Below are 576,716 nucleotides of genomic sequence, written 5' to 3'. Positions count from 1 at the left end.
GAGTAGTTTAGCCAGTCCCACTCCTCTGCCATTTCCTTGTACCGCTGCAGATTTTTCCTGTTCAGGTCCTTATCCAATTCCCTTTTGAAAGCCGCAATTAAATCTGTCTCCACCACTGTTTCAAACTGTGCACTCCAGATTGTAACCACTCATTCCGTAAAAGATTTTCCTCATGTCACCTTTTGGTTGTTTTGCCAATCACTTGAAATCCAGCTCCTCTGGTTCTTGACCTTCCGCCAATGGGAACAGTTTCTCTCTCTCTCTACTCTGTCCGGACCCCTCATATTTTGAACTCCTTTATCAAATCTCCTCTCAACCTTCTCTAAGGAGAACAACTCCATCTTCTCTAATCTATCCACGTAACTGAAGTCCCTCATCCCTGGTAATTTTTTCTGCACCGTCTGTAAAGCCTTCACATCCTTCCTAAATACTCCTGTTGAGGCTGAACCAGTGTTTTAAAAAGGTTCATTATAACTTCCTTGTTTTTGTACTCTAAGACTCTGCTTATAAAGCCCAGCATCCCATATGTCCTTTTTGACCAGTTTCTCAACCTGCCTTTCCACCTTCTAACCATTTGTGTACATATACCCCCCCCCACCCGGTCTCTGTTCCTATACCCCTTTTAGAATTGTATCTTTTAGTGTATATTGCCTCTCCTCGTTCTTCCTACCAAAATGTATCACTTCACACTTCTCTGCATTAAATTCTATCTGCCATGTGTCTGCCCATTCCACTAGCCTGTCTAAGTCCTCTTGATGTCTCTCTCTATCCTAGACCTCCCTCCCTAACAGCACTGTGCATGTACCTACACCACTTGGACTGCAGCAGTTCAAAAAGGCAGGTCATCACCACTTTCTCAAGGGCAATTAAGGATGGGTAATAAATGCTGGCTTTGCCAGTGATGTTCACATCTCATGAATGATGAAAAAAAAATTGAAATTGTGCCCTGTACACCCAAGTTTAAGTCATTAATATATATAGGAAAGGCAGTGAGGGAGTCATAGAGTCGTACAGCATAGAAACAGGCCCTTCGGCCCACCGCGTCCATGCCAACCATAATGCCTATCTATATTAATCCCACCTGCCTGCATTAATTCCATATCCCTCTATGCCTTGCTCATTCAAGTACCTGTCCAGATGCCTCTTAAGTGTTGCTACTGTTCCTGCCTTCACCACCTCCTCAGGCAGCTCATTCCAGATACCCAATATTCTTTGTGTGAAAAATGTACCCCTTTGATCCCCTTTAAACCTCCTCCCTCTCACCTTAAATCTATTCCCTCTGCTTTTAGTCACCCTTACCATGGGAAACAGACTCTGGCGATCTACCCTATCTATGTCTCTCATAATTTTATATAGCTCTATCATGTCCCCTTTCAGCCTCCTTCGCTCCAGGGAAAACATACCCAGCCTATCCAATCTCTCTTTATAACTCAAGCCCTCCAAACCAGGCAACATCCTTGTGAATCTTTTCTGCACCCTCTCTAGCTTAATCACATCTTTCCTGTAGTGCGGCGACCAGAACTGCACACAGTACTTCAAATGCAGCCTAACCAACGTTATGTACAACTGTAACATGACGTCGCAACTCTTGTACTCAATGCCTCAGCCGATGAAGGCAAGCATGCCATACGCCTTCTTCACCACCCTGTCTGCCTGTGTTGCCACTTTCAGGGAACTATGTACTTGCACGCCAAGGTCTCTCTGCTCAACAACACTCCCCAGGGCCCTGCCATTCACTGTATATGTCCTGCCATGGTTTAACTTCCCAAAATGCATCACTTCGCACTTGTCCGTGTTAAATTCCATTTGCCAATCCCTTGCCCACTTTCCCAGTTGATCTATATCCTGTTGTAACCTTAGACAACCTTCTTCACTGTCCACTATACCACCAATTTTGGTGTCATCTGCAAACTTACTAATCATGCCCCCTACATTCACATCCAAGTCATTAATATATATGACAAACAACAGAGGGCCCAGCACCAATCCCTGCGGCACACCACTTGTCACCGTCCTCCAATCTGAAAATCAACCCTCCACTACTACCCTCTGACTCCTATCACCAAGCCAATTTAGTATCCAATTGGCTAGCTCACCCTGGATCCCATGTGTTCGAACTTTCCGGACCAGCCTACCATGTGGGACCTTGTCAGTGGCCTTGCTAAAGTCCATGTAGACAATGTCCACCACCCTGCCCTCGTCAGTCCTCTTGGTCACCTCCTCAAAAAACTCAATCAAATTCGTGAGACATGATTTCCCACGCACAAAGCCATGCTGACTATCCCTAATCAGACCATGCCTTTCCAAATGCATATAAATCCTGTTTCTCAGAATCCCTTCCAATAACTTTCCCACCACTGATGTAAGGCTCACCGGCCTGTTGTTCCCTGGCTTATCCCTGCTGCCCTTCTTAAATAAAGTCCTAGTACTGGTCCCTGGGGAATACCACTGGACACTTCTTCCAGTCTGAAGAACAACTGTTCATCGCTACTATCCATTTCATGTCACTCAGCCAACTTTGTATTCATGCTGCCACTTCCCTTTTATTCCATGGGCTTTAACTTTGCTGTTAAGCCTGGTGTATGGAACTTTATAAAATGCCTTTTGGAAGACCATGTACACATCAATCACATTACCCTCATTAACCCTCTCTGTCACTTAATCAAAAACTCAAAAAATTAACTTAAGGACAGAAAACAGTGAGCTGTGGTAAATGGTTGTTTTCAGACTTGAGCATGGTAGACAGTGGTGTTCCCCAAGGGTCAGTGCTAAGATCACTTTTTTAAAAAAATATATAAATAACTTGGATATTGAAGTAAAATGTCAAAATTTGCCGTGGTTCCAAACTTGGAGGTGTTGCAGACAGTGAGGCTGATACGAATCAGCGCAACAGGACATAAATAGGGTAGCAGATTGGGCAGACAAGTGGCCGATGAAATTTAATACAGAGAGGTGTGAGGTGATGCATTTTGGTTTGGGATAGGGAGAGGCAATATAGACTAAATGGCACAATTCTAAAGAGTGTGCAGGTCAGAGGGACCTGGGGTTCATGTGCATAGACCTTTGAAGGTGGCAGGACATATTGAGAGAGTAGTTAGCAAAGCGTATGGGATCTTGGGCTTCATAAATAGATGTATTGAGTACAAAAGCAGGGCAGTTATGCCGAACCTTTATAAAGCTTTGGTTAGGCCCCAACTAAAATATTGCGTCCAGTTCTGGTCACCACACTTTAGGAAGGATGTGAAGGCATTGGAGAGGGTGCAAAGATGATTTACCAGAATAGTTCCAAGTTTGTTTAACTACAAGGTTAGGTTGGAGAAGCTGGGGGCTGTTCACCTTAGAGCAAAGGAGGTTGCAGGGAGTTTTGAGAGATTAGCCGCTAAGCACATTGCACTGTTGAACTACAAGAAAGCCCCCAGCGAGTTAACATACATAGCACTTTAAGCAGCCAGAAGCACTGCACAAAGAACAGCCAGGCGCTGCGCAAATGACTACTGGCAACACCTATGCAATCATATTCAGCTGGCCTCCGACACCGGAAACATCAGAGGAATGTATGATGGCATTAAGAGAGCTTTTGGGCCAACCATCAGGAAGATCGCCCCCCACCCTCAAGTTTAAATCAAGGGACACAATCACTGACCAACACAAGCAAACGGATCGCTGGGTGGAGCACTACCTGGAACTGTACTCCAGGGAAAATGTTGTCACTGAGACCGCCCTCAATGCAGCCCAGTCTCTGCCAGTCATGGATGAGCTGGACGAACAGCCAACAAAATCGGAACTCAGTGATGCCATTGATTCTCTAGCCAGTTGAAAAGCCCTTGGGAAGGATGGCATTACCCCTGAAATCATCAAGAGTGCCAAGCCTGCAATACTTTCAGCACTCTACGAACTGCTTTGCCTGTGCTGGGATGAGGGAGCAGTACCACAGGACATGCGCGATGCCAATATCATCACCCTCTATCAGAACAAGGATGACCGCGGTGACTACAATAACGACTGTGGAATCTCCCTGCTCAGCATAGTGGGGAAAGTCTTCGCTCGAGTTGCTTTAAACAGACTCCAGAAGCTGGCTGAACGTGTCTGCCCCGAGGCACAGTGTGGCTTTCAAGCAGAGAGATCCTTCATTGACATGCTGTTCTCCCTTCGCCAGCTACAGGAGAAATGCCGCGAACAACAGATGCCCCTCTATGTTGCTTTCATTGATCTCACCAAAGCCTTTGACCTCGGTCAGCAGACATGGTCTCTTCAGACTACTAGCAAAGATGGGATGTCCACCAAAGTTACTAAATATCATCACCTCATTCCATGACAATATGAAAGGCACAATTCAGCATAGCGGCGCCTCATCAGACCCCTTTCCTATCCTGAGTGGCATGAAACAGGTCTGTAGTCTCGCACCTACACTGTTTGGGATTGTCTTCTCCTTGCTGCTCTCACATGCATTCAGGTCTTCAGAAGAAGGAATTTTCCTCCACACAAGATCAGATGGCAGGTTGTTCAACCTTGCCCGTCTAAGAGCGAAGACCGAAGTATGGAAGGTCTTCATCAGGGAACTTCTCTTTGCTGACGATGCTGCATTAACATCCCACACAGAAGAGTGGCTGCAGAGACTCATCGACAGGTTTGGAACTGCCTGCAACGAATTTGGCCTAACCATCAGCCTCAAGAAAACGAACATCATGGGGCAGGACGTCAGAAATGCTCCATCCATCAATATCGGCGACCACGCTCTGGAAGTGGTTCAAGAGTTCACCTACTTGATGGGGCGGCGCAGTGGTTAGCACCGCAGCCTCACAGCTCCAGCGACCTGGGTTCAATTCTGGGTACTGCCTGTGTGGAGTTTGCAAGTTCTCCCTGTGTCTGCGTGGGTTTCCTCCAGGTGCTCCGGTTTCCTCCCACATGCCAAAGACTTGCAGGTTGATAGGTAAATTGGCCATTAGTAATTGCCCCTAGTATAGGTCAGTAATAGGGAAATATAGGGACAGGTGGGGATGTGGTAGGAATACGGAATTAGTGCAGGATTTGTATAAATGGGTGATCGATGGTCGGCACAGACTCGGTGGGCCGAAGGGCCTGTTTCAGTGCTGTATCTCTAAACTAAACTAAACTACCTAGGCTCAACTATCACCAGTAACCTGTCTCTCGATGCAGAAATCAACAAGCGCATGGGAAAGGCTTCCACTGCTATGTCCAGACTGGCCAAGAGAGTGTGGGAAAATGACGCACTGACACGGAACACAAAAGTCCGAGTGTATCAAGCCTGTGTCCTCAGTACCTTGCTCTACGGCAGTGAGCCTGGACAACGTATGTCAGCCAAGAGCAACGTCTCAATTCATTCCATTATTGCTGCCTCTGGAGAATCCTTGCATCAGGTGGCAGGACCGTATCTCCAACACAGAAGTCCTCGAGGCGGCCAACATCCCCAGCTTATACACACTACTGAGTCAGCGGCACTTGAGATGACTTGGCCATGTGAGCCGCATGGAAGATGGCAGGATCCCCAAGGACACATTGTACAGAGAGCTCGTCACTGGTGTCAGACACACTGGCCGTCCATGTCTCAGCTTTAAAGACGTCTGCAAACGCGACATGAAGTCCTGTGACATTGATCACAAGTCGTGGGAGTTAGTTGCCAGTGATCGCCAGAGCTGGCGGACAGCCAGAAAGGCGGGGCTAAAGTGTGGCGAAGAGACTTAGTAGTTGGCAGGAAAAAAGACAGAAGTGCAAGGGGAGAGCCAACTGTGTAACAGTCCCGACAACCAATTTTATCTGCAGCATCTGTGGAAGAGTCTGTCACTCTAGAATTGGCCTTTATAGCCACTCCAGATGCTGCTTCACAAACCACTGACCACCTCCAGGCGCTTACCCATTGTCTCTCGAGACAAGGAGGCCAACGAGAAGAGAGAACAAGATTATGACGGGTTTAGATAAGGTAGACAAAGAAAAGCTGTTCCCATTAGCTGATGGTACAAGGACTAAGGAACACAGATTTCGGCAAGAGATGCAGGGGGAATGTGAAGAAGACTTTTTTTCACAACGAGTGGTAATGACCTGGAGTTTGCTGCTTCTGAGGGTGGTGGAAGTGGAGACGATGAATGATTTCAAAAGGAAATTAGATGGGCACTTGAAGGAAGTAAACTTGCAGGACTACGGGGATAGTGCAAGGGAATGGTGTTGATTGGATAGCTCCGCGGAGAGCTGGCATGGACTTGGCCTGAATGGTTTCCTTCTGCGCCATAATGACTCGATGACTCAATGACTCTCAGTTAGTTTAACATGATTTGCTTTTAACAAATCCATGCTGACTTTCCTTAATTAATGCACAGTTGTCCAAGTCACTGTTTAGTTTAATGTTGTCATGCAGGTCCCCCACCTGCCAAGTATGAGGCATATTAATTTCACCACATGGGCATTAAATTTCAAACTGCTGTTGAAGTGAAGAAAGGACGAGCTTTAAAAAAAATTGCCGGATCTTGGCTGGAAAGACATTTGCATATTAATAGACATCGCTTGGAAAGGACTAAGAACCATTCCCTAACACATTCAACCCACAATGGACTTTTGATCACCAGAAGTTGAAGGTGGGGGAGCTTGCATTCCAGGTTGACTGCTAAGATGGCCGGAAACACAAACAGACATGGTCAAACCAGCTAGTTACATGACTAACCTGCTAGGCAACCTGAGTTTTTTGAATTTGTACAAACAGTTTGGGCAGAAAGCAGAATGCTTCTGGACTGAGAAGATCTCTCCCGGCTGGCTTGCCACAGCCTCTCCTGTCTGCCTGTTCCCATCTCTTTCTCACAAGCCTCTGAATCCACTGAATACACATGAACCCCAAGAGAGAAAAGTCTCCTACAGCGAACAAGGTTTAAGAAGAATACTAGGCCCCAACGAAAAGCAAGATCTACCTACAATCAAGGACTCTACAGTGAGCTCGAAGAACCGTCACAAAAACTCTTCAGAAATTGCCTCAGATTTTTCCACTTTATTTTTCTTCTGCTTTTTTCTGTCTCTGTTTGCATGTGTGTATTTTGTGTATGCATGCTAGCGTGGGCACGTTGTGTATCCGTAGGCGTTAACCGAATTAGAGCTTAAGTTTAATAAATTTCCACTTTTCTTCTTTAATCCCAAGAAAGTCTGTGCTGGTTTCTTTGCCTTATAATTGGAAAGCGGTGAATAAGGATTCACCAAGGGGGAGCTAAAAACACAGTGTGTTTAAAATTAAACCCTGTTACAGTAAGACCAGGTGAAGGCTGAAAGGGAACTCTAGACCTCTTTCTCACCAGGTCGTAACAATGAAATTTTCACGATTTAACTCTTTCTATGCTTCAATTATATATCTCAAGAAGATCACTTCTCAGATGCCTCTCCTCATGAGTCACCTCTTGCACAAGAGATCCGTTTCATGGCATGGCCTCCAGATCTTTTAATTTTTTTTGGTTTAATTTTAGAGATACAGCACTGAAACAGGCCCTTCGGCCCACCGAGTCTGTGCCGACCAACAACCACCCATTTATACTAACCATATTCCCTGTACTCCCATATTCCCTACCACCTACCTACACTAGGGGCAATTTACATAGCCAATTTACCTATCACCTTCAAGTCTTTGGCTGTGGGAGGAAACCGGAGCACCCGGCGAAAACCCACGCGGGCATAGGGAGAACTTGCAAACTCCACACAGGCAGTACCCAGAATCGAACCCGGGTCCCTGGAGCTACGAGGCTGCAGTGCTAACCACTGCGTCACTGTGCCACCCTTGTGTCTTGGTGACTAGAATTGAACACACAGCTCAGTGTGGTGTGGCAAAAGAACAATGTAGCATGATCTGCTTTAAATTGTACTGTTTAGTCTGTGTATTTTCTACGTACTTTCACATTCTAATGCCATTGATAATTTTTTTAAATATTTGGCCACGTTTGTTGATAATTCTTATTTGCCCTGAGATTATTAAGAGTCAACTGTGTAGAATGGGACTGAAATCATGGATCAGACAGGGTAGGGATTTCCTGAAAGACGTTTGTGAACCAGTTGGTGTTTATGATAATCTGGAAGCTTCGGTGGCTGTTTTATCTCGTGTCAGCCCAAAAGGCACTAGATTTAATAAATTCAATTTCCAACTTGTCATGATGAGAAATCGCAGTTTTTGGCCTACTAGTCCAGCATCATAATCACTAGACTCCTATACCATTGCTTGGATATGTTGAGGATCGAAGAACAAAGAACAGTACAGCACAGGAACAGGCCATTCGGCCCTCCAAGCCTGCACCGATCTTGATGCCTGCCTAAACTAAAACCTTGTTCCCATCCTATTTATGCTCACTTACTTTTCAGAGAGCTTAGGGTGAAATTAGGAACTTACCATGTTATCACTATCAAATATGTACTGTACTGATTGCATGGTATGTGGTATTAGGCTATCCTTCTGCATTATTTGAAATGATCACATTGTGATCATTTTCCAATCTCTAGTTACATGTTATTAAAAATTAAAAGTCAAACCTACAACACATTCATTTCAGTGGCTCTGGTCACCAAAGTTTAAAGGGGAAATAAAATCTAAAGGAGCACTTTTTCTTCACTATCATTCTGGAAAAGAAGAAATAAACTAGACTCTCAGTAGTTGCATAGCTGAATACTTAGTGACCATATTGATTCAAGTGACCTCGATGCTCTACAATCAATAGCGGGTAGGTGATTTCTGCTCAGAGGAGGCAGCAATAGATGTAAACTATTAGTCAGTGGGAAAATAAAAAGATATGGATAGAAATACTGTGTTTGGTTTGGATCAAATTAACTTTTTATTTTTAACCTGAGAATACATTTTCTTACAATTGTTATATTGGAATGAAAAAGAACAATCATCCAACATGAAGGAAATGCCCCACCAATTCAGTTTGCTAACTTCCTCTTCTCTATCTGATAAATTCAGGGTATCGGTCTATTCTAGATGCCATGAAGTCTTTTGCAAAGGATTCAGACACAAGGCTGGGAGCATCCTTCATTGATATAGAGGTAAAACTGAAATTGTTATGGTTTGTTATTCAGTTTGTTGAGATGTTGGTACTGAAATTAAACCTTAGGTAGGTCTAAGGTTTTAACTGAGGAGAACCATATTAAAAAAAAAAATCATTCTCAATATGTGGGCACAGCTGGCAAAGCCACCGTTTATTGCCCACATATAGTTGTCCTTGAGAAGGTGTTAGTAGGCTGCCTTCATGAAGTGCTGTAGTTTTGTGTGGTTAAGGTACCACTGATATGCTGTTTGGTAAGGAGTTCCAGGATTTTGACCAGCGACAATGGAAGAAATTTCATATATGTCCAAGTCAGGATGGTCTGTAACTTCATAGAATCATAGAGCCTTGCAGCACAGGAGGTCATTCGGCATATCATGCCTGTTTTGGCTCCACAATCTTCAAAATTGTATATCATGTACCCAGGTCCAGCTCATTCATATACATAACAAGAAAAGCAATAGTCCTAATGCCAACCCATAGCATTTGTCCCACCTTTGACATTCGGATGACAGGCCTTTAATTGCCAGGTTTTTAAAATTCATTCTTGGGATGTGGATGCCACTGGCAATACCAGCATTTATTGCCCATCCCTGATTGTCCATGAGAAGATGGTTGTGAGCCGCTGCCTTGAACTGCTGCAGTCTGTGTGGTGTAGGTACATGTACCTACATGTTGGGGAGGGAGTTCCAGGATTTTCACCCAGCGACAGTGAAGGAATGACGATATATTTCCAAGTCAGAATGATGTGTGACTTGAGGGGAACTTGCAGGTGGTGATGTTCCCATGCATCTGCTGCTCTTGTCCTTCTAGGTGGTAGAGGTCGCAGGTTTGGAAGGTACTGGTGAAGGAGCCTTGGCAAGTTGCTGCAGTGCACCTTGCATATAGTACTGCTGCCACTGTGCGCCAGTGCTGAAGGGAGAGAATGTTTAAGGTGGTGCATGGCGTGCAAATCAAGCAGGCTGCTTTGTCCTGGATGCTGTCGAGCTTCTTGAGTATTTTTGGAGCTGCACTCATCCAGGCAAGTGGAGAGTATTCCATCACACTCCTGACTTGTGCCTTGTACATGACGGAGAGGCTTTGGGGAGTCAGGAGGTGAGATAGCCGCCACAGAATTCCTAGTCCTGGCCTGCTCTTGTAGCCACAGTATTTATGCGACTGATCTAGTTAAGTTTCTGTTCAATGGTAACTCCCAGGATGTTGATGGTGGGGGAATTCAGCAATGGTTCTGCCATTGAATGATTGAATGTCAAGGGGAGATGGTTAAATTCTCCCTTGGTGGATGTGGACATTGCCTGGCACTTGTGTGGCGCATATGTTACTTGCCACTTATCAGTCCAAGCCTGAATGCTGTCCAGGTCTTGCTGCATACAGGCACGGACTGCTTCAGTATCTGAGGAGTTGTGAGTGCAACTGAACACACTGCAATTTTCAGCGAACATCCCTACTTCTGACCTTATGATGGAGGGAAGGTAATTGATGAAGCATCTGAAGATGGTTGTGCCTTGGACACTACCCTGAGGAACTCCTGCAGTGATGTCCTGGGCTGAGGTGATTGACCTCCAACAACCACATCCATCTTCCTCTGTGTTAAGTATGACTCCAACCAGCGGAATGTTTTTCCCATTGATTCCCATTGACTTCAATTTTGCTAGGCCTCCTTGATGCCATACTCGGTCAAATGTTGCCTTGATGTCAAGGACAGTCACTCTCACCTCACCTTTAGAATTCAGCTTTTTTTTCTGTGTTTGGACCAAGGCTGTAATGAGGTCAGGAGCCGAGCATTCCTTCTTTTTCTTTTGGGCCTCCTTATCTCGAGAGACAATGGATACGCGCCTGGAGGTGGTCAGTGGTTTGTGAAGCAGCGCCTGGAGTGGCTATACAGGCCAATTCTGGAGTGACAGGCTCTTCCACAGGTGCTGCAGAGAAATTTGTTTGTTGGGGCTGTTGCACAGTTGGCTCTCCCCTTGCGCCTCTGTCTTTTTTCCTGCCAACTACTAAGTCTCTTCGACTCGCCACAATTTAGCCCTGTCTTTATGGCTGCCCGCCAGCTCTGGCGAATGCTGGCAACTGACTCCCACGACTTGTGATCAATGTCACACGATTTCATGTCGCGTTTGCAGACGTCTTTATAACGGAGACATGGACGGCCGGTGGGTCTGATACCAGTGGCGAGCTCGCTGTACAATGTGTCTTTGGGGATCCTGCCATCTTCCATGCGGCTCACATGGCCAAGCCATCTCAAGCGCCGCTGACTCAGTAGTGTGTATAAGCTGGGGGTGTTGGCCGCTTCAAGGACTTCTGTGTTGGAGATATAGTCCTGCCACCTGATGCCAAGTATTCTCCGAAGGCAGCGAAGATGGAATGAATTGAGACGTCGCTCTTGGCTGGCATACGTTGTCCAGGCCTCGCTGCCGTAGAGCAAGGTACTGAGGACACAGGCCTGATACACTCGGACTTTTGTGTTCCGTGTCAGTGCGCCATTTTCCCACACTCTCTTGGCCAGTCTGGACGTAGCAGTGGAAGCCTTACCCATGCGCTTGTTGATTTCTGCATCTAGAGACAGGTTACTGGTGATAGTTGAGCCTAGGTAGGTGAACTCTTGAACCACTTCCAGAGCGTGGTCGCCAATATTGATGGATGGAGCATTTCTGACATCCTGCCCCATGATGTTCGTTTTCTTGAGGTTGATGGTTAGGCCAAATTCATTGCAGGCAGACGCAAACCTGTCGATGAGACTCTGCAGGCATTCTTCAGTGTGAGATGTTAAAGCAGCATCGTCAGCAAAGAGGAGTTCTCTGATGAGGACTTTCCGTACTTTGGACTTCGCTCTTAGACGGGCAAGGTTGAACAACCTGCCCCCTGATCTTGTGTGGAGGAAAATTCCTTCTTCAGAGGATTTGAACGCATGTGAAAGCAGCAGGGAGAAGAAAATCCCAAAAAGTGTGGGTGCGAGAACACAGCCCTGTTTCACACCACTCAGGATAGGAAAGGGCTCTGATGAGGAGCCACCATGTTGAATTGTGCCTTTCATATTGTCATGGAATGAGGTGATGATACTTAGTAGCTTTGGTGGACATCCGATCTTTTCTAGTAGTCTGAAGAGACCACGTCTGCTGACGAGGTCAAAGGCTTTGGTGAGATCAATGAAAGCAATGTAGAGGGGCATCTGTTGTTCACGGCATTTCTCCTGTATCTGACGAAGGGAGAACAGCATGTCAATAGTCGATCTCTCTGCACGAAAGCCACACTGTGCCTCAGGGTAGACGCGCTCGGCCAGCTTCTGGAGCCTGTTCAGAGCGACTCGAGCAAAGACTTTCCCCACTATGCTGAGCAGGGAGATTCCACGGTAGTTGTTGCAGTCACCGCGGTCACCTTTGTTTTTATAGAGGGTGATGATGTTGGCATCGCGCATGTCCTGGGGTACTGCTCCCTCGTCCCAGCACAGGCATAGCAGTTCATGTAGTGCTGAGAGTATAGCAGGCTTGGCACTCTTGATTATTTCAGGGGTAATGCTGTCCTTCCCAGGGGCTTTTCCGCTGGCTAGGGAATCAATGGCATCACTGAGTTCCGATTTGGTTGGCTGTATGTCCAGCTCATCCATGACTGGTAGAGGCTGGGCTGCATTGAGGGCAGTCTCAGTGACAGCATTCTCCCTGGAGTACAGTTCTAGGTAGTGCTCAACCCAGCGGTCCATCTGTTTGCGTTGGTCAGTGATTATGTCCCCCGATTTAGATTTGAGGGGGGTGATCTTCTTGATGGTTGGCCCAAGAGCTCTCTTCATGCCATCATACATTCCTCTGATGTTTCCGGTGTCTGAGGCCAGCTGAATATGACTGCATAGGTGTTGCCAGTAGTCGTTTGCGCAACGCCTAGCTGTTCTTTGTGCAGTACTTCTGGCTGCTTTAAGTGCTGCGGATGTTAAATCGCTGGGGGCTTTCTTGTAGTTCAAAAGTGCAATGCGCTTAGCGGCTATGACAGGTTCCAGCTCTTCATTATGAGATTGAAACCAGTCTGCATTTCTCTTCGCACTTTTGCCGTAGGTGGTCAAAGCTGACTCATAGATGGCGTCTCTGATGTGGGCCCACTTGGTCTCAGCATCCCCTGTGGGAGTGTTTTGAAGGGCTGTTACAAGTGAATTTAGAAATTTTTGTAACAGCTGTGGGTGAGAAATTCTGCTCGTGTTGATGCGCGGGTGGCCCTTCTGCTTGGAATGATGCAACTTCTTTGGTCTGAGTCTAACCTTGCTGCACACCAGGGAGTGGTCGGTGTCGCAGTCCGCACTGTGGAAGCTGCGTGTGATTTGAACACTGTAATGAGGTCAGGAGCCGAGCATTCCTAGCGGAACCCAAACTGAGCATCAGTGAACAGGTTATTAGTGAGTAAGTGCCACTTAGAGTCATAGAGAGATACAGCACTGAAACAGGCCCTTCAGACACCTTCCATCACTTTGCTGATGATTGAGGGCCGGCTGCTGGGTCAGCAATTAGTTGGATTGGATTTGTCCTGCTTTATGTGGACAGGACTTATCTGGGCAATTTTCCATATTGTTGGGTAGATGTCAGTGTTGTAGCTGTACTGGAACAGCTTTGCTAGGGGTGTGGCTGTTTCTGGAACACAATTCTATAACCTGGATGTTGTTGGGACCCATAGCCTTCTCTGTGTCCAGCACCTTCAGCGTTTCTTGATATCATATGGAGTGAATTGGCTGAAGACTGACACCTATGATGCTGGGAACCTTAGGAGGAGGTCGAGATGGATCATCCAATGGGCACTTATGGCTGAAGATGGTTTCAAATGCTTCAGCTTTGTCTTTTACACTGACATGCTGGGCTCTGCCATCTTTGAGGATGGGGATGTTTGTGCAGCCGTCTCCTCCTCCAGTTAGTTGTTTAATTGTCCAGCACCATTCACGACTGGATGTGGCAGGACTGCAGAGCTTAGATCTGATCCATTGGTTATGTGATCACTTTGCTCTGTCTATCACATGTTGCTTCCACTGCTTAGCATGCTTATTCTGCTGTGTCCACCGTTGCTTCCCTCACAAACTGGGCTGCATAACATCATGATCCAGTGACTTGTTACTTTTGTGATGACAACCTATTTAGCACCTCCTTTCGATCTATTTTTATCCTATCTGATGTCTCCTCCTCGTCTCTGACAATAATTTCATTCTTTTTTGTGAAGACTGGTGCAACAAAATCATTCAGTACCCCAGTCAAGCCCGCAACCTCCACAAGAAGATGTTCTTTATGGTACCTAATTGACTCCATTATTGCTTTATCCTTATGTGCTTAAGTATTCTTTCACTCTTTATGCTGCATAAAATATTTTTGGCTTCTCTTCTATGTTATCTATTAATCTTTTCTCTTCAGCCTCCTTGTATCCTTTTTCAGTTTTCCCCCTGCATACTCTCTATTCAACCTGGTTTTCTACTATTTTGTATCTGACATTTGCTAGAAACATTTTTCTGTTTGATTTTAACCTCTATTTCCTTTGTCATCCAGGAAGCTGTAGCTTTGGATGCCCCAGCTTTCCTCCTTTATGGGAATATGCTTGGTTTGTACTCAAACTATCTCTGCCTTTAAGAACTTTATCATTTACTGTTTTCTTGGCCAACCTTTGTTTCCAGTCCCTTCTCAAATCACTGAACTTGGATTTCTTCCATTTGGGAGTTTTCATCTTTGCTTTTTCTGTTTTCCTTTCCATAACTACTTTAAACCTAATTTTAGTTTGATCACTATTACCCAGATGTTCTCCCATTGAAGCACACCCAACTTGCCCTACTTCATTCCCCAGAACAAGATCCATCATTGTTTCCTTCTTCGTTGGGTTAGAAACATACTGATTAAGAAAGTTTTCTGTACACATTTAAAGAAATCTTCACCCTTCTAGCCCTTGACACTTTTCTCCCCTAGTTTGTATTGGGGTAATTAAGTCCCCTAATATTACTGCACTATTAATTTTGCATTTCTCCTGAAATTTGGCAACAGATTTACTCCTCAATCTCTTTCTCATTATTTGGGGTCTGTAATAAACAATCAAGAAATGTAGCAGCTGCTTTTTCTATCACTTAACTCTAACCAATTGGATTTATTCTTTGAAACATCTAGGGACTGGATTTTACCTTAGGCGGATGGGAATCGCCTAGCCCGGGGATCCGTCCCGCATTTTATGGGTCCCCGGGTTTTAATTGTCCCAAGGCGGGACTTCCATCCACTTGAGGGAAGAGGTCCTGCCTCAGTGAGCTGCGGGCCGGCAGCTCGTAGTCCCAGCAGCACCACCGGGAGTGGTGGCCACTGCTGGGACTGCAGCCCAGCCGACAACATGGACCCTGGAGATGAGGTAAGTTGGGGTAGCCTCACCAGGGGGACCGGTGCTTCCCTGGTGAGGCTGGAGTGGTGTTTGGGGAGAGGGGGCGTCTTGGGTCCCAGGGGTGGGTTGGGAGGTTGGGACGGCCCTCAATCGGGCACCCTGTGTCTTACTGCCATACCACCCACCACCTGCCCGGGGTGCGGAAAAGCCGGCAGCTATCGCTGGGAGGCCTTTCACATCCCCAGCATGCCTGCTTGCCATGGGTAAAATACCCATGGAAGCGGGCGAGGGCCCTTAAGTGGCTGTTAAGTGGCCACTTAAGGGCCTTGATTGGCCTCGGGCAGGCAAGCTGTTTCCCAGTCCCCTCCCTCCCCTCCCTCCCCTCCCTGGCCTGACGTCATAAACTTGGCCAGAGGTAGAAGCAGGGCCGATAGGCCTCCCGGAGCCTCCCTCTCAATTTTACACCGCCCCCATGCCACCATCCAACCCGCTGGGGCGGCGTAAAATTCAGCACCTAGTATATCATCCTTCTGTAAATCTGGAATATTATCCTTGCTCAATACTACTACACTCTCCCATTTCTGTTTTCCTTTCCTATCCCTGCTGAATATATTGTAACCAAGAATGTTTAGTTCCCATTTCTGCCCATGTTTAAACCAGATCTCCTTTATAGTCACTATATCATAACCCCAAAGTTTGCAGATAGCTGAAAACTGAGAAATGCAGTAAACAGTGAGCATGATGGTAACGAATTTCAGGCGGACATGAACTGGTGAAATGAGCAGACACATGACACATTACTTTTATCACAGGGAGGTGTAAAGTGATGCATTATGGTAGGAAGAATGAGCAGATGCAATAAAAACTAAATGCCATAATTTTTAACAGGGTGCAGAAACAGAGAGATTTGTGGGAGTACATACATAAATCTTTGAAGGTGGAGGACAAGTTGAGAAGGCTGTTTTAATAAAGCATATGGGATCCTTGGCTTTATAAACAGAGGCACAGGATATTATGCTAGACTTTTAGAAATCACTGGTTTGGCCCCAGCTGGAGTATTGTGTCCAATTCTGGGCACCATACTTAAGGAAGGATGTTATGGCCTTAGAGAGGGTGCAGAGGAGATTTACCAGAATGATATTAGGGATGCAGAACTTCAATTACCTGGAGAAACTAGAGAAACTGGGATTAGTTTTCTTAGAGCAGAGAAATTTAAGGGGAGATTTAATAGTGGTGTGCACGATCATGAAGATTTTTGATGCAGTAAACAAGGCGAAACTGTGTCCAAGGGCAGAAAGGTCAGTAACCACACAGCGTAAATTTAAGGAAATTGTCAAAAGAAGCAGAGGTGAGATGAGGAGAAATTATTTTTACATCACAAGTTATGATCCAGAATGCACCATCTGAAAGTGTGCTGGAAGCAGATTCAATGTTAACTTTCAAAAGGGAATTGGGTCAATTGCTGAAGTGGAAAAATTGCAGGACCAAGGGGAAAGGTAGGGGAGTGGAATGGTTTGGATAGCTCTTTCGAAGAGCTGGCACAGGTATGATAGCCTCCTTTTACGCTGTATCATTCTATGATTTTGTGATTTTAAAGTCATTTTAGTACAAGTCAACAAATATTCTATTCAAGCTCCTGTGATATAGTCTAATTATGAGTCTGATGTGAAGTCCAGAAAAGATCAGATTGAATATTGAGGAAGTTTCCAACTTACAGTGCTATCAAGTAGCTTGTTATTGTTGCTGCTTATTGCAATCTTTAAAAGCATTGTCTCATTTTCATTGAGTTTTTAGGCAGGCTTAGTCAGTAGATGTGATATCTATTGTTGCGTATGAACTTTTGTAGGTGTTTTTTCATGAGAATGTTTTCATTTTTAATAACTTTTTAGTGCAGGCATGACAACCATGTAGCGTACCATTGAATGTCTCCATTCACAAATTTCATAAAATTAGTTTAGTTTAGTTTTTAGTTTAGAGATACAGCACTGAAACAGGCCCTTCGGCCCACCGAGTCTGTGCCGACCATCAACCACCCACTTATACTAATCCTACACTAATTCCATATTCCTACCACATCCCCACCTGTCCCTATATTTCCCTACCACCTACCTATACTAGGGGCAATTTATAATGGCCAATTTACCTATCAACCTGCAAGCTACCTTAAAAACGCTGCTCTCAATTAGAGGATACTTCCCTTTAAATATCACTAATAAGTAAACTGCACTTCTTCATGGCTTCAATCAGAAGAGAGTCAAAGACTATCAACTGTTAAACATAATTTGAAATGAGTGCATGATCTGTATAATACTGTGCTGTTTACTTATGACTGAAATGTTCTTGGAAATAGATTTTATCTACATTGTTAGTTTATCATGTGTTGCACTGTGTTGGTTGTACTGAGAGGGAGGAAGAAAGAATTTAAAAGCTTATGTTTCGGTACTTAATTCAGCCTTATTCGATCTCATTAAAAATAATTATGCATGTTTAAAATGCTTAATTAGGGAGATCAGGAACAGCAACTAGCATTTATTTGGCACCTTTAACATCGTAAAATGTTCCAGTCCACTTCAAGAGCATAATCAGAATGAAATTGACTTAAATTAAAAGGAGATATTAAAACTTGTGACTGAAAACTTGGTCAAAGAGGTAGGTTTTGAGGAACGTTGAAAAGGAGGAGCAGGGGTTGGGGGGGAGAGGTCAAGGCCTGAGGAGAACTGTGTACTGTTCTGGTCACCACACTATAGGAAGGATGTGATTGCACTGGAGAGGGTGCAGAGGAGATTCACCAGGATGTTGCCTGGGCTGGAGCGTTTCAGCTCTGGAGAGAGACTGGAAAGGCTAGGGTTGTTTTCCTTAAAGTAGAGAAGGCTGAGGGGGGACCTGATTGAGGTATACAAAATTATGAGGGGCATTGATAGGTTAGATAGGAAGAAACGTTTTCCCTTAGCGGAGGTGTCAATAACCAGGGGGCATAGATTTAAGGTAAGAGGCAGGAGGTTTAGAGGGGATTTGAGGAAAAAAAATTTCAGCCGGAGGTTGTTTGGAGTCTGGAACACACTGCCTGAAGAGGTGGTAGAGGCAGGAACCCTCTCAACATTTAAGAAGTATTTAGATGAGCACTTGAAACGCCATAGCATACAAGGCTATGGGCCAATGCTGGAAAATGGGATTAGAATAGATAGGTGCTTGATGGCCAGCACAGACCCGATGGGCCGAAGGACCTGTTTCTGTGCTGTGTAACTCTATGACTCTGAGAGAATTCCTTAGCTTAGGGATGTGATGTCTGAAGGTATGGCTGCCCATGGTGGTCAAAAGAAGTGGGAATGCACAAGAGGCCAGAGTTAAAGGAACATGGAGTACCCTGAAGATTGTAAGGCTGGAGGAGGTTTCAAAGCTGGGGAGGGGTGAGGCCATGGAGGAATTTGAGCAAGAGGATAAGAATTTTAAAACCTAAGGCATTGGTGGAGCAGGAACAAAGAAAGAACTTGCAATTATATCACATCTTCTCATGTTTAGAAAAATTCTAAAACACTTCATATGAAATAAATTACTTTAAAATATGGCGATTGTTCTGTAGACATGCATCAGCCATTTTGCACCCAGTATGATTGCACAAACAGCAATAAAAGTTAAATGATAAATTAATCTGTTTTATAGTAGTGCTGGCTCAGTGAATAATGTTTGCAGTGAGATTGCTAGAAAATCCTTTTCAAATTGTACCGTGGGATGTTTAAACAGTGACAGGACAGTGTATGGGCACAATTTTTGATCTAATGGACTGTGGCAATTTCAGTGATATTTTGTTGGACTTTCCTTGCAGTTTTAAAAATCTATAGAATGTATTGGTGTATCGAAAGCTTGTGATGTTAAAACATGTTTTAATTTTGTGTCCATTTGCATTCTAAGGATTTGATGAGTCGTCCCAAGACGAAGCAGCCTTACAATCGGAGCTCTTTGGTTGAAGTTGTACCGTGCACTGGTCCAGTAGAGGGCACCACCAACATGCTTTTCTCAAAGGATGGAATAAAATGGTACCAGCCCACGACGCTAACTAAGCTATATCTATTAATACAGGAGCACTCCAGTGAAGCTGTCAAATTTGTACATGGAGACACTGCTAAAGGTACTAATAGAGATGGAAATTGTGCAGTTTCATTTTTTTTTCAGTTAAGTTGATGGCTCATGCGAAAAATACATTGCAGACATAATATCAGCAAGAGCTTTTCCACCAACTGTATAAAGACTTTTACTAAATGATTAACACTTTTTCCCTGCCAGATAAGAAAAGGCCATTCAGCCTACCAAATCCATTTCTTAAACATACCTGAGCACAGTTTGCACTGTCAGAGACTTTACCCAACTTACTTCACATCTTGAGCAAGGGGGTGGCGGGGGTGGTTGTTTTACCATATATACCACTTCTGTCTCCCTGATTCTCTGAGATAATTTACTAAAGCTTCAAGATATCAGTCTGGCACCATAGTCATCATGGTGTAGCTCTGCCTAGTAGATCCAAAACCTTGCTGCCTATATTCTTAATTTGCACCAAGTCCCATTCATCCATCACCCCCATGCTTGCTGACCTACATTGGTTCCCAGCCCAATAACACCTTGAATTGTTTTCAAATCCCTCCATGGCCTCGTCCCTTCAAATCACTGTAACCTCCTACAAGCCTCCCAGAAATCTGCATTCCTCCAATTTTGGTCTCTTTTGCACCCCTGATTTCCTTCGCTCCACCACTGGCGGCCATGCCTTCAGATACCTGGACTTTTAACTCTGGAATTCCCTTCTTAAACCTCTTCCCCCTCAAAAGCTACTTCTTTGAGTAAATTTGGTCACTTGTCCAAATATCTCCTTAAGTGGCTCAAAGTCTGATAACTGTCCTGTGAAACACCATAGGATATTTTACAACCTTAAGCCACTTTATAAATGCAGGTTCTTCTTGTCCCCATAAGTACGGTGAAGTTTACCAAATGTTTTATCCTCTGCTCATACTGATCCTATAAACCTCAGTCTTTTTTACCAGATATATTTACAGCTTTTTTTAAAGGAGTGAGTTGATATGCAATTATTTCATTATGGTGGAAGTCTGTTCTACATATTGTGTTTATGTTTAGGGTGAAACTAGAGCTAAAAATTTAATTAGGCCCATTAGCGGGTGCGAGGAGCACGATGTGCGATTACCCTGCACCCTGTCAAGGTGATGCAGGCAGCACACAAACGTCATGCTGCCTGCTCATCTCAATGATTGTGCTGTGCAGCCCAGTGTGAAACCCACTCTTCACTGGCTACACGCTCGGCAGGGGCCCCAGGTGCGTGTGTGACTAGTATAACTTACAGCTAGCCCGCACTTCATAAAGGCAGCCTGTCCTCTTAAAGGGGAGGTACAGTCAGGCTGCAGCAGCTGGTGGACCTGTTTGTAAAAGGCTTTGAGGGAAGGAAGAAGGCTACCAATGGAGCAACAGGCCAGAAAAAAGCTCCCAAATTCTCTGTGGCGCAGAAGGCCTTAGTCCATAGTTCGAAAGGAAGAGAGAGGTCATGTTTCCACAGAAGGGAAGGGAATGAGAACAGGTGGCCAGAAAAATGAATTTCAGGAGTCTGGCCCCCGAGGACCAGGTTGCAGTATGGAAAAAGTTCAATGACCTCACAGGAGAGGTCAAGGTCAGTAAATGCATCTTCCAATCACACCTCATATTCACCGCACCACCAAGCTCTCTCACTGCTCAATGAATCAACAGCCCTGTTACTCAGCAATCAAGACTCGTGCCTAACATTAGGATGCTCCACCTTACCCTCACATTTACCAATGCTGCCAGCCTCACAGCTACACCTCACAGCTTCCACATAGTATGTACTGCCGCCTCATGACAGCGAGGTTATGGAGGACGCAGCAAACCACTATGAATTTGGAGACATGCTCTGGCGAGTACTGGAGGGCTTCCCCGAGCAGTCCAGGCATTGGAACTGCTGTTTTAGAATGCTGATGGCCTGCTCCACGTGTTCCCAGTGCAGCATGGCTCTTGTTGTAAGCGCGCTGTCTGTGTGTCGTCAGGTGTCAGAGGGGAATCTTGAGCCACATGTGAGCCCTTGTCTCTGGTTCATTGTGGTGGCTTTAATATGGTGGGAATGGCTGACTGACGTAGAATGAAAGAGTTGTGGATGCTGCCAGGACAGTGGGCCTGCACGACATGATGTTCTGTGCATGGTCGCACACCAACTGCACATTAAGTGAGTGATAGCCCTTGCGATTGCAGGACATCTTCTTAATATGTGACACCCACAGATCCACATGCATGCAGTTGATGACTCCCTGCATCATTGGGAATTCTGCTACCCTGGCAAAGCTACATTCCCACTCTTCCTGCTTCTATCTGCTTAAGGAGAAGACTATGAAGTCCCCTCTCTTGGCATGCAGGGCCCCTGTTATCTCCCTGATGCAGCACTGCATGGCTAACTGTGAGATGTTGGCAATGTCACCAGCTCCCGGCTGGAAGGATCGCTTGCTTGGAAATTGATGGCCACAGTAATCATTGCGGCCACTGGTAGTGCCATAGTACCCTGCTCTACGGCTGCAGGTCCAGGTGGAGGAGGTGGCACAGTTCAGTCACCACCTCCTTGGTGCATCATAGCCACCTTAAGACACTGCTCCTGGCTGAGGTGGAGGTGGGAGAAGTGCTCCCTGAAGACTCTACATGGGCCTGGCCTTCTATTGGGAGCCTTCCTCCTCCTCCCTCTGCACATAGCTTCCCCTCTCTGCTTTCTGCCTGTGCTTCACACCCCTGTCATGCTGCAGCCCAAGAGGAATTGTAACTATAGCCCCTGCTAGTCATGGGCAGCTGTCTGTTGACGGGCCTTCAAAATCCCTGAGCTCTTTGGAAAAATCCAGCAGTACTCCCTTCTGACTCCAACACCTTTTCAGAACTCCTCCAACAGCACTGAACACAGTACCTCCACTTACTCTGCAGCAACAAAAGAAAGTCAAAAGCACCCCACCTGAAAATCCGGGTTGGGGGCAGGGGCATTGGTGGCTGGGTCCCTCATGCAGATGAACGCAGTTCGGCTGGGAGTGTTTAAGAGAGGGCGTTGACAGGACGTGTGAGATCCAAAATTACAGATTGGGTATCAAATCAGTGTTTGTTGCGAAGTCACGGTCTGCCCACTCTGCATGCTTCTGGTGCACGCAAGGATTGCCCACGCTAGCACCCTCCAAGCAAAGCATATTGTAGCACAAGTGGCCAGAAACGGTTCAACCCCCATTTTCTGCTCGCTGGGCTTCTGTAGCAGTGAATCCAGCGATGCTACGGAGCTGAATTTTGAGGCGCTAATTTCGAATTTTGTTTGAGGCTTGTGATTTTTATTTCCTCTGCTTAGAACTACATTATCCATTCCAGTAAATGAGAGGTCAGGCCAGGGCACCGTCAGCCTATAGATATTAAATGAACACTGATGGACAGGTGGGAGTCAGACTCTTAGCTTGTTATTAATTAATTTCTGGCAGTTGGTTTCTACTGTTTTCATTTATAAAAGTATGCAAGATTTCATTGGAAAAGTATGCTGGTCTTTTCTGTCACTGCTGTCATTGCAGCTCCCTCCCTGACACATTATGGGGTGAAATAGGGCTAGTTCACATTTTCTCTCCCCCATTTGTAATGTACCAATTCTGAATTGTTTTGTCTCCTTCGACGACTTTCGGTAAATTCCTTCGACCTTGTTCTTGCCATAAAGTGGTTTGAGGAATACAAAGAAGTGTGGGGAGTATTGAGACACAAGCAGGAGAGCTGAGATAAACAGGAGAGAAAGTTGTACTGCATTGCATATGTTAAGGACAAAAAGTGCACGGCACAGCAACATTATCAGATATCAATTTTCAGTGTCAGCAATGCGGGGTTTTTTTTTTGCTGAATGTGGCAATACTGAAATGGAGGCCCGGCTGAGTCAAAGCCAAAATTGAGTCAACAAATAAATTTGGTCTGCAGTTCAGTCTTAAGTAAGAAGCTAGTGGCTATTGAAACAAGAGACTAATATTCTAAATATTTCCTGGATCATTTTTTTAATGATAGAATTGTTGGTGTGTGTTTGTCTTAATTTAAATTTAGGGCCAAACATTTTTGTGACCAACATCCTGATGTAAGATGCACCCACTGGTAACCTTTGCTTCTGACCCTGCCAAAGAATCTGGAATCAGGGAGTAGGCATCTTTTACACATTGACATATTACTGACAGGTCCCCACAAGGGACACATATTATGGGGTGGTGGGGGGCAGAGGGAGGAGGGTGTTGGGGCTCACTCGACTGGAGAGGTCACAAAATGCTGAAAAAAAAGTTATTTCATCCCCCCTGGCCATGCTCCCTCTGAAATGGGATGCCCCAAACAAGGCCCCATGGAAACGGGGAGGGAAGCTGACCTAATTCATAGCCTTGTCAGTATACTCCCGCTGACTTCAGGCAGGAATGTGCCAGAAAATGTAAAATTTAGGTTTGGGAGTCACAAATGCCCAAGAAGGGGGGTCAAGCTCATAATGTGATTTCTAAAGTAAACAGATTAAATATTATGCATAGGTTAAATAGACAGAAAAGCATGCAGCTGTGACTGAGATCAGTAAACTGTCCTCATCTGTGAGCAAACGGATGGGATGAAGCCGATTTCTGCAGTTGGAGGTGGCAGCCTTTTGTCTGTTTTGTTTGCAGCTTTCTTCTCTTCGTTCTTTGTCTTCTCGAGCTGATCAAGGTGTCAGGAGGTTCTTTCCAGGCCTCCTCCTGCCTGACTAGCACTGCCCTCTGCCCCTCTGAGCTTAATTGATGTACCTTATTTTTGGGCGGGTGGTAGTTCACCTTATGTCAACCACTTGTTTGAACCCTTCTACCCAATGTCTACAGGACAGGCACCCTAGGTGTCAGGAGTAATCACCTCCCCCCTTGTCCATCACTTTAGCTCGAGGTTATCTTTCAGTTTACCTCATGCTGGGTGCCATTTGTTAGCCTTTACTAGACATTTGTGTAGATAAGAGGATACACAAGTCATCGGACCACTCCCTCCTATCAGCTTAGGAATGTCTATGGTTTCTCGTGGCTTCTATATGACTTGCTCGGGAACACCATACTCCTTGGCCCCTATCTTTGGTTATACCAGTGATGTCCCTCACTGCTAAGAGCTGCTTCTCTCCTCCTTGGAGGGAGAGAGAGAAAACAGCTTTTCTGCAGGTGGTCTCAGACTATGCCTATTATTTCCATAAGAATTCTATACTATTTTGAGAAGTATCATTTATTAAAGGTTCCATTTCTTATAAAAATCCAAAGATTTTTGGCCCTTCTGCATTTTAAAGAACTAACCACCATTCTGAAAGTCCAAACTATTTCAAAGAATTAGGAATAAATGCATCCTCTTATTTAATAATTTTCTCACAGGTGTCTACAAGAGTGATGGACCTTATAAAGTCCTCATTGATATGAAAGGAATCCCTGACCTCTACAAGGTCACAATGGAACCTAGTGGCTTAAAGGTGTCTTCCAACGTCAGTCTGAGCTCACTCATCGGCTACTTGAAACAGTATTCTGACCAATCAGCATCCTACAGCGTTATAGCTCGTCACTTGCTCAAGGTTGCTAATGGGCCTGTGAGAAATGTAAGTTCACGGCTACTTAGTTTTGTCAAAGCATTTATACTTTTTGCAAGAAATGTTCTTGGTTTATTAGTTGTCACTAATAAGGATTGAACTACAGCTGTTGCATACAATCAGCTAACTTTTGATTCTACTTTTTGGTGGGGAAGGGGAAAGAATGATTGGGTGTTTCAAATGAGCCACCAAATTCCTGATTACTGAGCTTACTTTCTGTACACCAGCCCATGTTACTTCTGCCTGGCTTATAACATCTATCTCCCTATTTTTCTCTCTTAGCCCTTCTCAGGCCCTTCTTTCCTGTCTCCTCACCTTCTTGTCACCCATTCTTGCCATCTTTTATTTCTCCCCTCTCTGGTGCTTTGCCCCTTCAATCCTTCCTCCAGTCTATCTTCTCCAATCTCTTTCTCCCATCCCAAGCTTGACTCCACCCAATAGGCAACCCCAACTACCCAGTCTCCACTCTCGCTGACCTTCCTGACCAGTGTGCCCACAGGGCTTAATTCCATCAATTTTCCTGTCACATTCACCACTGGCCCCTTGGACTCTTCCAGCAATCAATAATGGCTGCCCTCCTCGTACTTTGCTACAGAGTGTCTGGCAGGGATTTTATCCGGGCGAGGGGGTTTCGACCTCCGGCAAAAGCGCTGCCAAAAACCCAACATCGCACCTTCTGTGGAAGGCCCGCTGAATCAAGTGCTAATTAGGCGCTTAACTGACAGCGGCAGGTCTTCCACAGGATCGAGGACCCCGGCAATGGAGGTCCTGTCCTCTAAGAGCTGCCGGCCAATCAGAGGCCAGCAGCTCTTGAACTGAGCAATGCCATCGCGGAGGATGCTGTGGTGGAGCATTCAACTGAGTTTGAGGAGCGGCCGCAGGTAGGTCAAGGTAGGAGGGGTTACGTGGGGGGTGTGGGGCGCGGGAGGAGTTGGCAGAAAGGACATGGGGGTGGCTGTCATTGGCTTCCTGATGCTGAGTCCCTCGTTCAGGCACTAATTTGGTGATGGATGGCTAAACCGCCCCCCCACCCCGCACTCCACCGGAGCCAGCAAGCAAACCACATGGTTTTTCTTGCCGTGCTTCCCATGCGGTGACAGGCCTGCCTGTCGCTTGTTTAATTGCAGCGGTGGGATAAGGCCCTTAATTGGGCATTAATTGCCCACTTAAGGGCCTCAATTGGCAGCAGTTGCGGGAAGACCATTCACAGGCCTTCCCACCCCAAACTTAATTTCCGCGGAGGCGGGTTGCCCCCCCCATCACCACCACCCTTCCACCCAATTGTATGCTTTCCCCGCCTCCACACTCGCCGTGGGGGAGAGCATCAAATTTCCCCCTCTGTTCAGTTGCAAACAAGGCTTTTGCTATCCATGACCTTATTCTGGGTGATTGCATTGACATCAAAGCAGTTATTGAAATTTGGCTCACCTGTGGTGATTCATTGCCCTTGACTGAAGCCTTTCAGCCTGTCTATACTTTACAACTACTGCCCTGCCCAAACCATAGCCATGGTAGTGTGTGATGTGGCGGTATGTCCCCATCACCAAATCTCACATTCTCCTCCTTTGGTCATCTTACATTATCCATCCCTCTTGCCTCTAATTTATGATCTGCATTCTCTAACGCCCCCAAGCTCTATCCAAGTTTCTTATTGAGCCAACGTCCCTCCTTTTCTCCCTGAGCTTCTGTACTGTGACTCCTCATTCTCTGTGATTTCAATTTCCATCCCAACTCACCTTGCTCTCTGTGCTTTGAATTAACTGACCTCCTGTCTTTCCATGGCCTCTTCTAGCCATATTGAGAGGCGCCTCCTTGACTCTGCCATCTCACGTAGTCTCTTTACTCTCATGATCTCAATCACGGATATGGCCATCTTTGACACTTTCTTGTACTACTCATCACCTACATCTCCCATCCCCCTTCTAACCACACTTATTTGTATGTCTGTCCTGGAAAGAATTCTCTTTGCATTCTCTTTGGTCCTCGTTTCACCACAATACTTCTGCATATGTCCATCAGGACAACCATTCCCTCACCTCCATCTTTGATGACCTTGTACCCAGTAAAACATTTACTGTCTCCCATCCTGGTGATTCACTCTGGTATGGGACCAACCTTCCTCAATTCCAAGGGGCCTGAGCATATCTGTTTAGCCATCCATCACCAGATGGATTCCACCCCTGTACTGGAAAAGCCTTAATAAAGTCATAAATGATGGCCTCTGTGACTGCAGTGTAGTTTTTTCTCTTAATCTTCTCTGTAGTCTTTGACACAGTTGATCACACCATCATCACCTTGGTGGGGGCTTCTCTTGCATGGTTTTATTCTTACTATCCAATCATAGCCAGAACATCCCCACAACGGTTTCTCAGGCATCCCTCAAGGAGCTCTTCTTGGCCCCCATTTCTCTGTCACCTACTACCGCCCTTTCGCGACTTAGTCAGAAGACATGGGGTCAACTTCTACAGGTAAACCACCTCTCTCAACCCTTGCCCTGCTTGCCCAACAGTCAGCCTTAGATGAGCTGCAATTTCCTCCAGTTAAGCATTAGGAAGAATAAAGCCATAGCCTTCAGTTCCTGCCACAAAATTCCTTCCTTTGCCACCAGTTCAATCCCTCTCCCCAGCCACTATTTCAGATCGAACTAAGATTGTTTGCAACCTTGGCATCCTATTCAATTCCAAGCTGAGCTTTTGACACCATATTTTCTCTCACAACTATTTCCATCTCATAGTCCATCTGCTTCCAAAAACCTCATGCAAACCTACATCACTATTAGATTTAGAATGCTCACTATCCTTCCCTTATAATACAAGCATATGGACTCCGAGATAGAGGGATGTCTGATTAATTATCTTTATTGAAACAAACACTGATACAACCCATTATATGAGTGCTCATGAGATCAGTACCAAGAAAACTCAAACTGAGAACTCGTGAGGAATTCAAAACCCTCATGTTATCACCACATATGCTAGCTTTACACAAAAGACTAGGTAGCATTCCTAAAGTGCAGTACCTTTATATAGTTAACCATGTACGATAAACATAAGTTTGGTGCGTAGTGTGTTTCTGCTATGTGCAGTTAGTTGTGAAAGCATATGGCTAATATGCCATCACTTAAGCTGAGGTATGGATCATTTCTTTAGTGCATGCTTATTTCTACTATCTGTTTCTCTGGACATTCTCCACCAATGAGTGACTGCGCTCTCACTTCCTTATTTCCTTCAGATATTTACTACAAAGAGTCTTATTTCTTTTCACACTCTGATCCTGATTTCCATACACCCTGGCACCAGTCCCACAATTAACATTCCATTCTCACACCAACCTACAGCTCAATGTTGCATTCTGTGTTTTGACACTGATTTACTCCCATTTAACCCCTGCTATTGCCATTACCTAACCATCTATGTAATGCTGGCTATTCTACCTTGCTCATTAACCTATGCAGTTATCTCCAGACTCTACAATTCCAATGCTCCCATCCACCACACTCCATAAAAGTCAGATCATCTTATCACACACCAATCCCTGCTCACCCATTCCCCTGGGTCTTACATTAGCTCCCATGCCCTCAACACCTCTAATTTGAAATTCTCATCCTTCAAACACTTCACGGTCCTATCCCTGTAACCTCCTCTAGCCTTACAACGCTTCCCCAACCTCCCATCTCAAGCCAGAGCTCTGTATTCCTCTGTCTCTGGCCTAGTATGGTCTGGATATTCGTAAGCACCATTGGCGGATTTTCCCCATTTATACAATAAAATCATAGCATGGTAAGAGCACAGAATGAGGCAATTTGACCCTTTGTGTCCATGCTGACTCTTGGTAAGAGCTACTCAGCTAGTCCCACTGTGTTGTGTTTTCCCTGTTGCCCTGCAGATTTTTTCTCTTCAGATAATTATCCAATTTCCTTTTGAAAGCCACAATTGAATCTGCCTCCAGCAGATTCTCTGGCAGTTCATTTCAGATCCTAACTACTTGCTGTGTAAAAAAAAAAAAAGGTTTTTTCTTATGTCACCTCTGGTTCTTTTGCCATTCACCTCAATTCACTGTCCTCTGTTTCTTGACCCTTCTGCCAATGGGAACAGTTTCTCTCCATCTAGTCTGTCCACAGCACTCATGGTTTTGAACACTTCTATCAAATCTCTCAACCTTCTCTTCTCAAAGGAGAACAGCCCCAGCTTCTGCAATCTGTCCTCATAACTGAAGTCTCTCATCCTTGGAACCATTCTAGTAAATCATTTTTGCACCCTCTCTAAAGTGTTCACATCCTTCCTAAAGCGTGGTGCCCAGAATTGAACACAATACTTCAGTTGAGGCCTAAAAGTGTATTATAAAGGTTCTTCATAATTTCCTTCCTTTTGTACTCTATGCCCGTATTTATAAAGTCAAGGATCCCAAATGTCTCGTTAATCACTTTCTCAAATTGCCCTGCCACCTTCAACAATTAATGCACATATACCGCCAGGTCCCTCTGCTCCTACACTGCCTTTAGAATTGTATCCTCTATTTTATATTGCCTTTCCTCCTTCTTCCTACCAAAATATATCACTTCACACTTCTCTGCATTAGATTTCATCTGCCACGTGTCTGCCCATTCCACAGGCCTGTCCATGTCGTCTTTAAGTCTATCTGTCATATACTTGTCAGGCACATGGTGAATCAAAAACAATTGTTGAATCATTTAGCACTAATATTGCCATAGCCAGAATATTAAATGTTCTGACTTTCATACAACAACTTGAACTTATATAGCGCCATTGATGTAGTAAAATGTCCAAAGGTGCTTTGCAGGAACATTTTCAAACAACATTTGACACCAATTGAGTGAGCTGTAACAGAAGTGTTAGTTCTTCATTCTCTACAATGAAGTCGTGATCAGTTAGCGCACATTCCAAATTTTGTTTTCCCTTGATTTTCTTAATGGTAAGAAAATAATGAAGTTCAGTTTGTTTTGGGATTTTTTTTTTCCTGAACAGAGGAAAATATAGTCCTTAGTTTCTGAATTTGTGATGTTTATCCTTTAATGTTATCCTTAAATATTGCATTTTTAAAAAAAACTAATTTTCAATGATAAGCACTACCTCTTCGTAATTTTTTAAATTCATTCATGGGATGTGGGCGTCGCTGGCCAGGCCAGCATTTATTGCCCATCCCTAATTGCCCTTGAGAAGGTGGTGGTGAGCTGCCTTCTTGAACCGCTGCAGTCCATGTGGGGTAGGTACACCCACAGTGCTATTAGGAAGGGAGTTCTAGGATTTTGACCCAGCAACAGTGAAGGAACGGCGATATAGTTCCAAGCCAGGATGGTGTGTGACTTGGAGGGAAACTTGCAGGTGGAGGTGTTCCCATGCATTTGCTGCACTTGTCCTTCTAGTTGGTAGAGGTCGCGGGTTTGGAAGGTGCTGTCGTAGGAGCCTTGGTGTGTCGCTGCAGTGCATCTTGTAGATGGTGCACAGTGCTGCCACTGTGCATCAGTGGTGAAGGGAGTGAATGTAATGGAGCAACAAAAATCCCAGTTCAAAAAGTGAACTAGTTAATTGTTCACTTTAAAAATGGAACATCTAAGTACCTGTTGGTACACCGTCTATTGGCCTTATTGAAATTGACCAGACTTTACTTACTAAAAGGTAGTGGGGTAAACTTCCATCTTCACTGCATGTTCAATAATCTGTCACTCTCTGTTGAATCTACCTGACTTACCCCGCCAGTTTAAGAAATTAATTTGGGATCTAGACTTGCAATATGAGAGTCAGGCAATGAGTAGCAAGTACAGTTAATGTTGGAAGTGGCCAGGGACTGCTGCAGTTATCTGAGAATGACGTGGTCAAAACAAAATGTGACTGTGCATGTTTTATGTTTTATATCAATAGGCTGGTGGATGGGCTGGAAATTTAATGATGAAGTGGAAACACCATGAGTTTGTGTCTGATGTATTTGTGGCCTTTGAAGCTGCTGGTGCTAAAGTGACTGTTTCAGATATCAGTCAGCTGGATACATACACTCCATTGCAGTTCCTTGATGTCAACATGCAAGGAAAGGTATGTTTTCATGACCCGATTAAGGATTTTTGTTACTGTTATAACTTTATTACCATATCTGTTAGTTTTTAAACAAACATTTAAAAACTTTTAGATAAAAACACTTAAATGTTAAAGTAGGTCTAAAATCTGTCTTTTCAGTCATAAATGTCACTTCTGACATGCACTGATTTTGGCAGCTATTTGTAAGAACCTAAGGGTAGATATTCCAAATCATCACTGCATTGAGGTACCTTACAAACCACAAAGACACATTAGAAGATTGCAAGCCTATGATTTTTCTTTGGACACTTGCAGTGTGGCAGGTGCTGATTCCTGGGATGAGGGATTGTCCTATGAAGAGAGATTGAATAGTCTAGGCCTATATTCCCTAGAATTTAGAAGAATTAGTGGTGATCTCAATGAAACATGCAAAATTCTTAAGGGGTCTGATAGGGTAGATTCAGGGAGGTTGTTTCCTCTGGCAGAGGAGTCTAGAACTAGGGGATCACACGCTCAGAATAAGGGGTTGACCATTTAGGACTGAGATGAGGAGAAATTCCTTCACTCAAAGGGTTGTGAATCTTTGGAATTCTCTACTCCAGAGAACTGAGTCTGCTTAGTCATCAGGTATATTTAAGACAGACATCGATAGATTTTTGGATACTAACGGAATCAAGGGAAAGAGGGATAGTGCGGGAAGGTGTAACTGAGGTATGAGATTAACTATGGTCTTATTGAATGGTGGAGCTGGCTCAAAGGGCTGAATGGTCTACTCCTGCTCCTACTTCTTATGTTCTTACATAACCTCTGCAGGGGAGTACTCAGAAAATCTCTTACAAAGCATGGATCAAGAAAAGTTGACTTATTTCTCTGTTTTCTTATTCTTGCTGTAAAGTAATTTATCTTTCCTTCATTTACACTCCTATCAGTTTGTATTTATAAGTATAATGTAAAGCATAGAGCCAAAGAATAGTGCTAAAGATGAGTCTAATTTGTGACCTCTTTCGTTCATTCCATAAAGTTTCTTTTGTGTGTGGAAATTCCAAAGCTGGCAGAGGGTGAAAAGATGAACACCTATAAGATTATGCCCCGCATGCAGGTAAATAGATTTTTTTTTTGGTTAACTGGCATTTTCCTGATGAATTAATGAAATAAGATTGGGCAAGAAGCAATTTAAGTAAGATATATTTGAGTGAAATACGATGGGACAATTCATAGCAGCTTCCACAATAATGCGGAGAGAACAGCAATGTCCTGTAGCGAATGCAAAATAGTATTGTTGGTAGGGACAGGTAAGGGGCGCTGCTGCAACTTACATTACATTGGAAACAGTGAGAACAATGCTCAAGCAATTTCTAACAGGACCAACAAATTACATCCAGTACTTTGAGGCTGTCAGAAGTTCAATAATTTATTTGTGAGTGCAGTCCATTGAATCATGCACAACTGCACTACGAAGGAACTCAGCTTTGAAGATGGCATTTCACCCTCACTGTAAAATCCTGTTACATTTCCTTTTCAGAGTGAATTTTGGAACTGATGATTCCCTGTGCTAAAAAGATAAATCCACAGGATTTTGGCCAAATCTGTTTAGTTGATGATCTTGTATGCTCTGGGAAATGTTATGTTAGTAACTGGTTATAATGTCGTCACCCTTTCTGAATAACAATATTGCTACTTGGTTGTGCAGATAAAGGAGCTTGCAAATTAAAACTGACTATACTAATAGATTCAGATTGTTTGGGAAAAAGCCAATCTGTTGATACCAAGATTGGTGATGGGCAGATTGGTAATGGGGAATAGCGATCTGAGTTTTCTTTAGGACCTGGCTTTAGTTGCAGATGTTTTCGAATTTGGCAATTTGTGAAGCAGAAAGTTTAATCCAATGGGCAGTCGGATATCACTCGAGACTGTCGGGGAAATAGGCTCCTTTCTCTTCTGTCTACTGTAAGAAAGAAGAAGATATACTTGTAAGGAATGTGTATTTGTACAGAGTTTGTTTATCGTCAAGAAACAGTCATTACTTCCCTCCTTAGGATTGGAAAGGAACGCAAAATTTGGTCGAATATGTATATAATTCAAAACAAATAAGAAATTCTGTTGTTTATAACTAACCCCTTCCCAAATCGACACTTGGGATTTGTACACAGTAATTCAACACCGATGTTAGCCAGAAATTTACACCCCCCCCCCCAACCCACCAGGCTGGAGGCGGTTGGGGGGGGGGTGGGGGGGGTGGATGGGGGGGCGGTGGGCAGGGGCGAGTAAAATCGAGTAATCGAGTGGGCAGCTGGGGGTGCCATTCCCGTCACCTACCCACCTCCACTGCCATTTTACCAGTGGCGGGGAGGTGGAAAACAACCTGCCCGCCTCAGGCCAATTGAGGCCCTTAAGTGGCCAGCTAATTGCCACTTAAGGGCCTCCTCCTGCCGCTGCTGGTATATTGCCTCATGGAGGGCCCCCACAGTGGCACAAGCCGCCCCTGCTGGACCAACTCTCCCAGCCCTCTCGATCGACCCCTCCGCCTCCACCTCACAAGGGCCCAGCCGATTGTCCCCTGCAAGGCCCGGCACACTCAACTCCATTCTGGGGCTGACTGGGTGCAGTCCCAGCAGTGGCCACCACTCCTGGTGGCACTGCTGGGACTGAAGAACTGCTGGCCCTCTGGTTGGCCAGCAGCTCTGGGACGCGAGATTTCCTGCCTCAGGGGCCGAAGTCTTGACCAAAGCCAATCAAGGGCCCGGGCCACGCAAAATCACTGCGTGGCTTTCAGGCCCGGGGTTGTGGGCTGTACCCTGACTTTTCAGCCAGTGAGTAGGGCCTCCGCCGCAATGTAAAATTCTGTCTGTTTTCTGACTTTACCCCTTTTTTGATCATGTATGTAATGCTAATCAAAATAATAACCATGCTTAACATTTTCCTCTCCATCATAACAGTAGCCAGTCCTCCTCTCAAACTTTGTTGCATGGCCTTAGCTAAGATATGGAACATGGTAAGAGAACTCTCTGCACAACATACCCTAGCATTGTCCTTCCCTGGATTTGCTGCCCTTGCCATGCATTGAACATCTTTATCTTAAAGCAGTTTCACATACACTAAGTAGAATAAGTAAACACTGCCATCATTTTGAGCAGGACCTTGAGAATGTGAAAAACTGAACAACTAGGAGAGTTAGAATTGTAACAATAACATAAGCCAGCAACCAGATCAGAACTTTATTTTATGCCTTGCTCTCTTCTGCCCTCATCACAGAACCTAATGAGTTTTGTATTGTATACCCAAAAGATTGCACCTTGAGAATGCAGCACTTTTCAGTCATGCACTGAAAGTTCAGACTAGATTATGTCCTTAAGCCCTTGATAGAGTTTGAACCCACGATTTTCTGAATGTTATGTACATTTTAATGTGGTACAGCAGTATTTATTGCTATCTACCTACTTGACGTAGTTAAACTTAACTATAAACATCTACAGTGTGTCACTGCCATTTACATTTTCTTTTATTAATAAATTTAGTTAGTAGTTAAAGCCTAAATCATAATATTGGGTAGTGTTATTCTGCAGCCTTACGAAGTCAAGGAGGATCTCAGGATAAAGTTAGTAATCCAAAACAGAAAGGGTTCTCTGATCTTTGGGCACAACCACAAATAGGATAGGTCAAGAAACTGAAGCCAAAATAAAATATAGAGCAAAACAAAAGTTTTTTAAAAAAACCCAAAACATAACCATTATGTTACAGTCCTTCTGAAAGTAGTCCATTGCTGATATTCGCCCATGAAATGTGTTTCTATCAGCTTCAGGGATTGGAGAAGAGAGGATCTTTCCTCAGTGTTAGCTTTGGAAAGTGAATCACCTTTTGTTGAAAGGAGATGGCATTCTTTATCACTGTGCACATCTCTGGTGGTTGATAGATAAAATCTAAAACCATTTCCATGCAAATGACTGGTTATATCCCTGATACTGCCTTCCCTTTTCTCTTTTTTTTTTTAGAATGCCCACACTTATGTGAGTGCTGGGTTTCGTGTTCAGTTAAGAGCTTGGGGTGAGAAGCAGCTGGTAGAATCCATCTCCTTGATATACACTGGAATCAGTAAAAACTTTGTTCACGCTGTTGCCACGGAAAAATATCTCCAAGGGAAAGATATCACTTCCAACGTGACTTTGCAAGGTAAGTACATAATTCAGTGTTGGCATTCACAGAGAGTGAGAATCATGGGATGAATTACATTATCTTGGTATAAGCCTGATCCATTTTATATCTCACAAAACATTTGTAAAATTCATTGTTTTTGTTTTGATTTGTGCATGGGATCACAATTTGCTGACCTCCTAAATAACCATTACAACAAATATAGGCCTGGAATTTGCGGTTGTAATGATAGTGAAACTGGCACGCTCACCGTCATTACTGGGTAAAACTGACAGCAACTTCTGGTGTCTGCACATGCGCAGTTAAATGCAGAAATACGGAAGTTGCTGTCAGTGATGCCCTGCTGTTCTGCAGGATGCGCTGTTGCAGGCTTTGCAGATGCAATCAACACAGAATCACTGATTTGACATGAATTTTAACAATTTATGCATGATTCTTGCTGTAAAAACCAATAAAGATGTTGAGCCTTGTTCAGTCAGGTGTAACTGAGGTTTCAATGGCATACTACATCATAATTACTTCTGAACAACCTCTCGAGCTCTGAAAAACTAACTTTACAAGTGTGAATTCTAATTCCCTCGGAAGAACGTTTTAAAAAATTACATGATTTTTAAAATAAGAATGAATTTTTATCTGAAAGTTTGTGTAAGGTATTTTAGTTTCTCCCTTAATCCTATATGTCCCAACCTTTATTTTTGCTTTCTGTGCAATGATTAAAATGCCAATTATATTTCATGTTTTCTGCTTTGCTGACTGTCAGAATTCTTCAATCTGATTGGCTGATCTGTCTGCTTGCTGCTATCCCTGTTGCTAGATGCCACCAATCCTGTAAATATGATGCCAAATTCAAGAAACATCAGAATAGAGGAGACCTATGCTCTATTGGGCATCTCGGATCTTTCAGCGGTCCTGTCTTCTTTTGAAGCCAGTGGCGAGCACTGTCCCTTTGCCACTGGTAAACTCTGCCTTTTATAAGATGTATTGAAGCTGAAAATTAAGGTGGGAAGGACTTTTCTTTGGAAGGTGTGATCCAGGAGGACTGGGTGATGCACTGTTGTTACATTTTGGGAATCTGGCTCAGAGTGTTGGTATGAAAGTTTCCTTTCTCAGTGCAAAGGCCCTCAATGAAACGTGATTGGTTTCAACACCATTCCGAGTGAGCAAGTGTCCACAGCACAGAACTGCCCAGAATTGACATTAGTTATTACTAAATTGTTAGCCTTATTCAGCAAGGCCAGAAGGGTGGTGGTTATAGAAAATGGAAATATCAACCTGATGCAAAAGACCTGTGAGTGCCTGACACCAACACTGGAAACAACAGTAAAAACGAAATCCTGGCACTGAACCACACAATGGTGCACGTGAATTTAATCCTCCTTCCCACAAAAAAATTCTCCTATCCTCCATTGATGCAGAGGTGGTCAACTCGGACATATATTTGACTCAGCACCCACCCTAGGTGAATGGCAATTTGTCTACTGAGGCATAAATCTGAGCCTGGAATTACCTTGGATCCAGCCCATCTTGGGACCAAAATAGAAATGAGGTGCCCTCCATCCCAACTGATGCGAAGAGACTCCCCAATGTCCCCTCCTTCATTTTCCTTTCCCTGCCTTTCCCCCTAAATCTACCATCCCTCCCCTTCTCTCTTCCTGTCGCTGCTTACCGCCTATCCTCTCTACTTCCCATTCACCTCCGCCCCTTCCTATTCCTTTATCCTTCCCCTTTCTCCCTGGTCACTTTTCCCCGGACTTCACACATCCCCTTCCTGCTATTTCGACTCCTTCCTCCTTCCATCTCCTTCCCCTTACCTTTCTTCTCCTTCCTTTTGTCTTCTCTGCTCTCCTCCCTTCCTCCCTCCTCCTCTTCGCCTGTCCTCCACTCCTCCCCACCTTTACTTCCCACTGTCTCCTCTTCTCCCCCTGTTGCCACCTCTCTTTGCTGCCACCTCTCTTCTCCTCTGCTGCACCGTATTCTCCTCCTCCTCCTCCTCCCCCGCAGCCTCCTCCTCCCCCGCAGCCTCCTCCTCCTGCCCCGCAGCCCTCTCCTCCTCCTCCTTCTCCCCCGCAGCCTCCTCCTCCTCCTCACCCGCTGCCCTCTCCTCCTCCCCTGCAGCCCTCTCCTTCTCCTTCTCCCCTGCAGCCTCCTCCTCCCCCGCAGCCTCCTCCTCCTCCTTCTCCCCCGCAGCCTCCTCCTCCTCCCCCGCAGCCCTCTCCTCCTCCTTCTCCCCCGCAGCTGCCTCCTCCTCCTCCTCCTCCTCCCCCGCAGCCCTCTCCTCCTCCTTCTCCCCCGCAGCCTCCTCCTTCTCTCCCACAGCCCTCTCCTCCTCCTTCTCCCCCGCAGCCGCCTCCTCCTCCTCACCCGCAACCCTCTCCTTCTCCTTCTCCCCTGCAGCCTCCTCCTTCTCCCCCGCAGCTGCCTCCTCCTCCTTCTCCCCCGCAGCTGCCTCCTCCTCCTTCTCCCCCGCAGCTTACTCCTCCTCCTTCTCACCCGCCTCCTTCTCCTCCTCTTCTCCCCGCCTCCTTCTCCTCCTCCTCTTCTCCCCGCCTTCTTCTCTTCCTCTTCTCTTCTCCCCCGCTTCCTTCTCCTCCTCTTCTCCCCCGCTTCCTTCTCCTCCTCTTCTCCCCCGCTTCCTTCTCCTCTTCTCCCCCGCTTCCTTCTCCTCTTCTCCCCCGCTTCCTTCTCCACTTCTCCCCCGCCTCCTTCTCCACTTCTCCCCCGCCTCCTTCTCCTCCCTGCCACCTTCTTGTCCTCTTCTCCCCTGCCATTTCCTACTCGTCCTCTCCCCTGCCTCCTTCTCCTCCTCTTCTGCACCATATTCTCTTCCTCTTCTCTGCCTCCACCTTCTCCTCTTCTCCCACACTGCCATCTCCTCCTCCTTCTCGCCCACCTCCTTCTCCTCCTCTTCTCTCCCGCCTCCTTCTCCTCCTCTTCTCACCCGCAGCCGCCCCCTCATCCTCCTCCCCCGCAGCCCTCTCCTTCTCCTCTTATCCCCACTGCCCTCTCCTCCTCTTCTCGCCCGCCTCCTTCTCCTCCTCTTCTCCGCCGCTTCCTTCTCCTCCTCTTCTCGCCCGCCTCCTTCTCCTCCTCCCCCTCTCCCTTTATGCCGCAGGAGATTGAATTGTATGCTTTATATAAATGACTTGGATGAAGGGACCGAAGGTATGGTTACTAAATTTGCTGATGACATAAAGATAGGTAGGCAAGTAAGTTGTGAAGAGGACATAAGGAGGCTACAAAGGGATATAGATAGATTAAGTGAGTGGGCAAAGATCTGGCAAATGGAGTATAATGTGGGAAAATGTGAAATTGTCCATTTTGGCAGGAAGAATAAAAAAGCATATTATCTAAATGGTGAGAGATTGCAGAGCTCTGAGATACAGAGGGATCTGGGTGTCCTAGTACATGAATCACAGAAGGTTAGTATGCAGATACAGCAAGTAATTAGAATTATCGAATCAAAAAATATTGGTAGCACAGAAAGAGGCAACTTGGCCCATCATGTCTGTGCTGGCCGAAAAACGATCCATCCGGTCCAATCACACCTTCCAGCATTTGGTCCGTAGCCCTGCAGTTTACAGCACTTGAGGTGCATATTCAGACTCCTTTTGAATGAGTTGAGGGTCTCTGTCTCATCTACCCTTTCAGGCAGTGAGTTCCAGACCTCCACCACCCTCTGGGTGAAAAAGTTTTTCCTCATCTAGCCTCTAATTTTTCTACCGATCACTTTAAATCTATGCCTCCTAGTCACTGACCTCTCTGTTAAGGTAAATAGGCCCTCCACTCTATCCAGGCCCCTCACAATTTTGTACATTTCAATCAGATCTCCCCTCATCCTTCTCTGTTCCAAGGAGAACAACTCCAGACTATCCAATCTTTTCTCATAGCTGCATTTTCCCAGGCCTGACAACATCCTCGTAAATCTCCTCTGTACCCTCTATAGTAAAATTACATCCTTCTGTAATGAGGTGACCAGAACTGCGCACAGTACTCAAGTTGTGGCCTGACCAATGATTTATACAGTTCCAGCGTAACCTCCCTGCTCTTATATTCTATACCTCGGCTAATAATGGAAAGGATTCCATAAGCCTTTTCAGCCACCTTATCAACCTGTCCTGCTACCTTCAAGGATTTGTGGACATTCACTTGCTCTACACTTCTCAGTATGTTCCCATTAATTGTCTATTCCTTTGCCTTGTTTGACCTCCCCAAATGCATGACCTCACACTTCTCCAGGTTGAATCTCATTTGCCACTTTTCTGCCCATCTGACCAGAGCATCACTATCTTCTTGCAGCCTACAGCTATCCTCCTCGCTATCTACCACACGGCCAATCTTTGTGTCATCTGCAAACTTCTTGATCATGCCCCCTACATTTACGTCCAAATCGTTAATATATACTACAAAAAGCAGGGGACCCAGTACTGAGCCCTGTGGAACGCCACTGGAAACAGCCCTCCGGTCACAAAAACACCCATCAACAATTACCATTTGTTTCCTGCCACTGAGCTAATTTTGTATCCACCTTGCTGCATTTCCAGGATCCCATGGGATTTTTTTTTAACCAGTCTGCCATGTGGGACCTTGTCAGAAACCTTGCTAAAATCCATGGAGACCACATCAACTGCACTACCCTCATCTATCTTCCTTGTTCTTCAAAACATTTGATCAAGTTGATCAGACAAGATCTTCCCATAACCAATCCACATAGACTGTCCTTGATTAATCCATACCTTTCTAAGTGACAGTTTATCCTGTCTCTCAGAATTGATTCCACTAATTTGCCACTACTGGGGTTAGACTGACTGGCCTGTAATTATTCGGTTTATCCCTCGCTGCCTTTTTAAAAAGAGGTATAAGGTTAGCAGTCCTCCAATCCTCCGGCACCACACCTGTATTCAGTGAGGAAAGCTAATAGAATGTTATCATTTATTGCAAGGGGAATTGAATACAAAAGTAGGGTGGCTATACTACAGTCATACAGGGCATTGGTGAGAGCACATCTGTAGTACTGTGTACACAGAAGGTTTACTAGACTAATACATGGAATGGGCAGGTTGTCTTATGAGGAAAGGTTGGACAGGGTAGGCTTGTATCCGCTGCAGTTCAGAAGAATAAGAGGTGAATTGATTGAAATATATAAGATCCTGAGGGGTCTCGACAGGGTGGATGTGGAAAGGATGTTTCCCCTTGTGGGAGAATCTAGAACTAGGGGTCACTAATTTAAAAAAGGGGTCACCCATTTAAGACAGAGATGAGGAGAAATTTTTTTCTCTGATGGTCGTGAGTCTTTGGAACTATCTTCCTCAAAAGGCAGTGAAAGCAGAGACGTTAAATATTTTTAAGGCAGAGGTAGATAGATTCTTGATAAGCAAGGGGTTGAAAGGTTATCGGGGAAGGCGAGTGTGGAGTCGAGGTTACAGTCTGATCAGCCATGATCTTATTGAATAGCACAGCAGGCTCGAGGGGCCGAGTGGCCTCCTCCTGCTCCTGATTCGTATGTTCATAAGTTTTTAATTACTGAACTATGTTGTAACTAGTTGTGTATCAGTTGAGATCAAGGGAAAATGCAAGTTTTTGTATATTGCTGTTAAATTAGTCTGGTCACTAATTATTATAAATGATGGTTACAGGTGCCTTGACTACACTTGACAAGGAAATAATTCCTGATGATAATGATCCACTATTTGTCCGTGCTTTATACAGGAAATCAGTGGCGCTTGGGCTTTTCTATAAGGTGAGTAACTCTTACAAACATGCTACATTATATTGAGTATTGGCTCCTAAATTTCAAGTAAATCATGGGGAGGTGGCGCAGAGAAAGATTCCTGGCTCATTGTATAAATACCACATAGCCTAGCACCGAACGATACAAACCAGAGAGATTCTAGGTTGGATCCTGGGGTGGAATTTTGTGCTGGCGGCGGGGGTCTTGATGTCGGGGGAAACCGATGCCAAGATCCCCGCGTTGCCTCTTGTACGAAAGGCCAACCGAATTTAGTGCCAATCAGGCACTTAACTGGACAGGGGGCGGCCCTCCGTATGATTTAGGACCCCAACGCCTGAAGTCCCGGCCTTGCAGAGCTGCTGGCCAATCAGAAGCCAGCAGTTGCAGCGCCTCAACAGAAGCGGTGGTTGCTGCTGTAGATGCAACGACTGGACACCGAGGAACGTCACTGGGACCAGGCTTAAGGTAGATCAGGGCAGGTGGGGGTCGCGGGATGTGATAATCCGCTCTGCTGTCCAGTTCACAATGATTTGATGATTGCATTCTTATTTGTTCCAGATTGCTAAGCAGGTTAATTTTAAACATTACGGGGGTGAATTTGGTCTCAGCCAGCAGAGGGAAACAGGTTCGTAGCGAACCGACAGCCAATTTTTCACAGCACTAGTTTTTATTTTCCATTGACTTGGAAAATAATGGCGAGATTTTTAATTTCAAACTAAGTTAAAGCAACAGTAAGACTAGGAAACGAATCTCTGAAAAGAATTTGAACTATTGTTCTGTGAACTTCAGTGGAAAGAAGATCAGACATGGTGAAAAATCAGCTGCTGATTTGTCACATGCCTCTGCTAGCATAGGCAATTTTACCCCCAAAAATCTAAAACACTGGACTTGCATTCTTGATTCTAGTGTATTGATTAACTTTCTTCGATCAGTTTTTCCTGTCTCTGTTGAGTGAAGGTGCTATTTCACCTTGTAATCGGAGTGCCCCGTACCCTTTGGAACGTCCTGTATCTACAGGGAAGCAAACTTTCAGCAGCAAACCAGAGGAATACCCTTTGACAAAGCCTATGCCAAAATTAAGTGCCCACCTGCAGGTAGGATTTCGATTTGTCATTGCTTTGGTACCACTTGATATATGCATGGTGTACAAAATCAGAAAATGGCTCTACGTTGGCATGGTAGAGTGTTATCCAATAATAGTTATATGTTCCCTTGAGTATGTCCTGGTAATCTGAATAAGATATTCAGAACTTTCTTTTGATGATCTTCAACATGCAGAGATTGCCATGAGGTTCCATTACCCACTTTCTCAAAGTGTAGTGGTTACAGCCCATTACATGGATAGAAGCCCCTAAAACCCCCAGCTTACTAATATGGGCTAACCCTGTCACTATCCTCCTGCTCTAAACAGGAAATTGTTTTTATTCTTTCATGGAATGTGGGCATCACTGGCAAGGCCAGCATTTGTTGCCCATCCCTAATTGTCCTTTACATCTGAGTGGCTTACTAGTCTATTTCAGAGGGCAGTTAAGAGTCAACCATATTGCTGTGGGTCTGGAGTTGCATGTCGGCCAGACCAGGTAAGGACGGCAGATTTCCTTCCCTAAAGGGCACTAGTGAACCAGATGGATTTTTATGACAATCGATGACAATTTTTTGGCGCCATTATTGAAACTACCTTTCAGTTCCAGACTTTTAAAAAATTAATTGATTGAATTTATTAATTAATTGAATTTAAATTCCACCAGCTGCCATGGCGGAAATTGAACCCATGTCCCCCCCTGGGCATTAGCCTGGGCCTTTGGATTACTAAAGTGGCATTACCACTCCGCCCCCGTCTCCCTGTAAAATTCTTACAAAGTGCCATTGATACTGGTTGGTTATTGAGGTAAAATGTATTTGATTGTATTAGAGCAGTTGTCTATATAAGCAGAATTCTTTTTCATTCAGGAATCCATCTCATGTCACAGAAACATGTGCAATCATGATTAGTTCTGGGTAATCATGAGGATTTTTTTTAGCCTGACATCAGGCTCACCCACCATCATCTGACATAACTGCTGCCAACCTATCCATGAGCCCAGGTCCTTACAGCAGCTCAGTTTTTCCTCCTATTTTGAGAAGGTTCGCTGAGCATCCAGCATTGCATTTATTCAACTTCTAGAGTCATGTTCTGCAGTTATGGGAGAAATAAGTACAATTTTGAGCTGTTAAGATCATTAATACCTAGTGAAGATTTTTATTGCATTGTGACATCTCAGATTATAGATATCATCTTGAGTATGAAAGTAAGTTTACCAGCTTTGTAATCTTGCCGTTCTTTGATAGCATCATCACAAGCTTTTATCCCTCCCAAGCATTGCTTCAGGATTCTTTGGGGTCATTATTGTTTTTGTTAGGTAATTTTGAATGAATAATTTTAGAATGATATGAGTCAAAAATTAATTGAGTTATCATGCAGCTCCTGAGCTTTTACAATGGGCGGAAATAAATGATCACTTTGGTTCGTGGGAATTTTGTTTTTTAAAAACAGCAATCAGGAATGGACATGGTCCTACCCTATGTGAAGGATTCAGAAATTAAAGACCCTACAAGGTAGCTAATCTTGAATTTATTGCTGTTTTAAAGTTAGGACATCATTCAGATGAGATTTTTTTCCCACTCCAAAATAGGTGGCAGGAACATTTGTTTAAAAAGCTTGGAGTATGTACAAAAATAGATATAACCATTCATATATGAATGTGAATTGAGCACGTACAAATGTGCAGTGGATCCAATCATATATTCACACAGCACCTGTTAAATTTACTATCTAAAAACTGCCCAGCTTTTAATCTAAATATTGGGCAACCACCCTGAAACCTGTCTGGTTAGACAGTCAATTGAAAATGGCTAACCTTTGCTGTGTTTTCACTGGTTTGGTAAGTGGTATTAGGGCAGATAGGGGCAGAAAATTGGTATAGGACCTGTTATGCCAATTTCCTCCCACTTTTTTACAAAGACATATTTTCCAGCATCACTTTATATATAATTTTTTCTATCATTTTCATCTTAGCAAAACTAGCTGCTTGGAATGCCAGAACAGAGCAGGTGTCTGGGTTTGCTGTTGGAGGCCTCTGACTCCTGTAGCAGCAGCAATGTCCAGGCCACCACCCCAAAAGCGAGCTGACAGGAATACTGCCAGGAGTCTGCTTAAATGAGGCTGATCCTGGGAAATTCACTGTGGTCAGTGCCAGATTAGTTAGATGGGCCGTACTTCTGGCAGCATGTCTTTTGGAGCAGAAGACTTTCTTGTTACTGAGCATTGTAGTACTCCTTTGAAAGGTAGGGCAACTTTAATCACGTATCTCCTTTGTCTTACACCCAGACTTCTGGTGAAGCTCAGTACATCAACGACTTACTGCCTCTTCCTAATGAGTTATTTGCAGTGTTTGTTCTGAGCACAGAGGGAAATGCAACTATCAGCAACATTGACAGTACAGCAGCCATGAATGTGCCTGGTGCTGCTGCAGTAAGTAGTTGATAATATTTGTGAAGTACATTGTTTAACTAGTTTTCAATTAAAGTCGTCTTAAATACAAGTTATAATCTGTTAATTAAAAGAAAGGAGGAATTGCAAATGCTGTAAAACAGAAAGTGCTGCAAATACACAGTGAGGCAGCGGAGCACCTGTGAAGGGAAAGGACAGGTTTTGATGTTTTTGGGTGTGTTGCATCTGTAGGACTCTTTAAAAATCTTCTAACTAAAGCTGTGTAAAAGACTAAAAGTCACTTCTAAGTAAAGTAAAAATGTTTTGTTTTAATTAGTTCTCGGGATGTGGGTGAAACTGGCAAGTCTGGATTTATTGCCCATTGCCCTGGGAAGTGGGGGTGAGCCTTCTCCTGGAGCCAGTACAGTCCTTGTGCTGATGGTGCTTCCCCAAGCATGTCAAATAGGGAATACCAGGAATATGACCCAAGGACAGTGAAGGAATGATGGTTAGGAATCTGTGTGTTTTGGAAGGGAACAGTGGTTCTGTCAGAATCAGAGGTGAAAGTTCATTGAGCAGGTGTTGCTTGATGGCACTATTGCAACTTGCCCCATCACTTTACCGATGAAGGCTGTGGGGTGGTTATCAAAATGTGCTTCTATTCTTCGCCTTTTTTAAACTTAAACTTTGCATTAATATTTTTCTTTAAACATCTCAAAACATATTAAAGAAATCTTTTTTTTTGCTCAAATGAAGACTTGTTATTGACGCATGAATTACAATAGTTTTGAAAATGTGGCTGTTAAATTAACACTTGCTTAGAGTGAACTTAATGAAATTCCTTTTATATTTTTTGCAGCATATAACCAACTAGAGGAACATTGCCCATCCCTGCCCCTGTCTCCGCACATCTGCTCCTGGAACCCTCACCCATGCATTTATTACCTCAGGATTTGATTATTCCAACACACTCCTGGCTGGCCTCCCATCTTCCGCCCTCTATAAACATAAACTCTTCCAAAACTCTGCTGATCATATCCTAACTCGCAACAAGTTTCATTCACCTTTCACCTCTGTGTTCACTGATTTACATTTGCTCCAGGTCCAGCAAGGCTCCTATTTTTATTCTTGTTTTCAAATCCCTCCACGGCCTCATCTCCTATCTCTGTAACCTGGTCCAGCCCTAAAACGCTCGAGATAGCTGTGCTACTCCAACTCTGGCCACTTGCACAGCCTTGATTTTAACCACTGTACCATTGGCTGCTATGCCTTCAGCTGCCTGCAGTTCCTTCCCTTAACCACCCCGCCTCTCTACCTTTCTTCCCTACTTTAAAACACTCCTTAAAACCTACCTCTTGGAAGCTTTTCATGTTCTGTCGTAATATCTCCTTATGTGGCTCAGTGTCGAATTTTGTTAATGCCCCTGTGATGTGCCTGGGACCGTTTTACTACATTAAAAGTGCTACTTAACATGGAACATACTTGACATAAGAACGTAGGACTAAGCAGCAGGAGTAGGCCATTCGGCTCTTTGGGTCTCCTCAGCCATTCGATAAGATCGTGGCTGATCTGGTTGTGGTCTCAATTCCACTTTCCTGTCTGCCCCCCATAACCCTTGACTCTCTTGTCGATAAAAAATCTATCTAACTCAGCCTTAATTCAGTGACCCAACCAGCACTACTTTCTGGGCAAGAGAATGCCACAAACTAACAACCCTCTGAGAAAAAGAAAATTCTAATCTCCGTCTTAAAAGGGAGACCTCTTATTCTTAAACTGTGTGCCCTAGTTCTAATCTCCCCCACAAGAGGAAACATCCTCCCAGTATCCACTCTTATCAAGTTCCCTCAGGATCTTATATGTTTCAATAAGATCGCCTCTCATTCCTCTAAACTCCAATGGGTAAAGATTCAACCTGTCTTCATAAGTTAACCCCTTCATCCAAGGAATCAGTCCAGTGAACCTTCTCTGAACTGTTTCCAACACAATTATATCCTTTTTCAAATAAGGAGACCAAAACTACATAGTACTCCAGATGTGGTCTCATCAATGCCCTGTGCAGCCTCAGTAAATATACAGGGCCAAGCGGCAGCCACTTTTCAAGCACATAGTCCACTTTTTTTTAAAGGAAAAGTCCATTTTTATAACTCTTCAGTTTGGGTTCTGTATTTCAATCTTTGCACGTCATGTGAGTATGACAAAAAGCATGATGTTCCAGTTCATCTGCAGGAAGTAATCAGGCTCAATCTCAGTACAGTTATTGGTGGGCATAGAACAGTATTCCCAAGAATGCAGCATTAAATTAAAGCCTCATTCAAACAGGGTACAAGGATAGATGTCACAGTTGTGGGAGAGTGCTGGGGAACTTTGTCTTCCAGTTACCAAAGCAAAACCAGACCTGTGAATTCATGGTTCTAACACTGGTTGGAAAAATTGTTTTGTTTCCACTGGCATTACCCTCATCAGCAAAAATTCGCACAAGAAGTATATGTTAATCTTTGAATTAATTAATTTCTTCTATTTCACATTATAGGTGCTAAAAGCAAAGGACATACCTGGATCCAACACATTTATGCCTCCACCCAGTAAGGTTGAAGAGATTTTCAGCAGTGGCCCTCTTCTTTATGCTGGGCAGCCAATTGCACTGTGTGTTGCAGGTACAGATCTGAACTTTATTAAATTGAATGGCCTAGAAATCTAATCGTGCCTGAAAGCAGGCATAGAGGGGGTGGGGTCTACCCTGCATGTGCCTGTTCCTGTGGTCACAGACCACTTAAAATTGGTGGTGGCAGCTCATTATGGGCCGGAATTTTACCTTAGGCGGACGGGAGCCGGCCACCAACTGAAAAGTCAGTGGCAAACCCGTATCCGCCTTGCCTGGGGATCCGACCTGTATTTTGCGGGTCCCCGGGCTTCAAATGTTGTGAGGCGGGACTTCCACCCGCTTGAGGCAGGAAGTCCTGCCTCATAGAGCTGCCGACCAATCAGCGGGCTGGCAGCCTTTAGTCCAAGCAGTGCCACCTTAAGCTGTGGCCATTGCTGGGACTGCAACCTAGCATGAAGACAAGATTAGATTAGAGATACAGCACTGAAACAGGCCCTTCGGCCCACCGAGTCTGTGCCGAACATCAACCACCCATTTATACTAATCCTACACTAATCCCATATTCCTACCAAACATCCCCACCTGTCCCTATATTTCCCTACCACCTACCTATACAAGTGACAATTTATAATGGCCAATTTACCTATCAACCTGCAAGTCTTTTGGCTTGTGGGAGGAAACCGGAGCACCCGGAGAAAACCCACGCAGACACAGGGAGAACTTGCAAACTCCACACAGGCAGTACCCAGAATTGAACCCGGGTCCCTGGAGCTGTGAGGCTGCGGTGCTAACCACTGCGCCACTGTGCCGCCCTGGGAGCCAGGAAGGAAGGTAAGCTCTGGTTGCCTCGCCGGGGGTAATTGGGTCTTTGGGGTAGTGGGGGGGGCGGCCCTCCATCAAGCACAGGGTGCCCGACCATGAGGGCCACCCTGGGACGCTTGGAAGCCGCCTACTTTCATTGGGCAGCTTCTCCCAGTTCCAGGATGCCGGCTTGCCACGCGTAAAATCCGCGTGGAGGTGGGTGAAGGCCCGTAAGTGGCCGTTAGATGGCCACTTAAGGGCCTTGATTGGCCTGGGGCAGGCCGTTTTTTTCCCGCCGCTGCCCTGCGTAAAGTGGTGGCGGAAGCAGGTCGCGAAGGCCTCCTGGTCCATTTTACGCCAGCCCTCCTGCTCGTCGGAGTGGCGTAAGATTCCGGCCATGATGTCAACCTCGCCTCTCCCTATCTCTGTAATCTCCTCCAGCCCCACCACCCTCCAAGATATCTGGCCTCTTGTGCATCCCTGATTTTAATCACTCCACCATTGATGGCTGCACCTTCAGTTGCCTCGGCCCCAAGTTCTGGAATTCCCTGTCTGTACCCCTCCGCCTCGCTTTCCTCCTTTAAGACACTCTTTAAAACCTACCTCTTTGACCAAGCTTTCGGTCATCTGACCTAAGATCTCCTTTTGTGGCTCGGTGTCATACATCGTTTTATAATGCTCCTGTAAAGTGCCTTGGGACTTTTTATTACATTATAGGTGCTATATAAATATATGTTGTTCTAGTTGTGTTTGTGGTTGTTCGCAGCCACACTGCTTATTGGCTGTGTCTGCTTGGGGAGATGAGAAATTGGATATGACTGATTCTACTTAAAGTCAGCCACCACCTTGTAAAGGGGAGATACTGTCTGGTTGGGGAAATGCTGCAGGAACACTGAAAGAGCTAAAATGTCTGGAAGAGATACAGATAAGGTAGTTAGGTTCTTGGATGCAGTGTTGGAGGCCCTGGTCCAGACTGTTGACAGGAGGGGGGAGATCTCAGCTCTTAGTGCGAAGAGTTGAGGGACAGAATGGGAGAGAGAATTTGGAAGAGGGAGATGCAGAACTGTAGAGTGGAAGAGATGAGAAGGGGCTGCATTTTTCCTGCACACCAAATGCAGCCCGTGAACATTCGAAGATCTTTTTCTTAACACCATACTGTACCATCAAGTATCTCTCACATGAAAGAAAAGAGGAAAAAGACCGAGCAAGGAGAGTTGGAGGGAAAGAAAGACCATGGGCTTTGGGAGCCCGAGGTTAGGTTAAAAAGTGGTCTTGCTGGCAGCGGGACTGGCTTGACAATTTTACAGCAGTCAGCTTCCTAATTGGCCACCTGCAGGCCCACTGTCTAATTAAGGACAGCAGGCAGACTCCTGAAGCTGCCAGCCCAATCAGAGGGTCAGCAGCTATGAAGCCTCAGCAGTGCCACCGGGAGAGGTGAGCACTGCTGAGGCAGGCAGGAGGCCTTGGGGGCGCCGCATAATGGAGATGCCCTCAGATAGGCATGTAAAAATTAAAATTTAGGGGGCCGTGGGAGGTAGGCCCCATGGGACAGAGGGGAAACCCCTCTGGAGGGATTGTTGGGGCCAGGTGACCTGCATTTGTGCCCATGGCCCCCTCTGTGGAGCCTGAGCAATGAAGCTGCTGGCCTCCCCATTTGGCTTGTTGGCGGTGGTGGGGGGGGGGGGGTGCGGGACTGGGTGGTGGTGGGTCGCCTGCCTGCCCGCCGTCAGCAAAATGCCAGCGGACCTGTAAAATGACCCGTAATTGGGCCTTAGTTATGCAAATTAGCCCATCTACATGCAGCCATCCCGACACAGCTCCCCGCTATTTTACCAGCACCCTCCGCCTCTGTTACTGCCTCCTGGAGGCTGGTAAAATTCAGACCATAGAAGCAGAAGAGAAGAGGCAGAAAAACAGCAGCACACAAGATGATAAGTAAGAGAAAGGCTATTTACCACGTAGTGTTTATCAGGTTGCTTCACACCAGCTTCTGGCTGAACCTTGTATCCCAACAGGCTCCAAGGTATAATCATGTTAAGGATGGATCTGAAGACATCATTATGGGTAATTTCAGAACTGTGAATTGAGAATCTCCTGATTACGGATTGCTGATGATTGTTAAGCTACAATTGTACAATTCTCTCATCAGCACATCATTTCCTAAAGGTCTCTTACTGTTTGTCATAAAGGACCTACACTATTAGTAAAATAAGTAACACCACAGGTCACAATTACTCTCCCTTGTCTTACTCTGTAGATGCCACTTGGAATATTATCTAATTATGGCAGGGAGAATAATCACTAACACAACGATCTGATGTTAGTTGTGAGGCATATTTAAGGAAAGATGTTAGAAGTTTCTCTTCAGGTCGTGAAAGTAATTGATTCACGGGGTGGAATAAGTAATTTTACAGGATGTCTATATTGGACATTTTTGATTATTTAGCCTCTCTTGCTAAGGACTTTTTAAAAAATCAAAATAATGTTTTAATAGTGCTCACTTGCTGTCATCTGCCAGTTTTCTTGATTTGCCATTAATAACTGTAAAGTTTAGAGCTCCACATAAATCTGTGGTTTGTAATGCTGTGCTAAAAGCCTGGTCCATATAAAACAGCATTTCAGAGCTACATGTTGTCTAAGTACAGTTTTGGGCTGTATTCTAATTATTTTCCTTCAGTTTGTCCCAATTTAATTTTGTTGGTGATTTCCCAGTATGCACTCCTGAAGGATGAGGCTCAATACAAGTACACATTAATACAAATATACTCATCTCACTGGGTACTTTCGGTAAGAAAGAAACTCAGCAAGGGTTATGACCTCTACTTAACGGGATTTTCCCCAAAATTCAAAGAAGTTATTTTTCTGATGAACCGATAATGTCAACCCAAATATATTATTCCTATTACTTTACTGTGAAGAGAAAATGTGCATATATTGGTAAGTGCCTAATTAACCTCTTTCCAAAAAGCAGCACATGCATCTACTTACAGATTCTGATGCTTTGAGACACAGAGTTTCATTGTAATTCACTAACATTGGATCACTTCAAGATCAGTTTACGAATGGACGATGTCATGAATCATGTGACTGGTCAGAAACCTTTTTCAACAAATAATCCTGAGATACTACCAGAACAAGAGTTTTGATCAAGGATGGCAGCAGGGCAATTAGGCAAGAGGTCTCAATTGCTTCTTTGATTCCTTGGAATTAAAAATCTTCAGGGTCTATTTTCCCTATTCTCACCTTCCCAGGATCATTTACAACACGAGAACACAGAAAATCAGAGATCTGGCTGAAGGGAACCTAAGTTGCACCCTGTTTCTGAGAATTGATGGTCCTATTGGATTCCTTATAGATGGAATTTACTAATATACACGGGGGGGTGCCCACATATGGCACTGTGACTTATGGCGTAGACATGTGGTCTAGTGCTGAGACTACATTGCTGGGATGCCTAATTCTACCTATCTCGTATTTACATACTCTGCTAAGTCAGGAACTTTGAGCTAAAGGGCATATTTTCCTCCAGAAACTTTTGTGAAAAACAGTTAAATAATACAGTATTCTCCACTTTACACTCATTCCTATTTTTTCACCAAAATTAGCAAGCAGAAGGGAATTTACCTCATAATGTCTAAAACTTTCCACCCACAGTTGGTGAATCCGATTGCATAACATTCTGTGGTATGCATACGAAGAGAAGAAATAGAAGCAGGTGTAGGCCATTCGGCCCCTCGAGCCTGTTTCCCCCATTCAATAAGATCATGGCTGATCTGATTGTGGCCTTAACTCCACTTTCCTGCCTGTTCCCCATAACCCTTGACTCCCCTATAGTATAGAATATATTCAGTGACAGCCTCCAAAGCTCTGTGGTGTAGAGAATTCAGAAGATTCACAACTGTCTGAGAAAAGAAATTGCTCTTCATTTCCATCTTAAATAGCGAACCCTTAATCTGAAACTATGCCCTTAGTTCTAGGTTCCCCACGAAGGGAAACATCCTCTCAACCCTGTCAGTTTTCCTCAGAATTTTTTAAAAATTCTTTCATGGGACCTGGGCATCACTGACAAGGCCAGCATTTGTTGCCCGTCCTAGATTGCCCTTGACAACTGAGTGGCTTGCTAGACTATTTCAGAGGGCAGACTCTTAACCAGAGCCAGACCAGTGAAGGATGGCAGATTTCCTTCCTTAAAGGACATGAGTGAACCAGATAGGTTTTTATGACAATTCATGATAGTTTCATGGCACCATTACTGAGACTAACTTTCAATTCCAGATTTTTTATTACTTTATTGAATTTAAATTCCACAAGCTGCCATGTTGGAATTTGAACCTGTGTCTCCAGGGCATTAGCCTGGGATTACAGTTCTGTGACATTACCACTATGCCACTGTCTCCCTCTTTTCAATATATGTTTTAATTAGATCACCCCCAATGAGTATAGGCCCAACCTGCTCATCCTTTCCTCATAAGACAACCCCTTCATCCCAGGAATCAACTTAGTGAACCTTCTCTGAACTGCCCCCAATGCAAATATGTCTCTCCTTAAATAAGGTGACCAAAACTGTATGCAGCACTCTAGGTTTGGTCTAATCAACACATTGTACAGGATTAGCAAGACTTCCCTACTTTTATACTCCATGCCCCTTGCAATAAAAGCCGACATTCCATTTGCATTCCTACTTGCTTGCTGTACCTGTGTGCTAACTTTTTGTGTTTCATGTACAAGGATACCTTTGTACCGCATCATTCCGTGGTCTCCATTTAAATAATATTTTGCTTTTCTATTCTTACTACCATTACCATGTGGATAACCTCACGTTTTCTCACATTATACACCATCTGCCAAATTTTTGCCCACTCATTTAACCTATCCCTTTGCAGACTCTTTGCATACTCCTCACAACTTGCTTTCCAATCTATATTTGTATTGTCAGTAAATTTGGCTACAATACACCCAGTTCCTTCACCCAAGACATGAATATGATTGTAAATATTTGAGGCCCCAGCACTGATCTCTGTGGAACCCCCTTAGTTACAGCTTGCCGACCTGAAAATGCCCCATTTATCCTGACTCTCCTTTTCCTGTTGGTTAACTAATCCTCTATCCTTGCGAATATATTACCCCCAATACCATGGGATCTTATCTTGTGCAGTAACTTTTTATGTGGCACCTTATTGAATGCCTTTTGGAAATCCAAGTACACTACATCTACCGGTTCCCCTTTACAAAACCCTGCTTATTGCATCCTCAAAGAACACTAATAAATCTGTCAAACATGTCTTCCCTTTCATAAAACCATGTTGACTCTGCCTGGTTGTATTATGATTTTCCAAATGTCCTGCTACTACTTTCTTAACAATGGATTCTAGCATTTTCCCAATGACAGATGTTTGACTAACTGGCCTATAGTTCCCTGCTTTCTGTCTCTCTCCGTTCTTGAATAGAAGCATTATATTTGTGGTTTTCCAATCCACTAGGACCTTTCCAGAATCTTGGGAATTTTGGAAGTTCACGACCAATGCATCCACCTTCTCTGTAGCCACTTTTTGAAGACCTAAGATGCGGGCCATAAGGACTTGTCAGCCTTTAGTCCCACTAGTTTGCTTAGTTTTTCTCTAGTGATGATTGTTTTAAGTTCATACCTCCCTTTTGCCCCCTGATTTTCTACTCTTCCTGGGATGCTTTTTGTGTCTTCTACCATGAAGAGAGAGAGAAAATATTTGTTTGAAGTCTCTGCCGTTTCCTTGTTCCCCATTATTAATTCCCCAGTCTCATCTTCTAAGGGACTGTAGGCAACCACCACCCAACCCGTGAACTGTATGTAATCTGGTACGTGGGGAAGTAGTGTTTGCGGCTAAAAGTGGTAAGCGAGTCCACAGCAGGGACGTAGGATATGTGATGAGACAGCAATGTGGTGTTAGTGAACTGCTGAAGGGGAAGTGGATGTGCTAACACCTGCGAGGTCTGATGAAGGCATGTCTAATTTGCTGCTAAATTTGTAACAGACGCGCCATGTGGGCTGGTTGCTTGGAGACCGGGGGTCGGCGCAGTGAAGTAATGCCTTGTTATCAGACAAGGGCTGGAGAACAGTGAACTAGCTGTGCGACGTGGTCGAAACTTGAGGAATAAGGTTACCAAAAATAAGCAGATGTCAACACCGGTGAAAGGTTGACCGACTGTGGCTGACTTGGCACATTCACAGCGTTAGCAACAGCTGACCGATCAATCACTCTACGTTGGATAGTCAGGTCTGGCCCATCCTGAGCTCTTCACGCAGGCAGCATGCATGAAACAGGGTATAAGAAAGCGTGCTCCGAAGTGCTGGCTAGCTAGCTCAGGATTAAGTAGTCTGATCAACTACTTGGAGAATCGTAAGGGGAGGACTGATCATCTGCTCCATTCCGACACTCTGATGAACCTAAGTAACCTTGCTTACGTGAACGCGTGAGTGTAATCTTTATTGAAGATAAGATTTTGAAACGCTGAATAAATGTGCTATGTATGAACAATAATATGTTAGTCTTGAGTCATTGATACCCAGAGTAAACCTCCGGACCAGTAGTGGGGATAGACTACAGGACCAACATTTACTTTAGCTACTGTCTTCCTTTTTATATACTTGTAGAAGCTCTTACTCTCTGCTTTTATATTTCTTGTTAGTTTACTCTCATATTCTAATTTCTCCCTTGTTTTTAGTCATCCTTCACAGGTTTCTAAAATTTTCCCAGTCTTCTGTCCTATCACTAATCTTTGCAACATTGTATGCCTTTTCTTTCAATTTGATACCTTTCTTGACTTCCTTAGTTATCCACAGATGGTTCATCCTTGTCATAGAGTCTTTCTCAATAGAATATACCTTTGTTGAGGATTATGAAATATCTCCTTAAATGCCTGCCACTGCTTATTTACTGTCTTACCTTTTAATCTGTTTTCCCAGTCCACTGTAGCCAACTCTGTCTTCACACCTTTGTAGTTGCCTTTATTTACGTTTAAGACACTAGTTTCAGACCCAAGTTTCTCACTCACAAACTGAATTTGAAATTCTGTCATGTCATAATCACTCTTTCCTAGAGGATCCTTTATGATGAGATCATTAATCATGTCTCATTACAGACTACTGTTAAGATCTGAGGTTTGCTGTAATTTAATTGTAAGACTTAGGTCAATTACAATTACTCTCTAAAAGGTACTTTCAGCTCAGACTAGCTACAAAACCACACGGGTATAAGGGTGTTTTCACAAGCTTCACAGACTTGATTAAGTTTTCCACAATAAGCACAAAATTGTGATACTGAGCCAAGGGCAGTAGTCAGCAGTTGCATTCATGATGGAACACCAGTCCCCCACCTCTGGTTAACTGTGACGTCTTGTCTCTTGATTGATGTCTATCTTCTGTCTTCTTCTTGATAATGATGTACGCTTTCGGGCCTTGCAAGTTCTTACTGTATAAACCTTTCCCCGCTTGGTTCTGTGCCATATTCGGTAAAACCCCATTTTTGTTCATCGGATTGGTCAGTCATTACCTTCCATGATGGTACTTCGAGCCTAGTTTAAGTCATTGTCATTCGGGGGGGAGGGCGGGGCATCCAGATTCAAGCTTCCTTGACTATGAATTCCTTCACAAAAGGTCATACCTTGATCCGGTGCCACCCTGCTATGGCTATTCATCCACAGTGCCCACTTAATGGCATTGATATGCACTTACCTCATTTCACAGCTTCGTGACCAGACATGGATTGTCCACAGTTTTTTACCAGTTAAAAAGCCAACGGTCTCCCTGGGGTAATCCACAGTCTAATGACTTTTAAATAAAGGGTCTCGACATGTCATGACTTGTCCAGAACTTTGGCTAATATCATGCTTTTTGGTTATGTTACAGGATTCAATTTGAACCGTTATGCTTAAGGATATGACAACGAAGTTCTAACAGTCCTATAATAAAATAAACTCAATCCAACACTACCAGATCTAAAATAGCCTGTTTCATGGTTGGTTCCATAACATATTGTTCTAAGAAACTATCCCAGATACACTCTATGAACTCGTCCTCAAGGCTACCTTTTCTAATTTGCTTTTTTCCAATTTAGATGAAGATTAAAATCGCCCACGATTATTGCAGTATCTTTCTTACGAGCCTCCATTATTTCTTGATTGATACTCTACAGTGTAACTGCTGTTAGGGGGCCTGTAGGTGACTCCCATCACTGTCTTTTTTCCCTTGCTATTTCTTATCTCCAATCAAACTGATTTTACGTGCTGATCTTCTGAGCCAACATCATTTCCCCTACTGTACTGATCTCATTCTTTATTAACAGAACTACCCCACCTCCTTTTCCTTTCAGCCTATCCTTCCGAAATGTCAAGTACCCCTGAATATTTGGTTCCCAGCCTTGGGTCACCTTGCACATGTCTCTGTAATGCCTTGTCCTTTCTCTTGAACATTCTAAATTTCCCCTCACTTGAACCCTCCGCCCCGACTACTTAGTTTACACCCCTACAGCCCTAGCTATTCAATTCACTAGGACACTGGTTCCAGTACGATTTAAGTGAAGCCTGTCCCAACGGAACAACTCCTTTCCCCAGGGTGTCTTTACCCCATGAATTGAAACCCTGGCAGAATCATGAAAAGTGTTTGACAGGTTAGGCCATTTATTTGCCAGTGTCTTTCTTGAGATTCAGACTTCATTCTAAGTAAGCTTATACTAGAACCTTTTTTTGGTCCATGGATTTGTGCATTATTAGCTAGCTTTCATCTTGGTTCAAAACGCAAATAACTAATGGTGCTTTTTAGAAGAACGACTCCTACTCAGTGAAGTTTGGAAAGAGCCTTTGGCTGCCTTGGCCATACTGTCTGGAACTCTTGCCCTAAACTTCTCCACATTGCTCTACCTCTGTCCTCCAACTTTACAAGTTGGCTTAAATCCAGTCTTTGCAACAATGCCTTCAGTCATCTCTCTTCATTCACTTACTGCTTCACATCAGAAGTGACTTGGGACTCCACTGTTTTTAAAGGTGCTACATAAATCTGCATTGTGTTGAATAGTCATCTCATTAAAATGACAGCTCAGTTGCACGAATAGTATCACTAGCTGATTTTCTTTTTTAAACTCCCATGGATAATGGCAGACACTAATTGCAATTAGAAACTGTTCAATTTATGAATTAAAAGTTCTAGGATTTTTTAAATAACAGATATAAAAGATGTTGATTTTCAGTACTGTTTCAAATGCTGCCTAATCACATGGGAGTTAACCATACCCATTTTCATACTAAGATTCACAGCATCATGCTCTCCAGATGGTAGAAGGAGTGAAGGTCACCTACCAAGATCAAAAACCACCAATAGTGAATCTCGACGAAGCTATTAACAAGAAATCCTTCTACCCAGCACCTGGAAATGTGCTGCTTGTTGGAGACCCTGCCAGTGCTATTTCAGTATCTCCTTGCAAGGCTGAAGGTGAAATTAGAGCAGGTGAACAGTACCATTTCCACATGGAAACGCAGGTAACTCTCTTTACATTTAATGGATAGAAATATAATTCATTAGATATATGAGAACAGTAAGAAGTGTATAGTTTATAAATTTCATCTCTATATTAAGATTGAAATTATGATTAAAAGGTCCATGAATCCCAAGCCCAACCTCCTCCTCGTATCCTCTAAGCTCCATCTCCAGGCCTTTTACAGTGGACCTCCCATTCACTTCTCAGTTTCAACATTGAGTTCTAATTGATCCAGAATGTATCATGGAGGACCCTGGTGCTGGCCTGGGGGGAGTACATGCCTGCATGCTATTGTTCATGCAGAAGTGAGTTAAGTGATTGATAGATGCAGAATCTGATTTGAACAACCATAAAAGAGTGTAGGAAGTGCAACAAGAAATATTGTAAACAAGCGTGAGAATGGCCTAAGGTTTGAAAATAAGGAGCATGGGAGGGCAGACATTTGCTGCCTCCTGAATTTGGTTTCAATGTATCTGAACCCAACCTGATGTATATGGTGCAGTTTCTCCGTTAATTGCTGAAAGGACAAGACTTTATAGCCTTGTTTAGAAGCTGGATAACCCTGGTGATACCCTTCAGGGAACGGAAGGTAGAAAATTAGCGAGTGATTCGGAAAGACAGAAAAAGCAAAAGTTAAAAAGTGTGCAGCACAGGAATTTGGCAGTGTTAAAAGGTATTTATTTAAATGCAAGGAGTATAGCAAATAAAGCCGATGAGCTGAGGGCACAGATAGACACATGGCAACACAATATTGTTGCTATAATGGAAACTTGGCTTAAGGAAGGGCACGAATGGCAGCTCAACATCCCTGGATATAGCTTTCAGGCGGGATAGAGAGGGGGTTAAAAAAGGAGGGTGTGTTGTTAAGGCATCAATAACAGCTGTGAGGAGGGATGAAATGCTAAATGAATCATCAAATGAGGCCATATGGGTGGAGATCAGAAATAGAAAAGGGCTAGCTACACTATTAGGAGTGTACTATAAACCCCCAAATAGTGAGAGGGAGATAGAAGAATAAATATGGAGGCACATTTCTGAGTGTGGCCTAACTAAAGTTCTGTACAGCTGCAGCATGACTTGCTAATTTTTATACTCTATGCCCCGACTGATGAAGGCAAGCATGCCGTATGCCTTCTTGACTACCTTATCCACCTGCGTAGCCAATTTCAATGACCTGTGGACCTGTACGCCCAGATCTCTCTGCCTGTCAATACTCCTAAGGGTTCTGCCATTTACTGTATACTTCCCACCTGTATTAGATCTTCCAAAATGCATTACCTCACATTTGTCCAGATTAAACTCCATCTGCCATTTCTCCGCCCAAGTCTCCAACCGATCTATATCCTGCTGTATCCTCTGACAATCCTCATCACTATCCGCAACTCCACCAACCTTTGTGTCGTCCGCAAACTTACTAATCAGACCAGCTACATTTTCCTCCAAATCATTTATATATAATACAAACAGCAAAGGTCCCAGCATTTGGGATTATCCTTAATCCTGTTTGCCAATGACTTTTCATGACCCCTTTTAGCCCTCCTGACTCCTTGCTTAAGTTCCTTCCTACTGTCTTTATATTCCTCAAGTGCTTCATCTGTTCCCAGCCTTCCAGCCCTTACAAATGCTTCCTTTTTCTTTTTGACTAGGCTCACAATATCCCGCGTTATCCAAGGCTCCTGAAACTTGCCAAATTTATCCTTCTTCCTCACAGGAACATGCTGGTCCTGGATTCTAATCAACTGACATTTGAAAGACTCCCACATGTCAGATGTTGATTTACCCTCAAACAGCCACCCCCAATCTAAATTCTTCAGTTCCTGCCTAATATTGTTATAATTAGCCTTCCCCCAATTTAGCACCTTCACCCGAGGACTACTCTTATCCTTATCCACAAGTACCTTAAAACTTATGGAATTATGGTCACTGTTCCCGAAATGCTCCCCCACTGAAACTTCGACCACCTGGCCGGGCTCATTCCCCAATACCAGGTCCAGTACGGCCCCATCCCTAGTTGGACTATCTACATATTGTTTCAAGAAGCCCTCCTGGATGCTCCTTAGAAATTCTGCCCCATCTAAGCCCCGAGCACTAAGTGAAACCTCGTCAATATAGGGGAAGTTAAAATCACCCACCAGAACAACCCTGTTACCTTTACATTAGAATTAGAACATTACAGCGCAGTACAGGCCCTTCGGCCTTCGATGTTGCGCCGACCTGTGAAACCATCTGACCTACACTATTCCATTTTCATCCATATGTCTATCCATTGACCACTTAAATGCCCTTAAAGTTGGCGAGTCTACTACTGCTGCAGGCAGGGCGTTCCACGCCCCTACTACTCTCTGAGTAAAGAAACTACCTCTGACATCTGTCCTATATCTATCACCCCTCAACTTAAAGCTATGTCCCCTCGTGTTTGCCATCACCATCCGAGGAAAAAGACTCTCACTATCCACCCTATCTAACCCTCTGATTATCTTATATGTCTCTATTAAGTCACCTCTCCTCCTCCTTCTCTCCAACGAAAACAACCTCAAGTCCCTCAGCCTTTCCTCGTAAGACCTTCCCTCCATACCAGGCAACATCCTAGTAAATTTCCTCTGCACCCTTTCCAAAGCTTCCACATCCTTCCTATAATGCGGTGACCAGAACTGCACGCAATACTCCAGGTGCGGTCTCACCAGAGTTTTGTACAGCTGCAGCATAACCTCGTGGCTCCGAAACTCGATCCCCCTACTAATAAAAGCTAACACACCATATGCCTTCTTAACAGCCCTATTAACCTGGGTAGCAACCTTCAGGGATTTATGTACCTGGACACCAAGATCTCTCTGTTCATCTACACTACCAAGAATCTTCCCATTAGCCCAGTACTCTGCATTCCTGTTACTCCTTCCAAAGTGAATCACCTCGCACTTTTCCGCATTAAACTCCATTTGCCATCTCTCAGCCCAGCTCTGCAGCCTATCTATGTCCCTCTGTACCTTGCAACATCCTTCGGCACTATCCACAACTCCACCTACCTTAGTGTCATCTGCAAATTTACTAACCCACCCTTCTACACCCTCTTACAGGTCATTTATAAAAATGACAAACAGCAGTGGCCCCAAAACAGATCCTTGCGGTACACCACTAGTAACTAAACTCCAGGATGAACATTTGCCATCAACCACCACCCTCTGTCTTCTTTCAGCGAGCCAATTTCTGATCCAAAGCTCTAAATCACCTTCAACCCCATACTTCCGTATTTTCGGCAATAGCCTACCGTGGGGAACCTTATCAAACGCCTTACTGAAATCCATATACACCACATCCACTGCTTTACCCTCATCCACCTGTTTGGTCACCTTCTCGAAAAACTCAATAAGGTTTGTGAGGCACGACCTACCCTTCACAAAACCGTGCTGACTATCGCTAATGAACTATTCTTTTCCAGATGATTATAAATCCAGTCTCTTATAACCTTTTCCAACATTTTAACCACAACCGAAGTAATGCTCACAGGTCTATAATTACCAGGGCTGTCTCTACTCCCCTTCTTGAACAAGGGGACAACATTTGCTATCCTCCAGTCTTCCGGCACTATTCCTGTCGACAATGACGACATAAAGATCAAGGACAAAGGCTCTGCAATCTCCTCCCTAGCTTCCCAGAGAATCCGAAGATAAATCCCATCTGGCCCAGGGGACTTATCTATTTTCACACTTTCCAAAAACATCTTTCCAAAATCTGTCTACATATCTGCTCCTCTACCTCCCGCTGGCTGTTGGGAGGCCTGTAGAAAACCCCCAACATATTGACTGCACCCTTCCTATTCCTGAGCTCCACCCATATTGCCTCGCTGCACGACCCCTCCGAAGTGTCCTCCCGCAGTACAGCTGTGATATTCTCCTTAACAAGTAATGCAACTCCCCCACCCCTTTTACATCCCCCTCTATCCCGCCTGAAGCTTCTAAATCCTGGAACATTTAGCTGCCAATCCTGTCCTTCCCTCAACCAAGTCTCTGTAATAGCAACAACATCATAGTTCCAAGTACTAATCCAAGCTCTAAGTTCATCTGCCTGACCTGTTATACTTCTCGCATTGAAACAAATGCACTTCAGACCACCAGTCCCGCTGTGCTCAGCAACATCTCCCTGCCTGCTCTTCCTCTTAGTCTTACTGGCCTTATTTACTAGTTCCCCCTCATTTATTTCACTTGCTGTCCTGCTGCTCTGGTTCCCACCCCCCTGCCACACTCGTTTAAACCCTCCCGAATGACACTCGCAAACCTCGCAGCCAGGATGTTTGTGCCCTTCCAGTTTAGATGCAACCCATCCTTCTTGTACAGGTCCCATCTGTCCCTGAAGAGATCCCAATGGTCCAGATATCTGAAACCTTCCCTTCTACACCAGCTGTTCAACCACGTGTTTAGCTGCACTATCTTCCTATTTCTCGCTTCACTGGCACGTGGCACAGGGAGTAATCCCGAGATTACAACCCTAGAGGTCCTGTCTTTTAACTTTCTACCAAACTCCCTAAACTCCCCCTGCAGGACCTCGTCACTCTTCCTGCCTATGTCATTGGTACCGATGTGTACCACAACATCTGGCTGTTCACCCTCCCCCTTCAGAATGCGCCCTGTCCGTTTAGAGACATCCATGACCCTGGCACCAGGGAGGCAACATACCTTCCTGTCAGGGATAGTCAGCATGCATTTGTTAAGGGAAGGTCATGTCTTACTAACTTAATTGAATTCTTTGAGGAAGTAACAAGGAGGATTGAGGAGGGTAGTGCAGTGGATGTGGTCTACATGTATTTTAGTAAGGCATTTGACAGGGTCCCGCATGGCAGACTGGTCAGTAAAATGAAAGCCCAGGGGAATATGGCAGGTTGGATCCAAAATTGGCTCAGTGACAGGAAGCAAAGGGTAGTAGTTGACGGATGTTTTTGTGAATGGAAAGCAGTTTCCAGTGACATTCCACAGGGCTCAGTGTTGGGTCCCTTGCTGTTTGTGGTATATATTAATGATTTGGACTTAAATGTGAGAGGCATGATTCGGAAATTCGCTGTTGACACAAAAATTGACCGTGTAGTTGATAGCGAAGAGGATGGCTGTAGACTCCAGAATGATATCAGTGGTTTGGTTGAGTGGGCAGAAAAGTGGCAAATGGAATTCAATCCGGAGAATTGTGAGGTAATGCACTTCGGGAGATAAATAAAGCGAAGGAATACACAATAAATGGGAGGATATTGAGAGGGGTAGATGGTGAAAGACCTTGGAGTGCATGTCCACAGGTCCCTAAAGGTGTCAGGACAAGTAGATAAAGTGGTGAAGAAGGCATATGGAATGCTTTCCTTTATTGGCCGAGGTACAGAATACAAAAGCAGGGATGTAATACTGGGACTGTATAAAATGCTGGTTCGGCCACAGTTGGAGTATTGCGTATAGTTCTGGTCGTCACATTACAAGAAGGAGATAGTTGTTGTGGAGAGAATACACAGGAGATTTACCAGAATGTTGCCAGGGCTTGAAAGTTGCAGCTATGAGGAAAGATTGGATAGGCTAGGGTTGTTTTCTCTGGAACAGAGGAGGCTGAGGGGTGATGGGGTGACTTAATTGAAGTGTACAGCCAACTGTGCAACAGCCCCGACAAACAAATTTCTCTGCAGCACCTGTGGAAGAGCCTGTCACTCTAGAATTGGCCTTTATAACCACTCCAGGCGCTGCTTCACAAACCACTGACCACCTCCAGGCGCGTATCCATTGTCTCTCGAGATAAGGAGGCCCAAAAGAAAGAAAGAAAGAAACAAACAAAATTATGAGGAGGTTAGATAGAGTGGACAGGAAGGCCTGTTTCCCCTAGCAGAGAGGTCAATTACCAGGGGGCACGGATTTAAGGTGATTGGTCGAAGGATTAATGTGGACATGAGGAGCAACTTTTTCACCCAGAGGGTGGTGGGTGTCTGGAATTCACTGCCAGGAATGGTGGTCGAGGCAGAAACTCTCAATTCTTTTAAAATGTACCTGGGCATGCACCTGAAGTGCTGTAACCTGCAACGCTATGGACCAGGTGCTGGAAGGTGGAATTAGGTTGGGCGGCTGTTTTTTCAGTCGGCACGGACACAATGGGCTGAATGGCCTCCTTCTGTCTATAATATTTCGATGGTTCTCATGCGAGGGTCTGAGTCCACTGGTGAGTGGTGCAGTTGGGAGCTCTTTGTTAAGACTCGAGTGGGGAATAGGCTGATAGACCCAGTGGAATATTCAACCTTGCACAGGCCTTCTTCCAGATAGATTGTGCTCACGTAATTAGAGATCTGCTTTACTTAGTCGGGTATTTTGGCAGGTGTTTAAAGGACAGGTTTGATGTTCTAATGGCTTCAGCTTCCATCACCACCATTTGTTCTGCCGTAAGGCTGCATTTTAAGCCCTAATTCCCCTGTCCAGGGGATTCAACAATAAGCATTTTAACTTTCAGCAGTAATGGAAAATGGATAATAGCCGTACAGCCGCCTGTAAAATATCCTGCCTGATGATCTTGCCATTGAATTCAATAGAAAGAAAAATTGGGCAGGGTCTATAGTGAACAGCTGATCTGCTAGTGCATGTTTTTCGCCACCACTGACAGTTAAAATCAGACCTATCGGGGGGAGGGGAGGAGGATTTTTTCTCTACTCGGGAGTGGGGGAGTGAGGTTAAAACAATGCGGATTGGTCGGGGAGGGGGGGGTGGTGGGCTGTGATGGGAAAGGCTAAAGGGCAAAGTTGCCGAACTTTGAAGGGGGGAAAGGGCAAATTCTAAATATTTTCACTCTGGGGTGGAAAAGAACGAGAGGGCACAGATTTAAAGTAATTGGCAAAATAGCAAAAGTGACATGAGGGTAAACTTTTTCACACAGCGAGTGGTTAAGCTCTGGAATGCACTGCCTGAGTGTGTGGTGGAGGCAGGTCCAATTGAAGCATTCAAAAGTGAATTGGACTGTTATATGAAAAGGAAGAATGTGCAGGTTACAGGTAGAAGGCAGGGGAATGGAACTGAGCGAATTGCTCTTCCAAAGAGCTGGTGAAATCACAATTGACCAAATGGCCTCCTTTTGCACTGTGACAATTCTGTGATTCTGTGTCACTCGTGCTAGAGAAGGACTCTTCCAATCTCTCTCTAATCATGTGCATTGTCTCTCGAAATGCTGACAGAACCTTAGACATCTGATGCTGCTCCAGAATAGTCCTCTTCAATGATGACCCCTGAGGCTGCACATCTGTGTCCAGCTGAGCAGATCTTAGAGGGGCCTGCGCCTTCTGACGGGATCTCTCCGTTGTCCCTATCTCCAACACTAGCTCCTGCTCACTTGTGATACATGGCCCACCATGTGACAATCCAACTACCTGTCTTGGAGGTTCATTGAGGTGTGTGTATCTGAACTGATGGAGAGTGCGCATGTGCCGTATGACAGTGTTTCCTCAGAGTGTGTGATCTAAGGACTCTTCCTTTTCCTCTGGCACCAGTTCCTTGAAAGAGCTGTGGGAGGTGAAAGATAATGATTAGAACTGACGAGGTAAAGGATTCAAAGTCAGCATTGTGCAAATCATCATATTTTAGTGGCTGCTGACATCGTCAACATGAGTGAGTGTTGTGTGTTATGTGGCTGTGTTATATTTCATTCTATGATCAGGTCATTGGGAGAACCCATCTCTCCATCACCAATGGCCATATATTCCAAAATTCCAGTGCCCTGTATCTCCCTGATGTTCTATGCTTTCTTCACCTTCAAGGAGAGAAAAAAGAGAGTTAGGAGTGTGAGAAATGGAATCTGTTGAGAGATAACATTAGTAGAGGGTGACTGTGAGAGATGGCTATGAAATGGCAACAAGGTGAAGGTGAGCATCAGTTTAGATGGGGATGTGAGGAGCTGCCTCAAAAGAGAATGGTTAGACCTACAAAGTGTGTTGGTCTGAGGAGTGCTGTACAGGAGAAGGCTGGGGAAGTCAGAGTCTGGGGATTTGCACTTGAATGTGACATGTCACTCACCTTTCCTGCCCTCATGAGGTCAATGAACATCTTGTGGCACTGCGTCCATAAGCAAGAGACCACATTCCAGCTGCTCACCTCCTTTGTCACTTCCACACTTCCAGTTGCACCTGCTTGATTTCAGAGGCAGGCTTCTTCCTCCCAGGCACTGGGAACAGTATTTCTCTGCGGACCCTTATGGCACGTAACATAATCTTCAGGGATGCCTCAGAGCACTGGGGTGTTGCGGGGGTGTGGGCGCAGGGTGAACAGTGCGGTGGGGGCAGGGGTGGGGGGTGGGGCAGCCTTCCCTCGTTGAGACTCCATCACCTGAGTTGCTGTCTCTCACTTTCCAGTGTTAATTGTATATACGTCATGTTTAATTGTATGTACGTCATGTTTAATTGTATACAGGTGGTGAGCATTAACTAGGGATTCACTTGTGCCCCTATAAATAGACACAGACTGAAACTGTGATGGTCGGGGTTAGGAGGTGTATGCTTGCAATGTGTTAATCTAATAAATAAATGCTTATAAAAGTATGTAAAAATTGGTCCCAGTTCTAGCCTTCACCAACTGGCTTTCTGGAATATAGCAGCCAGTTGTAGAATGGTTCCATTCTGTCCCTTGCCAGGGTTCCTTTAAATACACAGGCTTCAACAGATGGGTGCGGGATGTGATCACACCCACCCGCTCCAATTGGTCAGGAATTGGATGTTAATCCCATGGTTCCACTAAAGAGCTGCGGAAAAACCTGCTCCGTGAACTTTCAGGTTCTTGACCTGCTTCTGACCTCCCATCGCGGGTGGGTCCAAACATTAAAATTCATCCCATAATTACATTGGATATGAGAGTAAACTGAATTCCAAGCGAATATTAATGAAAGATTTTTTAAAAATAAAAATCTGATTTGGAGAGCAAACAAAATACAATTAACAACAATAGCATAAATAATTTTTGTATATATTTGGGCATTTTGTCTTTGTTGACACTGATATTTGAGTCCAAGACATTTCCCAGAATAAGGTAACATTCTGAGACGGGCATCTCCATCACCTCTGGCCTGCTCCCTGGAAATCTTTACTGAGATGCAGAGTGAGTGGAGTTCTGCCCATTTTCCACCAGCAACTATCTGACCTACACTGCAGTAAATCTGCTGGCAACAGAAAATCCAAACCCCACTGTAATCTATTGTACTGAGGGACATCTAAAATACTTTGTGGGACAATTGTAGAAGTAAAACTGATGTTTTGAAAGGACAGCAAGTACTATGTTTACCCCAGGGATTCTAATTTTGTTTTTTGTTTAATGAATTGGTCTTTTATAATTTTTTGAAATATGTTCATTAGAATGAAATAAATGGAACTGTACACTCTCTTCATGCACTACATTCCTCACAGAACATTAAGGAGAATTTCATGAAATTTAGCATTGATTAGCTATTGCTTAAATTAAGATTGTATAACCTCAGAGTATATTAGAAATAATTTCCTTCAAGGATCATATATTTCCTGTACTATTTATTTTTGGATAGATTTGTCGGTGCGTGCCTACTGAAGATGGTTTGGATGTCCAGGCAGCTAGCCAGTGGTTGGACGTAGCCCAACAGGCCATTGCCGGTGCCATTGGATTACCCATCAAGGAGTAAACAGATTTTTCTTTCTTCGCACATTGTGACTAACATACAACACTGACTTCACAGCTCGCATTAACAGTAATATTGGAAATTATACAGGGCAAGCTTTAACATAAACACTGAGTAAAGTGTAGCATGCATGCTTAATCTTTCACATCATAAAATATGTTAAACTCACAAAAACACTTCTTAGCAGAAGTTATCAAGCCATTTTTGTCTTAAATACACACACATAGACTTTCTAAGGAATGTGTTAACTAAATCTATCTATAAATAAATATAACAGTATGCTATCATTTTTATTTGTTTCATATTTTCTTTCCCATATTACGTTTTTGCTCCCAGCTACTGCTGGATAATACAGATCACAGACTTCATAATACCTGAAGTCCATGGCAGCCAAGAGGATGTTGTGTCTTGATTTCTTTAGTTGATCACCCGTGATGTTGCACACCGGGGAAATCAAGACCATGGCCAGCATTTTAAGTCCCCCCCACCCCCCCCACTCCCCCATCCACAAAGAGCGGGAAGGTGGTGGTGGGGTGGGGGGGGGAGGTAGTAATGGGGGGCGTAAAATGGAGCGGGAGGCTCAGGGGAGCCCTTCCCGACCACCTCCTGCTTCCACCGCCACTTTATGCAAGGCGGCGGCAGCGAGAAACAGCCCCAGGCCAATCAATGCCCTTAAGTGGCCACTTAAGGGCCTCCGCCCGCCGCCACAGAAGACTCTGACTGCCTTGGGAGTGGTGGGGGGTTGGGGGGGTGGTGGTGGGCGGCCTAATGACCGGGCATCCTGTGCCCAACAGAGGGCCACCCCCGCTGTCTCAACCTCCCCCAACACATCCCCTGTCCCCCCAGTCGACAACCCTTTGCATCGGCGGGGCCCAACCGATCACCCCCGGGCAAGGCAACTAAAACTTACCTTGGTTCCGGGGTTCCCAGACATTATCTTTGCGAAGCTGGGCTGTAGTCCCAGCAGTGGCCACCACTCCTGATGACGCTGATGATTGGCCAGCAGCTCCATTAGGCGGGACTTCCTACCTCAAGCAGGTGGAAGTCCCACCTCAGAACAATTAAAGGCTGGGAAACTGCAAAATGTGGGTCGGATCCCCAGGCCAGGCAGATTTGGGTTCGCCACTGACTCTTCAGTCTGTGGATGGCTCCCGTCCACTGAGGGAAAAATCCTGGCCCATGTCTCAGTATCTGAGCATAGGCGCAGGGGTAATTGAACCTAGACTGTTATCAGCAACCTCAGCCAAGAAAGTATGGAAATGTGCGAGTTGAGTTTGTGCTCTGCTGAGGTTTGTAACAAGGTGACTTTGTCAGGGTAACTGAAAGAAAAATATTACTGCTGATCTATGGTTCTCTAAACCAGCAATTTGTAGTATAAGTAGAAAATGCTGGAAATATATAGCAGGTGTTAATTGGGTTGTGACAAAGGATCTACACCCAAAACATTAACCTGCCTTTTTGTCTTTACAGAGCTAATGAGCTGCTGTGTATTTGCAGCATTCTCTGATAACTATTTCCGATTTTGAGCGTTTGCAGTTTTAATCTCTAATGTACAATATTGTATTCTCCTGAACAGTTGCCTTGTACTCAACATAATTAAAGGGTTTAATCATTTTGAAATGTTTTTGTTTTCACAGTATTAACATCACAACCAAGCGTTTAGGTGGTGCTTATGGAGGTAAAGCTACTCGTGCCAACTTAGTAGCTTGTGCTACAGCAGTGGCTGCAACAGTGCTTCGCAGGTAAGACTCATCGGAATACTGTTCACTGTTGACCACGACTTCATTTTGTAGTTTCAGAAACCTGGCAGTATAGAAAGTACATGTTTATTTCTTGTTTTTGTGCATTCTTGAATGAATCAAATTAATAGCTTGGATTGTTCGCCCTAGAGCAGAGAAGGGTAAGAGGAGATTTGATAGAGGTCTTCAAAATTAGAATGAATTTTGATACAGTAAATAAAGACAAATTGTTTCCACTGGCACATGAGTCAGCCACCAGAGGACACGGATCTAAAATATTTGGCAAAAGAACAAGAGGGAAGATGAGACTCTTAATGCAGTAAATTATTGTGAACTGGAATGTGTTGCCTGAAAGGGTAGTGGAAGAAGATTCAATAGTAGTTTTCAAAAGGGAATTGGTTATGTACATGAAGAGAAAAATTTACAGGGCTATGGGGAAAGAGTGGGACTAAGTGGATAATTAGTCTTTGGAATCTGCACTTTGTGGAAACATCACAGCCAATATGTTTTGCTCTGGCAGCATTGTTGCAGAGTGGGTCTCTGGCCCTCCTCACACCTTCCTCCCCATGCCAGACATCACTATGAAAGCAGAAGTGGCTGGAATCCCAGCAGGACTGATCCCTGCCCAAACTTCCACTTCTGCTGTCCCCAGTACTGCCAGAAAAGTGACATAAAGCAGGTAGACAATCCTCCTTAACAACACACCAGTGGGAGAGTTATCAGTCTAGCAGCAGAAACTCAATTCCGAGACATCTGACCCAATTGATAGTTTGTGTCGCATTTAGAACAGCAGTAATTTGCATTTATTTAGCCCTTTTTAATATAGAGAAACATTCTAAGCCTTATCTGCACAGACCCAGTCTATCTCTTGCCTGAACCTGAAGGAAGTGGTAGCTGGTTGATGGATGGAGCAGGGTATTTGGCATTTGGAAAACAGTCCCAGCTCTTAAGTAAGTGGTTGGGAGGGCAGTGGAGCAGGGGGTCCAAGTCTAGGGCAGGAGAGTGCTAAACCTTCCTTGTGAGGCCCGGATGAGCATTTGCGCTCTGGAAGGCAGTTATGTGACGGACACTTCGCAACCACTGTAGTAAGAATGACAAACTTCACAACAATGTAAGGGTACAAGCTGATGTCTTTTTCAATTCTCTTGTGTTGTACCTTATTTAAAGGGCCAGCTGCCAGACCAGAATAAGATAGAGTTGTATCATATTTATCACAACTGTGCTTCACTGTCTTTAGACTAAATCACGAACGACTCTGGGATCATCCTGGGGGGCATGGTCAGCCCAAGGTTCCTTTTCTGCACAGCTTACTGCCCTCTTGATTCCTTTTACCCATCACACTCACATCTGACAGCAAATGCAAAGTGATTATGGATTTCTTTGCCTCCAAGATTGGGACTATCTGTGCAGTTGCCTATTCCACTCTCTCTCTTTTCCCACTACCCCTGCTCCCTACCTCCCCTGAATCCTTCACCTACGCCAGATCCCTGCTACCCTGCAATTTCAGCATTCAGAAGGTCATATGACATCCAACCTGGATCAGAGCATCAACCCACATACTGTATCCATCACCAAGACAATACATATTATTCTGCAAACTTTGCCTGTTATCACTAGGCAGCATTATTCCAATGCTGCCCTTTTTACCCCCGCAAAACCCTACCCTCCAAAAACTCCCAACTTGTCAAAAATGCTGCTGTCCATGTTTTGTCTTGCATTAAGATTCACTTTCCCATCACCCTTGACCTGTTAATATGCACTGGTTTCCTGACTACTAACTATTAATTTTAAAATCCTCATCTTCATCTTCAAATTCTTTCATAGCTTTGCTTCATTCTATCTCCAGCTTTATACACCTCCCAAATCCTTTTCTCTGCTAATTTTTAAGTGATCCCTTCCCTTTTCCCCAACATTGATGAGTGTTCAGCTGTTTCTGTCCCATTCTCTGAAATTCCATCCTCCACTTTCCACATTTCTTTTCTTTAAAAATATTAACCCAACTTTTCAACTAGGATTTCAGTCACCCTCCTAATTTCTTCCTCCACAGTTCAGCATCTATTTTCTTGTTTGCTTCCATATGTGAAGTGCTTTGGAATGTCTTATATGCTGTAACTTGTCTTTACTGGATTGCCTTTATGAGTCTCGAGGGTAATTTTGCATTCCCTCTATTGAACCCATTGTTGGCCAATTGAAGCACCAGGGATATGTTGCACTTTGCTTTGCCTAAATACAACCTACTGGGAAGTGCAATGTAGCTGGTAATTGGCCTAAATTGAAGATAATAGGGCCTTTATTTGAACTAATATTGAAACAATTTCTGATTAACATTATTACGCCCAAGGCGGGAGGAGTGCACTGTTTATTCTACTTCTCCATAGGTCACAACATGTATTTAATTTTTTTTCCAGTTACAGATACTGTCAATCATAGCCTCTATTTTTATCCCAGAATAAAACACATCAACCAGGTTTCTTTAACAAACAACAAAATTATCCTTTTATTATAAAACAAGTCTTAATCAGTAATGAAGCAAAGCATAAACAAACAGATTGAAATATAAAAGTTCTCTTTTTACCTTAGCCCCTCACAGACAGACAAATACACCGGTTAACCAAAAAAATAAAGAGATTTACACTTAAGAGTTCGAGTACAAAAAAAAATACATTGGCCAAAATACTTGCTGATTCTTGAAGAAAAAAGAGAAGATACGAAAAGATGTCAGAAGACCTTTTTTGGTTTGGCGTCCCAAATACATATAGATGGGTGTCACTTCCGAGAACAGCTCTTGATAGGTCTCCTGACCCCTATTAATCTTGACCTGTCACTTCTCTGGAAACATCTTCCCCAAGTCAAAAACAACCCATGATGGGTAATTATTTGAAGACAGGTGCCTTCCAGTAACTCTTTATAATCCAGACTACTCAATGATTCTTGTAAAAAATAATCCATGGAATCCTTATCAGTTTTAAACCACAAATCTTCAAAATTTAACAAAGTAATGGAAGCACTTGTAACACCTTGACCATTTGGTGAATATACAGTTGGGAACAGATGCGAAGGTTATAATAACCATATAAAATAGAGATAATAGGAACATAGGAATAGAAACAATAGAAAAAGAGATAATCAAATATTCCATGGAAAGTGATGGTTCCTGTGCTGCTGTGATTAGGGAGTTGTTACCTATGCAAATTAGCTAGCTAGGGCTGGAGAATGAAACTGGATAAATAGCCCAAAGTTTGTCTTCATAACCTTTGGAGATTAGGGAAACTTTTTTTAAGAACTTTATCTCTGAAGATCAAATGGCTGGACTAGAGCTCACAGTTGGGTAGATTCTGTGTGGTCTGTTGAAGAGTTATTCTTCATTAGTCAAACAGCTTTTTATCTCATGTGTTTTCTTATATGTGACCACATTATTTCTTACAGACCTGTTCGATGCTTGATGGACCTGAGCACCAACATGAAAACAATTGGCAAACGGCATGGTTATATTTTCAAATACAAGGTTAGAAAAAGTTCAAAAATCATAGAAGGTTAGTCTTTATATCAGCTTTCGCTGGTTTGCTATGAACCAGAAAAATCTAATGATGTCTAGGAAAAAATGATAAAATGGTATTTGTTGAACAATTAAAGTGTAATTAAATGTCAGAAATAGATCAAGCATTGTATGGAAAGATTCATGTCTAACTTTTTAAAACAATATTTGATACTAATATCACAATTGCGTTTTGGTAAGAAAAGTAAGGAGATCACATGCTACTTGGAAAAAAGAATCTAAATGGGGTAGAAGAGCAAAGGGATCTGGGAGTACAAATTCACAAATTATTAAAAGTTGGGATGCAGGTCAATAAGGCCATAACAAAAACAAACCAGGTGAGGGACAGGGTCTCAGGCTCCCCTTTCGCCCCTGCTCTGATTTGACCGCAACCGGGTTTATCTTTTTTAAACACAGTGATTTAGTTTACCAGCTCAGTGCGCACTTGCTCCTGTTACTCTAATATATTTGCAAATGGACAAGTCAGACAGGTTTTCTTGCATTTAAACAAGAAAGATGTAAGTTCATTAACCTTATCACTCTAAACTGGTTAAAATTACTAAGATACGCAACGCATCTACATTCACACGAGAGGCGCACACAAATAGATTACAGAAGGAAAAAAAAACAGAGTAGGGAGGTTGGAGTAGAGTCCTTGATAAAAGTGAAATTTAAATACTGAAGTTTTGTCCCAGAATCCTTAGTTGAAGTTGTAGTCCTGAAGACCTCATTGGGCTACAAATGGTTCAGGCTTACTTCTCAGGTTCTGGAAGGCAGAAGAGGGGCTTTATCTGTGTCCCCTAGTTGTTGGCTGTGTTGGGCTGTAGGTTTGTAGCTGAGGCTTCGCTAAAACTTTACTGGAGAAAGGGAGAGAGAGAGATTGCAGCTCTCTTGCCAGCTTACGTTTACATTCTCCTTCTGAGGTACAATTCACAAACTCCCAGAGTTATATAAGCAGTCATGTGATGTGATCACCTCTTGGTTCTTGAATCAACATCTTCTGGATTGATCTTTGAAATTCGAGGCTCTTCAGACATACTTGGTAGGGGGTGGGGGGGATGAGTGGTTGGCTCTTTCAAAGTCAATGGGTGTCGATGGCTTTTGACGATCGATATTGACAAAACCAATCTAGGTAATTTAATTAGAGAGCACCCCTGTTGTTCTGGCTAGACTGTCTGTCCTCTAGACCTCTGTCTCCAGCTGGTCTTTGGCTTCTCATATGCAAATTATGTGTGGCCACCTTAGCTGATCTGTTTTGTTTTTTTAAATTTATTTTAACAGTCTCCGTTAGAAGTCTCAGGCAAAGTTTTATACGAGGAAATTAATATTTTCCATTTGGCTTGTGGGAATTTCGTCACTCAAAGCACTAGGGTTTATTTCTAGAGGATAGAATTGAAAAGTAGAAAAGTTATGCTCAGCTTGTATCTAACCTTGGTTAGACCACACTTGGCATTTTGGGCAGCATATTATAAAAGGATATAAAGGTACTGGAGTGGATGCACAATGATGAAGCCAGAAGAGAAAGCTGAGGGATGACCTAATAGAGATCTTTAAAATTAAGCAAGGTTTTGATAGAGTAGTGACAGAGAATGTTGCAACTTTTGGGAAGAACAAAACTAGAGACCATCAATGTAAGATAGTCACCAAGAAATCAATCCGGGAATTCAGAAGAAATTTCTTTACCCAGAAAGTGGTGAAAATGTGGAACTCACTATCAGAGTAGTTGAGGCAAATAGTATAAATACATTTAAGATAAGCCGATGAGGGAGAAGAGAATGGACTGTTATGCTGATGGTGATGAAGGATGGGAGGAGCCTCAGGTAGAGTATAAATGCCAGCATGGACTAGTTAGCCAGATGGCTTGCTTCTGTGCTGTATGTTCTATGTAATTACTGCTGTTCTTTTGTATTTGTCATGCAAAGACCCATTTGAGCAAATAATGTCCACGGTAATGGAGCTCTCGCACAGAGCTAATACAGCAGTACAGTCCAGTGATCTGGCTGTTGCACATTATCTGTAGTGATCAGATAGTACGTATTAACATAATAATGCATTGACAGAAGAACATTGGCCCATCCACCTAATCCTTTCAAACAAGGTATCAATTTCCTTGTCATGAGCTTGAACTTGTAGCCCTGTATCCCATTTCCAAATAGTAATTCAGCCAGTAGTTGTTTAAAACCGCTCATGATCTTTTGTTGCTCCGCCCCATTGGTTGTTTGTTCCACACTTCTATCAACCTCTTCCTAAAAAGAAAGTTGCCGAAATTTTCTATTTCCTTTTGACACTCCAATCTTTAAATGCTGCTCCTTAATCTTAATCTTTGAATCCTGTGCCTGACAGAAGAACCTTTGATGATTCAAAATCTCCATACTGGTGACAGGCCCCCCCCACCCCCCTGCCCCATCTTCTCTTATGAGGATTTATATTTGTTTCCTCAATACTCAGCCCTGTAAATTAATGGATTAGTTATCTACTCCTCCTCTGGGCTCCCTGTAATAATGATGCATTCTTCTTGTAAAATGGAGACCATAGTAGTAGCCTAGGTATGTACCAAACTGAACATAATTCTCCAAATGCAATCTCACTAAAGTTAAACGTAACTTCAGCATCAGTTCCTTCAGTTTATAAGTCTTATCCAGGATGGTGTGTTGTCTCCCTGGGTGCCAGGGTCAAGGATGTCTCTGAGTGGGCACAGGGCATTCTGAAAGGGGAGGGTGAGCAGCCAGAGGTCGTGGTCCATATTGGTACTAACGACATAGGCAGGAAGAGAGATGAGGTCCTGCAAAGTGAATATAGGGAGTTAGGCAGAAGGTTAAAAAGCAGGTCCTCGAGGGTTGTAATCTCAGGATTACTCCGTGTGCCACGTGCTAGAGAGGGTAGGAATAGGAGGATAAGGCAAATGAATGTGTGGCTGAAGAGCTGGTGTCGGTGGGAGAGCTTCAGCTACTTGGACCATTGGGATCTCTTCTGGTGCAGAGGTGACCTGTACAAGAGGGACAGGTTGCATCTGAACTGGAAGGGGATCAATATCCTTGCGGGGAGGTTTGCTAGTACTACTCGGGAAGGTTTAAACTAGTCTGGCAGGGGGGTGGGACCCAAAGTAATAGTCTCTCCGATGAGATAGTTGAAGTAAATGTAGAGGTTAAAGCAAGCAAGTTCAGTAGGCAGGCCGAGCAGGACAGGGAGCGTGGAAGGTCTGGTAGGCGAAACTGCATTTACTTTAATGCAAGAAGCCTTACAGGTAAGGCAGATGAACTCAGAGCATGGATCGGTATATGGGATTGTGATATTCTAGCTATTACGGGAATGTGGTTGAGGGATGGGCAGGACTGGCAGCTCAATGTTCCGGGGTACCGATGCTTCCGGTGTGACAGAGGTGGAAATAAGAGAGGGGGGGAGTTGCACTATTGATTAGGGAGGACTTCATGGCAGTACTTAGAGAGGACATCCCGGGGGGAACGTTCAGTGAGGCCATATGGGTAGAACTTAGAAATAAGAAAGGGGTGATCACTTTGATGGGATTATACTATAGGCCCCCCAATAGTCAGAGGGAATTGGAGGAGCATATATGTAGGGAAATTACAGATAGGTGTAGGAATTATAGGGTTGTAATAGTAGGTGATTTTAACTTCCCAAATATTGACTGGGACTGCCTTAGTGCTAAGGGATCAGATGGAGAAGAATTTGTTAAGTGTGTCCAGGTTAGTTTTCTGAAGCGGTATGTGGATGGCCCTACTAGAGAAGGGGCTACACTCGACCTCCTCTTAGGAAATGAGGATGGGCAGGTGGTTGAGGTGTCAGTGGGGGAGCACTTTGGGGCCAGTGACCATAACTCTATTAGCTTCAAGATAGTTATGGAAAAGGATAGGACTGGTCCTCAATTTGAAGTCCTAAATTGGGGGAAGGCTAATTTCAATGGCATCAGACAGGAACTCTCAAAAGTTGATTGGAAGAGGCTGTTTACAGGTAAAGGGACGTCTGGCAAGTGGGAGGCTTTTAAAAGTGAGATACGAATAGTTCAGGGCCGGCATGTTCCCGTTAGATTGAAGGACAAGGCTGGCAAGTTTAGGGAACCTGAGTTGACGAGGGATATTGAGGGTCAGGTCAGGACAAAGGAGGAGGCATATGTCACGTATAGGCAGCTGGGATCAAGGGAGTCCCTCGAGGAGTATAAGGGATGGAGAAGTACACTTAAGAAGGAAATTAGGAGGGCGAAAAGGGGCCATGAGATTTCCCTGGCAGATAAGATAAAGAAGAATCCTAAAAGATTCTGTAAGTATATTAAAAGTGAAAGGGTAGCTAGGGAGAGAGTAAGTCCCCTTAAGGATCAGTGTGGTAATCTATGTGTGGAGCCACGGGAAATGGGTGAGGTCTTAAATGAATACTTCTCGTCTGTATTTACCGTGGAGAAGGTCATGGAAGCTAGTGAGTTCAAGGGAGGGAACAACGATATCCTGGAGCATATCAACATTACAAAGGAGGAGGTGTTGGAGGTTTTAAAGCACATTAAGGTGGATAAATCCCCAGGGGCTGACCAGGTGTATCCTAGGATGCTATGGGAAGCAAGGGAGGAGATTGCTGGGGCCCTGGCAGAGATTTTGTATCATCGTGAGCCATGGATGAGGTACCGGAAGACTGGAGGATAGCTAATGTTGTGTCTTTATTGAAAAAGGGCAGCAGGGATAAGCCAGGAAACTGCAGGCTGGTGGGAAAGTTATTGGAAGGGATTCTGAGAGACAGGATTTATATGCATTTGGAAAGGCAAGGTCTGATTAGGAATAGTCAGCATGGCTTTGTGTGTGGGAAATCATGTCTCACGAATTTGATTGAATTTTTTGAGGTGGTGATCAAAAGGATTGACGAGGGAAGGGCAGTGGACGTTGTCTACATGGACTTTAGCAAGGCCTTTGACAAAGTCCCACATGGTAGGCTGGTCCGGAAGGTTTGAACACATGGGATCCAGGGTGAGCTAGCCAATTGGATACTAAATTTGCTTGGTGACTGGAGGCAGAGGGTAGTAGGGGAGGGTTGTTTTTCAGATTGGAGGCCGGTGACAAGTGGTGTGCCGCAGGGATCAGTGCTGGGCCCTCTGTTGTTTGTCATATATATTAATGACTTGGTTGAGAATGTAGGAGGCATGATTAGTAAGTTTGCAGATGACACCAAAATTGGTGGTATAGTGGACAGTGAAGAAGGTTGTCTGAGGTTACAACAGGATATAGATCAACTGGGAAAGTGGGCAAGGGATTGGCAGATGGAATTTAATGCAGACAAGTGCGAAGTGATGAATTTTGGGAAGTTAAACCAGGGCAGGACATATACAGTGAATAGCAGGGCCCTGGGGACTGTTTTGAGCAGAGAGACCTTGGGGTGCAAGTACGTAGTTCCCTGAAAGAGGCAACATAGGTAGACAGGGTGGTGAAGAAGGCGTATGGCATGTTTGCCTTCATCGGCCGAGGCATTGAGTACAACAGTTGGGACGTCATGTTACAGTTGTACATAACGTTGGTTAGGCCGCATTTGGAGTACTGTGTGCAGTTCTGGTCGCCGCACTGCAGGAAAGATGTGATTAAGCTAGAGAGGGTGCAGAAAAGATTCACAAGGATGTTGCCTGGTTTGGAGGGCTTGAGTTGTAAAGAGAGATTGGATAGGCTGGGTCTGTTTTCCCTGGAGCAAAGGAGGCTGAGAGGGGACATGATAGAGTTAGATAAAATTATGAGAGGCATAGATAGGGTAGATAGCCAGAGTATGTTTCCCATGGTAGGGGTGACTAAAACTAGAGGGCATAGATTTATGGTGAGAGGGAGGAGGTTTAGAGGGGATCAAAGGGGTAAATTTTTCACACAAAGAATAGTGGGTATCTAGAATGAGCTGCCAGAGGAGGTGGTTGAGGCAGGAACAGTAGCAACATTTAAGAGGCATCTGGACAGGTACTTGAATGAGCAAGGCATAGAGGGATATGGAATTAATGCAGGCAGGTGGGATTAGTATAGATAGGCATTATGGTTGGCATGGACGCGATGGGCCGAAGGGCCTGTTTCTTTGCTGTACGACTCTATGACTATTATCTTTAGCTATCTGTGCTAATGTTTTATTTGCTTTCTTTACTGCCTTTAGACATTAAACCAGTGGTTTAAGGCGTATCCATCAAAACCCCCATATCTTTTTCCTGCACTGTTTATATAATGATTTCAAATCTGTAATTATTCATTAGGCTGAGGTGTTACTGAGATCCACAACTGCACATCCTTTGTCAAGTAGACATGTAATCCAGTCACACAGCTATAAATCTACAATAAAAAAGCAGAAAGTGCTGGAAATACTCTGCAGTTCAGGTGGCATCTGTGGAGAGAGAAGCAGAGTTAACATTTCAGGTCTGTGACCTTTCGTCGATCCCTTTCATCAAAACCGTAACACTGCTTTTCTCTCCCTCCAGATGCTGCCCGACCTGCTGAGTATTTCCAGCACCTTCTGTTTTTATTTCAGATTTCCAGCACCTGCAGTATTTTGCTTTTATTATAGCTATAAATCTATCATAACATATGGTGCTTTAAAAAGACAATTCTTTTGATTTGTTCCAGGTGGGGTTTAATGAGGATGGTACACTAAATGGTATTATCATTACTTACTACTGTGACTATGGAAGCAGCCCGAATGACAATGAGGTTGGATCAAGCTTCATATTTTCTGATAACGGTAAAGTATCTCACTTAGGAATTCAGTGTCCACACATTATCAGCATTTGAAGCCTCAAATGATGTTAACTGTTGATTCCTTGAGGACTTTAACCTATAAACAAAGGGGAATTTATTTTGAGCCAACAAAACAAATTACTGGACCTGTCATCTGCAATGCTGCCGAATATTACATTCTTCATAGATAATTGAATAAAACCAACTGTTAGTGCATGGCAAAAATTGGCCTTTATTGTAGAAGTACTAAGGGTAGTTAACAAGTTATCCAGCAGGAAAGAAATTTTCATTATGTCTTTAGCTATTGTGTTCATTTTAAATTGCATTCTACAGAAAATGTTCACTTTTTCAGCAAAATTTACTTCAATAAGCAGCCACTAACTATATTTTAATGGTCTGTTGGCAGAGTTGTAAGTGCATACGTAATATTAATGAAGCTCTGATGATGCCACTGTCACATATTCTAGCAGCATCTAGTCATCTGGTTACTAAAGAAGTTGAATATAGGCTGGTGTTATTAGGGTGGGTGGAACTGGTCATAATCAGTATCTGGGTGGGTGGAACTGGTAATAATCAGCATCTGATTATGTTTGCAGTAGCTTTCAGGTAACCAGTTAGTGTCTATATTGTTATGATCCTGTAGTTTTTTTTTTCCGGAAAATAATTGGTGTGTATTTAAGACAGCAAAGGATCAGTACTGCTTTAAGAACAAGCAAGCCTCAGGAGTTACTGAGAAGGTGCATTTTGGTTGTCGTTGGACATAACCATACAGAGAGGGAACAGCCAGCTTCAAAGGGTGCATCCTGGTTGCCTTGGATAAGCCACTCGGACTGAGCATCGAGAGATACATTTGTCACAATTTAATTTTGAATTGTCTTATCGTGAAAAAAAAGACTGTTCTAACTGAGGAAACAGACAGACAGCTGTGTATTAGCACCTGAAAGGAGAGCTCTCAGACCATTTAAACTGAAGGAAGAGAATTTAGTCAGTTTATTTATTATTATTCTCTCAAAATTCTAAAAAGTCAAGCCAAAACAGAGATCTCTGATAAATTAAACTGAAGGAAGGGAAATTAGGCTGTGACAATCTTTTATTCCTCAAAAACTCTAAAGCCAAATTGATTCATTAAAAAAGTGTTTGTAAGTTGTTAATTGTTGAAATTCATCGCTGGAGAAGGAAAGCAACAATTTCGACTTCTGGATTCTTCAGCTACCTTTTTTGCGCCATCAGACAGCTGTGAGGACTTCAAGCAACCTTAGACTGTTCCACATCCGGCAGCAGCGTAAATTTACAAGGACTCTAATTTTTTCTGTTTTAAATGTTGTTAATATCTTAGTAGTGTTTAAGAATTTAGTTTTTCTAATTAAACAGTTAATTTTATTGATTTATAGACACTTGGTTTGGTTAGCCTCATTCGGGGGTTAATAGATGAAACAAATTGGCTGGGTCTTTCTTCAATTTGGAAAGTTTAAAGCGATATATTTGGTGATCAGTGGAGGGACGGGATTGAATTAACAGTGTGTTTCTCCCACCACAATCAGAATCGTATATTTTGATTGGGGGCTTGACTGGAGCGGTTGATCGTAACAATGTGCGTGATTGTATTTGGGTGCTGTGCTGTATGATTGCCACTGTGATTTTTCCCTCCCTGTCCACATCTAGAATTTCTGCTGAAAACCTTGGAAAGTCAAAGCTTCATCCTTACATTTGTAAATCTATATAAAGTTAATCTCTGTTCAGAATTCAAGTAAATATTGGGCTGGATTTTATTCGCGCGCTGCGCTCCGCAGCTTTGCACTCGGCGGCCCTCTGATGTGGAAGTGCCACCGCACTTGAAATAGAGGGGGCGGAGCAGCCACCCCCGATGATGTAAAGGGGACGGCTGCCGCGTCCCCGGCAACACTGTCTGGCACCACTGCGCGGGCGCCAGCGGCATTTCTAAAGGGCTTCAAGCCCTTCGGTTACATTTTAAAATTTAAAGGTCCCGATCGCCAGGAAATAAAAATAGAATGTTATTTCAAATGTAAAACACATCTCCCACCTCCCAGTGGGTAATTTATACATTAATTGCCCTCTTCCCCCATCATAAACTTTTAATAGTATCCCGAACTTGCCCCCTGAAATTTGTTCCCTTTGACCCTCAACCCGTTCCACCATTCCCACTGCCAATAAAAATTGTTTTCCCCGCTCCCCCACCCCTCCTAACCTGAAAATGTTATTCCTTCCCCCTTCCCACCAGGTTCTCACCTCGGAACTCCATACGGAGTTCCGAAGGTGCGCGAGCTGCGTTCGGCGGCGGTAAAATCAGCGTGGGATGGCCGCCGCCTGCAGATAGGTCAGTTTACATCTAATTAATGTTAAGTTGCATATTTAGATGAAGGCCCCGGGGGAGCCGCACCGAGGTCCCCCCGCTACCGGTAATACATGGCGGGCCCTTCTCAACGTCGGGGGTCGAGGCGGGCCTCTCCTCGCTGAATTTTACGGCCCACCCACTGCGACCCATGACATCGAAGGGCTAGTAAAATTCAGCCCATTGAGCGTGATCATCATCTACCATGTGTCATGCCACCACCTAACTCTGCAAGTTCCTTTTTGAAAAAGTGGAACAAAGAACAAAATGAGTCCAATTGGTTTACTTATGCGATTTGAGCACCTTGATGCAAACTTGTCGATTTCCCCTTGTTTGAATTAGTGATCTTGCCAAGGCTGGTTAGAGTGATGTGGAGAGGGAGCTGCTCTTCTGATTTGCCTTCTTCACTCAGGCTGGAGTTAAAATTGCATTTGGGGTTCTATGATGTCGTTGAACCCCAATCTGCATATTTAGAGAAGGACCCTGCTTGCTTTAGGTGGGCCGCTTTGTTGCCTGTTCAGAAGCCTGCTAAAATAAATAGGCGGCCAGCAGGATGCAGATGACACAAGGGCAGCTGAGTAACCTGGATGATTTTAACTGTCCATCTCTGCAGGCAGGTAGGGTTAATATCGCACCCATTGAATTTGACAGTGCCACCTAATACTACTGACATTCAGCATCGTGGCAATTCCACCTGCCGCCACATTTAAACAAGCTTCTTTTCTCTCTACGTTTGTAGTTCAACGTTATGTCAACCATGAAAAATCCTCATTGGCTCCTGTCATTTTTAGCTTTGATAGGGTATTCATAAGTAGAAATACATTCAGTCTACTTTATGCAGCATTTTAAACACCAATTAAATTTTAAATGCATAGTATTGCCAGCTTTCTGATGTAGTTCAAGATGTGGTCATTACCTTTTTCTTTCTCCTATCAGATCCATGACCTGACCCCTTGTTTTTCTTGCAGCATACAAGTGTAAGAACTGGCAGCTGATCCCTATAGCTGTAAAGACAAACCGTGCAGCCCACACATGGTGCAGAGCTCCAGGTAATAGAAAACTGTTTTGATTTATATGAATGGATATAAGACCCACAAACTGTGTGTTAAAGGCAGCAGATCACAGTATCAGCTATATTAATGTGTGAAAGTATGAGTGGCAGCCAGGCATTTTGCCACAAAGTGAAAGGGAAAATCAGAGCCGAAGTCCAGATTAATTCTTTTGCATGTCCTGGTAGTTGATTTTGGATTGTTCAATTCTGGGCAATAGATGATGTCATCGAGAGATACAGCACTGAAACAGGCCCTTCGGCCCACCGAATCTGTGCCGACCATCAACCACCCATTTTTACTAATCCTACATTAATCCCATATCCCTACCGCATCCCCACAATTCTCCTACCACCTACCTACACTGGGGGCAATTTACAATGGCCAATTTACCTATCAACCTGCAAGTCTTTGGCTGTGGGAGGAAACCAGAGCACCCGGCAGAAACCCACGCAGTCGCAGGAACAACTTGCAAACTCCACACAGACAGTACCCAGAATTGAACCCGGGTCACTGGAGCTGTGAGGTTGCGGTGCTAACCACTGCGTCACCGTGCCGTCCAGCACAGGGATACTTGAATTGGGGTGAGGGAAAATAATTTGGAAAAAATGTATGTTTTCTTCATTTATTTTAAACTGACTTGTAATATTTTATCAGCTTCATGCAGCTAGCAAAACTTCAGGGACAGATTTACCCTTAGTACAGTTCTACGTCACTTAAGGTGAAGTATATTCTCAGACTAGAGTTAATGAGTATGATATACTGTTTGGCTAAAAACAGTTCCCATTTCAACAGTGATAATCAAATAGATTCTTATGACTTTGTTATGACTACATTCCATCCTGAAGCTGTAAGCTACTGGTCTTAAGATCATAGTCTTGCTTCTTTGATCTACCATCGAGTGCCTACCCAAGATGATTTTCAGTATTCAGTATTAGGCACAATGTTACGATGGGCTGGATTTTTGATGGAGGTGGGGCTCCTGGCGCTGGGCAGAAAAGGCAGGGGGAAGCCCGCCTCTTTGTTTCTGTGTCTTCCCCCCCCCCCACCTGGAGCGATCCTCCAGTCTTTTAAAATCAGGAGCCGGGATCTTGTCTCCATGAGCGGCTAATCAGAGGGCCGGCAACTCAACAGTATCAGCAGTGCCACCGGGAGCGGTGGCCACTCAGTACTGTAGATGCCTTGGACTCAAGCCCAGCACTGGAAACCCGGACCTCAGATAAGTGAGGTGGAGTCTCCGGGACCAGTCCGGAAGACCCCGGTGAGGGGCAGGGTGGTCATGCAGTCCAGGTGGAGGTGGGTCCTGGGAGGTAGAGTGCTTCCCAGTGGGGTTCCTCCTTGGGCCATAGATTGCCCATGGAGGAGGGTCCCCCACCCCAGCCCAAAGGGAGTGCGCCTCATGTTACAAGACCCCCTCCCTGTGTGGCGGAGGCTCCCACCCCCCCACTGCTGGAAAGTTCCCAGCAGCAGTGGGAGGAGGCCCTTAATTGGTCGTTACTAGGCCACTTAAAGGGCCTTAATTGGTCTCTCGGTGGGAAGGCCATCATTGGCCTAAATTGACCCTGGGAAGATCGCTTGGCAGCGGGTCCCCTGCCACCTGTCACGATACACCCCACTTCAGGGGCCACATAAAATCCTGGCCAACATCCTTCTAGCTACCATCAAGCTTAAGCTGACAACCAACCACAAATCACTATAAATGGAGAAAGTGGGTTTCAGCATTTCCCACTGGTATTCAGTGTTACTTCAGGTAAATGCTAAAGCAGTAGTTGTTAACTAAATTTGTGTTAGTGTGAACTAAATTAAAAATTAGAATTGAACTGCTCATCAAAGCTAAAACTAAAATTCAAGATAGAGGTGAGAAGTAACCTAAAATTATAATTACGATCAGCGAGTGAATGAGCTGATGATCTGATCTTGCTAATGTGGTTGAGGGGGTATCTTTGGCTAGGACATGGAGAGAAGTTCCTGCTCTTTGAACATTGCCATGATATCTTTAATGTCCCACCTGTGCAGGCAGTTTCATCTGAAGGACAACATCTGTGACAATGCAGCACTCCTCAATGCAGCACTGAAATATCAGCCCAGATTATACACACAACTCAGCAGTGGGGCATGATATTCTGTATAAGAGGCCAGAGTTCCATCAACTAAGCCAAGTTGACGCACAAATATAAACTTTCTGCTTATACAGGTTCAAAACCCAACATATTTGTCATTGAAACTATTCTTGAACATGTGGCCAAGTTTCTGTCATTGGATCCAATCAGAGTAAAGCAGAGGAACTTGTACGCTCAAGGAGACACTACACCATTGGGCTTCCTCCTGCCCTACTGTAGCATCCAGGATCTTTATTCATGTGAGTTCTGAGCTCTATCGGACAAATCCTGCTTCTGTGACAATCAACGTATTATTGTTAGAAGTAGGTGTTTGTCTTTGGCAACTAAATTAGTGGGTGTAAAATCCTCTGTAGTTTTGCACCTGTATTTCTGACTACTTTCTATTAACATCTGACAATCTCTGTCATTGAGTCCTGATGAAATAGTTGGGCAGTCTAAGCAAAATCTAAAGATGAATTTTAAGAATCCCCAAAGACCCCTTTAGGACATATTATTACTGATTTGGCAGTTACACCCAAAGGTGGTACATACATCTCTGTCTTTGTTTTCACGCATTAAAAATAAGGTGCTTTTACTATTTTATTTATAATTATTCTTCATTTGCTTCTAGTTGTACGAGTACTATGCTTAGAAACTAGAAGCACAGGAAGAGTTGGTCTGTAATATAACTTCAAGCTGAATCAGAGCTTGCACATTTATGGGTGCATCAATGTTGCAATTTGCAGCTGCAATTTCTTATGTTTCTTTTCATGATGACTGAGAAAGATTTATACATGTCATTAGGGGGAGAAAACACATTGGTGGCCTTAATAAGCCAGCTTAGGTATTCAACATATCAACATATCCCAGTGGCCAGAACAGACGTAAGCTTGTGCCTCCAGAGGCACCAGTTATATTAGAAGCCCTAGCAAAAACCATCTCCTACCTTTCGTACTTCCTGGAGGAAACAGCAGCATCTTAATTAGTTTACACCACTTTCAAAGAAATCAGCATTAGAAGGTAAATATAGCATAACCAAACCTGAGAGCAAGTTACTTGCCCAAGTTCTCATCTGTAGAATTGCTTAGTAGAGTGGGTCCAATTGTTGGGGTAAGGGGTCAAAAGTAGAATTAGTGGAAAATGAGCAACGACCCAAAGTGTGATTATGGCCACGCGTCCTGGAACATGGAACGCATCACATCGACCTCCCCACTAAGATCTATTGCAGGAGGCATTTCATTTCTCCACTCGCCATCTCAGAAGGCCATGGAATGTATAGCCAAACTAGATTACCCAATGTGACTTTTCCTGTCATCAAAAGTGGTAGTAGTACTAGTAGAATTAGTGTAACAGTCAAACTGTCAAGTTGATAAAGAGCAGCAAAAAAAAATGTTTTATAACCAGGGCAAATTAGTTACTATGGAATTAATTTTACAAAATTGTGCACTCAACATGGTGTTTGCACGCTCAGAGTGCTGATCAGAATGAAGAGGTTAGCTAGCATATTTCATGGCTCGCCTGATTTTTTTTGGTTTCAGTCATGCCTACTGATGAATTCACAAAGCACTGTGAAAAGGAATTGTTTCCATTGTTATTGGCAATTGTACATCTATGTCTATCTTATGCAACCCCACATGGACTGCAGCAGTTCAAGAAGGCATCTCACCACCACTTTCTCAAGGGCAATTAGGGATGGGCGATAAATGCTGGCATTGCCAGCGACGCCCACATCCCTTGAACAAATACAAAAAAACACTTGGAAGATGTGAAAACAGTACAGTGCTTTTTCAGTTGCACTCTTTTAATGTATTGGAGCATTAACCATTTTTGTTGTTGGTCTGGACAGCTCAGTTAACAAAAGTGGATGTGGCTGGACGTCTGAAAGCAATTAAGAAGTTCAACGCAGACAATCGTTGGAAGAAGAAAGGACTAGCGGTGGTACCTCTCAAATACTGCATGTACTGGAGCGATGGATGTTATCTATGTGAGTGCTGAGTATAACCACTGTGGTAGTGTAGCTGGTTAAGAGTGTGTAATTGAAATTGTAAGGGTGTTGCATTCACATTGCGAAGGAAGAATAGCTGTGTTATTATCTAAGAATATGATTTCATTTTTATGCAGATAATTATGTTAAGACCACTGTGATAACTTATCCTATAGGAGAGTGTGTTTAGTGAGGATACTGCAGGGTAGCAGTGCAATTGTTGCATTTGATTACTATGCCTTGTGTGAAAATAATGAAACACTTGTATCTATTTGGCTCGGTACCGGCTTCCTTAATTGTCAGAATGCATAAGGGATTAAAAAGCAGCTTCACCCAAAGAATCACATCCCTGTTTAATGATAATGGAACAATTAGTAGAATTTGGCACAGAATGCTGAGACGAAAGTTTCCCCGACAAGCAAATTGACCTAATTCAAAATGGGTAGGTGTCCACGGTACAAAACTATCGATAATTCAGGGTAAGTTAGCATTAAATTGACAGTCTGAGGATATTGGAAAAGATTAGCCTGCAACAGTAAATGGAGTGCACTGTGTTAGTGCACTTAATGTACCTTGGCATTTGCTCAGAGAACTATTCCAGTCCAGAACGCCATCTGCTGCAAACATATGGACAATACCACGAGGGAATGACATAATCCCGATGCAACAGTGGATGCTTTCAGGCAAGCATTAAGAGTCTTGGGGCAAGATTTTGAGTTCCTGCTGGGGACAGGAACAGAGGCGGGTGTTGCGCGGCTCAATCCCGCCTTCGGGCCATTTTTGCGGAGGTGGGCTGGAGGGGGTGTTGGCATGGCTACCTACCTGCATGCGGCCAGTAGCCGACACAGCTGATTAAGAGCCAATTGAGGCCAATTAAAGGAAGCCAACTAGGATTTTCCGGTTGGCCTCCAGGTTCCCGCAGGCAGCGTGGGCCAGTATAGATACCTGGAGATGGCTTTCTGGTGGCAGGCCAGGGGGCTAGCACTCCACACAGGCCTAGAGGCCCTCCCTGCCCACCTGGATGCATTAACAGACACGTCCCGCCCTGTAGAGGGCACCCCCCCACCAATCCACCCACAGTGGGGGCCTGGCTGTAAGATGCATTTTTTAATTTAATGTTGAAAAAAGTTGGAGAGGGTGCCTCCATTTTGAAACACCCTCTCCCTTACCCTGTATCGCAGCCTGCTGTTCCTTTCAAGCTGGAAGGCCACTGATTGGCCCTCCAGCTTTGGGAGGCCACCACTGTCTTTAATTGGACAATGAGCTCTTTCTGCAGGCCAATTAAGGGGGCATCCCATGAAAATCATAATGGGTCACTGTTTCCCCAGGGGGTGAGATCGGGGCCTGGAAACATTCCTGACCTCTGATTCCCACCCTGGAGGGAAAATTCTGCCCTTGGAATCTTGGTGAAAAAAGCTTTTTATTTTTTATTTATTAGTTTAGTACTTAACGTTTATTTTATTTGTCACTTAGCTATTGTTTCGACTTCAGTAGAGACTGCTAACTTTAAAACAAGAAATATGATATTCCCAGTGACCGATTAAAGAATCACACAAGATTTCACGTTTAAAGACTTTTACTATTACAAGTAAACTAAAAAAAAAAATCCATATTAACTAAACAGTACTTAGTAGGTAGCTAATACACTAAAATATAGAGAAAGGTATTTCCCATTAACTTATTAAAACACTCAAACTCCACACCACATTTATACGTTACACAGTGTTCTCAGCGAAAAGGTACCCTTGCAGGTTAAACCCCAAACTCCTCCCAGCTGTAATGGATTGGATCACCCAGTATTCTTCTCAAAGCCAACGTCCTCTTCATTCACATCTTCCAAGCACGTTCGACTGGACTTCTGTTAATAAGCCAATCTCTGACACCCCCATTGGTCTTTTCTCCTCCGCAAACCTCAAGCCTTCAAACTAGGTTGAAATTTTAGCAGCCTTTTGCTGTATCGGTGATCTGAGAGCAGCTGCTTCCCCAGAGAGCTGTCTCTTTCTTTAGGTTGCGCAGCGGACTGTTAATCTTTGTTTCTTCATTTCATGCCCCCCAGACCTAGGAAAGCCTCTCAAATTTATCCAAATCATAAGTCAATAGCCATTTGCCTTTGACAATTCTCGGAGACCATGGAGGGAATTTTATTCTGGTGGCAGGGGTCCCAACATCTGGAAAAAGCGACGCCAAGATTCCTGCGTTGCCTCTTCTCCAGAAGCCCCACTGAATCTAGTGCCAATCAGGCACTTAAGTGGACAGCAGCGGGCCTTCCACAGGATCAAGGACCCCATCTCCGGAAGTCCCACCCTTGGAGTGCTCTGTGGACAGGCTATGATATTGATTGCAACAATCTTGATGAGGCTTAGCCTTAGAGGAGTTCATCTCCTACTAGCCTCAGAGAAGTAAGAGTTTATGGGAGTTATCTTATTTACAGTTATTTCTATCTATTCTTGGAACATTCTAGTAACTGATAGTGTCACATGGAGTCAGGTTGTCCTTCTTATACTTCGGAACATTCCAGTAACCATTTGACTCGTATGTGGTTATGTCTAGCTTTGAATGTTTAGAATGTATAGTTGTTTTTACCTACACTAGGAACATTCCAGTAACCATATGGTTGTCTCTGCCTACATTTACGATATTCAAATAATATGGTTGTCTCTACCTATACTTTTTCAAATTTCATTTTAAGATGATGTTTTCACTATATATCTGATTAAGTAATAGTAGTGCGTGTGATGTTTATTGTTCTGTAGCGCATATTGTGTCGTCTAACAGTAATTTGTCGATCTTAGGCACTGTTTCAGTATTTGCCAGTGATGGTTCAGTTATAGTATCACATGGTGGAATTGAGTCTGGTCAAGGTCTCAATACCAAGGTAGGCTCCACAATTTATGGAGTGACTCTTTCATTGCATATAGTTTGGTTTCATGATCTTACTTTTTGTCTTTATTCTCTTCCTTCATTTTAATTTCTTGATCCCATTACCTTCCCATAGTTCCTGCCTTTTATTTTACTCCCACTACAGTCTCCCTGTTTTGACTTTTTAAAAGGTGTGAAACTAGTAAGTGTTGATGTTCAGAGAGACTTGGGGGTACTCGTACAAGGAACGCACAAAGTTAACATGCAGTTGCAGCAGGCTATTAGGAAGGCAAATGACATGTTAGCTTTTATTGCAAGGGGATTGCAAGAATAAAGAAGTCTTACTAAAATTGTAAAGGGCTTTGGTGAGACCGCACCTGGAATACTGTGTGCAGTTTTGGTCTACAGATTTAAGAAAGGATATACTTACACTGGAGGCAGTGCAGCGAAGATTTACTACATTGGTCTCTGGGATGAGGGTGTTGTCCTATGATGAGAGGCTGAGTAAATTGGGCCTATATTCTCTGGAGTTTAGAAAAATGAGAGGCATTCTAATTGAGACATACAAGATTCTGAAACGGCTTGATAGGGTAGAAGCTGAGAGATTGTTTCCACTGGTCAGGGAATCTATAACATGGGGACACAGTCTCAGAATAAGCGGCCAATCATTCAAGACTGAGATGAGGAGAAATTACTACACTAAAAGGGTTGTGAATCTTTGGCGTTCTCTACCCCAGAAGGTTGTGGATGCTCTGTCATTGAATACATTTAAGGCTGGGATAGATAGGTTTTTGGCCTTGCAGGGAATCAAGGGATATGGGGAGCAGGTCGGAAAGTGGAGTTGAAGCCTAAAATCAGCCATGATTGTATTGAATGGTAGAGCAGGCTCGATGAGCCATGTGGTCTACTCCTGCTCCTATTTCTTGTGTTGACATTTTACTCCCTGCAGGCAAATTGTAGGAGCAGACTGTCAAATCCAAAAATTCAGTATTAATTTGTTGTGTGAACATTTTATATTAGAAATGTAAAAGAGGGTGATGGATATGAGAAATACTGGATGCAAAAACCCAATGGAAAGATGGGCCAGTTCAGTTCCAGTGGTTAAAGTGTGGTGTTAATAACACTGTGCGTGAAATCCCTGTACAGACCATTAAGGCTTGGAGGAAGAGAACATTTGATTTAGTGGCTTAGCATTCCCATATCTGAGTCAGAAGATGAAAGGTTTAAGACCTAATCCAGACAGCCATTGCAAGTGGAGACTAGAATATGGTCCCAATACTGAGTTAACATCCATGGATATTCATCTCAGGACGGAGTAGATCCTGGCTCAGTGGTAGTGTGCCTGCCTCAGAGTCAGAATGGTTGGGTTCGGGCCCAACTCCACACATTGCTGGCAAGCAGAGCCCTGGCTCTGAATACTTGATTGACTTCCAGTGGGGGGTATTTGACTTCAATGGGAAATAAAGGATAGTTGTGGCTCTTTCGCCTTGGTTGCAGTTCACCAATGAGAAAAAACTCAGAAGATAAATACCGTGAGGAAGGCTCTGGGAAACCAGCTCAATTTGAGACTTACAACAGGACATACTGTAGGGCAGAACACAATGGACAGATGAACAGCAGTGCTGGTCATTCCCACAGTGGTCTGAGTATCTTAAAAAGAAAGAAGAAGCTCTACGGAACTCAGGCATTAAAAAAAATACAGACGCTGAACTGAGAGAGATATTGGGTATGGTGATCAAAAGCTTGGCCAAAAATGTGGATTTTAAGGAGCACCTCAAAGTAAAAGAGGGAGAGAATTTCAGAGCATGGGACCTCCACAGCTGAAGGCATGGCCACAAACGATGTGGGAAAGGTGGGGTGTGTGCACAAGAGGTCAGAGTCAGACGAATGGAGAGATTTACAATAGAGATAGAATTGGATTAAAATAAATAATATTTTAAATTTGATGTGTTGGAGGACCAGGAACTAATTTAGGTCAGCAAGCACAGGCATGATAGGTGAATGAGACTTGGGCTGAATTTTTCAAGGAAAGCAGAGAGTTAACCCTGGTCCAGCAGGCGGTGGGAACTTGGGGCGGCATTTTGCTGCCGGTGGCCAATTAACAGGCTGCCGCCGGGGCCACCATCCAATTCAGAATGGCGGCCAGTCAACCAGAGCTGCTGACCCAATCAGAGGGCTGGCAGCTCAGCAACCTCGGCAGCGCTACTGAGGTTGCAAGAGGAAGGAGAGGGCGCCTTCATGGTAAAGCACCCTCAAAGACGAGGTAGGTTTTGTTGAGGTGGCTGGGGCGATGGTTGTGTGTGTGGGGGTGATGTCCTATTCTAGCCTCTTTGGGACATGGAGTGCGAACCCGCTGGGAAGTCAGCAGAGTTTGCTTCCACTGCAACAATCGTTCATGGGATATGGGCATCGCTGTCGAGGCCAGCATTGACTGCCCATCCCCAGTTGCCCCTGACATCTAAGTGGTTTGTTAGGCCATTTCAGAGGGCATTTAAGAGCCAACCACATTGCTGTGGATCTGGAGTCACATGCAGGCCAGACCAGGTAAGGACAGCAGATTTCCTTCCCTAGAGGACATTGGTGAACCAGATGGGTTTTTACAACAATCGACAACGATTTCATGGTCACCATTAGACTAGCTTTTTTTTAAAATTCCAGGTTTATTAATTGAATTCAAACCACAATCTGACGTGGTAGATTCAAACCCATGAGCACTAACAAAGAACAAAGAAAATTACAGCACAGGAACAGGCCCTTCGGCCCTCCACGCCTACGCCGATCCAAATCCTCTATCTAAACCTGTCGCCTATTTTCTAAGGGTCTGTATCTCTTTACTTCCTGCCCATTCATGTATCTGTCTAGATACATCTTAAAAGACGCTATCGTGCCCGCGTCTACCACCTCCGCTGGCAATGCGTTCCATGCACCCACCACCCTCTGCGTAAAGAACTTTCCACGCATATCCTCCCTAAACTTTTCCCCTTTCACTTTGAACTCGTGTCCCCTTGTAATTGAATCCCCCACTCTGGGAAAAAGCTTCTTGCTGTCCACCCTGTCTATACCTCTCATGATTTTGTACACCTCAATCAGGTCCCCCCTCAACCTCCGTCTTTCTAATGAAAATAATCCTAATCTACTCAACCTCTCTTCATAGCTAGCGCCCTCCATACCAGGCAACATCCTGGTGAACCTCCTCTGCACCCTCTCCAAAGCATCCACATCCTTTTGGTAATGTGGCGACCAGAACTGCACGCAGTATTCCAAATGTGGCCGAACCAAAGTCCTACACAACTGTAACATGACCTGCCAACCCTTGTACTCAATACCCCGTCCGATGAAGGAAAGCATGCCGTATGCCTTCTTGACCGCTCTATTGACCTGCGTTGCCACCTTCAGGGAACAATGGACCTGAACACCCAAATCTCTCTGTAGATCAATTTTCCCCAGGACTTTTCCATTTACTGTATAGTTCACTCTTGAATTGGATCTTCCAAAATGCATCACCTCGCATTTGTCCTGATTGAACTCCATCTGCCATTTCTCTGCCCAACTCTCCAGTCTATCTATATTCTGCTGTATTCTCTGACAGTCCCCTTCAGTATCTGCTACTCCACCAATCTTAGTGTCGTCTGCAAATTTGCTAATCAGACCACCTATACTTTCCTCCAAATCATTTATGTATATCACAAACAACAGTGGTCCCAGCACGGATCCCTGTGGAACACCACTGGTCACACGTCTCCATTTTGAGAAACTCCCTTCCACTGCTACTCTCTGTCTCCTGTTGCCCAGCCAGTTCTTTATCCATCTAGCTAGTACACCTTGGACCCCATGCGCCTTCACTTTCTCCATCAGCCTACCATGGGGAACGTTATCAAACGCCTTACTGAAGCACATGTATATGACATCTACAGCCCTTCCCTCATCAATCAACTTTGTCACTTCCTCAAAGAATTCTATTAAGTTGGTAAGACATGACCTTCCCTGCACAAAACCATGTTGCCTATCACTGATAAACCCATTTTCTTCCAAATGGGAATAGATCCTATCCCTCAGTATCTTCTCCAGCAGCTTCCCTACCACTGACGTCAGGCTCACTGGTCTATAATTACCTGGATTTTCCCTGCTACCCTTCTTAAGCAAGGGGACAACATTAGCAATTCTCCAGTCCTCCGGGACCTCACCCGTGGTTAAGGATGTTGCAAAGATATCTGTTAAGGCCCCAACTATTTCCTCTCTCGCTTCCCTCAGTAACCTGGGATAGATCCCATCCGGACCTGGGGACTTGTCCACCTTAATGCCTTTTAGAATACCCAACACTTCCTCCCTCCTTATGCCGACTTGACCTAGAGTAATCAAACATCTGTCCCTAACCTCAACATCCGTCATGTCCCTCTCCTCGGTGAATACCGATGCAAAGTACTCGTTGAGAATCTCACCCATTTTCTCTGACTCCACGCATAACTTTCCTCCTTTGTCCTTGAGTGGGCCAATCCTTTCTCTAGTTACCCTCTTGCTCCTTATATATGAATAAAAGGCTTTGGGATTTTCCTTAACCCTGTTTGCTAAAGATATTTCATGACCCCTTTTAGCCCTCTTAATTCCTCGTTTCAGATTGCGCCTACAATCCCGATATTCTTTCAAAGCTTCGTCTTTCTTCAGCCGCCTAGACCTTATGTGTGCTTCCTTTTTCCTCTTGGCTAGTCTCACAATTTCTCCTGTCATCCATGGTTCCCTAATCTTGCCATTTCTATCCCTCATTTTCACAGGAACATGTCTCTCCTGCACGCTAATCAACCTCTCTTTTTAAAAGCCTCCCACATATCAAAAGTGGATTTACCTTCAAACAGCTGCTCCCAATCTACAGTCCCCAGCTCCTGCCGAATTTTGGTATAGTTGGCCTTCCCCCAATTTAGCACTCTTCCTTTAGGACCACTCTCGTCTTTGTCCATGAGTATTCTAAAACTTACGGAATTGTGATCACTATTCCCAAAGTAATCCCCTACTGCAACGTCAACCACCTGGCCCGGCTCATTTCCCAACACCAGGTCCAGTATGGCCCCTTCCCGAGTTGGACTATTTACATACTGCTCTAGAAAACCCTCCTGGATGCTCCTTACAAATTCTGCTCCATCCAGACCTCTAACATTAAGTGAATCCCAGTCAATGTTGGGAAAATTAAAATCTCCTATCACCACCACCCTGTTGCTCCTACAGCTTTCCATAATCTGTTTTCATATTTGTAACTCTATCTCACGCTCGCTGTTGGGAGGCCTGTAGTACAGCCCCAACATTGTTACCGCACCCTTCCTATTTCTGAGTTCTGCCCATATTGCCTCACAGCTCGAGTCCTCCATAGTGCCTTCCTTCAGCACAGCTGTGATATCCTCTTTGACCAGTAATGCAACTCCTCCACCCCTTTTACCTCCCTCTCTATCCTGCCTGAAGCATCGGTATCCTGGGATATTTAGTTGCCAATCATGCCCTTCCCTTAACCAAGTCTCAGTAATAGCAATAACATCATACTCCCAGGTACTAATCCAAGCCCTAAGTTCATCTGCCTTACCTACTACACTTCTTGTATTAAAACAAATACACCTCCGACCACCAGTCCCTTTGCTTTCATCATCTGCTCCCTGCCTACTCTTTCCCTTAGTCACGCTGACTTCATTATCTAGTTCCTTCCAGGCTTTAGTTACTACATCCTTACTCTCCACTGACCTCATTTGGTTCCCATCCCCCTGCCACATTAGTTTAAACCCTCCCCAACAGCGTTAGCAAAAGCACCCCCAAGGACATTGGTTCCAGTCCGGCCCAGGTGTAGACCGTCCAATTTGTAATAGTCCCACCTCCCCCAGAACCGGTCCCAATGTCCCAAAAATCTGAACCCCTCCCTCCTGCACCATCTCTCAAGCCACGCATTCATCCTGACCATTCTTTCATTTCTACTCTGACTATCACGTGGCACTGGTAGCAATCCTGAGATTACTACCTCTGAGGTCCTACTTTTTAACTTGGCTCCTAACTCCCTAAATTCTGCTTGTAGGACCTCATCCCGTTTTTTACCTACATCATTGGTGCCTATGTGCACAACGACAACTGGCTGTTCACCCTCCTCCTTCAGAATGTTCTGCAGCCGATCTGAGACATCCCTGACCCGTGCACCTGGGAGGCAACATACCATTCGGGAGTCTCGTTTTCGACCACAGAACCGCCTATCTACTCCCCTTACAATCGAATCCCCTATGACTATAGCCCTTCCACTCTTTTTCCCGCCCTTCTGAACAGCAGAGCCAGCCACGGTGCCATGAACCTGGCTACTGCTGCCTTCCCCTGGTGAGCCATCTCCCTCAACAGTAACCAAAACGGTATACCTGTTGTGGAGGGAGATGACCGCAGGGGACACCTGTGCTGCCTTCCTGCTCTTTCTCTGCCTTTTGGTCACCTTTCTCCCTCAGCAATCCTAATCTGCGTGTGACCAATTCACTAAACGTGCTGTCCACGACCTCCTCAGCATCGCGGATGCTCCAAAGTGAGTCCATCCGCAGCTCCAGAGCCGTCATGCGGTCTAACAAGAGCTGCAGCTGGACACACTTCCTGCACGTGAAGGAGTCTGGGACATCAGCCATGTCCCTGAGCTCCCACATTGAGCAAGAGGAGCATGTCACGGGTCTGAGATCTCCTGCCATTTTTAATCTTAAGCTTAAACTTCGTTAAATGAAAAAGGAACGAAAAGTTTTTTACCAATCACACGATAAAAAAAAAGAGAAATAATAAAAGCCTTACCTTATCTACACACCACCGAGTCCTTTTTTTTGTTTAGAGGAGGAGGGCGGGTGGGAGACACCACAGGTGTAGTGTCTCGGGTTCAGAAACGGCCCAAATATATGATTATGATTAGATTAGATTAGAGATACAGCACTGAAACATATAGGGTTTTACTTACCCAGCAGCCCCCTGGTCTCCACCGAAAACAAAAGGAAATTAAATTTACTTTAAACTGACCTTCCCAGCTGCTCACTCGCTCGCACTCTGCTCCCGAAAAAGCTGCTGCAATGAAAGGCAAGTTATTTTAAACGGCCCAAATATATAGGGTTTTACTTACCCAGCAGCCCCCTGGTCTCCGCCGAAAACAAAAGGAAATTAAATTTACTTTAAACTGACCTTGCCAGCTGCTCACTCGCTCGCACTCTGCTCCCGAAAAAGCTGCTGTAATGAAAGGCAAGTTATTTTAAACGGCCCAAATATATAGGGTTTTACTTACCCAGCAGCCCCCTGGTCTCCGCCGAAAACAAAAGGAAATTAAATTTACTTTAAACTGACCTTCCCAGCTGCTCACTCGCTCGCACTCTGCTCCCGAAAAAGCTGCTACTAGTCCAGTGACATTAGCACTATGCCACCGCCTCACCTACAAAAACGTTTCAATGCCAACAGGGGCGAGGAGTGACCCTTATTTGGGCCCTTAAGTGGCTCAATATTCCCATCAGGGGTCAGCTGTGCCTCTGAGGTTCCCACTGCTGGCAATATGCCACAGTGGCAGGAAGACATCAGGCTCCCCTCCTGAAGCATTCGCCCAACATATTACCAGCCTGCTGGCTCCTAGCCCATCTCCAAAGGGCTGAGAAAATTCAGCCCTTGGTGTGGGTGAAGGTATGAACAGTAGAGTTTTGCATGATCTGAGATTTTCAGAAGGTTGGGGCTGGTGAGAGGCCAATCAGGATGTCATTGGAATACTGAAATCCGTACAAAGACTTGGAAGAGGATTCAGCAGCAGATAACCTGAGGTAGTCAGGGTTCAAAAACTCAGCTTAAGATCAAATAGGATGCCAAGGTTTCTAAAGGTCTGGTTGAGTCTGAGAGAGTGACAAATTTATACAGTTTGTAGCAGGGGTCTTATGCTTTTGGTCTTATTTATATTTAATCAGAGGAAATTACAAAATATCTAGGACTGAATGTCAGACAAACAATCTGACAGCACAGAGGCAATGGAGGGGTCAAAAATAAATTGAGGTGGAGCAGAGTATCATCAGCGTGTATGTGGAAGTGAGTGATGTTGCCAGGGACACCATGAAGTAGGGGGAAGAGGTGGGACAAGGTTAGATTCCTGGGGATCTCCACATGTAATGGTGCAGGAATGGGAAGAGAAGCCATTGCTTTATTGCTGTGCCAATGATTGAATAGGAACAATGGAACTAAGTGAGAGCAGTCCCAGCTAGCTGGAAAATATTGGAGGATACTTTAGTTCGCTGCAGCTAAGGATCGAGGAAGGATTCTGTATCATCGTCACAGTCATGATTGGAGAGATTCAAACATTGAGTTGCAGCAAAGGAGGATATGGATTTGTAAAGCAGCAATATGTTCAACAACTCGGGAGAGAAAAGGAAAGGGAGGTTGGAGACGGGACAGTATGTTGCAAGGATACGTGGGTTAGTGATGATTTTTTTGAGGAGGAAGGTGATGGCGTTAGTTTTGAAAGGGAGGAAACCAATACTTGAGAGGGAACTATTTTCACTGTCAGCTAGCATGGGACCCAGGAAGGAATATTGGGGTGATCGGCCATCTGGTAATTGGGGTGATCGGCCATCAGGTAATTGGGGAGATCGGCCATCAGGTAATTGGGGAGATCGGCCATTTGTTAATTGAGGTGGTCGGCCATCAGGTAATTGGGGTGATCGGCCATCTGGTAATTGGGGTGATCGGCCATCAGGTAATTGGGGAGATCGGCCATCAGGTAATTGGGGAGATCGGCCATCAGGTAATTGGGGAGATCGGCCATCAGGTAATTGGGGTGATCGGCCATCAGGTAATTGGGGAGATCGGCCATCAGGTAATTGGGGTGATCGGCCATCAGGCAATTGGGGTGATCGGCCATCAGGCAATTGGGGTGATCGGCCATCAGGTAATTGGGGTGATCGGCCATCAGGTAATTGGGGTGATCGGCCATTTGTTAATTGAGGTGGTCGGCCATCAGGTAATTGGGGTGATCGGCCATCTGGTAATTGGGATGATCGGCCATCTGGTAATTGGGGTGATCGGCCATCTGGTAATTGGGATGATCGGCCATCTGGTAATTGGGGAGATCGGCCATCTGGTAATTGGGGAGATCGGCCATCTGGTAATTGGGGAGATCGGCCATCTGGTAATTGGGGAGATCGGCCATCTGGTAATTGGGGAGATCGGCCATCTGGTAATTGGGGAGATCGGCCATCTGGTAATTGGGGTGATCGGCCATCTGGTAATTGGGGTGTTCAGAAATTGGGGTGATCAGCCATCAGGTAATTGGGGTGATCGGCCATCTGGTAATTGGGGTGGTCAGAAATTGGGGTGATCAGCCATCAGGTAATTGGGGTGGTCAGAAATTGGGGTGATCAGCCATCTGGTAATTGGGGTGATCGGCCATCTGGTAATTGGGGTGGTCAGAAATTGGGGTGATCAGCCATCAGGTAATTGGGGTGGTCAGAAATTGGGGTGATCAGCCATCTGGTAATTGGGGTGGTCAGAAAGTGGGGTGATCAGCCATCTGGTAATTGGGCTGATCGGCCATCAGGTAATTGGGCTGATCGACCATCAGGTAATTGGGGTGATCGGCCATCTGGTAATTGGGGTGATCGGCCATCTGGTAATTGGGGTGATCGGCCATCTGGTAATTGGGGTGATCGGCCATCTGGTAATTGGGGTGATCAGCCATCTGGTAATTGGGGTGATCAGCCATCTGCTAATTGGGGTGATCATCCATTTGGTAATTGGGGTGATCGGCCATTTGGTAATTGGGGTGATCAGCCATCTGCTAATTGGGGTGATCATCCATTTGGTAATTGGGGTGATCAGCCATCTGCTAATTGGGGTGATCAGCCATCTGCTAATTGGGGTGATCATCCATTTGGTAATTGGGGTGATCGGCCATTTGGTAATTGGGGTGATCGGCCATCTGGTAATTGGGGAGATCGGCCATCTGGTAATTGGGGAGATCGGCCATCTGGTAATTGGGGAGATCGGCCATCTGGTAATTGGGGTGATCGGCCATCTGGTAATTGGGGTGGTCAGAAATTGGGGTGATCAGCCATCAGGTAATTGGGGTGGTCAGAAATTGGGGTGATCAGCCATCAGGTAATTGGGGTGGTCAGAAATTGGGGTGATCAGCCATCTGGTAATTGGGCTGATCGACCATCAGGTAATTGGGGTGATCGGCCATCTGGTAATTGGGGAGATCGGCCATCTGGTAATTGGGGAGATCGGCCATCTGGTAATTGGGGAGATCGGCCATCTGGTAATTGGGGAGATCGGCCATCTGGTAATTGGGGAGATCGGCCATCTGGTAATTGGGGAGATCGGCCATCTGGTAATTGGGGTGATCGGCCATCTGGTAATTGGGGTGCTCAGAAATTGGGGTGATCAGCCATCTGGTAATTGGGATGATCGGCCATCTGGTAATTGGGGTGCTCAGAAATTGGGGTGATCAGCCATCTGGTAATTGGGATGATCGGCCATCAGGTAATTGGGGTGGTCAGAAATTGGGGTGATCAGCCATTTGGTAATTGGGGTGATCAGCCATCAGGTAATTGGGGTGAACGGGCCTTTGGTAATTGGGCTGATCGGCCATCTGGTAATTGGGGAGATCGGCCATCTGATAATTGGTGTGATCGGCCATCTGGTAATTGGGGTGGTCAGAAATTGGGGTGATCAGCCATCAGGTAATTGGGGTGGTCCGAAATTGGGGTGATCGGCCATCTGGTAATTGGGGTGATCGGCCATCTGGTATCCGGGGTGGTCAGAAATTGGGGTGATCAGCCATCTGGTAATTGGGGTGGTCAGAAATTGGGGTGATCAGCCATCTGGTAATTGGGTTGGTCAGCCATCTGGTAATTGGGGTGGTCAGAAATTGGGGTGATCAGCCATCTGGTAATTGGAGTGGTCCAAAATTGGGGTGATCAGCCATTTGGTAATTGGGGTGAACGGGCCTTTGGTAATTGGGGTGGTCAGAAATTGGGGTGGTCAGCCATCTGGTAATTGGGGTGATCAGCCATCTGGTAATTGGGGTGATCAGAAATTGGGGTGATCAGCCATCTGGTAATTGGGGTGGTCAGAAATTGGGGTGATCAGCCATCTGGTAATTGGGGTGGTCAGAAATTGGGGTGATCAGCCATCAGGTAATTGGGGTGGTCAGAAATTGGGGTGATCAGCCATCTGGTAATTGGGGTGATCAGAAATTGGGGTGATCAGCCATCTGGTAATTGGGGTGGTCAGAAATTGGGGTGATCAGCCATCTGGTAATTGGGGTGGTCAGAAATTGGGGTGATCAGCCATTTGGTAATTGGGGTGATCAGCCATCAGGTAATTGGGGTGAACGGGCCTTTGGTAATTGGGGTGGTCAGAAATTGGGGTGGTCAGCCATCTGGTAATTGGGGTGATCAGTCATCTGGTAATTGGGGTGATCAGCCATCTGGTAATTGGGGTGATCAGCAATTTTGTAATTGGGGTGATTAGCCATCAGGTAATTGGGGTGGTCAGAAATTGGGGTGATCAGCCATGTGGTAATTGTGGTGATCAGCCATGTGGTAATTGTGGTGATCAGCCATGTGGTAATTGGGGTGATCAGCCATCTGGTAATTGGGGTGATCAGTCATCTGGTAATTGGGGTGATCAGCCATCTGGTAATTGGGGTGATCAGCCATCTGGTAATTGGGGTGATCAGCCATCTGGTAATTGGGGTGATCAGCCATCTGGTAATTGGGGTGATCAGCCATCTGGTAATTGGGGTGATCAGCCATCTGGTAATTGGGGTGATCAGCCATCTGGTAATTGGGGTGATCAGCCATCTGGTAATTGGGGTGATCAGCCATCTGGTAATTGGGGTGATCAGCCATCTGGTAATTGGGGTGATCAGCCATTTGGTAATTGGGGTGATCAGCCATTTGGTAATTGGGGTGTTCAGTCATTTGGTAATTGGGGTGATCAGCCATCTGCTAATTGGGGTGATCAGCCATCTGCTAATTGGGGTGATCATCCATCTGGTAATTGGGGTGATCGGCCATCTGGTAATTGGGGTGATCGGCCATCTGGTAATTGGGGTGATCGGCCATCTGGTAATTGGGGTGATCGGCCATTTGGTAATTGGGGTGGTCAGAAATTGGGGTGATGAGCCATCTGGTAATTGGGGTGGTCAGCCATTTGGTAATTGGGGTGGTCAGCCATCTGGTAATTGGGGTGGTCAGAAATTGGGGTGATCAGCCATCTGGTAATTGGGGTGATCAGCCATTTGGTAATTGGGGTGATCAGCCATTTGGTAATTGGGGTGATCAGCCATTTGGTAATTGGGGTGTTCAGCCATCTGGTAATTGGGGTGATCAGCCATCTGGTAATTGGGGTGATCAGCCATCTGGTAATTGGGGTGATCAGCCATCTGGTAATTGGGGTGATCAGCCATCTGGTAATTGGGGTGATCAGCCATCTGGTAATTGGGGTGATCAGCCGTCTGGTAATTGGGGTTATCAGCCATCAGGTAATTGGGGTGGTCAGCCATCAGGTAATTGGGGTGGTCAGCCATCTGGTAATTGGGGTGGTCAGCCATCTGGTAATTGGGGTGGTCAGCCATCTGGTAATTGGGGTGGTCAGCCATCTGGTAATTGGGGTGGTCAGCCACTTGGTAATTGGGGTGGTCAGCCATCTGGTAATTTAGTTAATTTTTAGCAATTAACACTCAAATTCCCTGCAGAGCTCATTTGCCAATGGCCGAACATTAAAAAGTGGCTTTAAACGGGGCGAATGCAATGCCATCTGTGATGTAACAGCAAGTGAGATGGTGTATTCTGACATGTTGCCTGACTACCAGAGCCTCCTGCCTCTGCTGCTGCTATTCAGAACAGGGATATACCCATTTGGAAGGCATTTCAGCTCCTTCAGTCTGAAAACTTTAAAAGAGTACGAGAGAAAGCTGACTAGAAATATAAAGACAGATAGTAAGAGTTTCTATAGATACTTTAAAAGGAAACGAGTTAACAAAGTGAGCAGTGGTCCTATAGAAAGTGAGTCTGGGGAATTAATAAGGGAAAATAAGGAGATGACAGATGAATTAAACAGGTATTTTGCATCGGTCTTCATCACAGAGGGTACAAGTAACATCCCAGAAATAGCTGTAAATCAGGAAATGGAAGGGAGGAAGGAACTCAAGAAAATTACTATCACCAGGGAAATGGAACTGAGCAAGTTGTTGGAGCTGCAGGCTGACAAGACCCCGTGTTCTGATGGACTTCATATTAGGGTCTTAAAAGAAGTGGCCAGTGAGGTAGTTGATGCATTGGTTTTGATTTTCCAAAATTCCCTAGATTCAGTGAAAGTTCCTTTAGATTGGAGAATAGCCAATGTAACTCCTTTATTCAAAAAGGGAGGGAGACGAAAAGCAGGAAACTACAGGCCAGTTAGCTTAACATCTGTCTTAGGGAAAATGTTAGAAGCTATTATGAAAGACGTTGTAGCAGGGCACTTAGAAAAATTCAAGGTAATCAGGCAGAGTCAACATGGTTTTGTGAAAGGGAAATCATGTTTAACAAATTTATTGGAGTTCTTTGAGGGAGTTACATGTGCTGTGGATAAAGGGGAACCGGTGGATGTACTGTACTTAGATTTCCAGAAGGCATTTGATAAGGTGCCACATCAAAGGTTTTTGCAGAAAATAAAAGCTCATGGTGTAGGGAGTAACATTTTGGCATGGATAGAACATTGGCTAGCTAACAGGAAACAGAGAGTAGGCATAAATGGGTCATTTTCTGGTTGGCAAGATGTAACGGGTGGTGTACCATAGGGATCTGTGCTGGGGTCTCAACTTTTTACAATTTATATAAATAACTCAGGTGAAGGGACTGAAGGTATTGTTGCTAAATTTGCCGATCACACAAAGATAGGTAGGAAAGTAAGTTGTGAAGAGGACATAGGGAGGCTACAAAGGGATATAGATAGGTTAAGTGAGTGGGCAAAGACCTGTCAAATGGAATATAGTGTGGGAAATTGTCCACTTTGGCAGGAAGAATAAAAAAGAATCATATGATCTAAATTGTGAGAGATTTCAGAGCTCTGAGATGCAGAGGGATCTGGCTGTCCTAGTGCATGAATTGCAGAAGTTTAGTATGCAGGTACAGCAAGTAATTAGGAAAGCTAATAGAATGTTATTGTTTATCACGAGAGGAATTGAATACAAAAGTAGGAAAGTTATGCTTCAGTTATACAGGGCATTGGTGAGACCACATCTGGAGTACTGTGTACAGTATTGGTTTCCTTGTTTAAGGAAGGATGTAAATCTTTTGGAAGCAGTTCAGAGAAGGTTCACTAGACTAATACCTGGAATAAGTGGGTTGTCTTAGGAGAGGTTGGACAGGCTTGGCTTGTATCTGCTGGAGTTTAGAAGAGCAAGAGGCGACTTGATTGAAACACATAAGATTCTGAGGGGTCTTGACAGGGTGGATGTTGGAAGGATGTTTCTTCTGTAGGAGAATCTAGAACTAGGGGTCGACCATTTAAGACAGAGATGAGGAGAATATTTTTTCTCTCTGAGGGTCACAAGTCTTTGAAAATTTTTAAGGCAGAGGTAAATAGATTCTTGATAAGCAAGGGGGTGAAAGGTTATCGGGGGTAGGCGGGAATGTGGAGCTGAGATTACAAACAGATCAGCCATGATCTTATTGAATGGCGGAGCAGGCTTGAGGGGCCGAGTGGCCTATTCCTGCTCCTAATTCGTATGTTGGTATGTAAAAAAAAAAGTTTTGCCTTTATATAGTGCCTTTTGAGACCACAGGACATCCCAAAGTTCTTTACAACCATGATGTACTTTTGAAGTCTAGTCACAGTTGTAATGTAGGAAACATGGCAGCCAATTTGCATACAGCAATGTGATGATGACTAGATAATCTGTTTTTGTGATGTTGATTGAGGGATAAATTTTGGATGCTTTTAGTTTCTTCAAAAAATTCACCAAGAAAATCACTATCAAATTTCTGAAATCTGTTATGTGGCAATCAGTTAACTTTGGGCTAAACCTGTAGATGGAAATCTACACCAGTGTATTACTGGCATAAATGCAGGAAATTCCCATGTTGGTCTTTGGCATGAGTGGTAGAGGGTTTTGATAGATCTATCTCCAAAGCAATGCATATGATGAAGGAAATTCGCACTTCCCAATGTTTTGGCATAAAATCAGCATAGTTCACTTACATGCCAATTTTCTTGGAAGAAAATGCCGCAACTCTGATCTTGTTATGCCAAAAGATTCCAAGAAATCTCAGGCTGACATTGCTCTCCTGCTTTAAGGTCTACTGCAATGACAACTTCTCTTCCTCCAGTTTGTGCAAATGCCAGTTCCAAGATTTAGTCCCACCTGCTACTCGCCCAACAAATATTGAGTATTAGTAGAAAATCGACCAGATTTCAGCTAATGTCAAGTTAAGTGCTTGCAAAATGTGCATTGCCCAATTTCTTCTGAGGCAAGGAGGGAGAAAAATTTGTTCCCAGTATTTTCACTATTTCCATTTCTATAATGTGCTTTGATTATTTTGATGTTGAAATGCATTTCTGACTTCTACCTCTGTTTATAAATCAGGTTGCTCAAGTATGTGCCTATGCACTGGGAATTTCAGTTGATTTTGTCTCCATAAAACCGACCACAACTACTAACAGTCCAAACTCCACTGCAACCGGTGGCAGCATCACCAGTGAGCTTAACTGTTTGGTGAGACTTTGCATTATTCAGAACAGACATCCTCTAATTAACCATCAATGTGCTATTACAGATTTTATTTAAATTATTTTAATTATGAGTTTTCATTATTTCCTGCCAATAGTGAAAAGAAGGGGTGTTCCTGTTGGTGATACGATACATTTTGGCCGAGTGAAAATGCTACAAATAGGATCCTGCCTGGCTTTGTCATAGTCATACAGCACAGAAACAGATCCTTCGGCCCTTCGTGTCTGTGCCAGCCATCAAGCACCTAACTATTCTAATCCCATTTTCCAGCACTTGGCCCATAGCCTTGTATGCTATGGCGTTTCAAGTGCTCATCTAAATACTTCTTGAATATTGTGATGGTTCCTGCCTCTACCACTTCTTCAGGCAGTGCGTTCCAGATTCCAACCACTCTCTGGGTGAAAACATTTTTCCTCGAATCCTCTCCAAACCTCCGGCCCCTTACCTTAAATCTATGCCCCCTGGTTATTGACCCCTCTGCTAAGGGAAAAAGTTTCTTCCTATCTAACCTGTCAATATCCCTTATAATTTTGTATACCTCAATCATATCTCCCCTCAACTTTCTCTGCTCTAGGGAAAACAACCTTAGCCTTTCCAGTCTCTCTTCATAGCTGAAATGCTCCAGCCCAGGCAACATCCTGGTGAATCTCCTCTGCACCCTCTCCAGTGCAATCACATCCTTCCTATAGTGTGGTGACCAGAACTGTACACAGTACTCCAGCTGTGGCCTAACTAACGTCTTATATAGCTCCATCATAACCTCCCTGCTCTTATATTCTGTGCCTCGGCTAATAAAGGCAAGTATCCCATATGCCTTCCTAACCACCTTATTTACCTGTGCTGCTGCCTTCAGTGATCTATGGACAAGTACACCAAGGTCCCTCTGACCCTCTGTACTTCCTAGGGTCCTACCATCCATTGTATATTCCCTTGCCTTGTTAGTCCTCCCAAAATGCATCACCTCACACTTCTCAGGATTAAATTCCATTTGCCGCAGCTCCGCCCATCTTACCAGCCCATCTATATCGTCCTGCAAAATAAGGCTTTCTTCCTCACTATTTACGACACCACCAATTTTCGTGTCATCTGTGAACTTACTGATCATATCTCCTGTATTCACGTCAAAACATTAATGTACACTACAAACCGCAAGGGACCCAGCACTGATCCCTGTGGCACACCACTGGTCACAGGCTTCCACTCGCAAAAACAGCCCTCGACCATTACCCTCTGCCTCCTGCCACTAAGCCAATTTTGGATCCAATTTGCCAAATTGCCTTGGATCCCATGGCTCTTACCTTCTTAAACAATCCCCCATGCAGGACCTTATCAAAAGTCTTACTGAAGTCCATTTAGACTACATCAACTGCTTTACCCTCATCGACACATCTCGTCACCGCCTCGAAAAATTCAATCAAGTTAGTTAGACACAATCTCCCCCTGCGTCTCCAAGTGGAGATTAATCCTGTCTTTCAGAATTTTTTCCAATAGTTTCCCAACCACTGATGTTAGACTCACTGGCCTGTAATTACCTGGTTTATCCCTGATACCCTTCTGGAATAATGGTACCACATTTGCTGTCCTCCAATCCTCTGGTACCTCTCCTGTGGCCAGAGAGGATTTGAAAATTTGTGCCAGAACCCCTGCAATCTCCTCCCTTGCCTCACATAACAGCCTGGGATACATCTCTTCTGAGCCTGGATATTTATCCACTTTTAAGCCCGCAGAAGCAGCTAATACTTCCTCCCTTTCAATGCTAATATGTTCAAGTATATCACAATCCCCCTCCCTGATCTCTACACCTGTGTCATCCTTCTCCATAGTGAACACAGATGAAAAGTAATCATTGTTCTCCTCTGCCACTTTGGTCCCTAATGGGCCCTACTCTTTCCCTGGTTATCCTCTTGCCCTTAATATACTTATAAAACTTAGGATTTTGCTTTATCTTGCCCGCCAGTGTTTTTTCCTGTCTCCTCTTCGCTCTCCTAATTACTTTTTTTTGTACCCCCCTACACTTTCTATACTCCTCTAGTGCCTCTGCTGTTTTCAGCACTCTGTATCTGCCATAAGCCTCCTTTTTTTTTGTCCTGATCCAATCCTCTATATCCCTTAACATCCAGGGTTCCCTGGACTTGTTGGTCCTCCCCTTCACCTTTACAGGAACATGTTGGCTCTGAGCTCTCACTATTTCCTCTTTGAAGGACTCCCACTAGTCTGATGTAGACTTTCCCACAAGTAGCTGCTCCCAGTCCACTTTGGCCAGATCCTATTTTATTATATTAAAATCGGCCTTCCCCCAATTCAGTACTTTTATTTCTGGCCCATCTTTGTCCTTTTCCATAACTACCTTAAATCTTAGAGTTATTGTCACTATACAAATGCAGGAGATGCAATACCTGCCCTTATTACCTCCTCCATTCCCACTGTCCTGGACCCTCCAGGTCAAAGAGCAATTTACTTGTACCTGTTTCAATTTGATATACTGTATTCTCTGCTCACAATGCAGTTTCCTCTACACTGGTGAGACCAAGCACAGACTGAGACACCACTTTGCAGAGCACTGCCATTCAGTCTGCAGCGTGACCCTGAGCTTCCAATTGGCTGTCATTTTAATTCTCTGCCCCACTACCACTCTTACCTCATGATCCTTGGCCTCCTACATTGTTTCAACGAAGCTTAACGTAAGCTTGACAAACAGCATCCCATCATGCACAAACTTCTGGACTCACCATTGAGTTCAACAATTTCAGATTATAATCTCTACCCTCATTTTTTTGGATGACAGCTTTTGGTGATGATTTTGCTTTTCCCATTTGCATTTCCTCTAGACCCATTTTTTGTTTCTGTTTTTGTCCCATTACCATCTCCTTTGGCTTTTCGCCACCATCCCTTTTGTCATTTAATGTCTCCTGCCTTCCATCCTATCACAGACCTTTCTGGATGTCCTTTCCCCTGCAACCCCCCCCCCCCCCCCAAACACCACCTTTTCCCCTGATTTTGTACTTGTTTAAAACCTGTCACATTTCTTAACTTTTTCCAGTTCTGGTGATAGGTCTTTGACCTGAAACTCTCTTTCCCTCTCTCCACAGATGCTGCCTGACCTTCTGAGTATTTCTAGCATTTTCTGTTTTTAATTTGGCTTTACTCTATTGTCTAGAGGTAGTAGAATGGACTTACAGTTGGAACTCTGCTTATAAAAGAAAGACTTGTGTTTATCTAGCCCCTTTTATGACCACAGGACATCCCAAAGTGCTTTTCATTCAATGAAGTACTTCTGAAGTGCAGTCTCTGGTGTAATTTAGGAAACACAGCAGCCAATTTGCACACAGCAAACACCCACAAACTGCAATGTGTTAATCACCAGATATCTGTTTTGTGATGTTGATTGAAGGATAAATATTGGTCAGGACACCAGGAATAACACCCTTGCCCTTCTTTGAAATAGTGCAGTGGGATCTTTTACGTCCAGCTGAGAGGGCAGATAGGGGCCTTGGTTAAAATTCTCATCTGAAAGACAGCACCTCCAACAGTGCAGCACTCCCTCAGTACTGCAGTGGAGCATCAGCCTTGATTTTTGTGCTCAAGTCTCAGAGTGGGATTTGAAGCCACAACCTTCTGACTCAAAGGGGAGAATGCTATTAACTGAGTCACAGCTGGCATGCTAATAATGTGTAACATTGCTCAATGGGATGGATCTGCAATACCGTCCAATTCGTCACATTTCAGTTGGTGCCTCCTTCACAGTATCAATTAAACATTAGCCTAACCCAATCACATGGAATAGTGGCTAATCAGTGGTAAAGCCAGGGGCTTGTTGGACCCAATAACCTTTTCTCGTTCCAAAATATTTTTACAAATGTACAATAGTTACTCATAAATGCAATAGGGAATTCAGGAGAAACTTCTTTACTCAGAGTGGTTAGAATGTGGAACTCACTACCACATGGAGTAGTTGAGGTGAATAGCATAGGTGCAGTTATGGGGAAGCTGGATAAGAACATGAGGGAGAAAGGAATGGCAGGATATGCTGATGGAGCTTAATGTCCAGCTTCTATTGTAACAACCTCAGTAAAACCATTAATGTTAAAACACGAAATATGAACTCCCCAAACCAATTTAAAGAATTGCATGACAGGATTTCATGACTTTTATTATAATGACTAAACAAAAAATCACCATTAACTAAATCGTACTTTGTAAGTAGCTAATACTCCAAATTACAGAGAAAGGTAATTTCTTCACTTATTAAAACACTTGAAAACCTCACACCACATTTATACGTTACACAGTCCTTGAAGTAAGCTTTGCAGCTAAAAGTCCCTAATCCCTCCCGATTGCAGTGGGTTAGATCTCCCAGTCATTCTCAAAGTCAATGTCCTCTTTGCTCACTTCTTCTGAGCACTTGCAATGTGGACTTCCATGAATAAGATGATCTCTGGTGACCCTGTTGGTCTTTGCCTTCTCCACAAATTTCAACTTTCAAATCAGGATCAAGTCTTCACAGCCTTTTGCTATATCAGTGTTCCCGCTCTCTCTCCCTCCTGAGGCTGCCACTGCTGGTCGTTGCCCTCTAGTCTTCCTTACAGCCTGAAGATTTCTCAAAGACTGTAGAATTTATCCAGAATCAGAAGGTCAACAATCATTTGCTTTTGCAATATACAGAGCCCACAAGTCTGGCCACAGCAGAACTACCCGGCCTTCTTTTGTTTCCAGATGTTAGCAATTGCAATTCGCATTTGCATTTTCAAAGCCACTGGCTCCTTGTTTACAATTTGAAAGTCTGGGGGAGCAAAGTCCATTATCTGTCAGGTGTTATAGCCTTGCATTCTCTGCTTTTCAAAAGGGTCTTTGATCTGGATTCCTTATTGTCCTGGTAACCAAGATTCCTGTCTTATCTTTAAGCAGACATAGGATGGGAATTTTATGCTGTCCCCTGTGGTGGGTTTGGAGGCGGGGAGAGCATAAAAATTGGATGGGATGGTGGCGAGGAGGTTCCCGCCACCATCCTGCCTCTGCCAAAATTTAGTCTGGGGCGGGAAGGCCTGTGAATGGCCTTCCGACCCACTGCTAATTGAGGCCCTCAACTGGGCAATTAACCCCTAATTAAGGGCCTTTTCTCGCCACTCTCGCAATTAACCATGGGGCAGGCGGCCCTGTCATTGCCCGGGAAGCATGGTAGGAAAAGCTGTACGGGCTGCTTCCTGGCTCTGGGGGTGTGTGACAGGGGGAGGCCTTGTTAAAAGGCACAGTGCCAGAACAAGGAACCTGGCATCGGGAAGGGAGAGGGGCCCACTGACAGCCACCCTGTCCTTGCTGCTGACCCCCCCCCCCCCCCCCCCCTCCCCGGCATCCCCTCCAGCCCTGACCGACCTGAAGCCTGATCCAGTGATGCTCTTCGGCCTCCGGAAACTGCACCTGCAGGAGCAGCCACCCCCTTTGCGGCTGACAACTCTGCAAGGGTGGGACTTGCGGCGACGGGCTCCTTGATCCTGTGGCAGGCCCGCTGCTGAGCAACGTAAGTGCTGATTGGCATTAAATTCGGCAGTCCTTCCGGAAAAGAGTCACCAGGAGAAATTTGGCGTCGGTTTCTCCGGATGTCGAGACAGCCCGCCGCCAAGATAAAATTCCCCTCTTGGTGTGAGGTCACCTGTTTCATTTGACACCATCTTACACTACATTAAAAATCACAGTTTTTAAAACATAATCATGCTACAAAGTCCTGCATTCATAACACTGCACTGCAAATTCTATGTATGTAAATGTGAGATGCTATTGAGTGGAGTATGGAACTGCAATATTGGGCTCCTTTTACATAGGATCAGGGCTGTTTCTGTGCTCTTAATTCTTTGTAGATAATGTATATGGAGGATCTTTCACATATCCTTAGTACATATGCTTGCAGGTACCATGTACTCCTGTAGACGGACATTATTATTTTTAGAATTGATATTTAGTTAGGAGCTCAGGTCAAGTTGTGATGGGCAGCAGTATATGGTCTCAAAATCTGTTTTGGGAAATTATTGAGTTGCTAGACTCTTGTCATTTCATTTTTTGCTCCTAGGCTTGTGCTCTTTTTTTTAATCCAGGGAAACCTATGGTTTGTTTTCCTCACAGGGTGTACTGAATTGTTGTGAGGTGTTGAGGAAGAGAATGAGCCCTGTGAAACATAAGCTTCTACCAGGTACCCCTTGGAAGAAACTGGTGGCAGCCTGTTTTAAAGCCAAGGTGAATTTGACTGCACAGCATTGGTGAGTACAAAGAACAAAGAATAGTACAGCACAGGAACAGGCCATTCGGCCCTCTAAGCCTGCGCCAATCTTGATGCCTGCCTAAACTAAAACCTTCTGCACTTCCGGCGACCGTATCCCTCTATTCCCATACTATTCATGTATTTGTCAAGATGCCTCTTAAACGTCATTATCATACCTGCTTCCACCACCTCCCCCGGCAGCAAGTTCCAGGCACTCACCACCCTCTGTGTAAAGAACTTGCCTCGTACATCCCCTTTAAACTTTGCCCCTCTCACCTTAAACCTATGTCCCCTAGTAACTGACTCTTCCACCCTGGGAAAAAGCTTCTGACTATCCACTCTGTCCATGCCGCTCATAACTTTGTAAACCTCTATCATGTCGCCTCTCCACCTCCGTCGTGCCAGTGAAAACAATCCGAGTTTATCCAACCTCTCCTCATAGCTAATGCCCTCCAGACCAGGCAACACACTGGTAAACCTCTTCTGTACCCTCTCCAAAGCCTCCACGTCCTTCTGGTAGTGTGGCGACCAGAATTGCACGCAATATTCTAAGTGTGGCCTAACCAAAGTTCTGTACAGCTGCAGCATGACTTGCCAATTTTTATACTCTATGCCCCGACCGATGAATGCAAGCATGCCGTATGCCTTCTTGACTACCTTATCCACCTGCGTTGCCATTTTCAGTGACCTGTGGACCTGTACGCCCAGATCTCTCTGCCTGTCAGTACTCCTAAGGGTTCTGCCATTTACTGTATACTTCCCACCTGCATTAGATCTTCCAAAATGCATTACCTGACATTTGTCCAGATTAAACTCCATCTGCCATTTCTCCGCCCAAGTCTCCAACCGATCTATATCCTGCTGTATCCTCTGACAATCCTCATCATTATCCGCAACTCCACCAACCTTTGTGTCGTCCGCAAACTTACTAATCAGACCAGCTACATTTTCCTCCAAATCATTTATATATACTACAAACAGCAAAGGTCCCAGCACTGATCCCTGCGGAACACCACTAATCACATCCCTCCATTCAGAAAAGCACCCTTCCACTGCTACCCTCTGTCTTCTATGACAGAGCCAGTTCTGTACCCATCTTGCCAGCTCACCTCTGATCCCGTGTGACTTCACCTTTTGTACCAATCTGATGTTATTGAATTGAATTCATCAAATAATCCTCCTTGAATCTGACTGATAAAGTTAGTCTTCACTGTTTGAGTCTGTGTTTGCTTTTTTAAAAGTAGAAAACATATTGTTACGACCTGGTGAGAAAGGTGTCCAGGGGTCTTTTGCTGTCTTCACCTGGTCTTAATGTAACAGGGTTTTATTTTTAAACACAGTGTTTTGAGCTCCCACTTTGTGCATCCTTGTTCATCACTTTCCAATTATAAGAAATGAGCATAAACAGGCTTTCTTCGGTTTAAAGGAGAAAAGTGAAATTTATTAAACCTTAAACGTAAACTCTAATATGGTTAACGTGCCCACGCTAGCATGCACACGTGATACAGACGTGCAGATAGGGACAGAAAAGACAAGAAAATATAAGGTGAAAGGTTTGAGGCAGTCTCTGAAGGGGGTTTCTGGTTACTGTTTCTGTGGTTCCAGTTCACTGTCGAGTCTTTGATTGTATGCAGCTCTTACTTTTCATTGGGGTCCAATATTCTTCTTAAACCTTGTTCAACATAGGAGACTTTTCTCTCTTTGAGGTTCTCGTGTCTTCAATGGTTTCCGAAGCTGGTGTGAGCAAGATGAGAGCAGACAGCAGAGAGATATTCTCAAACCAGGAACCAGGAGCTTTCTGACTTCAAACACTGTTTTCTCTAATTTAAAACTCTCTTAGTTCCAACCTCTGCAATAGCCAGTTAGTCATGTGACTAAAACTGGTCTGCCCACTTCTGTGTCTTGGGAAAGCAACGACTGGGTCCCCATTGTTCCAACACTGTCTGTTAATATACAAATGTCTTTCCAGTCAGGGGCTTGCAATTTTAAGTTTTACTGTTCATGTGGCAAAATAATGTGTGCCTCAGTCTTGGCAGGTGGGGTGTATTAAAATATATAGGTTTAGATTTGTCGTCAGTGGCAAAGTGATGGCACTCTCCACTGACCCCAAAGAAAACTGCTCACAAAGATCTAGCAATCTCTGTGGCATGGATTTCCACTTTTCTGGCATCGTCAAGGGGATCTGCAGCTATCCAGCCATAGTGATAACATCAAGCAGGTGAGCAGCCAATTATATTGAAGAATTCTCATAAACAGCAACCAGGAATTAAAATGCATTGATTATCCTTCATTTTATATAAATTTTACAGAGAGTGAAATAAATGTTTGGGACCTAGACATTAGAAGCTGAAATATTGGAAACATAAATTTAAAAACATATTAAAAAGTTGGAATTTTTATCAAAGTGGAAAAAATTTGACATTACACAAATATAAAATTAGCTTATCAGGGCCAGAGAGGTTGCTCAGCACTAATTATGAGTTAGTATGCCATTAAAAACACATTTACTGCCCACTAACAAGGCGTAGTCTTTCAGGGTTACAGCGATGTTGCAGCATAAATAGGGAAAGTTTTTGACAGTTTGTGATTAATGATTGTTTGCAAGGACTTCAACAGTGCACCCTATGGAGGAGCATAGAATCACTGACTGCAACTTCTGAATTACCACATTTAACTGGGCATTTGCAGACTCAGGAGTTGCTGTCAGTCTGAGAGGAGCAATGACTGCAAACTGGAAAATCTGGACTATTATGTGGTTAAAATCTGGGTGCAAATGCTTGTTATATTGAGCCACAGTACTTGTTTATTTTGCATCTTCAATTTTAGGCAGAGCATTGATTTTATAAAATTTGCTGTGTTGAACTTTTTGTTTGACATTTTAGAAGTAGCTGTTACCTTCATATTAGACCCAGAATTAACACTACAATGTCACTTTTCACTCGCCTGCTCATAACCACTTAAAAGTGATTATTGTCTTCAAGCTGCTGTGTCTAAATTATCTTAAAATTTATGATGCATTGCTTTTGGCAGCTGATAACACTCTCTGATATATCCTGAGCATCTCTTACACGCTATGGTACTTGCTCACCATCCCTTGCACTCTCTGATACATCCTGACCATCCCTTGCACTCTCTGATACATCCTGACCATCCCTTGCACTCTCTGATACATCCTGAACCTCTCCTGCATTCTCTGATACATTGTGACTGTTTCTTGCACTCTCGGATACATCCTCACTCTCTCTTGCACTCTGATACATCCTGACTGTCCCTTGCACACTCTCATACATCCTGAATCTCTCTTGCTCTCTCTCATACATCCTGACTCTCTCTTGCTCTCTCTCATACATCCTGACCGTCTCTTGCACTCTCTGATACATCCTGACTCTCTCTTGCTCTCTCTGATACATCCTGACTCTCTCTTGCTCTCTCTCATACATCCTGACCGTCTCTTGCACTCTCTGATACATCCTGAATCTCTCTTGCTCTCTCTCATACATCCTGACTCTCTCTTGCTCTCTCTCATACATCCTGACCGTCTCTTGCACTCTCTGATACATCCTGACTCTCTCTTGCACTCTCTGATACATCCTGACTGTCCCTTGCACTCTCTGATACATCCAGACTCTCTCTTGCACTCTCTCATACATCCTGACTCTCTCTTGCACTCTCTGATACATCCTGACTCTCTCTTGCACTCTCTCATACATCCTGACTCTCTCTTGCACGCTCTGATACATCCTGACTCTCTCATGCTCTCTCTCATACATCCTGGCTCTCTCTTGCACTCTCTGATACATCCTGACGCTCTCTTGCTCTCTCTGATACATCCTGACTCTTTCTTGCACTCTCTGATACATCCTGACTCTCTCTTGCTCTCTCTGATACATCCTGACTCTCTCTCGCTCTCTCTGATACATCCTGACTCTCTCTTGCACTTTCTGATACATCCTGACTCTCCCTTGCACTCTGATACATCCTGACTCTCTCTTGCACTCTCTGATACATCCTGACTCTCTCTTGCACTCTCTGATACACCCTGACTCTCTCTGATACATCCTGACTGTCTCTTGAACGCTCTGATACATCCTGACTCTCTCTCGCACTCTGATACATCCTGACTCTCTCTTGCACTCTCTGATACATCCTGACTCTCTCTCGCACTCTCTAATACATCCTGACTCTCTCTTGCACTCTCTGATACATCCTGATGCCTGTTGCACTCTCTGATACATCCTGACTGTCTCTCGCACTCTCTGGTACATCCTGACTCTCTCTCGCACTCTCTGATACATCCTGACTCTCTATTGCACTCTCTGATACATCCTGACTCTCTCTTGCACGCTCTGATACATCCTGACTCTCTCTCGCACTCTCTGATACATCCTGACTCTCTCTTGCACTCTCTGATACATCCTGACTCTCTCTTGCTCTCTCTCATACATCCTGACTCTCTGTTGCACTCTCTCCTACATCCTGACTCTCTCTTGCTCTCTCTCATACATCCTGACTCTCTCTTGCACTCTCTGATACATCCTGACTCTCTCTTGCTCTCTCTCATACATCCTGACTCTCTCTTGCTCTCTCTCATACATCCTGACTCTCTCTTGCTCTCTCTCATACATCCTGACTCTCTCTTGCTCTCTCTCATACATCCTGACTCTCTCTTGCTCTCTCTCATACATCCTGACTCTCTCTTGCTCTCTCTCATACATCCTGACTCTCTCTTGCACTCTCTCATACATCCTGACTCTCTCTTGCACTCTCTCATACATCCTGACTCTCTCTTGCACTCTCTGATACACCCTGACTCTCTCTGATACATCCTGACTCTCTCTTGCACGCTCTGATACATCCTGACTCTCTCTTGCACGCTCTGATACATCCTGACTCTCGCACGCTCTGATACATCCTGACTCTCTCTTGCACTCACTGATACATCCTGACTCTCTCTTGCACGCTCTGATACATCCTGACTCTCTCTCGCACTCTCTCATACATCCTGACTCTCTCTTGCACTCTCTGATACATCCTGACTCTCTCTTGCTCTCTCTTCCACTCTCTGATACATCCTGACTCTCTCTTGCACTCTCTGATACATCCTGACTCTCTCTTGCACTCTCTGATACATCCTGTCTCTCTCTTGCTCTCTCTCATACATCCTGACTCTCTCTTGCACTCTCTGATACATCCTGACTCTCTCATGCTCTCTTCCACTCTCTGATACATCCTGACTCTCTCTTGCACTCTCTGATACATCCTGACTCTCTCTTGCACTCTCTGATACATCCTGACTCTTTCTTGCACTCTCTGATACATCCTGACTCTCTCTTGCTCTCTCTCATACATCCTGACTCTCTCTTGCACTCTCTGATACATCCTGACTCTCTCTTGCATTCTCTGATACACCCTGACTCTCTCTTGCACTCTCTCATACATCCTGACTCTCTCTTTCACTCTCTGATGCATCCTGACTCTCTCTTGCACTCTCTGATACATCCTGACTCTTTCTTGCACTCTCTCATACATCCTGACTCTCTCTTGCACTCTCTGATACACCCTGACTCTCTCTTGCATGCTCTGATACATCCTGACTCTCTCTTTCACTCTCTGATACATCCTGACTCTTTCTTGCACTCTCTCATACATCCTGACTCTCTCTTGCACTCTCTCATACATCCTGACTCTTTCACTCTCTGATGCATCCTGACTCTCTCTTGCACTCTCTGATGCATCCTGACTCTTTCTTGCACTCTCTCATACATCCTGACTCTCTCTTGCACTCTCTCATACATCCTGACTCTCTCTTGCACTCTCTGATACATCCTGACTCTCTCTTGCACTCTCTGATACATCCTGACTCTCTCTTGCACTCTCTGATACATCCTGACTCTCTCTTGCACTCTCTCATACATCCTGACTCTCTCTTGCACTCTCTGATACATCCTGACTCTCTCATGCACTCTCTGATACATCCTGACTCTCTCTTGCACTCTCTCATACATCCTGACTCTCTCTTGCACTCTCTGATACATCCTGACTCTCTCATGCTCTCTTCCACTCTCTGATACATCCTGACTCTCTCATGCACTCTCTGATACATCCTGACTCTCTCTTGCACTCTCTGATACATCCTGACTCTCTCTTGCACTCTCTCATACATCCTGACTCTTTCTTGCACTCTCTGATACATCCTGACTCTCTCTTGCACTCTCTCATGCATCCTGACTCTCTCTTGCTCTCTCTCATACATCCTGACTCTCTCTTGCACTCTCTGATACATCCTGACTCTCTCTTGCTCTCTCTCATACATCCTGACTCTCTCTTGCACTCTCTGATACATCCTGACTCTCTCTTGCATTCTCTGATACACCCTGACTCTCTCTTGCACTCTCTCATACATCCTGACTCTCTCTTTCACTCTCTGATGCATCCTGACTCTCTCTTGCACTCTCCGATACATCCTGACTCTTTCTTGCACTCTCTCATACATCCTGACTCTCTCTTGCACGCTCTGATACATCCTGACTGTCTCTTGCATTCTCTGATACATCTTGACATTCCCTTACCTCCTGACTGGATGGTTGTGGTTGAAAAATTTGTTGGTTGTTGATGGGAACTGTGTATAAAATAGGAATTGATGAAATAAAGTTAACTTAAAAGTATCATCTAAAATTACTATCTTTTTGGGAATCTATTGATGGTACTATGTGTATATTTTACCCTGGCACCTATCAGACTGAGATGACAATCATGAGACCTGCACTCAGCACCCCTCTAATGACACTCTTAATCTGGACACTGGTAGGTGCAATTGGACAGCTGAGCGTGGCTCTGCCTCCAGTTCTCCAGTTTATGAGGAATTGCCTGGTTCCTCTTTCCCCCACAACACATCTGAGATGGGAACTCATTAGGCTGAATTTTATGTAAGTGGTGGAAGTGCCAACGTTGGGCCAGAAAGACTTGGGGTGGCCCACCTCAGCTGTTTGTGGGACCCTGCTCAGGCAGTTTACAGCCTGGTGCCAGGGTTCCTGTCCCTTTAAGGACAGGGATTCAGCCTTCAAGAGCCACTGGCCAATCAGAGGACTGGCAGCTCAGCAGTCTCAGCAACGCCTCTGGGAGCAGTGGCCACTGCTGGGACTGCACACTGCTCGACGACGCCACATCGATGTCGGCCTTGGAAGCAGGTAAGTGGGGGTGGGTTCACCGGGGCCAGTCAGGCAAGCCCTGTCGAGGGTGTGGGGGGTGGTGTGGTTGCTGAGGGCAGGGGGTGGTGGATGTTGGCACAGGGGCATCCTTTGCTGTCTGGCAGCCCTCCGTGAGCCACCGATTGCTCAAGCAGGAGGGGCCCCCACCCCAACCCACCGGGAGGTCACCTGGGTTGTCTCCCCACTTGGTGGGGGGGGGGGTCCCACCACCTGCTGGTAAAATGCCAGCAGCGGCAGGAAGAGGCCCTGCCAAAATTTTGCGGTACCGGGAAGGCGAGGGGCACTCCACCACCTGCCTTCCCTTGCACCCTCCACCCCCCCACACCTCCCAGCCCATCCTTAGAGGACTAATAAAATTCAGCCCATTCCGAGAGGGCTGATAAAATTCAGCCTATTTCCATTGTGTGCATGATTATGTGCCTGAACCGGCCTCCCATCCTTTTATTGTAGAGTGTGGGTGCTTCAGTTGGTATCATGCCATCCTTTATAAACTTATTCCATTCAAATGTATAATTGGAAACCTACATTCTGTTCCCAGTAGTGAGTTTATGCACAAATCACAGTCTGTGCTATTTTTTTCTAATGATACAGTGCAAATTTCTGAGGAGTAAAGTGTAATAGAACATAGAACATAGAACATAGAAAATACAGCACAGAACAGGCCCTTCGGCCCACGATGTTGTGCCGATCCTTTGTCCTCTGTCAAGGACAATTTAATCTATACCCCATCATTCTCCTTTATCCATATACCTATCCAAAAGCCGTTTGAAAGTCCCTAAAGTTTCTGACTCAACAACTTCCCCAGGCAAGGCATTCCATGCCCCGACCACTCTCTGGGTAAAGAACCTTCCCCTGACATCCCCCTTATATCTCCCACCCTTCACCTTAAATTTATGACCCCTTGTAACGCTTTGCTCCACCCGGGGAAAAAGTTTCTGACTGTCTACCCTATCTATTCCCCTGATCGTAATAATTAATAATACTGTAAAGATGTGGCTTTGTGTTATTTGTACAGGGTGTGGCCTGACCCACAGCCCAAAGGTGCCCCTCAGTATAATTCATATGGAGTGACTGTGGCAGAAGCTGAAATTGACGTCCTCACTGGCGAGAACCAGATCAGCCGAGTGGATATACTCTTTGATTGTGGTGAAAGGTAGGAAACAAAATTGGCAAGTAGCAAATGAAATGTTGGGGGTTTGTCGCTATCATATTCTGCTCTTTAGGCAAGGTGGGAGGGTCAATCGCATGAAACATTCAGTCCAACTGAACACTCAGATTGTTCGAATGAGGGAAGGTTGGTAGGTTGCACCAGTCTATTTCCGATGACAAGACAAAATACCGTCCCAGGCAACCCCCACTCCTCCTTCCATATTGCCATCCCAGCAGAGGGAAGCATATCTCAGTGCAACCTCTCCTCTTCCCACACATTGGGGGCAATTTTATGGAGACGATGGGAGTCTTGGCCATCGGCTGGAGGAACCACAAGAGACCTGCGTTGCCTCCTTTTGAGGAAGGCCCACCGTATTACAAAGCAATCAGGTACTTGAGAGGTCATCAGTGGACCTTTCTTGGGATCAGTACCCTGGGGGTGGGAAGTCCCACCCACCGAGAGCTGCTAGCCAATTAGAAGCTGGCAGCTCTTTTGCTGGGCGGCGCCCCCAGGGAGGCGGCGGTTGCTGCCAGAAGGACACCCACTGGAGGCCCAGCATTACAGAGCCATGCAGGCCTGTGGGAAGGGCTTCATGGGGTGGGGGGGGTTATGGGGGAGGGGGTGTAGAGGGTTGGCAGCAAGGGCCCCCCTTCCCAATGCCAGGTATCTCGAGTGCCTTTGAATGAAGGACCCCTCCCCCGCCCACCCAGGAGACCACAAGCAAGCCCACACCAGTTTGCATGTCTTACTACTCGCATGGCGACAGGTCCGTCTGCCGCTAGGTTACTATCAGCAGCAGTGGGAAGAGGCCCTTAATTGGGCATTAATTGCCCCTTAAGGGCCTCAATTGGTGGCAGGGTGGGTAGGCGTGCATGGGCCTTCCCGCCACGGACATAATCGGGGTGGAGGTGTGAAGGTAGTGGGGTCACCAACTGCCACCATCGCACCCGATTAAACGCCCTCCCCGTTTCCGAACACCTTGTACCTCCCCCCACCACCACCTCCACCCAACCCGAGATGTCTCATCCTCCTCTATCTGTCTTTGCATGTGTTGATTTCCCCACCGACTGTCGGACTATGCCAACAGCAACGCCCTGCCCCCCCCCACCCCATGCCCAAACAGGACACTCTGAATGAAGTGTTTTTGACAGTCCAGCCTTATTCCCGTGCCGAGAGAGTTTCTTTATCACCTGACTGTCCTTCATCCACAAACATACTGTGTACTTTTTTCTTCATTATTTGAAAATAATGAGAGAGCCCTTTCCTATCCTGAGTGGTGTGAAACAGGGCTGTGTTCTCGCACCCACACTTTTTGGGATTTTCTTCTCTCTGCTGCTTTCACATGCGTTCAAATCCTCTGAAGAAGGAATTTTCCTCCACACAAGATCAGGGGGCAGGTTGTTCAACCTTGCCCGTCTAAGAGCGAAGTCCAAAGTACGGAAAGTCCTCATCAGAGAACTCCTCTTTGCTGACGATGCTGCTTTAACATCTCACACTGAAGAGTGCCTGCAGAGTCTCATCGACAGGTTTGCGGCTGCCTGCAATGAATTTGGCCTAACCATCAGCCTCAAGAAAATGAACATCATGGGGCAGGACGTCAGAAATGCTCCATCCATCAATATTGGCGACCACGCTCTGGAAGTGGTTCAAGAGTTCACCTACCTAGGCTCAACTATCACCAGTAACCTGTCTCTAGATGCAGAAATCAACAAGCGCATGGGTAAGGCTTCCACTGCTATGTCCAGACTGGCCAAGAGAGTGTGGGAAAATGGCGCACTGACACGGAACACAAAAGTCCGAGTGTATCAGGCCTGTGTCCTCAGTACCTTGCTCTACGGCAGCGAGGCCTGGACAACGTATGCCAGCCAAGAGCGACGTCTCAATTCATTCCATCTTCGCTGCCTTCGGAGAATACTTGGCATCAGGTGGCAGGACTATATCTCCAACACAGAAGTCCTTGAAGCGGCCAACACCCCCAGCTTATACACACTACTGAGTCAGCGGCGCTTGAGATGGCTTGGCCATGTGAGCCGCATGGAAGATGGCAGGATCCCCAAAGACACATTGTACAGCGAGCTCGCCACTGGTATCAGACCCACCGGCCGTCCATGTCTCCGCTATAAAGACGTCTGCAAACGCGACATGAAATCGTGTGACGTTGATCACAAGTCGTGGGAGTCAGTTGCCAGCATTCGCCAGAGCTGGCGGGCAGCCATAAAGACAGGGCTAAATTGTGGCGAGTCGAAGAGACTTAGTAGTTGGCAGGAAAAAAGACAGAGGCGCAAGGGGAGAGCCAACTGTGCAACAGCCCCGACAAACAAATTTCTCTACAGCACTTGTGGAAGAGCCTGTCACTCCAGAATTGGCCTTTATAGCCACTCCAGGCGCTGCTTCACAAACCACTGACCACCTCCAGGCGCGTATCCATTGTCTCTCGAGATAAGGAGGCCCAAAAGAAAAAAGAATTTGAAAATATGGAGTTTAATACTGAAATTTACTTGTTCTTGTAATAATCGTTACACATCATAAAGTTAACATATCAAGACAAGATTTGTGAAGCGCAGCTGCCAATGCGGATCTTCCCAGCATGTGGGTAGAGAGCACGGAATTGGGTGTGAAACTTGATGCCTCACCTCTGCTGCCCTGGCTTCTGTCTATTGAAGCTTTGCTCCAGCAATGTTTCAGCATTTCAACCCGGTAGTTCACAGAGGGTCGCCTCAGCTTTCTGCAGAAAAAATGTAATGGCTCAATACGCAGATCACTAAGCTTTTGTGATGCAAATTTAAGACAGTAAAGCACTCAGCGGCTGTGAACATAATCCTGTCAACAGAAGAATGATTGTACACGTGGGGATGAGGAGACACAACGGTGAAAGCTGCCAGTAGAAGCTTTGTAAATCTGATGTGGTTTGTATTACAGAAGTAATTCTCTAATAACCTTGGCTCTGTTTTCTGGAATCCACTGTGCAATCTACAGCGCTCTCAGTAAAATACAAACAACTGCCCAGGTGGTAAGTTGCATGTGGGCAGCTGTTTGAAAGTTGTAATTCCAACTTTAGTTTCTGAACACTAGTCCTCCCCCAATAACGTAAATGGAAAAACTGCATTGATGATCGCTTCGACCATCTTCAGCTTTTAAAAAAAAATACAGCTGACACTGCCAAAGACAGTGTTAACATTATTGCTGCTGCATTGCTTTCTTCAGACACGCTGCAGTAATCCTAACCTTCGCAAGTCTTGGTGTCTCCTAAATCAACAGCAGCATCTCATTAACCTTGCACTGCTACCAGTAACATTAGTACTGTCATCAGAGCAGTGTTATTAATAATGAAATTAACTTTTATAAAGTACTGTTTACCCTACACCCAATTCATAACTTTTTTAGTTACTTCCCATTGATGTCATGATGAAAGCAAGGCAGCCAATTTGTATGCTGCAAGGTTCCACGAACAGCAGTGGATAAGTAACCAAGTAAATGATCTGTTTTTGGTGGAACGCTCATCTTTCTTCTTGTTATCTGCAGCATGAACCCTGACATTGATGTTGGACAAGTTGAGGGTGCTTTTGTCATGGGCATGGGATATTGGCTGCTGGAGAAGATGATCTATGACCCGAAGACTGGGGATGTGCTGAATGCAGGGACGTGGGATTACAAGCCACCATTCAGCAAGGTAGGTTTAGAACTGAAGGAAACATTTAGGGTGGTATTGATTGGAAGTCCCAGCGACTGACAGCTGCTGGCCAATCAGAGGCTGGCAGCTCTTCTACTCAGCAGCACCATCATGGAGGCGGTGGCTGCTGCCAGCAATGCACCAAACCAAGGCCCAGGATCTTCAATAGACCTAGGCCACAGGTGAGTGATAATGGGAGAGATTTCACAGGTTGGGGGTTGTGAGGGAGGGTGTTGTAGAGTGTCAGCAGCAAGGGCAGGTGGGTGGCTCTCGGCATGCCGCCCTCCACCCCCCTGCCTTTCCAATGCTGGGTCCCTTGATCAGGCATTAAGTGCCTTTGAAGGAGGGACTGTTTCCCCACCACCCACCCCCCCCCCACCACCCCGGAAGCCAGCAAGCAACTCACACGGATTTGCTTGTCGTGCTCCCTACATGCCTGCCTGCCGCTGGGTTAATACTGATGGCAGTGGGAAGAGGCCCTTAAGTGGGCATTAATTGCTATCCACGGGCCTTCCCACCACGGTCTTAATTGGGGTGGAGGCGGGAAGTTGGCGGGGTCCCCACCTGCCACCATCCCACCCGATTAAATGCTCTCCACGTCTTCAAACTTGCCATGGGGGAAAGCATAAAATCCAGCTACTGTTTACTGAAATCTGGTGGACTTAATACATAGTATCTATCCTTTGGCTGTTGGGATTTTGTTTTAACTCTCTTTACTGTTTACCATGGTAAGAATCATTAGCGGTTTATTACTTTTCTAACTATTTGTTTTATTAGCATTTAAATACAAGTTTTATGGATAGAGATTCATACAACCTTTAAGTCAGTAGCACAACTCAAAACTCAGAATGGCCAATTCTGCTTCAGGAGACTGACTAACTCACTAAAATAGCTGGTTTTATACCTATCTTGCTGGCGCAGAACAAGCATCCAGCACTTTCCCACACACTCACAGTATCTCTCCCTCTCTCTGCCTTTACCCTGCCCCCCTACAATAGTCTAAAACCAGTTGAGACTACAGCATCTGATGTTTACAACAGCTTTTCACATACTGTCAAGACCTTTTAGACAGTCTGCTGAATGCCACCAAGTTTCCAGCATGTTGCCTTGAACAGCTAGTTTAACAGTTCCTTTGTTGAATTAATACTTCATTCAGTTCCTTTAGTGGGTAATTACTTCATGCTTCCAACCATTCCTTTTAGTTTCGTTAAAACGGACTGAAAATTGAACTTACCCACTGTTTTATTCATATTTGTACTTGCGGCTGTTCAATTTTCAGTCCGTTAACACCCTAACTGTACTATTGCTTTGTCTTTCAACACGCCATTAACATATTGTTTGCCTTTGCTCCATGACCTTCTGGTCAGCTATTCTGTGACCTTGTCCTATCTACACCTTCTTTGTTATCTCTTGCCCCACCCCCGCTTTACATGCTTAGAACCTTTTACATTTCTAATATTTGCCAGTTCTGAAGAAGGGTCACTGACCTGAAACATTAACTCTGCTTCTCTCTCCACAGATGCTGCCAGACCTGCTGAGTATTTCCATCATTTCTTGTTTTTATTTCAGGTTTCCACCATCCACAGTATTTTGCTTTTCTACCAGTAATCATAAGCCCTTCAGTTGCACCTGCCATGTTTTGTTTGGCAGACCCAGAGTGCTCGAATTTACACTCGAGTGGATTAATTAAAGTTAGACAGTGCAAGGTTCTGAGATAATAGCAGCCTCTCAATAAATGATGCAAAAGCAGATAACAAAGTGGTTGGCATTTGAGAAAAGGTAACAAATGAATAAGCTTGCCACTTGCAACTTATTTTCATTTAAAGCCGAGTACTACAACTGTGGATATCAGTTTTATGTTGGTATTATGGTTGAGCATAAATGACAGAAAATTACCACCTCATTTATGCGTACTTGCTCAAAATGGATGCTGCTGATATCCGTCAGAATTGACTGCGGAAAATTGACAGCTGCAACACCATTGCTGATCTTTGAAAAGCTGGGAGTGTGAAGATGAAAAGTCAGTTCTTCAGTGCAACATGATGAACAAATATTGTTAACTTTTTCAGTGTAGAATTTCATAGAATTTTACAGAAACAGACCATTGAGCCGAACAGATCTATGCCAGTCTTTATGTTCCACACAAGTCGCCTCCTACCTTACTTCATCCCATTCTATCAACGCATTCTTCTATTTTCTTCCCCATGTACTTAGCTGCCTTCCCCTTAAATGCACCTATATTATTCTCTTCAGCCAATCCATGTGGTAGCAAGTTCCATAGTATAAATCTTTCTCAAACTGGTTGGCCAGATCACACTGCTACATCAAGAAAAAAATTAGTTGCATTATAGAGCAACTTTCACGATCTCGGGATGTTCCAAAGCACTTTACAACTAATGAAGTACTTTTGAAGTGTAGTCATTGCTGTAATATAGGAAACCTGGCAGCAAATTTACACACAGCAATGTTTCACAAACAATATTGTGATAATGACCAGATAATTTGTTTTTACTGATGTTAGTTGAGGGATAAATATTGGCCAGGACACCGGGGAGAACACTTTTCGAAATAGTGCCATGGGATCTTTCAACATCTCGGTTGGACATTAAACATCTCATCTGAAAAACGGCACCTCCAACAGAGCAGCACTCCCTCAGTGCTGCCCTGGAGTGTCAGCCTAGATCTTGTGCTCAAATCTGTGGAGTGGGACCTCAACCCACAACCTTGTGACTCAGAGGCCACCGCTGAGCCACAACTGATAATAGGCTTTTTATATTATAGGATGGAGCTTGGAGGAGAGGCCTAGAATGCCACTGTCTCCAATTTACTTCACCCCCTGTAAACAGGCAGTTCCAGCTGGCCTTGACATGGCAGCAACATGCAGACACTGAGTAAATAGATCATGATGCTGCATGAATCAGAAGAGAAAAAATATATTTGTGTATGAAGTCATAACATCGCAAAAGCACATTACTAGACCAATTAGATCAGTGACAACTAAAAACATTCCAGTGAGAAAACAGGTATGCCATGACGACAGTCTGAAACATTCCAGTTGGTTTACATTCATTTATATATTCTCTGGAGTTTAGAAGAATGAGAGGTGATCTCACTAAAACATTGAAAATTCAGAAGGGGCTTGACAGGGTAGACACTAAGAGGTTGTTTCCGCTGGCTGGCGAATCTAAAACACGGAGACACAATCTCAAGATAAGGGGCTGATCATTTAGGGCTGAGATGGAGAAATTTCTTCACTCAAAGGGTTGTGAATCTTTGGAATTCTCTACCCCAGAGGGCTGTGGATGCTCCATCTTGAATGTATTAAAGTGGGGTGGTGCAGTGGTTAGCACCGCAGCCTCACAGCTCCAGTGATGCGGGTTCAGTTCTGGGTACTGCCTGTGCGGAGTTTGCAAGTTCTCCATGTGACCGCGTGGGTTTCCACCGGGTGCTCGGTTTCCTCTTACAGCCAAAGACTTGCAGGTTGATAGGTAAATTGGCCATTGTAAATTGCCCCTAGTGTAGGTAGGTGGTAGGGAATATGAGATTAATGTAGGAGGAGATGTGGTAGGGGATATGGGATTAATGTAGGATTAGTATAAATGTGTGGTTGATGGTCGGCACAGTGGGCCGAAGGGCCTGTTTCAGTGCTGTATCTCTCTATGACTCTATTCAAGGCTGGGATAGACAAATTTTGGTCTCTCGTGGAATCAAAGGATATAGGGAGTGGACAAGAAAGTGGAGTTGAAGCCCAAGATCAGCCATTATCATATTGAATGGCAGAGCAGGCTCGACAGGCCATATGGTCTACTCCTGCTCCTATTTATGTTCTTATGTTTTGCTGCCACTTGTCGGGGCGAGGAGCCAAAGATCAATATAAAAGTACCCAGATTCCTGAAACACTGTGGTTCAATCCAAATACAAATTCCATGCATTATCAAGAGGGATTGGAAACTAAAAACATTTTGCCAATGTTCTTGAGTTAGATACAACAGAAATGAAATTGTGTCACCCTTCAGTTAATTATATTCATGCCTTCTAATGGTTATGATACGTCATCAGTAATTCCTGTTCGTCATATGCTGTAAATAATGATTTAAAAAATAATAATTTATGGGATGTGGACTTCACTGCCAACGTTTATTGCCCATCCCTAGATGCCTTTTGAGAAGGTGGTGGTGAGCTGTCTTCTTGAACCACTGCAGTCTCTGTGGTGTAGTTAATCCCACAGTGCTACCAGGTAGAAAGTTCCAGGATTTTGGCAATTACTGTGAAACTGGCAACGGATCTCACAATAGTCACATGTGGGTGGAATTTCTGGTCATTGTTACCAGTGCAGTGAAGTGGAACAGGTGCTCAGGACCAAGGGAAAGAATTTCATTGGCCTCCTAGAAAACCAGTAGCAGAATGGGAGCCCTGCAATTACTTTTTTTGCACTGCAAGCTTCCCCAGAGTTAAATGCATTGCTGAATGCGCCCGTATGGCTCTTTGGCATGGACATGGAACTTTGAAAGAACTGTTTTCGGAGGTTTTAGCATGCAGCCTCAGTCATAGTTTAACAGAGTGAAACACTTTGTAGAAAGCAGATTGAAAATTTATGCCTGCAACATTGTAAATTCTGACAAAGTTTACCTTGGCAAAGTACCTCATATCAACTTTTTTTTCTCATCAATTCCCATGTCCTTTGATTGTTTTGAATCAGTATTCGCTCAGGCTGCCACCTCTATGGAAAGCAGATTATAGTTCTTCTGTGTGGAAGGTATGTTTGGTTTACAAATGGGCAAGCCTTCCTTTGTTGCACTTATTGTATAAGTACCTGTCTAGCACCATATGAGAACAGAGGTGCTGTGAGGTCTGCCTTTTTCAGCTTTTTGTTCAGCAATAATCAAGCAGCACCTTTAATTAGGAGCTGCAATCTTTAAGAGGCACAGCTGCATGCTATTGCCTTTCCCTTTGTTCCGCAAGCACCTGTCACCAGGCTCAGTCTGGGCTGGAAGCTCACGATGAATGCAACATTAGACCAGCTTGTGATAGTCTTGTGAGGTTGTCCCAAGCTGTGTACACACACTAAGCTGTCCACTTCTGCCAAGATTAGAAAACTTGGTGATTTGGGCTGAATTTTTTGCCGCCCCAGCGGGTCAGCTGGTGGTGTGGGGACGGCATAAAATTGAGCGGGAGGCTCCAGGAGGCCTACCTGCCCCGCTGCTGCCTCTGGTCAAGTTTACGGCGTCGGGCAGAGTAGGCAAACAGCCTGCCCGCCCAAGGCCAATCAAGGCCCTTAAGTGGCCACTTAAGGGCCTTTGCCCACCTCCACAGGTATTTTACCCGTGGCAAGCGGGCGTGCTGGGGACGTGAGAGGCCGCCCAGTGATAGCTGCCAGCCTTTCCATGCCCTAGGTGGAGGCCATTGCAGTCAGGCACAGGGTGCCCGATTGAGGGTCGCCCCTGCCTCCCAACCCACCCCCGGGACCCAAAATGCCCCCCGTCCCCCCAGACGACCACTCCAGCCTCACCAGGGAAGGACCTGGTGAGGCAAGCCCAACTTACCTGGACTCCTGGCTCCATCAGGTCGGCTGGGCTGCAGTCCCAGCAGTGGCCACCACTCCTGGCCGGCAGCTCAATGAGGCAGGACTTCCTCCCTCAAGCGGGTGGAAGTCCCGCCTCAGGACAATTAAAGCCTGGGGACCCATAAAATGCGGGACAGATCCCCGGGCTAGGCGGAACCTTATGTTGGTGGTGAATTCCCATCTGCCTAAGGTAAAATCCAGCCCTTTGTGTTTGAAATGTATGACCTTTATGGAATGGGTTTCATGAAATCATGTTCATGAGCTTGTCTGAAACCGTCCTAAGATTTTCTGTTGACTCTCCTGATAGTTCAGTGGGCAGGTGGACTTCATGGTGTGGTACTGAGCCACACTAACCAGGAAGGCCCGAGGTCTGATTGTTGGTGTGCGCTAAATTAGCTGATATGATTTGGGTAACATTGGAGGTGCTATAATCAGGACCTACGGACCTGTGGAAAGGAAAAGCCAGCCGACATTCTCAATCTTGACCATTTATCCAATGAATTCACCCTGAGTTTACTTACCAATAGAATGGGGTGATCTCTTTGATTGTCCAATTTATGTGCCTTTGTTCTCCTCTCTCCGAGCTTCAATAACATTGAATTCATTCACAGACTAGGTTCACATAGAAACAATGTTCACTTAGGTAAGTAGCCTAAAATATGAAATAAAAACCCATTTCCTACTTTCTTTACTTTTCCTAAAATGGCTGTTTTTTGCTGAAATACATTCAGTAATTAGGTTCAAACTACAAAAGGATACCGGACTCTGGCATTAGCTTTAACAAAAACGTGGGTATACCAGAAGCAGAAAACAGGATAGGATGAACTTTGGTTAGTACAGTTGAGGACCAGAGAAGACATACCAAAAAGCATTTAAAAGTTGTAGAATATAAATGTAACTGCAGCTGTCAACAAGATCATCTGTTTCTGTTTTGTCTATCAGAGTATACCTATCCATTTCAACATCGAACTACTAAAGAATGCTCCCAACCCAATGGGTGTCCTTCGTTCCAAGGCCTCTGGTGAACCTCCCCAGTGCATGTCCTGTGTAACTTTATTTGCTGTGAAACGTGCTATTGAGGCAGCACGTCAAGACGTTGGGCAGAACGCCTACTTTCCACTAAGTGAGTATGATCAATGAACGGAGTGTCTTTACATGGTGTAGCATAGAATTTCTGATCAGTGTTATTTTAATCTTAGCATTAACCCATTTATTTTAAACAGGTTAACGCCAGCATTAAAATACGATCAACTGGAAAATGTAGGTTTGTGTGACTGTGGTAATAAATGTGTTTGACTAAATCATCCCCAACTTACAAGGCAAGTTACCAAGAATGCTGTGCCACTGTGTGTGGTGTTAATGGATACTCCATCAAAACATAATTTGATTAGTAGCCACTTGACTGCGCTACATTGTTAACAACTCTAAGTCTATTATTGTTGAACACAGTCCAGAAATTCCTCCCCCTCCTTTTCCTTTACTCTAACATTATCCCAATCAATATTTGGGTAATTAAAGTCCCCCAATATCACCACTCTATAGTTCTTGCACATCTCTGAGATTTCTCTGCAGATTTTCTCCCTATTTGGAAGCCTATAGAATACTCCTAGCAGTGTGATCATACCCATTTTGCTTCTCAACTCTCACCAAATGGATTCTGTCCTTGCCCCCTCAAGGACGTCCCCTCTTTCCAACACTACGATGTCTTCCCTAATCAGTACTGCCACCCCACCTCCCTTTTTTCCTTCTCTATCTTTTCTGAACACTTTATATCCTTGTATATTAAGCACCCAGTTCTCAGCATTTTTAAGCCAAGTCTCTGTTAATGCCGCTACATTGTACTTGAATCTTATTCTGATTCGAGCTAAAGAAAGACTGACTTGCATTTTTATATCATCTATCATGACCACAGGATGTTCCAAAGCACTTTACAGCCAATGAATTACTTTTGAAGTGTAGTTACTGTTGTAATGTAGAAAAAACAGAGCCCCTTTGAGAACAGCAAGCTCCCACAACAGCAATGTAATAATGACCAGATAATCTATTTTGGTGATGTTGAATCAAGAATAACTTTTAGCTAGGCCACTGGGGATAACTCCCCTGCTCTTCTTCGAAATAGTGCCATAGGATCTCTTACCTGAGAGGGCAGACAGGGCTCGCTATTCCCTCAGTACTGCACTGGAGTGTCAGCTGTAATTTTTGTGCTCAATCCTGCAGTGGGACTTGAGTCCACAACCTTCTGACTCAGAGGCGAGAGTGCTACTAACTGAACCAGAGATAACGCACTAGTTTTTAAAAAATTTATTCACGGATGTGGGTCGCTGATAAGGCCAGCATTTAATTGCGTAATCTTAATAGCCATTGAGGAGGTGGTGGTAAGCAGCCTTCTTGAATACGACTTTTAATTTCTTGGACAGTTAAAAGTTCACCACATTGCTGTCGGTCTGGAGTCAAATATAGGGCTGACCAGGTAAGGATAGCAGCTTTCCTTCTTTAAAGAACATTAGTGAACTAGATGGGTTTTTATGACAGTCCTGTAGTTTCATGGCTACCATTACTGATACTAGCTTTTACTGATACTAGCCAAGCTGTTCCAGTATAACTACAACACTGGCATCTACCCTGCAATGTGGAAAATTGCCCAGGTATGTCCTGCACACAAAAAGCAGGACAAGTCCAACCCGGCCAATTACCACCCCATTAGCCTACTCTCAATCATCAGTAAAGTGATGGAAGGTGTCATCAACAGTGCCTTCAAGCGGCACTAGCTTAGCAAGAACCTGCTCAGTGACGCTCAGTTTGGGTTCCGCCAGGGCCACTCAGCTCCTGACCTCATTACAGCCTTGGTTCAAACATGGACAAAAGAGCTGAACTCAAGAGGTGAGGTGAGAGTGATTGCCCTTGACATCAAGGCAGCATTTGACTGAGTATGGCATCAAGGAGCCCTAGCAAAACTGAGGTCAATGGGAATCGCGGGGAAAACCCTCCGCTGGCTGGAGTCATACCTAGCACAAAGGAAGATGGTTGTGGTTGTTGGAGGTCAATCATCTGAGCTCCAGGACATCACTGCAGGAGTTCCTCAGGGTAGTGTCCTAGGCCCAACCATCTTCAGCTGCTTCATCAATGACCGTCCTTCGATCATAAGGTCAGAAGTGGGGATGTTTGCTGATGATTGCACAATGTTCAGCACTATTCGTGACTCCTCAGATACTGAAGCAGTCCGTGTAGAAATGCAGCAAGACCTGGACAATAATCAGGCTTGGGTTGATAAGTGGCAAGTAACATTCGCGCCACACAAGTGCCAGGCAATGACCATCTCCAACAAGAGAGAATCTAACCATCTCCCCTTGACATTCAACGGCATTACCATTGCTGAATCCCCCACTATCAACATCCTAGGGGTTACCATTGACCAGAAACTGAACTGGAATAGCCATATAAATACCGTGGCTACAAGGTCAGAGGCTGGGAATCCTGAGGCGAGTGACTCACCTCCTGCCTCCCCAAAGCCTGTCCACCATCTACAAGGCACAAGTCAGGAGTGTGATGGAATACTGTCCACTTGCCTGGATGGGTGCAGCTCCAACAACACTCAAGAAGCTTGACACCATCCAGGACAAAGCAGCCCGCTTGATTGGTACTCCATCTACAAACATTCACTCCCTCCACCACCGACGCACAGTGGCAGCACTGTGTACCATCTACAAGATGCACTGCAGCAATGCACCAAGGCTCCTTAGACAGCATCTTCCAAGTCCACGACCTCTACCAACTAGAAGGACAAGGGCAGCAAATGCATGGGAACACCACCACCTGCAAGTTCCCCTCCAAGTTACACACCATCCTGACTTGGAATTATATCGCCGTTCCTTCGCTGTCGCTGGGTCAAAATCCTGGAATTCCCTTCCTGACAGCACTGTGGGTGTACCTACCCCAAATGGACTGCAGCGGTTCAAGAAGGCAGCTCACCACCACCTTCTCAAGGGCAATTAGGGATGGGCAATAAATGCTGGCCTAGCCAGCGATGCCCACATCCCTGAATGAATAAAAAAAAATTCCATGTTCATTTAATTAAGTGAATTTAAATTCCCCAGTGGCCATCGTAGGATTTGAACTTATGTTTTCAGATCATTTGGCAAGCCTCTGCATTACTAGTCCAGTAACATAACCACTATGTTACCATACACTTTGTTGCTGACTATTGTTATTTGGCTGGTATCATTCTTTAGTCAGTGGGCTTTATAGTACATGAATAATTTGGTGATACATCACTAAGGGATCTCTAAATCAATGGGGGTTAAGGGGACTCAAGAATAGCAAATTTACTGGGCCAGATGCCATCGATCCAAGGAGGTTCAAAGGGATTATTAGATACAGATGAGGTTGGCTAACATAGGAACATAGAGAAACTAACTTGTCAATCAAGCTTGTCTTATGCAAATATGGGCCAGAATTTTACACCTGCTGCGGGAGCAGGCTGGAGGTGGTGGTAGTGGGATGGGTCTGGTGTAAAGTTGAGTGGGGACAGGGGGTGCCATTCCCCTTGCCTTCCCTCCCAGCTGCAATTTTATGAGCGGCGACGGTGGCTTCTTAAGGCCCTTAAGTGGCCAATTAACTGCCACTTAAGGGCTTCCTCCCATCGCCGCTGGTATGTTACCAGCAGCAGGAGGGCAGCTCAGGACCTCAAGAGGCCGCTCTGTAAAACCTGCTTGCAGGCTGGGGTAGGCACTCTGAGCCCCGTGGAGGGCCCTCCACAGCACAAGCCACCCAGAATGAACGCATTCCACCCCCCCCCCCCCCCCCGCCCAACCAGCCCCCCCCCCTTGCCTTGCTGGGACCCGGCCAATTGCCCCGTTGACGCCCCACACACTTACCCTCGACCCAGGGCCGGCATCGCTCTTGCTCCTCTCCCTGGCTGCGGTCCCAGCAGTGGACACTGCTCCCGGTGACACTGCTGGGACTGAGAGCTGCAGGCCCACTGATTGGCGGCAGCTCATGGAGGTGGGACTTCCTGTATCAGAGGGCCAAATAAGGGCCGAGACCACGTAAAATCATAGCGTGGCTTCCAGGCCCGGCGGAGGTGAGCTTGCCACTGACTTTTTTGGCCGGTTGGCGGGGCCTCCAGCCCAACGTAAAATTTCTGCCATGATGTTACCTACATTTACCATTAATCTACCCACTCCATGCCCCTGCCATACTGACCATAACCATGCAATCTCCTGGCAGGGACAAGTAAGCAGAGAAAACACCTCAAGATAGTTCAGAAAAATAAACAGAAATTCTTGTTTAAGATCTGAAAGCAATCAAGTGAGCTCCAGAAACTGCACTAATCCATATTGATAATTACAGCTAACCGTCACCTACCTTCTATAATTTGAGATTACTCTCAGGAGCTCATCTTTTGAAAGACTGCAGTGACTCTATACTTGCACATATTTCAGTAAATCTATTCTATTCTTTGTCAGAAGAAATAGTTACTAGCATCGAACCTAACTTGAATTACGTATTGTGTACAGATACCACAAGTGTTCCCATCCTTGTCCAGCTCAAATAATCTATCCACTGAAACAAAGTTTATTCTCTTCTTCGTTTTAGCAACCTCCATTATACCAGCTCAAAGTCTATGCCTATTCAATTTACAGAAAAAAAAATTGACCCTATGTTGATGGCTCGGAAATCTAAGACTAGATATAATTTTGGAGCTCTCCTTTGGTCATTCTCTATGGTCTTGCTATCTCCTTGACATGTAAGGGGATCAAAACTGAACAGTGGGGTAGAGTTTCCACTAAGGGTGCCGTTTTAGGAAAGATTTTGTTCCCCTATGTTTCCTCTCACTTGTTTATATATCACTGAACACAGAATCTGCCATGAACCAGCGCAACAAGGCAGCGTTCTAAGATGTAATACATATTAGTGGTAACTTGGTAAAGTTTGATTAGTACTGCTGACAATGGGTTTATCACAAGAAAAATAAGCATTTTAAATCAGTGTCAATCCACCACATGTGAGTAATCTCATTTTAAGCTAATGAAAATTACTTTAAAAAAAAAGCGGAACTATTTTCTAGTTAAATTGGAGCACAGTAGTACCGTTCCTTAGTAATTTATAAAAAATTCATTCAAAACCTTTCAAAACGTACGTATAATTTTCTTTGCACCTTAAAGAGCCTGCAGGAAGGCCAGCAAAAGACTGAGCAGAAACTCCCAATGCTGATTAATTCACACTGTTGGTGCGACCAGTTTTGTGGGTGGGGCCTGCTTCTAGAGCAGTGTTTTTTAAAACTAGAGCACAAGATCACAGAAACTTGGGTTGCACTGAACACAACACGCATTTAAAAATTTGGTAATTTTTTGCGGCGGTTACGCCAATATCTGGCAAATTGTGCTGAGAAAACTTATGCAATTGAGCTACAACTTGAGGCCAAGTGGCTCTACTACAGCTTTGTATAAACTAATAGTTGCATTTCTACTTTTATGTCGAACTATTGTAGTTATACACTCTATTAACTTTTCCCTGTTGTGACCTGGTGACATCTGTTGTGGAACTTCGATGTTTTGCTGACTCTGATGCCTAAGTTTCTCTGTTGTTTTGCAGTTTTCAGTGGGTAACCCTGCATGGTTCACACGTGTGTGGAATTACCCAGACCCAAATCTATCCCCTTACGCCCCCACCTCAATGAATTTTGTGCTCGGCATGACGTTGAACTCTTCTTCCGTCACCTTTGCCTCCGTGCTCACTTCTTTGACCAGGAGTACTCCCCCCGACCAGCAGACCCTTTCACCCGCCTCCAGTATTCTCCCTCTACCTGGACCCCTCCCTCTGGCCTCTTACTTGCTCTTGATCTTTTCATTGAAAACTGTCGGCGAGATATCAGCCGTCTCAATTTCTCTGCCCCCCCCTCACTCATTCTAACCTGCCACCCTCTGAGCTTGCCACACTCCGTTCTCTCAGGTCTAACCCCGACATTGTCATCAAACCTTCAGACAAGGGTGGTGCTGTTGTTGTCTGGTGTACTGACCTCTACCTTGCAGAGGCTCAGTGCCAACTCTTAGGCACTTATTCCTACCTCCCCCTGGACCATGAACGCACCACCAAACATCAAGCTACTGTCCACAGGACTGTCACTGACCTCATCTCCTCTGGAGATCTTCTCTCTACAGCTTCCAACCTCATAGTCCCACAACCCCGTACAGACCGCTTCTACCTCCTTCCCAAAATCCACAAACAGGACTGTCCCGGCAGACCCATTGTTTCAGTCTGTTTCTGCCCCACTGAACCTATTTCTTCCTATCTTGACTCTATCTTTTCTCCCCTGGTCCAGTCTCTTCCCACCCACATCCGTGACTCTTCTGATGCCCTACGTCATTTTGACAATTTCCAGTTTCCTGGCCCCAACCGTCGCCTCTTCACTATGGACATCCAATCTCCCGACACCTCCATCCCCCACCAGGACGGTTTGAGGGTTCCCCGCTTCTTCCTTGAATAAAGGCCCAAGCAGTCCCCATCCACCACCACCCTCCTGCACCTGGCTGAACTTGTTCTCACATTGAACAACTTCTCCTTCAAATCCACTCACTTCCTTCAAGTAAAAGGTGTTGCTATGGGTACCCGCACGGGTCCTAGTTATTCCTGTCTTTTTGTGGGATACGTCGAACATTCCTTGTTCCAGTCCTACTCAGACCCCCTCCCCCAACTCTTTTTCCCCTGCATTGATGACTGTATCGGTGCCGTTTCCTGCTCCCTCCCGGAACTAGAAAACTTTATCAACTTTGGTTCCAATTTCCACCCTTCTCTCACCTTTACATGGTCCATCTCAGACACTTCCCTTCCCTTCCTCAACTTCTCTGTCTCCATCTCTGGAGATAGTCTGTCTACTGATATTCATTATAAGCTCACTGACTCCCACAGTTACCTCAACTACACTTCTTCACACACTGCCTCCTGTATGGACTCCATTCCATTCTCCCAGTTTCTCCGATGCATCTACTCCGATGATGCTGCCTTCCACGACAGTGCTTCTGATATGTTTTCCTTTTTCCTCAGCCCTGGATTCCCCCCCCACTGTGGTTGACAGGGCCCTGAACCGTGTCCGGCCCATTTCCCGCACCTCTACCCTCACCCCTTCCCCTCCCTCCCAGAACCGTGACAGGGTTCCCCTTGTCCTCACTTTCCACCCCACCAGCCTCCACATCCAAAGGATCATCCTCCGCCATTTCCACCACATCCAGCCTGATGCCACTACCAAACGCATCTTCCCCTCCCTTCCCCTGTCAGCATTCCGAAGGGATCATTCCCTCCGCGACACCCTTGTCCACTCCTCCATTACCCCAACCACCACATGCCCTTCCCATGGCACCTTCCCCTGTAATCGCAGGAGGTGTAATTCCTGCCCATTTACCTCCTCTCTCCTCACTTTCCCAGGCCCAAACACTCCTTTAGGTGAAGCAGCAATTTACTTGTACTTTCAATTTAGTATACAGTATTCGCGGCTCACAATGTGGTCTCCTCTACACTGGGAAGACCAAACGCAGATTGGGTTACTGCTTTGCGAAACACCTCCACTCAGTCCATAAGCATGACCCCAAGCTTCAGGTTGCTCGCCCCCACACCCGCTCTCACGCTCTCATCCTGTCTGTCCTGGGATTGCTGCAGTGTTCCAGTGAATATCAAAGCAAGCTCGAGGAACAGCATCTCATTTACCGATTAGGCACACTACAGCCTGCCGGACTGAACATTGAGTTCAATAATGTCTCCTTTTTATTTTTAGTTATTTTTTCTTTTTTTTTAATTCATTTTATTTTAGTTTGTTTCTACTGTGCCTACCCATAAATGTTTGTGCTTGGAGCCAGGGCTGTTCATTTTACAGTCAATTGACACCCTCTCTGTACTAACACTTTGTCCTTCACCACACCATTAACATACCATTTGCCTTTGTTCCATGACCTTCTGGTCAGTTATTCTCTGTGACCTTGTCCTATCAACACCTCTTTTGTGATCTGTTGCCCCACCCCCGCTTTACTTGCTTAAAATCTTTTGCCTTTCTAATATTTGTTAGTTCTGATGAAGGGTCACTGATCTGAAACGTTAACTCTGCTTCTCTCTCCACAGATGCTGCCAGACCTGCTGAGTATTTCCATCATTTCTTGTTTTTATCCCAAATCCATCACACTTCATTTATTCACATTGAAGGATATTTGCTACACGCAAGCCCAATGTATCTAGATCAGTTTGTACCCAACTTATTTCACCGACATTTGTAACTCCTGCACACATCTTCAAAGCGTTAGCAAATTTGAGAGTTGCTTCTGAAATGGAAGGCAGCATAAGTAATTCTTATATGTAAATGGCTGATGAAGCAAGCCCAGGCAACTATTGGCACATTTGCCAAATATCACCAGCAGGTAATGTAGTGAAAGCCATTCTGTAGTGTAGGCTTGAAGAGTACATGTATAGGAACAACCAAATAAATAGTCGTCATGGATTTAGACAGAGAAGAACTTGCTTGAAAATACTCTTCCAGCTTTTATAAATAAGGTAATTGAGGGAATCATAAAAAATTTTATTTGAATGTTCAGAAAGATTATGGAAAAATTCCATATGAAGAAAGTGGATAAGAAATTGGCTTAAAAACTAGACCAACAGAACCCATGTAAGTAGGTCAATATTTGCAGGTTTGTTTTTTTTCTAGTTACCTTAGTATTGAAACTGCTGTTAACAAATTTTTCAGACATCAAAATAGGGAGAGCAGGAGAGAACACAATGCAGTTAGTGATTTGAAGGAGCATTTGGATCAGTAATGCAATTGGACAGATAAATAAATATGGCACTGACAAATGCAACATGTGCAAAACTTTGGCATGCATATATACAATAAGTGGAATAGAATTAGGGCAGAGGGACTTCAATGCAGACATAGATAATAGTAGGTTTGTTTCTTTAATTTTCTAGATTCCAGTGTGATTGTAGTTTTAGATCACTAACCCGATTAATTCAAATGGTTAAAGGTGAAATATAGAAAATCTGTTTCAAGGAAATCTGATGCTCATTTGTCTGCAGCTGACTAATGAAGATTTTTACAATGGTCCTTGAAAATTTGTGGAACTAGAATTAGCTCAATTTATTACCAGTTTAGGCAAGTACATTACTGTAAGGAAAAGTTGTGGTGGAACAAAACTGAAAGCTAATTTTGAAAGTTTACACACTCCTCACTGTGTGGCTCGCAGTGTTTTGTGAATACACTCCAGAATGTGATTCTATAAAACACCAGGGTATTTTCATTAATTTCAAAGAATGGGAAACATTATAAGTGTGGCAGCAGGAATTTAGCAAGTATTGATGGCCTTTGTTAACCTCACACCATGGAGGAAAAAAGACTTAAATTATATTGAATTTTAAGAAAATGTAGTTATTGTAGTAAATTCTAATGTTTGTCAAAATACTTACTGCTCTGACATTTCTCCATAGATGGACCAGCAACAGTCGACGTAATCCAGACAAGCTGCCTTGTGGACTACAAAAAATTTTCAATCTGAAAACCCTCCACTACTATGCCACTATACCGAACCAAGCTGATAATCTGTTCTCTTTAAGAAGTTGTTTTGTCTTTACCAATATTGTGCAATGTTATACAATGTCAACTGCAAAAACCATACAGCCTGATGCCTTAATGTTTAATCCTACACTGACTGCCTATTCACATCTAACACAAAACCTGCAGGATAAACACAATGTGCGATAGATTGACATTTCTGCAGATCTTCTGCTGAAGTCACAGCAAATGATTGGGAGAATCCCCACAGAACTACAATTTAAACGAAGGGCCATGCATTTAACAAGATACAATATCAACCTGTAAACTAGAAATTGGTAGTTCATGCACATAGTTTTTCATTTTCATTAATGGCATTTAAAAAAAAATAATGTAACTTGCTTGTTCAAAACATTCCAATTAGCACTATGGTTTCACACTTCTCAATTACATGATTGGAGGAGGAAGGTAGCAGCTAGTTTTCTTTATTTTGAATGGATTATGCCTTCTGTAATCCAGCCAAACCATGGAGTTTACAGCACAGGAGGAAGACATTCAGCTCACCATGCCTGTGCCAGCTCGTTGCTAGAGCAGTCCAAAACTAATCCCACTGCTCTCTTCCCTCCCCAGAGCCTTGTATCGCCTTCTGCTTCAAATATTTATCTATTTCTCCCTTCATGGCTGTAATTGTCTGCCTCAACTTTCCCTGAGGCAAAGCATTCCATGCTTCAACAATTTTTTGCATAAAGAAATTTCTCCTAACCTTTCTGTTTACTCTCTTAATGACAAATGTAATTGATAACCCTGCCAGAGGAAGTGATCTTTCCCCATACAGTCTTATCAAAATTCTTAAGATTTAAAAAATAAGTATAATTCTCCTTAGCCATCTCTGCTGCAGTGCAATAGTCCTAATATCTCAAATTTCTCCTCGTTGCTATAAATTCTTGTCCCTGGAATAATTCTGCTGAATCTGTACTGTACACTCAATTGTTTTGGCAATTTCCTTTCAATAATAGGGCAACCAACTGGATCCTAACTATTGTCTTATAGAAATGACCATTGCCTTGTGCAACCACTTAAGTTTCAACAAATCTGCAAGGGGTTTAGCAATATTTGATTAACAAATCATTTCGCATTGTTAACCAAATATGCACGATCTATCAACAAATTGAATATTTCGGTGCTGTTGCAATGCATATAGGCCTGTACTTATAATCTGTTTTTCTTTCACCTTGATAGGACCATTCAACTTGTCTAGTACCCGTCCTGTATTTCCCATGATGTATCACTTCCTAAATCTGTGTATTATTCCACTGCAAAGTGTATCCTGCTGACCCCACCAGAAATCTCTGTTAATTTATTTTTAAAAATACTGCAGCTTGTTGTAAAACTTAATTTAAAGGAATGAATTATAACACCATAGTCAACTTTGGCTTGTCTGTGAAATTTATGGGCTTTCATCCCAATCGCAAATTCTATTAATCAGTGCCATGTGCCCAACAAGTGTAGCTGACAAAGAGGAAAGTACAGTGTGTGGCAACATCGTGAGTTAAGCGCTTTTCTGCGCACTGTATTAAAAGAAAAAAAGACTTGCATTTATGTAGCGCTTTTCATGCTCACTGGACATCTCAAAGCACTTTACAGCCAATGAACTATTTTGAATGTGTAGTCACTGTTGTAGTGCAGGAAACGTAGAAGCCAGTTTTGTGTACAGCTAACTTCCACAAACCACTATGTGATAATGACCAAATTAACTGCTGTTGTGATGTTGATAGAGGGATAAATCTTGGCCAGGACCCTCGGGATAATTCCTCTGCTGTATTTCGAAATAACACCGTGGGAATTTTTACATCTGCAGAGCATGCAGAATGGCCCTCAGTCGTCTCATCCAAAAGAGGGTATCTCTGACAGTGCAGTACACCCTCTGCACTGGAGCGTCAGCCTTGAATTTTGTGATTAAGCCCTAGAGTGGGACTTGAACTTGGAACCTTGTGACTCAGAGGCAAGAATGCTATCAACTGAGCCACAGGTGTCTTGGCTAAATGATAGCTTATTTTATTTAGAGATGCAGCATTGAAACAGGCCCTTTGGCCCACTGAGTCTGTGCCGCCCATCAACCATCCATTTATACTAATCCTACATTAATCCCATATTCCTACCACATCCCCACCTTCCCTCATTTCCCCTACCTACACTAGGGGCAATTTACAATGGCCAATTTACCTATCAACCTGTAAGTCTTTGGCTGTGGGAGGAAACCGGAGCACCCGGCGAAAACCCACGCGGTCACAGGGAGAACTTGCAAACTCCGCACAGGCAGTACCCAGAATTGAACCCGGGTCGCTGGAGCTGTGAGGCTGCGGTGCTAACCACTGTGCTGCCTATTAGATATTTTCACTTTTTCTACTTGATGCAGAAATGGAACTGCTGAAATGTAATCAAATCATATAACATGTAACAAGCTGGAATCAACAAAAAAATTGCTTAGTAACCATATCTTCATAAAAGGAAAGGCCCTCAATGCACAAAGTCAAAAGAACAGTGGGACAGGTGAAAACATTTGGTTGCATTAGATTTTCACATGCATCGATTCATCAGGTCATACCTTGCAAGTATTTTCATGGGGGAAACTGAACTTATTGTGTTGGAAAGTTAAGCAATTTATTGTTCAAATGACAACTACCTATACACGATAACACGCATACCATTTTCATTGAGCATGTCTTGTGCAAAAATTGCATATCTATGTGCATTCTCATAGAAACATAAATGGTTCTCAATGATGTCAAACACTGCACTATTTCTAATCAAGCCAGGCAACTGAACTTCATGAAAATGTGAATATAATTGCACTGGTGCATTTAATAAAATGCTTCTTATTTGTTGCACTATGATCTTGAAAGTATTTTCAGATTCTTAAGGAAAATTATACTTACACATATAGGTTTAGTGGTAAAAGTAAGAACCCCGGTTTATAAAAGACTTTATGATGCAATGGAACTGATTGCCACCTTATTGGTAAGCACTTACTGCCATTTTTCATATTTCACTATTGCCTGCAAGGTTTAATACTTCTGTTCATGTTAGAAGTAGGAGTGGGAATAGGTATTCATAGTAACTGACACCCTCTTTCAATGTTATGCATTAAGTTACAGGTCTTAGAGCAAACTTGAAAATAAGTTTTCAAATGCTACTTCGAGTATATTTAAGATCCTCCAATGAGGTTCAAAATGGCAGCTATTTATTTTCTCTGCAGTTGGTACAGACTTTTATAAAATGTATCCTAACTGGACATATGCAGTTTTAAAAAAGAAGTATTCATTCACAAATGTGGGCGTCAATGGCAAAGCCAGCATTTATTGCCCATCCCTCATTTACCTTTAGAAGGGGGTGATGAACCGCCTTCTTGAACTGCTCAGCTCGGTCAAATGTTATGTCCAGATTGGTTCAACCCGAGACAGTGGCTGGGGCGGGGAATGAATCAATGCAGAGTTTTTACATTTTCTGACCTGTCTGCCATGTGGAACCTTGTCAAAAGCCTTGTTAAAATCTATGCTGACTGTCCTTGATTAATCCATGTTCACAAAAGAGAATGATGAAGCAGACATTGTAGTTGAGGAGTGTGAAATATTGGTTGGGATACACATAGTGAGGGAGGAAATATTAAGCTGTTTAGCATCCTTAAAAATGGATGTTTGATCATTGGCCTGAAATGTTAACGCTGTTTCTCTCCGCACAGGTGACTTGCCAATATTTTTTCATGTCCTCTCTTTGCTTTCCTAATTTCCTTTTTAATTTTACCACTGCACTTTCTATACTCTATATTCTGTAGTCCTGCCACATCCAGACGTGAACGATGGTAGATAATTAAACAACTAACTGGAGGAGGTGGTTCCACAAATATCTCGATCCTCAATGATGGGGGAGCCCAGCACATCAGTGCAAAAGATAAGGCTGAAGCATTTGCAACAGTCTTCAGGCAGAAGTGCCGAGTTGATGATCCATCTCGGCCTCCTCCTGAAGTCCCCAGCATCACAGATGCCAGTCTTCAGCTAATTCGATTCACTCTGCGTGCTATCAAGAAATGACTGAAGGCAGTGGATACTGCAATGTCTATGGGCGCTGACAACATTCTGGCAATAGCACTGAAGTCCCATGCTCCAGAGCTTGCCGCACCCCTAACCAAGCTGTTCCAGTACAGCTACAACACTGGCATCTACCCGGCAATGTGGAAAATTGCCCAGGTTATGTCCTGTACGCAAAAGGCAGGACAAGTCCAACCCGGCCAATTACCCATCAGTCTACTCTCAATCATCAGTAAAGTGGTGGAAGATGACATCGACAGTGCCATCAAGCAGCACTTGCTTATCAATAACGCGCTTAGTGATGCTCAGTTTGGGTTCCGCCAGGGCCACTCAGCTCCTGACCTCATTACAGCCTTGGTTCAAACATGGACAAAAGAGCTGAACTCAAGAGGTGAGGTGAGAGTGACTGTCCTTGACATCAAGGCAGCATTTGATCGAGTATGGCATCAAGGAGCCCTAGCAAAATTGAAGTCAATGGGAATCAGGGGAAAACTCTCCGCTGGTTGGAGTCATACCTAGCGCAAATGAAGATGGCTGTGGTTGTTGGAGGTCAATCATTTCAGCTCTAGGACATCATTGCAGGAGTTCCTCAGGGTAGTGTCCTAGGCCCAACCATCTTCAGCTGCTTCATCAATGACCTTCCTTCAATCACAAGGTCAGTAATGGGGATGTTCGCTGATGATTGCACAATGTTCAGCACCATTCGCGACTCCTCAGATACTGAAACAGTCCATGTAGAAATGCAGCAAGACTTGTACAATATCCAGGCTTGGGCTGATAAGTGGCAAGTAACATTCGCGCCACACAAGGCAATGATCATCTCTAACGAGAGAATCTAACCATCTCCCCTTGACATTCAATGGCATTACCATCACTAAATCCCCCACTATCAACATCCTGGGGGTTACCATTGACCAGAAACTGAACTGGAGTAGCCATATAAATACCGTGGCTACAAGAGCAGGTCAGAGGCGGAATCTGCAGCGAGTAACTCACCTCCTGACCAAAGCCATCCTATCCACCATCTACAACGCACCGTCGGGTTTGTGATGGAATACTCTCCATTTACCTGGATGGGTGCAACTCCAACAACACTCAAGAAGCCCGACACCATCCAGGACAAAGCAGCCCATTTGGTTGGCACCGCATCTACAACTATTCCCTCCCTCCACCACCGACGCACAGTGGCAGCACAGTGTGTACCATCTACAAGATGCACTGCAGCAACGCACCAAGGCTCCTTAGACAGCACCTTCCAAACCCGTGACCTCTACCACTTAGACGGACAAGGGCAGCAAATGGTTGGGAACACCACCTGCAAGTTCCCCTCCACACTATACACCAATCTGACTTGAAACTATATCGCCGTTCCTTCACTGTCGTTGGGTGAAAATCCTGGAACTCCCTAACAGCATTATGGGTGTCCCTACCCCACACGGATTGTAGCAGTTCAAGAAGGCAGCTCACCACCACCTTCTCAAAGGCAATTAGGGATGGACAATAAATGCTGGCCTAGACAGCGACTCCCACACCCCATGAATGAATAAAACAAAAACTCCTTTAGGCTTTCTGCAGTATTGAGCTCTTGGCATCTGTCATAAGCTTTTTTTTGCCTTATCTTACTGCATATGCTGTTTGAAATGCAGGGGGCTCTAGATTGGGAAACCCACCCTTTTTCTTTGTGGGAACATATTTACTCTGAACCCTCTTTAGCTCCTCCTTGAATCCCTCCCACTGCTGTGACACTGGTTTATCTTCAAGTAGCTGTTTCCAGTCCACTTTTGCCAAATCAGATCTCAGCTTAGTAAAATTGGACTTTCCCCAATTTTAAAACTTTTACTTTTGGTCTATCTTTATCCTTTTCCATAATGACACTCAATCTAACTTCATTATGATCACTACCACTAAAATGCACTCCCGCTGATGAAGGACTGCTCGGGTCTGCAAATGAGACCCGATCTGAGCCCAACAGAACCCCATCCAACCCTGAGCCCATCCCGGCCCGAATCCTTCCATTTTTTTCTGCGCCCGACCCGACCATCAGTTAACTTACCTTCCATTTTTCACTTTGTTCCTTACCTGCACAACCTTAAAATAACAGTAGCAAAACCACCTTTAAAGACCAAAAAGTAAATTAACATTAAAGTCACTAACATGAGGTGGTGATAGAGCGTGTCCGATCCAGCCCGAGCCCAAATGCCGGACTCGAAAGTGCGACCCGAACCTGACACATGTCGTTGGGTCCTGTCGGGTTCTGTTCGGGTAGCAGGCCTTTACCCACTGATACCCTGTCCACCTGCCCAGAATCATTTCACGAAACTAAGTTCAGAACTGCCCTTCTCTTGTTGGGCTGGCTAAAAACGTTCTCCTGAATGCATTTTAAGAATTCCCAACCTGCTGTACCTTTTACACTGATTTTTTTTCCCCAGTTAATATTACTACTGCCGTTTTGTTTCTGCATTTTTCAGCAATTTGCTCTGTATCTCCTTCTGACTGTTTGGGAGTCTATAATACGCTCCCAGGAGTGTCATTTCCCCTTTTTTGTTCCTCAGTTCAACCCATATGGCTTCATTTGATACTCCTAACATTTCATCCCTCCTCACAGCTTTAACCAATATTGCAAAACTGCTGCCCTAGTGCCCCCAACAACTTTTCCGCCCTCCTCTCGATCCTGGTTACCAGGAATGTTGAGCTGCTATTCCTGCCCTTAATATTATAATGCCAGTAATAGCTACGATGGATGGAATCTTACCGCCTTTGAAGATTTTTCTGAGGTCAGAACCAAAAGTTGGCCCCGACCCCACTGGTGATGCCTGGCCGCCCTCCTGCGTGATCTTACCATAGGCTGCCTCCGGGGGTGCCATCTAATTAAGGACACTGGGTGGAACAGGCACCTAACTGGCCCAATGGGAGGACCTGCAGCCCCACTGGGAGATGTAGGCCCTGCTGCGGCAGGCAAACCGTAAGGGCGCCTCAAGATGAAGGCACCCTCAAAAGACGTGTGAAATTATTAAAGTTATTTGTGGCCACAGCTGCAAGGCCATCATTATGGAGGGGGACCTTCTGCACAGGCCTGTGTGCTCAACTGTGGCCCTGAGGTAGAAGCAGTTCTGGTGGTGGGAGGGGCGATAAATAAAGGAGACCTCACTGGACCTGTGACCTGGGGCTGAGAGGTCGCCTGCAGGGACCTCTTCCACAGCATGGGGCTCATCCGCTGCTGGTAAGATCCCGGCGGTGGCCCCATGTGGCCAGTTAATTGCCACTAATAGGCTACCCGCCACAGATGGATGGGTAACTGCTTCTGATGCACTCCCACCTCCGGCAAGATCACCCGGAGGTGGAAACACCGCAGACCTGATGGTGGCCTTTTGGATTCCCCTCCTGGTCCCACCTCCACAAGTCTCATAAGATTCTGCCTGATATCATACTTCCAAGTGTCTGTCTGTGCCCTAAGCTCCTCTGCCTTATTCACTCGACTCCTTGCATTGACATATACGTGTTGTCAGGGCACAAAATCATCAGAAGGCATTTCATTTTGCAGATCTGTAATCATTTTAACTTCCTTTGAGAGCTGGTTCTGCCACTCTTGGGTTTTCTATGTGGCTGGATTGTAGATATCACAGCAACAAACTCAATTGTTCAATTTTTGAGGAAGATAGTTTCTGTCTACTAATTTATGGATTCTGATTTTCATTTTGCTTTGGCACCAAGCACAGACCCCTCAAGCTATGTTCATCTTGAGGGGTCATTAGGACATTGTCAGATGCCCCTCCCCCATTACTCTATTTTTGTTTGAACACCATTATTACAATTTATCTTGCTGTCTCAACTCTCTCTCTCCTTGTGTTCAGATCAATAGGCCAGTTTCTATACACAGATCTGCAAGCCAGTTGAATGCGTGATATGAACGAGAAAATGGGAATTCCACTCTGCTTTATTCTGGTTTCAAATTAGATAGGGTTTGCACTATATCCACTGTATTGCCTCAAAACAAAACCTTTTTGCACTGACACGACACCTGTAATTAAGACTGACTTGTACTTATAGCACCTTTCATGACATCCCAAAGTACTTTACAGTCAATGAAGTACTTTTGAATTGTAATACAGAAAATACAGCAGCCACTTTGCACACAGCAAACTCTCATAAACAGCATTGTGATAATGGCCGGATAATCTGCTTTTAGTGGTGTTAATTGAGGGATGAACATGCCACCAGGGAGGGATAAGTCCCCTGCTCCCTCTTCAAAATAGAACACCCACCCAAGAGAATAGAAAAGAGTCTTGGTTTAAGATCACATCCAATGGCATCTCTACCAGTGTGGTACTCCCTCCATACTGCAGTGGTTTGTCAGCCCAGATTTATATGTACAAACTGTGGAGTTGGTCTTGAACCCACAACTTTCTAACTCAGTGGCTACGTGTTACCAACTGAGCCACAGGCAACAATGATGGTGCAAATGTATCCTGAGTGGTAGCAAATGAGGTAAACTGCAGTTACAAAATATATGCAGTACACTTCAGTAATTGTCAATCAGTATGTATAACAAATAAAATAACGTTCAGCAATGGCTTGAAGGCTGTAACACCTTCAGAATACTCGAATATAAACTACTCGAGTTTTGTTCTCATACTTTGTTAAATCATCTCAGAGCCTGGTACACTGTGAAATGGTGTCAAATTGTTACTGGTAGTAGAATTAATTTAATATGTAACTCCTGATTCATAATTTAAGGTATTGAGTGTGCCTCCTTAGAGACTTGGGTGACTTGGAGCTGCAGTGAAGATGTCAATTACAGTACAACACCTGAATCTGACACCGCAGGTAGAATTTTCACCCCCAACAGAGGTGGGCAGGTGCATTGTTTCACGCTGCTGGCTGGCGCGATGATTTGCCAGCACCATCCCACCCCTGGGCCATTTTTCCAGAGGCAAGATCAGGGGCGGAAGGACTACCCGCCCACAAGCGGTGTCAGGAATAGGCCTGCTGCCTGGAGGCCAGCGCTCCAGGATGCCTTTGAGCTACTCTGGCTACCTGGCCACAGCTGCAGACAAAGGCTGCCCTGTAGAGGGGGTCCCCTCCATGATGGTGATCCGGCAGCTGTGGCCATTTTTAAAATTCAATTTGTTAAAAGTTGCTGAGAGGGAACCTCAAGATGGAGGTGCCCTCTCTATCCCTTACCTGCAATCGCCTCCTATTGCCCCTCCAGCTTTGAGAGCCCGCCCACCATCCTTAATTGGAGGGCGAGCACACTGTCTGGCCACTAATTGGCCAATCAAGGGAAAAATTACTGTCAGGTGATTGCTTCCAACACAGTTAGGGATTGGGAACCCCACTGGACCCCAACGTCGGGGTCCCGACCAAAAATGCAAAATCCTACCTCCACATCCCAGAAACTATAGATACTCTAACCATGGGCTTTTTGGCTTACACGTGAGGTAGTTTGGACATGTCTTTTGTGTAGGTGGGTGAAATGGTCCATTCCTGTTTCTCTAGGGTTCAGATCACCACTGCACAGTAGCAAGAATGTGCACATGACACACAATATCTCTGTCTTGTTTTAGTCTCATGATATTCATAGTGCTCTACTGTTCACTCTTTAATATATACAGCATTATTGTAAAAAAGGATGATTATTTACTGATGAATACTCTCTTGCTGTCATGTAAGAAGATCATATCGTTCATTGTTGGTTACCACCACCATGTCTTCTCCAGCATATCATTATTTACAAAAATAAAGTCCTGTTCCTGTTACAAGAGGTCCAGATGTTCAAAAATTCTCTGCTTCTATCTTGGGAAGGGTTAGCGATGGTTGGAGAAAAATGTCAGCCATAATGGAAAATATCTCATGGAAATCTTAATTGACGTAGCTCATATATAAAAAATAAAAGCGGAGTAGATATATTGTAAATAATTAAAAACTTCCTTGGTTGAAATACTTTTCAGTTAGAATAACAGTTATTAATTTTTTTATGTTATTTTAGTGACTTTTTTTTATGTCTTTCAAACATTGGTTAGCCTTGTTTTAAGGTATTGGAGCAGCAACTCACATCACAAGGAAGATTTTCATCCCCGTTTTTGAAAGTGAACAGAGCAGTATCTCTATGAAAATTAGAATGCAGAACCTATCACCTCGTTCCTGCTGCCCATCTGCCAGCTGCCATTTTGATTGGGGCCTTGCCATTGGAAGTCTCATTGAAGTGTGCAACTTGGAGTCCAATGACAGCAATAGACCCCATTATAATTTTCATTCACTTGAACGTGGTCAAAGCTCAGTGCTGGACCAGTAATACTGGGCAATGCAGCTTGGAAACAAACAAACTACTGTTCACTATTACTGGCATCTAGAGGAGAATTGAAGCAGCTTTTCTGATGTTTAGTGCTGAAATTGTGCTTTTTAACATTTCAAACATTCTGTTAACAGAGGGGTGCTTGCGTCGGTAAAGGGTGGGAGTGATATTGGCAATCCCTTTCTGGTAGCAGAAACAAGAGCAGGAACTTCAAAGTGCAAGGGGTCCAAAAAGGAGGAAAGCTGGACACAAACACTCTTAGCCTACTAATAGGGCCTACAGAGCCAGACTGAACTACCTGAATCTCAGTAAGAAGTAGTGTAGGAGGTAATAATGCTTCTCATGGAAGGGCGTATCAGAAATCTGCAGCATGCTTCGGCAGCAATGGAGCCCACGACCACAGCCAGCAATGCCTTGCTTGTGGCAGTTGAGGTGACTACAGCGCTGACTTTTTATGCACCAAGGTCATTTCAAGCTGCAGATGGAGACTTGTGATAAAAGTCAGGCTGCAGTCCATTCCTGCATAAAGCAGGTCACACACGTGCTGTTTGCTAGGGCTAGTGATTTTCCCTCATTCCCCACAGGAAAGAGATGTGGGGTTTTCAGCCATTGCAACACAGCCACTAGTGCATGGTAGTATCGAACGCAAAAGTATGGCATTAATGAGCCATGAGCTGCAAAGGATTTCCTTCCCTTGATGTCCAGCTACTATGCAGCCACCCTTTTTCAAAATTCATTTGTAGGTTGTAGGCACTGTCTAGGCCAGCATTTATTGCCCATCCCTAATTGTCCTTGAACTGAGTGACTTGCTAGGCCATTTCAGAGGGCATCTTTTAAGAGTCAACCACATTGCTGTGGATCTGGAGTCACATGTAGGGCAGCAGATTTCCTTCCCGAAAGGACATTAGTGAAACGGATGGGTTTTTACAACAATCAACAGTGGTTTCATGGCCATCATTAGACTAGCTTTTTAATTTTAGATTTATTAATTGAATTCAAATTTCAACATCTGCTGTGGTGAGGTTCAAACCCATGTCCCCAGAGCATTAGTCTGGGCTCTGGATGACCAGTCTAGTAACATTACCACCGTGCCACTGCCTCCGCACTGCAGTGGTTTAATGCTGACATATGCCCAATTTACAGACAGTTTTCACAATGTCTACATCATGTGGCAGTCCAGCATTTCTCCTCTCTGCTTTCTTTGATCAGGGGAACACATCACTACCGGTTGCAAGGCAACACAGGACATCCACTCCAGACTTAGCGAATGGCACCACTCTGAAACACGTGGGTGATTACAGATCACGGATACAGCAGGAGTCATAGCTCAACCAAAACTATGAATGAGCAGTCCATCAGTGTCCTTAAACAATGATTCCACTGCCTATCTGGTCTGGGGTAAAGTTAGAGTTTTGATGTTAGCAGTGGCTTTGTCCTGCAACTGGGAGATGCCACGTGAAAAGGAGGAAGTTTTAAAGCCAAAGGATGCAGCAGGAATGGGAATTCTTGATCAGGCTGCAGCCAAAGCTGTATGTCAGTATGTTTTTGAACATTGCTTCTCTTAAACTACTCCTTTCCTCCACTCCCAGTACGCATCCCCAATTCCTGCCTGGAACATTATCTGAATCAATCAATCAATTCTCCAATAAAGAACTTTCATTCCACTGACCACCACCATTCATGTACAGTCCACAGCTACTACGGAAACACTCTGTAGACAAAAACATAAAGTTAAGGGGTCTTACACTTCCATTGCATTAACAAATGCCAAAAGAAATAATAATCTCCAAGGTATCACCCATAGCACTGTTCTTACATCTCCTCGTAATCTGATTTTACTATGAGGTTCTTCTTCATTAGTACAGCATGGGAACACAAGAAATAGGAGCAGAAGTAGACCATATGGCCAATCGAGCCTGCTCCGCCATTCAATACTATCATGGCTGATCTTGGGCTTCAACTTCACTTCCTTGCCCCATATCCCTTGACTCCTTGCGAGACCAAAAATCTATCTTTCCCAGCTTTAAATGTATTCAATGATGGAGCACCCACAACACTCTGGGGTACAGAATTCCAAAGATTTACAACTCTTTGTGTGAAGTAATTTCTCCTCATCTCAGTCCTTGCTTACAAGATGGGAGGCTGCTGATAATCAGAGGAGGTCACTTGAAGTGTTTGTCGTCAAGGGCCTATAGAAGCTGACAGCATCTTGGCAGTCTGGCTCAGCTGGGTTTCTGGCACCATGCAGGACATTGGCTGAGATGATGGCAAGGGTGCATCACGAGAGAGGGCAACTTCCCCCATTACTATTGTACTGCTAACATAGGGCTGTGGCTCAGCACTCCCACAGAGAGAAGACTGTTGGCGATCTGTAATGTGTTTGAAGCCCCTTTCAACCTGTTCTCCAGCCTTTTGAAGTCAGAGAAGATGGTGGAGCCCAGACCTGAAAAGCATCAATTAGAGCCAGGTTCAAAATTCGAGTGCTGATGACACAGCTTCCCAAAAATAGCACTCAGCGGTGCATCCATAGAGATGACCACGCGCTGCATGGCAGACTGCAGAGTGCTATGCTTTATGCCAGAATTTAAGACAAGCCAGAACGAACTCCTCTGCACATTCTGACGCAGCAACCCTGAGGATTCTTGGGGTCCTTTCAGTCTTGTTTCTAAATTAGTTTTTGACCAGTACTAATAATTTAATAATTTTATTCATTGATGGGATGTGGGCAACCTGGTAAGGTAAGCATTTATTGCCCATCCCTGATTGCCCTTAATAAGGGTGAATATGAATTTTAATAGCATTAGTTAACTTTGCAGTCTCATACTCACACTGATTAACTAGGTATCACAGGAAACATACCAGCTTTGTTAATGGAACATACTCTAAATGAAATACCTTGCAGGACATATTTTTCTCCTTTGAAAGATGGTTACATTGACATTGCTCATTGAGCCATTGCAGCACAGAAGGAGGCCATCCAGCCCAGCAAGTCCATGCCGGTTCTCAGTAGAGCAATCCCACTCCCCCGCTTGATCCCCGCAGCCCTGCAAGCTTATTTCCCACAAATGCCCATCCAATTTCCTTTTGAAATCATCATCATCTCCACTGCCACCACCCCCGTAGGCAGCGAGTTCCAAGTCATTACCACTCGCCGCGTAAAAAAGTTCTTCCTCACATCCCCTGCATCTCCTGCCCAAAACCTTAAAGCTGTGTCCCTTGGTCCTTGTACCATTAGCTAATGGGAACAGCTTTTCTTGCTGCTTGACAGATGATGGCCAGTGGTCAATGCCTCAATTCCCACAGCTACCAGTAACATTGTGGCCTTACAGCTGCTCAGGATTCAGGTAAACGTGCTTGCCAGTTTGCTTATTGCCTGATCCACTGCTAGACACAAATGGAAAATTTAACATTTGGATTCATTTTTAACATTAGTTTTAAATGATAGATTATGTGGGAGGTAATTATCTGGTTATAAAAATGATTCAGAGAACAAAAACTTGACGGCTATTAAATATATACTTTGAACTCAATGAGGCTTCTTTTCCTCATTGAAAGCCATTCTGATACAGTTGCCCAAGTAGGAGGAAGTTCTGCAACATTTTAAAGTGTAAACTTGAAGTGGCTGTGTATCAAATCGAGATCCTAGTGACGTTTTAGTGCTGACAACCTGGAGGAAAATATTTATGTGATGACTGTTAGGTAAAAATGAGGATTGACAAATTGGAGACATCAGCTTTTTATAAATTCCTTTTTTTGTTTGTCATGGATCTGGTGTGATACAACCAGGAGGGTGGAAAATGATGACCAACACACATCTCCCTAACCCCTGCCTATGCCACTTCGTGACTCACAGACTGGAGGTGAACATCAGGCAGGGCAGATTGAACTTTCCTACATCTTCCTGCTGCCGTGGGTATTCCTAAAAGGTGAATGGCAGCAGCTCAACTGCCCGCTGCCTGGAGGCAGGGATCCAATTAATTAAATGAACTGGCCAATTAATTGCCATTTTATGCCCCGCTGGTATTTTACCAGTGTTGGGATGGTCCCCTGCCACATGGTGAGATTACCAAGTAAACGGTGGCAGCCTCCCAGTGTGTTCCCAGGGGCGGGGATGGAGTGGGAGGAGGTGGGAATCCTTCCTTTCTGGGTGCTCCATGGTGCACGGAGAGGCCCATCAACAGCAATGGCCGCCCCCGACGTCACTACTGGAGGGGTTACCCTTCCAATCACCAGGGCCTGCCTGCCTGCCTGCCTGGCCCCAGCACAGATAGAAAAGTTCCAACTTACCTGCGAGAGTGCCTCAACATGGAAGTGCCCTCCCTTTCCCATTACAGTCTCAGCAGAAGCCACCTCTATTGGTGGCACTACCAAGGCTGCAGAGCTGCTGGTTCTCTGATTGCATCGGCAGCTTGGAGAAGACGGTGACCATCCTTTATTGGATGGCGGTCCCAGCATTGTCTGCCAGCACAGGCTCGGGACACGCATTTCGTCCCGACATCGGAACTTCTCTCTTGTTGCTAAAATTCTGCTCTCTGTTTGTGAATTATACCAATGTTCGGACAGGGAAGCCGCAACTAAACCTCAAAGTTCCACAGTAGTTGTCCTGGCTTCCTGCTGTCACTCTGGCGGGAGACTGACAGAATCTTCAGAGAAACAATGCAAATGGTCATTTTCAGGAAATTATGCCATTTAGTTTAGTTTAGTTTAGTTTAGAGATACAGCACTGAAACAGGCCCTTCGGCCCACCGAGTCTGTGCCGACCATCAATCACCCATTTTATACTAATTCTACACTAATCCCATATTCCTACCACATCCTCCTACCTGTAATAGGGGCAATTTATAATGGCCAATTTACCTATCAACCTGCAAGTCTTTGGCTGTGGGATGAAACTGGAGCACCCGGCGAAAACCCACACGGTTCACAGGGAGAACTTGCAAACTCCACACAGGCAGTACCTAGAATTGAACCCGGGTTCTAACTGCTGCACCACCCTGTGCGCCACTGTGTCACACTGAGTTCTGCACTGATCATTTGCCCAGACTCCATTTTCTGTCTCTATATTCGTCATGGCCCCATAAGCATTTTCAGCCTCTCTTTTTGCCCTTCACTTTTTGCAGTCTACAACTTCTTTCCTTAACTTTATCTTTACATAGCTGTAGCAGTCCCAGAAATCTCACCTTGACTGTGCAAGCTCTGTATTAACAGGATACACTGAACATCTAATTGAACTTGGAATATTTGATGGAGCATACGTAAATTAGCAGGTGAAAAACTCATGCATGGATTCTTCTGCTGTAACTTTGATGGAAGATTGGTGGCACAGTGGCGCAGTGGTTAGCACCGCAGCCTCACAGCTCCAGCGACCCGGGTTCAATTCTGGGTACTGCCTGTGTGGAGTTTGCAAGTTCTCCCTGTGTCTGTGTGGGTTTCCTCTGGGTGCTCCGGTTTCCTCCCACATGCCAAAGACTTGCTGGTTGATAGGTTAATTGACCTTTATAAATTGCCCCTAGTATAGGTAGGTGGTAGGGAAATGTAGACAGGTGGGGATGTGGTAGTAATGTGGAATTAGTGTAGGATTAGTAGTGGGCGGGTCCCTCGTTCAGGCACGAGGTTTTTCGTGCCGGGCTTCCCGTGAGACAACAGGGCCGCACACCACATAGCTAATTGAGGCAGTGGCGGGATGAGGCCCTTATGCTCTCCAAACCCGCTGCGTTGCAGAGTATAAAATCCCCTCCCCTACATGTCAATAGTACTTCAATGGCTGTAAAGCACTTTGGGACATCCTAAAGTTGTGAAAGGGGCTATATAAATATGAATTCTTTCTTTCAACTTCTTTCCACGCTTTGATACCTGAACAGTGTTCGGTGCTTCCTCCCAACCTCTCACCTCTACTTTCTGAAAAAGACAGGCCAGTTATCTAATGAAGCAAGACAAGAATCAGTTTTTTTATTGTTTGAAAATTATTCTGCATGTACAGGTACAAAATAAAGTACAATATAATTTCATATAAAAACGCACAACTATCATTACTGTTACACAATTCTACCTTTAAACTAAATATTCTCATTTATGAAATCAGTCAAATCAATGTCCCTGCACTTGCAGCCTCTCAGTTTTCTTATTCCAAGAATACAAATGATCACATTAACATACCCTGAAAGAATAAAGATAATCTCATTCTCCGTAAAGCAGGACATAGGTGGCTGACTTGCAGAACACTCATTTTTAATTAAATCAGCCTTGTTCAGTTCTGCCTGTACTTTGCTGAAATGAACATCAGGGGTTGGACTGCATTGTAATGCACTTTCGGAGATTGCACAACGAGAATATATAATTAATCTAGAAAAAATAAATGAAGTGACTTTTCTGCTGATGGTAATTTTGTCAACCTGATAATGGTAGTTGCTGAAAGCTTAGGTAGAGGAAAAGCAGCATTAATAAAAATAACTCTGGATTAAGTATTTTTGCCTGGTTCCAGCTGCCAATAATTTTCACACTGTATAATCCTAACTGGCATTTTAAAGAGGTCAAATAGAATAAGGTGTCCATAAATTGTCAGAGTTAGCCATTTATTAAAGCATAAACGCTGCATAAAATGCTATACATTTCAACAGGTGGAAAAACCCCACAGTTTTTCTCAGACAATTCCATTCTGTAAAATAATTATTTGAAACATGTCTTCACAAATAATTTTGCCTAGGTACTTAGTCTATTGGAAGGAATTACATAAAGACAGACTGTAAGAGCTTCTTTAGATATGTGAAAAGGAAAAGATTAGCAAGGACGAATGTGGGTCCAATGCTAACGGAGACAGGAGAGTTTGTGGTGGAGAATGAGGAAATAGTGGAGAGACGAAACAATTACTTTGTTTCTATCTTCATGGAGGAAGAAAATCTTCCAGAAATACTAGGGAACCAAGGGACTTGTAAAAATGAGGAACTGAAAGAAATTAATGTCAATAAAGAGGTAGTACTTGAAAAATTAATTGGATTGAAAGTTCATAAATCCCCTGGACTAGATGAGCTACATCCCAGAGTATTGAAGGAGGGAGCTATAGAGATAGTTTTTTTTAATTCATCCATGGGATGTGGGCATCACTGGCCAGGCCAGCATTTATTGCCCATCCCTAATTGCCCTTGAGAAGGTGCTGGTGAGCTGCCTTCTTGAACCACTGCAGTCCATTTATTCCCACAGTGCTGTTGGGAAGGGAGTTCCAGGATTTTGACCCAACGACAGTGAAGGAACGGCGATATAGTTCCAAATCAGGATGGTGTGTGACTTGGAGAGGAACTTGCAGGTGGTGGCGTTCTCATGTATTTGCTGCCCTTGTCCTTCTTATTGGTAGAGGTCGTGGGTTTGGAAGGTGCTGTCAAAGAAGCCTTGGTGCATTGCTGCAGTGCATCTTGTAGATGGTACACACTGCTGCCACTGTGCGTCGGTGGTGGAGGGAGTGAATGTTTGTAGATGGGGTGCCAATCAAGCGGGCTGCTTTGTCCTGGATGGTGTTGAGCTTCTTGAGTGTTGTTGGAGCTGCACCCATCCAGGCAAGTGGAGAGTATTCCATCACACTCCTGACTTGTGCCTTGTAGATGGTGGACAGGCTTTGTGGAGTCAGGAGGTGAGTTACTCGCCTCAGGATTCCTAGCCTCTGACCTGCTCTTGTAGCCGCGGTATTTATATGGCTACTCCAGTTCAGTTTCTGGTCAATGGTAACCCCTAGGATGTTGATAGTGGGGGATTCAACGATGGTAATGCCGTTGAATGTCATGGGGAGATGGTTAGATTCTCTCTTGTTAGAGATGGTCATTGCCTGGCACTTGTGTGGCACGAATGTTACTTGCCACTTCTCAGCCCAAGCTTGGATATTGTCCAGGTCTTGCTGCATTTCTACATGGACTACTTCAGTATCTGAGGAGTCACGAATGGTGCTGAACATTGTGCAATCATCAGCGAACATCCCCACTTCTGACCTTATGATTGAAGGAAGGTCATTGATGAAGCAGCTGAAGATGGTTGGGCCTAGGACACTACCCTGAGGAACTCCTGCAGTGATGTCCTGGAGCTCAGATGATTGACCTTCAACAACCACAGCCATCTTCCTTTGGCACGAACCAGTGAAAGTTTTCCCCCTGATTCCCATTGACCTCAGTTTTGCTAAGGCTCCTTGATGCCATACTCGGTCAAATGCTGCTTTGATGTCAAGGGCAGTCACTCTCACCTCACCTCTTGAGTTCAACTCTTTTGTCCATGTTTGAACCAAGGCTGTAATGAGGTCAGGAGCTGAGTGGCCCTGGCGGAACTCAAACTGAGCAGCTTATTGCTAAGCAAGTCCCGCTTGATGGCACTGTTGATGACACCTTCCATCACTTTACTGATGATTGACAGTGGGCTGATGGGGCGGTAATTGGCCGGGTTGGACTTGTCCTGCTTTTCGTGTACAGGACATACCTGGGCAATTTTCCACATTGCCGGGTAGATGCCAGTGTTGTAGGTGTACTGGAACAGCTTGTCTAGGGGCACGGCAAGTTCTGGAGCACAGGTCTTCAGTACTATTGCCGGAATATTGTCAGGGCCCATAGCTTTTGCAGTATCCAGTGCCTGCAGTCCTTTCTTGATATCACGCGGAGTGAATCAAATTGGCTGAAGGCTGGCATCTGTGATGCTGGGGACTTCAGGAGGAGGCCGAGATGGATTATCAACTCGGCACTTCTGGCTGAAGATTGTTGCAAATGCTTCAGCCTTATCTTTCGCACTGATGTGCTGGGCTCCCCCATCATTGAGGATGGGGATATTTGTGAAACCACCTCCTCCAGTTAGTTGTTTAATTGTCCACCACCATTCACGGCTGGATTTAGCAGGACTGCAGAGCTTAGATCTGATCCGTTGGTTATGGGATCACTTAGCTCTGTCTATCGCATGCTGCTTACGCAGTTTGGCATGTAGATAGTCCTGTGTTGTAGCTTCACCAGGTTGACACCTCATTTTGAAGTATGCCTGGTGCTGCTCCTGGCATGCCCTCCTGCACTCTTCATTGAACCAGGGTTTGTCTCCTGGCTTGATAGTAATGGTAGAGTGGAGAATATGCCGGGCCATGAGGTTACAGATTGTGGTCGAGTACAATTCTGCTGCTGCTGATGGCCCACAGCGCCTCATGGATCCCCAATTTTGCATTGCTAGATCTGTTCTAAATCTATCCCATTTTGCGCAGTGATAGTGCCACATAACACGATGGACGGTATCCTCAATGTGAAGGTGGGACATCGTCTCCACAAGGACTGTGCAGGGGTCACTCCTACCAATACAGTCATGGACAGAAGCATCTGTGGCAGGCAGATTGGTGAGGACGAGGTCAAGTATGTTTTTCCCTCCTGTTGGTTCCCCCCCCCCACCTGCCGCAGACCCAGTCTAGCAGCTATGTCCTTTAGGACTCGGCCAGCTCGGTCAGTAGTGGTGCTAACGAGCCACTCTTGGTGATGGACATTGAAGTCCCCCACCCAGAGTACATTTTGTGCCCTTGCCACTCTCAGTGCTTCCTCCAAGTGGTGTTCAGCATGGAGGAGTACTGAGTCATCAGCTGAGGGAGGGCGGTAGGTGGTAATCAGTAGGAGGTTACCTTTCCCATGTTTGACCTGATGCCATGAGACTTCATAGGGTCCGGAGTCGATGTTGAGGACTCCCAGGGCAACTCCCTCCCTTCTGTATACCACTGTGCCACCACCTCTGGTGGGTCTGTCCTGCCGGTGGGACAAGACATACCCGGGGATGGAGATGGCAGGACATTGTCTGTCAGGTATGATTCCGTGAGTATGACTATGTCAGGCTGTTGCTTGACTAGTCTGTGGGACAGCTCTCCCAACTTTGGCACAAGCCCCCAGATATTAGTAAGGAGGACTTTGCAGGGTTGACAGAGCTGGGTTTGCCGTTGTCGTTTCCAGTGCCTAGTTCCATGCCGGGTGGTCCGTCCGGTTTCATTCCTTTTTATTGACTTCGTAGCGGTTAGGTACAACTGAGTGGCTTGCTAGGCCATTTCCGAGGGCATGTAAGAGTTAACCACATTGCTTTGGGTTTGGAGTCACATATAGGCCAGATCAGGTAAGGACAGCAGATTTCCTTCCCTAAAGGACATTAGTGAACCAGATGGGTTTTTACAACAATTGACAATGGTTTCATGGCCATCTTTAGACTAGCTTTTAATTCCAGATTTCGTGGATGCATTGGTGGTTATTTTTCAAAATTCTATAGATCCTGGAAGGGTTCCTGCAGACTGGAAAGAAGCAAATGTAACCCCACTATTTAAGAAGAGACTGAGAGAGAAAACGGAGAATTACAGACCTGTTAGTTTAACGTTAGTAGTAGGGAAAATGTTGGAATCTCTTATCAAGGATGAGATAACTGGACATTTGGAAAATAATGATATAATTGGGCTGAGCCAACATGGATTTATGAAAGGAAAATCATGTTTGATAAACCTGTTTGAGTTTTTTGAGGTTGTTACTTGTAGTATAGATAAAGGAAAACCAGTGGATGTGGTGTATTTGGATTTTCAGAAAGTTTTTGATAAGGTCCAACACAGGAAGTTAGTAAACAAAATTAGAGCACGTGGGATTAGTGGGTAATATACTGCTATGGATTGAGAGTTAGTTAGCAGAGAGTAGGAATAAATGGGTCATTCTCAGGATGGCAGGCTGTTACTAGTGGGGTACTGGAGGGATCAGTGCTGGGCCACAGCTATTCACAATCTATATAAATTATTTGCTTGTGGGGACCAAATGTAATATTTCCAAATTTGCGAATGACACAAAACTAGGTGGGAATGTAAGTTGTGAGAAGATGCAAGGAGGCTTCAAGGGCATTTGGACAGGCTAAGAGAATGGGCAAGAACATGGCCAATGGAATATAATGTGAATAAGTGTGAAGTGATCCACTTTGGTGGAAAAAAACAGAAAGGCAGAGTATTTATTAAATGGTGAGAGGTTGGGAAGTGTTGATATCCAAAGGTACCTGGGTGTCCTGGTTCATGAGTCACTAAAAGCTAGTATGCAGGTGCAGCAAGCAATTAGGAAGGCAAGTGGTATGTTGGCCTTCATCACAAGGGGTTTTGAGTACAGGAGTAAAGATGTCTTGCTGCAATTGTATGAAGCCTTGGTGAGACCGCACCTGGAGTATTGTGTACAGTTTTGGTCTCCTTATCTAAGGAAGGATATACTTGCCATGGAATGGAGGTTCACCAGACTAATCCCTGGGATGGCGGGATTGTCTAATGAGGAGGGATTGCAGAATCTGGGCCTGTATTCTCTCGAGTTTCGAAGAGTGAGGGGTGATCTCACTGAAACTTACAAAATTCTTACAGGGCGTGACAGGGTAGATGTGGATAGGATGTTTCCTCTGGCTGGTGAGTCTAGAACCAAGAGACACAGTCTCAGAATAAGGAGCAGGCCATTTAAGATGAGGAGGGTGTTGAATCTTTGGAATTCTCCACCCCAGAGGGCTGTGGAAGCTCAATCATTGAGCATGATCAAGACAGGAATCGCTAGATGTTTGGATGCTAATGACATCAAGGGATATGGGGATAGTGGAGAAAAATAGCATAGAGGTAGATGATCTGTTTCAATGGTGGAACAAGCTCGATGGGTCGAATAACCTACTCCTGCTCCTATTTCCTATGATCCTATATCCTAATTGCAACAAATATATGTATGTTATTGAATTGTAATATATGATGTGAAATGCATATGAATATAGTAACATAGTTTTGAATTTTTTATTTTATTTAGAGATACAGCACTGAAACAGGCCCTTCGGCCCACCAAGTCTGTGCCGACCATCAACCAGCCATTTATGCTAATCCTACATTAATCCCATATTCCTACCACATCCCCACCTTCCCTCAATTCCCCTACCATCTACCTACTGGGGGTAATTTATAATGGCCAATTTACCTATCAACCTGCAAGTCTTTGGCTGTGGGAGAAAACCAGAGCTCCCGGTGAAAACCCACATGGTCACAGGGAGAACGTGCAAACTCCGCACAGGCAGTACCCAGAATTGAACCCGGGTCGCTGGAGCTGTGAGGCTGCGGTGCTAACCACTGTGCCGCCTTATTCTAAATGTACATTAGCATTTATGCAGATGAGGCTATGGCCCAGAACTTCCTGTAAATTTGCACCCTAAAAAAATGGTGTAATTGTCACACAATGCCAATTTCCAGTGCTTAAGATCGAGAAAATTCAGGTTTAAGTGACTTACCCCATTTTTACCTTACATTTGAATTTCCTTGATCTTTTACGAAGATTCAAAAAGAAACCTCTGCTGAAACCCCGTGCCTCTCATGAACATAGCCCTGCCCCATCCTAAAATACATCTTAAGTGATTTAGCTGAATTTATGCCAGTTCTGAATGGGTTATAGATTTATACCTAAAGCTTCATGTGCAACAGGACATAAAGTCATACTTCTGGTGCCTTATGGTAAATTTTAAAGAAACATTCCTCCTCACTAAGACCTAAAGAGAATTTTCTGTATTTTTGAATGTTTTTATGATATTAGAATGATTTACATTAAAAATTGAAAAACTTCCACATGTCCATTAGTGAGAGTTTGATAGCTTCAAATTAAGGATTAAGAAGGAATATGGCATCAGTTTAATGCTTTGCTCAGACTGCAATTGTCTATGCTGATATCCATCACATGGGTTTTTACATTGCATTGTATGCTAAGTTTTGCTAATAAATTTGGCATACATTGGTGTAAATTTCAACGTAAAATTTGGCGTAATGTGCCATTTACATCCTTTCAGGAATTCAGGGTCCTTTGGTCTTTCAAATGTGGATTTAAAATTTTGAAAGATTAGAAATCTGTAATACTGAATTTGCATGATACTGTTGGAATGCACACATTTTTCACACATTCCAGCTAATGTAAGTGAGGTTGAATCATCTGGTATGTGCACTGCTGTAGTTCAGGAGCAGATTCTGCTTCAGCAATCATCAGGATTGTGAATTGCAATGTTAGTTCAAGGGAGCTTCTTACGGATTTCAGATATATTGGCTTAATAAGTTAAATAATGACATTTATGGGACCGTAACAGTGTATGATGTTTGATTATTATGGTGCCACATTTCTAACCAGTTCAGTCTTGGTTCATAGTTTAACTATGGAATAACAAATTATTTCAGATGCAATATATTGATTAAAAAACACATAAAAATATTGATATACTGACAGAATTTCAGGCCCACCAACAAATCTACTTTATCTATAAATCCCCTCTGGCACATGGGAATACTGTCACCTCCAAGTAACAAACCATCTTGATTTGGACATATATTGCCATTCCTTCATCATTGCTCAGTCAAAATCCAGGAATTCCCTACACGTAGGTATTGTGGAAACATCTTCACCACATGAACTGCAGCAATTAAAGAAGAAGGCTCACCATCACCTGCTCAGGGCAGCTAAGAATAGGTAATAAATGCTGGCCTTGCCAGTGCCGCCCACATCCCAAAATTATTTTTAATATCTAGCGTTTTGCCAATCAATTTTCTCCAGTTTTTGATGCTAAAAATGTAACTGAAAATGCAGGTTTTCAAATCAGCAATAAAAAGACAATTTTAACAATATGGCAGTGTGTACCATCTACAAGATGCACTGCAGTAACACGCCAAGGCTCCTTAGACAGCACCTTCCAAACCGGCGACCTCTACTAACTAGAAGGACAAGGGCAGCAAATGCATGGGAACACCATCACCTGCAAGTTCCCCTCCAAGTCACACAGCATCCTGACTTGGAATTATATCGCCGTTCCTTCACTGTCGCTGGGTCAAAATCCTGGAACTCCCTTCCTAACAGCATTGTGGGTGTACCTACCTCACATGAACTGCAGCAGTTCAAGAAGGCAGCTCACCACCACCTTCTCAAAGGCAATTAGGGATGGGCAATAAATGCTGGCCTGGCCAGCGATGCCCACATCCCATGAATGAATTAAAAAAACATACCAACAACAACAGCTTAAATTTATAAAATACCTTTCACCTAATAAAACATCCCAAAAACTTCAGAGGAGAAGTGAGCATAAATTTGAAGTGGCAAGAATTTTGAGGAGGTAATCAAAAGAAAGATACGTTCTGATGAACCTGTAAGTATACCGTTTTGTAGGTGAACCTCATTAGCTGCAACTGGAATCTCTGCATCCACGGAGGCATCCTAGCGAGTTCCTCTTAGTCAAGTAAAGAAAATTGGAGTTTGTGGTCTGTCTCTATGACAACCTTTAAGCTGATAATATAATCTGAAAGCTTCTCACAAGCCCAGGTTACTGCGAGAGCTTCTTTCTCTATCATGGCACATCATGTCTTGTCAGACAATGCTCGTGATGCATAATAACCAGGTCTTTGACTTTCATCAGGCTGCTCTTGGAAAAGGACTGCCCCATGCCTGTAGACGAGGTGTCAGCCGCAATTTTGGTTGGAAGTGAAGGGTTATAATGTGCTAAAACATCCGGTGAAATCAGCATCTCCTTGATCCTTTGAGATGCTTGTTCCTGATGTGCATCCTAACACCATGCTTGAGATTTCCTTAATAGTTGTCGCAAAGGCTCAGTAACTTGGTAGAAATTTTGCCAGCTGATTGACCATGCCAAGAAACTGTTGTAGATTGTGGACAGAAGCAGGAAGTGGAAATTCGGTCATGGCTCTCATCTTTTACGGGTCTGCCATTATGCTGCTACTGCTGACAATGTGTCCTAAAAAACGAATGGATGTTTTTGAAAACCTATACTTCTCATTAAGTATTAGGACTTTGTCCTGCAGACGATTCGAAACTGCTGTTACCCTCAGCTTACGTTCTTTATTGGACTCACCGTGGACTAAGATATGGCATATTACTCTGGCTGGTGAGTCTGGAACAAGGGGACACAGTCTCAGAATAAGGGGCAGGCCATTTAAGATTGAGATGAAGAGGAACTTCTTTACTCAGAGGGTGGTGAATCTGTGGAATTCTCTACCCCAGAGGGCTGTGGAAGCTCAATCATTGAGCATGTTCAAGATAGAAATTGATAGATTTCTGGATACTAATGACATTAAGGGATATGGCAATAGTGGGGAAAAATGGCGTAGAGGTAGATGATCAGCCATGATCTGTTTGAATAGCAGAGGAGGCTCAATGGGCCGAATGTAGGATTAGTATAAATGGCTGGTTGATGGTAGGCACAGACTTGGTGGGCTGAAGGACCTGTTTCAGTGTTGTATCTTTCTATGACCTACTCCTATGTTCCTATTACACCTTCAAGGCCCTGTTAAATAGTCAACATTTTCTAAAAAATATTTCCAGTGCTGATGTGATACCAAATGGTAGATGGTTAAAACAAAATCTTCCAAACAGAGTAATGAAAGTTGTCAATAACCTTGACGTCTTATCCCATGGAACTTGCCAAAAGCCACTATTCACGTCAAGCTTCGTGAAGAGGTACTTTTGGATAACATTGGCAAGCTTTCAACCACTGAGGTCTTCGGATGAATTTCCCATGCTACAGTCTTATTAAGTTGAGTTAAGTCTACACAAATGCAAAGATCACCGTTAGGTTTAGGAACTGGAACCATTCACGAACACCACTCTGTAGGTTCAGTAACAGGATGTTGGACTTGCTTTATTCTTGGGTGTGAAATCTTTCTTGGTGTGAAAAGACAAACTGGTTTAGCATCTTTTCGTCAAGTAATACTATATTCAGTCTTCAGTCTGCCTAGACCAGTGAACAATTATGGGAATTCCTCTTGGAAGTGACTCCTGGATTCTTAGAACATTACAGCGCAGTACAGGCCCTTCGGCCCTCGATGTTGCGCCGACCTGTGAAACCATCTGACCTACACTATTCCATTTTCATCCATATGTCTATCCAATGACCACTTAAATGCCCTTAAAGTTGGCGAGTCCACTACTGTTGCAGGCAGGGCGTTCCACGCCCCTACTACTACTCACATCTCTTCTTGTTGCTTAACTTCTTCCACTTGCTTTATAAGATGAAGACGATATAAGCTCTTCTACTTAAGAGAGAGAAATCCTGATTCCTTAGAACATACAGGCTGAATTTTATGAGTGCTCCGCAGTTTGCGGCAGCACACTCTAAAAATGGCGTGCATCCCGCACGGATGTGCCGTCCCTGAGCCCCTGTAATATTACGAGCGGGGGCTCGTTTAAATAGAGGGGGTGGAGCGGCTGCCCCGATGATGTAAGGAGGCAGACGCTGCATCTCCGGCAACAGCATCCAGCGCCACTGAGCAGGCACCGGCGCCAATTTTAAAAGGGCTTTAAGCCCTTTAAATTTTTAAAGATGGATTGTACTTAATATGTTTTTAATAAATAATTAGGAGATGGAGGCCCTTCCCCAACATGCCCCCATGGTTATTTCATTGCCCGAAATGACCAACCATTGATTTTACAAAGACCTGAACTTTCCCCCTCAACCTTCAATCTTTTGCCATTCAACCCCTTCCCACCATCCCCACATCCAATTAAAATTGATTTCCCTGCTCCTCCACCCCTCTCGCCCTGAAAATTCTATTGCTCCCCCCCTACCCACCAGGATTCTCGCCCAGACCTCCATGTGGAGTTCCGAAGGCACTTGGGGCACGAACGGCAGCCGTAATATTGGAGTGGGATGGCCGCCGCCTGCAGGTAAGTTAATTTGAATGTCATTAGGGCTCATTTTAATATGGAGATGAAGGGCCCGCCACCTGGTGGCGGGGGTGGGGGGGGGGCTGCACCAAGGTCCCCCTGCCACTGGTAATATGCAGTGGGACCTTCTCGACATCGCGGGTCGAGGCGGGCCTCTCCCCGTAGCATTTTACCAGCCCCCGCGCCGCGACCTGCAGCGTCGATAGTAAAAGTCAGCCCACAGTGTTGCTAATATCTGCTTTCCCTTGTACTGGGGTATTATCTGTAGCTTCTCCTTTACATTGAGTTCAATCCCTCCTGGAACATGTAATTGAGTTTCTGTTGGCTGCAGAAAATGTGTTGATAACCAACAGCTCTTTGTCTGATAAGACGGTTACACTTGCTCCACTGTCCATTTTAAAATTAGTGACATGTCGGTTGACATATATATCTGCAGACCAAAATGCCTGATTAGGATCATTGATCTCACCAAGAAAGTGTTTTGGTTGCTCTCCTGAAGGAAGTTGTTTAACTTCGTTAACCACCCTGTGTTTGAATGCTTTTTCTTCTGAACTTGTGGCAGTAGGATTTTACTTTGGCACATTTTACCAAAATGGCCTATTTTCTTACATTCTGCTTTGTTTGCAGGACACTGTTTGCACCTGTGGGTACTTTTGGCACCAAATCATTGGCAGGCTTTAATGGTGTCTTTCGCTTGTCCTGCCTCCCCCCAAGTGTATCCTTTTTCTGGTGCCTCTTTCACAGCCCTCTGGTTAAGAAACTGTATGGTTCCTAGAGGTTTCCTGAAGCACAGTCTTTCTTCATCTCTCAGGATTGCTCTGCTGTTCTTGCGGATCGCTGCTTGTCTCACCAGCTGAATAGCTTTGTCCAGTGTGAGGTCTTCTTTGGACTGCAATAAATCTGATATGGATTCATCTGAAATACTTATTACAATGTGGTCTCTTATTAATTCTGCTTAAGAACTCCATACTCACATCTTTCAGCTAGCCTGTAAAGGTCATTGATAAAAGCATCAACTGTTTCGTCTGGTTTATGAATCCTTCTATTGAATCTTGCTCTTTCTAAAATCTTATTGTTCCACAAGTTGAAATAAGAATCAAAAGCTTTTAAAACTTCATCGAATTTGGCAGCTGTCTCATTAATACCTTGTCTTGCAATAACATCATCTGCTATAGCCCCAGTAGAATACAACAATATGTTAACTTGCTCAGCTTCAGACTGGCTGTCTAATTTGAAAGGAATTCTGTATCTCAGAAATCTTTTTTACCAGACTGACAAATTTTGGGTTTCATTTTGTCCTTCCCTGTGTCCAAACCTCTCTGGTATTTGCTCCTTGTATTAAACTGAGTTTTATAGCGTTACTGCTATACTCCAATAATTCCCTTCCCACAGAGAATCGAGTATCTGCAGCCTCATTGTTTGTTTTTTTTCTCTTCACTCCAGTCACCACGTGTAATGGCGCTGACCTCTGATCAGCCCTCGCTAAGGACTTTCCCAGTGCTACCTGCCTAGTGCCATTAGGGACAAACATTTTTTACCCTCTTTCAGGGTTGTTCACCAGATCCTTGATCGTTGATTTGTTCTCTGACTCAAACCTTCGGTCGCTGGACTGGATTTCTACTGCTGATTCCCGACTCTCTGTGTCTGGAGCTCTGGAGATTTTCCACAGCCTCTTCTTGAGTTCTGCAGTTTTGGCGCTTTTCCCCAGGTCATCCTTCTTCTAAATTTCTTCAAAATCTTCTTCTGGATGTTGCATAGTAAAAACCACTGTTGTTTTTGATCTCACCATTGATCACCATGTTGTATGTTTGTTTGGTACTCTGCCATCTTAATATGCTTAGCTAGAGAGATTCCTTTGTCGGGAGTAATTAGAACATTAACATTTATGTACATCTATGAACAGCTTCACACCAGTCTGTGTGATTCCTCCAAAGCCTTGCTGCATCTATCTTCAAGTCTCCCTCACATGTCTCACATCATCATGGTATGAGGTATTCTTTACACTCTCTCAACCTTAACCCGTTCAGACCCTTATACTACAAGATACGTTCTGATGAAGCGTAACAGCTGAAATGCAAACTTGTCATTTCTCTCCACAGATGCTGAGACTGCCTTCCTGAGTGTTTCTAGCATTTCTGTTTGTGTCTTACGTTTCTGTGTTCCTAATGTCCTTCAGGGAACGAAATCTGTCATCCTCACCTGGTCTGGCATTTATGTGACTCCAGTCTCACACCAACGCGATTCTCTTTTAGCTGACCTCTGAAGTGGCCTAGCAAGTCACTCAGTTGTGTCAAACTGCTCAAAATGAAAGTACACAACCACCTTCTCAGGGCAAGAAGGGATGGGCAATAAATTCCAGTCTTGCCATCGATGCCCACATTCAAGGAATAAATTTTGTTATTTTTTTTAATGATAGCATCTCTCCCTGTGGTTTAAACAGTACTCATTGTGCAAGTTATCCCACTTATCAATTAGATTTGGGTGTTCAGCATTCTTTACTTGGAAACAAATTCTGAACCCTATTCATTCATTATTCATGATTCCCTTAATGAGATAATGGCCTGGAGTTTCCTGATGTTGGATGGTTAGTGGCAGGTTGGGGCTTTGACTCATTACTTTGACCCTACTGCTACCCAGACCCATTTTTCTGGTCACCACTCGTGTTGGCCTTTAGATGTGGTGGGTGGGGACGTGCTGGCCGGGGGCTAAGAACATAAGAGGTAGGAGCAGGGATAGATCATTCAGCCTCTCAAGCTTGCTCTGCTATTCAATACAATCATGGGTGATCTTCTACCTTAACTCCACTTTTTTGCCCGCTCCCCATATCCCTTCATTTCCTGAAAGATCAAAAAGCTATTCATCTCAGTCTTCAATATACTCAATGATGGAGCATCCAAAACCCTTTGGAGTAGAGAATGCCAAAGATTCACAACCCTCTGAGTGAAGAAATTTCTCCTCATCTTAGTTCTAAATGATCAACCCGTTATCCTGAGGCTGTACCCCCATGTTCTAGATTCCCTAGCTAGGGGATACAACCTCTCAGTGTCTACCCTGTAAAGCCCCTTCAGAATTTTTTGTTTATTCTTTCATGGGAAATGGGCATCACTGGTTAGGCCGGCATCCATTGCCCATCCCTAATTATCCTTAAGAAGGTGGTGGTGAGAATCTTGCATGTTTCATTGCGAGCCCTTCTCATTCTTCTAAACTACAGAGAATGTAGGCCCAATTAACTCAGCCTTCCATCATAGGACAACCCTCACATCCCAGGTCCCAATCTAGTGAAGCTTTGCTGTACTGCCTCCAATGCAAGAATATCCTTCCTTAGATATGAAGGCCAAAAGGGTGGCACAGTGGCGCAGTGGTTAACACCGCAGCCTCACAGCTCCAGTGACCCGGGTTTGATTCTGGGTACTGCCTGTGTGGAGTTTGCAAGTTCTCCCTGTGTCTGCATGGGTTTCCTCCGGGTGCTCCGGTTTCCTCCCACCTCCAAAAGACTTGCAGGTTGATAGGTAAGTTGGCCATTGTAAATTGCCCCTGGTGTAGGTAGGTGGTAGGAGAATAGTGGGGATGTGGTAGAGAATATGGGGTTAGTGTAGGGTTAGTATAAATGAGTGGTTGTTGGTTGGCACAGACACAGTGGGCCAAAGGGCCTGTTTCAGTGCTTTATCTCTAAATAAAAAATAAAATAAAATAAAACTGCACATGGTATTGCACATGTGGACTCACCAAAACCCTATTTAATTGTAACAAGACTTCCTTATTCTTGTATTCCTTGCAATAAAGGAAAACATGCCACTTGTCTATTATGATTGTGCTTCTACATTTTTTGTTAAGTGTTTTTTGAGGATTCATGTATTTTAGAATTATGGACATTGTTTTATTTGGGAAAACTGAAAAGGATTCCATGAATATCATTTCTTTTTGCACTGGGGTCATTGAAAGGACACTGAAAGGTCTTGTTTGAAAATAACATATACTGGAAGTCACCGGTCTTCAGATAAATATCCAGCTGGGGCTTTTTGACCTAGGAAAGATGTTTATAGAAAAGTGACAAGTCAAGATTTATAGGGATCAGGAGGCTTGACTCTTGAGATATTGTTTTGGTTTTGCTTTGGACAATTAGTTGGGGTGTGCAGAATTTTGAAAGGAGTTTAAAAATCAACCTGCCAAGGACAAAACTCCAACTCAGCCTTTCCCGTTTCTTTGAAAAGCCTGCCTGCTTCCCCATCTCTTTGAGAAGCTCTTAGAAGCGAGTGTAAGAAATAAAGAAATTGATGCTACATTTCTCTTGGAAAGCCTGCCAAACTGATCTTCAACGCTGTCTGAAAAGAACTGCTCTAGAAAGATCCCAGTGACAGCCGCCTACATGTATTTGAGATGCCAGAATAAAGGGACAACTGACATCTTTCAAAATCTCTTTTTTTCTTCAAGAATTAGCAAGTGTTTGGCCAAAGTATTTTTTTTTGTCTTTTTGTTTGTAACAGAGCTCTAAAGAGAAAATCTCTATTTTTGGTTAACAGGTGTGTGTGTGTGTGTGTGTGTGTGTGTGTGTGTGTGTGTGTGTGTGTGTGTGTGTGTGTGTGTGTGTGTGTGTGTGTGTGTGTGTGTGTGTGTGTGTGTGTGTGTGTGTGTGTGTGTGTGTGTGTGTGTGTGTGTGTGAGATAAAAAGGGAACTTTCATATTTCAATCTGTGTGTTAATGCTTTGTTTCGTTGCTGGTTAAGTCTTCTTTTATAATAACCTGATAATTTTGTTGTTTATTAAAGAAATCTGGTTGGTGTATTTTATTCTGGAGTAAAGAGTATATGATTGACCACATCAGTAACTGGGTAAACATTTAAATATATGTTGTGACCTATGGAGAAGCAGGACTAGAAAAGACAGTATCACCTTGGTCGTAACACTTACTAATTGGTTGTTGGACCTGCATGCTAACTTTCTGTGTTCCTTGTACAAGTACACCCAAGTCTTCTGAACACCAACATTTAAAAGTTTAATGCCGTTAGAAAAATATTCTGTTTTTCTATTCTTACTACCAAAGTGAATAACCTCACACTTTCCCACATTACAGTTCATCTGCCCACTCACTTAACCTGTCTATATCTCTTTGCAGCCTCTTTGTGTCCTGCTCACAGCTTACATTCCCACCTAACTTTGTATGCTCAGAAAACTTAGATACATTGCTCTCCATCTCGTCGTTTAAGTCGTTAATATAGATTGTAAATAGTTGAGGCCCCAGCACGAATCCTTGTAGCACTATACTAGTTACAGCCTGCCAACTTGAAAATGTCTCATTTTTCCCTATTACTTTGCTTCCTGTCTGTTAACCATGCTAATATATTACCCCCAACTACATGAGCCCTTATCTTGCATATTAATCTTTTGTGTGGCACCTTGTCGAATGCTTTTGGAAATCCAGCTATACTACATCTACTGGTTCCCCTTTATCTACCCTACTAATTACATTCTCAAAAAACTCGAATAAATTTATCAAACACAATTTCCCTTTCATAAAATCATGTTGACTTCGTCTGATCATACTATGATTTTCTCATTGCATTGTTCAGACTTCCTTAATAATAGATTCCAGTATTTTCCTGATGACTGATGTCAGGCTAGCTGTTCTGTAGCTCCCTATTTTCTCTCTCCCTCCTTTCTTGAATAGTGAAGTTACATTTGTTAACTTCCAATCCACTGGGACCATTCTAGAGTCTAAGAAATTTTGGAAAAGCACAACCAGTGCATCCGCTATCTCTGCAGCTACCTCTTTTGGAACCCTAGGATAGGCCATCAGGTCCTGAGGATTTGCTGGCTTTTAGTCCCCTGAGTCTCTCAAATATTTTTTCGCTGTTGATATTAATTAGTTTAAGTTCCTTACTGTTATTAGCCCTTTGGTTGCCCTCTATTTCTGGTATGTAAATTTGTGTTTTTTATTGTGAAGACAGACATAAAATATTTGTTCAACATATCTGCCATTTCCTCATTCCCATGAAAATTTCTCCTGCCTCTAAGGGAACAAAAATTACTTTAGCTGCTCCTCTCCTTTTTATATACTTATAAAAGCTTTTACAATCTGTTTTTATATTCCTGGCTAGTTTACTCTCATATTCTACTTTTTCGTTTTTTTATCAACTTTGTGTAACCCTTTGCTGGTTTATAAAACACTCTCAATCCTCAGACTTACTACTATACTTTTCAACATTATAAGCCTCTTCTTTTAACATAATAGTATCCTTTAAATACCCTAGTAAGCTACAGATGGATCTCTAATGTTGAGTTTTTGCTTTTTAAAGGAATGCATTTTTGTTGAACAATTTGAATTGTTTCTTTAGATGTTTCCCACTTTTTATTTACTGCCATATCTTTTAGTCTATTTACCCAATCAACATTATCCAACTGTCCCCTCATACCTATGTAATTGGCTTTGTTTAAGGTTAAGATTTTTGTTTGGGACTGGAGTATGTCGCTTTCAATCTTAATGTGGAATTCAATTGTATTATGATCACGTTTTCCTAGAGGAGATTTTACTATGCAATTACTTATTAAACCTGCCTCATTGCACAATACCAGACCTAACATAGCTTTACCCTTGCTGGTTATATGAGATATTGTTCCAGGGATTTGTCACAAAAGCATTTTACATATTCATCTTCCAGACAACCTTTGCCAATTTGATTTGTCCAGTCTATATGAAGATTAAAGTCCCTCACGATATTACATTGCCTTTGTTGCAAGCTCCAATTATTTCTTGCTTAATGCTCTGTCAATAGTATATGTACTGTTCGGGGACATATAAATTATTCCCACCAAAATGTTCTGGCCTTGTTATTTCTAATCTCCACCCATACTGATTCTATTTCCTGGTCTTCTGAGCTAAGATCCTTTCTCACTCCTGTCCTTCTGTCATCCCTGACTATCAGGGCTACTCCTTCTTCTTTTCCATTCTGTCTGTCTTTTTGAAATGTAGCATACCCTGGAATATTTATTTCCCAACCCTTGGTCATCTTGTAACCATGTCTCTGTAATGGCAATTAGATCTAAACCATTTCTCTCTATTTGTGCTACTAGTTCATCTGTCTTATTATGGATGCTTTGCGCATTCAAATAAAGAGCCTTCAATTTTTTTAAACTTACTACTTATGCATGGATCATATTTGCTGATGCACTATTACCATTAAACTCTCTCTCTCTTCCTGCCCCACTCTGTTTGACTTTATCCAAGTTGTTACACTGCTCTACTGCCTTGACTTTTCGCTTTAGATTTCTAAATCTCCCTTCACCCGACCCCAGAGGAGGCAGGGAGAAGAAAATTGAGATTGCAGTAGGAACATGTTATAGGCGGCACTATTCTCCCATCTTTGCTGTGATTCTATCCAATTTCAGGTAGGATTGCAGAGAAAAATCCCATAAAACATGTTGAGTGAACCTGTTTAATGCATTATTGAAACCCTAAATGTAAACCCATTGTGATAAACAGATCTAACACAGTCAAAAATATCCTGGCAATCATATCTTATAACATAGTGCCATCTGGGGGATAAAGACTGTGACTGCAACAATACACAGCTCACCAATGTTGGGCATTGCACTTTATGGGCTGAATTTAGTTTGCCAAACGTGGCTCCTGGTAGCAGACCTGGAGGGAAGTGGCCACTGTTCCCGCTCATCATGTGGGTGGCCGGCCCACCATGATCACACGACAACTGGCCACTTTGAATAAGGGAGGCACAGGGCCTGGCCAATCACACGGCAGGGGCAGGATGTGAGATGCAGAATACTGTATCGGAAGACTCCGGGGCAGGTGCTGGTGCCATATTTAAAGCCCTGCCAGCCCTGCCTTCATTGCTGCCTTGGACTCATTTATTGCTTGCTCCACAACTGAGACCGGTGATGCAGTGACTCCTGGACAGCGCCCCCACCCCACCCCACCCCACCCCACCCCCTACCCCAGAGGCGGACCCTGCAGGATGGCAGAAGCATGACACAGGGTGGCCCCACAGTTTAGTGATGCCTCCCTCCAGATTCTCCTCCAGGCTACAAGGGAAAGGCAGGAGGTTCTCTTCCCCAGCGATAGCAAGAAGAGGTCCTCCCGCCTGACCAATCAACCCTGGATGGAGATCACTGCGGAGGTTAGCAGCCATGGGGTCACCCTCACTCCCCCCTCCCACCCCCAATGGTCAATGATCACCTGCATTCTGCCAAGGCGAGGGCTCCATAACTGTCTCTTTATTACTGATTGCCAGTGGCTATGCAGGAGGAAGCCAGACATGGGAAGGGAGGCACCACAAAGGTGCTGGCAGAGTGGGTTAGCCATCACCTGATCCTGACAGATGCATGGCTGCATCTCAGTCACAGGCCACCTTCTTTCACAATTCACCTCCATTAACTCTACTGAGAGTGGACAGGAGCATCAGCTGTATAGGATACTCCAGTAGGGGACGAGGGGCTGACACGAGCAGAACTGTCATGTAGATCTCTCTGCGAAGTATGATTGTCTCCCTCTTTCCACTTGCAGGACAAGATGACCAATAACAGGAGGGAGACAGCCTGGACTGGATGAGCCAGCCCAGATCTTAGGCCTCTCGCCACAGCTGATGAGGAGGAGGCCCTAGAATTTGCAGGGATCCAGGGCGGCTGCTCCATATCAGATGGAGAGAGTGGAGCAACAGAGTGAGGATTGGCTGCCATTGACATACTGGAGACTCATATCATGTTCGGTTGGCATGACGAGATCTGCACAGCCTAACTCACACACGTTTGTGTTCTCTCATGCAGGTCAGTGTCCGCAGGAGGCTTGAGCGGAAGGGGGACAATCGTCTGAGGAGGAACTGTAGTCAGAGGATGCACCATCCCATGATTCTCCTGCACCCTCCACCAGTGTAGACACTTTCACCATGGTCGGTTGCCGGTCGGCTGTCAAGTTAGGGTCACAGGTTGGTGAGAGCACTGCACACACGCCCGAGCAGCTGGCTGAGGCTGAGACAGCTGAGGACTCTGACAGTCGGAGGACTGTGGGTGGCTAGGTCTATGCTGACCCCAGTCTGATGACAAGCCTCTGGTGTCGACAGCACAGGGCACGCTGGAGTTGCAGAGAGGGGTAAGGCAACATTTTGCAAGATGCTAGAGGCCATGTGCAGCCATCTGTGGACGATGGAGGAATCCATCCATGCCATGAGTGGTGCCACGACTCAGGCATGTGAGCGCATGACTACCTCCATTGAAAGGTTGGTGACCCTCGTGGAGAGCTGGATCCCACAAGTACGTGCAGACCTGCGCACCATCGCCTTGGCCATGAGCTCTATGCAGCAGTGGCAAGGTTGGAGAAGGGCGAGGCGCCTGGAATCTTCTCCAGCTCATCTTCCTTCTCTGGTCAGCAGAGAGGTTCAAGTGAGCTTTAAAAGGGAGGAGAGGTTGACCTCCTCTCAGGGCACTTTGAGTGTGGACAGTGGGTCCTCAGCCACTCTGCCAGTGAGCCCAGCTCTAGCAACCGTGACACCTGAGGAGAGTCCTGCACCAGTGCAGGGAACGCTTAGGCAGCTGGAGCCTCCAGGCCTCAGCCACCCAGACAATGGCCACTGAAGTCATCACACGCCGAGGGGCAGCCTGATCAGCAGCCTGCCTCCAGCCCAGCTGCTAGCGATGAGGTCACGCCTCATAGAAACAGTCGTAAATGTATAAAGCGAACCACTTAGAGACATTTGGAGTTCACGGTTGTCTGAAATTTGACACTTCCTTTATCATATAAAGCTCTTTTGTTCAAGCAATTAACCTTCATTGTGTAAAAGTGATTATTCTATCATACATTAATTGTGAGCTGCTGACTTCACTCTTCCCCTTAGTGGATTGACATTGTAGGCACAGCCCTCATTTGAATATGATCTCCCATGAGCACTAGAAGGTGGTTCAGCTAGGCACGAGGCACAGAAAACAAATAGAAAGGATGTGACAGACTGCATGCATTGATGTGAGTCTTTATTGTTTTTACTTTCAGTAGACATCAGGGTAGCTGACAACTGGTAAGTCTGAGATTGTCTCTTGCCTCCTTGGCCCGTCGCTCAGTCTGCCTGGCCTCCAGTGCAAGGGCTTCAATATCGAGTGTTACTTGCTCATCTCCCTCTTCTGTATCCTCCTCATCGGTGGAGGAGTGTCGCTCAGTTATGTCATCATAATGCAAAGCCTCCCCTCTCTGCAGTGCTAGATTGTGTAGAGGACAGCAGACCATCACAATATGCGAAATCCTCACTGGGGCATACTGCAGGGCTCCGCCGGATCGATCTGGACAATGGAATCTCATCTTCAGCAGCCCAATGGCCTGCTAGATGGTCACTTGTGTGGAGCCATGGCAAGTGTTGTACCTCTCCTCTGCTACATTGCGAGGGTTCCTCAGAGGCGTGAGTAGCCAAGTCTTCCACCGGTATTCCTTGTCCCTGAGAATCCATCCCCGAAGTGGGGGGGGGGGTGGTGGTTGGTGGGGGGCCTGAAAAGCTGTGGCACCTGAGACTGTCAAAGTATGCTGGCACTGTAACTGCTTCCCAGGAAGAGGGCACACGCCTGCAGGAAACACTTTTGGTTGTCACAGACCAGTTGAACGTTGACTGAATGAAAGCCCTTCCTATTGACGAAGGCGGCTGGCTGGTCTATTGGAGCCTTGATGCGTGCAGTCTATCACACCATGCACCAGGGGAAATCCAGCTATGTCCCCGAATCCGATGGCCCTCTTGGTCTGACTGTCAGTGTTGGTCCAGTAGCACACATAGTCGCCGGTCCTCTTGAACAGGGCATTGGTCACCTCCTTGATGCAGCAGTCGGCTGCTGCCTGGGATATGCCACACATTTCCCCACTGAATTCTTGACATGATCCAGACATGTAAAAGTTTAGCCCCACTGTGATCTGCAGGGTACTGGCATAGGGTGACCACTGAATCCCATAGGTCGCATATCATCCTGCAGCAAGGCGCATAAGTTGGTGACGGCCTCCCTGGAGGGTTGTAGTCTGGGCTGACAAAGCTGCTTGAACATTTAGAGGGATCTGATTCGAGTCTGGTACACTCTCTGGCACAGGTGGGCCTTCTTGGCACGGCTGGCTGCTGCTGCTCTTATCGTGTAGCTTTATGGGCAGGTGCAGCTGCCTCTTGGCCCTCCCTTTCTCGTAGGTGCTGCATGGGGATCCACAAAGACAGGGTGTATGAGATTCATGCCAGGTGACCAGTGGGCTTCCAGAGCACTGTAAATGCAGAGACAACCCTGCCTTGGCAGCTGTGCTTTTGGTACTTCTCCCAGCAGAATCCCTGATGGCCCTCAGTGCCCACCCTTGCAGATAGGCAACCCTCTCATCCAGTATTTTGGCAACGAAGCATCTCACTCAACAGTTTAGTCACCCGATACAGCCACCCAAATCCAAGCACAAACCCCGAGACCCTGCTCAGCCCGCAGTCCCACCAGAGACCCTGCTCAGCCGGCACTCCCACCAACACCTCAACCCCCCCTTGCAGAGCGTACAGCACTATAGGCTGACAATGGACTCCACTTACCCCTCTCCCCCTATGCAGTGCTGATCATGGCTGCTTCCCCGTCACAGCACTGAGGCCGGGAATCCAAAGGCACGTGAGGGACACCCGTCGTCCACTTAATCCGAAGCCCCCCATTGAATCATGATTAATTACATGCAAATGTGTTAAAAGTAAGTGTCCAACAATGTAAATTACATTCCCGTTGTGCCGGAGCAGCAATGCCACCTTGGTGCTTTCCCGCTGCTGTCTAAATCTAAAACTGACATCACAATGCTGGATTTCGGGCGCGGATACTTCCAACATGATTCTCCGGCCCCCCACCCCTCCATTCCAGCTCCAAATGGCTGCACAAAATTTGGACCGATATCTGAAACTTTCTGGGGGTAATTTTCTAATTAACTTCTGCAAAAAGAAAGTCTTGCATTTGTATAGTGCCTTTCACAACCTTAGGATGTCCCAAATGTTTTTGAAATGTAGTCACTGTTATAATGTCGGAAACATGGAGGCCAATTTACTCTGGAGCATAAAACTGGTGTGATAGTCAGACACCCATTGTAGAAATCACCTGACATTACTATCCATTAAAAACTGGGTGGTGTCTATAATGGTCGACACTGTGTCATACTTATGTTTGATAGGTTCACATTTTACATTCATAAAATAGCAACAAATCACAACTGCACAGTTGGAAATGTACAAATCAAATGCAAGGAAAGAGAGCAGATACACTTCCACTGAGGAACTAAGGCCACATGAAGACAATCAGGCAGTCAATCGAAGAGGAGACCAAGGAAATTACCCAAAATATTTATTGAATTTCATTTGACTCGCACCTTTGTTACTTCAATTACAGAAATCACTAATGTTGAAAATAAGACTTGTAAATTTATAAAGATATTAATTTACATATTTCACAATAACAATGTTCCAGCCATGTGGTGAGCTGAGGGTGGTTCCCACTGTTCAATTCCCTACCTGACCACAACAAATATGTTTTGTTATTAGGGTTTATCCCCTTAATGTTTTATTTGTCAAATAAACGAGAGTGACAGGTTTTCTTGTAGGTTTAAAAATAGGAAATCAATCGTTTATTGATCAATATGCCTCATCCCAAAATTGTCACAATCGCATCCACTCACACATTTGCTCTCACACACACATGCACACGCACACATGCAAGAAGAGACAGGTAGAGATGGAAAACGGCAAAAGTGAATAAGTGGGGTGGGGGGTGGTGGGTGGCTGGTGGTGGTGTGGTGCGGGTGTGGCGAGATCATAGTAAACCTACCTGTTGAATTCTTTTGGAAATTGAATTCTCATTGGGTGCAGACCTGAAGTGTTTGTAGATTTCTCTCTTGGTTGAAAGTTCAGTTGAAGTCACTGCTGTATAGGTATAGATGTAGAATTCTACAGCAGGGAACAGGCCTTCTGATTTGCTGCTTTTCTTCTTTTCCTTCTCGGGGTGTCTCTCTCTCAGCTGCTTTTTTAAGGTAAAGCTGTGTTATTTCTCACCTTCTGGTAGGAGATGCTGTGATCTCTTCCCCATGGTGATCGCACAATGGCCCAGGACATGGCCTGTTTCAGATGAAAACATTCAATTCTGGATTGTTTTAGGATGGGTGTAGGATGGGTGCAGTTGACCCTCTTTGCTTTGAATATTTTCATTTGTCCCTGTCAGACAGTTTGAATGTACAAAAGCCCTTTTTCCTTTGGTGGCCATTTTGAAGAATTGTTCACTTTTTTAAAAGAAAAGTTCATTTTTAAAAGACAAAGTCAATTTTCATAACTCTTCAGATTTTGCTCATAATTTTTGTATCATTACACTTATTGTGTGCATGACAACATGATTAAATGTACCTTTAGGCTCCTACATGCTGAGGCTCTGCTGGCAATACAAAGCCACATAGAAAGCAGACAGCCTAATATGCAGCATCCCAATTTCCCAGACAGCAATTGAAGCTGGCATTACGTTATTTTAAATAAATGTTTATCTGTGATCCCTCAACGCATCTCACCCATTTCACATCGATGTTTGCGAAGAGCCACCAGCACGAATGAAGTAAGACATTCTATCTGCAGTTATCATTCAGGCTGGGACGCATATCTGTCAATATGTAAATGGGAGAGACCTGTCCTCATTGCCCTCAGTTACAAGGCAGCCTGCATATTATCTGCTGCAGGATGACACGCAGATAACATCTGGAAGAGGGATGTTGCTTCCTGTAGAAATTAAGGTCACATGCCACTGGATCCTTCCAAATCTCCCAGGGAAATGTGTCAAATCTGGAAATCCATATTGTACATATATATCAAGCAAATGACAGACGTTATGCTTGAAAGGGGCAACACCTTCATCAGCTTCCCTGTTGATAAGAAACATAAGCTGAACAGGATGCAGAGCTTTCAACAGTTCATATGCCTCCCTCAAGTGCAAAACAACAGAACTGTGGGCATTAGGGTTCTTTACATCAAACCTATGACCTATGTGCAAAGGAAAGGTTAGCACTCAATTATTGTTAGATTGGTACATGGTCGCAGAAACATTACCAATGGTCATTGTACAGGAAGTACATGATGCTATCAGTAAGCAGTATTTTGGAAGGAGAATAAACACTGGGTTTGGGAAATTGCTCTTAGGAGACCAGGGCTAACCTTTGCATCCATGTCTGTTGACCCCACTGAGACACTTCCCCGTTTAAAGGGAGTTGTCAGCAAAAGCTCCACCCTGGTGGGTGGCACTGTCATGTTCATGAAGCTGGCCACTCTGTCCATGTTAGACAGCCTGGTGCCCAGGCTCTGCCTGAAGCCCCAAAAAAGCTGGAGCTGGGCTTCTCCATTCTTTGAGTCACTGTGAGCACACTTGCTGGCAGGGTGCCCTGTGCACCTAACAGTTTTGAAGTACACCTTCTTCGGTAGCCTGTGCCCATTGAAGTGAACATTTGAGTCCTCTACAGCAGAGCTAGTATGTGATCTTGCCCTCCAGAGAGTTGGCATCTGTGGCATCTGTGATGTCCTATCCCTGTGCTGCACACTTGTGCCTGGTAATTCTTCATGTGGGACAATGTGAAGAGACCAGATATATGCAACATGCATACTGTCCCCTGCACATGCATTTTTAGGTGTGATAAAATTTCCAGGCTAATATTCCTGGAAGGTACTGTCAAAGGAGGCTTGGCGAGTTGTTGCAGTGCATCTTGTGGATGGTACAGAGTGCAGACACAGGTGCATGGGAACACCATCACCTGCAAATGCCCCTCCAAGTCACATATTATCCTGACTTGGATCTATTTCGCCATTGCTTCATCGTTTGGGTTCTTCCAGGACTATTCAACTGCAGATCTCATTACAGCCTTTGTCCAATCATGAACAAAAGAGCTGAATTCCAGGGGTGAGGTGAGAGTGAGTGCCCTTGATATCAAGGCAGCATTTGACCAAATGTGATATCAAGAAACTCTGGTAAAACTGAAGTCAATGGGAATCAGTGGGAAAACTCTTCAGTGGCTGAAGTCATACCCAGCACAAAGAAAGGTAGTTGTGGTTGTTGAAGACCAATCTTGAGCAGTTTATTGGTGAGTAATTGCTGCTTGACATCTTCCGTTACTTTGTTGATGATTGAGAGTAGACTGTTGGGCTGGTAATTGGCTGGATTGGATGTGTCCTGCTTTTTGTGGGCAGGAATTTTCCACTTTGTCAAGTGTTGTAGCTGGACTGGAACAATTTGGCTAGGGGCGTGGCTAGTTCTGGAGCACAGGCCTTCAGCACTACAGCTGAAATATTGCCGGGGCCCATAGCCTTTGCTGTATCTAGGGCACTTAGCCATTTTTTGGTTTCATTGAATTGGCTGAAGACTGGCATCTATGATGCTGGGAACCTCAGGAGGAGGCCAAGATGGATCATCCACTCGGCACTTCTGGCTGAAGATGGTTGCAAAAACTTGGGCCTTATCTTTTGCATTCATGTGCTGGGCTCTGTCTTCATTGAGGATGGGAATGTTCATCGAGCCTCCTCCTCCGGTTAGTTGTTTAATTGTTCACCACCATTTTTGACTCGATATGGCAGGATTGCAGATCTTTGATCTGATCTGTTGATTGTGGGATCACTTAGCCCTGTCTATAGCATGCTGCTTCTGCTGTTTAGTATATTTGTAGTCCTGTGTTTTAGCTTTACCAGGTTGGCATCTCATTTTTAGATATGGCTGATGCTGCCCATAATGCTCTCTTACACTCCTCATTGAATCAGGTTGGTCCCTTGGCTTCATGATTATGGTAGAGTGAGGGAGCTTTCCAACTGCAAGGCAAAGAAATCAAATCAGACAGATTTTCTTAGATTTAAACAAGAAAGATGGAAGTTTATTAATCTTAAACTCTAATTCAATTAACAACTACGAATACGTGACACGACCATGTTAGCATGTATATGCAATAAACACACACACAGATAGAGACAGAAAAAGTAGAAAGAATAAAGGGGTAATGTTTGAGGCAATAGCTGGGTGTATTTACAGTCCCTTGAGTTCAATGTGGAATCTTTGATTGCTGGTAAGTCTTCTTGTTCGTTGGGGCCCAGTGCACGCTTTAACTTGTTTCGATGTCGGAGTCTTTTCTCTTTTGAGGTTCAAGTGACTTCAGTGGGTCCGGAGGTTTGTGAGAATGTGAGCGAGAGCCAGCCAGGTGAGAGGCTGTCTTGTTCTAGGTTCAGTTACAATTTTCCGTCTGTCCTCAAACTGTCCTGTGAGCACAATTCAAAGCTCCATGTTGGCCAGCAGGTTAGTCATGTGACTAACTGTTTAAACAAACTCCTGCATTTGTGGATTTCAAAGCTCTCGGTGGGGGGTGTGGGGTGGGCAGGGTGGTGTAGTGCTGTCTCCCACCAGGACAAGATGTGGATCACCATTGTCCAGACCAATCTCTGTGAATTGAATCAATGAGCAATTCTTTTGTCTCTCCAAGCACTGTCTCTTTGTATGCAAATGTTTTTCCAGCCAAATGTCTGGTGATCTCTTTAAACAAGTTATTTCTTCACTCCAGCAACAGTTTAAAATTAATGTTCAGATGACAAAATTAATCTGCTTCATTCTTGGCAGGTGGGGGTCTTCATGACACCTCACACGCATCTTCTAAGAATGGATACTTACAGACCAAATCCTGCCGACTGCACCACCAGCCTCACACATTGCTTCATTCAAATGGTATGTTGGCCTTCATAGCGAGAGGATTCGAGTACAGGAGCAGGGATGTCTTGCTGCAATTATACAGAGCCTTGGTGAGGCCACACCTGGAATATTGTGTGCAGTTTTGGTCTTCTTATCTGAGGAAGGATGTTCTTGCTATAGAGGGAGTGCAGTAAAGGTTTACCAGACTGATTCCTGGGATGGCGGGACTGACGTATGAGGAGAGATTGAGTCAGTTAGGATTATATTCGCTGGAGTTCAGAAGAGTGAGGGGCGATCTCATTGAAACCTATAAAATTCTAACAGGACTTGACAGGGTAGATGCAGGAAGGATGTTCCCGATGGTGGGTGAGTCCAGAACCAGGGGTCATAGTCTAAGGATATAGGGTAAACCATTCAGGACTGAGATGAGGAGAAATTTCTTCACCCAGAGAGTGGTGAGCCTGTGGAGTTCGCTACCACAGAAAGCAGTTGAGGCCAAAACATTGCATGTTTTCAAGAAGGAGTTAGATAGAGTTCTTGGGTTTAAAGGGATCAAAGGATATGGGGCGAAAGCAGGAACAGGTTACCGAGTTGGATGATCAGCCATGATCATAATGAATGGTGGAGCAGGCTCGAAGGGCCGAATGGCCTATTCCTGCTCCTATTTTCTATGTTTCTATGTTCACCCAGACCCCCTTCACTCGCCTGCCAACAGTCCATATCAACCATGACTGAAACTTCGCATTCATATGCTTCACTTCACCCTCACACACTTAGCACTGCTGAGAGATGCACACTCACAATTCTCAGCTTCTATATACTGCCAGCTATTTAACTGTGGTAGGCACCTCATCCAAACACATTGTAACACACTCACTGACACATTGGGCTGAATTTTATGGGCCCCCATGAAATGGGTTCGGAGGCGGCGGGGGCCCATAGTGTTGTGACGGGAGGCGGGGGTGGAGGGCCCATTGCCTCCCTGTCAGGGGTGTCTTCCTGGGGTAGGTTAGGCCGACGATGGCCTTTCTGTCCAGAGGCCAATTATGGTCCTTAAGAGGCCTATTAGCAGCCACTAATAGGCTGCTATTAGCCTACCACTGGCATTAAGCCAGCAATGAGGGATCCTCTGCCATGCAGGCAGGTTGCCCAGGAAAACAAGGCAATCTCCCTGCGGTCTTGGGGAGCATAGGCCTCCTCCATGGGCAATCTGTGGCAAACAGCTCTCTGTACCAACCTCCGCCAGTACTCAATGCCACCCTCCCCCCACTCCCCCTCTACCATCTCTGCGGCCTTCTGGACTGGCCCTGGCAATCCCGCCTCACTTACCTGAGGTCTGGGTCTCCAGTGTTTCGCCTGGGTGGAAGGCCTCTGCAGTACTGGTGATTGTCCAGCAGTTCTTGGAAGCAGGTTTCCTGTCTTTAAAGGGATGGGAATCCCAGCGCCAGTCTGTTAATTGGTCCGGCGTTGTAGAATCATTCCGGGGGAAGGCACCAAATGACCAAAGTGAGAATCCCTCTGCTTTTTCAGCCGAGCACCCGGAGCTTTGCCATGGGCAGAAATTTCCACCCACTTCCCTTACTTTTGCAGGACAAGTTCGCCCATAATAGATGGCAGCAGCAGCAAACCAGTGGGGCAGGTGTGGCTGCATGTGCCGACCCCCATGGAGGAGATGGTGTTGGGGATAATTGGAGCAACCGTCACTGAGGCCATGACCAGCAGCATCATGGAAGCCATCCAGAATGATGATACGCTCCTGCCTTATGCACCTTCTCAAATCCCACTTCACCCTCATCTGACGATCTATTGTGATGTACAAATTGCAGGTGGTGCAACCATGTCGCTCTTGCTTTCCCCACACACCCCTTTCCTCATCCCAACCCTCTCCGTATGAATTTAAACTAACCAAGTTTGTTGCTTGATGATAGATAATTATATTAAATTTCACCAAAACTGAATCTTCTAAGTTTGCACAAATAGTTCAAGCAAAACAAAACAAATGTTCCAACCAACCACAGTATCCTATTTTATAGCATGTTGGATTACACTTCAAATCCTGCATGTGGAGCTCATAGCCCTGTGTTCACAACCTCTTACAAGCAGACCTCTCATTTCTTCCAGTTAAGTAAAATCTGACCGAGGTACATACTTTATTTAATTAAACTGAAGAAGGATAGTTAGATTATGAATTATTCCATATTACAGCAGACTCAAAAATAATGAATTATTCCATATATGCAGTCTGTCAGTTAGAAAATTATTTTTTCCATATTCACAGTCAGTTAGACAATGAATAATTCCATAATTACAGACTGCACTCAGATAATGGATTAATAAAGCTCGGCAGACTGTTGCAAATAATGAGTTTTCAATATTTACAATCTGTTCAAAGATAATGAATTATTCCATGTTTTCAGTCCTTGTTCAGGTTCCATATTATTTTCTATTTGCCGCTTGTAACAATTAGCTAATGAGCCATTCAGTACCATGTTGTTTCAGTTGCTGCATTCTTGCCTCTAAAGGAGGTTTTGTGGGTTCCAGCCCCCTTCTAAGACTTGAGTGTGTAATCTCGACTGAAACTGAGGGAATGGCTGCTGGAAGTGCTGTTTTGTGGATGAGAAAGTCAACTGAGATCCCTTGTTTGTTAAGATGATACCATGGCACTATCTCACGAGCAGGGAGCTAACTTGGTATCCTGGTAATTATTTGACCATAGAAACATAGGAACAGGAGTTGGTCATTTAGGCCCTCGACTCTGTTTCACCATTCAATTATCTCATGGCTGATTTGAAGCTTAAATTCATTTTCTTGCCTTTGTTCCATATCCATCAAAACCCTTACACAACAGAAATAAATAATGACTAGCATTTATATAGCACCTTTAACATCATAAAGTCACTTCCAAGAGCACAGTCAAAATATGACAAAAATCTTATATCTGACAATTTTAGTTGACCCAGCATCCACAGCCTTTTTTGAAAGCACGTTCCAGAGTTCCAGTACCTTTTGCTAAAATTATGGTTCCTGATTTCTGTCTGAAATGTCTTAACTCTAATTTTAAGATTATGCCCCCCGATCACGTAATTAACTATTGCTGTTTGTGAGACCTTGCTGTGTACAATTGCAGGGGTTGGCAACGTGTCCGTGGCAAAAAAAATTTGAGGTTCATGACTGGTAATTTCAGGGATGAGAAATTTCCACCAAAGGGTGAATTTCTGACATTGGGATTTCGGAAATCTGCCATTGGCTTCTTCTTTCTGACCAGACCGGCTTTTAAAAAAAATCGGAACTGTCGGTTTCACAGCCGACAGGTACTGAGAGCAGGAACAGTGCTTCTGAACTTTGGACAGCTTCATGGTTTTCCAGCGGGTTCCAACTTTATTTTAACAAGTCCGCCGGAAAACCACGAAGCTGTCCGAAGTTCGGAAGCTGCTGTTCCTGCTCTCAGTACCTGTTATTTGTGAAACTGACAGTTTTAATTTGTTAAAAAGCTGGCCAATCATTAAGCTGCTCTCTCTGTCTTTCCCCCCCACCACTCTTTCTCTCTGTCACCCCGCTCTCAGCAACTGTCGGAGAGAGAGCGGAGGGACACAGAGAGAAATAGGGGGAACAGAGAGAGAGAGAAAAGGTGACAGAGAGACAGAGAGAAAGAGAGGGGGCAACAGAGGGGGGGGCAGAGAGAGAGAGGGGGACACAGAGAGAAAGAGAGAGAGGGGACCCATAGAGAGTGGGGACAGAGAGAGAGGGGGAGAGAGAGCAGGGGATCGAGGGAAAGGGGGGCAGAGAGAGAGAGGGGGACAGAGAGGGAGGGAGACAGAGAGAGGGGAGGGGACACAGAGAGGGGGGACAGTGAGAGAGAGGGGCAGAGAGAGGGAGGACAGAGAGAGGGGGTAGGGGGGAACACAGAGACAAAGAGAGAGCGGGGACCCATAGAGAGAGAGAGAGAGGGGCAGAGAAAGAGGGGGACAGAGAGAGAGAGAGAGAGGAGGGGACAGAGAGAGAGGGGAACAGACAAAGAGAGAGGGGGCAGAGAGTGGGGGATGACACAGAGAGGGAGTGACAACACAAAAAGGGGGGACAACACAGAGGGACATTGGGACCGGCTCTGAGGGAGATGGGATCTGTACAGGCCAGATGGGTTGGACCTGAACAGAGCCGGGACTGAGTTCCTTGCAGGACTTTTTGCTAGTGCTGTTGGGGAGGGTTTAAACTGGTTTGGCAGGGGGATGGGGACCTGACTGAGCTGGGACAAAATCAGAAATCAAAATAGAAGGCGGAAAATTAATGGATGAGTCTGGAGGGCAGAGGAAATAAGGGTTAGAAAATGAAAAAAAGAGTTTGGCTGTGCTCAAGGGTATCTATTTCAATGCAAGCAGTATAGCAAATAAAGCAGATGAGCTGAGGGTACAGATAGACAAATGGCAGTATGATATCATAGTTCTCATAGTAACATGGCTTAAGGAGGGACAGGAATGGCAGCTCAACGTTCCTGGTTACAGGGTTTTCAGACGCAATGGGGAGGGGGATAAGAATGGAGGGAGAGTGGCAATTTTGGTCAAAGAAAATAGTACAGCTGTGAGGAAGGATGATATGTTGGAAGGTTCATCAAATGAGGCCATATGGATTGAGCTAGGAACAAAAAAGGGGCAATCACACTGCTGGGAGTGTACTATAGACTCCCAAATAGTCAGAGGGAGATAGAAGAGCAGATATGTGGGCAAATCTCTGAGAAGTGCAAGAACAATAGGGCAGTATTAATCGGGGATTTTAATTACCCCAATATGAACTGGGATAGTTTTAGTGTGAAAGGAATTGTGGGAGCAGAATTCTTGAGGTCCATTCAGGAGAACTTTTTTGCCCAGTATGTAGCAAGTCCAACAAGAGAGGGCTCAGTTTTAGACTTAGTTTTCGGAAATGAAGATGGGCAGGTGGAAGAAGTGGCAGTGGGAGAGCATTTTGGTGGTAGTGATCATAATTCAGTCAGTTTTAACATAATTATAGAAAAGGACAGAGGTAGAACAGGAGTTAGAGTTCTCAATTGGGCCAAGGCCAATTTTGCTAAGCTGAGGAGTGATTTAGCGAAAGTGGACTGGAAACAGCTAATTGAAGATATATCAGTGTCAGAACAGTGGGAGGCATTCAAAGGGGAGATTCAAGGGGTTCAGGGTAAACATGTTCCCACAAAGAAAAAGGATGAGGTGGCCAAATCTAGAGCCCCATGGATGTCAAGGGGCCTACAGGGTAAGATAAGGCACAGAAGGAAAACTTATGTCTGACACTGAGAACTCAATACAGCAGAAAGCGGAGAGGAGTATAGAAAGTGGAGGGGTGAAATCAAAAAGGAAATTAGGAAAGCAAAGAGAGGGCATGAAAGAATATTGGCAAGCAAAATCAAGGTGAACCCAAAGAGTAAGAGGATAACTAAGGAGAGAGTAGGGCCCATAAAAAACCAAAAAGGTAACCTATGTGTAGGAGCGGAAAATATTGGTATGGTTCTTAATGAATACTTTGCGCCTGTCTTCACAAAATAGCGGGACAATGCAGATATTGTAGTAAGGAGGAAGAGTTTAAAGTATTGGATGTGATAAACATAGGGACAGAGGAAGTATTAATGGGATTAGCATCCTTGAAAGTTGATAAATCACCAGGGCCAGATGAAATGTATCCTAGGCTGTTCAAAGACGCAAGAGAGAAAATAGCAGACGGTCTGACCATCATTTTCCAGTCCTCACTGGATACAGGGGTGGTACTAGAGGATTGCAGAATTGCAAACCTTGTACCTCTGTTTAAAAAGGGAGCGAAGGATAGATCGAATAGAGCCCAATCAGTCTAACCTCAATGATGGGCAAATTATTGGAATCTATTCTGAGAGATAGGATAAACTGTCACTTTGAAAGGCACAGATTAATCAAGGATAGTCAGCATGGGTTTGTTAAGGGAAGATCTTGTTTGACCAACTTGAATAAATTTTCTGAAGAAGAAATACGGAAGATAGATGAAGGTAGTGCAGTTGATGTGGTCTGCATGGATTTTAGCAAGGTTTTTGACAAAGTCCCACATGGCAGACTGGTTAAAAAAATAAAATCCTATGGGATCCAGGGAAATGCAGCAAGGTGGATACAAAATTGGCTCAGTGGCAGGAAACAAAGGGTAATTGTTGACGGCTATTTTAGCGATTGGAGGGTTGTTTCCGGTGGCGTTCCGCAGGGCTCAGTACAGGATGCCCTGCTATTTGTGGTGTATATTAATGATCTGGATGTAAATGTAAGGGGCATGATCAAGAAGTTTGCGGACAACACCAAGATTGGCCGTGTGGCAGATAGCGAGGAGGATAGCTGTAGGCTGCAGGAAGATATTGATGGTCTGGTCAGATGGGCAGAAAGGTGGCAAATGGAATTCTACCTGGAGAAGTGTGAGTTGATGCATTTGGGGAGGTCAAACAAGGCAAAGGAATACATGATTAATGGGAAAGTACTGAGAAGTGTAGAAGAAGGAAGGGACCTTGGAGTGAATGTCCACAGATCCCTGAAGGTAGCAGGACAGGTCGATTAGGTGGTTAAGAAGGCATATGGAATCCTTTCCTTTGTTAGCCCAGGTATAGAATAACCTAGCAGCTAGGTTATTTTAAAACACAAGTTTAAAGGCTTGTGTTATGTTAACTCATTTTAAAATGGCAAAAGTCATTTAGGGACTGTCTCGATTTCTATTTTCTGGCACATATTACTTTCACTTGGGGCACAAGCTCAGTGACCTACTGAAAGTTGCTGGACTTTTACTGCTATATAAATGTCACAATTTTTCTGCTGTCCATTTGGAATCATATTGTTCCAGAACTTGTACTGGGGGCGGTGGAGGGGGGGGGGCGGGGGGAAACAGGCAAGAAAATCCAAGGAGCCTCCAGAAGTCAGCACTGTAAGTTCCTCATGAATAGAAGAGTACAGTGCAGCGTGGCAGAATGATATTGGCAAAAACAGGATGCTGCTGACCCATATACAATAGTTAATATACACAATGTAATGGACAGCTTTAATAAACCTTAATCTATGATGAGCTGTCTACGGTTCCTTAACAAAATCCATACTGCAGTTTTCAAAAATGTTGGGGAAGACAGAGTAAATATTTATTATAATAAAACAAGAAATGCTGGAACTGCTCAGCAGGTCTGGCAGCATCTCTGGAAAGAGAAGCAGAGTTAACGTTTCAGGTCAGTGACCCGAAACGTTAACTCTGCTTCTCTTTCCACAGATGCTGCCAGACCTGCTGAGTGGTTCCAACATTTCTTGTTTTTATTTCAGATTTCCAGCATCCGCAGTATTTTGCTTTTGTTTTAAATATTTATTATGTTTCAATCACCATGATAGAAACATTCATTAACTGATTTTATTTTTGCTACAAATTGGATTAAAGGGCACATTTTACAAGTATGTCACAGATCAGTAACTACAATGTGCATCATTTACGAACCAGTTTGAGGGCAAATAACCTGAGTAGTCAATGTCATTTGAAAGTTGTCTGTTTCATATAATTATATTATGTTAAAAGTACACCTTTGCTAACAGGTAATAGATTTGGCTTGGACATAAATTGATTAGTCTGGAGTACAATCTTACAGATAGTGACTAAACATTTTGTAACTGAATAATACATGCAGTAACAACTGCTCAATTTTTTGCAGAAAAGTAATTTGTTAATAATTATCTTGTCAGAGCTGAATTGAAATTGACAGTGATAGTCTGAGATATTGACATAAGTGAATTTAGGAAAATCACTTTATTGGAGGAACTGAATGGCACTCTTTATTTGTAATTGTGTTTATCTAATTTTGTCACTAGATTTGGTGAGCAAATGGCATTTTGTCCCTGAGAGATTCATTTGTTTCTGTATTTTAGAGTCCAGGACCTAGTTTAACAGCCTGTCAAGATAAATAAACTAGTCTTTCTACCTATCATTAATCTCTCTGCCACTTCCTATCCCACTTTGTTTTTCTGTTTTACATGACTCTTCTTAAGTATCCTATAAAATTGCTCCATCCTATAAAATTCTCCTGATTTGGAGATCACTGCTCTTTTGTTGGCTGCCCTGTCTTCAGACAACATATTACAAGCCAGTGGAGAAGTTGCATTGACCATCATGGGTTAAATTGTCTTGTGACAACAGCAGTGTGAGAAATGGTCCGTCTTCCTATTGCTGATTTTTTTATTGCCTCACCTCAATAATCACAATAACAATCCTCTCCTTGAGTGTCATGGTTTATTGGGTTAATTTGCACTCCCGTCACAGTGAGAATCCATAGAGGTCATCCGATATGGCCCATCTACCATTCCATGACATGGCGTAGCTAGTTCTATTCTGTCAACAAAAATAATTCACATTAGCATTGCATTATATTTAGCTTACTAGTTCGCTAATACAATTTTGCTGCCTCTTCATTGATGTTTGTATGCTTAGCTATTTTATTTATAGGGAGAAATGTGTTTGAAATCAGATTGTGTTTTGAAGGCATTAGATTGGCTATATACTTTATATTGTTACAACCAGGTGAGCAATGTCTAGGGGACTTTTGCTATCTACCTGGTCTTACTGTAACAGGGTTTAATTTTAAACACACTGTGTTTTGAGCTCCCCCTTTGTGAATCCTTGTTCATAGTTTCCAATTATCAGGCAAATAACTGAGCACAAACAGGCTTTCTTTGATTTAAAGCAGAAAGAGGAAATTTATTAAAACCTTAAAGGTAAAACTCTAATATGGTTCACACCCATGGATATATGACGAGCTCATGTTAGCATGCCCGTGTGATATAAACATGCAGATAGGAGAAAAGATAAGTCGAACAGTTTGAGGCAATATCTTGTTACTGTTTCTCGAGCTTGCTGTAGTCCTTGATTGAAGATATGCTCCTGCGTTTTGTTGGGGCCCAGTAATCTTCTTAAAACTTTGTTAACGTGGCAAACCTTTCTCTCTTTGAGTTTCATGTGTTTTCAATGGTTTCAGTTCCCTGAGAGATGACCAGTTCCCTGCAGACAGGCAGGTAGGAGATGTTCTTGCTTCAGTTCCAGGAGCACACAGTGCTCTGCCTCAAATCCCTTTGTTTGGGAGTTCAAATAAAAAAAAAACTCACCAGTTGCCCTGCAGGCTAGTCATGTGACTAACTCCTTATATGGAACAGTCTCTTCAAAAATCCTTTCTGGGAAATGCAACTTCTCTGCAACAGCCATAGTCATGTGACTAAAACTGGTCTGGCCACTTCTGTGTATTGGGAAGCAACTGCTGGGGCCCCCGTTGTTTCAACATTGTCTGGTATTATGCAAATGTCCTTCCACTCAGGGTTTGTGATTTTAATTTTCTGTTCATGTGGCGAAATAATGTGTGTCTCAGTCTTGACAGGTAGGGTTAGCCTGACAATATACAGAAGAATTGCCCCATGTCCATGGCTGAGACAATAATTTTGTCAAATGCCCGTGGTGCAACATGTTGGTGCCTATCCCTGTACAATTGTCAGAACACAGCTTCAAAGAGGAGTCCATTAGTTTGTGAAATGCTTTCAGATGTTTTTGAAGAGTTGTGAAAATGGCTTTATAAATGCAAGCCTTTATTCCATATTTACAGGCAGCTACTATTTATAAATTATTCCACATTTAGAAATCACTCACAGAGCATCAATCTGCTTTTTTTCTCCCTGCAGTTGTTTCCCTGTACTTCTTATTACTGTTTATTTTTTATTGCTTTCATTGTGGCTGGGGAGCTGCTTATCTTTGTGGACTCAGTTGTTGGTTTGCATTTGCTATGTTTCTTTCTGTTTTCTGGTACCAATTTTTGTAATGGTGAAGGATGGTAAACAAACTGTTTTGTGATTTTGCAGGAGGAAGTGGAACTAACAGAAAGAATTAAAAGACCTGGATTTTCATTAGAAAACAACAGTCAATGGCAGGTAATGTACAGGAAGTCTGAGAAACAAAATGGTGGGAGAAGACCTCTGCCAAAACTCGGCCCAAATAACAGCCACTGCGATTTCCCTCCTGTAATCCTGCTGTGACCCTGATCCATGCATTGCAAGCTCGCATGGCCTCATGTCATTGAAGCGGGGATGTCAAGTGCCTCCTGTGATTTGTCTGCTTTTATGCCACTTAACACCCCTGAAAATAACTGCCACCATAACATAGTGGTACTAAGCCTGTATAGTGGGTGGGAAGAACAGAAGAAATAGGAGCATGAATAGACCACACAGCCTCTCGAGCCTCTTCTTCCATTCAATACAATCATGGCTGATCTTCTGCCTCAACTCCACTTTCCAATCCATTCTCCATATCCCTTGATTCCCCAAGAGACCAAAAATCTATCTATCCCAGCTTCGAATATTGTCAACGATGGAGCGTTCACAACCCTCTGGGGTAGAGAAGTCCAAAGATTCACAGCCCTCTGAGTGTAGAAATTTCTACTTATCTCAGTCCTGTGCACTCATGTTCTGGATTCCCCAGCCAGTGAAAACAACCTCTCAGTGAATACCCTATCATGCCCCTTCAGAATTTTGCATGTTTCGTTGAAATCACCTCTCATTCTCTAAACTACAGAGAATATAGGCCCAATTTGCTCAGCCTTTCATCATAGAACAACCCTCTTCTACCAGGAATCAATTTAGTGAACATTCGCTGGACCGCCTCCCAGGCAAGTATATCCTTCCTTAGATATGGAGACCAAAACTGTGCACAGTACTCCAGGTGTGGTCTCACCTAACATAATAGTGGCAAGACTTCCTTGTTCTTGTACCCCAATCACCTTGCAATAAAGACCAACATCCCGTTTGCTTTCGTCATTGTTTGCTGTACCTGCATACTAACTTCCTGTGTTCTTTGTATGAATACACCCTCTGACCATCAACCTTTAAAATTCTAACACCTTTCAAAAAATATTCTGTTTTTCTATTCTTACCGCCAAAGTGAATAACCACACACTTTCTCACATTATACTCCATCTGCCACCTTGTTGCCCACTCACTTAACCTGTCTATATCTCTTTGCAGCCTCTCTGTATGTTCCTCACAGCTTACATTCCCACCTAGCTTTGTATCATCAGCAAACTTGGATACATTACTCTGTCTACTTTGTCTAAGTCATTAATATAGATTGTAAATAGCTGAGGTCCCAGCAGTGATCCGTGCAGCACTCCACTAGTTATAGCCTGCCGACTTGCAAATGCCCCATTTATCCCTACTCTCTGCTTCCTGGCTGTTATCCAATCCTCTAACCATGTTAATATATTACCCCCCAACTCCATAAGCCCTTATCTTGCATATTCTTCTCTTAGGCAGTTCCTTGGGGTGGAGGATGACTTGCTTGCATTCTGATTCGATGGGTTCTGAGATGGCCGATAGGTCCAATGTGTAATCTGCAGACTCTGCCACATTAGTAAGTTTGCGGACGACACAAAGGTTGGTGGAGTTGCGGATAGTGATGAGGATTGTCAGAGGATACAGCAGGATATAGATCAGTTGGAGACTTGGGCGGAGAAATGGCAGATGGAGTTTAATCTGGACAAATGTGAGGTAATGCATTTTGGAAAATCTAATGCAGGTGGGAAGTATATAGCAAATGGCAGAACCCTTAGGAGTATTGACAGGCAGAGATCTGGGCGTACAGGTTCACAGATCACTGAAAGTGGCAACTTTATAAGGTAGTCAAGAAGGCATACGGCATGCTTGCCTTCATTGGTCGGGGCATAGAGTATAAAAATTGACAAGTCATGCTGCAGCTGTATAGAACCTTAGTTAGGCCACACTTAGAATATTGCGTGCAATTCTGGTTGCCACACTACCAGAAGGACGTGAAGGCTTTGGAGAGGGTACAGAAGAGGTTTACCAGGATGTTGCCTGGTCTGGAGGGCATTAGCTATGAGGAGAGGTTGGATAAACTCGGATTGTTTTCACTGGAATGACGGAGGTGGAGGGGCGACATGATAGAGGTTTACAAAGTTATAAGCGGCATGGACAGAGTGGATAGTCAGAAGCTTTTTCCCAGGGTGTAAGAGTCAGTTACTAGGGGACATAGGTTTAAGGTGCGAGGGGAAAAGTTTAGAGGGGATGTGCGAGGCAAGTTCTTTACACAGAGGGTGGTGAGTGCCTGGTACTTGCTGCCGGGGGAGATGGTGGAAGCAGGTACGATAGCGACGTTTAAGAGGCATCTTGACAAATACATGAACAGGATGAGAATGGAGGGATACGGTCTCCGGAAGTGCAGAAGGTTTTAGTTTAGGCAGGCATCAAGATCGGCGCAGGCTTGGAGGGCCGAATGGCCTGTTCCTGTGCTGTACTGTTCTTTGTTCTTTGTTCTTTGAGGGTTAGGTGGTGCTTGAAGGGTCAGGTGGATGAGTAATTTGGAGATTTGTGCGCTTCCCTCTAATGCCTCGATATCACCTCTACATAATCCCGATGAAGTCTCTTGAGGTGTAAGATGCCCTCCTGAATGAGCTTTCTCCATCGAAGAGAGTCACGAGCCAGGGACTCCCTCCACCACCGACACACAGTGGCAGCAGTGTGTACCATCTATAAGATGCATTGCAGCAGCTCACCAAGGCTCCTTTGACAGCACCTTCCAAACCTGTGATCGCTACCACCTAGAAGGACAAGGGCAGCAGACTCATGGGAACTATACTACCTGCAAGTTCCCCTCCAAGCCACACACCATCCTGACTTGGAACTATATAGCCGTTCCTTCACTGTCACTGGGTCAAAATTCTGGAACTCCCTTCCTAACAGCATTGTGAATGTATCTATACCCAAGGACTGCAGCAGTTCAAGAAGGCAGCTTACCACCACGTTCTCAAGGGCAGTTATGGATGGGCAATAAATGCTGGCCTGGTCAGCGAGGCAACACATCCCATGAAAGAATTTTAAAAAGTGTCATCTTCAAACTGAAGCTTGATGTCTGATGTTGGAGTGATTTTAGATTGAAGGCAACGTATGTTGAACAATTTCCTGTCTGTTCTGTAGATTATCTCCATGCCTGTGGGTAGTTTGCCAGAGGTGTAACATTGCAACAAAGAAATTAACCTTTTGTGTAGCACTTTATTGTATGCCTTTTGGAAATCTTCACCTTTATGTACCCTACAAGTTACATCCTCAAAAAACTCTAATGAACGTGCCAAACACGATTTCCCTTTTGTAAAACCATGTTGATTCTTTCTGATCATAGTATGATTTTCTAAGTGCATTGTTAAGACTTCCTTCATGATAGGGAAGGTGGAAGCTGACATGGGAGTGTGATTTTGCAACATCTTTTTGGTTGGGCGTCCATTTTACTGCTTTGAATTTGCAGTTTGTGAGCATTTAAAAGTACTTTGTGAAATGTGCTGACAGTTTAAAAGCCCCTGCTTCGTGAAATAATGAATCTCCCGCTGAGGATTCCGTTGTTCCTGTGTTTTGAGAAGGAGCATTATGAGTACATGGAACAGGAAATGCTGGGAGCCAGTGTTACAACTCAGATAGCCAAGTGGTGAAGGATACAGATTGATTCATCATAACTTCCTTGCTCTTGTACTCTATGCCTTTATTTATAAAGCCCAGGATCCCGTATGCTTTATTAACCACTTTCTCAACCTGCCCTGCCACCTTCAATGATTTGTACACATAAACCCCAGGTCCCTCTGCTCCTGCACCCTCTTTAGAATTGTACCCTTTAATTTATATTGCCTCTCCTCATTCATCCTACCAAAGTATATCACTTCACAATTCTCTGCATTAAATTCTATCTACCACATGCTCACATTCCACTGTCCTCTTGAAGTTTATCACTATCCTCTTCACAGTTCACAATACATGAATGTTTGAATAGCAGGTTCCAGCTGGCCTGTGATAAATACATTTTCAGTTTTCTACATAAATACAGTTTTCAATTCTTACAGACACAAAGGGGGAAAATTTGACTTTGGGTGATAATTATTGTAAAACAGGTGATCTCAATTCAGCGACCTGTGATATATTGCCTCAAGTGGAAATGAAAATGGTGGAAGGTGTATAATGGGCAGCTGAATTGATAGTACCCATTTTACACTGTTGCCCAAAGTTAAAATTATCCCCTTTGTACACCTGCTCAGTGTACATCAATATTAGTCAGTGCAAAGTTATCAATGTGGAGTGTAAGCATATTATAACCAGCCTATATATACTTGCAACAGGCAGCTCACAATAGCAGCCTCAACTTCTCACCTCATCCAACAATCATTACTGCTGATTAAAATATATTATTTAAATGTGTATATAAATAAAAAGTCTACACGATCTTAGTCAAAGTTTTTGTTAGTTAATTTTTTCAATAGCATTCTTATATTATCCATTGTAATACTTGTATGATATACATTGTGTATGTGTGTACAGTTTAAATTTTTATCAATATATCATAATAGACAATGTGACAGATTTCTAATGAAATGGACACTGAGTAATAGACATACAATCCATCTATTATCCAGCAAAAGGTAGCTTTTTATTTTATATGCAGGGATCAAATTGGCTGTACAATCTCATGCTATGATTTGTACAATTCAACTTATATTTAATATACAGTAAAAATCTCACACAATCTGTCAAGCCATGCACTTTACTCTTTTTTAAATATAACATAGAAATTGGCATCGTAAGATGCATTAACTAAAATAAATAATGTACAATGATAGTAAATTGCCAGAAACTATTGCTGTATTGGTTTTAGCCACATTCACACATTAACAAAGTGAAAACATTGGAACAGGATAAAGGTCATGCTGATAATGCATGCTGAAACAATCAGCAGTTTGTATTCCACATAAGTATCAAAAATGATACTCTTCACAATTTGCACTGTAGAGGGAGGGCAATGATGACTAAGGAATGGATATTGTCACTAAATCCTCCTTTAACATCGTCCCTTTTGATCATAGATCAATTTGGAATTTCTAAATTCTATTTAATCAAGGATAATCAAAAATAGATTAGTTTGAACAAATTTCACAGTGTAGATGTCTATGGTTTAACATTTAGCACAACTAAACAACAACAATGTTGAATGAACACACTTGACATTTATGGCCAAAACGCGACAATACTGAACAGCTTGGTATGCTCTAGTCTGATGTTCTAAAGATTTTGCTTCAGAAGAATCAAGATGAATATTTTTTCTTATTCATAAAATACAGTTTGAAATTTTTTTGTACCTTCAACAATATATTAAAAGTCTTAAAACACATTCTGAACAGAGGCTTGAAATATACACTTCTAACATTTATCAAATATTTTACTTTGGGTGTACTTCAGTACAGATCACAGAAGAGGTAACTTACAGAATATAACACTGACTCAGACAAAAGCTAACACAGGAACATTGGTGTCATTATGTTTTTTAAGATAGAAATGGAATATTTAACAATTTAGATTTCTAGCACACAATAAATCTGTTTAGCAGGAACAATTTTTGTAATTACAAATAGGGAACATATTAAATGGTGCATCTTAGTCTGAATACATATGTATATACATATGCAGTTTTAAAGAGAAAATATTACTTTATTAATCTAGAGCTGGAGTCAAGGCCTGCCAAAGCAGTGAGAATTTTTCTTACATACTTGAACTGTGTCATGAAAGTCAAGATATTTATTTTAATAAAGAGTAAGAAAGATGACAGGTTACTCTTTACTTTTGTGACTGTTAAGAAAATATTAAGACTAACGAGGAACTGTCTACATAAAAAAGTGTCACAGACTTTTCTTGCTTATAATTACATTAAACTCATCATTGTGTCAGTGATGCATTATTTTGATTTTGTGACAAACGGCTTTTCTCTTCTTGATCCAAAAATAATTTTGCAAAATAGTTTTTCTCTATAAGATGATTTTTTGTGACAATTTAAAACCCTCTTTTTCATGCTATGTTTTCTTCCCTTTTTCCTATTCTCACATGGCCATGTAGGACAAGAGAAGGGTGCTAATCTACTGTGTCTCCATTCATGTCACACTAATACAACAACAGCAGTCCCCTTATTAGTCCTTCCCTTTGGGGAAGTGCTTTGCCTCCTTAGTAGCATGAATGAGACTAGGATTTGAGTGAGTTATCAGTGAGGTGAATTCAGATCTACTGCTAATACCAAAACCTAATTCTTTTCTAACCTTTGCCAGTTCTGATGACAGGTCACTGACCTGAAATGTTAGCTCTGCTTCTCTCTCCACAGGTGCTGCCAGACCTGCTGAGTATTTCCATCACTTTCTGTTTTTATTTCAGATTTCCAGCATCTTCAGTATTTTGCTTTTATTATAGCTGTGTAAACAGACAGGCTTAAATTCTGAATTTTTATTTCAGATCTACTGCTGCTCGCTAGTGCACTTTGTTACTCTGATGCACTGTGCCACTTAAGGTAACTGTTCCCCAGGTGCAAACTGCCAGAATTTGGGGCAGAAATCAATGGTGCCGAGTCTCCATTCCCCTTGTATTGTCCCACAATTCCCAGGGCTTCCTCCAAGAGGCACACTTGGGTCTGTACCTACAACAGGTGCAGGTCAAGGGCATCCATGGTGATGTGGTGGCAGGGAATGTTCCCAATTCTCACACCTCAATTCCTCCATATTTGCTGGAAGGATGCCTAGGTATGTGGGGAAACTGTCATTAGACCTTGTATCTGGGCCCTTCACATTGAAGGGTATGAGGTGGTGGGGCGGGGGGTGGGCTTATAGGGGCGTGGTCAGGCAGCAAGATAAGGAAGGACTGTGAAGGTAAAGTCTTTCACAATGATCTTTGAGCCTAGGTGTCTTCTGCAACACCAACCAGAAAGCCCTGAGATCACCAATCAGTCCTGCAGCTGTGCTTGTGTTTCTGTTCTCATTTGACCCTGGTAAAATGATGGACATATGTTGGTGTAAAATGGGGCAATGCAAATGGCCTGGTCTACCAAAAATCAGACAGACTGAGGCTGGGACAGGTGCCGTGTACACAGGACACACTGCACCTATCTGACACATGGGTTGGTGGAGGGAAGGCACAAATTTTGGGGAGCACATGGAAAAAGCATCTCCTACATCATTCCAATTTTACAGAAGTTTTATTTAAGCACTAAAAATAGGATTTTTAAAAAGAAAAACAATAAAACGGTTTCTATGTTCAGGTAGCTGTCGTAGTTTCTGAATGGAAATGACCTCTATGCAGTTTTAATAAATTCAATTGAAAGAGAGAGTTTCATCATCTATACTTTTTAGAAAGTAAAACAATTAATAAATAATAATTTGCTGTAATTCTTAAGCCTATCTGGAAAATTCCAGTTTTTCATGGGTGTTTTTAAAAAATTGACAGCTTAAAATACCATGGGCGAGAATTTCCTCAGAGCTTCTCCCACTCCACTGCAATATATTCACTGGAAATGGAGTGGAAGTCCCACCCATGTGCATGAAGGAAGTGTCCGTTGCATTTCTGGCAGTGCAGTAGCAGCAGTTGCAAGGAAATTCCCAGCCCATGACACTGAAGAAAACAGTGGCATCAAACTAATAACTGGGAAGAGTTACTGTTATTGACAGTGTTAGGAAACTACATTGACCTCACAGTTAAAATGCCAGCAAGCTTTCATCCCTGGGTTAATAACTATCTGCTGATTTAGCTTTCTGTGCTGTTGGCCTCAGTGATTCTCCCAGTCAGTTCCTCTGATGATGCCATTGGCATTTGGAATTTAAAACTAATTTTTTTTTTTAATCTGCAGAAATTCCACAACTCTGAATCCACTGCTCCAAGACAAAGGAGTAGAGCTTCCGCTTTTGAGTAATTGCATCAAAATGTGTTCGAAATTGTGCCGGTTGGGTTACACTTCAAGTTTTTGTGAAAGTTCATTTGCATAATCACAAATGTAAAATCTTTAATGAACCAGTGCAAACACACAGCATATTGGAACCTAATTGTTTCTGTTCCTTCATTACAAATATAGTTAGCTTCTTAGTAAATTAAATATTTTTTAATATGTAAAACTTTTAAAACCTTCCTATAAGTGCCTTTGCAACTAAGAAAGCGAGTGCAATTTGAAGAGTCTTCCCTAACCAGGGAAATCTCCAGCTAGGGTATGGCCAGTTTTGTAGCTTGGGCCAGGTCCATGCAAATTGAATCATGAAACAGTGTAAAAGATTGCTGGAAAATGAATGTAAGTGGTTTTGGGCAACCCTCACATTTAAAATTCCCCATTCTTTTGCACAGGTTTGGCCAATTCTGCCTGGATTGTGCTGATATTACTAACGAAAACTAACAGAAACTCTACCCTTAGGTATTTTTTGCAGTCTCTCTTCTCCATCCTCTGCTTCTTTTTCACTCTCCCTCTTACCAAATAACTTTCCCTTCCTACTTCATAGTCAGGTGAGTTACTGGGGGAATCTTAACCTGTCAAGATGTGTGGGTTTCTGTGCAGGTGTCATGTTAAAATAGTTGAAACTGCCAGTGTGTCGGGAAGCCGCCAGGAACCCGTTGACTTCCGCCTTTATCTTGAGCGCAATCTGTAGTGGATGGAAAACCCTCATGGCACAGGTGTGTGTGTCATTCAATATGTAAAATGCTCATTAGCTGCTCTTCTAACACAGAATTCTGAATTTAACTGTGCGCACAAATTTCCTGGGCTTCCTAGAACTTACAAACATACAAATTAGGAGCAGGACTAGGCCACTCAGCCCCTCGAGCCTGCTTCGCCATTCAATAAGATCATGGCTGATCTGATTGTAACCTCAACTCCACATTCCTGCCAACCCCCAATAACCTTTCACCCCCGGCTTACCAAGAATTTATCTACCTCTGCCTTAAAAATATTCAAAGACTCTGCGTCCATCGCCTTTTGAGCAAGAGTTCCAAAGACTCACAGACCTCAGAGAAAAAAATTCTTCTTGAAATTGCCAGAGAAAATAAAGTTGGAGGCAAGAAATGTTTAAAATACTGAGATTTGACAGCTGCTTCCTTGCCTAGGTGAAAGGTTTTGCTCACAGGACTTGTTTTGAGAGTGTACCTTCACTGCTTTGGAGATGATTTCCAATACTTTGAAGGTCATTTCTACTACCTTGGAGTTTATTGTTTTTGGTCTCCATGTCCCAGCTATAAACCTTCAGATCAGCATGGGAGCCACTAATACCTGGCTGCTGTATTAGATCTCAGATGAATAAGAGGAGCAGCAGCAGCAGTCTGCTCCTCAACCATGACAGAGTGGGTGAGCACAGAATCCAGCTCCCAGGAGGCAATACCCCATCGGGTATACAGGCAGAAGATTAGCTTTCTGGATATCACTGAGCACGAGTGCCTCAGGAATCCCATCAGGTGGTCACTGAAATTTGCAGTCTCCTGGGAGAAGACCTCCTGGCAAGTGGACCAGGTGGGCACTCATTACCAGTGGTGGTTAAGGTTATCACAGCCCTTAATTTTGTCTCCAGCTCCTTCCAGGGAAATGCTGGTAATATTTCTCAAATCTTGCAATCTGCTGCCCACAAGTGCATCTCACAGGTGATGGATGCCATATTTGCCAGGGCCTACACTTACGTGTGCTTCACTACAGCTGAATCCAGTCAAAATGAGGGGCACTCTGATTTGCTGCTCAGGTTGAATTCCCACAGGTCCTGGGAGTCATAGATTACATATATGGCAATCAAAGTATCCCCAGATCACACAGGAGTCTTCATCAACCAAAAAGAATTCCACCCCATTAATCTTCAGCTAGGCAGCAACTGACATAAGATCATCATGAATGTCTGTGCAAGATATCCAGGAAGCATATCCCTGATGCATTCATCCTGTGCCAGTCAAGCCTTTCTGAGATATTCACACCTTGAAGCAGAGCAGCGGATGACTCCTTGGAGAGAAGGGCTACCTCTGAAAACATAGATGATGACACCTGTGGGGAGCCCTAACACTGACAGCAAGCAAATGTGCAACAGAAGCCACATGAGCACCAGTGTTGTAACTGAGAAACAATTGGGTTGCTGAAGATGCGATTCAGGTGCCTGGACAGATCAGTATGCACCAGTCGGTTTTCAGATGGTAGGTCTGCTGCACTTTGCATAACATTGTGCAGGAGCAAGGACTGGAGCTCCAGGAGGAGAAGTGATGAGCCTCTGCATCTTTGGAGGAGGAGGAACAACAGGAGGAGGAGGAGGAGCCTCAGGTGGCAAGGAGACCGCAGACATTGCTGCCAGGGATACCCAGGATGGTCTGATTCAGTCACGCTTCAGTTAAGCTGAGATAGTGCAGCCATCTGGCACACCAATTCTGAACTCTTTCTTCCTCCACAGTCCTCAAGTACAAAGCTGTCTCACTATCACTAATTCATCCCTCTCACAGACACCTACTGTTCGTCTAACCCTTGTCATACCATTTCTCACAAGGCAGAAGGTCTCTGGGCAGGCAAAATTGGGGAAGATGGGACAATGGAGTGGTGAAATAAATTATAAGGCTCATAAAAATGAAACAGAAATTTGACATCACACAGTGTTAAACATAAGTGATTATCCTTGTGCAACTGCAAATCCTTTCTGTTCCTTTTTCTGCTACTCCTACATGGTGCTGCCCCTGTGGCTTCAGCAAAGCTAGAGGCTTCCCTGCTCTGACTACTCAGCCAATGTCCTCTGGGTTTTAAACCAAAGATTGATCCACCTGTACTTGTGCAAAGGCAGACTCAGCCATTGGTACAGGAGGTTGCATGCAAAGTGCTTTGAGCAGAGCTCCCACTTCTATCTCCCCTTTCTCCATCTTCCTTCTCATAGCCACCTGTACTTCCCTGTTAGCCAAGAGCTAGACAGCATTTGGCTGCACTTCAGTGAGCAGCACAACAGCCAAGGAAAGACTTTCCTGTATCCTATTTAAGCTAGCAGACTGAGTGTACAGGCCATTGATGAGGGCCGGCGTGCACTCAGTTGCTGACCTCATTTGATTCTCCACGCAGGTGGCCACTCTTTTCATGGAGACATCATCACCAAGGCCTGAGACATTATGGCACTCATGCTAGAGATGGACTTCTCCAATCACTCTCCAATTGTGTGCAGAGCAGATGGAAAGGCTGACAGAGCCTCACACATTTTCTGTTGTTGTCCACGGCCCCCAAGACTCAGCATTTGCATCCATCTGAGCAAAGCTTGGAGGATCCAACACCCTCCCACAGGGACTCTTCACTGCTGCCCCTGTCTTCAGCATCTGCTCCTGCTCACTTGTGATGTGTTACTCACCATGTGCAAACCCAAATACTTGTCTGGACAAACCCACCAAAGATGTGTGTATATGAGCTGGTGGATGGTGTGTATGAGTTGTGTGATGGTGCATCCTCTGAGTGAGTGACCTCGTATATGGAGTCTTTGTCCTCCTTCCGCACTATCTCCTGCAGGACACTTGAAGGACTTGTGGGAGGTGAAAGACATGAATTAGAACTGACAAGTGGAGAGGGCTCTAAGTCATCATATTTCACTGGCTGCTTGACATCAAGTCAACACGAGTGAGTCTTGTATGCTATGTGGCTGTGTTACATTTAATTCAGTCACCATGTAGCTGGAAAAGCCTCATCGCTCCATCGCCAACAGCCAATCATGGTGAGAACCGGATTATCTCCAGTCCCTCCTCATCTGCAACTGTCAAGATGAAGATGGCTGGGGAGCTACCTCGAGTTCTCTGCCTCTCCTGGTGATCTGTACTCTCTTTTCCTGCAAGGAGAGAAGGAAGAGACCAATGGGTGTGAGCTGTAGAATGTCTTGAAAGGATGGAAGGACAGCATTTGCAGAGGGTCACTGTGAAGAATGGCTGTGACATTGCAATAAGATGAGGGTGAGTGTCAGTGATGGCTGTGAGGAGGTGGCTCAAGAGATAGGTGGTGATCAGGTCATTTAACCTCTTGTGGCACTGTATCCATCAGTGTGCACCACACTCCTACTGCTGGCCTCCTCTGCCGATTCCAGCCACATCTGCTTGTTCTCAGTGGCCGCCTTCTTCCTTCTTTCTGTGGGGAACAGAACCTTCCCACCCTTGCAGCCCGAATAATCATCTCCAGGGATGCATCATTGGAATGTGGTGCTGCTTTGCCATGTTGTTCCTCTATCTGTGCAGATTCTGGCTCCATCAAAACACCTCCACAATGCTACAAGCCTGATCCTCGTAGGCTCCCTTTAAACAGTGAAAGTGAAAGAGATCGATGCAGGTCGATATCACAGCCGCCCACTCTAATTGGTCGGGAAACCCAGAAGTCAGATCCAAATGCAGTAGCTGGGTTAAAAAGCCACGAACAAACATGTTGCTGAAACTTCCAGGTTCCTGACGTGATGCCAGCCTCCCCTGCTGTGAATGGGTCTGAAAGTTAAAATTCAGCCCAATGCATCAGTGCATCAGTTTCATGCCTGGGGCTGTGCTTGGCACCATGCTTAGTAATGTATTGTTTATGAAATAGAAGGTGCTGTGCTGTCCATGAAATAAAAGTATTTACTTGATCAAATGTTCATGTCATCACCTTCATAAAATCATTTTGTTCCTACCACAATTGTGTCCTGCACTTTGACTGATAGTAGTAATGTTGAGATGCAGCTGGGAAGAGAATACAGTAACAGAAGGGAGTTATCCAGAAGATGCATTGTGCACCTTTTTTTAACCTAGTGGGTTAAGAAATGATTAGGTATGTTAAAAAGGCACTCCTACATTTTTCTTTTGTTGTTAGTCCTTTTGACAATCTTTGAGTGACAATGGCCCTGATAACTCTAAGGTGCCTTTGGGAGTGGAGGTGGGGCAGGGGGTGACGTGGTTGTTGGTGGCAGTGCAGCCACCGAATTATAATATTACTTCTGGGTTTGGTTTCAAATAAGCAGAGGTTGGCGTGGTGCCGATCCGCATGAAGTTATGGCAACTGGAATATTTAAAGGGCCAATCCAAAGATAGAATTTGGAGGAAAATAGAAGTTTGCACAAAGAGAGGGAGCAGTTTCATGATGCATCCAGGACGGTCAAGAGCTGCACTTCGATTTAACAATGCATTCCAAGATGCACTACTGGGTGCAGTGAGGAGTCAGAGAGAGATACTCTTCCCAGCAATGGGAGGAAGAAACCTACTGCTTCAACAAAGGTGGCATGGCTGGAGAAGGCTGAAAGGTCAGTAGCAAGAGCATCGTTCTGTGATCCTGGATTCAGTGCAGTAAGCACTTTAATGACCCAACCAGGTCAGGAAAGGTGAAAACAATTGCACATTCACCTACATTCTGGCGTGCACACCACCCCTTCCCTCCTCTCACTTTGCCTTGTCAAGCCTACTCCATCACATAATTCTTCACACCCACTTACCTTGCAAGTGCACCTATCCTTTTCTTTCCATGCACTTCCTCACATCACCATCCATCCATCCATCCACCACTGCTACTCACCCTGATCCCTATGCAATTTGATCCCTCTCCCTGTTAGTCACCCTCATCAACTGCACTGAATCCATCGGGTGAACACATGCCATTAAAGTCACTTACAGGTTTGTCCTTCCCCATTGCAGGGGAAGAGTGCACAAAACATAAGGAGAGGGAGAGGACCAGAGGTGGTTCTGCACAGATTTCCCTGTTGACAGCTATAGCGGAGGAAGTGCTGATAATCAGTGGCATTTTGTCATCCTATTCTAATTAAGATGGAGAGATTGGAACTTCCCAGTTACCTGCTTATAGTTTTAAATATTAGCAACCCCCATGTCATACAACACTCGGACATATTGCCTGGATTTCAGCAGCCAGTGAAATATGATCATCTTCATACTAATTCATATCTTTTCTCGCCATTAGGACCTTCACACATATAGCAGCAACTGGTGAACTTCCAGGACAGTAAATCCTCAGAGGAGCAGATTCCTTCTGAGAATGTACTGTCACTCGCCTCATGCCGATCATGCACCAGCTCAGATCCCTACACATGAGTGGCTCCAGTTAGACAGTTAGTTGGGTTTTGACGTTGTGACATACAGTTCACAAGTGAACAAGCACAGATAATGGTGGCAGGGACAGCCGTGGAGAAGCCATGTTAGTGCTCTTCTCAGCTGGACATAGATGCTGTACCCTGGGGGGCAGGGTGGGGGTGGGTGGGGGTGGTCATCAATAAAAAGGATAATCATTGAGGGGCAGCAGAAAATCTGCGATGTACTGGCAGGCCTTCCAGGCACATTTTTTATTTAGAGATACAGCACTGAAACAGGCCCTTCGGCCCACCGAGTCTGTGCCGACCAACAACCACCCATTTATACTAACCCTGCAGTAATCCCATATTCCCTACCACCTACCTATACTACGGGCAATTTACAATGGACAATTTACCTATCAACCTGCAAGTCTTTGGCTGTGGGAGGAAACCGGAGCACCCGACGAAAACCCACGTGGTTGCAGGGAGAACTTGCAAACTCCGCACAGACAGTACCCAGAACTGAACCCGGGTCCCTGGAGCTGTGAGGCTGCAGTGCGAACCACTGCGCCACTGTGCCGCCCCATTATCCATAATTGGAGAGAAAATGAAGGAGTCCAGCTCAAACAGGAGCGACTTGATGTCGTAGGGCATTGCAAAGACGTCTTCTTCCATGGTGCAGTGACCAACTCTGTGGAACATCAATTGTGGCAATCAAATGAATCCATTCAGGTTTTGACCATGGCTGCACAGACTCTTAATGCCAGCATGTCTGATACCTTAAATAGGATGATAGACACCTCAGCCTTGGCCTTACATTGTGTCACTGATGTCAGCAAACTACTCACTAGCAGAATGGCAGGAGTGATGTATGCTGGCCAACGAAAGTGATCATGGAGAAAGGGGACATGGAAGTGGGAACGCCACTCAAAGTCCTCCCACTTCTCACCCATTGCAACCCTCACCCTTCAGCTAGTACCTGACATGCTGTCTCCTCTCCTGATAGCCAGGTCTGAGCCTGTGTATAGGTGCAGGTGGAGAAATCTTTGGCAGGGGCCTCACAGGCTCCAACATCCAGAGGTCGCAGCCAAGAGCATCTCAAAAGTTAGAACAGGGATTGGAGCAGCATCCCCTACCTCTGCAGAAGATGCAGGGGTTGCACAACATAGTTGGAAAAGGGAGTTTTGTCATTCATAAGGATATGCAGATAGGTGTTTGAGAAAATTTTATATTGTAAATTTTCTGTTGTTTAGTACAACCCTATAAAATGTATAGCGTTGCATCACTTTCCCATGTTGCCCAATCTTGGTTGCCAGTTGAAACTCACCTTTTAAGTTGTTTGATGAATTAGATAACCTGAATTGACAGGGACCGAAGTGGGGGTGGGGGGGGGGAAAGGTGGTGGGAGAGTGGGAAATGTGGAGGGGCGGGAGAGGAGAGGGCCGTTGAATGTGATTTTTACATTATTCCAGTGATAGTGATTATCAACCATAAGGGAATCCCTGACATTGTGGCAAGGTGAGCAGCTGGTGCTGCTTTGAGTTCACCATCTTCATCTTCCTCTTCCTCTTCTTCCTCCTCCTCCTCCTCGTCCTCGTCGTCTTCCTCGGAATAAACTGCAGATGATACGCACACTGCACCTTGTTTGTCCTACAGCTCCAATCCTAACCTGCTGCACAGTTGTGCTGAGCATAGCACATTATGATCATTCTGGAGACTCTGTTTGCTGATTACTGAATGCCTCCAAATCTGTCCAGGCACCTGAAGGTCATCCTGACCAAGCCGATTGCTTACTCAATGACACATTTGATGTCATATGGCTGTTGTTATACTATTCATAGCTTCATTGGTGGGGTTTCTCATGGGTGTCATCAGCCAAGTTTGTCTCCTAGCAGCCACCCTTAAGTCTGGTTGAAGGTCCAAAGAGGTCAGTGAACTGTGACTGTCACAGGATGCAAGCATCTTGTCAGTTCCCCAGGAAACTTGAGCACACCTGCACTTTTTCTTGTGGTTACACACTAGCTGAGCATTGATGAAGTGGAAGACCTTGCAGTTGATGAACACTCCTTGTTGTTCTGCGATGGCCGGATTGCCATATAGTTGCAGTCAATGATGCTCTGCACCTGTGAGAAACCAGCCAGAGACGCAACCTGAAAGCCCACTCATTCTGGCTAGTGCCATTGTAGGTGAACTTGATATAATTGCCAGCCAAGGAAAACAATCCATCAATGCCCTGCCTTCTGTATTTATGTGCAGCCGACTGGGAAATTCTAGATAGGTCACCAGTAGCACCCTGGAGGTATCCGAAGACAAAATTGTTGAGGATGGTGGTCACTTTCAGAGTCACAGGTAACGGATAACCACCAGGTCCCCAGGATCAGGGAGTAGGTCTTCTTCTAGGAGGCTGCAGATGTTTGCCACCACCTGACACGACAATCTGAGCCCTCCACAAGCACTGCTGTTCCGAGAGGTCAAGGAAACTGAGCCTCTGACTGTACACTCTGTTGCACAAGTAGCGTCTCCTGTAATCTCAACCTCTCTGCTGCTCTTCTCTCTGTTGGTCCCTTCTCTGCTAACCACCTGTAAGTCCTCTCTAGTGCAGGTTGTTGCTGCTGATGATGGTCATATTGCTCCTCATCCAAGGTCCAATCTAAGGCAGCCATTGCACCACCCATTCTGATCTTGAGTCTCAATTCCTGAAAAGTGCACAAGTTAGCTTCTCACCACAAGTACTCTCAACAAACCCTTTCCCAATGGGAGGTAAAAAAAAGCAACTGTGAGCACTGAGTATTTATTGATGTCATATGCCTGACTTTTAATGAGCTGCATGAATTGCCATTCTGTTCTCACTTTGATTTCAATGGCTAGTTTTAGGAAGCCCAGGAAACCCATGTCAAATTTAAATGTCAGTTAAAATAGCTTTGGAATATACTCATTTAAATATTCAAATTGCCATCAACCTCTCCAGAGGGGTTTACACGCATGCAACCTAACGCATCCTAGTTAAACTCGGAAGCCGGTGGGCTGGAGTTGGCTTCCAGACATCCTGACATTTTCATTGAATTTAACTCCTGACCTGCACCTAACGTCACACAGCCCTCAATGTTAAAACTCCCCCCTCTCCATCAGCTTTATTTACCATCACACGATATAATTGCGCCTCATATTCTACCACGATTGGAGAAGTCACTAAATACTTAGCTACTTGGTTGTTATGACTACATATTGCTTAACATGCTTTCTATGGCATTGACAGTGTATTTGTGGTTAGGTAATTAAATACTTTTTAAAAATTTGTTCATGCGATGTGGGCATCACTGGCTAGGATAGCATTTATTGCCCATCCCTAATTGCCCTTGAGAAAGTGGTGGTGAGCTGCCTTTTTGAACCACTGGAACCCTTGGGGTGTAGGTACACCCACAATGCTGTCAGGAAGGGAGTTCCAGGATTTTGACCCAATGACAGTGAAGGAACTGCGATTATAGTTCCAAGTAAGGATGGTGTGTGGCTTGGAGGGGAAGTTGCAGGTGGTGGCGTTCCCATGTATCTGCTGCCCTTGTCCTTCTAGGTGGTAGAGTTCATGGACTTGGAAGGTGCTGTCTAAGGAGCCTTGGTGCATTGCTGCAATGCATCTTGTAGATGGTACACACTGCTGCCACTGTGCGTCGGCGGTGGAGGAAGTGAATGTTGAAGATGGTGGATGGGGTGCCAATCAAGCAGGGGCTTAGTCCTGGATGGTGTCAAGCTTCTTGAGTGCTGTTGGAGCTGCACCCATCCAGGCAAGTGGAGAAGATTCCATCACACTCCTGACTTGTGCCTTGTAGATGGTGAACAGGCTTTGGGGAGATAGGAGGCGAGATACTCGCCACAGGATTCCTAGCCTCTGACCTGCTCTTGTAGCCACAGTATTTATGTGGCTGGTCCAGTTCAGTTTCTGGTCAATGGTAACCCCCCAGGATGTTGATGGTGGGGGAACTCTGCCATTGAACATCAAGGGGAGATGGTTAGATTCTCTCTTGTTTGAGATGGTTATTGCCTGACACTTGTGTGGCACGAATGTTACTTGCCACTTATCAGCCCAAGCCTGGATATTGTCCAGGTCTTGCTGCATCTGGATACTGGCTACTTCAGTATCTGAGGAGTCGCGAATGGTGCTGGACATCGTGCAATCATCAGCGAACATCCCTACTTCTGACCTGATAATGGTGGGTAGGTCACTGATGAAGCAGCTGAAGATGGTTGGGCCTAGGGCACTACCCTGTGGAATGCCTGCAATGATGCCCTGGGACTGAGATGATTGACCTCCAACAACCACAACCATCTTCCTTTGATCTTGGTATGACTCCAACCAGTGGAGCTGAGAGGCCCTGGCGGAACCCAAACTGAGTGTCACTGAGTAGGTTATTGCTGAGCAAATGCGGCTTGATAGCACTGTCGACAACCCCTTCCATCACTTTACTGATGACTGAGAGTAGACTGATAGGTCAGTAATTGGCCGGGTTGGATGTGTCCTGCTTTTTGTGGACAGGACATACTTGGGCAATTTTCCACATTGCTGGGTAGATGCCAATGTTGTAGCTGTACTGGAACAGCTTGCCTAGGGGTGTGGCTAGTTCTGGAGCACAAGTCTTCAGTACTATTGCCGGAATGTTGTCAGGGCCCATAGCCTTTGCAGTATCCTGTGCCTTCAGCCGTTTCTTCATATCATGTGGATTGGCTGAAGACTGGCATCTGTGATGCTGGGGACTTCAGCAGGAGGCCAAGATGGATCATCCACTTGGCACTTCTGGCTGAAGCAAATGCTTCAGCCCTGTCTTCCATTACACAAACACAGAACTGAAGCTTTCAGATCAAATGACCATTGTTATTTAACTTAACATAAAATATGTGTGTAGGGAATTAAATAAAAAGGAATGTAAAATTGACATTACCTTAAAATTAGCATTGACTTTAACACATTAAAGAGTTACCTCCCTGAGTGTTTCTTTATTAAAGGTGGTAAGTAAATAGCCCTAATATTGTATTGTATTTTCCCTCCTTATAAATTATATTTTTTATAAAGCATAAAGGACACTTTTCCATAACATGTTATCTTAAAACACATCACTGTGATTTAAACCTCCATGTTAGTATGATGCATGTTATCATAGGTATGCTATTGTAATCACATAATCATACTGATATCTTAACCTACTTACTTGGCAGTTACAGCGATCTTCGGTTAGAGAACTGGATATATAAGTTCCAGTGTTAGAGTGAAAGGGAATTATGCTTCATCATAATGAGCCTTTCCCATGTCTCTGAAACTGCTGGTCTAGATTTGACAATCATTCACATTGATTCATATTAGTACAGCTAGATACAGTGCAATATTTTCTACAGAAACCATTTGTGAGACCATAGCCAGCTTTAGTTGCAGAAACCATTTTAAAACGCTATAATAATAGGCCTCAATATAACATGGATTGCTAATGTGTGAAGATTGTAGAGAGAACCACTGTCACCCATTGTTCATCGAATCAATTCATTTAAAAAAAATCTTGCCTTTTGAAATTTGATTTGTAGGAGTTGGTCTTGAGCAAAATCTTTCACATGGGTTTTCAAATTCTTGTAAAAATTATTTCATAAATACCAAATAATAATAGAATCAGGAACATATATTGAAATATTATTAAAATCATCAGTAGTTTATTATTCACATAGACCTGTCTGTGGCAGCTTTAGTTCTAGATTTTTGGAGAGTTTGTAAGACTTTTGACATAGGAAAGCACAAACAAGCAGTACAACAACAATACTTTGTGCAACTCAAACATGATGTGATTAAATATTAGCATATATTAAAAACATTCAACATTCCACTTACAAAGTTACTACTGAACATTCCAGAATACGTTACAATATACAAAGTCGAGGCCTGTTAAAGTATAGACAAGTGGTGATACCCTTAAATCACTATTTTAGTTTTACCTATAACTTCAAGAATGGTTCCATGTGTGCAACAAAGCAATGTTACAGTAAGCACATGTTTTTAAAGCCTATGCCATTAAAATTGTGTACACCTTCCTCACTGATATCTGAACCTTTTCAACTCACATTTGAAGAGCTCATTTCTTAAGCCTCCAAGAACTGCAATGGCATTTCACCATCACTCACTGTGATACCCAACACTGCGTTTTTCTCGGATGATATGTAGGAATAAATTCCTTTCAGAAGCTTTGAAAGTCCTTCAGTTTTCATAGATTGACAGGTAACACAGCACTCCTGTACCACACAAGTGTGATAAGCAAAAGCCTATCGAACAACCAATCAGGCTGCTTGGTACTAAAAAAGCTCCTCGGAAGAAAATAATTTGCTTCACATTTGAATGTCCAGGCTTCCAGATGAACGTAGTTATCTCAATGCTTGCCACTTGCTGTGCACACTATAATGTTTTTAAAAAATTTATAAATAATGACTTTCATTTTGACTTCTTTTCATATTTTTCCATTTTGCATAAATATTTCTTCTCTTAATGCCAAGTTTTCTGGATATGAATAACCTTAATCTTTCACCCCAAGCAGAAGTACACCATCGCCCAATGTGTGATGAGCAGACAATCTTCCGGTAAGGTTCCATCTTTCTTTTAGGAAAACTCAGGCTCACATTTTCCCTGGGTAGATAAGTCACACTCCATGGGGCATGCCATGTATACTCTGGGTTGTTGTACTAAGCTGCTACACCTCTTTGCAGCCACAAAAATCCTGGCTCTCATGCAGGGAGCCTGGGTTCAATTTTTAAGGACAGCTCATACAGTGTATCTTCATCCATAATAATTGATTTGTCAAGTAAGTATTGAATGACCTGCAAAGGCAAGGAAGTAAAGGTCAAAAAAGAGTCATTCAATGTAGTGTGGCTGCATTATGTTTCACTGAACAACCAATTTAAAAGTAATTAGTGCTTGAGGAAATTGAATGGGCTATTGATGGCACTGGGCCATAAATAACCAGAGTATTTGACTTAAGAGCTAGCCAGGTGTGGGAAACTGTTGCTTTTAAGTGGATTTGGTCCATGTGAAGACTTCATTCATTTTATCGTATTTCTAAGTTTACGCACAAATTTGTTCAGCACTTTTTCATCCAAGAGCCTGCTTTATTAGTCTTGGCTATTATTAATACTACCGCCAGATAACAAAACCCTCAGCATGTAGCTTGATGCAGGTCTTTAAAAGAGTAGTTAAATCCAGTACGCCAGTGCTCTTAATGTCATTTTAGTGGACACTTGTAAGGTTTTTCTGTCAAATTCACATCTACAAAAGTGGAAATCTGAGATTACAGCAACTAAATCACATTCTGGGCTGGATTTTTTTGGGGGAACTGGGGTCCCAACGCCAGGGCAGAAAGTCGGGGGGCAACCTCGCCTTGGCCGTTTGGGAAACCCCTGGCAGCATTTCTCGGTGTCAGGCAATTATCTGCCTGGCGCTGGGGCTTCTGTCCCTTTAAAAGAAGGTAGTCCACCTCCAAGAGCTGCCAGCCAATCGGAGGGCCGACAGCTCTTCAATCTCAGCAATAACATGGGGTGCGGTGGCCACAGCTGGACTGCAGCTGTTAACATGGATGCTGGCTTGCTAAGCAGGTAAGTTGGGTCGGGGGTCATCAGGGGCAATCAAGCAGGCCCAGACAAGGGGTGGTGTTCGGTGTGGGCAGGGGGTATGTTTCTGTGGGGGCAGTCCTTGCTGCTGGGGTGGCGCCTCTGTGGGCCACAGAGTGCCCGATAGGGAGGGTCCCACTCCCCCAAGTCCACAGGGAGGTTGACAGCTTTTACTGGGCAGTCTCCCCATGTGATGGGATGGCCCACCAGCTGCTAGTAAAATGCCCTTAAATGGCCCTTAATTGGCTAGTAAAGGGCCTCGAGTGGCCTCTGGGCAGGAAGGCCGTCCTCGACCTTCCCCGCCCCTGGCAAAATTCCATGGCATCGGGAATGCCACAGGCACTCCAACCCCCACCTTCCCGACGCCATTTTACACACCCCTCGCCTCCCAGCCCTCTAAATCAGCTGTAACCTTCATCAAGTCTTATTCATGTAGGTGACTTGATGCTGTGGGAGGGCTATCAGCTGCAGTCCAATGGTTACAATGCACTAAATCATAAAACTGACTTGAATATGTTCCTGTCTACCATGTAAATTAACACTGCTGTATAATCAAAGATGAAATGGAGCTATCATGGGATGATTCACCCTCTGAATTGCCTGCCCTTTTTTGTGAAGACGTTACTATCTTTTTTCAGCATCCTTGTCTAAAACTGGCAACTTGAGCCATGTCCTGTGACTGTGCACCACACACAAGGTTATTTAAAATATTGTTAACACAGTAGTATGCAAGCTAGGGATCAGCCTCTGAAGTTTGTTTTCAGATGCAATACAAACTGAATTCTAATCTAAATTTGACTCTTTGAACTAGCAGTTGAATCATCCGAATCCAAATTAATTGAATTGGCCAGAAAATTTTAAATGTAATGGAAAATGTAAGAGTACACATAAGGTTACCTTTGGTTGATGATCTATTCTATATGGGGTTTGTTGGAACTGTCGTATCTCCCTGATAATATGTGATATCTAGGGAAAAGAATTCAGTTCTCAGTTGCATTATCTTAAATCAAGAAGAGCAAAAATAGAACAAACATTTTGTATCACAAAGTCCACAAATCAATATTTGCAAATAAGGTTGCAATATACAGCAGCAAAATCTTTCTCTGTTTACACAAAGTAAACTTTCAAAAGTGGTAAAACACGTAGGTGACACAGTAAAGGTCCAAGTTTTCTTTACAGCACTTTTCCTGAAGATGTATGGCAGTGAAGAACACATCAGTAGTCCCACTGCCTTTTCTGAATCCACCCTATCGGGCAAAGACTTCTCAGATATATGCTTGATGCGATAATTGAAGATAATCATAGCAAGGATTTTCCCTGTGATGACAAGCAGAGAAATTCCTGAATGATTACCATACACATATCCATGACCCTCGTATTTGAATAGATGGATATTCGATGCATCAAACTTTAACAAGCTAAAGTGGCTCCATTGGGAGCCGAAGAGTATCAGAAAATTCTTCTGCCAATTTGAGCCTCGGGAGGTCTCCCCTCTGCCTTAAAACAGCAAATTTTTTTAAGGACAGGACAGCTGATGCACCCTTGCAAGCCTTGGTTGCCTACCCTGGCTATGTGAATGACTCTGTCCCCAGGCAGCCCACCCTGGCTATGTGAATGACTCTGTCCCCAGGCAGCCCACCCGGGCTATGTGAATGACTCTGTCCTCAGGCAGCCCACCCTGGCTATGTGAATGACTCTGTCCCCAGGCAGTCCACCCTGGCTTTTTAAAAATTTCATTCATGGGATGTGGGCGTCGCTGGCTAGGCCAGCATTTATTGCCCATCCCTAATTGCCCTTGAGAAGGTGGTGGTGAGCTGCCTTCTTGAACCACTGCAGTCCATGTGGGGTAGGTACACCCACAGTGCTGTTAGGAAGGGAGTTCCAGGATTTTGACCCAGCAACAGTGAAGGAATGGTGATATAGTTCCAAGTCAGGATGGTGTGTGACTTGGAGGGGAACTTGCAGGTTCCCATACATTTGCTGCCCTTGTCCTTCTAGTTGGTAGAGGTCGCAGGTTTGGAAGGTGCTGTCTAAGGAGCTTTGGTGCGTTGGTGCAGTGCATCTTGTAGATGGTACACAGTGCTGCCACTGTGCGTCGGTGGTGGAGGAAGTGAATGCTTGTGGATGAGGTGCCAATCAAGCGGGCTGCTTTGTCCTGGATGGTGTCGGGCTTCTTGAGTGTTGTTGGAGCTGCACCCATCCAGGCAAGTGGAGAGTATTCCATCACACTCCTGACCTGTGCCTTGTAGATGGTGGACAGGCTTTGGGGAGTCAGGAGGTGAGTTACTCGCCGCAGGATTCCTAGCCTCTGACCTGCCCTTGTAGCCACGGTATTTATATGGCTACTCCAGTTCAGTTTCTGGTCAATGGTTGCCCTTAGAATGTTGATAGTGGTGGATTCAGCGATGGTAATGTCATTGAATGTCAAGGGGAGATGGTTAGATTCTCTCTTGTTGGAGATGGTCATTGCCTGGCACTTGTGTGGCACGAATGTTACTTGCCACTTATCATCCCAAGCTTGGATATTATCCAGGTCTTGCTGCATTTCTACACGGACTGCTTCAGTATCTGAGGAGTCACGAATGGTGCTGAACATTGTGCAATCATCAGCGAACATCCCCACTTCTGACCTTATGATTGAAGGAAGGTCATTGATGAAGCAGCTGAAGATGGTTGGGCCTAGGACACTACCCTGAGGAACTCCTGCAGTGATGTCCTGGAGCTCAGATGATTGACCTCCAACAACCACAACCATCTTTCTTTGCGCTAGGTATGACTCCAGCCAGTGGAGGGTGTTCCCCGATTCCCATTGACCTTAGTTTTGCTAGGGCTCCTTGATGCCATACTCGGTCAAACGCTGTCTTGATGTCACCTCACCTCTTGAGTTCAGCTCTTTTGTCCATGTTTGAACCAAGGCTGTAATGAGATCAGGAGCTGAGTGGCTCTGGTGGACCCCAAACTGAGCGTCACTGAGCAGGTTATTGCTAAGCAAGTACCACTTGACAGCACTGTCGATGACACCTTCCATCACTTTACTGATGATTGAGAGTAGGCTGATGGGGCAGTAATTGCCGGGTTGGGCTTGTCCTGCTTTTTGTGTACAGGACATACCTGGGCAATTTTCCACATTGCAGGATAGATGCCAGCGTTGTAGCTGTACTGGAACAGCTTGGCTAGTAGTGTGGCAAGTTCTGGAGCACAGGTCTCAGTACTATTGCTGGAATATTGTCAGGGCCCATAGCCTTTGCAGTACCCAGTGCCTTTAGTCGTTTCTTGATATCACACGGAGTGAATCGAATTGGCTGAAGTCTGGCATCTGTGATGCTGGGGACTTCAGGAGGAGGCTGAGATGGATCATCAACTCAGCACTTCTGGCTGAAGATTGTTGCAAATGCTTCAGCCTTATCTTTCGCACTGATGTGCTGGGCTCCCCCATCATTGAGGATGGGGATATTTGTGGAGCCACCTCCTCCAGTTAGTTGTTTAATTGTCCACCACCATTCATGGCTGGATGTGGCAGGACTGCAGAGCTTAGATCTGATCCGTTGGTTATGGGATCGCTTAGCTCTGTCTATCGCATGCTGCTTACGCAGTTTGGCAAGCAGATAGTTTGGGTTGTAGCTTCACCAGGTTGACACCTCATTTTGAGGTGAATGACTATGGGGCTATGGGCTATGTGAATGACTCTGTCCCCAGACAACCCACCCTGGCTATGTGACTGACTCTGTCCGCAAAGTTTGTGGTGGATCTCTGGGCTGAGGGAAGGCAGGTCAGGCTCCACTTTGCCTCACTTAGGCTGGCAGTACCGGGGTCCAGAAATTCCCAGGTCATTTTCTGAAGCTAATGAACAAACGGATTAATGTGCCATTACTAATGTTATGATCAGCAGTTGTCAGCAAATTGTTATGTTGCCCATTTATGCTCTGCTATGCATCTCCAAACACCATCTAGACACAGGGTTACTTTATATGAAAACAAAATGGCCAGGGTCTCACATCATAGACTCTACTCACCATTCTCATTTTGGAAAAGTTTACAAGACCTTCTTCAGTAAAATTCGGTGTACCCTCTTCTATAAATGCTAGATCAGTCAAATACATCCCAAGATATGGAACACAGGGTGGATTACAACTGTGAAGGAAGAAAAAGGGTTACAATTTAATGGCTATCATTAATTTATACATATATCAATGATATGTAATCTAATTAAACAGAGAAGTTCAGCTTTATAAGATGGATGCACAAGAAGATTGCTATCAAGCTAGGATGCTTCACATATTTAAATTATATTTTCAGTATCTGTACGAGTGCACATGCCTAATTAATATTCAGGTTGTAGTATAATAATTCAAATGGTGTCTGAGCAAGCAAGCTTTTTGCAACATTCCCAGCTTCAACATAGCCTTTGAAAATAAATGTCATTAGCAGCTCACCAACAGAGAAAATAAAATATAAACTTCAAGAACACTAAACCAATGAATATTTTTTGCATCCACAACGATGTTAGAATGGGCTACATTTTTGATCAATGCTGTCTCCTTTTTAATTTTTCTCCCATTTCTCCTAAAGGCATTAACTTGTGCTTTCCATACAGCCAGAAGTTTTCAATTGCTTAAGCCAAGTGGTTAGATTTGCATGTGTGAACCCAGTCATAAGTTTTGCCTGGCTATTTGGCCACAGCCGGCATCACAGCTGAGTCCAAACCTATCCTCAAATGACCTTCACATGTGAGCACTTTCCAACAAGGTGCACTGCTCAGGGATCTAGTGAGGGATCCCTGGCTGATCTCTTTCCTAACAAAGGGTGTTGAAGCTAACAGTAGTGGCCAATGCCATCACTGACCTGAGGCAGTAGAGACCAGTGATTATTCCAAGTTAGCTTAATTCAGTGCCACACTAGCAGTTTATTGATGCATTGAGCAATCTTCAGAGTTTCCTGCCCCAACCTGAAATTTTTTAATTCAACACAAGACCTTGAAACCTTTTGGACAACACTAAACAGAAAGAAAACATCCTTTGTAGTGAATAAACTTGAACTATAAACATGAGCTCATCCAAAACTCTGCTGCTTGGATCCTCACTCACACAAAGTTCCATTCACCATCACTCCTGTTCTCACTGACCGACAGACCTCTCAGTCCAGCAAGGCCTCAAATTTAAAATTCTCATCCTTGTGTTCAAATCCCTCCATTGACTCACGTCTCCCTATCTGCATAACCTCCTCCATTCCCGCAATCCTCTGCGAAAACTGATTTCGTCCAATTCTGGCCTCTTATGCATCCCTGATTTCTTTCGCTTCACCATTGCCTTTAGCTATCAAGGCCCTTAGCTCTGAAATTTCCTCCCTAAACCTCTCTGCCCTTCTCCCCTCCTTTAAAACACTTTAAAACCTACCCTGTCATCTGTCTGCAAGCCTCCTTTTTTGGCTCAGTGTCAACTGTTTGATTATGCTTCTGGCAGTGCCTTGGGATGTTTTGCTTTGTCAAAGGTGCTTTATAAAAGCAAGTTGCTATTGTATATGATTCACTATTAAAAGTCATGGCCAAAATAGTGCACTTCAGGATTTGGCACAGTTCGCAACATGTGCATTTTTATTCATTTTAACAGATGGAAAATAATCAGCTGGGCACATAATTTCCTGAGGTATGTTCCCCATAAGCACTAGTCGCTCCTTAGCAGTGCGGGATCACAGAATCATCTCTTTCATTTTATAATTAATATGATGTCACCAAGCACTTCAAATCACATTTTGAAAGGTACTGAAAATAAGCACATATAGTCATAACACACAAAGGGTGGAGCACTTTCAGATGTTCCAACAACATAATAAGCCTATCTGGATGCAGGGGTAGAAATTGGTTCACGCTAGCATGAGCCAGATCAGGTAGGCCCAAGGCTCAATTGAAATTGGGCCTTGGACCTCATCTAAATTAGACCAGCAAGGCACAGAGGTCCTAGGCAGCTCACCAGTGAATCAGGCACCAATGTCGGATCGCTGCAATGCCAGTAGTGGTCATTAGAGACCGCGTTCTCAACCTGTCTGCCACCTTCAATGAGTTATGCACATATACACCCTCTCCTGCACCCACTTTGGAATTGTTCCCTGTATTTTGTATTGGCTCTCCATGCTCATCCTGCCAAAATGAATCACCATACTTCTCTGCATTAAATTTCATCTGCCACTTGTCCACCCATTCTACCAACTTGTCGATGTCCTTTTGAAGCTTTACACTATCTTCCTCACAGTTCACAATTGTTTGAATTTTCATATCATCCACAAATTTTGAAATTTGTGCCCTGTGCACCAAGGTCTAGGTCATTAATATATATCAGGAAGAGCAAGGGTCCTAACACTGACCCTTGGGGAGCTCCACTACAAACTTTCCTCCCGTCTGAAAAACATCTATTAACCACTAATCTGTTTCTTGTCACTCAGCCAATTTCATATACATTTTGCTATTGTCCCTTTTATTCCATGAGCTATACTTTTGCTCACAAGTCTGTTGTGTGACACTGTATCAAATGCCTTTTAGAAGTCCATGTACTCCACATCAACAGCATTACCCTCATCAAACCTCTCTGTTACCTCATCAAAAACCTCCAGCAAGTTAGTCAAACATGATTTTCCTTTAACAAATCTGTGCTGGCTTTTCTTAATTAACCTGTATTTGTTCTTGTGATGATTAATTTGGTCCTGAATTATTGTTGATTGAAGCTTCCCCACTACCAAGGTTAAACTGACTGCCTGTAGTTGCTGGGCTTATCTTTACACCCTTTTTTTGAACAAGGGTGTAACATTTACAATTCTCCAGTCCTCTGGCACCACCCCTGAGTCTAAGGAAGACTGGAAAATTATGGCCAGTTTCTCTGCAATTTCCACTCTTGCTTCCTTCAGTATCCTTGGATGCATGCCATCCAGTCCTGGTGCCTTAACTTTAACTACAGACAGTCTATCCGATACCTCCTCCTTATCAATTTTAAACCTTTCAAGTGTCCGAATTACTTCCTCTTCCACCACGACCTGCACAGTATCTTCTTCCTTAGGAAAGACAGATGCAAGGTATTCATTTAATACCTCAGCCATGCCCTCTGCTTCCATGCTAAAAGCCCCTTTTGGTCCCTAATTGTCCCCACTCCTTCTTTTACCACCCTTTTATTATTTATATGCCGATAGAAGACTTTTGGATTCCCTTTTATGTTAGCTTCCAGTCTCTTTTCATACTCTCTCTTTGCTTCTCTTATTTGCTTTTTCACTTCCCCTTTGAACATTCTATATTCAGCCTGGTTCTCAGTTGTATTATCCACCTGATATCTGCCACAAGCACACTTTTTCTTCTTCATCTTAATCTCTTTCATCATCCAGGGAGCTCTGGATTTGTTTGCCCTACCTTCCCCCTTCGTGGGAATATACATTGGCTGTGCCCAAACTATCTCTTCTTTAAACACAGTGGCGCAGTGGTTAGCACCGCAGCCTCACAGCTCCAGGGACCCGGGTTCGATTCCGGGTACTGCCTGTGTGGAGTTTGCAAGTTCTCCCTGTGTCTGCGTGGGTTTTCTCCGGGTGCTCCGGTTTCCTCCCACAAGCCAAAAGACTTGCAGGTTGATAGGTAAATTGGCCATTATAAATTGTCACTAGTATAGGTAGGTGGTAGGGAAATATAAGGACAGGTGGGGATGTTTGGTAGGAATATGGGATTAGTGCAGGATTAGTATAAATGGGTGGTTGATGTTCGGCACAGACTCGGTGGGCCGAAGGGCCTGTTTCAGTGCTGTATCTCTAATCTAAAATCTAAAGGCAGCCCATTGATCAGTTATCATTTTGCCTGCCAACCATTGATTCTAAAAAGGTTTTTGTGTTCATATAATCCTTTATTACCTTGTCGGAACATTTCAAAGTTGTTCACACAATCAATTAGCTTTGGAGTAGGCAAGTATAATGCTTCCTATGCACTTATTGTTGGGAATGGTGCCAGCTAATTACTGGGTTTCAGTATGTGAGGAAAGCTTAATAGACTGTAAGCGTTTAGTTGTTATGAACTGAGACATAACAAGTACATCAAAGATCGATTAATATTGAAAAATAAGTACAGGAATTTGCTAACATTTATTATACAGACACAGGCACCTTAAAACAAAACTAACTTTTTCAGTGTTTCTCTTAAATTTTTAAATCTTCCTTCTGATGAGACGGTTTTCTGGAGTTTGTCCATTTGTGCTTTGGTCTAAAACAAATTACATCACAATCATTAAAACAAATCACAATTTAAAATGTTACCAATTTATAAAACAAGATAACATATTTGATGTAAATACTTGAACAATATGAAAATATAGCACAAAGTATATAATAACCAGTCTTCAAATCTGATTCCTGTCTACAGCAGATTGAAAAATAGAGTTAAGACCTATAATAGGGAATTTCCAGAACAGATCAATGGTAAATCATGTGACAATTTTTCATCTCCTTTAGCCCGAGGACTCTGAGGGGATTTTGCCATCTGTAGCCAATGAGCGGCCGGTAGGCACGGAAGCTCGCCAATAACGGGTAGCAGGTGGGAGGAAGTTCTGGCAGATCAAAGGCAGGTGCCATCTTTAAAGGGAACTCAGCAACCTTCCTACAGGCTGCACACAAAGAAGGCAGTGGAAGGGGTGCTGAACAAGGAAGGCTGAGCAGGAATGGCTGGAGTAATATGAAGGTCAGCACCAAGGTTCAGTGATGCCTCACTGGAGGTGCTCCTGCAGGCTGTGGGGGAACGGAGAGAGGTGTGCTTCAAAGTTGATGGGAGGTTAAGGCCAGCTAGCCCCACGAAGAAGGCATGGCTGGAGGTGGCCGAGAAAATCAGCAGCCGCAGGGTAGTAGCACGAACGTGGGTGCAGTGCCGTAAGCATTTCAATGGCCTGGTACGTCTGGCAAGGAAAGTGACATGATTGATGAGGGAAGGGCTGTAGATGTCATATACATGGACTTCAGTAAGGCGTTTGATAAGGTTCCCCATGGTAGGCTGATGGAGAAAGTGAAGGCGCATGGGGTCCAAGGTGTACTAGCTAGATGGATAAAGAACTGGCTGGGCAACAGGAGACAGAGAGTAGCAGTGGAAGGGAGTTTCTCAAAATGGAGACGTGTGACCAGTGGTGTTCCACAGGGATCCGTGCTGGGACCACTGTTGTTTGTGATATACATAAATGATTTGGAGGAAAGTATAGGTGGTCTGATTAGCAAATTTGCAGACGACACTATGATTGGTGGAGTAGCAGATAGTGAAGGGGACTGTCAGAGAATACAGCAGAATATAGATAGATTGGAGAGTTGGGCAGAGAAATGGCAGTTGAAGTTCAATCCAGGCAAATGCGAGGTGATGCATTTTGGAAGATCCAATTCAAGAGTGAACTATATAATAAATGGAAAAGTCCTGGGGAACATTAATGTACAGAGAGATTTGGGTGTTCAGGTCCATTGTTCCCTGAAGGTGGCAACGCAGGTCAATAGAGTGGTCAAGAAGGCATATGGCATGCTTTCCTTCATCGGACGGGGTATTGAGTACAAGAGTTGGCAGGTCATGTTACAGTTGTATAGGACTTTGGTTCGGCCACATTTGGAATACTGCGTGCAGTTCTGGTCGCCACATTACCAAAAGGATGTGGATGCTTTGGAGAGGGTGCAGAGGAGGTTCACCAGGATGTTTCCTGGTATGGAGGGTGCTAACTATGAAGAGAGGTTGAGTAGATTAGGATTATTTTCATTAGAAAGACGGAGGTTGAGGGGGGACCTGATTGAGGTGTACAAAATCATGAGAGGTATAGACAGGGTGGATAGCAAGAAGCTTTTTCCCAGAGTGGGGGATTCAATTACAAGGGGACACGAGTTCAAAGTGAAAGGGGAAAAGTTTAGGGGGGATATGCGTGGAAAGTTCTTTACGCAGAGGGTGGTGGGTGCATGGGACGCATTCCCAGCGGAGGTGGTAGACGCGGGCACGATAGCGTCTTTTAAGATGTATCTAGACAGATACATGAATGGGCAGGAGGTAAAGAGATACAGACCCTTAGAAAATAGGCGACAGGTTTAGATAGAGGATTTGGATCGGCGTAGGCTTGGAGGGCCGATGGGCCTGTTCCTGTGCTGTAATTTTCTTTGTTCTTTGTTTTTTGACATTCATAATAGTAAGCTTGCATCTCTGCAGGTCATAAATGGCACCCATCAGATGGAAGCCCATGTCGCCAACCCATGAATCAGGCACGACCAGGGACCAGCGTCCATAGTGAGATGCAGAAACGCCTCACACAGGAAGCCCATGCTCAGTCAGTATTGATCACTGCTTTGCCAAGACTGAATGACCGCTTGTAGCAGGCCTCCGAGTGGCGTGATTCTCGACATGGAAATTAGTAATAGGCTGACAAGTGCAATGGGCCTATGAGAGACGAGTAACACTATGTATTTGATTGCAGGAGAAGCGCACTCACACAATGCCAAGGAGTGGAGAAGAACTGGAGGTGGTGTGCCATTCATAGCTGTAGTGATACCAAAGGAAACAGTGGAAACAGGAAGGGTTGCAACAGGGCAGCCTGTTGCTGAGGGTGAGGTGGGTATGGAGTCCATGGAGAGTGAGTAATGCGATGGATGCGGGCTTCAAATCTTCTGACAAGTGCTAACTATGGCACCCATATGGGCCCTAATGAACACAGGAAACTCCAGATTAAGGACAGGCAGCAGGAGTTGATGAAACGCACTAACATCACTCGTCTCTCTGCTGCAGGTCCAACAGTGGATAAGGGACCGAGGATTGCTCTGGGACCAAATGAGACCTCAGAGAAGAATCCGTCATCCGAGGAAACAACGTCACAGTAGTCCGGTGCACTCTCCACAAGCGCAGGTACTCTCACATCAGCGGGAATTGATGCGTAGTTAGAAAGGGTGGCACCAGCTGGTAAGCATGGCACTGAGGCAGTGACAGCTGTAGCCACTCTCCATTGTAGGACTGAGGAAGGGCCCAGCGAAGCTCAGCTTCATGCAGATGGTGAACCTCACGAGTCATCAGCAAAGCGGCAGTTGCTGGAGCAGAAGCGTGAAATGTGTGGACATCTGTCAGAGTTTCCAGAGGCTGTTCTCTCCCATGCGCAGATGATGGAGGAGTCCGTTCATGCTATGAGTGTGCCATGTCCTGCATGGAGAGAGTGGCAACTCTCATGGGAAGCCACAAGCAGCATACCACCCGGTGGATGCAGGAAGTGCACACTGGCCTGCACAGTATGGCCTCATCCATGAGCTCTGTTGGCAAGATGGCCCCAAACTGCCTGGACCCTGTGTTAGGTGTTCCACTCTAAGTAAGCTGGGAAGGACAGGCTGACCTTGAAAGGGTCAAGGAGCGGCTGCTTGAACATATAGGGGCTCTTCCCAAGGCTTTCCTTGTGTTGATGGCGGATCCTTGGCCACCGACTGTGACACGAGCACTTCATGAAGCCCCGTTGACAGAGGTGGCCGCTGCACAGATGCAGGCGGCCAGATGTGTACTCAAGCATCCAGAGGACATACGCTGCTCCCATCTCATGCACTGGAGCAGGAAAGGCATCAGCCTACCTCCATATCAACTCCAGGTGCTGGGAGAGCACAGCATAGGAGTACCTGGAAGCGTTGACATAAATCTACCTAGATTGTATTCGGGGTCTCACTGGGTTGATACTTTCCTGCTGAATCCCAAAGCTTTAGATGTATGTGCCACTTTAAAGGTCTTGCAATGCATTATGTAACGGTTCATCTGTTCCTTTCTGCACCAGATGGTGAGGACGTGAGATGAAAAGGTATGCACAGAATGAGGGCAATGGTGAATGTAGCCCTTGGAATGATGGGACCAGTGAGATGGTAAGGGTGTTTAATGGAAGGCCACCAAGGCTGCATCAGGGAGAAGAGTGAATCGATTCCAGGGCCATTTAATGGAATCTCAAGAGAAATGTGTGCTTATGTGTGAGCCACGTGTCTACCCATTGACATCTGTCTCGCGGGTGCATTTCCATCTGCCTGGTCTCAAAGCTCCTCCAACTCTTCCTTGGAGGAGGAGAGGGCGCGCTCAATGTAGTTGTCATTCTCCAATGCTGCACCCCTCTGCAGCACCAGGTTGTGCAGAGAACAGCATACCAGCACGATATGTGAGACCCTTAGTGGGGCATACTGCAGGGCTTCCCCAGATGTATCCAGGCATCTGAACCTCATTTGCATAAGGCCTATGGCCTGTTCAACAGTTACCCTTGTAGTCACATGGCAGTAGTTGTATGTGCCTCTGCCTCTGTGTTGGGGTTCCACTTAGATGTAAGCAGCCATGTTTTCAGTGCATATCCCTAGCTACCCAGTATCCATCCATTCCTGAAAAGCTGAGGCACCAGGGACTGTCTCAGGATGTATGAGTCATGTCAGCTTCCCGGGACTGTTGCACACACCTGCAGGATCATTTTGCTGAGCTTGCAGACCAAATGAACATCCAGCGTGGAACCCCTTGGATGCTCCGGCCATATGCATGCAGTTGGTTACTGCCTGCACCTGAGGGAATCCAGTGATTGCCCCAAATCCTATTGCCATCTTGGCCTGACTGGTGCGATACCTTATATATTTCCCAGCCCTCTGGTACATGGCATCCGTCACCTGCTTGATGCAGTGATGGGCCACTGGTAGGGATAGCCCACAGATACGTCCAAATGATCCCTGGAATGATCCTGAGGTGTAGAAGTTGAACACCACGGTCACCTTCATCGCCACAGGCAATGGGTGGCCACCATATCACATTGGTCCCAACTCTTCCTCCAGCATTTCACACAGCTCCTGCCTGGAGAGATGCAGTCTTCAGAGATACTGGGCTCCGACATCTCCATGAAGCAGAGCCTCTGTCTGTAAACACTTTCAGCTGGGTAGTGCCTACTGTGAACATTAATATGCATTATTACCCCTATTTGCCCTCCTTCTTCGCATCCCCTCGCAATCTGCTGAAGGTGCTGCTCCTCTGGCTGCTGCAGCCCCACTCCATGTGGCTGAACTTGTTTCTCACTCCCACTCTCCTCCTCACTGGAGGAGTCAAACTTAGAGTGGTGCCACCCATGGAGAGTTGGAGCCCTCAAAGCTCAAAGCCTCTCAATCCCTAGTGCTGCCTACACTAGATGAAGTAGGCCTGGTAGAGAGCCTTCCGATAAGTGGCCTCTGATATAGGCTCGCACTGTGCAATCGCTCCAACTTTTCACTCACTGCCTGTTTGAAAACCCAGCTGTATTCAACAGCTTCCACCTCCAGCCACCACTCACCTGCCATTGAACTCTCACCTTTTAGCTGGCATGCCGCTGCGCTCCATTAAAATTTGAAATGCACCTCAAAATTGCAGACTGCTTCACAGTCCCAACTGCATGCCAACCACCACTCTGCACGATTGTGATCCCGCTGCCTGACCGCCTCTGGAAAATTTACCCGGTGGCGGGAAGGCATCGGGGTTCCACGCCAATGCAATCTCCCACCATTTTATCGGCCCCCGCCTCCAGGCCCGTCGTCACAGGGCCAGTAAAATTCCTCCCTTTGGGTCCGGATTCCTGAAAGGGACTCCTAATGCACGCCAGGAATGTAATGATAAAATCTACCCTATACCTTGAGCTTTGTTACTTGTACAAATTCAGTTGGGTCCAGTCAGGCGAAAACTGTCACAATCTAGCAGGCCCTAGATGTGTATGCTTTATTGTCTAACTTCTCCAAACATAGACATTTTTCTACCGTTTAGCAATGAGTTTTCTGTCATTGCTAAGACAAATTTGAGGGAAAGGAACAGAATGGAATTAGAATGGCAATGATTTCATCTGCAATATAATTTTTAGAAGGGTTATTTCCCTTCATTTGTTTTGAACAGAAGGGGAAGCATTTTGACAATAAAATCATCTGATCATGAGTATTAGGGTCTTGTAGAGAACCCCACATGTTTGATGCTCGTTACCTGTTTGGAAACCTTTGCCCAGGTTTTCTTCAGTCTGTAGATTGCACTCCTATTCAGGGCTGATGTGATCTCAAGGACACCATTGTAGTTATGCATGCATCGGCAAACATCTCCCACTGCTATCCATTTCTCAATGGAAATTGTGCGTGAACTGACATCAGCGTGCATCATGATTTGAGAAGCAACAAGATTACTCATCTGAAAAAGAAATGATAGTGAAAGGGAAATGGGTAGTGTTGATGATCACTGAGATAAAGAATAGCAGATCGCAGGAAATAATTACAATGGCTGTAATTTAATGAAGGGTATAGATCTCTCTAAGAGAAAGCCTGACATTAGATTACAGTTTCTAAATAATTTCCTTGTATTGGTCATTATTTAACATTTATACCAGATACTAGTGTTGTTAGTTTCTCCATTTTATTTGCCATGCTGTGCCTGGATACTGTATGAGATAAGAAAGTAAGGCTGATAAAATAATTGCAGGTTATTTTTAGTGCATTGCTTGTATCCTGCTGGTTGATAGTTTTTATTATTGAGTAATCTAGATGAAAAGCCAAGATCAATAGTGCAGAATATCGTCAAGGGTGAAAACAGTAGCTGGAAAGTCAAGAAATCAGTCTTGGATGAAACTAAGCTCTGGGTTTTAAAAGCTTATAGAAGGTAAGAGGGGAGGTTGGGGAAAGAAAGAGTTTGAAAAAGAGATGGTGTCATGATCTCCGATTCTCACACAGTGTTAATGTAAGGAGTGGAAGAGTATGTAGAACAACTGATTTGGAGCTTAGAAAAAATAAGAAAGGAAAATAGATTTCCATCAGTTAATCAGTAACAGCAATAAAATAAAAGTCAGTGAAAGCAACGGTTGCTAATTTTGATTGTATTATAGCAGTATCCAAAGCCATTTCTTTTTGAATTCTATATAGTATTACTGCCATACTCTCCTGTGGGCTTCTGTGATGAAATAACAATTAAAAGCAATGCAGTATGGCATTCACATAATGATACTAAGGGTGCCACGACTGCAGATGAATTATCCTAAATATCCTAGCATATCTAAGTTATTTCTGAGTGAATTTCAGTTAGTCAATAACAGATCAAACTGGAGCCATCTATGAATTCCCGGTCTACAATATGGCACTGAAATTACACTGGGATTACTATCCTGTTAAAATAAATGGGATAATACCTCCATGAAAATAATGGAGTCAGGAAATGTACAATAGTTATCGCCGAGCATAATTTCAGGACCTATGGGCTGTTTTATCCTGGCCTGGTAAGTCGGGGTTGGAGGCAGGGGAGCAGTGAAAATAGGGGGGAGCCGCGTCAGGACAGCTCCTCGATGCATTCGCGCTTCTGAGGGACTTTCCCAGGGATGGATTGGGAACCAGGTCGGCTGCCCACTCCAAGGCCCTGTGCACCAGTGATGGTATTTTACCAACGTCAGAGCGGCTCCCTGGCATATGCGGTGGCCACCAGCTCAATTAAGGCAGCCTCCTGATGGGGCTGCTGGTCTGGCATCATTAAGAGCCCTCTGATCAGCCCTGCAGCGTCGGGGCCCATCCACATCCTTAATGGGACAGTGAGTGTGGAGGTGGCCACTTAGGAAGGTGCCTCTTGGAAGGTTGTGCCGGCAGGCACGCTGATGACATAGGCGGATGCAGGACTCCCATTTGGGCCTAACCTCAAGGTCCCAATGCTGACCAGAAAATCCAGCCCTATGTGTTTCTAATGAGTTCTTACCAATCACCTGTCAATTAGAGCTGTTGCTCAGTTGGTAGCACACTTGCCTCTCAGTCTTGAGGTTCCAGGTTCAAGACTCCCTCCAGAGCCTGAGTACAAAAATCAAGACTGATACACCAGTGCAGTACTGAGGGAGTGTTACACTGTTGGAGGCGCTACCTTTCAAATGAGATGTTAAACCGAGGCCCCATCTGTCTGCTTGGATGGATGTAAATGATCCCATGGTGCTATTTTGAAGAACAGCAAGGGAGGCATCCTGGTCAATATTTATTCCTCTATCAACATCACAAAAACCGATTATCCAGTCACTATCACATTGCTGTTTGTGGGAGTTTGCTGTGAGTAAACTGACTGCCCATTTCCTACATTGCAACAGTGGCTGTACTTCATTGGCTGTAAAGCACTTTGAGACATCCAGTGGTCGTGAAAAGTGCCAAATAAATGCAACTCTTTATTCTTTTTACCTTATGAGTCTGTTGATATAATGTGAGGATCAATATTTGGTAAGCTTGGATTTGAGAGCTTTATGCATTTGGTTAGGGTGACTTGAAATGTTGGTTTTTGATTGAAGTGCCCTGAATTAGGTTCTTTTACAAATCCCCACATTATACACTATTCAGATGACTTTGGATTTGGGCTACTTCCATTAAAATGTGTGTGCATGTCACTATTTTGGATATTTGGCATAAAAGGTGGCATCTGTGCAAAACCATACCTGCAGAGGAAGGTTTCGCTTATTTATCATTTATTTTTAAATTTAAACAACTTGTCTGTTGGCTGGCAATGTAAGGTTCCTGCTGGTTTCATGCTGGTTGGTGCAGACAGGATTATGCAGCACAATTAAAACAGCACAATACAAATAATTCACAGCGATATACTCCAGAGCTCTGATCATACTTTGCCAAGTATGTTTTGAAAATATGATGGCATAATATACTGGATAAAAAATACCTGCTATCAAATACAAATGACACTGATAGAAATAAAAATTCAAATTTCATGTAAACAGTTTTTGTAGGTGACACTCAATATTTTGGATTCAATAGCTGTAGAACTTTTTTCTATTAAAAGGCAAAGCACTAGCAGGAAAAATAGAAACATATTGCCATCTATTGTGACATAAAAACCATGCAAATTACCTTAATATCTAAAATGGGAATATTTTTAAAATAAGAAAGTCTCTAGTTCCTTACATCATTAAAATGCTGGCTAGTTTTCATGATGTATGGTGTCCGTTCACTTTTATCAAGTTTCATCCATCCTTGACCTAGAAACTCCCTGAAAGAAAGTTTGCAAATTACTGGGACTGTTCATGCTGCACTTGGTTTTTCTTTGAAATTTTGTGTTTTCGTTACATGTGGCCTTTATAACATCAGATTGACATTCTCACAATAAAGTGGAATGCTGTTCAGAGGGAACTTTGTTAGTGTACAAAAGTATCCTTTAAAGGTGTTACTGGCATTTACCAATAGACAGACCATAACGCATCCATCAAATGCTAGATAATACCACCACATCACCTCCTATACAAATGAAAACAGAATTTGTAATAAACTAAAACAAATTTATAGTGAAAAATGGCACAGAAAATTTTGTACTCCTGTAGATTTGTGTATCTTAGTTTGAAACAGTCACAAAGAGTGACATGTTCCGAGAACTAGGTCCTTCCTCACAGCCTTAAACTGATGAGAATTCCCCTATAAAAATACAATATGATGAGACACTCTCTATGGTCACTGACCTCCAGTGCTACATAAAGGTCTAAATGATTACAAGATGACAGGAGAATCCCATAAACATGCTTCAGATCAATTAATCTTTCTTAGGTAGAGACCTTCAATTTGCATTGTGTTTTGGAGCTGTCGATATATATAAGAAAGTTTGAATCCTCAGACATAACTAGTTCAAAAAAAAAGCGTATTCTAAGACAAACTCAAACTCACTCATATGGTATGCTTCTGAAAACAATATGATCAAGGAGAGTTAACTGTTCTGCTATTTCCATGACTGATAGTGTCTCAAAGGATTCCATCCTGCGGCCATCTGTCTGTAAAGAATCACATTATGTGGCAGATTAGTACAACAAAGGAAATAGGACATCATTTGGACTAAATTACAGGATTTCTGATTTTGCGATTTTTGCTCAGTGGGGATCATTAATTGTGCCAATGAAATTAGAACAAAGAACAAAGAACAAAGAAAATTACAGCACAGGAACAGGCCCTTCGACCTTCCAAGCCTGCGCCGATCCAGATCCTCTATCTAAACCTGTCGCCTATTTTCTAAGGGTCTGTATCTCTTTGCTTCCTGCCCATTCATGTATCTGTCTAGATACATCTTAAAAGACGCTATCGTGCCCGCGTCTACCACCTCCGCTGGTAATGCGTTCCAGGCACCCACCACCCTCTGCGTAAAGAACTTTCCATGCATATCCCCCCTAAACTTATCCCCTCTCACTTTGAACTCGTGACCCCTAGTAATTGAATCCCCCACTCCGGGAAAAAGCTTCTTGCTATCCACCCTGTCCATACCTCTCATGATTTTGTACACCTCAATCAGGTCCCCCCTCAACCTCCGGCTTTCTAATGAAAATAATCCTAATCTACTCAACCTCTCTTCATAGCTAGCGCCCTCCATACCAGGCAACATCCTGGTGAACCTCCTCTGCACCCTCTCCAAAGCATCTACATCCTTTTGGTAATGTGGCGACCAGAACTGCACGCAGTATTCCAAATGTGGCCGAACCAAAGTCTTATACAACTGTAACATGACCTGCCACTTCTTGTACTCAATACCCCGTCCGATGAAGGAAATCATGCCGTATGCCTTCTTGACCACTCTATTGACCTGCGTTGCCACCTTCAGGGAACAATGGACCTGAACACCCAAATCTCTCTGTACATCAATTTTCCCCAGGACTTTACCATTTATTGTATAGTTCACTCTTGAATTGGATCTTCCAAAATGCATCACCTCGCATTTGCCTGGATTGAACTCCATCTGCCATTTCTCTGCCCAACTCTCCAATCTATCTATATTCTGCTGTATTCTCTGATAGTCCCCTTCACTATCTGCTACTCCACCAATCATAGTGTCGTCTGCAAATTTGCTAATCAGACCACCTATACTTTCCTCCAAATCATTTATGTATATCACAAACAACAGTGGTCCCAGCACGGATCCCTGTGGAACACCACTGGTCACACGTCTCCATTTTGAGAAACTCCCTTCCACTGCTACTCTCTGTCTCCTGTTGCCCAGCCAGTTCTTTATCCATCTAGCTAGTACACCCTGGACCCCATGCGACTTCACTTTCTCCATCAACCTACCATGGGGAACCTTATCAAACGCCTTACTGAAGTCCATGTATATGACATCTACAGCCCTTCCCTCATCAATCAACTTTGTCACTTCCTCAAAGAATTCTATTAAGTTGGTAATACATGACCTTCCCTGAACAAAACCATGTTGCCTATCACTGATAAGCCCATTTTCTTCCAATTGGGAATAGATCCTATCCCTCAGTATCTTCTCCAGCAGCTTCCCTACCACTGACGTCAGGCTCACCGGTCTATAATTACCTGGATTATCCCTGCTACCCTTCTTAAACAAGGGGACAACATTAGCAATTCTCCAGTCCTCCGGGACCTCACCCGTGTTTAAGGATGCTGCAAAGATATCTGTTAAGGCCCCAGCTATTTCCTCTCTCGCTTCCCTCAGTAACCTGGGATAGATCCCATCCGGACCTGGGGACTTGTCCACCTTAATGCCTTTTAGAATACCCAACACTTCCTCCCTCCTTATGCTGACTTGACCTAGAGTAATCAAACATCTATCCCTAACCTCAACATCCGTCATGTCCCTCTCCTCGGTGAATACCGATGCAAAGTACTCGTTTAGAATCTCACCCATTTTCTCTGACTCCACGCATAATTTTCCTCCTTTGTCCTTGTGTGGGCCAATCCTTTCTCTAGTTACCTTCTTGCTCCTTATATATGAATAAAAGGCTTTGGGATTTTCCTTAACCCTGTTTGCTAAAGATATTTCATGACCCCTTTTAGCCCTCTTAATTCCTCGTTTCAGATTGGTCCTACATTCCCGAGTGCGTATACAAGATTATAAAATAACAACCAGAAACTTAATTCATAAAATAGACACTAAAGATTATTGTAGGTTTTCTTATGACGAAGTAACAAAAAATAGCAATAAGACAATAATTTATTTTGCAACTTTTTGCTCACTGGTAACCTTTGAGCATCAGGGTCTGTTTCATTAGTTTGCTTCTATTAAATAATATTATGGCCGCATGTGAAGTAAAGAAACACAAGTATTTTCTGAAAAAAAAAGGCTAAAAAGAGTGTACGCTTGTAACTAATGATTCAATTTGTAATTAATAAGATTTTCCTCTCCATTTTGGACTGTCATTAGATTTATCAAGATACTGAGACGGCCAGTGATGGCCTGGGTTACTAGATTGAAGTGACCCAATGGAATAAACTTTGTTCAGAGATCCTGGAAACAGTCAGTGTGAAAAAAATGAGTTCCATTATATCTCTGTTGGCATTGCCTTTATCACATTTAAGTACTTCAAGACTTAGTAAAATGCAATTGTTTGGGGGTAGGTTACAAATTTAAAGCGAGGCACGCTCCTTTCAAATGGCCCTCCCTGGCACTTGCTAGTATAGGTCTTCTTATTCTGAGATGAAACACTAAGATCATAAAGCTAGAGGGCATATCTATTGCAAGGATTTGTCACTTTTTACTATGAGGATGTCTTATGTTTTACTGTAAGACTAGCTAATGAAACTATTCTTCAGGACCTATTTTAACCTTGACAGATCCCAGGTCAATATTAATCCTCAAGTTATCTAGCGCATGTATATCTTTCCAGTCAATACTTTGAGATAGATGAGATAGAACATTGTTTGGCTTTGATATAATTAAGTGTAATATTATGCTGTGACCTCTCTGCATGAGTATAACCAAGCAGCTAAGAAAACTAGACACAATCACTCTCAAACAGATGATTCCACATTTCATCAGAAAATGGCAGTTGAGATTTGAGTTTTTTTTGTTCTTGCCTTATGCTGCGTTTATAAAATATCTATTCCATTTTTGTTATTCCTTTTCAAGCACAGCTGTACCTTGGAGGATCTGAGGGGTTGAATTTCTGTTTGGGTTCCCCTGACAATTCTTCATAACTTCAGCGAAAGATTGCATAAACCTCAGAGAAACGGATTGAGCATTCTCACATCTGGCATAGCCCACCCAGATGCAGAGTAAATCTCCCTCTACCCTATCCAAGCAACATGCCTCAGCCTCAACCACAGACAAATATCCCTACTGTAGCATTGTGGCATTGTTTTCCATTTAGTATGCCAAGAAATCTGTGTCCTCTCTTAGTAAGAATGCCAATTAACATTGAATTAAGGACAGTTTGGGCTATAAGGCCATGCCCAGTAGGAACTGAATTGAGATTGCCTAAACTTTACAAGCAGCAGACAGAAGAGACTTTCATGCCATCAGTCTGGGCTGGATTTGAATCTCGGTCTTAGAGGTGAAAGTTCAGCGTCTAACTCATTGTGCAATCTATTTCTCTACAAATGCTATTAACAAAAACTTTTTATATGTTGGGCAGACCTCATTTAAGTAAATATCAATCTGTCTGCTTAAAATTATAACTTCATTTAGCTTTACCTAAATTTCTTAAAGTTTTATCATTGTTATGAGAGTGCTTCTATTTTTTGTAAAATATGTTTAACGGACTTATAGTTGAATTATGGACATTGATTTATCTGGAAGCTTGAAGAGATGCTGAACTTCGTGTTTTTTTTTAAAAGAGGTCACCGGAAGGTTCCTGGACTTGGCTTGTAAGCAAGCCCTTACGTGGAAGGCACCTGTTTTCAGATAAAATACCAGCAGGGAACTTCTTGTTTTAACTTGGAGAAGATATTTACAGAGAAGTAACAGGTCAAGATTTATAGGGGTCAGGAGGCTTGATTCTTGTGACATTGCTTTTGGTTTCATTTTGGACAGTGAGTTGGAGGGTAAACTGCATGGAAGACAGTTGGTTTTTGCCTGCCAAGGAAGCCCAGCTAATCTCTTTCTCTCTCTTGGAAAGAAACCCTACATATCCAGTGTGTCAGTCTTCTTTTTCCTCCTGTATTTGAAGAAACCCTGCGTATCGAATGTGTGGGAACTGAAACCCCTATTGTTTCACTTCTGCTGTAAGGCTTATCTGAAACTTCTATTGCTGCATTTCTTGGAAAGCCTACCCAAACTGATCTTCAATATCGCCTGGACAGAACTGTTCTAGGAAGATTCCAGTGACAGCGATCTATACGCAATTGGGACGCCAAACCAAAACAAAGGGCATCCTTCCATATCTTCTCTTTTTTGCTTCTAGAATGAGCCTGTGTGGTTTTTTTTTGTCTTTTTAAATTTTTTTGTAACAGAGCTCTAAAACTAAAACCCCTTTTATTTTTCTGGTTAACCGATGTATGTGTGTGTGTGTGTGTGTGCGTGCGTGCGTGCGTGCGTGCGTGCGTGCGTGCGTGCGTGCGTGTGTGTGTGTGTGTGTGTGTGGATGTGTGAGGGGCTAAGGTAAAGAAGGAACTATTATACTTCAATCTGTGTGTTCATGCTTTGCTTCATTACTGATTAAGACTTGTTTTATAATAAACTGATAATTTTGTTGTTTATTAGAAAAACCTGGTTGGTGTGTTTTATTCTGGGAAGTATATAATTGACCTTATCGGTAAGTGTGAAAATTTAAATATATGTTGTGACCTGCAAAGAAGTGGATATAGAATAAACAGTGTACTCCTCCCACCACGGTTGTAACGTCATAAGGCCTGTAACTCTACCTGGTGTCTTCTAAATTAAAAGCCATTTAAAGAACACAACATTTGTTACATATTTAATATCATAAAAATAAATAGCAGGTAAATGTGGGGTTAGAAGAAAGTGGCATTGAAAGACTACAGTTTGTTTTTAATGATCCATTGATCTATAATACTGCCTTATTCTTACTGATATCTAAATTTAACCTAAGAACTATTTCATTGGGTGGGAGACCATGTGGGTTTATTTGTTGATTGACACACTCACCATCTGTATTAAAACTTCCATTCGCAGCTGACAATCATCTAATTCATCCTGTGAAAGCGCGCTGACAAGAGAGTTTAATGTAGATTAGAAAAATGTACACCACGGAAGTCAACAATATTTAACACAACCAAATCATTGAACTACTAATGCATTTACAGTCATTATAAAAAAATTGATTAATTAACTTGCAGCTTTTATGCACAGCATTTGGGACTCCATAATAAATCAGCAGCATTTTGCATATGCAAATAAATTGTATTGCTGCAATTTCTGCTGAACTGTAGACAGTTTTATGCTGGCTATTAACCCACTGTAATATTATGCAATTTTAGGCTGCATTGGACTGACACTGTTGTGCTGCTGTGAAGTTATGTTGGTTATGCATTGGCATGAGAGTGGCAGTGTAACTTGTGAGTCAACCTCTGCTGTGATTCTTGAACACACTAAAGCCTCCAAGTTAAAAGCAAAATACTGCTGATGCTGGAAATCTGAAATAAAAACAGAAAGTGCTGGAAATACTCAGCAGGTCTGGCAGCATCTGTGGAGAGAGAAGCAGAGTTAAATTTTCAGATCTGTTAGTCCGATGAAAGATCACAAAGCCTCCAAGATGCTGCCTCATACAGTTAGGCATTGTACCAACAAAACTTGTACTTAAATAGTGCCTCCAACGTAATAAAATGTCCCAGGAGTGTTATAAAGCAAAATTTGACACTGAGCCACATGTGGAGATATGAGGGCAGATGACTAAAAGCTTTGTCAAACAGATAGGTTTTAAGGAGTTTCTTAAAGGAGGAAAGAAAAGTAGAGAGATAGAGAGGTTTAGAGAGCGAATTTCAGAGCTTGGTGCCTAGGCAGCTGAACGCACGGCCCCTAATGGGGGTGCGATTAAAATTGGGGATGCTGAAGAGGCCAGAATTAGAAGAGTGCAGGTATGTCCGAGGGTTATGCGGCTGAAGAAGATTACAGAGATAGGAAGGGGCCAATTCATGGAGAGATTTGAAAATAAGGATGAGAATTTTAAAATTGAGGTATTGCTTACCCGGGAGCCAATGTAGATCAGCAAGCACAGGGGTGTTGGGTGAATAGGATTTGGTGTGAGTCAGCATGGGCAACAGAGTTTTGGATGACCTCAAGTTTATAGAGTGTAAAATGTGGGAGGCCAGCCAGGAGTGTGTTGGAATAGTCAAGTCTGGATGTAACAAAGGCATGGATGAGGATTTCATCAGCAGATAAGCTGAGGCAGGGGCAGAGTAGGGTGATGTTACGGAGGTGAAAATAGATGGTCTTAATGATGGTGCAGATCTTGGGGTCAAATATGACACCAATGTTGTGGACAGTCTGGTTTAGCCTCAGATATTTGCAGGGAAGAGGGATGGAGTTGGTGAGAGTGGAGTTTGTAGTAGGGATGGAAGACAATAGTTTCAGTCTTCCCAATATTTAATTGGAGGAAATTTCTGCTCATCCAGGACTGGATGATGGAGAAATACTGGTGGAATTGAGAGAACATAAAAACATAAGACGTAGGAGCAGGAGTAGGCAATTCAGCCCCCTGAGCCTGCTCCGCCATTCAATACGATCATGGCTGATCTCATCTCGGCTTCAACTCCATTTTCCTACCCGTTCTCCATAACCCTTCAACCCATTACTAATTAAAAATCTGTCTATCTCCTCCTTAAATTTACTCAATGTCCCGGCATCCACCGCACTCTGAGGTAGTGAATTCCACAGGCTCACGACCCTTTGAGAGAAGTAATTTCTCCTCATCTCTGTTTTAAATCTGCTACCCCTTATCCTAAAACTATGACCTCTCGTTCTAGATTGCCCCACCAGAGGAAACATCTTCTCTACGTTTACTTTGTCAATCCCCTTAATCTTCTTATATACTTCAATTAGATAAATTAGAGAGGTGGTTGTGAGGTAGAGCTGTGTTGTCAGCAAATATGTGAAAACTGACCTTGTGGAGTATAAATAAGGTGATCCATTGGTCTAAGTTTATAAATTTATTATGATATATCTTTAATGAGGATGTGTCCCCTATCACCCATGGTGTCATAACAAGGAAAAGAAATTGATGGTGGAGCAGAGATCTGAGCATGTGTGTCAGCATACATGTTCAGAGCTTCTTTCTGATTCACAGAGTGCAAAGCACAGTCTGCAATATGATTCTAGTCTTGCCAATTACAGTTGGCACTATTTTTTACTTGTCTGAACACAAGGCTGGTTGTGTAATTAGATGCTGCTGACTCTCATTGCTGTAAACAAGAACAATTTTTAAATATAAAGTAAGTATATTCTTGATGCCCAATTCCTCATGAGGTTGCTCTTTAAAAATGTTCTATTTATTTTTAATTTAGGGTTTTGTTAGTGACTTGATCTCCCAATCCTAATCTTTTAGTATTCTTGCCTCCATCCACCTTAAATCTGTCATTGTACTTGAACCTAATTCAAATGGTCCCACCCAATCTCATTTAACCTATGGGCCTAATACTGTTATTGATACACTGTTCCACCTCCTTTCCCTTAGGAGGCCATAGAATGTTATAGCACAGAAACAGACCAGCCTATCAAATGTTCACATGACCAACTAAGTTGAACTTCCATCTTATGCTTGCTCTCCAAACCCTGTAATATTTCTAATCCTTAAAGAAATAATTCTCATTCAAGACAATTTATGGTTTTAGCTTCAGCAATGGTTTGTGGCAGAGTTCCATATTTTTACCACCCTCTGTGCAAATCTTTTTTTTTGCCCTCTCCCTTTATTTCTTATTGTGATTATCTTAAACGTGCACTCTCTTGTTACTTTCTCACCAACCAGAATCTATCACTATTTATCTAATTATCTAATTTATCTATTTATGTAACAGCCCCGACAACCATCTTTACCTACAGCACTTGTGGAAGAGTCTGTCACTCTAGAATTGGCCTTTATAGCCACTCCAGGTGCTGCTTCACAAACCACTGACCACCTCTAGGCGCTTACCCATTGTCTCTCGAGACAAGGAGGCCAAAGAAGAAGATTATCTTAAACCTGCAACCTCTTGTTACTTTCTCACCAACCAGAATCTATCACTATTTATCTTATTATTAACCTTCATAATTGTGAATGTCTCTATCAGGTCACCACTTAGCCTTCTCAGTCCTACTGAAAAATACTCTAATTTGTTAAGTCTCACTTTATAGCTATAAACTCTTATCTCCAGTAACATGCCAGTTAATCTACACTTCATATATCCTATTGTCTTTATATATTTTCTATAAAGGAGAGCCTAAAATTTTAAACAATACTCCTAGAACTGTTTATCTAGGATCTTTTACAAATTCAACATTATCTCCTTGCATTTGCATTCAATGCCTCTAGATACAAATTGCCTTTAGAGCACTGATACCCTAGGTTCTTCTAAGAAAATGTTGTCACCCTGTTATTACATTTTTAAGTAGGTTAAGTGGTCAATACAGACCACAACAAGGAATTATTAGCACAGCATAAAAATATTACCTTAAAATGTTGGCTGTGGCTTTCCTTTCTTGGGGCAGCAGATCATGATCACGCATCACTTCCTCTAACAAATTTACAATGTTTGACTTCAGTTCACTGTTCATCTCAAAATCCTGAGCAATTAGAAAATAATAAACTCATTAGTATTCACAGGTGGGTATCCACATTTTGTCAGTAAATCCTCTTAGATGAAAAACGCTTGATTGTTTTATCTATGTAAGCATTTCCTCACAGTCAATTACTTGTCAGAGCATTGAAGAAGAAGGTTCATATTTATTAAAGTTTTTACATAAGACCTATACAGCCCATTATTAAGAAAATTTCTTCCTCGCTGCCCAGTGCACATCTAATATGAGCACCATATTGCAAGAACAATCTAATTGAACTTTGTCAACTTTTCCAAGACCTAAAGGCATTTTTCATTTTATTAAAAGCACAGGAAAGCATTGAGTAAGAAAATGTCACTCAGTTATTTGGCTTGTTCCTTCTGAACGACAATGTTTTCTACACATCAATCCTATGATGGATTCTGCTTTACACATTTAATCTTCTGAGTAAAAACTCTGCAAAGTTCTTCCATGATCACCAGAATTTCAGGACGTCTATCCCTCCCTATTTCTCTACTATTCAAATACCTCATGCTGATCAACCAGTTGGGCATACCTAGTTTTTTTTCCACTCCAAAGTTCCAGGATTCACAATTTTTCTTTTTGTCTCCACTATTCAGCTGCAACGAGTTACATTCTACTGATCTTTCCTTCGTTAGAACAGCACAAGAACGATTATATTCTACTTGAATATTACAGTTCATACTCAATAGCATGAATGATGTGAGGCTTGGTGCAAAGAGCACTGGGTATCCATTTTCTATATTATAGGGTGCCCAGACCTGAAGCATACAAAGCTCTCAATGATACAGTGCTCCATACCATGATCAGACATGTTTTTATAGTGATTCCACCAATTATATGCCCAGCTCATGCAAATGACAGGATGTCAGCTGTGCTGAAGGAGGGCACTATGGAGGACTCGAGCAGTGAGGCAATATGGGCAGAACTCAGAAATAGGAAGGGTGCGGTAACAATGTTGGGGCTGTACTACAGGCCTCCCAACAGCGAGCGTGAGATAGAGGTACAAATATGTAAACAGATTAAGGAAAGATGTAGGAGCAACAGGGTGGTGGTGATAGGAGATTTTAATTTTCCCAACATTGACTGGGATTCACTTAGTGTTAGAGGTCTAGATGGAGCAGAATTTGTAAGGAGCATCCAGGAGGGTTTTCTAGAGCATTATGTAAATAGTCCAACTCGGGAAGGGTCCATACTGGACCTGGTGTTAGGGATTGAGCCCGGCCAGGTGGTTGAAGTTTCAGTAGGGAATAGTGATCACAATTCCGTAAGCTTTAAAATACTCATGGACAAAGACGAGAGTGATCCTAAAGGAAGAGTGCTAAATTGGGGGAAGGCCAACTATACCAAAATTCGGCAGGAGCTGGGGAATGTAGATTGGGAGCAGCTGTTTGAAGGTAAATCCACATGTGATACGTGGGAGGCTTTTAAAGAGAGGTTGATTAGTGTGCAGGAGAGACATGTTCCTGTGAAAATGAGGGATAGAAATGGCAAGATTAGGGAACCATGGATGACAGGTGAAATTGTGAGACTAGCTAAGAGGAAAAAGGAAGCATACATAAGGTCTAGGCGGCTGAAGAAAGACGAAGCTTTGAAAGAATATCTGGAATGGAGGACCAATCTGAAACGAGGAATTAAGAGGGCTAAAAGGGGTCATGAAATATCTTCAGCAAACAGGTTTAAGGAAAATCCCAAAGCGTTCTATTCATATATAAGGAGCAAGAGGGTAACTAGAGAAAGGATTGGCCCACTGAAGGACAAAGGAGGAATGTTATGCGTGGAGTCAGAGAAAATGGGTGAGATTCTAAATGAGTACTTTGCATCGGTATTCACCGAGGAGAGGGACATGAAGGATGTTGAGGTTAGGAACAGATGTTTGATTACTCTAGGTCAAGTTGGCATAAGGAGGGAGGAAATGTTGGGTATTCTAAAAGGCATTAAGGTGGACAAGTCCCCAGGTCCGGATGGGATCTATCCCAGGTTACTGAGGGAAACGAGAGAGGAAATAGCTGGGGCCTTAACAGATATCTCTGCAGCATCCTTAAACATGGGTGAGGTCCCGGAGGACTGGAGAATTGCTAATGTTGTCCCCTTGTTTAAGAAGGACAATCCAGGTAATTATAGACCGGTGAGCCTGACGTCAGTGGTAGGGAAGCAGCTGGAGAAGATACTGAGGGATAGGATCTATTCCCATTTGGAAGAAAATAGGCTTATCAGTGATAGGCAACATGGTTTTGTGCAGGGAAGGTCATGTCTTACCAACTTAATAGAATTCTTTGAGGAAGTGACAAAGTTGATTGATGAGGGAAGGGCTGTAGATGTCATATACATGGACTTCAGTAAGGCGTTTGATAAGGTTCCCCATGGTAGGCTGATGGAGAAAGTGAAGGTGCATGGGGTCCAAGATGTACTAGCTAGATGGATAAAGAACTGGCTGGGCAACAGGAGACAGAGAGGAGCAGTGGAAGGGAGTTTCTCAAAATGGAGACATGTGACCAGTGGTGTTCCACAGGGATCTGTGCTGGGACCACTGTTGTTTGTGATATACATAAATGATTTGGAGGAAAGTATAGATGGTCTGATTAGCAAGTTTGCAGACGACACTAAGATTGGTGGAGTAGCAGATAGTGAAGGGGACTGTCAGAGAATACAGCAGAATATAGATAGACTGGAGAGTTGGGCAGAGAAATGGCAGATGGAGTTCAATCCAGGCAAATGCGAGGTGATGCATTTTGGAAGATCCAATTCAAGAATGAACTATACAGTAAATGGAAAAGTCCTGGGGAAAATTGATGTACAGAGAGATTTGGGTGTTCAGATCCATTGTTCCCTGAAGGTGGCAACGCAGGTCAATAGAGTGGTTAAGAAGGCATACGGCATGCTTTCCTTCATCGGACGGGGTATTGAGTACAAGAGTTGGCAGGTCATGTTACAGTTGTATAGGACTTTGGTTCGGCCACATTTGGAATACTGCGTGCAGTTCTGGTCGCCACATTACCAAAAGGATGTGGATGCTTTGTAGAGGGTGCAGAGGAGGTTGACCAGGATGTTGCCTGGTATGGAGGGCGCTAGCTATGAAGAGAGGTTGAGTAGATTAGGATTATTTTCATTAGAAAGACGGAGGTTGAGGGGGGACCTGATTGAGGTGTACAAAATCATAAGAGGTATAGACAGGGTGGATAGCAAGAAGCTTTTTCCCAGAGTGGGGGATTCAATTACTAGGGGCCACGAGTTCAAAGTGAAAGGGGAAAAGTTTAGGGGGGATACGCAGAGGGTGGTGGGTGCCTGGAACGCGTTGCCAGCGGAGGTGGTAGATGCGGGCACGATAGCGTCTTTTAAGATGCATCTAGACAGATGCATGAATGGGCAGGAAGTAAAGAGACACAGACCCTTAGAAAATAGGCGACATGTTTAGATAGAGGATCTGGATCGGCGCAGGCTTGGAGGGCCGAAGGGCCTGTTCCTGTGCTGTAATTTTCTTTGTTCTTTGTTCTTTGTCCCTGGAATATGAGCACAGGTTCTGAACAGCTTTCCATACGTTAAGTGCTCATGCAAATGAAGTGTTGCAAGGGAAAACTTTTGCCTTCAAATGGATCCTTGGTTGGAAAGTTCACTCCTGTTTTTGGTATATGTTTGCAAATTTGCAATATTACTGTTGTTGAACACTTGGTGTTTTTCTGACAGCTTCTTAAAGTTGCACAGCATTTGCTCTCCTTATGGACATAACTTCCCATTTGCAGATTTAGGAGGAGTAGTAGGACCAGAAGGGGCATGACAGCCAGCTGCACTTGCAGTTTAGATATTCTATTAGAATTCATCCTTATGCTACTACTATGTGTACAGGGCCAAGCTATTCTTTCTGGAGATGTCCAAATACATCTGCATACAATTTGATGACACACTTCACACCCCTCGGGAGCCAGTTGCATTATAGGGATGACTCTACCAGTGGCCATATAAGTTACAGCTGTGTTGAACTTTTATGCAGCAGGCTGTTTCTAAGCAACTATGGGAAATCACTTTCACATTTCCCAACCTTGCTAGGGACAGTGAATTGAAATGCAACAGGCAGCAAAAAAGACTGCCATTCCACAAACTTTGTGAGTGAATGTCCACTAAATTGGTGGTTCTTTCAACCTCCAGTAGACAATGCTGCAAACAGTACTGAACAACCATAAAGCATGTGGGGAGGGCTGCTCAGAGTCGAAGGACATGGAGTATAGTTGTTGAGTACAACACCAATGTGTAACCCAAGGACAAGAGCTGAGGACACCTGTGCCTTATTTGACCACACCACCGACATCCTCAAGCAGCGATTAAATGCCTGTATGGACCAGGAGGAGTGATACAGTAAAGCTCACCCAATATTTATGGAGCCACAAAAATTGAAAGAGTAATCACAATATTATAGTCCTTGACAAAAAGTTAGTGATTAGATATGAGTACAGCTAATAACAATGATTCTGAAAGGTTGCTCTTCCAAAAACAAGATGGAAGGATTAGAGACCATAGGTAATGGGTGAGCACACTGTCGGAAATCACACCTGCCAAATGGAAACATATTAATTTCGTCATATGGGACACTATTGAACCTTTTTTTTACTGTACATTGCACAGAACCTATTTTAAAAAAAATAGAACCGAGCAGCTAAAAACATGGTTGCTTATTTGCATTCTGAGAGACAGTTGAATAGAAAGACAATGGAAGTGCTCACTGATTCAATTAACAAGATTGGTCTGGGCAACAGTGATGATCCACATTTTGTCTGTGTAAGAGCCAGCACTCCACACCCCACCGAGTGTGTCTAGTAAGCTTTGAAGTCCAGCAACCACCCTCCGTCCCCCCCTCCACCCCCCCAAGAACCTGCTGAGTTGAATTTTTGAATTGTGCCACACAGAAAGGTAACAGATTGCAATTTGAACACAAAAGAGAAGGAAGGTGTCTACTAGTCTCTCTCGCCAGCAAAGTCCCAGGTACCCATGGTAGCAGCTTCAGCCTCAAAACAGAGCACCTCTTCAGCCTTCTGGTACCAGAGAAGTGAGTTGGAAATTGGGCACTGGGCCCCTGCGAGAACTCCAAGACTTCAACTTTTATAAAGGACATTTCCACCCAGTAACTGAGTTCCCTCTATTATGAAATGTACTTCCACCACTTACCCCCCACAATTCTTTCTTTCCCTCTGTATGTATTTGTATGTGTGTTTATCTCGTATACATGCTACTGTGGTTGCGTCGTGTATTTTAGTAATTTTAACCGAGTTAGAGTCATAAGGCTAATAAACTTACATGTTTCTCGTTTAAACTTAAGAAAACCTGTCTGATTGGTTCATTTGCAATCACAATTAGAGTGCAGTGAGAAAGGACTCACTGAGTGGGGGGGGGGGGGGGTAAGCTAAAATGACTGTGTTTCCAAAAGATAAACCCTGTTATGGCCAAACCAGGAAAGGGGCAAGAGGGGAGCCTGAGACCCCTTCCTCACCCTGTCGTAATAACACCCACAAGTTATATTGGCAGTCCAAACATTCTGAAGTGAATGTGAAATTGCAACATCCAACATTCAGTGAAAGCTATTTGATCATGCTCATTCATATAAATTCTGGCTGGTTATCAATGGATATGAGAGGGATAAATTTTACAAATTTGTGCTCCCAGTTGACAGCCTCACCAGTCAGAACATGTATCAGGAATTCAGGTGTGTGATTTACCATCCATTAAAATGATAGTATGCTCAAATTCCTAATAAAGGTTGGTGGTGAATGATGTTCCCTGCTGCTAGTGTGGACTTGTAAAAATTACCCACAAGGTGCCTCTGGAATTACAGCATTACTGCACCATAGAAATTTAATTTCAGTGGGATCGATTTTTGCAATTTAAAGTTCTCTGTCGTAGGATAAATTTATATAACAAAAAACACATACCAAATCAACCACAATAACCTTTGCCCAGAGGCAGAAGCTAACTTAATAATCGAAAATGTATTTATCGCCATTAGCCTGAATGGAACAAAGCAGAATTTAATCACATGACCCTGGTTTTATTTTCTCACACAATCTCAACCACAAATATGGTCAAATTGCACCTTGAGATAATAGCAACAAGCTCATTAGTAAAATGTTTCTGCTTTCAAAACAAAATCCACCTAACATCATCCAGTACAATTCCAACTCCCTCCAAAATAAAATCCTGGAGCTATTGTCAATGGTGTGAATCACAGATAACTATAAGCATTGGAGTAATATCCACAAATTACTCTATGTACACAGAACACACTCTGCTTCAGCCCCAGATCCTGACATGTCGCTGTTACAAATAAAATATCCATAAGTGCATGTGACAAAATAACATTGGTTTTTAAAATGAACATGGAAGCATCAAAATGCCAGGCCTGCTTTGACAGCTGATTGGCATGTATGGAAACAGGGACATCACTGTGGTAATTGTAATTTTCACCATTCACTATCATTCTTGCTATGGTCATAGAAACATTAATATACAGCTAAAAACTATTTGTATATGTTATTTTTTTTACATTACAACAGTGATTGCACATCAAAAGTACTTCACTGGCTGTTAAACGTTTGAGGACATATTGAAGTTGTGAATGCTGATATATATTTATATACTGATACGTATAGATATATATCTATATAGCTCAATCAATCGATCAATCAATCTTTCTTTCTCTATCGAGATCTGTCATGAGTTCCAATCAGTCACTCAAATCTAGCCTGCTCCATCTGCCACTATAAATGCAGCAGCTTTATAAAATCGAACTGTCCTGGAAACAAACTCTTTCGATGGAAAGTTGAAAAAGATGAACCTGCCAGACCAGACAATTCCAGTTAGCTGATCTCAACCAGGGTAATAGTAGAGATGCTACAATTGTGTCCTGGGGCATGGGAGGAGAAAAATACCTTGAGCAAAGACTTCCTTTATGCACTGAACATAGCTATATGTTAATCACACATAAACAATGTGTTCACAATTTTGTTACACCAATTGCACCTCTCCTCAAAAAAACAACTCTTGACCCCCACAGTCCTTGCAAACTACCGTCCAATCTCCAACTTTCCCTTTTCCCTCCAAAGCCCTTGAATGTGTTGCCATCTCCCAAATCGGTACCAATCTTTCCTGGAACTTCATGTTTGACTTGCTCCAATCAGATTTCCACCCTGGCCATAATACTGAAAAAGCTCTTATCAAAAGTCACAAATGATACGCTATGTGACTGTGATAAAGGTAAACTATCCCTCCTCGTCTTTCTCAACCTGTCTGCAGCCTTTGGCATGGTGGATCATACCATCCTCCTCCAAAGCCTCTGCACTGTCGTCCAGCTGGATGGGATTGCTCTTGCCTGGTTCCATTCTTATCTATCCAATAATAGCCAGAGTATCACTTGCAATGGGGTCTCTTCCTGCTTCTGCACCACTACCTCTGGTGCCCCCCAAGGATCTATCCCTCATCCCCACTCCTATTCATCTACCTGCTGCCCTTCGGTGACATCATCTAAAAGCACAGCATTAGTTTTCATGTGTATACTGATGAAACCTAGCTCTACCTCACCACCACATCTCTCGATTCCTCCACTGTTGCTATATTATCAGACTGCTAATCACATCCAGTTGTGGATGAGCAGAAATGTTCTATAATTAAATATGGGGAACACTGAAGCCATTGTCTTCAGTCCCACTCCAAATGCTGCTGTCTAGTTACTGGGCTCCAACCCTCTCTCTGTCTGAGACTAAACCAGACTGTTTGCAACCTTGGTGTCATATTTGACCTTGAGATAAGCTTCCGACCCCATATGCGCTCCATCACCTATTTCCACCTCTGTAACATCACCCGACTTGGCCCTGCCTCAGATCATCTGCTGCTGAAATCCTCATCCATGCCTTTGTTATCGCTAGACTTGATTATTCCAACACACTCCTGGTTGGTCTCCTACATTCTACCCTCTGTAAACTTGAGGTCATTCAAAACTCTGCTGCCAATGTCCTGTTCATATATTGCCCCTGTGCTCATTGACATACACTGACTTCCAGTCAAGCAATGTCTTGATTTAAAATTCTCATCCCTGTTTACAAATGCGAAATGGCCTCACCCCTCCCTATCTCTGTAATCTCCTCCAGCCGCACAACCCTCCGAGATATCTGCGCTCATCTGATTCTGAAACAAAAACAGAAAATGCTGGTAATACACAGCAGGTCTGGCAGCATCTGTGGAGAGAAAACCGAAGTGAATGTTTCAGGTCGATGACCTTTCATCAGAACTGGCAAAGGTTATAAATGTAATAGGTTTTGAACTTGTGGGGGGGGGGGGGGGGGGGGGGGTATGGGGCAGGGAGGAGAGAAGAAGAACAAAAAGAAAGGTTTTTGATAGGTGGAGTGCAGGAGAGATTAAATGACAAAATGTTTCATGGTACAATGCCAAGTAAAGAAATAAAAGATGTGCCTGGATGAGATGTAGATGGCAGAATAGCAGCTGTTTGAACACAAAGTAAAGTGATTAAGAAAGAAACAAGGTGGGCGGTGAGGAGGGGGAATAGCAAAAAAAAACGAAAAAAGGAAAAAAAAGCAGGGGCAGAGGTTATGATCTAAAATGATTGAACTCAATGTTGAGACCAGAAGGCTGCAAAGTGTCCAGCCGAAAGAAGAGGTGCTGTTACTCGAGTTTACGTTGAGCTTCACTGGAACACTGTAGTAGGTCAAGGACAGAAAGATCAGAGTGGGAGCAAGGTGGAGAATTAAAATGACAAGCTCGAGAATCTCGGGGTCGTGCTTGCAGACTGAACGAAGTGTTCTACAAAGCGGTCACCCAGTCTGCGTTTAGTGTCCCACATTGTGAGCTGTGAATACGGTATACCAAATTGAAAGAAGTACAAGCAAATCGCTGTTTCATCTGGAAGGAGTGTCTGCCACCCTGGATGGTGGGAAGAGAGGTGGTGAAAGGGCAAATGTTACAGCTCCTGTGTTTGCATGGAAAGGTGCCATAGGAGAAAGGGGAGGTGTTGGGAGTAACTGAGGAGTGGACCAGGGTGTCGCGGAGGGAATGGTCTCTTTGGAATGCTGAAAGGGGAAGGGAGGGGAAGATGTGTTTGGTGGTGGCATCACGCTGGAAGTGGCAGAAATGGTGAAGGATGATCCATTGAATACGGAGGCTGGTGGGGTGGAAGGTGAGGACAAGGCGAACACTATCATGGTTCTGAGAGCAAATAGATCGGACACAGTTGAGGGCCCTGTCAATCAGGGTGGGTGGTGGGGCGGGTGGGGGGGGGGGGAGGTTCTTCGGTTGAGGAAAAAGGAAGACATATTGGAATTGCTAGTATGGAAGGTTGCATCATCTGAACAGATGCAATGGAGATGGAGAAACTGGGAGAATGGAATAGAGTACTTGCAGAAAGTGAGGTGTGAGGAAGTGTAGTCCAGCTAGCCGTGGGAGTTTGTGGGCTTATAATGAATATTGGTTGACAGTCTATTCCCAGAAATAGAGACAGAGAAGTTGAGGAAGGGAAGAGAAGAGCTGGAGATGGACCATGTGAAGGCGAGAGAAGGGTGGAAACTGGAAACAAAGTCAATGAAATTTTTCAATTCAGGGCAAGAGCAGAAAGCAGGACTGTTACAGTCATACACTCATCTAATTCTGGCCTCTTGAGTATCCCCTATTTTATTCGCTCCACCATTGATGGCCGTGCCTTCAGTTACCGTGGCCCTACGTTCTGGAATTCTCTCCTTCCAACTCTTGCCTCTCTATCTTGCTTTCCTCCTTTAAGCCACTCCTTAAAACCTACCTTTTTGTCCAAGCTTTTGGTCATCTGACCTAATATTTTCTTATGTGGCTCCATGCTATATTTTGTTTCATAATGTTCCTGTGAAGTGCCTTGGCACATTTTGCTAAAGGCACTGTATAAATATAAGTTGTTGTTGTTGTGTTTGTTAGGGGAGCAATTTCCCATAAACTAGTGAGGTCGTGCAACCCTAATTCAGAAAGAGGCACTTTTCCTACCCTCACTGCAGCACCATTCCATGAGAATATCATGATAATAAAACTGATCAAACCCGTCTCGATGTCACACCCACCAAAACAAAGTTCTCATGGGCTGCAAAAACAAATGCTACCAAAAGATGGCACTCTGAATGCTGGCATTAAACCAATGTATTCTTACAACTCCTGTTAAATCCCAAACACCGTAACAAGTTTGAAATATTGTTGCTATCTTTCCATGGTTTTACATCCTGCACCAGATTTTCACACAGCATAACATTCCAAACAATAAATAAATGACATCATTGACTTTTCAGAGCAACACGAAAATTTTGTCTCACGATTTTCCTTTTTAGTTTCCTATCTGACCAAGCTCCTGTACTCCTCTCCCTTGCAGCTTTAGCTCACACATGGTGGCGTACAGTCCGCTAGTTGACACGGCCCTCCAGTGACCACTGGCAGGTAATTTGACCCTTCATCAAAACTCAGGGTTCTGATGAAGGGTCTATGTGTGAAGTGTTGACATACCCTTTCTCTTTACAGATGTTGAGATGTTGACAACCCTGCTGTGCTTTTCCAGCAATTTTCTTCATTTATTTCCAATTTCCATCAATTGCTTCTTTTTCTTTTAAACCATCCTGCTTTATATGTCTCAGTTCCACACCAACAGAGACATCACAGGGCTTTCAGGGCATTACAGAAGTAGAAATATAGAAAATTTATAGCAGAAAGGAGAGCATTCACCCATTATGTATGTGCCAGCTATCCAGCTTAATCCCACTTTCCAGCTCTTGGTCAGTAGCCCTGCAGGTTTCGGGCACTTTGGGCTGAATTTAATGAGCCCGCAGCATGTGGCGTGCCCACGCATCACACGTGCAGCTGCGCTGCCGCAATTGCACGGCAGGCAGCTATTTAACATAATGATCACCCCCAATCACGTGGCGGGGGGGAGGTGAGATGTCAATTATGTTGTCAGCAGACAGCGGATTAGGTGCTGTCAGCATCTTTAAAAGCCTAACAGCCCTGCATTCACTCCTGCCTTGCAGTCAAGAGAAGGTTAGTGTACTGTGAGGCATAAAAGGTCACAGTACTGTTTCCTACAATACTCAACCCCACCTAGGAAGAGTGGAGAGGATGGCAGAGGGTTGACCAAGGGTGGCCCCATGTTTCAGTGATGCCTCCCTGCAGATTCCTCGCCAGGCTGCAAGGGAAAGGCGGGAGCTGCCTTCCCCAGCGATGGCAAGAAGAGGTCCTCCTGCCTGAGCAAGCAAGCCTGGATGGAGATTGCAAAGGAGATCAGCAGCCATAGAGTTACCTGACGCAACTGAGTTCAATGCAGGAAGAGGGTCAACGACCTCCTGCCAAGGTGTGTGCTATGTTCCAATGCTCTTTTCTGGGGTTTGGATGTGAATACAGGGTGTGCAACACGATGAGATTGCCACTGTCAGTGCGATGACAGAGAGGTTATAACCTCATCAATGACAGATACATGCCTGCATCTGGGCCGCACGCCACCCTTGTTCATAGCTCACCCCCAGCAAATCCCATGACAACATGTGTCATCATGAGATATATCAGATCCCCCAGTTGGGGACAAGGGGCCCATAGTAGCAGGACTGTCATGGTGATACTAATGCTAGTTTATAATTTCTCCATCCTTCCTCGTGCAGCAGAAGAGGGCCCATAACAGGTCGGTGCCGGCCAAGTCTGGTGGAGGGGTCCCAGAAATTTGTCCTCGAAGCCAGGCTGAGGAAGAGGATTTAGAACTAAGGGGGATCCAAGGCAGATGCACTATATCAGGTGGGGAGACTGGATTGCTGCGCAATAGAGTGCCTACTGCAGTTCATCAAAAAATTCAGGAATAATGGAGAACCACCTCAGGCATGTTTGCCATAAAGGCATATGTGCAGCCTAAGTCACACATGTTTGTGTTCTCTCAGGCAGGTAGGCGTTCGCAGGTGACTGTGGCTACAGGGATATGTGTTAACCTCTGAGGAGGAGGACCACTCAGAGGATGCACTGTCCCATGACACTCCTGCACCTTCCACCAGTGCCTCGGTGGGTAATCGATCTGCATCAGAATCAGGGTCACAGGCTGGTGTGAGCACTGCACATGCACCAGAGCAGCTGGCTGAGGCTGAGGCAGCCAAGGCCTCCAACAGTCGGAGGACTGTGGGTGGCCAGGCCTATGCTGAGCCCCAGATTGACAACGAGCCTCTGGTGTTGACAGCACAGGGCATGCTGCAGTTGCAGGGAGAGGTAAGGCAACATCTGGTGGAAATGCCAGAGGCCATGCCCATGACGATGGAGGAGTCCATCCATGCCATGACTGCTGCCATGTCTCAGGCATACAAGTGCATGGCTTCCTCCATTGGGATGTTGGTGACCCTCGTGGAGAGTAGATTTCACAGATGCTCTGGGACCTGCTCACCATTGCCTTGATCATGAGCTCAACTCAGCAGTGGCAAGGTAAGAGAAGGACCAGGAGACTGGAGGCTTCTCCCACTCCTCGTCCTATGGTGATCAGGAAGGTTCCAGCAAGACTTCAGAGGGAGGAGGACAGGCTGCCCTCCACATCAGGGGGCTCCCCTCAGGCTGCTTCGAATATGGACACTGGATCTTTGGCCCCTCTGCCAATGAGCCCAGCTCCTGCAGCCACGATGCCTGAGGAGAATCCTGCACCGTGCATGAAACCCTTAGGCAGCCGGGCCCTCAAGGCCTCAGGCATCCAGAGGATGGCCGCTATAGTCATCACAGACTAAGGGGCAGCCTACCTCCTGTTCAGTTGCTATTGCAGGGGTCAATCCATGTAGCAGCAGTCGCAAGCATATTAAGAAAAGCACCTAGGCACACATGGGTATTCACGGGTGTTGGAAATATGTTCTTTGGAATTTAATTAAATGCTCTTTAAACAGCCAATCATTGGCCATCAATATGGCACAGTGGCGCAGTGGTTAGCACCGCAGTCTCACAGCTCCAGCGGCCCGGGTTCGGTTCTGGGTACTGCCTGTGTGGAGTTTGCAAGTTCTCCCTGTGACTGCGTGGGCTTCCGCCGGGTGCTCCGGTTTCCTCCCACAGCCAAAGACTTGCAGGTTGATAGGTAAATTGGCCATTGTAAATTGCCCCTAGTGCAGGTAGGTGGTAGGGAATATGGGATTAATGTAAGAGGAGATGTGGTAGGGAATATGGGATTAACGTAGGATTAGTATAAATGGGTGGTTGATGGTCGGCACAGACTTGGTGGACCGAAGGGCCTGTTTCAGTGCTGTATCTCTCTATGACTCTAATATGTGAAAACCATGTTCCAACACTTCTTAATTGTGAGCTTCTGACTTCCACCCTACCCCTTAGTGCAGTGCCAATGTGACCACGCCCTCATTACCATGGCAATATGACTGCAGATCTCATTAACATATGCTCTACCATGGGCAGTGGCACACAATGCAGCTGGTTGGCATTCAAGTAACACAGATGGGAAGGAGGCGGGAGACTACATGCATGAAGGTGAGTCTTTATCAGGTTCTCATTAAGTGGACATCAGGGTGGCTGAAAGCGGGTCATTACGAGGTTGTCTCTTTCTTCCATTGCACATCGCTCAACGTGTCTGGCCTCCAGCGCCATGTTCTCATCATCCATCGCTGGATGCGCCTGTCTCTCCTCTACGTCCTCGTCATTGGAGGATGGTTGTCGCTCAGGCATATCTTCCTCATATAAGGCCTCCCCCCTCTGCAGGGCTAGATTGTGTAGAGCACCGCAAACCAGCACGATATCCGAAACCCTCGCCGGGGCAGACTGCAGGGCTCCACCAGATCAATCAAGGCAGCGGAACCTCATTTTCAACAGCCGAATGGCCTGCTCAATGGTTGCTCGGGTGGAGCCTTGGAAAGTGTTGTATCTCTCCTCTGCTGCATTGCGAGGGTTCCTCACAGGCATCAGAAGCCATGTCTTCAATGGTTAGCCCTTGTCCCCGAGAATCCATCCCTGAAGGCGAGTGGGGGGATTGAAAAGCTGAGGCACCTGGGACTGTCAAAGTATGTTGGCGTTGTGGCTGCTTCCCGGGAAGCGGGCACACACCTGCAGGAAAAGCTTTCAGTGGTCGCAGACCAGTTGAATGTTGATTGAATGGAAGTCCTTCCTGTTGATGAAGGTGGCTGGCTCGTCTGTGGGAGCCTTGATGGCCACATGCATGCAACCTATCACACCTTGCACTTGGGGGAATCCAGCGATGGCCCCGAACCTGATGGCCCTTTTGACTTGACTGCCAGGGTTGATCCGGTAGCACACATAGTCGCTCGCCCTCTTGAAGAGGGCACTGGTCACCTCCTTGATGCAGCAGTGGGCTGCTGCCTGAGAGACTCCACACATCCCCTGTGGATTCCTAAAAAGATCCAGATGCGCAGAAGTTTAGTACCACTATAATCTTTAGGTCCACTGATACAGGGTCGCCCCCAAATCCCATAGGTTGCAAATCGCCCTGCAGAAGGCCACATAAATTGGTGATGGCCTCCCTGGAGAGTAGTAGTCTTTGCTGAGAATGTCGCTCAGACATTTGGAGGGAGCTGCTGCAAGTCCTGTAGACTCTCTAGCGTGCTTGGGCCCTTCTTGGCCTGGCCAGCTACTGCTGCTCTTGTTATGGAGCTTCAGGGTCTGTCCCAGCTGCCTCTTGGGCCTGTCTCTGTTAGAGGTGCCTCAAAACGCCAAGAGGATCCAAAAACACAGGGTGTATTAGACCCATGGCGGGTGTCCTAGGGCCTCAGATTGCTTCAGATGCAGAGACAAGCCTGCCTCAGCAACTATGCTTATCAATATTTTCTCGGCGGAATGCCTGGTACCTCAGAACTCAAACTTACTGACAACACACAATAACACAGCAGTTATGCGACCCTCTAATGCCCACCCGCACCCAACCTAAGCACTTGCAGAGCCCCCAACACACACAAGCCCCTTGCAGAGCCTAGATGCACATAACTCCCTTGCAGAGCCCCCATACACACAGCCCCATTGCAGAGGCCCCTAGTATGCATAGCCCCATTGCAGAGGCCCCCAGTACACACAGCCCCCTTGCAGTGCCCCCGATAACCACAGCCCCTTGCAGATCCTAAATCAGCAGAGCAGCAATGGCTGCAGAATCCCCCACTTCCCCTATGCTGCAATGGTCAAGATACCTCCCCGTCACGGCATTGAGACCTTTTGCCTCGGTGCTGCCAGCTTTAAATGATCGCAAAGCTGAAGGCACAAGAGTGCCGCACACCATCTACAAAATCACGTTCCAGTCATTACATTGGAAATAATTACATTTAAATTCAAATAGCATTTCATTGATTTAAATTACTTTCCCGTCACGTTGGGGCATCAATGCCGCCATGGTATGCCCCCACCTCTGACAAAATCGGAAAACTACAGAACAATGTCATATTTCATGGCGGACGACTCAGCTGCAATTCTCTGTCCCTCCACGTCACTGGACATGTTTTAAACAACAGCGCAAATTCAGCCCTTTAAGTGCATAGTCAAGCATTTTTAAATGTGACGAGGCTTTCTGCCCCTACAACTCTTTCAGGCAGTGAGTTCCAGATCCCCACCACCCTCTGTGTGAATAATATCTCCTCAACTCCCCTCTATTTCTTCTACCAATTACTTTAAATCTATGTCCCCTGGTTACTGATCTCTCTGCTAAGGTAAATAGGTCATTGAATCATAGATAGTGTATGGCACAGAAAGTGGCCACTTGGTCCATTGTGTCTGTGCCGGCCGAAAAGAAAAGCCACCCGGTCCAATACCACTTTCCAGCATTTGGTCCGTAGCCCTGCAGGTTACGGCACTTCAGGTGCACATCCAGGTACCTTTTAAATGAAATGAGGCTTTCAGCCTCTACCACCCTTTCAGGCAACAAGTTCCAGACCCCCACCACCCTCTGGTTGAAAAAAGTTTTACTCATCTCTCCTCTAATCATTTTACCAATCACTTTAAATCGATGCCCCCTTGTCACTGACCCCTCTGCTAAGGTAAATAGGCCCTTTCCATCCACTCTATCCAGGCCCCTCACAATTTTGTACATTTCAATCAAATCTCCCCTCAGCCTTCTCTGTTCCAAGGAGAACAACTCCAGCCTATCCAATCTTTCCTCATAGCTGCATTTTTCCAGTTCTGGCAACATCCTTGTAAGTCTCCTCTGTACCCTCCCTAGTGTGATTACATCCTTTCTGTAATGAGGTGACCAGAACTGTACACAGTACTCAAGTTGTGGTTTAACTAATGTTTTATATAATTCCAGCTCTTACCTCGGCTAATAAAGGAAAGGATTCCATATGCCTTCTTAACCACTTTATCGACCTGTCCTGTTACCTTCAGGGATCTGTGTTCATACACTCCAAGGTTCCTTATTTCCTCTACACCTCTCAGTATCCTTCCATTTATTGTGTATTCCTTTGACTTGTTTGACTTCCTCAAATGCATCATCTCACACTTCTCTGGGTTAAATTCCATTTGCCACTTTTCTGCCCACCTGGCCGGTCCATTGATATCTTCCTGCAGTCTGCAGCTATCCTCCTCACTATTAACAATGTGGTCAATTTTTGTGTCGTCTGCAAATGTCTTGATCATTCCCCCTACATTTAGGTCCAAATCGTTAATATATACCACAAAACGCAGGGGGCCCAGTACTGAACCCTGTGGAACCCCACTGGAAACAGCCTTCCAGTCGCAAAAACACCCGTCAACAATTACCCTTTGTTATAAAAACAAAAAGTGCTGGAAATACTCAGCAGGTCTGGCAGCATCTGTGGAGAGAGAAGCAAAGTTAACGTTTCAGGTCTGTGACCTTTCATCAGAACTGGCAAAGATTGGTAAAGAATTAGGTTTTAAGCAATTGAAGGGGAGGGGGTGGGGGAGAGAACAAAGGGGAAGGTGTGTGATAGGGCAGAGGGAGATTAAATAACAAAGCTGTCCTGGGACAAAGGCAAAGAGCGTGTTAATGCTTGTGGTGAAAGACAAAGCATTAGTCCAGAGAAAGTGTTAATTGCAGAATAATGAGCAACTCTGACTACATGAAAAGCAGGCACATGGTTAAAAAAAGCCAGTCAGGCTCTGAAGTTATTGAACTCAAAGTTCAGTCTGCAAGGCTGTAGAGTGCCTAATCGAAAGATCAGGTGCTACTCCACGAGCTTGCACTGATGTTCACTGGAACCCTGGAGCAGGCCAAAGACAGAAGTGTTGGCATGAGAGCAGGGGGCAGTGTTGAAATGGCAAAGAACAAGAAGCTTGGGGTCATGCTTTCGGACTGACTGGAGGTGTTCCGCAAAGCGGTCACCCAATCTGCATTTGGTCTCCCCAATGTAGAGGAGACCACATTGTGAGCAGCAAATACAATATCCCAAATTGAAAGAAGTATAAGTAAATCACTGCTTCACCTGAAAGGAGTGTTTGGAGCCTTGGATAGTGAGGAGAAAGGAGGTAAAAGGGCAGGTATTACACCTCCTGTGATGAAGACCATAAGAACTAGGAGCAGGAGTAGGCAATTCAGCCCCTCGAGCCTGCTCTGCCATTCAATACGATCATGGCTGATCTCATCTCGGCCTCAACTCCACTTTCCTGCCCGTTCTCCATAACCCTTCAACCCTTTACTAATTAAAAATCTGTCTTATCTCCTCCTTAAATTTACTCGATGTCCCGGCATCCACCCGCACTCTGGGATAGTGAATTCCACAGACTCACGACCCTTTGAGAGAAGTAATTTCTCCTCATCTCTGTTTTAAATCTGCTACCCCTTATCCTAAAACTATGACCTCTCGTTCTAGATTGCCCCACAAGAGGAAACATCCTCCCTATGTCTACTTTGTCAATCCCCTTAATCATCTTATATACCTCAATTAAATCTCCTCTCATTCTTCTAAACTCTAGAGAGTAAAGGCCTAAACTGCTCAATCTCTCTTCATAAGACAAACCCCTCATCTCTGGAATCAATCTAGTGAACCTACTCAAGTAAGGGGACCAAAATTGTATGCAATACTCCAGGTGCGGTCTCACTAATGCCTTGTACAGTTGCAGCAACACTTCCCTACTTTTATACTCTATTCCTTTAGCAATAAATGCCAAAATTCCATTTACCTTCCATATTACCTGCTGCACATGAATATTACTTTTCTGCGATTCATGCACGAGGACACCCAGATCCCTCTGCTCGAAGCACTCTGAAGTTTCTCTCCATTTAGATAATAATTTGCCTTTCTATTCTTCCGACCAAAATGGCATGGGAAGGTGCCATAGGAAGGCAGACGAAGTGTCGTGGGTAATGGAGGAGTGGACCAGGTGGCGTGGAGGGAACGATCCCTTCGGAATGCTAACAGGGGAGGGGAGGGGAAGATGCGTTTGGTGGTGGCATCCGCTGGAGGTGGCGGAAATGGCGGAGGATGATCCTTTGGATGTGGAGGATGGTGGTAAGTGAGGACGAGGGGAACCCTGTCGTGGTTCTGGGAGGGAGGGGACAGGGTGAGGGCAGAAGTGTGGGAAATGGGCCGGACATGGTTGAGGGCCCTGTCAACCACAGTGGGGGGGAATCCTCAGTTGAGGAAAAAGGAAGACATGTCAGATGCGCTGCTGTGGAAGGTTGCATCATCAGAGCAGATGCATCAGAGACAGAGAAACTGGGAGAATGGAATGGAGTCCTTACAGGAGGCAGGGTGTGAAGAAGTATAGTCGAGGTAGTTGTGGGAGTTCGTGGGCTTAAAATGAATATTAGTAGACAGCCTATCCCCAGAGATGGAGACAGAGAAGTCAAGGAAGGGAAGGGAAGTGTCGGAGATTACCCTTTGTTTCCTGCCATTGAGCCAATTTTGTATCCAGCTTGCTACATTCCCCTGGATCCCATGGCCCTTTTTTTAAGCAGTCTGCCACGTGGGAACTTGTCAAAATCCATGTAAACCACATCAACTAAACTACCCTCATCAATCCTCCTTGTTACTTCCTCAAGAAATTCAATCAAGTTGGTCAGACACGATCTTCCCTTAACAAATCCATGCCTTTCTAAGTGACAGCTTATCCTGTGTCTCAGAATTGATTCCAATAATTTGCCCACCACTGAGATTGGACTGAACTGACTGGCCTGTTCCAAAGAAAACAACCTCAGCATATCCAATCTTTCTTCAGAGTTAATATTCCCCATTCCTGGCAATAGCATCTCCTCTGAACCCTTTTCAATGCGATCACATTCTTCCTGTAATGTGGTGACCAGAACTGTACACAGTATTCTAGCTGTGGCCTGAAGTATTGAAACCCATTGACTTCTAGTCAGCTGACTATTGCATATGCTCGGTTCCTACGCAGGGACTTTTGTAACTCTTAAGATTATTAATAATTCATTAACAATTGATCCTTGCATGCCAACCCTTAAAAGGCAGCCTTGGCAGCTGGCATTCAAAGAAGAAAAATGGCAAGAAACATGGCAGAGGCTGTGTTAACCTCATTTCAAATGTTTTACATGCACTTCCCCAAAAATACTGCTAGGCCTATCTCCAGAGATGCGATGAGGGAGATGTTTACATACGTTTCTTAATGAGTTCTTAAAAATCATACAAATAATAACTAATAGAAAAGTCACTTAGTATGCTGGTCTCTGTGAACAAGGAAAATGTTTTAAAAACTGCAAGCTTTGTAGCTCGTAAGATTAATGCAAATTTTCAGTTTACTGGATATTATTTGTTTCTATGGCTGTTTGTAAGACCATTCTCATGTAATGGGCGTCATCAAAATCAATCCCATCATTACATTCAGTTATTACCACAATAGTTTTATCAATTCTTAGCTCCTTTATAATCTGATTGCATCACAGCAATGAGGAAGGCTGAGAGTATACTAGCGCCTCAAGGTATTGTCAAATTGTCAAATATATTTCCACGCTCACAGAGGAGATCTGACATATTTGCCCTAAAAAATTTCAGGAAATTACAATATTCTGCTGTGGATTTTGAGTACCCACTGTAAAGTGGCTGTCAAACTCCTATTCAAACAAACCAACAGCGCCTCTCATTAATTTGATTCAGTCAAAGATTTGGCTAGCGTTTGAGAGAAAAAGAAAATCCCTTGAGGGTTTTAATGCAGGATAGACACCACCTTGCTCTATCTCTTATATTTGTAGTCATTTAATCGGATAAGGCAAAGAGACTGCAAATATGGTAAGGCTGGGAAAAAATGTATAATTTACATAGAATATTATCAGTCAGCCAATTTGAAATCAGTGCAGGTATCAAAAATTAAAATTAAAATGCATTTTTTAATCCCTGGTGAAACTAGTTCCTTCTCCTGACATTATTTTTGAGATCAGGAACTGCTGGATGGAGCATTTTTATTCTATAATGACCAATTAATGGGCACTTTCTGTGTCAATGTAGTCACATCAATGTAAAAGGTGCAGTGTGACAGACAAGTGAACTTGCCAAACTGACCGTTCTGATTATGGGTTATCACCAAAAATATGAACTTGCCTTTTCTCTTTACTGAGGATGACAGAATGCTGTATTTTTGCAGTATCTTCTGCTTTTGTGGCAGAGCGATGCTACTTTACTTGTGTTCTATTTCACAGAGTTCAGAGCGATTTAGTCCCTACAGTCCAGTCTGGAATACAATCTGTACCAGATTGGTCATCAGAGGCAATGCAAAACAGACGAAAACGACTTGGCAGCCCGTTTTACAGCCTCGTGATTTTCTATTCCATTGAAGCCAATTTGTTATTGTCCATTTTGCACTACTTCAATTTCACTCTAATAATGTGTCAAACTTTATAGTGTAAGTGGGGTTTAGTAGGCATTAGGACTTGGAAAAAGACCTTGTGCCCACTTTCAGCCATCCTTTTCTCTCACAGTTTAACATTGGCATAACTAGATGTCAAGGCCCCAGAGCATATCAAAATAAGAAAAGGGTTCTGCAAGAAGTGCAGGACTCTAAAATGAATATGTTATTCATTACTTTAAATAGTTCTGGCTTCTGCTGTGCATGACTACAGAGAAGGCCGATGTAATATGGTTGTCAGTGCGCTTCCAGCTTGAAATTATCATGTGCTTTCTCTTGCCATACTGGAGACTTAGGTGCCCATTTAGCACCCAAACAACAGGCATGGCGTGATCAAATTTCTAGGCCCTAGTTGTTGTATAACAGTTTGTTTCAGCAGTTCTGAGAATCAGACTCTTTTGGCTGGTTTGGAGTCACCAGAACTAATACTTCTCCCTCCACCTGAACCTTCTCTATAATTCTCGGGGTGAAAGGGAATGGCAAGGGAATCAAAGATTATCAGGGGTAGATGGGAGTATGTTATTCGAGACAGAAACAGATCAGCCATGATTTTATTGAATGGCGGAGCAGGCTTGACGGGCCGAATGGCCTACTTCTGCTCCTAATTCGTATGGTCATATGGGGTATAAGTAGGTATTCAGAAACATTCTATCCCAAGGAATAAGGGCCAAGAGAGGAGCTATAGGCATCATCAGATCAATCTCTGAGTCATACCATCCATCAAATTTGAATATGGACAATGAGTTATCACTGCATGCAATGCTGCTTTGTTCAAGGGGGGGAATTGTTAGGTGAGGTGCTAATTAGCAAACTTATTTTAAACAATGAAAAGGCTGTGTTAGGAATTGCGATTGTCAACTAAATCAAGAAATGATTCTCAGTAGAAAAGATTGGAGAATGTATCTTACTGGGAAGCAGAAGTGATATCAGGAAAAGATAAGACTCTGCTAGGGGCTCTGGTTCTTAGTACAAGGCTGGAGCAACCAAAGGTCTCAACGAAGCACTGTGCTACTGTATGACAGGTTTAAGTTCTTTTACACAGTGTCTCTTGACAACGCAGACTGATCGCTGAGTGGAAGATAAGTGAATGTGGAAGTAAAACAAGCACCTTTAGAAAATGCAAGAGAACTTTCTGTAATGTATATTATTACTAGAAATGTTAAACAGTGTATGCCTGAAGCATTCATCTCTTGAATTCACTTATCACTGACTCACTGTAGGTAAATTAATTTTATGGGGCTAATGGAAGCTCTGAAATAGCTCTGTCCCCAACCAGTGACACCAGTAGACATTAAAATAGCTGATTTTACTATTTTTTATGCTAGCTTATCAGGGTATTCTGGGAAAGAAGAATAAGATCAATATGGATTATGAAGGGCAATAACTTGAGTTATCCTTAGTTGGACCTATTAACCCGAGGTAATCTCTGGCAAAGATCATTTTATTTAAGATTTAAATGCTAATGCATTGAGAGATTTTTTGACATAGTCACACAATTGAAAAAACACTGCAGCAAAATTAGTTTGAGGCTGCAGCGCCTTTTTGAAATCTCATGTATTGAGGCTGATTTAAGGGAAATAAATTAGGACAGGACTGCCTCATATTTGTCACAGTCAGCTCATTTAAATATTTTCCTGTTGCTCCTGCTGAGTAGGGCATGGCATGTTGGAGTGTTGGGGTGGAATCAGGGAGCTGCTGGTTTTCCATGGCACATCTCAAACCACTTTCTACCCACACCTAGGTTTACCACTGTCAACTAAATGATTTTGTGCTTCATTCTAATCACACAAAAATATTTTCACCAAGAGTGCACAGTTACCATGTTCATAGCTCAAATTAAACCAAGCTACCTGCATGAATTATTAGTCCAACAATCTATCACATTACAACCACATTAGAGTAAGGAACATTTTAGTTTTTGATCAATCTCCATTGTAATCAAGTGTGCAAGAAACTTCATAGCAGAAAATGATTAACTCTTCAGAAAAGAACAACATGTTGTGGGAAATAGGTTATTTATGCAAAGGGAATTATTTGAATTCATGTTGTATGCACTATTCCAAAGGTCTAAAATTCTGTACCTGAGAGTGTTTGGAAACCCAGTGTCGAAGGACATTCAAAACACGATTTGTAGCTGCCCTACGTATTATAAATTCTTTGTCACACATGCGGTCTGAGTTGTTAAATCCTACAAAAAGGAGAAAAAAGACAGTTTTTGTATAACAGAACAGAGCCATTATTGATTGACTTTTATGTATCAGTATCGTACCATAAACAATCCCACAGAAAAGTTTACATTCAGGGTCAGCCTCTAACTAGCAGGCAGTAATAAGTTCTAGGAGAAGGAAATCAGGAGATTGACTTTGAGTACAGTAACAATGGGATATCTCTGTTAAATCTCCCATATTGACGATCCATTTAAACTCACCTTTGTGAGGGAAGGATGGTAAAATCAAAATATAAAGCAGATAGACTTTCCATTTGATAAGCCCCATATCTGCTGATGACATATTGGTCCAGAAATGTCTGGAAAATAATGACATGTTTATGGCACCTGCAATTATTAGTGAATAAACAAAAGCATTGTGTGTTGCAGAGGAGATATGCCAGGAGTTTCGATTCACCACGAATTGCTGGACATTTTGTGCCACTCTGCTCCACCGTTATCCTCGACAATATGAAAAAAATTGCAACCTCACTGTGAGCCTCACCATTGAAACTCATGGCATATTATGAAATTGCTAGATTTGCACTATAGTTGTGAAGTTATCTAGGTGCTGCCATTAGGGTTGGTAATTTATGCTGTAAGGATCCTGTTAATGACATGATATGTAGTCCCAACATGAAGCTCAACTTTGGAGACTCAGATAGGGACCAAATGAAGCTAAGGAGTCTCCCTCTAGCAGGTAGTAAATTGTTCCTAGAGGTTTTTTAAACTTTATCTTTTCTGTACTGGCAGTATTTTTGTGCCAGTCTTGTCACCCACACCTCCTGTTAGTATCAGAAGAAAATAATTTTCAGGATGCAAAGCTGTTTTGACATTCAGAAATGAAAATTAGATAGATTTTTATCACAGAATAATTTTGGGATACAATGTATGATTAAGAATGTACATTTCACATAGCTACCCAGCCAATCATGTGGTATTAATTGTCAAGGACCCAAACAAAACTGGTTTCCCACATTATCTTCTTCTGTTTGTTTTTGTTAATTTTTTTCTTGTATTTCCTTTCTGTCTCTTTTTCTGTCTTAACTCCATCTCTTTATTTCTCATTCTGTATCTAATATGACTCTAATTTACTCTATTTCCTTCTTTGTTGTTCACTGTATTTCTTTCTCCATCTTTAAATTTTTTTGGTTAAGGAGATACACCATTCACAAGGTCCCATAGACAGTGTCAATGTTGACACACTGTTATCAGTGTACATTTCCAGCAAATTACGGTGCAAATATAGTGCAATCTGAAGGATTCAGTAAAGAATCCCATGCACGGCTCTCACCATAAGATGTGCCATTCCAGCAACTTCAGTATCATTTTTACAACAATAGTGAGAAGTGTGTACACATGGTACAGTATTAAAGGAGATCCTAGACAAGGTATGTTTATAAGTGAATCTTGTAAATTACAGATTATTATTTTTTCTATAATGTATTAGGCCTTGAAATTCCATTATTTGGGGGGGAGGTGGGGGTGGGGGTGGTGGTGGAGGTGCACGTGACAAAACTGTTGTAGTTCTGTTGTAGGGAGCCAGAAATTGGGGGTTAGGTCAGATAAGGCAGAGACCAGAATTTTAGCAGTCCTCTGGAGACTCATCCATGAACTTCTTTTCGCCGATGACTGTGCTCTCCTGGCCGACAATCAGTCAGACCTGAAACGCATAACAACACATCTTTCTGAGGCAGCAAAACTCTTCGGACTAAAAATCAGTTTAAAGAAAACTGAAGTCCTGCATCAGCCTGCACCCCATGAAGAATACAGACCAACAAGCATTGTCATTGAGGGAACTGAGCTGAATGCCATCAAGCAATTTACTTATTTGGGGAGCATCATCTCGTTTGATGCCACCATAGACAAGGAAGTGGACAATAGGCTCTCAAAAGCAAACAGTACATTCGGCAGACTCTACAAATGAGTGTGGAGCAACCACATCCTCAGAGCACAGACCAAACTTGAAGTGTACAAAGCTGTAGTCCTCACCACCCTTCTGTATGGTGCCGAGTCATGGGTCCTATACCACCGTCGTGTACGCCTTCTAGAGCGCTTCCATCAGCGCTGTCTCCGCAGCATCCTAAAGATCTGCTGGCAGGACCGTATCACAAACATTGAAGCCCTGGAAACAGCCAACATCACCAGCAATGAGGCCATCCTCCTGCAAAGCCAACTGCATTGCATGGGTCACATTGCCCAGGTGGACGACAGTTGCCTGCCCAAGATCGTGTTGTATGGAGAGCTGACCACTGGCAAATGAAACAGAGGGGCCCCATGCAAACACTTCAAGGACTCCCTGAAGAAGTCCCCCTCTGTGTGCTACATTGACCATCGCCAATGGGAAACGCAGGCCATAGATTGTGATGCCTGGAGATGCTACATCAGGAGGACTACAGACACCTTTGAGACTGAGCAAAGAACCAGAATGAAAGAGAAAAGGAGGAGAAGGATAGATCCAATTGCCCCCAGCAGTAACTACTCCTTCACGTGAACCCGTTGTGGGAGAATCTGCCAGTCACTGAAAGGCCTGACGAGCCTCCAGCAGGCCTGCAACCGATGAGTACAGCCTTTCCAAAATCTTCATCCGTGAAGAAATGCCAAGAGGGGGGGAGACAGGCTGGGAGATGGGAGGGCTTATAAATTGTTGGTGGAAGGCCCGTCTTCCTGTCACTACGGGATATTCCCAGAAGTGGGAATGACAGCGGCGTGAACACCTGCCAACTGGAGGCAGGCTGCCAATTAATTCAATTAAGTGGCCAATTAGAGGCCACTTTACACCCCTGCTGGCATTTTACCGGTGTCAGGACGGGCCCCCGCTGCATGGGGAGACTGCCAGGTATATCGAGGCAGTCTCGCAGTGGCTTTCGGGGGTGGCGGGTGGGGGCCTTTCTTTCTGGCTCACAAAGGGGCCGCCCAGTGGCATGGCTGCCCCACAGCTCCAATGCTGCTGCTGCAGGGTTCACCCCTTCAATTGCTGGGGCCTGCCTGCCAGACTCCAGCACATTAAACAAAATTTCTTACTCGCCCTGCCTCAACATGGAGGTGCCCTCTCTTCCTCCCTGCAGCCTCAGCAGAAGTCACCTCTATCGGTGGTGCTGACGAGGCAGCTGGCCCTCTGAGGCAGGCCACCATTCTTAATTGGACAGCAGTCTCGGCGGCGGCTGGGAACCCGCTTTTGGTTCTGGAGGTGGGACTTTCTTGACTCTCGTAAAATTCCAGCTGGAGTTTCATTCATTCTACAATATACACTAAGCTCCAGTTGATGCTTTCGATAATTCTTTTCAATGAAATATATATTTAAAAACCTTTCAAATCTATTAATGTTTAAAAAAAAAGTCTCAGAGCTCACTGGCTGCTATCTGTCTTTGTTCCCCGAGTATGCAATGCTCTGTCCCCCAAGTGCTCCTTACTGCTTCTGCCTGCTCCTGTGCTGGTGAATGGCTTTTGGCAGAAGATTCAACCCCATCCTCAAAATGTAGCGTGTATGCAAATGACATGATAATGAGGGCAGAACCTGTTGAACCAGAATTCTTAATTTACACAAATTCTGATTTAAATTTAGAGCCAGGACATTGAGGGAGGAAATCAGGATGCACTTTTTTTTAAACACAAAGGGTAGTAGAAATCTGGAACTCTCTTCCCAACGGCTGTGGACGCTAGGTCAATTCAAGCTTTCGAGACTGAGGTTGATAGATTTTTCTTACATAAGGGTATCAGGACATATGATACAGTTATGATATGAGCTACAGCAGGTAAATGGAGTTGAAGTAGAGATCAGCCATGATCTAGGTGAATGGCAGAGCAAGCTTGAGGGGTTGAATGGCCTATTCCTGTTCCTACATTCTGAGAGCAATATAAAAATGGGGTAGTTTATCTGCACGACTAGACAAACCAGGGAAGTGACTGAGTTCATAGGCTTTGACCATTCACAGGCATTGTCTGAAATATCAGCTTTGCCTGGAGTGATTAGAAAAAATTTTTTTTGGGCTGTCCTGCTCAGAAAGATTTCTACAAGTTGTCATTCAGCAGTTTCAGGCAGGGAAACCTAATGCTTCCCACTCTTTTGCACTGAAGACCTTGCCCTAGGGTTCACCATTGGAATTCCCATGATGAAGGCAGAAATGCAGCAGGAGGATAAGGAAATGAGATACACGGAATAAAGCTACACCGAAACGGGAGACCAATTAGGAGGTGCCCTTTGACCAAAGTTGACAGACCATGTCACTCCCTTGAGAATATATCAGCAGAGATCAGCTCCTAAGTCCAAAAGGCCATCCTGCCTGCTCCCTATATTCATTAGAAGGATATTCAGGTCTGACTTCCTGAAGCATTCTTTGATCTGTCTGCAATCGTCTCACCCAGGTTTCCTGCTTGCTGCTGTGTTTCCATTGGTCCTTTAAGTAACAGCAGATTTTATGTCCAATTGCTCCATAGGTTTATGGTTTTCCCAGCTCCATTCTTCTCCCCCACCCACTGTATCCCTTTCCAGCCATTCAGGGCACATTTGGGTCCTATCTACTCACTCTCCATGAGTTTGCTGACACTGCCCCAGCGTATCTGAGGTGTTGCAGACTGAACTTGCAAAGCCTGCACACCTCCGTATATTCAAATTAGCTGACTTTGAAATGTAGGACAAGGTCAGGGCTGGGATGTCATGGCAACAACAACAACAACAACTTGTACTACCCTGTTTCACATCTGGTGCCTTAGTTTTTATATACGGCTGTCCAAGCACATTTTTGAAGGCACAGTATAGTGTCAAATATATCTGATATAACTTGATTCATAAATAGTATTTTGTTTTAAACTGTAACTTCTATAGGGACTTGGCTTGCAGTGTTAGTGTAAGACTGATACAAGCTGGGATAGGGAGGTGTAGGCTCAATTAACTATGATGATTACTATCCGATTGCCAATCCTCTGGTCTTTCATTCTTATTTGTCATCCTTAAACACAGCTTTCAGCCCGCTACAACTGCTACAGGAAAAAAACAGAGTCATTGAAGAACAAACCCTTTATTTAAGATAAAACCCAATCAGCTGTTCAAAGCTTAATTTCCACTGGAGCCCTGGAAGCAAGATCACAAAATACAACGGTAAAATGAAAAGGAAATCTACGTGTAAGATAAGACAGAGTAGCAAATAAAAAGATAACCTAAAAATGTAATTATACTGATGTTGCAAATCCAGATTAGCTTCACAAGTGCTGAACACTCAGAATATAGCAATAGAGGAATGAAGTAGTTAGATCAAGTGATTGCATCCACCACGTTTACTTAGATAAGGCTGTATCACTGACCACAAGGGCTTGCTTCAGGTGAAAACGCAGCAAATAGCTTGGTACCATTTTGACACAAATGAGTGCAAAATTAAAAACTCCTATGTATGAAATAGAATGTAGGGCCTTCACCTTCTGTAAGGAGAAAAAGGTTCTAAAAAGGAATGGAGTCTAGGAATGAAACATTAGTTCTGGCTGGCTGAAAGCTAAAAAAATCTTTTCTTTGAAAAAAGTAAATGACCTTTTTAATGCAAGCACAGAACAAATTACAAAGAGTCTGCTACTCCCTTCCTCAATCTGCTGAAGGTATTGATATAACAGAGGGTTGTAAGAGGCACGGTTGGCATGTGGGCCTTATATGGGTGTCATTAAAATTGTGGTTTATACAAATTCTCACTGATAAATTCCTGTTTTTTTCCAGTTTGGTGTATTGTATGTAATTCTGCAATGATGAGGATTATGTGATTTCCTTCCTGTCTGCACCTTGCCATGTGAAGTTTTAAAAATTGTAAAATGCAAGCTGAATAACAATATGAAAACAAAATCAAAATGCTGCCCTGTAAAGACCTCCATTTGCGCAGTAACAGCTAAACAAACAAATTAAGAAGAAATTAAAAATTTGTAAATTGCTGGTTTGTTTTGATCCCATGAATCTGTTGCACTACCTCATTGTTTCAAAGAACAAAGAACAGTACAGCACAGGAACAGGCCATTCGGCCCTCCAAGCCCACGCCGATCATGATGCCTGCCTAAACTAAAACCTTCTGCACTTCCGGGGTCCGTATCCCTCTATTCCCATCCTATTCATGTATTTGTCAAGATGCCTCTTAAACGTCGCTATCGTACCTGCTTCCACCACCTCCCCTGGCAGCAAGTTCCAGGCACTCAGTACCCTCTGTGTAAAGAACTTGCCTCGCACGTCCCCTCTAAACTTTGCCCCTCTCACCTTAAACCTATGTCCCCTAGTAACTGACTCTTCCACCCTAGGAAAAAGCTTCTGACTAGCCACTCTGTCCATGCCGCTCATAACTTTGTAAACCTCTATCATGTCGCCCCTCCACCTCTGTCGTTCCAGTGAAAACAATCCGTGTTTATCCAACCTCTCCTCATAGCTAATGCCCTCCAGACCAGGCAACATCCTGGTAAACCTCTTCTGTACCCTCTCCAAAGCCTCCACATCCTTCTGGTAGTGTGGTGACCAGAATTGCACGCAATATTCTAAGTGTGGTCTAACTAAGGTTCTGTACAGCTGCAGCATGACTTGCCAATTTTTATACTCTATGCCCCGACCGATGAAGGCAAGCATGCTGTATGCCTTCTTGACTACCTTATCCACCTGCGTTGCCACTTTCAGTGACCTGTGGACCTGTACGCCCAGATCTCTCTGCCTGTCAATACTCCTAAGGGCTCTGCCATTTCCTGTATACTTCCCACCTGCATTAGACCTTCCAAAATGCATTACCTCACATTTGTCCGGATTAAACTCCATCTGCCATTTCTCCGCCCAAGTCTCCAACCGATCTATATCCTGCGGTATCCTCTGACAATCCTCAACACTGTCCGCAACTCCACCAATCTTTGTGTCGTCCGCAAACTTACTAATCAGACCAGCTACATTTTCCTCCAAATCATTTATATATAATACAAACAGCAAAGGTCCCAGCACTGATCCCTGCGGAACACCACTAGTGACATCCCTCCATTCAGTTTCATCCAGCTTAGCTGATAATGAGAGAATGTTTCCAGAATGTTTCAAGATTTCGGGTGAATAAACCTGGGCAAACATAGTTAGATGCAACTTCTGTGAGCAGACGCTTGCCAGAACTTTTGGAAGTGTCACTGAGGCTCATAACAGTGGTGTCTGTGAACTGTATAAATAATTGAAGATTGTTGTTTACTGTAACTGGACCTTTTTGTTGGTCTCTTGCTTGTTTTTTTGGTAGTGTAAGTGAAGTGATTTTACTTACTCTAAATTCACCAGATTTCTGCATCTACATTTCTTCTCCTGGTATTTGACGCTAAAAATAAAGGCTGAGAATTTCCTCAGAGCTATTCCCGCTCCTCCACTCTAACTTCACTGGGCAGGCAGCAGAAACGCTGGGCTGAATTTTATCAGCCCCTCAATGCCGTAGCTTGTGGCGGGGAGGCCCATAAAATGCTCGTGAGAGCGGTCGCCACAACCCACGGTGCTGAGAAGGCCCGCTGGACATTAGCAGTGGCGGCGAGACCTTGATGTGGCCCCCCCACCACCGCCAAGCGGCGGGGCCTTCATTAAAATACTGAAATTAGATAAATTAACATGCAAATAAACTTAGCTGCTGCCGCCGGCCGTCCCACACCGATTTTACAGCCAACCGGTCACAACTCACGCGCCTTCGGAAGTTAGAGTTCCGAGGCGAGACACTGGTGGGGAGGGGGGAAGGAATAAAATTATCAGAGCGGCGGGAGGGGGGGAACGGGGAAAATTATTCCTATTGGTTGTGGGGATGGTGGGAGGGGGTTGAGGGTCAAAGATACTGAAGATCATGGGGGTGGTGGTGGGGGGGGAAGTTCGGAATTTCAAAAAGTGTTTTTTTGGGGGGGTTAGGTCAACTTATGTATTGAGGACTTAATGGGGGTGGGGGGTGGGAGAGGGGATTCAAACTTAAATTAAACTTTTATTGACTTTTTTATCACAACGGCACCTTTAAATATTTATATCTCTCATGAAGGGCTTGAAGTCCTTTTAAAATGGCGCCGGTGCATGCACAGTGGCACTGGATGCCGTTGCCGTGGCGGCCACCCCCGATGACATAGTGGGGGCAGCCACTCTGCCCTCTCCATTTAAATGAGGCCCGTGCGTAATATTGCAGGGACTGCGTGGCGGCACTTCCATGTCAGAAGGCCGCCGACTTCACAGCGCACCATTGCGCGTTGATAAAATTCAGCCCACTAAGTATACTCACAAACGGGGTTTCCACTGAAGAAATTACAGCAGTGGACTGGAGCAGAGCGGGAGCAGCTCCGAGGAAATTCCCAGTCAAAAACTGAACAGAACCTGAAAAAAACCTGGGTTGTTAAATCAGCAACAAAAACTGACTGGAAGGGTCCGATTTTAACTCTGTATGAGTGAATAGATTTTGAATGAGTTAAAATCTCATCCTAAAGGTCCTTAATAATGAAGCACGATACCAACTCTTTGCTATTTTTCCCTTCTTTTAACAAGCCTCTTTCTCAATCTTTTAATATTTCTGTTTGTTTTCCTTTTCTAATTTAAATTACTTCTCTTACTTTACCGCAGTTCTCTTTTTATACAGCTCTCAATTTAATGGCAAGTTTGACATAGCAGTTATTTCTTCAAAGAACTGAATAATTGAGGAGTGAAATGCAAACGGTACGGTGGGACACAAGATGACAACTGGGGCATTTAAGGCAGCGCTAATTGATTCATTTATCAGCTTTCTTTCACAACAAACACCTGAATTCCAGAATAAAATCAAAATACCGCGGATGCCGGAAATCTGAAATAAAAACAGAAATAAAAACAGATGAAAGGTTCTGATGAAAGGTCACAGACCTTAAACATTGGGCTGAATTTTACGCTGCACCTGGTGGCGCTGCTGGGACTAAGAGCTGATTGGCCGGCAGCTCACTGAGGCGGGACCTCCTCCCTCAAGTGGGTGGAAGTCCCACCTCGGGACAATTAAAGCCCGGGAATTCGTGAAATATGGGACGGATCCCCAGGCGAGGCGGAAGTGGGCTCGCCACCGACTTTTGCGTAGGTGACGAATTCCCGTCTGCCTATGGTAAAATCCAGCCTATTAACTCTGTTTCTCTCTCCACAGATGCTGCCAGACCTCCTGAATTTTTCCAGAACTTTCTGTTTTTATACCCGAATTCCAGACTTATATTCCCACACATCTATTTATCTATTTATACCCTATTTAGGTGCAAGGAAGGTAATGTAGATACATAAACAAAAATCCAAACTGCATAAATTAAACCATAGAACCATAGAAAAATTACAGACAGAAGTAGGCCATTCAGCCCGTCATGTCCTTGCCTGCCAAAAAAACTAGCTGCCCAATCTAAGCCCATCTTCCAGCACCTGGTCCATAGCCTTGCCGGTTATAGCACTTCAGGTGCATGTCTTTTAAAAGAATTGAGGGTTTCTGCCTCCACCACTGTTCCTGGCAGTGAATTCCAGACACCCACCACCCTCTGGGTGAAAAAGTTTTTCCTCATGTCCCCTCTAATCCTTCTACCAATCACCTTAAATCTGTGCTCCCTGGTAATTGACCTCTCTGCTAGGGGGAAACAGGTCCTTCCTGTTTACTCTATCTAGACTCCTCATAATTTTGTACACCTCAATTAAGTCACCCCTCAGCCTCCACTGTTCTAAGGAAAACAACCGTAGCTTATCCAATTTTTCCTCATAGCTGCAACTTTCAAGTCCTGGCACCATTCTTGTAAATCTCTTCTGTACTCTCATCCGAGCAATTATGTTCTTTCTGTAATGTGGTGACCAGAAGTGTATGCAATACTCCCAACTGTGGCCGAACCAGCATTTTATACAGTTCCAGTATTACATCCTTGCTTTTGAATTCTACACCTTGGTCAATAAAGGAAAGCATTCCATATGCTTTCTTCACCACTCTATCTACCTGTCCTGCCACCTTCAGGGACCTGTGGACATGCACTTCGAGGTCTCTCACTTCTTCTACCCTTCTCAATATCCCCCCATTTACTGTGTATTCCCTCGCTTTATTTGCCCTCCCCAAATGCATTACTAATCTGGATTGAATTCCATTTGCCACTTTTCCACGCATTCAACCAAACCACTGATATCTTTCTGGAGTCTACGCTATCCTCTTCATTAGCAACTACACAGCCAATTTTTGTGTCATCAGCAAATTTCCCAATCATGCCTCCCACATTTAAGTCCAAATCATTAATATATACCACAAACAGCAAGGGACCCAACACTGAACCCTGTGGTAATAAAAACAAGAAATGCTGGAACCACTCAGCAGGTCTGGCAGCATCTGTGAAAAGAGAAGCAGAGTTAACGTTTCGGGTCAGTGACCGTTCATCGGAACTGACAAATATTAGAAAAGTCACAGGTTATAAGCAAGTGAGGTGGGGGTGGGGCAAGAGATAACAAAGGAGGTCCAGATTGGACCAGGCCACATAGCTGAACAAAACGTCACGGAGCAAAGGCAAACAATATGTTAATGGTGTGTTGAAAGACAAAGCATTAGTACAGATTAGGTGTTAATACACTGAATATTGAACAGCAGCAAGTGCAAACCTGAAGAAAAACAGTGGGTAAGCAAACTGAACAAACTAAGATGAAATGAAATAAATGCAAAAAAAAGATTGTAAAAAATGTAAAAAAGAATGTAAAAAAAGGAAGAAAAAATAACTAAAAATGAAAGTAAAATGGGGGGCTGTCATGCTCTGAAATTATTGAACTCAATGTTCAGTCCGGCAGGCTGTAGTGTGCCTAATCAGTAGATCAGATGCTGTTCCTCGAGCTTGCGTTGATGTTCACTGGAACATTGCAGCAATCCCAGGACAGAGATGTGAGCATGAGAGGAGGGGGGAGTATTGAAATGGCAAGCTCAGGGTCCTAGAATTAGAATTAGAATTAGAACATTACAGCGCAGTACAGGCCCTTCGGCCCTCGATGTTGCGCCGACCTGTGAAACCATCTGACCTACACTATTCCATTTTCATCCATATGTCTGTCCAATGACCACTTAAATGCCCTTAAAGTTGGCGAGTCTACTACTGTTGCAGGCAGGGCGTTCCACGCCCCTACTACTCTCTGAGTAAAGAAACTACCTCTGACATCTGTCCTATATCTATCACCCCTCAACTTAAAGCTATGTCCCCTCGTGTTTGCCATCACCATCCGAGGAAAAAGACTCTCACTATCCACCCTATCTAACCCTCTGATTATCTTATATGTCTCTATTAAGTCACCTCTCCTCCTCCTTCTCTCCAACGAAAACAACCTCAAGTCCCTCAGCCTTTCCTCGTAAGACCTTCCCTCCATACCAGGCAACATCCAAGTAAATCTCCTCTGCACCCTTTCCATAGCTTCCACATCCTTCCTATAATGCGGTGACCAGAACTGCACGCAATACTCCAGGTGCGGTCTCACCAGAGTTTTGTACAGCTGCAGCATGACCTCGTGGCTCCGAAACTCGATCCCCCTACTAATAAAAGCTAACACACCATATGCCTTCTTAACAGCCCTATTAACCTGGGTAGCAACCTTCAGGAATTTATGCACCTGGACACCAAGATCTCTCTGTTCATCTACACTACCAAGAATCTTCCCATTAGCCCAGTACTCTGCATTGCTGTTACTCCTTCCAAAGTGAATCACCTCGCACTTTTCCGCATTAAACTCCATTTGCCATCTCTCAGCCCAGCTCTGCAGCCTATCTATGTCCCTCTGTACCCTACAACATCCTTCGGCACTATCCACAACTCCACCGACCTTCGTGTCATCCGCAAATTTACTAACCCACCCTTCTACACCCTCTTCCAGGTCATTTATAAAAATGACAAACAGCAGTGGCCCCAAAACAGATCCTTGCGGTACACCACTAGTAACCAAACTCCAGGATGAACATTTGCCATCAACCAACACCCTCTGTCTTCTTTCAGCTAGCCAATTTCTGATCCAAAGCTCTAAATCACCTTCAACCCCATACTTCCGTATTTTCTGCAATAGCCTACCGTGGGGAACCTTATCAAATGCCTTACTGAAATCCATATACACCACATCCACTGCTTTACCCTCATCCACCTGTTTGGTCACCTTCTCGAAAAACTCAATAAGGTTTGTGAGGCATGACCTACCCTTCACAAAACCGTGCTGACTATCGCTAATGAACTTATTCTTTTCAAGATGATTATAAATCCTGTCTCTTATAACCTTTTCCAACATTTTACCCACAACCGAAGTAAGGCTCACAGGTCTATAATTACCAGGGCTGTCTCTACTCCCCTTCTTGAACAAGGGGACAACATTTGCTATCCTCCAGTCTTCCGGCACTATTCCTGTTGACAATGATGACATAAATATCAAGGACAAAGGCTCTGCAATCTCCTCCCTAGCTTCCCAGAGAATCCTAGGATAAATCCCATCTGGCCCAGGGGACTTATCTATTTACACACTTTCCAAAATTGCTAACACCTCCTCCTTGTGAACCTCAATCCCATCTAGCCTAGTAGCCTGAACCTCAGTATTCTCCTCGACAACATTTTCTTTCTCTACTGTAAATACTGACGCAAAATATTCATTTAACACTTCCCCTACCTCCTCTGATTCCACACACAACTTCCCACTACTATCCTTGATTGGCCCTAATCTAACTCTAGTCATTCTTTTATTCCTGATATACCTATAGAAAGCCTTAGGGTTTTCCCTGATCCTATCCGCCAATGACTTCTCGTGTCCTCTCCTTGCTCTTCTTAGCTCTCCCTTTAGATCCTTCCTGGCTAGCTTGTAACTCTCAAGCGCCCTAACTGAGCCTTCACGTCTCATCCTAACATAAGCCTTCTTCTTCCTCTTGATAAGCGCTTCAACTTCTTTAGTAAACCATGGCTCCCTCGCTCGACAACTTCCTCCCTGCCTGACAGGTACATACTTATCAAGGACACACAGTAGCTGCTCCTTGAATAAGCTCCACATTTCGATTGTTCCCATCCCCTGCAGTTTCCTTCTCCATCCTACGCATCCTAAATCTTGCCTAATCGCATCATAATTTCCTTTCCCCCAGCTATAATTTTTGCCCAGCGGTATATACCTGTCCCTGCCCATCGCTAAGATAAACCTAACCGAATTGTGATCACTATCACCAAAGTGCTCACCTACATCTAAATCTAACACCTGGCCGGGTTCATTACCCAGTACCAAATCCAATGTGGCATCGCCCCTGGTTGGCCTGTCTACATACTGTGTCAGAAAACCCTCCTGCACACACTGGACAAAAACTGACCCATCTGAAGTACTCGAACTATAGTATTTCCAGTCGATATTTGGAAAGTTAAAGTCCCCCATAACAACTACCCTGTTACTCTCGCCCCTGTCGAGAATCATCTTCGCTATCCTTTCCTCTACATCTCTGGAACTATTTGGAGGTCCTGCTTGCGGACTGAGCGGAGATGTTCCGCAAAGCGGTCACCCAGTCTGCGCTTGGTCTCCCCAATGTAGAGGAGACCACACTGTGAGCAGCGAATACAGTATACTACATTGAAAGAAGTACAAGTAAATCGCTGCTTCACCTGAAAGGAGTGTTTGGGGCCTGGGATAGTGAGGAGAGAGGAGGTAAATGGGCAGGTATTACACCTCCTGCGATTGCAGGTGAAGGTGCCCTGGGACGGGGACGAGGTGGTGGGGGTAATGGAGGAGTGGACCAGGGTGTCGCGGAGGGAACGATCCCTTCGGACTGCTGACAGGGGAAGGGAGGGGAAGATGCGACTGGTAGTGGCATCACGCTGGAGGTGGCGGAAATGGCGGAGGATGATCCTTTGGATATGGAGGCTGATGGGGTGAAAAGTGAGGACAAGGGGAACCCTGTCACGGTTCTGGGAGGGAGGGGAAGGGGTGAGGGTAGAGGTGCGGGGAATGGGCCGGACACGGTTGAGGGCCCTGTCAACCACAGTGGGGGGAAAACCTCGGTTGAGGAAAAAGGAGGTCATATCAGAAGCACCGTCATGGAAGGTAGCATCATCAGAGCAGATGCGTCGGAGACGCGAAACTGGGAGAATGGAATGGAGTCCTTACAGGAGGTAAGGTGTGAAGAAGTGTAGTCGAGGTAGCTGTGGGAGTCGGTGGGCTTATAATGGATATTAGTAGACAACCTATCCCCAGAGATGGAGACAGAGAAGTCGAGGAAGGGAAGGGAAGTGTCAGAGATGGACCATGTAAAGGTGAGAGAAGGGTGGAAATTGGAAGCAAAGTTGATAAAGTTTTCCAGTTCGGGGCCGGAGCAGGAAACGGCACCGATACAGTCATCAATGTACCGGAAAAAGAGTTGGGGGAGGGGGCCTGACTAGGACTGGAACAAAGGATGCTCAACATATCCTACAAAAAGACAGGCATAACTAGGACCCATGCGGGTACCCATAGCGACACCTTTTACTTGAAGGAAGTGCGTGGAGTTGAAGGAGAAGTTGTTCAATGTGAGAACAAGTTCAGCCAGGCGGAGGAGGGTGGTGGTGGATGGGGACTGAACCCTGTGGAACGCCAGTGGAAACAGCTTTCCATTCACAAAAACATCCATCGACTACTACCCTTTGTTTCATGTCACTGAGCCAATTCTGGATCCAACCTGCCACATTCTCCTGTATCCCATGGGCTTTCATTATACTGACCAGTCTGCCATGCGGGGCCTTGTCAAGTGCCTTACTAAAGTCCATGCAGACCACATCTACTGCACTACCCTCATCAATCCTTCTTGTTACTTCTTCAAAAAACTCAATTAAGTTAGTAAGACATGACCTTCCATTAACAAATCCATGCTGACTATCCCTGATGAATCCATGCCTTTCTAAGTGGCAGTTTTTCCTGTCCCTCAGAATAGATTCTAACAATTTATCCACCACCGAGGTCAGACTGACCGGCCTATAATTATTTGGCCTATCCCTCACACCCTTTTTAAACAATGGTACAACGTTCGCAGACCTCCAATCGTCTGGTACCTCTCCTATATCTAGTGAGGATTTGAAGATGATCCTCAGTGCAACCATTATTTCTTCCCTGGCTTCCTTTAACAACCTGGGATGCCATCCGGCCCTGGCAACTTATTCACTTTCAAGGATGTCAGACCCTCTAGTACTTCGTCTCTCATTATGCTTATCGTATCTAATATTTCACACTCCTCTTCTCTAACTACAACGTCTATATCAACCCTCTCCTTTGTGAAGACAGAGGCAAAAAAACTCATTAAGAACCTTGCCCACATTATCTGCACCCATGCATAAGTTCCCTTGTACATCTCTGATAGGCCCTATCTTTTCCTTAGTTATCCTCTTGCTCTTAATGTACTGATAAAACATCTTTGGGTTTCCCTTGATTTTACCTGCCAATAATTCTTCATGCCCTCTCTTTGCTTTTCTAATTTCCTTTTTAACTTCACCCTGCACTTTCTGTACTCCTCTAGGCTTTCTAAAGTGTTAAGATTTTTGTGATCATCATAAGCTTTCTTTTTCTACTTTAACTTACCCTGTAAGCTCCTAGATAACCAGGGGCCTCTAGGTTTGGCAGTACCACCCTTTATCTTAGTGGGGACATGCCTACACTGTGCCTGTAGGATCTCGCTTTTGAATGCCTCCCACTTGTTTGCCACTGATTTTCCTTCAAGTAGCTGTATCCAGTCCACTTTTGCCAGGTCACCTCTCAGTCTCTTAAAATTTGCCTTCCCCAGTTTAGAAGTTTAACTCCTGTTTTATCTTTGTTCTTTTCCATGATTATGTTAAAACTTACTGTATTATGGTCACTATCTCCAAAATGATCACCCACTGTTACTTACTCCACTTGTCCAACTTCATTACCGAAGACTAAATCTCGAATTGCGCCCCCTCTCATTGGGCTTGTTACGTGCTGGCTAAATAAGTTCTCTTGAATGCAGTTCAAGAATTTTGTCCTCTCCATGCCCCTCACACTGTTTGTATCCTAGTTGATAATGGGGTAGTTGAAATCCCCAACTATTATTGCCCTATAGTTTTTGCACTCAGCAATTTGCCTACGTGTTTGTCCCTCTATCTCCCACTCACTATTTGGGGGTCTATAGTACACTCCTAGTAGTGTGGCTGCCCCTTTTTTATTTCTGATCTCCACCCATATAGCCTCATTTGATGATTCATTTTGCATATCATCCCTTCTCAAAGCTGTTATTGATTCCTTAACTAATAATGCTACACCCCCTCCTTTTTTATCTCCCTTTCTATCCTGCCTGAAAACTTTATATTCAGGGATGTTGAGTTGCCATTCTTGTCCTTTTCTCATTATTCTTGGGATCAATTTGTTTTAGGTCACCTCTTTACCCTAGCGTTCCTGATTTATTTATTTTTTTATTTAGAGATACAGCACTGAAACAGGCCCTTCGGCCCACCGAGTCTGTGATGACCAACAACCACCCATTTATACTAATCCTATATTAACCCCATATTCCCTACCACATCCCCACCATTCTCTTACCACCTACCTACACTAGGGGCAATTTATAATGGCCAATTTACTTATCAACCTGCAAGTCTTTGGCTGTGGGAGGAAACCGGAGCACCCGGTGGAAACCCACGTGGTCACAGGGAGAACTTGCAAACTCCGCACAGGCAGTACCCAGAATCGAACCTGGGTCGCTGGAGCTGTGAGGCTGCAGTGCTAACCACTGCACCACTGTGCCGCCCCAACTTTATGTAAACGTTTTGTGGCAAATTATATTTTACTTATGGATAACAACCTATATTCCAGAACAAATTCAATTCCATTCCATTTTTTTGCATCTGCCTCACAATTGCTTCAAGATAATCTTGATTCAAAAGTCAAGATTATGTCTGCGCATTTGGATTGAGTGCGGGCAATTTTTACAAAAATGTCACCTTCAGTTTTTAGTAAATAAGACTTGTGCTGCAAAACTTGCCACGTCCCTAGCCAAGCTGTTCCAGTACAGCTAGAACACTGGCATCTACCCTGCAATGTGGAAAAGTGCCTAGGTTTGTCCTATTCACAAAAAAGCAGGACAAATCCATCCCGGCCAATTACCGTTGCGTCAGTCTACTCTCAATCATCAGCAAAGTGATGCAAGGGGTCATCGACAGTGCTATCAAACAGCACTTGCTCAGCAATAACCTGCTCACTGATGCTCAGTTTGGGTTCCGCCAGGGCCATTCAGCTGCTGACCTCGTCACAGCCTTGGTCCAAACATGGATAAAGGAGCTGAACTCCAGAGGTGAGGTGAGAGTGACTGCCCTAAACAACAAGGCAGCATTTGACCGAGTATGGCATCAAGGAGCCCGAGCAAAACTGGAGTCAATGGGAATCAGGGGGCTAACTCTCCGCTGATTGGAGTCATACCTAGCACAAAGGAAGTGGTTGTTGGAGGTCAATCATCTCAGTCTCAGGACATCACTGCAGGAGTTCCTCAGGGTAGTGTCCTAGGCCCAATTATCTTCAGCTGCTTCATCAATGACCTTCCCTCCATCATAAGGTCAAAGTGAGGATGTTCACTGATGATTGCATAATGTTCAGCACCATTCGCGACTCCTCAGATACTGAAGCAGCCCGTGTCCTTATGCAGCTAGACCTGGACAACATCCAGGCTTGGGCTGATAAGTGGCAAGTAACATTCACGCCACACAAGTGTCAGATAATGACCATCTCAAACAAGAGACAATCTAACCATCTCCCCTTGATGTTCAATGGCATTATCATCGTTGAATCCCACACCATCAACATCCTGGGGGTTATCATTGACCAAAAAATGAACTGGAGCAACCACATAAATGCTGTGGCTACAAGAGCAGGCCAGAGGCTAGGAATTCTGCAGCGAGCAACCCACCTCCTGACTCTCCAAAGCCTGTCCACCATCTACAAGGCACAAGTCAGGAGTGTGATGGAATACTCTCCACTTGCCTGGATGAGTGCAGCGCCAACAACACTCAGCAAGCTCAACACCATCCAGGACAAAGCAGCCCGCTTGATGGGCAGCACATTCACCACCTTAAACATTCACTCCCTCCACCACCAACACACTGTGGCAACAGTGTGTACCATCTACAGGACGCACTGCAGCAACTCACCAAAGCTCCTTAGACAGCACCTTCCAAACCTGCGACCTCTACCACTTAGAAGGACAAGGGCAGCAGACACATGGGAATTCCACAACTGTCAAGTCCCCCTCCAAGTCACACACCATCCTGACTAGGAAATATATTGCTGTTCCTTCACTGTTGCTGGATTAAAATCCTGGAACTCCCTTCCTGATAGTACTGTGGGTGTACCCGCACCAGATGGACTGTAGCGGTTCAAGAAGACTCACCACCTCCTTCTCAAGGGCATTTAGGGATGGGCAACAAATGCTGGCCAGTGATGCCCACATCCCATGAAAGAATAAAAAAAATTGTTAAACACTGACTAATGAATTACAGCATTCTCAACCGCAATTATGAATATACAGCCATCTATTAAGTCCCTTAAGTATAATTCTCTGCATTTTGTAATAACCAAAACAGATGACACAGTATTTAGTGCACAGGGCTGATTCTCAGAATAAACTACCATTTCTAGTAAATTCAAATGATGATAATTGTACTGCAGCTATAAAGGATATTTGTCAATATAGAAGTACTGATTCTTTACGAGAATCGCTGTAAATACTTCCTTTGCCAAAAAGAGATTATCTCTGTGCTAGCTTATGACTTCTATGTCAATAATTTTCCTACTTCGTCAAACAATAACAATTTAGCAACACCACTGAACCCAGAATGTGAACCCAAAGTTATTTGAATTGATTCAGTTTTTATTAATATGAATTTTTACCAAATACAGAACTATTTTATTTGGATGCATCAGTTCCATCAAACAAGCATGCTTTTGGAACAATCTGCAGGCTTTGAACTATGACCACCAACACCCCCGCACCACCCCCCCCCCCCCCCCCCCCCCCACCTCTCCCACCACCCCACCGACCTTTACCAATATCAGAAGTTGCATTTTAAAAGTAGTTAAAGAACTTGAAGCAAGATCCTGTGAGTGCAGCTTCTGGCACTATAGGATGGTGGTCTCAATGTTGTCAAAGTCTAGTGCTGCTGATCTCCAGGAGCCTGACCCCAGTTCTCCTAAACCCTGAGAATCATCCTCTCAGTCATACCAAAGTTTAGGACCTTCCTGTGAATGCTGCTATACCCTATGACTGTTCCTTTCCTCCCAAGTGGCTAGATGAAACATAAGCCTTGATAGAGCAATGAGTGAGATAGAAAATCAGGCTCGAAGATGACTGGAGCTACACTAACAACTGAAAAACACCATGCAATCTATACTATCATTTGTCTCATAGGTAGGCACATCAGTATTTTCTGGCATTCAGGGTTGCTTTGGGAATTTGAAGGGCCTCTTTGCCTAGTATAGTCACTCACAGAATTATCAACCACACTGATGAAGGTGGGACCTTCCCGAGACTTACTCTCCAACAGATGCAAGAATCCCCCTGCAAGCTGCCAGAAAATGCAGATTTGCCTGGCCCCAATAAAACAGACCAGGATCCAGTGGAAGATACAAAGTTTGCCCTATTTAGTTAATGCTGAGATTTCACCTGAATGGAAATACTTGGCTCATATATTTACCCCAACCTTGCTGTTCTGTGCATTAAAAAAGTTGCATTAAAATTAAACACAGAATTATGAGCAGTCACAGAATGTTATCCCCTGAATAGCACTAAATAAAAATGGGCTGCGACTTATTCTATACTCAAATCAATGCCCCTCATTAATATATTTGAGAGGAATCATTGTTGACATCCTTCCATCTGTATTAGATGATGGACACGCAGCAAATCAATTGGCGATAGGATAGTTTCACATGGTACACTTTTGCTGATGGCTGAAGAGACCAATCCATGAGAGGCAGGTTCTGCCACAAGTGCCACATATGAGGTGGTTATCAGGTGTCATTATGGGGTGCTGTTTTCGGTGTTGGTGCCTGCTGTCAAGCTGCTGTAGCCACTGATCGTCATGGTGGCATATAGTGGCCCATAGGTAATGCCGTCATTTCCCTCTGTTGTTGGCTGGTGTCTCCCATGTGTAAAAATCAATGCTTAGGGCCTTCATGTCTCGCTTGCAAGCATCCTTGAAGATGAGCTTTGAGCATTCTACTGGTCTTCTGGCTGCAGTTACCTCTCCATACAGAATATCATTGGGAATGCATCTGTCTTCCATCCTGCGAAGTTGCCTCTGCTTGATTAACACTAGCATACTTGGAAGATTTGCCTTTGAGAGGACTGTCGCGTTTGTGATTTTGTTGAGATTCCGAGAATGCACCGCAGACATTGAAGATGAAAATTATTGAGGTTCCTTTCTTGATAGCTGTAAGTCCATGATTCAGAGCCATGCAACAAAGTGCTGAGAACACAGGCCTCATAAACCAGCATCTTGGTCCCAAGGGTCAACTTGTTGTTTTTCCACGCACAAGTCAGCCAAAGGTGGTAGCTGCTTACCCTATGCATGTGTCGAGTTCTGCTCAAGGTAGAAGGTCTGATGAAAACTCATTGACCTGATAAGTTAACTCTGTTTTTCTCTCTCTGCAGATGCTGCCAGACCTGCTCAGTATTTCCAGCATTTTCAGTTTTTATTTCTGATTTCCAGCATCCGCAATATTTTGTATTTGCATTAAAGGAATAAAAGATCCTGATCCCTTCAAGTGCCTACCAGTGCTGCCTCTGTGGAGTTTACAGAGTCAGCAAAATGTTTGTGGGACAGTGTTTCATCTTCATGTTGTTTCTGGTTCCCAGATGTTGGAAAGAATCACACTTTAAAACTTGGAAAAGGCTGGAGTCAATCTTGTTTATTATAGCACCATGTTCTGTCCGGTGGAACTTGATTCTTGTGTTACATATAACATGACTCCCCAGTGCAGCCATGAATGTGGCCCCAACTGGAACACTTACACATAACAACTAGTTCCTAGCTACTTAGTTCCTAACACTTTACAGATAGTATAACAAATATAGCATACCTCTTTCTTTAAAACATGCCTCTATCAATATAACTGTCAATATAAATTTTAAAAATTATCATTTGACTTGTGGAAATAAACTGAACCCCTTTTTAGAGTCTTTTATAGTGTGTATTCTTTTAAAAAAATATTATTCATGGTATTGCTTGGGTGGTAAAATGTTGTGCCTCCATCTTGTAGATTTGGCATTTGTTGCTCTCAGTGGTGAGTTGGCACGCTGTACAGGCGATGTCGTGTCACTTGCTGGTGATGTTGTTAGTGTTGTCTCGCTGGATAGTGATGTTTTCGATGTTGTTGATGGTCTTTTCTGTTGTTCCAGCTCAGGTGTAGGTCGAATATGGATTCTGTTCCTTCTCATTTGGTTACCAGTTTCAGTCTCAATGATATATGACCTTGGAGTCTCAGCTTCACTAACAACCTTTGCTGGGCTCTAGGTTTTCATGATTGGATCCTGTACGTGTACAGTTTGGCCTTTCAACAGCTCGGGTAGGGATTTAACATATTTGTTGAAGTGCTGCTCTCCACTTACCTGTGCTTCAGTGAGTTGTTGTCTCACTTCTTCCTGGTTATTTGAAGGATGTATTTTGCTTGACAGAGTTGTCTTGTATTTCCTTCCATTTAACAGCTCTGCAGGTGATTTCATGTCAGCCTTGAGAGGTGTGATCGGAGTGACAATAAGACCAGGTTAGGGTCTCCCTTCGTCTCTTGGCATTTCACAAGTGTTCTTTTGACCGTCTGGACGTGTCTTTCTATAAATCCGTGTTCCGGTGGGTAGTGTGGCGATGAGGTGATGGTGTTGATCCCATACTGGTCAGCGAATTGCTTAAATTCTCTGGATGTAAATTAGGTGCCATTGTCACATATTAACCTTTCAGGAATCCCTTGCTCAGTGAACAGAACTCGTACTGCTGAGATTATTGTTAGGAATTTTGAGTAGCAGTCTAGGACTATGAGATACCATTCTTGATTATGTGTGAATAAATCGACTCCTACAGTATGCCATGGTCTGGGTGGTACTTCAGTAACTATCATCTCCTCTTTCTGTTGTGAGTTTCTGTACTTCTGGCATACATTGCATGTAGATGCCATATTTTCAATATCTTTGTATATGCCTATCCAGTACACAGCTGATTTGGCTCTGAGCTTACACTTCTCCATTCCCATGTGGCCTTCGTGTATCTTTGGGGAAGTTCTTCCTGCATTGTTTTAGGTATGATTATTCTGGATCCGGCCAGCAGAACACCATCTCCTAGTGAGATGTCATCTCTGATAGACCAGTACTGCCATATTGTTGGCAGTGTGTGCTGTATCCTATCAGGCCATCCCTGGATCACTTGTTGAGATAGCATCTTCAACTCCTCATCTTTGCTGGTCTCATCTCTAATTTAACTCAGTTTTGGTGCTGTTACGTTCACTAGGTGATGAATCTTTATGTCTAGATCTTCTATCTCATGTTTCTCCCATGGTGACAACAGAGATAGGGTGGCTGCTGGCACCATTTCTCTTCCTGGCTTATATTTCAGAGTGAAATCATAACACTGAAGCCTCAAGAATAACCTCTGCAGTCTTGCTGGTGCTTTCCATAGATTTTTCTTGTAGATCTCCTCCAGTGGACAATAAGCACTCTCCACTGTGAACTTTCTCCCATAGAGATAAGTGTGGAACTTCTCACATCCATACACGACTGCAAAAAGCTCTCTCTCTATGTTGAGATATCTTGTCTCAGCTGATGTCAGAGCTTTGGACAAAAATGTTATTGGCTTTCCCTCTTGTACCAGGGCTGTTCCCAGTTCTTTAGTGGAAGCACCTACCTGTAGAGTGACAGGTTTCTTTCTGTTGTAGTACGACAGATTTGTCTCCTTGCATACTACCTTTTTGAGTTTGTTGAAACTCCTGTCATGTGACTGGTACTCTACATCTTCTTTCACAGCTCCCGCAGGTTTACCGTGTGTTCCGACATGTGCGGAATAAAGGAGTTCATGTATTGTATCAAATGAAGGAAACTTCTCAACTCTCTCTTATCGCTTGGGGCTTCCATCCCCGAGATGGCTGAGATTCTTTCAGGGCTCGGCTTAACACCATTCCGAAGAACTAGCATTCTGTCACTTTCACTTCGCATTTGTCTCATTTAGCTTAATCCCAGCTTTCCTGGTTCACTCCATGGCTTCATGTAGATGGTTGTCATGATCTTTTCCATCTGCGTCATATATCTGAATATCATCAGCTATGCCGTCTGCTATTTGCATCCCCTGTATGTCTTGTCTACTTTCTGTTGGAACACATCCTGGCTCACCTTGAGGCCAAAGGGTAGATGCAGGAATTTGTACCGTCCAAAGGGTGTGTTGAATGTTGTCAACAGTGAAGATTCTGCTTCTAGCTTCACATTCCAGTCGCCATTTCTGGGATCAAGCTTGCTGAAAACTTTTGCCCCTGCCAGTGCTGGTGTGATTTCTTCCAATGTTGGAATAAGATAGTGATCCCTCTTTATTGCTTGGTTAAGATCTTTGGGATCGAGGCAAATTCTCAGCCGTCCATTTGACTTCCCTCTCACCACGATGGAATTTACCCAATTTGTAGGCTCTGTGACTCTGGCGATCACTTTCTTTTCTTCCATTTCTTAGAGCTCTTTTTCAAGAATTCCTTTTAGTTCTACTGGCACTTTACGTGGGGGATGAATCACTGGTTTCATCGCTGGGTCAATAGTGACGTGATACGCAAAATCTTCGAAACATCCAACCGTCTCACCAAAACACTCTGGGTACATTTGTACCAGATCTTCTTTGCTTATCGGAGGGCGCTTTTCAATGGGTGTACTATTTCAACCCTCAGTGTCGCCTCCTTCACCTCATGGTTTACTGAGATAATCTGCAGCTCTTCACAACTGCTCAACCCCAGGATAGCTGTACCATCTGTTTCTGTGATGTAGAACATACAGTTAACATCTTTTCCTTTGTGTGTCCCTCTGATTTGGGTTGTTCCTAGCTGTCAAATCTCAGTTCCACTGTATGCTATTAGCATGACATTGTCTGGTTTCAGAGCACCTTCCCTTGGATAACCATTTTTCTCCAAATTTTCAGGACAGATCTGCTGGTATAGTCTGAGCAGGATGATGTTACTCTGCACTCCAGTATCAATCTTCACCTTCAGATTTATCGTTGTGGGCTTATTTCTCAGCCTCTTCTTGATCTGAATGGTTGTGTGTATTTCGTTTCTCTGGGAACTGTTACATCCAGACATTTCGTGCAATTCTATGGTTCCTATGTCTATCATGTTCTCAAACCCATCACCCAGGGTATGGATGCTTTGGTTTCTTTTGCTGTACCTTCGCCCTAATACTCTGGCTCTGATTACTCGTCTACCACCTTCTTGCCTTGTTCTGCACATCTTTTCCCAGTGATTGGTCTTTCCGCAAGTCCTGCAGATTGATCCATATGTGGGACATTTCCTTCTATCTGTCAATTCATGTGGTCGTCCATAGCTCCTGCCCATATTTCTCTCTGTTTGGTGTACATTCTTTAGTTGTTGTTTCACTGCATCGACCCTGCTGCCTGTCTCTTGGCTTAACTGAAGTCTTGCTATTTGGGAGGTCAGAGTCTTCATCTGTCTGCTCATGGCTTCATGTGCTCTGGCAGTGACTACAGCCTGCGATATTGTGAGCTTGTCCTGCTGATTAGAGCTTTCTGTACTTCAGGATGTGCAGAACCCCAAATGAGCCGATCTATCAGCTGTTCAACTGTGTCCTTAAATTTACATTTTCTGGCTGCATTTTTCAATCTTGCTACATAATTGTCAATAGGCTCACCTAGTTCCTGTCTGAGACCTTGAAATTCATATCGGTATATCCGATGATTTGATTTTGGCTGGAGATGGATGCTGAATCAAAAATGTTGTCTGGGTTTCTGATGTCCTCTTCGCTTAGGTCCCAGCTGTTAAATAAATTTAATGCTTTATCTCCAGCCCAGAGAAGGATATAGCTGACCCTCTCCTCTTCACTTGTGCTTTTTCAGAAACTACTAAATGCCAAATTGCACTTTTATTCAAACTTCTCAAATGCCTCTACGACATCATCAGCTCCCCAATTCATGATGGGCTATAGCAGTGCATTCACTCCTGTCCCGGCTGACATTTTGATCTTTTTCTTTTAGAGTTTTCGCATGAGTCACTCAGTTTTTCTGTCTCTCTGGCACTAATTTGGGTCATTTTTCTCAATCCGATGCTTTTAAAAATGTTGTAGGTTTACTCAAAGGCATTTGCTGCCACCATGTTTCATCTTTATGTTGTTTCTGGTTCCCAGATGTTGGAATCACACTTTAAAACTTGGAAAAGGCTGGAGTCAGTCTTGTTTATTATAGCACCATGTTCTGTGCTGTAGAACCTGATTCTTGTGTTACATATAACATGACTCCCCAGTGCAGCCATGAATGTGGCCCCCTACTGGAACACTTACACATAACAACTAGTTCCTAACTACTTAGTTCTTAACACTTTACAGATAATATAACAATATATACATATATAACAGACAGGCAACTGTATGCGCCACTGCGAGAACATCACATGGCAACAAACGGGAAGGTTTCCCAGCACCCCGAGATCCCCATTCAGATTCAATTAGCCCCTTGTGTAAGGGGGTCAATCTGAATTTCTTTATTTAAAAAAAAACATTCAAGGCATTCTTTGGGTGCCCACGCCACCTGGTTGGCTTTGACCCCGTTTCCCCTAATTGGGATCATTACTGCCCAGCTGGAGGCTGGCACACCTCATCTTATTCAGCATGTCAACCTCCAATACTGTGCCAGTTCCAAAATGATTTGGGGAAGTGGAAACTCCAAGCAAAAGGAGACTGTGGCTCTGGCTCTGCCCTCCAGCAGTATTTACCTAGTAAGGGGTGGATAGAGGCTCCAGAAAATCCTAGAAACATTGAAGGCCTGACACATGTAGGTTCCTGCAGTTTTTAAGCAGGTTCTGCCAGATATCTGCCAGTTGCGGAAGGAATTAATGGACCCCTGCAGATTTCAGTGCAAATTACTATGAAAAGAAAGGGTAGAAGAGACGAATCAGAAGGAATGAGTTATTAAAAAGTGCTGAAAGAAAAAATAATCAATACTGAAACTGGCTAATACATAAAAAGCAAAATAAAGAAATCCTGTACAGAAATGAAAAAAAAAGTCTAATTTTGGAACAGGGATTTGAATTTTCAACTTCTTTCAATTCAGGGCTTGACTTTTCAAAATTAACACAAGGGCCTGAATTTTACACTGCCCCCTCACAGGAACAGGGTGGGGGGTGAAGATTGGGGTCATAAAATTGAGTGGCAGGCAGGGGGTGCCTTTCCCATCAGCTTCCCACCCCCACTGCAATTTTACGAGAGGCAGCGGTGGCAAGAAATGGCCCATCCGCCGTAGGCCAATTAAGGCCCTTAAGTGGCCAATTAACTGCTACTTAAGGGCTTCCTCCCGCTGCCACTGGTATTTTACCAGTGGCCAGCAGGCGACTCAGGGCCCCCAGGAGACCGCCCAGTAAAACCTGGTAGCCTCCTTGCGGGCTGGGGTGGTGGGGGAGAGCTCTCCTGATCAGGCTCTCTGTGCCCCACTAAGAGAGCCCCCCCAACAGCCCAACCACCCCACTGAAATACAAACCCAACCCCAATCAACCATAATGCCCTTTGGCTCTCTGGGGCCCAGCTGATTGTCCCCGGCGAAGCCCCACAAACTTATCTTTTTTCCAGGGCCGGCGTCCCTCTTGCCCCACTCCCTGGCTGCAGTCCCAGCAGTGGTCACCGCTCCCAATGGCATGCTGGCACTGAGAACTGCCGGCCCGCTAATTAGCTGGCAGCCCTTGGAGGCAGGACTTCCTGCTTTAGAGGGGTGGAAGTCCCACCCTAAGCCAATTAAGGACCTGGGCCATGTAAAATCATAGCGTGACTCCCAGGCCTGGCAGAGGCGGGCTAGCTCATGACCTTTTGGCTGGTGGGCGGAACCTCCAGCTCAACATAAAATTCTGGCCAAGATTGTTAGTTACAGTGAACACTGGATCTTCTGATCATTCTCATGAACATTGATGTGGTATTTTCTAAGGGTTCATTTATATCTTCACTGATCATGACATAAATGTAAGAACATAGAAATAATGGAATAATCTATTGCATTATGAACTCTACCTAATTGGTTTAATCTTCATAGTGAGGCTCTGCAACATTTGCCCCTAATTAATTAGAAAGGCAAAGATATCAGCGGTGCATTATAGAAATTTTATTAAGTCATGCTCCTGGTGTAGGCTTTGCCCCCCTCCCCCAGGAGCGTGCGTGGCTGTTTTTCTGTCGCAGATTGCAATATGCCACAAAATAGAAGCTCCTGCAATAAAATTCAGAAGATGGAACCTGGTGCAGAAATGTTATTGCAATCCTCAAAGTATTAATGAAAGTGTGAGTTGTTGCTTTGTTGATACTTAATTTTGTTCTGTTCTGCTCACCAGTACCACACTTCTTCCTTATTTTGGCAAGAGGAGTAACCTGGGTCATGAACTTCCCCTGTGCATGACTGGCCAATCAATGGTACGCTTCTGAAGGGCTGCTCTCATTCGATTGGTGTTTCTTTCTGCAATAGAACAATTCTTCAAGGGAACCAGTCAAAAGCTAACAAAAATTAGCTACTTAAATAAATCAACTTCAAACATGCTGAGGCTGGAATTTAAATTAATTACATGTACTCCATTTACCAATAGGGCCTGAGGGCCTTTCACCTCATGAATCTTCTACAAGGTAACTCTTTGGATCAGCTTGAATGAGATGTTTGCTCCCCAACATTCTCAGACTGGCCACGAGAGAATAATTAGAAAGTTTCCAATGATTTTTAATCCCAGAGATGAAGGGGGTAGGGCTGTTGGCTTTGCACCAATATTGCTAAGGAATTGCCTAGAGTGGTAACTTACTTTGCTAACTGTACCATTCCGAACGGAAAAACAGTATGTAAAATTGTCCCCTGCAGCTACGGTTACTATTGCTTATTCATCAACTTTCTTGATCCCGATGCTGTCCCTCTGTTGTCTGTTTTCTGTGCCGAAGAGTGCCAGTTTCTGTATTTGTACCATGCCTCCAAATACATAAACAAGTTCCATTTGACTGAAACTGGTAGGTGAATTTTCTGCTTGGTGGTATTACTCTTGATTGCGGGATCTGTACAAGCTGGAGCCGACAAATTGCAGGCCTAATAATTCCAGCAGTCACTGCTGAAAATGTACTCCGTGCAGATTTCAGTTAGGGCTGATCACATGTGTCAATCAATCTCCTTTCATGTAGGAGCCGTACTAAGAATACATACAGTACGCAATGAAGGTCTTCGGGAGGCTCATTTCACTCTCTGATGTTTGGGCAGAGGTCCTGTCCAGGAGCTTTTCTGTCCATTATAGCTATCTGATAAAGGAAAGCTGTAAGTTGTCCCAATATAAAGCGGCAGAAAGAAAATATTCTAAAGTTCTTTTGGGATCTTTTTTCAAGTGTTAATTTTTTTTCAGGTTTTCAGAATCATGGAACGAATAGCAGTAGATACATAATTATTACTATCACAGGGAAACTCTCCAAGAGTTCTGCGGAACAGCAAGATTAACATAATATAGTCCAATACATGAGTGCAAGATTGAGGCAGTGGGGCTTTGAGAGAGATTCTGTTTTTCAGATGAAGCATTAAAATGAGACCCCACGTGCCATTTCAGGTAGATACCACCACACAATTTGAAAAATAGCAAAGGACTTCTGGCCATCATCCCTACATTAGCCAAACCAACAAAATCAGAATAACTGGTCATTCTGCTGTGCATGGGACCTTAGTGTGCACAAATTGTCTACAATACCTGCTTCCATTACAACAGTGACTACACTTCTCAGAGGCTGCTTGTTGTTCATGGAAAGGAGTGAGTCTGGTTGGGTGGGACACCAGATGAAGGCAACAGGTAAGTCCAGGTGAGGATAGAAGCAATCGAGCAGAGGGACGATGGTAACGAGCTGTCAGCAGCCCGGAGTTTATAATGTGGAGTCATCCTGCTCCACATTATAAAATTTTGTACTTATCCTTTAGGTAGCAGTCTCTTTAAGGACTGTTGGGTTGGTTGCTGTGTGCCCAAAAAAATGGACCATATTATGCATGGAGTATGCTGCAATCAGTTGTATTCTAATCTGGCAAAAACAATGGGCTTAATACCTGTTTCAAAAGCACTCCCTGGACAACTACGGGGCATTCGAATCAATATGGCATACGACGTACTTCAGGTACGGACTGAATGCATGCATGCCACACAGCATATTTTATCCTAAAGCACCAAGCATCACCCAAAAAATTGGCGCTGCGCACTTGAATTGTCCATAGTCTTGATTTTTTTTATTTGTTCATGTGTTCTTATGTTATCAATTGAAAGAACACATACACAGTAGCAGGCTGGGCTGAAGTGCGATGGGCCAAGTGCTGGCAAATGGGATTAGGTAGACAGGTCAGGTGTCTTTAATGCATCGGTGCAGACTCGATGGGCCGAAGGGCTTCTTCTGCACTGTATTATTCTGTGATTCTGTGAAGCCATAGTCCATTATCCTTGTCCTCAAATGATAATACATCATACAGATTGTGTGTGTTAGAATGCTTTCCTGCATGAAGCCCTTTGGAGATATGGGCAAGCCAAAGTATTCAATTGCAATTTACAACTTTAATGTGTGCCCTATGGGTTTAAATGGTTGGCAATGAATGAGACTTGGGGGTAATTTTAAGCTTATCTGCCTGACAGTTGGGCAGTTAAAATCACCCAGATTACTTACTTGTCAGAAAGTTACCCGGAACTCACCATGCTGAATTTTAACCTGTTCTACTGAGCATGTGGTAAGGATAACTGCCCAAAGTCAGCATGGTCCTTCTTTGCATATGCATGTCAATTCAGGAAAAGGCCCAGATAGGTATTTTTCTTTTACTTCCCTTGTCAAGCAAAGAATAACAAATGCTCCTCTGGGTCCCCAATGGAAAGCTTAGACCTTCTTTGGCATGGAACTATCCTTTCCTTTCCCCAATATGAGGCTCATACAAACATATGTATGTATGAACATACAAATTAGGAGTAGGCCATTCAGCCCTTCGAGCCTGCTCCGCCATTTGATAAGATTCCGGCTGATTTGATTGTAACCTCATCTCCACATTCATGTCAACCCCCAATATCCTTTCACCTCCTTGCTTATCAAGAATCTATCTACCTCTGCCTTAAAAATGTTCAAAGACTCTGTTTCCACTGCCTTTTGAGAAAGAGAGTTCCAAAGACTCACGACCCTCTGAGAGAACAAATTTCTCCTTATTTCTGTCTTAAATGGGCGACACCTTATTTTTAAACAGTGACCCCCAGTCCTCTTTCCATTCCCCTTGCAATAAATGACAACATTCCATTGCCTTTCTAATCACATGCTATACCTGCATAGTAACTTTTTGTGAATCATGTACCAGGACACCTAGATCCCTCTGTACCACAGAGTTCTGCAATCTCTCTCCATTTAAATAATATATTGCTTTTCTATTCTTCTGTGATATGGCACCCAGAGCCAATCCTGGCACCGAGCTGGTGTCAGCGGACGGGCTCTGGGCCATGCGATTTTCCCTACTTGTTGACCAGTGGGAGTTAGATAATGCTTAGGAGTTAAAATAGCCTCAGCTTCATTTCAGGAGCAATAGTTGAGTTTCTATCTCACCGTGCTACTCATTCACTGGATAATGATTGTCCTAGCATGGGCCAGCAGTAAATGAGCAACTGGTTACCTGGCAACACTTTGCGACACATAATTGTGTCCGTATACCTGATAACGGAAACCATTGTGTAGTTTTCTCTCAGCTGCTTCCTTAAGTAGTGCCAACTTCTTCCATGCCTGCTCCCAGGTCTTGTGGGAAGTGTTGAACTTGGCCATGACCCCCTGCCAGGTTTGTTGTCCTGCTTTCCACTGGGGACAGTGCCTTAAAGTGGCAAACAGAGCAACCTTCCTCACACCCACCTCAGGCAGCATCACTTCCAATTCACCAGCTACCATGAAGGAGATTTGAGTGCTGCATTGTACTGGCACTAACATGTAACCTCCCTTTCCTGTCTTCACATTTATTATGCCACCTACTGGATTTTCCAGCCAATTTTCTTTTGCCCAAGCAACCTTTGAAAATATTCAAATATGCCTTAAAAATTAGGTTTCATAAAGGCTAACATAATTTTTGCTCTTATATTTGGACGTAGCCATTGTCATGATATTCTTTTACATAAGTTACTCAGAAGCTTAACCAATGACAAACAGTAAGGTGCAGGCATTCTTATTAGGGCAATGTTCAGCTGCAAATGGTCAGAAGATCAGAACTGTGAGGAGCCCTCACTATTTCTAAGTTACCACAAAATCGCATGGTGTAACCATATTCGACAAATTGTGAGCAACGTTATATAATATACAATACAATATATTGCTATATACAATACATAGCATCGGAATAGCTAGTAAATGAGTGAAAGACTTTGTTAAAAGGCACATCGTGAAACATCGACAACATCCTTGAAAATCCATGACGATTCTGCTAGCATCCTGCTGTAACTCCAGCAGCACCTTGGTGGAATCGACTGTAGGAAATTGGTTGTGCCCGGGCTGTACCATTTCCAGATTTTTCCAGCATGCCTTGTAAGGGGAGGAACCTCTGCCTACCTCTTATAAGGCAGACATCTTCAGGCAGGATAAGTGGGAATAACTGATGTAAGGAGCATCCTCGATCCATTGTCGTGCTCTCATCCACCTGACCCATGCATATTAAGTGCCTTCCCACTGACTCAGTAAACTCTGACAGGGTCAGTGCTGGAACGCACCAGTGGTCACGATCCTAGTGTAACTGCCAAGATCACAACCCACAGATTTTATGAGCCAGCAAATCTATATTTCACTTTCAGTACAAAGGCATTTTGGAATTACTCCTTTTCAGTATTAATCAATGGCTATTAGTAAACGATATCAGACTTTTTCATCCAGAGAGGAAACTACAAATGTGGGAAATACACAACAAATCAATCAGCATCTGACATAGAATACAAAAGCAAAATAAATGCAGATGCTGGAAATCTGAAGTAAAAAGTGAAATTACTGAAAATACTTAGCTGGTCTGGCAACATCTGTGGAGAGAGAAACAGAATGAACAGGTTGGATTTAGAGCAGGAGGAAGGGGTCTCACCACCTGGCCTGAAAATGGGAGGCAAACCTGCTTTGGCAGCCAGCAGGACCCAGGGCTGCATCTTGACAGCAGCAGCCAGCCATCCCTATTAAGGACGGCTGCCCGCCCCCAGGATCTGCTGGCCAATCAGAGAGCTGGCATCTCATCAAGCCTCAGCAATGCCACCGGGAGCATTGGCCACTGCTGGGGCTGTCCCTGGAGGAAAAGGGCACATTGATGGACAACCAGGGAGGAGGAACCAGGCAGGCCCTGCTGGGGGTGAGGGTGCTTGGTGAGGGTAGACAGCATCATTGCCGCAGGGCCAACCGTTGCCCATTGGCGCCGGAGGTCTCCTCGATAGGCAAAAGGAGGCCCCCCCAACCCCCAGGACTCGCCAGAAGGTTACCAGTGTTTAACTGGTGGTCTCTCCATGCAGTGGAGGGCCACCCGCCACAGGGTAAATGCCCGTGGAGGTGGACACAGGCCCTTAATTGGCCACTTAAGAGATTCAGTTGGGCTCTGGGCGGGAGGCAAGATAGCATGGCAGCAGAAAGACAATGGGCACACCACCTGCTGCCTTCCTGCACCAGCTTGCCAGCCTTCCCATCTTCCAGCCCATCCCCAAAGGGCTAGTAAAATGCAGCCCAACATTTCAGGTCGATGACCTTTTATCAGAATTGGGAAAAGTCACAGACCTGAAATCTTTGACTGAATTTTACCAGCCCTCTGAAGGTAGGCTGGGAGGTGGGAGGGCTCGTAAAATGGTGGCAGAAGGCATCAGGAGGGAAGCTTGATGTCTTCCCACTGTCACAAGGTATTTCCAGACGTGGGAATGGCAATGATGCAGCTGCCCACCAACTGGAGGCAGGCGGCCAATTAATTCAACTAAATGGCCAATAAAATGATACTTTCCACCCCGCTGGCATTTTACCAACATCGGGGCGGGCCCCTGCCACATGGGGAAACCACCTCGTAAACCGGGGGGGGCCTTCCTTTCTGGGCACTCCATGGCCCACAGAGGGCCCCCCCAGTGGCAATGGCAGCCCCACAGTTGCAATGGCAGCCCCAGAGTGGCAATGCGCCGCCACTGTGTAGGCCTGAGGCTTGCAGCCGCTACTTTTTGTACTTTTTATGTTTTTGCATTTTACTTCTGCCTTGTTATTGTTTTGCTTTTGATTTTGTTTTAAAAAAACTATATTAAACCTGTAGTGAATTTTTAAAGGTTACTTTGTAGACATTGATTTAAAACTAAATGTGATTGTGCTCTGATTAAGTCAAGTAATTAATCAATTATGCAATCAATGGTAATCAGTATTGACTATGAAGTTGTTTTTCTCAAGAACTTTTTCCTTTTGTTTCCATGCTGGTCAGGCCAGGCCACGCACAGCTGTTGTCTCCCATTGTTTAAACAGAAGTCAGTTCGTAAGGTATTCGATGACCCTTGAACTACAAGCCAGGACAATGGATAACCTTGCACATGGGGTGGTCCACTATGGTGTGAAGTTAGGAGATGAAGTTTAATGGATGGACAGTATAACCTATTGATGACGGATGAGAAGAAAGAACAAAGAACAGTACAGCACAGGAACAGGCCTTTCGGCCCTCCAAGCCTGCGCCGATCTTGATGCCTGCCTAACTTAAAACCTTCTGCACTTCCGGGGCCCATATCCCTCTATTCCCTTCCTATTCATGTATTTGTCAAGATGTCTCTTAAACGTCGCTATCGTATCTGCTTCCACCACCTCCCCCGGCAGCAAGTTCCAGGCACTCACCACCCTCTGCGTAAAGAACTTGCCTCGCACATCTACTCTAAACTTTGCCCCTCGCACCTTAAACCTATGTCCCCTAGTAACTGACTCTTCCACCCTGGGAAAAAGCTTCTGACTATCCACTCTGTCTATGCCGCTCATCATTTTGTAAACCTCTATCATGTCGCCCCTCCACCTCCGACGTTCCAGTGAAAACAATCCCAGTTTTTCCAACCTCTCCTCATAGCTAATGCCTTCCAGACCAGGCAACATCCTGGTAAACCTCTTCTGTACCCTCTCCAAAGCCTCCACGTCCTTCTGGTAGTGTGGCGACCAGAATTGCACGCAATATTCTAAGTGTGACCTAACTAAAGTTCTGTACAGCTGCAACATGACTTGCCAATTTTTATACTCTATGCCCCAGACATCATCAAAGGATGTGTCAACAACCTGAGCAGCCTAGTAGGGTCTGCGAGAAGAATTTGAGAAGGGCTCATGGTTGTCAGACTCCTGTTTTGAAAAAGTCTGATGGAAACCTCAGAGTGCTGGAATGGAGCCAGAAATTGGGCTTAAAGGGGCACAGCATCCAAAGTTCAGGGCTGCAGCCAGAGTGGACTAGTCAACCACTGAAGACTACCGAGGAAGGGAGGTCGACAGAGTGACTGACCGGAGAGTCCACCCCTGTGCAAGGTTCTCCGGAGTCTTGGTGATGTATATACCAAGGGGATACAGTATCATTTTGGGCAGCTGTTGTGAACAGACTAATTTGGTGTTATAGCAGTGTGCTATAAGTTTTTTTGTCTTTCGATACTCTTTTCCTTCCTTTCTTTTTAATAAAGTTATATTTCATTCTGTTTTTTTAAACTTACTTAATAATTACTCAATAAAATTACTGTCTTAACACATTATTTGATGTTGAGTCACTCATTCCTGTTACATCTAGAGTACAGCCAAACCTAAGTATGACTCTGCAGGGGACTCTCTATAGCTGAAGGGTTCATTCTTCCGATCGCCAGGGCCGGCCGGCCTGCCTGGCCCCAGCGTCTTAAAACAAAACTCCTACCTGATTATCGAGGGCACCTCAACATGGAAGTGCCTTCTCTTTCTCCCTGTAGCTTCGGCAGCAGCGATCTCTATCGGTGGTGCTGCTGACCCTCTCATTAGGCCACTGTCCTTAATTGGACAGAGGTCCCAGCAGTAATTGGTTGTCACTGGTGAAGTCCGCCCCAGTGGGCTCAGGACCCACTTTCGGTCCTAGCGGCAGGATTTCACTTTTGCCAGGAAAATTCCATTTCTCTCTCCACAGATGCTTCCAGACCTGCTGAGTATTTCCAGCATTTTCTGTTTTTATTATCTGAGATAAAAATGTTAGTTAACATTTTGAATGGGACCCTTCATTAGAATTGGTAATATAGGGGAGAGAGCATCTTTACAAGACTATAACAAAGTGGAGAGAAAGAAAAATAGGTATGAGTCAAGAGCATAGATATGCTGATTACTTTTGTAAAAAGGCAGCAACACATAAATACATTTCTAAAATTCAATAGTTTTTGTTTGATCAACTAGATGTAGTGATGGAAACACTGCACCATGTTTGTTGGCAAACCAAGCTACTGAAAAATATGCATAAGTAGGCTTTTGATTTGATTTGTTATGAAGGACACTTTCTTCTAATAAGACCAGAAAACTGTTTGATACAACTTAGAAGGCTTGATTTTCAATCCGGTTTTGGGAACCCGACACCAGGATAATTTCCGAGTCCCAACCCCGCACCCTGTCTGCGTCACAGTTGCCCTAATTGGGCCAGAGGTGAGCCCAATTAGCAGCACTGAGCTCTGCAAGGAGGCGGGAGCTGCCTGCTGAGTATGATGCTCAAAGGCAGATGACAGACATGACGGGGCCTGCTGCTGCCTTGCAGAATAGAGGAGGCAGAACTTTGAAGGGCCAGCAGCCTCACAGTCCAAAGAAGCGGCCAAACAACTAACAAAAAGGTACTGAGCCCTTAGTGCCAATACATTTACATCAGAGAAAACATTGCTTGATGGCTCCCCGCGTTGCACCCGACAGCTGTACACCAGACTCTTCAGGTTTGGCGATCTGTGATTTGAAAATTGCCATCTCCCTCTCAGTTAACAAGCTCCTCAAGGAGTTTAACAGGCAGTTAATTGGAGATGAGCAGGTTCACAGCTCCCCCCACCCTCGCTTTGAAAATAGCAGTGTGTTCCAGAGGCATTGGGACACTGACATGCTATCCAGGAGCATTATTTTCAAAGTGTGCCCACTCCCATTCTTGGCCCCCATGGGTGATTGAAAATCCCAGTCAGAGATTCTCCCATTTGACCATGGGGTACTGCTGAAGTTTATAGGCTTAAACCATGCAGCTTACCAGCTTACAACACTGATTTGCTTCCTGCTGCTTTCCTATCTAAGGTCATCCTAGCCATTAGGAAAGAGATGTTCAAATTTTCCATCTACCCCCGATAACCTTCCACCCCCTCAATTCAGACATTGCCTTGTGGGTTTGTCTGACGTGAAGTGGGAGGAATCCCAGCTTGCAGTGGCAGGTTGTCTCCCTCAGTTTATCAATGAGCCAGGTTGGCTGGTCAATCACTAACATCTTGCCTGGCTCAGGTATCAGGTTATTAAGTTTGCCACAGATGATCAAAAGTTCCAATCTCTTATCGCCAGGTATGTCATCTTGGAGCCAAGTCCACCCCAGAGAGAGCCTTCATACTTTGCTGCCACATGAGGGTAATCACTTGTTGTTCATTATAGCAAGTGTAGGTTTGAGTCCTTGGTGGTGGACAGTGGATGCCAGAAACTCATCCTGGGCGATTATGTGAGCAGCACAACTCACCATAAAATGCTAGGTCAAGGTGTGAAAGATTACATACTGTACAAAAATCATCTCAGTTAGGCATGAGAACAAGCATTAATAAAACAAAAAGGAGTTAAATAAGGCTCAAAAATGAATGGGAAAATCCCACAAGAAAATCAGGAAGGTAACTAAGATCTGAAGATTTTGAAGTCAATGTTCGACGTGAAGGTAATTAGTATGTCCAGGAGGAAGATGAGATATTTTTCCAGAAGAATGTATTGAGTTTGGTTGGTAGGAGACCAAAGAAGGAAAGGGAAAGGATGAGGAGCTGTCTTGATGACAGGGAAGTCATGGGCTGAAATTTGCAGAGGCCACCCAATCTTTTGCTCTCCTCAGTACAGAGAGAGCCACAGCATGAGCAGAAAATAGAGTTTGAGATTGGGTGTGGGTGGGGTACATGTAAACCACTGTTAAAGAACCCAGGCAACAGTGAGTGAAGATACAAACAGATACATGTAGCATTTGCAATAGCTGACTGTCTCTCTTTCAGAGGTCTGCTCACCTGCTCTACTCTTCCAGCAATTTCTATTGATATTTTCAACCCATTGGCATACTAAAGTATATGAAATGAATAGGAGAGGGTAGCTTTACCTCCCATAGAAACTCGTCTAAACTTTTCCTGCACTCCAGAGTTTTCGGCTGGTGGACTCCCATGTCCTGCTGCCGCTGTGGCAATGGCGAATGCTGAAGCAGGAGACATAGAGTATCGTGCATTGTCCATCTCCCTGCAGCCAGGTCCCATCACACCAGATTGAACTGCATTATTTAAATCATACAAAGGAAATTCTTAATTCGAACGGTTTGTAGGTACAGTTAATGCAAATTGTAAGACACTAAATGGTACAGCATTCTAATACTTTGCCTTTGACCCTAATGACATTAGTTAAGCCATTGCAGAGATTTGAATTCATTTGGCAGTTGGGGAACATAGTAAAATGTCTCTAAATGCAACTTAGAAAGAGGGATGTGGGGACTATCAACAGCTTATGACAACATATTTTTTCATATTCTTTTGTTTTAGGACATTGATGTATATATATCTATATTTCTTCAGTGTTTTCATTGCAAAAAACAACTTTAGAGATCCGTAAAAATGTTTATGGCAGAATTTTTATACATACGTTATAGCGTTGCATGCAAGATTTATAATTCACAGGTCCTGAATTTCCTCAATGATAGTTATGCCATTGTTACATCGGAAAGTTATACCTCTCACCAGTAGAGGGAGTTACACACAAGTTTCCTGGGGTAAGTTAGTTTAATTATTTTTGGTGAAGCTCTGATGTAACCTCAGTGCAGACACGGTGAGAGCATTTTGGCTTTGGGCGATTTTAGAAATGAAAATTGGGAGAGATGTATACTGAGCAATTAATCCGAAACCATCTGTTTTACACTATCACCCAAAGTAATTTACTGACATTCCTGTTGTGTTTTCTTAACCTCTGTTAGTGACTACTACACACAAGGCACTGACCACTCAAGATGGGATCAGTAACACAATGATGTGGGTTCTTTAAGGATGGTTCTGCATGCGAACACCGGTATGATTTCTTCAGCCTGCCCTCACACCAGAAGTCGTGTATTACATCACAGCTCTGTGCATTATAACATGACCACGCCCATTAAAGGTGTACCACAGATCGCCCTTTTTCCAAATAAAAACATATCCCCCTCAAATAGGTAAAAGTTAACTATATACAATTCAACAACAGGAATAGGAGATAAACATACATGGTACAAAACAGTAACAGAGACATGTATACTCAGCAGTCATGATAAAGTAAAGGTGGTTTAATCAAATGTCCTGATCTAGAAACAGGATAACAGTTTTTGAAAAAAGGGGAATGTTGTGGTACATCTTTAAGAGATGCGGTCATGTAATAATGCAATCAGTATAAGCGCTGGCATGTAACACACATATGATTTCTGGTGTGAGGGCACTCTGAAGAAAGTACCTGTACAGTGAAGACCTGTGTTTGCATGCAGAACCATCCTTAAATAAAGAATCCACTTTATTGTGTTACTGATCCCATCTTGAGTGGTCAATCCTTTGGGTGTCATAGTCACTAACAGAGGTTAAGAAAACACAACAATTCCTCCCTCCTCTGCCAGGAAACCTCAATGCAATAATGGCCTAACTCTTTAAAAAGCACAGAAGTCCAGGAGCAGCAGAACACTGTCCAACAGCAAGGTAAGCAACAAACAAGTGGTTTTGCTGGCAATTCCCATCAAGTCACTTGATGGCATCTGTCACCGACAGCAACAGTCCAGATTGGCACCATCATGACCACTTAGGTACACACCAGGCACCGCCTCAAGTACAAGAAATGCAACCAGTCTCTCTGAAGATCTTAAGTCCTCCTTCAAGATGTACAAGAGAAGAGCCTCACACTCCTGGGTCTTCCCTTCAACAAGCTGGACACCAACATTAGTCATGGTGCCTGCAGGAAGCTGACACTGGCACAGGCTCCCAACTCCTCATACCCAGGTTTTTCCGACAGTGCAGTAAAATGTAAAAACACCTTACACGGACAGGCAAGGGTAGCATGTCAGCACACTCACCTTCTCCACTTCCCACCCTGGACATCACCTTTCACTCACTTGAAGCAACATTCAAACGACTAATTCTTCACATTACACACTGGCTGAGAGTGCCTGCAACTCCTCTAACACATACCAACTGCCTTTCACAAAGCCAAAACATCTTCCTCCACTCTAACCTGCTCAAAAGCCCACACCTGTCACTTCATTGCTCCCAGTACACGCCTTAACCCAAGCCTCATCACTCTATTCACACTTCCTTCCAGCCCATTACTTGTAATAAAATAAATGTTTGCTTTGAAATAAACTGAGTACTTCTGTCTTATTTATGACTATTACAGTAAATCAGGAATTACAGTAAATAGACCATGGAGTAGGTTTGGGCTTCATTATACATGTGAGGATTCCTGGCAAGATCCTTTTGGGACAAAGAGATAAGCTTTGGTATCATCTAGTGGCCTATGTAGAAGAAGGGACGACTGAGGTGCTGCCACTGTAGTCAATTAGTTGATAAATACGTCCTGCAGAAAATGCCTTCTGACGCAGCAGTAACTGAAGACATGGCCTGGTTTGGATCACAGATGAGCATTAGTGGCTGCTTGGTTGGCATCTTCCAAGTGTTGTGCATATCATCATGGCTCCTTGCACCTTGGGGAATCCAATTATCCTGCTTTGGAGTGGAGGAAGATGTCTGCTGGGGTGATGATGACATGGACGAATTTGGCAGCTCTGTGAAAGAGGGTGTCTGTCACCAGGCAGATGCACACCTTGATAGCTCCCCTCTTAATGTTACACAGATACCTTGAGATGGTGTAGAAGGATGCAGAGCTGTAAATATTAAGGATTGGTGTCACTGTAATTGCCACAGACAGAGCAGTTGTGACAGTGCAGGGAGTCTGCAAATATTCATCAAGAAGTAGGGAGAGATGCCCAATGGCATCCTTGGAGAGGCACAGTCATCGGATGCACAGAGGGGCCCTCGTAGGACAGGTGTGGCCTGTGCATGCTTTGGGGAGGGTCATACCTGGCAGGCTGCTGTGTGCAGCTAAGCTGTCTGATTTTCCTGGACACATTGCTATTCCAACTCTTCCACCAGTATGATGGCATACAGTGGTTTGTCCACGAGGAAAGCCTTTCCTTGTCTAAAGTTGATAAGAATGTGGAGAGTAGCGACTACAAGCCATATGCCAGGAGAACAACAGCAACAATTTGCATTTACATAGTGCCTTTAAAGTAGTAAGATGTCCCTAATATGAACAATCCTGTGACAAGCAAACACACAGGAAGCAATCAATAAATACAGGGAGCCAGAGCTAAGGAGGTGCTTAACTGTGACCTATTGTCAGACAGCCAATAGTCGGGTGATAGATAGCTGAGTGAAGTTGATGGAAAGTGGGTAAAGGTAATAGATGAATGTCAGGGAGGAGACTCCTAACCACCAAGCTATTGGGGTACTAACCAAACATAGCAAGTACCAGGACAGTGTTATGAATCATCATTGCAAGTGCATCTAGAGATGAGGAAGAAGCTGAACCCCACACATTGCATGAGTACAGATAGGCAATGAAGAAATACTGAGGTCAGCCATCAACGGAACTGCAGGGAATGAAGAGGTGAGCAGAGGTAAGAAGTTATCAGACAATTGAAAAAGCAAGGAAAAGAAGCTGGTAGCTGTGGAAACCACTTGGGAACAAGATAAATTGGGTTAATGCATCAGGTATAAGCGATTGGATGGTAGTTTCCTGATCTGAGACACAGTTGACAATTTTGAAAGAAGAAGAATGAGAGAATTATGAATCTTGATAACTTCCTATTTTATGTATACAGTCAAATACAATCTCTAGTTAGTCAAACATCAAACTGCATCATACAAAATCTGTGATTAAATTAGCAAGCTATTAAAAATAAATGTAAAAAGCAACCCCTTGCAATTCAAAAATGACACTCAGTAAATGCAATGCTCCGTTCGCAGTGTTTGTGCATATGTTCTCTCCATTTGCAGTGCAACATAATTTTGATGAAATTGAGATATGGCTCAAAAAATGTCACCAGGGTCTCTAAGAAATTGTTATTTTCTATGCACTATCCACTACTGCTGTGATATTACTGGTCATCGCTCACATCCAATATGAGCAGCTACAATAAAAACACCATCTGGCATTTTCCTGGGATCTGACCTACCAGTGAGGATGATCCCAAATGGTGTAATTGGTAGCCAGAAAATTCATACTATTTCTTTACAATGCATTTGAGAACAGAATAACAAACAAGTGCAAAGCGCGGTTAATCAGCACCCCTCGGTGAATTGCAAGGCTATAATCACAATGAGGAGTTCAAATGAGGACCTAAAGCAAGACAGCAGAGCTTGAGCAGTTTATGCTTGTCATCTGAACCCTAAAGCTAGAGTACTGCCTGCTTTATAATACATTTCAGGGAGTGAATTTCCATCATAATTCTTCATCCTGCTATTGGGGTGTTTTGTTTCTGTTACTGATTAAAAATGATTTTATGGAAAATATTGGATGTTCCCCCGAGGACGTGCTGCTATTAATTTTTTGCAGCAGGACCTGCAGTATTCCGGGTTACCTTTTCAATGACTATTGGGAATATTCACTCCCCTGCACAGATTATAAGGCACCAGTCCAATCAAGGGACTGAAACAATGGGAATGAATTTCTTTGGGTCTTCTTCTGCTCTGCTGCTGTAAATAGGGTTTTGACTGAACTATCCCTGTAGTTACTGCAGCTGAACAGGAAAGGCGCTGAAGAAATTCACCCCTAATGTCATAAACTAGAAAATTAAAGCTTTGTTAGTCTACAGACGCACCTGACTCGCATCACTAGGCTCCAGCCTTTAGCTCCATCCTATGTATAATTCAACTACTTTAAATGCCTTATCTAAAGATTGTAGACACAGCTTACCATCAAGTCTGAGCAGTTGCTGGCTGAGGGCAACGTTTCTAATACAATATTTCTGTCGTAGTCCTGAGTATGTCAAGCGTGAAGTGTTAATTTTTTCTTAAAGGAACAATGTGAACATTTTTTTCAAGAACTTTAGGATTTTTGTGATAAATGTTTAAGTGTGTATGTAAAAAGAAAAAGCTTCAGCTGCATGGAAAATGCAAAGAAAAGGCTTTACAACCCTGCTATGACGTAAGCACAAAGGATTATTCCATCATGTCAGATAGAGGAGCATTGCAAGGTTTGTTATAAAAACAATATTTGATATTCATTACATATTTCACTATAAAACAAAACATTTTACTCCATTAATTAATTGTAATTCCTGCAGTTTCAGATCCTTTGGGCACTTAAAAATACTTCCCGTTGAAAACATATGAATAGGCTATGAAATAATGTTGATTGAAAAGCTGCATCTTTGGAAAAGTAATGAATGTAAACCAGATCTTATTGTTGTTATAGGTCAACACTTGTCTCGCTAACATGCTCCACTACAGGAATAAACAGGGGGCTGAGGAGGGGTGTTGTGGGAGCAGATATTACCATCAAAGATGCCTCTAAGCTGCGTGCGTGGCCGCACAGCAACTTTGAAGGTACCACAAGCGGCTCACAAGCTGGCCCCTTTAGATACAAAATTTTAATGTACCGCACATTGAAATAACCAGGCCTTGCACAACAACAATAACTTATATTTATATAGTGCCTTTGAAATAATAAAACATTCCAAGGCACTTCACAGGAGCATTATGAAACAAAATATGACATTGAGCCACATAAGGAGATATTTGGTCTGATGCCAAAAGCTTGGTCAAAGATATAGGTTTTAAGGAGCATTTTAAAGGAGGAAAGAGAGGTAGAGAGGCGGAGAAATGTAGGGAGGAAATTCCAGAGTTTAGGGCCTAGGCAACAGAAGGTGCGGCCACCAATGATGGAGCTATTAAAATCGGGGATGCAGAACAGGCCAGAATTAGAAGAGCATAGATATCTCGGAAGGTTGTTGTGGTGGAGGAGATTACAGAGATAGGGAACAGAGAGGCAATGGAGGGATTTGAAAACCAGGAGGAGAATTTTAAAATCAAGATGTTGATGACTGAGAACCAATGTAGATCAGCGAGCACAGGGCTGATAAGTGAAAGGGAATTGGTGCGCTTTAACGACACGGGCAGCAGAGTTTTGGATGACCTCGAGTTTACATAGGGTAGAACGTGGGAGACTATCCAGGACTGCATTGGAATAGACAAATCCAGAGGTAACAAAGGCATAAATTAGGGTTTCAGCAACAGATGAGCTGAGACAGCAGTGAAGTGGGGTGATGTTACGGAGGTGGAAATAGGTGGTCTTAGTGATGCCACGAGTATGAGGTCGGAAGCTCAACTCAGGGTCAAATGTGGTGCTAAATTTGTGAACAGACTTCCTTAGTCTCAAGCTGTTCTCCAGGAGAGGGATGGAGTCAGTAACAAATGCTGGACTTGCCAGCGACACTCATATCCCATGAAAATTTTTTTTAAAACGTGGGAATGGAGTTTAGAATGGGGACTGAAAACAATTGCTTCAGTCTTCCCAATATTTAACCAAAGGAAATTTCTGCTCATCTAATACTAGATGTTGGATAAGCAGTCTGATAATTTAGCAACAATAGAATTATCGAGAGAGGTGGTGGTGAGGTAGAGCTGGGTATCGTCAGCGTACATGTGAAAACTAATGTTGTGTTTTTGGATGATGCGACCGAGTGACAGCATGTAGATGAGAAATAGGAGGGGGCCAAGGATAAATGCTTGGGGGACACCAGTGGCAATGCTGCAGGAGCAGGAAGAGAGGCCATTGCAAGAGATACTCTAGCTACAATTAGATAGATAAGAATGGAAGAGCAGTCCCACCCAGCTGGAATACAGCAAAGAGATGTTGGAGGATGATAGTCTGGTCAGCCATGTCCACGAGAAGGACAAGGAGGGAAAGTTTATCTTTGTCACAGTCACATAGGATGTCATTTATGACTTTGATAACAGCTGTTCTGGTACTGTGGGAGGGGAGGAAACCTGATTGGAGGGATTCCAGCATGGAGTGCTGGGAAAGATGGGAATGGATTTGGGAGGCAACAACACATTCAAGGATTTTGGAGAGGAAAGGGAGGTTGGAGATGGCACGGTAGTTTGCAAGGACGGTGAGGTCAAGGGTTGGTTTCTTGAGAGGGGTGATGACGGGAGATTTAACAAAGAAGGGGATAACACCTGAAGAGGGAGAACTGTTAATAATATTGGCTAACACGAGGACCAGGAGGAGAAGTTGGGTGATCAGCAGTTTAGTGGGAATAAGATCGAGGGAACATGAAGTGGGTCTCATGGACAAGAGCTCAGAAAGGGCATGAGGGCAGATAGGAGAGAAACTATTGAAAGACAACAAAGAAAATTTAGAGGGATCATTGTGTACCATCCAGTTTTTCCTCTCTCCAGCACCTCATGTCTGCTCTGTCCTCTCCCAGAATTAGACAAGAAACCCTACAGGTAAACATTTCCCCTACACTCTGACAGAATGAAACAATGTAAAATGCCAACCGTTAGCCTAAATGCCATTGTTTAAAAATATTTTGGTATCCTGGATAGTTGGGAATCACCACAAATCTCAGTATAAGGTTAAACATAGCAACATCAACTCTTACACTTAGTAGGACTTTACATATAAAAAACATTGGAGTACACCAAGAAGGAAGTGGGGGGAAAATTACAAGTGGTAACCAAAGGTACAGTTCAAAAGGTAGGTCTTGAGTAGTCTTTTGAAAATGGGGAGTGCGATGGTGAGTTGCAGGGATTTAAGGACAGGGTTCCAGACTATAGTGGCTGACTAAAGATATCAGCCATTGGCTCACTGGTCGCACTCTTGCCTCTAAATCAGAAGGTTGTAGGTTCAAATCCCAGAAACTTGAATACATAATCTAGGCAGATACTCCAGTGCAGTACTGAGGGAATGCTGCATGGTGGGAGGTGCTGACTTTCAAATGGATATAAAAAATCCCATGGCACTATTCAGAAGAGGAGGGGAGTTCTTGTCATGTTTTGGCCAATATTTATCCTTCAACACATCACTAAAGCAAATTATCTAGTTATCATCACATGGCTGTTTGTGGGGCCTTGCTGCTGCATTTCCTGGAGTACATGAGTAACTGCACTCCAAAAGTATTTTATTGGCTAAAACAACAACTTGTACTAACAAAGCGCCTTTAACATAGTAAAACATTCCAAGGTGCTTCACAGGAGGATTATCAAACAAAATCTGATGTCATAATATATAAGGTAATATTAGGACAGATGACCAAAAGCTTGGTCAAAGAAGTAGGCTTTAAGGAGTCTCTTAACAGAGGATAGAGTTCAGGGCCGAGGTAGCTGATGGCACAGTTACCAATAATGGAACAATGAAAAGCAAGGTGTGCAAGAGACCAGAATTGGATGAATGCCAAGAACTCAGGAGGGTTGTAGGGCTGGTGGAGATTAGAGATAGGGAGCGGTGAGGCCATGGAGGGATTTGAAAACAAGATGAGAATTTTAAAATTGAGGCATTGCTGGACTGGGAGTCAATGTAGGTCATCAAGCATGGGGTGATGGGTGAACGGGACTTGGTGCCTGTTAAGACAGCACAGTTTTGAATGAGCTTAAGTTTATATAGGGTGGAACATGAGGGGAGGGCCAGGACAGCATTAAAAATAGTCAAGTCTAGAGGTAATGAGGGCATGGATGAGGATTTCAGCAACAGATGAGCTGAGGTGGGACAGAGTCAGTCAATGTTATGGAGGTGAAAATAGGCAGTCTTGGTGATGGCGTGGATATATGGACTGAACCTCATCTTGGAGTCAGATATGGCACCAAGGTTGCAAATGATCTGGTTCAACCTCAAACTGTTGTCGGGGAAGGGGATGCAGTCTGTGGCAAAGACCAAAGACAATGGTTTTAGTCTTCTGAACATTTAAAATATATTTTTGTCCCAGTACTTTGTTGGAGGAAATTTCTCCTCATCCAGCACTAAATGTTAGACAAGCAGTATGGCAAATCAGAAACAGTGGAAAGAACAAAGGAAGTGGTGGTGAGGTAGAACTGGGTGTCGCTGAGGAGCAACATGTAGATGAGAAATAGGAGGAGACCAAGGATAGATTTGTGGGGATGCCAGAGGTAACGGTGCGGGAACTGAAAGAGAAACCATTGCAGGTGATTCTTTGGTTATGACGAGATCGATAAGATGGAATCAGGAGAGTGCTGTCCCACCTAGCTGGATGAGGAGAGGCACTGGAGGAGGATGGTGTGGTCAAATGGATCAGACAGGATGAAGAGGGATAGTTTACCATGGTCACAGTCACATAGGATATCATTTGTAACTTTCTATAAGGGCCATTTCATTTTTTTATTCTTTCATGGGACATCAGTGTTGCTTTTCTGTAGTGGTTTTATACAGTATTATGGCAGGGATGGAAACCTGATTGGAGAGATTCAAACATGGAGTTGCAGGAAAGATGGCCACAGATTTGGGAGGCAAAAACATGTTCAAGGAAAGGGAGGGTGGAGTTGGGATGGTAGTTTGCAAAGACACAGGGGTCAAGGGTGAGTTTTTTGAGGAGAGGAGTGATGACAACAGATTTGAAGGAGAAAGTGACAGCACTTGAGAAGAAGGAACTGCTAAAAATATCAGCTAACATGGGAGGCCAGGAGGAGAAGTTGGGTTGTCAGCAGTTTGGTGGAAATAGGGTCAAGGCAGCAAGAGGTGGGTCTCATGGAAGAGATGAGCTTAAAGAAGACTTGCGGGTAGGTAGAGAACAATGGGAGTTCAGGGCTGGAGTAGTAGGAAGCTTTAGGGGAAGTTTGGCCTGGTGAGTTAGGGGAAGGGAGGGAAGTGGTACAGGAAACTGAACAGATGGTCTCAATCTTAGTGACAAAGAGGTCCATAAGCTCCTTGCACTTGTTGTTTGAGGTAAGGGTGGAGGAGACAGGGATGATGGGTTTAAGAAGATGGTTTGTAGTAAAGAGAAGCCAGGGCTATATTTGTATTGCAGGATGATTCTAGAATATGAGCAGTTTTGCAGAGGAGAGCAGGCCCCAACAGTGCTTTATGTGGCCCCACCAGATCTGGCGATCAATGGCTGAACAAGTTAAACCTTCACGTCCGTGTCCCTTGGACTTAAGGGAATGAAGATAAGGGCTGTACCAGGGGAACTTTGGGATATCCTGAAGTTGTGAAAGGCACTATATAAATGCAAGTTTTTCTTTCCTTTTAAATACACTGTGCAGCAGGTTGAGGGGAAGACACCAAGAAGACCAGAGTTGGAAGAATGGAGGATGTATGCTGGAGTGTAGGGCTGAGTTTGGAGTAGTAGGTGGGGCAAGGCCAGGGAGTGATAAAGTAGGGTGAGGCAAGGTCATGGGTCAATTTGAAAACATGAACAAAGAGCAAATCCAGAACACCATTCCATCAATTACAGAGTAATGTTCAATTTGCTTACATCATAGAGAGTTGTAATACCTTCTGAATTGCATAATATCAAGAGTAACAAAGTCAGGTAATGATGAGGTCCAGAGTCTTTTTAAAATATCAACACAAACAAAAAAAAAACTTCAATCTTTTAGGCAATGACATAAATCCCAGATGTGGAGCCCAATTAATAAGTACAATAAATGGCTGTCAAGGCAAATTGGTGAGAACGTCTCTGAATGATTTCTTTTACTTTTTTTTATCCAAAGTGGAAGTAATTGTTCATAAAACATCGTTATTTAACTTTTTTTCCAGACTTAGCTTATTTTTGCCAGGTTCCACTCCTGGAACAAAAGAGTTGTACCTCTGATTTTGGAAAAATTGGAGAGAGTGTTGAAAGAACAATAAACTGGAAACCTCTATCATAAGTGGGCTGTGAAAGAGTTAAAGCATTAATCTCTTATAGGGGGCATCTCATATATTCTTTTAACTTTACGATTAATTACTCATTGACTGATGACTAGCTTTCAACTACCTCCAACGTTCAGTTAATGACAGTCAATGGCAAACATACAATGCAAATAATAAAGATGAAACAGTGCTAAAATGAAGTTAATTAAAATTCACTAAAATGAACATTGTAAAACTACACTGAACATTTGCTGAGCAATATTAACACAAATCTGCCAATTAATTGTTGCATTAAAAAAAGTGTCTGTTTGACCGTCCAATTTGCCTATCATATTCCTACTGGGGTTTCTCAGTTATTGGTTAGGTCATGAACTGATAGTTCTCACTGGAGTTCAGCATTTTTTTCTCAAAGTGATACATCATAACTGCCTTAGCCTTGATTATCATCACCTTCCTGAGCATGGAGAGCAACAGGCTGTATGGTTGTGCACAGCTACATATTGCTGCACCGCCGTGTCTCTAAAGTCCATGCATTACCTTCCGGGCCTGCCTGTCAGCTACATCCATTAAATTTAGTCAGGTAGTCTTGGGATAATGTTTGTTGAGTAGACTAGACTTATTGAGTAGACTCAATCTTTATTGAGTAGACTAGGCCTATATTCACTAGAGTTTGGAAGAATCTGGGGTGATCTCATTGAAACATATAACATTCTTAAGGGACTTGACAGGATGTTTTCTCTGGCTGTGGAGTCTAGAACATGGAGTCACAGTCCCAGAATAAGAGATGGAGAGAAATTTCTTCACTCAAAGTGCTGTGAAACTTTGGAATTCACTAACCCAGAGGACTGTGGATGCCCCGTCATTGAGTATATTCAAGACTGAGATTGATAGATTTTTGGATATTAAGGGAATCAAGGGATATGTGGATTGGGTGGGAACGTGGAATTGAAGTAAAAGATTAGCCATGATCTTCTTGAATGGCGGAGCAGGCTTGAAAGTCCAAAGGGTGTCCTCCTGTTCCTTATTCTTATGTTCAGTAGATGAGTTTGGCCATCTCAGCTGAGCCATATGAAAGAGAGAGGCAAACCTTTCTCAAGTGCAATTCCTGGTGGTTTGCTAAGAATGAACCTTATACACAGAGATGTCCACTGGCAAGCCATCCTACTGCACTAATCAAGGTAGTTTATATTAGCTAAATGAAGAGATAAATAGGGAAACAAATATTTTTAAAAAAACTGACCATTCAACTTAACCCATTTGCTGATTTATTATAAACAACATTAAAAACAGTGATGAACTCTGTAATCAGAATAAATATTGACGATAGCCTCAATGGATACAACATAAAGAGAGAAACTTAGCAGAAAAAGTAGGCAAGCAATTCTTATGGAAGAGGGACAAAATCTAATAATAACAAATAAGTAAAGTATTTTCTGTACCTCTCCTGATGCTTCTTCTTAACTTGCTGCATATATCAATGCGGGGATGCTCTGAATTTTCCTCTGTGGAAAGAGGACACTGGTCTGGGGATGAGGAACCTTTGCTCAGATCCAGTGGTATTTTGCTTGCTAGGGGAGGTGGCGAGGTAGCTGGGCTATAAGCAAAGGTAGAAGTACTAGATGTGGAGGAAGTGGAGGATGTAGAAAGGTCAAGAACTCCTATTCTAGAATTCACAGGGGAACTGAGTGAAAGTTTCCGAGTTCGGACAGGAGAGGACGTCCGAGAAAAAGACAGCGGAGGAGGTGAAGAGAATTTCCGGCACAGTCTTGGGGACTTTCCATCATTCATATGCTCAGATCTGTTGCTTTGATTAGTTGCAAAAAACAGTTCCAGTGACCTATGAATGAAAAGGGAATGTATTGAATTGGATAATTGAAGCAAATCAATTGCCACAGGACTCCAGGATATGTCTCACTGTATAAATGATAACCATCAATTGTCAATATAAAATATTTAGATAAGTTACACATAAACCACTTAGTAAGTAATCACCTTGGCTTACTGGTTGGCTTAAAATATAACATTACAGTAAATCAATACTTAGCAAATAGTGCATCTTCTAATGAAGTTTACTAGTCCTACATGGCATAATCTACAAGTGTGCACTCATCCAGAAGAATATCAGCTCTGTGACATGGGCCTGAATGTAAGCCAAGTTTATAAGATGTAACTCTTTTCAATAAAGGAAATGAATTTCTTCCCCTGGAACATCCAGGGTCAATTTAATTATAATAATCAGCCCTTTTGAGTGTTGTTGGGAGGTCGCCAGATTGGGAATGGGGAGGTTGGATTTTGTTAATTCATCTGCTGATATAGGATGATGGGAATATTTACAGAGATACAGTCGCTATGTATCTTCAAGGCATATTTTAGTCTTTCCAAAGCCTGTTTATGAGAAAAAAAAGTGTCTGCTAATACCCAGACTGGTACAATAAATACAAATGCAGGAGTGTGTGAACTGGTGATGGAGCAACACAGCTCTAGAATCCACTGTTTGATGGGTGATGAAGTGAACGAGCTGCTGTTCAAGGCATGTGTGAGGAAGGTTGCCCTGTTTATCACTCCAGGGTACCCTCCTCAGAAGGTAGCGTAGCTGTAAGCCTGGCATCAGGTGGCAGCCAAGGTCAAATTGCATGTGCTACCCATGTAACATGGCAACAAACAAAGAAACTCCAAAGGTAAGACACCAAGCTCTCACATAACCTTATAGCTTTTTCCTTTTTATTCATGCATACCCAAAAGATACACATTACAGTTGCAAATTATAATTGAAAACATTAGCACATCCACAGCTTCAAAGCATTGCAACAAAAACTAATTGCATGATGTGTAGTGACTTAAACGCGCTGATGGATGGGCTGTGACTTTGACCGTCTGTCACTGTGTACGTGCTCCTTGAACTTGCAACATATCAAGACAACTTCTCTACTGGCATGCGATGGAATCAAATACAGGGCTAGTGTATGCACTGCTGAACGTAACTGTGAACTCCTGCCAGGCTGCTCTGCTGTCCACTGAGGATGGTGCTCTGTAGTGGCAAACCTTATCTGCCTTTGACAGTGCCAACCCTATAATGCAGGGTGGCTGCAGGTGTCCTTGAAGTAGACAGAACAGCTCACCAGCTAGACTGCTGTTGATCCAAAGCTTGTGGAGCTAGTACCTCATTGTCATTATCAGGCAGATGTCCCAGGACCTGCAGGTATGGTTGGTGACAGCATGACTGGCTTGGGGAATCTGGCTGTGGTATCTCCTGATCTACATATCACTAGCTATTTCTTTTAATACTTCATGAGGCATAGAAGCATAGAATGGGTACAGCACAGAAGGAGGCCATTTAGCATGTTGTGTCTGAGCCGACTCTCTTCAAGAGCAATTCTGCTAGTTCCACTCTCCCATAGCCCTGCAAATTTTGTCTCTTCAGGTGCTTATTCAATTACCTTTTGAAAAACATAATTGAATATGCCACTACCACACTCTCAGACATTGCATTCCAGATCCTAACCACTCATTCCTTAAAAATAATGTTCTTCCTCAAGTCACCGTTGGTTCTTTTGCCAATCACCTTAAATCGGTGTCCTATTGTTCTTGACCCTTCTGCCAAAGGAACAATTTCTCCCTATCTATCCTGTCTACAATCCTCATGATATTGTGCAACTCTATCAAATTTGCTCTCAACCTTCTTGTTTCTAAGGAGAAAACCCCAGCTTCTTCAATTGATCCAAGTAACTGAAGTTCCCCATCCCTGGAACAATTCTCATAAACCTTTTCTGTACCCCATCTTAAACCTCACATCCTTCCTGAAATGTGGTTCCCAGAACTGGACACAATATTCCAGGTGAGGCCAAATCAGTGTTTTATAAAGATTCATCATAACATCCTTGATTTTGTACTCAATGACTCTATTTATAAAGGCCAGGAACTCGTATGCCTTTTTAATCACTTTCTCAACCTGCTCCACCACCTTCAATGATTTGTGCACATATGCCCCCAGGTCTCTCTGTTCCTGCAGCCCGTTTAGAATTGTACCCTTTCATTTATATTGCCTCTCCTCATTCTCCCTGCCAAAATGTATCACTTCACACTTCTCTGCATTAAATTTCATCTGCCACGTGTCCATACATTCCATGATTGCAACGCTTTCCAATACCATGAGCAGTGAAGTAACAGTGACATGCCAAAGGATAATGCATGTTAGAAGCAGTGCTACACTCGTAGGTTGTATGGACATTGGTATTGTGGGAAACACTTGACAGATCCTTTGTTCTCTGGGATCTTTCTGTTCTGCAGAACTCTTGGAATGAGTTTCTCTATTGTCAGTTTCTATGTAATAACAACAGCAATTTATTTCTCTCAAATAAATATTTCTATTGTGGTATAATCCAGAATATATGAAAATAAATTAAACAATATATGAAAATTAAAATATTCCATAATTACAAATAATATTGATTTTTTTTATTCCAGAAAGAATTTTAAAATATTTCCTCTTCTTCTTTAACATTGGGACTTTAAACAGATTCTCTTGAAAATACAGATAAAATGCTTGGAAATGCTGCTGGGTGGGACTTCAGCCCAAATATTGAAGTGAAACAGGCCAGCTAAGGGCCTTCAATATAAGCTGTATGAAGGCTCAGTAAGGCTCTGCTCAAAAGGAGAGGGAGGAAGTAGTTGGGACATCACAGTTTTCTGGACCTCATATACCTGAATCCCATTAGCTGTAGCAACACTGCCCATCAGAAAATTCACCCTATGTAGCCTAACTGTCCTGAGAGCAATGACCCTTGCTTGACCATCTTCAACCACTTCAGCAATGACCTTGTTTTTGTCATAAGGTTAGGAATAGAGCTCTTTGCACAGGGCTCGGTGGACCTATGATAATGAAGCAACCCATGCCAGCTTAAAGTAGGACCTAGATTGTTGTGATAGTATATTTGTTGTATGTTAAATATAATCATTTAATATATGTTAAAGATAATCATTTAAATGTATGTTCTCACGAGAGTGAGACCAGTGAGGAGTTTCAAAGAGCAGCAGCAGTGGTGGGAAGGAGTGAGACCAACGGAGAGTTTAAAAGAGCTATCCTAGCCAGTTCCATCCAGTCTATGGCTCCAGAGTGGACCAACTACGTTCTGAGAGAAAAGAAAATCAAAGTGTGACGTCACAGGAAGACAGTTAGTTGATTGATTGGTGAGCATTTTTCTCACTTATCTTTCAAAACTTGGGCAATTTTTGTAATTGTAAGGTTTTATTTGCAGTAGTAAGGTTTACAAATAGTAGTAAAGCTTATTAGATTGGCTGGGAGTATTTCCTAGTTATTACTATTACTACTGGTAAAGTGCATTACAATTGGTGAAGTTATTATTACTATTGGTAAGGTTTATTACTATTGCTAGGGTTATTTAAAAAATTCAAGGTAATCAGGCAAAGTCAACATGGTTTTATGAAAGGGAAATCATGTTTAACCAATTTATTGGAGTTCTTTGAAAAAGGAACATGTGGATAAAGGGGAACTTTACTTAGATTTCCAGAAGGCATTTGATAAGCTGCCACATCAAAGGTTATTGTGGAAAATAAAAGCTCATGGAATAGGGGGTAACAATTTGACATGGATAGAAGATTGGCTAGCTAACAAGAAACAGAGAGTCGGCAGAAATGGGTCATTTTCTAGTTGGCAAGATGTAATGAGTGTGCCACAGGGATCAGTGCTGGGGCCTCAACTTTTTACAATTTATATAAATGACTTGGATGAAGGCAACGAAGGTCTGGTTGCTAAATTTGCTGATGACACAAAGATAGGTAGGAAAGTAACTTGTGAAGAGGCTTTAAAGGGATATAGATAGGTTAAGTGTGTGGGCAAAGATTTGGCAAATGGAGTATGATGTGGGAAAATGTGAAATTGTCCATTTTGGCAGGAAGAATAAAAAAAATTATCTAAATGGTGAGAGATTGCAGAGCTCTGAGATGCAGAGGGATCTGGGTAACCTAGTGACTGAATCACAAAAGGTTAGTATGCAGGTTCAGCAAGTAATTAGGAAAGCTAATAGAATGTTTGGGCGGCACAGTGGCGCAGTGGTTAGCACCGCAGCCTCATAGCTCCAGGGACCCGGGTTCGATTCTGGGTACTGCCTGTGCGGAGTTTGCAAGTTCTCCCTGTATCTGCATGGGTTTTCGCCGGATGCTCCGGTTTCCTCCCACATCCAAAGACTTGCAGGTGATAGGTAAATTGGCCATTGTAAATTGCCCCTAGTGTAGGGAGGTGATAGGGAATATGGGATTACTGTAGGGTTAGTATAAATGGGTGGTTGTTGGTTGGCACAGACTCGGTGGGCTGAAGGGTCTGTTTCAGTGCTGTATCTCTAAATAATAAAAAAAAAATTTATTGTTTAGTGCGAGGGGAATTGAATACAAAAGTAGGGAGGTTATGCTTCAGTTATACATCTGGAGTATGTTGTATGGTATTGGTCTCCTTATTTAAGGAAGGATGTAAATGTGTTGGAAGCAGCTCAGAAAAGGTTTACTGGACTAATATCTGGAATGGGCGTGTTGTCTTATGAGGAAAGTTTGGACAGGCTAGGCTTGTATCTGTTGGAGTTTAGAAGAGTAAGAGGTGACTTGGATTGAAATATGTAAGATCCTGAGGGGTCTTGACAGGGTGGATGCAGAAAGGATGTTGCCCCTTGTGGGAGAATCTAGAACTATGGGTCACTGTTTAAAAATAAGGGGTCACCCATTTAAGACAGAGATGAGGAGAAATGTTTTCTATGAGGGTCTTGAGTGTTCGGAACTCTCTTCCTCAAAAGGCAGTGGAAGCAAAGACTTTAAGTATTTTTAAAGCAGAGGTAGATAGATTCTTGATAAGCAAGGGGGTGAAAGAGTCATAGAGTCAGAGATTAATACAGCACAGAAACAGGCCTCTCGACCCATCGTGTCTGTGCCGGCCACCAACCACCTAAACTATTCTAATCCCATTTTCCCACACTTGGCCCATTGCCTTGTATGCTATGGCATTTCAAGTGCTCATCTAAATACTTCTTAAATGTTGAGAAGATTCCTGCCTCTACCACCCCTTCAGCTAGTGTGATCCAGATTCCAACCACTCTCTGGGTGAAACATTTTTTCCTCAAATTCCCTCTAAACCTCCTACCCCTTACCTGCAATCTATGCCTCCTGGTTATTGACCCCTCCGCTAAGGGAAAAGGTTTCTTCCTGTCTATCCTATCAATGCCCTTCATAATTTTGTATATCTCAATCAGGTCCCCCCTCAGCCTTCTCTGTTCAAAGGAAAACTACCCTAGCCTATCCAGTCTCTCTTCATAGCTGAAATGCTCCAGGCCAGGCAACATCCTGGTGAATCTCCTCTGCACCCTCTCCAGTGCAATCACATCCTTCCTATGGCGTGGCGACCAGAACGGTACACAGTACTCCAGCTGTGGCCTAACTAGCGTTTCATACAGCTCCATCATAACCTCCCTGCTCTTATATTCTATGCCTCAGCTAATAAAGGCAAGTATCCCATATGCCTTCCTAACCACCTCATCTACCTGTGTTGCTGCCTTCAGTGATCCATGGACTGGTAGACCAAGATTCCTCTGACCCTCTGTACTTCCTAGGGTCCTACCATCCATTGTATATTCCCTTGCCTTGTTAGTCCTCTCAAAATGCATTACCTCACACTTCTCAGGATTAAATTCCATTTGCCACTGCTCCGCCCATTTTACCAGGCCATCTATCTCATCCTGTAATCTAAGGCTTATTTACGACATCACCAATTTTCGTGTCATCTGCGAACTTACTGGTCATACCTCCTATATTCACATCTAAATCATTAATGTATACTACAAACAGCAAGGGTCCCAGCACCGATCCCTGTGGTACACCACTGGTCACAGGCTTCCATTTGCATAAACAACCCTCGACTATCACCCTCTGCCTCCTGCCACTAAGCTAATTTTGGATCCAATTTGCCAGTTTACCCTGGATCCCATGGGCTGTTACCTTCTTAACCAATCTCCCATGTGGAACCTTATCGAAAGCCTTACTGTAGGCCATGTAGACTATATCAACTGCTTTACCCTCATCTCCACATCGAGTCACCTCCTTGAAAAATTCAATCAAGTTAGTGAGACAAGATCTCCCCCTGACAAAGCCATGCTGACTATCCCTGATTAATCCCTGCCTCTCCAAGTGGAGATTAATCCTATCCCTCAGACTGTTTTCCAATAGTTTCCCTGCCACTAATGATAGACTCACTGGCCTGTAATTACCTGGTTTATCCCTGCTACCCTTCTTGAATAATTCGTTTGTCTTGATGGCAGATTGAGATATCCTCATAGTCCAAGTCTTTGTCTTCGATTTTTCTTTTCATGCCCGACATCTTCACAAAAAGCTGAGGATACCTTTATTTTCCAACTTTCGCTGTCCTCCAGCAGAGGTACCTCTGCTGTGAGTAGAGAGGATTCGAAAATTTGTGTCAGAGCCCTTGCTACCTCCTCCCTTGCCTCACATAACAGTCTGGGATACATCTCATGTGGGTCTGGAGATTTATCCACTTTTAAGCCCACTAAAACAACTAATACTTCCTCCCTTTCAATGCTAATTTGTTCCAGTATATCACAATCCCGCTCCCTGATCTCTACACCTACATGGTCCTTCTCCATAGTGAACACAGATGAAAAGTAATCATTTAAAACCTCACTTATGTCCTCTGGTTCCACACACAGATTGCCATTTTGGTCCCTAATGGGCCCTACTCTTTCCCTGGTTATCCTCTTGCCCTTATATACTTATAAAATGCCTTGGGATTCTCCTTTATCTTGCCCACCAGTATATTTTCATGCCCCCTCTTCGCTCTCCTAATTAGTTTTTTAAGTACCCCCCCTACACTTTCTATATGCCTCTCGGGCCTCCGCTGTTTTTCGCTCTCTGAATCTGCCATAAGCCTCCTTTTTTTCCTTAACAATCCTCTATATCCCTTGACATCCAGGGTTCCCTGGACTTGTTGGTCCTACCCTTCACCTTTAAAGGAACATGTTGGCCCTGAACTCTCACCATTTCCTTTTTGAATGACTCCCACTGGTCTGATGTTGACTTTCCTACAAATAGTTGCTCCCAGTCCACTTTGGCCAGATCCTGTTTTATCATATTGAAATCGGCCTTCCCCCAAATCAGTACCTTTATTTCTGTTCCATCTTTGTCCTTTTCCATATCTACCCTAAATCTTACAGAGTTATGGTCACTATCGCCGAAATGCCCCCCTACTGACATTTCTACCACTTGTCTGACTCCATTCCCTGGGATTAGGTCCAGTAATCCCCCCTTCTCTTGTAGGACTTTCAACATGCTGGCTCAAAAAGCTCTCCTGTATACACTTTAAGAATTCTGCCCCCTTTAAGCCTTTTGCACTAAGAGTATCCCAGTTAATATTGGGGAAGTTGAAATCCCCTACTATTATGATTCTATTATTTTTACACCTCTCTGAGATCTGCCTCTCATTCAGTACTGAATGCTGAGGAAAGTGATGGCTCATCTGGGGAGTGCAGCCAGAGCCAAGGCTATGGCACCACGGGTGGCTCAGCTGTACAGGGGGATACAAGGAAGACTGGAAGAGTGATAATGATAGGAGATTTGATAGGGGAACAGACAGGCATTTTTGTGGCCACAGATATGATATAAAGATGGTGTGTTGCCTCCCTGGTGCCAGGGTCAAGATGTCACTGAATGGCTGCAGAGCACCCTGAGGGGGGAGGGTGAACAGCCAGTAGCTGTGGCCCACATTGGTACCAACGACATAGATAGGAAGAGGGATGTTCTCCTGCAGAAAGAGTTTAGTGAGCTAAGTAAGAAATTAGCAAGCAAGTCATCAAAAGTAATAATCTCCGGATTACTCCCAGGGCCACACACAAGTCAGTATAGAAATAGGGGGATAGTACAGATGAATAAATGGCTGGAAAGATGGTGCAGGAGCGAGGGCTTTAGATTCCTGGAGCACTGGGACCAGTTCTGGAGAAGGTAGGACCTGTACAGACTGGACGGGCTGCACTTGAACAGAGCTGAGAAAATTTCCTTGCAGGGCGATTTGCTAGTGCAATTTGGGAGGGTTTAAACTAACTTTACATTGGTGTGGGAATCAGGAGATAATACAAGAGAGAAATAGCAAGGTACACAGTGAGTTGGAAGAGACATATAGCACTAGAGTGGGAAGTAGCAAAGTATTATGTGGGGGTCAGAATGAGAGTGTTAGACAGTACTAGAGAAGGGAGTAGTCCCGTATAGATGGGACTGGACTGAGAAGAACTATGAGGAATGTAAAGACAGGATTACAATGCATGTGTGTAAACACACAAAGTGTGGTGAATAAGGTTGGCGAACTACAAGCACAAATAGCAATGTGGGAATATGATGTAGTGGCAATAACGGAAACGTGGCTTAAAAATAGCGAGGACTGGGCACTTAATACACAAGGATATAAAGTGTTCAGAAAAGACAGAGAAAGAGAAAAAAGGTGGGATGGCAGTACTGATTAAGGAAGACACTGCAGTGCTGGAAAGGAAGGATGTCCTTGAAGGGGCAAGGACAGAATCCATTTAGTTAGAGCTGAGGAGTGAAAAGGGTATGATCACGCTACTAGGCATATTCTATAGGCCTCCAAATAGTGAGAGGGAGATAAAGGAGCAAATCTGCAGGGAAATCACAGAGATGTGCAAGAACTATAGAGTGGTGATACTGGGGGACTTTATCAATATATCAAATATCGATTGGGATAATTTTAGAGTAAAGGGTAAGGAGGGGGAGGAATTTCTAAAATGTGTTCAGGAGAACTTCCTTGACCAGTATGTTCTTAGCCCAACTAGAACGGAGGCATTTCTGGATCTGGTGCTGGGAAATGAGGTAGGCCAAGTGGACCAAGTGTCTGTGGGGAAACATTTGGGTAAGAGTAATCATCGTATCATAAGGTTTAAACTAGTTATGCAGAAAAGCAAGGAACAAAATAAGGTAGAATGTCTAGATTGGAAGAGGGCTAATTTCAATGCAATGAGAAAGGATCTAGCCAGGGTAGAATGGAACCGAAGACTGACAGGAAGAGCTGTATCGGAACAATGGGTTATCTTTAAGGAAGGAATGTTTTAGGTAAAGGCTAGGAACATTCCAACAAGGCTGAAAGGGAGACCAAAAACAGGGGTCCTTGGATGACAAGGGAGATAGAGATGATGATGAAACAAAAAAGAGGGTATATGATACATGTCAGGTGAACTCATCAAATGAGAACCAGGACATACACAATAAGTTGAGAGGGGAGGTGGAGAGGAAAATAAGACTGGCAAAGAGGGAATATGAAAATAGAATGGCAGTCAACATAAAAGGGAACCCCAAGATCCTCTAGCGGCATGTAAATAGTAAGTGAATAGTAAGAGGAGGAGTGAGGCCTATTAGGAACTTAGAGGCGCAGGGCAAGGCTAATATACTTAATGAGTATTTTGTATCAGTGTTCACGAAGGAAAGAGGCTGACAAAATATCAGTAGAAGCAGAGAGAGTTGAGGTAATAGATAGGATAAAAATTGAAACGGTGTGGTACTAAAACGTTTGGCTCCGCTTAGGGTAGATAAGTCACCTAGTCCAGATGGCTTGCATCTCAGGCTGCTAAAGAATGTGGGGATGGAGATAACAGAAGGGCTTGCCATTGTCTTCCAATCTTTCCTGTATACTGGTAGGTGCCAGAGGATTGGAGAGTGGCAAATGTGACATGCTTATTCAAGAAAGGGTGTAAGGACAGTCCTAGCAACTACAGGCTAGTTAGTTTAACATCAGTGGTGGCTAAGGTTTTAGAAACAATAATCAGGAAAAATATCAACGGACACTTAGAGAGGTTCGAGTTAATTGAGGATAGCCAGCATGGATTTGTAATTGGCAGATCATGCTTAACAAATCTAATTGAATTCTTTGATGAAGTAACAGAGAAGGTTGATGAAGGGAATGCGGTGGATGTTGCTTGTATGGATTTTAAGAAATCATTTGATAAGGTGCCACATAAAAGGCTGGTTAACAAAATTGAAGTTCATGGAATAGGAGGGTCAGTGTCCAATTGGATAAAAAATTGGCTTATGGACAGAAAACAGTGAGTTGTAGTAAATGGTTGCTTTTCAGACTGGAGGATGGTAGACAGTGGTGTTCCCTAAGGGTCAGTGGTGGGACCACTGCTTTTTTTCATATATATAAATGACTTGGATCTTGGAAAACAGAGTAGAACCTCAAAATTTGCTGACAACACGAAACTTGGAGGTACGGCAAACAATGAGGATGAACCGCCTGCAACAGAACATAGATAGGCTAGCAGAATGGGCAGAGAGGTGGTGGATGGAATTTAATACTGACAAATGTGAGATGATGCATCTTAGCAGAATGAATGGGGAGAGGCAATATATACTTAATCACACAGTTCTAAAGAGTGTGCAGGAACAGAGGGAGCTGGGGCTGCATGTGCATCGATCTTTGAAGGTGGCAGGACATATTGAGAGAGTGGTTCGTAAATTAGGCGGGATCTTGGGATTCATTAATAGAGGCACTGAGTACAAAAGCAGGGAAGTTATGCTGAATCTTTATAAAGTTTTGGTTAGGCCCCAACTGGAGTATTGAGTCCAGTTCTGGTCACCACACTTCAGGAATGATGTGAGGGTCCTTGAGAGGGTGCAGAGGAGATTTAAGAGAATGGTTCCAGGGATGAAGGATTTTAGCTACAAGGTTAAGTTGGAAAAGCTGGGGTTGTTCTCCTTAGAACAAAGGAGATTGAGGGGAGATTTAATCGAAGTGTACAAGATTATCACAGGCTTACAAGGAAAAGCTGTTCCCATTAACAAATGGTACCAGGACTATGGGACACAGATTTAAGGTTTTGGGTAAAAGGTGCGGGGGAATATGAGGAGGTTTTTTTTACACAGCAGGTGGTAATGACCTGGAACTCGCTGTCCACAAGGGTGGTGGAAGCGGAGACAATCATTGACTTCAAGAGGATGTTGGATGGCCACTTGAGAGAAATAAACTTGCAGGGTTATAGGAATCAAGCCAGGGAGCAGGACTGACAACATAGCTCCATGAAAAGCCATCAGCAACTCAATGGGCTGAATGGCCTCCTTCTGTACCATAAATGACTCTATGACTTTATGCTAATATGTATGTCATCACAGGAAGTGATACAATATCACATGATTCAGCTCTCTAGCAAAGTCCGTTAACACATGTAAGCTGAAGCAACAACAAGTCTCCATGAAAGCTCTGTGTTTAACCTGTATGCCTGCCCTTCAGCTTTGCTTGTATTAATCTAGGAAGAGATAATACAACATAGATAACATACTGACTTGGGCCAACAAGTGGCAGGTAACATCCACAAGAACATAAGAAATAGGAGCAGGAGTAGACCATATGGCCCATCGAGCCTGCTCTGCCATTCAAAACGATCATAGCTGAACTTAGGCTTCAACTCCACTTTACCACCCCTCACCATATCCCTTGATTCCCTGAGACACCAAAAATCTGTCGATCCCAACCTTTAATGTATTCAATGAAGGAGCATCCACAACATTCTAGCGTTGAGAATTCCAAAGATTCACAATCCTTTGAGTGAAGTAATTTCTCCGCATCTCAGTCCTAAATAATCGGCCCCTTATCCTGAGACTGTGCCCCATATTTTAGATTCCTCGACCAGTGGAAACAATCTCTGTGTCTATCCTATCCAGCCCCTTCAGAATCTTGTATGTTTCAATGAGATCGCCTTTCATTCTTCTAAAACTCCAGAGAATATAGGCCCAATTTACTCAGCCTCTCATCATAGGACAATCCCCTCATCCCAGGGACCAATTTAATGAACCTTTGCTGTACTGCCTCCAATGCAAGTATATCCTTTCTTAAATGTGGAGACCAAAACTGAACACAATACTCTAGATGTGGTCTTACCAAAACCCTGTACAATTGTAGCAAGACTTCTTTATTCCTGTACTCCAATCCCCTTGCAATAAAAGCCAATATGCCTTTTGCCTTCTTAATTGCTTGCTGTACCGGCAAGCTAACTGTGTTCCTTGTACAAGCACATCTAAGTCTCTTTGAACATCAACACATCTTTCAAAAAATATTCTGCTATTCTATTCTCATGACCAAAGTGAATAACTTCACATTTCCCTACATTAAACTCCCATCTGCCATCTTGTTGCCCACTCACTTAACCTGTCTATCTCTTTGCAACCACTCCATGTCCATGTCATCCCCACAGCTTACCTTTCCACCTACCTTTGTATCATCAGCACATTACTCTGTCTCTTCATCTGAGTCATTAACATAGATTGTAAATAGCTGAAACCCCAGCACTGATCCTTGCAGCACTCCACTATTCACTGCTTGCCAACTTGAAAATGCTCCGTTTATAACCACTCTTTGCTTCCTGTTCACTAACTAATCCTCTATCCATGCTAATATATTGCCCCCAACTCAATGAGCCCTATCTTGCCTATTAACCTTTTGTGCGGCACCTTATCAAATGCCTTTTGGAAATCCAGGTATACAACATCTACTGGTTCTCCTTTATCTAGCCTACTAGTTACATCCTCAAAAAACTCTAATAAATTTGTCAAACAGGATTTCCCTTTAGTAAAACCATGTTGACTTGTTCTGATCATACTGTGCTTTTCTAAGTGCATTGTTAAGACTTCCTTAATAATAGATTCCAGCATTTTCCCAATGACTGATGTTAGGCTAACTGGCCTTTCTTGAAAAACGGAGGGACAGAGAAAACCATGTAAGTGCCAGGACCATCTTGAACAAGACAAAAAACCAGTCAACACCACCATTGCTGAGTTCCCCACAATCAACATCTTGGGAGTCACCACTGACCAGAAGCTGAACTGGACTAACCATGTCAACACTGTGGCTACAACAGCATGGAAGCATGGACACTCTGCATTAAATGGCTCACTTGCTAACCTCTCAAAACCTCTCCACCAATCATCTACAAGGCACACATCAGGAATGTGATGGAATATTCACCACTTGCTTCAATAGGTGCAGCCGCAACACTCAAGAAGCTCAATACCATCTAGGAAAGAAAAGTTCACTTGGTGAGTGCCACTACTACTGGACTTAATATCTGTTCCATGCATCACTGGCGTACTGTGGCTACAATGTGTACCAGTTATACAATGTGCTGTGACAACCAAGATTAATTCGAAAACACCATCCTCCCCTCTATAACCCACAAATAGAAAAAGCAGTGCTATGGGAATGCCATCACCTCCAGGTTTCTCTTCAAGTCCCACACCAACTTGGACATATATTTCTGGTTCTTTTGTCAATCAGTTAACATCCTGAAATTCCCTACCTAACACCATTATGGGAGCACTATCACAAGGACTGCAGCAGTTCAAGAAGGCCCACCATCACCAACATCTCAGAATAACTGTGGTTGGGCAATAAACTTGGCCCCGTCGTTGCTGACAACATGCTGAGAATTTTCTTTTTTAAATTAACGAAATTTTATCAAATTCAACAGCCTTTTTTGTTAGGCCCTACCTGACAGGAATGGAGGTGAAAGGTTTTTTGTAGATCTCTGTCAGCTTCTCCAGGACCACCAATGCAGTTGTGAAGATGCGGTAGGTATGGAGGAAGGTATTGAGGAAATCAATGCTGAGAAAGCGCAGATCAGTCAGTCTCTCCAACAGCCGCTCTACACTGGCATAGCGGATCTGTGGCACTTTACAGGAGTTCAGTGTCTTACTGAAGTAGATATCCATATCATCGCTATGAAGTCGGATATCAGATCTGAGGAAAATAATAATTTTGCTAATTTATTTCACAAATCTTTTCTAATGATATTTCATTGAGCATAATAATGCAAGAAAACTATTGATTGCCGGCTTGATGCTGGCTTGGAATTGATCATCACAGAGAAACTAAAACAATGGCTGATGTGAGAAATGGAAATAGACAATGATTCAATTGTAACTTATTTTATCAGTGTGGGTTAAAGGATAATGTTAGGACAGTACGGAGAAAACTGTATATCTATGACATAACATCTGTACAAGTGGTGATTTTCAGGTAGAGTTCCAGTGGGATGTGGACACAATGGGATTCGTGCTCACCCACCCAACCGGATAAACGCTGGCACTTCCGGGGTCAATTTAATAATAATAATTAATGTGAGCTTTCAACCCATTTGAGCTTGATTTTGGGAGCTCACCAGATTGGGAATGGCAGAGCAGGCTTGACAGAGCTGAATGGCCTACTCCTATGTTCCTATGTAGCATGGCAACAAACATGTAAACTCCTAAGGTAAGACTACATGTTTAAATACACCAATAAACAAAACCATGTGCTTTGTTTATTTATGACTTTGCCACTGTCAGTAAATCTAATTAATTGACTGCCATGATGTCAGAGTATGCAGCAGCATTGTGGGGTTTTATTTTTTATGGTTTCCAAGTCTTCTTTAGTTTGATTTGTTTTATTAGTTATCATTATCTTTTTAACAGTGTCCTGCAATGAATATATCCAGACGGCATTGTCTGGCTGTCAGAGTTATGTGATTTTTATTTTCAAAAAGGCCTGATATTGCAACCTTGCTGCTAGAACCTGAATGTGTGGGCTGTTCTGTGTGCTGACAGGGTAGAGTGTGAGACTTCAAGCTCCAATTCAAAGGGGGTTCCAAAGCCGATGGCAGAATTTTTACTGGCCTGACCCGCAGCGAGTGGGTTGGTCAGAAAGTCATGGGGAACCCGCAATTCGGGATTCCCCCAAACACTGTGGAGCTTTAACTCCTGCATGTCTTTGACATCAGTGATTGGTTCCCTGCCCAGAGGCCCAGCATGATAGGTTTCACCAGAGTGGGGGGGGGCGTGATTGAGGGGGTATTAACTGGAGGTTGGCATCATCAAGTGGAGCCAGCCAGAGAGGGCTCAATCAGTTGGGGTTAAAGGGGCGTGGGGGTGGGGAACGATCAGTGGGCAGGAAGGAGGGTTGATCGAAGAAGGGGGAAGAAGGGGTGTTGATTGCTGGGCTGCCATTCCCGGGGGGAAGTTAGGGCCCAGGTGGGGTTGGGGGTGAGGGGCGGAATTCAGGGGCCTTGCGGTAGGGGGGAATTGGAGGCCTGGTGTGGGAGGGGGGAGGTTGGAATCCTCAGTGGGTTGGTCGTTGGGGGAGGTCCCAGTTGCAGACGGTCCTCAGGCAGGCACCTGGATCTTGGAAGTAAGTGTGAAGGCACTTAACTCCTGAATCTACCAAGTCTTCACTTTGAGGAAGCTGTCAGGTTTCTTGATGCTTGGGAACCCAGTCAATAACAGTTAACGCTTAAAACCTGCATGACAATGAGGCTTGCAATCTCATTATCATATTTAAAGTTGCAACCCACCTCCTGAAAGCAAGTTGGTCACCCACCCTCTGGCTTCATTTGAAGCCACAAAAGAGCGGGTTGGAGGCAGGTTTGGGTCAGGGAACAGATTTATCTGACTTTAAACTGCGCCCCCCCACCGCCCCCCCCACCACCACCCGCCCCCAATCTGACCTAAGCCCACCTATTTTATTTTAAGTTAAAATTCTGCCCCTAGTCTTTGAGTAGGTGGTGGAGTGATTGTGCACTTGAGTCACTCTCTGATGTCTGGCCACATGGGCAAGCCGCTGCAGGGCACCTCATCAAGGATACCAATGTGCTAAGCCTGGCAGAAGATGACAGCCAGGATTACCTGCAGGCCATGTAAATAATGCAGGAAAAGATAGCATATTTTAAGGAATCCAAAAAGGTAAGGCTAACCAACAGCAGCATGTTTCAGATAGATGGGCCAAGATTCAATGCCACAAAGTCTTTTCCTTCGAGCCTTTACAAGCCTGACAGCTGTGTCATTGTCTCATACACAGCTATTCTCAGCAAGGCATACAGTCAAGATGCAACATAATTTGAAAGTCAGCTTCTGACATGCCCTTGCAGGACTCCCTGAGTAAGCAATTGTGTGTCATGAAATTATGATAAATGCAAACATACATGACTGTAGCTACAGTTTCATTTCTTGTCCGCTCAGGGACTGGCCTTCCTCCTCCAAATCTAGAAACTGACTTAGAATCCCAAAGGAATTCCCATTCTATTCTCCTGATGTCATTTATACTTCCATTAGATCCATCTTTTATTTCTTTGCTTGTTCCATCAACCTTTGGTTATTTAATTTCTCCTGACTTCCGCCCCATCAGAAACCTTCCCATTTGTTCTTTCCCCCTGTCCTCCTTTTCCAGCCTCTGTTCTTGCTTAAAGCCTATTACATGTCGAACTTTTTCCAAGCCTAACTTGCAGAGTAGCCCAGCATTTTGTGTTTATCTCCCATTCTACCTACTTTGCTTGCCACAAATGAAATAGCAGCTGCAAGCAAGACTATTGTAAGAAAAGATGTAAAAAAAATCAGTACTTCCATGATCTGGCACTCCCAGCAGGAATGATCCTCGCAAAAAATGCACCTTGAGAATTGTGGACGACACAGTCATGATTTCCCTCCTATTGAGCCCCATTTTTTTTCTGGAATCAACCCTTAGACATCTTGCACAAGACTTACCTAATCATATGAGGCACTGTAACTTTTGAATATTCCTCAAATACATTGGTCATTAGACCATTGCATCGTATGTTGTCGATACACTGCGAAAATACAAACACCAGACATTTAGAAATAAAAATACATTCCAGATTTTTGGAACAACGTTCAGAGTGTAAAATTAGTAATACTAATCTAATCCTTTAAGGGCTATAGTAGTGTCTTATGAAAAACATCACAGGTTTTTTTTGCTTAGTTTTATTTTCTACCTCAGTAGTTGGGGTTGTACATTCGGAACAACCTAAACCCATCAAGAGTGTGTGAGAGTTTCAAGGAACAGTCTCCATAAACTGCAAAAGAAACAAACATCCTCCAGACCACTCAGGAAATAGATGTATAACTGAATTTGGCACCACCATGGAAACGGATGCCATGGAAATATCTGTGCCCATAGAGACCAGTAGAAAAACAGAGGCATTGGTAGTCCATTAAAATGCTATAGGAGTCAGGATGAAATCAAACAACAACGTGCCTATAACATAGAAGAATGTCCCAAAGCAGTACACAATGGTCTCTATAAAGGGTATAACAGAAAATAAAAAAATTAATTTACAAGAGAACACAATGGGTTCCTCCAGGCACTAATGGCAAAAGCCCATACTTGTGCTGAGGATTAACATGCAGTGAATTCCTAATTTTGCAATACAGCTTCTCACTCTACCACATTGTTAAATAGGCAGATCAGTGGATTATGTAAATTTACATTTGACCTTAAATTTTGTCTCAGTACATGAAAATCAGATGCATTTCCCTTCATTCCTCATTTTAAACTGGATTCATTTATTCTCTGACACTTCAATTGTTTAAAAAAAAGGATAATTACATATCAATGTTATCCTTTCATCAGTGTTTACTATTAACCCTGAACAATTGAATGGTAGCATAGTGGTAATGTTACGGGACTAGAAATCCAGAGGCCCAGACTAACGCTAAGGAGATATGGGCCGGAATATTACGCTGGGCAGAATGCCTCACCCACCAGCCCAAAGGTGGAGGACGAGCCGGCGTCCACCGGGCTGGGGAGCCATGCCAGGATTTTATGCTCCCCAAGCCCTTAATTGGACTTGGGCGGGACTTCCACCTCCTTGAGGCAGGAAGTTCCGCCTCCAAGAGCTGCAGCCAATCAGCAGGCCAGCTTAGTCCCAGCAACACCACCGGGAGCGCCACTGCTGGGACTGCACCCAGCCAACAGCAGGATCGTGGATGAAGGGTTCTGATGAAAGGTCATAGACCTAAAACGTTAACTGTTTCTCTCTCCACAGATGCTGCCGGACCTGCTGAGTATTTCTGGCACTTTCTGTTCGCATATCAGCAGGATCATGGATGTCGGCCCCGGAAGAAAGGTATATTTTCGGGCCACACCAGGGACACGGCCAGGTCCCAGCGACGCAAGTGGGGGGGGGGGTCGATTGGGAGTGGTGGGGGGGGAGCTTGATTTCAGTGGGGGCCCGCCAGCCCACAAGGAGGCTGCCAGGTTTTACCAGGCACTGTTCTGGGGGGCCTGAGGCTCCTGCTGACCGCTGGTAAAATATCAGCAGCAGAGGGAGAAAGCCTTTAAGTGACAGTTAATTGACGACTCAAGGGCCTCATGGCAGCTGGGGAATTTAAATTCAATTAATTAATAAATCTGGAATTTAAAAAAAGCTAGTCTCAGTAATTTATTTTTTATTTATTTGAGATACAGCACTGAAACTGGCCCTTCGGCCCACCGAGTCTGTGCCGACCATCAACCACCCATTTATACTAATCCTACACTAATCCCATATTCCTACCACATCCCCACCTGTCCCTATATTCCCCTACCACCTACCTATACTAGGGGCAATTTATAATGGTCAATTTACCTATCAACCTGCAAGTCTTTGGCTGTGGGAGGAAACCGGAGTACCTGGCGAAAACCCACGCAGACACAGGGAGAACTTGCAAACTCCACACAGTCAGTACCCAGAATTGAACCTGGGTCGCTGGAGTTGTGAGGTTGCGGTGCCAACCACTGCACCACTGTGCCGCCTTGATGATGATCATGAAACTACCAGATTATCGTTAAAAACCCATCTGGTTTACTAAAGTTCTTCAGGGAAGGAGATCTGCCGTCCTTATCTGGTCTGGCCTACATGTGACTCCAGATCCACAGCAATGTGGTTGATTCTTAACTGCCCTCCGAAATGACCGAGCAAGTTGTACCAAACAGCAACACAAAAGTTGAATAAGATGCAGAGTGACGTAGTTGATTCTGAGACAAGGGTCCTGAATCTTAGTAAAGGAAACTACGAAGGTATGAGGCGCAAGTTGGCCATGACGGATTGGGAAATGTTACTTAAAGGGATGACGGTGGATAGGCGATGGCAAACATTTAAAGAGCGCAGGGATGAACTGCAACAATTGTTTATCCCTGTCTGGCGCAAAAGTAAAATGGGAAAGGTAGCCAAACCATGGCTTACAAGGGAAATTAGAGATAGCATTAGATCCAAGGAAGAGGCATATAAATTTGCCAGGAAAAACAACAGACCTGAGGATTGGGAGCAGTTTAGAATTCAGCAAAGGAGGACCAAGGGATTGATTAAGAAGGGGAAAATAGAGTACGAGAGTAAGCTTGCTGGGAACATAAAAACTGACTGTAAAAGTTTCTATAGGTATGTGAAGAGAAAAAAAATTGGTGAAGACAAATGTAGGTGCCTTACAATCAGAAACAGGGGAATTTATTATGGGGAATAAAGAAATGGCTGAACAACTAAATACATACTTTGGTTCTGTCTTCACAAAGGAGGACACAAACATCATACCAGAAATGTTGGGGAACACAGGGCTTAGTGAGAGAGAGGAACTGAAAGAAATCAGTATTAGTAGAGAAAAGGTGTTGGGGAAATTGATGGGATTGAAGGCCGATAAAGCCCCAGGGCCTGATGATATGCATCTCAGAGTACTTAAGGAAGTGACCCTAGAAATAGTGGATGCATTGGTGGTCATCTTACAAGATTCAATAGATTCTGGAACAGTTCCTACAGATTGGAGGGTAGCTAATGTAACCCCACTATTTAAAAAGGGAGGTAGAGAGAAAGCAGGGAATTATAAACCAGTTAGCCTGACATCGGTAGTGGGGAAAATTGTAGAGTCCATTATTAAAGATATTATAGCAGAACACTTAGAGAACAGTGGTAGAATCAGGCAGAGTCAGCATGGATTTATGAAAGGGAAATCGTGCTTGACAAATCTATTAGAATTCTTTGAGGATGTAGATAGTAGAGTTGATGGAGGGGAGCCAGTGGATGTGGTTTATTTGGACTTTCAGAAGGCTTTCGACAAAGTCCCACATAAGAAATTAGCATGTAAAATTAAAGCACATGGGATTGGGGGTAGTGTATTGCAATGGATAGAAAATTGGTTGGCGGACAGGAAACAAAGAGTAGGGATGACAGGCAGTGACTAGTGGGGTACCGCAGGGATCGGTGCTAGGACTCCAGTTATTCACAATATACATTAATGATTTAGATGAGGGAACTAAATGTAATATCTCCAAATTTGCAGATGACACAAAATTGGGTGGGAGGGTGAGTTGCGAGGAGGCTGCAGAGAAGCTTCAGGGGATTTGGACAAGTTGAGTGAGTGGGCTAGTGCATGGCAGATGCAGTATAATGTGGATAAATGTGAGGTTATCCACTTTGGTAGCAAAAACAAGAAGGCAGATTATTATTTGAACGGCTATAAACTGAGAGAGGGGAATATGCAGTGAGAGCTGGGTGTTCTCGTACACCAGTTGCTGAAGGTAAGCATGCAGGTGCAACAGGCGGTAAAAAGGGCAAATGGTATGTTGACCTTCATAGCGAGAGGATTCGAATACAGGAGCTGGGATATCTTGCTGCAATTACACAGGGCCTTGGTGAGGCCACACCTGGAATATTGTGTGCAGTTTTGCTTTCCTTATCTGAGGAGGATGTTCTTGTTATGGAGGGAGTACAGTGAAGGTTTACAAGACTGATTCCTGGGATGGTGGGACTGACGTATGAGGAGAGATTGAGTCAGTTAGGATTATCTTCACTAGAGTTCAGAAGAGTGAGGGGAGATCTCATAGAAACCTATAAAATTCTAACAGGACTTGACAGGGTAGATGCAGGAAGGATGATCCTGATGGTGGGGGAGTCCAGACCCAGGGGTCATAATCTAAGGATACGGGGTAAACCTTTCAGAACTGAGATGAAGAGAAATTTCTTCACCCAGAGAGTGGTGAGTCTGTGGAATTCACTACCACAGAAAGCAGCTGAGGCCAAAACATTGTATGTTTTCAAGCAGGAGTTAGATATAACTCTTGGGTCTAAAGGGATCAAAGGGTATGGTGCGAAAGCAAGAACAGGTTACTGAATTGGATGATCAGCCATGATCATAATGAATGGCCTACTCCTGCTCCTATTTTCTATGTAAGAATAAAACCAGACATTCTACCCTGCATTGACCTTGGCACTGGAAATGACAAAGGTCCAATCTGCACAGACAACTCTGCAAAGTCGTCCTCAGTAACATCTGGGGTCTTGTGCCAAAATTGGGAGAGCTGTCCCACAGACTAGTCAAGCAACAGCCTGACATAGTCACACTCACGGAATTACACCTCATAGCCAATGTCCCAGATACCGCCATCATCATCCCTGCACAATGGTATACAGTCAGGAGGGAGTGGCCTTGGGAGTGCTCAATATTGACTCTGGGCTCCATGAAGTCTCATGACATCAGGTCAAAATGGGCAAGGAAACATCCTGCTGATTAGCGACTACCATCCTCCCTCAATTGATGAATCAGTACTCCTCCATGTTGAACACCACTTGGAAGAACCACTGTGGGTAGCAAAGGCACAGAATGTGCTCTGGGTGGGCGACTTCAATGCTCCTCACCCAGAGTGACTCAGTACCACCACCATTGACCAAGCTGGTCGAGTCCTGAAGGACATAACTGCCAGGCAGGGCCTGCAGCAGGTGGTGAGAGAGAAAAATCTACTTGAGCTTATCCTCACCAATCTACTTGTCACAGATGCATCTGTCTGTGACCACTGCATAGTCCTTGTGGAGACAAAGTCCTGTCTTCACACTGTGGACAGCCTCCATCGTGCTTTGTGCTAAATAGGATAGATTCAGGACAGATCTAGCAGCTCAAAACTGGGCATCCATGAGACGCAGCGGCTGAATCGTATTCAACCACAATCTATAATTCATTGCCTGATATATCCTTCACTCTATCATTACCGTCGAGCCAGAGGACCAACCCTGGTTCAACGATGACTATAGGAGAGCATGCCAGGAGCAACACCAAGCATACCTAAAAATGAGATGCCAACCTGGTGAAGCTACAACACAGGATTATATACATGCTAAACAATGGAAGCAGCAGGCTTTTGATAGAGCTAAGTGATCCCACAACCAATGGATCAGATCAAATCTCTGCAGTCCTGACACATCCAGTAGTGAGTGATGGTCGACAATGAAACAACTAACTGGATGAGGAGGCTCTTAAAACATCTCCATCCTCAATGATGGGGGAGCCCAGCACGTCAGTGCAAAAGACAAGGCTGAAACATTTGAAACCATTTCAGCCAGAAGTGCCAAATGGATGATCTATCTTGGCCTCCTCCTGAGGTCCCCAGCATCACAGATACCAGTCTTTAGCTAATTCGGTTCACTCAGGTGATATCAAGAAACAGCTAAATGCACTTGATATGGCAAAGGCTATGGGCCCTGACAATATCCCAGCATAGCACTGAAGACATATTCCAGTACAGCAATAACATGACATTTACCCAACAATGTGGAAATTTGGCCTGGTATGTTCTATCTGCAAAAAGTAGGACAATTTCTATCCGACCAATTACCATCCCATTAGTCTACTCTCAATTGTCAGAAAAGTGATGGAAGGTTTCATCAAGAGCACTATCAAGCAGCATTTACTCAGCAATAACGTGCTCACCGATGCCCAGTCTGGGTTCCGCTGGGGCCACTTGGCTGAAGATCTCATTATAGTCTTGGTCCAAACATGGACAAAAGAGCTAAATTCAAGAGGTAAGGTGAGAGTGACTGCCCTTGACATCAAGGCAGCATTTGACTAAGAATGGCATCAAGCAGCTTGAGCAAAATTGGAGTCAATGGGATACAGGGGAAAGTTCTCCAATGGTTGGAATCATACCTAGCACAGAAGATGGTTGTGGTTCTTGAAGGCCAATCATCTTAGTCCCATGACATTGCCGCAGGAGTTCCTTAGGGCACAACCACCTTCAGCTGCTTCATCAATCCTCCAACATAAGGTCAAAAGTGGGGATGTCTGCTGATGATTGCACAGTGTTCAGTACCATTTGCAACTCCTCAGATACTGAAGCAGTCCATGCCCACATGCAGCAAGACCTGGGCAAAACATTCAGGCTTGGGCTGATAAATGGCAAGTAACATTCGAACCACACAACTGCCAGGCAATGACCATCTCCAACAAAGCAAATCTAACCATCTCCCCTTGATGTTCAATGGCATTACCATCGTTGCATCCCCTGTCAACAACATCCTGGGTGTTACCATTGACCAGAAGCTTAACTGGACCAGCCACGTAAATACTGTGGCTACAAGAGCAGGTCAAAGGCTGGGAATTCTGTGGTGAGTAACTCACCTCCAGACTCCACAAAACCTGCCCACCATCTACAAGGCACAAGTCATGACTATGATGGTATGCTCTCAACTTGCCTAGATGCAAGCAGCTGTAATAACACTCAAGAGGCTCGACACCATCAAAGACAAAGCAGCCTGCTTGATTGGCACCCCATCCACCATCTTAGCCACCATCACCATCTCAACCACCTGGTTGAGGGAAGGGCAGGATTGGCAACTAAATATCCCAGGATATCGATGCTTCAGGCGGGATAGAGAGGGAGGTAAAAGGGGTGGAGGAGTTGCATTACTGGTCAAAGAGGATATCACAGCTGTGCTGAAGGAGGGCACTATGGAGGACTCGAGCAGTGAGGCAATATGGACAGAACTCAGAAATAGGAAGGGTGCGGTAACAATGTTGGGGCTGTACTACAGGCCTCCCAACAGCGAGCGTGAGATAGAGGTACAAATATGTAAACAGATTATGGAAAGATGTAGGAGCAACAGGGTGGTGGTGATAGGAGATTTTAATTTTCCCAACATTGACTGGGATTCGCTTAATGTTAGAGGTCCAGATGGAGCAGAATTTGTAAGGAGCATCCAGGAGGGTTTTCTAGAGCAGTATGTAAATAGTCCAACTCGGGAAGGGGCCATACTGGACCTGGTGTTGGGGAATGAGCCCGGCCAGGTTGTTGAAGTTTCAGTAGGGGACTACTTTGGGAATAGTGATCACAATTCCGTAAGCTTTAAAATACTCATGGACAAAGACGAGAGTGGTCCAAAAGGAAGAGTGCTAAATTGGGGGAAGGCCAACTATACCAAAATTCGGCAGGAGCTGGGAAATGTAGATTGGGAGCAGCTGTTTGAAGGTAAATCCACATGTGATATGTGGGAGGCTTTTAAAGAGAGGTTGATTAGCATGCAGGAGAGACATGTTCCTGTGAAAATGAGGGATAGAAATGGCAAGATTAGGGAACCATGGATGACAGGTGAAATTGTGAGACTAGCTAAGAGGAAAAAGGAAGCATACATAAGGTCTAGGCGGCTGATGAAAGACGAAGCTTTGAAAGAATATCGGGAATGTAGGACCAATCTGAAACGAGGAATTAAGAGGGCTAAAAGGGGTCATGAAATATCTTTAGCAAACAGGGTTAAGGAAAATCCCAAAGCCTTTTATTCATATATAAGGAGAAAGAGGGTATCTAGAGAAAGGATTGGCCCACTAAAGGACAAAGGAGGAATGTTATGCTTGGACTCAGAGAAAATGGGTGAGATTCTAAACGAGTACTTTGCATCGGTATTCACCGAGGAGAGGGACATGACGGATGTTGAGGTTAGGAACAGATGTTTGATTACTCTCGGTCAAGTCGGCATAAGGAGGGAGGAAGTGTTGGGTATTCTAAAGGGCATTAAGGTGGACAAGTCCCCAGGTCCGGATGGGATCTATCCCAGGTTACTGAGGGAAGCGAGAGAGGAAATAGCTGGGGCCTTAACAGATATCTTTGCAGCATCCTTAAACACGGGTGAGGTCCCGGAGGACTGGAGAATTGCTAATGTTGTCCCCTTGTTTAAGAAGGGTAGCAGGGATAATCCAGGTAATTATAGACCGGTGAGCCTGACGTCAGTGGTAGGGAAGCTGCTGGAGAAGATACTGAGGGATAGGATCTATTCCCATTTGGAAGAAAATGGGCTCATCAGTGAAAGGCAACATGGTTTTGTGCAGGGAAGGTCATGTCTTACCAACTTAATAGAATTCTTTGAGGAAGTGACAAAGTTGATTGATGACGGAAGGGCTGTCGATGTCATATACATGGACTTCAGTAAGGCGTTTGATAAGGTTCCCCATGGCAGGCTGATGGAGAAAGTGAAGGCGCTTGGGGTCCAAGGTGTACTAGCTAGATGGATAAAGAACTGGCTGGGCAACAGGAGACAGAGAGTAGCAGTAGAAGGGAGTTTCTCAAAATGGAGACGTGTGACCAGTGGTGTTCCACAGGGATCCGTGCTGGGACCACTGTTGTTTGTGATATACATTAATGATTTGGAGGAAAGTATAGGTGGACTGATTAGCAAATTTTCAGACGACACTAAGATTGGTGGAGTAGCAGATAGTGAAGGGGACTGTCAGAGAATACAGCAGAATATAGATAGATTGGAGAGTTGGGCAGAGAAATGGCAGATGGAGTTCAATCAGGGCAAATGCGAGGTGATGCATTTTGGAAGATCCAATTCAAGAGTGAACTATACAGTAAATGGAAAAGTCCTGGGGAAAATTGATGTCCAGAGAGATTTGGGTGTTCAGGTCCACTGTTCCCTGAAGGTGGCAACGCAGGTAAATAGAGTGGTCAAGAAGGCATACGGCATGCTTTCCTTCATCGGACGGGGCATTGAGTACAAGAGTTGGCAGGTCATGTTACAGTTGTATAGGACTTTGGTTCGGCCACATTTGGAATACTGCGTACAGTTCTGGTCGCCACATTATCAAAAGGATGTGGATGCTTTGGAGAGGGTGCAGAGGAGGTTCACCAGGATGTTGCCTGGTATGGAGGGCGCTAGCTATGAAGAGAGGTTGAGTAGATTAGGATTATTTTCATTAGAAAGACGGAGGTTGAGGGGGGACCTGATTGAGGTGTACAAAATCATGAGAGGTATAGACAGGGTGGATAGCAAGAAGCTTTTTCCCAGAGTGGGGGTTTCAATTACTAGAGGACACGAGTTCAAAGTGAAAGGGGAAAAGTTTAGGGGGGATATGCGTGGAAAGTTCTTTACGCAGAGGGTGGTGGGCACCTGGAACGCATTGCCAGCGGAGGTGGTAGATGCGGGCACGATGGAGTCTTTTAAGATGTATCTGGACAGATACATGAATGGGCAGGAAGAAAAGAGATACAGAAGCTTAGAAAATAGGCGACATGTTTAGAGAGAGGATCTGGATCGGCGCAGGCTTGGAGGGCCGAAGGGCCTGTTCCTGTGCTGTAATTATCTTTGTTCTTTGTTCTTTGTTCTTAAACATTCACTCCCTCCACTACTGACGCACAGTGGCAGCAGTGTGTACCATCTACAAGATGCACTGCAGCAACTCACCAAGCCTCCTTCAACAGCACCTTGCAAATCCGAGACCTTTACCACCTGGAAGGACAAGGGCAACAGTCGTATGGGAACACCACCACCTGCAAGTTCCCCTCCAAGCTACACACTATTGTGATTTGGAACTTTATCGCTGTTCCTTCACTATTGTCAGATCAAAATCCTGGAACTTCCCTCTCTAACAGCACTGTAGGTGTACATACACCACATGGACTGCAACGATTCAAGAAGGTGGCTCACCACCACCTTCTCAAGGACCATTAAGAATGGGCAATAAATACTGGCCTTTCCAGCGACGCCCACATCCCATGAATGAATAAAAAATAAATGCATGGGGGTCATTTACTGTATTGCTGTGCCTCCTTTGAAGATGGGACTTCTGTTCACCAATCACCTGCAGCACTTATCCTACTGCAAAACTCAGTGTCAGCTCATCTAAATATCCGTAATGGTGGAGGGGAGAGAGCAGGGGAGGCCCAAGGTATTCTTGTAGCACCTAGAGTAGCACTCCTGCTCCTCCTTTCCTGCAAGGAGTAAAGAAAACCTTTCTGGACCTCTTCTAGCCCCAAATCTGCAGGTGGGGTAAATTACTGCAGTCATTTGAACTGGTCAACTGCTCTTGTTTCAGATAGGAGCTGCCTGCCCTGCTTTACAATGCTGAGTGGGTGAAGATCAATTGATAATGCGTTCCAAAATAGTTTACCAAATAAATTGAAAAGATACCCTGATAAATTGGTACATTGATCAGGATAAACATTCCTTTAAAACTTTAGATTTTTCTAAAGAAATACATGTAACATTTTGGAATAATATTAACTATATTTACCTGGCTTATGTCACTGGTCCACGCAGCTTTTTCCTGTCTAGATGGAGCTAACAGCACAACTGTGAATGGTGGGGCGTCAGCAGACTCAACCACAATCTTGAAATCTAGATGTCCAAAGACATGACCAGAGCCTTTTGCTAAAGATAGAAATGAAATTCAATGATATACAGGACAGGAAGTAAGAAAAATAATTTATTGCGTAAATCAGCAGCATGGTTTTCCATGCTGAATCTAAAGGGTAAAATTACCACTAATTATATATAACATGTAAAAAAAGGTTAACAGTTCATCATTTCATTTGGTCTGTGCCACTCCACTGGTTAATTGGAGCAAATTTTGTTGATCACAATCCCAGCGAACAATTTCTTCACTATATATCTCAATTGGTTCTCTTCAGAAATGCATCTAATCGATTGCTAAACCTATTTATACTATTTACAGTTTCCACTATGGTTTGTGTATAAATAATCCTGTCTAACTTCCCCAGTGGCTCTGTGGCTGTATTCATTGTTTGGTGTGCTACTGAGCCTAGGTATGAACTTAATAGAATGGCCCAGTTCCCACTATCTACAATGGGGTTGGTAGCTGATGGAAGTTCCACCTGTTTCTGCAAACAAATCAGCAATATCAAATTTTTCTCCTGATTTCCCTGAACTGGGTAATTGGGGCTGTTATTCTGGGGAGACAGCACGCACTCTGTATCAAGTAAAAAGACATTGTATAGGCAGCTTTTTCAGGAGCTTGATGTAGAGACTCTTAAGCGTGGTGATGAAGATTCTGCACACATTAGACACCTGACTGATTAGAATTTTATAAAATGTTCAACTGCAATGGACTTCTTGATTTAACCAGATGATACATATGAAAATTAAGAATACATTCTACTATTGTAAAAAGCAACGAGAGGAATCATTAAAAACCCAGTATCCAGTACATATAACTAGGAATCATTGTGTACTTACACTCATCTTCACTAGAATCAGGTTCCTCTATTAGGGTGCAGTCTATCAAGGAAAGAACGCCTCCAGTCTGAAGCAAGGAAAAACGTTACAAATGAATACAGAGACCATTTTGCATCTTTCTGTTTATTGTAAACTAGATTTGATAGAACCTTGGCACCTGATTATCTTATTCCATGACAAGACAGAAGTAGAGAATAGAGTTTTAAAACTGAGCTCATCCTGGTTTTCCAGAACCCTTTTCCTGTCAGGAGAATGCACCAATAGCATAACGACACTCCTGCCATGTGGATTGCTGCCCATTTGCTGACCAACCAGATGGTGCTTTTGATGAATGTGGGTAAAAGTTCTGGAAGAGGCACAGTGGGACATACAGCATCTTTCATTCATAATTTCTGATTTAGCCCTGACTGTGTTTGTGGTGCAAGTTCCTATCTGTGGAGCTGGCTGTCTCTGGGAGTTGTGTGAATTCTGAGTGCTGAAGCAGCAGCAAAATGCAGCATATTTTTTATCCATAATCAGATATCATATCAGTAAAAATGAAATGACAATTAGCAGCCCACACAGTAGTCACAAGAGTCCACAAACAAGGAAACTGACTGTATGGCTTTGTTCACATTAAAGAATTCCCCATTGCAATAATGTTGAGTGTTCAAGATCTTCCAATTACATTAAACAATTGGTTTGCATTTTGCATTGAATATCAGAATCTTTTTTGGTCTGAAATTTGTAAGATGGTGAGATTTTATTTAAAGAAAGACTTGCATTATAAAACACCTTTCATGACAACTGGATGTCCCAAAGCACTTTACACTCAATGCAGTCCTTTTGAAGTCATAAAAAAGCCTCAGTGGTTGTGAAGCTTTGGAAAAGGTGCAGAGGAGATTTACTAGGATGTTGCCTGGTATGGAGGAAAGGTCTTACGAGGAAAGGCTGAGGGACTTGAGGTTGTTTTCGTTAGAGGGAAGGAGGAGAAGAGGTGACTTAATAGAGACATATAAGATAATCAGAGGGTTGGACAGGGTGGATAGTGAGAGCCTTTTTCCTCGGATGGTGATGGCAAACACGAGGGGACATAGCTTTAAGTTGAGGGGTGATAGATATAGGACAGATGTCAGAGGTAGTTTCTTTGCACAGAGAGTAGTAGGGGCGTGGAACACCCTGCCTGCAACAGTAGTAGACTCGCCAACTTTAAGGGCATTTAAGTGGTCATTGGATAGACATATGGATGAAAATGGAATAGTGTAGGTCAGATGGTTTCACAGGTCGGCGCAACATCGAGGGCTGAAGGGCCTGTACTGTGCTGTAATGTTCTATGTTCTATGTTCTAAGCCAGTGATAGCAAGCAAAAACAAAAGTTTTCTTTAATGCTTTCCCTCCTGACCAGCCAATAATACATTGATTAATGAGATGAAAGAAACAATCTGGAATTCAAGTAAATAATTCATCTGAATTAAACACTCATTTCAGATGAACTGAAGGGAGGTATAAATGTTCATGCAATTTCTCACCAATGAAAGGTTCCTGCAAGCACAAGAACAAGAACATGATGTTCTTAAGATGCTGATGCATGCAGTGCAATATGGTTGTCCTATTTGCCAGTAGAGGGAACATTCTTTGAAGAAAAGTCATCTGATGTGTCTGGCATAAGCTAATTGGCAGGGTGATGGCTGTCAGTGAGCCTGACTATTAATGTGGAAGAAGACTGGAGACTTGAGGAAAGGTGCCAAGGTAATGCTACCCAGAAAATTTCTATATCATGTATCTGATCCTCAGAATCATTTACTCTTGCATTGCTAGGCCCTTCAAAGTAGTCAGTCAACCTTACAGTCATTTCAATGCTCAGCATGTATGATCATATAGCAGAATGGCACACATACAGGATGTAAGTTGCATCTGAGTTTTCTGTGCTCTAAAACTTTGATAGAGCAAACTCTGCTCGCTCACTGTGGTTACATGATGTATGTTCAGCTACTGTCAATCAGGATGCACTTCCTGAATTCTGAAAAGCAGTGAGGTGATATTGGGCAGCCATGTCATGCTGCTATAGATATTTAGTATCAAAAGGAATGAAATTGCTGAATGATGAGGGTGATTCAACTGCTGGCCAACCATTTCTCAATCGAAGCAGTTTGATGGGAACCATGCCCACCCAAATCATCTTTCAACCATGCTTTTTCTTTGATTTGTTCATAGGTCGTGACCATCACTGGCTGGGCCAGCATTTATTGCCCATCTTTAATTGCCCTTGAGAAGGTGGTGGTGAGCTGCCTTCTTGAACCACTGCAGGTCTTGTGATGTAGGTTCACCAACAGTGCTGTTAGGAAGGGAGTTCCAGGATTTTGACCCAGCGACAGTGAAGGAACAGCGATATAGTTCCAAGTCAGGCTGGTGTGTGGCGTGGAGGGGAACTTGCAGATGGTGGTGTTCCCATGTGCCTGCTGCCCTTGTCCCTCTGGGTGGCAGAGGTCGCGGATTTCAAAGGTGCTGTTGAAGGAGGCGTGGCGAGTTGCTGCAGTGCATCGTGTAGATGGTACACACTGCTGCCACTGTGTATAGGTGGTGGAAGGAGTGAATGCTTCAGTGAGGAGTGAATGGAGTGCCAATCAAGTGGGCTGCTTTGTCCTGGATGGTGTCAAGCTTCTTGAGTGTTATTGGAGCTGCACCCATCCAGTCAAGTGGAGGGTATTCCATCACACTCCTGACTTGTGCCTATAGATGGCCTACAGGCATTGGGGAGACAGGAGGTGAATTACTCACCACAGAATTCTCAGCCTCTGACCTGCTCTTGTAGCCAAAGCATTTATATGGCTGTTCCAGTTAAGTTTCTCATCAATGGTAACCCCAGGATTTTGATGCTTTTAAATGTGGGCCCTGTACTCCTGTCCAAACCAGGCAGTAAGCTGTTTAGTTATGTAAATTGGGTCCTAAGCCTGTTGCAGGGCCCCCAGTTGCGGTGAAATGGGTGATGCATGCATGGCAAGTGCCAGTCTTATTACCTCCAGAGGTAAGAGACTTAACCAGAGATTCCTAAAGGGATCGGTGGAGGCCTTTCCAAAAAGATAAGCTTTTTTTTTAAAGATTTATGTCTTTTTTCAAAAGGTAAATTCTCTACCTTGGCAGCATGGTGCCTGTTGTGCACAATTCTCTGACACAATTTTAATATAGCCTGAAGCTAACTGTGCTTCAGGCTCCTGATTGCCATGCAGCCAAATCGCAAGTTTCCTTCCTTGTGTCAGTGACTGATTTGATTTATCTCTGGGCAGAAAACAATGCAGATGATCACATACTAGCTTGGAAGCAGTTGAGGATCTGGCTTTGACTGCCATCAGTAGTATTGTCTCTGTGATAGAGATTGGCTGCCTTGTCCTTACAGAAATGGTACAAATCGAAAGGCCCTCTTAGTCATTGCCAGGTAGATCTGCCAGGATTTGCAAATATGCTTGGTTGCATAATGGAGAGTACAGGCAGTCTTGCTCTGGAGCAAGCTGATTTCCTTGGCAAACTTTCTTTCACTTTTTTTGCCTACATAACATTGCCTGTACTCCAAAATACCCCTTTAGAATATAGCTATGTAGCTGTAAGAGTTTCTTCCCCCATGCACAATACTGCTCTGGCCTTTACTGCCCAATCTTCAATGGGCAGAGTTAACACTGGGTAGGATTTGTGCCTGAAACATGATAAATCCAGGCATTGCAGTGCCTTATTGATGCAGACTCTGCATCTATAATAAAGCTCTCACACGTTGGGCTGGATTTTACCACAGGCTTTGTTGGGACCAAATGGGGGTCCTGAACCCGCACTTGCCAGAAGCGCGCCTGCCAGCGCTATCTTCCTGGAGCTGGGTTCCTAGTCGAGAAATTAAAAACTAAGGAGGATCGAAGCCGGTAAGGCCCCTCAGAACAGAGGGGAAACCCCTTCAGATGATTCTTTGGGGCTGTCCGTCATTGAGACCTGGAACGTCTGCCTCTGAAGACCCTTGCAGCCTGCCGCAGGGAGGCTGCCTCCATTGAGCTGGCAGCCTCTGTACCAGGTGGGGGGGCTCTGCTCCGCCAGTGGCAAAATGCCAGCGAGGCTGCAAAATTACCCTGAATTGGAGCCTCAATCATCTTAATTGGCTGACCACCTCCGTGGTGTGGGCACCCAATACATTTCTCAGCCTGCCCCTGGCACACTTTCCCAACAGTGGTCCTGACGTGGCTCCGCCCCTATTTTCTCAATGCACCCGCCTCCAACCCTGTCTCCACAGGGCCGGGAAAATCCAGCCCATTGTAGAGGAACAAAGGATGCTCGTGAGCAATGCAAAGCAGAATTAGCACTGTGTGCATTACTAGCGGAGACCAAAGAGACTGATTTTCTATTTCTCACTTGCTTATTTAACTGCTTGAAAAACCGTTCTCACTGATCAGAAACTTTACTGAAATGCCACTTATGACTACTATTCAACATTGTGAAAATGGGGACCAATATTAATTAATGACAGTTCTAAGGAGTATAGCCAGTAGGGTATACATCAGACATAATCCCTCCCTCATGTGATGTATCAGATAATATACCTGCACACACACACATGCAAAATATACGGTCTGTATGGTACATGCTACAAAGTTTGTTCTTTGAATCTCCAAAATGAAACACAAGCACTATATAACTGGAGAATGCAGATTTCCAATTTTTTATAATGTTTGAAGCAAATATAGCTCCAACTGCTTCCACCTATTTAGGTCTAAAAAAATTAAATGGGTAAAATAGAAATGTGAAAAAATGTTTTATCGTCAAAGAATGTTTCTCTAAACATTTCAAATATTTATTTATACACAGTCTACGTTTGAGGGACATTGCAGGATGCATTGAGAGTTACTGAGAAGTGAATGTCACCTTCAAGAGATGCAGTTTTCCTCCAGAACTTCTTGTGCAGACTAAGAAATGTTTTGTGAATAAGAAACACTGCCTTTCTCCCTCTTTCTTCAGAGAAAGGGAACCTAAACGAACTTTGGCAAGCTTTCCTCTCTCCACTGAAGGGAGCTGTATAAGGGAACCTGGAATATCAAAAATACTCAGATCAGTTGCCATGGTTGGAAGAATACTAGAAAGGCCGTATGCTGACAATATGTAAATTAATAGTTGTTCATTATGCAGATTTCAGTCAGTGTTCAAATGAGCAAGCAAATAAGAGAGAAAACAAAATAATGCTATTGTTCAATTTGTGGAATGATCAGTCAATTAGATATTAATATCAAGTGCCAGTCCAGCTGTGTTCAGGAAGACATATTACTGCTTCTGGAAGGTAAGTTTTGTTACAAAAAATACTTACCTGAATATGGAGTCAAGAGGAACAAGAGTAGTTCTCTTAACTCCACTACAGTGCCAGCTCCTGCTCGTCTCCTTGCCTCCCGATTGCCTCCTCACCACCACTTCCCAATCACTCCCCTCATCCCAGAACCTACCTCAAGGGCAATGCTGATTCACCAGCATGCTGCTTGTGGACTCCCAGCATGTCTCCGCTGCTCGCCAGTCTTATTTAAATGAGGCCTGCCCAATTGTTCCTTGTGCTCAGTTCGCACTGACAGGCCGGCACCCATACTGACTAATTTCTAGAATAGAAGACCTCAAGGACACCACAGATGCAATTTAAAATTGATTTTTTTCTATAGAGATTTGTTACTAACTTCTTGTAACCTATCTTCCTTTAATTGTATTGGAAGTGGAATTTGCTCAAATCTTGTAAACTGTGGTAAATGTTGAAAATATTCTGAATCAGAGCAACATTGGGGCCTTTTAACTAAAATTGTAAATCATCTCTCCCACGCACACATTATTCAGTGGTAACAGATTCATTCCAATTTGACAAACTCCTGACAACCTGAAATTATAGATACAAGTAATAAGCTACAAGAATAGAACTTAATTCCCTTGTTCTTCTGAAAATGTTTACGATTGCGGTAACCTCAAAGAAGAATCTAAGGAGTCTGTTGTTTACTGGAATCCCTGAAGGCTAGACTAAGCTATCCCACATAAAAAGACTATTTTAGGGTTACAAACTATATAATATCCCTACAGAGTGATTTCTTGCTATTTTCCCTACTACTGTTGGAGTATCTGAGTTTCCATTGGTTGCAGAAAGTGTGTAGATAACCACGGCTCTTTGTCTGATAAGACCATTACACTAGCTCCAGTGTCGAGTTTAAAATTAGCGATATGTCCATTGAGATCAATGTCTGCAGACCAAAATGCCTGATTCAGATCATTGATCTCGCCAAGAAAATGTTTCAATTGCTCTGCTGCAAGATGTTGTTTAACTTGGTGAACCATTCTATTCTTAAACACTTTTCCTTTAGAACTTGAGGTAGTCGAGATTTTATTTTGGCAAATTTTACTGAAATGCCCTATTTTTCTACAATAAAAGCATTCTGCTCTATTAGCAGTGCACTGTTCATGCCTGTGGGTACTTTTGGCGCCACATCGCCGGCAGGGATTAATGGTGTCTTTCACTTCCCCCTACACCACCCCCCTCCACTCCTCCACAGTGTACCCTTTTCCCTGGTGCCTCTTTTTCAGCCCTCTGGTGAAGGAACTGAACAGTTGCAGGTGGTTTCCTGAACCAAGGTCCTTCTTCACCTGGCAGGATTTCTCTGTTGTTCTTTTGGTGCTTCTGTTGCCTCACCAGCTGCATAGCTTCGAACAGGGTGATAAGGAATCATCTGCAATACCCACAACAATCCGCCCTCTTATCAATTATTCTTTAAGGTAATCATATTCACATTCTTCAGTTAGCCTGTAAAGGTCATTGATAAAAGCATCGACTGTTTCGCCTGATTTCTGGACCCTTTGTTGAATCTTGCTCTTTCTAAGATCTTATTACTCTGCAAATTGAAATAAGAATCAAAAGCTTTTAAATCTTCATCAAATTTGGCCTCATTAAGACCTTGTCTGGCAAACACATCATCTGCTATAGCCCCAGTAGAATATAACAGTGTATTCACTTGCTCTGCTTCAGACTGGCTGTATAACTTTGATGCAGTTCTGTGTCTGAGAAACCTTTTTCTCCATAATACCCAGTTTTGAATCTGGTTGGGTCTCTCTTGATTTTGGAAACTCTCCAGCAATTCTCAATTTTTGATCCATGTTGCTTTATTTTATAGACTTTTTAAAAAAAGAGTATTCCCCTTTAAGAAATTCTTTTTATCAGGCTAGCTTGCTTTAATGGAGTGTCACAGGTGCTCTTGAGTGTTCTCTGCTGTTTTTAAGAGGCTGTTCCAGGGTTTCCTCTTTGCTTGACAATTTTAGTTTCTTTGTTTTTCTTCAGGCTTGGTTGCCTTAATGGAGTGTCCCTTCTGTGCTCGGGGTTTACTGTGCTTTTCAGCAGTTCGCGCGCTTTTCGGGGGTTTCCCGCTCTTTGCCCTCATGTTCCCCAAGTGAAGGATTGGGTTTTCCCCCTTTTTTTTCAAGCTTGATGCCTTCAGAAAATTACTATAAGCCCTTCAAAGGCTTTTAATGCGATTCATTGACCGTCAGCACCGTAATTCACCCAATTGCTGGAATTTATGTGCAGGCAACCAGACTTCTGTTCTGTGGAGAAGCCTGTCTTTCACCACAGCTGTGGAGCTTCTCTCGGCCTCTTCTCAAGTTCTGTTGTCTTTCTTTTCGGCACTTTTTCCAGGTCAGGCCTTTTCAACTAGCTGCTTCAAATTCTTTTTCTGGGTGTTCTCGATTCCACCACTGATCACCATTTTATATGTTTGTTCTGAAAGCTGCCACCTTAGTTAGTCTAGCAAGAGAGATTAATCATTATTCCATTATAATTATTTACACTCTACACCAGTCTGTGTGACCCCCTCCAAAAGCCATGCTGCATCTATCTTCGAGTCTCTCTCACAAGTGATCTCTTACATCATCAAGGTTGGAGGTATTCTTTACACTCTCTCAAGATTAAGCCTTTCAGGCCCTTATACAACAGATCTCACACTATAATACGAGGTCAACTCCTTTGCCTTTTTTTTATTAGTTCATGGGATGTGGGTGTCACTGGCTAGGCCAGCATTTATTGTCCATTCTTAATTGTCCTTGAGGTGGTGGTGGTGAGCTGCCTTCTTGAACTACTGCAGTCCTTGCGGTGTAGGTACATCAACAGTGCTGTTATGAAGGGACGTCACAGTGCCCCTGGTGGACAACAGATGCAACTAATGAACACATTATCTGTAAAACTGCACTGCTACTGAGGGGTTGAAATGGCTGCAGGAAGATCAGGATAATAGATGGCACCCTTCCAGCATGCAACAATGAATATTCTGCTGCAGGCACCACAGGAATGAAGGGTAATCATTTTTGGAGCAAAGTAGCCTCCCTCTCTGAACAGTAGCACAAGAACAACTTGGATGGACATATAAAACATTTCCACAGCGACCAGATCCTGGGAGCAAATGAAGACGAATTATGCAGGACTCCAAAAGTTTGCCAAGGTAAATAATCCCACTTTGCTACATTTTGTAATTTTTTACAAACCATTTTGACAGTACTTCATTGTAAGCTTGGTGGAGCATCACTGAGGGAGAATGTACAACATTCACACAATTATTCACCAATTTTCAAAATGCCCAAGCATGCCTATTTTTTTTAGTAACAAGAGTAGAATGCAGTGCTAAAGAATGGGCATGAAATGTGGCAAAGAATAAACAGCGAGCCAACACCCAGTACAAGGTACCTCCATATTGCATATTTACAGGCTCACATAAGATGGCTGATTGCTTTCTGCCCCTGGTTTGAGGCAAGTTCCCTTCATCATCACTTGCTCCACGGCAATGGCCTTTACAGGGCCAGCATGCATCAGAATGAAATAATCTTGGATACCTTTACTGTATTCCTCTTCTGATCCCTCCTTTCTTCCTCCAGAATTAGCAGATGGAAAGGGATGGCCACAGACTCTATTTAGACAGACATCAATTGCAAATCCTTCAGCTAACACCCATAGGTGATGGATGGAGTGCAGTCGTGAAACCCAAAGTTGTCATGAAATAAACAATGTTATCATTGGGTCAATTATTTGACATGGAGACTCCTCTCGAGGAACAGAAACCAAAATGCCTGAACTGGCCAATCATGCCGCCATCCTCTGTTCAAGTGCTGAGACTATTATATGGGAATGTTTTATAAATTAAAATTAATGTTCTATGTTATTGCGAATGTTATTAACACTTTTGAAACTTAAGTATAACTGATGCACTCCTAGTGCATGTGGATTTTTAAAAGGCATGGGACCTTTGTTGATAAAATTAAGTCACATATTAAAAGGGAGATAACAGCATGGATAGAAAGTAAGTTAAATAGAATCATAGAATGGTTACTGCACAGAAGGAGGCCATTCAACTGGTTATGTCCGTGCTGGCTCTCTGCAAGAGCAATTCAGCTAGTCCCACTCCCCCGCCTTTTTTCCATAGTCCTATTCTCTTTTGAAAGCCATGATTGAACCTGCCTCCACCACATTCTCAGGCAGTGCATTCCAGATCCTAAACACTCGCTGGATAAAAAATTCTTTCCTCATGTCATTTTGGTTTTTGTGCCATTCAACTAAGTCGGTGTCCTCTGGTACATAGGAACATAAGAAATAGGAGCAGGAGTAGGCCATTCAGCCCCTCAAGCCTGCCCCACTATTCAATAAGATCATGGCTGATCTGTCCCAGGCCTCAACTCCTCTTTCGGGCCTGTTCTGCATAACCCTTGACTCCCCGAGATTTAAAAAATCAATCTATCTCCTCCTTAAATACATTTAGTGACCTAGTCTCCACAACTGTCTGAGGTAGAAAATTCCAGAGATTCACCACCCTCTGAGAGAAGAAATTCCTTCGCATCTCAGTTTTAAATGTGCGACGCCTTATTCTATAACTATGTCCCCTAGTTCGAGATTCCCCCACATATTCTCAACATCTACCCGGTCAAGCCCCCTGAGAATCTTATATGTTTCAATAAGATCACCTCTCATTCTTCTAAACTCCAATGAATAAAGGCCTAACCTGTTTAGCCGTTCTTGATAAGCCAACCCCTTCATCCCAGGAATCAGCCGAGTGAACCTTTTCTGAACTGCCTCCAATGCTAGTATATCCTTCCTTAAATACGGGGACCAAAACTGTATGCAGTACTCCTGGTGGGGCCTCACCAACAACCTGTACAATTGTAACAAGACTTCCCTATTTTTAAACTCTAACCCCCTAGCAATAAAAGCCAAATTCAATTTGCCTTCCTAATTACTTGCTGCACCTGCATGCTAACTTTTTGTGTTTCATGTACAAGAAGACCCAGATCCCTCTCTACTGCAGTATTTTGTAGTCTTTCTCCATCTAAATAATAATCTGCCTTTTGATTCTTCCTACCAAAGTGGATGACCTCACATTTTCCCACATTGAACACCACCTGCCAGGTTTTTGTCCACTCACTTAACCTATCTATATCCCTTTGCAGATTCTTTGTGTCCTCTTCACAACATGCCTTCCCACCTATTTTTGTATCATCAGCAAATTTGGATAGACTACACTCTGTCCCTTCCTCTAAGCCATTAATATAGAAAGTAAATAGTTGAGGCCCTAGGACCGATCCTTGTGGCACCCCACTAGTTACGGCTTTCCAACCTGAAAAAGACCCATTAATCCTGACTCTCTGCCTTCTGTGTGTTGGCCAATCCTCAATCCATGCCAACACATTACCCCCAATACCCTGAGATTTTATTTTTGTGCAATAACCTTTTATGTGGCACCTTATCAAACACCTTCCGAAAATCCAAATACACTACATCTACCAATTCCCCTTTATCCACTCTGCTTGTTATATCCTCAAAGAATTCTAACAAATTTGTCAATTTCCCTTTCATAAAACCATGTTGACTCTGTTTGATTGCATTATGTTTTTCTAAATGTCCTGCTATTTCTTCCTTAATAATGGACTCCAGCATTTCCGCAATGACAGATGTTAAGCTAACTGGTCTATAGTTTCCTGCTTTCTGTCTCCCTCCTTTCTTGAATAGGGGCGTCACATTAGAGGTTTTCCAATCCGCTGGTACCCTACTGGAATCCAGTGAGTTTTGCTATATTATGACCAATGCCTCCACTATCTCTGCAGCCACTTCTTTTAAAACCCTTGGATGCAGGCCATCAGGTCCTGGCGACTTGTCTGCCTTTAGTCCCATCAGTTTGTCCAGCACCTTTTTCTTGATGATAGAGATTGTTACAAGCTCCTCCCTCCCATTTACACCTTGCTCATCTATTATTGTTGGGATAAAAGCAAAATACTGCGGATGCTGGAAATCTGAAATAAAAACAAGAAATGCTGGAACCACTCAGCAGGTCTGGCAGCATCTGTGGAAGGAGAAGCAGAGTTAACGTTTCGGGTCAGTGACCCTTCTTCGGAACTGACAAATATTAGAAAAGTCACAGGTTATAAGCAAGTGAGGTGGGGGTGGGGCAAGAGATAACAAAGGAGGTCTAGATTGGACCAGGCCACATAGCTGACCAAAAGGTCACGGAGCAAAGGCAAACAATATGTTAATGGTGTGTTGAAAGACAAAGCATTAGTACAGATTAGGTGTTAATATACTGAATATTGAACAGCAGCAAGTGCAAACCTGAAAAAAACAGTGGGTTAGCAAACTGAACAAACTAAGATGAAATGAAATAAATGCAAAAAAAAAAATTGTAAAAAATGTAAAAAGAATGTAAAAAAAAGGAAGAAAAAATGACTAAAAATGAAAGTAAAATGGGGGGCTCTCATGCTCTGAAATTATTGAACTCAATGTTCAGTCCGGCAGGCTGTAGTGTGCCTAATCGGTAAATGAGATGCTGTTCCTCGAGCTTGCGTTGATGTTCACTGGAACACTGCAGCAATCCCAGGACAGAGATGTGAGCATGAGAGCAGGGGAGAGTGTTGAAATGGCAAGCAACCGGAAGCTCAGGATCCTGCTTGCGGACTGAGCGGAGATGTTCCGCAAAGCGGTCACCCAGTCTGCGCTTGGTCTCCCCAATGTAGAGGAGACCACACTGTGAGCAGCGAGTACAGTATACTACATTGAAAGAAGTACAAGTAAATCGCTGCTTCACCTGAAAGGAGTGTTTGGGGCCTGGGATAGTGAGGAGAGAGGAGGTAAATGGGCAGGTATTACACCTCCTGCGATTGCAGGGGAAGGTGCCATGGGATGGGGACGAGGTGGTGGGGGTAATGGAGGAGTGGACCAGGGTGTCGCGGAGGGAATGATCCCTTCGGAATGTTGACAGGGGAAGTGAGGTGAAGATGCGACTGGTAGTGGTATCACGCTGGAGGTGGCGGAAATGGCGGAGGATGATCCTTTGGATATGGATGCTGATGGGGTGAAAAGTGAGGACAAGGGGAACCCTGTCACGGTTCTGGGAGGGAGGGGAAGGGGTGAGGGTAGAGGTGTGGGGAATGGGCCGGACACGGTTGAGGGCCCTGTCAACCACAGTGGGGGGAAATCCTCGGTTGAGGAAAAAGGAGGTCATATCAGAAGCACCGTCATGGAAGGTAGCATCATCAGAGCAGATGTGTCGGAGACGGAGAAACTGGGAGAATGGAATAGAGTCCTTACAGGAGGTAGGGTGTGAAGAAGTGTAGTCGAGGTAGCTGCGGGAGTCGGTGGGCTTATAATGGATATTAGTAGACAACCTATCCCCAGAGATGGAGACAGAGAAGTCGAGGAAGGGAAGGGAAGTATCAGAGATGGACCATGTAAAGGTGAGAGAAGGGTGGAAATTGGAAGCAAAGTTGATAAAGTTTTCCAGTTCGGGGCGGGAGCAGGAAACGGCACCGATACAGTCATCAATGTACCGGAAAAAGAGTTGGGGGAGGGGGCCTGAGTAGGACTGGAACAAAGAATGCTCGACATATCCCACAAAAAGACAGGCATAACTAGGACCCATGCGGGTACCCATAGCGACACCTTTTACCTGAAGGAAGTGCGTGGAGTTGAAGGAGAAGTTGTTCAATATTGTTGGGATGTTTATAGTGTCCTCCACCATGAAGACCGATGCAAAATATTGGTTTAAATTATCTGCCGTTTCCTCGTTCCCTGTTATTAATTCCCCAGTCTCATCCTCTAAGGGCCCCACATTTACTTTAGCTACACTCTTCCTTTTTATATACCTGTAGAAGCTCTTACTGTTCGTTTTTATATTTTTTGTCAATGTACTCTCATAATCAATTTTCTCCCTCTTTATTAGATTTTTAGTCATCCGCTGCTGGTTCCTAAAAAATTCCAAATCCTCTGGCCTACCACTAGCTTTCACTGCTTTGTACGCCTTTGTTTTTGATTTGATACTCTCCTTAACCTCCTTTGTTATCCACGGGTGATTCATCATTCTCATCGAGTCCTTCCTTCTGACCGGAATAAATGTTTGCTGACTGTTATGAAATATCTGCTTAAAAGTCTGCCACTGCTCATCTACTGACTTTCCCTTTAATCTATTTTCCCAGCCTGCTTTAGACGACTCTTTCTTCATACCTCTATAATTGGCCTTGTTTAAGTTGAGGACACTGGTTCGAGACCCAAGTTGCTCACCCTCAAACTGAATTTGAAATTCTACTATGTTATGATCGCTTCCCCTTAGAGGATCCTTAACTATGAGATCTCTTATTAATCCTATCTCATTACACATTACCAAGTCTAAAATAGCCTGTTCCCGGGTAGGCTCTGTAACGTATTGTTCGGGGAATCAAGGTAGTCACTCCTTCCACCAATTGGAACAGTTTCTCTCTATCTACTCTGTCCAGACCCCTTATGATTTTGAATACCTCTATCAAATCACCTCTCAACCTTCTCTTCTCCAAGGAGAACAGCCCCAGCCTCTCCAATCTATTCACGTAACTGAAGTCCCTCATTCCTGGAACCATTCTCGTAAACCTTTTCCGCACCCTCTCGAATAAAAGACAGAATACAGAGAGTACTGCTTAATGGATTTTTTTTTGACTTTGTAGATGTAAATCATGGTGTCCCCTAGATGTCAGTGTTAGGACTATTACCCCTCTCAATATATCAAAACTTGGGTATAGAAGCCACAATATCAAAATTTGCAGATGGCACAAAAATAATTACTTATGTAGTTAGCTGTGAAGAGGACTATTTGTGTCAAGCTACTTTCCTATGAAGGGGAAAAGTAGGGCAAGCAAAGGCAGAGCTCCCTGGATGTCATGAGAAATAGAGAGTAAGACGAAGCAGAAAAAGGGTGTACATGACAGATGTCAGGTTGCTAATACTAGTGAGAACCAAACTGAATATATAAAGTTCGGAGGGGAAGTGAAAAACCAAGTCAGATAGGCAAAAGTGAATATGTGAAGAGACTGGCAGCTAACATAAGAGGGAATCCAAAAGACTTCTATAAGCATATAAATCGTAAAAAGGTAGTAAGAGAAGGGGTGGAGCCAATTAGGAACCAAAAATGGAGACAGAGGGCATGACTTGGGTAATAAATGAGTACTTTGCATTTGTCTTTACCAAGGAAGAAAATGCTGCCCAAGTCATCGTGAAAGACGAGGTAATTAAGATACAGGATGGCCAACAAATTGATGAAGAGGAGGTATTAGAAAGGCTGGCTGTACTTAAAGCTAATAAGTCACCAAGACCAGATGGGATGCGTTCAAGGATGCTGAGGAAAGAAAGGGGGGAAATTGTGGAGGTACTGACCATATCCTTCCAATCTTCCTTAGATACAGAGGACTGGAGAATTACAAATGTTACACTCTTATTCAAAAAAGAATGTAAGGATAAAGTCAGCAACTACAGTCCACCAGGCCAGTCAGTTTAACCTCATTGGTGGGAAAGCTTTGACAGATGATAATCCCGGACAAAATTAACAGTCATTTGGAAAAGTGCAGATTAATTAAGGAAAGTGAGCATGGATTTGTTAAAGGCAAATTGTGTATAACTAACTTGATGAGGTAACAGAGAGGACTGTTGAGGGTAACGCGATTGATGTGGTATAAGTGGACTTCCAAAAGGTGTTTGATAAAGAGCCACATAATAGACTTTCCAGCAAAGTTGAAGCCCATGGAATAAAACGGACAGTGGCTGCATGGATACAAAGTTGGCTGAGTAACAGGAAACAGAGAGTAGTGGTGAACAGCTGTTTTTCGGACTGGAGGAAGATATATAGTGGGGTTCCCAAGGGTCAGTACTAGGACCACTGCTTAATGACCTAGACTTGCCTGTGCACGGCACAATTCCAAAATTTGCAGATGACACAAAACTTGGAAGTACTGTGAACTGCAAGGAGGATAGAGATAGACGTCAAGAGCACATAGACAGGCTGGTGGACTAGGCTGACATATGGCAGGTGAAAGTTAATGCGGAGAAGGATGATGTGGTGCATTATGATAGGAAGAACGAGGAGAGGCAATATAAAATAAAGGACATAATTTGAAAGGGGGGTGAAGGAGCAGAGGGACCTAGGGTTACATGTGCACAAATTGTCAAAGATGGCAGGATAGGTTTAGAAAGTGGTTAAAAGGTAGGTGGGATCTTGGAATTTATAAATAGAGGTGTAGAGTACAAAAACCAGGAAGTTTTGATGAACCTTTACAAAACTCTGGTTCGGTCTCAATTGGAGTATTCTGTCCATTTCTGGGTACTGAACTTTAGGAAAGATGTGAAGATATTAGAAAGGGGGCAGAAAAGATTTATGAGAATGGTTTCAAGGTTGAGGGACTTCAGTTACGAGGATAGATTGGAGAAGCTGAAGTTGCTCTCCTTACAGGAGAAAAGGATGAGAGGAGATTTAATAGAGGTATTCAAAATCATGAGGAGTTTGGACAGAGTAGATAGAGAGAAACTGTTCCCAATGGCAGATGGGTCAAGAACTAGGAGACACCAATTTAAGATGATTGGCAAAAGAACCAAAGGCAACATGAGGAAAAACATTTTTATGCAGTAAGTAGTTAAAATCTAGAATGCACTACCTGAGAGTGTGGTGGAAGCAGATACAGTTGGAGCTTTCAAAAGGGAATTGGATAATTATCTGAAGAGAAAAAGTAACAGAGAGGGGGCAGGCGAGGAGGACTAGCTGAGTTGCTCTTGCAGAGAGTTGGCACAGACACAACCAGCCAAAATGGCCTCCTTCTGTGCTGTAACCATTCTATGATTCTATATAGAGACTGAATAGGAAAACACTGAAAGGAGTATTGTAGAAGCACATAAGGGTTTAGAAAAACAAATCCTTAAAAGTAGAAGGTCAAATTAATTAAACCATGAAAACAAATACTTGTACATTACGTCAGACGGCCAGCTCTACAATCTATCAAGGCTGACAGCGAAGACAAAAACGCATTGCATCCTGATCTGAGAACTCCTCTACGTTGATGATGCTGTTCCAGTCGCTCACGCAGAAACTCAGTTACAAAAACTCATAGACTATCTCTCCCGTGCCTGTAACTTGTTCTCCTTGACTATAGGTGTCAAAAAAACCATGGTCTTGGGACAAGGTGTTGCATCTCTGCCCCTGATCACACCACATAACACCCCATTGGAAGTGGTTAGCAAATTCTGCTACCTTGGGTCTACGGTGACAGACAATCTGTCCCTTGATGCAGAGCGCGATACACACATAGGGAAAGCAGCTACCACCTTTGGCTGACTCGCAAAACGCGCATGGGATAACACCAAGCTAACCCTTAGGACCAAGCTGATGGTTTATAAGGCCTGTTTTCTCAGCACCTTGCTGTATGGCTGTGAAACATGGGCGACTTACAGCTACCAGGAAAATAAGCTCAATAATTTCCATCTTCTCTGGCTGCGGCGCATTATGGGTATATCCTGACAGGACAAAATCACAAATGCGGCAGTCCTCTCAAAGGCAGAGCTCCCCAATGTGCTGGCACTAATCAAATGGAGGCGGCTTCAGTGAATCAGACACATTTGCAGGATGGAAGCATACCCAAGGATCTTCTGTATGGTGAGGTAGCTGGGGCCAGACAACCAGTGGTGCGCCCAAAGCTCCGCTTTAAGGATGCTTGCAAGTGTGACATGAAAGTCTAAATGTCGACTATCGCACCTGGGAGTCACCAGTTGGCAAAAGAGGGAAATAGCGACATATAGCTGCTACAGCAGATTGGCAACAGGCACCAATGTCAAAAACAATAATTGACAGTGTCACTTTGGCAGCTTCATGTGCAGCATTTGTGGCAGAACCTGCCTTTTAAGGACCGGCCTTCACAGACATCAACAAAGGTGCACCAAGAGAAGACACACCATCTAAATAGATAGTTTGCTGCGTGTCCATCATTTTTCGCAGATGGAAGGATGGCAACGAAAAACAAATATATGGGTTTATAAGTTTAAAAATAGTGATAATGAGTACAAAAGCAAAGAGGTAATGCTAAACTTGTACAAATCATTGATTAGGGCACAGTTAGAATATTGTGCCCAGTTTTATAACCTTACTTGAGGAAAGATATTACAGCCATGGAGAAGGTGCAGGAGGGATTTTCTAAGATGGTATGAGGGTTGGGAAGCTTTACTTATGAGAACACTAGAAGGTTACAAGGAGACTTGACAGAAAGTTATTGTGTGGCAGGGGTGGGGTCACTTAGAATAGGAATTACAGCAAAGAAATAGGCTTGATGTTATGGTACAAAATAACAACAAACATCAACCGGTATAGGGACTTTCAGTAATATCATGATTGAGGGGCAGTTTCTCAATGCACTTATTTAACCCATCTCCAATAGGATTCTATAAGATAACTTCAAGTTCTTGGTATCAACTTCAGCACATGCCCTAGTGCGAGTCCAAATGGAATTAGTAGGACTTCTCTCCCAACTAACAGCTGTTAAAACAGAAAATTGGCCTTTCCTCCTGCATCACAAGTATCATCTGCAGGCTGCAAAATCCCTAAAGCTAGCATCAGCACAGACACACAACATATGGGCAGGTGTTGAGACTGAATGATCAATTCTCTGCTCGCAATGTAACTATAAACACAGAAATTAAGGAGCTCTGAACTTCCTCTCAGAGATAGTTACCAGAGGTTTTTTGCTCTTTCAGCATCTCTATTCTCCTTGTAATTATGAGGGAGATTTTCCTGGGTCTGCAGCTGTGCACACTGGATCGCCTGAATGCAGTGAATATTGGAAAATAGAGAAGTGTGGAGTGCATTCCTGTAAAGCAAGCCGCTCAATTCCTCTACTAAAATCTCCCCTTATTAGCTCAGATTCTCCTTGTTGTCAGAACTTTTTTCCTCCGTCTCCCTATCAGTCCCCTTTGGCTCATTCTTATGGTCATTCTTTTGAAATTTACTCTTCTCTTCGAACAAGTTTCGATCCTTAGTTTTTCCATCCAGTTTTCTCCTGTGCTGCTCTTTGATTTTCTCTCCTCTGTCCTGTGTTATTACTTTGCTCTCTATTACCAACTCTTTCTCACTATGTTGAGGTCAAGGCTCCTCGTGTCACTGCCTCCTCTAACTCATTCTCTCCTGACATTTCAGAACTCCAAACTTCTTACCTTTCTTAATTTTCACCCCGTACAATCTACAGGGTTTCAAAACTTAAACTTGGTGTAGTCTAATCTAATGATATAATCCTTGTCGCCTAATCTTTTAAATTTCAACGGTATCCTACACTATGAGTCTTGCTTGTTTATTTAGCTTTCTCAGTAAAAAAAAACCTAAAGGATTGTATTTGACTTCTTAAATTGAAAAGTGATCTATCCTTTGAGGAAAAAAACACATTAATGTCAAATATGTTCAGTGAAAAACATCTAGGGACATAAAGTGTTAAACGAATAATGTGGAAAAAGCCCTAGAATGTTTTCATTCTCACCTATTCATGGAGAAAACGTTTTACAAAACATTTTGTTTCAATGGTTTCAAAGAAATTACAGAGATTGTGCAACATGTATAGAACACAACACAACAATTACATGGCACTTCCACTAGCAGAGACAGCAGAGTCAGTTTTACAATATGTGCTCCCAATAGGGAGCTTTACCCGGCAGGAGCATCATTGTTAAATTCTCCTTTAAATATACCTTTTTAATAGAGTGACCACCTTTCTGCTTTTGAACTGGATAGTCTGGTTTTTGGGGTGACCAGTTGCTTTTGAGAAATGAAAAATAGGAAGCTATTTGCCTATTTAACAACACAGTCACTGCACTTCATTATGTGAAGTGTTTTGAGATATTTCAGCAATGTGACAGGCATTATGTGATGCAGGTATTTTCCCCTTGCTTTCCAATAAATGCACATGAAATAGGGACCAATCACAATTGTACAAAACAATCTAGAGAATTAGAAGCATAAAAGATTTATGGCACAGAAGGAGGCCATTTGGCCCATCTTGTCTGTGCTGGCTATAAAAGAGCTATCCAACCGAATCTCACTTTCCAGCTCTCAGTATCTATGTAGGTTATGGCACTTCACCTGCATAGCCAAGTATTTTTAAATGCAATGAGGGTTTCTCCTCTACCACTCTTTCAGGCAATGAGCTCCAGACCCAAACCTGTTCTTCCATTCATCAGTATTGTTTCATGTGTGTGCAGCCTATCCCCTTTTACGCACAGTCTTCACATGCACAACCTTTTTTAAACTGCTGCACCCTCTATTGCATTTTGGATTGAGTAACTGTTACCACAGTTACACCCACTGATCAGTTCAAATGTATATGCCTAGCCACAGCTCCCAGCATTCCCTGCTGATCCAATGAAAGCAATATGTTGGCAGGTTGAGTGTTTCGAAACAAATGGCTGGATTTTACAGCCCCCTTGATGTTGGGGGTCATGGCGGTGGGGGCCAGAAAATGCAGCAGGGACCCACCACAGGCCTGGACGCTGAGAAGGCCCAGCCTGATATTACTGGCGGTGGTGAGGCCTCGTGGCAGGCCCCCCGCCACTCGGTGATGGGAGCCAACTCTACTTATGCAAAAAAATCTAAATACCTGCATTAATGAGCGTCACGCTCCCAACATCCATGCCGCACCGATAATAGTGCCAGTGGCCGGCACTCCCGCGTCTTTGGATCTCCATCCGGAGATCCGAGGCGTAACACTGATGGGGATGGGGGAGCAGATAAGTTTCTCTGTGCGGGAGGGGAGGAGATTTGATTGGCGTAGGGGTGGTGGGAAGGGGTAAAAATTAAAGTTTGTGAATTTTGGGGGGGGAAGGTCAGGTGTACAAGGTAAGTATGTTGAGGGGGGATGAGGGCAAGGAATTAAATGTATGGTTGTTGGAGGGATGGTGGGAGAGGGTCTAGATCAAAAATTTTTATTTTTTACAACACATTTCCCTTTAAAAATTTAAATAGCAGAGCTCAAAAATAGTAGGGCTCAAAGCCCTTTAAAAATGGCGTCGGCGCCTGCACATTGGCACCTGATGCCATTGCCAGGGACAGACCACCTGCCCCCTCCACATTATCGGCATGGGTGCAGTCCATCCCAGCCATTTAAATGAGCCGCCATGTTTAATATCGCTGCGGCTCCGTGACGATAGTTTATGTCCGTTGCTGAGACCTGAAAAATTCAGCTGAAAGGGTGAGATTTTAACTCATTCAAAACCCATTCACTTGCACAGGGTTAAAACAGGGACCAGAAAGATGATTTCCTAATGGGGAAGCTGGCACTACTTAATTTTTATCTTGTATAAAGTTAGATTATCCTTTAAAAATGAACAGAGGAGAGAAGAATTAGGCAATTATAGAGGCTTGCACTGCAGTTCTTTTTATTTAGTTAATGCAGTTTATTAATATTTTTTCAAAAGCTTTGGTGATTTGGAAGCATTTTGCTGAAATTTGGCTCCTATACTTTCAAAACCTTTTCTTTTTCTGTTCCACATCTGTAGCAATGAAATAACTAAATGATTTTCTGTTCATACTCGTTTATTGAAGTAAGCAAAAATTCTTTCGAACTAGCTGTTAGTAAGTAGCCATCACATACACTGCTGGTCTTGCACAAATGCTGTTCAAAATAAGCAGCATCTCCTAACACTCAAGATGGATTTGGAAACATTTCTAGATGTATTCTATTGTCTCCATTGCACCACTCACATAGAAAGCTTGATACCATGTACTTTGATACATTTGTGAAGAGATGGATGGTATTGACAACAGACTTTGGTACAGCCACCATTACTGCCCATCACAAAACACAATTCAAACAGATACATGTTATCAGCTTTTTTCCTCCTCCACATCTTCAAACCATTAAAATCTTATTTCTATTCAGCACTCCATCGAGCTGCCTAGTGCAAAAATTCAACAAATACAGATTTAAGCAACAAACAACCTTGGGACACAAGGATGTGGATGGTTGAGGCTGACAGATTTGACCCTCTCATCCACTGCCATTGTACAATATGTATTGCCTTTAATTTATGATAGACGAGCTACACTTACCTTGGCGTACAAATGTCTGACTCGTATCCAGCAATATGTCACATCCTTCCACAATTGTTCGTTCTATTGCGAGATTTTTCCTAATGTTTTCTGTGTCACTCACTTCATCGTGCATTACCCTGAATATGCACAACAGTACAGTCATTAGACATGAAACACTTAACAGCATGTAATTGTTCTTGTTGCAAGGTGAAGTAAGTTACAGGAAATCATTGTAATTAGCTTTATACACACATGGCAAATTAATATGAACTAAAGTTATTTCACAAGGGATGAGACTTGTTCCTGAGTGTGCTCCATTATTATGAAGTATAACGTGTCTGTAATTATTACATTCTGGCAGTAAATACAATGCCACTGTAACAATAATAACTGGATAAAGCTTCTTACCCGTTCAACACCAACTTAATAACTTCAGATCATTTTAATAATTCCATGTTATTTAATGATCACATTCTTATCTATTCTGGGTGAATCAAATGACTAGTGGCACCACGCTGCAGGTACCATGTGTCAACATTATAACGGAGGTTTAAAGAAAAGGTTGTGCAAACAAGTGAAGAAAACTTTTCTTTTAGCTTTGTTATCGGTGTACAAAATAAATTAATGTAATTTATCTCATTTTGTTCTGGTATTTAACATATGACATGATGGGGTTGAAATTGGTCTTTGGCAGTAGCACTAGATGGATAATAGAGAATTGGCAGTCCAATCAAATAGAAAATCAGGCGAAGTGGAAAATGGGCTGCCAATTTGCTATCACCAGTTTTGTTCTACCGTCAAAGACCAATTTCACCCCCAGTCCAGCAGAAGTTTTGCCAAATCTGATCTGTGCAGCATGGAGGCTGTCTGTAGAACACTACAGGGGTTAAATTAAACTCTATGTTATGAATGCATCAATGCTTAACACATTTGTGTGAAATTCTTTCATCCATTATTTTAAAAAGACAATAACCCATTTAAAAGCATTCATTCTCTAATATTACACTGCAATTTCACCCTAGCTGCATGTGTAAATTGCTTTTATCTCTGTGTCATTGTCACTTCTCAGTATGCAAGTGCACCCATCTGTAAATGGGTTTCTATAATATAAATAAGTATATCTTTTGATTTAAGCAATTAATTGAAGTGGCTGAATTAATTACTGAAAATTCAAATTACACACACTGTCATTCACTTACATTACAGAATTTAATAGTTGAGCTATAAAAGCCTATTACTCTCCAACAGCAAATTTAGATTATGAAATAGTCAACCTCTGACTTATTTGCCAGTTTATCCAGATACAGTAATAACAGCTAAAAATGAATGACTATAAAATACATTAAAAAGTTTAGTTGTGTCATGGTAAATAGTGATGGGCAATAAATGCCAACCTTACTAGCAGTACCCATATGTTGGGAATGAATTTTTTAAAAAGCATTTCCTTTTAAATTCCTGACATCTGGAATAATCTTGGACATTTTCTCTGTTCCCTCTCAAGTACAATGACATCCTTCCTATGACTAGATGATCAGAATTGCACATAATGCTCCAGATGGGGGTCTACCAATGCCTTACAAAGTAACAGTACAATCACTTATATTTATATTGTATTCTGTAATAAAATGGAATATATGTTCTTTGATGTTACTTTTCTGACAGTGTTCTGTAGCTATTATGTAATTTAGACATTCCCATTATAATTATCAATTAACACTAGGTTTGAGGCAGATTGTTTCAGTCAGAACGCTGCAAATCGGAGCTTTGTAAGCACAGGCTGAACTGATCCTGTAAATATTATTATTTCAAAACTTAAGTAAATTTATTGTTTTTCATTCAATTCAAATTAGGACCTGAGCTGATGATGTTACAGATTCTTGTTTGGTCATCTGATGTGTTTGACACACGTAGATATTTAACAGCCTCCAAAGTCTCCAAACCACAGTATTGTGAAATCCACACGGGTAATATTTTTGTTTTCCTGTTGAAGAGTATACAATTAATGGGGGCGGGGGAGTCTCAGCCACCTCTGGGGAAGGCCTGCCGCATTACATGCTAATTATGCACTTAAGTGGACAGTGGCGGGCCTTCCCCGGGATTAAGCACCCCGATGACGGAAGACCCACCTGCTATGAGCTGTTAGCCAATCAGAGGATTGCAGCTCTATCACTGAGCAGCAGGTGATGGACTCACTAGAGGCAAGGGTCCCAGGCCACTGGTGAGTCAGGGCGGGAGGGGTTTTGTGGGGGTGGCTCTCAGTGGAGATCCCTCTTCCCAATGCCAGGTGCCTCGATCAGGCAGTAGGTGTCTTTTAATGAGGGACCAGTCCCAGAGAAGGCAAGCAACCTACACGGGATTGCTTGGCCTGCTTCCCATTTGGCAACAGGCCCACCCACCACTGGGCTAATACCGGTGGAGGCGGGATGAGACCCTTAAAGGGGCATTAAGTGCCAAATTTAAAAGGTCTGCACAGAGTGTCAAGAAGGGAGTTTGCTGAGTGATGAGATTTTTCGGGTTAATCTCTCTAAATTCCTAATTTTTGTTTACATTTATCTATTAACTAAAATGACTTTTTAAGTTAAGAGGTAAGTTAAGTTTCTTACGGTTTGATTCAGGGATATACAAGCTGTAGCTAGGTAATTAGGTTGCTAGCTTAAACTGGTTTCTGAGCTCTTGCAAAGCTGACTCATGGGGCTGAATTTTATTAGCGCACCGCACATCATGACAGTGCGCTTTCAACTCGGCGGTCTTCCAGCACGGAAGTGCCGCTGCTGAGCCCCCGCGATATTTCATGCATTTAAATGGAGGGGACAGAGCAGCCACCCCCGATGATGTAAAGGGGGTGGCAGCTCTGTCTCCGGCAATGGCATCTGGCACTACTGCGCAGTTGCCAGCGCCATTTTTAAAGGACTTCAAGTCCTTAGGATAAATTTGAACTTTTAAAGGGTTGTCGCTACACATTTTATTGAAAAAAAATTAAAAGCTGGAGGCCCTTTCCCAGGCCCCACTATGGTTTTTTTATTGTCTGATATGGATAAAATGTATTTCAATCCCAATACGAACTTTCCCCTCCAACCTCATCAAATTTGCCTTTCAACCCCTTCCCACCAGCCCCACAGTCAATAAGAATTGCTTTTCCTGCTCCCTCCTGCCCCTGCCATGATAACTGCAAACCCCTCCGACTCCCCACCAGTGTCTCGGCTCGGAACTCCTAACGGAGTCCGGCAAAATGCAGCGGGGCCTTCTCGGCATTGTGGGTTGAGGCGGGCCTCTCCCACAAGTATTTTATGGGCACCTCTGCCATGACCCCCAATGTCGAGGGACTGGTAAAATTCAGCCCTTATTGTTTTCCAAAGAGTATAAATTCAGGGGCCTCCGAGTGCTGCTTGTCTGCACTGAGTGCTGCTTGAGTGCTGCTAGAGTGTCAAGCAGGGGGTTTGGTGACTGAAGGTGTTTGGTGAAGAAGGGAACTATAAATTAATTAAGAAAACAAATTTAATTTATTTAAGACAATAAAGACAGATGATGTGTCATGGATGCAGTATGCGGGAGCTCCTGGATGCCATGGCAACCATGTCTCTAGTAAGTGTCTGTGGCTTTATGAGCTTCGGCTCAGAGTAGATGAGCTGGTGGCCGAGCTGCAGACATTGCGATGCACCAGGGAAGGGGAACGTTACCTGGACACTTTGTTCCAGAAGGCAGTATCCTTAGGATAGGATCATATGATTTGATCAGCGGTCAGGGACAGGAGGGTATGACTGCGAGTCAGGCAGGTAAGGGATTCAAGAAGGGGGATGTGCAGCAGCCTCAGCCCTTGCAATTGAGCAACAAGTTTGAGGATCTTGAAATTAGTATGGACAAGAGCGAGGGCTGTAGTGTGGATGAGCAGACCGACCATGGCACTCAGCAGGGGGAGCAAAAAGGGAAGTAATGGTATAGTAGGGGACAGCATAGTGAGACAGATTGACACTGTTCTCTGCAGCAAAGAGCGCAAGTCCAGAAGGCTGTGTTGTGTGCTGGGTTCGAGAAATCTGCTCAGGGCTGGAGAGGAACTTACAGTGGGAGGGGTCATGGGCAGGTCAAGGAAAGAGGTTCTGCATAGTCAGTATTAGGAGCTAGGTGCCAAATTAGAAGCAGAACCTCAAAAGTAATAATCTTTGGATTATTATTACCAGAGCCACATGCAAATTGGCACAGGACAAATAAGAGAGAAATGAATGCGTGGCTCAAAGACTGGTATGGTAGAAGTAGGTTCTGGTTCGTGGGGCACTGACAGCAGTACTGGCGAAAATGGGGGCTGTACTGTTGGGACGGTCTACACCTGAACCGTGCTGGGGCTGGTGTTCTAGTGAGCCGCATAACTAGGGAAGTGGAGAGGGTTTTAAACTGAATAGTAGAGGCAAGGGATCAAGTTTGGGAAGATATGGTAAATCGAGGAGTAGAAACAAGGCAAGAGAGGAAGATATTAATATGGGAAATGATAAACAGACTATGACAGGAAGGGATAGAGCGAACAAATCTAAGAGTAAATCAGCAGATAATGCTAGAGGTTATAAAAATAATAAAAGGACAAAACTAAAGGCTCTGTATCTGAATGCACATAGCATTCGAAACAAAACAGAGAAACTGATAGCGCAAATAGAAATAAATAAGTACGATCTGATAGCCATTACAGAGACATGGCTGCAGGATGATTGGGGCCTGAACATTGAAGGGTACATGACATTTAGAAAGGACAGGAAGCTAGGAAAAGGTGGAGGGGTAGCTCTGTTAATTAATGATGGTATTAGCACAATAGAGAAGGATGACCTAAGTTCAGGAAACCAGGATGGGTTTGGGTAGAGATGAGAAATGATAAAGGCAAGAAGTCACTTGTGGGAGTGGTGTAACGGCCCCCTAACAGTAACCACACAGTAGGACGGGGTATAAAGGAAGAAATAATGGGAGCTGATCAGAAAGGTATGGCGATAATCATGGAGGATTTTAATCTACAAAAAGCTTGGAAAAATCAGATGGGCAAAGATACCCTAGGTGAGGAGTTCATAGAATGATTTTGGGAGAGTTTCTTAGAACAGCACATTCTGCAGCCAACCAGAGAGCAGGCTCTACTAGACCTGGTATTGTGGATTAATTAATGACCTCATAGTGAAGGTGCCCCTAGGCAGGAGTGATCATAACATGATTGAATTTTACATTCAGTTTGAGGGAGAGAAGAGTGGGTCTAAGATTAGTATTTTAAACTTAATTAAGGGCAATTATGAGGGCATGAGAGCAAAGCTAGCTAAAATGAACTGGCAAATTAGGTTAAGGGATAGGTCAATAGAGATGCAGTGGCAGATATTTAAGGAGATATTTCAGAATATACAGAATAGATATATTCCAATGAGAAAGAAAAATTCTAAGAGGAGGACCCACCATCAATGGTTAACTAAAAAAAAATTAAAGATAGCATCAAACTTAAAGAAAAAGCATATAATTGTGCAAAGACGGTAGCAGGTCAGAAGATTGGACAGAATATAAAAACAGCAAAGAATGACTAAAAGATTGATAAGGGGGAAAAAATTTGAGTACGAGAGAAAGCTAGCTAGAAATATAAAAACAGATAGTAAGAGTTTCAACAGATAGTTAGAAAAGAGTAAACAATGTGAGCATTGGTCCTATAGAAAGTGAGTCTGGGGAATTAATAAGGGAAAATAAGGAGATGGCAGATGAATTGAACAGGGTATTTTGCATTGGTCTTCACCAGAGGATAAAAGTAATATCCCAGAAACAGCAGTAAATCAGGAAATGGAAGGGAGGGAGGAACTCAAGACAATTACAACCACCAGGGAAATGGTACTGAGCAAATTGTTGCAGCTGCAGGCTGATAAGTCCCCAGGTCCTGATGGACTTCATCCTAGGGTCTTAAAAAAGTGGTTGGTGAGCTAGTTGATGCCATGATTTTAATTTTCCAAAATTCCCTAGATTCGGGGAAAATTCCATTAGATTGGAAAATAGCAAATGTAGCAAACAGGAAACTACAGACCAGTTAGCTTAACATCTGTCATAGGGAAAATGTTAGAAGCTATTATTAAAGTCATTATAAAAGGGCACTTAGAAAAATTCAAGGTAATCAGACAGAGTCAACATGGTTTTGTGAAAGGGAAATCATGTTTAAGCAATTTATTGGAGTTTTTTGAAGAAGTAGCATGTGCTGTGGATAAAGAGGAACCGGTGGATGTACTGTACTTAGATTTCCAGAAAGCATTTGATAAGGTGCCAAAAGGTTATTGCGAAAATAAAAGCTCATAGTGTAGAGGGTAACATATTGGCATGGATAGAGGATTTACTAGCTAACAGGAAACAGAGAGTAGGCATAAATGGGTCATTTTCTGGTTGGCAAGATGTAATGAGTGGTGTGCCACAGGGATCTGTGCTGGGGCCTCAACTTTTTACAATTTATATAAATGACTTTGATGAAGGTACCGGATGTATGATTGCTAAATTTGCTGATGACACAAAGATAGGTAGGAAAGTAACTTGTGAAGGAGACATAAGGAGGCTACAAAGGGATATTGATAGGTTAAGTGAGTGGGAAAAGATTTGGCAAATGGAGTATAATGTGGAAAAATGTGAAATTGTCCATTTTGGCAGGACGAATAAAAAAGAAGCATAAATGGTGAGAGGTTGCGAAGCTCTGAGATGCAGAGGGATCTGGGTGTCTTACTGCATGAATTGCAAAAGGTTAGTATGCAGGTTCAGCAACTAATTAGGAAAGCTAATAGAAGGTTATCATTTATTGCAAGGGGAATTGAATACAGAAGTAGGGAGGTTATGCTTCAGTTATACAGGGCATTGGTGAGACCACATCTGGAGTACTGTGTACAGTATTGGTCTCCTTATTTAAGGAAGGATGTAAATGCATTGGAAGCAGTTCAGAGAAGGTTTACTAGACTAATACCTGGAATGGGCGGGTTGTCTTATGAGGAAAAGTTGGACAGGCTAGGCTTGTATCCACTGGAGTTTAGAGGTGTAAGAGGCAACTTGACTGGTGTATAAGATCCTGAGGGGTCTTGACAGGGTGGGTGTGGAAAGGATGTTTCTTCTTATGGGAGAATCTAGACTATGGGCCATAATGGGTCGCCCATTTAAAACAGAGTTGAGGAGAAATATTTCCTCTCAGAGTGGCATGAATCTTTGGAAATCTTTTTCTCAAAAGCTGGCGAATGCAGAGCTTTTGAATATTTTTAAGGCAGAGGTAGATAGATTCTTGATAAGCAAGGAGGTGAAAGGTTATCAGGGGGTAGGCGGGAACGTGGAGTTGAGGTTACAATCAGATCAGCCATGATCTTGTTGAATGGCGGAGCAGGCTCGAGGGGCTGAGTGTACTTCTGCTCCTAATTCATATGTGCATATATTAAGGGCCTCAATTGGCTGCGGGTCAGGAAGACAGTTCACGTGCCTTCCCGCCACAGACTTAATTTGGGTGGAGGTGGGAAGGTGGTGGGGTCCACCTCCCCACCTCCAAACCCACCATGGGGAGAGCATATAATTCCCCCAAATATTGTTGCTGGATAAGGATATCAAGGAATATGAAGCTAAGGCAGATAAATGGAGTTGGAATATAGGCCAGTCATAATCAAACGGAATGGCTGAGCAGGCTCAAGGAGCTGGCTGGTTTACTCCATAGCTATAGACTCTAGTTACCTAAATCCAGACAACTTGGGTGCAGTTTCGCAGAGGCAAGGCTTAGACAGATTGAAGTGCATGCAATGGTTCGGCTGGAGTTTAATCATATAAAACCAAAGCACTGTGGTTGATCCAGGACCACTCTACTTGTTAGGGTTATTTGGAGTTTCTGGAACAAGAGTTTCCCACACTCTAATGTGCCTTAGTGTCTGAAGGAACAGCTGCTCAGTGTGTGAAAAACTTGACTGGTTTGCTTTACTACCAAAGTTCAGAAATTGGGGAGTGGGGGGAACACATGGGGAAGTGCATCAAGGTTATCAGGGGAATGCAAGGTGGACAGGCTGATCTAGAGTTCAAGCTGTGTCTCAGGTACCCCAATGGAGATATACTTGTGTTTTATCGTCGCAGAGATCATTCAGAACCACCAGGGATGCATGGGCATCACTTTATGGGCTGATCATCAGATTGGGCTTTAAATGGCTGCACTTTAGGCTTGAACTTGCATCTCCAAACAGCAGAAGGCTAATGAAAAAAGACCCTTTTCCCCTGTCTCTGTACTCGCTTACATCTGTAACATTTTCAGATTCTGATGAAAGGTCACTGGCCTGAAATGTTAATGCTGTTTTTCTCTCTCCACAGAGGCTGCCTGACCTGTTGAGTCATTTTCTCAGCATTTTCTGTTTATATTTCAGGTATCCAGCATCTGCAGTATTTTGCCTTTGTATTTATATTAAAAAAAGGTTATATATGAGGTAGAACTTTCCAAGGCCCAATGCATCAGCAGGACCTTGTACATAGTAAACAGCATATTGAAAAAATTGCAGTACATTGTGTGCAGCACTCCACCAATAACACAGCGGCTTGGAAAATGATGCCCAATAATTTAAAATAGTAAGGACAAATGAATCAGAACGTGCCGACAAGAACAATCACATAATTAAGATTCCAAACAAAGAAGGCATATTCCCTGAATTATATCTTCCTGAGAATGCACCAGATAACTTTATAAGTCTGCTGTTAAGCTTTGTAAAAGAGATTAGATATCTTCATCAAGAAAAGTTAAATGCTAAACTGAAAAGAATATGGAAGAATTTTTATTGGAGACCTACATGCGACTTTCAGTCACTGATCAAGTTGCTTTCTGATTTAGTTTTCTATTCATACATATGTGATTGCCTTTAAGAGTGATATCCCTCTAAGATCTTAGTATGCTAATGAGCTAAGTGCCAGGATGCAGTCATGTGATTACATGCCAGTCGCACTCTGTAACTGTGACACCAAGAGGCAAGTCCTGTAAATAGATAGCTCTGCACTGTATATAATAGATAGCTGCGTAATAAGCCTGTTTGAGATCTTCAATCAGCAGAACTCTATGCATCTCATTTATGTTGCATCAGACAACAAAGTACCCCCCTAAAAAGGGAGCAATTGTTTTTGATCGATGACACTGAAACAAGCCAATGTCTCCTTATCATTTATTAAAGAAAAGACAGACAACCTATGTCCCGAGTTACAGATGCTTAGGTTTGGGACTGTAATGGCAATTATAAGCCTGGTTACAACCAACGGGCGGCACAGTGGCGCAGTGGTTAGCACTGCAGCCTCACAGCTCCAGCGACCCGGGTTCAATTCTGGGTACTGCCTGTGTGGAGTTTGCAAGTTCTCCCTGTGTCTGCGTGGGTTTCCTCCGGGTGCTCCGGTTTCCTCCCACAAGCCAAAAGACTTGCAAGTTGGTCGGTAAATTGGCCATTATAAATTGCCACTAGTAGAGGTAGGTGGTAGGGAAATATAGGGACAGGTGGGGATGTGGTAGGAATATGGGATTAGTGCAGGATTAGTATAAATGGGTGGTTGATGGTCGGCACAGACTCGGTGGGCCGAAGGGCCTGTTTCAGTGCTGTATCTCTAAACTAAACTAAACTGTGTAAATAATTAAGAGGCCATAATCTAACACACACCTCACTCTCAATCTTAAAGTTGATGTTTCATACTTTACTTTGATGATGTGCACAGAGTTGTAAATAAAATTACTTTAGATGCAATTTTAAAACCTTGTTTTCACTTTACAAATAATTTAAAAAACAAAGGATGGATTTTAAGCAATATTGGAATTGATGTTGTGAACTTTAGGGCCCCCATGTGGCCTGTGTCAAAAAGCAGTCATTGTATGTTTTTGTTCTGGACACTTGAGTAGATGATGCATAGTATCAGATCCTGAAGTGACTCACAGATATGGTAGTTACATTGATGTAAACGAGTGCTCCTCCCTCAGAATGAGTTGTTGTCCACTAAGACACATTAGCCACAATTTTAACCTGGGGTGAGAGGTGAGAGTGGGGCTGGTGCGTGGCCAGGACCATTTTAAATCCGGGAGCTTCATTAACATAATCTGGGCCCAACTCCTGCCCAAACCCAGCAGTGAGGCGAGCGTGGCTAGTAGCCAGCACCATGGACCCATGGGAATGGTCCTAGCAGTTAGATAAGTCAATTGGTGGGGGTGACCTCCAGTTGTGATTGTGTTAGGGGAAAGGGTGGTGTGAGAAAGCCCAGGCAGGAGCGACCCCAAGGTTTCCTTGTAGGGCTCGGAGGAGCACTGTGCTGATGTCTACATCCAGGGTCGCTTGAAATGTGTAATTATGAGGCTGTCTCTTGTCTCCTTTGTGCGTCGCTCAACCTGTCTGGCCTCCAGTGCCGTGTCTTCAACATCCATTGCTGCTTGTCCCTCTCCCTCCTCTGCATCTTCATCGGTGGATGAGTGCCGCTCAGGCTCTGTAATGCTAGATCGTGCAGTGCACAGCAGACCACCATGATACGCGAGACCCTCACTGTGACATACTGCACGGCTCCACCAGATTGATCAAAGCAGCGGAATCTCATCTTCAGTAGTCCAATGGCCTGCTCGATGGTTACTCGGGTGAAGCCGTGGCAATTGTTGTACCTCTCCTCCGCTGCATTGCGAGGGTTCCTCACAGGCGTGAGAAGCCAAGTCTTCCATGGATACCACTTGTCCTTGAGAATCCATCCCTGAAGGCGAGCTGGGACCTGAAAAGCTGCGGCACCTGGACTGTCAAAGTATGCAAGAATTATGGCTGCTTCCCGGGAAGCGGGCACACACCTGCAGGAAATGCATTCAGTGGTCGCAGACCAGTTGAACCTTGATTGAATGGAGCCCTTCCTGTTGATGGAGGCAGCTGGCTGGTCTGTTGGAGCCTTGATGGCCACATGCATGCAATCTATCACACATCGCACCCACGGAAATCCAGTGATGGCTGTCAGGGTCGGTTCGGTAGTGTACATAGTGGCCGGCCCTCTTCAATAGAGCATTGGTCACTTCCTTGATGCAGCGGTGGGCTGTTGCCTGTGTGACTCACACATGTCCCCGGTGGATCCCTGGACAGATCCAGATCCACAGAAGTTTAGTGCCACAGCGATCTTCAGGGCCACTGAATCCCAGATCCCAGAGGTTACAACTTGTCCTGCGCGTACTTCAGTGGCGGCCTCCCTGGAGAGGCGTAGCCTTCGCTGACAATGGCGCTCAGACATTTGGAGGTAGCTGGTCTTAGTCCATACACTCTCTAGCGAATGTGGGCCCTTGGCATGTCAGGCTGCTCTTTCTCTCGCCTGGAGCTTCACAGACAGGCGCAGCTGCCTCTTGGCCCTCCCTCTGTCGGAGGCACCGCATCACGTCACAGGGGTCTAAAAAGACAGGGTGTATGAGACCCATGCCGGGTGACCTGTGGGCCTGCAGATGACTGTCAATGCAGAGGTGACCCTGCCTTGGCAACTAAGCCTTAGGCAATTCTCTTGGCAGAGTCCTTGATGGACGCCAAAGTCCAACCTTGCTTATAGCCCACCCTCTGTTCCAGCTGTTTGACCAAGCAACCAATTCACAAAGCTGTTTGTTAATCCAATGCAGTCCTCCCACACCTACTCGGAATCCTTGCAGCACACCTGAGACCCTGAACCACCTTTCATAGCCCCGAAAACCCTGAACCCCTTTGCAGAGCCCCCAAAATCCTGAACCCCCTTGAAGAGCCCCTGAACCCCCTTGCAGACACCCCAGACGGCGACTCCCTTTGCAGAACACCCATGAAACCCCGAAACCCCTTGCAGAGTCCTTTAGACCTCAACGCCCCTTGCACAGTCCCTGAAACCCCGACTCCCCTTGCAGAGCTCCTGAAACGCCGACACCCTCCATGTACAGCCCTTGCAGAGCCCACAGCAACACAGTCCTACAATGGCTTCCGAACCCCCCTATGCACTATGCAGCAATGCTCAGGAATAAAAACAAAAAGTGCTGGAAAATACTCAGCAGGTCTGGCAGCATCTGTGGAGAGAGAAGCAGAGTTAATGTTTCAGGTCAGTGACCTTTCATCAGAACTGGCAAAGGTTAGAAATGTAATAGGTTTTAAGAAAATAAAGTGGGGGTGGGGCAAAAGAGAACAAAAGGGAAGGTATTGATAGGACATAGGGTCACAGAGAATAACTGACAAGGAGGTCATGGGGCAAAGGCAAAGAACGTGTTAATAGTGTGGTGAAAGAATGCTCAGGACTGCTTCCCAACTGTGGCAGGATGGCCTCTCACCTCGCTGCCACTAGGTTTTAACGAACGTAAACCTGAAGGTATGTGGGTGCCACCCGCCATTCACACAATCGAAATCCCATCATAAAATTGCAATTAATTATATTTAAAATGCATTTAAAAGAGTTGCTCTGCAATTTAAAATAGCTCCCCGTCACGTCTGGGCGTCAATGCCACCATGGTGCTTTTCTGCTGCTGACAAAATCTGGAACTGACGTTGGATTTCTGGGCAGATGCTTCCAGCGCGATTCTCTGTCCCCCCACATCACCACTCCTGCTTCAAATGGCCACAAAAAATTCTGCCCAAAAGGAGCCTCACTATCTTTGTGCACCTTTTCTGCATATTGTAAAGATTATTCCTACACTTATTATTTTGTGGTCAGTAATTGTTGATAGGAGCAACATTTATTCTTTCTAAGTTCTCCTCTATGCTGCACCATCCCAGTGAGTCATGGTGAATTTCCATGTTTCTGCTTAGAGAATAACAAATTTGATATCCACTTGCATCCACTTCTGCATCAAAAAAATCCTATTTGTTTCTGTTCCTAGATTAAAGGGGTTTTCTGTTTGAGCAGAATTGGGGCATGTCTTTTCTGTGGTGTCAGCTCCACTTTTTACAAACCTTGGCCAATTTTTCAATCTTGGATAATTGTGTAATTTTGGCAGGCTGGCCTTCAATGGAATCTGGGGATATTCTGCAGGTCTGCTGCAGTGTAGTGTTGCTGGTAGCTGTAGAACTGCCCTTATCAATCTGATCAATCATTTCAAATATTTTTCAATTTGGTCCCAAAGACTATGCAATCAATCATTTGCATCGATTGGTGCTGTGGCACAACTGACGGGAAATGCATCAGATGATGTGTATTATTACAATGCTCCCACCATAAATAGGCAGTCATATTGTATGTCTCCTGTCACTTCCGGCAGGAAACCCTGGAAATGATAGGGCCAGCAGAGTTTCTAGTTCCGAAGGTTACTCTGTCACTACCGTATGACGGGAGAAAGAGAGAAGAGAAAAATAAGCACTTTAGGTGTTGCTGCTACCACCTTTTAATTACCTCTACCAGTTGAAGTAATCCCAGCTCTCAATGTGTGAGCTCTCACCCTGCCTCTAGGTCTTCACATGTCAGCATCATTAACGAACATACTGGAATAATTAATGAGCACAGGAATAATAAACGAATGCATTGGCTAATTAGTGGGAACACTGGAATAATTAATGAGCACCGACAGTTTCATTAGGAATGGCTATGGGATACAGTGGGGGCAAGATTCAACTTCAACAGGGACGCAAAATGAGCAATAGCAGATCGACTGCTCATTATGTAACCTGCTGACTTTTCCTTTAAATTCAATAGAAACAAAGATTGGACAGAGGTATATAACAGGCAGTCGGTCCGCCATCACTTGATGTGTGCCTCCACCTACATTGAATTTGACCTCTTGTGAGCTGGATCACGAGTTGGGCACCAGTGCCGTCCCCAGAACTCGCAATTCAAATTAAGTGGGCTCCCTTGTGAAGTGCTTACTTTGGAATAAAGGGCGATGTGCATCTACCAAATGCAGTTTTTAAAACATGCAAATACCAACTTACCTCGAAAGATTTTCCAGTTTCGATTTCGCAAATTCCAGGCTTTTTCTTTCCACGTGCTCATGTGGCGTGTGTGCCAGGAGCTCGTGCAATGTTATTATATATCGTGGGATCTAGAATAGTACAACAGGGAAAGACAAAACATTAGTGAGAAAGAAAATATAACAACATTCTTAAAAACACTGATGTTTTGATTCTGCTCTGGACAGGTATCATGGGTTTAGCACCAATGGTTTATTATGATAGGGCATTTTGTGACAAATCCAATAATTTTCTACACTTGCCACCTGCAATACAATTTGTTGCCTGAGTATTGTTAGTCCCAGAAGCAGTGTAAACACTGGTTTCTGAGGTGGTCTGAATAATAACAAATCACTTGCTAAAAACTGATAGTGAGCACTGGTATTTCTGTGCTGAATGCCGTTAGTTTATCATTTTCAAATTTAAATTTTTATTCAGAGATATTCAGGCACGCTCCTGACGTAATGATAACCAACTTCAATGCGAGGTAAGTACATTCAGCCCAGAAGTAAATGGTGGGATGAATTAAAAATGTAAAATATTGTTTTTAGACCCATGGAGACAGCTATGAAACCATAGCCCAAAAATTATCTCAAAATAACAGCGAGGCTAATCGTTCTCTCCATTATTTAAGCACAAATGCCCCAGCATCTCCAGCAGATGCGCAATTAACACAAAAATCAAGATGTCAGGATTGCTTCACTCCTCCATTAGCTTTGTGAAAATAGCTTATGACCCCATTCAAATGTATTGGGCAGCATGAAGTCTGTGTACTTGCACAGTAGATATGAAGTAAACCCATAGAGTCATAGAGTTATACAGCACAGAAACAGGCCCTTCGGCCCATCATAGCCGTGCCAGCCATCAATTCTAATCCCATTTTCCAGCACTTGGCCTGTAGCCATGTATGCTATGACATTTCAAATGCTCATCTAAATACTTCTTAAATGTTGTCAGGGTTCATACCCCAACCCCACCCCACAGGCAATGTGTTCCAGATTCCAACCACCCTCTTGGTGAAAAAGGTTTTCCTCAAATCCACTCTAAACCTCTTGCCCCTGACCTTAAATCTATGCCCCCTGGTTATTGACACCTCCTCTAAGGGAAAAAGTTTCTTCCTATCTACCCTATCTATGGCCCTCATAATTTTGTATACCTCAATCAGGTCCCCCCTCAGCCTTCTCTGCTCGAAGGAAAACAACCTTAGCCTATCCAGTCTCTCTTCATAGCTGAAATGCTCCAGGCCAGGCAACATCATGGTGAATCTCCTTTGCACCCTCTCCAGTGCAATCACATCCTTCCTATAGTGTGGTTACCAGAACTATACACAGTACTCCAGCTGTGGCCTAACTAGCATTTTACACAGCTCCATCATAACCTCCCTGCTCTTATAATATATGCCCTGGCTAATAAAGGCAAGTATCTCATATGCCTTCGTAACCACCTTATCTACCTGTGCTTCTGCCTTCAGTGAACTATGAACAAATACACCAAGGTCCCTCTGACTCTCTGTACTTCCTAGGGTGCTACCATCTATTGCATATTCCTTTGCCTTGTTAGTCCTCACAAAATGCTTCACCTCACACTTCTCAGGATTAAATTCCATTTGCCACTGCTCTGCCCATCTTACCAGCCCATCTATATCATCCTGTAAACTAAGGCTTTCCTCCTCACTATTTAAGACACCACCAATTTTCATGCCATCTGCGAACTTACTGATCATACCTCCTATATTCATGTCTAAATCATTAATGTACACTACAAACAGCAAGGGTCCCAGCACCGATCCCTGTGGTACACCACTGGTCACAGGCTTTCAATCGCAAAAACAATCCTCGACCATCACCTTAGTGCCTCCTGCCACTAAGCCAATTTTGGATCCAATTTGTCAAATTGCCCTGGATCCCATGGGCTCTAACCTTCTTGACCAATCTCCGATGTGGGACCTTATCAAAAGCCTTACTGAGGTCCATGTGGACTACATCAACTGCTTTACCCTCATCTACAGAGCTAGTCACTTCCTCGAAAAATTCAATCAAATTTGTTAGACACGATCTCCCCCTGACAAAGCCGTGCTGACTATCCCTGATTAATCCCTGCCTCTCCAAGTGGAGATTAATCTTGTCTCTCAGAATTTTTTCCGATAGTTTTCCTACCACTGATGTTAGACTCACTGGCTTGTAATTACCTGGTTTATCCCTGCTACCCTTCTTAAATAATGGTACCAACAGAAAGTTAAGTCAAGTCATTTTATGTTTAAGTACCCTTTTAACGATATGTTAAATGTCAACGACTCCGGCACTGAAAATTAACTATGACAAGTGCAGCACCTCATTCCTTCAGATTTTATTTGCTGGAGATGTCGTTACAATTTTTAAAAAAAATCTTTGTTTTTATTTTTTCTCTCTTAAACCATTCTTTCTTTCCCTCTCTTTATTCTCTTCCTGTAATTGATTTAATATTGAGTTCACCGCTCTACATTTTCTTGTACAGACCTTGTGCTGTACTTCAATCTAATTGGTTGAGGAGACACATAGTTGCTTGCCCTGTTCACTCAGATCCCAGATGCACCGTGGAGGGTGCTGCACTGCTTCCATCTCACACTTCCAGCAACTTTCCTCGCAGAATATCATGGAGATTAAATGGGCAAGGTTAAATCTAACTCATGGTGAGCGCTATTCAGTAACAGGTTACAGCAATTTTTGGGCCTGTATATTTGGAGTTCTGTCCATTGAAATAAACAACTCCAGCCATGTAGCGGGAGAAAACAAAATGATAATCAGTGATGTGAGCCATTCTTTTTATATTTGCCTTAGCAACACTAAGGTTACAAACAAAGTTGGGCACAGGCGATGATTTCAATCAAGATACTTTGCCCTCACTGCCCTGTCAGTGTAGGTGCTAAATTCACAATGGACAAGTAACTCCATAGAAAAACAGGACAGTAATGTTACCACACACCACAGAATCCAGGCAACTGTGTGTGTTAAACTCCAGAAAGCTTGTGATGGAAGGATAATGCTGGAGCATTTCTTTACTCAGTTTCACATTTATTGTACCGAGTAAAAGGATTACAAATATGTAGCTCCTCACTCAAACCCTCCACCAGTCTCAGTAAGTGTCTGCTTATAAGTGCTCAAGTAAGACCCCCAATTAACACCCTCCACCTGCATAGAATCAAACAATTAATACACAATTAACAGATTAACACATTGCCATCTTCCTTTTATAATACAACTTGGATTAATATGCTGAAACAACATTTCAAAATAAATTCCAGTTTATGCAGAAATTATTAACCTGCTCAAAGAACATTTCAAAATAAATGAAAATAAATTCCATATTAGGTACAAAGCATTACATCATGCGATGCCCCTCTTCTAGCACCCCTAAAAATTTACTAGCATTTCTTTTTGTGAAACAATCGGACAGCTGACGATTTGCATTACCCATTTAAGTTTGGAGATTTCCTTTCTCTCAAGCATCTGTTTCAATCCAGCAAGGTCAATATGTAGACTTTTATCACTGTCACTTTTTGTAGCATGTACATTATCTCATAAAGAACGATAATCCATATTACATTCAGTGGAAATCCTATCTTCAGTATGTCCAATGTTCAGAATTTCAACCAAAATATTTGACAAATAGAACCCCATATCTACTGCTTCAACAAGACCCAGTCTTTCCACAGCTAAAATGTTTTTAACGACCCATTTTATTTTCTTAGCCTCTCAAAGTCACCCATGTGTCATGCAGGCCCCCCCTTGCCAAGAATGAGACACATTAATTTCACCACATGAACATTAATTTTTAAACTGTTACTGGAGTAAAGAAAGAACTTGTTTTTAAAAGAAACCCACCAGACCCTTGACTGGAAAGACATTTGCATAGTAACAGACTGTACTTGGAAAGGACAAAGGGGTCACTCCTTGCTCCAATTTAATCCACAATGGACTTTTGATTACCAGACGTTGAAGGTGGAGAGGCGAGCATTCCAGGTTAACTGCTAAAATCGCTGAATACACAAACTGATGTGGTCAGACCAGTTTAGTCACATGACTAACTGGCTTAAGAGTTTTTAAAATTTGAACTTGCCACAGAGAATTTGAACTCAGAAAGCCGTTTGCTCCTGGACTGAAAAGACTCGGCACAGACTAGGTAGGCTGAAGGGCCTGTTTCAGTGCTGTATCTCAGGGCGGCACAGTGGCGCAGTGGTTAGCACTGCAGCCTCACAGCTCCAGGGACCCGGGTTCGATTCTGGGTACTGCCTGTGTGGAGTTTGCAAGTTCTCCCTGTGTCTGCGTGGGTTTTCTCCGGGTGCTCCGGTTTCCTCCCACAAGCCAAAAGACTTGCAGGTTGATAGGTAAATTGGCCATTATAAATTGTCACTAGTATAGGTAGGTGGTAGGGAAATATAGGGACAGGTGGGGATGTTTGGTAGGAATATGGGATTAGTGTAGGATTAGTATAAATGGGTGGTTGATGGTCGGCACAGACTCGGTGGGCCAAAGGGCCTGTTTCAGTGCTGTATCTCTAATCTCTAAAAAAACCTCTCTCCTGGCTGCTCTCATCTCGCTCTCACCAGCTTCGGAAACCATTGAAGACATATGAACCCCAAAAGAGAAAAGTCTCCTACAGTGAACAAGGTTGATGAATACTGGGCCCCAACGAAAAGCAAGACTACCTACAATCAAGGAATCTACAGCAAGCTCGAAGCACAGTAAAAAAAAAACCCTCTTCAGAGATTGCCTCAAACTTCTCCACTATTTTTCTGCTGCTCTTTTCTGTCTCTATTTTCATGTGTGTATTGCATATGCATGCTAGCATGGGGCGCAGCATGTATCCATAGGCGTTAACCAAATTAGAGTTTAATTTTAAGCTTTAATAAATTTCACTTTTCTTCTTTAAATCTAAGTAGGCCTGTTTGTGCTCATTTCTTTGCCTTATAATTGGAAAGCGGTGAACAAGGATTCACCAAAAGGGAGCTCAAAACATGGTGTGTTTAAAATCAAACCTTGTTAGAATAAGACCAGGTGAAAGCTGAGAAAGACCCCTAGACACTTTTCTCACATGGTCGTAACACATGATACAGTAATTATGGGTAACTTCAAACTGTATTTAGACTAGGTAAACCTAATGAGCACTAATGCTGTGGAGCACTGGAGTGTGTTAGGGATGGTTTTCTAGAGAAGTATGCTGAGTAACCAACTAGAAAACAGGCTATTTTAGATCCAGTTTTATGTAATGAGAAAGGGCTAATTAATAATCTTGTCATAAAAGAACCTTTAGGGATGAGTGACCATAATATGATAAAAATTTACATTATGTTTGAAAGTGAGGTAGTTCAATCTGAAGCCAGGGTGTTAAATTTGAACAAAGGAAATTATGAAGGTATGAGGGGGAAATTGGCTGAGGTGGATTGGGAAAATACATTAAAAGGTACGACAGTACACAGGTCTTTAAAGAATTATTACATAGTTTACAGCAATCCTTCAAGGCACCTTATTGACAAGGACACCCAGGTCCCTTTGTACATCTACACTGTCTAATCTACAATCCTTCAAGGCACAAAAACCCCAAAAGTAAAGGCAGTCAACCATGGTTAACAAAGGAAGTTAAGTATTGTATAAGATTAAAAGAAAAAGCCTATAAAGTTGCCAGAAATAATAGTAAACCTGAGAATTGGGAGGATTTTAGAATACAGCAAAGGAATATGAAGAATCTGATAAAGAAAGGGAGAATAGAAAATGAATGTAAGCTAGCAAAAAATATTAAAAACGGACTGTAAAAGCTTCTACAGGTATGTAAAAAGGAAACGTTTGGCTAAGACAAATGTGGGTCCATTACAGGCAAATTCAGGAGAATTTATAATGGGGAATAGAGAAATGGCAGAGAAGCTAAATGATTACTTTGTGTCTGTCTTCACTGAGGAAGATACATGAAATCACCCAGAATTAGAGATCCAAGGGATTAGGGGGAATGAAGAATTGAAGGAAGTTAGTATTCATAAGAAGGTTGTATTGGAGAACTTAATGGGGCTGAAGGTTGATAAGTCCCCAGGACCTGATATTCTACATCCCAGAGTGTTGAAAGAGGTAGCTACAGAGATAGTGGATGCATTGGTGATCATCTTCCAAAATTCTATAGATTCTGGAGTGGTTCCTGCAGATTGGAAGGTCGCAAATGTCACTCCACTATTTAAGAAGGGAGGGAGGGAGAAAACAGGGAATTACAGATCTATTAATCTTACATCAGTCGTTGAGAAAATGCTAGAATCTATTCTAAAGGATGTGATAAATGGACACTTGGATAATAATAATCTGAGTGGACATAGTCAACATGGATTTATGAATGGGAAATCATGTTTGTCGAACCTGTTGGAGTTATTTGAGGATGTTACCAACAGAATTGATAAAGGGGAGTCGGTGGACATGGTATACTTGGATTTTCAGAAGGCTTTTGATAAAGTCCCCACAGGAGTTTGGTTAGCAAAATTAAAGCACATGGGATACGAGTAATATACTGGCATGGGTTAAGGATTGGTTAACAGGCAGAAAGCAGAGAGTAGGAATAAACGGGTCATTCTTGTGTTGGCAGGCTGTGACTAGAGGGGTACCACAGGAATCAGTGCTTGGGCCCCAGCTGTTCACAATATATATCAATGTTTTGGATGTGGAGACCAAATGTAGTTTGGTTGTAGACTATTCCAAGTTCGCGGATGACACAAAACTAGGTGGGAATGTGTGTTGTCAGGAAGATGCAAAGCAGCTTCAAGGGATTTGGACAGACTTAGTGAGTGGGCAAAAGCTTGGCAGATGGAATAAAATGTGGAAAAATGTGAGGTTATCCACTTTGGTAGGAGGAACAGATGTGCAGAGTATTTCTTAAATGGTAAGAGATTAGAAAGTGTAGATCTACAAAGGGACCTGGGTGTCCTTGTCAATAAGTCACTGAAAGCTAACATGCAGGTGCAGCAAGCAATTATGAAGGCTAATGGTATGTTAACCTTTATCACAAGAGGATTTGAGTACAGGAGCAGTGAAGTCTTGCTTCAATTGTATAGAACCTTGGTTAGACCGCACTTGGAGTACTATCTGCAGTTTTGGTCCCCTTACCTTAGGAAGGATATTATTGCCGTAGAGGGAGTGCAACAAAGGTTCACCAGACTTGTTCCCGGGATGGCAGGACTGTCCTATGAAGAGAGATTGGGGAAACTGGGCCTGTATTCTCTAGAGTTTCGAAGAGGTGATCTCATTGAAACCTACAAAATACTTAAAGGGATAAAGCAGCTAAGATGTTTCCCCTGGTTGGAGAGTCTAGAACCAGGGGACACAATTTCAAAATAAGGAGGAAGCCACTTAGGACAGAGATGAGGAGAAATTTCTTTACTCAGAGGGTTGTGAATCTTTGGAATTCTCTACCCCAGAGGGCTGTGGAAGTTCAGTCATTGAGTATGTTTAAAGCAGAGATTGACAGATTTCTAAATACAAGTGACGTAAGTGGATATGAGGATAGTGTGGGTAAAAGGCATCGAAGTGGATGATCAGCCATGATCATATTGAATGGCTGAGCAGGCTCGATGGGCTGAATGGCCTACTCCTGCTCCTATGTTCCTAAGCTAAAGGAAAATATTTTGCATTTTCACCCATCAGAAATATTATGCCAGCTGCACTCGAATACCCATCAGCAAGATTAGCATGTGAAGCATCGCTAAAAATTATTAGCTTCATGTTCTTTGGGTCACCTAAGGATGGGAACTTCAGTACACATTTCTCCAGATTTCGTTTTTTTAGATGTTTTATTTGCCCTTAAAACATTCTCAACTTTTGATGTTTCATTATCATGCATAACTCTAGCACATCAAAACTAGCATCAGGCCACTGAGAGCACAACCAGTTTAATTGCTCAGTCTATGCTTTCGATATATCATCTTTCTGTGATGACCTCACACGATTAACTGGGATGGGAGTAACACTCTCTAAATAGGATTGTTGATTTAATGTTATTTCAGACATCGTCTGCTTAATATCTAAGCCAATATATTTAAAGGCCCCACAAGCCTGACTCCCAATCTTAAATTCTGCCCTAATCTTATTAATAACATATTTCTCAAAATCTGCAGTACTACCCCATAAGAAATCATCAAAGTGCATCATGAGGATGCCTGAAAGTTTCCTCTTATGATACCAATAAAACATTACAGGATCTGCTTTTAGCTGAACAGAACTAATTTTCAACAAAACAGATCTCATCGAGAAATACCACACCCGGGAAGCATCATTAAGGCAATAGACACATTTGTTCAGTTTCCATAATTTTCTTTCTGCATCTGCCTCTTTGGGTGGTTTCAGAAACACTTCTCTCTGAAAAGTATCACCCTACAGAAATGCAGCTTTTATGTTAATGGATCTATACTCCCATGAATATGTGGCCAAAAGAGCTAAAAAAAGTTTTTCAAGATTACTTTACCAGCTGTAGGAGAGTCCACTCTAACATCGGTATCACCCAGTTGCTCTTCAAACCCCTCACAACTAGCCTCGCTTTAGCTTTGTAAGTTCCATCAGGAAGGACTTTTTCAGTACAAATCCATCATTGTGACAAGGCTGGCCGTCCCCTATTTGATACCTCAGACTAAACTCCAAACTCTCTCCAACTCTCTAATTCCTTATGTTTTGCTTCTCTTATTAGTTTATCCTCAAGTTTATTGGCAGCCACTAAAACTTCATGATCATGAGGACTTATGCTTCTAGTTCTATTCCGAGACAGCTCCGTAGCCTTTGTTTCATTGTGGAATCTGCTCAACCTACGGCCTCTATTAGCACTTTGATGTCTTTCAGGACCACTGCTAGGAGATCTTCCTTGCACATTATCAGAGGCTCTTTCTCCAGTACGTGATCACTTCCTTTGGCAAGAGTCACTTTCAGACCCACTATTAGAAATTGCATTGCGCTTTCTTCCCCTCCACTCTTTCACCCCATTCTGCCAGTCCATGGACCTTGCTTCTTGGCCATCATCTTGAACATTTAACCAATATTTAAACTTGCCTTTAGATTTTCCTGCACGTCCCACAATTGTTCCATACATCCATCTATTACACCCCTCTGGAATATATGTCACCCGAATCCCTACTCAGGACAATTGTCCTTTGGATGCGAAAGCTCGTTCTTGAGCATCATGATCCCTCACATTACTATCCAACCCTTGATCTACCTCATTCTGTTCCTCAAAACCTTCATCACAAAACACATGAGTATTTGAGGTACAAGGTACATCGTTTCCCTCTATCAATTGCTGAGATTCTGAGATTTTGTAATCAACCCCAATCAATTGCGGGAATGAACCTTAAGAGTTTGATTTCCATGCTTGATAACTACTGTATTACCATCACGACCGATTACCTTACCAGGGCCCTTCCATATCCTATGACCCTCTCTTTTATAATACACCAAATCTCCTGAATTAAATTCTGCCTCAGATGGCCTTATACAATGCAAAGAAATTTTCTCAGAGACCTCAGCCTTGATGAAAGCCTGCATGCAAAGCATTCAAATGTGGAGAAAAAATTGAACTAATTGTAGTATTTCCTGTACTGTCGCACAGTACAGAAGACAATTTGGGATCCGCCCATAGACCAATTGATAGGGACTATATCCTCCAACCATGTGAAGTGAACTCTTTGCATGAACCACTCATGCCAGCGCGATTGTCAACTAGCAGTCTGGCTGGTCAGCTAAGATTTTATGTAGCATTTCATCAACCACTGTATGATTCCTTTCACAGTGCCCATTGCTGAAAGGACTTTCAGCTGCAGTATTCATAACCATAATGTTTATGTTTTCACACATGTCTCTGAACTCATCATTGGCAAATTCCCCTCTATTATCAGTCAGAAACTTAGCTGGTGCCCCAAGTCCAGCCCCTATCCATTTCTCCATAATTTTGTCTAAAATCATCCTTTTGTCCTTGTTATTTATTATTGTAGAAAGACTAAATCGTTCTAAAAGACTAAATCTAGGTCTATAAAATATAGAATGAAAATATTCTTAACTTTGTCCCACACCTTTAAATCCATGGGAACTACCTCGTTAAAGTCACCTGCCAATGGAAGGCTGACAGTGGAATGTGATGGTGTCCTCTGATACTTTTTACAGATTTCACACTTTTCACTAATCTCTTCTATTATCCTTGTATACTCTTCATCAATCACACCTGCATCCTTTAGCAAGGTTTTTAATATCTGACAAGAAGGGTGAGCAAATTGTCTGTGTAACTTTAAAAGACAATTTGCTTTGTCATCTCTGATTTTTAACACCTGATGCCATTAATACTGTTCTAAAACTCTGACTAGAAACACCAAGTTTTGTTAAGGGTATACAATAATGCGCTGACTGGGTAAACTGCATATTCACCGACTTTCGAAAAACAATTGCCTTATCGTGCTCCATATCAAGTTTAATTTGTGCCTTTTTCATTGAAGGCTTACTCAACAGTAAAGGTATCTCACTGGAGACTATATCAGTTCTGATAAAGTGGCTTACTCCAGCTATTTTACATGGAATTACTACTCTCTTTAGTGACTTCTATGTGTTGTCATCACCAAACCTAAAGCTGGTAGTACGTTTATATTCCTTAACCTTGCATCAATCCTCACTACTAAGTGAATCCAGATAACATTGTAACCAATCAGTTCCACATACTGTCGACGTACAAGTACTATCCAATACAGCACAGTTGAACAAATCCGCAACTAACATATTCATCACAGGACTAAAACTCCTTGTGACTGGTACAATTTGTTCAGATTCATCAGTATCTTCCTCTTCTGCCTCAAAATTCTCTGCATCATGTGTTATTTCGAAGACTCTGCCCTTCCACTTCGGGCAGTTCATTGCCTAATGATACTTTGAGTCACATCTGAAGCACCTATTAACTGTTCCTTGGGCATTCCTGTGATTCATTTCCCAATTATTGCTGTTCCAATTCTGTCTTCCACTGTAATAGACCTGCTAAAGGTACTTTCATCCTCATTCCTCCTGTCTTTAACTCTTCCATTGTACTTATGACTGCTTCCAGTTATCTGGACCATTTTGAAATCTAGTAAACAACGAGTCCTCCATTCTTTGTGTCACCATAGAATGCCCTGTTTGTTCTACCAGGGCTGCAGGAAATGACTGTTTCCTGAGGAATTTCTTTAAGGCAGCAGACATTTGATTCAACAGGGAGTCTTTGTCCAAGAACCGAACCCCAGTTAGAACCAGGAGCCTGTCCATAAGCGACACCCTCACATAATCTAGCAATTTAAATGCTAGCACTGAACCAGGGATCTCCAAATTGAATTTCCTCAATCTTCTATACAGTCTCTTAAAGTCCATGATATATTCCTCCATTGAATAACCATCTGTTTTCCGAAATCTAACGGAGTCTGTCAATGCATCATACACTTTCAATAGGTCATCTTTCTTGTAAATTTCATTCAAGAATTCTAACAGAAGATCCAGCCCTTCATCAGTATCCAACTGACAAGCATCCAGTTCACAAAACACTTTACTTCTGATCTTACATTTGGTAGAAAGTAACAACGCCAAGGACATACCTTGATTTCTCTTTGGTAGAGATGTAACCTGTGTTCACATATCCACTTCATTCTTCCACTGGTCATATGGTTCAGACTCAGAGAACATCGGAGGGTAATCATACCCTGACAATTTACACTTGCTTTCTGCCATATTTTCCACAAAAGCACTTGAGATTTTAGTTTTCTATGTGAAAGAAATTCCTAGTTTCCAACCTTTAGCTTTAGGCAACCATCTTCTGCTACCATGTTAAACTCCAGAAAGCTTGTTATGAAAGGATAATTCTGGAGCCTATCTTTACTCAGTTTCACATTTATTGTACAGAGTAAAAGGATTACAAACATGTAGCTCATCACTCAACCCCTCCACCACTCTCAGTAAGTGTCTGCTTATAAGTGCTCAACTAAGACCCCAATTAACACCCTCCATCTGCATATAATCAAACAATTGATAGACAATGAACAGATTAACGTGTGTGTTTATTTATTTGTTCAGAGGATGTGGGGGTCACTGGCTAGGCTTACATTTATTGCCCATCCCTAATTGCCCTTTCAGAGGGCATTTAAGAGTTAACCACATTGCTGTGGGTCTGGAGTCACATGTAGGCCAGACTGGGTAAGGATGGTAGATTTCTTTCCCTTAAGGGCATTAGTGAACCAGATGCATTTTTACAACAATCAACAATGGTTTCAGGGTCACCATTAGACTAGCTTTTTTAAATTTATTTTTTATTTATTGTTATTTAGACATACAGCACTGAAACAGGCCCTTCGGCCCACCGAGTCTGTGCCGACCAACAACCACCCAGTTATACTAACCCTACAGTAATCCCATATTCCCTATCACCTACTGATACTAGGGGCAATTTACAATGGCCAATTTACCTATCATCTGCAAGTCTTTGGCTGTAGGAGGAAACCGGAGCACCCGGCGAAAACCCACACAGACACAGGGAGAACTTGCAAACTCCGCACAGGCAGTACCCAGAATCGAACCCGGGTCCCTGGAGCTGTGAGACTGCGGTGCTAACCACTGCGCCACTGTGCCGCCCTGATTTCATTTATTAATTGAACTCAAATTTCACCATCTGCCATGATGGGATTTGAACGTATGTCCCCAGAGCATTAGCCTAGGCCTCTGGTTACTAGTCCAGTGACACCACCACTACTCCACCACACCTCCCCATATGCATGTGCGTGGTAGTCACTGAATTTTATAGCAGTCAAACTCTAAGAAAATAAGAGAATATATACATCAGATACTCTGGTTATAATTGCTTGTGAACAACATTGGTCATGAAATTACTGGGGATAGTTTTCACCTTCACTGCCTGGGTTTACTCTGGCAGATCGGATTACCTGTCCTTTGCAAAACCTGCTCGACTTTGGAATCAATGGGATGAAAATTGGATGTGTCCTAGAATGGACAGGAGATCCAAATATTGCCAGATTGCCACCCAGTTGCGAAGGTGAAAATTACCCTTACTGTGTACGAAGATTTGCTTACAAATGCTTGATATTTTCATATCAGATTACTTTTTGTTATTTTAACAGACACATCAAGCAATTTATTGCCTCTGGTACAATAGTGATGAAACAAATTTGAGACCTAAGTGCTAAGTGCTCATACACTTATCTTCGCATAGAGTAATTTTGAGGCTAATGATAGAACATTGGGAAGTTAGGTTTCCAGAGAAATAATAATACTACAATTCTAATAAATTAACCAGTGGAAACCAAAACCACATTTCTTCAGCCTCGACTGACTGCGTCAGAAACCATAATATTCTAATGAGACATCACCATCATCATCAACACAGGACCCCTGTCAGTCAAAAAACTTGATTGTCATTAAGTTGGTTAAATTTTGGTTACACAGCAATGGCAACAGAGTGAAGTATTGGGTTTTGTGGAGCCTCTGAAACCCAGAGGTCTACACTTGACACCCTACATGGCTATGCCTGTGTATCTGATAAGCTACACCAAAAGTTCATCATCAGAGTTGAATTTTACCTGAAACATTGGATATGTAAGAAAGGTCTCCAACATCCGACCCTCACATGCTGGGTTTGATTCATACTGTTTCAGCAGCTTGTCGAAATCTCTGTTTTGCTTACAGTTTGCTAATACCTGCAGACTGTACTGGTGGTTCCTGACAAACTCTTGGTAAATATTCAGCATTGGTAATAAAATGTCAAATAAGTCAGCTGAAAAAGGAAACAAAACCATTACATTTAATCACAGCAGTTATTTCACACACTTTTACAGCAGGAACCACATTATTTGGTATCCATAGGAATGGTATGATCTGCATCATTTTAATATCTTCTAACTCTGTAACAACTAGAGAATACTTACTTACATCTTGAAAATTCATAACCTATCTGAAATGCTTCATTGAGACACGATTTCCGAAGTTGTTCTGTTTTCAGTTAAACTACAACCTGCTGTCATTTTGTTCTTTCGAAGAACCTCAGTTTTTGTTTGTTAGAAAGGAAATGGATTGGCTGTGCCTGAATAACACCAGGATGTCATAAATACTGCCTGAAAGAATGTTGCAACTTTGCGCAAAGCCTCAAAAAATACAATATTAATTCTTAACCATATGGAACTGCCTAAAATTTATTTGGTGTACTTCAAAAGGAATCCTGCCATTTTGTCCTGATAAAGTAAAAAAAAATGGTTAAATGACCTTTCCCCCCTTTCTCTCTTCCCACACTAGCGGCTGGATTTAACGTTCCCGCCGCCAGGAGCAATGGCGAGTGAAAAAAATGGCAGCTCGCACATGCAGGCCGTGCGCCACCATGCTGCCACGATCCAGCGCGCGGTGGCTCAAGATAATAGGCCAGTTTGGCTGCGCTCCCCAATCACATGGTGAGGGCGGGCTCAGTGTTGCTGGCAATGGAGTCAGCTGCCCCTGCACAGGGGCAGGCACCATTTTTAAAGGACAACCAGATTTGCTGCTAATCTTAAATATTTAAATTCGTACCACCCCCCAGTACATTGCAAAAAAAATCGCCCCTTTGCCCCCCCCCATAACACTTGCATATAATAGTTACCCTCTACACCCTACCCCACCACCCCCACCAAAACACTTACATGGAAGATTTGTCCTTCCCCCCACCAACTGTTCAAAACATAGCACTCAGCCCTTCTCTCCATCCCAAACACTATACATGCTAATTTGACTGCGTTACCAATCCCCCACGACACTAAAAATCCAAAGTAACTCCCCTTCCCCACCTCAGTGGCGCCAGCTTTCGCTTAACGGGAAAGTGAAGGCCTGAGAGTGCCGGCTGCTGCATTGAAGATCCCAGGCAACTGGTAAGATAGCTGTCAATTCTATTTAAATGTATTGATTTACTTTATTTAAATCTTTAAAGTCAGGTCCCGTCACCCAGCAGCAGCAAGGCTGCCACGGAGCCTCGCCACCGCCGGGAAGATCGGGCACGGCACTCTCAGCATCGGACTCCGTGGCGGGCCACTACTGATACGGTCTTCCAGCCCCCTCCGCCATGGATCCCAAAGTCAGGACCTCAACAAAATTCAGCCCTAGATTTGTTTCTCCCCCTTCTGGAACTATATCCAAATTCTTCAAGCATGACGTTGAATTTCAGCCTCCTATTTCATCTTGGGGTCATCACTGCCAAGTCATTATTCCTCCTCACACTTGCTGTCTGCACATCGAGGACTACTGTTTTGTATTCTGTATAGAATACAAAAGCAGGCATGTAATGCTGGAACTGTATAAAACCCTGGTTGGGCCACAGCTGAAGTATTGTGTCACCACATTACAGGAAGGACATAATTGCTCTGAGAGAGTACAGAGGAGATTTACAAGAATGTTGTCAGGGTGTGAAAAATGCAGCTATGTGGAAAGATTGGAGAGGCTAGGGTTGTTTTTCTTAGAACAGAGGAGGCTGAGGGGTGACTTAATTGAGGTGTACAAAGTTATGAGGGGCCTAGATAGAGACAGGAAGGACCTGTTTCCCTTAGTAGAGAGGTCAATTACCAGGGGGCCCAGATTTAAGGTGATCGGTAAAAGGATTAGAGGGGACATGAGGAAAAGCTTTTTCACCCAGAGGGTGTCTGGAATTTACTGCCAGGATCGGTGGTGGAGGCAGAAACCCTCAATTCTTTTAAAAGGTACCTGGACATGCACCTGAAGTGCTGTAACCGGCAAGGTTATGGACTAAGTTCTGGAAGGTAGGATTTGATTGGGTAGCTAGTTTGTTCAGCCAGCATGGCCACGATGGGCTGAATGGCCTCCTCCTATACTGTAATTTTTCTATGGTTCTATGGTGTTGATATCAGCCATCTCAGTTTCTCCAACCTCCTTACTCATTGTAATTCATCTCACTTTAAACTTGCAGCACTTCATTCCCTCAGTTCAAACGTTGGCATCACCAGCAAACCTGCTGAGATAAAACAGGGTTGTTGTTGTCTGGTAGAAGGGCTCCTACTGTGCTGAGGTCAATTGCTAATTGCTATCTCCCCGATGACTCCTCGTATTTCTCTCTGAATCATGACTTCACTATCCAAAATTAAGCCATTATTTCTCAGACTGTGACCTGTCTCATCTCTTCTGGAGATTTTCGCCCCACTGCATCCAACAACTTTGTACAGCCTACTTCTACCTCCTTTCCAAGATGCACAAGCAGACCAATAGCAATATAGTAGACCAATTCTTTCAGTTTCCTTCTGTATCACTGAGCTAAGTTTCTCTTATCTCAAAAATGTCTTCCCCCCCACCTCCACCGCACCCTTGCCCAGTCCCTACCTACTTACGACTAAAACTCCTCTGGTGCATTCGGCTACTTTAACACTGTCAGATTCTTCAGCCCCAAACATTGTAGGAACATAGGGTCCACTTCTGCATTCGGCACCTGGTAGTTATCCTTCCATCAAAACAACCAGGCAGAAAAATCAGGGTAGCAGGAAATTTGGACAGTTCATTTTCACAAGAGCTCGTTCTGAAAATGAGCCTGAAGTAGCACACTGGAAATAGTAATTAGTGCAGGGTCATTCCTACTTGACAGAATTTGTAGTCAGCATGTAAACGTGACCTTTTATTAAAGTGTATAAGGCACATCATGAATATACCAATACAGTCATCACAGTATATTTGAACATTCACCAATGCCTTTGTTTTCTATCATAATCTCCACAGTATACACATCAAAATGCAACACTTTACTGTTTAGTGATGTAATTGTGTTAGCCTAAAGTAAATGACACCAATAAGTGAGTGGTTGACAGCCAAATTTCTAAAAGTTAACAATTTACTTAAATATGCATCTTTTGTAAAATTAGGAAAGCTGATAAATAGTCAAGGCCCACAGTACAGCTCACCACCAAGGTTGAAAAGAGTAGGACAGAGGTGGAATAGTGGTTATATGACCCTGGGATTTAAAAGCCTGTAGAGGGAGAAAACTGAGGAAGTGAGCTGTTCCATGGTTCTTAGGCCTTAGAACAGAATGAGTAGAATGTCTGATGAATCCTGATTTCAACACAGCGAGGATGTAAGATAAAGAAAGAATGTGTAGAAAGACATGTTTGCAACAGGAGCAAAAATGTAAGAGGAGTAATCATTAAAGTGGTTCAATAAACTAAAAAGAGGAAAATAATTGCAATAGAGGGAGAGATTGGAAGCTAAAGGCCTTTAGAGGTCATCAGGAGGAGAGGTACTTTTGTAAAATATTAGCGATATAGGCCTGGAATTCCCAGCAACACCAGGGCAGCAACTGCCAGTGACTTCTGTCACTGACTCCTCTGTAGTGGGGTCCATAAAAAGGGACCTTAAATGGGGTGTTAGGTGGGTTGGGAGCACATCTGCAGCAGCCCCCACTGATGAGACCACCTGACGTTTACTTGACTGGAGAGGAACTAGGTCCCCTCAGTGCCTCCTCCCCGCCCTCTCAAAAGAGGTAAATGGATGTCCTCTGTGTCAGGGGTGACATGTAATGCAAAATAAAAAATTTCTCTCAGTTTCAAAAGTCCAAGTCCTTATCACTGCCTGGTCCCCATACTGGGCCCCTCTTCCTTCTGGTGCTGGAGAGGGACACCTGATGGGACCAAGCATACTCACCAATATAACACCAGGTCCTGAAGGAAAGTGAGTATAAGAACTCTCAATCTAGGTAACGCCTCCCCCTCCCCCCACCTCTAATGTCAATGACCTTGTAGGGAGAGGCAGACGATCTGCCTCAGAAGGACATCTAGAAACTATAATCCAAGTCCAAGACCTAGAATATCCGGGTCCAGAACCTCTGTCAAAGTTACGGTAGGCGTCTGCTGCAACAGCTGAGGCATTTCACCTCCAATAAAGAATAATGGATGAGATGAACTAAGACAGGATTTGTACTTTATATTGTTAATATATGATGCGAGCAATTCTCCAAAATTGAACTACTATCAAGTAGCTTCATCCAATTGGACAAGTACATTGGAAAATTAGGGTATGATTTAACTTAATGGTCAGAAAATTGTGCACAGCTTGACCGAGATTCTCAGATGAATTCTTGGTGGGTGAGGTTCCAGCACAGCTGGAAAATTACTCGTCATAAGTCACAAGTAAACTCACAAGTTGTGTCCAATGGTTGGAAATCTAGTTTGCTCAGTAAAAGTGATTACCTGCAATTTAAACAGAAAGCTCTTCATTTTCTGATCTGGACCAGAATACTTGTGCAAGAAAGAATATGCTACTTCCCTCTGCCATGGCTGTGCCATTGCTGGCTGAGTTTGTTCTACTCATCCATTATTCTGTTGGCAGATATGTTTTTTGTTTGTCTTCTGTTTTGTGTAATCAATAACATTTATCTTTCCTTGGTTTAAGTCAGAAAAACAGCTGATGGATTGTAAATGAATAATACGATACACCGTTGAGGGGCACAGGCTTTACAGAGTCATATAAATTTTTTATATAAGTCTACCATTTTCATTGCTTCAAAGTTAGCTGTTGTATAAAGGATAGGTTGTGACTGGCAGTGTGATATTTAATAATTGTGCTGGTAGATTTTCATCTTTACTGTCTGGGTGTTAAGTATAGCCTGGGCAGAGCACAGAAAGGAAAATGTGGCAGGCAAGATCGCACAGAATCCAATGGAAGGAAAATCCTGGCGGGTTCCGTTTCCAGCATGCAATCCACCCAGACACATTTCCTTTCTGTGCTCTGCCCAGATGCTGTTCAACACCCAGGCAGTAAAGATAGCTGCATGCTACAATAAATATCCCTATAATCAGGTTGATCAGATACTTGGCAAGTGACAAAGTCTCATAAATTATGGTATCCTTGTAAATAGGAAATATTTATCTATTTGTCCTATCGCCAAAGGGAAAAGGTAATAAATGTAACTTTTAACAAATAACCCAACAAAGTTGATGTTAGTTGTCACTGTGATTTTAACCCCCAGTAGTAATACAATTTTTAATCTTCACACAAGCGTAATAAATTCAATTACCTTTAAGGAGCTGACTGACAAATTGCAGCTTATGCTCAACCATACTTACAGCACTTTTCAGCATGTTTTCCCAGTCTGTACATTAACCAGTTCTTACCTAACACCAGTGTAGGCCAGTTAGCTATCCGTGCTTTTAGTCCTTGGTAAAATATCTCATGAAGGAACATAATTGTTTCACTGAAAGAAAATATGTCAGAAAAAACAGCATTATAATTTGATTATCTATGAGGAACAGAAACCTATAAGGAATAAGTGTGTTGTGTGCAGCTTAGGGTCAGTGGCAGCACTCCTACCTGAGTTAGACAGTCATAGTTTCAAGCCCCCCTCCCCTACAGAGATTTGAGCACATAATCCAGCCTGGCACTCTAGTGCAGTACTGAGGGAGTGCTGCACTGTTGGAGGTGCCATCTTTTAGCTGAGATGTTAAACTGAGGCCCCATCTGCCTCTGCAATGGACATAAAAGATCCCATGGCACTTTTCAAAAAAGAAATGCAAGGGATGTTCTGGTAAACATTTATTTATCGACCAACATCACTCAAAAGCAACCTGTTATCTGGTCATTTATCTCATTGTTGTTTGTGGGATCACATTATGTGAAAATTGGTTGCTACATTTCCCTACATTATAACAATGACTACACTTCATTGGTTGTGAAGCATTTGGGGATATTATGAGGTCATGAAAGGTGCTATATAAATGCAACATTTTTCTTTTGTCACAATACAATCTCCAAATGACACAGGCATGTTTCATAAAGACAATGATCCATTAAGTAAGGTGGGAGGGGTCTCAAGAGAAAATAACTTAGAAATAAATGCTCGAGCATCAGCAGACTTGTCAACCATATAGATCCGCAACCAACTCTGTCTTCACCAGATATCAATGCATATGCAATTTTCAGCAAGAACCCTGGCTGACTTTTTTCTTCCCTTCTCCCTGACAAAGGTCACCCCTATTAATCATCCCATGGTAGATCTGCTAATTCAGCAGGAACCAGGGATTGAATTTGCAACCTTCCTAATATGCAAAGCTCAGTTCCACACTGAGTAGTGCTTTTACCAATACAGGCATCAGGAGGAATATCACCTTTGAATATTCTAAGAGGTTCATTGCAATATAAGTATTCTCTGCAAAGGCCAGCAACATATTCCAAATCCACTATCTACAACTGTTGTACGAGGGGTTTGCCCTTCAAACGTATTCTTAATATAACATTCCTTGTTATTTGACTAGAAACATCCTTAAAATAGTTTTAAAAATCTTTACATGTATTTTTCACTTCCATGAGGACTGAAGCAGTTTATGCATGTCAACAAAGTTACAATTAATATGTGTGAAAAGCTCTACAGTCCCTCAGAGTTCTCAAATTCTACCATTCTCTTTATTCAGCGGTCCTTACTGTTGCAGATATTGGAAATAACTGATGCCTAAGTAAATGTTCCCTTTTAGCTGAAATTCCAATTTTTGCTGTGTACTTTATTTTGTTCTACTAATGGACAGGGTAAAACATGAGAGCAGAATGACAGGTTAGGGGGAGTGGCCCAAATTAAGTGTTCTTTATACAAACACACTGAGTATAAGGAACAAATCGAATGAATTCTAAGTGCAAATTCAACTTGGAGGGTATGTCATGATAGCCATTGCTGAAACATGGCTGCATGACGATCAGTACTGCAAACTAAATTTACCAGGTTCTAAGGTGTCCAGGAAATACAGGGAAAATGGTAGAGGGGAAGAAGTAGCCTTCATGATTAAGGATGAAATCACTTCAATGATAAGAGAGGTTATAATGAGAGGTAAGCAGGCAGTTGAACCTTTCTGGGTAGAATTAAGAAATAGAACATGATCTAAGACTGTAGTGGGAGCTGTGTTTAGGCCCCAGGTAGAGGCTGTTAAATGGTACATTGTATAATTGCAGAGATTAGACAAGCACGTAGCAAAGACAGAGTGATTTTATTGGGGTATTTTAACTTTCATGTAGAATGGGATAAGCAGACCAGCACATGTCAGAAAGGTACTGAATTTCTTGAGTGTGTCCAAGATAGTTTTCTGCAACAATGGACAGGATTTTTATTTCAATGCAAGGGCGTGCTGGTTTCCTAATGTGAAACCAGCATGCACAAATTTTAAGAGGCTCTGCTGAGAGCCGGAGGGGCCAACCTGCCCAAGATCACTAAATGGCCATTTAAACCACTTAACTAGCTTGTTGTCAGCTCGTGAAGGGCCAGTTCTAAATTTGGACCCACGCAGGGTCCAAACCACAACAGGGAGGAGGTGCAAACAAAGTGGGAAACCACTCAGAACAGCGAGGTAGAGGCATGAAACTCCATCAAAGAGGGAAGGCTCAGAGAAGGCCCTCATTCACAGGAAACCAGTTGTACAGTCAGGAGAATTATCAGTCATACCTCCTCACTCTTGACAAGGGCATTTTGGGGTGGTGACAGTGCGGTGGGGGGGGGAGGGGTCTGGTGAGGGAGGGGGTTGTGGCTTTGAGGATGTGGACAGGTCCCTCTGCTTATGGGCCTCATAGATTCATGAGACAGGTATTCAGGAAGACTATACATTCCAACAGAAAGGAAGAAAGGACATGGGATTAAGCTACTCCAAGATAGGATCAACTAATGATGAGGAACAGCATCTGCAGGAGCAGAGGCCGACCCTGGGCAACAGGGATGCAGGGGTCAGGAATGAGGAACAAGAAGGCAATGAAGGTGATACCCTCATCCAGAGGGTCTACCTCCAAAGGTGAAGCTGCCTGGACATAGCGGAGTTTCAGTGCTGCAGAAGGCTGTGCCATTCCAAGCAGATGGTAGCTGACTTGTGTGAACTCATTGAGGGTCATCTGAGGGTCCGCAGGAGCCATCGCCATGGCCTTCCCATGACTGTAAATGTCATAGTGGCCTTGCATTTTTTTCCAACCTGGTCCTTGCAAGCAGCAGCAGCAGACCTTGGTGGCATCTTGCAGGCAGCAGCACATCATTGCATCACAGAGGTAATGGAAGCTCTGTTTGAGAGGACAGGGGATTACACTGAATTCAAGGTGGATAGCGGCACTCAAGGTCAAAGGGCAGTGGATTTGCCTCCATCACCAGATTCCCTCAGGTGAAGGGATTATCAATTGCATCCATGTGGCCATCAAGGCACTGACTGACCAGCCAGGGAGATTCCTCAATAGGAAGGGATTCCACTCCCTAAATGTTCAGCTGGTCTGCGACCACAACAAGAGCTGTTTGCAAGTGTGTGCATGCTATCCTGGAAGCTGCCATGACGCCTTCACCCTTCGGCAATTATAGCTGCAGCTTTTCATGGAGCCTTCAGAAATCCATGGATGGCTGTGAATGGATAAGGCTCATCCAGTGAGGAGATGGCTGATGAATCTGGTGCGTTACCCCGTCACGGAGGCTGAGAGACACTACAACTGATGCCACCTTAGCAACAAGGGCCATCATTGAGCAGGCCATCAGCCTCCTGACGATGAGGTTCAGGTGCCTTGACCGGTCAAGTGATGCCCTCTAGTAAACTCCCTCAAGGGTCTTATGCATTGTGATGATCTGATGCACATTTCATAACATTGGTCCTCCAGAGAGGTGTGAACCTTGAACAGGGAGAAGCTAAATGGCACAGCTCTTCAGAGGAGGAAAAGGATGAGGAAAAGGAGGAAGAAGAGGAGGATGAGGAGGAGGCTGAAGGAAAACTAGAGAACAGCTCCATGCTTTGCAGGGATATTGCTGTGGTAGGCTCAGGAGACGGAATACTAATCCGGATGGCAGGGACACTAGGGCCACTCTGATCCACACAGGTTTAAAATGAGTGATAGTCAGTCTACAGAACATATGGAGAGGAGATTCTCCTTCATCTGAGTGATAGCAAGCATCCATTAAGAGCAAAAGTCAGCAACCTCCCAATGGCACAAACACTGCAAGGCTCCAGAGTCTCCATCTGACACATACTTCCCCGACACACTCCTTTGCTCTGCTAATCCTTATTTTCCATTCTCCTGCCTTTTGCCATGATGAAATTAAAACTCACAAATCTGCCTTAGTGCAACATGTCCAGTGCTTTATCAAATTACAGTGTGATATTATTTACAACAGACACACCCAAGTGACCCACAAAGTGACATTACCAATGCAGTGGCCTCCGCTCATAGCACTCCTATGAGCTGCTCCCCCTGTGGCTCAGGATTACTTGAAGGCAGACTGCTAGCTAGTGCCTGTCTAGGTCTGAGTTGCCCATGGCGGTCGGCCTCGTCGTGGAGGTGCCGGGGGGTGGGGGAGGTGCCCACCAGGGGGAGCGGCACCTCCAAAGGCTGCTGCACTGGCATCACTGCAGTCACAGTGCGAAACTCTACAGATGCTTCAGTCATCGGACAGACTGTGGAGACAGATGATGATGACAGAGCCCCATGAGGGGTGGCCCCCTCATCACCAACTATTGCCACCTCAGCCCTTTCATGATGCCCTTGATCACTAGAGGGAAACACCAGCTGGCACACAGCTGGCATTCACTCTAGGCTTTGTTTTGCCATTTGTACCACTGATCAGTCAATGCTGCAGACAGTGGCATGCCTTGTATGCATGTCAGTGCATTGCTCCTAAATTCACTCAGTGATGCTGCATATGGCTCTCCATGAGGTTGGCCACTCTCTCAATGGAGGAGCTCATGCACTCAAAGCACTGAGACAATGTGGAGCATGAGATTAAATCAATCCTCCATTCTCATCCCATGACTTCACAGTGCCTCAGGTAACTCCGATATGTGGGCACACATCTCATACTGGTTCTCCAGGTAGAGCCACCTGTTTCGTGACCCCCGAGGCTCTGCATCTCCACCCTGCTGAGCAGGGCTGTGCCTGTCCTCCATCCTCTGAGGGGATCTGGCCACAGCTGACTCTGCCTCCCCTGTATCCTCCTGCTCTGATGTGATGTGCGCCTCTTCATCTTCAATAACATGCAAGGACCCACAAAGATACATGTATCGGTGCTGGTGGAGGGTGCACAAGAAAGATGTGACAGTGCAGACTCTGAGGTGTCTTCCTCCCCTGATCCCTCGGGAACTTGTTGGCATTGTGTGGACTCCTGCCCCTCTGCAGCTCGCCCTGTGGGAGACATAAGGGAAGGTGATCATGAGAGATTGGGACAGAAAACAGATGCTTCCGCTACTTAAAATATTGAGATGACAGCTTATGCATTGACAGCTCGTTGCACAGGGAGCATTGCCATGCATCCCCTGAACCTGGAGATGTTAAGATCTTTTCACCTTGTCTATATTGGACTCCCATTTCTCCATTTCCAAAGTCCTGGTGGTTTGTCTCTCTGGCCAGACGAAGTGCCAGCTCCTCAAAATGCATCAGTGACGTGAGCTGAGGTATCCTACTGTCCAGACATGCCCTTTCACTCTCCTGATGTTGTTCTCCTGTTTGGCCTGTCAGATGAAGAAGGATGCAGTTAGGACAGTGCCTCTCGCCCTCACCACTGGCAGCTTTCCATTCGCATACGCTGCTGCAGTCTGCACTCCAGCCTCCTGTCCAGCAGCAAGAGGGTTCTGATCTATGTTCAAGGGTCATCAAGGCTGCTGAGCACACATCTCTCCCATGGTCAGGAGATCAGTATGCCTCCTCAGGATGCCCCTCTCTTTTGCATCCTGGTGACCCCTGATCAGGAGGCATGCCATTGGGTCTACCTTTGGACTCACTTTGCCAGACCTAAGCACATCATTGAAATGTTTCCAGCACTGAACCCAGTTCTTCTTCATCACTGCTCTGCTACTGACCTTGTGAACCACCTCCACCCATGCCCTCTTGGTGAGCCTTGCAGGTTTTCTGTTGTTGCCGGCAGGGATCAGGATATTTCTCTGTTCAGTCATCGCCTCCAACAGCACCCCAAGTGAGGCGTCAGAAAAACTGGGGGTGGTGTGGGGGGGAGGAGGTAGGGATGCTGCCCTAGCATGGAGGCCCTCTCTTCCCACTGCCCTCTGTTCAGCTCCTCCTTGTATCATGGGGATGAATGGTAACCACAGCAATGGCTGCCACTCACCCTTTAAATCAGGCCCACTGCTGCCTGTGTCCCACCTCCTTCCCACGCAGGCCATGCCGCAAACACGACTCTAGGTCAATTAACTCCTTACCATATTAAACGTGCAATGCATGCATGTTGCCAACATGGTGCAGGGTTGGGACCCAAAAATGAATGCGATGTCAGGGTCCCAAACCCTAAATTGAAATCCTGCCCAAGATGTCCAAGAACCAAAAAGCAGCATGCCATAATAGTAATGAGTAATGAGCAATATTTAGTTATCAACCTAACAATGCGTGAACATTTATCTGATTGCAATCATATGATCAAGTTCAACATAGTGTTTGAAACATTTACTAAGATTCCAGATTTAGCTAAGGCAGACTTCAATGCGATGAGACAGAGACTGTTCACAGTAAACTGGACAAATCTATTAATGGATAAAACAACAGGTAATCAGTGGGGAGGTGTTCAAAAAAATTAATATGATTTATATTTCCTTATCTCTACTTGCCAAAAAAAACGGCCAACTAAAGAGGTAAGAGACAACATAACTTTAGAAGAGAAAGCATACAAAAATGCAAAAAATAGCACAGATGCTGGTGAATGGGAAAGATGTAAAGGGTAGAAAAACAGATATAGAGGGCTGCAAAAGGGAGTATGAAGAGAAAATTGCAAGAGATATCGAAAGCCACACAAAAAAATTTACAATTATATTAGTAAAAAGAAGGCAGTCAGGAGCAAAGCGGGCCTTGAAAACTGGTAACGATGATATTGTCAATGAAAATAAGGAAAATGCAGACATTAAATAGTTACTTTGTGTCAGTATTTCCAGTAGAGGAAGAGGTCAGCATGCTGGACATGCCAAGGAAACTAGTACCGAATCAAGGAGAGGGACTCACCAAAATTAATATTAGGAAAATAACAGTAACAAAGAAAATAATAGCATTAAAGAGCAGCAAACCTCCAGGACCAGATGGTTTATATCCCAGGTTTTTGAAGAAGGTATGTGAGAACATTGCAGATACCATTGGCTGAATTTTCAAAACGGGGTTGGGAACATGATGCCTGGATGATTTCTGGGTCCCAATCCTACATCTCAGCTGCATCACGAATGCAGCATATTCTTTAAATGTTAATGCCATAATTGGGCAGAAGGTGCTCAATTAGTGGCGCCAAGCGTCTGCAGGAGGCGGGAGCTGCCTGCAGAGTGCAAGTGACAAAGGCAGGTGACAGCCATGATGGGGCCAGTCACTGCCTTGTCAAAGAGAGCAGGCAGCTCCTTGGAGGGCCAGAAGAATAAAAAAGTATTCCAAAATTTAAAAAAGGTCCTGTATTTTGCCCGCTACAAGATCCCTGTGGGCCCAAAACATTTCATCTTCCAACAATAAAGTTTGCCCTCTGCCCACTGTGAGCCCGACAGTTGTGCACTATCATGTTTCAGACTGGTCAGGCTCGCTGGAATCCTAATTGAAAATTACAGTGTGAACACTCCTTAACAAGCTCCTCCATGAGCTTAATTGGCCCTTAATTGGAGACAAGCAGCTTCCCCATGCCCTCCCCCACCACCCCATCCCGACCTCACATTGAAAATTGCCAACTGCTCCGGAGACGATCTGCACCCTCACTTGGTCCCGAGCCCGCCAGCATTTGAAAAGGCAACCACTTAACTATAATCTTCCAAAGCTCTCTTAATTCAGGAACCGTTCTATTAGATTGGAAAATTGCATGTCACTCGCTATTTAAGAAAGGCGAGAGAGGGAAAGCAGGGAATTATAGACCAGTTAGCCAAACATCTGTTGTTGGGAAATTACTAGAGTCTATAATTAAGGACAGAGTGTCTGAATACCTTGAAAATTTTCGGCTGATTAAAGACAGCCAGCAAGGATTTGTAAAGGGTAGGTCATGCCTGACAAACCTGATTGAATTTTTTTTGAAAAGGTGATTAGCGTAGCCGACAGGGGAATATCTATGGATATTATTTACATGGAATTCCAGAAGGCATTTGATAAAGACCCTTACAAGAGAAAGTTAGCTAAATTTGAAGTTCATAGAATTGAAGACAAGTGATTGTCCTGGTTAGGAAATTGGCTGAGCAACAGGAGACAGAGAGTAGGGATAATGGGCAGGTTCTCTAATGGCAGGATGTGACTAGTTTGTGTCCAGCAAAGATCTGTGTTGGAGCCTCAACTATTCACCATACTTATTAACAACTTAGATAATGGGATAGAAAGCCACATGTCCAAATTTTCTGATGATGTAAAGATAGTAGGAATTTTAAGCAGTGTAGATGGAAGCATAAAATTAAAGAAAGATATTAATAAAGTGAATGGGCAAAAGTTTGGCAAATGGATTTCAATCTAGGCAAATGTGAGGTCATCCACTTTGGACCTAAAAGGGATAGAACGGAGTACTTTCTTAATGGTGAAAAACTAGTGGAGGTCCAAAGACACTTGGGAGTTCAAGTATATAGATCATTAAAATGTCACGAACAGGTACAGAAAATAATCAAAAAGGATAATGGAATGCTGGCCTTTATATCTAGAGGACTGAAACACAAGGGAGTAAAAGTTATGCCACAGCTACACAAAGCCTTGGTTAGACCAAACCTGGAATACTATCAACAGTTCTGGGAACCACAGGTTAGGAAGGATATATTGGCCATGGAGGGAGTGCAGCGTAGATTTACCAGAATGACACCTGGACTCCGAGGGGTAAATTACAAGGAGAGGTTACACAAACTAGGATTGCATTCCCTGGAATTTAGAAGGTTATGGGTGATTTGATCAAAGTTTTCAAGATATGAAGGGGAACAGATTAGATAGATAGAAACTATTTCTGCTGGTTGGGAAGTCTAGGACTAGGAGATATAGTCCAAAAATTAGAGCCAGACCTTTCAGGAGTGAGACTAGAAAACATTTCTACACACAACGGGCTGAATTTTATAATCTCGCCGCCGAAATCGGTGGTGGGCGAAAACAATGACGGCCTGTCTGTGCGGGCCACATACTGCGGAGTGGGGCGGAGTGGGGCAGGGTGGGCCATCCCACCCCCCATTCACATGGAGGGGGTGGGCTATCCGTCCCCAGCAATGGCGTTAGCTGCCTGTGCACAGGCGCTGATGCCATTTTTAAAGGGCTTTGAGCCCTACTGTTAAATTTAAATATTAAAAGATAAAGTGTACAAAAAATATAATACATACGGACATACGAATTAGGAGCAGGAGTAGGCCACTCAGCCCTTCGAGCCTGCTCCGCCATTCAATAAGTTCATGGCTGAACTGATTACTCCACATTTCTACCTACCCCCGATAACCTTTCACCCCCTTGTTTATCAAGAATCTATCTACCTCTTCCTTAAAAATATTCAAATACTCTGCTTCCACTGCCTTTTGACGAAGAGAATTCCAAAGACTCATGACCCTCTGAGAGAAAAAATTTCTCCTCATCTCTGTCTTAAATGGGCAACCCTTTATTTTTAAACCATGACCCCTATTTCTAGATTCTCCCACAAGGGGAAAAATCCTTTCCACATCCACCCTGTTAAGACCCCTCAGGATCATATATATTTTAATCATGTCGCCTCTTACTCTTCTAACTCGGGTTCGATTCTGTGTACTGCCTGTGCGGAGTTTGCAAGTTCTCCCTGTGACTGTATGGGTTTTCGCTGGGTGCTCCGGTTTCCTCCCACAGCCGAAGACTTGCAGGCTGATAGGTAAATTGTACCTAGTATAGGTAGAGGAAGGTGGGGATGTGGTAGGAACATGGGATTAATGTAGGATTAGTATAAATGGGTGGTTGATGGTAGGCACAGACTCGGTGGGCCGAAGGGCCTGTTTCAGTGCTGTATCTCTAAAATAATAAAAAATATAGTTCTCCAAAATGGGTATGGGAATTAGAGGTACCGGTTTTATGGAAGGTTGTTGTTTTCCCACAATCTGGCACATTTTACAAAACTGCGCCACGTCCTTGGAAAGACCTGGCCAGTAAAAATGCCAACCCCTACGTGATTGGGTCTTCCAGATTCCCACATGTCCTGTTATAGGGATTTCATGTGCTATCCTTAATATATCCCGACGCGTCCCCAGTTATATGTTATGACCGAGGCAGGAGGAGTGCACTATTTGATAGGAAAGGATTCCCCTACATCCACATCATGTGTGGCTAAGGGTGTACATCCTGGTTTGTCCTTTTCCTTTTTTAAAAATTATTATTAGCCGACTTACAATTGCACATCGTCGCGTTGGGTTATCCTGGATAAGCCCCCAATTATATGTTACGACCGAGGTGTGAGGAGTGCACTGTCTTTCTAGTTCCACTTGTCCACAGGTCACAACATATTTTTAAATGTTTACCCAGTTACCGATACGGTCAATCATAGACTCTACTCTTTATCCCAGAATAAAATACACCAACCAGGTTTCTTGAATAAAAAAACAAAATTATCAGTTTATTATAAAATAAGACTTAATCAGTAACGAACCAAAGCATAAATGCATTGAGTGAAATAATAAAGTTTCCTTTTTTTACCTTCGCCTCTCTCTCTCACTCACACACACACACACGTTAACTGAAAATAGAGATTTTTTTCTTTAGAGCTCTGTTACCAAAAAAAATAAAAAAAGAATTCTTTGGCCAAATACTTGCTAATTCTTGAAGAAAATGAGAAGATATGGAAAGACGTCAGTTGTCCTTTTTTGGTTTGGCATCCCAAATACGTGTAGATGGCTGTCACTGGGATCTTTCTAGAACAGTTCTTTTCAGGCGTTGTTGAAGATCAGTTTGGCAGGTTTTCTGGGTGAAATGCAGCATCAGGGGTTTCTGGCAGGCCTTTCAGGAGGAATGCAGCATCAATTTCTCTATGTCGTACGCTCGTTTCAAAGAGCTTCTCAAAGAGATGGAAAAGCTGGCAGGCTTTTCAAAGAGATGGATAAAGGCTGAGCTGGGGTGACTGCTCTCTTGCTTTATTTAGAGAGATACAGCACTGAAACAGGCCCTTCGGCCCACCGAGTCTGTGCCAACCAACAACCACCCATTTATACTAATCCTACATTAACCCCATATTCTCTACCACATCCCCACCATTCTCCTACCACCTACCTACACTAGGGGCAATTTACAATGGCCAATTTACCTATCAACCTGCAAGTCTTTAGCTGTGGGAGGAAACCAGAGCACCCGGCGGAAACCCACGCAGACACAGGGAGAACTTGCAAACTCCGCACAGGCAGTGCCCAGAACTGAAACTGGGTCGCTGGAGCTGTGAGGCTGCGGTGCTAACCACTGCGCCACTGTGCCGCCCGAGGGCCATTCAACCCTTTGTCTGGTTTTTAAAACTCCTTTCAAAACACTGTCCAAACCCCAACTGATTGTCCAATGCGTAGCCAAAAACAATCTCAAGAGTCAAGCTTCCTGACCCCTATAAATTTTGTCACTTCTCTGTAAACATCTCCTCCTAGTCAAAAAGCCCCTGCTGGGTATTTAGTTGAAGACAGGTGACTTCCAGTAAGGGTTGTTTACAAACCAGGTCCAAAAGACCTTCCGAAGACCTCACTGAAAAAAACATACATGGAATCCTTTTCCGTTTTCCCAAATCAAACAATGTCCATGATTCTAAAATACATGAGTCTTCCAAAAAAAACTGAACAAAAATATAGAAGCACCATCATAATATATAGAACATATATTATATATAAAAAGTAAGTATATACCACAATTCAACCAAAAGAGAAGTAATTTTGTCCATGACAATAATCCCTAGTAGTTTTCTCACCACTGCCATTTGACTGATTGGCTTGTAGTTATCAAGTTTATCCCTCTCCCCTTTTTTGAACACGGCCGTAATAGTTACAATCCTCCAGTCCCCTGGCATCAATTCCATATCCAAACAGGATTGAAACATTGTGGTCAGAGCTTCTGCTCTCTCCATCTTAGGTTCCTTCAACGACCGAACATGCATGCTATCTTGACTGGGTGACTTGTTAATATTGAATGCCAACCTATCACCTCCTTTCTATCTATTTGTATCCTATTCAATAACCCTACTCTCCCTTCCTCTACAGTGACATTAACTTCATCCTCTTCTTTTGTGAAGACAGATGCAAAGCATTCCTTCAGTACCTCAGTCATGCCCTCTGCCTTCATAGAAGATTTCCTTTTTTGTTCCGATTTGGAACCACCATTACTTTAACTATAATTTTACTTGTATGTTTATAGAATATTTTTGGATTCCCTTTTATGTTGCCCACTAATCTTTTCTTATATTCTCCCTTTGTCTTTTTTATATCTGATTTCAATTTTCCCTCAGCACTCTGTTTTCTGCCCGGTTTTCTATTCAATTTCTGTACTTAACATTTCTCATAGAATCATAGAATGGTTACAACACAGGAGGCCATTCAACCCTTTGTGTCTGCACCGGCTGTCTGCAAAAGCAACTTAGCTAGTGCCACTTCCCAGCCCTTTCCACGTAGCCCTGCAATTTTTTTTCTCTTCAGCTAATTATCCTATTGCCTTTTGAATAACAAATGGCTCCTGATGCTGCTGGCCTAATCAGACGGCTGGCAGCTCTGAAGCCTCAGCAGACCATGAGTTGGAGGTGGGGAGACCCCCTCCCATGAGATCATTTGGGCTGCGGGGTCTGCCTTCCCTGTCCACGAGCCCCTCTTTGGGCTAGAGACAGTTTCCCTGGATTGCCGCAGAGAGGACATCTCCACTTAGTTGGCGGCCTCTCTGTGAGGGGGGAATGTCCTGCCATTCGCAAAATTCCGATGGCACCATAAAATGGCCCCTAATTGAACCTTTAATTATGGTAACCGACTGCCCGCCCTCCCCAAAGTGGTAGTCTCTCCACTTCCGAAGCCACCACAGTGGAAATGCCTGGCGGTGGGACCATTTTACTTGCACCCTCCAGCCCGCCTTCCAGGGCCATTAAAATCCTAGCCTATGCCTCTATTTATACAGCCCAGAATCCTGTATGCCTATATTAACCAATCTTTCAAACTGCCCTGCAACTTTCAATGATTTATGCAAATACACCCTCAGGTCCTTCTGCTCCTGCACCCCTTTTAGAAATGTATCCCTTATTTTATTTTGCCTCTCCTCATTTTCTCTACATAAATGTACCGCTTTAGAAGAATGAGAGGTGTTCTTATTGAAACTTAAAAGATTCTGAAGGGGCTTGACAGGGTAGACACAGAGAGATTGTTTCTATTGGCTGGGGGAATCTAAAACATGGGATAAGGGGACGATCATTCAGGATAGAGATGAGGAGAAATTTCTTCAAAGGGTTGTTTATCTTTGGAATTCTCTACCCCAGAGAGTAGAATATATTTGAGGCCGGGAGAGACAGATTTTTGGTCCCTCGGGGAATCACAAGATATGGGGAGCAGGTGGGAAAGTGGAGTTGAAGCTCAAGATCAGCCATGATTGTATTGAATGGTGGAGCAGGCTTGGTGGGCCTTGTCTTCTACTCCTGTTCCTATTTCTTATGTTCTTTAAGTTGACTTCACACTTCTCTGCATTTAAATTTCATCTGCCACTTGCCATTCCATCAGCCTGTCTAGGTCCTCTTGATGTCTATCACTATCCTCCTCACAGTTCCCAATACTTCCAAGTTTTGCATCATCTACAAATTTTGAAATTGTGCCCTGCACACCCAAATCTAGATCATCAATATATATCAAGAAAAGCAGTGGTCCTAGTACCAACCCTTAGGAACACCACTGCATACTTTCCTCCCATCACTCAGCCAACTTCGTATCCATACTGCTACTGTCCCTTTTATTCCATGGGCTTTAATGTTGCTGGCAAGGCTGTAATGTGGCATTTTATCAAATGCCTTGTAGAAGTCCATGTACACCACATCAACTACATTACCTCATCAACCCTCTCTGTTACCTCACCAAAAAACTCAAGCAAATTATTTAAACACTATTTGCCCTTAAAAAATCCATGCTGGCTTTCCTTAATTAATCCACATTTGTTCAAGTGACTTAATTTTGTCCCAGATTATCGTTTATAAAAGGTTTCCCACCACCGAAGTTAAACTGACTGGCCTGTAGTTGCTGGGCTTTTTTGAACAAGAGTGTACTATTTGCAATTCTCCAGTCCTTTGGCACCAACCCTGTATGTAAGGAAGATTGTAAGGTTCTAGCCAGTGTTTACACAATTTCCTCCCTTCCTTCTCTCAGTATCCTCTGATGCATCTCAACCCCGTCCTGGTGACTTATCAAATTTAAGTACAGTCAACCACTCTAATACCTCCCATCCAGTGTCTCAACTAACTCCTCTTTCACTATGAATTGGGCAGCGTCTTTTTCCTTGGTAAATACAGATGCAAAGTACTCATTTAATACCTCAGCCATGCCCTCTACCACCATGTGCAAATCTCCTTTTTGGTCCCTAATCAACCCACCTTGCCTTTAACAACTTTTTTACTATTTATATGCCTATAGAAGACTTTTGGATGCTCTATTATGTTAGCTGCCAGACTCTCCCTTTGCTTCTCATTACGTTTTTCACTTCCCCTCTGAACCTTCTATATTCAGCCTTGTTCTCACTTGTATTATCAACCTGACATCTGTCATACATACCCACTATTTCTTTTGTCATCCAGGAAGCTCTAGCTTTGGATGGCCCTCTTTCCACCTTTTGGAAACATGCTTGGTTTGTACCTGAACTAGCTCTGCCTTGTAGACCTGCCATTGCTCATTTTCTGGTTTCCTGGCCAATCTTGCTTTCCAGTCCAGCTGCACTATCCCTTCTCAAATCACTGAAATTGGATCTCTTCCAGTTGGGTGTTTTCACCTTTGATTTTCTTTGTCCCTTTCCTAACTACTTTAAACCTAATTATATTATGATCACTATTACAAGATATTCTCCCACTGAAGCATACTTTACTTGCCCTACTTCATTCTCCAGAACTAGATCCAGAACTGCTTCCTTCCTCATTGGACTAGAAACATGGCGATGGAATCCTTGGTTTGTGGTACCAGTGGGGAATGTGTTGTCTGAACAGATAACTTGTCGAATGTTCTGTTAGGTGCACAGATCCTGGTTTCAAAGACAGACTCTAACTTAAAGGGAAACTAACACTTCAAGTTTCTGGGGAAACAGAAACTGGTTGAAACCAGATAAAAAGGACGCAAAGTCATCCAAGCTCAGATCATGCAGAGAGCTGGCAGGCTGAAGAAAATGAAGGCTGGAACAAGAGCTGTCAATAGGAAATATGAGATGCTACAGAGATTGCTGTTACTGAAAGTAACTGAGGAACCAGACCTGACCTTACAGTGCATAGGACTGCCACTGAAGGGCTTGGATAAAGGTAATACTGGTGGGTTCACACCATCAAGACTGTTGTGAGCACAGCTGAGGAGCTTCTGGAGGTGTGCACTGTTTTGGGTGAAGACTGTACCCATGCAGTTAGAGTTAAAGGGGAACTGCTGTCAGATGAGAATCGGTGGCTACATCTTTGAAGAAAGAAGCTGGAGATCTACCTGAGGAAGTTCAGCGAGTTGGAAAACTTTGTGGCTGTAATTGGTGCCCTATATGCTGAGTGGACTGCCCAGTAAATCTGTGAGATCTATCTCTGTTATACCGGATAGTTAATGTGTAATTTGTAATATGTAAACCATGATCTGTCTGTTAATTCATGTTTAATTTATGATGATTTTGGTTTCATTGTTGAAGTAAAGTTATAAAAGTGAAATCTTATCCAACTTTTTGTTTGTATTTGGAGTTGTTCAGTAAATTGGGTCCTTTTGGTTTGTTGATCTCTATGGGGATCATAACAACAGACTGATTAAGAAAGTTATTTGGTACACACTTAAGGAATTCTTCATCCTTCATGCCCTTTACACTGTTTTCCCCCTGTCTACATTAGGGTAATTGAAGTCTCCTACTATTTCTGCTCTACTACTTTTATATTTATGAAATTTGCCTATAGGTTTGTTCCTCTGTCTCCTTCTCACTATTTGGGGGTCCATATTAAACAATGTAACAACTCCTTCTCTGTTCCTTAACTCTAACCAAATTGTTGTGGGAATGTTAGCATAGTGGTAATGTTACTGGGCTAGTAATCCAGAGACCCTGACTAATGCTTCGGAGATATGAGTTCAAAATTGACCACAGCAGCTAAGGGAACTTAAATTTAATGCATTTGGAATAAAAAGGTAGTCTCAGTAATGATGATCATGAAATGACTGAACTGTTGTAAAAAAAACTCTCTTGTTCACTAATGTCCTTCAGAGGAGGAAATCTATCCTTACCTAGTCTGGCCTACATGTGATTCCAGATCCACAGCAAAGTGCTTGACTCTTAACTGCCATCTGCAATGGCATATCAAGCCACTCAGTTGTATCAAACTGCTCCAGAAAAGTCAAATGAGCTGCAGCAGTTCAAGAAAGCAGCTCACCACTACCTTCTCATGGGCAATTAGGGATGGGCAATAAATGCTGGCCGTGCCGGTGATGCACATATCCCAAGAATGAATAAAAAAAAGATTCAGTCTCAAACTCTGCAGCATATCATCTCCCTGTATAACTATAATATTACCTTTGATCAATACTGCCACTCCTTCCCATTCTATCTTGTTTCCTTCCCTATTCCTACTGAATACATTGTGGTGGGAATGTTTAGTTCCTGTTCCTGCCCATGTTTAAACCAGGTTGCCGTTATAGTCACTATAATCATAACCCCATGTTGCAACTTGTGCCCGTAGCTCATCAACTTTACTTGTAATACTCCTCACATGAACACACGTGCATTCCACTACCACGTTGATTACAATTCTCAAAAGTAAATACCATTCCAAATATTTAAATGAATTATGATCTGTGTAACTTGTATTAATCATTAATATCACCCCTGATAATTATACGGTGCTAATAGCTCTACATCTGTTCAGGTCCAATTTGTGCTGGTTACATCTTTATGTATAGATAGAGTCATAGAGTCATTGGGCTGGATTTTACCAGCTCCCCCAATGTCGGGGCCAGTACGGGTGGGCCCGGTAAATACCGGGAGAGGCCCGTCACGGGCCTCGATGCCGGGAAGGCCTCGCCCCATATTACTGGCGGTGGCGAGGCCTCGTGGTGGCCCCCCCACCACTCGGCGACGGGGCCAAATTAAAATATGTTAATTAACGTAAATTAGATGAATAAACACTTAACTTTTCGCAACGGCAGTCCCGCTCCAATATTCCGGCTGGTTGCCAGAATTCCTGTGCCTTCGGATCTCCATTCAGAGATCCAAGGCCGAACACTGGTTGGGAGGGGGAAGGGGGAGGTATTTAGGGTGGGGGGGTAGGGCAGGGTAAACTCTTTCTATTAGTTGAAGAGATGGTGGGAAGGTCAAAGTTATTAAAGCTTGGGGGTGGGGGGGTAAGTTCGGGATCGGATTAAACCTTTTTTGGGTGGAGAAGGCAATAAATAAAGTGTGTGGTTATTGGAGGGGATGGGAAAGGTTCTTTGATCTTACATTTAATTTAAAAAATGTAATATAACATGAATTTCTCTTTAAAAATTAAAATTGAAGCCCTTTAAAAATGGCGCCGGCGCCTGTGCGGTGGTGCCGGATACTGCTGCCGGGGACAAAGCGCCCTCCCCCCTCTATGTCATACGGAGCGGGCGGTCCGCCCCCTACATGTAAATGAGCTGCCACACGAAATATCATGGCGGCTCCGTGGCGCACATCTCGCTCATTTGCCGCACCTTTTTTGAAGCTTGCCAGCGAGAATGGCAGCAAGCAGGTAAAATCCAGCCCATTATGGCACAGAAGGAGGCTATTTGGCCCATTGAGTCCATGCTGGCTCTCTGTACAGCAATCCAGTCAGTTCCATTCCCTGCTCTATCCCATAGCCCTGCAAGTTGCCTCAAGTATCCATCCAATTTCCTTTTGAAATTATTGATCATCTCCACTTCCACCAACCAATTAGGTGGCAAGTTCCAGGACATTACCACTCACTACATAAAGAGGTTCTTCCTCAAATCCCACCTGCATATCTGATGTCAAAACCTTAAATCCGTGTCTCCTAGTCCTTGTACCATCAGCTAACGGGAACAGCTTTTCCTTGTCTGTCTTACCTAAACCTCTTATAATTTTGTACATCTCTATCAAATCTCCCCTCAATCTCATTTGCTCCAAGGAGAACAACTCCAGCTTCTCCAACCTAACTTTGTAGCTAAAAATCCCTCATCCCTGGAACCATTCTGGTAAATCTCCTCTGCATCCTTTCAAGGAACCTCATATCCTTCCTAAAGTGTGATGGCCAGAACTGGATGCAATGCTCAAGTTATGGCTGAACCAGAGTTTTCTAAAGGTCCAGCATAACTTCCCTGCTTTTGTACTCAATGCCTCCAATTACAAAACCCAAGATCCCATATGCTTTGCTAATAACTCTCTCAATATGTCCTGCCATGTTAAACCCTATACACGTGAACCCCCAGGTTCCTCTGTCCCTGTACACTCTTTAGAACTGTGCCATAAAGTCTATATTGCCTCTCCCTATCCCTTCTGCCTAAATGTATTACCTCACATTTCTCTGTATTAAATTCCATCTACCAGTTGTTTTTCCATTTTGCTAACATATCTTTGTCCTGTTGCAGTTGATTGGCATCATCCTCCCTGTTTGCCACATCGGCAAATTTTGAAATTTTATCCCGTATTCCAATATACAATTCATTTATATAAAAGCAGTGGTCCCAGCCCTGACGCTTAGGAAACATCACTGTATACCATCCTCCAGTCTGAAAAACAACCATTTACCACGACTCGCTGTTTCCTGTCCTTAAGCCAATTTATCCAAGCTGACACTGACCCTCCTATTCCATAAGCCTCAATTTTGTTAACCAGACTTTTATGTGGTCTTTTGTTAAAAGCTTTAAAATCTATTAGACAACATCCAGTGCATTCCCTTCATCAACATTCTCAATTACTTCATCAAAAAATTCAATTAGATGAGTCAAGCACGATCTACCTTTTATAGAAATACTTAAAGGAACATAGAAATAGGTCATAATAAAAACAGAAAGTGCTGGAAATACTCAGCAGGTCTGGCAGCATCTGTGGAGAGAGAAGCAGAGTTAACGTTTCAGGTCTGTGAACTTTCATCAGAATTGGCAAAGGTTAGAAAAGAGTTAGGTTTTAAGCAAGTGAAGTAGGGGTGGGATGGGTTGATGCGGAAGACAGCAAAAGGGAAGGTGTGTGATAGGGCAGAGGGTAGGAGAGATTATAAATAATAACGCTGTCCTGGGACAATGGCAAAGAGAGTGTTAATGCTTGTGGTGAAGAACAAAGCATTAGTCCAGAGAGAATGTTAATGGCAGAGTAATGAGAAGCTCTGTCCACATGAAAAAACAGGCACATGGTTAAATAATAAAATAAAATAATTTAAAAAATGAAAAATATAAAAAAAGGCCAGTCACACTCTGAAATTGCAGAGTCCGTGAGGTTGTAGAGTGTCTAATTAAAAGATCAGGTGCTGCTCCTCGAGCTTATGTTGATGTTCACTGGAACACTAGAGCAGGCCAAGGACAGAAATGTGGGCATGAGAGCGGTGGGGGGGAGGGGTGTGTGGAACTGGCAAGCAACCAGAAGCTCAGGGTCATGCTTTCGGACTGAGCGAAGGTGTTCAGCAAAGGTGTTCTGTCTTTGGTCTCCCCATGTAGAGACGACCGCATTGTGAGCAGCGAATACAGTATACTAAATTGATGGAAGTACAAGTAAATCGCTGCTTCACCTTGAAGGAGTGTTTGGGGCCTTGGAATGGTGAGGAGATAGGAGGTAAAAGAGCCAGTATTACACCACCTGCAATTGCATGGGAAGATGGGAAGGTGCCGTGGGAAGGGGACGAGGGGTCAGGGGTAATGGAGGAGTGGACCAGGGCGTTGTGGAGGGAATGATCCCTTCGCAATGCTGATGGGGAGGGGAAGGGAAGATGTGTTTGAAATAGAAATAGGCCATTCTGCCCAAGCAGTGTCAGCATTTACCCTTCACGCAATGTTCCTAGACCCCTCATACACTTTTCCTTTTTTCATCCGTCCAATCTAATCTTGAGTGCTGATATGTTTTTTGCCTCAAGTACTAATCCTGGAATTAAATTCCTCATTCACGACTCGTTGCATTCTCTCTGATCTAAATCTTTTACTTTGAGTCTTGTATCTATAATTCCTCATTGTGGATCCCTCAACTTTTGGAAAGAGTCTGCTTTAGCTATTGTCTCCTACTCTTCCATACTTTTAGATACTTCTATCATATTGTCCCATAATTTATTCCATTCTAATGCAAAAAAAAATTTCCAACTCTTTCTCATATTTATATTTCCTCAGACCAGGCAGCAACCTAATGAGTCTGTGATGTACCCTCTCTAAAAGCCTCAATATTCTTCCTAAATTGTGGAGCCCAATACCAGTACTCTAGCTTCTTAAGATTTTATGTAGGCTCATCATTAGGTTTTGGCTTTTAGATGTGACCTTTACCTCATTTGTCTCTAAATAAGAAGGTTGTGGGTTCAAGCCCCACTGGAGAAACTTCAGTTCATAATTCTCAAGCAAGGGAGCAAGGGTTTGTCCTGCGAAAACTCTGGCAGATAAGCAGAACAGTTGGTGGGTATAAGAAGTTGGACATTGTACAATGAAATACTTAAGAGGCTGCTTGTTCTTGTAAACATGTGACAACCTTTAAGAGAAGGAACTTACTCAAAAAATTATTGAACAAAATTAATGAGGATTTCTGCTTGGGTACAAATAAGTATTCCCATGATGACATGAGTCCTTTGTTAAATACCTGTTGAGAAAAATGCTGCTGACATCATCGTGACTGATAGGAGGCTTCTTTGAGCTGGCAGCCATCCTCAAGGGCCTCAGAAAGCAGTTGACCAGGATATACAACTGCTGCACATACTCTGACTCTGCTTCCACCATGTTGAAGACGATTTGGTTCCTTTTCCTCATGCTTTCTGCATGTGGGGAGCAGATGTAGTCCTGAACAATCGTCTTCCATTTCCTTCTACACAGCCAGCCCCTCATGAAACTCTGAACCTACAAGTATGAATGAGAAAATTAAAAACAAAGGTAGCTGGACGAAGTGTTAGCGACTGCACACCTTCACAGAATTTCACTTTTGCAGCTGGTACTCCACAGTGCTACAAGCATCCTCTTGTTATCACTGAAAACATAAACTGTGAAAAGTAATAAATCTTGTAATTGACACTTTTGCTAACAACTTTCATTTCAACCTTCTTGTACTGATCACCAGGCAGAAAATTGTGAAAATGGATTTTCTAAACGTCTTAAGATTTAAAAGAAAACATAATTGCCACATTTTCCTCCATTCGTTAATATTAGCAAGAAAATGGATCCAAGTCTGAAGCAGGGCTCCGTTAACAAATGAAGCTTTACGTTTTTATCTTTTTATTCTTTATTCTGTGGCTCATGACTGACCAGAATCTGTTAAAAACTGTCACCAGGAATTTCCTCTGGGTCTCTCCCGAACACCTTTGAAAGAAAGACTTGCATTTATATAGCGCCTTTCATGACCAACAGACATCTTAAAGTGCTTTACAGACAATGAAGTACTTTTTGAAGTGTAGTCATTGTTGCAATGTAGGAAACGCAGCAGCCAGTGCAGCAAACTCCCACAACAGCAATGGAATAGAACCATAGAAAAACTACGGCACAGAAGGAGGCCATTCAGTCCATCATGTCCATGCCAGTGGAAAAAACTAGCCGCCCAATCTAATCCCACCTTCCAACACATAGCCTTGCAGGTTACAGCACTTCAGGTGCATGTCCAAGTACCTTTTAAAAGAATTGAGCGTTTCTGCCTCCAACACCATTCCTGGCAGTGAATTCCAGACACCCATCACCCTCTGCGAGAAAAACATTTTCCTCCTGTCCCCTCTAATCCTTCTACCAATCACTTTAAATTTGTGCCCCAGATAATCTGTTTTTTTTAATGATGATTGAGGGATAACTCCCCTGCCCTTCTTCGAAATAGCACCATAGGTTCTTTTACATCCACCCAAGCATGCAGATGGGGCCTCAGTTTAAAGTCTCATCTGAAAGACAGCACCTCCGTCAGTGCAGCATTCCCTCAGTACTGCACTGGAGTATCAGCCTTGATTTTTGAATTCAAGTGCTGGAGTGGGACTTGAACCCAAAACCTTGTGATTCAGAAGCAAGAATGCTACCAACTGAGCCAAGTGATTTGCAGGAGCCCCCCCCCCCCCCGCTAGAGGTGTACCTCCATGGAGCTTTAACTGCCTTGCCAGAGTAACTTTGATGGAAGTTCAGTGTAAACAGGGTTTCACTGTGTTAATATCTAACTGTGAGTTGCATTAAAGAGTATTAAAATTTTATTTACCTATATAAAAATATCAAGTAAACTTTCAGTAGTTTTGGGAGCTGCAAGTGATTAATGCTTTCAGGATCACACACAGAGGATAGACTCGCTTGACAAACCCTTTGATGATTATGCAGACGCTAAGCGCCTATAGCGTATGTGCGCCTTACGATATGTCCTTCCCCGCAAAAGAAAAAGGATATACTATCTACCTATTTTAAAAAGATTTTAAAAAACACGCAGAAGAACTCTCAAATTTAGCCAAAACAAAACACAATCACAAACAGGCACCGTGAAAACAAGATACATTTCAATCAAGGTAGAGGCTGGCGCTTTCCTCCAAACCTGCGATCCTCGGTTGGTGTTTGACTACCAGGCATTTCAGGTGTTGCAGTTGTTGTTTCTTTCTTTGGAGACATACGACAGCTCAGAGGACTGTTGGGTATCTGTATTTCAGAAAAGTCCTGATTCTCAGGAGTTTTGCTCACAGGTGACTTATTAACATAATCACTGAAAACGATTCCTGCGCTACGATGAGTTTACAACTTGCACCTCATAACCACTAGAATCCACCACACGAGTGCATGTTCCAGCACTCCAAATAGCTGGCTAGGGAATTTCATTGCACTATATCACCAGAGTGTATTTCTTGAAGTGGTTTAGTATTTGTGTCATGATAATATTGCTGACGTTGCTTTGTGCCTGTAAGATCTTCCGATAGGCCAGGACACATAGTTCTGACGTTTCAGCTTGCAAATTGAAGGGCTGGTACCTTCTTTCCATTTTTTGTCATGCTGTTTGGTGCAGTATTACAGTCCACTTGTCAGGCAATGACCCTAAGCTCCAAGCACCCATTGAAGCAGGTGGACTGTGGCAGGACAGAACCTTTCTGACCATGGGCTGCCCGGTTTGAGGCGGGTGGTAGCTCACCAATGAGATGCGACGGCCTCTCCCACCGACAAAGGCAACCCGCGGCGCCCAATCTGTACGCTAATTGAGCTGGACTTAAAACCCATAACTGCTGCCTTCCGTGTTGTTTTGGTTGCTGTGAGGCGACTATGGAGTGATCTCTCCATGGCGCATGCCTGGGCGGAATGTATGGAGGTTGTGAGTTGCCCAAGCATCAAAACCCCCCTCTTGGCCTTCCTATTGGGGTACAAAGGAGTGCAGAGCACAACGTTTGGCACCAGTTTGGCTGCAGGAACTGCCGGAAAGATGCCAAAGGTGACAGATGACCGCCTTAGGGGCTCCGTTCCAGATTTCCTGATAGGGTTTACTCCCTTAGCCTTAGTCTCTCCCGAGACGCCCACAAGGCAGTGGGGTTGCTAGGGCGCCTGCTCAGGAATACGAGCTAACGAGTAGAGTACACCCTCTATGCTGAGATGCCCGCCACCATCCACAATAGTTGTAGCAAAAGCCCCAAATATCTGCGGCTGCTCGGCCCATTGAGTCCGTGCTATCCCCCGGTCATAATTCGAGGCAAATGAGCGCCGAATAAAGAGAATCCGTCTTCACCAGGAGATATTTCCCCAGCAAAGCCGCCCCCTGCACCCCGGCTCTCCGAGCCCTTGAAACGGGGCTCCCAGACTGGACTCACGATCGCACTAGAGGCCAATACACAAATCGACAACTCTCGGAAGACCGCCATCATTAACAACGAGCTCATTAGACTCAAGGTGGACATTGCTGCACTTCAGAAGACATGCCTCCCTGTGAGCGGATCACTAAGGGAGCAAGACTACACCTTCTACTGGCAGGGTAGGGATCCAGAAGAACCATGGAGTGGGCTTCGCTATCAGAAACTCTTTGCTCAGTGTGATAGACGCACCTACAAATGGCTCGGAATGCATACTGTCCATTCGACTGCTCACCACCTCTGGTCCAGTACACCTACTCAGCATCTATGCTCCAACATTCTGCTCCCCACCTGAAGTTAAAGACCAGTTCTATGAAGAACTCCATAATATCATTAGTAACATTCCTAATACTGAACATTTGTTCCTGCTGGGGACTTTAACGCCAGGGTTGGGGCAGACCATGACTCATGGCCCTCCTGCCTCGGGCGCTATGGCATTGGAAGGATGAATGAGAATGGACAGAGACTGCTGGAGTTGTGTACCTACCACAACTTCTGCATCACCAACTCGTTCTTTCAAACTAAACCCTGTCACCAGGTTTCATGGAGCCACCCAAGATCACATTGTTGGCACCAGCTGGACCTCATCGTCACAAGGCAAGCCTCTATAAACAGCGTTCAAATCACAAGCAGCTTCCACAGTGTGGACTGCAACACAGACCACTCCCTGGTGTGCAGCAAAATTAAACTCAAACCAAAGAAGTTACATCACTCCAAGCAGAATGGCCGCCCGCACATCAACACTAACAGAATTTCTTACCCACAGCTGTCTCAAAAATTTCTCAATTCACTTGAAAAAGCCCTTCAAAACACTCCTACAGAGGATGCAGAGACCAAGTGGGCCCACATCAGAGACGCCTTCGATGACTCAGCAATGAACACCTTTGGCAAATGTGAGAAGCAGAATGTAAACTGGTTTCAGTCTCACTTTGAAGAGATGGAACCTGTCATAGCCACTAAGCGCACTGCACTGTTGAACTACAAGAAAGCCCCCAGTGAGTTAACATCCTTAGCACTTAAAGCCGCCAGAAGCGCTGCACAAAAAATAGCCAGACGCTGTGCAAATGACTACTGGCAACACCTATGCGGTGGTATTCAGCTGGTCTCTGACACTAGAAACATCAGAGGAATGTTTCTTTCTTTGGGGCCTCCTTATCTCGAGAGACAATGGATACGCGCCTGGTGGTGGTCAGTGGTTTGTGAAGCAGCGCCTGGAGTGGCTATAAAGGCCAATTCTGGAGTGACAGGCTCTTCCACAGGTGCTGCAGAGAAATTTGTTTGTCGGGGCTGTTGCACAGTTGGCTCTCCCCTTGCGCCTCTGTCTTTTTTCCTGCCAACTACTAAGTCTCTTCGACTCGCCACAATTTAGCCCTGTCTTTATGGCTGCCCGCCAGCTCTGGCGAATGCTGGCAACTGACTCCCACGACTTGTGATCAATGTCACACGATTTCATGTCGCGTTTGCAGACGACTTTATAGCGGAGACATGGACGGTCGGTGGGTCTGATACCAGTGGCGAGCTCGCTGTACAATGTGTCTTTGGGGATCCTGCCATCTTCCATGCGGCTCACATGGCCAAGCCATCTCAAGTGCCGCTGACTCAGTAGTGTGTATAAGCTGGGGGTGTTGGCCGCTTCAAGGACTTCTGTGTTGGAGATATAGTCCTGCCACCTGATGCCAAGTATTCTCCGAAGGCAGCGAAGATGGAATGAATTGAGACGTCGCTCTTGGCTGGCATACGTTGTCCAGGCCTCGCTGCCGTAGAGCAAGGTACTGAGGGCACAGGCCTGATACACTCGGACTTTTGTGTTCCGTGTCAGTGCGCCATTTTCCCACACTCTCTTGGCCAGTCTGGACATAGCAGTGGAAGCCTTACCCATGCGCTTGTTGATTTCTGCATCTAGAGACAGGTTACTGGTGATATATGACGGCATTAAGAGAGCTTTTGGGCCAACCATCAAGAAGATCGCCCCCCTCAAGTATAAATCAGGGGAAACGATCACTGACCAAGCAAGCAAATAGACCGCTGGGTGGAGCACTACCTAGAACTGTACTCCAGGGAAAATGATGTCACTGATACCGCCCTCAATGCAGCCCAGTCTCTGCTAGTCATGGATGAACAGCCAACAAAATCGGAGCTCAGTGATGCCATTGATTCTCTAGCCAGCAGAAATGCCCCTGGAAAGGATGGCATTACGCCTGAAATAATCAAGAGTGCCAAGCCTGCTATACTCTCAGCACTCTATGAACTGCTTTGCCTGTGCTGGGATGAGGGAGCAGTACCACAGGACATGCATGATGCCAATATCATCACCCTCTATAAGAACAAGGGTGACCGCAGTGACTGCAACAATTACGGTGGAATTTCCCTGCTCAGCACAGTGGGGAAAGCCTTCACTCGAGTCATTTTAAACAGACTCCAGAAGCTGGCTGAGCGCGTCTACCCTGAGGCACAGTGCGGCTTTCAGGCAGAGAGATCCACCATTGACATGCTGTTCTCCCTTCACCAGCTACAGGAGAAATGCCGCGATCAATGGATGCCCCTCTACGTTGCCTTCGCGGATCTCACCAAAGCCTTTGACCTTGTCAGCAGACGTGGTCTCCTCAAACTACTAGCAAAGATTGGATGTCCACCAAAGCTACTAAGCATCATCACCTCGTTCCATGACAATATGAAAGGCACAATTCAGCATAACGGTGCATCATCAGATTCCTTTCCCATCCTGAGTGATGTAAAACAGGGCTGTGTTCTTGCACCCACACTGTTTGGGATCTTCTTCTCACTGCTGCTCTCACATGCGTTTAAGTCTTCAGAAGAAGGAATTTTCCTCCACACAAGATCAGATGGCAGGTTGTTCAACCTTGTCCGTCTTAGAGCAAAGACCAAAGTACAGAAAGTCCTCATTAGGGAACTCCTCTTTGCCGATGATGCTGCATTAACATCCCACACAGAAGAGTGTCTGCAGAGACTCATCGACAGGCTTGTGGCTGCTGAAACGAATTTGGCCTAACCATCAATTTCAAGAAAATGAACATCATGGGACAGGACGTCAGAAATGCTCCATCCATCAATACTCTGGAAGTGGTTCAAGAGTTCACCTACCTGGGCTCAACCATTACCAGCAACCTGTCTCTCGATGCAAAAATCAACAAGCACATGGGAAAGGCGTCTGCTGCTATGTCCAGACTGGCCAAGAGGGTGTGGGAAAATGGCGCACTGACACGGAACATAAAAGTCCGAGTGTTTCAAGCCTGTGTCCTCAGTACCTATGGCAGCGAGGCCCGGACAATGTATGTCAGCCAAGAGCGATGTCTCAACTCATTCCATCTTCGCTGTCTCCAGAGAATCCTTGGCATCAGGTGGCAGGACCATATCTCCAACACAAAAGTCCTCAAGGCAGCCAACATCCCCAGCATCTACACACTACTGAGTCAGCAGCGCTTGAGATGGCTTGGCCATGTGAGCCGCATGGAGGATGGCAGGATCCCCAAGGACGTATTGTACAGCGAGCTCGTCACTGGTATCAGGCCATCCATGTCTCCGCTTTAAAGACGTTTGCAAATGCGACATGAAGTCTTGTGACATTGACCGCAAGTCGTGGGAGCCAATTGCCAGCGATCGCCAGAGCTGGCAGACAGCTATAAAGGTGGGGCTGAAGAGAGGCGAGTCAAAGAATCTCAGCAGTTGGCAGGAAAAGAGACAAGTGTAAGGAAAGAGCCAACAGTGTAGAGGCTCCGACAACCAACTTTACCTGCAGCGCCTGTGGAAGAGTCTGTCACTCTAGAATTGGCCTTTATAGCCACTTCAGTCGCTGCTCCACAAACTACTGACCACCTCTAGGCGCTTACCCATTGTCTCTCAAGACAAGGAGGCCAAAAGGAAGCTTTGGGCCAATAAGCACCTGAATGTCTTCCCCAGTCAAATATCTAGACTGCAGGAGTGCTCCTGCTATAGGAAGTAATGTCTTGCATCTACAACTCAGATGTCTGTTGTGCAGGTCTTGTTCCTAAACCTCAGTCGGTATGTTGTGTCAATCTGCCACAGTTGACTGGACTCTTTGCATTTTCAGAAGAGTTATTTGACATTCTTGACTGTATTCTCCACTGTGATGACATCTTATGGGCTCCCCCGGAGACGGGCTCGGAGGTGGTGGGGGGGGCCCACAGAATTGCAACAGGAGGCAGATGGCCGGTTGCCTTCCCGTCGCAACGCAATTTTGTCAGGGGCAGGATAGGCCGAAGATGGCCTTCCACCTTGATGCTCTTAAGTGGCCTATTACCAGCCAAAGCCCACCCTCCTACCACCCCCCTCCTCGCAAACCCCTTCACCCACCTCCCTACCACCCCGCCCCACCCCCCCGCACCCCCGTTGCCAGGGCCTGCAGGTCTGGCCCTGGCAACCCCACCTCACTCACCTTGGGTCCAGGCTCCAGTGCTAGGCCTGGGTCCAAGGCCTCTAGCAGTACTACTCCCACTGGCATTGCCAAACCTACTTAACTGCCAGCCTTGTGATTGGCTGGCAGCTCTTGGAGGTGGGATCCCTGTCTTTAAAGGGACAGGGATCCCGGTGCCGGGCATTTAAGTGCTCAAGTGCCATTACATAGCGCTACGGTGGGGGGTTGGGGGGGGTTTCAAAAGACCGAGTCGGGGTTCCCCTCACCTTTTTGTCCCACGCCAGCATGGCAAAATCCAGATCCACATGTCTAAATCCCCATCTCTTGGCAAACACTTCAAATTTTGCAGATGTTAATTGTGGACCGTTATCGATTACTATGCTGTCTGTGTCCTAAATCTTGCAAATATCTCTTGGAGTTCTCTCATAAGAATGGGAGTAGGAGTATGCTATTTGGTCCCTTGAGCCTGCTCAATAAGATCATGGCTGATCTGATTGTGGCCTTAACTCCACTTTCCTGCCTGCCCCCCATAACCCTTGACGCCCTTGTCAATCAAAAATCTGTCCAACTGTGCCTTGAATATATTCAATGACCCAGCCTCCATTACTCACAGAACATTGCATGGACTAATAGAAGTAAGACTGGCTACTGTACTGTAATAGTCACACACAAGCATGTAACTCACAAAGGTCAGTCCCAACCTTCAGCCAAGGCCGAGCCACTATTTTTTGCTGAAGTAATTGGTTCCTTACTTGGAGAACTCCAATGAGTCAAACAGATATCACCCATTGCAATTTATTTACTGTTTAACCTTGGTTGACATCCCAGGACAATAGAGGCTGTCACGGACTCTTTGGATACAACCAATGTGTGTTGAATGAGCTACTGACATTAATTCCTTACACAATGCTGCTGGCACCACGAGCTGCTATCCTTTGAATATCAAACACCCTTTGGACAGTTAGTTCACCTTGTAAGTCAAAGTAAAGGTGGAGGCATTCAGGTACCTCTGACTTGATCCCAAGCCAACCTTGTTAAATTACAACATGCAGTTGCTTCTGAACTGGGTCGTCCATTGCAGTTTGATGCTGTTGTTTCCAGTATGAATCTCCAACTGGAAGTGATTCTCAATGATCAATTTCTTCCAATTCACGTGTAAAATCACAGTTGTTCATATCTGGCAGATATGCTCTGCTCAGTGTATCTGCCAAGACCATCTTCCCCTTTATCTTATAAGATACTTTCAGAAATTTTTTTTGGAGTTTTAACAGCGTTCTTTAAAGCCTCTTGGGTGCATCACTTAGTGGCTTGAGAGACGATTTGTTGCAATATTCACCACGCTCTGGCCATTGCTGCAAGTTTCAAATTTATCACAGGCAAACACAATCATACTTGATAAGTATGTACCTGTGAGGCAGGGAGGAAGTTGTCGAGCGAGGGAGCCGTGGTTTACTAAAGAAGTTGAAGCGCTTGTCAAGAGGAAGAAGAAGGCTTATGTTAGGATGAGACGTGAAGGCTCAGTTAGGGCACTTGAGAGTTACAAGCTAGCCAGGAAGGATCTAAAGGGAGGGCTAAGAAGAGCAAGGAGAGGACACGAGAAGTCATTGGCGGATAGGATCAGGGAAAACCCTAAGGCTTTCTATAGGTATATCAGGAATAAAAGAATGACTAGAGTTAGATTAGGGCCAATCAAGGATAGTAGTGAGAAGTTGTGTGTGGAATCAGAGGAGGTAGGGGAAGTGTTAAATGAATATTTTGCGTCAGTATTTACAGTAGAGAAAGAAAATGTTGTCGAGGAGAATACTGAGATTCAGGCTACTAGGCTAGATGGGATTGAGGTTCACAAGGAGGAGGTGTTATCAATTTTGGAAAGTGTGAAAATAGATAAGTCCCCTGGGCCAGATGGGATTTATCCTAGGATTCCGTGGGAAGCTAGGGAGGAGATTGCAGAGCCTTTGTCCTTGATCTTTATGTCGTCATTGTCGACAGGAATAGTGCCGGAAGACTGGAGGATAGCAAATGTTGTCCCCTTGTTCAAGAAGGGGAGTAGAGACAGCCCTGGTAATTATAGACCTGTGAGCCTTACTTCGGTTGTGGGTAAAATGTTGGAAAAGGTTATAAGAGACAGGATTTATAATCATCTTGAAAAGAATAAGTTCATTAGCGATAGTCAGCACGGTTTTGTGACGGGTAGGTCGTGCCTCACAAACCTTATTGAGTTTTTCGAGAAGGTGACCAAACAGGTGGATGAGGGTAAAGCAGTGGATGTGGTGTATATGGATTTCAGTAAGGCGTTTGATAAGGTTCCCCATGGTAGGCTATTGCAGAAAATACAGAAGTATGGGGTTGAAGGTGGTTTAGAGCTTTGGATCAGAAATTGGCTAGCTGAAAGAAGACAGAGGGTGGTGGTTGATGGCAAATGTTCATCCTGGAGTTCAGTTACTAGTGGTGTACCGCAAGGATCTGTTTTGGGGCCACTGCTGTTTGTCATTTTTATAAATGACCTGGAAGAGGGTGTAGAAGGGTGGGTTAGTAAATTTGCGGATGACACTAAGGTCGGTGGAGTTGTGAATAGTGCCGAAGGATGTTGTAGGGTACAGAGGGACATAGATAGGCTGCAGAGCTGGGCTGAGAGATGGCAAATGGAGTTTAATGCGGAAAAGTGCGAGGTGATTCACTTTGGAAGGAGTAACAGGAATGCAGAATACTGGGCTAATGGGAAGATTCTTGGTAGTGTAGATGAACAGAGAGATCTTGGTGACCAGGTGCATAAATCCCTGAAGGTTGCTACCCAGGTTAATAGGACTGTTAAGAAGGCATATGGTGTGTTAGCTTTTATTAGTAGGGGGATCGAGTTTCGGAGCCACGAGGTCATGCTGCAGCTGTACAAAACTCTGGTGAGACCGCACCTGGAGTATTGCGTGCAGTTCTGGTCACCGCATTATAGGAAGGATGTGGAAGCTTTGGAAAGATGCAGAGGAGATTTACTAGGATGTTGCCTGGTATGGAGGGAAGGTCTTACGAGGAAAGGCTGAGGGACTTGAGGTTGTTTTCGTTGGAGAGAAGGAGGAGGAGAGGTGACTTAATAGAGACATATAAGATAATCAGAGGGTTAGATAGGGTGGATAGTGAGAGTCTTTTTCCTCGGATGGTGATGGCAAACACGAGGGGACATAGCTTTAAGTTGAGGGGTGATAGATATAGGACAGATGTCAGAGGTAGTTTCTTTACGCAGAGAGTAGTAGGGGCGTGGAACGCCCTGCCTGCAACAGTAGTAGACTCGCCAACATTAAGGGCATTTAAGTGGTCATTGGATAGACATATGGATGTAAATGGAATAGTGTAGGTCAGATGGTTTCACAGGTCGGCGCAACATCGAGGGACGAAGGGCCTGTACTGCGCTGTAATGTTCTAATTCTAATTCTAATTCTAATCATGAGGATTTTGTTCTCAATCTGTGTGTATCTTGTCTCTGTTGCTGTTAATGCCCTTGATGCATAAGCGACTTGTCCATTCTGCATCAGTGCTGCTCCACATTCAGATTGAAATGAATCACATTTCAGAGTGGCTTCTTGCTTGAGATTATAATAGTTAAGGACTGGAGTGTTGGTGACCATTTCTTTAAACCATTGCAGTGCCAATTCTTGCGATTCTCCTCAGAACCATTCTGTGTCTTTCTGCATTAAATCTTTGAATGGTTTTATTATGTCTGACAGATGCAGGAGAAATTTACTCTGATATTAATAGAAATGTAGAAACATAGAAAGATTTACAGCACAGAAGGAGGCCATTTGGTCCATCATGTCCATGCCAGTCAAATAAGAGCTATCCAATCTAATTCCTCCTTCCAGCTCTTGGTCCACAGCCCTATAGGGCACCTCAAGTGCATATCCAACCATTTTTTAAAAATTTGATGTGGGTTTCTGACTCTACCACCTTTCAGCCAATAAGTTCCAGATCCCCACCACCCTGTGGGTGAAAAAATATCACTCCTCAACTCCCCTCTAATCCTCCTACCAATTAATTTAAATTTATGGCCTCTCGTTATTGGCTTCTATGAAGGTAAGCAGGTCCTTCCTATCCACTCTATCTAGGCTCCTCATAATTTTATACACCTCAATTAATTCTCTCCTCAGCCTCCTCTGTTCCAGGAAAACAAACCCAGCCTATCCAATCTTTCCTTGTAGCTAAAATTCTCCATTCCTTGCAACATCCCCATAAATCTAGCTTGTAACATCTCGAGTGTGATCACATCCTTCTGATAATGTGGTGACCAGAACTGTACAGAGTACTTTTGCTGCAGTCTAACTCATGTTTTATACAGTTCTAGCATAACCTCCCTGCTCTTATACTCTAGGCCTCAGCCAATAAAGGAAAGTATCGTATATGCCTTCTTTGGCTATCTTATCTACCTGTCCTGCTACCTTCAGGGATCTGTAGACATGCGCTTCAAGGTCCCTTTGTTCCTCTACATTTCTCAGAATCCTACCACTTATTGTGTATTCCCTTACCTTGCTTGTCCTCCCAAATATATTACCTCACACTTCTCCAGATTGAATTTCATTTGCCATTTTTCTGCCCACCTGACAATCCATTGATATCTTCCTGTAGTCTATTGCTTTCTTCCTTACTATCAACATGGCAAATTTTCAAATCACCTGCAAACTTCTTAATCATCCCCCTTCATTTAAGTCTAAATCATTGATATACACCACGAATACCAAAGGTCCCAGTAGAGAGCCCAGCGGAATCCCATTGGAAACAGCCTTTCAATCACAAAAACAGCCGTCGAGCATCACCCTTTGTCACTTGTCCTTGGATCCTATGAGCTTTTAATTTTTGGACCAGTCCCCCATATGGGACCTTGTCAAAAACCTTGATAAAATCCATGTAGGCCATATCAAATGTGTTACCCTCATCAACCCTCCTTGTTACTTCCTTAAAAATTTCAGTCAAGTTGGCCAGACACAACCTTTTGTTAATCCAAATCCATGCTGACTGCCCTTGATTAATTCAGGCCTCTCTAATTGATGATTTATACTGTTTCTCAGAATTTTTTCTATCATTTACCCACCACCGAGGTTAGGTTGATTGATCTGTATTACTCAGTTTATCCCTTTCTCCCTTTTTAAACAACAGTAAAACGTTAGCAGTCCTCCAGCACCATGTCTGTAGCCAGAGAGGATTGGAAAATGATGGTCAGAGCCTCTGCTATTTCTTTCCTTGCTTCCCAGCAGCGTAGGAATTTTTCATCGAGGCCTATAGATTTATCCACTTTCAAGGATGCTAAACACCTTAATATTTCCTCCATTACTATGTTTATCCCATCCAATATTTCACACTCCTCCTCCTTAACTACAATGTCTGCTTCATCCCTCTCTCTTGTGAAAACGGATGCAAAATATTCATTAAGATCCATGCCCATGTCTTCTGCCTCCACACACATGTTAACTTTTTGCTCTCTAATTGGCCTCACTCTTTCCTTAGTTATTCTCTTGCTCTTTACGTATTTATAAAACATCTTTGGGTTTTTCTTGATTTTACTTGCCAATATTTTTTCATGTCCTCTCTTTGATTTTCTAATTTCCTTTTTAATTTCACCCCTACACTTTCTATACTGTGTAGGCTTTCTGCAGTATAGACATTTTGGCATCTGACGTAAGCTTTTTTTTGCCTTATCCTATTCTATATCCTCTATGACATTCAGGGAGGTCTAGATTTGAGAGTCCCACCCTTTTTCTTTCAGGGAATAGGTTTGTTCTGAACTCTTTTTAGCTCTTCTTTGAATACCTCACATTGTTCTGACACTGACCTTCAAGTAGCTGTTTCTCGTCCACTTTTGCCAAATCACATTTCAGCTTAGTAAAGTTGGCCTTTCCCCAATTTAAAGCTTTTACTCTTAGTCTATCATTATCCTTTTCCATAACTACTTTAAATCTAACTGAATTACGATCACTACCCGTAAAATGCTCTCCCACTGATACCCCTTCCACCTGCCCAGCTTCATTCCTAAAACTAAATCCAGTACTACCCTTGCTCTTGTTGGGCTTGCTGTGCACTGACTGAAATAAAGTTGTCCTGAATATATTTTAAGAATTCCGTTCCCTCTGTACCTTGTACACTGAATCTATCTCAGTTAATATTAGATAGTTGAAATCCCCCGTTACTGCCCTTTTGTTTTCAGAAAGTCTAAGCAGTCACTGGATCCCTGTTGCATCAGGCAGTGATGGCATCTCCAAAGCCACTTTAACTTTGACTGGATCTACATAAAGTCCTCGTCATGCATCAATGTGTCCAATAAAACGAACCTCTGGCTTACGGCATTTCATGGTTTAACACGACTCCACAATCATTGCATTGATGTAGGAAAGCTTCTAGGTTTTAGCAACGTCTGAAATCGTTACTTCAAGAATTTCTTCAAAACCAAATGTCACAAAATCATCTGCAATTACCTCTATCCGCTGTAGTCCTTCCACTAGCTCATTCATCTTTTGCTGTAAAACTTCTGGCACTGAACTGATCCTAAATGGCATATGTTTCCAGTGGTATCATCCAAAAGGCATGTGGAATATTGTAAGATATGACCACTGTTCATCGAGACTCACGTGCCACAACCCATTTTGGGCATAGCGAATGGTGAAGACTTTGGCACGGTGTAGGCATATATCTGCATCTTCATTGGTAGAGGATAATGCATTCACTTGATAGCCTTGTTTAAGTCTCCAAAGTCACTTTGAACAATCACTACCACTGCTGCCACCATTTGTCCATAACAGTAGGCATAGCCATGAGCTGTTATAAAGAGTATCAACATTTTATTTACACATATAAAAATAACAAGTTAACTTACAGTAGTTTCAGGAGCTGCAAGTGTTTGCTGCTTACCGGATCACTAGGGGAGGGAGAGAGATAGACAGGGAGAAAGAACAAAGGAATCAACTGATGAGTCGCATGACAAATCCCAAGGTGATTACTGAGACACGATGCACCTATAGCGAATGTGCACCACACGTCACATTCACCAACGCTACAGCAGAGGAGCGGGAGAGGTCGCAGAAAATTCTCAATGGGAGTTTCCATTGACATTCCATCGAAGTTACTGCAGCCGATCGTGAGAAAACTTGAGCCAATTCCCAGTGAAAAATTCAGTGCGCTGTTCAACTTCTGATTAATATTTCATAGCTCAAAGAAGCATGAGTGAACAGAATTTAATGTGCAAAAATATATTTTAAATATATTCTGATTATCTTCTTCTTCTTCAGCCTCCTTGTCTTGGGACACAATGGGTAATTATACAAGGGCGAGAACAATACATGTGTTACCATTACTGTTCACTGACTGGAACAGTAAGATTTATATTTAATGACGATGACCCTTGAATTAACTTGTGGATACCAGTGCGGAAACATTTAATGCCTCTGTCTGAATTTCATCTCTACTATCTTAGAGGATCCAGATTCAAATAAGTGATTCAATGTCTCCTCGATAAATTCAAAGTGATTTAGGAGCTATTTTGATTACACTGTGAAGTCATGTAAAGCACAATTTTTATAAGTCAAGGATACAGTTGATGATATGCAACATTAGATCTTAATAAATCATTCCATGGCTTGTTGTGACTCTTGCTAAATATAGAAAGGGTGAAATTAGTCGACGCCAGAAGTGCGAAACGTGCTTGTTGCAAATCTGCAGCTTGTTATACACTGCACCGGTTTTTATTTTCCATTGACTTGGAAAATATTGCCAAGATTTGCAATTTCAAACCAAGTTAAGAACGACAGTGAGATTAGAAAACGAGTCTCCACAATGAGTTTGAACTGTCGTCCTGTGAACTTCAGTGGAAAAAGGATTGGGTGCGGTGAAAAGATTTGCCACCAGCCGGTTTCAGGCTGCTGATGTCGATCAATTTCACCCCAAATGTATTAACAATAAATGGAAAATGCTGCAATAATATTTGACCCACTAGATGGAGTGCTAACCAATCTAGTGCAGTAGACTTCTCCATGTCTCACATTTGATGGAAGAAAGCAAATGCCATTTGTATCTAAATAGCCTGCTTTATTTTCATAGGAACATAGGAGCAGGAGAAGGCCATTCAGCCCATCAAGCCTGCCCCGCCATTCAATATGATCATGGCTGATTTATTTTTTATTTAGAGATACAGCACTGAAACAGGCCCTTCGGCCCACCGAGTCTGTGCCGACCATCAACCACCCATTTATACTGATCCTACACTAATCCCACATTCCTACCATATCCCCACCTGCCCCTATATTCTCCTACCACCTACCTATACTAGGGGCAATTTATAACGGCCAATCTGCAAGTCTTTTGGTGGTGGGAGGAAACCGGAGTACCCGGCGAAAACCCACGCAGACACAGGGAGAACTTGCAAACTCCACACAGGCAGTACCCAGAATTGAACCCAGGTCGCTGGAGCTGTGAGGCTGTGGTGCTAACCACTGCCCCACTGTGCCGCCCATCCACTTCAATGCCTTTTTCCCACACTATCCCCATATGCCCTTATGTCATTGGTATTTAGAAATCTGCCAATCTCTGCTTTAAATATACTCAATGACTGAGCTTCCACAGCCCTCTGGGGTAGAGAATTCCAAAGATTCACAACCCTCTGAGTAAAGAAATTTCTCCTCATCTCTGTCCTAAGTGGCTTCCCCTTTATTTTGAAATTGTGTCCCCTGGTTCTAGACTCCCCAATCAGGGGAAACATCTTCATCAGAAACCAATCTGGATATGCTCAAAGTTATTTGTAAAGTTATTTGGGACTAAATTATTTTGCGGTGTACATCAATGCAGCTTGTTCTATATTCCATATTTCACCATGTATCATCTTTGGTATGTGCCACTTTATATGGTAGCAGCACATTATCCCTTCCATGCTTCTGGAGCATGTGTGTGCCTTATTGGGATGCAGCCATATTAACATTAGGAGACTATTCGGAGTTCGATGTATAGCCAATAGTTACACAGTAGTTAAGAAACCTATTAAAAACAGGGTTGCTGCCCTTCCAGTTTTGAACTGAGCAGTCTTATTATTGAATGATCTGTCTATCCATGCACAGTCAGTGGGAAAATGTTCGTCCGGTAACTGTTAAAAAAACTTGGGACCAGAGATTGCTGGGATCCCACTTTGCCGTCGGAAGTGTAACAGGGAGGGATTGCACGGACCATTAACCCTGTTCCAAATCCTTGGGCTACATCCTTTTAGTATTTGCGGTGGGCAGCCTGCACCTGAAGAGGTGCAACAGAGTTGTTTTCTTGGAAGTGCTGGTGGAAAATCAGAGCAATGATGAGCCTCAGGCCCTTAAGTGATCAAAGAGGTAGTCATTTTGTTAAAACTCTTCCCTGCAGGGAAATGAAGGCCTGCATTCAGAGATAATCAATCCTCTCTCAGGTCGATTCATTTTGGTCAGTAATCTCATTGGGCTTTTGGAAGGCCCAGTACAGAAACCATACCTGCTCTCAGCAGACTCTGGATCCACTGGGCCTAAGAGTGGCATGCTGGCTGGAATTCCTGAAGTTGCTCTCCCATCCCCACACCCCTGAACTGCTGTCAGAACATGGGATGGGGGAGTGAGGGTGCAGACAGAAGGTACGCTCATTTCCCCACCGCATCAGTAACAACATCCAAAGACACAGGAACTGCTGTCACATGTATACTGGTGATACTGAGATGTACCTTTCTACCACTTCTCCTGTCCCTTGATTGCCTCCATGAAATTAGACTGGTTGATTGACATCAAGTCCTGGACAAGTCACTGTTTCATCCTTGTGTTACAAAGTGCACCTTCCCACTGACTTCACTTTCTTGGGCTGAAGTAGACCATTAGCAATCTTAGCATCCTATTATAACCCTGAGCTTAAACCCCATATCCTAGCCATCAAAAAAATACTTATTTGCACCTCTGCAGCACTGCATTCCTCTGCCCCAACTTCAGTTCCATCACTGCTACCCTAAGCTTTTGTTACTTCTGGGTTCACCTACTCTAATCCTCTCTCTGCTGGCCTCTCCTTCGCTACCCTCCATTAACTCTAACTTGTTCAAAATGCCTCCATTCGATACATCATTAGTGGCAGAGCCTTTAACCACCTCTGTCCCAAGTCTCTACACCCCTTGCTACGCCTTCTAAGAATGTTTTCAAAATTCATCTTTGGCCCCTGGCCAGCCCTTCCTTCTTGACTCAGATCAAACTTCATGCATGTAGAACACTTTTTTTTTTACATTAAAGGCACTATATAACAGCAAGTCATGCTTGGGTCTACTTTGTATCTTTGTATAGAAGACATATGAAGCAATTTAACAAACCCATGCTGCTAGAGGTGAGCCTCACCTGGCAGCAGGACATATCAGAAATTCAAGTGTATGCTGCAAATGATCTGTCAAATGTGGGCAACATGTGCCCAAATTTGTTTGTGATATACATAAATGATTTGGAGGAAAGTATAGGTGGTCTGATTAGCAAGTTTGCAGACGACACTAAGATTGGTGGAGTAGCAGATACTGAAGGGGACTGTCAGAGAATACAGCAGAATATAGATAGGTTGGAGAGTTGGTCAGAGAAATGGCAGATGGAGTTCAATCAGGGCAAATGCGAGGTGATGCATTTTGGAAGATCCAATTCAAAAGTGAACTATACAGTAAATGGAAAAGTCCTGGGGAAAATTGATGTACAGAGAGATTTGGGTGTTCAGGTCCATTGTTCCCTGAAGGTGGCAACGCAGGTCAATAGAGTGGTCAAGAAGGCATACGGCATGCTTTCCTTCATCGGACGGGGTATTGAGTACAAGAGTTGGCAGGTCATGTTACAGTTGTATAGGACTTTGGTTCGGCCACAATTGGAATACTGCATGCAGTTCTGGTCGCCACATTACCAAAAGGATGTGGATGCTTTGGAGAGGGTGCAGAGGAGATTCACCAGGATGTTGCCTGGTATGGAGGGCGCTAGCTATGAAGAGAGGTTGAGTAGATTAGGATTATTTTCATTAGAAAGACGGAGGTTGAGGGGGGACCTGATTGAGGTGTACAAAATCATGAGAGGTATAGACAGGGTGGATAGCAAGAAGCTTTTTCCCAGAGTGGGGGATTCAGTTACAAGGGGACACGAGTTCAAAGTGAAAGGGGAAAAGTTTAGGGGGGATATGCGTGGAAATTTCTTTACGCAGAGGGTGGTGGGTGCATGGAACGCGTTGCCAGCGGAGGTGGTAGACGCGGGCACGATAGCGTCTTTTAAGATGTATCTAGACAGATACATGAATGGGCAGGAAGTAAAGAGATACAGACCCTTAGAAAATAGGCGACAGGTTTAGATAGAGGATTTGGATCGGCGTAGGCTTGGAGGGCCGAAGGGCCTGTTCCTGTGCTGTAATTTTCTTTGTTCTTTGTGTTTCCCATATGCACACAAGATGGGCAAGGGTCCCTGCTAACAACAGACATTATAAAATTACCTTTTATATGTTAACTAATATTTCTAAACTAGCTTGTTAAATGCACTTAAATAAAAATGGTAATTTTCTTCTTATGCATGCCCATGCATGTGATTTTGTAGATATAACACTAGTCTCCTCCTGATTACTGATACCATACTGTGAATGGATTCAATAAACATGGTGACGAGATTGAAAGCAATCTGTTTGAATATTAGTGCAATGACAGGTGTGATTCCAATCACCTCATATAACTGCTCTGCATGTTTTCCACATTTGTAGCTTCATACACCAAGTTGTCTTAAAGATTTGGCAAAGACTTTGTGTGGTGAAATTCATCTTGGACAGTACCACAAAACAGGTGATGGTATTGGCAGCTCGTTTTACACTCCACAATGCAAAAACGAAGAAAGTCAGGCGAGTGTAAAACAGGATAACAATGCACTATTGCCTGTTTTGCAGCCCCACCCAAGACCCACTTCACCCCCAAAGTGTTTGTCAAACTTTTGTCTATTTATTAACAATGCAATGATGCAAATCATGTTCAAATGCATCATTTGAGTGTAATGTTACACTGACAAATATGATGCAGAGCTCCTTAGTTCTTCTGAAATAAAAAAGGATCACAAAACACTTTTTCATGAAGACAATTGACTTTCCCAACCTAAAAACCAAAGGCTCTTAAACTTATTTGTTGGCTGGATGAGTCTTATCAGTTCTTGAAATGGCATATATAAACAAGAGAAAATAAATATCAAAACCAGATTCAACCTGATCCAGCAATGCTGATAGGGTTCAATGAAATAGAGTGGAAGATGGCTACAGGCCAGTTTGGCCAAATATTCTATTTCTACACTGTAAATTCTATGTAATTCTATGTAACTGGCCCAAATTGTGCTTCCCAATGGCTGGTTACTTCACAGCCCAGTATGTGCAGTCCTTCCAGTAAAAGGGATCTGAGTAGAAATAAATGCAGATGCCTGTTGTGTCCCTTGCTTGCTGAGCACACACTTACCAATCAGACTGAGATGACTCGTATGAATAAGGTAGGTTCTTTTATTTGAAGACTAGGACTGTTACAGATAGATTACAGGAGAGCCCACGAGGCATGTCTAGTCGAGGGATCCACGTGCTACAAGTGCAAGGTCACACGTTGTGTGACATCACTTCCTTTATCAACGATCACGCCCATTTTTGTACATTCCCTTAAAGCCCAAATGTAACAATGTCAACACTGAAAATTTCAACATACTGAGGATTATATTTCTATGAGAATGGAGGTCCGGGGCGATAAAAGGATTCAAGTGAAGAAGCACTGGAAAACTGTATAGGGTTCAAAGAATCCTGGTTCAATGGCTAGAGGGCCTTTTGTAGCAGAAAGACTCTCAGATTAGCAAACAATATTCCAAAGCAACAAGAGATTTCATGATCATGGGGAGAAAGGTCAGAGAAATCAAGGAAAGGGCACACAAATCAACAACAAGAAATTCTGAAGATTAATTAAGGATGAGGAAGCAAGAGACAGAGCAGGAATGGATAACAGTTCATTACCATCACTTATTTAAAAATATTAAAAATTTAACATAAAACATATAAATTTAAAAAGAACACCACAGCAGGTCTCTTTGAAAGAAACATAAATACTGTCTATATCCCAGAAATTATTGTTTGGTGACAGTAACAGACGAATGTTAAGCATTCATCTGTCAATAATTTGTTCAGAGGTATTAACCCATTTAACATAAATGGTCCTGTATTAAAATAGTAGACAGAGGTGCATCATAAAGCCCGTTAACTGTTCATCCATTGATATTGTCTATAGTCCAGTAATTTCTGGAAAATACAGAGTCAGGTATTTCCTATGCAAGGTTCAGCAATCTCAAACTATTGTTTTAGCTTAGTATTCCTTTGCCTACACATACAATAAGACCAGTCAGCAATGAGGGTGACATTTAATGGGAGCAAAGAAAACTTAATAATACATCCCGAAGATGTATTCCAGAGTTATCCGCCAGCCAACAACTTCCATTCAATAACCACACCATATATTCTACAGTATTCCTCATGCACAAAAAGACATCTCAGAGTATTAGATGTGACTAAGGTCTTCACACCTTAAAGGTGATTCTTTGGGCAGCAAACCTGTGACTCATGTTTTGCATACACATGCCTCCCGATTGATCTTAAATGTGTTTGGACTTTAAGGATGTACAAACATGAAAATTTAGAGAGTTGGATTAGTCTTCTTGGGATGGTAACAAGTTTTCCAGAGAAAGTAATAGTAGAAAGTCCATTGGTTCCTTGCCTTGCTACTCTTCCATCCTGGGGCTAACTAGCTAACTTAAGGGTCTTAATTTATGGATTTGATATTTTGAGGTGGCATGAAATAGATCAACAGAGTGCGGTGAACAGACAGTTTGTCCCAACTGCCAGATAGGGCTATCCGACCTTTTCTAATGCTGTTTTTAGGTTGGGTCACACATTCTGTACAGCTGCTGTGCTTTGAATTGCATCAACCTATCCCCTCCTGTGGGAGGGGACATGTTGCTAAGACTTCCAGGCAAAGAGTCTCGAACCATTTGATACATTTCCAATTCTCGGTATGTTTTAAATCACCTCTACAAATGAATATTCAAGCAAAGAAAACTTCCAGTAATTAGATGTGACAGCATAAAAATACTACATGGAGATGATATCAAATAATGACTTGTTCAGAAAATAATCACCTCTTCAGCAGAATATTCAGGCCACTAGATTCATAGCATCATTTGAAGTGACTGAGGAACCATAATGCCATTGTGCTTCAGTTTTTAATAAAAATTCTGTACATTAGTAGTTTCATTCATTCTTATATTACCTTTTTAATCTTTTTAATGTCTGGGTCTTCATCCTCTGGATTTCCTTGGTAAGGGCGCATCCGTTCTTTAGTCTTGTTCACGGCAACAATCTTAGTAACAAAAGAATAATAATTATAATAGCAGTGGATATGTCTCTTAGGTAAATTCTTAGGCTGTGCAGCTATAGTTGATCAGCCCTGGTACTTACTGGATCATTTATTACAACTGTAGATCTTTCTCAGTAGAACATTGCAGCAGTATCTTGGATGCAATGTTATTGCTCCTTTGCTTCCAAATTTACAGGATATTTTCTGCTCTTTCTACCATTAAAATGTTCAACAAAGGCTCATGCATTTGAGTTGTTACAGGGATTAAACAGCATTTTGTGCATTGTTAAATCTGCTATTGAATGAAGAGTCTGCTATCGATCAATTTCAATGAATCATTTCAATGAGTGATTAAGTATTACAAATCATATTTAGCTGCATTCGATTAAAAATAACACTTCTCACCTATTTAAATCTGCTCTTTATGAAAACAGTCTGTTATTGATCAATTTCAATGAATGTTTCCAGCAGTTGAGGGGTCTAGGCTGAAGAGTCATAGATACAAGATTAAATGTAATAGATTTAGAACAGAAAGCAGGAGAAGCTTTGTGACAGGAGACTCATGAGGCGGTGGAATTCACTTCCAGGGTTAGTGACTGAAGCAGAAACTGTGGGCTGGATTTTATATGCCCGCCGCAGAGTGTGCTGGCCCTGCTCCACCAAGCCTCTGCGATATTGTGTGCGGCGACTAATTTAAACACGCTGGTCGGCCTGCACCCCCTCCCCACCACCCCCCCAATCACATGGAGGGGCAGGCTCTCCAACACTGGCAATGGCATCAGCTGCCTAAGCGCAGGCGCTGGTGCCATTTTTAAAGGGCAGCCAGCCCTGCCGGATAATTTATACTTTTGAAGTTATACCGCACCCCCCCCCCACCCACCCCACTGTTCCAATCAAAAATCTGCCCCCCCCATAACAATAAAATTCAGTATTTGCCTTCCTCCCGCACCAAAACACTTACCTTTCAAACATGATCTTCCCGCCTGCCAAACTGAACAAAATGCAGAGGTCACCCCTTTCCACCATCCCCAACACTAGTGATGAAAATTTGACCCTGTTCCCCCTGCCACCCCCCACTGCATTAAAAATCATAAGCACCCCCTTTCCCACCACATTGGTCCTTCCTTAGACGGGAAAGTGAAGGCGTGAGAGTGCCGGCCGCCGCTCAGAAGATCGGGGCCCGGGGGTAAGATTGCTTTTAATTTTACTTAAATCTATTCATGTCAATGATTTAAATATGGTAATCCAGGTCCCATCGCCCAGTGGCAGGGGGGCCACTACGGAACCTCGTTGCCGCTGGGATGATCGGGCTCAGTCCTCCCAGCCTTGGGCTCCATGGCAGGCCGCTGCCAGAACAATATTCCGGTCCCCTCCGCCACAGAGCCTGACGTTGGGAACTTTGTAAAATCCCGACCGATGAGGGAGATTTTATGTAGGTGACAGGAAGTCTCGGCTACCAGCTAAAGTGTCGGCGAGAGCCCCAAGTCGCCGCCTCTGCCACATTACGTGCCAATTAGGGCACTTAAGTGGACAGCGGTGGGCCTTCCCTAGGACCCGGTGACAGAAGTCCCACCTGCTGAGAATTGCTGGCCAATCAGAGGCCAGCATCTCTTTTACTGAGCAGTGGTGGTGGCTGCTGCCGGTAATGGACTCACCTGAGACCCTGCACCCAGGCCACAGGTGAGTCAGGGCAGAAGGGATTTCTCGGTCATGGGGGAGGAGATTGTAGGGGGCTGCAGCAAGGGTAGGGGGAATGACTCTCAGCGGCCGCTGCTGCCAACCCTTGCTGATGCTGGTCTCCCAATCAGGCACTGTACCTTTTAACAACGGACACCCCACCCCCAAAGCTGGCAAGCAACCCATACGGTTTTGCTAGACGTGCTCCCCACATGGTGACAGGCCCACTGTCACTGGGATAATACTGGTGGAGGCAGAATGGGGGGCATGTCAACAAAAACCATATGGGTTAATTGGCCACGGAATTAATTGGGATGGAGGCAAGAAGGTAGCGGCTGTTTCCCCCCTCCCCCCACCATCTCGCCTGATTAAATGCTCTCCCCACCTCCAAACTTGCTGTGGGGGTGAGCATAAAATCCCCCCATGTCAATGGTCAAGGTAGGATTGCATTCAAGTGGATAAGGGAAAGTGAATGAAAGGTATTGGAACATTTTGAGTAAAAGTGATCAGAACTATTCGCTCTTGTGGAGGGTAAATGCCCAGGCAGACATATTGGACCAAATGGCTTGTATTGTGATGAACTGCATGTGTGCAGACTGCTATCTGAACAGTTGACTTGTTGAATGTACTACCAGGTACATTGAACTTGGATTCAAAGCATGTTCTTTCCTGAGACAGTTCTTTTGTGGAAAATTAAAACCAAAAGCCTCAGAGTGCTGGGCAATCAGAATTGAGGTGGACCAGGGTAAAACAATCAGTCATTTTTTTTTTATTATTCATTCCCGGGGTGTGGGTGTCGCTGGCCAGGCCAGCATTTTTTGCCCATCCCTAATTGCCCTTAAGAAGGTGGTGGTGAGCTGCCTTCTTGAACCGCTGCAGTCTATGTGAGGTAGGTACACCCACAGTGCTGTTAGGAAGGGAGTTTCAGGATTTTGACGCAGCGACAGTGAGGGAACGGTGATATAGTTCCAAGTCAGGATGGTGTGTGGCTTGAAGGGGAACTTGCAGGTGGTGGTGTTCCCATGCATCTGCAGCCCTTGTGGTAGAGGTTGTGGGTTTGGAAGGGGCTGTCAAAGGAGCCTTGGTGAGTTGCTGTCGTGCATCTTGCATATGGTACACACTGCTACAACTCTGCGTCAGTGGTGAAGGGAGTGAATGTTGAAGGTGGTGGATGGGGTGCCAATCAAGCAGGCTGCTTTGCCCTGGATGGTGTTGAGCTTCTTGAGTCTTGTTGGAGCTGCACTCATCCAGGCAAGTGGAGAGTATTCCATCACACTCCTGACTTGTGTCTTGCAGATGGTGGACAGGCAATGGGGGGACAGGAGGTGAGTTACTCACCACAGAATTCCCAGCATCTGACCTGCTGTTGTAGCCACACCATTTATGTGGCTGGTCCAGTTCAGTTTCTGGTCAATGGTGACCCCCAGGATGTTGATAGTGGGGGATTCAGTGGTGGTAATGCCATTGAACGTCAAGGGGAGATGGTTAGATTTTCTCTTATTTGAGATGGTCATGTCCTGGCACTTGTGTGGCACGAATGTTACTTGCTACTTATCAGCCCAAGCCTGGATGTTGTCCAGGTCTTGCTGCATATGGACATGGGCTGCTTCATTATTACAGACTCTAGGAATTAGTACAATTTAGCTACATTTGATTGAATGGAGCATTTTACACCTTATTAAGCTTACTGTTTCTGTAGAATTCCTGACTTTTTCTCAACGGTGCTGCTAATTATGATGTAAAACACCACAACTAGTACAGATGCCGCTATTACTATTGCAAAAATGCTGTACTTACAGCATCGTCTCAACACTTTCATCTAATCAATCCTATTTTCCTTGGCCTCTCAGAATAGTGTAGAATCTTTGCAAGTTTAAGATACTGAGCATAAAACTTGAATTGTTAAATTTATATTGCGCTTTTGTTGCTAATGAAACTCTGCACTGGACTGTTGGTTTATGATGTCACTGGATATCCAGATTGCTGTCAGGAGACTAAACAGAGTATTAATTCAGATGATTCACTGTTTTCATTAGCACGAAAGTTCACTCAGAGTCAATACTCCAACATAGCAGCTGCCACTTTTACATTGCAAGCCATTTTTGTGGAACTATCTTTTCTGGTGACCCGATCATTATCAATCTTGTGTTCCTCATATTTGTCCCTTAGGCTGATAATTCCATCCATTGAGCAGATCAATACAACAAATACAGCAACATTTAGGGCAGTTACATGATATTGAACTATTTAATAAAGGAAACATTATTTCAAATGATTTTCAAAGTTTCTACTAATCAAATTAATAATGAAAGTTTTCAAAAATATTGGGCAATATTTAATGTTGGAGAAGTCAGGGTGAGTATAAAATTAGTTTCCCCATTTTTGACTAGCACAGTTTTTGTTCGTATTAGTAAAATATACCCAGTCATGTGAATTGAAATTTCTGCTATTCACTTTTGAACATTATTTTCTGATGAAGGGTCCCATTCAATACATGAACTAAGTCGCTCAGGAAAACAAAATGCTGAAAATACACAGCAGGTCAGACAGCATCTATAAGCCGTCACAGCAGATTAATATTTTGGGTGTACCATTTTTAAGAAGAGCATTTGCATTTTTTTTGTTGTCTTTATCTCTCTTTCAGATGCTGGCTGATCTGCTGTGCATGTCCAGTATTATGTGTCTTTATTTCTCATTATTATTTTGGTTTGGGGCGGAATCTCCCTTCAAAATATATTAGAAACAATATGTCAAAACACGTCAGAATGTATGTGCAAAGCCATTAGGCATTCTTCAGCAAACGCTCATCTTTTCACGCATATCTTCTTACATTTCTTCGCTATTTTTATTAACCTAAAGCAATGGGGCAAAGGCAGGTATATGGAGTTAGGTCATAGATCAGACATGATTCCCATTGAATGATGGAACAGGCTCAAGGCGCTAAATGGTCTACTTTTGTTCCTAAGTTCCTATCACAACATAAGACACATGATTGTACCCTGTTAGTTGAGTGACTTGGATAACAAGACTTGGGTAACGAGACTGAGCTTGAACCTTCAGATTGAGCTTCAGACTGAAATTCAGTTCTTCAAATCAAAAACAAAGCCAAGTGAATCAAGCTCTTAGTTTAGACCTTAGCGGGAGTATTTAGTTTTACTCAACCCATCCTCATCACCATTCAATTGAATGGACTTATGTTGTTATATAGGTCTATAGGTATGTCTATAGGTATGTGAAGAGAAAAAGATTGGTGAAGACAAATGTAGGTCCCTTACAGTCAGAAACAGGGGATTTTATTATGGGGAATAAAGAAATGGCTGACCAACCAAATGCATACTTTGGTTCTGTCTTCACAAAGGAGGACACAAATATCATACCAGAAATGTTGGGGAACACAGGGCTTAGTGAGAGAGAGGAACTGAAAGAAATCAGTATTAGTAGAGAAATGGTGCTGGGGAAATTGATGGGATTGAAGGCCGATAAATTCCCAGGGCCTGATAATCTGCATCCCAGAGTCCTTAAGGATGTGGCCCTAGAAATAGTGGATGCATTGGTGGTCATCTTCCAAGATTCTACAGACTCTGGAACAGTTCCTACAAATTGGAGGGTAGCTAATGTAACCCCACTATTGAAAAAGGGAGGTAGAGAGAAAGTAGGGAATTATAGACCAGTCAGCCTGATGTCAGTAGTGGGGAAAATGCTAGAGTCCATTATCTAAGATTTTATAGCAGAGCACTTAGAGAACAGTGGTAGAATCAGGCAGAGTCAGCATGGATTTACAAAAGGGAAATCATGCTTGACAAATCTACTAGAAATCTTCGAGGATGTAACCAGTAGAGTTGATGGAGGGGAGCCAGTGGATGTGCTTTATTTGGATTTTCAGAAGGCTTTTGACAAAGTCCCACATAAGAGATTAGCATGGAAAATTAAAATGCATGGGATTGGGGGTAGTGTATTGCGATGGATAGAAAATTGGTTGGCGGACAGGAAACAAAGAGTAGGGATGAATGGGTCTTTTTCCAAATGGCAGGCAGTGACTAGTGGGGTACCGCAGGGATCGGTGCTAGGACCCCAGCTATTCACAATATATATTAATGATTTAGATGAGGGAACTAAATGTAATATCTCCAAATTTACAGATGACACAAAACTGGGTAGGAGGGTGTGTTGTGAGGAGGATGTAGAGAGGCTTCAGGGTGATTTGGACAAGTTGAGTGAGTGGGCTAATGCATGGCAGATGCAGTATAATGTGGATAAATGTGAGGTTATCCACTTTGGTAGCAAAAACAGGAGGGAAGATTATTATCTGAACGGCTATAAACTGAGAGAGGGGAATATGCAGCAAGACCTGGGTGTTCTCGTACACCAGTCGCTGAAGGTATGTATTCAGGTGCAACAGGCAGTAAAAAAGGCAAATGGTATGTTGGCCTTCATAGCGATTGGATTCGAGTACAGGAGCAGGGGCAGGGATGTCTTGCTGCAATTATACAGGGCCTTGGTAAGGCCACACCAGGAATATTGTGTGCAGTTTTGGTCTCCTTATCTGAGGAAGGATGTTCTTGCTATAGAGGGAGTGCAGCAAAGGTTTACCAGACTGATTCCTAGGATGGCAAGACTGACGTATGAGGAGAGATTGAGTCGGTTAGGATTATATTCGCTGGAGTTCAGAAGAGTGAGGGGGGATCTCATAGAAACCTATAAAATTCTAACAGGACTTGACAGGGTAGATGCAAGAAGGATGTTCCCGATGGTGGGGGAGTCCAGAACCAGGGATCATAGTCTAAGGATATGGGGTAAACCTTTCAGGACTGAGATGAGGAGAAATTTCTTCACCCAGAGAGTGGTGAACCTGTGGAATTCTCTACCACAGAAAGCAGTTGAGGCCAAAACATTGTATGTTTTCAAAAAGGAGTTAGATATAGCTCTTGTGTCTAAAGTGATCAAAGGGTATGGGGCAAAAGCAGGAACAGGCTACTGAGTTGGATGATCAGCCATGATGATGGGCGGCACTGTGGCGCAGTGGTTAGCACTGCAGCCTCACAGCTCCAGCGACCCGGGTTCAATTCTGGGTACTGCCTGTGTGGAGTTTGCAAGTTCTCCCTGTGTCTGCATGGGTTTCCTCCGGGTGCTTCGGTTTCCTCCCACATGCCAAAGACTTGCAGGTTGATAGGTAAATTGGCCATTATAAATAGCCCCTAGTATAGGTAGGTGATAGGGAAATATAGGGACAGGTGGGGATGTGGTAGAAATATGGAATTAGTGTAGGATTAGTATAAATGGGTGGTTGATGGTCGGCGCAGACTCGGTGGGCCGAAGGGCCTGTTTCAGTGCTGTATCTCTAAATAAATAAATGATAATGAATGGTGGAGCAGGCTCGAAGGGCTGAATGGCCTACTTCTGCTCCTATTTTCTATGTTTCTATGTTATAAATGCTGAAGATCTACGAGTACTGCATGCGGTAAAGCCATTAGGTATAGTGTGTCATAGATCTGAGCAAAGCAAGATGCAGAGGTTAAAAAGCACGAGTACATGAAAAAGAAAAATAAGAGACGTTTCTGATTATTTGAATAACACACCTCAGCTTTCAATCTCTCAATTTCAGTGTCCTGATCCTCAAGTTGTTGCCGGAGCTGATGGGCTGCAATTTTCTCCGTTTCCACTATCTGAACCAGATGAATATACTTCTGCATCAGTACCTCTCGTTCAATTAGAATATCACAGTAACTAGGAGAAAATAACATCAATTAATGCAAAGTAGTGTCATGAAGATGAATGCAATGTCTCTTGCAACATAAAAACATCAGTTTGACAAACCAGTCAGCGTAGTGAACTGTGATTTTGAAACAATGGGCTGGATTTTAAAAGAAGCTGAGGGTCAGGATTGGAGGCGGGTGGGCCGCAATTTCATGCTGCCGGTCGTCATGTCGGTTCGGCCACAATCCCAACACCAAGCCATTTTTGGAGAGGCTGGGTCGGGGTCAAAACAGCTACCCGCCAACCATTGAGAGCAATTAGAGCCAATTGTCCCATGCCAATTGGGATTTCCAGTCAGCAATGCGGGCGAGAGGCATTGGCCTGGACCGTAGCCAGGCAAACCTAGTGGTCTTACGTTGGGAAAAGGGTGAGGGGGCTGCGCCTCATCCCACGAGGGACACACCACCTGCACCAGTCATGGCCGCCAGCCACAGCTGCAGTTGCTGGCCATTCCATGTGCGTTGCCCCTCCACAATAAAGGCCAGGCAGCTCTAGCCATTTTTAATTTTTAAAAACTGACTCCTTCTTCAGAAGGCACCGATGGATCGGCGCTGGAGGGTCTTCCATTGGCCCTACAGCCTTGGGAGCCTGCTTACTGTCCTTAATTGGATAGCAAGCCTGCTCCTTGCCACTAATTGGCCTGGCCATTTAAAAATCTGGTTAGGTGTGTCAGGAACATGCCTTATGGTGTCAAGAACTTGAACTGGTCCCAACTTCCAGTTCCTGACCCCAGCCTGAAATTCCAGCCCAATGAAATTCAAAATACCTCAGCGTATAGAAACGTTTTTTATTCATGTGTGACCGTGAGCATCGCTGACCAGGCCAGCATTTATTGCCCATCTGTAATTGCCCTTGAGAAGATGGTGGTGAGCTGCCTTTTTGAACTGCTGCAGTCCAGCTAGTGTAGGTACACCCACAGTGTTATTAGGAAGGGAGTTCCAGGATTTTGACCCAGCAACAACGAAGGAACGGCGATATAGTTGCAAGTCAGGATGGTGTGTGGTTTGAAAGGGAAATTGCAGGTAGCAGTGTTCCAATGTGTCTACTGCTCTTGTCCTTCTAGGTGGTAGAGGTCTCGGGTTTGGAAGGTGTTGTTGATGGAGCCTTGGTGAGTTGCTGCAGTGCATCTTGTAAATGGTACACACTGGTAATTGGCAACAGAGGTAATGGTGACATGAAGACAAAACCTTTTCACACAGCAAGTGGTTAAGATCTGGAATGTACTGCCTGAGAGTGGGTGCAGGCATGTTCAATCAAAGCATTCAAAAAAGAATTAGACTGTGGTTCCAGAGCAGATCAACTGCATTCTGAGAGAAATCCAAGTGTGACATTACAGGAAAATAGGTAGTTGATTGGCCAGGGAGTATCTTCCAAAACTCAGGTAATTTTAATAACTGTAAGGTTTTATTCATAGTGGTAATGTTTACTAATAGTAGTAAAGCTTACTAGATTGGCTGGGAGTATTTTCTAGTTATTGTTATTACTATAGGTAAGGTTTATTACTATTGGTGAGATTATTAAGGTTGGGCTGCGCTTGCTGACAGCGCAACCACTAGGTGGCACAGTACTGGCACATGTTGAAATGCAGCCTCATCGACTGAAACGTCACTGTCTACAATGTCTCAGGCAGCTGCCAGTAATAAAAATGGCACTGCTCAATTTGTCACAAAAAACGAATTAAACCCAAACCCCCTCAATAGCTGCAATCGCCGCCTCCATCCCACCCCCAACAGTATCCCGCTCCCTCCTGCCATCACGCCTCTCTTCTCGCTCCCTCCCCACTTCGCCATTGCCTCCCCTCAGCCACTCACTCCCCACCTCGCCACTTGCCCTCTCAGCCGCCCACTCCCCGCTTCCCCCTGCCCCCCATCCTGGCCACTCGCTCCCACCCTCGCCGCTTCCCCCATCTTGGCAGCTCGCTCCCTGTGCACCCTGTCACCGCTTGGCCACTTGCTCCACTCTTGGCAGCTCGCTCCCCGCCACTTTTCTGGGCGGCATGGCAGAGAGCGATCGGCTGAGGTGGGGAAGCGGCAAGCGAGCAAGTGGTGAGGCCGAGAGCGAGCGTCCAAGGGGTGGTGATGGGGTGGGGGGGGGGGGGTGAACGGTAATTGAGCAGCTGAAGTGGGGTACTGTTGAGGGGGAAATGGAGGCAGCAGTTGCAGCCATCGAGGGTTGAGGCAACGTTTGGATGCCATTACATCTGGCATCATTGTGTGGCAACATTGGTGCGTGCATGCGCAGATTCATACTGGCAAGCTGACAAATGTTCGGACACACTGATGATATTGGCAATCGCTCTGTGCATTCTCTGCGTTGTCAGAAAACACTTTGTTACTACTATTGGTAACATTTTAGTATTGGTAGGGTTTCCTATTAGAGGTAAGGCAGATTAGTATTCTTTATTATTAGCAGTAGTAAGGTTGTTATTACTATTGGTGAGGTTTATTGCTATTGGTATGATTATTAGTATTAGTAGCAGCAGGGTTTATTGGTAGCAGGGTATAGTTGTACTACCAAGGTTTATTTATCAAATTATCTAATAGATAGAGGAATGGCAGGGCTGCTCCAATCTCTGGAGTGCACATCCTGTGCTATGTGGGAACTCCAGCTCACTTCCCGTGTCCTGGATAACCATATGTGCAGGACGTGTCATCAGTTGCAGCAGCTTGAGCTCCGGGTTTCAGAACTTGAGCAGCAGTTGGCATCACTGCAGTGCACCTGTCAGGTTGAGAGTTTTGTGGATAACACGTTTATAGATGTGGTCACCTCACAGCTTAAGAGTATGCAGGCAGAGAAGGAATGGGTGACCACCAGACAGTCAAGAAGGAACAGGCAGGTAGTGCAGGAGACTCCTGAGTGCATCTCACTGTCCAACCAGTATTCAGTTCTGCATACTGATGACAGTGATGGTTTATTTGGGGAGTGCAGCCACAGCCAAGTCCATGGCACCACGGGTGGCTCAGCTGCACAGGGGGGTACAAGGAAGACTGTAAGAGTGATAGCGATAGTAGATTCAATAGTCAGGAACAGATAGACGTTTCTGTAGCCGCAGATGTGTATCCAGGATGGTATGTTACCTCCCTGGTGCCAAGATCAAGGATGTCACTGAACGGCTGCAGAGCACCCTGAAGGGGGAGTTGAGGAGCAAAAAGGGTATGATCAAGCTACTAGGGATATTCTATAGGCCTTCAAATAGTGAGAGGGAGATAGAGGAGCAAATCTGCAGGGAAATCACAGAGATGTACAAGAACTATAGAGTGGTGATATTGGGGAACTTTAATCACCCAAGTATCAATTGAGATAATTTTAGAGTAAAGGAGAATTTCCTTAATCAGTATGTTCTCAACCCAACTAAAAAAGAGGCATTTCTGGATCTGGTGCTGGGAAATGAGGTGCGCCAAGTGGACCAAGTGTCTGTGGGGGAACATTTGGGTAACAGTGATCATCATATCATAAGGTTTGGACGAGTAATACAGAAAGGCAAGGAACAAAATAAGGTAGAATGTCTAGATTGGAAGAGGGCTAATTTCAACACAATGAGAAGGGATCTAGCCAGGGTAGAATGGAACTAAAAACTGGCAGGAAGAGTGAAAGGTAGGGGAACAAAGAACAGGGCTCCTTGGTTGACGAGGGAGGTAGAAATGATGATGAAACAAAAAAAGAGGGTTTATGATGCATGTCAGGTGAACTCATCAAATGAGAACCAGGCTATATACAATAAATCAAGGGGAGGTAAAGAGGAAAATAAGACTGGCAAAGAGAGAATATGAAACTAGAATGGCAGTCAACATAAAAGGGAACCCAAAGATCTTCTACCAGCATGTAAATAGTAAGTGTGTAGTAAGAGTGTAGGGCCTTTGAGGGACAGAGAAGGGACATATATGCTTAGAGGCACAGGGCAAGGCTAATATACTTAATGAGTACTTTATATCAGTGTTCGTTAAGGAAATAGAGGCTGGCAAAATATCAATGGAAACAGAAAGAGTAGAGGCAATAGATAGGATAAAAATTGAGAGGGGGGAGGTACTAAAAATGCTGACTATGCTTCGGGTAAATAAGTCACCTGGTCCAGATGGCTTGCATCCCAGGTTGCTAAAGGAAGTAGGGATGGAGATAGTGGAAGGGCTTGCTATAATCTTCCAATGTTCCCTAGATATGGGGGAGGTGCAGGAGGATTGAAGAGTGACAAATGTGTCAACCTTATTCAAGAAAGGGTGTGAGGACAGTCCGAGCAACTATAAGCCAATTAGTTTAACATCTGTGGTGGGTAAGGTTTTAGAAACAATAATCAGGGAAAATATCAATGGACACTTAGCGAGGTTTGAGTTAATTAAAGATAGCCAGCATGGATTTGTAAAAGGCAGATCATGCTGGACTAATTCAATCATATTTTTCAGTGAATGTAGTTGATATGGATTTTAAGAAAGCATTTGATATGGCACCACATAAAGGGCTGGTTAAGAAAATTGAAGCCCATGGAATAAGAGGGTCAGTGTTCAACTGGATAAAACATTGGCTTAAGGACAGAAAACAGTAAATGGTAAATGGTCATAGTAAATGGTTGCTTTTCAGACTGGAGGATGGTAGACACTGGTGTTCCCCAAGGGTCAGTGCTGGGACCACTGCTTTTTTGATATATATATGAATGACTTGGATCTTGGAATACAGAGTAGAATCTCAAAATTTGCTGATGATATCAAACTTGGAGATGCGGCAAATAGTGAGGATGATATGAGCCGCCTGCAACAGGACATAGATAGGGTAGCAGAAAGAGAGGTGGCAGATGGAATTTAATACTGACAAATGTGAGGTGATGCATTTTGGCAGAAGGAATAGGGAGAGGCAATATATACTTAATGGCACCGTTCTGAAGTGTGTGCAGGAACAGAGGGACCTGGGGTTGCCTGTGCATTGATCTTTGAAGGTGGCAGGACAAATTGAGAGAGTGGCTGGTAAAGCATTTGAGATTTTGGGATTCATAAATAGAGGCATTGAGTACAAAAGCAAGGAAGTTATGCTGAACCTCTATAATGCTCTGGTTAAGCCCCAACTGAAGTATTGCATCCAGTTCTGGTCAACACACTTCAGGAAGGATGTGAGGGTCCTTGAGAGGGTGCAGAGGAGATCTACCAGAATGGTTCCAGGAACGAAGGATTTTAGTAACAAGGTGAGGTTGGAAAAACTGGGTTTGTTCTCCTTAGAAAAAAGGAAACTGAGGGAAGATTTAATTGATGCGATAGACAGAGCTAAGCGATCCTATAACCAACGGATCAGATCTAAGCTCTGCAGTCCTGCCACATCCAGCCATGAATGGTGGTGGACAATTAAACAACTAACTGGAGGAGGTGGCTCCACAAATATCCCTATTCTCAATGATGGGGGAGCCCAGCACATCAGTGCGAAAGATAAGGCTGAAGCATTTGCAAGAATCTTCAGCCTGAAGTGCCGAGTTGATGATCCATCTCGGCCTCCTCCTGAAGTCCCCAGCATCACAGATGCCAGACTTCAGCCAATTCAATTCACTCCGCGTGATATCAAGAAACGACTGGATACTGCAAAGGCTATGGACCCTGACAATATTCCAGCAATAGTACTGAAGATCTGTGCTCCAGAACTTGCCGCGCCCCTAGCCAAGCTGTTCCAGTACACCTACAACACTGGCATCTACCCTGCAGTGTGGAAAATTGCCCAGGTATGTCCTGTACACAAAAAGCAGGACAAGTCCAACCCAGCCAATTACCGCCCTATCAGCCTACTCTCAGTCATCAGTAAAGTGATGGAAGGTGTCATCAACAGTGCCATCAAGCGGCACTTGCTTAGCAATAACCTGCTCAGTGACGCTCAGTTTGGGCTCCGCCAGGGCCCTCAGCTCCTGACCTCATTACAGCCTTGGTTCAAACATGGACAAAAGAGCTGAACTCAAGAGGTGAGGTGAGAGTGACTGCCCTTGACATCAAGGCAGCATTTGACCAAGTATGGCATCAAGGAGCCCAAGCAAAACTGAGGTCAATGGGAATCGGGGGGGAAACCCTCCATTGGCTGGAGTCATACCTAGCGCAAAGGAAGATGGTTGTGGTTGTTGGAGGTCAATCATCTCAGCTCCAGGACATCACTGCAGGAGTTCCTCAGTGTAGTGTCCTAGACCCAACCATCTTCAGCTGCTTCATCAATGACCTTCCTTCAATCATAAGGTCAGAAGTGGCGATGTTCCCTGATGATTGCACAATGTTCAGCACCATTCGAGACTCCTCAGATACTGAAGCAGTCCGTGTAGAAATTCAGCAAGACCTGGACATTATCCAGGCTTGGGCTGATAAGTGGCACATAACATTCACACCACACAAGTGCCAGGCAATGACCATCTCCAACAAGAGAGAATCTAACCATCTCCCCTTGACATTCAATGGCATTACCATTGCTGAATCCCCCACTATCAACATCCTAGGGGCTACCATTGACCAGAAACTGAACTGGAGCAGCCATATAAATACTGTGGCTACAAGAGCAGGTCAGAGGCTAGGAATCCTGAGGCGAGTAACTCACCTCCTGACTCCCCAAAGCCTGTCCACCATCTACAAGGCACAAGTCAGGAGTGTGAAGGAATACTCTCCACTTGCCTGGATGGGTGCAGCTCCAACAACACTCAAGAAGTTCAACACCATCCAGGACAAAGCAGCCCACTTGATTGGCACCCCATCTACAAATATTGACGCCCTCCACCACCGACGCACAGTGGCAGCAGTGTGTACCATCTACAAGATGCACTGCAGCAATGCACCAAGGCTCCTTAGACGGCACCTTCCAAACCGGCGACCTCTACCAACTAGAAGGACAAGGGCAGCAAATGCATGGGAACACCACCACCTGCAAGTTCCTACCCCAAATGGACTGCAGCGGTTCAAGAAGGCAGCTAACCACCAACTTCTCAAGGGCAATTAGGGATGGGCAATAAATGCTGGCCTGGCCAGCAATGCCCAAAATACCATGAATGAATAAAAAAAAAAGAAGTGTACAAGATTAGGACAGGTTTAAATAGGTTAGACAAGGAAAAGCTGTTCCCATTAACAAATGGTACAAGGACTTGGGGACATAGATTGAAAGTTTTGGGCAAAAGATGCAGGGGGAATATGAGGAAGCACTTTTTTACGCAGCGGGTGGTAATGACATGGAACTCACTGCCTAGAAGAGTGGTGGAAGCAAAAATGATCAATTACTGCAAGAGGAAGTTGGATGGCCATCTGAGAGAAATAGATTTGCAGGGCTACGGGGATCGAGCCAGGGGGTGGGACTGACAACATAGCTATGTGGAGAGCCAGCCTGGGCTCAATGGGCTGAATGGCCTCCTTCTGTAATGTAACAATTCTGTGATTCTGTGAATCTGAAATAACCCTGGTTGGCCACAGATTACAAAAATCAACACTTACTCTGCAACTAAGTACTATGACAAATTATCTGAACATTATAGCACACATAATCCAAAAATGTCATTTCAGTTAGTTTGTACGCTGCAAAGTTAATTTTGTATGATATTTTTGAAAATATTCCCTCAGTTGTGTTGATGTTGGAAGTATGCTGGAAAGCTTGTGCAGACAATGATTTGATAGCTTGTGACAGTTACTTGATTTATTTAAATGTCATTTCAAAGAACAGTCTTCGTATGGAACATAATTGTTAAGCAACAGAATGCTTATTTCGTCTAGCAATACCTGTTGCCAACTATGGATCCCAGCTACAGGTCATTTTAGTAACAAAACAGAGGCAATCCTGAAACCCATTCCATATTTTTAGATAGGAATTGGGTTAAGTTATCAACCCTTCCCTTCCCCTGCACATACCCAAACAGACAACACTCTGTAAATACAAGTATTTAGTGTTCTTCTTACAATCAATTGCTGATTAACTCTATGCAATATTAGTTTGAGAGAATTGAAATCTTGCACATTTATTCTCATTTCTTTTGTTGCATGTATATTGTCAGAATAGAAAAAAAACCTGTGTTTATTTTCTATTTTAGCTTTGAATCCGGACGTCCCAAAGTGCTTTAGAATCAATGAATTACGTATTGAAGTGTCGTCACTATTGTTCAGCAAATGCAACAGCTAATATGCACACAGCAAGATTCCACAAACAACAAATGATCAAATCATTCGATAATGTATATTCGCTGGTGTTGGTTGAGGGAGGAATGTTGTCTAGGACACGAGGTTAATTGTCTGCTTTTCTTGAAAAGTTCTGTGGAAACTTTTACACTCATCTGAATAGACAAACAAGGCCTCTATGTAACACCTCATTCAAGAGATGACATGAATAATGATGCGAGAAAGATTCAAATATGCCAGGTGCTGAAAGCCTACAAAAACTTCTGAAACAGCACCTCTCCTGTACTGCACTGAGCTATCAGTCTGGATTAAAGGGCCAGAATTCCAGTCAGCCCAGGACACTAGTGGAAGTACAGCAGAGTGGGCTGTAAGTGTGCTCAAGTACAGAGGCTCAAGCCTAATCCCAAATTGTGGGGACAGAATTATTTGCTTGTTCAGGGTGAGTACATTGTGCTGGTAACAGGTCTTCAGTCGTTCCCACCTCAATAGATGCCCAGAATACTGCCAAGCCTCTGACAGCAGAATGGAAGCGTGGGAAGGACCCAGCAGAACTGTAAGACCCTGAAAATGCAAGGGCCAGCGATCCTGGAGAAGTTATCAGGGTTAGGGTAAGTCTTCTTTTACTTTGCATGCCCCCAGCAGGTGCCGATGCTGTCCCAGGAGGCAGACAGTGACTTTATTACATTTGCTCCAGAGTCATGCTCATTTGGCATTGGATGTTTGCCTATAAATGGGCTCTTTGAGAGTCTTGTGCAGCTAGTGTCAAAGTAAACTTCAGAGATTCAATAAATCTGGTTGTTGGTAAGACCTGGAGTTGGATACACTTCCACGATCTCACCTGAAAGCGAGTGGGATCATGGTGGACAATGAAGGAAGATGCAGGCAGGAGGCCTACCACTGCCTCCCTGCCCAACCCAGTATTTCGCTCCCTCACACCCACCAGGACTGACACTGGCTTCTCCTTCCCAATGCTTCGCATGTGATTATTCTGCTTATAGCATAGAGAATAATTACTGTTGACTTCCTTTTGTTTGACGTAATCGAGAATAAAAACCACACTGGCATATTGTGTGGACAGCTGCAGCCTGTATTCTTCTTTCTCTGATACCAAAGTATAACTGTATGTTTGGCATCCTAGATTTCCACCATCTGATCAGCACTTTTCACGCCATTCATGCTCCTGTTGTGATCAACCTCATTTTCTAATGCACATTATTCATCGATACCTCACTGCCAACCATCCCTGCCGACTCAATGACTCGAGATTTGAGTTTTACCCAATTCAAGACAATAATAGAACAATGACTCCTTTTAACGGAGGAGTTCTTGGTCTTTGCCCACCAAATAGTATGAACATACTAAGATGTTTCATCAGATGCTTTTATGCAGTGCGATATCCGAATCAATGAAAGGAATTGTCAGTAAAAACCAGCAGAATAATTATCAACATACAGATGGTAACATTTTGAGTGCTTTGAGCATTGTCTTTGAGGCATAATTGTCTTCTTATTAATGTTAAGGATGAATCAGTAGGCAGATGCAGTCAGCTCAGTAGTCTCTTTACATCCTGATCAATGGAACTATTTGCATATCTTGTCCATATTGATGCCTCCTGTGGATGTATTGCTTTAATGCCAAGTGTAAGTACAGAAGAGAATATTAAAAAGTTAAATAAAATAACAATTGGTTAAATGGAAATACTGGTGATAATTGAATGTTATACACGTTGATCAGATTTGGATGCTTCATTTAGGATTCAATGCAATGCTGTTTTGAGGGCAAGGTAACAATTTGGAGTGGAATATAGCACAGCACCATGCAGACTTCCAATGTGTTATACTGTGGAATGGTACTATAAAGTTCAACACCAAATAAACGATACAAATTATGTGATTTTTTTTTTGTTAATGGTAGAGATAAAAACCTAGCAAATTCTGTAAATTTGAAATATAAAATGCAGAGCAGATTGGCCAACATGGGCTATATAATGGGCTAATGTTTCAAGTGTAACCATTAGTCTCATAAATCTTCTACTATTTCCTGCATTTTCTGTTTTTATTTTTGAATCTTACTTCACAGTTGACTGTGAGCTCTGTTGTGTTGATTGTTACATCAACGCGCAAAGGATTTGTGATTCGTGCAAAACAATCAGCAAGGGAGGAGAATGATCCTGCTCTTGGTTGCATTCTACTGACTCCCACTTGAAAGTGTTAGTGTATGGTTGTCTGAAGAAGATCTGGCAGGATATTGGCAAAAAGATTCATCTCTCTAAATGTTTTTCCTTTTCTCTCTTACCAGGGAACGGTTCCATGAGTTCCAACAGTCCTGCATATTTGCCCTAGACAGTATACTTCATGTGTAACATAGTCATTGAGTATTGATAGATTACTTGCCTGTGAAGCATTACATCTGAGCCTCGAGTCTAATCCTATCCTCACCTCACACACACAAATATCTACTCCCAATGAAACCCTGAGCCTTTGCTATTTCTTGCCCCAGTTCTAACCAGTGGTGTGGCCCAAGGATCTGTGTTAGAAATGCTCTGGCTCTCATCAGCATAAAAGGGCACACAGCCTCATTAAAAGAAATTTCCCGGTGCAATGACGTTGACGATCTATCCATAAAGAACTGGCACTCCACTATGCTTCAAAACTTGTCTGGATATTGAAGTACATATGCCTCTCCTGGCGATGTTGAATACAGGTCTTCTTAGTACTCAGGTGATAATGACACAAAATATCCATCATTATCGGCTAATTCAAAGTCACATTAGTTGGCTGGTGTCACCTCCAGCAGAAAATGGGCAAGAATGCAACAGTATAGGTCTCTGCCCGACATCCTGCCCCTGAACTCACCTGAAACATCATTGCCACAAAAGTGGTGCAAACAGTGAGGAAAAGATTTTAGCTTCCAGCCTTTATTTCTATAATGTCGATTGGACACTCACCCAAACCCAGCAGGAATCAGGCAGCAGGAGACCACTGTCAGGGATCCAACAAAATAATATAGAATTAATATTACAGTAATAAAGAATTATCGATAACTAATTTTTATTACTGCAACATTAGGATTTGTGTCAGCATCACAATGCCTTGGCTGAAGTGATTGTAAAACACTGTGATGGGATGGCTTTGTAAAATTCCATGGAAGTGATCCAGATGGGCTGAGAAATGTCCCTCATGTAACTTGGATCTTTGTAAAAAAATAGCTAGTCCAGGGAACCCAGAATCCCTGGAACTACCTCTTCAACCAATCCTTTGGTCGCATCCTTTGAATCTCCTGTCCCATGTACAAATATTCTTCCCATTTGGTGAAGTGCCTCAGGCCATTTTGCTAAATCGAAGCTGTTATATAAATGTAAGTTGAGCTTGTCATCATTCATTTGAATGATCATAGCCACCAAAGACACAGAGCAACTTAAAAAGATCACAATGTGCTGACTTGAAAAGCAAAGTTGGAAAACATTTTTTTATGTTTTATACTGCTACACCTAGTGTGAGATTAAAAATTCAAAACAACAGTTCACACAGCATGTAATATTCTCCAAAGAAGCTTGAAGAGTCTTATTGCAAGCCATTGTGCTGCAGTCTTGCAACATTTAAAAATAGCAAACCCAGCCAAGCTGTACTCCCTCAAAAGAAAAGCTGCAGAAACCTAACACTAATTGAGACTGGAGTTTTAAAATTTATTCAGAGGCAAAGTTCCTCCTCAGGGAACAAATCCATTCTGCAAACACTAACAGGCATGCAAAGATGAAATCTAGCAATAATCCACTGCAGTATCTCTCTTATTTTTAGTTGAAATGAAATGTCTAACAGTTTTGCAGTGACAGAACACTACTGCCCAAAAGCAAAGTTTTATACATTTCATGATGACCATGATATCTATGTATTTTTATAAATAATTAAACATTTTCATGGGTAACTGAAATGGTGCTTTTATGCCATTTGTGAGGGAGACTTGAGAGTAACAAAGTTGAGAGTCAACAATTATGGTCTTTCATGCACAAAACATAAACTACATTTCATGTCCTTCTGTTATGGCCCCTTTAGTTAAAAGCTCTGACAGGTGTGACAGTACTGTACTGTATTGTGATAGCTAAGCATTTGGATACTGCTATACTGCATCTCTGCTGTCTGTTAGGTGGTGTAAATAAAGTTTCAACATTTCTGCTCCCAGTAAAGACCTCATGTAGATTTACTTTGTGAATAGACAACAGAAGCATGGTGACGAGGCGGAAGTGTTTTTCTTAAACATTTATTCGAGAGATTAAAGTCTGAAGAACATTGTGATACACCTTTTGGAACACCCAGGTCAATTTTGAAGAAGTTTGGGTGATTTGAAAGATTGCTCTGGGTGTGTCTGCAATTCGTGTTCAAATACAACTCTGAGAGTCCTCACGGTATGTAATTGAAAATAATGGCACTGAAGACATATTTTGGGACAATGAGGGAATTCAACCCTAACAAAGGGGACTGGTGTAATTATGAACAAAGGTTGCACATTTGGCTGCAAGCTAATAAAATAGGGGGCTGGATTTTGTTTCCTGCCCGATGTCAGGTTTTGTATGTAAATTTCTGACTTGGAGTCTGTCAACTTGGCTGCCATGGGCTGGTTCCCGCTGAAATCCAGTAGACCTCCCCTATCAGCTCAGGAAAAGAACTTCCTTGCCCAATCTGCAACTATTTCTTCCTGCCGTTTCCACAGCTATGGCCTCATTGTAGGCCACCTTCCACATCAGCTTATTGCCTTTAATTAAAAGCTTGGCCTGGATTTTACTGTTCTTTAGACCTCCAACAAGCATGTCTCTAAGGTTGCTTTTATTTTGCTTTTATTATTATGTCTCTAAGGTTGACTTCTAAGTTTGTGCCGTAACCACAGTGACAAGAACATAATTTCCAAAAAGACTCACATGGCAACTGCTTCCACAAAATGCAACTCACGGTGCAATTTTATTCTTAGTTGTGCCATAATATGAGTCCAGAACCTCATTAATTTCTGAATAGTCCAAGGTACTGGGATCTTGTGGGCAACATTGGTTAAACACCACCTCAAAAACATCTGGCCCCATCATGATGAGGAAAACATTCACTTTATTCACATCTCCCGGGCTTGATTTTGTTGTCCTGCTGCCAGGAGCAGCGGCAGGTGCAGAAAATGGCTGCCGCCCTGCACGGGCACCACGCCGCCTTGATAACGCAGCGGGTGGCCACTTAACATATTGATGGCGGCCGCGCCCCCCAATCACATGGTGGGGGCAACATTTGTAATGCTGCTCACGGCGTCACCTGAGGCCAGAGCAGGTGCTGGTGCCATTTTTAAAAGGCCGCCACCCTATAAATAGTTCTAAATAATGCAGAGTTGACGCATTCCCCCCGCCATACACTAAATAATGCAGAGTTGACCCCTTCCCCACATCGTTGGTGCCAGCTTCTCCTGGACAGGAAAATGAAAGCGCGTGAGTGCCACATGACATGCTCAAGATTGGGAACTAAAGGTAAGATTGTGGGGAATTAAATTTAAATTTATGCAAAGAGATATTTTAAATATATAAAGTCAGGTCCCATTGTAGAGCGGCTGAGGTGTTGCCACGGAGCTTTGCCACCTCCAGGAAGATTGGGCTCAGTAATCCTGGCGTCAGGCTCTATGGCGGCTGCTGCCGTTCCAATTTTCCACACCACCCCCCCACCCCCCACCACTATGGCAGCCACCAACCATCTAAATGACCCTATTTCCAGTCAAATTGGTATACCTGTGGGAAAGTCGGTCATATTCAGACGATATGCAGGAGTACACAATTGAGGAAACAGTAATGCTCCAGGTGACAGCAATGCTGGGTCCAGGTTGTGGTCGACCTAAAGTTAGTTCAGGCTCCTTGGAAGTCCTCAAATGGATACATGGTAGATATGGAAACAGAAGTTGATATTATTGAGCAGGAAGATCAAGATTTATACTCAGACAGCAAGAAAAACAGAAGATGGAAATTGAGAGTAAAAGGGCTGAAGATATAATTCCAGCACCAATTAGTAAAAATAAAAGTCAGAGATTCACAACTTACTTTTGTAGCTGATACAGCTGCAACAGAGTCTGTTATCTCGAAAGGAGAGTACAAGAAGTCCCCAAGTCAAATTCCCTTATGCAAAACTGGTGTGAAACTGACTAGTTATTCCAATAACAGTATTCCAGTGTTAGGTGAAGTTAGTTTTAGGGTGGAATATGATGGTGCATCCTATTACTTGTCATTGGTAATAGTAGGAGGGAACAAAATCTTCCTGATGGGAAGACATTGGCTTAAGAAAATACAGTTAAACTGGGCCAGCTTACCTACAGTAGGGATCAGTAAGAGTATGTCTGACATTGAGGAAGTGAAAACAGATTCAGTTTTAGCCAATGAGTTACCTGTGAATTAATTTACACACAGAAATGAGATGTCAGTGTCTGCCAGAGAAACGTCAAGGAAACTCGCAAGGATGTGGTGCTCAGTACTCAATTATGTCATGAATGGCTGGTCTAAAGAGTGTGATGATGAGAAACTGCAAGAGTATTTCACAGGTAGAAATGAACTCAGTGTAGATCAAGGCTGTTTCCTATGGGGTTTAAGAGTCATTATTCCACCAAGATTTAGGAAGAGATTATTAGAGGAACTCCATCAAGAGCACAGAGGGATAGTCCATATGAAAGCAATAGCAAGAAGCTATTTTTGGTATCCAAAGGTAGATAGAGATATTGAAGAGTTGGTGAAAAGTTGTGAAGTATGTCTCAGAATGAGAAATGATGCAACCAAGGTTCCTTTCATTCCATAGTCAAAAACAAGGAAACTGTGGGAACAAGTACATGTCGATTTCTTTGAAGTGGAAAGGAAAGAGTATTTTGTTCTGGTCGATAGCTTTAGCAAGTGGATAAATGATGAGTCTATGCCTAATACCACAAATGCCAAAACTATTAAGGCTTTGAGATGTTGTTTTGCAATTTATGGGTTACCAGAAGTGTTGTGTCAAATAATGATCCACAGTTTACGTCAGAAGTGTTTGAAATATTTCTAAGTAAGAATGAAAGAAAACACACACCATATCACCCAGCATCCAATGTTGCTGCAGAAAGAAGTGTACAAAATGTAAAGAGGTCTTTGCAGAAGCATTTGCTAGGTGACAAGCTGGGTAGTAATTTATATGTTTCTCTTCGACACAGACTGGACAATTTTCTATTCTCTAACAGAATAACCCAACAGCCTACAACAGGCTGCTCGCCTTATGAATTAGTGTTTAAACATGCTCCTAAGACAAGGCTTAGTTTGCTTAAGCCTGACGTCAATTGCAAATTAAGAGAAAAGCAAGACAGAGTGAAGATGAGTGATGATACTCCAGACATGAAACTTAGAGAGTTCAGTGCTGACCAGAAGGTCATAGTGAAACACCCATCAAGATGATAAGGAGAAGTATGTATTTGGAGTTATTGTAAAAGGACTAGGTGTATTCACATATCTAGTGAAGATTGGAGACAGTGCAATGTAAATCATTTACTTGAAAGAGGAAATCTGACAAAAAGAGAGCATGAGAAACCTCCTATAGTCCAACTTCCTACAGTCCCAAGAGAAAGTCAGATGAAAGTGAAAGTCACAAAGAAACTGAAAGTTTGCCAGTATCACAGAATCCACCGGTCGAGCAAAGTGATTCAGGTCTTTGATTAAGGCTAATCAATCAATTTCACAGTCCTGACCATTAAGTGGAGTTGGTAGTCAAAGTCAATGTTCAGGGTCGACATTGACTGAGATGTTGGCAGAGCAGAGTCAAGCTGATGGAAATGGAAGGAACATAGGTGTAGGAGTAGGTCATTCAGCCCTTTTAGCCTGCTCTGCCATCCTAGATGATGGCTAATTGTCTACCTCAACACCATATTCCCGCACTGTCCTTATATCCCTTGATGTCATTAGCAACTAGAAATCTATCGATCTCTGTCTTGAACAAACTCAGTGACAGAGCTTCCACCACCCTCTGGGGCAGAGAATTCCAAAGATTTACCACCCTCTAAGTGAAGAAGTTCCTCTTCATCTCAGTCCTAAATGGTTTCCCCCAGCCAGAGGAAACATCCTTTCTGCATCTACCCTATCTATCCCTTTAAGAATTTTGTAAATTTCTGTGAGATCGCCTCTCATTCTTCTAAACTCAGAGAATAAGGGCCCAGTCTCTTTAATCTCTCCTCATTGGAAAATCCCACCATCCCAGGAATCAGTCTGGTGACCCTCCACTGCACTTCCTCTAAGGCAAGTATATCAATCCTCAGGCAAGGGGACTAGAACTGCACACAATATTCCAGGTGTGGCCTCACCAATTCTCTATACAATTGTACCAAGACCTCTTTGCTCCTGTACTCAAATCCTCTTGCGATAAAGGCTAACATACCGTTTGTCTTCCTAATTGCTTGCTGCACCTGCATGCTAGCTTTCAGTGACTCATGAACAAGGGCACCTAGGTTCCTTTGGACATCAACACTTTCCAATCTGTCACCATTTAAGAAATACTCTGCACCTCCGTTCCTTCTACCAAAGCGGATAACCTCACACTTATCCATCTTACATGCCAAACAGCGGAAGCAGCATGCAATAGACAGAGCTAAGAGATACCACAACCAACGGATCAGATCTTAAGCTCTACAGTCCTGCCACATCCAGTCGTGAATGGTGGTGGTCAATTAAACAACTGACAGGAGGAGGACACTGCACTAACATCCCCAACCTCAACGATGGGGCAGCCCATCACATCATTGTAAAACACAAGGCTGAAGCATTTGCATCCATCTTCAGCCAGAAGCACCGAGTGTATGATCAATTTCAGCCTTTTCCTGAGGTCCCCAGTATCACAGATGCCAGTCTTCAGCCAATCTGATTCACTCCACATGATATCAAGAAACGGCTGAAAGCACTGGCTACTGCAAAGGCTGTGGGCCATGACAACATTTGAGCAATAGTACTGAAGACTTGTTCTCTAAAACTAGCCGTGCCCCTAGCCAAGGTCTTTCAGTACAGCTACAAACCGGCAATGTGCAAAATTGCAAAGATATGTCCTGTGCAAGAAGAGCAGGACAAATCCAATTAGTGCCCGAGCAGTCTACTCCCAATCATCAGCAAAGTGATGGAAGGGGTTGTTGATAATGCTATCAAGCAGAACTTGCTTAGCAATAACCTGCTTATTGATGCTCAGTTTGGGTTTCGCCAGGGCCACTCAGCTCCTGACCTCATTACAGCCTTGGTCCAAACATGGACAAAAGAGCTGAACTCCAGAGGTGAGGTGAGTGTGACTGCCCTTGACGTCAAGGCAGCATTTGACCGAGTATGGCATCGAGGAGCTCAAGCAAAACTGGAGTCAATGGGAATCAGGGGGAAAACACCTCCGCTGGTTGGAGTCATACCTAGCGCAAAGGAAGATGGTTGTGGTTGTTGGAGGTCAATCATCTCGGTTCCAGGACATCACTGCAGGAGTTCCTCAGGGTAGTGTCCTCGGCCCAACCATCTTCAGCTGCTTCATTAATTACTTTCCCTTCAGCATAAGGTCAGAAGTGGGGAAGTTTGCTGATGATTGCACAATGTTCAGTACCATTTGCAACTCCTCAGATACTGAAGCAGCCTGTGTCCTTAGACAGCAAGACCTGGACAACATCCAGGCTTCAGCTGATAAGTGGCAAGTAACATTTGTGCCACACAAGTGCCAGGCAATGACCGTCTCAAACAAGAGAGAATCTAACATCTCCCCTTGATGTTCAATGGCATTACCATCGCTGAATCCCCCCCTAAAAATATCCTAGGGGTCACCTTTGACCAGAAACTGAACTGGACCAGCCACATAAATGCTGTGGCTACAAGAGCAGGTCAGAGGCTGGTAATTCTGCGGTGCACAACTCAACTCTACCATCTACAAGGCACAAGTCAGGACTGTGATGGAATATTCTCCACTTGCCTGGATGGGTGCAGCTCCAACAACACTCAAGAAGCTCGACACCATCCAGGACAAAGCAGCCTGTTTGATTGGCAACCCATCCACCACCTTCAACATTCAATCCCTCTACCACCAACGCACAGTGGCAGCAGTGTGTGCCATCTACAAGATGCACTGCAACAACCCACCAAGGCTCTTGACAGCACCTTCCAAGCCAACAACCACTAACCTAGAAGGTCAAGGGCAGAAGATGTATGGAAACTCCATCACCTGCAAATTCCCCTCCAAGCCACACACCATCCTGACTTGGAACTATATCGCCGTTCCTTCACTGTCAAAATCCTGAAACTCCCTTCCTAACAGCACTGTTGGTGTACCTACACCCCAAGGACTGCAGCAGTTCAAGAAGGCAGCTCAGAACCACCTTCTCAAGGGAAATTAGGAATGGGCAATAAATGTTGACCTAGCCAGCAATGCCCACAACCCCCAAATAACAAAAAACTCACTCAGCCTTTCCAAATCCCTTTGAAGCCTCTTTGCATCCTCCTCACAACTCACATTCCCATCAAGTTTTGTGTCATCCGTAAACTTGGAAATATTACAATTGGTCCTCACATCAAAATCATTGATATAGATTGTGAACAGCTGGGGCCCCAAGCACTAATCCTTGCGGTACCCCACTGGTCACAGTCTGCCAACCTGAGAATGACCCATTTATTCCTACTGTCTGCTTTCTGCCTGTTACCCAATCCTCAGTCCATGCCAGTATATTTACCCCAATCCCATGTGTCTAATTTTGCTTACTAACCTCCTATGTGGGACTTTAGCAAAAGCCTTCTGCAAGTCCAAATACACCACATCCATTGGTTGCTCCTCATCAATTCTGCTAGTAACATCCTCAAAAACCCTAACAAGTTTCTCAACATGATTTCCCCTTCATAAATCCATGTTGACTCTGCCCAATCAGACCATTATTTTCTAAATGGCCAGTAATCACATCCTTTATAATAGATTTTAGTATTTTCCCGACTACCGACGTCAGGCTAACAGATCTGTAGTTCCCCATTTTCTCTCTCCCTCTTTTTCTAAACAGTGGGATTACATTTGCAATCTTCCAATCTGCAGGCACCTTGCAGAATTTATAGAATATTGAAAGATGATCACCATTGCATCCATTATCTCTGTTGCCATCTCTTTCAACACTCCAGGGTAAAGATCAACGGATCCCGGGGATTTGTCAACTTTCAGTCCCATTAATTTCTCCAATACTACTTTTTTACTAATCCTAATTTCTTTCAGTTCCTCATTCTGACTAGACCCCTGGATCAAATATTTCAGTGAGACTTGTTGTATTGTCCTCCATGAAGACAGACATAAAGTAATTATTTAGCTTCTCTGCCATTTCTCTATTTCCCATTATAAATTCTCCTACCTCTGCCTGCACTGGACCCACATTTGTCTTTGCTTTTTTTTTCCTTTTTACATACCTAGAAGCTTTTACAATCCGTATTTATATTTCTTGACAGCTTACATTCATATTCTATTTTCTTTCTCTATCAATTTCTTGGTCCTCCTTTGCTGGATTCTAAAATTCCCCCAATCCTCTGGCTTACGACTTTTTTTGGCAACTTTATAAGCCTCCCCCTTTGATCTAATACAATCTTTAACTTCCTTTGTTAGCCACGGCTGACTCGCTTTCCCTATTGGGTTCTTTTGCCATTAAAGGAATGTATGTTTTTTGAAAACCATGCATTAATTCTTTTAAGTACTAGCCATTGCCTATCTACCATCAAACCTTTTAATGCATTTTCCCAATCGACCACAGCCAACTTGCTCCTCATACCTTCATAATTACCCTTGTTTAGATGTAAGACTCGAGTTTCGGATTGACCTACATCTTTTTCAAACTTAATCAAAAATCCTATCATACTATTGTCACTTTTTCCTAAAGGTTCTTTTACCATCAGATTATTAATTAGCCCTTTCTCATTGCACAATACCGGATCCAAAATAACTAGTTCCCTAGTTGGTTCCCCAACACACTGCTCCAGAAAACCATCTCGGACACATTCCAGGAATTCTTTTTTCACAGCATTGGTGCTCATTAGTTTTACCCAGTCTACATGTAGATTGAAATCACCCATGATTACTGCATTGCCCTTGCTACATGCACTTCTAATTTCCTGATTTGTACCATGCCCTACATTACCACTACTGTTTGGTGGCCCTTGCTGTTTCTTAGCTCCACCCAAACAGATTCTACATCCAGTTCTTCTGATTGAAGATCCCCTCTCACTAATGCACTGATCCCATCCCTTATTATCAGCACTACCGCACCTCCTTTTCATTTTTGCTTGTCCTTCCTAAATGTTGAATATCCTTGAATATTCAGTTCCCAGTCTTGGTCACCCTGCAGCCACGTCTCTGTAATGGCAATTAAATCATACTCGTTTACTTCTACTTGCACCATCAACTCACCTATATTGTTGTGAATGCTGCATGCATTCTGGATGTATTTTTTATTTATTTTATTTAGAGATACAGCACTGAAACAGGCCCTTCGGCCCACCGAGTCTGTGCCGACCATCAACCACCCATTTATACTAATCCTACACTAATGATACTAAGTATCATCACCTCATTCCATGACAATATGAAAGGCACAATTCAACATGGTGGCTCCTCATCAGAGCCCTTTCCTATCCTGAGTGGTGTGAAACAGGGCTGTGTTCTCGCACCCACACTTTTTGGGATTTTCTTCTCCCTGCTGCTTTCACATGCGTTCAAATCCTCTGAAGAAGGAATTTTCCTCCACACAAGATCAGGGGGCAGGTTGTTCAACCTTGCCCGTCTAAGAGCGAAGTCCAAAGTACGGAAAGTCCTCATCAGAGAACTCCTCTTTGCTGACGATGCTGCTTTAACATCTCACACTGAAGAATGCCTGCAGAGTCTCATCGACAGGTTTGCGTCTGCCTGCAATGAATTTGGCCTAACCATCAGCCTCAAGAAAACGAACATCATGGGGCAGGATGTCAGAAATGCTCCATCCATCAATATTGGCGACCACGCTCTGGAAGTGGTTCAAGAGTTCACCTACCTAGGCTCAACTATCACCAGTAACCTGTCTCTAGATGCAGAAATCAACAAGCGCATGGGTAAGGCTTCCACTGCTATGTTCAGACTGGCCAAGAGAGTGTGGGAAAATGGCGCACTGACACGGAACACAAAAGTCCGAGTGTATCAGGCCTGTGTCCTCAGTACCTTGCTCTACGGCAGCGAGGCCTGGACAACGTATGCCAGCCAAGAGCGACGTCTCAATTCATTCCATCTTCGCTGCCTTCGGAGAATACTTGGCATCAGGTGGCAGGACTATATCTCCAACACAGAAGTCCTTGAAGCGGCCAACATCCCCAGCTTATACACACTACTGAGTCAGCGGCGCTTGAGATGGCTTGGCCATGTGAGCCGCATGGAAGATGGCAGGATCCCCAAAGACACATTGTACAGCGAGCTCGCCACTGGTATCAGACCCACCGGCCGTCCATGTCTCCGTTATAAAGACGTCTGCAAACGCGACATGAAATCGTGTGACATTGATCACAAGTCGTGGGAGTCAGTTGCCAGCATTCGCCAGAGCTGGCGGGCAGCCATAAAGACAGGGCTAAATTGTGGCGAGTCGAAGAGACTTAGTAGTTGGCAGGAAAAAAGACAGAGGCGCAAGGGGAGAGCCAACTGTGCAACAGCCCCAACAAACAAATTTCTCTGCAGCACCTGTGGAAGAGCCTGTCACTCCAGAATTGGCCTTTATAGCCACTCCAGGCGCTGCTTCACAAACCACTGACCACCTCCAGGCGCGTATCCATTGTCTCTCGAGATAAGGAGGCCCAAAAGAAACACTAATTCCATATTCCTACCACATCCCCACCTGTCCCTATATTTCCCTACCAGCTACCTATACTAGGGGCAATTTATAATGCCCAATTTACCTATCAACCTGCAAGTCTTTGGCATGTGGGAGGAAACTGGAGCACCCGGAGGAAACCCACGCAGGCACAGGGAGAACTTCAAACTCCACACAGGCAGTACCCAGAATTGAACCCGGGTCGCTGGAGCTGTGAGGCTGCGGTGCTAACCACTGCGCCACTGTGATTACAGTAACAACAAGTATGCAACCCATAAATAAAAGCAAAATACTGCAGATGCTGGAAATCTGAAATATAAACAGGAAATGCTGGAAATACTCAGCAGGTCTGGCAGCATCTGTGGAGAGAGAAGCAGAGGAGTTAACGTTTCAGGTCAATGACCTTCTGATGAAGGGTCACTGACCTGAAACATTAACTCTGCTTCTCTCTCCACAGATGCTGCCAGACCTACTGAGTATTTCCAGCATTTCTTGTTTTTATATAAGTATGCAACCCAACCTGTTAAATTTCAAAGTATCATTATTGGATTCTGGGAAATTATGTACAAGTACCATTTTACATTTTAATGTGTAAGTTTTTATGTGGGGAGAGTGTGTCGTGTACTGTATTGAACTGGATGATTGTATTCTGATAGATAAGCATTTGTATGCTGCCTCTCTGCTGCCCTCTCTGTCAGGCAGTGTAAATAAAGTTTCAACGTGGACGCTCCCAGTAAAGACCTCGGCCGGGATTTTATCCAGGTGACGGGGGTCTAGACCTCTTGCAAAAGCGCTGTTGAGAACCTCGTGACAACCCTTCTGTGGGGGGCCCGTCAAATCAAGTGCCAACTGCGCACTTAATTGGACAGCAGCGGGCCTTCCATGGGATCAAGGACTCCAGCTACGCAAGTCCCGCCCTGTGAAAGCTGCTAGCCAATCAGAGACCAGCAGCTTTTTAACAGAGCGGCGCCACTGTGGAAGCGGTGGCTGCTGCCAGTGGAGCACTCACCTAAGGCCTGGGAGAGGCGCTGGACGCAGGTCACAGGTAGGTTAGGACAGGAGGGGTCTCACAGGATGAGGGCTGCAGGGGGTCAGCAGCAAGGACAGTAGGGTGGCTCTCAGCGGCCATCCCCCTTCCCAATGCTGGGACCCTCATTCAGGCACTGTCCCTTTTAACGAGGAACGCCTCCATCACCACCACCAGAGCTGGCAAGCAACCCACATGGTTTCACCTGTTGTGCTCCCCACTGGGCTAATTACAGCGGCGGTGGGATGAGGCCCTTAATTGGACATTAATTGCCCACTTAAGGGCCTCAATTGGCGATGGGGTGGGAAGGCCTGTGAACAGACTTAATTTCGGCAGAGGCGGGAAGGTGACGGGGTCCCCCCTCACCAGCATCCCACCTGATTACATGCTCTCCCACCTCCAAACCCGTCGCAGGGAGAGCATAAAATTCCCCCGTCATGTAGATTTACTCTGTGAATATACAATAAAAAATAACAGAGTTGAGTGTCAACAATTATGGTCTTTCATGCACAAAACATAAATTACATTCCACATCTTTCTGTTCTGGCCCCTTTAGTTAAAAGCTCTGCCACTCACTTGACTGATGTGGCAGCGCTGCACTGATGGAGGAGCAGAAACCCGCCTCATAATTTGGTTTCCTGGACATAACCAGCAGTGTCAAAATTATACATTGCCCCCAGGCAGCCACTTTTCTCAACATAGACAGGCTGAGAACATAAGAAATATCAGAAATAGGCCATTCAGCCCCTCAAGCCTGCTCTGCCATTCAATAAAATCATTGCTGATCTGATTGTAGCCTTACCTCCACTTTCCTACCTGCCCCCATAACTCGACTCCCTTGTCGATTAAAAGTCTGTCTAACTCAGCTTTGAATATATTCATTGACCCAGCGTCCACCCCTCTCTGGGGAAGAGAATTCCAAAGATTAACGGCCCTCTGAGAGAAAACATTCCTCCTCATTTCTGTCTTAAAAGGGAGGCCCCTTATTTTGAAACTGTGCCCCCTAGTTCTAGATTCCCCACAAGGGAAAATATCCTCTCAGCATCTACCCTGTCAAGCCCCCTCAGAATCTTATATGTTTTAATAAGCCCTCAGCTCACTAGTACAGGCCATGAGCACAATTTCCTTGCCTGAATCAACATTTCCAGGGAAACTCTGCAGTGTAGAATGAAAGCTATAATTCTGGACTTTAACATAGGGATCCGTCGCCATCAGTGTTATGGAATTTGCTGTGCTTCCTGATATCAGTCTTCAATTTATGTTTACCTTTTCCATACCCCCATCAGTATACCTCTATAGGATCATCTCTCAGATGTCTCCTTTCAAAGATGAAAAGCTCAAGTGTTCCCTCATAACTCAAACCCCTGACACTAGTAATTAGCCTAGTGACACCTCTTTGCATGGTCTCCATGCTTAAATACCTCCATTGTGTCTTGGTGACCAGAAATGGACACAATGGGGTACATTTTTATCTTCACCACATGAGTGGTAATCAGGTGAAGTCCATTTCTTGCTTACTGGTTCCAGGTATGCACTATGTTACGATCTGGTGAGGAAGGGTCCCTCTCCTTGCTTGATCGCAACACATTTATTTCATTTTTAAAGTGTACGTGCTAACCAATACAGTGAGTGTTTAACTATTTACATGCTATAGTCATAAAAAACAAATTGGATAGGTTTCCTTGAGTTTAACAAAGAAAGAGGTTAGCTTTATTGTACTTAAACTGATCTAAGAAAAATATTAAACTGTGCTCCAACTTTCACACACATACACACACTCAAGGTTCACTCACACACACACATACACACAAATAGGATACAGAGTGGGGAAGGATAGCTTGGTCAGATTAGAGTCTGGAGCAATAAAAAGGGGCATGCAGTCTGTGGAGTTTGGTGACTCAGCTGGCATCAGCTGAGTGCGGTGGTCCTGAGGCCTCCAGTTTGCAGATGTAGCCAGAGGATTCAGTGGTCCTGCTGGAGACAACGTCGCGGATGATTTCCTTCATGGGGTCTCTGTCTGCAGCAGTGATCGGCCTAAGTGGTTACAGCCAGCAGGCAGGGTTCGAAGCTTGTAAGGTGGACTGGAGAGGGAGAGAGAGGGAGGAGGAACCCTACTTGGGTCTTTTCTTGTCCGTGTAGATTACTTGTCTCAGTTGCTGCAGAGAAAACACCAGCTTAAACACACAGATGGTGGGCCTGTCACATGACTCAGTGATTCAACATGATGGCTCGGTGTGTATTCCCTCTTGCAACTTAAACAGTTTATGTCTAGGAATTCCCTTCTCTCAGCCAGGGTCCTATTATTCAAGTGATTAGGTTTGAAAGGTTCAACTCCACCAGTTTAATGTCCCACATGATTGCCTTAGTGTCTTGTTAATGGGAGCAGGTTAAACATTCCCCAGGTCATTGTTCTGGAGAGGACTGACAGACATCTCATCTCCGCCTCAATGCATTGGAATGTAGGGTATAGCAATGCAAATTGCGGTGGCCATCTTTGCTGTTAGCAAAGGCACATTTTATCTGTTCCTTTTTTCCTTTTTTAATATTTAATTCAGGTTTCCAGCCGGAAAAAAATCATCATTCGGTATAGCATGTTTTCGTGACAATTGTCTTACTTGTTCTCAGCATGTGGGTAATATTGCAAATCCTGCATTTATTGCCCATCCATAGAGGTCCTGAGAAGTTGTTGGCAGCCCTTCTCCTTTAACTGCTGAAGCCATTGTGGTGATGGTGCTTCGACAATGGTGTTAGGTCAGGCATTCCTAAATTATGACTCAGGAATGCTGAACGATGGCAGTATTTCAGAATGGTGTGTAACTTGAAGGGGAATGTGCAGGTCATAGTATTCCCTTGACATTACTGCTTTCGTCCATCTGCATGGTACTAGTTGCAGGGCTAGAAGGTGCTGTCAAATTAAGCCTGGTATGTTGTTTCAGCTCATCCCTTAGATATTACATGCTGTAGCCACAATGTGCCAGTAGTGAAGGGGGTGGATACGGAGCTCAGTGGCAGGAGTACTGATCAAGGGGAAACTGTTTAGATTCCTGATTCATGGGGCACTGGCACCAGTACTGGGGAAAAGTGGGAGCTGTACATTTGGGATGGTCTATACCTGAACTGTGCTGGGACCAGTGTTCTGGTGAGTCATATAACTAGAGCAGTAGAGAGGGCTGTAAACTAAACAGTGGGCATGAGGGATCAAGTGAGGGAAGATGTGATAATTTAAAGTGAGAGGAAAAGGCAAGAGAGAAAGATCGCAAAAAGGATAATGATAATCCGTGTGTAGCAGGAAGGGACAGTGCATACTGTTATGAGATTGCTTTTTTTTGGCAAAATATGTTTTATGAACTTATAATTGAAATATAGACATTTGATTCTTCTGGAATCTTGAACAGATGCTGAATTTTGTGCTTTTTTAAAAAAGTTACCAGAAGGTTCCTGGATTTGGCTTGCAAACAAGTCTTACTGGAAGATACCTGTCTGTAGATAATTACCCAGCATGGGTTGTTCTTGACTTGAGGATGTTTACAAAGAGGTGACAGGTCAAGATTTATAGAGGTCAGGAGGTTTGACTTCTGGACTGTTACAAAAGACAGTTGGTTTCTGCCTGCCAAAAGAAGACCCAGCTCTCCCTCCCTCTTGAAAATAAATCTTGCGTACAGTGGACAGTTTGCTATTTCCAACTGTATTTGAAGAAATCCTGCATGTCAAATATGTGGGAACTGAAACCTTGTTGCTGCATTTCTGCTGTAAGACCTATCTGAAGCCTCTGTAGCTCCATTTCTTGGAAAGCCTACCCAAACTGATCTTCAACATTGCCTGGAAAGAACTGTTCTAGAAAGATCCCAGTGACAGCCATCTATACGCATTTGGAATGGCAAACCAAAACCAAGGACAAGTATTCTGCCTAAGTGGGGTTTTTCTGTTTTCTTTGTAACAGCGCAATAAACAAAAATCCCTTTTATTTTTCCTGGGAAACCTGTGTATGTATGTGTGTGTGTGTGTGTGTGTGGTTGTGCATGGGGGGGGCTTTAATATTTCAATTTATGTGTGTATGTTTTACTTCATTATTGGCTAAGACTTGTTTTATAACAAACTAATAATTTTGTTATTAAAGAAACCTGGTTGGGTAAAATAGAATATATGATTGACCGTATCGGTAAGTGGGAAAGTGGGAAATATATGTTGTCACCTGTGGAGAAGTGGGACGAGAATAAACAGTGCACTCCTCCGTCATAACAGTAAAAGCTCAAGAGTGAGCCCGCAGGTAAGACTCGAGGTTGTGAACTAACAGAGTAGGATGAGGTTTTAGGAGAGCTGAGATTTAGAAATCCAAAGAGAAAGGCCAAGGCATCGGAACAGTATCGCGTTGTGGGTAAAGACAAGCAGAATGGGACAGGAAGGGACAGAGAGATTAACAAAAAATTTTTTAAATTCATTCATGGGATGTGAGTATCACTGGCCAGGCCAGCATTTATTACCCATCCCTAATTGCCTTCGAGAAGGTGGTGGTGAGCTGCCCTCTTTAACCGTTGCAGTCCATATGGGGTAGGTACACTCACAGTGGGGTTAGGAAGGGAGTTCCAGGATTTTGACCCAGCAACAGTGAAGGAACAGCGATATAGTTCCAAGTCGGGATGTTGTGTGACTTGGAGGGCAACTTGCATCTGCTACCCTTGTCCTTCTAGGTGGTAGAGGTTGTGGGTTTGGAAGGTGCTGTCTAAGGAGCCTTGGTGCATTGCTGCAGTGCATCTTGTAGATGGTACACACTGCTGCCACTGTGTGTCAGTAGTGGAGGGAGTGAATGTTTGTGGATGGGGTGCCAATCAAGCAGGCTGTTATGTCCTGGATGGTGTTGAGCTACTTGAAGGTAAATCAGTTCTTTTGAATTTGTTTGGGGGATGTGGGCATCGCTGGCTAGGCCAGCATTTATTGCCCATCCCTAATTGCCCTTGAAAAGGTGGTGGTGAGCTGCCTTCTTGAATTGCTGCAGTCCATGTGGGGTAGGTACACCCACAGTGCTGTTGGGAAGGAAGGGAGTTCCAGGATTTTGACCCAGCGACAGTGAAGGAATGGCGATATAGTTCCAAATCAGGATATTGTGTGGCTTGGAAGGGAGCTTGCAGGTGGTGGTGCTCCCATGCATCTGCTGCCCTGGTCCTTCTAGGTGGTAGAAGTCGTGGGTTTGGAAGATGCTGTCGAAGGAGCCTTGGTGAGTTGCTGCAGTGCATCTTGTATATGGTATACACTGCCGCCACTGTGCGTCAGTGGTGGAGGGAGTGAATGTCGAACGTTGTGGATGGGGTGCCAAGCGAGTGGGCTGCTTTGTCCTGGATGGTGTCAAGCTTCTTGAGTGTTGTTGGAGCTGCACCCATCCAGGCAAGGGGAGAGTATTCCATCACACTCCTGACTTGTGTCTTGTAGATGGTGGACAGGATTCCTAGCCTCTGACCTGCTCTTATAGCCATAGTATTTATATGGCTACTCCAGTTCAGTTTCTGGTCAATGGTAATCCCAGGATGTTGATAGTGGGGGATTTAATGTCATTGAATGTCAAGGGGAGATGGTTAGATTCTCTCTTGTTGGAGTAGGTCATTGCCTGGCACTTGTGTGGCACGAATGTTACTTGCCACTTATCAGCCCAAGCCTGGATATTGTCCATGTCTTGTTGCATTTCTACATGGATTGCTTCAGTATCTGAGAAGTCGTGAAAGGTTCTGAACATTGTGCAATCAGCGAACATCCTCACTTCTGACCTCATTGATGAAGCAGCTGAAGATGGTTGGGCCTAGGACACTAACCTGAGGAACTCCTGCAGTGATATCCTCGCGCTGAGATAACTGACCTCCAACAACAACAACCATCTTCCTTTGCGCTAGGTATGATTCCAACCAGCAGAGAGTTTTCCCCCTGATTCCCATTAACTTCAGTTTTGCTAGGGCTCCTTGATGCCATACTCAGTCAAATGTTGCCTTGATGTCAAGGGCAGTCACTCTCACCTCACCTCTTAATTTCAGCTCTTTTGTCCATGTTTGTAATGAAATCAGGAGCTGAGTGGCCCTGGCGGAACCCAAACTGAATGTCACTGAGCAGGTTATTGCTAAACAAGTGCCGCTTGATAGCACTGTCAACAACACCTTCCATCACTTGACTAATGATCGAGAGTAGACTGACGGCACAGTAACTGGTCGGGTTGGGCTTGTCCTGTTTTTTGTTTACAGGACATGCCTGGGCAATTTTCCACATTACCGGGTAGATGGCAGTATTGTACCTGTACGGGAACAGCTTGGCTAGAGGCGCGGCAAGTTCTGGAGCACAGGTCTTCACTACTATTGCTGGAATATTGTCAGGGCCCATAGCTTTTGCAGTATCCAGTGCCTTCACTTGTTTCCTGATATCACACGGAGTGAATAGAATTGGCTGAAGACTGGCATCTGTGATGCTGGGGACCTCAGCAGGAGGCCAAGACGGATCAGTCACTTGGCACTTCTGGCTAAAGATTGTTGTAAATGCTTCAGCCTTATCTTTCACACTGATGTGCTGGGCTCCCCCATCATTGAGGATGGGGATATTTGTGCAGCCACCTCCTTCTGTCAGTTGTTTAATTGCCCACGGCTATTCTCGACTGGATGTTGCAGGACTGCAGAGCTTAGATCTGGTCTGTTGGTTGTGGGATCGCTTAGCTCTGTCTATCACATGCTGCTTACCCTGTTTGGCACACATATAGTCCTGTGTTGTAGCTTCACCAGGTTGACACCTCATTTTGAGGTATGCCTGGTGCTGCTCCTGGCATGCCCTCCTGCACTCTTCATTGAACCAGGGTTGAGCACCCAGCTTGATGGTAATGGTAGAGTGGGGGATATGCCGGGCCATGAGGTTACAGAGTTTACATCAGAAAATAAGGTAATTGAAGGAAATAGAAGCAAAAAAATGAAATTAAAGGTTCTTTACCTGAATGTAGGAAGCAGCTACAATAAGATAGATGAACTACTAGAACAAATAGGAGATACATGATTTAGATCTAATTGCCATTACAGAGATATGGTTACATGGTGATCAAGGTTGGAAATAAATATTCCAGGGTAGACAATATTTCGGAAAGGCAGACAGAATAGCAAAGGAGAAGGGCTGGAACTGATGGCACAGTGGCGCAGTGGTTAGCACTGCAACCTCACAGCTCCAGGGACCCGGGTTCGATTCCAGGTACTGCCTGTGTGGAGTTTGCAAGTTCTCCCTGTGTCTGCGTGGGTTTTCTCCGGGTGCTCCGGTTTCCTCCCACAAGCCAAAAGACTTGCAGGTTGATAGGTAAATTGGCCATTATAAATTGTCACTAGTATAGGTAGGTGGTAGGGAAATATAGGGACAGGTGGGGATGTTTGGTAGGAATATGGGATTAGTGTAGGATTAGTATAAATGGGTGGTTGATGTTCGGCACAGACTCGGTGGGCCGAACGGCCTGTTTCAGTGCTGTATCTCTAATCTAATCTAATCTAATCTGATGGTAAAGGATGACATAGGGCATTAGTGAGAAAGGATCTGGCCTCACAAGATCATGAAGTAGAATCAGTATGGGTAGAAATAAGAAATAGCAAGAATCAGAAAACACGTCTGTGAGTAGTTTATAGGCCCCCTAACAGTAGTTATAGCATCAGACAGAGAATAAAACAAGAAATTATTGAAGCTTGTAACAAAGGCAATGTAATAATTGTGGGTGAATTTAATCTGCATATAGACTGGACAATGAAATTGGCAGGAGTGGTCTAGAAGATGAGTTTGTAGAATGTTTTCGGGGCAGTTTCTGGGAGCAATACATTGAGGAGCCAACGAGGGATAAAGTTATCTTAGATCTAGTATTGAGTAATGAAGCAGGGTTAATTAGCAATGTCATAGTAAAGATCCACTGGAAAATAGTGATCATAATACTATTACCAACAGGTAGTTAATTTCTTTTTAAAACAAATTTGTCTTTTCCACAACCTGTCCATAAGCATATTGTGTTTGAATAGCCCCCCCCACCCCCCTTGAATTCTGACTTGTAAAGGACCTCAACAAAACTGTTGTTGAAGTTAAAATAAAGAAGTGGGGTTTATTAACACATAGTCTTAAACTCTGGAACAGGTTAACTTCGCAACACATGCTCATAAACAAAGAAGGAAAGGTTAAGGCATAAAAAAAGGCAAGAACATTTACTAAATAGAAAATTAGCTTAATTACAAAGTAACATGGGTTTCAGTTAAAACTGTCCATTTTAATTAACAGAAAGTCCAAAACGAGTTCACTGACTGGACGTGCTGAGTGGGGGTAGGAGTCGTTGGAAACAACCTCTTCTCTTATACTTTCTTCTCCTGGCATTCTCAGAGATAAATTGAGGCAGCTTAATTACTGAAGTCACCTTTCTTTCGACGGAGAAAAGACTGTGTCTTTTTAATTTTCTTACTGTTCTTCAGACTGTCTTTTTAATTTTCTTGCTGTTTTGCAGATTGTCGCTTCTTTTTAATTTTCTTGCTGTTTTGCAGAATCTGGCTTCTTTTTCTCTTCTTGCAGAGAGGCCTCAGAGAAGTCAGAATGCAGCTTCAAGGCAGCTGTGATTTGAACAAGCTGTTCCCTCAACTGCAACTGTTTCAAATCCAAGCAGGCTGAAAAGGGTGGCTTCTGGATCATGTGACTAGACCCCTTCAAGTACCTGTCACACCTCCTCCATTTTAACAAGTTGAACACAGAAGAAATATAACTTAAACATACTGTGTAAAATGGCAGTTAACAATAACACCTCAATGCACAAAACACAATTTATAGGTGGTTCTCATCTGTTCATGACAATACCATTGAATTCCATGTTAAGTTTGAAAGTGACACCCTCCAATCACAAACAAGAATCTTAAACTTAAACAAAGCCAATTATGTAAGCATGAGGGGAGAACTGGCTAAGGTAAATTGGGTAAATAGACTAACAGGTATGGTGATAAATGAACAGTGGAAAACCTTTAAAGATACAATTCAAAATGTTGAACAAAATACATTCCATTGAAATACAAAAACGCAGTAAGAAAGATCCATCAACAGCTCACTCAAGAAGTTCAGGGTGTTATTGGATTAAAACAAAAGGCTTGCAATGTTGCAAAAAAGAGCAGCAAGTCTGAGGATTGGGAGTGTTTTCAGAACCAACAAAGAGCCACCGAAAAGTTGATTAAAAAAAGGAAAAAATAGAATATGAGAATATGAAATGTTATGACCGGGTGAGAAAGGGGTCTAGGGGTCCCTCGCAGCCTTCACCTGGTCTTACCATAACAGGGTTTTATTTTAAACACACTGTTTTTAGCTCCCCCTTGGTGAATCTTTGTTTACGGCTTTCTAATTATAAGGCAAAGAAACCAGCACAAACAGGTTTTCTTAAGTTTAGAGAAGAAAAGTTGAAATTTATTAAACTTGGACTTAAACAGTAATTCAGTTGATGCCTAAGAATACACAACACGCCCATGCTAGCATGCATATGCAATACACACATACAAATAGAGACAGAAAAGAGCAGAAGAAAAATAAAATGGAAAGGTTTGAGGCAATATCTGAAGAGTTTTTGTTACGGTTCTTTAAGCTCACTGTAGAGTCCTTGATTGTAGGTAGCTCTTGCTTTTCATTGGGGTCCAGTATTCTTCTTAAACCATGTTCGCTGTAGGAGATGTTTCTCTCTCGGGGTTCATGGGTCTTCAGTGGATTCAGAGACTTGTGAGAAAAAGATGGAAGCAGACAGGAGAGATCTTCTCAGTCCAGGAGCAAACAGTCTTTCTGAGTTCAAACTTCCTGTGGCTAGTTCAAATGACCCTGGAACAGCCAGTTAGTCATGTGACCAGCTGGTCTTACCAGTCCTGGATTGTATCACCTTAGCCAGTCTCTGGAATGCTCCTCTTACACACAATAACTGGTGATCAAGGTCCATTGTGGGTTGAATGTGTCGACGAATGGTTCTATGTCCTTCCAAGCACTGTCTGTTAATATGCAAATGTCTTTTCCTGCCACGGCTGATCTGTTTAACAAGTCATTTCCTCGCTCCGGCAACAGTTTAAATTCAATGTTTATGACAAAATTAATGAGTCTCATTCTTGGTAGGTGGGGGCCTAGCATGCCAAGAGTAAACTGGCCCAGGAATATAAAAACAGATTGTAAGAGCTTTTATAGGTATATCAAAAGGAAGAGAGTAGCTAAAGTAAATGTTGGTCTCTTAGAAGCAGAGACAGGAGAAATCAGCATGGGGAATGAGGAAATGGCAGGAGCATTGAACAAATATTTTGTGTCTGTCTTCACAGTAGAAGACACAAGTTCCATACCAGAAATAGACAGTAACCTAGAAGCTAAAAAGAGTGAGGAAATTAAGGAAATATATATCAGCACAGAAAAAGTATTGGAGAAACATAAGGGACTAAAATCTTGCAAATCTCCAGGACCTGAGCCTACACCCTTACATTCTAAAAGAGATAGCTGCAGAGAGTGGATGCGCTAGCTATGATTTTCAAAAAATCCTTAGATTTGGGAACGGTCCCATCAGATTGGAAGTTGGCAAATGTTACACTGCTTTTCAAGAAAGGAGGAAGATCGAAAGGATGGGATCAGTACATTAGCAAAAGGAGGATCTCAGATTGGAAGAACAAAATGTGGAATCTGTTTGGGTGGAGCTAAGAAACAGCAAGGGGCAGCAAACATTGGTAGGGGTTGTTCATAGGCCACCAAACAGTAGTGGCCATGTAGGGCATGGCATTAATCAGGAGATTAAAGAAGCATGTAGCATGGGTAATACAGTAATCATGGATGAATTCAATCTGCATATAGACTGGGTAAACCTAATGAATACTAATGCTGTGGAGGACGCATTTCTGGAGTGTGTCAGGGATGGTTTTCTGGAGTAGTATGTTGAGGAACCGACTAGAGAACAGGCTATTTTAGATCTAGTATTATGTAATAAGGGCTAATTAATAATTTTGTTGTGAAAGAACCTTTAGGGTGAGTGATCATAATAAACTTTGAATTTTACATTATGTTTGAAAGTGAGATAGTTCAATCTGAAGCCAGGGTGTTAAATTTGAACAAAGGAAATTATGAAGATATGAGGGGCAAATTGGCTGAGGTGGATTGGGAAAATACATTAAAAGATATGACAGTGTATAGACAATGGATAGTCTTCAAAACATTATTACATAATTTACAGCAACTATGCATTCCTTCAAGGCACCAAAACCCCAAAAGTAAAGGCAGTCAACCATGGCTAACAAATAAAGTTACGGATTGTATAAGATTAAAAGAAAAGGCCTATAATGTTGCCAGAAATAGTCGTAAATCTGAGGATTGGGAGGATTTTAGAATCCAGAAAAGGAGGACCAAGAAACTGACAAAGAAAGGGAGAATAGAATGTGAATGTAAACTAGCAAAAAACACAAAAATGGACTGTAAAAGCTTCTACAGGTACATAAATAAGAAACATTTGGCTAAAACAAATGTAGGCCCATTACAGGCAGAGTCAGGAGAACTTATAATGGGGAATAGAGAAATGGCAGAGAAGCTAAATTATTGCTTTGTGGCTGTCTTCACTGAGGAAGATACAAGAAATGTCCCAGAATTAGAGATCCAAGGGACTTGGAGAATGAGGAATTGAAGGAAATTAGTATTAGTAAGAAGGTTGTATTGAAGAATTTAATGGAGCTGAAGGTTGATAAGTCCCCCGGACCTGATATTCTACATCCCAGAGTGTTGAAAGAGGTAGTTATGGAGATAGTGGATGCATTGGTGATTATCTTCCAAAATTCTATAGATTCTGGAACGGTTCCTGCAGATTGGAAGGAAGCAAATGTCACCCCACTATTTAAGAAGGGAACATAGAACATAGAAAACATAGAAAAATACAGCACAGAACAGGCCCTTCGGCCCACGATGTTGTGCCGATCCTTTGTCCTCTGTCAAGGACAATTTAATCTATACCCCATCAGGGAGGTAGAAAGAAAACGGGAAACGACAGACATGTTAACCTTACATCAGTCGTAGGGAAAATTTTAGAACCTATTCTAAAAGATGTGATAAATGGACACTTGGATAATAATGATCTGATTGGGCAAAGTCAACATGGATTTATGAATGGGAAATCATGTTTGACAAAGCTGTTGGAGTTTTTTGAGGATGTTACTAACAGAATTGATAAAGGGGAGTCAGTGGACGTAGTATACTTGGATTTTCAGAAGGCCTTTGATAAAGTCCCCCACAGGAGGCTGGTTAGCAAAATTAAATCGTATGGGATAGGAGGTAATATACTGGTATGGAATAAGGATTGGTTAACAGGCAGAAAACAGAGAATAAGACTAAACGGGTCATTCTGGTGTTGGCAGATTGTGTCTAGTGGGGTACCGCAAGGATCAATACTTGGGCCCCAGCTGTTCACAATATATTTCAATGATTTGGATGTGGAAACCAAATGTAATATTTCCAAGTTTGCAGATGACACAAAACTAGGTGAGAATGTGTGTTGTGAGGAAAATGAAAAGCAGCTTCAAGGGGATTTGGACAGACTTAGTGAGTGGGCAAGAATGTGGCAGATGGAATAAAATGTGGAAAAATGTAAGGTTATCTACTTTGGTAGGAGGAACAGATGTGCAGTGTATTTCTTTAATGTTAAGAGATTAGAAAGTGTAGATGTACAAAGGGACCTGGGTTTCCTCGTCAATAAGTCACTGAAAGCTAACATGCAGGTGCAGCAAGCAATTAGGAAGGCTAATGGTATGTTAGCCTTTATCACAAGAGAATGCGAGTACAAGAGTAGTGAAGTCTTGCTTCAGTTGTATAGAACCTTGGTGAGACCACACCTGGAGTACTGTGTGCAGTTTTGTTCCCCTTACCTTAGGAAGGATATTATTGCCATAGAGGGAGTGCAAAGAAGGTTCACCAGACTTGTTCTCGGGATGGCAGGACTGTCCTATGAAGAGAGATTGGGGAAACTTGGCCTGTATCCTCTCGAGTTTCTAAGAATGAGAGGTGATCTCATTGAAACCTATCAGGGATAGACAGGGTAGATGCAGGTAAGATGTTTCCCCTGGTTTGGGCGTCTAGAACCAGGGGACACAATTTCAAAATAAAGGGGAAGCCACTTAGGACAGAGATGAGGAGAAATTTCTTTACTCAGAGGGTTGTGAATCTTTGGAATTCTCTACCCCAGTGGGCTGTGGAAGCTCAGTCATTGAGTATGTTTAAAGTAGAGATTGACAGATTTCTAAATACCAATGGCATTCAGGGAAATGGGGATTGAAGTGGATGATCAGCCATGATCGTATTGAATGGCGGAGCAGGCTCGATGGGCTGTGTGGCTCCTATGTTCCTATCGAAAACAGGGAACTACAGTCCAGTTTGCCTAACAGCAGTCGTTGGGAAAATGCTGCAATCTATTATTAAGTAAGTTTTAATAATGCATTTAGAAAGTCACAGTATGATTAGAATAAGTCAACATGGTTTTACTAAAAGAAAATCCTGCTTGACAAATTTATTAGAGTTTTTTGAGGATATAACTAGTAGGGTAGATAAAGGGGAACTAGTAGTTGCTGTATACCTGGATTTCCAAAAGGTATTCGATAAGGTGCCACACAAAAGGTTAATAGGCAAGATAAGGGCTCATGGAGTTGGAGGTAATATCGATAGATGATTGGTGAACAGACAGGAAGCAAAGAGTGGGCATAAATGGAGCATTTTCAAGTTGGCAGTCAGTAAATAGTGGGGTGCCGCAAGGATCAGTGCTGGGGCCTCAGCTATTTACAATCTGTATTAATGACTTAGATGAAGAGACAAAGAGTAATATATCTAAGTTTGCTGATGATACAAAGATAGGCAGAAAGATCAATGTGGGGAGGACACAGACAGACTGCAAATAGATATTTATTTATTTTTTATTTAGAGATACAGCACTGAAACAGGCCCTTCAGCCCACCGAGTCTGTGCCGACCAACAACCACCCATTTATACTAATCCTACATTAATCTCATATTCCCTACCACATCCCCACCATTCTCCTACCACCTACCTACACTAGGGGCAATTTACAATGGCCAATTTACCTATCAACCTGCAAGTCTTTGGCTGTGGGAGGAAACCGGAGCACCCAGCGGAAACCCACGCAGTCACAGGGAGAACTTGCAAACTCCGCACAGGCAGTACCCAGAACTGAACTCAGGTTGCTGGAGCTGTGAGGCTGCGGTGCTAACCACTGCGCCACTGTGCCGCCCAGTAGACATAGACAGGTTAAGTGAGTGGACAACAAGATGGCAAATGGAGTATAATGCAGGGAAGTGTGAAGTTATGCACTTTGGTCATAAGAATAGAAAAGCAGAATATTTTTTAAAAGGTATGAAACTTTTAAGTATCAATGTTCAAAGTGAATCCTATTACAGGTTGGAAGTTTTCAAGGTCACCTTGCAGTCTCTGCCTCTGTGGTTTAAACATGTTACAGGCAGGGTCTTCTTCTTAGCTGGAACCGATCTTTCAGCTTCCTCACTGACTGACATTCTCTGTCTTTTGGAGAGCTCTTTTTAAAGAGAAAACCTTATCAGGCTTGGTTTCAGTCAGGTGACCATAGATGTTTCCCCCTGGTGTGTCCGTACATTGTCTTTGAACGTGTGGCCATTGTTATATAATGGGGTTTGAATGTGGCTTATCTTGATAAAGTAGTGTTATGTCCAACCTATTATCTTATCTTTGAATCCGGAGTCTCCCTGTTTGCGAAGGCCTTTATCAACCCATTTCTTGAAGATAGGAGCTATTTAGCTTTGAATGGGCTATTTAGCATTTTAATGTGCCTTCCCCAGGACTAGTCCAGATGTGATGATGGGTTTAGTCTCCAACAGTCACTATGTATATTTGCAGTACAGGAGGGGTCACCTGACATCTTACTCCATCTTTTCTGCAGTAAGAAAAAGTGTTTCCATTTTTTGGAGTTTAGTTCATCAATTCAGTTTTACAGCTCATAATTGCTCCAGTTCATTTTATTTCATAACTGTCCCTTGCATGAGCATGACAATGACAAAGAGGTCCATAAGCTCCTCGCACATGATCTTGGAGGTGAGGGTGGAGGAGACAAGGGAGAGATGTTTAAGAAGACAGCTTGTTGTGGAGAAACGAAGCCGGGCATTATCTTTGCATTCCAGGATGATCCTGGAATAGTGAGCAGTTCTGGCAGAGGAAAACAGGACATCATAGTGCTTTATGTGGTCCAGCCAGACCCGGCAATGAATGGCTAAACCAGTTATCCAGTGTAACGTTCAAGTCTGTGTTCTTTGGATTTAAGGGAGCAGAGATATGACCCATACTGGGAGGAACTACCAGAGTGAGAGAGAGTAATGGTTTTAACGGGAACTTGAGTATCAAAAGTGGATTGAGGGTGTTGAGATCGGTAACTGCAGAAATGTTGTGTGGATGGCAGACCAAAGGCTGGACAGTTGGGAATCTGAAAGTGCAGTTTTAAGCGATTTGGGAGGGAGTTTTTCTCGGGCAGATGCAGGAAGTACATAAGAATATAAGAATATAAGAAATAAGAGTAGGAGTAAGCCATTTGGCCCTTCAAGCCTGGTCCAATACGATCATGAGGGAAGGGGGATGTAGGTAGAAAGTAACACAAGGAAGTGATCAGAGATGGCATTATCTGCGATTGATAGAATGGGAGTGGAGAGTCACATGAGATGGAAAGGTCAAGGGGCAACCTTAAATATGGGTAGGGGAGTTTATATGGAGGGAGAGATTAAGGGATGGGGGACGGCAGTGAACTCAGAGAAGAGAGAGTATTGATGTGTTGAGATGGAGGTTGAAATTTCTGAAAATAAGAAGTCACAGAGACTGAGGGAGGAAAGCAGTGAAAATACCTTACTGAGAAGTTTGAAGTGGTACTTGGGTGTGCGATAGAGAATGAGTATTCTAAGTGCGAAGCAAGAGAGGTGGAACAAGGTGAGATGCTCAAAGGAAAAGGTAACCCAAGCTTTCCCTCGCTTGTTCCCTCCTCGTTGCCATGATCCAAGACCCCCATCTCCCCCACCATGTGATCTTTTCCGAATGCCAGGGACAGACTCCAACAGTCCCCAGCTGTGGCCTTCTGCTGCTGGTTTTTTTGTCCGGCAGCTGGTAAGCCTGTCATTTTGGCCAGGTGTCAAGCTGGAAACTGTGATGTCATCAGGACTGGAGTGAGGTTCATCTGGATTTTGTATAAGGTATGTAAGACAGAGACTGCAGCAGGCTGCTGAACACAAAGGCTTCTTCTTAATTCTGTTTTACTTTCACTTTCCCTTTGCTAGCATGTGTGTTCTACAGCAGCCTTTAGAGTACACAATGCACAATGCAATTGCAATTTCAAAACACTACAACGTTACAGAAACAGAATTTAAAAAACGATAATGAGGTCCTGTGGTTAAATTCAGTAGGGCCTGCAAGTTCCTGGGAATTCCAGGTTTCCCGGCTCCCTGTAAATGTCAGGGAAGATGTCACAAATCATTCATTTCAGTCTTATTTACAACTAAAACAATTGCACATTTTTGCCCAGCAGTGGAGACACATTGTAAATAATCTCAGTCATTGCATTTTACAATTAGAGACCAGTTTTCCCATCAGTCTTGGGAAAAAGAGATAGAAGAATTTCCGGAGGTGAAATTAGAATTCCACGGTGACACAAAACAGGCGATAGTGAATCAGTGATCTGCTTTGAAGTCAATGGAAAAGAAATTTGGGCAAGGTGTAAAACTGTGTTGCCAATTCACTGTTGCTCGTTTTGCACTACTGCCAAGATCAGCTTCACCCCTCTTTGAGGTCTATCCTTTGCCTAGGTATCTGTGAAAAGAATTCCTGAGTTCTGGTCTTTTGACAGAGATTTCAGCTGGGCTCTAATTCATTCGATGCTGGCACAAACCATAATTTACACAGCTTGCTAGTGACAGAAGCAAATACATGTGCTGCTGCAAATTGGGAATTTGTTTAAAAAATATTACAGCGCATTGTCTGTAACCTATTAATGACTATAAAAATAACACATTCTTCACAATTTGAACCGAGATACCCTGGCCTGTGACATTCTGACAGGAGTTCCAGACGGAGTGGGTCTGAGCTTTTCTGGTGCAAAGTGGTGTAGCTCTGATGTAGGGAAGCAGAATTTGGGGCTTAAATGATGTATGCTGGAGTTACACCCATTCTAAAATATACCCTAAATTTTGATAGATTTGTCTGCTGTCAGAAGATGCACCCCTTCAAAGTGGTGCATGTGTGCAAATGACAGGATAAGATCAAAAGCTGCTGTCCCAGAAAGTCTGCTATTTATACCAGAATTGCAACTGACATAACTTAATCTTGTAGAACAGAAGCAACAGTTCCCTGCATGTCTTGTCAAACCAGGAAGTGCCCATGTTCTGGGGTTTTGATCAATGTCAATCTTTTCTCAAATATCAACTTTCACTGAGATGATTAGAAAAATCTTTTCCCAGAAATGAAAGAATGGATTTTTCAAGCTGTTTTTCAGCAATTAACAAGCAGCAAAACCTCTGTCTCATTTCTAATCTCCCTTTCCTCTCCAAAGTCCTTGAAAGTGTTGGCGTCTCCCAAATTCATGTCCATCTTGCCTGCAACTCGATATTTGAATCCCCTTACAATCAGGCTTCCTCGCTGTCATAGTACTGAAACAGTCCAAATCAAAGTCACAAATAAAAATCATTTGTGACTGTGACCGTGAAATATTTTCCCACCTGATCCCCCTCAACCTCCCTGCAACCATCCTCCTCCAATGCGCAGCTCATTGGGAGTGCACTTATTTGGTTCCACTCTTACCTATCCAATTGTAGCCAGAGAATCTCCAGCGATGGCTTTGCTTTCTCACCCCGACATTGCTATCTCTACTTGCTGCTCCATGATAACATCATCCAAAGACACAAGGCCAAATTTTCATTCCTAAGTCCCCAATCCCGCCGTTGGGAAGAAATACAGGTTGAGAACTCGGGAATGCCAGCGGTGGGACACCAGAGGAGATTTTGGAGGCAGAGGCCAATTAAGGACAGTGGACAGGCTCTCAGGTCTGGAGAGGTAATAGGAGGCGATCCAGCACTGAAAGATCGGCAGCCCCACCATCAGAGATGGGCGCTGCTGAAGTGTGTAGGGAGGCGTGAGGGCAGCTTCATTCCCAGTCGCCAGCCACAAATGAGGAATATAAGAAGAGCCAAAAGGGTTAGGAGCATCGAAGAGGAGTGAGAAAGCCCCCTCAGTAATGGGCACTGCTGTGGCTGCGGCTGTTTATTAACACGGCGTCTTCCCCATTGAATGGAGCCTCCGGCTTCAATGGCTACCCAGCCTGCCGCTGGGAGCTTGTCACCGTTTCACAGATGGCCTCCTGCCTTGACAGGTATCCTGTACACCAGCTGGAAAATCCAGACAGTGTTGGGAAAGTGCCCTCAATTAAGCCTCAAGGGACTTAATTAGCTACCCGCAGTGGCAGTTCAGGGAACCAGTCCTGCCGTCACTCCACCTCCTGCAGAATCCCATGGAGGAAGGAACATGTCGTGAAGCCAGGCCAACAGGATTTCCCTCCTGTTTTCGGGAACCCCCCACCTCGAGACCCACCTCCAAGGGCCCTTGAAAATTCTGCCCAGATGGAAGCTGATGACACCTAGTTCTATAATAAAAGAAAAATACTGCAGATGCTGGAAATCTGAAAAAAAACAAGACCTCTCTCAGTCTCCCCCGCTGCCTTAATGCTTGTCTAACATTCAGAATCACAATTTCACAATTGGGAAAACCAAAGTCATCATCTTTGATCCCCACAACAAACATTGTCCCTTTGCAGTGGTTCCATCTCTCTCATTGGCCACTGTCCCAATTTGATTCATACTGTTACAGATTTGGCATCTTATTCGACGGCAAGCTGAACCTCTGGCTCCATATTCTCTCCATCACAAAGACCACCTACTTCCACCTCCATATCATAGCCCACCTCTATCCCAGCTTCATCCTTTTGCTGCTGAAACTCTCATCCGTTCCTTTGTCTTCTCCAGATTTTACTATTCCAATACATTCTCACCCTCCATACTCTATAAACTTTAGCTCATCAGAAACTGGTTGTATCCTGCCCCACTCCAAGTCCTGATCATCCATCACTCCTGTTGATTTATATTAAATCCTGATCCTTTAACACCTGCAATATAAAATTCTAATCCTTGTTTTTTCCTTGAGCCTCCCAATCTCTGTAAACTCATACAGGTCTACACAACCCCCTGCCTTTCCAGCCTGCCGGACTGAACATTGAGTTCAATAATTTCAGAGCATGACAGCCCCCCATTTTACTTTCATTTTTAGTTATTTTTTTCTTCCTTTTTTTTTACATTCTTTTTCACATTTTTTACAATCTTCTTTTTTTTGCATTTAGTTCATTTCATCTTAGCTTGTTCAGTTTGCTTACCCACTGTTTTTTTTCAGGTTTGCACTTGCTGCTGTTCAATATTCAGTGTATTAACAGCTAATCTGTACTAATGCTTTGTCTTTCAACACACCATTAACATATTGTTTGCCTTTGCTCCGTGACCTTTCGGTCAGCTATGTGGCCTGGTCCAATCTAGACCTCCTTTGTTATCTCTTGCCCCACCCCCACCTCACTTGCTTATAACCTGTGACTTTTCTAATATTTGTCAGTTCCGATGAAGGGTCACTGACCTGAAATGTTAACTCTGCTTCTCTTTCCACAGCTGCTGCCAGACCTGCTGAGTGGTTCCAGCATTTCTTGTTTTTATTTCAGATTTCCAGCATCCGCAGTATTTTGCTTTTATTATACCCCTGCCTTTCCATTTCTCTTCCTTCTTTTAAGGCCCTCCTTAAAACCTATCTCTTTGAACAGACTTTAGTTCACCTCTCCTACTATTTCCTTCTTTGACTTGACATCATTTTTGTTTTATTATGCAATTTTGTTTTCCAGGCCCTCCCTCGTCTATTGAGTCCACCCCTGCACCATTTTACACCCTTCCAACCATTACCTCCGATGTTTTGTCAGCTGTTCATTTGGACATTCGAGGATTCAGTGTATTACCATAAGTTGGTCTCAATAGCATTGACAGGATTGTTGGGGCAAAAACACAGAACATTCCGAAATGAATCAATACTGTCATAGTAAATGCAAATAAAGCAAATTGAAATCAGAAGTCAGAAAAGAAAGGATTTTTAAATGATCCAGAAAATGCTGAAAATACACAGGAGGCCTGTCAGCACCTTTAAAAGGGAAAAGGTTGGTTAACCTTTTGGATATGATCTTCATCAGAAATGAATATTAATTCCATCTTTTTGGCTGTTTATGATCTTCCATACTATATAAAGAGATGTAAAATGTAACTCATTGTGCTGAAGGCACGACTTGTATTTGCACAACAGGTAAATGTTTCCAACACTTCTACTGGGCTTCATTATTTCATTGTATTTGTTATATTCTCCTGAATAGCTGTGACTTCATGATCATTTATTCTTTGTACAATTTAGATTTTGTTCAGAATCTCAGCAAATAAGTTATTTAATAAAAAGTAACCCGTTTTGATGAAGGGTCTCACCCTGATACATGAACCTGTTTCTCTTGACAGACAGTGACAGACATGCAGTGCATTTCCACCATTTTCTGTTTCTTGCAATCCATAATTTGCAGGTCCCCTCTTCTATTCCTCCTACATTGTTTGTAACTGGATCTTTCATATTAAGGCTGCAGAAACTAATTGTTGTGAATGTGTGGGACAAAATTCCCCATAACTGTACGGATAAGACCTTTTCTGTGTTGACTGCACTGTGAGAACGGGGGCCCCCCACCGGTGTGAGGAAAGGACGTACATTTGTATTACAATCCTAGCCTATAAAAGTGGCAGATTATGACCTCATGCGTGGGACTCCAGTCAAGTACAAGACTATTGCAAATATAAGCCTGTTGGTTGTAGGTATTTATATTATGTAAGGCAATATGATTGACTTTTATTGCTGTTCAAAAGAAATGGAGCACTGTAGAAATCAAATATATAACACATTGTGTAGAGAGACCTGGAAACATATCAAAAGAATGCAAAGCAATTTACTCCCAAAGAATCCAAACATATTAGAGACTCTTATTTGCACTCAAAGGGACAAGAAGCCTGTCAATCATTGACAAATAAAATATGAATATATGACACAATTTCAGCATGACTGCCACTGTCATTGGAGGAAGTTAAAGCAAGGTGGGGGGGGAACTAAATTGGTTACCCCAGAAAACGAGTATGGGAATCACGATGTACAACTAACCAGTGCCCATTGATTGCAATGTAGGTGACATGCCATCTTTGGGCTGTCTGCTCATTTGAATGGTCTTTGCATCCAGCCAGTCCTACTCACACTTTTATTGGCTGGACACACCAGTCAGAGGCCAATATCTTGAGTGGCTAACCCCTCTTAAAGAGGAAATACATTGTGGCTGGAGCAGGTGTTACGAGTTGTGGTTGAAGAGAAAAGACCTGGGAAAGAGTGAGGAATGGCACAAGGGAAGAGAGGACAGGCTCCAAGGTTTTAGGATGCCATACCGGAGGGCTTGGTGGAGGAGGTGGAAAGGAGGAGAAACATCCTGTATCTGCAAGGGGCAGGGGGTGGGTGGCGGTGGTGGAAAAAGGAGGTCCTCCAGACACATGCTCAGAAGGCAGTGTGAGCATATAGTTACAAAGGTCAACACTAGGACTCAAGTCCCGAGGACCTGGATGTACTGCCGCAAGAAGTTCAATGATCTCACACAAGTGGTCAAGGTCAGTGAATGCATCTTCAAGTGCCATACCCTACCAACTGCACCACTGGTCTCAGACACTGTTCAAATCACCACACCTCCATCACCCACCTACCAATGATCCTGATCAATCTGGACTTATATCTAACATTCATATGCTTCACCTCACCCTCACACACTTAGCACAGCTGCAAACCTCACACCCCTATCTCACAGGTTGCACATACTGTCAGCTATTGTACCATGAAGCCACAACAGTCAAACAGATTTCACCATACTCACTAACACACTTCCCTCTCTCTTACAGGAGAAGGTGGCGCAAAACTGGAAGCAGCTAGAGCTAATCAGAGGGGGACAGCTGCAACTGCATTTCCTAACCCCCACGAGAAGACGCTGTTGGTCATTATTTGGATGGCGTTTGCTGAGGCCATGACCAGGGGTGGGGCTTACCATTGAAAATGACAGAACTGTGGTCAAGAGGGTACAGTGATGGTCAGTGACAGAGGGAAGGGAAGGTGTGGGACTTGCTGATTATGGTTGCGATTACAGGTATTGCACTTGGTCGAGTTCTTCATGAGCAGCCCAGCCAGAAAGCGGCTGTCTAGGTTACCTCCTCCTCTTCTTCTTCTGCCTCCTTTTCCTCCTTCTCATTCTCTTGTTCCTCAGCTGCTTGCCATACGTCTGGTGGCAAGGGCCATGACCTCATGATAACGAGGTTCTTAGGCATGCAGCAGACCACCAACTTGACATCTGCTCTGTTGAGTACTGCAGAGTCCATTTCGATCACATTTCATATGGCATCATTGCTTTCACTGTATTCATGACATGCACGTGTGCGTAGGGTGCACACCAAAGTTATCAGCCATGTCATCAGCGGTAGCCACATTTTGTTGTGTCGTGATGGCTCATGCAGCTGGCACAGCAGACTGCTGCAGAATGAAGGCATCATGTCTGGTGCCAGGATACTGGGCATTGATCTGCATGATCACTGCCTATGGACACACACCAGCTGGACATTAAGGGAGTGGAAACCCTTTTGGTTTCAGTATATGGCAGAGTCGATGCGTGGTACCTGCAAAGGGATATGCATGCTGTAAATGGCAGGATGGGGATGTCTGCAATCCTAGCAAAGCTGTGTGCGCATTCCACCTGCTTCCCTCTGGCAAATGACAATGAAATGTAGTTAGCCCTCTTTGAATAGATAGGATGATGTCCATCAGGACCCGGGGACTTGTCAGCCCACAGCTCCAACAATTTGCTCAATACTATTTCCCTGGTGATTATAATTTTCTTGAGTACCTCCCTCCCTTCCATTTCCTGATCTACAGCTATTTCTGGGATGTTACTCGTATCGTCTATGGTGAAACCAATGCAAAATACCTGTTCAATTCATCTGCCATCTCCTTATTTTCCATTATTAATGCCCCAGACTCACTTTCTATAGGACCAATTCTCACTTTGTTAACTTTTCTTTTTTAAATATCTATAGAAACTCTTACTATCTGTTTTTATATTTCTAGCCAGCTTTCTCTTGTACTCTCATTTTCCCCTCCTTATTAATCTTTTAGTCATTCCTTGCTGCTTTTTATATTCTGTCCAATCTTCTGAGCTGCCACCCATTTTTACGCAATTAGAGGCTTTTTCTTTAAGTTTACTACGATAACTTTTTTAGTTAACCATGGATTGTGGGTCCTCCCCTTGGAATTTTTCTTACTCGTTGGAATGTATCTATTCTGTGCATTCTGAAATATCCCCTTAAATGTCTGCCACTGCATCGCTGTTGACCTACCCCTTAACCTAATTTTCCAGTTCACTTTAGCTAGCTCTGCTTTCATGCTCTCATAATTGCCCTTATTTAAGTTTAAAAATGTTAGTCTTAGACCGACTCTTCTCTCCCTCATACTGAATGTAAAATTCAATCATATTATGAACACTGCTACCTAGGGGCGCCTTCACTTTGAGGTATTAATTAATCCTATCTCATTGCACAATACCAGGTCTAGTAGAGCCTGCACTCTGGTTGGCGCCAGACCATGCTGTTCTAAAAAACAATCCCGAAAACATTCTATGAACTCTGCATCTATGCTACCTTTGCCCATCTGATTTTTCCAGTCTATATGTAGATTAAAATCCCCCATGATTATTTCTAACAAGCACCCATTATTTCTTACTTTATACCTTGTCCTACCATGTGGTTACTGTTATGGGGCCTGTACACCACTCCCACAGGTGACTTCTTACCTTTATCATTTCTCATCTCTACCCAAACCATTTCTACATCCTGGTTTCCTGAACGTAGGTCATCCTTCTCTATTGTGCTAACACCATCATTAATTAACATCTTTTCCTAGCTTCCTGTCCTTCATAAATGTCATGTACCCTTCAATATTCAGGTCCCAATCTATGTCATCCTGCAGCCATGTCTCTGTAATGGCTATCAGATTGTACTTATTTCTATTTGTGCTATTCGTTCATCTGTTTTGTTTTGAATGCTGCATTATTCAGATACAGAGCCTTTAATTTTGTCCTTTTATTATTTTTGTAACCTCTAGTCTTTCTGCTGATTTACTCTTAGATTTGTACTCACTTTCCCTTCCTGTCACGGTCTGTTTATCTTTTCCCATATTAATACCTTTCTCTCTTGCCTTGTATCTATTCTTTGATTTACCACATCTTCCCAAATTTGATCCCTTGCCCCCACTATTTAGTTTAAAACCCTCTCTACTTCCCTGGTTATGCAGCTCGCTAGAACACTGGTCCCAGCATGGTTCAGGTGTAGACCATCCCAACAGTACAACCCCCACTTTCCCCATTACTGGTGCCAGTGCCCCATGAAGTGGAACCCAGTTCTGCCACACCAGTCTTTGAGCCACACATTCATTTCTCTAATCTTATTTGCCCTACTCCAATTTGCACGTGGCTCAGGTAATAATAATCCAGAGATTATTACCTTTGAGGTTCTGCTTCTTAATTTGGCACTTAGATCCTCATACTGACTATGCAGAACCTCTTTCCTTGTCCTGCCCATGTTGTTGATACCTACATGGACCATGATGACTGGATCCTCCCCCTCCCACTGTAAGATCCTCTCCAGCCCTGAACAGATGTCCCGCACCCTGGCACCAGGCAAGAAATACAGCCTTCTGGACTCTTGCTCTTTACTGCAGAGAACAGTGTCAATCCCCCTTACTATACTGTCCCCTACTACCACTACTTTCCATTTTACTACCCCTGCTTGAACAGCTTCCTGTACCATGGTGCCATGGTCAGTCTGCTCATCCACACTACAGCCCTCGCTCTTGTCCATATAGGCTGCAAGAGCATCAAACTTGTTGCTCAATTGCAAGGGCTGAGGCTCCTCCACTGCCACCTTCTCGATCCCTTTACCTGCCTGACTCACAATCACACCATCCTGTCCCTGACCACTGACCAAAACAGACAATCTTATCCTAAGGGGTGTGACTGCTTTCTGGAACAAAAAGTGTCCAGGTAACTTTCCCCTCCCTGATGCATTGAACCGTCTGCAGCTTGGCCACCAGCTCAATGACTGTGAGCCGAAGCTCCTCAAGCTGCAGACACTTACTACAGACGGTGGGTGCCGTGGTTGCTGTGGCATCCAGGAGCTCCCACATACTGCAGTTGCAACATATCGTCTGTCCTGCCATCTTTGCGTTAATTAAATTAAATTTATTTTTTAAAACTAATTTATAGTTCCACTCCTTACCAAAGACCCTCACTTAGCAAACTCCCTTCTTGACACTCTATGCACTCCAGCAGAACTCAGTGCAAAATAAATTACAATGAGACACTAAAAGTTCTTCAGAATGCACTCACAGCTCTTTTGCAGCAGAGAAATAGAATTAAACAGACTAATAGCACAGCCAAACGTAATGCTCTAGACTTTCCACATCATTTTCAGTGTAACTTAAGTGTAAAACTGGGGCAATAAACCTTCCCTGGCAGTAAAATATAGCAGAAGCTGTTTTTGCCAGTTTTACGCTCCAAAATCAATCCCCTCCGTCCCACCCCGCTCCCCCGAATTCCTTTGCACTATTTGGCACCACTGTGTTCCACCTGCCAAGTGTTAAGTTGCTTTAGATGTTATAATAAGGCTGCAGGTTTACATTTCCTGCTTTTACACACTCAGAAATCACTTGGATAAAGGTAGACTAAGAATCATGGGACATAGCTGTTGCCGAGATCAGCTGAGACAATAGATGAAGCCTGTAGAAGGTGGAGAGATTCAACAGTGGAGCACACTCTTTCAGTGGAAATTCTGGGCCTTCTGTGGCTTTGAGTATTAGACATAATGTTTGAGCTGTACCCTTCAGGCGGGGAATTTCAGAAGGCATATGGAACTAGTCGAGTTTGGCATTCTTTCCTCTAGCCAGCTGTCAGAAAATACAATAAGAAATAGAAACATGGGAAGACAGCTCACACCTTAAACCACACTGCTGTGGGATGTCAGTGTATTTTAATGTAGTTTCAGAAACACAACAGGTCAACTTGAACACTAATTCAAGACACTACTTAGTAAATTAAACCAAAGTACAATGACACAGAAAATTATGACAGATGCACACCTATTTAAAACTGAGAATCATACCTAACTCTGCAAAGAGCCAAAATACTGAAGTCCACCGAGCGTTATCGACCTGAAGCGTTGGCCCTGATATTTACTGGTGTGTGTGGTCAGAGCGGGGAGAAGGCGGTATGGATGGAAAAAGCAGAAGTACGGGTTTTGTGACCGTCCTGCAGTTTTTAACTGGATGCCTTTTAAATGTTTTCTCCAGGTTTCCCACCTGACAGCCAGTTGGATTGCCAGGCTAGCTGCCCATCAGGGGGGAAAGCCTGCAATGGAAGGAAAAGCCAAGGAGTAGGCAGAGAGAGAGAGGGGGGGAGGGAGAGAGAGATCACTAGGGGTGAGTTGAGGGGGGAGATTGTGGAGTTGGTGGAAAGGGTAAATGTAGGGGAGGGATGGTGTTGGGGGTGGGGGAGGAGACAATGCTCGGGAGAGAGAGAAACTGTGTGGGGAGAGATGGTGGTCGGGGGAATAGATCACAGGGGTGAGAAGATGGTGATCAGAAGGGAGAGATAATGGGGGGGGAGGGGGAGGAAGAGGGTCGGGGAGTGGGGGGGGGGGATGGTGGTCCTGGGGAGATGGTGGACCTGGGGAAATAGAGCACGGGGATGAGTGGGAGGATGGTGCTCAGTGTGGGGGGAGGTGCGGGTGGGGGCTACAGTTCATGGGGGGGATATGGTGGTTGGGGGTGGATGTCACAGGGGGTGGGGGAGGGTGGGAGCAGAGAGATCGTGGGGTGTTCACAGGGTAACTTTGTTGGGCCATAGGAAACAATCCTGTTCCTCCTAGCCCACAAGCATTGCTGTGAATGCTTACGGATATTTCATTTTACCTGCTGGGTCTCTGAAGGCCAGGGAAACCAGCCAACAGGAGTTAAAAATATGATGATTGTTAAAATGGAAGCACACAGCCTCCTTTGAATGTTTTACCCACTGACCCCACCACCCACGCCCCCCCTCCCCCAAAACCTCCCTGACAGCAGATGGATCACCCACCTACTGTCCCTCCGCTGTTAAAACCAGAAGTGGGCAACTTCAAAGAAGGTTGGAATCCGGCTTGAAAATTTTTTTTAATTTTCACTTCAAACCCGATGCAAACCCATCCATTTTTGAAGGTTAATGTTCCCCCATTAACTCTGCTTCTCTCTCCACAGATGCTACCTGACCTGTTGAGTATTTCCTGCATTTATGTTTTTATTTAAGGGAAAGTGATGGGAAATCACTTTCAAACAGTCTAGTTATGATGAGTAGAGAAGAACACACATTCAAAACCATTTACAGTGATCAGCAATTTTTAAACATTTATTCATTCATGGGACATGACCGTCACTGGCAAGGCTGACATTTATTACCCATCCCTATTTGCCCTTGAGAAGATGGTGGTGAACCACCTTCTTGAACTGCTGCAGTCCTTGTAGTGTTGGTACACCCACAGTGCTGTTTGGAAGGGAGTTCCAGGATTTTGACCCAGCGACAGTGAAGGAACGGTGATATAGTTCCAAGTCAGGATGATGTGTGGTTGGAGGGGAACTTGCAGGTGGTGGTGTTCCCATGCATCTGCTGCCCTTGTCTTTCTAGGTGTTAGAAGTATCAGGTTTGGAAGGTGCTGTCGCAGGAGCCTTGGTGCATTGCTGCAGTGCATCTTGTAGATGGTACACACTGCTGCCACTGTGCGTCGGTAGTGGAGGAGGTGGATGGGGTACCAATCAAGCGGGCTGCTTTGTCCTGGATGGTGTCGTGCTTCGAGTGTTGGAGTTGCACTCATTCAGGCAAGTGGTAAGCATTCCATCACACTCCAGACTTATACCCTGTAGATGGTGGGCAGGCTTTGGGGAGTCAGGAAGTGAGTCACTAACCACAGATTTGCCTGTCTCTGATCTACTCTTGTAGCCACAGTATTTATGTGGCTGGTCCAGTTAAGTATCTGGTCAATGGTAACCACCAGGATGTTGATAGTGGGGTTGATGGTAATGCCGTTGAATCTCAAGGGGAGGTGGTTAGAATCTACCTTGTTGGAGATGATCATACCTGACATTTGTGTGGCACGAATGTTACTTCCCACTTATCAGCCATGCCTGAATGTTATCCAGGTCTTACTGCATGCGGGCACGGTCTGCTTCAGTATCTGAAGAGTGTGAATTGAACTGAACACTGTACAATCATCAGCAAACAGCTCCATTCTGACCTTTTGATGAAGGGAAGGTCAATTTTGAAGCAGCTGAGGTGGCCTAGGACACTTCCCTGATAAACTTTTGCAGTGATGCTCTGGGGCTGAGATAATTGGTCTCCAACAATTAAAACCATCTTCCTTTGTGCTAGGTATGTGTCTAGCCAAAAGTGGGTTTTCTAACTGATTCCCATTGATTTTAATTTTACCAGTGCTCCTTGATGCCACAGAGTCAAATGCTCCCTTGATGTTAAAGGCTTGCAGTCACACCTTATCACTGGAACAAGGCTGTAATGAGGTCTGGAACCAAGTGGTCCTGGAGAACCCAAACTGAACATAGATAAGCAGGTCATTGCTGAGTAAATGCTGCTTGATAGCATTGTCAATGACACCTTCCATCACTTTGTTGATGACTGAAAGTAGACTGATGAGGCGGTAATTAGCTGGATTGGATTTATCCTGCTTTTTGTGGACGGGACATACCTGGGCAATTTTACACTTTGTTGGGGTAGATGCCATTGTTGTAGCTATACTGGAACAGCTTGGCTAAGGGCGCAGCTAGATCTGGAGCACAAGTCTTCAGCAGTACAATCGGGATGTTGTTGGGGTTGATAGCCTTTGCTATATCCAGTGCACTCAGCCATTTCTTAATATCACATGGAGTGAAGGTAACTGGCTGAAAACTGGCATCTGTGAGGCTGGGGACCTCAGGAGCAGGCCAAGATGGATCATTCACTCAGCACTTCCACCTGAATATGATTGTAAATGCTTCAGCCTTGTCTTCTGCGCTTAGTATTCATATATATTTTATTCAAAGTTTTATTCTGTTTTGCTATAAACTGTTAAAATTTACTTAAAATCAATCTTTCTGAGCTTTACAAGAGATAGATACATTTTAATGTGTACATGTTGACAAGATTTACTGATTATGTAATGAAAAGTAATAAAGTACTGATGATTTTCCCGTACTGCATATCTGCCAAAAATGCTTCAGGTCCCATATGAGATATAATTGGCTATAAATATGAATTACGCTTTGCTGATTTGAGCTGTAATTTTCGTTACGTTAGATAATACTAGATTTACAGTAGTTATTACTGGCAGGAAATTTGCTTCCACCTGAGGATATGGGCCTAAGAAAACCCGCAGGATGATGCATCTCCACACCAAGTGTTAAGGTGCACACTCCTGGACCTCTGCCATTGATCTTGCCAAAGTTCATGAGATTGGAAGAGGTCTTTTCATTTGTCTACTATAGGTAGGCTGTTGTGCCACTAAGAACATTTTTGGGATGCCCGTCATTGCAGCAAGCCTGGAACGTCCAGCAGAAGTGGGCTGGCTGGGTGAGGTGGGGCGCAGCACTGGAGGAATGCATTGGGCCCTGCCTCAGATACAAGGTGTAGTTGCTCACTTCACAAGGGCTACCTCTGGGATCCCAGACAATAATCTCAGCCTGGAATCGGAGGTGGGTCCATTGGGTCAGATGTTTAGACTGATTGATAGAGATGTTTGAGCTGGGTGAAGGGTTCACCCCCTACAGACCATCAGCACTTCAGTACTGAGTGGGACCCGATATCATTTGGTCCCAATCTAGTTCCTGGCTGGTTCATTATACACAGGTTGATTACACAGGCATGGCCAGGGATTCTCAGAGCTATTTTTCTAAACTCAACTGATGTGATGGAGGGGAGGACTGGAACAGGACGGAAAGGACTGTTGTTATGTTCTGTTGAGAAAGATGGAGAAATGGAGAACGCTATTCACCCTTGTTACATTTGGGAGGGCATCAAATCTCTTCTTCTGCTGCATCCAGGATCGAGGGTTGATGCTCCTGGAGCTGACAACCTCAGCAATCTCGCTCCATGCCTGGTGCACTTGGTGCTTTGGGATCTTCTTCCCATGATCTGGAATGAGAACTTTCCTCCTCACTCTGACTTCGTCCATGAAGGTCTGTCTGCAATTCATGCTGAATAACTCTTGCTCTGCCACTCCAGCAGCAAAATCTTGCAGAAGGAAATGCAACCTCACATTAAGAGCAGCATTCACACTTTAATTAGGCCTCTGGCTGACCCATTAGATATTGTGCTGACAAAGTAGCTGGGTTTCCCAAATTGGGTGGGAAACAAGTCCATGAGATTCTTAGAGGCCCAGGAGGTAAAATATCTCAGGCTGGTTTCTGGGACAGAGTTGGACTATCTAATTGTGTGGGGAATGAGTATGGCAAGCAGGAATTTGTGACTGAGCTATTGGTACTGTATTTATAGAAAGGGTAGGAGACAGATTTCCCATTCTCTACATTGGGTTTTGTTTGTGAGGGGATTGTAATCGCACATTAATGGCACAGTAAAAAGAATATTGGAAAATGTGGAATCTAAAGCAATTCATTAGAAGAAAATAAATAACTACTAAAAATAAAGATCCTATGGCACTATTTATGTTCTTCTGGCCAACATTCCTCCCTCAGCCAATGCCAACAAAATCAAACTATCTGGTCATTTGCTATTTGTGATACCTTGCATTTGCCTACAACAGTGACTGCACTTCAAAATTAATTAATTGGTTAAAAAATACTTCGGTTGTCCCAAGAATGCAGAATGCACTGTAAAATGCATTATCTTTCTTTTTTAATATTTAAACATTTATCTATTTCTAACAGACAGAATACTTGCAACTATTTTGACAAGCAAAGTCAATATAGAACACCTTCTACTGATTCGCTCAGAAGAAACTATAATGCCTTTATGCATTTCAGTGATTTTCCAAATTCTGTTAACAGTATTTTTTTAGATTAAGTCAAACAAACAAGACATTAGGCAGTAAGGGAACACTGTCCATTTCCTGCTGAAATCGTAATCCATTGTTTTGTCATTTTAAACCTTTTTTAGCATCCATGCTGCACTCTTTACAAACTTCAGCAAATCCAAAATTCCTCAGCAAGTGCATTCTCCCTCACAAAGCCCCCACACTCATCATTCTATTTCCTTGCTAAGTTCCGTTAGTCCCCAGTGCCACTGAAAGTAACTTCAAGATCCTTCGACCGGTCTTCAAATCCCTCCAGGATCCCACTCCACTCAGTGAATTTTTCCAATCACAAATCCATGTTGTACCATCTTGCAACCATGTCTCTGTGTCTCCTTGTTCTTTACTCCCTTCACTTAACTTTTGGAAGCTGATTGTTCAGTTGCTACCACCTGCTCACTGGATTTTCTTCAGAAACCTTCTAAAAAATCTATCTTTTAAACCATGTCTTTGCTTTCCCTCACTAAATTCTTCCTTTATCAGTTCATTACCAACCTCCTGGTTTATAAAATGCGTGGCAACATTTTTTAAGTGATGACATTAAATGTAAGTTGTTGTCATCCTAAGGGCAGTTTATGGATTCAAATATACAAAATGTAAATGGCTGTACCTGGCCTGTTGAATAGCATCCACCCATGTTTCACAGTCAGCCTCTTCCTCAATCCGGAGCTCCAAAGGTTTATGCCCTTCATGGCCAAAATTTATAGTAAAATAATGCTGCACAAAGAAACAGGACATTACAAAATTAGTCATGATGTCGTGAAACATCAGAACAAAAAGTCTATTGATGACATTCAGATTTAACCAAAATTCTCATTAACAAAAATAAATCTGGCAATTAACAAAACTAACTCAAATGATGAAAATATCCTTCTCCAGCTGCGTTTTGAATTATAGAGATGGGCAACGTCATAGAAGAGAGCACTGGCTAAGTGCATATGTCTTGATTATAAGTCACCTCAGGACGTCATTGGTAAATGCATGGCTAGTTGATTGAACTGTCCAAAAACAAAAACATCGGACCAGGAGTAGGCCATTCAGCCTGCAAGCTTTTCCCTCATTCAATAAGATTGTGGCTGATCTGTGACCTACCTCCATGGGCAGGATTTTGCCCTTTGGGTCGGGACCCGACATCGTGGTCAATTGTGGTCACAATCCCGCACGCTGTGGGAAATAGTCACCTGGCAGTGATCTTCCCTGAATTGGCAAATTAGGGGCAATGAAGGATGGTAGGCTGGCGGGCTCTTGAAGCGGAGGGCCAAAAGGAGGCAGCAGCTTTCAGTTAAGGAAAGAGAAAGAGAAAGAGAAAGAGAGAGAGAGAGAGAGAGAAAGTGAGAGTGCTTCCATTTTTGAGGCACCCTCTCTCCAACTTTTTAAACTGATAAATTCAGCAGCCGGGCCACCATTGTGGAGAGGGAACCCCTCTGCAGGGTGGACTGCAGCTGCAGCTGAGGCCAGGCAGGTGGGGAGGGCATCAAACCCTGTCATGAGTGCTGGTACCCAGTCTGCCGCCACGAGCTGCCTCCAGGCAGCTGGCCAAGTCCCTGAAACTTCGGGGGCCAAAGGTTGACTGTAAGATTGCAATCAGCATCTGGCAATGGGCCTTAATAGACTGCCATTAATTGGCTACCCACCACTTGCAGGCAGGTAGCCCTGCCGATTCCAATCCTGCCTTCAGGTGTGGGATGGAGTCGGCAAACTGGCAAGTCAGCCAGCAGCACAAATTTTAGCGTCCGCATGCCTCTACACTCGTCCCCATCGAGGCCTAAAAATCCTGCCCCATATACCTGCCTTTGCCTTGTATCCCTTAATACCTTTGGTTGACAAAAATCTATCAAGCTCAGCTTTAAAATTAGCAGGAAACAGCTTGAGACTGAAACTAAAGCAGGAATGTTCATTGTTGGTTTGAGGAGAGAAAGTAGCAATGATTTTAAATAGCAAGTTCTTCCCATTCTGTATCCCTTACCCTGGTATATCTTGTTCACACACAGCCCAAGAATGGCCTTTCCCTTCCCCTACTCACTCCAAGTTCCGGGATCCTGCTCTTATGTTAGCCTCTGACTCCCCCTGAACTTGCTCTGGACTCAATAGCGATCTCTGAGCCCATCTGCAGACATGGTTCCAAAGCCATGTGCTGCTGGAAGGAGGCTACCGTTTGCTCTCTTATCCTGGAGTTGTGTGGTCTCCTCCCTGGCTGTTTTAAACCATCTTCTGCTCACTGAGTGAATGGCAGTCACAGGCATTGCTGGGGGAGGGAACTGAACCAAACAGATCATGAAAATCTAGGGTTAATCCTTTATGATTGTTGAGTTAGCAGATCCCTGATGGATAAAACATGGCCCAAAAGCTTGTTGTCTGGTGCAGATGAATATGGTCTACTATCATAGTGATAAATTTAGTGATAGATTAGTGACAAGTTGTCCTTGAGTAACTGTGGATCTTAACAATGACTGGGAAGCACCATGCTTTTGACTGCGCCACAAAATATAATAAGAACATAAGAGGATAGGAGCAGGAGTAGGCCATTTAGCCCCACAAGCCTGCTCTGCCATTCAATAAGATCGTGGCTGGTAATCTACCTCAGCTACAGCTTCCCACACCATCCCCATATCCCTTGATTTCCTTAGCGTGCAAAAATCTATCGACCTCTGTCTTGAATTTACGCAGCGACTGAGCATCCACAACTCTCTGGGGTAGAGAATTCCAAAGATTCGCAACCGATTGAGTGAAGAAATTTCTCCTCATTTCAGTCCTAATTGGCTGACTCCTATTCTGAGACTATAACCCTTTAGCTCTAGATTCCCCAGCCAGATGAAACATCCTTCCAGAATCTACTTGGTCAAGCCCCTTGAGAATTTTATCTGTTTTAATGAGATCACCTCTCATTCCTTTAAACGCGAGAGAATGTCAACCTAGTCTACTCAATCTCTCCACATAGGACAATCCCCTCATCCCAGGAATCAGTCCAGTGAACCTTCATTGCACTCTCTCAAAGGCAAGTATATCCTTCCTGAGGTAAGGAAACCAAAACTGTACACAGTACTCCAGGGGTGGTCTCACTAAGAACCTATACAATTGTCAAGACTTTGTTACTCCTAAACTCCAACCCCTTTGCAAGAAAGGCTAACATATCATTTGCTTTCTTAATTGCTTGCTGTATCTGCGTGTTAACTTTCTGTGAACTGTCTAAATATCAGCTTTTCCCCATCTCTCATCATTTAAAAAATATTCTGCTTATCAATTTTTCCTATCAAAGTGGATAATTTCACATTTCTCAACATTATATTTCATCTGCCACATTCTTGCCCACTCACTCAACTTGTCTAAATCATTTTGCAGCATCTTTGCATCCTCCTCACTGCTTACTTTCCTATCTAACTTTGTATTGTCAACAAACTTAGATACATTACACCCATCTAAGTCATTGATAATAGATTGTAAATAGCTAAGGCCCAAGCACTGTCTCTTGCAGTATCCCACCAGTTACACCTTGCCAAAGCCATTAACTAATCCTCAATCCATGCTAATATTGTAACCTCAATCCCATTAGCCCAGATTTTGTGCAATAACCTCTTGTGTGGCACACTACCTCCACTGGTTGGCCCTTATCTTGCCTACTCATAACAACCTCAAAAAACTCTAACAGATTTGTCAAACAGGTTTTTCCTTTCTTAAATCTGTGTTGACTCTGCCTAATCATATTATGATTTTCCAAGGGCCCGGTTTCCACATGATTAATAATAAAGTCTAGCATTTTCCTACTACTGATGTATCTAAGAGGACTAAACATCCCTGTTTTCTCTCTGATGAAAGGTCACAGACCTGAAACGTAAACTCTGCTTTTCTCTCCGTAGATGCTGCCAGTATTTCCAGCAGTTTCTGCTTTATTCCTGTTTTCTCTCTCCCTCCTTTCCTGAATATTAGGTTTATGCTTGCTATCTACCAATTCATAGGGAGCTTTCTAGAATCGAGGGAATTTTGAAAGATTAAAACCAATGCATCCACTGGGCTGGATTTATGGGCCCCGAAAGCATGTCAGAAGTGGGGACCCATAGAATTGTGACAGGAGGTGGGGGCAGAGGGTCAGTAGCCTCCCCATCGCCAAGCGATTTTGTCAGGGGACTTCCCGGCCAGAGGCCAATTGAGGACTTTAAGTGGCCTATTAACAGCCACTTGAGGGCCTCTTCCGCCCCGCTCCAGGGATTTCACCAGTGGTGGGGGGTGCCTCCGCCAAGCGGGGAGGTCGCTTACTAACAGGAGGCGCCCTCCTTACGGGCTTGGGGAGCGGTCTCTCCTCTGTGGGCAATCTCTGGCCCACAGAGCACCTCCCCCCCACCCCACCAGGAATAACTCCAACTTTCTGGACCCCACAACCCCTGCACTTAACGCTCACCCTCCCACTCCGCTTCACTGGGGTCTTCCAGATTGACCCTGCCTCACCTACCTCTGATCCGGGTCTCTAGTGCTAGGCTTGGGTCCAAGGCCTCTGCAGTACCAACAGTAATTGGCCGGCAGCTCTTGGAGGTGGGATCCCCATCTTTAAAAGGGATGGGGTTCAGGGGATCACAAAGGCTGAAGCGGCATTACCCGTGTCATTTCGGCCCAGCGCTGGGAACCCCACTGGCACTACAAAAATCAAGCACACTTTTTTTAAAACCCGAAGGTGTAGGCACACAGAATCCCATCAATTCACACAATGCACAACACCATCTTAAAAAATTGTCTTTGAAGGTCAAAAGCAAAGCAATATTCTAAGATCAGAGGTACAAAAACAAACTTACAAAATAGTATGGGATCAAGTGTACAACACGCACTTGAGACACCACTCAGTGATTTAAAAAAAAAAATTCATTCATGGGATGTGGGCGTCACAGGCTGGGCCAGGCTGGGCCATTCCTAATTGCCCTTGAGAAGGTGGTGGTGAGCCGCGTTCTTGAACCGCTGCAGTCCACATGGGGTAGATACACCCACAGTGCGATTAGGAAGGGAGTTCTAGGATTTTGACCCAGCAGCAGCGAAGGAACGGCGATATAGTTTCAAGTCAGGATGGTGTGTGGCTTGGAAGGGAACTTGCAGGTAGTGGTGTTCCCATGCATTTGCTGCCCTTGTCCTTCTAGGTGGTAGAGGTCGCTGGTTTGGAAGGTGCTGTCTAAGGAACCTTGGTGTATTGCTGCAGTGCATCTTGTAGATGGTACACACTGCTGCCACTGTATGTCGGTAGTGGAGGGAGTGAATGTTTGTGGATGGGGTGTCAATCAAGCATGCTGCTTTGTCCTGGATGGTGTCGAGCTTCTTGAGTGTTATTGGAGCTGCACCCATGCAGGCAAGTGGAGAGTATTCCATAACATTCCTAACTTGTGCCTTGTAGATGCTGGACAGGATTTGGGGAGTCAGGAGGTGAGATACTCGCCTCAGGATTCCTAGCCTCTGACCTGCTCTTGCAGCCACGGTATTTATATGGCTTCTCCAGTTTAGTTTCTGGTCAATGGTAACCCCCAGGATGTTGATAGTGGGGGAATCAGCGATCATAATGTCATTGAATGTCAAGGGGAGATGGTTAGATTCTCTCTTGTTAGAGATGGTCATTGCCTAGCACTTGTGTGGCGTGAATGTTACTTGCCACTTATCAGCCCAAGCTTGGATATTGTCCAGGTTTGCTGCATTTCTACACAGACTACTTCAGCATCTGAGGAGTTGTGAATGGTGCTGAACATTGCACAATCATCAGTGAACATCCCCACTTCTGACCTTTATGATTTTTTTTTAGAGATACAGCACTGAAACAGGCCCTTCGGCCCAACTAACGCTACAGTAATCCCATATTCCCTACCACCTACCTACACTAGGGGCAATTTACAATGGCCAATTTACTTATTACCTGCAAGTCTTTGGCTGTGGGAGGAAACTGGAGCACCCGGCGAAAACCCACACAGTCACAGGGAGAACTGGCAAACTCCACACAGGCAGTACCCAGAATTGAACCCAGGTTGCTGGAGCTGTGAGGCTGCGATGCTAACCACTGCGCCACTGTGCCGCACAGGAAGGTCATTGATGAAGCAGCTAAAGATGGTTGGGCCTAGGACGCTACTGTGAGGAACTTCTGCAGTGATGTCCAGGAGCTGAGATGATTGACCTCCAACAACCACAACCATCTTCCTTTGCGCTAGGTATGACTCCAACCAGTGGAGAGTTTTCCCCCGATTCCCATTGAATTCAGTTTTGATTGGGCTCCTTGATGCCATACTCAGTCAAATGCTGCCTTGATGTCAAGGGCAGTCACTCTCACCTCACCTCTTGAGTTCAGCTCTTTTGTCCATGTTTGAACCAAGGCTGTAATGAGGTCAGGAGCTGAGTGGCCCTGGCAGAACCCAAACTGAGCATCACAGAGCAAGTTATTGCTAAGCAAATGCCGCTTGATGGCACTGTTGATGACACCTTCCATCACTTTACTGATGATTGAGAGTAGGCTGACGGGGCGGTAATTAGCCGGGTTGGACTTGTCCTGCTTTTTGTGTACAGGACATACCTGGGCAATTTTCCACATTGCAGGGTAGATGCCAGTGTTGTAGCTGTACTGGAACAGCTTGGCTAGGGGCGCGGCAAGTTCTGGAGCACAGGTCTTCAGTACTATTGCCGGAATATTGTCAGGGCCCATAGCTTTTGCAGTATCCAGTGCTTTCAGTCCTTTCTGGATATCACATGGAGTGAATTGAATTGTCTGAAGTCTGGCATCTGTGATGCTGGGAACTTCAGGAGGAGGCCGAGATGGATCATCAACTCGGCACTTCTGGCTGAAGATTGTTGCAAATGCTTCAGCCTTATCTTTCGCACTGATGTGCTGGGCTCCCCCATCATTGAGGATGGGGATATTTGTGGAGCCACCTCCTCCAGTTAGTTGTTTAATTGTCCACCACCGGCTGGATGTGGCAGGACTGCAAAGCTTAGATCTGATCCGTTGGTTATGGGATCGCTTAGCTCTATCTATCGCATGCTGCTTATGCAGCTTGGCACGCAGATAGTCCTGTGTTGTAGCTTCACCAGGTTGACACCTCATATTGAGGCATGCCTGGTGCTGCTCCTGGCATGCCCTCCTGCACTCTTCATTGAACCAGGGTTGGTCTCCTAGCTTGATGGTAATGGTAGAGTGGGGGATATGCCGGGCCATGAAGTTACAGATTGTGGTTGAGTACAATTCTGCTGCTGCTGATGGCCCAAAGTGCCACATGGATGCCCAGCTTTGCATTGCTAGATCTGTTCTAAATCTATCCCATTCAGCATGGTGATAGTGCCACACAACACAATGGACAGTATCCTCAATGTGAAGGCGGGACTTCGTCTCCACAAGGACTGTGCGATGGTCACTCCTACCAATACTGTCATGGAGAGATGCATCTGCGGCAGGCAGATTGGTGAGGACAAAATTAGGTATATTTTTCCCTCTTGTTGGTTCCCTCAGCGCCTGCAGCAGACGCAGTCTAGCAGCTATGTCCTTTAGGACTCGGCCAGCTCGGTCAGTAGTGGTGCTACCGAACCACTCTTGGTGATGGACATTGAAGTCCCCCACCCAGAGTACATTCTGCACCCTTGCCACCCTCAGTGCTTCCTCCAAGTGTGTTCAAAGTGGAGGAGTACGGATTCATCAGCTGAGGGAAGGCAGTAGGTGGTAATCAGCAGGAGGTTTCCTTGCCCATGTTTGACCTGATGCCATAAGATGTCATGGGGTCTGGAGTCGATGTTGAGAACTCCCAGGGTAACTCCCTCCCAACTGTATACCACTGTGCCACCATCTCTGCTGGGTCTGTACTGTCGGTGGGACAGGATATACCCAGGAATCATGATGGCAGTGTCTGGGACATTGTCTGTAAGGTATGAGTCCTTATCCTTTATGTTTGACCCTCAGAGGCCAGTTTAACTCTTTGGCTTGATGTAACAAATAAAAAGTTAATTTCAATAATTAGTTGTGTGATGAAAGGCCTTTGTGCTACATAAATGTAGCAGCTAAAATCAAGTTTGATTGAACAGATACTGCGGTTTGAGGAGTAGATTTTTTGAGTCCTTGCCTGTGGTGAAGTCCACGCCCTGCTGGCAGTGCACTCATGGAGGTCCAAGTACATCATCATGGGGAAGGACTTGGAAAATCTACCCTACAATCTACACATTCAATATAAATTAGAGCATAGTTTGCAGCATTTCTAACACACAGAAAACAAACTGGTATCAATATGATTTCAATGAAAGATAAATATTATGTAAATTGATGTGGTTTATTTGCGAAAGTGCTTCCAAAACAAAATATAACCTGAAGCCATCACTTAAACACCAGCAACTATGTGCCTCTATCCTCTACTCTGTCAATCAATCTAACTGACACTTCAAACTAAGTCCAGATGTGCAGAAACTTGGCATCCTGCCCAATCCCAAGCTTAACCTCCTCCCCTTCCCCACATCTGATTGATCTCAAAGACTATTTTCTTTCACATCCAAAACATTGCCCACTTCCACCTCCTCTGCTGCTGAAATTGTAATCCACGTCTTTATTATCGAGGATGAATTTCTCCAACACACTCCTTGGCAGTCTTCCCACCTACTGTAAACTAAAATCACCTAGAACTGTGCTCTCACCACATTAAGGCTTGCATCCCCATCACACCTGTCCTTGCCAAGCTTCACAAGGTCCCCTTGCAGCAGAGAATTTCCAATCTCACTTTCAAATCCCTCCATGTTCTTGTTTCCTCCTTTTGTCTATAGTTTCCAATTATAAGCCACAATGCACACCCTCCAGTTCTCGAACACTGGCTTACTTTTGTTCTTTACTCCCAGGACTCCACCGTCGGTAGCCACAATGTCACTGCCCTCTGGACCTCCCTTCCTCAGGATTCTTTATTGTTACTTCACTTTCTGCCTTCAGAAACCTCCTAACGACCTGTCGCTTCAAATGTGCCTCATCTCCTACTTAGCCCATCTTCCTCTTTCCATTGGTTCAGTGTTCACTCACTGCTAACCCCCCTGTAAAGCTCTGTTTCTTTGTATTGAGGAGCCATTTAGAAATGCATGGTATAAAAATAGAAAATGCTGGAAATGCTCAGCAGGTCTGGCAGCATCAGAACTGTTCTGATGAAAGGTCATTGACCTGAAACGTTAAATCTGTTTCTCTCTCCACAGATGCTGCCAGACCTACTGAGTATTCCCAGCATTTTCTGTTTTAGGAACATAGAAAATAGGAGCAGGAGAAGGCCATTCAGCCCATCAAGGCTGCTCCGCAATTTGAACAGATTACGGCTGATCATCCACTTCAATGCCTTTTTCCCACACTATCCTCATATCCCTTTATGTCATTTGTATTTAGAAATCTGTCAATCTCTGCTTTAAACATACTCAATGACTGAGCTTCCATAGCCCTCTGAGGCAGAGAATTCCAAAGATTCACAACCCTCTGAATAAAGAAATTTCTCCTCATCTCTGTCCTAAATGGCTTCCCCCTTATTTTTCAATTGTGTTTGCTGGTTCTAGACTCCCCAACCAGGGGAAACATCTTAGCTGCATCTACCCTGTCTATCCCTGAAAGTATTTTGTAGGTTTCAATGAGATCACCTCTCATTCTTCGAAACTCTAGAGAATACAGGACAAGTTTCCCCAATCTCTCTTCATAGGACAGTCCCACCATCCCGGGAACAAGTCTGGTGAACCTTCGTTGCACTCCCTCTATAGCAATAATATCCTTCCTAAGGTAGGGGGACCAAAACTGCACACAGCTTACATGTTTTTTTTTATTCGGTTTTAAACAACCTTTTCTCATCTAGTGATTGTCATTTACTACTCTTAATTCTAAGAAAAGCTGAATTCTGGAAAAAACATTTTCTGATGGGTCATTCAATAAATACTCCATGTAACTGTGCTACTGAGCAATACCAATTAGGATGAATAAAAGCAAAATACTGCGAATGCTGGAAATCTGAATTAAAAACAAAGTGCTGGAAAAACCTAGCAGGTCTGGCAGCATCTGTGGAGAAAGAAGCAGAGTTAATCTTTCAGGTCAGTGACCTTTCATCAGAACACTTAGGATGATCCCTGGTACAAACACTGGACTGTGCGTGGTAACTGATCATCGCTGTTGAGGTTAGCAAGGGAAAAATCTGTCAAAGTGAGACAATGTTTGTGATGATATCAACACTCACAGTCAAGAACGACCATATAAATGTGGTTCTGGAGGACAGCAAAAACTCATTGTAGCATAATCACGGAAGGGAGGGCTATGGGCACCAAGAATCAAAAATACAATTTCTAAATTTGAGGATGACACTAGATTAAGGGGAATAGTCAATACTGAGGAGGACTGCAACAAATTACAAGAGGACATTAGTAAACTTGCAGAATGGACAAATAATTGGCAAATGAAATTCAACACAGATAAACGTGAGGTTGTACATTTTGGTAGGAGAATAGGGAGATAATTTTTAGTGGGAAATTGCAAATCCAGGTGGGATAAAAGAATAAAAGGATCTCGGAGTACAAATACACCAATCACTAAAAGTTGCACACAGGTTAGCAAGGCCAGAGAAAAAGCAAACCAAACATTAGGCTTTATTTCTAGAGGGATAGAAAGTAGGGAGGTTATGCTAAACCTATATCAATCATTTGTTAGGCCACACTTTACTGTGAACACTTCTGGTCGCCAAATAATAAAAATGATATAGAGGCATTGGAGATGGTGCAGAGAGATTTACTAGGATGATACCAGAAATGCGAGGGTATACATATCAGGAAAGGATGAACAGGCTGGGTGTTTTTTCTCTTGAAAAAAGGCTGAGGGGTGACCAAATTGAGGTCTTTAAAATTATGAAAGGTTTTGATAGAGTGGATATAGAGAGAATGTTTCCACTTGTGGGGAAGAGGACAACGAGAGACTATCAATATAAGATGGTCACCAAGAATTTTTTTTTTTGTTCATTCAAGGATGTGGGCATCGCTGGCTAGGCCAGCATTTATTGCCCATCCCTAATTGCCCTTGAAAAGGTGGTGGTGAGCTGCCTTCTTGAACCACTGCAGTCCATTTGGGGTAGGTACACCCACAGTGCTGTTAGGAAGGGAATTCTAGGATTTTGACCCAGCGACAGTGAAGGAACGGTGATATAGTTCCAAGTCAGGATGGTGTGTGACTTGGAGGGGAACTTGCAGGTGGAGGTGTTCCCATGCATTTGCTGCCCTTGTCCTTCTAGTTGGTAGAGGTCGCGGGTTTGGAAGGTGCTGTCTAAGGAGCCTTGGTGCATTGCTGCAGTGCATCTTGTAGATGGTACACACTGCTGCCACTGTGCGTCGGTAGTGGAGGGAGTGACTGTTTGTAGATGGGGTGCCAATCAAGCGGGCTGCTTTGTCCTGGATGGTGTCGAGCTTCTTGAGTGTTGTTGGAGCTGCACCCATCCAGGCAAGTGGAGAGTATTCCATCACACTCCTGACTTGTGCCTTTTAGATGGTGGACAGGCTTTGGGGAGTCAGGAGGTGAGTTACTCGCCTCAGGATTCCTAGCCTCTGACCTGCTCTTGTAGCCACGGTATTTATATGGCTACTCCAGTTCAGTTTCTGGTCAATGGTAGCCCCTAGGATGTTGATGTTGGAGGATTCAGCGATGGTAATGCCGTTGAATGTCAAGGGGAGATGGTTAGATTCTCTCTTGTTGGAGATGGTCATTGCCTGGCACTTGTGTGGCGTGAATGTTACTTGCCACTTATCAGCCCAAGCCTGGATATTGTCCAAGTCTTGCTGCATTTCTACACGGACTGCTTCAGTATCTGAGGAGTCACGAATGGTGCTGAACATTGCACAATAATCAGCGAACATCCCCACTTCTGACCTTATGATTGAAGGTAGGTCATTGATGAAGCAGCTGAAGATGGTTGGACGTTGGACACTACACTGAGGAACTCCTGCAGTGATGTCCTGTAGGGAATTCAGAAGAAACCTCTTTACCCAAAAAGAGTGATGAGAATATGAACTCGCTACCACAGGGAATGGCTGAAGCTAAGAGTATAGATGAATTTAAGGGGAAATCTAGACAAGCATAAGAGGGAGAAGGGCATAGAGGGTTACGATGATCGATTTATATGAGGAAAGATGGGAGGAGGCTCAAGTGGAACATAAATGCTGACATGGACTGGTTGGGCCGAATGGCCTGTTTCTGTGCTGTATATCATATGTAATCCTATGAATACTCGAGGACTCACCATCATCCATTAAAATAAAAATGTGAAGTGAAATGCATGAAAAGATAGGCCGATAGAAGGTTTGCACACTGCAAAATCATATCACAATATTCTATTGTGTTAAGGAAAAATGTTCCCCACTCTTAAGGTAAGAGCCTTAGAGACATTGGGATAGAAATTTGTCCTGAATGGTGTTAAATTGGTCACCTGTTATGCTCCCTGCCTGATATTCAGTTTCAGTGCCTTCAATAAAACTGACCATCAAGCTAAGTGTATAACGGGTAGCAATGCAATACTGCCCATTTAGGACTATCACTCAAGATAAATTTCTACCCCATTACCATGAATTTAACCTGAATATCCAAATTCTCGGATTAACGTGTTACCAAGCAGCACACTGGACCAGTTGAGCTGAACGGCCTGTTTCTGTGCTGTAAAATTCGATGTAATTCTTTGTGATATTTTGCTTACAGTGAGACAACAGAAAATAGAGTCCGACAAAACACCGAGTAAGTTAGATCCACTTTTCCTTAACAAGTTATTTACCCGCAGAGGAAAACTGAAGGGCAGAGGAGGAGAAGGAAGAAGAAAAAGAATAAATCCCGATCACAGCAGCACTACAGCTATTTTCATGAGACTAAAGGCAGAAAGAGTTTGGTAACAGAAGCCTGCATAAACTCTGCTGCTGGAATTTTTCCCCAGGTTGCTCGATGTAGTGTCTGGGATATCATGAGTCCTCTGGGAAGGCAGGAAGCAAATTGGCAAAAAAATCTTATCAATTGCATCATAGATTTTGCAATGAAAAACATTGAGTTTTGGAATTTAGAAAAGCATATTTTCCATAGCTCAGTTATACCAGAGAACATTAACTGACTTACATGTACAATTTCCATTAGTGAATGCAAAATATCACTAGATTTGCCATTACCTCATATGAACTTTGAATTCTCAGTGATTCCACACGATATATAATGCTGTGAAATGAGTTTTCGTACTCACAAAATTAAAATTTACGTTTCCATTTACGCAAATACAATTTTACCTTAATGTAAATTCTTTCATGCTGAGAAATATACCTCTTCAGAATTTTTAAGTAGCATCTCATTAAAAAAAAAATCAACATATGCACGCATTACTATTTGATAGAATTTTAAAACTCTAAATTGAACTTTATTTTGTAGAAACACACAATAAGATTGAATCTATAATCTGGCTCAAGTACTAAGGAGATTTTAGTTCCATTACTATTCGTCTACATGCAGTTTCTAAGAACTGATTAAATTAGATATGCTGGGTCATGCTAAATGAATAGATACATGTTATATAAGGCTTTTATGTGTAATTTTTAAGTGAGTTTGAATATTTTAAACCTTTCTAGCATCAAGAACTTAAAAGGTTTGGGTGTTGTTAATTCATAAAGGTTTTTTTTTTAAATGTTGAATTTCCCCTCATCAAATTTTTCTCCTGAAGGCACTGAACCTTGCTGGGCTATAACTCTTTCCGCACTGGGTGCTCTCCACTACCTTTCCCAAATGTTAATTATTCATGTGTGAATCTTGACTGAGCATCAGCAGGACATTCAATTCTGGGCATCTTCACAGCAGAATCCAAGTGGTCTATAATTCTCCAATTCTAGTCTTTAAATAACAGGGCTGCATAAACCATTCTCTAATTGTTAATTAGAACCCCTGCCTGCTTCTGAAAATTCAAAATGGTTTACAAGCTAAAATAATTTTAATTGTCAAATAATGCAAATCAAACAATGTCAAAAAACACAACAAAGTGGGAATTCAGTGCTCAAAAATTTTCAATTAATAGCTTATTTGAATTACAAGTTAAGAGGAATAGTTTGTGCCTCTCAGAAATCCTAGGCTGTAGCTGATCTGATCCAGGTGCTCTGCAGGAAATCAATGCTTTGAGATTTTTTTGAAGATTAATCAAAATAGCAGCACAGAAGGAGACTATTTTGTCTCATCACACCCATGCTGGAGCTAGAACTGGAGCTGACTACCCCACTCCTATTTCTCCCTCCATATTCTTTATTTTCAAATGCTTATCCTTATTAAATTATGTTATTAGCAATGCCTCAATGGTCACTGGTATCAACATACTCCAGTTTGTAATAATCCTCTGTGTGAAAAACATTTTTTCTAACTTCCTCATTCGTTCCTCAAATAACTATCCTCAGCTTGTGCACCCATTGTTACTGATTCAACAACCAATTGAAAAGTTCTTATACTAGTTAGCCTCTCAAAGCCTTTTAACGTTTTGCAAAAAGATATTAGATTTCTCCCAACTTCTCCTGCTCCAGTAAAAGGAAAATGTCAAACCTTTCTTTATTAATAAAGAAATGAAGACCCCACCTGCCACGAATGAAGCATATCAATTTCATCATATGTGGCAGTAATTTTAAACAGTTGCTGGACTGAAGAGATTACTTGTTTAAAGAGTTAACAGCAGTGGCTGGGAACATTTGCATACTGAGAGACAGTTGTCTGGAGAGACAATGGAACCGCTCCCTGATCCAATTAACGCAAATGGAGTTTGATCACCAGACCTTGAATGTGTAACAATCCAGCATTCAATCCACCCACCACCACCCCCCGCCCCCCGCCTCAAATGACGGTGTCTACTCAGATGGGGAATCCACAAAAAATGCTGTTGTTGAAAAAAGTTAGTCACATGACGAACCTGCTGGCCAACTTGGAGGTTTGAATTGTGCTCACAGGATCGTTTGAATACAGAGACTACTTTGAAGACAAAAGAGAAGGAAGGTCTCTCTCCTTGGCTCGCTCCCTCTCATGAATTGCCAGATCCACTGAAGCCACTTAAACCTCAAGAGGGAAGACTCCTACATTGAAACAAGTTTGAAAGCATGCACTGGGCCCCAACGAAATGGCAAGATTTAGCTGCAATCAAAGACTCTACATCAAACTCAAAGGGCAGTAAATGAACTCCAGTTATTGCTTCAAACTTTTCCCCTTGATTCTTTCTCCTTTTCTGTCTCTATCTGCGTGTGTGTTTATCGCGTACACATGCTAGTGTGGACGCGTCGCGTATTCGTAGTAGTTTTAACTGAATTAGAGTTTTAAGGTTAATAAACTTACATCTTTCTTGTTTAAATCTAAAAAAACCTGTCTGGTTGATTTCTTTGCTGCTACAATTTGAAAGCAGTGAACAAGGATTCACTGAGGGGGAGCTAAGAACACGGTGTTTTAAATTGGAAGTGGGAAGCCAAATTGATCCCAATTTTTAAAAAAAGATTTCAATACAGGTTTTCTTGGGTTGCGTGTGCTAGAATAGTAACATGTCTGCGACTGAAGCCAGAAACTCCCCAAGCCAGGGTGAAGTAACTTTGGATAAGTTATAAGCACTGGCAATGGAAGAGTTGAGGAAAATGGCTGAGCAGTGTGGGATCACTGTCCATGCCAAGGCTAGAAAGTCTGAACTCCTAAGACTAGTGGCCAACCATTTTTCCCTTGAATCTGAAGAAGCAGAAACAGGGTTAGAAATAGACTCCGACAGGGTATTGCTAGCAAAGATACAATTGGAACAGAGGAAACTTGAATTAGAAGAAAGAGAAAGAGAGCGGGATAGAGAGAGAGAGAGAGAGAGGGGCAGGAGAGAGAGAAAGAAAGAGCCTTCCAGAAGAAACATGAAAAAAAGAGAGGAGAGAGAGAAAGCAAGATAGGAGAAAGAAAAAGAGAGTGAGAGGAGAAAGAGAACAAGAGAGCCTTCCAGAAGGAATGCGAAGAGAGAGAGCTGAGGCAGCTTGAGTTAACTAGAGGGTGACAGAGTAACCCCAGTGAAAGCATGGCCAATATGGAGGATTATAATTCAGGGCTGGATACAGAATTGTTAAAATTTTCCCAATTGATTCCAAAATTCAATGAGGGAGATGTGGAAGCATTTTTGTATCTTTTGAAAAACTTGCAAGGCAGTTAAATTGGCCAGCTGGGGCTTGGACTCTCCTCCTACAAAGCAAGCTAACTGGAAAAGCCCATGAGGTTTATTCCATGTTGCCAGATGAGAGTTCATCCAATTATAATCTGACAAATGCTATCCTCAGGGCATATGAGTTAGTACCGGAAGCCTATCGCCAAAGGTTTAGAACACTCAAGAAGTAAACTGATCAAACTTACCTGGAGTTTGAAAGAAGTAAGCAGCTGGCTTTTGATCAGTGGCTGAAGACTCTTAAAGTGCAGCTCAACTATGAAAAATCTCAGAGAGGTAATTTTGCTCAAGGAATTTAAAAACTCTCTCCCAGTCTCCATAAAGACGCATGTAAAGGAACAGAAAGTTCATAGAGCCCGGCAAGCCGCAATTCTAGCTGATGAGTTTGCTCTCATCTATAAGTCGGTTTCCCCAGGGGAAAACCTTTCCTAGTCACCCCCACAAATCCGAAAAGGACAAAGGGTGGGAAGGTGATAGAAGCCCAAGCAGTCCTGGGAGAGAAAGAAAAGCAGGAGACACAGGCGGCCCTCCTCCAGCAAAAAGGAAGGTGCTGTAAGTAGGAGTGAGACCCAGAGACCTGTGTGCTTCCATTGAATCCTAAATTCAAACTCCCACTGTCCAGTCAGTCAACCCTGAAATATTTGAAATGTTAGACCTTACATCCTCCTATGTAAATGCAGACACTAGAAGCACCCCACCAGAGTTGCTAACAGCATTTACAAGAACCTGCAGAGACAAAGGAAGTCCTCGAGGGCAGAGAAACTGTGAGGGTGATGCCTCATCTAGTCGAAGTGCCGCAGCAATGAACAATAGAATCAGGACAAATGCCTGCAAGCAGGAGTGTCCCAGAGGTTGATAGGTAAATTGGCCATTATAAATTGTCACTAGTATAGGTAGGTGGTAGGGAAATATAGGGACAGGCGGGGATGTTTGGTAGGAATATGGGTTTAGTGTAGGATTAGTATAAATGGGTGGTTGATGTTCGGCATAGACTTGGTGGGCCGAAGGGCCTGTTTCAGTGCTGTATCTCTTAAAAAAAAAGGACAAAGGGAAGATTAGCAAAGAATCCACCCCCACAATCAGGAGAAAAGGGAACCAAACATCCCCTAAGGTGAAAAGCCCTTGCATGACTCATCAAAGCACTGAAAGAGTTCAGAATGGACCCACCCACTACTGACTCTCCTGAACAGAACTCCAACTTAGGGCTAACCAAATCTAACCCTCCCCCTGCAGACCCCAACAGGACTAAAGACACCCTCAGCAATCATAGAAGAGTGCAAACTGAAAAAAAACTTCCCCAAAAATCACATGTTTATTGGGATGCCCAAAAGGGCAATTTACAGCAGTACTGCTACCAAGACAGGAAGGAACACATTTTTAGGATTTCTGAATGAATGAGAATGAATGAGAGAGATGCATGTGTGTTTTCCTGTACTTACTCTTCTCTCTAGTCCTTTTTTAAAAAATCTTCTAAAAATCACATTTCATTCCGCTGGGTGTGGAGTTATGAAAAACCCACCTGCCACGAATTTCATCATATGTGGCAGTAATTTTAAACTGTTGCTGGACTGAAGAGATTACTTGTTTAAAGAGATAACAGCAATGGCTGGGAACATTTGCATACTAAGAGACAGTTGCCTGGAGAAACAATGGAACTGCTCCCTGATCCAATTAAGCAAATGGATTTGATCACCAGACATTGAATGTGTATCAATCCAGCATTCCATCCACCGCACACTCCCCCCCACCGCCCCCAGTGAGGGTGTCTGCTAAGATGGAGAATCCACAAAAAATGCAGGAGAGTTGTTGAAAAAACTTAGTCACATGACTAACCTGCTGGCCAACCTGAAGGTTTGAATTGTGCTCACAGGACAGTTGAAGACAGAGACTACTTTGAAGACAAAAAAAAAAGAGAAGGAAGATATCTCTCCCTGGCGCTCTCTCTCTCATGAATTTCTAGATCCACTGAAGCCACATAAATTTCAAGAGGGAAGACTCCTACATCGAAACAAGTTTGAAAGCGTGCACTGGGCCCCAACGAAATGGCAAGATTTAACTGCAATCAAAGACTCTATATCAAACTCAAAGGGCAGTAAATGAACTCCAGTTATTGCTTCAAACTTTTCCCCTTGATTCTTTCTCCTTTTCTGTCTCTATCTGCGTGTGTGTTTATCGCATATGCATGCTTGCGTGGTTGTGTCGCGTATTAGTAGTAGCTTTAACTGAATTAGAGTTTTAAGGTTAATAAACTTACACTTTTCTTGTTTAACTCTAAGAAAACCTGTCTGGTTGATTTCTTTGCCTTACAATTGGAGAGCAGTGAACAAGAATTCACTGAGGGGGAGCTAAAGACACGGTGTTTTAAAAATTAAACTCTGCTACGGTCAAACCAGGCAAAGGCTAAGAGGGAACTCCTAGACCCCTTTCTCACCTTGTCATAACAAAACTCTAATTCTTGGAGTCAGTTCAGTTAGTCTTCACTGTACTCCTTCCCTGATGCTAACATCCTTACTATAATGGGGTGCACAGTTTGCACACAATCACCTGGAATTGCCATAGGGTATCTCCACTCAGTGGAACCTCTATAGAAAAGTATAAGTGGCTAAAAATGACATTTAGCATTTCCATTAACCATCCAAAGTTACGGCAGGCCATTGGAAGAGCCATAGAATAGTGCAGGACAGAAAGAGGCCATTTGGCCCATTGAGTCTGTTCCAGCTCTTCCAAAAAGCAATCCATTTAGTGCCACTCCGCTGCTTTTCACTCATATCCCTGTAATTTTATGTCCTTCAATTATCTATCCAATTCTCTATTGAATTTTGTATCCACTACCCTATCAGGCAGTGCATTCCAAATCCCAATGACTTGTTGCCTGAAAGAGTTTTCCCTCATGTCACTAAAATAAAAGCAAAATATTACAGATGCTGGAAATCCTAAATAAAAACAAGAAATGCTGGAAATACTCAGTAGGTCTGGCAGCATCTGTGGAGAGAGAAGCAGAGTTAACGTTTCATGTCATTCTAGTAAATCTCTTTTGTACACTCTCCAAAGGCTTTGCATCCTTCCTAAGGGGTGATGCATAGAATGGTTCCAGGGATGATGGATTACAGTTATGTGGATTGACTGGAAAAACTGGATTGTTCTCCATAGAGCAGAGAAGGCTAAGAAGAGATTTGATAGAGGTTTTAAAATCATGAAAGATTTAGATAAACAAAGAAAAACTCTTCTCAATGGCCAAAGGGTTGATAACGAGTGGACATAGATTTAAGGTGATTGGCAAAAGAACCAGAGGTGACATGAGGGAAAAAAAACAAGAAATGCTGGAAATACTCAGCAGGTCTGGCAGCATCTGTGGAGAGAGAAGCAGAATGACGTTTCATGTCATTCTAGTAAATCTCTTTTGTACACTCTCCAAAGGCTTTGCATCCTTCCTAAGGTGTGGTACACAGAATTGGACACAATACTCCAGCAGGGGCCAAATCAGTGTTTTAAAATTCAGGGCGAATGCTGAAATTGTGAACTTGCCAGTATATTTTACAAATTAAGCTTTATTTTCCTTTATATTAAATGTGCTGATGTATAAAAACCATAATTCAATTTTTGTAGCATTTTCTGGCTACATCCTATTCTTAAAGATCAGTTGATACATTTGCACCTTGAGATCTTTCTTTTCCTCCATTTTTCTATGGATCACATCATTCAGAGCATGCCTCCTTGCACTATTCTTTTTCCAAAAATGTAACATTGCAATTCAAAGCAAATAAAGCATCGATAATTTATCTGCCCACTCAGCTACCCCATCTATGTTTTGCAAACTTCCTCATAGTTTACGATACCCACTAATTTGGTATCATCAGAAAATGTAATTACTCTGCATCTGCCTATATCTAACTCACTTATATAAATGAAAGAGAAAAGAGATTGCAGGTTAGATTCCAGGGGACCTACACCAGGGTGCAATGCCCCAATGGAATTTCTGGACTCCTGAGTTTAATTATTGTTTGGCGCATGTGTTTGTAACTTTGGAATGTGCTTGTTACTTTCTGGCTCCAGATACAAAAAAAAACAGCCTGACATAATGATCTTGTTCATATGTGATCTGTTGATGTTTGACACAAAGGGGGGCATCTGGAGTATTTTTGAGCACTCTAAAAAAAAAATTCATACAAACTAGCAGGTCTTCTGTAGCATTGTGCATAATGAGTAGCAGGATATGTTGTTTTATAAAAGTAGGGTACAATAGGAAAAGTGGGACAATAGGAGGAAAGTATGACACTTATAGAATGTGTGCAGTACAAGGTGATGATATATTAAGTGAAATCAGGTGTCGGGGAGATAGTGGGTAGATGAGGTTTGGTAGCGGAAAAAAGAGAGTGGGTAACAGGAAGCAGAGTGGTTACCTTAGCAAAAAGCAAGGTTGGGTACAAACAGTAGGCAGGTGGAAAAAAGTGTAACAATGAAGAGGGAAGGGAAAGAGCAGAAGTGGAATACAGTGGGGAACCGGTGGAGCGGAGAGGAGAAAAACAAGTGGAGTAGCAGAGGAGAAAGATCAAATGGTGTAGAAGAGGAGAAGGGGAGCAGCATTTAAAATGATCAATGGGGCAGAAAAGAGCTCAGTGGATGAAGTATGCTGGGTGGGAAGAAAAGCAGCTAAGGGGGAGAAAAGAGGAGGAACAAATTAAGGCACATATGGCAGAGAGTTAAGCTGTGGAGATGGATAGAAGAGGGGCATAAATCCCAGGAATGGAAATGTGAGTTTATCAAATTATAATAAATATTATTTTGATGGAAAGAATATATAGCACATACTGACTGAAAGAACTTAATGTGAATATATGAATAGTTTGAATATGAATTACAGAGTGCCAAAGCTTTAGAAATGAGAAATGAAATGAATTAAGGAACAGTGCAGACCAGGTAGGGGTAATAGGTTGCTTTCCCTGAAAGACATTAGTGAACCAATTGTTTTTTTTAAAGACAGTCCACAAATTACCAGACTGATTTGAATTCAAATCACAACATGCCATGGTAGGATGGTAAACTTACAATGTCTGGGTTTCCAGTCCAGCTACATAACTCTGTATGAAAAAAAAATTCTCTCATGGGATCTGAGCATCGCTGGGAAGGCCAGCATTTGTTACCCATCCCTAATTGCCCTTGAGAAGCTGATGGTGAGTTGCCTTTTTAAACCGCTGCAGTCCATCTGGTGTAGGTATGCACACAGTGCTTAAAGGAAGGAAGTTCCAAGTTTTTGACCCGGCGACACTGAAGAAACAGCGATATAGTTCCAAGTCAGGATGATGTGTGACTTGGAGGGGAACTCGCAGCTGGTGGTGTTCCCATGCATCTGCTGCCCTTGCCCTTTTAGGTGGTAGAGGTCGTTGGTTTGGAAGGTGCTGTCAAAGGGGGCTTGGCGAGTTGCTGCAGCGCATCTTGTAGATGGTACACATTGCTGCCACTGTGTCCCAGTGGGGAAAGGAGTGAATGTTTAAGATGGTAGGTGGGGTGCCGATCAAGCAGGCTGCTTTGTCCTGGATGATGTCAAGCTTCTTGAGTGTTGTTGTAACTGCACTTATCCAGGCAAGTGGAGAGTATTTCATCACACTCCTGACTTGTGCCTTGTAGATGGTGGACAGGAGGTGAGTTACTCACCACAGAATTCCTAGCCTCTGACCTGCTCTTGTAGCCACATTATTTATATGGCTAGTCCAGTTCAGTTTCTGTTCAATGGTAACCCCCAGGATGTTGATGGTGGGGAATTCAGCAATAATAATACTGTTGAATGTCAAGGGGAGATGGTTAGATTCTCTCTTGTTTGAGATGGTCATTGTCTGGCACTTGTGTGGCACAAATGTTACTTGTCACTTATCAGCCCAAGCCTGAGAAGATTCACTATCAACTTTCAAAAGTTAGCAACAGTATTAAAATTAAAATTATGGACATAGAAGAGGCAACCGCAGGAAAGGCTAGAAGTGGAAAAGGCATTTTTAAACCAGAGTTCGCAGCAAGCATCTAATGTTACACTGGGTTCATTTATTTCTTTATTTTCTGGCACTGTCAGTCATTAAAGTATTAAATGTGGGTTCTCAGTGGCTCGGGGTGAGCAGGCATCAGCTCGAAAGACCAGCGGGGGAAACAAATGGGTTTTGGATTAGGGTGAAGAGCAAGGAGCTGTAAGGGTGATGGATGATACCAGTGAGAAAATGTTGCAGAAATAGTATAATGCAAAAATATTAAGTTTTGACAGAATGAACAAAAATAAACTCATCACAGGCCTTTGATGTAAACTAAAATACTTGCAAACTTGTTGGAGTTAAGAAAAAAAAACGAGTTTGAGGGATTTTCAAAGCTCAGTGAATGATAATAGAGTCAAAGGAGGACAGCAGTGCCATCTTGGAGGACTGGACTGATAGGTAAGTAAAGCAAAGGAGGTATAACAGTGTGACTAATTGAAAATAACGTAAATAGGTGTTCAGGGAAGTTCAGAGTTTCAGATTATGTGGCAAAATTTTGATTCAAGAAGTGTGCACAGCTGTAAGAAATGCAATATGTTACAGATGAATAGATTTATATTGTGGCAGTATTTAATGAACTGATAAAGGATATTTTTAAAATGCTTAGGATGCACAAAAAAATTATCTACTTGCAGGACACATGAGTGCGGATTTTCCCCTGAATTCTCACCTGGGGTGGGGAATTGAGAAAAACTGGATGGGGAGGCCTTCCACTGAATCTTCACTCTCAAAATTGGCTGCTGAGCTTTGCGATGTCCTCACTGCTACTGAAGAAACCACTCAACCAGCTGCACATAAATTGTGTGTTGAGGGTTATGATTCCACTGGATTTCCTTCCAGTCCCAACCCTGTATTGCAGTTGAAGACTATGGTCAGTGAAGAGGTGTTAAGTGGATTGTTTTGGTGGGAAGCACACTGAAAGATCTTTGTGGCATCAAGGCAGACCATCCAACCACTTCACCTTCTGCCAACTGCTGGTTATTTTGCTGTTGAGCTCATTCAGAGCCAATTAAAAACAATTGGACTCGACACAAATAGAGGCCTTCTGCCTTCTTTAATATTGGCCCGACACATTTCAGCTGCTGCAGCACTGGGATACTTAGTTGACCCAATCCAAGAAACTGGGAGCAGAATCACATCAAGATCAGATCGACTGGTGGAAATCCTGCCTCGACCCACTTCTGGTAGCAATCCTGTCCTTGAGGAAAATCTCTCCAATTTATGCTTAATATCCTTAGATTAGGATTAATAATGTAGATTCTTTTGCCGTTAATTATTTAAGAAGGTCTGGCGTATTTATATTTCCTTCTCAAATTGTGTTTGTGAATGCTGTTTATGACAGATTAGGGAAATGTTAATAATCACTCTGGTAAAACTTGTTAGCAGTTTTACTTAATTACAAAATGTTCTGCTTGATTATAGCCAAAGTTTTGATAGCCTAACCAAACAAGTTCCTGAGTGAAATTAGAACAGAAAATGCTGGAAACACTCAGCAGGTCAGGCAGCATCCAAGCTTAATGATACAAAGATAGGCGACATGGGCATAATCATACCAGGCCCATGGCGGCGGGACTGGGACCAAATTTGAAAATAGCACTTCAGGTTGGCTCCGAGGGATCTTGCCGGAGGCGGGGTCAATGCGGCTGCGGCTGCCTGCCCGGCAGTGGCAGGTACTCAAATAGGCCAATTAAGGGACCACTTGGGAGCAAGTTGCTGCTGCCGTTGGGATCTTCCCGACATCAGACAATGCCATGCTGAGACTGGAGCCCGGCAGGTACTGGAGGCAACCTCCCAGCAGCAGGCCAGGACGCCATATGCGCCTCCTCTCAATGCCCCCATCATGGAGCCAATCGGAGGAGAAGGCCACAGCTGCAGCCACAAGCATTGTGGAGGCTCCTCCTTCACAATGATGGCCTGACAGCTGTGAACATTATCTTTATGTTTTCAGAATGCTTCAGAGAACTATTTTGAGGCACCCACACAATCCCCTACATGCATCAGCAGCGCTCACCTCTCCCGGTGCGGCTGCCAGCTGGCTGGAATTTCGGGCCCTCTGATTGGGCCTGCCACATTGGCAACCTGCCCATCTACTTGGAAGGCGAATGTGGATGCGGCTTCTTCATTGGCCACCCCACAAAAGATCGTGAATTCGTGCAGTCAGCCGCCACAAGTGGGGTCGAGAACCACTTTTGGTCCCGACAACAGAAAACTTTCAAAGCTGGTAAGATTCCACCCACTGTCAGTAGTGTAGATGGAAGCATAAAATTACAAAGAGATATTAATAGATTATGTGAATAGGCAAAACTGTGGCAAATGGATTTCAATGTAGGCAAATGTGAGGTCATCCACTTTGGACATAAATGACAGAACAGAGTATTTTCTAAATGGTGAAAAGTTAGAACCATTGGAGGTCCAAACAGACTTAGGGGTCCAGGTGCATAGATTAAAATATCATGAGCAAGTACAGAACATAATCAAAAAAGGTAATGGAATGCTGGCCTTTATAGCCAGAGGACTAGAATATAAGTGGGTAGAAGTTATGCTACAGCTATATAAAGCACATGTGAGAATACACCTGGAGTGCTGTGGGCAGTTCTGGGCACCACACATTAGAAAAGATATATTGGCCTTAGATTTACCAGAATGGTACTTGGACTCCAAGGGTTAAGTTACAGGGAGAGCTTACACAAACTAGGGTTGTATTCACTTGAATTTATAAAGTTAGGGGGTGATAGAGAGAAACTATTTCTGCCAGCTGGGGAGTCTAGGACTAGGGGACATAGTCTAAAAATTAAAGTCAGACCTCTCAAGAATGAAATTAGGAAGCACTTAGAGTCACAGAGTCATTCATGGCACAGAAGGAGGCCATTCAGCCCATCGAGTCGATGCCAGCTTTCCATGGAGCTTTGCAGTCAGTCCCACTCCCCGGTTCAATCCCTGTAGCCCTGCAAATCTATGGCCGGAATTTTTCCCTTGCCGACAGAGGCCATCCACCGACTCAAAAGTCAGTGGTGAACCCGCCTCCACCTGACTTGGGGATCCGGACCGCATTTTGCAGTCCACAGGCCTTTAATTGGTCTGAGGCGGGACTTGCACCTCATTGAGGCAGGAAGTCCCGCCTAATGGAGCTGCTGGCCAATCAGCGGGGTGGCAGCTCTTAGTCCCAGCAGCGCCAACAGGAGCAGGAGCAACCCAGCCATCGGAAAGAAGATGTCGGGGAACCCCAGAACGAAGGTAAGTTTTTGATGCCTCACCGGGGTGATAGGTCAGGCCCCGGCGAGGCAAGGATGGTCGATTTGGGGGACAGGAGCGTGTTGGGTGTTGGGAGTGTTTGGGGCAACGGGGACAGCCCTCCGTCGGGCACAGGGTGCCTGATCATGAGGGCCGCGCCCCCCTCACCACCACCAGGCCATCGGAAAGCCGCCTGCTTTTGTCACACGGCTTCTCTCAGGCCGCCCAACCAGCCATGGGTAAAATCCCCACGGCGGCGGGCGGAGGCCTTAAGTGGCCGTTAAGTGGCCACTTAAGGGCCTCGATTGGCCTGGGGCAGGCAGGCCGTTTTTCGTCGCCGCCACCCTGCGTAAAGTGGCAGCGGTCGGGGAGGGGGGGGTGGAGGACGTAAAAATCTGGACTATTTGTTAATGGGAACAGTTTTTCCTCATCTAACTTATCTAAGCCTATCATAACCTTGTACACCTCTATCACATCTCCCCTCAATATCCTTTGTTCTAAAGGAGAACAAACCCAGCTTTTCCAATATAATAAAAGCAAACCCAACCTTTTTCCGGTACATTGATGACTGTATCGGTGCCATTTCCTGCTCCCGCCCTGAACTGGAAAAAGTTATCAACGTTGCTTCCAATTTCCACCCTTCTCACCTTCACATGGTCCATCTCCGACACTTCCCTTCCCTTCCTTGACTTCTCTGTCTCCATCTCAGGGGATAGGCTGTCTACTAATATTCATGCAAAGCCCACTGACTCCCACAGCTACCTCGACTACACTTCTTCACATCTTGCCTCCTCTAAGGACTCCATTCCATTCTCCCAGTTTCTCCGTCTCTGACGCATCTGCTCTGATGATGCAACCTTCCACAATAGCGCTTCTGATATGTCTTCCTTTTTCCTCAACCGAGAAGTCCCCCCACTGTAGTTGACAGGGCCCTCAACCGTGTCCAGCCCACTTCCCGCATCTCTACCCTCACCCCTTCTCTTCCCTCCCAGAACAGCGACAGGGTTCCCCTTGTTCTCACTTTCCATCCCACCAGCCTCCACATCCAAAGGATCATCCTCCGCCATTTCCGCTACGTCCAGCGTGATGCCACTACCAGACGCATCTTCCCCTCCCCTCCCCTGTAAGCATTCCTAAGGGATCGTTCCCTCCGCAACACCCTGGTCCACTTCTCCATTACCCCCAACACCTCGTCCCCTCCTCACAGCACCTTCCCATGCAATCGCAGGAGGTGTAATACCTGCCCATTTACCTCCTCTCTCCTCACTATTCAAGGCCCCAAACACTCCTTTCCGGTGAAGCAGCGATTTACTTGTACTCTTTTCAAGTTTTTTACTGTATTTGCTGCTCACAATGTGGTTTCCTCTACATTGGGGAGACCAAACGCAGTTTGGGTGACCGCTTTGTGAAACACCTTTGCTCAGTCTGAAAACATGACTCCGAGCTTCCTGTCGCTTGCCATTTCAACACACCCCCCTGCTCTCATGCCCTCATATCTGTCCTGGGCTTGCTGCAGTGTTCCAGTGAATATCAACGCAAGTTCAAGGAACAGCATCTCATTTATCGATTAGGCACACTATAGCCTACCAGACTGAACATTGAGTTCAATAATTTCAGAGTGTGACAGGCTCCCCTTTTTTATTTTTAGTTTTATTTTTTATTTTTTTATTTTTTATTTTGAGTTTGTTTCATCATTCAATTCTTTACCATGTGCCTGCCCACTGATTTTTTTTGTCATGTTTGTTCTTTCGGCCAGGTCTGTTCATTATTCTGTCATTTAATACCCTCTCTGCACAATGCTTTTGTCTTTCACCACACCATTAACACACCCTTTGCCTTTGCTCCATGACCTTCTTGTCAGTTATTCTCTATGACCCTCACTCCTATCAACACCTTCCCTTTTGTTATCTTTTGCCCCACCCCCACTTTATTTGCTTAAAACCTATTTCATTTCTAACCTTTGCCAGTTCTGATGAAAGGTCACTGACCTGAAACATTAACTCTGCTTCTCTCTCCACAGATGCTGCCAGACCTGCTGAGTATTTCCAGCATTTCTTGCTTTTATTCCAGCTTTTCCAACCTAACCTTGTAACTAAAATCCTCCATCCCTGGAACCATTCTGGTAAATCATCTCTGCACCATCTCAAGGACCCTCATAAAGGACGGTAGAAGTTTGGAACTCTCTTCCACAAACAGCAATGGAAATGGATACTAGATCAATTGTTAATTTCAAATCTGATATTGATAGATTTTTCTTAAACAAAGGCATTACTGGATATGGGGCCAAGACAGGTGTATAGAGTTAGATCACAGATCAGCTACGATTGCATTGAATGACAGAACAGGCTTGACGAACTAAATAGCCTACTCCTGTTCCTATGTTCCTAGCATCTATGGAGAGAGAAAAAGAATTAACATTGCAGGTTGATGACCTTTCATCAGAACTGAAATCCCTACTCCAATATTTTCTTATTGGAATTTAGTACTGGAAGTCAGTATTCCAGATGTTTGCAGTAATCCGAATGCTCAGAATAGCAGTGTTGCAGTAGGAGTTGCTGGGAGCCAAGAGACTGAAATCACTGTAGATCTGTCTAAGAACTTGTACAAGCTAGGTAAACTGTTAATCTGTCCCTGTCAACTGATGTAATGCCATCTGAACAGAATGCAGCAAATGTATCTGTGTGCAAGAAAGGATAAAACACAAACCTCATTAACCATATACCAGTATCACCTTCTACCAGTTGTGTCAAAGTTCATAGAAACCATGGTAAGTGAGAAATGTTGAATATTTCAAACACAGTAAATTGTTAATTTTGCTGTGGAGTAAGTTAGAGAACTTTTAAAAACACTGTCAATCACACAGTCCTGAAATTGTGTGATTCTCGTGAACCCAATATGAAGCTACCACCAAATTTTGATGAATTTTTGACAGTGTACAACATCCTAGCCATTCCTTCAACCACCTATCTATCCTTCAATCACTAATTCTGGTAGGCCATTCCACAACCTCATAAACCTGTGGGTTAAAAAAAAGTGTCTTCCGCTGCCTGTCCCAAATCTCTTATGTTTAACCATCCATGAATGTCCCTTGTCCTAGACCCCTCAATTACTAAAAAACAAAGTCTGTTTCTACCTGTTCCATTCCTTCATAACTTTAAATAGCTCCATAAGTCACTCCTAATCTCCTCTGTTCTGCTGAAAAATCCCCAGTCTTTCTTTGTATTTGTATTTCCTCACACCAGGCAGCATCCTAGTGTGTCTGTTAATTCAACATCTGTTTCCATGGTGCAGAGTTCATCACTACACCCAATACACAAGTGCAGCCTAATTACAGTATCGTCTAGATTCACCCATATATCTTGACTTTTTATTTGTCCTTGGGATGTGGACAATGTGGGCTAGGCCACATTTATTGCTCATCCCTAGTTAATCCAATGTGGTGATGAACCATCTCCTGGAACCATTGCAAACTTTGTGGTGATGATGCTTCCACACTGGTGTTCAGTAGGGAATTCCATGATTCTGACTCAGCATTGATGAAGGAATGGTGATCCATGTCCAAGTCAGCATAGTGTGTGACTTGAAGGGAAACTTTGAGGTGCTGATGTTACCATAACATTACTGCTCTTGATCTGTTTGGTGGTAGAGGCAGCAGGGAATAAGGTGCTGTTGGAGACTTAAATATACAACTGCAGTACACCAGTGATGGAGAAGGTATTACATCCAGCAGCAGAGTCACTAATTAAGCAAATTGCTCTGTTCTCAATGCTGAATGTTGTTGCATCCTTCAGAGTTATTGTGGCTACATTCATTCAGTGGTGAATATTCTATAACACCTCTGATTTGAGCCTTTTAGATGGTGGAGAGGTCACGAGCTGAACCACTCATTGTAGTACACCCCACCTCAGCCCTGTTGTTTACCCTTAAACGAAAAGGGTGCAGTAGTTTATTGGCTATGTTACGGATCCAATAATCCAGTGAACAGGAGTTTAAATCTCACCATGATGGTTTAAGAATTTGAATTCTTTTTTTTTAAATACTGGCATCAGTAAAAGTGACCTTGAAGTTGCCCGAAAGCCATAAAGACCCAATTGGTTCACTAATACCAATTAGGAAAGAAAACCTGCCGTCTTTACGTGAACTGGCATTTATGTGACTGCAGCCATGCACCAGCATTATTTATTTTTAACTGCACTTTGAAGTGGCCTAGAAAGCCACTCAGTTGTATCAAACTGCTAGTAGTTTAAGAAGGACCATCACCACCTTCATAGGCAACTAGGGAGGGGCAATAAATGCAGACATTCCAATGATGCCCACATCCAAGAAATTCATTTTTTTATAGCCACCACATTAAAATGACTGGTGCAGTTCATCTTGTGGTCAATGGCGACCAGCCCCCCACCCCCCACCCCACCACCCACAGGATGCTGATGGCTGGAAACTTGCCAATGATGGTGTCATTGAAGGTCATGGCGAGAAGTGCTTTCTCATGTTGGAAATGGTCACCACCTGCCACTATGACTATCTTGAACAAGAGAAAGCCCATAAACCTCCTCTTGACCTGCAGTGGCACCAGTGACAAGTACCCACCATCAAGATCCTGGAGATCACCATTGACTAGAATTTGAACTGGACCAGTTCAAGCTGTTGCCTCTACAGCATACCAACATACCAGCTAACTGCAGCTATACGCCTACACTAGGGCAGTAGTAGAAAATGATACTGGCATTATCAAGCTGTGCTTTAGTGTCTCAGTAGGTCAGTGTGTATTCTGTAGTACTTTCCTACCAATATGTCCCAGATTATTGTGGTTTGCTGAATGCTCCATAATGTAGCCAGAAAAGATCAAACCTTTTTTTTGTAGCATTTATTGAGGGAGGATTATTGGCTTGGATACTATCAGAATTTCTTCAAATAGTGCCAGGGATGTTTTATATTCCCCTGAGAAGGCATATAGGCCTCAGTTTAACATCTCATCCAAAAGCTAGTGGGGTAGATTCTCATCTTAAATTTCTGTTCCTCTCATCAACGTTGAGTTCTAATGAAGGGTTCACACCTGAAACATCTTGTCTGTCTCCCCAATATTTAATTAGCATTACACTCACTCTGTGAAACCAATCTTCTGTAAATGACTATATGTTTTTGTGTTAGAAATGTAAGTAGGACAATATCTCTGTCTGTGTCTCTGAGCTTGACACACTCTTTTTAAAAGTAATAACTAAGTTAATAGCTTGTAAACGTTAAAAAAAGAAAACATATTCAAGTTGATCATCCAGTTTGTATCCAAATCATGTTCTAAAGCACACAATTGGAAGTTGTACACAGACAGAATTTCTACAAATAATAGTTTGCAATTTAAATATACAGAAAAGGTATGTAGTCACAACTGTCCGTCATATTTGAAGTGGATATTTGTTTGTTTTCTATTATCCCTCACAGTTCCTCTGTTTAAAAAAAAACTTAAATATTAAAGTTACCCCAATAAAACTTTTGAAATTTACCAATTTGCTTTTGGAAAACAATCAAATGAATACTGTTACAGGAAATCTACCATTTCAATTGACACAGTTTTACTGATGTATACTGGGAAATTGTCCACACTTTACTATCAGACTGTAGGATCTGGCTTAAACTGCGGGAGTCATAACTCTGGGCAAAAATATCAAATTCTAATCCAAGCTTTTGTGAGAGGCTGGCGGTCTTCAAATAAAAACATTAATGAAAGGTCTTTAGAGACATAAAAGGCAAGTCTATGGATACATTTAGTAATGTTACGGGTTTACTTTTTAAATATTTTGGGAAGAAGGTCCTATTTGTTTTTGGCATGCTGATTGTCAAAGTTGAATTTAAAATCATTCCTAGCTACTCTGAGAAAGTGGTTTGTGCAACTCAGAGAACTTCAAAAGGGGAATTTTAATCCTCCAGGACAGGTGGGAGTGGGGTGGGAATGGTTAAATTCTTAAAATGTGAAACCCGACCCAAAGCTGCTGAGAATGTGTTGACTTCCAGTTTAAATGGGGCCAGTAGACTGCTGGACCTGTGATCCGCTCAAGAGCAAGCCAGTAATTTAAATATGTTAATGAGACCGCCTCAGATTTTAGCAGCCATTCAGATTTCACAGCTGCAGGCTGGGTTTTCCAGGTTGGGCAGCTGGAGAGGCAAGAAGGAAAAATCCATCAATTAAATACTTTTCCAGCACTGCTTGTCAGCCAGGAGGAGCTTTCCCCCAACCCCCAAGCAAACTTGCCATGAACTCTCCCCCTCCCAGCAAGCACCAGACCCCACCCCATAGCCCCCAGGCTAAGCACCTCACAAACCAATGCCCAATGCAATCTTCCACCCTGCAATCTCTCTCCCCACAATCTCTCTCTTCCTCCCCTGTGGCCTTGTACCACAGGCCTGCTTGGCCAACAGCCAGCCAGCTTCTCAACCTGGCTGGCTGCCAGACAGGAAAAGACGACAAAAGTTCAAATGAGGCCCTGTATTAAACTCGGCAAGACCTCCCTTTTCCCCATATTTCTGGGTTTCCGGGCCACTGCAAGTTGACCCCACTTCCTCCCCACCTTTTCAGAAATATTGGAGTCCAAGAGTCAATCTGAAATTTGGACCAGACTCATTTGTCGGGCTGGTAGGTTCCCTTTCTTGAAGATCAATAGTGATCCAGTTGAGGTTTTTGAACAACAATTCAATAGCATTCAGAGTCATTTACCAGATTTAATGGATTGAATTTCATAACTTATCACAGTATTTGAACTCACAACTTCTAGAATACTACTCCAATGGCATAACCATTACATCACCATACAATATAGTACACACACACACACAGAATAGCACCAGGAGGAAGAAAACTTTTGTATGCACCCTATGGAAAAATAACATGAAGGAACAATTTGATTTTCCAAAAGATCATAACAGTACTCCAGGGAATACATCCAGCTTCAACAACAGAGGAAAAAAAACAACCCATTGGACCAGGATTAGGGGAGATCCATGCAAGGGAAACTTATCCAAGCTTTCATATGATGGTATGAATAAGTAGAAGACTGAGTTTTAGGAATTGATGGATTCAAATATCCAATTGCCAAGAAATACAACTAAACTATAAGCCATATTTAATTTTTTTAAATGGATTTTGATCCTTTTTTCAATGATGGGACATTTGAGTGAATCAGCTATTCCATGTCCATTGAAGTTTCCCACATCATAGAGGCACTTTCTATGCTACAGACACTTTCCATGTTGCAGAAGCAGACCAGACCCAAAATGTTTCATTTCATAGAGTTTCAAAAAGGAAAAAGTGCTGCTAATTCAATGGTGCCAATGTCATAACAACCACCTGAAGATTACATGTTAGAAATGAGTTATTCCCAGCTGTGAGAAAATGAGGAGAAATAAAAAGTCTCAGATGTTAATTAGTATATTCTAAACGTGCTCATTTTTTGGGAGTGGTCATACAAAGTGCAATGAGTCCTTGGCACCTTGACTTTTGTTACCATTTTAAACCAAAAGAATGCCAGTCCTTACAAGTCCTAAAAACTGAAGTTTTTACCCTTTCAGATTGCTATGAAAAGATTGATATATTCTGTCTGTGGGAATAATGAAAATAGAACTCACTATGCTAATATTTCAGCAAACAATAATGTAGACGCACACAGTGCCAGTACTATAACGCTAATATGATACATTCTAATGTTTGTTTGGAGTCCGTTTACGTTACGGCTAGTCAAACTACTGTAGCATCCTTGTATATTATCTATAATTCCTTAAGGTAACAATCGGTGACTTGGAAAGTATGACCCAATCGAGATGGACGCAGAATTATGCAATGTTATGTTTCATCTTTAACTTCGACCGTAGGCACAGTAACACAAATGTAAGCACATTAATTAGTGGAAAACCACAGAGGCTGAATATTTTTACAGGAGTGTTTTTCTCTTCCCTGGCACTAAAGATAGGTCAGGTGGTACACACAGTTCTATTTATACGCGGTGTTTGACTGTAGGGCAAATGACATAACTCCACAATGTTTTGTTGTTTGTGTGTGCGCGCTTAATACAAATTACAAGCGCAGAACCAATCTGTAACACTCACTGAGTGTAACCTTCGAGCCGCAAAGTTTAAGATTACAACCTGATGTTAATTCTCTGTGCCTCAAGTGATGCAGACATATGCGTTCAAAAAAAGGAGAAAGCTCGAAACTTGATTCTTCGATTGTTTCCAAAAAGTCATGAAGTATGTTGTAATGATGACAGGATACCTCTTTTCCAAATTCCACAAAATGCCCATAATTGCATTTATGCAATGAAGAATGCAAATTATTTCGTTGTTTCCAACGCTAAAATAAATTGCCACATAAAATATTACCCGAGAGAATTGGATTTCATGCTGAATTAACATCTCATATTAGTTGTGTAAGAAGAAACGGTCATTTCAAATCTGTTTTGGGAATAAGTTTCACCCCAAGTGGCAAAATGGCAATGAAATAAATTTTTAAAAGCAGCAATATTTCAACAGAATATTAAAAAACACCGGACAAGTTTAGACCCCCTACAACATAGAGCGACCGTCCCACGTGGCTGTTGATGAACCTTGACGAATTATATTCCTTGGAAACTGAACAATTTAAGCTTAGTTTTTGTGTCAATATCTATACAGCAATGCCGAATATTATTTGCCTAACGGAACACCACTCTTTCAGCATGCCTTTGACATTTAAAGGGGTAGCATTCAGTTCTGAACAGATTTCACCTTCTACCATGTGCTGCTTATTCAATGTTGGCGACTTGGTCATAGTGAATGCTATGTCAGTGTTTATTCCTGAGGGGTGGACGCTTTTCCTCGATCATTATCAAGAACTTAAAAGTGGTTTTAGACAACAACCTTTCAGCAGCGGCCCTTCAAATGAACTGTCATTTAGACACAGAAGCTCCACACAGGTAACTAGGTGACTTCCACTGAGATAGCAACATGAAGGCAGCATAGTTAGAGCAAGGTCTACACGTATTACAGCTCTTAGTGCTCATTACAAAACTATCAAAGGGGGTGTGTAGATCGCATTGATACAGTCACGTGAGCTTTAGTTAGCGATGACACATTTAAATCAATGACAATTTTCTCAAATTTCCTCTTCAGAAGTGACAACTGCAAAAACCAGTCAGGAGACTGTTAGACAGGCAGACTTGTTAGCTAGACAGCGTGACAGATGTATACAGGTAGATTGACAGATACATAGATAGCTGATGCAGTTGAATTTCCACGTGGGATTGCACCGCACCGTCTCATACCTGTTTCTCCAGGGTCTCCTTGCCCATTGTCAGGGGCTTGGGGGACGGGACCCTCTCACAAGTGCAGCCTTCGATCAGATAAATCCCCGAGGGTCTGCTACTCTGCTCGTTCTCAAAGTAGAAGAGCACATTCTGGTAAAGGGCGAACCACTTGTCGTGCCACTTGCTGTTCTCCGCTGTTTTCTTGCTCATGTAGCCGCGCTTCGTCCCCTCTTTCCGCGCGATCAGAGCTAAATACACAGCGTGACCCTCATTGTACCTGATGCTTTTCTGCATTTTCCGTCTGCCAGGTCACTTCAGACTTTTATTTCCTGTTGGGGGTGGGAGGGGGGGGGGGGGTGCGGGGGTAGGGCAGGGGGATTTTTGATATAAAAAAAAAACTATTTCTGTTCCATCATTGTTTCATGAGAGCCACCGCAACCGGTGTTAGCACCCCATTAGTCCAAAGTCTGGGACACAACAGCAGAAAAAACTTAAGGTGCGAGCCAGCTCTGCTCTGCTGAAAACATCTCCACAAAGTGATGGGTCCACAAAAAGAGAGCCGGAGCCAGCTCCTCAGGATGACAGCGAATGATCAGACATTGCGATCCAGCAGCAAACTCCAGACTGACTGCAGAAACATGGCATCAACAGAGAGAGAGAAGGAGAGGTGCCGAGCCCAGGCACGCTGAAAAGCACGGGGCTTGGGAACAGACGGTAAGAGAGAATCACGTGGGAGATCAGCTGTAATCGGCTTTGACACCGATTTAAAGAGACACGACCCCGTGTGACTCGTGTTATTGTCACAGTCAGCAGTCCAGCCCGGGGCCACCCTCCCAGTAGTATCACAGAGACTGGTGGCAGGGGCACAAACACATCCCCTTACCGTCTGCTGATGACAAATGGGATCTTGCTGTGGCTTTGCTACTGTTTCTCAGGAGAAGAATCTGTGTGAGCTATACGGTGGAGACTTGAGTTTCCGGGCTGCTTCGCCCCCCCCCCCCCCCCCACCCATTGACCCTTTAAATGCTTGATTTCTTTTTGTTCTCAATTCTTCATTGGGAAGTTTGAGCGAACAGTTATTCCATGTATATTGTCTATGCGTGTGTGTAGATGCATAAAATAAAATAGCCTTCGATCAATTTATCATAATAAACTAATTTAACGTGTTTTAAACCTTTGAAGATAGACACTAGCAAGGACTTCATTGTACCAGTTATTCCAAACGCACTGATGTCTCTTACTTTTTAAATAATTCGTTTTTTTCTGAGAAACTCAAATTAATCAAGTAATTTCGGAATCAAGCGACTAGTATGGTCGGATAAAACTGCACCTTCATCGTCTTTTCGCTTTCCCGTGGTTTTTCTTTAGGTTAAAATCCCAAACTACATTTTTGAGAGTAATCACACAGCGGAACATACTGTGATAGAAATTCTAGATCAGTAATAATATGTATTTAAATGCTTGTTGGTTTTAAATGATGCACACGGATTGTTATAATCGACTGTATCACGGTTATTGCAGCTGACTTCCATTCACTGTGTTGGGGCGACAAACAGGACTGGAAACAATGGGGCACTCTACCATCAGGAGGCGCACCTACTCTCACTGTCCCTTGTGATGGATGCTCCCTACGGCCTGCTTGTTTGCAGTCACAGACCATAATGTCTGTCATGCCACTGGGCTCCTGAAATCTTACTGCATGTAAATTATAATTGTATAATCACATGCTGACAAATTCAAAGACGGTACAAAAGCAAAATACTGCGGATGCTGGAAATCTGACATGAAAAAAAAACAGAAAATGCTGGAAACACTCCGCAGCTCTGGCAGCATCTGTGGAGAGAGAAACAGAGTTTCAGGTCTGTGACTTTCATCAGATCTGAGTAAAGTTAGAAATGTAATAGGTTTTGAGCAAGTGAAAGAGGGAGGGTGGGAAGAAGAACAAAAGGGAAGGTAAAAGGTGAGGTGTGATTGGCAGGATAGCAGCCATCCAAACGCAAAGTAAATGGATTAAGAAAGAAACGAGAGACAAAAGCTAACCAGCAAAAAAAACACAAAACAAAATGGGGCACGATTGAATCTGCCTACACCACCTTTCAGGCAGTGCATTCCAGATCATAACTACTCACCGCACAAAAATGTTTTTCCTCATGTCGCCTTGAGTTCTTTTACCAATCACTTTAAATCGGTGTCCTGTGGTTCTCCACACTTCTGCCAACAGGAGCAGTTTCTCCCTAGCTACTCTGTCCCAACCCCTCATAATTTTGAAAACCTCTATCAGATCTCCTTCCAATCTCCTCTTCACTAAGGAGAACAACCACAGCTTCTCCAGTCTATCCACGTAACTGAAGTCCCTCACCCCAGAACCATTCTTGTAAATCTTTTCTGCACCCTCTCTAAAGCCTTCACATCGTTCCTAAAATGCAGTGCCCAGAATTGGACACTATACTCCAGTTGAGGCCAAAACAGTGTTTTATAAAGGTTCATCATAACTTCCTTGATTTTGTACTCTATGTCTCTATTTGTAAAGCTCAGTATTCCATTTGCCTTTTTAACCATGTTCTCACCTTGCCCTGCACATATATCCCCAGATCTCCCTGTTCCTGCACCCACTTTAGAATTGTAATCTTAGTTTCTATTGCCTCTCCTCATCTTTCCTATTAAAATGTCACTTTGCACTTCTGTGCGTTAAATTGTATCTGCCACATGTCTGCCCATTCCACCAGCCTTTGTCCACTTGAAGTCTAACACTACTCTCCTCACGGTTCACTGTACTTCCAAGGTTTGTGTCATCTGAAACTTTTGAAATTGTGCCCTGCACACCCAAGTCTAGGTCATTAATATGTATCAAGTAAAGCTGTGATCCTGCTACCAATCCCTGGGGAACCCCACTGTATAATTTCCTGAAGTCTGAAAAACAACCACGCACTGTTTTGTATCACTCAGCCACCTTCAAACCCATACTGCCACTTTCCCCTTTATTCCATGGGCTTCAAATTTGCTGACAAGTCTATTATGTGGCACTTTATCAAATGTCTTTTGGAAGTCCATATCACCCTCATCAACCCTCTCTGTTATCTCATCAAAAAACTCAATCAAATTAAACATGATTTGCCTTTAACAAATTGTGCTGGCTTTTCTTAATTAATCCATGTCATGAGGCCCCCACCTGCCAAGAATGAGGCATATTAATTTCACCACATGGACATTAAATTTCAAATTGTTGCTGGGGTGAAGAGAAGGCCTTTGACAAGAGGTTGCCAAGCCCCCGGCTGGAAAGACATTTTTTGCATATTAACAGACAGTGTTGGAACAAAGGAACTATCCCCTGCTCCAATACGATCCACAAGCAGACCTGGTCAAACCAGTTAGTCACATGACTAACCTACTTGGCAGTCTGGGTTTTTTTTTCTGAATTGTAGAGTTTTGAGCAGAAAGCTCTTTGTTCCTGGATTGAAAAGACGTCTCCTGGCTGGCTCACCACAGCCTCTCCTGTCTGCTCCCATCTCTTTCTCACGGAACTCCAAAAACTTTCTATATTCAGGTTGGCTCTCACTTGTATTAACAAACTGGCACCTGTCATACATCCCCTTTTCTTCTTCATCTTGCTCTCTATCTCTTTTGTCATCCAGGGAGCTCTGGCATTGTTTGTCCTACCTTTCCCCCTTGTGGGAAAGTAGCTCGACTATACCCAAACCATCTCCTTTTTAAAGGCAACCTTTTGTTCAATTACAGTTTTGCCTGCCAATTTTTAATTCCAGTTTACCTGGAACAGATCAATTCTCACCCCACTGAAATTGTTCCTCCTCCAATTAAGTATTTTTACTCTAAATTGTTCCTTGTCCTTTTCCATAGCTAATCTAAATTTTTCAATACTATGATCACTGTTCCCTAAATGTTTCCCTAATGACACTTGATCCAATTGACCCACCTCATTTCCAGAACCAAATCCAGCAATGCCTCCTTCCTCATTGGGCTGGATATGTACTGCTCAATAAAATTCTCCTGAACACACTTCATAAACTCTTCCCCTCTCTTCCCTTTACATTATTAGAATCCCAGTCTATATTCGGATAATCGAAGTCCCCTATTATCACTACTCTATAATTCTTGCACTTCTCTGTAATTGCCCTGCAAATTTGCTCTTCTTTATCTTTCCCATAAGTTTTTGGCCGACATAATATGCCCAGTAGTGTAATGGCACCTTTATTGTTTTGTAATTCTAACCAAATAGATTCTGTCCCTGGTCCCTCCAGGTCATCCTTTCTCTACAGTACCATAATATTTTCCTAAATCAATACTGCCACCCCACTTAATTTCTTCCCTTCCCTATCATTCCTGAACACCTTGTATCTAGCAATATTTAGTAGCCAGTTCTGCCCTTTTTTGAGCTAGATCTCCATTATTGCCACAACATCATATTCTCATATTGCTATCTGATCCAGCAGCTCACCAAACCTATTTACCACGCTTTGTGCATTTGCATACATGCACTTTAAATTGAAGTAGATCTTACAGTATTTCCTCTTAGTCTGACTGCACGTAATACCTTACCATTTCTTACTCCAGTGCTACCTGCCTCTCCCAATCTTTTGTGTTTATCCTTTCTAATGCTCCATCCTGGTTTCGATCTCCCTGCCAAATTAGTTTGAACCCTCTCCAACAGCAATAGCAAACTGTTCCGATAGGACATTAGTCCCGGTTCTGTTGAGATGCATCCCCTCTGGCCAGTACAGGTCCCATTCCCCCAGAACTGGCGCCAACATCCCAGGAATCTAAAGTCCTCCCTCCTGCACCATCTCTCTAGCCACACATTCATCTGCTATATCTTCCTATTTCTATATTCACTAATTCACCAGTTGCAGCCAGAACGCACCTCCTCTTTAAGAGGTGCAAGCTAGATTTAAGTCCTGCAGACTAGCTTTAAGTAGTACCAGCGTCACACAAGCTTGGGCCCACTGCTGAGGTGTACAGCCCCTCAAAAGTGCATTTAGCACTGGCTACATGCGGCTATTAGGTAAATCAGCAGACAGCATAATGTTTGCATGCTGCATGCAATGGAGGCAACATGCGCAGGTTAAGTATGCTTTGTCCAATTTTGTGGCCGTTGTATATCAATTAGTTAATTCACGGGATGGAATATCACCAGAAAGTCCTGATAATGCTCAAAATTGCCCAGGTATGTCCTGTCCACAAAAAGCAGAACAAATCCAATCCAACGAAATACCGCTCCATCAGTCTACTCTCAATCATTGACAAAGTGATGGAAGGTGTCATCGATAGTGCTATCAAGTGGCACTTACTCACCAATAACCTGCTCACTGATGCTCAGTTTGCTTCTGCCAGGGCCACTCAACACCAGATATCATTACAGCCTTGGTCCAAACATGCTGAATCCAAGAGGTTGGCACAGTGGCACAGTGGTTAGCACCGCAGCCTCACAGCTCCAGCGACCCGGGTTCAATTCTGGGTACTGCCTGTATGAAGTTTGCAAGTTCTCCCTGTGTCTGCGTGGGTTTCCTCCGGGTGCTCCGGTTTCCTCCCACAAGCCAAAGACTTGCAGGTTGATAGGTAAATTGGCCATTATAAATTGCCCCTAGTATAGGTAGGTGGTAGGGAAATATCGAAGCAGGTGGGGATGTGGTAGGAATATGGAATTAGTGTAGGGTTAGTATCAATGGGTGGTTGATGGTCGGCACAGACTCGGTGGGCCGAAGGGCCTGTCCAGTGCTGTATCTCTGTAACTGTAACTGTAACTAGGTGAGAGTGACTGCTCTTGACATCAAGGCAGCATTTGACATCATGGAGCCTTAACAAAATTTAAGTCAGTGGGAATCAGGGGGAAAACTGTCCACTGGTGGGAGTCATACTTAGCACAAAGGAATGTGGTTCTGGTTGTTGGAGGCCAATCGTCTCAGCTCCAGAACATCGCTGCAGGAATTACTCAGGCCCAACCATCTTCAGCTGCTTTATAAATGACCTTCCCTCCAACGTAAGAACAGAAGTGGGAATGTTCGCTGATGATTGCATAGTGGTCAGTACCATTCATAACTCCTCAGATAATGCAGCAGACTGTGCCTGCATGCAGAAAGACATGGACAATATTCAGGCTTGGGCTGATAGGTAGCAAGCAAGATTTGCGCCACACAAGTACCAGGCAATGACCATCTCCAACAAGAGAGAATCTAATCATCTCCCCTTGAAGTTCAACTGCATTACCGTTGCTGAATCCCCCACTATCAACATCCTAGGGGTCATCATTGACCAGAAACTGAACTGGAGTAGCCATATAAATACTGTGGCTACAAGAGCAGGTCAAAGGTTGGCAATTCTGTGGTGAGTAACTCATCTCTTGACTTCCCAAAGTCAGGAATACCCTCCATTTGCCTGGATGAATGCAGCTCCAACAACACTCCAGACGCTTGATACTATCCAAGACAAAGCATCCCACTTGGTCGGCACCCATCCACCACCTTACACATTCACTCCCTTTATCACTGGCGCGCAGTGGCAGCAGTGTGTACCATCTACATGCTGCATTGCAGCAACTCGCCAAGGCTCCTTTGACTGCACCTTTCAAACCACCTAGAAGAACAAGGGCAACAGACGCATGGTAACACTACCACCTCCGAGTTCACCTCAAAGCCACACATCATCCCGACTTGGAACTATATCGCCATTGCTTCACCGTCGCTGGGTCAAAAACCTGGAACTCCCTCCCTAACAGCACTGTGGAGTACCTTTAGCACATGGACTGCAGCGATGCAAGAAGGCAGCTTACCACCAGCTTCTCAAGGGCAATTATGGATGGGCAATAAATGCTGGCCTTGCCAGTGATGTCCCTATCCCATGATCGAATAAAAGAAACAAATTATTGCCCATCCATAATTACCCTTGACAAGGTGGTGGTGAGCCACCTTCTTGAACTGTTGCAGTCCATATGCTGAAGGTAACTTCTACAGTGCTCTTAGGGAGGGAGTTCCAGGATTTGGACCCAGTAATGATAAAGGAACAGAGATAATTTTCCAAGTCAGGATGGTGTGTGAAAGTATGCTGGTGATGGAGGAAATTAATGTTTAAGGTGGTGGATGGGGTGCCAATCAAGCAGGCTAATTCGTCCTGGACGGTGTCAAAGTTCTTGCATGATGATGGACCGACACTCATCCAGGAATGTGGAGAGTATTCTGTCACATTCCTAACGTGCCTTAGAGATAATGGAAAAGCATTGGGGTATCAGGAGGTGAGTTACTCACCACAGAATACCCAGCCTCTGATCTGCTCTCGTAGCCATGATATTTATGTGGCTGGTCAAGTTAAATTTCTCATCAATGCTGACTCCCAGGATGTTGATGATGGGAAATTTGACAATGGTGCTGCCAGTGGGAGGGGATTAGACCATCTCTTGTCTGAGGTGGTCATTGTCTGGCACTTGTGTGGCCCAACTATTACTTGCAACATATCACCCCAAGCTTGAATGTTGTCCAGGTCTTGCTGCACATGGGCACAGACTGCTTCATGATCTGAGGAGTTGTGAATGGAACTGTGCATTGTGCAATCCTTAGCAAACATGCCCACTTCTGGTTTTATGATGGAATGAAGATCATTGATGAAGCAGCTGAAGATGATTGGGCCTAGGATATTGCCCCGAGGAATTCCTGAAGTGATGTCCTTGGGCAGTGGAGAGCTTTTTCCCTGATTCCCATTGATTTCAATTATGCTAGGGCTCCTTGATACCACACTTGGTCACATGCTGCCTTGATGCCAAGGCCAGTCACTCTCACATCACCTCTTGAATTCAGCATTTTTGTTCATGTTTAGACCACAGTTTTTTTAATTCATTCATGGGATGTGGGCGTCACTGGCTATGCCAGCATTTATTGCCCATCCCTAATTGCGCTTGAGAAGGTGGTGGTGAGTTGCCTTCTTGAACCGCTACGGTCCATGTGAGGTAGGTACACCCACAGTGCTGTTAAGAAGGGAGTTCCAGGATTTTGACCCAGATTTTGACAGTGAAGGAACCGCAATATAGTTCCAAGTCAGGATGGTGTGTGACTTGGACGGGAGCTTGCAGGTGGTGACGTTCCCATGCATCTGCTGCTCTTGTCCTTCGAGGTGGTAGAGGTCGTGGGTAGGAAGGTGCTGTCTAAGGAGCCTTGGTGCATTGCTGCAGTGCATCTTGTAGATGGTACACACTGCTGCCACTGTGCGTCGGTGGTGGAGGGAGTGAATGTTTATGGATGGTGTGCCAATCAAGCGGGCTGCTTTGTCCTGGATGGTGTCGAGCTTCTTGAGTGTTGTTGGAGCTGCACCCATCCAGGCAAGTGGAGAGTATTCCATCGCTCTCCTGACTTGTGCCTTGTAGATGGTGGACAGGATTTGGGAGTCAGGAGGTGAGTTACTCGCCACAAGATTCCTAGCCTCTGACCTGCTCTTGTAGCCATGGTATTTATATGGCTACTCCAGTTCAGTTTCTGGTCAATGGTAGCCCCTAGGATGTTGATAGTTGATAGTGTAATGAGGTCTGGACCCGGGTGGACCTGGCAGAACCCGAACTGAGAATCAATGAACAGTTTATTGGTGAGTAAGTGCTGCTTGATAGCACTGTCGATGACAACTTCCATCACTTTGCTGATGATTGAGAATAGGCTGATGGGGTGTTAATTGAGTAGATTGGATTTGTCCTGCTTTTTGTGGACAGGACATATCTGCACAATTTTCCACTTTGTCGGATATACACCAGTGTTGTAGTTGTACAGGAACAGCTTAGCTAGAGGCACTGCTAGTTCGGGAACACAATTCTTCAGTACTACATCTAAGATGTGGTCAGGGTCGCTGTATCCAGTGAGCTCATCCATTTCTTTACATCACATGGAGTCATTCGAATTGGCTAAAGACTGGCTTCTTGGGGAGAACCTCAGATGAGATATATTATCCACTTGCCATTTCTGGCTGGAGATGGTTGCTAACGCTTCATCCTTCCCTTTTGCACTCACATGCTGTGCTCCCCCATCATGGGGGATGGGGATGTTCATGGAGCCTCCTCCTCCTGTTAGTTGTTGAATTATCCAACACCATTCACCACTGGATGTGACAGCACTACAGGACAACAGATCATTGATTGTTTTTTATTCATTCGTGGGATATGGGCGTCTCTGGCTATGCCAGCATTTATTGCCCATCCCTAATTGCCCTTGAGAAGGTGGTGGTGAGCTACCTTCTTGAACCGTTGCAGTCCTTGGTGTGTAGGTAGGAAAGGAGTTCCAGGATTTTGACCCAGCGACAGTGAAGGAACAGCGATATAGTTCCAAGTCAGGATGTTGTGTGGCTTAGAGGGGAACTTGCAGAAGGTGGTATTCCCATGCATCTGCTGCCCTTGTCCTTGTAGATGGTAGAGGTCGCAGATTTGGAAGATGCTATCGAAGGAGGCTTGGTGAGCTGCTGCAGTGCATCTTGTAGATGGTACACACTGCTGCCACTGAGCATCGCTGGAGGGAGTGAATGTTGAAGGTGGTGGATGGGGTGCCAATCAAGTGGGCTGCTTTGTCCTGGATGGTGTTGAGCTTCCCAAGTGTTTTTGGAGCAGCACTCATCCAGGCAAGCGGAGAGTATTCCAGCACACTCCTGATTTGTGCCTTGTAGATGGTGGACAGGCTTTGGGGAGTAAAGAGGTGAGTTAATCGCCACAGAATTCCCAGCCTCTGACCTGCTCTTGTAGCCACACCATTTATGTGGCTGGTCCAGTTCTGTTTCTGGTCGAAGGTGACCCACAGGATGTTGATATTGGGGGATTCAGCGATGTTAATGCCATTGAACAAGATGGTTCGATTCTTTCTTGTTTGAGATTGTCATTGCCTGACACTTGTGTGGTACTGAAGGACCATCACTTGTTACTTGTCACTTATCAGCCCAAGCTTGGATGTTGTCCAGGTCTTGCTGCATCTGGACCAGGATTGCTACAGTATCTGAGGAGTCAAGAATAGTGCTGAACATTGTGAAATCATCAGCAAACATCACCACTTCTGACCTTATGATGGCGGGAAGGTCATTGATGAAGCAGCTGATGATGGTTGGGCCTAGGACACTACCCTGTGGAACATCTGCAGTAATGTCTTGGGACTAAGATGACTGACCTCCAACAACCACAACCATCTTCCTTTGTGTTAGGTCTGACTCCAACCAGCGGAGGGTTTTCCCCCGATTCTCATTGACTCCAGTTTTGCCAGGGTTCCTTGATGCCATACTCGGTCAAATGTTGCCTTGATATCAAGGGCAGTCACGCTCACCTCACCTCTTGAGTTCAGCTCTTTTGTCCATGTTTGGACCAAGGATGTAATGAGGTCAGGAGCTGAGTGGCCCTGGCAGAACCCAAACTGAGTGTCAGTGAGTAGGTTATTGCTGAGCAAGTGCCGTTTGATAGCACTGTCAACGATCCCTTCCATCACTTTGCTGATGATCGAGAGTAGGCTGATAGGGTGCGAATTGGCCGGGTTGGATTTGTCCTGCTTTTTGTTTACAGGACATACCTGGGCAATTTTCCACATTTCCGGATTATTGCCAGTGTTCTGATGAAAGGTCACAGACCTGAAACGTTAACTCTGCTTCTCTCTCCACAGATGCTGCTTTATCTGCTGAGTATTTCCAGCACTTTCTGTTTATATTTCAGATTTCCAGCATGTGCAGTATTTTGCTTTTATTATTATGCCAGTGTTGTAGCTGTACTGGAACAGCTTTGTTAGGGGCCCAGCTAGTTCTGGAGCACAAGTCTTCAGTACTATTGCCAGAATGTTGTCAGGGCCCATATGCTTTGCAGTATCCAGTGCCTTTAGCTGTTTCTTGATATCGCATGGTGTGAATCGGATTGGCGGAAGACAGGCATCTGTGATGCTGGGGACCTCAGGAGGAGCCCGAGGTGGATCATCCACTTGGCACGTCTGGCTGAAGAGGGATGCAAATACTTCAGCCTTGTCTTCTGCGCTGATGTGCTGGGCTCCTCCATCATAGAGAATGGGGATGTTTGTGGAGCCACCTCCTTCTGTCAGTTGTTTAATTGTCCACCACCATTCACAACTGGATGTGGCAGGACTGCAAAGCTTAGATCTGATCCTTTGGTTGTGGGATCGCTTAGCCCTGTCAATTGCATGTTGCTTCTGTTGTTTGGCTTGCAAGTAGTCCTGTGTTGTAGCTTCACCAGGTTGACACCTCATTTTGAGGTATGGCTGGTGCTGCTCTTGGCATGCCGTCCTGCACTCTTCATTGAACCAGGGTTGGTCCCCCAGCTTGATGGTAATGGTAGAGTGGGGGTTCTGCTGGGCCATGAGGTTACAGATTGTGGTTGAATACAATTCTGCTGCTGCTGCTGATGGTCCTCAGCACCTCATGGATGCCCAGTGTTGAGTTGCTAGATCTGTTCAAAATTTATCATATTTAGCACAGTGGTAGTGCCACACAACACGATGGTGGGTATCCTCAGTGTGAAGAGTTTCCACAAGGACTGTGCAGCCGTCACTCCTACCAATACTGTTATGGACAGATGCATCTGTAACAGGCAGATTGGTGAGGATGAGGTCAAGTATGTTTTTCCCTCTTGTTGCTTCCCTCACTACCTGCTGCAGACCCAGTCTAGCAGCTATGTCTTTTAGGACTCAGCCAGCTCGGTCAGTAGTGCTGCTACCAAGCTACTCATGGTGGTGGACATTGAAATCCCCCACCCAGAGTATATTCTGCACCCTTGCTACCCTCAGTGCTTCCTCCAATTGGTGTTCAACATGGAGATGCACTGAGTCATCGGCTGAGGTGGAGGGGGGGCGTAGGTGATAATCAGCAGGAGGTGTCCTTCCCCATGTTTGACCTGATGCCATGAAACTTCATGGGGTCCAGAGTTGATGTTGAGGACTCCCAGTGCAACTCCCTCCCGATTGTATACCACTGTGCCGCCACCTCTGGTGGGTCTGTCCTGCTGGTGGGACAGGACATATGCAAGGATGGTGATAGTGATGTCTGGGACATTGTCTGCAAGGTATGATTCCATGAGTATGACTATGTCAGGCTGTTGCTTGACTAGTCTGTGGGACAGCTCTTCCAATTTTGGCAGAAGCCCCCAGCTGTTAGTAAGGAGGACTTTGCATGGGCGACAGTGCTGGGTTTGCTGTTGTTGTTTCTGGTGCCTAGGTCGATGCCACATGGTCTGTCTGGTTTCATTTCTTCTCTTAGACTTTGTTTGATAGAACTGAGTGGCTTGCTAGGCCATTTCAGAGGACATTTAAGAGTCAACCATATTACTGTGGGTCTGGACAGCTGTGAACCGAATGGGTTTTTACAACAGCCGACAATGGTTGCATGATCACCACTAGACTGCCTTTTTAATTCCACATTTATTAATTGCATTCAAATTCCACCATTTGCCATGATGTGATTTGAACCCGTGTCTCCAGAGCATTAGCCTGGAGCTCTGGGTTGCTAGTCTAGTGACAATACTACTACGCCACTGCCTCCCCTGCAATCGTACCCCCCTACATTCAAGTCCAAGTCATTGATATATACCACAAAACGCAAGGGACCTAGTACTGAGCTGTGCAGAACCCCATTGGAAACGGCCTTCCAGACGCAAAATCCGTCTGCTTCCTGTCTCTGAGCCAATTTTGGATCCTACGTGCTGCTTTGCCTTGCACCCCATGGCCTTTTACTTTCGTGACCAGTCTGCCATGTGGGACCTTATCAAAAACCTTGCTAAATTCTATTTAGACTACATCAAACGTACTACCCTCATCGACGCTCCTTATGTTGTGGTAATTCTTTAAGTACTGCAGTATTGCTTTAAGGGGTGACTCCAAAATGACTGTTCATCACCAGACAGGATGTGTAGACCCTTGGCATAGACCCTTGTGACCTCTAAGGACTTGCTACAAGCAGCCACAGGACCAACAATGTAAAGCACCTTCCCACTATTTCTGTGTGAGTTAGTATCTTCAATAAAAAACCTCCCGGTTGGATTCACTGATCTTGTCTGTGTGATTGGTGTGTCTGCATCATAACACAAAACATAACATTAGGGCAGCTGTTGGTTGTTGAAGATACTTCAAGTTTCTACAGATCCTGGAAAACTGAACCCATCAGCTTGATACAGAAGTCCAGAGTGAAGGTTTGCAAGCACATCAGGTGTGGAAGTCTGTGTAAGTGACTCTGTGATATTGTTGGCATCAAACACACAGCAGGTCCGCATCATCGGCACATCGCACCGAGATTCTACAGCTTTACTTTCTGGGAGCGAGAGTTTGATTCCAGCTGCGATTATGGTTTGCACCAGAAGCAATCCGATAAAAGCCAAGTCTGAGAGGTGTGCACTGGGTGGGAGCACTATTTTCGCTGATGGGCCACGGGATCGGGAGGTCAGGGAGGCTGATTGATCTATTGCGACATGGCCAGAACAGATCATCTGTGCACTGCAACCTCCAGGTATTTAAAAGAAGGCCAAAAGACTTCACAGCCATTTTTCTTCTTTAGATTAGAGATACAGCACTGAAACAGGCCCTTCGGCCCACCGAGTCTGTGCCGAACATCAACCACCCATTTATACTAATCCTACACTAATCCCATATTCCTACCAAACATCCCCACCTGTCCCCCTATATTTCCCTACCACCTACCTATACTAGTGACAATTTATAATGGCCAATTTACCTATCAACCTGCAAGTCTTTTGGCTTGTGGGAGGAAACCGGAGCACCCGGAGAAAACCCACGCAGACACAGGGAGAACTTGCAAACTCCACACAGGCAGTACCCGGAATCGAACCCTGGTCCCTGGAGCTGTGAGGCTGCGATGCTAGCCACTGCGCCACTGTGCCGCCCTAACACTCTTCTATTGAAGATCTCAGGTGAGCCACAAAGGGAAAAAAAAATTCACCTACATTACTGACATTTTCTTCGACCAGGAGAGCCATAAAGAAAAGAAAAATCTTCAGCTCCATTACTGACATTTTCATTGATCAGGAAAGCTAAAAAGAAGCAAAAGCAATCACAAACTCTTTTTCCCTCACTGCCATGACAGTGCCTTTTCGCACCGAAATTGCTCTTCATGGGTGGGGCTTAAGGGTAGTCTATGGTCCAGGAGGTAGCCGAGCTTATCTTTTTCACACTGAAATCACCTTTTGTAGGCGGAGCCTCAAGACAGGTAGGTGGGACTTCAAGAGAGCATGCAAGCCCAGAGCCAGCACCACACTCATACTGCCTCTCTCCCTCCACCGTTCCACTAGGCTGTGGCAGCCAGTGGTATTGCAGGCAGGGTTTTTTTAAAAACGGCAGAAAGCTTTTTTATAAAACAGCTGCAGAGATTTTTTTTCTCGTTCTGTAGCAGCAAGGCAGTTTTTTTTTGCTACAATGAATGCCTGTACTGCCAGTTAAAGGGCCAGACAATGACCACAGAACGTAGAACTGTCCAAGTTTAAATCTTTAATCCTACCACTGATACTGTTTAACACAAAATGCCAACGATGTTTCAATCCCTAAACCTGAAGGCAGCGGACCTCCTCACTGAATTTCAATTATTCAGACAGAGAATGGAACTGTGTTTCCATGACTTGGCTCTTTCTGAGCCAGATAAACAAGCAATTAAAGTCAAAATTGCCATTGGATATGAAGGCCTGCACAGGTTGGATACATCTGGTCTTTCAAAGGATCACTTAAAGGACCCAAGTGAAATATGGTCCACGTAAGAAGACCAGTTGAAAGTCAGGCTCAATTTCAGAATACACCGGCTCAAGTTTATGTCATTTCGGCAGCAGCCAAAGAAGACAATAGACAAATTTGTGAGCTAATGTAGAGATAAGGGGCATGACTGGGATTTTTCTGAGGCTGAGCTAACTGACAGGATTATGGAGCTTGTAATAGCTTCCCTCCCCATTGAAGCATTCCAAAAAGACTTCCTTGACCAACTCAAAGGCTACAATTTAGACGCCTTTCTTAAAAGCGGTCGTAAATTCAAAGACATCCTTATGGGCAGGCAGAGCCTACAAACCCTGTGCACTTCATCTGCTATTAACAATGTTGCCAGCACAACCAAATGTGGTGACCCATGTAGGTGATGTGGCCTTGTACATTCACCAATAAGCTGTCCGGCCTTCCATGTTACTTACAAAGCATGTAGCAACAGAGGAACTGGAAGCGCCAATGAAAGAAACCCAAGACGCAATAGCCAAGAAATAGTCAGATGCATGACAAGTAAGGCATCCCAAAAGACAAAGCAAACAGGTCAAATATCAAAGGCGGAAATACACAAGATGACCAGCCAGACGAAAAGGTTGGAAGGTGAGTATGATCAAGGCACTGACATGCAAAGTGAGCAGGTGTTTCATTCGGTTAACCTCACAGAGTATATCGACATGGCGGGATCTTTGGAAGCCTTTGCTACCAACCATATCATTTGCCTGAAAAAGCTTGGCAAACACACACTCTGGGCCAAGATTGACACAGATGCGAGTGCCAATATTCTACCGCTCCATATCCTGAAGGGCACGTCTCCACGGTGTTATGAGAGTTTCCATATATTTTTGTTAAAACTTGGGATCTATATTTTAAAACTGAAGAGGCTGACCTTTGGGTGCTTTTTTAAAAGGAAGATGAAAAAGAATTGACCAGTAAACAAATACTGGAAAACATATGATTTCAAGTAAACACCACAAGGGGTTTGACTTAAGAGCTATTTTGAGTTGTGACAAGACAGAATTTATGATTATCTGAGACTGAACCCGGGAACTGTTTTGGTTTCACTTTGAACTGTTAAAAACCAGCTTCTTTTTTGGACGAAAGGGAGTTGTTGGAGATCAGAAGAACATCCAGGACACAGTTACCTCTGTTTGAAGAATCTCTGCTCTTGAAAAACAAAAGTCTGTTTGAAGTTGTACTCTTGCCTCCTATATTTTGAGGAGCTCCTGAATGCTTGCAGAAACTTTGCATCTATAAAAAGGACTTTGCATTGAACGTGTGAGAACCTTTGTTGCTGCACACCTGATGGAAGACCTATGTGAAGCCTTCTGTAGTTGAATTTCTTTGAACGCCTACCAAAACAGACTGTTCATCGATATCGCCTGGTAAGATTCCTAGTGGCAGCCCTATTCGACTTTGGGACACCTCACCAAAACAAAGGACTTCCATGTGCTGTATAAGTTATTTTTTTTATTCCTTCTATTTCTTTGTAACAGCTGTAAGAAAAAATCTCTTTTTTTTCCCGGTTAACCGGTTTTTGGATGTATGTGCATGTGTGTGAGGGCCAGGATAAAAATACGGGGCTTTAATATTTCAATTCGCGTATATATTTACTTCATTATTGATTAAGAGTTGGTTTTTAATAAACGGAAAATGTTATTGTTTATTAAAGAAACCTGGTTCGTGTGCTTCATCTTGGGGACAAATAATTCTAATAGTATCTAATTGGCTGTTTCGGTAAGTGGGAAAATTTAAATATTTGTGTGGAGAAGTGGGACTGAATTAACAGTGCACTCCTCACACCTCAGTCGGATCAATGGCATTGGCAAACTATGGCCCAACCAACCACGGCCAAGCCCATGGCGTACAATGTATCAGCAATTCTGTCGTTGGGATCTATTACACTTAAGTGCAGATATAACGGCTCACTCTGGTCACCCCAAACTTTTTACATCGTGGACCCCACAGGGTCCATCAATTGCTGACCTACCGGCATGCAGAGACCTGACACTGGCAACAATTCACGCATCAACACGATAGTGGCGCGGACAGCAGACCACAAAGACAACTGCAGACAATCTATGATCAGAAAGAACAGCACTGCAGGAGCTGGGCTATAAACCCAAATGCCAAACAATGCAAGCAGCCAATAAGGCAGTAAAGGGTCCAGCTGGAAACTGATCTGATGATCAAGATGGAGTGCAATGGCTTGCACAAGAAGGTGCAATATCTCTCAGCCCAGAATAAGGGACTACTCACTCAGTTAAATGAAACGAAAAGAAAAATATCTGAAATGGACTGCAAGAATAAAGAAGATGTGATGGCACTGAGACTTTGAGAAGCAGGTAGCAGAGCAGCTGTGGTTGAGCTACAATAGAAAATTGCTGCTCTGGAGTTACACCATTCTGTTCTGCAATTGGAGAAGGAGCTAGTACAGACAAGATTAAGAGAAGCAGAAGAGCCAATGGGCCCAAAAGAATTTCGGGAGCAAGTTAAAGATTTGGAGGATCGTGGGCAGCATCATCTGCCTACAACTACTGGCAGATGGGAAGACCCACCACGGAGGAATGCTGCAAGTGAGCTGCAGGATGAACTAATGGCAGTGTGTGTTAGAGGAGATGAATTGCAGGCTGAACTGAAAGAAGTTAAATGAAGGATGTTGGAACTTGCAACACAGAACCAAATCAGCAGTAACCAGCTATGTTGAGCAGAGAAGAATTGCTCGACAGGCAAGAAGAAATGAAAGACACGACTCAAACCCAACATTCCCACTGGCAGTTAAGATTGTGAGACTGTACAGTGACCACAAACCAAACCGACAGTGACCAGGTCTGAGCGTATCATCAGACCTCCAACACACTTTAGAGACTTGAAACTTTATTACTGTATATTTTAAACATGTAACACCTTTTTCACTTGCTGTATGGTAAATAGTTCTGATTCTTTCATGACATTTTTAATTTTGAAAAAAGGGGGATGTTGTGGTATTGTTTTAAGTGCTGCAGTAGTACTTTAAGGGGTCTATCCTAAATGACTGTCCATCACCAGACAGGATGTGATGCACAGAGGCTTATGACCTCTCAGCACTTGCTGCAAGTAGCCACAGGAACAACAATGTAAAACACCTTCCCAGTACTTCTGTGTAAGTTAGTATCTTCAATAAAATCCTACCTTTTGGATTCACTGATCTTGTCTGTGTCATTGCTATGTCTGTATTATAACATAAAATGTAACTAACACCTTGTTACCTCCTCAAAAAATTCAATCATGTTAGTCAAACATGACCTTCCCTTAACAAATCCATGCTGACTGTCTTTGATTAATTGGTGACTTTCAAAATGAAAATTTATCCTGTCTCTCAGAATTTTATCCAATAATTTTCCCACCACCGGGTTAGGTTGACTGACCTGTAATTACTCAGTCTATCCCTTTCTCTTTTTTAAAACAATGATACAAGTTAGCTGTCTTCCAGTCCTCTGGCCTGTAGCCAGAGAAAATTGGAAAATGATGGTCAGAGACTCTGCTATTTCTTCTCTTACTTCCCTTAACAGCCTATGATATATTTCGTCCTGGCCTGCAGATTTATCCACTTTCAAAGATGTTAAACCCCTTAATATTCCACTCTCACTATGTTAATTCCATCTTATATTTCACACTCGCCCTCCCCGATTGCAATTGTCTGTATCATCACTCTGTGAAATTCATTAAGAGCCATACCCACCACCTCCGCCTCCACACACATTACCCTTATGGTCCCTAATAGGCCCTACTCTTTCTTTAGTTATCCTCTTGCTCTTTATGTATTTATAAAAATCTTTGAGTTTTTCTTGATTTTGTTTGCCAATATTTTTTTTGCCCTCTATTTGCTTTCCTAATTTCCTTTTTAATTTCACCTCTGCACTTCTTATACCCCTCCAGGTGTTCTGCAGTATTGAGCCCTGAGTAGCTGTCATAAGCTTCTCTTTTTTTCTTTATCATTTCCTTTAAGTCCCTTGACATCCAGGGGACTCTGGATGTGTTAGTTCCACCCTTATTCTTTAAGGGTACATACTTGCTCTGAATCTGCACTATCTCTTCCTGGGATGCCTCCCACTGATCTTGCACTGATCTGGGGAGGCAGGGGCGTAGTGGTAATGTCACTAGACTAGTAACACAGAGCCCCAGGCTAATGCTCTGGGGACATGAGTTCGAATCCCACCATGGCAGATGGTGGAATTTGAATTCAATTAATAGAAATCTGGAGTTAGAAAGCTATTATAGTGGTGACCATGAAACCATTGTCAATTGTTATAAAAACCCATCTGGTTCACTAATGTCCTTTAGGGAAGGAAATCTGTAGTCCTTACCTGGTCTGGCCTATATGTGAGTCCAGACCCACAGCAATGTTGTTGACTCTTAAATGCCCTCTGAAATAGCCTAGCAAGCTGCTCAGTTGTATCAAACCGCTACAAAGTCTAAGGAAAAGAATGAAACCAGACATACCACCTGGCATCAACCTAGCCATTGGAAACGACAATGGCAAACCCAGCTCTGTTGTGCCTGCAAGGTCCTCTCTACTAACATCTGGGGGGTTGTGCCAAAACTGGGAGAGCTGTCCCACAAACTAGTCAAGCAACAGCCTGACATAGTCATACTCACTGAAGCAGCCCATGTCCATATGCAGCAAGACCCAGACAACATCCAGGCTTGGGATGATAAGTGGCAAGTAACATTCGTGCCACACAAGTGTCAGGCAATGACTATCTCAAACAAGAGAGAATCTAACCATCTCCCTTTGATGTTCAATGGCATTACCAGCACTGAAACCCTACTATCAACATCCTGGGGGTCACCTTTGACCAGAAACTGAACTGGACCAGCCAAATAAATGCTGTGGCTACAAGAGTAGGTCAGAGGCTGGGAATTCTGCAGCGAATAACTCGCCTCCTGTCTTCCCAGTGCTTGTCCACCATCTACAAGGTACAAATTAGGAGTGTGATGGAATACTCTCCACTTGCCTGGATGGGTACATCTTCAACAACACTCAAGAAGCTTGACACCATCCAGGACAAAGCAGCCCACTCGCTTGGCACCCCATCCACAACGTTCGACATTCACTCCCTCCACCACTGACGCACAGTGGCGGCAGTGTGTACCATATACAAGATGCACTGCAGCAAGTCACCAAGGCTCCTTCGACAGCATCTTCCAAACCCACGACTTCTACCACCTAGAAGGACCAGGGCAGCAGATGCATGGGAGCACCACCACCTGCAAGTTCCCTTCCAAGCCACACAATATCCTGACTTGGAACTATATCGCCATTCCTTCACTGTCGCTGGGTCAAAATCCTGGAACTCCCTTCCTTCCCAACAGCACTGTGGGTGTACCTACCCCACATGGACTGCAGCAATTCAAGAAAGCAGCTCACTACCACCTTCTCAAGGGCAATTAGGGATGGGCAATAAATGCTGGCCTAGCCAGCGATGCCCACATCCCCCAAACAAATTCAAAAGAACTGATTTACCTTCAAGTAGTTGTTTCCAGACCACTTTAGCTAAATCACATCTCAGCTGAGTAAAATTAACTTTTCCCAATTGAAAACTTTTATTCCTGTCTATTTTTGTCCTTTTCCCCAAATCTAACTAAATTATGATCACTTCCACCAAAGTGCTCCCTAACCAATACCCCTTCTATCTGCCCAGCTTCATTCCCTAAAACTAAGTCCAGAACAGTCCGCTATCTTGTTGGGCTTGCAATGTACTGGGTAAAAAGGTTCTCCTGAATACATTTTAAGAATTCTGTGCCTTTCACATTCACTCTATCCAGTTAATATTAGGGTAGTTGAAATCCACTACTATTACTGCCATAACGTTTTTGCACTTCACAGAGATTTGCCTGCATATTTGCTCTTCTATCTCCCTCTGACTGTTTGGGGGACTACGGCACACTCCTAGTAGTGTGATTGCCCCCTTTCTGTTGTTCAGTTCAACCCATATGGCCTCATTTGATGACCCTTCTACCATATCAACCCTCCTCACAGCAGTAATTGTTTCTTCAAACAATATTGTGACCTTTTTTATCCCCCTCTCTATCTTGTCCGGAAACCCTGTAAGCAGAAATGTTGAGCTGCCATTCCTGCCCTTCTTTCAGCCATGTCTCAGTAATAGCTATAATATTATACTCCCACATGTCAATCTGTGCTCTCAGCTCATCTGCCTTATTCCCGAGACTTCTTGCATCGAAGTATATACCATTTAACACTGCCAAACTCCGTTGGTGTCTATTTTTGAGCCTTTGTTTCCTCTGCCTTCCAAACATGCTTACTAATTTGCTGCTTTGCATTTCCAACTTTTTTCTCTTCTGAATCTACTCTCCGATTCCAATCCCTCTGCCAAGCTAATTTAAACTCAAGACAAATGAAGTTATTGGATCTCCGATTTCTATCCCTTTCTCTTCAAATCTCCCCTCTCCACCTTACTAACTCCACCATATATTTGTTACAGCAATATGAAATTGGCAAGAAAGCAAAGACTGCAATAAAAGCAAAATACTGCAGATGCTGGAAATCTGAAATAAAAACAAGAAATGCTGGAAATACTCAGCAGGTCTGGCACATCTGTGGAGGGAGAAGCAGAGTTAACGTTTCAGGTCAGTGACTCTTCTGATGAAAGGTTGCTGACCTGAAATGTTAACTCTGCTTCTCTCTCCACAGATGCTGCCTGACCTGCTGAGTATTTCCAACATTTCTTGTTTTTATTATAGTAAAGACTGTAACACTGGTTTATACTCTATATGTTGCGCCTCTTGTTATTATGAAGTATGCTTCAATCCTAAAGCTTTTTGCAAATTACCAAACTCAAGTTGCTGTTAATCTGTAAATTATCACGAGTAAATTTATTAAAGCCACTATTGCCATCTAGTAACATCAACCACTTTTTTGTGTACAAGCAGTAAAGTAGCTTGAACTAACAAAAGAAATAGTAAATCTCTTGCCTTGGGTCTCAATGGGAGAGAAATACAAGACTAATGAAGAGAGAAGCCAAGATTCATGGCTGGTGGTGAGGAAAGTACAAGATTGAAAAGCACAAGGAAAATAACTTTCACCAAACAGATTGAAATAAATCAAGATGTTAAGAACTGGAACGCTGGGCCACTTTAACTATTGGTACTAGTTATTATCCACCATACCGACATATAAGTTGGGATGTGAAGAAATTATCAATTGCATTTTAATGTGCTCCAAATTGCAGAAACCTCTAGAGTCAAAGCTGCATAATCAGACAAGTAATTTTAAACAGAATAAGTGCTGTTAAGGAGTTTGAGGGCAATTTAGCAGTCTTTAGTCCAGATGGAAAGCAAATATAGGAAAATTGTAATTTTCCATAAGAGGTTTAAATAATCGCTTGTATCTCATCCAATACTTGTTATCCTGATGGTTACCTTATTTTCTGGTCCATCTATTCTCATACTAAGTTGTAGCAGATGTTTACTCCTTCCTATCATCTTCTGTAGTACTGGAAGGCTTTACCTTTCGACATATATGTCTTCCTTTCACCATTTAATTGTAGCTTCAACACGTTTGTTCTCCAAGTTTCTCCTCTGCTTCTCTGTTCTGCCTCCCCTTGCTCATTCAGCCTGGGGGAAAAAATTGCAAAGTTTGAAAACGAGTTCAGTTGACAGATCACTGTACGTTAACTATAATTGTAAAATGATTTTACTTTCTAAGTTTTACAAAAATTGAACTGTCATTAGTGAGAGAGAAATTTACAAATGGGGAACCAGGCCCCAACCCAACAACTTCTGGTTTTAACGGAGGTGGGTTGGGGGAACAGATGACCAACTCGCTCTCAGGAAGCGGGTCGGACACTAAAATCTTTTAAGGAGACTGCTTGCCTCTAGTTTAACTTAATTTTCAGTTTTAACACCTGCAGGCCAGGTTTCCTGGGCTTCGGAAAACCTGGCAGCTGAAGGGAGGATGAAGGGCCAGATCCATCAGTTAAGTGCCTTTACAGCATTGTTTATGGACTAGGAGGAGCAGGAGTGCTTCCCCCAGCCTACTAAGTTTACCTCCAAGTGATGCCCCCCCCACCCCCCGCAATTGGCCGTCAACCATGCCCCCTCGCGATGTTTCGACTTTTCCCCCATCAGACTTACCTCTCCTCCCCTTGCTGATGCCTTCCTGCCCAATAGCCAGCCAGATGTTAAAAACACCAGGAGCTACCAGAAACATTTACTTCCACGTTTCTTGACCGTAAATCCTCCCCCCCTACTCCCTTCCTGCTTCACAGATATTATTGTGACCAGAGAGTACTCGTAGTGTTAACTGGTTTTAAGAAGTATGCCAGTCAGCCACATTATGTAACCTGTTATAATTAGTGCAGCATGCTGTGTTCCATGTTATGAGAAGCATTACAAAATAGATTGAAATTCACTGTAAATGTCAATCTGTTTGTTCACAGGGGAGGAGTAAAAAGTGTGGGAATGCAATAGTTATAGGGGATTCAATTGTCAGGGGAATAGATAGGCGTTTCTGTGGCCGCAAAAGAGACTCCAGGATGGTATGTTGCCTCCCTGGTGCTAGGGTCAAGGATGTCTCAGAGCGGTTGCAGGACATTCTGAAGGGGAGGGTGAACAGCCAGTGATCGTGGTACACATTAGTAGAAACGATATAGGTAAAAAAAAAAAGGATGAGGTCCTAAAAGCAGAATATAGGGGGCTAGGAAGTAAGTTGAAAAGTAGGACCTCAAAGGTAGTGATCTCAGGATTACTACCAGTGCCATGTGCTAGTCAGAGTAGAAATAGCAGGATATGTCAGATGAATACGTGGCTGAAGAGATGGTGTGAGGGGGAGGCTTTTAGATTCCTGGGGCAGTGGGACCGGTTCTGGGGGAGGTGGAACCAGTACAAACTGGACGGGTTACACCTGGGCAGGACCGGGACTGATGTCCTTGGGGGAGTATTTGCTACAGCAGTTGTGGAGGGTTTAAACTAAAATGGCAGGGAGATGGGAACTTTTGCAAGGAATCAGAGGAGGGGGATCAAAGACAAGAACAAAAGACAGTAAGGGGAATAAGAAAAGTGATAGGCAGAGAAATCAAGGCCCAGAATTAAACAGAGCTACAGTGAAAAATAGTGGGAAGGGGACAAGTAATGTTAAAAAGACAAGCCTTAAGGTTTTGTGCCTTAACGCATGGAGCATTCGCAATAAAGTGGATGAATTAATCGCGCAAACAGATGTAAATGGGTATGATATAGTCGGGATTACAGAGACATGGCTGCAAGGTGACCAGGGATGGGAAATGAACATCCAGGGATATTCAGTATTTAGGAAGGACAGACAAAAAGCAAAAGGCAGTGGAGTTGCATTGCTGGTTAAAGAGGAAGTTAACACAATAGTGAGGAAAGATATTAGCTCTGACGATGTGGAATCTGTATGGGTAGAGCTGAGAAACACTAAGGAGCAAAAAACATTAGTGGGGGTTGTATATAGACACCCAAACTGTAGTGGTGATGTTGGGAATGGCATTAAACAGGAAATTAGAGATGCATGCCATAAAGGAACATCTGTAATTATGGGTTACTGTAATCTGCATATAGATTGGGCAAATCAAATTAGTCACAATACCGCAGAGGAGGAATTCTTGGAGTGTATATTGGATGGTTTTCTGGACCAATCCGTTGAGGAACCAACTAGAGAACAGACCATCCTAGACTGGGTATTGTGTAATGAGAGAGGAATAATTGACAATCTAGTGGTGCGAGACCCCTTGGGGAAGAGCGACCATAATATGATAGAATCCTTCATCAAGATGGAGAGTGACATAGTTGATTCTGAGACAAGGGTCCTGAATCCTAGTAAAGGAAACTACAAAGGTATGAGGATCAAGCTGGCCATGATAGATTGGGAAACGTTACTTAAAGGGATGACGGTGGATAGGCAATGGAAAACATTTAAAGAGCGCATGGATGAACTGCAACAATTGTTTATCCCTGTCTGGCGCAAAAGTAAAATGGGAAAGGTAGCCAAACCATGGCTTACAAGGGAAATTAGAGATAGCATTAGATCCAAGGAAGAGGCATATAAATTTGCCAGGAAAAACAACAGACCTGAAGATTGGGAGCAGTTTAGAATTCAGCAAAGGAGCACCAAGGGATTGATTCAGAAGGGGAAAATAGAGTATGAGAGCAAGCTTGCGGGGAACATAAAAACTGACTGTAAAAGTTTCTATAGGTATGTGAAGAGAAAAAGATTGGTGAAGACTAATGTAGGTCCCTTACAGTCAGAAACAGGGGAATTTATTATGGGGAATAAAGAAATGGCTGAACAACTAAATGCATATTTTGGTTCTGTCCTCACAAAGGAGGACACAAATATCATACCAGAAATGTTGGGGAACGCAGGGCTTAGTGAGAGAGAGGAACTGAAAGAAATCAGTATTAGTAGAGAAATGGTGTTGGGGAAATTGATGGAATTGAAGGCCGATAAATCCCCAGGGCCTGATGGTATGCATCCCAGAGTACTTAAGGAAGTGGCCCTAGAAATAGTGGATGCATTGGTGGTCATCTTCCAAGATGCTATAGACTCTGGAACAGTTCCTACAGATTGGATGGTAGCTAATGTAACCCCACTATTTAAAAAGGGAGGTAGAGAGAAAGCAGGGAATTATAGACCAGTCAGCCTGACGTCGGTAGTGGGGAAAATGCTAGAGTCCATTATCAAAGATTTTATAGCAGAGCACTTAGAGAACAGTGGTAGAATCAGGCAGAGTCAGCATGGATTTATGAAAGGGAAATCATGCTTGACAAATCTACTAGAATTCTTCGAGGATGTAACTAGTAGAGTTGATGAGGGGAAGCCAGTGGATGTGGTTTATTTGGATTTTCAGAAGGCTTTCGACAAAATCCCACATAAGAGATTAGCGTGTAAAATTAAAGCGCATGGGATTGGGCGTAGTGTATTGCGATGGATAGAAAATTGGTTAGCGGACAGGAAACAAAGAGTAGGGATAAATCGGTATTTTTCGGAATGGCAGGCAGTGACTAGTGGGGTACCACAGGGATCTGTGCTAGGACCCCAGCTATTCACAATATACATTAATGATTTAGATGAGGGAACTAAATGTAATATCTCCAAATTTGCAGAAGACACAAAACTGGGTGGGAGGGTGAGTTGTGAGGAGGATGCAGAGAGGCTTCAGGGTGATTTGGACAAGTCGAGTGAGTGGGCTAATGCATGGCAGATGCAGTATAATGTGGATAAATGTGAGGTTATCCACTTTGGTAGCAAAAACAGGAAGGCAGATTATTATCTGAACGGCTATAAACTGAGAGAGGGGAATATGCAGCGAGACCAGGGTGTTCTCATACACCAGTCGCTGAAGGTAAGCATGCAGGTGCAACAGGCGGTAAAAAAGGCAAATGGCATGTTGGCCTTCATAGCGAGAGGATTCGAGTGCAGGAGCAGGGATGTCTTGCTGCAATTATACAGGGCCTTGGTGAGGCCACACCTGGAATATTGTGTGCAGGTTTGGTCTCCTTATCTGAGGAAGGATGTTCTTGCTATAGAGGGAGTGCAGCGAAGGTTAACAGACTGATTCCCGGGATGGCGGGACTGACGCATGAGGAGAGATTGAGTCGGTTAGGATTATATTCGCTGGAGTTCAGAATAGTGAGGGGGGATCTCATAGAAACCTATAAAATTCTAACAGGACTTGACAGGGTAGATGCAGGAAGGATGTTCCTGATGGTGGGGGAGTCCAGAACCAGGGGTCATAGTCTAAGGATATAGGGTAAACCTTTCAGGACTGAGATGAGAAGAAATTTCTTCAGCCAGAGAGTGGTGAGCCTGTGGAATTCGCTACCACAGAAAGCAGTTGAGGCCAAAACATTGTATGTTTTCAAAACGGAGTTGGATCTCTTGGGTCTAAAGGGATCAAAGAGCATGGGGTGAAAGCCGGAACAGGCTACTGAGTTGGATGATCAGCCATGATCATAATGAATGGCGGAGCAGGCTCAAAGGGCCGAATGGCCTACTCCTGCTCCTATTTTCTGTGTTTCTATGTTCACAAACTACATGTACAATAAATCAATGTTTTAGTTTATAATTTACCTAATTTCACCAGGATGTTCATCAGTTCACCTTTCAAAAGATAGAAATAGATATTTGCAAGGATGGATGTGAGATTACTGTATTCAGTTCACATAATAAGGCATTTCATTGATACAACCCCTGGGATACATTACTTTATGGGCTGGATATTGGGCAGTAAAGGTAAACTCTTGATCATGGTTTTGTGCCGGGGGGTGGGATGGGAGCGGGGCAAAGCAAATGTATTTAATTTTTTTATTAACTGTACCTTTAAATCTTTGCATTTAGCGGGTAGGGCTCGAAGCCCTTTAAAAATGACCAGCCCGGCCCCTCCACATGATCGGGTGGCAGTCCGCCCCGGCTATTAAAATGAGCTGTTGTGCTTAGGATCGCAGCGGCTCGCGACATGCAGCCCATGCAGGGAGGCCGCCATTGTTTTTGCCCGTCGAATATAAAAATCAGCCCTATGAATGGAATTTTCAGCTGTTTATCCCTGCTGCAATGGACCAATCGCAGGTCAGGAATCCACTGACAGCCCAAGGCTTTTGATGGCTATTGGCAATGTGAGCCCACCTGATTCACTGGGAAGGAGGCCTTGTTCCAGGAGGCTGCAGATGTCAGCAGTGACCTGCCATGACAGCCTTAACCTCCTGAGGCACTTATTTATTTATTTTTATTTTTTTATTTAGAGATACAGCACTGAAACAGGCCCTTCAGCCCATCGAGTCTGTGCCGACCATCAACCACCCATTTATACTAATCCTACACTAATTCCACATTCCTACCACATCCCCACCTGTCCGTATATTTCCCTACCACCTACCTATACTAGGGGCAATTTATAATGGCCAATTTACCTATCAACCTGCAAGTCTTTGGCATGTGCTCAGACATGTCAAGAAAGTTGATCCCCTGCCTGTTGGGGGTCTCGCCTCCTTCCAGCTGGATCTCTGTGTTCATCTCCTGTCCTTTGGAGCAGCACGTGTCTCAGCAGAAGGCTGCTGGTGCTGGTGCTTACGTTGCCCCTGCTGTTGCTGTTGCTGTTGCTGTTGCTGTTGGTGTTGGTGCTGCTTCTCTTATCCCTCATCAGAGATGCAAGGTGCAGCTGCATAAACTGCGCCCATGCTGTGGTGAAGGCTGGCAGCAGGGAAGTGCAGCTGAAGGGGAGTGAAGTGACTTCCAGATTGTCAGTCTCCTGTCAAGCAGTGAAAGCGCTCTCTGAGAAGAAGTGCTGTGAGTGGTAACCTCTCATCTGGCCATGGCTGGAGATCTTCAGTTTCACTGATCCGAGGCTTCCCAGCCTCTCAGTTTCACTGAAGAAGCATTCCCCGCTGTGCACTCACTCAATGACATGACAAGTTGCTGACAGCTCGGGAACTATGCCCTGCTGGCTGGTAAAGCCAGAATCCTTGGTTAAACAGTTCTTAATGACCTATTTGAATATTTAAATGACTTATCTGACAGCTGCACAGGGGTTCCCTGCTCACCTTCAAACCCACCTGAGTGAAACTCGGAAGAAGATGGTGTCATGAAGACCACACCTGTCAAAATGAGACATATTTATTTCATCATATGGAACATTAATTTTTAAACTGTTACTGGACTAAAAAAAAACTTGTTCAGAGAGACCACAGCAGTGGCTGGAAAACATGGCTACACATATTTGCATTCTAAAAGGATAGTGGCCAGAAATATGACTGCTCGTTTTACATTCTAAAAGACAGTTGGAAAAAAAGAGACAATGGGAACTGCTCACTGATTCATTTAACAAAGATTGGTCTGGGCAACAATGATCCACATCTTGTCTGTGTAAGAGACAGCACTACCCCCCACCCTTGCCACCGACAACTTTGAAATCCACAAACCGCAAGAGCGGTTGTTCCAAATAAGGGGATAGTCACTTCCTGCTGGCCAACTTGGAGCTTTGAATTGTGCTCACACAACACTTCGAAAGAGGACTGCAATTTCAAGACAACAGAGAAGAAAGGTCTCTCGCTGTCTCCCTCTCTCTCTCACACGACGTTCCAGGGGATCCACGGAAGCCACTCAAACCTCAAGAGAGAAGACTCCTGTAGCTGAACAAGTTTGAAAGTGTGCATTGGGCCCCAATGAGAACTGCAAGACAATTGCAATCCAAGACTTTACACCAAACCCAAAAGCCAGTAACTGAAATCCAGCTATTACTTTAAACCTTTCTCCTTCTTTCTCCTCCTCTGTCTCTATTTGCGTGTGTGTTTATCGCAAATGCATGCTAATGTGGTCGCATCGTATTTCTAGTAGTTTTAACCAAATTAGAGTTTTAAGGTTAATAAACTTACACCTTTCTTGTTTAAATTGAAGAAAACCTGTCTGGTTAATTTCTTTGCCATTACAATTAGAGAGCGGTGAACAAGGATTGACTGAGGGAAGCTTAAAACACGGTGTTTTAAAAATTAAACCTTGTTACGGCCAAACCAGGCAAAGGCTGAGGTGAGCTGTAGACCCCTGCCTCACCTGGTCATAACAATGGGATGATGTTGTGATCCCAACCTGAGATCACTTTAAGGGGAATTAACTTCCCACACACACCCAAACCTGCCTCCCCTTGTCTGTCAAAACTACCCCAATAAATTAACTAATAAAAATTGGCAACCTTTTGGTAAAAGTAATTGATGCATCAACAAAGAGTTGCAGGCAAATGTTTACAACACAATTATAACACATTTCCCTGGTTAGCAACAGGAACAAGTGAGTGACTGTTTGATGTTAATTTAGTCTAATGTCCCAATCTTTATCTAGTCCAGAAAGGATCAGATTATATCTTGAAGAATTTTTTCATAGTACAATTATTTGGAAAACAAATGTTGATACCAGAACAAGTGATAAGCAGCAAAATATTGCATTAGTTTACTAATTATTGATTCGTTTATCATGTCCTTTAGCTGTATGTTAGTGGTACTTCACAATTCAACATTATAAATGATTTATAATATCTATGATAAAAATGAATAATTAATGTCTTAAACAAAGTCAAACAAATTATTTTCTTTAGGACATGAATTATTAAATAAAACAATTGAGAAGATTTATGTGCAATTGTAACATCCTTTGTTAATTTCTGTCATTACTTTGCCTTCTTTGAATGATTTTCTTTGAGTTCTAATTAGTTATGACTGCTAGGAGAATTGGAATGGAACAGCTATTGAGCTTAAAAGTGCAAGGGCAATGAATTAACATGAGTAGAAACACAACCATTGATCCACAATATTGAATAAACATATTTTAGCCGTATGCTGGTTGAGCAACTCCTTCCCCCCATTCTCCCATTGCACTTTCTATCCATTTATTTTTTACTTGTCCTCAGGAAGTGGGTAATGCTGAAAGGGCCACATTTAGTATTCATCTCTAGTTGGCCTCAAAAGGTGGTGGTAGTCTTTCTTCATGAACTGCTGCAGTCCTTGGTGTCCCAAAATGATTTTAGGAGGTAATTCCAGGATTGTAACCTAGCAACAGTCTAACTCAGGATGGTGTGAAACTGGGAGAGAAACCTGGAGGTGATGATGTCCCCATGGCATCGCTGCTCATGTCATTTTCGATGGTAGAGGTGGGAGTTGCTGGGGGAGTTGCTACAGTTCCTTGAAACAAAAATTCCAAGGGGAGGACCCACTATCTGTGGTTAACTAAAGAAGTTAAAGATAATAGCAAACTTAAAGAAAAAGCATATAATTGCACAAAGATGGGTGCAGGTCAGAAGATTGGACAGAATATATAGAAAAGCAAAGAAAGCCACTCGGCCTCCTCAAGCCTGCTCCACCATTCAATAAGATCATGGCTGATCTGATTGTAACCTCGACTCCACATTCCCACCTACCCTCAATAAACATTCAGCCCTGTGCTTGTCAAGAATCTATCTCTCGCTTAAAAATATTTGAAGACTCTGCTTCCACTGCCTTTGCAGGAAGAGAGTTCCAAAGACTCACGACTTGCTGAGAGAAAAAATTTCTCCTCATCTCTGTCTTAAATGGGTGACCACTTATTTTTAAATAGTGACCCCTAGTTCTACATTCTCCCAGAAGGGAAAGATCCTTTCCACATGCAACCCGTCAACACCCTTCAGGATTTTACATGTTTGAACCAAGTCACCTTTTACTCTTCTAAACTCCAGTGGATACAAGCCAAGCCTGTCCAACCTTTCCTCATAAGACAACCCGCCCATTCCAGATATTAGACCACTAAACCTTCTCTGAACTGCTTCCAATGCATTTACATCCTTCCTTAAATAAGGAGACCAATACTGTACACAATACTCCAGGTGTGGCCTCACCAATGCCCTGTATAACTGAAGCATAACCTCCCTACCTTTATATTCAATTCCCCTCAGAATAAATGCTGAACCTGAACCTTTTGCAATTCATGCACTTGGACACACAGATCTCTTTGCATCTCAGAGCTCTGCAATCTCTTACCCATTTAGATAATATATGCTTCTTTTTTATTCTTCCTGCCAAAATGGACAATTTCACATTTTCCCACATTATACTCCATTTGCCAGATCTTTGCCCACTCACTTAACCTACCTATATCCCTTTGTAGGCTCCTTATGTCCTCTTCACAACTTACTTTCCTGCCTATCTTTGTGTCATCAGCAAATTTAGCAACCATACCTTCGGTCCCTTTATCCAAGTCATTTATATAAATTGTAAAAAGTTGAGGCCCCAGCACTGATCCCTGTGGCACACCACTCATTACATCTTTCCAACCAGAAAATGACCCATTTATGCCTACTCTATGTTTCCTGTCTTCTATCCATGCCAATATGCCACCCCCTACACCATGAGCTTTTATTTTCTGCAATAACCTTTGATGTGGCACCTTATCAAATGCCTTGAAATCTAAGTACAGTACATCCACCGGTTCCCCTTTATACACAGCACATGTTAACACAAGAACTCCAATAAATTGGTTAAACATTGTTTCCCTTTCATAAAACCATGTTGACTCTGCCTGATTACCTTGAATTTTTCTAAGTGCCATGTTATAACTTCTTTAATAATAGCTTCTAACATTTTCCCCAAGACAGATGTTAAGTTTTCTGCTTTCTGTTTCCCTCCCTTTTTGAGTAAAGGAGTTACATCTGCTATTTTCCAATCTAATGGAACGTTCCCTGATTCTAGGGAATTTTGGAAAATTAATACCAACACACCAACCAATTCGCTAACCACTTCTTTCAGGATCCATTGCACCTTCTACAGATATTTAAAAAACAAAAGTGTTAACAAAGTGAGCATTAGTTTGGGTTCCGCCAGGGCCACTCAGCTCCTGAACTCATTACAGCCTTGGTTCAAACATGGACAAAAGAGCTGAACTCAAGAGGTGAGGTGAGAGTGACTGCCCTTGACATCAAGGCAGCATTTGACCGAGTATGGCATCAAGGAGCCCTAGCAAAACTGAGGTCAATGGGAATCAGGGGGAAAACCCTCCGGCTGGAGTCATACCTAGCGCAAAGGAAGATGTTTGTGGTTGTTGGAGGTCAATCATCTGAGCTCCAAGACATCACTGCAGGAGTTCCTCAGGGTAGTGTCCTAGGCCCAACCATCTTCAGCTGCTTCATCAATGATCTACCTTCAATCATGAGGTCAGAAGTGAGGATGTTCGCTGATTGCACAATGTTCAGAACCTTTCACGACTTCTCAGATACTGAAGCAGTCCGTGTAGAAATGCAACAAGGCATGGACAATATCCAGGCTTGGGCTGATAAGTGGCAAGTAACATTCTGCGCCACACAAGTGCCAGGCAATGACCATCTCCAACAAGAGAGAATCTAACCATCTCCCCTTGACATTCAATGGAATTACCATCGCTGAATCCTCCACTAACAACATCTTAGGGGCTACCATTGACCAGAAACTGAACTGGAGTAGCCATATAAATACTGTGGCTACAAGAGCAGGTCAGAGGCTAGGAATCCTGAGGCGAGTAACTCACCTCCTGACTCCCCAAAGCCTGTCCACCATCTACAAGGCACAAGTCAGGAGTGTGATGGACTACCCTCCACTTGCCTGGAGGAGTGCAGCTCCAACAACACTCAAGAAGCTCGACACCATCCAGGACAAAGCAGCCCGCTTGATTGGCACCCCATCTACAAATATTCACTCCCTCTACCACCAACGCACAGTGGCAGCAGTGTGTACCATCTACAAGATGCACTGCAGCAATCCACCAAGGCTCCTTGGACAGCACCTTCCAAACCCGCGACCTCTACCAACTAGAAGGATAAGGGCAGAAAATGCATAGGAACATCACCACCTGCAAGTTCCCCTCCAAGTCGCACACCATCCTCATTTGGAACTATATCGCCGTTCCTTCACTGTCGCTGGGTTAAAATCCTGGAACTCCCTTCCTAACAGCACTGTGGGTATACCTACCCCACGTGGACTGCAGCGGTTCAAGAAGGCAGCTCACCACCATCTTCTCAAGGGCAATTAGGGATGGGCAATAAATGCTGGCATAGCCAGCGACGCCCACATCCCTGAATGAATTTTTAAAAAATTAGTCCTATTGAAAGTGAGTCTGGGGAATTAATAAGGGAAAATAAGGCGATGACTGATGAATTGAACAGGTATTTTGCATCAGTGTTCACTATTGTGGATACAAGTAACATCCCAGAAATAGCTGTAAATCAGGAAATGTAAGGGAGGGAAGAAATCAAGAAAATTGCGATCACCAGGGAAGTGGTACTGAGCAAATTGTTGGAGGTGGGAGCTGACAAGTCTCTGGGTCCTGATGGATTTCATCCTAGGGTCCTAAAAGAAGTGGCTAGTGAACTAGTTGATGCATTGGTTTTAATTTTCCAAAATTCCCTAGATTCGGGGAAGGTTCCATTAGATTGGAAAATAGCAAATGTAACTCCTTTATTCAAAAAGGGAAGGAGACAGAAAGCAGGAAACTACAGGCCAGTTAGCTTAACAACTGTCTTAGGGAAAATGTTAGAAGCCATTATTAAAAACATTATAGCAGGGCACCTAGAAAAATTCAAGGTAATCAGGCAGAACCAACATGGTTTTGTGAAAGGGAAATCATGTTGATACAATTTGTTGGCATTCTTTGAAGAAGTAACATGTGCTGTGGATAAAGGGGAACTGGTGGATGTATTGTACATAGATTTCCAGAAGGGATTTGATAAGGTGCCACATCAAAGGTTACTGCAGAAAATAAAAGCTCATGGTGTAGAGGGTAACATATTGACATGGATAGAAGATTGGCTTGCTAACAGGAAACAGAGAGTAAGCATCAATGGGTCATTTTCTGGTTGGCAAGATGTAACGAGTCATGTGCCACAGAGATCAGTGCTGGGGCCTCAACATTTTACAATTTATACAAATGACTTAGATGAAGAGACCTAAGGAATGGTTGCTAAATTTGCTGATGACACAAAGATAGGTAGGAATGTAAGTTGTAAGAGGACATAAGGAGGCTACAAAGGGATATAGATAGGTTAAGTGTGTGGGCAAAGATCTGGCAAATGGAGTATAATGTGGGAAAATGTGAAATTGTCCATTTTGGCAGGAAGAATATAAAAGAAGCCTATTATCTAAATGGTGAGAGATTGCAGAGCTCTGAGATGCAGAGGGATCTGTGTGTCCTAGTACATGAATTGCAAAAGGTTCAGCTTCAACAACAAATAAGGAAAGCTAATAGAATATTATCATTTATTGTGAGGGGAATTTAATACAAAAGTAGGGAGGTTATGCTTCAGTTATACAGGGCATTGGTGAGGCCACATCTGGAGAACTGTGTACAGTATTGGTCTCCTTATTTAAGGAAGGATGTAAATGTGTTGGAAGCAGTTCAGAGAAGGTTTAGTGGTCTAATATCTGGAATGGGCAAGTTGTCTTATGAGGAAAATTTAGGCAGGCTCAGCTTGTATCCGCTGGAGTTTAGAAGAATAAAAGGCGACTTGATTGAAACATGTAAAATCCTGAGGAGTCTTGACAGAAATGTAGATGTAGAATGTGGATGTGAAAGGATGTTTCCCCTTGTGAAAGAATGTAGAACTAGAGGTCACTATTTAAAAATAAGGGGTCGCTCATTTAAAACAAAGATGAGGAGAAATTTTTTCTCTCAGAGGGTTGAGAGTTTGGAACTCTCTTCCTGAAAAGTCAGTGGAAGCAGAGTCTTTAAATATTTTTAAGGCAGAGGTACATAGATTCTTGATAAGCAAGATGGTGAAAGGTTATCAGGGGTAGGCGGGAATGTAGAGTCGAGGTTACAATCAGATCAACCATGATCTTATTGAATGGCGGAGCAGGCTCGAGGGGCCGAGTGGCCTACTCCCGCTTCTAATTCGTATGTTCGTATGTTTGTATTGTGTGGATAATACATACAGCAGCCACATAGCAGTGATGGAAGCTACATGGAAATGCAAATCAGGTGAGATGTATAACGGGCAGCTAATTCGATAACACCCATTTTATATTATTGCTGCAAATCAAAATTACCCTAAACGTTTCTGAATTTAAAGCTGTCCACAGTAAAATAGTTGATCAGAAAAATATCAAGTAGACAAGTATGATTTCTTCAGGTCACCTCATTAAAAGTTGGGGGAGATATTGCCACTCACGGAGGATGGATTGTGGAGGGGCTGGTAATATTGAAAGCTATGTGGATTCTTCTGCAAAGCCATTTTAAACAACACAGCATGCATTTCTATAGAATGCGCTTTGTAACAGCACGTTATAAAATTCACCTGAAAATTTGTTCTGCATAATGACTTGTGAGTGCTTAAATTGCAAACTAACAGGAGCAAAAATCTTCTTATCCTGAGTTAAAAATTGCTCATTTGAAATGTATTATTGCAATAGTAATCTGTAAGGTCTAATGATTTAAAACAACCATGTTCATAGAAGTTCAGTAAAGAAATGGTGATTTATGAAGAGAGAGAAAATCAAGTCTGCGGGAATCAATCAACTCATGCCTCTCTGCATCTTTTTTTATCTTTTCTCCAGTAGGTTATTTTGTGCTCCTTCACTGCTTTACCCATGCACCCTCGCTGCTTTCTGTCCCCTGTTTTGTCTGCAACATTTATAATCACCGTGACCTCCTCCTGTAATTATAATCACTGTCCCCTCCTTGTGTCCAGTCATTGTGCCTCTCCCAAGTTATTATCTCTGTCTACATTTATCATATTGTGACCTCCCCATACAATTAGAATCACTATGCTCTTCCGCAACTCCTAGCAGAATAATTGTGCCTTTCACTGCAAATACAACTACTGTGACCCCTTCCCCACCATAAATTTATAATGACCTTAAATTTTTTCTCAGCCCTGCAGTTATAATCACCTTCGTTTTACCCCCACCCACTCACTGCCACAGTTCAATAGATAAGACAAATATAGATAAGAACCCCATCCTGGTTTGTCCACCCAGAAAGACCTACAGTTCACCATACAGCTATTTTAGAAATAATTCCAGCAATTGTGCCCCCACTACCTATCCTGAAAATACATTTCCGGTGTTGATCATACTTTAGGGTAAATTCCACACTTGCAGCAGACAACATAACACGCAGGGATGCATCACCGGTGCATGACCTGTGGTTTCATGTCCATTAAAGACAGCTGAACTCAAGAGGTGAGGTGAGAGTGACTGCCCTTGACATCAAGGCAGCATTTGACCAAGTATAGCATCAAGGAGCTCTAGTAAAACTGGAATCAATGGGAATCAGGAGGAAAATTCTCCACTGGTTGGAGTTGTACCTAGCGCAAAGGAATATGGTTGTGGTTGTTGGAGGTCAATCATCTGAGCTCCAGGACATCACTGCAGGAGTTCCTCAGGGTAGTGTCCTCAACCCAACCATCTTCAGCTGCTTCATCAATGACCTTCCTACAATCATAAGGTCAGAAGTGGAGATGTTCGCTGATGATTGAGCAATGTTCAGCACCATTCACAACTCCTCAGATACTGAAGCAGTCCGTGTAGAAATGCAGCAAGACCTGGACAATATCCTGGCTTGGGCTGATAAGTGGCAAGTAACATTCGCGCCACACAAGTGCCAGGCAATGACCATTTCAAACAAGAATCTAACCATCTCCCCTTGACATTCAATGGAATTACCATCGCTGAACCCCCACCATCAACATCCTGGGGGTTACCATTGACCAGAAACTGAACTGGAGTAGCCATATAAATACTGTGGCTACAAGAGCAGGTCAGAGGCTAGGAATCCTGCAGCGAGTAGCTCACCTCCTGACTCCCCAAAGCCTGTCCACCAAGGCACATGTCAGGAGTGTGATGGAGTATGCTCCACTAGCCTGGAGGAGTGCAGCTCCAACAACACTCAAGAAGCTCGACACCATACAAGACAAAGCAGCCTGCTTGATTGGCACCTCTCCACCACCGACACACAGTGGCAGCAGTGTGTACCATCTACAAGATGCACTGCAGCAACACACCAAGGCTCCTTTCTCAGCACCTTCCAAACCCATGACCTCTACCAACTGGAAGGGCAAGGGCAGCAGATGCCTGGGAACACCACTACCTGCAAGTTCCCATCCAAGCCACACACCATCCTGACTTGGAACTATATTGCCATTGCTTCACTGTCGCTAGGTCAAAAATCCTGGAACTCCTTTTCAACATCACTGTAGATGTATCTAACCCACATGGACTGCAGCGGTTCAAAAAGCCAGCTCACCACCACCTTCTCAAGGGCAATTAGGGATGGGCAATAAATGCTGGCCTAGCCATCGACACCCACATCCCAGGAACAAATAATAAAAAAATATGAATTGATAGAAAATGACAGGCAGTGTTCCCAAGATGTGTGAAGAAGAACTTCCTATCATCAGTTCTAAATTTCCCTTACACTAGTTGCCCTCTTGTTTTATTATTACTTCTTTAACTGATGCCCCAGATTTACTTTTTCCATACTGTTTAGTGTCTAATAGCAGATTTTTTTTCCTTCAATGTGGAACTACATCTGTCTGGATACATTTATATTGATTGGATGGATGCAAAAAGGAAGCACAATTTTCCAACATGCGTTCCCAGTGAGTGCAGTTCTACACTGGAAGCAGAAAGTCTCCCCAAACTATCACTGGCTGACAGCTAACGAAGCATTCCCATTGATACAGGATCTCATAAAAACCCCAAGTATTCGTCTGAAATTTCATAGTCCCTACTGGAACACACTCCACACCATACAAGCCAACAATAGTCCCACCTCTCGATGGCGTACCTTCTGGTTGACTGCTAACATCACCAACTGCAACATGGTAACTGACCCGAGTGATGACATCCCAGGTGTTAACCTCCCACGGAAAGTCTGGACAACGCTCAACTGCTCGAGGACCGGCCAGGGAAAATGTGGCCACTTACTCCACAAGTGGAACATAAGGACCTGCTCAAATTGTGACTGTGGCCATCCAAGTCAGACCATCACCCACATATTGAGCGCTTGCCCTGAGAGATCCATTCCTGGTGGCATCACAACCATTCACACTGCATCAGCTGAAGCCATTGAATAGTTTGTTAACCTTGACATCGATTAGTCAAGCAGCAGCCTGACATAGTCATACTCACGGAATCATACCTTACAGGCAATATCCCGGACACCGCCATCACGATCCCCAGATATGTCCTGTCCCACCGGCAGGACAGACCAAGCAGAGGTGGCAACACAGCGGTATACAGTCAGGAGGGAGTTGCCCTGGGAGTCCTCAACAGCAACTCCAGACCCCATGAAGTCTCATGGCATCAGGTCAAACATGGGCAAGGAAACCTCCTGCTGATTACCACCTAACGCCCTCCCTCAGTTGAAGAAAATACTCCTCCATGTTGATCAGCACTTGGAGGAAGCATTGAGGGTGGCAAGGGCACAGAATGTACTATGGGTGGGGGACTTCAATGTCCATCACCAAGAGTGGCTAATTGGACCACCACTGACCGAGCCGGCCGAGTTCTAAAGGACATAGCTGAATATGCGGCAGGTGGTGAGGGAACCAACATGAGGGAAAAACAGACTTCACCTCGTCCTCACCCATCTGCCTGCCGCAGATGCATCTCTCCATGACAGTATTGGTTGAGTGACCACCGCACAGTCCTTGTGGAGACGAAGTCCCGCCTTCACATAGAGGACACCCTCCATCGTGTTGTGTGGCACTACCACTGTGCTAAATGGGATGGATTTCGAACAGATCTAACAATGCAAAACTGGGCATCTATGAGGCACTGTGGGCCATCAGCAGCAGCAGAGTTGTACTCAACCACAATCTGTAACCTCATGACCTGGCATATTCCCCACTCTGCCGTTACCATCAAGCCAGGAGACCAACCCTGGTTCAATGAAGAGTGCAGGACATGCCAGGAGCAGCACCATTCATACCTCAAAATGAGGTGTCAACCTGGTGAAGCTACAACACAGGACTACTTGCGAGCCAAACTGCATAAGCAGCATGCGATAGACAGAGCTAAGCGATTCTATAACCAATGGGTTATATCTAAGCTCTGCAGTCCTGCCAAATCCAGCCGTGAATGGTGGTGGACAATTAAACAACTAACTGGAGGAGGTGACTCCAGAAATATCCCCATCCTCAATAATGGGGGAGCCCAGCACATCAGTGTGAAAGATAAGGCTGAAGCATTTGCAACAATCTTTAGCCAGAAGTGCCGATTTGATGATCCATCACGGCCTCCTCCTAAGGTCCCCAGCATCACAGATGCCAAACTTCAGCCAATTTGATTCACTCTGCGTGATATCAAGAAATGACTGAAGGCACTGGATACTGCAAAGGCTGTGGGCCGACAATATTCCAGCAATAGTACTGAAGATCTGTGCTCCAGAACTTGCCGCACCCCTAGCCAAGCTGTCCCAGTACAGCTACAACACTGGCATCTATCCGGCAATGTGGAAAATTGCCCAGGTATGTCCTGTACACAAAAATCAGGACAAGTTCAGCCTGGCCACTTACCGTTCCATCAGTCTACTCTCCTCATCAGTAAAGTGATGGAAGGTGTCATCAACAGTGGTATCAAGCGGCAGTTGCTTAGCAATAACCCGCTCAGTGACACTCAGTTTGGGTTCCGCCAGGGCCACTCAGCTCCTGACCTCATTGCAACCTTGGTTCAAACATGGACAAAAGAGGTGAGAGTGACTGCTCTTGACATCAAGGCAGCATTTGACCAGTACGGTATCAAGGAGCCCTAGCAAAACTAAGTCTTAGTTTAGAGATACAGCACTGAAACAGGCCCTTCGGCCCACCGAGTCTGTGCCGACCATCAACCACCCACTTATACTAATCCTACACTAATCCCATATCCCTACCACATCCCCACCTGTCCCTATATTTCCCTACCACCTACCTATACTAGGGGCAATTTATAATGGCCAATTAACCTATCAACCTCCAAGTCTTTGGCATGTGGGAGGAAACCGGAGCACCCGGAGGAAACTCACGCAGACACAGGGAGAACTTGCAAACTCCACACAGGCAGTACCCAGAATTGAACCCGGGTCGCTGGAGCTGTGAGGCTGCAGTGCTAACCACTGCGCCACTGTGCCGTCAATGGGAATCAAGGGGAAAACTCTTTGTTGGTTGGAGTCATACCTAGCGCAAAAGAAGATGGTTGTGCTTGTTGGAGGTCAATCATCTCAGCTCCAGGACATCACCGCAAGAGTTCCTCAGGGTAGTGTCCTAGGCCCAACCATCTTCAGCTGCTTCATCAATGACCTTCCTACAATCATAAGGTCAGAGGTGGGGATGTTCACTGATGATTGCACAATGTTCAGCACCATTCGCGACTCCTCAGATACTGAAGCAGTCCGTGTAGAAATGCAGCAAGACCTGGACAATATCCTGGCTTGGGCTGATATGCGGCAAGTAACATTCTGTGCCACACAAGTGCCAGGCAATGACCATCTCCAACAAGAGAGAATCTAACCATCTCCCCTTGACATTCAATGGCATTACCATCGCTGAATCCTCCACTATCAACATCCTAGGGGTTACCATTGACCAGAAACTGAACTGGAGTAGCCATATAAATACCGTGACTACAAGAGCAGGTCAAAGGCTAGGAATCCTGCAGCGAGTAACTCACCTCCTGACTCCCCAAAGCCTGTCCACCATCTACAAGGCAGGAGTGGAATACTCTCCACTTGCCTGCATGACTGCAGCTCCAACAACACTCAAGAAGCTCGACACCATCCAAGACAAAGCAGCCCGCTTGATTGGCACCCCTTCCACAAACATTCATTCCCTCCACCACTGACGCATAGTGGCAGCAGTGTCCACCATCTACAAGATGCACTGCACCAACACACCACGGCTCCTTAGACAGCACCTTCCAAACCTGTGACCTCTACCAACTAGAAGGACAAGGGCAGTAAATGTAAGAGAATACCACCACCTGCAAGTTCTCCTCCAAATCACACACCATCCTGACTTGGAACTATATCACCGTTCC

The 576,716-nt window shown here is 43.8% G+C and overlaps 2 protein-coding genes across 9 annotated transcripts in view; one reads left to right on the top strand and one right to left on the bottom strand.

Annotated features, from left to right (window-relative positions):
- LOC137369057 (xanthine dehydrogenase-like) overlaps window positions 1-142,177 on the top strand; it is a 225,248-nt gene extending 83,071 nt beyond the window's left edge. For all 7 annotated transcript variants that reach the window (XM_068029610.1, XM_068029607.1, XM_068029609.1 and 4 more), the window contains 25 exons: window positions 8,939-9,021; window positions 19,245-19,461; window positions 24,746-24,963; window positions 30,834-31,001; window positions 32,005-32,082; window positions 34,973-35,150; window positions 40,766-40,869; window positions 41,793-41,954; window positions 44,228-44,371; window positions 46,860-46,983; window positions 57,010-57,239; window positions 66,764-66,873; window positions 68,512-68,616; window positions 72,040-72,118; window positions 78,733-78,847; window positions 82,162-82,242; window positions 84,437-84,601; window positions 86,188-86,325; window positions 89,118-89,200; window positions 104,771-104,899; window positions 111,029-111,162; window positions 119,388-119,525; window positions 123,045-123,192; window positions 129,698-129,878; window positions 139,220-142,177. In XM_068029610.1, the coding sequence (XP_067885711.1) occupies window positions 8,939-9,021; window positions 19,245-19,461; window positions 24,746-24,963; window positions 30,834-31,001; window positions 32,005-32,082; window positions 34,973-35,150; window positions 40,766-40,869; window positions 41,793-41,954; window positions 44,228-44,371; window positions 46,860-46,983; window positions 57,010-57,239; window positions 66,764-66,873; window positions 68,512-68,616; window positions 72,040-72,118; window positions 78,733-78,847; window positions 82,162-82,242; window positions 84,437-84,601; window positions 86,188-86,325; window positions 89,118-89,200; window positions 104,771-104,899; window positions 111,029-111,162; window positions 119,388-119,525; window positions 123,045-123,192; window positions 129,698-129,878; window positions 139,220-139,287 (3,380 nt within the window). In that variant the 3' untranslated portion in view covers window positions 139,288-142,177. The remainder of the gene's footprint in view (window positions 1-8,938; window positions 9,022-19,244; window positions 19,462-24,745; window positions 24,964-30,833; window positions 31,002-32,004; window positions 32,083-34,972; window positions 35,151-40,765; window positions 40,870-41,792; window positions 41,955-44,227; window positions 44,372-46,859; window positions 46,984-57,009; window positions 57,240-66,763; window positions 66,874-68,511; window positions 68,617-72,039; window positions 72,119-78,732; window positions 78,848-82,161; window positions 82,243-84,436; window positions 84,602-86,187; window positions 86,326-89,117; window positions 89,201-104,770; window positions 104,900-111,028; window positions 111,163-119,387; window positions 119,526-123,044; window positions 123,193-129,697; window positions 129,879-139,219) is intronic.
- A 70,377-nt stretch (window positions 142,178-212,554) lies between these two features.
- Window positions 212,555-536,377, bottom strand: rasgrf2b (Ras protein-specific guanine nucleotide-releasing factor 2b). 2 transcript variants are annotated; one of them, XM_068028824.1, is made up of 26 exons: window positions 535,522-536,377; window positions 501,449-501,555; window positions 446,404-446,551; window positions 439,064-439,153; window positions 417,179-417,432; window positions 396,481-396,560; window positions 390,937-391,130; window positions 377,334-377,443; window positions 363,508-363,626; window positions 347,021-347,181; window positions 342,146-342,212; window positions 341,184-341,320; window positions 330,627-330,709; window positions 327,604-327,852; window positions 313,493-313,890; window positions 301,285-301,449; window positions 263,741-263,847; window positions 240,769-240,881; window positions 237,273-237,333; window positions 232,106-232,209; window positions 231,356-231,440; window positions 228,423-228,620; window positions 222,613-222,692; window positions 218,485-218,602; window positions 215,369-215,437; window positions 212,555-213,685 (listed from the first exon to the last, which is right to left on the bottom strand). In XM_068028824.1, exons 1-26 carry the CDS (start codon window positions 535,795-535,797, stop codon window positions 213,593-213,595), a joined length of 3,666 nt encoding a protein of 1,221 aa, XP_067884925.1. In that variant the 5' UTR covers window positions 535,798-536,377; the 3' UTR covers window positions 212,555-213,592. The 2 variants fall into 2 exon arrangements, with proteins under 2 accessions (XP_067884925.1, XP_067884927.1); XM_068028826.1 differs by lacking the exon at window positions 301,285-301,449.
- Between the last annotated feature and the right edge of the window lie 40,339 nt (window positions 536,378-576,716).

This window comes from Heterodontus francisci, chromosome 4, assembly GCF_036365525.1.
Source record: "Heterodontus francisci isolate sHetFra1 chromosome 4, sHetFra1.hap1, whole genome shotgun sequence".
Lineage (NCBI taxonomy): Eukaryota > Metazoa > Chordata > Chondrichthyes > Heterodontiformes > Heterodontidae > Heterodontus > Heterodontus francisci.
This window is presented reverse-complemented; position numbering and strand designations above follow the sequence as displayed.

Coding starts and splice junctions, on each gene's coding strand:
- rasgrf2b (XM_068028824.1), bottom strand. CDS start 535,797: ATGCAGAAAAGCATCAGGTACAATGAGGGTCACGCTGTGTATTTAGCT. Junction 222,693..228,422: donor GGGCAAAGGTTTCCAAACAG/GTAACGAGCATC, acceptor AATTTGTTTTAG/ACCAAAGCACAAATGGACAA. Junction 215,438..218,484: donor ACTTTTCCAAAATGAGAATG/GTGAGTAGAGTC, acceptor TCTTTTCCCTAG/ATATCACATATTATCAGGGA.